Source organism: Opisthocomus hoazin, chromosome 2 (assembly GCF_030867145.1).
Source record: "Opisthocomus hoazin isolate bOpiHoa1 chromosome 2, bOpiHoa1.hap1, whole genome shotgun sequence".
Taxonomy (NCBI): Eukaryota; Metazoa; Chordata; class Aves; order Opisthocomiformes; family Opisthocomidae; genus Opisthocomus; species Opisthocomus hoazin.
The window spans coordinates 102,321,347-102,898,062 of record NC_134415.1 but is presented as its reverse complement, the minus strand read 5'-3'; the positions used below and the strand labels follow the sequence as shown (position 1 = coordinate 102,898,062).

Sequence of the window (576,716 nt, the reverse complement as noted above, 5' to 3'; positions counted from 1 at the left end):
TGGACGAAGTACAGTACTTCCTGTATCGTTCAAGAATAGCTAATTCCTGTTGAAATATTAACTATTAAAATCTCAAGTTGAATGATCCTCTTTTCTATTGTTTAAGAATTCAGGTGACTGATGTATAACTTACCTAGAGAAATGTTAAATAATATTATCTACAAAACTGGAGACTCAGATAACATATATGAAAAGGAATTAGTGTTGAAATCATCATATTGAATAGCACAAACATACTTAAGCCACATCTTAAAAAAGGACTGGAGTACCTAGTTTAGGGCCTCTGCCCAGAGAATTGAGATCCTTGCAGAAACACACTATTGTTGAGCTTGGAATAGACCTGGATATTGCCTAGTCCAATGCAGAGCAGAGTCAAGTAGAACGAGTTGCTCAGGGATATGTCAAGTCAGATTTTGAATACCTCCAAGGACTGAGACTCCACAACCTCTCTGGACAACAGTTCCAACGTTCAATCATCTTTAAAGGAAAATATTTTTTTCCTACATTTAGATGAAATTTCCTGTATTGCAGCTTCTGCCTCTTGTGCTGTCACTGGATACCACTGAGAAGAATCTCTCTGTGCTTGTTTTACTGCTTCCACCAGGCATTTATATGCATTTATAAGATTCCCCCCCAAGACTTCTCAAGATTAAACAACCACACCATCTCACCCTCTCCTTGTATTACAAATAATCTAATACTTTAGTCATCTTCATGGCCTTTCACTGGACTTGCTCTAGGACATCCATATCTGTTATGCTAGGGAGCCCAGAACTGGAAACCACGCACCTGATGTGGCCTTACCATTGCTGAGTAGAGGGGAAGGATCATCTGTCTGGATCTGCTGGCAACACTCTTCCTAATGCAGCCCAAGACTCTTCTGGCCTTCGTTGTTGTGAGGGTACATTACATTGCTGATTTATGGTTAACTTCGAATCCATCAGGACCCCAAGGTCCTTCTCAGCAACTCAGAAGTCTGGCTGAAGTCAGCATTAACAACACCTACTGCTCTTCCCTTGTCCATTAAGCTAGTCTTTTCACTACAGAATGCTGTCAGGTTGGTCAGACATTCTTTCCCTTCATAAATTCATGCTGACTACTCCCAACCATCAGTTTCTCTGTTCTGATACAGCTTAATCCTGAAGGCATCTCAGGTCTGTTTTTCTGCTGAATTTCTCCAGCTGACCATGTCTTTGCTTTGCAATTGCTTTTGGCTTGTTAGGAATTAGTCAGCTTTCACATACTTGCCCTGTGTATAAAAAGCACTAGGATCTTTTTAATCAGTATTCCTCCTATCTTGGCTCTCAGAGCTGTAATTAAGCTAAGTGTTTAGATCACTGGCCAAGGATGTATACCTTGTTCACTCTCTTCTTCCCAGGTAGATAGAAACACACATTCGCTAAGTTGCAGGAGAATGTGCTAACAAACTGGCTGTAGGCTTTGCTGAGGGAATACTCTATGTCCTTTCCATTTCTCAAGGCAACAGAGCAACCTCTGGAACTGTACTTTCAAATTCTGTTGGATAGGTAGCTGTGCTGACTCACAGACCTAGGAAAACTGAACTGCTTTGTGTGAACTAGATGTCCTAAAAGTACACGCATGAATAAAGAGATTAAATGCTAGGCCTTCTTTTCACTGGAGACTGGGCGGTAATGTATATAATTCCTTTTGTTAAAGAACACAGGTAAAAAGGGACATATATTAGACTAGAGGAGACGAAGGAAAAAGAAGTGAGATTAACCACGTGTATCAAGTAAACAATTTGCTTAGTGGAGTATTTTCATCTTAAACTTTACTGCTCCCAGGGGGCAAAGGTAATTTGGGAGGTGTGAAAAGTACTCTAACAGAGGACCAGATACCAGATACCTCTGTATTTTTTGTTTCACTTCTTGTGTACTAGGTTTCCCATAGATGGGGAGACAGCATGTGATCAACCAGCTAACCAAGTTCTTAGATCCTCAGTGCCCCCTGGTTGAACAAACATGTCAGCAAATACTGGATATTTGGTTGACTAAATAAGGCCATATCTGAGATCTGAACTGTTTGTGGTCTTCACAATTGACAGGAAAATACATTCAAGAAAGGTTGTAGTGGTCCATTTTTCCTTTGTTTTTTCTTTATTTTTAAAATCAAGTTAATGGTATTGCATCCACATAGGAATCCCCCTTTTTCATTTGGGGAAGCATATAAACACTTTCTGTTCTAATTAAAGGGGGACAGTTAAGTAAGCAAAAAAAAGTAATTCAGGATCCAGAAGGCATTCCCTTTTGGCTAGCTTGCATGGCAGAAGACATATTTCCCTCTTCAGCTCCAAAGACAGAAGAAAATGATACGGTTCAAGATTCAGTAGGGATAGACTCTACGAGTCAGGTTTCTCCTTTGTTGGATTTCATGACCAGATGGGAGGCTGGATTGCTGTCTTAGCCATTATATTAGTTCCCAGGGTTGCAGTCTGAGTGGAAGGAAAGTTACAACACATAAGTTGCAAAACAAAATCAGAAGGATTTCATGGGGATGCCAATGAAATTGCTATTTCGGTATTTTGGAGGTGTTCTGCCAGGAATGGCCACAATATTTGCTACCTCAGTCTAAATATCTTAAGCAATAGTTATTGAAAATAGCCGCTCTATCTCTCATCACCAGCGATTTGATTTGCATGGTGAAATCCCACATGTATGAACTGAAAACATCTAGGATCTCATTCCAGCTGAAATAGGCAACAGGCATCGTTGATTTCCTACATGTCTCAAATTTGCCAATAGAGTAGATTCTGTGAATCTTTCTGATTCTTCATAATGTTGCAGCTTCTGCATTGCAAAGGTATTGAGATCTATGTTACTTTGTGCTATGAGTAGGGTACAAAGGATTTTTGTATTTTGCAGAACTGGAATTTTAACTCATGAAAGTGGTATTTCCCATATATATTTCCCAATATTTTAATATTTACTTCACATAGAACTAACCCAATTCATTCTAATAAGAGAAGTAATTGACAAAAAAAGACGTTATGTGCATTCAAAATATGAAGTAAATGGAGAAATACTCATTTGTTGATTATGAGATTTTTTTTTAAAGATTAGCTAATAAAGTGTTCCGCATTATTTTGTAATGCATTCCTGAATCTGATTTTAATGCCTATTGTAAGCATATATTTTAAATAGAAATAGAAAAAGGCCCTAATATACATAACTGAGCCTGCCAAGCTGTATAATGTAACCATTCTGTCCCATTGCAGAAATAAGACTAACACTAATCTTGCACTCATGCAACCCCAATACATAATGCATTCCTTTAAATATTCAAAGAAATTGGCCTGGAGCAGCCTGGACCTTTATAATGATGTTCATGTTACTGATTACCGTATATTTTTTCATGGGTTATGTTTATTAGAAATATTTTGAACCAAGAAGAATGAGTAGAATTAAGTAATAGTTTAGTTTTGGCATTATTTTTTCTGCAGAATGAGCAGCTTAGTTTTATGAAAAAAATTGTTTTCATTCTATATATTAGACTACTTCAGTTTACCATATAAAATTTGCTTTAGGTGAATTCAGTACCTTTTTGTAGGCTTTTGCAACTTTAAATTAGTTCTTAAAGACTTAATAACACTTATTATTTTAAATAAACCTAATAAGATCAGGTTATTTCAGTGTAATTTTATTTTATGTGTATTAGTTGGTTATCCACAACTGACAAGGGCAAATGAGTTCTGCTCAGGGCACTCTTTCATCTGCATTGATCCATGCTAAAAAGACTAATATAAATTCTACTGGAGTATGTTGTGGGCCTGAAACCAAGCAGTAAATAGAAGATAAGGAGGTTAGCTAAGAACTGTAACCATTGCTATTGTTTAGACATTTTCTTTTAAAGCTGTGAGCACTACAAACAAACAAATACTAAAATGACTTGTGGCTTATCTCACAAAAAGGTTATCTTTTCCTCCACTAAAAGAGATTTTACATCACGTGGTTCAGCATCTTGAAATGTCATCAGCCAGTTTAGATGGAGAAATAACAAGCAAAAAACATCAACTAATTTTGTTTCCTTAAGTCTAGCAGGAACAAGAAGAAACATTTGGGATAACTGATAGTGACAAGATGAGACATAAAAAGAGATGGACTGGGACGTATTTAATGACTCTTTGTGGTATTACATCTGTCACACCTTTTGTGCTACATTAAAGTTTCATTATTTTCATATTTCTTGTGTTCATATTTTCCCATCCCCTTCTTTCTGCTAAATTTACCAAGTAATACAAAGTAGATAACAGAGAGCTATTGCTGCAAATGTCATTGAATCTGTTACTGGACTGAATAAAGTATCTCAGCCATGCATTTCTTTTCATAACACATTTTCAATTAGTGTTTTTGGAATTCTATATGATATAGACTCACTCACCGTTTTTTTCATAATCATGTACAATGCAGTGAGTTCCAAAAAGAAATAGTGAGACTTTTATTATGCAGCAATTAATAACCTGAATCAATTTCATTTGGCCAAAGAAAATTATTGCATAAGTCTGTTTACTGAAGAACTATATTCCTCCAAGGACTTGTCTTCTACAGGTTCTTGAAACAGGTGGATTAACTTTGCTCATCTGAAAGATAACAGATATAATCTGAGGGATTCGGATTTCCCTGGTTTCAGTCTTCTTTCTTCCATCTCTGTTCTTTTACAGCCAATACGTGTAGGTCAGTGTTTTAGTCATTTGGAAAAATGTGATGTCTATCCCAAGAAGCTATAAAACCTACGTGTTCTTCAGGGACTTGCAAAAGGCTCACCACCTCTGATTGTTCAGTCACTCTGGACAGCTCAGGTAAGACAAGGTGTCTTTCTTCAGCAGCAATGCCAAAAGCCCATTTATGTTCCAATGGGTCTCTGAGGTCTCCTCCTCTCTGGTAATCTAGTCCTAATTGGACCTTTCATAGGAGTCATGTTCTATCGCCAGTCATTATTAAGATTGATTGGTCCCTGCAGCAGAGCTAGCTGGGTCATGCCCCCAGCCACTCCAGTGGCAGCAGTAGGGATCTCTTCCGTTTGGTATAGGAGTAACAGGGTGCATGGCGCACTAGTGTCTGTGAGGGCTTGGTGCTTGATAGGATTGGTTGTGCTGGGTCCTCATACCCTAATGTTCAATAAATACCTTTTCCCCCCTCCTCCTCCTGGTCAGAGGCAGGACGCTCATTGCAGGAGCTGATATCACACAACTTGCTAAGAACTTGCTTACAAGATTGCCTTGGGTGTAGGCTCACAGCTTGCTTTGGTGGCTGCTTCTGCTTTCAGGTGTTCCTTGATTTGTCACATATCTCCTTGGCTTGTACCGCTAGCTTGACAGTTTGGCTTTTGTACCCTTCTCCATTTTATTTCCCCAGGATCTTGGAGCCACCTCCAAAATTTCTTTCAGATGGGGGAAGTTTTCATCTATTTTTTCTTTCTTTTTCTGTTTAATAGGTTACTGCTGCAATCTGTCCTGATCTGCCCTGTCCTGCCCATCAGGTAAGGCTTTGCGAACATCATTGTCAGCCAAGTCCAAACCATGCCAATTGCCACACTTGGGCAAAGAGCTGTAGAACTTGACAACTCCCAAGATCATGTAGTCCAACACCCATGCCATGGGAAAGAACATCCTCCACTAGATCAGGTTGCTCAAGGCCCACCCAATGTCACCTTGAACACTTCCAGTGACTGGGCATTCATACCTTCGCTGAGCAACCTATTCCAGTGTCTCACCACTCTCACCGTAAAAAAGGTCTTCCTCCTGTGCAATCTATATCTACCTTCTTTCAGTTTAAAATTATTGCCCCTTGTTCTGTCACTAAAGGCCTTGGCAGGAAGTGTCTCTCCACCTTTCTCGTAAGCCCCCTTTGTGTATTGAAAGGCCACAGTAGTATCTCCCTGGAGATGTTGTTGCGGCAGCAGATGGAAGCTAAGAAGCTGAATTGGAAGACAAATTCTGGCTTGGGCTGAGCACTGGACTAGCCTAGTACCTCTGCTGTTGTAAGTGATGTGTACCTGGTCCTCAAAGATGCTTACACCCTCAGTGCCTAGGTGATCCTGGAAAGATGTGCAATCTAAAATGAAGTCTTTGCTCTCATCAGCAGTGTAACTGATGTCTATTCATAAATTCTTTGATGGAATTGCATTTTCTTGTGCAAATTCAAGACTTCATGCTGAATGTGCCATTCCTTATATAGTCCTATAGCAACTATGGCTACCCACTGTCCTCAAATTGACCTCCAAAAGATTTTGGAAGAGTTTAACAGATGCAGTAGCCCTGGATCTTGATTTTAATTCTGCGACTTAGATCAGGACTATCACAGAATCACGGAATCACAGAATGTTAGGGGTTGGAAGGGACCTCTGTGGGTCATCTAGTCCAACACCCCTGTCGAAGCAGGGTCACCTACAGCAGGCTGCACAGGACCTTGTCCAGGTGGGTCTTGAATATCTCCAGAGAAGGAGACTCCACAACCTCCCTGGGCAGCCTGTTCCAGTGCTCTGTCACCCTCAGAGGGAAGAAATTCTTCCTCATGTTCAGACGGAACTTCCTGTGCCTCAGTTTGTGCCTGTTGCCCCTTGTCCTGTCTCTGGGCACCACTGAAAAGAGTTTGGCCCCATCCTCCTGACCTTCAAGGCTTAGTATAAAACTGCTTCAGGTTTTTGCCTGAAGATGTCATTGTGAAGGATTTATAGTGCTTGTTCTATGGGCTACATCTATACTCATTAGCATTTCTCAGTATGTCTTATTTCCTTGTTATCTACGCTATACATATGTTTGGAGATTTAATGACAGAAAGACATTCATAAAACTCACATTAAAAAAACAAAAGGTTTTCATTGGAGGCAGCATATACCAAGATTTGTGGAATCTTGATTTTGCTGGTAGCATTCTCTTCCTAGGTTGTAGATGTTTTCCTAAGATTTCCTAAAATTTCTGTAGAAAGTGTCTATAATTTCTAACAGTGTTTCTCTTAACAGCTCCTGATTATTGAGACTCTAATGGGCTTCTCTTCATTGCTGAAGATATTGGTTGTATTTTAACCTGGGAAAGCAGAAATCTGAATTATTAAATAAATACTATGTGTAGATCATGGATCCATCAGGATTTGTTATGAAACTGGAATGCCTGTTAAGTACATGCAGCTAATAAATGGAACGGTTCACTGCCAACAGGATCTAAAATAACTCAGAATTCTTCACTCAGCTAAGATAAGTAGAAGGTTGACTGAGATAATAGCACTAAAGGCAGAAATCCAGACAGATGCTCCCCTGATAATGCTTTTTTGCTTTTGCCACAACCAAAATAAAAAGAAAAAAGGCTCTTCTCTTGTTGATAATTATGAAGCATGACTCTTTCAATGATCGACTGCAGACAGTTTACTATTATCTCAAATATTAAATCTGAAGGTACTCTGAAATGTTCAAATACACCCCACATGTAAGTGCCTTTTAGAACACAGAATACAAAACAGCACCCAGGATTCGTAAGAGCTGTACTAGTCATATTCAGGCTTAGAAGATGTATAGTTACTGACACACACTTCTTTATGACTTTTCAATTGTAGCTTTCTCCTCACTCCATTGTCCATGGAACACATCATTTCACTTTTATACTTGTTTTAATCATTACATCCCAGATTATTCCTCTGTCAATACAACAGTGTGATTCACTAAGAAAATCATTGGTAGTACTCTACTGTTGTGAATAATCTCAATCTGCGCTCATGCAAGTGTGAATAACATAGACAAAGCTGTTTTAAGGATTGCAAGATTACATCTGCTGATAAAGTTGCAAGCTCTTTAAACTACAACTTCAGTATTAGGAGAAAACGGGAGGAAAAAACCTCCCTTCTGTATGACAGGTAGCATTTTAGATCGCAATTTATGTGAAGTTATTAATTCAATTAAAAGATTTGCTGAAATACTGAGACCACTGCTTTTGTAGTTGTTTCTATAGATCTAGTACGGAAGTGTTTCTGCACTATTATTTACAGACCTATCTGTTGAAATATTGTGCTGGCCTTATCTTCTTTGGAAATCGTGTTTTTGAAAATATGTTTTCTTGAAAAGAAGAGAAACAAAGCAAATGTGACATTTGTAATTTTCAGGGGCCTGCGTACAGAAAATCTTCTGTTCAGCAGAGGATGCTGGCTCCAGAGAAACAGTTTTGTAGCAAATGTTATTCTATGGCCTGCATATGGATCTGTGTGTGTTGAGGGTGGGTAGAAGTACTGATTCCTTAAAGTTACATACAGATATCACGCATAAAAGATTTTCACACTGATTTTTGGTTTTTTTTCCCCTCAAAATTAACCTTCTGCATTTCTCCTACACTTATCTCCATGGTTCATGCCAGGTCAGGCTGAAAATTAAAATCTCCTTCTCTCCACAAGTTCAACAGTTCCTCTGATTTTCAGTGATTATCGTTTCATTTCTCTCTGTAATCATTTTTTAGTTATTCAGCCTATTTTTAACAACTACAGATGGAAATAAAATGGATCTGAAGAAGAGACATTCATTAGCAAGTAAGTATTCAGGGATTAGAAAAGTCTGCCTGATTCACAAAGCAAAAATGGCATTTAGTATCCAAGTCCCCTTCTAGACAAAATTAGTGAAATCTGCAGTGAAGTTAAAGCCTGCTGGTTGCAAAATTGGAAATTGGTTTCCTGGGGCTCTCTGTAAACTCTTCATTACTTTACTCAATCATGGTTCATTAGCAAGTTAACAGACAGAAAACTAGCACACTTTTGGATATGTTCAGAGCCAGCACTTCCATCTCCTTGAACATCACTTAAAATGTGAATGTCACAGAAAATTACATATTGTGTCAAACCGCATCTTCGTGTCAGCTGCAGCATGGACAGAGCACAGATCATGGCCACTTAACCTCTTGAAATTGTTAGGTGCTTTTTATCACGCGCTTCTAGGAATACCACATGGGTTTTAACTCACAGTGACTCTGATGGAACAAACAGAAGGCACCCAAGAAAGAAATAAATTAAAAAAGCCTTCTTAACGGTTTAATGTAAAATGGATTTAATGTCTCTTATTAACGGAAACCTAATTTGGTAGAAGAAAACATCCATAGGTGACAGTAAAATGGAAATTTAAAAATGGTTACACGGTTTCTGGAAAATGTTCGTATTTTAGCTACAACATAACTTTGAATTACAGCTGAGTGCCAATTATCCAGAACCCTACCTGAGTTCCTAAGCCTCTGTTTCCTGTCAACTACCATTGTGTTTCTTTATGCTGTAGCCTGATTTTCCAGAAAAATATTTGCTCTAAATAGTTCAAGTCAGTGAAATTAACTGTAAAAAAATTAAAATGCTTCTGTGCACCTGCTATTTGTAGAGTGTTTTACTGCTATAATTTTCATGATCTTTCATGAATTTTGAAAGGAAAAGGTAAGCTGGGCCTTAACTGAAGCAAACTGCTGAAAATTACCTGTGGAGTTTAGAGTTCTTTTAATAAAATCCAGTCACGGTTTGCAGGTTTAATGGGAATAACTAGTGACACTCTTGGTTTTGTCCCATTGCAACAGGTGCAGACAACAGCACCTGCCTGCATTCCAGCCACCTTATGATGATGCTTAACTTATGATTAGGACCAATTGCTAACCAGAGATGCCAGACTATTGTTCCTTGTGCAGCTAAGGAAAGAAATTCCTTATGATGCCCAAAACAGGAAAGGCAGCTACTAGAAGTGTCTAACTGGAGCACTGTGGCTAGTTCTTTGCGATGACTGCATAGGAAGCCAGCATACAGCAGGCCTAACAGTGGGATTGATCATTGCTGTCTTGAATATTGCAGTCACAGAATCACAGAATGTTAGAGGTTAGAAGGGACCTCTGTGGGTCACCTAGTCCAACCCCCCTGCCGAAGCAGGGTCACCTACAGCACGCTGCACAGGATCTTTTCCAGCTGAGTCTTGAATATCTCCAGAGAAGGAGACTCCACAACCTCCCTGGGCAGCCTGTTCCAGTGCTCTGTCACCCTCAGAGGGAAGAAATTCTTCCTCATGTTCAGACGGAACTTCCTGTGCTTCAGTTTGAGTCTAGTTGGAGGCTGGTAAAAAGTGGTGTCCCCCAGGGGTCAGTACTGGGCCCAGTCTTGTTTAACTTCTTCATCAATGACCTGGATGAAGAGTTAGAATGTACCCTCAGCAAGTTTGCTGATGACACCAAACTGGGAGGTGTGGTAGACACACCAGAAGGCTGTGCTGCCATTCAGCGTGACCTGGATAGGCTGGAAAGCTGGGCAGAGAGGAACCTGATGAGGTTCAACAAAGGCAAGTGCAGGGTCCTGCACCTGGGGAGGAACAACCCCATGCACCAGTACAGGTTTGGGATGGACCTGCTGGAGTGCAGCTCCGCGGAGAGGGACCTGGGCGTCCTGGTGGACGACAGGTTAACCATGAGCCAGCAGTGTGCCCTGACTGCCAAGAAAGCCAATGGCATCCTGGGGTGCATCAAGAAGAGTGTGGCCAGCAGGACGAGGGAGGTTCTCCTTCCCCTCTACACTGCCCTGGTGAGGCCCCATCTGGAGTACTGTGTCCAGTTCTGGGCTTCCCAGTTCAAGAAAGATGAAGAGCTACTGGAGAGAGTCCAGCGGAGGGCTACAAGGATGATGAGGGGACTGGAACATCTCCCCTACGAGGAGAGGTTGAGGGAACTGGGCTTTTTCAGCCTGAAGAAGAGAAGGCTGCGAGGGGACATAATATATACTTATAAATATCTGAAGGGTGGGTGTCAGGAGGATGGGGCCAAGCTCTTTTCGGTGGTGCCCAGTGACAGGACAAGGGGCAATGGGCACAAACTGAGGCACAGGAAGTTCCATCTGAACATGAGGAAGAACTTCTTCCCTCTGAGGGTGACGGAGCACTGGAACAGGCTGCCCAGGGAGGTTGTGGAGCCTCCTTCTCTGGAGATATTCAAGACCCGCCTGGACAAGGTCCTGTGCAGCCTGCTGTAGGTGACCCTGCTTCAGCAGGAGGGTTGGACTAGATGACCCACAGTGGTCCCTTCCAACCCCTACTATTCTGTTTGTGCCCATTGCACCTTGTCCAGTCGCTGGGCACCACTGAAAAGAGCTTGGCTCCATCCTCCTGACACCCACCCTTCAGATATTTATAAGCATGTATTAGTCCCCTTGGAGCCTTCTCTTCTTCAGGCTGAACAAGCCCAGCTCCCTCAGCCTCTCCTCATAGGAGAGATGCTCCAGTCCCCTCACCATCCTCGTAGCCCTCTTCTGGACTCTCTCCAGTAGCTCCTCATCTTTCTTGAACTGGGAGGCCCGGAACTGGACACAGTACTCCAGATGGGGCATCACTAGGGCAGTGTAGAGGGGAAGGAGAACCTCCTTCGACCTACTGGTCACACTCTTCTTGATGCACCCCAGGATCCCATTGGCCTTCTTGGCAACCAGGGCACACTGCTGGCTCATGGTAAACCTGTTTTCCACCAGCAGTCCCAGGTCCCTCTCCACAGAGCTTCTTTCCAGCCGCTCCGCCCCAAGCCTGTACTGGTGCATGGGGTTTTTCCTTTCCAGGGGCAGCACCCTGCACTTCCCCTTGTTGAACTTCATCAGGTTCTTCTGCGCCCAGCTCTCCAGTCTGTCCAGGACTTGCTGAGTGGCAGCACAGCCTTCCGGTGTATCCATCACTCCTCCCAGTTTTGTGTCGTCAGCAAACTTGCTGAGGGTACATTCTAACTCTTCATCCAGGTCATTGATGAAGAAGTTGAACAAGGCTGGTCCCAGTACTGACCCCTGGGGGTCACCACTAGTTACCAGCCTCCAACTAGACTCAGTGCCGCTGATGACAACAATTAGTTCTGCCATTCAGCCAGTTCTCAATCCACTTCACCGACCACTCATCCAGCCCACACTTCCTCAGCTTCCCTGGGAGGATGTTATAGGAGACAGTGTCGCAGGCCTTGCTGAAGTCTAGGCAGACAACATCCACGTCTCTCCCTTCATCTACCCAGCCAGTCATGCCATCGTAGAAAGCTATCAGATTGGTCAGGCATGATTTCCCCTTGGTGAATACATGCTGACTACTTCTGATAATCTTCTTTTCCTCCACTTGCTTGATCATGACCTTAGAAGAAGCTGCTCCATCACCTTTCCTGGGATGGAGGTGAGGCTGACCTGCCTGTAGTTCCCTGGGTCCTCCTTCTTGCCCTTTTTGAAGAGTGAAGTGACATTGGCCCTTCTCCAGTCCTCAGGCACCTCTCCTGTCCTCCAGGACCTTTCAGAGATGATGAAGAGTGGTTCAGCAATGACATCTGCCAGCTCCCTCAGCACTTGTGGGTGCATTCCATCGGGGCCCATGAGTTAGGCACCTATATGAGGTAATGTCAATATGGCTGCAAAGGTGTGTAAGCTGATTTTTTAGTAAAGTCTTAGATAAAAGTGTTGCCTAATGATTGACAGTCTCCAGACAGGGACTGATTACTTCTAAAGTCTCTTTGTGAGTAGCTTTGGTATTCTGGGGGCTTTTCTGAGGCTACTCAATGGAATTACTCTATTTCCTTTTTTCAAGTACTGCGTGTGTTCAGTGGATCCCTAGGCTGGTGGTTGGGTGCTCTGTTGGTTCTTTGCGTCTAGTACTGAAGAAGGTACTTTTAGGAGTATGAGGATCAGACTAGAACTACATAAAGTCTGGACAAGTACCATGGTACACCCCAAAATCATGATTTTTTAGTCGTTTGCACAGAGTCCTGGCCAGGTCACACCACAGGTCCTTTCTAACCTGGGACTTGGATCCCCTATGAGTGTGAATTGGGCAGAGAACTTGTGTATGCTTGAATCTCTCTCTGGGAGTGCATGAAGGGATGTAGGTGACACAAGACTTGAAGTATGAAAGCTGATTTCTTCAGCTAATACTCATCTTGCCTTTGCCTTGCCTTGGCAAATCCTGTTATTACAGCAATGAGTGAACATATTGTGCTTCCATTGCCAGTGGTATGCCACTTCCAGATGACTGTGGTTTATTATCATGAATTCAGTAAAATATGGCAAACTGCAATTCAGAAAATATGTTTCATACATGATGCCTAAGGGAACAACAAAATATCCTCATGCCATCATCTGCACAATTTTCACATAATGAATTTGTCATTAGGAGGAGGGTTGGACTAGATTTTGTCAGTGTACACATATGCTCCTGTCTTTATGGGGTTCTGACATCTGTGTGATGGATTATAACCTAATTTACTCTGAAGACAATTGACCTGCTGAGGGTTGGCCTTTTGTTGTAAATGTTATCAAAACAATTAATCACTTTAATTTATTGCCAAGACTTCAGTTTTTCACAAGTCTGACATAGAAACTAGAAATACTGCACAAAATAAAACATTACCACAACTTTAAGTAGGCATGAGGTGGCTGCTGACCCAGCTGAAAACTTGGAAATCCAAATGTCTGATAACTATTAGCATCCTTTTACAAACATACACTTCAGATAACATGCATAATCAGATAATCCACAGAAACTCAGGGTAAGAGAGAAGTGAGTGAGAGACAGGACAGATATTGTGACGGACAGATCATGTTGTGGGCAGTCATGTTGTTAAGAGGTCTTTGGCTAAGAAGCGGCCACCAATGAAGATAACAAACTCATGGAAACTCATGGGACACATAATAGGAGGGATGAGATACATTTCCTTTTGTAGTGCACATAATAGGGCTAAATTACAAAATTTCTTTATACTGCTAACCTATATATTATGTGCCTGAAAATTTCTTCTTACATAAGTTCATTGATGAATTTTATATAAAATTCTCTGTTATGGTTAGTATTATTTTACCTCATGAAATTATTGAGCAATATTTTGGAAAGTACTTGATTTGGGGATTATGAATGTACAGACATCAATAAGAATTTAATTATATAGTACTGAAAATCATAACTTTGTCTTTTTTTTCCCCCTTGAAATTTCATTTCCTGCCTATAGTATTTATTTTATTGGTTCAGTAGTGCAATATTATAAAAAAGGCATTTTCTCTTAATTGTGAATTAGCTTTAATTAGAATGAAAACATAGATGCCAAGAAGTCTACATTAAGAGTTCATTTCTGCATTGGACGGGGTATAGAAATCCCATATTATTTTCTTATAAATTAGTGTGTAAGCACTGATTAAGTCTTTATCAATGTTTGTAAAAAAATTTATTCAACATTATACTTAGATATTTTGATAAGACTCCAGGAGCTGATTCATTCTCAGCAGTATGGGCCACAACAGCCTGAGAAGACTGTATCATTAACAGCTGAGAATATTACTTCTTTGATTGGCAATATAACATGTCTATTTTCATAGAGTTCCACAACCTCCTTCAGAAGGCTGAAGCTGTATATACATTAGCAAGTAATGGGGCACATTAGAAGCAGATCACAGATTGGAGTCACAGATTGGCATGGGGGCCTCTACGTCTGCCCTGTTCAGAGGCTTTATTTGGACTGGGTTTAGTCTAGTCACCTTGGTTGGGTGTGCTTATCATGGAGGTGGTTTAAAATTATCCAGATGAAAAACACTGGTTTGGGTCATTATGTCTTCCATTCCCAAGAGGTGATGAAATACATTTGTCACGTACCTAGAGCAGAGGTTTCCAAAGCGAACCTTTTCTGTGACCACCATATCTAAGGTCATATCTAAGGCCACCACATTTAAGGTCAAGTGCTTATGGGTAAGGAAGAGGGGGAGGGCCAACAAGGCAGATATCCTTCTGGGAGTCTGCTATAGACCACTCAACCAGGATGAAGAGGTAGATGAAACATTCTAAAAGTGGCTGGCAGAAGTCTCACAATCTCTAGCCCTTGTTCTTGTAGGGGACTTCGACTTACTGGATGTCTGCTGGAAATACAACACAGCAGAGAGGAAACAGTCTAGGAGGTTTCTGGAGTGTGTGGAAGACAACTTCCTGACACAGCTGGTAAGTGAGCCTACACGGGGAGCTGCCTTGCTTGACCTGCTACTTACAAGCAGAGAAGGACTGGTCGGAGATGTGGTGGCTGGAGGCTGTCTTGGGCTTAGCAACCACGAAATGATAGAGTTCTTAATTCTTGGTGAAGTAAGGAGGGGGGTCAGCAAAACCACTACCATGGATTTTCGGAGGGCAGACTTTGGCTTGTTCAGGACACTGGTTGAGAGAGTCCCTGGGGAGAGAGGGCAAAGGGGTCCAGGAAGGCTGGAAGGCTGGACTTTCTTCAAGGAGGAAGTCTTAAAGGCACAGGAGCAGGCTGTCCCCACGTGCCAAAAGACAAACTCGCAGGGAAGAAGACTGGCCTGCCTGAACAGGGAGCTTTGGCTGGAACTCAGGAAAAAAAGGAGAGTTTGTGATGTCTGGAAGAAGGGGCAGGCTACTCAGGAGGACTGCAAAGATGCCATGAGGTTATGCAGGGAGAAAATTAGAAGGGCCAAAGCCTAAATAGAAAAAAAAAAGCTACTGCTGGAAAAGACACTAAAAAATGTTTCTATAAACACATTGACAACAAAAAGAGAGAAAAGGAGAATCTCCATCCTTTATTGGATGGGGGGAGAACATTGCCACCTAGGATGAGGAAAAGGCTGAGGTACTTAATGCCTTCTTTGTCTCAACCTTTAACAGTCAGACCAGTTACTCCCATGGTATTGAGCCCCCAGAGTTGTAAGACAGGGAAGGAGCACAGAACACACCCCCCGTAATCCAGGAGGAAGAAGTTAATGACCTGTTACGCCACCTGGACACTCACAAGTCTGTGGGGCCGGATGGGATCCACCCAAGAGTACTGAGCGAGCTGGTGGAGGAGCTAGCCAAGACACTCTCCATCATTTATCAGCAGACTTGGTTAAAAGGGGATGTTCCAGATGGCTGGAGGCTTGCCAATGTGATACCCATCAACAAGAAGGGCCAGAAGGAGAATCCAGGGAGCTACAGGCCTGTCAGCCTGACCTCAGTACTGGGGAAGATTATGGAGTGGTTCATCTTGAGTGTGCTCACAGGTCATGTGCAGGAAAACTGGGGGATCAGGCCCAATCAGCATGGGTTCATGAAAGGCAGGTCCCGCTTGACCAGCCTGATCTCCTTCTATGACCAGGTGACCTTCCTAGCAGATGAGGGAAAGGCTGTGGATATTGTCTACCTGGACTATAGTAAGGCCTTTGACACTGTTTCCCACAGCATTCTCCTAGAGAAGCTTGCTGTTCGTGGCTTAAACAGGTGCACTCTTCACTAGGTAAAATACTGGCTGGACGGCCGAGACCAGAGAGTTGTGGTGAATGGACTTAAATCCAGTTGGTGGCCGGTCACCAGTGGTGTTCTCCAGGGCCCAGTTTTGGGGCCAGTCTTGTTTAGTATCTTCATCAATGGTCTGTACGAGGGGATTGAACACTTCTTCAGTAAGTTTGCAGATGACACCAAGTTGGGTGGGAATGTCGATCTTTCTGAGGGCAGGAAGGCTCTGCAGAGGGATCTGGAGAGACTGGATTGATGGGCTGAAGCCAACTGTATGAATTCCAACAAGGTCAAATGCTGGGTCCTGCACTTCAGTCACAACAACCCCATGCAACGCTATAGGCTTGGGGAAGAGCACCTGGAAAGCTGCCCAGTGGAAAAGGACCTTGGGGTGTTGTTTGACAGTCGGCTGCACATGAGCCAGCAGTGCACCCAGGCAGCCAAGAAGGCCAGCGTCATCCTGGCTTGTATCAGGACTAGTGTGGCCAGCAGGAGTAGGGAGATGATCATGCCCCTGTACTCAGCACTGGTGAGGCTGCACCTCGAATTTTGTGTTCTGTTTTGGGCCCCTCACTACAAGAAAGACATTGAAGTGCTGGAGTGTGTCCAGGAGGGTAAACAAAGCTGGGGAGAGGTCTGGAGAACAAGTCTTATGAAGAGAAGCTCAGGGAAGCTCAGGGAAGGCTGTTTAGTGTGGAGAAGAGGAGGCTGAGGGGGGACCTTATTGCTCTCTACAACTACCTGAAAGGAGGTTGTAGTGCGGCCGGTGTTGGTCTCTTCTCAGAATCACAGAATCACAGAATAGTAGGGGTTGGAAGGGACCTCTGTGGGTCATACTAGTCCAACCCCCCTGCCGAAGCAGGGTCACCTACAGCAGGCTGCACAGGACCTTGTCCAGGCGGGTCTTGAATATCTCCAGAGAAGGAGACACCACAACCTCCCTGGGCAGCCTGTTCCAGTGCTCTGTCACCCTCAGAGGGAAGAAGTTCTTCCTCATGTTCAGACGGAACTTCCTGTGCCTCAGTTTGTGCCCATTGCCCCTTGTCCTGTCACTGGGCACCACTGAAAAGAGCTTGGCCCCATCCTCCTGACACCCACCCTTCAGATATTTGTAAGCATTTATTAGGTCCCCTCTCAGCCTTCTCTTCTTCAGGCTGAACAAGCCCAGCTCCCTCAGCCTCTCCTCGTAGGGGAGATGTTCCAGTCCCCTCATCATCCTTGTAGCCCTCCGCTGGACTCTCTCCAGTAGCTCTTCATCTTTCTTGAACTGGGGAGCCCAGAACTGGACACAGTACTCCAGATGGGGCCTCACCAGGGCAGTGTAGAGGGGAAGCAGAACCTCCCTCGTCCTGCTGGCCACACTCTTCTTGATGTACCCCAGGATTCCATTGGCTTTCTTGGCAGTCAGGGCACACTGCTGGTTCATGGTCAACCTGTTGTCCACCAGGACGCCCAGGTCCCTCTCCGCAGAGCTGCTCTCCAGCAGGTCCACCCCAAGCCTGTACTGGTGCATGGGGTTGTTCCTCCCCAGGTGCAGGACCCTGCACTTGCCTTTGTTGAACCTCATCAGGTTCCTCTCTGCCCAGCTTTCCAGCCTATCCAGGTCACGCTGAATGGCAGCACAGCCTTCTGGTGTATCTACCACACCTCCCAGTTTGGTGTCATCAGCAAACTTGCTGAGGGTACATTCTAACTCTTCATCCAGGTCATTGATGAAGAAGTTAAACAAGACTGGGCCCAGTACTGACCCCTGGGGGACACCACTTGTCACCAGCCTCCAACTAGACTCAGCGCCGCTGATGACAACCCTCTGAGTTCTGCCATTCAGCCAGTCTCAACCCACCTCACCGACCACTCCTCCAGCCCACGCTTCCTGAGCTTCCCTAGGAGGATATCATGGGAGACTGTGTCGAAAGCCTTGCTGAAGTCAAGGTAGACAACATCCACGGCTCTCCCTTCATCTACCCAGCCAGTCATGTCATCATAGAACGCTATTAGATTGGTCAGGCATGATTTCCCCTTGGTGAATCCATGCTGACTATTCCTGATAACCTTCTTTTCTTCCACTTGTTTGATGATGGCCTCCAGGATAAGCTGCTACATCACCTTTCCCGGGATGGAGGTGAGGCTGACCGGCCTGTAGTTCCCTGGGTCCTCTTTCTTGCCCTTTTTGAAGATTGGAGTGACATTGGCCTTTCTCCAGTCCTCGGGCACCTCTCCTGTCCTCCAGGACCTCTCAAAGATGATGGAGAGTGGCTTGGCAACGACATCCGCCAGCTCCCTCAGCACTCGTGGGTGCATTCCATCGGGGCCGATGGATTTGTGAACGTCCAGATCGCTTAAGCGATCCCTCACGCAGTCCTCCTCGACCAAGGGAAAGTCGTCCTCTTTGTAGGCTTCTTCTCTTACCTCCAGGGCCTGGGATTTCTGAGGGCCAGTCTTGGCACTGAAGACTGAAGCAAAGAAGGCATTCAGTAGCTCTGCCTTCTCTGCATCCTCCGTCACCAGGACACCTGCCTCATTCAGCAGCGGCCCCACATTGTCCCTAGTCTTCCTTTTGCTGCTGATGTAGTTGAAGAAGCCCTTCTTGTTGTTTTTGACATCCCTTGCCAGATTCAATTCCAGGTGGGCGTTGGCCTTCCTCGTCGCATCCCTGCATGCTCTCACCACGTTTCTGTACTCTTCCCAAGTGGCCTGTCCCTCTTTCCACATTCCATGGACCTTTCTCTTCTGCCTGATCTCCGCTAGAAGCTCCTTGTTTAACCACGCAGGTCTCCTGCCTCCTTTGCTCGATTTCTTTCTCAGGGGGATGCATTGCTCCTGAGCATGGAAGAAGTGTTGTTTAAAGAGCGACCAGCACTCATGGACCCCCATGCCTTCGAGAGCCCTGGCCCACAGGATTCCTCCGAGTAGCTCCTTGAAGAGGGCAAAGTCAGCCCTCCTGAGGTCCAGGGTTTTGATCCTGCTTATCGCCCTGCTTCCTCCACGCAGGATCCTGAACTCCTCCATTTCATGGTCACTGCAGCCGAGTCTACCTCCGACCTTCACATCCTTCACCAGTCCCTCCTTGTTTGTTAACACAAGGTCCAGCAGCGCGCCTTTCCTTGTTGGTTCCTCCACCACTTGCATCAGAAAGTTATCATCGATGCTCTGTAGGAACCTCCTGGATTGCGCCTGCCTAGCTGTATGGTCTTCCCAGCTGATGTCAGGGTGGTTGAAGTCCCCCATGAGAACCAGGGCCTGTGACTGTGAGGCTGCTTGCAGCTGCCTGTAGAAGGCCTCATCAACCTCCTCCTCCTGGTCAGGTGGCCTGTAGTACACACCCACCGTAATGTCACCCTTATGAGCCTGTCCCTTAATTCTAACCCACAAGCTTTCAACTTGTTCCTCATTTGCCCCCAGGCCAAGCTCAATGCATGCTACTTGCTCCCTCACATACAGAGCAACTCCCCCACCTCTCCTTGTTGGTCTGTCTTTCCTAAAGAGTCTGTAGCCATCTATGACAGCATGCCAGTCATGCGAGTTGTCCCACCACGTTTCTGTGATGGCGACCAAGTCGTAGCCGTCCTGCTGTATAATGGCTTCCAGCTCCTCCTGTTTATTGCCCATGCTACGTGCATTGGTGTAAACACACTTGAGCTGGGCTGTCAATCTCACCCCTGGCCTTGGCATGCCAAGCCTATGCTCATCCCTAGTGAGCTGGGCAATATCCCCTTCCCCCTTCGAACCTAGTTTAAAGCCCTCTCAATGAGCCCCGCCAGCTCGTGGCCAAGAATTCTTTTTCCCCTTTGAGATAGCTGAGTTCCACCTGTCGCCAGCAGGCCCGGTGCTGTGTACACCTCCCCGTGATCAAAGAAGCCAAAATTTGACTGATGGCACTAGTCCCTGAGCCACATGTTAACCAGGTGAGTTTTCCTGCCCCTTTCAGTGCTGTTCCCTGCCACTGATGGGATGGAGGAAAACACCACCTGCGCCCCTGATCCCTCAACCAGTCGCCCCAGTGCCCTGAAGTCCCTTTTGATGGCCTTGGGACTTCTTTCTGCTATCTCGTCCCCGCCAACCTGCATTACCAAGAGGGGGTAGTAATCAGTAGGCCGCACCAGACCAGGGAGTTTCTTCGCAACAGGGCCCCAGGGAGGCAGGAGACTTCCCTGTGGGATGGGTCCGGTCGGCAGATCAGGCCCTCTGTTCCCCTCAGAAGGGAATCGCCTATGACAATGACCCTCCTTTTTTTCTTAGTTGAGGCAGTCATAATCCTTGGGGCTGTCTGACTCGTTCTAGGCAACTCCCTGGATGGAGCCTCACCTTCACCCACATCCTCTGTGGCCAGTCCCTCACATTCCAGAGCCCTGTATCTGTTGCTTAAGGGCAACTGGGCAGGTGAGGGAGGCCGGGGGGGAGATTCGCTTGCCCCCCCGAGTAGGGACCTGTTTCCATTCCCCCCCATCTCTTAGGCCCCCTCTTTCTGCTCGGTGGCAAGAGGGTAGGGGGTTCTCTGCTTTCTGTGGAGCCGCTTCCTGCTGCCTCGGCCTCAGGGAGGGCAGGGTGCTGCCCCACCAGTCGATCTCCCTCTCACACTCCCGGATGCTCCTCAGCCTCTCCACTTCCTCCTTCAGCTCTGCCACCAGGCTGAGCAGGTCATTCACCTGCTCGCACCGAACACAGCCGTTGTCTCTGCTGTGCGCCGGTACGAGCGCCAGGCTCAGGCACTCCCTGCAGCCAGAGACCTGGACACCCGCTTTCTTGCATGGGGGCTCCGTCTGGGTCCTCACACTCCTTCGAGCAACAGCTTTACCACGGGTGGTAACCATGGCTAGAATATCTCCTGCAAGAGCGATGCCCACTACTTGAGTTGCCAGAAGGGGCGGCTGTACCCTGCCAGTCGCCTTCCCCGCTCGCCCTGCCCGCGCGAACTGCCGCGCCGCTCCCGGACTGCTGCGCCGCCTCTGTTTGCCGGCTCTGCTCGCCCGCGCTCACTGGGGGCTGCTCTTATCCGTGAGGGGGTTTGGCCGCTGTCACACTCGACTCCGCCCCCGCTGAGTCAGAGCTGCCGCTCGTTGGCACCTCCCGCTTTCCCGCTCGGGCGGGGAGCTGGGGTCTCCTCTCTCTCTCTCGGCGCTTTTTGCCGCCTCGCCGCTGCGGTTTTGCCACCGGAGAAAGGGTCCCAGGTAACTAGCAATAGGATGAGAGGTAATGGCCTCAAGTTGCATCAGGGGAGGTTTAGATTGGATATTAGGAAAAATTTCTTTACTGAAAGAGTGGTGAAGCATTGGAAGAGGCTGCCCAGGGAGGTGGCTGAGTCATCATCCCTGTAGGTGTTAAATAAATGTTTAGGAGTGGCACTTCAGGGCATGGTTTGTCAGGCATGGTGGTGTTGGGTTGATGGTTGGACTTGATGGTCTTGGAGGTCTTTTCCGACCTTAATGATTCCATTCTATTCTATCTGCTCTGTGAAATGAACCATTCAATATGTTAGGTGTGGATGGTGAGTGATAAGTGAAATCTTCAAGTCAAATCCTACAGTTGCTTTAAACCAAATGCTAAAGGATCTGCAGCCTGAGTGGTAGAGTAAGCTCTGATAGGCATGGATCACTTTCTATTTTCTGTATCAGTCACAAAGTTTTGCAAACTCCATATTGTAAATACATTTCAGAACTTTTCTTGATAATCCACACAGTTTTCTACCAGAGCGTCTCCCAGGATTAATAGTACTGGGAAGTTACAGGATTGCAGTTTTTGAAAAACCATGTAATAAATAAAAGTTTCACTGCCAGCATGTCAATAATTACTGTAATACTAAGCAGCAATTACAGTTGACTTAAATGTGCAGCCTTTTGGGTCAGCATTTAAATAAGGCCAAACCTGAGAAAGTTGTCAGAGATCCTGTAGCCCTTAAAGTAATATCCTTGATAACCTGACCTGCTGTCCTTCTGGCCAAGGTTAATCTGTGTTACTAAAAGTGGTGTTGGATGCGAAGGAGATATTTAGCTGATAAGTGATTACTGTCACTGCACAACAGATATGGTGTGTAATTTATTCCTGCGGGAAGCACTCCTGTAATAAAACACAAAAATATTAAAGTCTTCTTGAGTAGGTGTTACTCTCACATGGAGAGCAATAATTCTTCAGGCTGGTCACATTTTGCACTTTACTCATCACAGCAGCAGCCTGGGCTTGGGAATAGCCAAATCGTTTACTGAACCAGAAAGAACCTATTTATATTGTGGAGTCTTAGACTTGGAGTCCAGGTTTTAGAATTGAGTAGCAGCCTTATGGTCAATCATGTTTGAGGTTTTTATTTTGCAGTTCACCAGCTTATGTCTTGAACAAATGAACAATTAAAGTCCTAATGGAAAATTCCATTTCATCCCTGTATTACTTAAAGCAATCCATTATTCTGCAGCTCATTAGGGTACTGAACATGCAAACAGGGGGCAAAATAAATCTTTTGCTGTAGGAGAGAAAATAGGTAAATTTGTAGCTAAACTTGATGTGTGGAGCATGAAAGACAGCATAGCCCAATACAGGATGAACACTTGTATAATGCTGCTCATAAAATTATAGAATCTTAGACTCCTAGAATAGTTTGGGTTTGAAGGGACCTTTAAATGCCATCTAGTCAAACCCTCCTGCAACGAAGAGGGACATCAACTAGAACAGGTTGCGCAGATACCCGTTCAAATTGACCTTGAATGTTTCCAGGGATGGTATATCTACCACCTCTCTGGGCAGCCTGTTCCAGTGTTTCACCACCTGCAATGCAAAAAATTTCTTCCCTATATCTAGTCTAAACCTACCTTCTTTTAGTTTAAAAGCATTACGCCTTATTATCTTTTGAGCCAATGTCATGGTTTAAAGCAGGGCGTCAATAAACTGAGTGGCAGACGCTCTCTGTAAACCCCCACTCTCCCACCAGAGGAAGGGAAAAGGAGGAAAAGGGAGACAGACTTACAAATTGAATATAAAAAGTATTACTAATACCACTAATAATACTAATAATATTAATAATGAAAAATAATGCAAAATACAAAACTGATACTGAGCTCCCCACCCGGAGTTGGGTGCCAAGGCACTGGAGTCCCACCAGCAGCTGCCAAGCAGCACCAGCAAGTCCTGGACTGGCCTCGGCAGCAGACAGGAACTGGACTCAGGAATGCACAGATTGGAATCTGGATCAGGATCACAGGTAGAACAACGAGCAGGGTCCTCTTCAGAAGGCGGCCACGGATGAAGAGAGCTAGACCCTCATGATCCCCCAGCTTTAAACTGAGTATGACATATATGGCATGGAATACGTCCCTGGACAATATCGGGTCACCTGTCCTGTCTGCCCCTCCCCGCACGTATGACCCCTTCCGACCCCTCACTTGCAGGACCTAAGAGGTCTGTCGATGACTTTGGCTGCTATTGGAATAATTATAAACAGGGGCCTTTTTCTGCATTCCTTTCCTACCGTTAGCTCAGTATAACTATAAACATTAGGTGTTATCAGCTTTGGAGCGGACAGTGTCTGTAAAATATACAGCCAGCTTCAGAAAAATGCAGTTACTTAGAAGAACTTAGCTATAAGGAAGATTCACTAAAAGAATCTTTTTTTTAACCAAAACCAGGACAGGCAGGTAATTTTCTTTCCTGTTGGAGACCATCTCACAAGGATACCAAAAGTACAGACAACTTTGAAAAACAAAAAAGAGAAAAAGTATTCCTAAACATGTCCTACATCTTAGCAGAAATTATGTTATCTTACAAACCCAAGATTGCACACTATAATTATAGCTTCTCTCATGACAGCTGCTTAATATTTACATCTCCGTAAGTATTTACAGCCATAATTATCACCAGACTGTCGTATTGGAGAACTGTTATGTGTTCAGTAGATAACTCAGTTTGTGCAAGTTCACTTTATAACAAGACCCTGATAGCTATTATAACACAATTAATCAAGTTGTCTTCGCCAAAAATGTCTTAAAATGGCATGGCAAACTAGGCAGGTCCCTAACCCCTTTTCCAATGGATCTCCTAGGCCACTTTATAGGAGTTCATGAGAGCCTTCTTTGCAAACTTCATTGTTTTTTCAAGGTATGTCCTAGAGGTTGCTCTTCTACATCCAATAATTTCATTTATATTGGCTCAAACAGCCAAAATCAGGTAAACCCAACAGAAGTGGTATCTCATTGGGTGACATTGACAGCACCATTGCCATGTCTATCTATCTGCTGTTACACAGGGCAAGAAAATATTCTCAGCATAATGTTTATGTGTGTTTGCGTAGCTGATGTCTCTCAATCAGAGAGAAGAAAAAAAATCAATTTTCATATATTCCCTGCTACATCACAGTTTCTTCTCTTGTGTATCATGTTGCTTCACTCCCAATAGACGAGGAGTGCTGGGCAGGCGGATGGATATGCTAGCCGCTGCTGAAAGAGAATAATCCTTCTGTGATATTCCAGTTGGTCACGTGCTCTCCTATGTCTCCTAGTGGTGGCACTGCTGCAAATCATATCTCAGACTAGGGAGATTCAGAAAACTGTTCCCTTTTTCAGTTGTGTTAGTTAAGTGCCGAGTCAGATGATTTCCACTGCTGGGCTGAGTGATCAGGAAGACCGTGGCTGCAGGTGTAGAGAGACGAGGGCAAGGAAGACGGCTTCTGTAGTGGGAAACTCTCCTTAAAGAATGACCTTTCCTTCAGCCTGAAGTTGGGTCCTTCAGTTAGTTGTGAAAAGGGAGCAACCTGTGCTCAAAATTTAAAATGTGTTGGTTTTAAATTTCTGTGATTTGAAATCTCTGAAAGCGGAAACTGGGAAAAAAACCTTACAGTCCATACACAGACAGGAATGTGACCCTTGCCTGGAGCTAATTCACAGCACACAGAATAGTCTTTACATGTGATTTAGTTGTCATGCTAATCTAAGTTTTATTAAGAACTGGTTATGTGGTATATGCAAGATATTTACTCATAATGCATATTGTGACACTGATGAAAAATAATATTAGTAGCAATATTGCTTTTCACAGGTGAAATAGTCTTCCAATATAATTTGCTCTGGAAAATGGAACATCAGGGTATAACAGTTGATATGTGAGTTACCATATAAAAGACCCCCCTAAGGCCTCAAGAAACCACCCTGGCATCTTAGCTTAGGTAAGACAGTATCATTTTAAACACATAATAGGCAATTTGGCCTTCTGAGAATGAGTTAAAAATTAATTTGCTGAAAAATGTCATCTTAGCAAGGAAACAAACACTTTCTATGGTATTTCATATGTTGTTTCCTTACTAGTGTGAATGACTACTAAAATTTGAGAAGCATGTTTTGAAGGGCTTGTAGAAAAGTTTTCTGCTCACATTGAAAGAACTGTGTTATTAGATAAAAGGAAACACAACATAAATATAAAGAAAAAATTGAAGGAAAAAATCCCTTTGATGAAAAAGAACTTTCGTATGTGAAAAAAGTACACAGTCATGTTTTAAAGTGTATTATGCAATTGAAAGTAATGCATTATGCAATATTACTTCATGGACTTTAAATATACAGCTACCACAGTAAAAATTGCTTGTGTATTACTGCTGTGTGATGTTCTGTTTTCTGAGAGAATCTGAAAGTCAAAGCTGCTCTAAAGAGATTTTAAAACAGCAGCTCCATTTACATAATTTTCTTCTGAAGCTTTCTGCTTCCCAGATTCTTGTTTCGGAATGAACACAGGAGTTAGCTGACAGCACGCTATATTGCCCAATGTTTGAAGGGTAGGAATAAATCATGGTACCTCTGGAGGCATGTGTCCTGTATAAATAGACTTCAAATTGTTATTTGATGCATAATACCTTTACGTGAACTACTCATCAGAAAATCTAAAACTACTTGGAAATGAGCAGATTTCAGCTATCAAGACAAGTCTGCTCACCAAAGTGCTAAAGATCTGGCAGATTTAGTCTCTGCATTCTTTTTTTCCTGAATTCAGGCAAACCATGACATATGTTGATAAGGCTTGAACAAGTCTGAACACAAACCTCAAAGAAAAACATACCAAACGCTACTCCATGCAAAAAGAAGTAAAAATTCCTCATTTTTAGTGTATCCTTGTACATTTTTATTTTCTGAATATGTATGTTGAGTTTTTATGTAGTCAAAGTGTTGATACACGGTCAGGTCATTCAATAGTTTAATTGTTAATTTACAAATAAAGGCAAAAAGATATTGTCCGTTATATGGAAACACAGAAATGGATTTGTATGAAGTAATTTTTTAAAATTTAAGGTAGAATCCTAACTGAAAGATCTGCTTTGGTAATGCTTATAGCTATCACGTAGATTGATTAATGAAAATAATGTGTGTAAATAGGCCAGAACTTAACATTATAGGAGAATTTGCTGGCTTCAGTGAGTTTGTGGTTGGTCTGCTCTGTGCTCTAAGTGCAGTTATACACTGAGACAAGTACTGCCTAGTTATAACCAACATCGCATAATAAAAACATCAAAGATTTAGGAACAAAAATATTCATGAGCAAAATATCCAAGAGAGGAACCTGGAATATTTATACTGTAAATGTATCTATCCGGCAGCTGACTGCCTCGGTGCTTCAGTATGCTTTACATGAGCAGAGCAGATGAAAGTGATGATATGCAGCTTGTACCAGTCCTGAGAACATGTTTCCATATCACTACTGGTGCAAATCTTGTCTTCTTTGGAGTTACATCACTGACTGATGTGGCCTGTTCAGCAGAAGCTCTAAAAGGATGAGCTAGAGATACATAACTATTGGACTCAACAGGTTGCTAAATTTGATCAAGAGCCCCGGGAAGACACTCTTGTGGAAGGACTTCAGTGTGTCTGGGGAAGAACAGAGACATGGAAATTTATTCTGTCTGCTTACCTTAGGACAGAGCGCTTCTGCTAAAGTTGTGAAAGTAGTGCTACATTTATGAAATCTTTGACTTTGATTTGTTATTTTCAATCTGCCCAAAGTAACAGCAAAAGTATAGCAATTAAAATTAGACTAGATACATTTGTATCCCAAGCTTGTGAGTAGTGAATAATGAAATAATCTCCTCCAGGGCCTTTCTCTGTTTAACAAAAGGACAAAAGGTACAGACAAATATCAAGGCATTGTGCTTTTGAAAATACACAGGACAGTCTTTAAATTCTGAGATGTACAAAGTAACAGAAATAGCACAAATTCCTGATTTGTAGTTTCTATAGCAATGCAATTCCTTAAAATATCTTCTGATATCTGCAAAGATTCGGTTGAACAGGATATAGAAGATCTTACTGTGATTTCACATAGGAAGTGTCAGTGCTATTTTTTGTACTCTGCAGGGTATTTGTTGCTGATGTATCAAAAGTTAGAGAGAATGTGTTCGGAATATTTTTAAAGTGACACTTAATATGTATGGCAGATTATTTTGAAGCCACATAAACCATTTGCTAAAAATAGTTTTCAAAATGAAACTCCATTTTATATCTTGAAACATAAGAGGTGATTGGAAGAATGAACATGAATATCCATTTCTTCACAGAATCACAGAATCACAGAATAGTAGGGGTTGGAAGGGACCTCTGTGGGTCATCTAGTCCAACCCTCCTGCCGAAGCACGGTCACCTACAGCAGGCTGCACAGGACCTTGTCCAGGCGGGTCTTGAATATCTCCAGAGAAGGAGACTCCACAACCTCCTTGGGCAGCCTGTTCCAGTGCTCTGTCACCCTCAGAGGGAAGAAGTTCTTCCTCATGTTCAGGTGGAACTTCCTGTGCCTCAGTTTGTGCCCATTGCCCCTTGTCCTGTCACTGGGCACCACTGAAAAGAGCTTGGCCCCATCCTCCTGACACCCACCCTTCAGATATTTGTAAGCATTTATAAGGTCCCCTCACAGCCTTCTCTTCTTCAGGCTGAAAAAACCCAGTTCCCTCAGCCTCTCCTCGTAGGGGAGATGTTCCAGTCCCCTCATCATTCTCGTAGCCCTCCGCTGGACTCTCTCCAGTAGCTCTTCATCTTTCTTGAACTGGGGAGCCCAGAACTGGACACAGTACTCCAGATGAGGCCTCACCAGGGCAGTGTAGAGGGGAAGGAGAACCTCCCTCGTCCTGCTGGCCACACTCTTCTTGATGCACCCCAGGATCCCACTGGCTTTCTTGGCAGCCAGGGCACACTGCTGGCTCATGGTCAACCTGTTGTCCACCAGGACACCCAGGTCCCTCTCCGCAGAGCTGCTCTCCAGCAGGTCCACCCCAAGCCTGTACTGGTGCATGAGGTTGTTCCTCCCCAGGTGCAGGACCCTGCACTTGCCTTTGTTGAACCTCATCAGGTTCCTCTCTGCCCAGCTTTCCAGCCTATCCAGGTCACGCTGAATGGCAGCACAGCCTTCTGGTGTATCTACCACTCCTCCCAGTTTGGTGTCATCAGCAAACTTGCTGAGGGTACATTCTAACTCTTCATCCAGGTCGTTGATGAAGAAGTTAAACAAGACTGGGCCCAGTACTGACCCCTGGGGGACACCACTTGTTACCAGCCTCCAACTAGACTCAGCGCCGCTGATGACAGCCCTCTGAGTTCTGCCATTCAGCCAGTTCTCTATCCACTTCACCGACCACTCATCCACCCCACACTTCCTGAGCTTCCCTAGGAGGATATCATGGGAGACTGTGTCGAAAGCCTTTCTGAAGTCAAGGTAGACAACATCCACGGCTCTCCCTTCGTCTACCCAGCCAGTCATGTCATCTTCCTTTAGATTGTTCTCATAATGCACAACAATTCACTCCTTGTTAATGCCATTGTTTGTCTGTAGCTTGCAAAATAAAAGATGCATTTGAATATACCAGGAAATGTCCATCACCTTTATCACATCTTGGAGAATCAGAGAATCATAGACTAATTACACAGACGATATTTACCTTAATTTATCCGTTGTTGATTAGTGTTCCAAGATGTAAGCATAAGAGTGGTACTGTAGAAGAAGGGCTGTTAAATAGCAGGCATATCCTATTTAGACTTGAGGTAATTGGAAGAATGCAGGTCTTCAGTGTAAGTGAGATATATTCATAAAACAGTAATCATGGAATAAATCCAGAACAATTTCATAACTATGACTGGAAATATTCTGTCTCACTGACAAGAAGTCAGAGATGTTTGCTTAAAATCTTTATGCTGAATAGCTTTATATGAGCATTTTTTCTTCCTTGCCAGACATGTAGAATCTCTTAATTTTACTACAGTTGTGTCGAAACTCATTGAAGTCAGCTAAGAGCTTAGCCATTAAGTTCAATGGAGTTTGGACTCGGTCTGTGATGTTTAAGTATTTCAGTGTTAATGTCTCTACTTTTAGTCTGTAGATATGCTTATTAATTCTAAGAAGAGAAGGCTACATTTTGTACTGAATGATGTCATGTTTCGTTCTTTTCTCTGGGACAGTGGGAATTGGCAGTCTTGCCCATCTCACTCTGGGGACCCTTGTGATCTGTAATATACCCTTGTTTATGACCTTCACAAGTGTTACTCAATGTACTTTGGAACTAAGGTACAGTGTAGATGAAAATGCAAAGTGGGTAGCACTACTTCATAAGAGTACGGTGATGGGAGGATGAAGTAAGATCAGCTAGCACAAATACTGAAGACAATTTTAAGTGCATAGAGAGGAAGAGAAACTATTGACTGAGATGAAAAACTCTGGAAGTCTTGGAGATGAGAAAGCGTACAAAAATCTTCCCTGTGAACACTGGTCAGTGTGATGTGATGACAGCAGTCTTTAAATAGAGAGGTTGAAAGCGGTTCTTTCTTTTAAAAAAGAGTGCTTCCTAGCAATAACAAATTTCACAGCTCTTCCTGAAGTAGATTGTACGTGCTGACTTCAAGGTAAAAATAAATTGTCATTGGAGTCACTGATAAAATCAGTTAGGTTAATAGCTTTACTTTCTTAGGAGGAAGTTCTTTACAAAACAGTGCTTTTAATTGTAGTGCAGTTACAAGCAACAGCCTTCTGTCGATTACTGAGTTACAGCAAATGCACCAGTTTTGAAATCTGGATGACTGTTCTGATACATGTCAGGAGCAAAGAAATGGAAAAAGAGAAAGGGTTTCAAACTGCATCTCTGAAAAGTACCTTGTATTAAATGAAACCCTTTTACTGTGTCTCAGCCATCAAGTAACAAAAAAGACAATAAATAAGAAGTGGGAAGCAAGGAGTGCAGACTCAATTACTACGCTGTTAGAAAAGCCTCCTACAGAGTATGAAATACCTCCCATCATGGTCACCACAGTCAGTTGTTCTTGATGCCAATCATAATATAAGCTAGGTCTACCCTGACTCTTTGCTATTTTTAGTCAGACAAATATTATTTTTACTGAGAGCTAAAATTAAAATCCAATCAAAAGAACAAAAGATTTAACAAGTTTTTTTAAAATGCAGTCTTGTGCCGTGAAGTTGAAAAAGTGGCAAAGCACCAATCAATCCCTACTTTTGGTATTAACTAAAGAGAGGAGTAGGTGGAGTAGAACCACCTGCTGATCAGGTTTCAGCAGCTAATGGAAATAGTTGCTTTGGCTATTATCAGTAGTATCTGAATAAAAATGCTTGACAACCAGAGAAAACTAGATTGGAGTTGGAGCCATTTTAAATGACAGTTTCTCCATAACTATAGGTGATATGAGACAGTGAGTGTGCTCTTACTAGACAGATGGTGGGAATAAAGTCTGAAATTTGGTTCTGAACAGAGTTATGAAGACAGTAAAATCTTGAGCAATACACAAGGAAAGAAGTTACATCGGATAGCACTCACAGGTGGATGGAGTATTGCTGCCAATGAAATAAGAAGTGACACTTCATGAGGAAAAGGCAACAATAAATCTGTTCCTCCATCTTACCTGGTCTGTCTCAGACAGAAAGCAGGCTTTCCTCTTTTGCCAGGAAAAACTATAAAGCAACCAAAGACTCAAATTATATTCATTATTCAGTCATGACATGAAAATGAACAACAATATGCATGGCCAAGCAATACTGAAACCAGGGCTGGTGGGCTGGCATGTCCCAGGAAACGATTAGCACAGAAGACTGGAGGAACTAAGAGGAATGATATGATTATTACTTTTCTATGTCTGGTCCTGTTGATCACTGGAATATGTATATTTTAGGTATAATTTCTTATCCACCTTATTTAAAAAGTAAAATAAAATGCAGAGGATTTTCTCTGCAATATTGTAGGAATGTTTAATCTTCAGTAAGCGTGCTTCAAGACATTTCATTAGTGGGTCGGGATCCTCGGTTTTCAGGCTAGTGTCTTTCAGCAGGCACTTTGATTAGAACTTTTGCTTGGAAGGACCAGTAAGTTGGTTACCCCTGTCTTACCCACACAAAAATTATACGGCAACTCTGGCCCGGTGGAAGCTATGGTAGGAGCTTTCTGGTGTCCAGAAAGAGGAAGAAGCCAAAAAGGTGGGAAAAAGAAGGAGATGATTCTTCTTTACTTCAGTCCAAGAATTTATGATTCTTGGGCGGCAAATTTGCAATAAGGCGGGCAAATCCCCTTGTTTGAAAAATAATCTTAAATGTTAACTAACTAAAAGTTCCGGATTGTCAACAGACCTCACAGATAGGCTCTGGTTATGGTAGACTAATGTAAGTTCTTTCCTACCGAGATTGGCACTGGTTTAAATTTCACATTAAAATCATAGATGTGGGACTCCCTGTAACATCTACTGGTTAAATAGCTCCTCTGTTATCACACACAGAGTAAATGAAGAGAAGTATGTGCTTGTGAAGACTATCAAAGGGAAATCCATTCTTCTCAAAATCAGTTCTTCTACGACATGGAAAGTAGACTCAGGGTTGATTTCCATTTAAGATACTCTCCATTGAGAATAACTGAAAGTGTTAGCACTGCCATGTGGCATAAGCACGGAGTACCTTTGGCAGGCAAAGAGAAACTGGACAAAACAGATAAAACTGAGAAGAGGGAAAATCTGAAGTAAAAAGAATCAAACAAGGTGGATTATGCAAGGGAAGTGGAAAAAGACAAACGAAGTTAAATGCCCATTATAAGCTCAAGTTTGAGAGATCTGCCTAGAGAAGGAACAGAGCTGAGTATTCAAGAACAGGCAGGAAATTCATTTGAGGGAGAATGAAGAATCAATGGCTTGGATATAGATGGGAAAGGAAAACAATAAATTGTTATAATTGTGGTGACACAGGCTCTATACTGTCTGATTCACAATGGGTACCTGTAAGATATAGATTATAAGATACATGGTATCTATAAATAAGAAAAATGAAAAGCACTAGCTTGTATTTGTGTAGACAGATATGTGGCTTAGTGCATGGCCTTAGCCATATGATAGTAGTGTCACTCAACACAGCACTTAGAACACCAATGCGTTTTTATAGCCCAGAGTGTCTTTGCAGTTCAGAGTCTCTTTTCAGTGCAGTTCCATGAAGAACTGTCAAGATTGCTTTTTAAAATAAGGGGAGGCTGCTATCCACAGTGCATCTATATATTAAAAAAAAAATAGACAAGCAAACAAGAAAGATACACAGAAAAGAAGATGAAATTGAAAGATCTGTTTTGTTCTTTTAGAACTAGACTGTTGTTTTTCCAGTAAAGAAAACAATGTGTTAATACATATGTATGTTTTTTCTGCCTTTTGGCTAAGAGCAAGCTATTAGTTTAATATCTCATCTGTCCCCTGGTCAGTAGAAAGTATGCTGCTTTTGAAGGCAGATGGACTTAACAATCCAATAAGATTTTCTCCTCACTAGCTAAAATAATCCTCCCAAATAAATATTTCTGTAAATTGCAATTTCAGTTAATTAACCACAATCATCTTAGATTTAATGTCAGAAATATAAAGTTATTAACCGAGATGAAATTTCTGTTAGGTTACTTGTGATTCTTCTGTTGAGCTGCATCAGAATTACATTGTTTTGTTGCTTTCAGGAGTGCAAGTAACCTGCTGATCTCATGCCTATAACTCTCTTATTCTGAGAGTTTGTTTACAAGATTCTGCCCTGTATAATTTAAACCTAAAAAATCATTTATGCATGTTTTAAGCTTTAATATTTTTTTTAAGTTTTGATATCAACCTGAATGCACAATCTGCATTTCTTTCTTAGAACACACTTTTACATTACCTGTTTTCTCTCAGCTTGAATTCAGAGCGGGTTGTTAGAGATCATAAGCTGCGACCACCCAGCAATCTACGTGAGAAGGCTGTGGTGATGTACTCCTCCAAGATGCGACCCATCTGTCCTGCAGTCAGGGAGGCTATGGAAATTCTGAGTAAGATAAACTGGTTTGTCATCTTTCTGGTTGGATGTCAAGAAATTCACGAGGGGCAATCTGGAGTTCAGCAGAAGACAGCTCCAGCACCACAACAGTTCCTCCATCCCCTAGCCCCACAGCTGTGCGACTGCTGTGGCTCCCTGTGCCCAGCTTCAGCCAGTAGCAAGGCCAAGTGCAGATTCCTGACAGGCACGCGCATACACGCACACGTGTGTGGGCACACACAGCCAGCCACACAGGTCGGCACAGATAGAAAACAGTGACTCACAAGCACCCACGTAAACACATAGGTCTCGCACAAACATGAACAGCGCAGACTGCCCAGTCCTCTTCCTCTCCTCCAACTGGTCAGGACTGACGTCTTCCAGTGGAATATATACATACGTATATATATATTCATACACACATACACATTATATGCACCTCTCCAATTGCTGGACTTAGCCACTCGATCAACCTAGTAGCTGGTCCCAGATTCCTGGTCTTCCAGTTGCTAGTATCTGCACATTTGAATGCCCCGAGCTCTGCACCATCACTCCAGTTGCTGGTACTCAGGCAAAAACACACAGAGTCACATGTTTCTTGTAAATGCTCCCAGATCTGTGGTATCAGAAGCAAAGGAGATTCTTTTCCATTCAGATATGGTTACGTGATTAATATTTTATACCGTAAAGGTACAGCTGGACGGGCATAAGGTGAAGGTGGCCATCCGCCAAATTTTCTCTGAACAATTCCCTTGCACTGCAAAATATACCGGAATATGCACTTTTCTGATTTTCTAGAGCTGTAATCCTGACAGTGCATTGAAAAAATTCCTTCTAACATGGAACCATATCTTGCTAAAGTGCTGTGAAGCACTGCATTGTGGAAAGCTGAAATAGAAAAAAAATTATAAACATGACTGTACTATTTAAGTATTGGTATCTGATATTCAACACAAGATCTTGCAGGCCCTTGCCCACAACTAGCACAACAAAGACTAGAAATCTTCTTTCAATACTGTGTCGAATAATAATCCTTGTTACTGGTGAATCTGATCACATTTTAAAATGTAGTTGGCTTGGCTCCTATTTGCAGTTCTGGATCTTATTTCTCAAAAACACTGTGAAATAAACTTATTTTGATTTTACATAGTGTCTCACAGAGAAACATAAAATGAATACTAGTGAATAAACAATAAAATTGTAGTGGCAACTTGGTTTGAGCAGTGTACTGTATATTGGGAGGTTTTATACACCATCGGTGTACCAGCCTATATATTCTTTGTCTCCCTGTAAAATGGATTTCATCCCAGTAAATTGGATTATGGCCGCATACAATTGGTAAGAAGGACATAAATTGTTTAGTTATAAGCTGTCTTCTTACATCATTTCAGGCACAAAGTACAGAAATAATGTATACTCAGTAGGCCCACTTTATGTTATTCTTCAGCAAATAGTTTACAAGCTGATAACCTTTCACAACTCTTTTTTTTTCCTTCTACATAAAGTAATTTTAGAGAATCTGCAACAGGTTAAAACTAAGAAACAGTGAACAATAAAAAGGAGGCCTTTGAATGAAATGGATATTGCCACATTTCATTCAGACTGAAGTATCATGATTTCTTCTGTTCAGACTGCAGGCATTAATGCTCCCATGCTGACATGAATTTTACTTCAGCCATCTAGGACACTGATTTAATAGAAATAGTGTAAACAATAGGATCTCAAATGAGACTATGTTTCTCTAGTTGACACATATCAACCTTGTATGGCAGCTGGGTGTTAAGGCATGATACCTTTTTACTGACTCAGTTTTGCAAAATTTAGGTAGTTTTACAGACATAATTAATCACACAAATACCTTTGTCTTCATTTTTTCCCATGGACAAGCTGAATTTATTTAGCTTTCACAAGAATTTGGGAGTAATGTTATCAACCTGTAGGCTGTTTTAGTTTGCTACTACTTTTCTAATCATATTGGGTTTTGCCCTTAAAAATTTGCAAAATCAAGGCTGAAATATGGGTGAGCATGATTACTACCAACCCTTATAACTCTTAAATCAATTGGATTAATTGTAATCAGTGGAGTAATTGCATCTTCTTTCTCACCCCTTTCCAGAGCCTTTCTGCTTTTTGTTTTCCATTTCCTTTCTTATTTTCTCCTTCTCTGTTTTACTGATCATCTCTCTTCTTTCTCTAGCCCTCACTCTCCTTTATGCCCCTCTTTTATTTTTATTCCTGAGTTTTTCTTTTCATGATTCTCTGTTGTTTGTTTTTTTTTTTTTCTGTTTTGGGGTGTGGTTTTTTTTGTTCTCCCTCTTTATTTCTCACCTTGTTTTGATTACGATTATTAAAGGTTTAGTGAAGTTTTTAAAAGAAATCTGGCAGACAGAGAGTGGAAAGAGATTCAGCTGACTGAGGATAGCTGACAGCTGTTGCTAGGGACCCTCCTATAGCTCTACCACAATGGCAGTAACGTAGTACTGAGACTGACTTTGGTTGAACTGCCAGTAAAGACACTGCAAGCTGAATTATTCTCTGAGATTGGCATATAATGCACAGTGGGGATTCATCATCACTAATTCACCTCTTTGCCACGTTTCAGCTAGGCATAATAAAGTCCTGCTGCCATCAATGGATACAAAACCACGTGTCTGTCCATCGGTTCATCTCACCCGTTTTAGATAGCTGTTCTAGTTTGCCAGCTTGCTAACCACCTCGTTTTTAGACTGAGATGGGATGAATCCCGTCTACCTTATTAATGTCTGGGTGAGAATTAGGGAACAATGTCAGAGCACAGTCACACTCTTTGTTGCCAGTCTTCCTATAGAAAGAAGCACTTAAGCCAGCACCAAAGTACCTAACGTTATTACTGAGGTAAGTATTGTTACCTACCTGCTTTTTTACTGATTCTGACAACAAAGCACTATCCTTCCTAGTTTTACTTGAGACGTATCAGTGGAGACTTTTGTGGAGCTGGAAAGAGCTGCAAAGATTGCATGCACGATTGTAGATGTGTTTGTAGGTTGGGATTTCATTAGAGACATTCAAATGCAACTGTAGCTGAACCAGGACACACAACCAATCTCATCTACAGAAATGTATTGATCTATATGACAACCAACGTTTTAACTTCCTTTTCTTTGCTAAAGCCTTAGAAAGCCTCTTGAATAGGCTCATTTTTACCATGATTGAAACTTGAATCACACTGACATATGCTTGGAAGATCAGTTTATTTGATTCTAGGAATGGGATGAGATCTGCTATTTGGATTAAAGTTAGCTGTATAGCCCTTTTTCTTCCTTTCATTTTCCAGTTGTTTTTTAATGCATCAAGAAGTTGTGGCTAGGGCTGAAATTTATCTGAGGTTTTAGACCCTATTTGTGCGAAGTGGCTGTGCATGAAATAAGGTAATGTCTACTGTTCCCATGGTTGCTTAATAGTAAAAAAAAGTGTGATTCTATGTGTTGTGTTGTAGGAAAGAATACAAAGACACCGAGACTGGTTATCATGTGTATGTGTATATGTACACATCTTTGTGTGACAAATAAATACCTCTAACAATTTCCAGTAAGAGATCTGATTTTCAGTTACTTTTGTCTTTTCTGAGTTTTAGCTATTTAGACTGAATTTTGCCATGTTGGACATCACAAGTAAGACTCCTTCTCTGCCAGAATGACTGACTACATCATAAGTGGTTATTTAAATTAAGATATTTTATTTCACATTGAGGAAGATTATGTTCACAATTTTTGTGGGGTAGTAACTTCTTGCTGGGGAGAAATTCAGTTATTAAGCTACAGTATGCTGATTTTGTAGTCTTTCTGCCTTTATGGATGAAGTACCTTACCTGGGTGCATTCCTAGCAAAGCAACCTTGAAGTGGGTGAATGGGACAGTTGCTTCTGAAATAAGAATGAATGAACTGATCTCTCTCTCTCCTGGAAATACTGAAGGCTATAGTTGAAATTCATGTTGGTCTTTTCTTCTATGTAGTTGTTGTTGTCATCACTACAAACCTCACTGTGAAGGCTGTTCCAAGAACATTTGTCATGGACAAAATCTTAAAAGATGTTTTAGAAGAAGCCAATTTCAGCAGCAGTAGGGAATTTCATTACAATTCAAAACTGAGCCGCACTAGAAACGTTGATTTTTGCTGTAGCAGCGTACATTTCCCACTACTAAGGAAAATAATATAGCTGAAGAGGGATTTGTTTAAAAGTCTAGTTAAGATAAAACACTGAAAATCTCTTAAAAGCAATAGTGATTTAATACATTTTTTCTTCAATCTGAAGAAGAAATTATTTAACTCTCAAGTAAAAAAATGCTTAAACTTACTAGGAAATGAACATATAAGGGTCCTGAAAGTGAACCGGATTTCTGCACATTTGATTAGTACAAGCCTTTGACCAACAACATATATCTACAAAGTAGCTGTCTTGGTATTGTATATTAAGCGACAAATTGATCTGTATCTCATATAAAAGGAGATCCAATTAGTAGAGCTACTATATAGACTCGGGACCTAGGAATAAGGAAAGACGGGGTTCCCTTTCTATGTTTTGGTGTGAGGGTAAGGTGCAAGATCAGTTAGCAGACTGATATTTGCAGGCTTCCTATTGTTTTATCTTTCTTTTCCCCCTAGTGGGACAGAGGACAGGCCTGCCATTAATGCCAATGATGCCTGGTCCCAGCAAAGGAAAGAGGTACCTTCGCTTCTGAATCTGTGCATTTGAAGCTTACTCCAGAGTTACGCTGCGTAAAGCAGAAATTACTGCAGGGAAGCTGAAATTGCTTGAAGTTCACCTGTGTTATGTGGGTTGGTAGTGAGAAGCGAAGTCAGGCCAAAGACTGTTTTCTCTAGGGAAAGAATTTTTCCAGCTGCAACTGAGCCACTGACTTGCCTGTGTGATTTCCAGCCTTTCATGAAGATATTAATTTATTTGGGTAGCTGATATTTCCCTCACATCTATTTCTCAGACTTTTTTGCTTGTTTTAGCTCTCTCAGTAGAATCTGTTCAGTATCCCTTTCCTTACCAGATAGGAAACCAGTGATATAGTCCCCATAACATTTGTTTCAGTCTTACTTTATTGTGACATCTGTGTACATGTATTTTGCAAAGACTGCAGAGATATTGGAAATAGCTTTCAGTGAACTAGATTGCTTTGATAAGCAAGTAGCAAGCAAACTCATTAGAAGGAAGCTAACCATAGAAGCAAAGAGCTCTAATTGCCTTTGCAGAATAAATACCACAGGATAACATAGCACTTATGCTGCTTCCAATACCTGAGCTAACTCATTTAAACTGAGGTCAAGTTCTTCCAACGTTACACTTCAACCTAGAGTGAAAACATACGCCTGTATCTATACCAACATACAACACAAATTCTGCAGGTTGGATGATTTTTTTTTCATGATGAATATCTCACTGGGCTTTCTGACCTTTTTAGCTGCTGAATAGCTCTTCTTCCACCTCTACAGTTTCACAGACAGTGTAGTTGATCCTCAATAAACCTTCTAGTCAGGTTTCAGCCACCTGCTGCATTATTTCATCAGGGTTGGTTGGGACTTCTTATGTTGACTGGTTTTGACCACACCCTACAGCATGAGATACTTCTTCCAGTGTTTTATTTCAATAATCAATCTACAAATTGATTTTAGTCATATTAGAGCCTATGACTTATTTACACGTTCTCCCTACCCCTATCACCAGTGTTCATATCACCCTCCTTTTTTAATACTATCTTGTAATTCGAGCACTGTCAAATCAACAACTGTTTATCAGCCCTGCAGTCTCTCTGGAGATCTTAGACTGGCATCTTTTCTCGAATAGGCTAAATTTAATTTAATTTTTTTCCCCTCTGCCACTGTCTCTGTAATGTGTACAGCACTATCACAAAAATTCTTGGAAATTAATCCAAATATTTCATGATAAAGGTATCAAATATTTCATGTAACTCCTTTGCAATTGGTGTGAAAGTTGCAAAACTGCTTCTGGGTCATTAAATATCCATTTAATATTTCCAGTAAACAACATCTTACATAGCCCTAGCCTGTCCAATCCTCACAACTTTCAGTTCATAGAGTGACCTTCTTGCTGTACAGGAAGCAAGCACTCTCCTCAGCCTTTATCATTCAGACAGGAAAAAAAACATCCAAGCCATAATACAACTGATATTTTTCATTATAACGAGAAGATATTCTGCTAGGTAGTAAGTTTTTCATAACATTTATGGCAGGACAATTTATTTTTATTTGGCAAGCTGGTCTTTGGGGGATTTTCATAGAACTTACATGGTTTGGCTAAGGAATCAGTGCTTTGAAGAGCTTTCATTTTTAGAGTAATGAAGGTGCAAGACTAATGGAGGCAAATTGGTTTTAGAACTACAGGGTGCCCAGCCTACAGCACAAGGACAAAGTTGCCTGCAGACAGAGATCTGTAAAGAACCGCTTTGGACCTAGCAGTTCCTCATAATGCAAAGGACTTTACAAACTTGGGGTAGGAGGACTGGCAGAGAATATGAGTAAGTTTATTCTCTCCTTGTTCATACATAGATTAATGTGCTAGTATTTTGTAGGCATAAAAGGCTTGGGCTCTGAAGCAAAGAACAACCAGCTCTTTTGACAGTTGCCTACTCTTTCGGCCAAACCCTCCATCTGGAGGAGGTACTCTTCTTTGCCAGGCAAAGCCTGAACACAAACTGCAAGGGGACATCCCTGGAGATGCAGCTGTGATGGTCAATGTGGGAAGTAGGCATGTGGAGCAGAGGAGGGAGTCTGCCTGTACTTGTAGGTGGTTGTCTTGGGAATGCACATGGGTTTCTTCAGAATTTGTTGTACAAAAGAAAGCAAGGCTGTAGGCAAGCGTTCATCCTGCAGAACTCCAGTGGGCAGAAGGGTAATGCTGCATTTTGGTTTGTCTCACCAAGGAGACTGGTGTTTTCCCTTTGTAAGAATAGCCATTCGTGTTTAGTGCAATCTAGCTTTAACACTGAAAGCTTGAGAGACAGGCCTATACTAAAAAATGCTGTAAAATGTTGAAAGAGAATGACTTTTATATGTAATATGGAATATATACGTGTATGTCTAGAAAATATTTAATTGTTGTTTTTACCATTATAGAGACTGAATCCAGAAACACAGAAAGCTCAAGGACACACAATAAGTTAGTGACAAAGCAAAGAAACAATATTCACATTTCCCCAGTCTTAATTCGGTTTCTTATGATTCAAAGATGTCTTGTACTGTTATGTTAAACTGGTCATTTTACTTTCATGACTTATGTACAGAGAAAGTTATTAAAGGTTAATGATAAGAGTGCAGGAAAGAAATAACTTTGAATAAGATAGCTACTGAAGTAAACTACAGAAACAGGAAAATGTAAAGCATATCTAAACCAGGGAAGGTTTACTGGTGGCCTAGGTGTCAGACTCCACATGCACAGGAGATGTATCTGGTCTCTGGGATATATTCAGTCAGGACAACAAGCAGAAACCCACCTAGACAGAGTTATTACTGCATGGAAGAGGAAAGGAGACAAGGACACTTGTGTGATGTAAATCAAGGCCAAATCTTTCACAGGTTATTGAGCCAGGTACAGTGCTTCAGATATGTAGCTGTTTCAACATTTGCCGTCCATGTACGAGTAAAAATAACTTCTCAACCTGCAGAAGATGACCAAGGCTGACTGGAAAGACAGACTAAGACCAGGTAACCACTGAAAAGTTTGACTAGTCATCAATATATGAATTGATTAATATTTGGAAATAAACAAATTGCCCAAGTTAAAGGTTTTAATACTAACCTGTAAGTATTTTAAAACATTGTAGATTTTCTCACATAAATACTCTCCATTATTAAAGCACTAAACTAATATTTATAGTCCAAGCTGTGAAACGTTTATTGAACCGAACAGAATAAAAACGTATAGTATTTGTATCTAGAGAAAAGTATATCACTGCGTTACCTACAATCTTGAGACAGTTAATAGTGCTCATTATAGCTCCTATGTTTTTGTTAGAAAAACAAGAAAGAAAAAGCCTATTTCAGGGTCAAAAAAAAAAAGGCTCCTGCCCCTATTTTCTGTAGATTGTTAAACTGAAATTGTAAGTGAAATAAATACATATTTTGAAAAGTTTCCCATTAAAAATTGAATAATATCCATATGATCTTTGGCCTATAGTGAAACTTGTCAGCAAAGATAAGCTAGGCTTCAGCTCATTTCACTTTTAAAGAATAGTTATGTATGTAGTTAGTTATTCTGTATGTTGGATTCAGTTACTGAGTACATCCATTTACATAGTGATAAATGGATGTCATTCTATAATTACTTTACGGAAAAACTCCCAGATGTTTGGAAGACATGGACCTGCTTGTGCTGACTCCGTGTCAGAAAGTATCAGCATGAGCGCAGTTTCCATGAATTTTTGTACATTTTTAAATTTTGTCTGTTAGTTCTTTTTTCAAATGTTACTATTGGCAGTTGCTTTTTAAATGCATCTTTCTAAGAATATTTAATTTTTAAAATGTTTTGAATAATTGCTTTTAAAAGTTAAAAGGCTAATACAAGGATTTAGTTTTACAGACAAGGAGGGCAAGTCCATTATTAATTCCTTCTGCTTGAATGCATTGACCATCAGCTGTCTGGCATGAAATTACCCTGCCTGGCTGGGAATTCAAAATAGGGCATAACCACAGTGAATTTTCAAGTCTGTAATCCTAGCAATTTTGATCCTTTGTTTGGAGAAATTCTGAGAGCAATAGTTTCTAGGAATGAAGTAAGAAGTAGCACCCAGATAAAACACTCAGTGAAATTGTGTTTTGCACTTCAAATCTGATGTCAGTGAGTTTTTGGTTAGGCATTTTTGTTGTTGTTGTTTTACTTGGTTAGAAAATTGATTTGATTGTGTGCACAGATCTCTCCTTCATAAAGCATAAAACACTTTTCAACTAATGTTAGCTGTGGGCCACTTGCCAAGGGTCCTTGATAAGCCGAGACAGAAAAGCATTGTTCAGTGGCTGTCCCTTGGAAGCAACATAAATGTGGACTGATTTAGGGCTACTGTTTTTCAGAAATCCAGATTTTATCTGACGTTTAGGTGCCCGAGGCAGAGCTCTCAAGGAAGTACCCTTCTCACCTGAGAAACTGCATCAAGGAGTCTGGGTTTACCGGCAGTATTCCAATCTGCCTGCACAGTCTTCTCAGGAGGGATCTGCTTTCCGTGTTCATGTTCTCAGGCAGTCCAATAGATTAAAATTTAGACACTGTGTATTTATAGCAGCCTGAGCTTTGGTTGGGAGACTGAGACTTGAATTTTCTTCATTTTCCTGCACTTTCAGATCCTTCTCACATGATCATTTTCCCTTCTGACTGATTGTTGCTTTTCTTCGTGCCTGGAATTCTCATTTCAGTTCAGCTCACTTGAACACTTTCAACACAACTTAAAAACATTCATACTGTAGTATGTCAATGGAAGGATGCATTTAGCTGCACAGAATTGTAGACTGGAAAAGTTTGGTTAGACTTTGCTTCATTCCAGGAATAGGAGTAGAAGGCACACTTTGTACTCCTGCTGACCCTGGCCACTAAATAACCTGCACTTTGCTTTGTCTTTTTATCACTCTATTTAAAGAAAAGGAGGGTGCTGATTTCTTCTGCGTGATCTAATTGCAGCTAGAAGTAACTGTGATTATTACAAGCTTTGTAACATTCAATACTATCATTGTTTTAAGTATCAGTTATCTTTGCAAGGGAGGAGATTAGTTCTTCAGTTTGATTTCTAGATATAGTTTTCTGCCTAGCTTTTTATACAAATGATTGCTGCTGTTAACTAATAGCTCTATTCATTCCAGGGAAAATCTAGTTTGCTAGTTGGAGGTTCAGAAGCCTACAGTTTCTGCTACCTTGTGTTAGAACACCTATTAACTGCAAAGCTTTCAGGTCTGACATCTGACCACTTTAATTGTCACTGTAATTGATTTTACTTTTGACTTGGCATGGTAGTTGCTTTGTAATTTGTTGATGATTAATGGCTGTCCTCTGGTTATCCTGCTTGGCTAGGCCTAAGGCATAAACCAAGCAATTGGTTGCTTTGACTCTGACTTGTCCTAAAAAGATGTCAAAAACTATTTAGTTCAAATTCATCATCTAGGGAAAAAGGAGACTCAGCACATTCATGGCACCTTCAGCGTCTCAGCTGAGCAGACGGAGGGCTACAACTGGCTTTGCAGAATGCCAGTTTCCTTTTTTAAAAAGACATGCATGGGGAGTTAGCTTTCCATGCTTCTAACGTGGCTCACATAATTTATCTTGCAAAAACATTTGATACGATGGGTAACAAAACCTTCGTGGACAAGCCACGTGCAAAAAATTTTTATCGAAATACTTTTATCTAATGTTCCTTTTTTTTCCCTGAAACTAAGATGTCAAAGTTGACAATATAAGACCTAAGACTGGTCTTGAGACTGAACTGATATTTAGCTGAGATTGTGAGTGATTTATTCCTTTTTTTTTTTTTAATAGCAGTACTGCAAGTAAAAAGGTGGGCTTGTACTTACGAAGCGATGAGGCTGCATCAGATGAATGTACTTCTGGGTGTTTCGGGAGTACCTGCTATTGGATTCTGGGTTTCAGACTGAAATCTATGAGCCCTAAATGTAAGGTTTATGGAGTTGAAAGGTGGGTGCTGTCTTTGTTACTTTTCCAAGTTGCTGTAATGGCCTATTAGAAGAATTAAAAAGAAGGAAGAAGTTCATGTTTCTCACTATGTGGCCCAGTTTTAGCTTTCCTTTTCTTCCACTTCCTACACCTCTATATTTCAATTTGAGAAAAATATAATACCAATATTCTTCGATGTATGCACTATTTTCCGTCATAAACTGCAAGCTTTGAACCACTTAATAGTCTTCAGTGGTAAATCTGTAACTGTAGCCATCAGAGAAGTGGTTGACCCCCCAAAATGGATTATCCACCATCGAGCATAATTCTGGAATAGGAACTGAAAGACCTGCTCAAGCCAATCAAGACATTTGTCAGTTTGTCAAGACAGAAAGGGCAGATCTGCCAACATCCTTTTGAAAGGCTTCCAAGTTTTCACCACATTGACATGCAGTTGGGTTTAGCACTTTGCAGCTTGGTTTATTGAGTTCTTTCTCACCTCCCCCTTCTCAGTCTGAGCACTCTGCTAATGAAGGCAAGTATGGTGCAGGTGCACATGCTTTTACTGGTTGGTTGGCTAATTTGGTAGCAAAACACACAGTGAAGCCTTAAACATAAAATCTCATCAGAGAGCCATGCACTGCAAGAACAAGAAACCACAGAACCGCCCCCCCCCCCCCCCCAAATTCTCTTTATTTTGGTTTTATTGATACTAATAGAGACCCAAAGGCAATGTCTAAAGCACTGACCAAATATAAGTTGGAACACAGATGGATGTTTGTTTCTAAATTATTTTGAAAAATGAAATAATTCTGCTGCACAAATATTTGCATTAGGTATAACAAACTTCAAAATTTCTGTTATGGAAATTGGGATAAACAATGCAACAAAAGTTGCTGAAACCTTTGCTACTGATTCTCAGATGTACAATTTCTTCCAGGTGTAAAATCTTCCCTTAGAAGCCTGTATCAAAACTGCAGGTGCAGTTTGTGAACACAGACATCAAGACCAGAGAGACACACACAGAAGTGACCTATTCCTGAGCAGGCTGATGTGAAGGTTTGTTCATACCCAGCAGGCTGTCTGCAGGAGGGAGAAGCTGCTGTGGGGCTGCTTTGTGGGCTAAGGAGTACCCAGGAGATGCTGAACAGCCAGGACTCTCCAGCCAAGGCTGTAGGGGACTTGCCACTGCCTGAGCAAAGCTGTGGGTGTAAATCTGAAAGCAACATCGTGGACTTCAAACCCCTCCTTCCACAAGACACTGACTTATCTGAGGCTACTCATCAGTGAGACCTGCACCCCGCAGGCACCCATCGCTCTACCATAGGTGACCCAGAGCCCTCTCCCCTTGTCTGTTTGCAGGGGACTTGGAAACTGCTTCCCACATCTCTTCATTTCCCCAGTCCAGAGACTGCCTGCTCTCTGGACCAGTTCCGAGCTCTGTATTTTCCACCAGTGCAGAAAATCACTTGGGCTTTGTGTTACAGTTGGAGCATCCCATTTCTGTAATCGGTGGGACAGGGAGAAGGGGAGGTTTTATTGCTAACTTGAATATGACCTTGCAAATGTTGAAAAGCATGTTAGGTAATTGGACCTAGTTCTGTGTTGGATCATTTCAAAATACACAGGAGTAACTCCAACAAAACAATTGAGATACGCTGGTATAAAACCTCTGCAAATGGTGAATCATACTATGCAGCGATTTTAGAGAATGAGTACACTAAATCAAATTTCCCCTTATAAAACAAGAAAATCAACGCACTTTATAAACCCTGGATTTTTCTTTTTAACATGTGTTCTAACAAAGTTGAAATCTTAATGACAATTGTCATACATGTAGAAGCAGCAAATTTCAAGACTGTGTTGAAAACTTAGGAGACATTAACTTTTGAAAGGATGTATGACATGACCTTCAACTCTTTATAATTTAATAAGAATGCAAGGTTAACTAATTAGGCTTCCAAATGACAGATAAGTGCTAATTATAATTCCTTTTGAATAGACAAAAGGAGGTTTTAAAATAAATGCTTTAGAGAGGTGGCAGGACTTTGCTGCTAGTAGTAGCAAGACAGACAGTGTCTGCTAAAAAACTGTATTTTTCTCCTGGGCCCATGCAGAAATCATCCTCAATATCTTCAAAAGAAGAACTATATGCAGCTCAGTTTGAGTACAAGATGAAGTTCTAATGAATATTACAATAAGAAAAAATAATCTTCCTGATTTCTCATTTCACAGTATTAATCTTACACAAAAACCGTTTTATGTTGTTGTTATTAAATCAAAGCTAATAGTTTGATTCCAAATATGAGGAATGTATTTTTCAAAGTATTTTGCTTTAAAAAAGAGGTGATACAAAAAGAAATAAAACATTAAACCCTATCCTATTTATGGAGGCATATAGAATAAATAAAAAGTAGTAAAATAAGTGACAGAATCCCACCCTTTTGTAAAATATTCTGGGCTAGACAATTGTTCTCAATATATTAGACTTTTTTGTAAAGTCAGCAAAATATTATCCTCCTTTCTTGTTTACCACCCTGAAATCTTGTGATGATGAATAATACTTGTCTGAGCTCTCGATTAACAACATCGATGTTTGTGAAATAGCAGAGACCTGCAATTTTAAGGTCTTTTTGGTTTATTTTATTTTAAAGAATAATTTCTATTTGCCTTTCATTTTGTCTTTCATCTTTCTAATGAGTAATTACTGAATTTTCATTCCCTGCACCTTGTTTCAAACAGATGAAGGAATTTGCCAGACAAGACTGTTTAGATTACTGTTTTGCTACTCCACCACATTTTTAGGATTAATATGTCCTCAAATTCATGTAAGGGGAGAAAATAGGAAGAATTCAGAATGGAATTTGGGAATTGGCAAGAGGTGAGTTTGCTGCTGCCTACTAGACTGACAACCTGAAAGGAATTTGTTATTTTCTTTCTTCAAATATACAGTGCTGAAACTGGAGAAGAATTGATGTCTGTATATTCCCTGCAGTGCATCTTGAATGAATATGGAGAAACACTGGAAGGAAGGAAACGTTGAGTGAGAAAGTATGGTATTACTCGACTATGCACATAGATTCCTCTATAATTACTTTTTAAAATTGTGTAACATAAATCCACAAACTCATAACCCATTAATCTCATGTCTGATTTAGTTTTCTCTTGTATACAAACTCATTTCAAAGAGATCACCATAGACTTCCGTATATTTTTGCAGAATTCTTGTTCCTATTAGATTCCTCTCATGCTTTGCCCATGTTGCAAACCTTTTTCCATTTACCTTCACATTCATTACTATCCTTTTCCTCTTGTCCAAATCTATGTCACAAAGTATACAGCTCACTAATTCCAGCTTCTAATTTATTCCCATAACACCAAGTTGTATTGTCAAATAACCCCTGAGGTAATATGAGAACTCATTAGGTATACCTACACTGCCACTGTCTTGTCCCTAATCATCCCAATCATCTCATACATACTGTGTTCATTCCTATACTCTCCTTTGGAGTAAATCAGTTCCTTTCTTGATGAAATCAGAGTGTGTTTCTGGAAGTAGTTCCCAGAACTGTATCCTGTAGAGATGTGATGTTTTCCAACACAGAGACCCTGCATGCCCCAAGCTTCTCTTTGGTCAAAAGCCCCCAGGGCATAACCACATATCCTCAGCCTAATACTAGAAGAACTCTGCTTTAGTGACCTGCAAAGTAAACCTCAGGTAATTTCAAAGTTTTTCAACTTTTAAAGGTCACAGAAAATTATTATTAAAAGCTTTGGGTGACCACCACGTGAAGTCAAGTGCTAGGCTGTGTGGAAGTGGTCAGTCTACTCAAAGAGGGTCTGGTCTTCAGCAGTGTGTACATGAGACACCCTATACAAGTTGGCCTAGCATGTGGATAACGTATCAGAGCAAGTGCCTTTATCTGTGCAGATAGAGGCATTGCATCCACCACAAATTTATAAAGAAGTGAGGAGAGAGAATATTTTATGTGAACTAACAATTCATACAAAGATAATACCCCGCCCCCCAATATTTCACAAACTTTTTTTTCTGATTCATCATTCCCTAGACCATTTCTTCATGCCACCATCATCATCGTACATTCATGCAAACCTTCTGTTTACTTTTTCCTCCACATTTTGCCATATAGTCTTGCCTACACCATAATACCTAGTTATAATTAGGTACAGTCATCTAAGTATATATAATTTTTGAAAGAGTATGTTAAATTAGAAGTTTTAATCAAACATTTTTTTCACTGAAGAAGATATTTAAACCAGTTTTTGCAATTAAATATATTTAATTTCTCCAAACAGTCAGAAGTAAAAAGAAAAACCCACAAATCCAAACCCTAAAACCAACCAAAGAAGTAATAACCCACATGCATTTATTTTGAATTTACTTGTAAAAGTGAAATAATGTTCTGTGTCTTTTAGGGAAATCTTTACAATAAATTCAAGAATATTGTATGTGTAGAGGCCATTTGAAAAATACAAAAATATGTAATGCCTTTTTATTTCAGCAGAAAGCCAACGATTTGACTGAGAGACACATTCCTGATTTTGTCATACAGAAAAAATATTCTGGTATTTTCATACAGGGTATTGCAAAAGTTTTATACTGAAAGTCGCTTATACACTAAAGAACAAACGAAGGAAGATTTAAGATGAGTGATCAAAATGAGATCACTGTGACGGAGCAATCCCTCTGAAATTTGAAGGAAATGGACAGAAAATAACAAAATATTGGGAGAGTGATGAGCTAGATTTGAGGGAAATGGAAAAGAACCCATAAGCCATCCTGAATACCAGCAGGGAAACCTGGAATTAGAACTGCAGGCAGATGGATTCTGTAAATTGTGCAGAGAAATGGAAAAAAAGATGTATATCTGGTCTAAGTTTAGGAAGTATTACATGAAAATATGTTATTATTTCTAACCTAAATTTCTAAATATAGAAACCACACCAGGCTCAGAAAATACCTCCAGTAGGGATTACTGAGACAGGACTGCACTCAGGGGAATACCATATGCTCTTGTTCTGGTCTCACACTTCTCCATCCAGATCTGCTAACAGCTGATGCTGGAGACGGAGTACTGGGATGGACGGGCCTTTAAAAAAACAGTGTGCTCGTTCTCATACTTTCAAGGGGTGTAAATTTATGAGAATGCACATTTTGTTACACTACTCTGAAGGTAGCTTACAGTGGAATAGGTACTTGTCTCTCTACAGAGAGAGACGTGTATATTAAGGTATGTTTATAAAGCCCCTTTACACCAGCATAACTGCATCACACGAGGGAGGAGTGGTGAGACCATGGCTTTACAGTGTATTTAAACTACCACCAAAAGACTTTTCCTGTTTGCAGTCTGGTTTTAGACAAACCGCAATTGTTTCTGCAAACAATTAACAGGGAAATGTAACATGTGATGTGTCACGAATAACAGCTTTCATGGGTCACTACTCCCACCCGTCTCAGTTCCTTCTCTTGCATGCCAATTAAATTACCTGTGCTCTCTCCGGAGGTAGTATTTATCACCTCTGATGGGCATCTACAATCACTAGAGAAGCTGTAGAGAGCACTTACAAGAAGAATGATAATGAGAGGCTTTCAGAGGCTAACAAAAGCCAGTACCATGCAATTTACTCCAGTCTCGTACTGCTCTTGGCATTTGCTGTCTGTAAGCCACAGCAGACCCTGCCTTTAATCTCTACACATGTAGCTTTAGCAGCACTTCTTAGGAAAACATAAATTGAAAGAGGAGAAATGCAACACAGGGGGGAAAAATATGAATCTGTGGTTTACAGGCTCTCCGGAGTGCAGCAGTACTAAACAGGTTGTTTTACATGAAGAAACAGTGCATGGAAGCAGGTAGCTCCTTAAAAGGAATCCAAGATACAACATGGGTAGGAACTTGTGTTTTCTGTGTGGTGAAGTTGTATTATTGAGCACTAGAAAGTGAGCAACTGTTGTGTTCAATTATTATTGCCTGTGTCAGCTTAGCGTCAAACACTACTGGAAATGTGAGAAGGCAGGCCACAAATACCTTGGATAATCAACCATCCACAAGCTTCAGTATGAAGACTGTCATTCAGAGGCGTGGAATAGGTTAGTATTTGCATAGCACATGATTTCTTAATAGTACCAATGCAATCTATCGCAGTAGCAGCCAACCTGTCTCTCGTACTATATGAAAATGGTCAACAAAGGGCTTCATAAAGCCGTGGGTCAATGGTAACTGTTATCTTTTAAATAAAGTAATGTTTCATGATTTGTGATGCCCTGGTGTGTTCCTGAATTAGAGTATACATGTAAAATTAAGTATTTGTTCTTTTTGGAGCAATATGGGACTATTCTGTGCAACAACAAAATGAGGTTTTGGGCCAAGTCAGGAACTAAGACACCAACATTTCAATTTCAGAATATTAAAACATCCTGTACTGAACAAAGCAGGAGCAATTTCATTGTTTGCACATCTTTCTCCTTGACATAAGATGCCAGGTTTGCAAACCATCTTTGTAATTTTGGTTTGAAATCAGCACTGAAAAATTTTGTTTCTCACACAAAAAAAGGAAAAAAAGATGGCACATTTTCACCAGTTACATCTGTATTTCCGTCTGTGATGCAATTTTGTCCTGACTAGTGCTGGAGAATTGGCTCCACCATACTGTGCTGATACAGAGGGTCAGCAGCATCCTTAGTGGGAACACCAAATACTCAGCCCAGTGCGTGTTTCTCTGGCTCATAGATCACATCTATCCAATTGGCCTAAAATTTACCATCAGAAGCATTCTTTCTGAGAAAGATGAAAACAGGTTTTAATAACAGAGGTTTCTGATTTTTCCTACATATTTATGCGATGATAAAATTTAGTCACTAGGGATCTAATTTCTGGTTTGGGTGTTTAAGCTGTCTCTAGCTGCAGCCATGTAACTAAATCAGGTGTGAATATGAGCCAAGATGTCCCTGAAGTCATGAGTTCTAGGGAACTGAAATGGTTGGTTTGAACTTGTGATTGCTGCTATACACGGATGGCTCTTCTAAAATATTTCCAAGAACATAGTATACAACTTTTGGTCATAGAAATATTTGTAATATCTCATTGTTGTCTTCTTTGGTCTGTTATGTGGTGATAAAATTGTTCTGCATGCTCCAACTTATGTTTATTGAAGGAATAGTAATGTACAATGGCTATTACAAAGTTAATGTTTTATTACAAAGTAGTTAATTTAAAAAAACCCCTGGTCTTCATTTCATTGCATTTTGTAATTTATTTGGAAGACATTGATGGAATATTTACATTAGGAAATTCTTGGAGGGCACCTTCCAATCATATTTATGAGTGGTTTGTCCTTCATAAACAACCTTATGGAGTGGGTGTTACTTTGCAATGATGCAAAGGCTTTGGGAATTACTTACTTCTCTGTAGCAGAGTTTTGATTGCATTATTATGCTGTCAACTATATAAGCTTGCATGCCAAGTTTGCTATATTTATGTTTTTGAGTAGGTGCAAGCATCAACGTATATATCTGCTTGCAACAGAAGTGTCAGTTAGCAGTCTTCCATTAAAAACTTTCCTTTATGGATAGTTCCGCAAATCTGAATTTGGGGGATAAGCAGCATTTATTTGCTTCTCCAGCTCCTCTCTGTCATTCTGAAAGATTTAGTGATATTAATGTTTTCTGTTAGGCAAGGACAAGTAGGAAATAGCACCCAAAGGATGCAAATTGTATTAATCATAACATGAAAATCATAGTGCAGACTCAAAGATCTATAAGAGACTCTTTTTCTTCAAAGAGTATCTATTTGATTGCTTAATAACCAAATTACAAGATATGCCTAATAGCTAAGCTATTAGTGAGAATGACAAATGGTCAATGGTCCTTAGCATGGGGTCATAAACTTTCAGATTAGGTTAAAAAACCTACCCTCATAAAACTCTGTCTTAAAATATTTAAGCCTAATTCTCCAGGGTACTGAGCAGCCTGACAGGAGTAGCTTGTAGAATTCAGCTGATACTTGTAGGTGTTCAGACTCTTGATTTTCATCAGTTTACAGGGGAATATCATCCATATTTTAAAAAACAATTTAACCCATTATATCCCATCATATTGTCCTACAGAGACATTTTCTCCGGCACAATCATGGCTCGAAAAAGAAGGGTGGAAGACCTGGGTGTGTGATCAGCCTCTGCTGCTTTTCTAGGTCATAAATATTCCTAGAGATAGTCTCGTTCCTATTGACTAACACAGGTGTCTGAAAGGATGAAAAATGGGCTGAAGGTAATATTCTAGCTTAATTTTTGAAGCTGCTGCTAGTTGGAATTCCATTTTCCTTTTAGAGACAAATAATTTCTGTAACGAATGTACACACCTAAGTGTAAGTGTTATACAACAGTATTGTTATACTCGCAAAAGAGGTACCACGGTACTGATCAGTGCTAGCAACAGCTCCTCTGGCATTACTGGATCATGTGGTTGTGTCTGTTGTATCACACCACCTAGCACATGCACTCATATCCGCAGCATGGGTGAGCCGAGAAACGTCTGGGAGGCTCCTGCTCCTTACCATAAACCTCCACCTGTTTCCCAAGGGCATCTTGGCTACACAAAGATACTTGTAGCAGGGAGGAGCTAACTGCAGGTTTTTTGTCCCTGCATCACCATGGAAACTCGTGAAGATACTATAAAACTGAATTACAATTTCTTCTCTATCCTGACTGCTGGGACAGCAAAGCAATGTCCTGTGCAAACCTTTAAGTCGGAGTGTGTTGGCTGGCTCTGGTGTGCACGTTGACCTCCACCTTCTGGCACCTGGAGCTCTGATCCTGGTTCATGATGGAAGAGGATACTGTGTATACTGTGTATACATTTATATTCAGAGGAAACACATAAGGAATGTTTTTCTCCTGAGAATAACTCAAGAGAGTCTTCTGCAGCTAATTTGTATTCAAATGCTGGCAGGCAAGAGCTGTGGGGAAAACCATGAAGGTTTTCACATCTTTCTTTTCTCCAGAAGGTGTGACCATAAAGCAATCATGCTATGGAATGTTGAAACAGTGTTGACATTCAAATGGCACTGCGGTATCTACCTTCTGTCCTAAATGTTCATAAAGCTGTCCAGTAGCCAAGTGTCCATGCTTCACTTTGCATTGTTGCCAATTCCCATGCACTGAAATTTTACTGTGGAAGTTAGAGAAACATCTAAATTTGCTATATTCTTAGCCTCAGAACTTGAATACCAACTTGAATTGGTGATTCAAGGCAATCAAGTATGAATGCCTGAGGTGTTCAGAGTCCATTCACTCCTACTGAACTTACCTATGATAACACTGCATTAAACTCATGTGGGAGCAAGAGGAAAAACAGTGAAAATGGGTCCCTTGAAGTGTCAGCTTCTTTATTAGTTTATATGCACCTGTAAAACTCTAGTAGTATTACTGCCTTTTAAGCTGTTCTTAATGGATATATTGTTTCTGCTAAAACACTTTGAAATGCATAAATCAAACACTATAGCAATGATGTTTTACCCTCAGCAAATCTGGATCTAATAGGTTCTGCTAGGTTTCCAATAATGTTTTCCAAAGGGATCCAAGAAGTGCTGGGAAAATCATGCCTATTTTGTCTCCCATTCTTCTAAAGTGTGTCATAGTAACGGATTTTGGTAAAAGGCTCTTGGACTGTTGAGGTAAGAAATTTAGACTTAAATTTACATCTGCTCTGAATTTTCTAGGAATTTCAATTGTTTAGATTTTATTAGAGAGCTTGCTCGAGTATTCATGTGATTATCTCATAGAATCACAGGACTGTAGGATACATCAGGCATGGAGGCACCTCAGGAAGCCTCTAGTCCCACTTCCTTCTTAAAGCAGGGCCAGTTATGGGTCTAACCATGTTGCTCAGGGCTTTATACGGTTGAGTCCTGAAAACCTCCAAGAACAGAGACTGTGTGACCTCTCTGGGCAACCGGCTCCACTGCTGAGCTGTCCTTATGGTGAAAATTATTTTCGTCACAGCCAGTCTGAACGTCTGTTTCCATCTTGTGCCTGCAGTCCCTCATCCTCCCACCATGCACCACCGTAAAGAGTCAGGGGCTGTGTCCTCAGTATCTTCCCTGTAGGTACTGGGTGCTGTTGCTTGGTCCCCTGAAGCTGTCTCTTTCCCAAGCTGAACTAAACCAGCACCTTCAGCCTCTCCTCATAGGGCAAGTGCGCCAGCCCTGACTATCTTGGTGGCCTCCACTGAACTTGCTCCAGTTTGTCCCTGTTTCCTGTATTGGACAGCCCAAAACTTTTGTATTCTGGATGAAGTCTAATGAATACTGTGTAAAGGCGGATAATACCTGCTCTCTATCTATATCCACCATAATTCTCAGGACACTGAAAAGCCCAGGATGCTGTTGGCCATCTTTGCTGCCAAGGCATCCCAGCTGCATCCCAGCCCATATTGCTGCAGGGGATTCTTCCTTTCCAGGTGCAGGACTTTTCATGTTGTTTTTTTTGTTTTTTTTTTTTAACTACATGTGGTTAGCCTAGACTATCTAGGTCTCCTGGATATAAACCCTGTATATAAGAATAACAATAGAAGCCCCCCCTCCCCCCGGTTGGTGTCATCTGCAAAGCTGATGAGAGTCCCCTCCTTTGCCTTCTCCAGGCCATTGATTGACCCAGTAATCACTACACTCAGCACAATCAGTGAACAGTTTTTTTTGCTTATCTAGTTGTGTTCCCATTGCACCGCAATGCTGTAACTCGGTTACATTGGACATTGAGGGAGACAGTGTTAAAACCTTGATGAAACTGAGGTAAAAGACATGTGCTGCTCTCCCCTCATTCAAAACTACAGTAATTTTATCACAGAAGACAGTGAGGATGATCAGACACATTTAGCCCTTGGTCAATCAACCTTCTTCTTGTTTCTAGAAATGTTTGCCAAGAGGATTCACTCCAAGATTTTCCCAGAGACTGAAGTGAGGTTGACTGTTCCGCAGTTCTCTGGACCATCCTTTTGGCTTAGGTGCAACATTTGCATTTCTCTGTTCACCAGGGACCCGTCCCAAGCTCCACAGCATTTCACACCTATCCATAAATATACTGACTTCGCTGAAATTCTGTGGAAGGAGAAATTTATAAATTTTTTCTGTATGATGTGCACTGCAATTCAGTGCTGTCTTCTTTCTTACAAGATGCATTTTTGAAAATGTTTTTGCAGTGTAGGAATAGAGGTCAAGACTCATAAAAAAGTAGCAATCAGGTATCCACTGATCTTTAATAAAATGCTTCTGAAGATCTTGAGGTAGTGGATCTTTAGTTTCACTAGAAGATTCAATTTTTACTTTGGTTCCCAAAGTACTAGGATAACTTTGATAATTTTATACCCCAGATGCATCTATGTATGTTGTTACCTATGGAAATGTCTTTGCATGGCTTACTTATGACGTTATTGAATAAGCACTCTCAAAGGGTCCATTTGGATGTCTGCTATGCACATTTTCAGACGAAGAAAGCAAGAATGTGAGCTACAAGTAAAGGTACAGAGATAACTGGAGAGCTACATCAGGAAGAAACATAGTTCTGCTCCTACTTGGAGTAGGTCTCTGAGGTGCTGTCTTAAATGGAGCAGAGCCTAGCAGCTGGCACAGCACTAGGCATTTGCAGTCTTGTCATTCCCATTCTAACTTTTTTGATTGTTGCCACTCCTGTACCTCCATATCAGGGATTCTTCTCCATCCTTATTCATAATTTCTCATAAAAATTGTTCTATATTACCATATGTTCATTCTTCAATGTTTTGAAGCCTGTTTCACGTTGTAAAGCAGATTCCAGGTTGCTGAGGATTCCTCTTAGCATGTTGCTTTCATGAGCTTATTAACAATGCTATTAATAACCATTCATTCCCAGTTTCACCAATTTCCATGTAACACTTCTAGCTGGGACACATCTCCATCAGCTTTCCCGTTGTTCATCAAACCTTGTTCTTGAATCATTAGTGATAACCAAACTGCGGTACGCTTGAAATTGCACCACAATGTATTTCACTGCATTTTGTTTATTGACACTGTATAGTGTTGTTTTCACAGTAAGTGATTAGTTCTAGATCATCCAATTTCTCATCTGACATCTCTTATGGCATCATTACTAATGCAGCATAAAGGGGTGTCACACAGCAGGAAGACCATCTTCACTCTTGTTCTAAACTCCAAGGGGAACCAGGTACCAATTTCACTCCAGAAAGTTTCATATATGCATTTTAAATAGAATCTGTTTTATCTACAACATCATATGATTTTGCTGCTTTCCGTAATGCTTTTCTAAGCGCTAAACAGGATGCCTTCAGAAAGTCAGTGAAAAGAGCAAACACCACCATCCTTATTCTCATTTTTGTCCTTGGCCAGATCAGGGAGGGTACATCCAGAAAGTAAGTGATCTGAAACTACACTTTTCCTCTAATTCTTTCTTTATAACTTGTCTGAATCTGTTAAAACTCTCATTCTTCATGTTTTGTTGTTGTTTTTTTTCCCCCAGAAACTGACAATGAGATTCGTACCTGTCATTGCCTGAATTAGTTAGGTGGCCTTATATATTGATAAAGCCACTGTGTTTTGCCAGTCACTGAGTGTCACCTCTGTTCAAAACCTTAAAGGGTTGTACTTCTGATACTCTGTTCACACATATTTACAGCTCAGCAGTTGTGCTGTCTGCACCATCAGCTCTCCTCTTCTGCTATATGTCAGTGCTCCTTCTGCCTCCTGCTGGCAGCATAGTGTTCACATCCCTTCTGCCTTGAAAGCTGTCTTGTCTTTCCAGCATGCCTGGACTACTTGGACCTGCATGGTCAGCAGGGATTAGCACTTTGTCAAAATGTTGCTTCTATCCTGCTGGCTTTCCTTTGGCATTTGTTGTCACTTTATGGTTAGCCTGTTTTCACCAGTTGTAGCCTTGGTCTGACTGTGTTTCCAAACAACTTAACCTTATGCATATAATTTTCATAGCTTATTTTCTTTTCTTGTTCCTTTTATTTTCCCCTAACTTTCTGCTTATTATTTGATGGTTTCTTTCATGTTTTGTGCTGTCCCATTTTTCTCCAGTTAGACACTTCTTTCATTATTTGCCCTGTTTGTGTCTTCTAAGAACTGTCTGCAACTTGACTGTATTTCTTCCTTAAATATTTCTCATTACCTCTAGAGACATTCCTGTTTGAGGCATGCTGCAAGGCATCATCTTGCTTGCCTCTCTCAACTGCCTGGAACGGTTGGAACACTTCTCATGCTATCTGTCAGAATCAAATTCACCTCTTTTATCCATTTTTTGCTGGAGTTTAATATGAACTTAATATTCTTCCATACGTAGCACACAAACTTTGCCATGTTATGTAATTCTATAGACACTGACATCTAATAGTTAACATCTGTGGCACTGCCTTGCCTGGGCTTTGGATAGATTGTTTGCTGAGTTTTGCATAGTGACCAGTAATCTCACCACAGTCTCTTAACTTTCCCAGTTGCTATTTCCATGACTGGCTGCAATACCACATGTAAAGTTCACATTTTCACTCATTTTCACACTCAGGCAGTCAGGCAATCAGACAATTTCCAGGTTTTGGAGGCAATCCTGAATTTCAAGGCACCTTGATGATGATTTGAACATCTAAATAGGTAATAGAGTGATCTGATTGAAATTCCAAGGAGTAACATTTTTTAGGAGAGGGGAAGATACTAGAGAGAGCTAAAATGGATGCAGCTCAAAACCAGAGAATATTTCTAAATGGAGCAGTGTTTTAGAAAACAAGAAGTGATGTGCTAAGAGACAGGATGAAAAGTTATTTTTATGAAGAAACGCTGCACAGGCTATATTCATAATTAGCAGTAAATAGAACAAAAAATGACCACTTCAAAAAAGTCTTCTGCTTTTTCTCTCCACAGAAAACAGAGGGACATGTTTAATGTGCTTCATGTGGAATATTTCAAATTGAAAAGCGAATGATGTCGTTGACAGAGCCAAGGCCTTGGGGGCATTCATATGTGGAGGCTGCATGCAATGAGACATGGGAGCAGATTCCAGAAAATGGAACAGTAGGGGACCAAAACAGAATATGCCTCCTTTCATCAGGTTTGGATATTTGAAACCAGAGCCTTACTCATTATCAAGCCATTCTTTATATCCACAAGACACATGCTGTGAGCAGAGATGCCTTTTAGAAATATCCCTCTCACTTTAGTTGTCTTCATTTCTTGCCAGTTGTCACTGTCTCCCTGTCCTGTTTCGTAAAAGTTTTCTTGCAGTTCCCTGACATCTCACTCTCCTCACAGCTTACTGTAATCTATAAAAAGACAAATCTGTTCTAAGGAGAAGGAAATGTTGAAAGCTGGTTGTGTCTGTAATGTTTCCTTTTTTATCCCTTAAACTGGATAAATGACCTTAATGTTTACAGAGTAACTCTTTCGTATGTGCTACTGCTTCCACCTACCTAAGACAGTTTTTGAAGTACAGTCAGTATTTACTTGCTAGTATTATTGAGTATATTCAATTAAACACCAATAGAGAATTTCAGCATTGACTCTATTGCATTGCTGAAATATTACCTCTACTGTGCTTTAGATATTTCTATGGCCAGTTGCTACAACAGTGAAAGCAGAATTTGATAAACTGAAGGCTTTCTCTGGAAGAATCCTATTTTCACAGACCAGTGAAGATAATAGCAGATTGTGGTCTTGGAGTCATGAAAGCAAATAACACCATTGATATGAATAAACTGCAGTTAATAATGTGTGCATAAAATTATGTATGAGAACAGTTAGGAATGTGCACAAAGTAACATTCAACAGTGATTATGTTCAAAAATAAAAATGTACAGAAGGTTCTTTAAATTAGGAAACATTTCCATGGAGAGTACTTCATTCTCACCTAAAAACAGAATGGCAGTTTTAAATAATGACAAAGCTGTCTGGAAAATCAGCCTACGGTCTTTCAGGTTCAAGCTGCCTTTTTTTAAAAAAACAAACCAACCTAGGCAACTATTTACTTTACAGGTGTTTCCAGGAACATGCATAAAACCTGAAATACTTTGAGTTCAACTGATAAGAAACACCTCTGTAGGGAGAGCTATATTCTGGAGGAAGCTGCAGAGCTGCAGTTTATTTTTTCCAGATCAGCCTCCCTGAGGCAGTCCAGAAAGTCATTCACATAGGTAAGTAGAAGCAAGGACAGACAGACTTCTACTAGGTTTAGTAATTTCATGTGTTCTGCTTCAAAAAGGCTCTGTTTATTTTTCATTTGCTGTTGTTTTAGGGTACTCTGTTGATGGAGATTTAGCCACAAACCATTCTCAGAGTCATTCTGTAATGCTTCTTCTTACCTGCCTGTATTTGCCTTTTTGGAAATATATTTCCCTCCCTCTATCCTTCCCTCCATTCCTGCCTTCCTCCCTTTCTCCTTTCCTGCCTTCCACGTTTTCCTATAAATCCACCTGAAATCTTTTAGGTAATTATTTTTAAGTGAAGTAATACTTTGGTAAGGAATGGACACGACACAAAAGTGTCCAGAGCATAATGATATTTCCATATAGTGGGTTGCACAAGGTCTCAAGTTGCAGCTAGAATTGTATAATATAGTAAATATTCTGCTTTGAAATACTGAATTTAACTTAGATTCTTCTTGTAAACAAACATCTGCTTCAAGTCATAAATCATCAGAGTTGAGTACACCATCAACATTTATCTCCAAGATCTAGCGTGAGACAGCTGGGGTCTCTAGGGGACTGGAAAATGGCAGATATAGTAGTACCTATCTGTAGAGAAGGAGAATTCAGAGAATTATAGAGTAGGCAGCCTAAATTCAATACTAGAAAGCTATTGGAACAATTTATTAAGCAATCAGTTTGAAAGTACCTGGAGAATAGTAAGGTGATAAAAGACAGTTAATATGGATTTGCTAAGAGCAAGTGCTGACAAGCCAGCCTAATTTTCTTCGTTGACAGGATAACTGATTTAGAGGACAAAAGGAGAAGCAAAAGATGTGACAGTTCTTGACTTGGGTAAGGCTTTTGATGATATCCCCTATGACACTCTCAAGGAAATAAAATGAAATTACAGGTGATGAAATCACAGTAATGTTGATGCACAAGTGGTTGAAAAACTGTAATGGGAGAGTAGTTACCAATTGCTGCATGTCAAACTGTAAAGGTTTATCACATGCAGTATGACAAAATCCTAATCTGAGTTCAGTGTGAGTCAATATTTTCACTAATAATTTGGGGTGCTGGAATAAAGAGTAACCATTCAGTATCCTGAAGGGCCTTACAAAGGCATTCAAAGGTGTGAGTAGAAGTTAGATGGGATAACTGGTATGAATGGCACCACCTCCTCCTCCAACTTTCCCCCACATCCTCTGCTATTCAGCTTTTGTGACAGCAATGGATATTGAAAATGAAGTTCTTAATCTACTGATATTTTTCACCTTTCACAGTCTTTCTCCAGAAATAGGCTTCACTAGTTGAGTACATTTGAGCCCATTTAGTCCTCTATTTAGAGGCAAACCTGGAGCAAGTTCTTTTCCCCTTTGCCATTGCTTTGTTTTAGCTTTGGATTGATTTAATAGGTGAATTGAAACCAGGAAGACGAAATCCAACTGCAAAATACAAAGTGAAGGTAGAAACCAAATGAATAAATGAGGAAGGTCCTGCCAAGCTTCAGGGCTGGGTCTGTATATTATGGTGGATCAGAAAGTGAAAACAAGTCAACAGACATGACAGGTACTTTTTCAAACAGCAGCCAGATGATATTCTAAAGTATTAATAGAATAGCAGTGGAAGACCATTTGCACGCTGGATAAATAATTTCTGATATAGAGTATTTAATCTGTAAAACAGAAAGTCTATATGAATCATATCAGATATCATTGCTATTGTTTCATACACATTTACACCCAGCCACTCTGTAGTCTCAGCTAAATTTCTGTGCCAGTTTTTGCCCACAAAATTTTGAGAAGGATTTATGCAAGCTGGGAAGAGTTGAGAGAGCAGCTGAATTTAAAAAATATGACTACAAAGGAAAGATGGAAAACTTTGGGTTTGATCAGTCTTGTACAAAAGAAGACTTTAAGAAGAAGATAGATGGGACCAAGTGTAAAAATTGTCTTATAAAAAGACAGTCCCTAATGGGACTCCACTGAGAAGGGGAACAAGAAGTAATTGGGTTTAATTTACTCTAATGAAAACTTACTTTAGCAACATTTCTCAAATAAAAATCATTAATCTTCTAAAAAAACATGCATAGGAAATTTGGGAAATCCACAAAGCTATATATCTTGCAGTGTGCACAGTGGAAATCTGCACCAGCCAGAGTGATCAGGATAGACTCCTTCCGCTTTCTCTCCAGGGAGCGAATAAAATACATTGTTTGGGTTACAGCCTCCAAAGGCAGTATTTACCAAACACTAAGTAGAAGTAGGAGCTGTAAGTGAGCAATGCTGAGATCTGCTAGATGAGGGAGATATTGAAATGAAACAATTTGCAGATATCTCTCCTGTTGCCTCTACCCTCGCTGAGTAAGAGCCTTCCTTTAGCCTTGTTCTTAGGCTAGTAACTTTCAGTGGATACCTGCTTTGCAACACATTTTGTGTAGTCCCTTCCATCTCTCCTGGACAGTGTCCCATTTGCTTCTGTTTGTAAGGCCTGGCTGCAGGCTTTTCACCCAGCTTTTGCCTGGAGTCCCACGTGCTGAACTTGTGCTGCAGTCTCCCTAAGGGCTAGACCTTTCAATCTCCATGAGCTCTGTGCTACATATCCGACAGTTCTCCCATGTGATCATAATGTTTCCAGGGAAAGAACCACCCCCTCCAGAGGCTCTCAACAGATCTAAAGCACCACAACATTGTTTTAACATAATAGAACATAGAGTGAACTGTGAAGAAGGAAATCAAATTGTCACCAGATGACAACAACGGGATAGACAAGTAGCTGTCAGGAAGGCTTTAGATACAGTTGATCCTGCCAGAAATCAGGTTGTGAATTCAGTGGTCTCCTTCAGAGCTCTGGGCCTCAGCGGTCTGGGTTGAAAGAGCTTAGTAAGCTGCAGCTCTAGATGTGGAAACAGACCAGGTTTGTGTGCAGCTGTGATTCTCTTATTGGGCTAACGGGCACGGTACCATGTTACCAAAACTCTTAGACTGCGAAGTGGACTCAGCTTAATGTTCAGGGCTGTGCATATCCATCTGAGGTCTCAGTTTACTCGGTACCTCTAACCCAACACAACATTGTGCTGTGTGACCACAGCCTGCAATTTCTATGTCGGCTTTGTGTACAGTCTCTGAGACTGTCTCTCATTTGCTCTTCATTGGTGTCAACAGGTACTTTTAAAAAATACTCAAGCTATTAGTCTTTTATCTCTCCACTCAAAAAAATCATTGGAAAGGCAAGCTGTGTCATGCTGGTGGAGCCATCCCGGCTTCCACTAGTATTTTGCATGGGCAATTAATGGTCTTTATAACATTTGAATAATGAAGTTTCTTATGAAAGGTGGTTAACTTGCTGATACCATTTAGTGTGTAGCCTGGACGAAAACAGTTAAATCACAGGTTTAGCTGGTTTGGCCAATACTGCTGAACACATTGTAATGTTGTCATCATTGTTTACACAAGGGTCTCATGCTACTTGAAAGAGGATGGCAAAATTAAACCAGTATAATTTCCTAAAGTAGACAAGGTATTTATACTTGTGCTTTTATTACCTTTCTGCATTTTAATGCACTTGTTAGCAAAGTCTGTATTCAGCTATTAAAGCAAAGAGAGAGAGATTATAAGCACTTTGAGCGCATTACATGAACAGACTTTTTAAAGAGCCAAATTAGTTTAAAGGCTTAGAATAAGTGCACACTATTAAGTGTCAGCTGCTCTGTGGCCACTCTTCATCTGCACATGCTCAGCTTTCAGCTAATGGGAGGCAACCCAAGCCATGGTAGCTTGCTTTAGTTTTTTAACATTTGGCATGTGCACAGGAGCAGTTACCACTGACTACTCAACATGCAACTGCTTGCAGAGCAAGTTGTGCAGGAAATTCACACGGATCTAATGCGTATGTGTAGCAGTTCGGCAGCACAGTCCCAAATGATTTGTGAAAGAAAACAAATGAACAGCAATGATTCTGGAAAACTACTCAGCAAAACTGTCCTTAGGAATATGGAACCTTAAAAAAAGAAGAAAAATGTCTTTCCTGACATCCCTTCTGAAATACTACTGTTCCTTAGAAAGATCATCTGAAGTCAGAACTTCTTCCTGCTCTTTCTCGTTTTATCAATGCCAAGGCCACTTACACACTTCTCTTTGTGCCAGCTAAGCCTTCTTGTAGAAGTAACAGTACATGAATATCAAAGACTACATATGCCGTGATGTTATCTGAGTAAAGAGAAACCTGAGTTCGCTTGCCCTTGAGCTGCTAGGTCCAGGCTACTGGCTGAATTCTCTGGCAAACTTTGTATTGCCTGTGGAACACATTTTGTTTCTTGGCTGTTTAATTATTTGTTTTCAGTTATCTTTGTTCACTGGATGATTTCTAGAACAGAGAAGAATATCCACATCGTGATCTTTCCTTGAGTTTTTATCTGTAGCTCCTGGAGTTAACAGGCATATCTGAAGTATGCATTACTCACTTTTGAAACCAAGAAGTAAACTTGATGCAGGAGTGCTTATTCTTCAAATAGCCTCTGAAAACTAATCTCCAGAATGGATTGGTAAATACCCTGCTGTGATCTGCAGAGAATTCATGACCTCAAAGTCGAAGGAAGTAATGATTTGAACAACAATATGCAACAAGCATTCTTCTTATCAGTCTAGTTCTTTGTCTAGAGATCTCTCTGAAGATCTTCAGGTTTGGGATTTTATTTTTTTTTTGTGCAAAAGTATGTATTCATTGCTAAAGATGATTTGTAAAAGCTCAGTTTAAAAGTTTAACTGTGTGTTTATTAAGTATTCATGACATTCAGCAATTATGAATAAATATTGAAGGACACTTTTTCAACTGTATATGTGCTTTTAAAGAAAAAATTCTTAAATTATTTCCATAGCTGTTGAATCTCTTTCAAAAAAGGAAAATTGATTAACAAATCTTGAAAATTTTGTAGGTGAGATTTTCATTTTAAATTTATGTTGGGCTGTTATATTTTCTACCTGACTGAAGGAATTTAGTTTTAAATCAATGTACGCATGCTTTAGTTCACAGATCGGTACACAGTGGACAGAATGACACAGAAAATATTTGCATGTTGATACAGCTATTTTTCCTCAAAAGCATACAGTATTATAATGTTAAAATTGCTCTGTGAAACAGCCATCTTTGTAGGAGGTATCTACTGTAAGTGATTTGTATGCACTGTATGAATTTATTTTTTCCTCTCTCTGGCAATCTAATTACAAGTCTAAAGACTGAATTCTCTTGTAAAACCTGTTTCTAATAGAACAAGGGAAGACATATGAGAATCCACGACCTGGACTATCTCTACACTCTGGTGACACCTGTAATTTTTGTCTCCTGCCTTCAATAAGTCTTGTGTCAGAGTATAAATAACCAGTAGGAGACACTGTCTTTGTCCAAAGTATAAAGACCTTCTTGAGCTGTGTAATCGAATGAATTCCAATCCCTTATGCACTGCTGCTCGGCAAATGTCCTGGGAGACAAAGTAGGTACACTTCATCTGAAGAAAGAGAGTCATAAACACAGAGATAAGTTGAAACAACTTCACTGAGAATAAAAATTACTGCAGTCTGTAACAGTGAGAGGGGAAAAGGGCATAGCACTTTGCCAAAGAAATGTGTGGAGTAGCAGAGCATGGTAACAACCTGATCAAGATCAATAGCTGACCAGTGTAACACAAAGAAATGACTTGAGCCAGCAATAAGAGTCGAAGAAGAATGAGAGATATCCATAAAGTGAAAATATCCATGTAAGTAAAACAAAATTAGAAAGAGAAAAACCAGTCAATATTTCTGTCTACAAAATAGGTCAAATATTTTTAGGGCAGTAAAAGAAAAGCTCAGTTCACTGTGTATGGTAGCAGATATGAAAGCCTTTTGGCTCTTATGTTCTCTGCTGACACCAAAGCAGGCAGCTACAGGACCAGCACACATCACTGTTCACTGTGACCTCACTGTGAGCTGGCAGGTATCCTGCGAGGAAAGGCTGAGGGAGCTGGGCTTATTTAGCCTGAAGAAGAGAAGGCTGAGAAGGGACCTTAGAAATGCTTATAAATATCTGAAGGGTGGGTGTCAGGAGGATGGGGCCAAGCTCTTTTCAGTGGTGCCCAGAGACAGGACAAGGGGCAATGGGTGCAAACTGAGGCACAGGAAGTTCCGTCTGAACATGAGGAAGTACTTCATCCCTCTGAGGGTGACGGAGCACTGGAAGAGGCTGCCCAGGGAGGTTGTGGAGTCTCCTTCTCTGGAGATATTCAAGACCCGCCTGGACAAGGTCCTCTACAGCCTGCTGTAGGTGACCGTGCTTTGGCAGGAGGGTTGGACTAGATGACCCACAGAGGTCCCTTCCCAACCCCTAACATTCTGTGATTCTGTGATTCTGTGATTTATTTTTCAGATGGGAGAAAACCTGTTGTCGTGCAGCTCTGGAGCACACATGTGAGTACTTGGCACATGCAAGCTGGTCAAGCACATCCAGTCCAGTCTTACCCTCTCATCTCTCCTTCTGTATGGGCTTCAAGTGATGGTCATGACAGAGGTAAAAGGAACTGGTTATTCTGCTACTCCACCTCAAAACTGTATTTAGACAGGAAAATGGAAGTGTGATGCTAGGCTTGTTCAGATGAAGGTTTGTAGATGTAGCTAGCTAGTGGAACAACTCACTGAACAGTGTCACAGGTTGTCACCTGAGGCGATAACTAAGAAAATTATCCTGCCTCAAATTTTGAACGATATTTCTGTAGTGTTGACAGGCATTAACAGTGTCAGGTAACACTTTTGATCAGTTTTAGGCAGGGCACTAGTTTAGACTAGAATGACTCGTTTTGACCTTACGCTTATTCCTCTACTTTGAAAGTTTCTAGTTTTAAGAAACTCTTTTTCATGATCCCTAACTTGTAGTTCACATCTGCCCATGTGTGTGACTGTATTCCTCCCTATTTGCCTTAACAGTTAAGATGGGAGACATGTTTTTGGTGAAAAGATGTACTTTACAGACATTTTTCAAAGCTACCCCTTCTGTGATAACAGCACTTTGGGGATCTGCAGTGGTTGTGGAGGTTTCCTTACACCTGCTATGGCAGTCCTTTTCTGGAGCATAAATTTTTGTACAACAATGTTTCTGCTGTGGGCCTAAGTTGAGATAGACATAAACAGTAGAGACTTCTGTGGTCCTATCAGCTCTTTCTATGTCTTTGAAATGTTTTATCTGCTTCTTTGGGTACCAAATTCAGCAAACCTGGTTTCCTACTGGATGTGGAGTGCTGGGTTGCAGGTGCCATGTGAAAGACCCAGCAGATGTGTTGGTTTCTGGAAGAGAGACCCTAAGACAGAGAGAATAATTATCACAAAAGTCATATGACCAGTCAGACCTCTGCCAGACAGTCTTCAGCTTAGACAATTTCTACTGTTTTAAAAATATCTAAATGATGGAGCACCTCTTCTCACCCTTCATCTTCTGCAAATCTCCTTGAAAAATATTTTGTATGTGCTTACATTGTATACAAAATATATGTACATATTTTATGCTATATACAAAGCAGAGGTACATACAATAGACAGGTGTAAGTCACCGTTGGAGGCTGGTGAAGGGTCTGGAGAACAAGTCTTATGAGGAGCGGCTAAGGAGCGGCTGAGGGAACTGGGGCTGTTTAGTCTGGAGTAGAGGAGGCTGAGGGGAGACTTTATTGCTCTCTACAACTACCAGAAAAGAGGTTGCAGTGGGGCAGGTGTTGGTCTCTTTGCCCAAGTAACTAGCAATAGGACAAGAAGAAATGGCCTCAAGTTGCATCAGGGGAGGATTAGACTGGATGTTAGGAAAAATTTCTTTACTGAAAGAGTGGTAAAGCATTGGAACAGGCTGCCCAGGGAGGTGGTTGAGTCACCATCCCTGGAGGTGCCGAAAAAATGCGTAGATGTGGCACTTTGGGACATGGATTAGTAAGCATGGTGGTGTTGGGTTGATGGTTGGACTTGATGATCTTAGAGGTCTTTTCCAACCTTAATGATTCCATGATTCCTTTATAATGCACAAACTACATAGTGGCAGATCAGAGTGACTATTGCGCATCTCCAGTTGTGTCCTTAAATAGTTAATTTCTTGGAGGTTTGAGTGTCTGATAGCTTTATAATCATCCTTACTCTTGAAATTAACAGATTACAGGAGAAAGTCCTGTTTTTACGTGACATTGATTATTAGATACAATGATGAAGTAAGTTTTATGTAGAAAACTGTAATTGTGAGCAAATCATAAGCTTGTTTTCAGTCTCTTCTCAGAAAAGTTTAATAGTGATTAAAGATTTCCCCTGATTTTGCAGAAAATGATATTGATTGCCTAGAATAGGAAGGCGCTTTCTTCATCATTCCAAGTGCAGTGTGTTTTTAGAGGGGAATCATGCAAGGTGCCCTTGATAGTTGTAGTGCCAAAGTGTGATATTAACTGTGTAGTACAGACAGTATCTGTTTCTTCGTCACTTTCTACTATAAGAAAGCCTTCCTTTAGAGTATTTTCAAGTCAACGCTAAATAAATGAAGTGACAAAATATTTTGGATACATTGGTATTGTATCTGCTTATCTGAGGATAGTCTAAAGGGCTTTGGTACTGAGATGTTCAGAGAGTTTTTCCGTCCAAAAACAAGTGGTCAGAGACTCGCAGATTAGTTACCATTCATCCGTAAAACAAGAGTACTTATAGGCCATTTTGAAAGCAGAGGATTTATGAAAGAGCACTTAGAAATGCAATGCATTATATAGCTGTTCCTTGAACCTTGTCCATTAACAATTTAACTGCAACAGCCAGTTCAATATTATGCATTCCTCACTACATATTTATCAACTGTCTGACTAATTTAGTGTTATATGCCTGTGGGTAAACTCGTGATTCTCGGTGCAATTTTTTGCCCTATAAGTTTCACTGAGATCAATGTTCTGAACATTATTATAATCCTCCCACTCAAGACAAAATTATTTTGGGAAATCTTTCATATATCAAACTATAACTCAAGTTAGGTTAGAAGTGGGGGAGGATGAGTTGAGAGGGGATTAGTTCCATGCCAAATCTCTGCAAGAACAGCCTGAAAAACAAACACAAATCATAGTGGGCAAAATCACAACACACTACACTCATAAATAAAACACCAGACATGTTCTGAAGAAATACAACAGGGAGTTTGGTTGAGCTCCGAGTCGACAGATTTTTCCAATTAGCTGCCAGTCTTTTTAGCAAGACACTGTTCTGACCTTTACCTTTTTATTTGATAATTTATACAGTATGGATTTCCAAAATCACAGCATCTGAAGTGGTGGTGTTGATTTCATATTGTTTACATTGTAGATATATTGAGAGTCAACAATTAAAAAAAAAAAAAAGAAAAGAATAACTTGGAAGCATCCTGGGAAAGAGAGAAGTGAGCTGAGGATTGGATTTTTTTTATTCAGGTTTCTCCTATTTAATAGCTTGATTTGGGCTATCAAGTAGGGTCTCCCAATGATGGATGTATCACTTCTTAGTTAAATTTCCATGTCTATCCTGTGTAACTAGTTTGTAGGTGTCTGTTTGGACTGATCTCTCAGTAATATCTCCAGTCTTTTTGTGCGTTTGAATACACTGGCTTACCTAGGAGATGCCCTCCATTCCTAGGGGTCTTCTCTAATCTGCCCCTGCCTGCATCATTTGTCTTTGTATTGCTGCTGAGACTGGTGTGCAATGAATAGTTAAATCCTCTTTCTCACCTGACACCGAAAGAAAAGAGAAGTTCATAATCTTTCTGGAAGTTGCTGCTTGACCACTGCTCCTCCTCCCACTGTCACTTCTCAGGTTTCAAGTCAAGTCCCTTCCAGCTGCTCGGACCACGATTTTGTGCTCCCGGCCCAAGGGTGTTGGCAAATAAGCCCCTTACTCATACTCCTGCAGTGGTTCTAGGTGGCAGAGAATGTCTTCAAAAGTGGAGAAGAGATGATTTTATCTCACTGGTGAGGTGAATGTGGTAGCAGCGACGGCAGCAGGTAGCGCTTAGCTCCTTGGCCTGAGAAGAGCAGTGCATGGTGGTTACCACTATGCACAGTCCCTGCAAGGCTAACATTTGCAATTATGTCTTTCAGTTACTCAAAAACAACCCAAGAACATGGTTGCTTATAAAGCCACCAAGTTGGTGCGTCCTGGTCTTACACACCAGTCTATCGTAATCCTTTTTTGTGACATGTAGATGATACATAGAGTAAAAAACTCATGCTTCAATAACCCTCACGCGTAATGACTCCTGGACAGCATCTTCTTGGTTCTCTTTGAATTGACGTAAGTTTGTGGGGTTTTTTTTTCCATAACAATCTCAATGGTGTTGCGCTTCATGGGGACCCCCTGCTGATGGGGGGCTTGAAGTGCTTTTGTCATTGAAACAGTTTTGAGAACCATATCTAGGGAGTGAGGAGGACTGCACATGAAAAAATCTTTGCTGGTTATCTACAAAAAAGCAGAATTTGACAGGTACTATCACTGGTAAATAAATACTTCATAAAATACATGACTGCTGCTTGAAAATTTTTGAGGGCTGCCCAAATTTTTTTTTTCTGTTGTGCTTTCTTACAGTTAAAATGCATGTATTTATTAATTTGTGTGTATGTATGTAAATATTCCCCCTCTCTCACAAACAGCTTCTTTAAACAGCGGGTTTCTACCACATGAGTAAGTGGCTGTCCTCTGTGCAAGACTGCAAGTTCCCCAGAAGTCTATCCATTCAACTACTTAACCTTGATAATGAGAAAAGGTTGATATAGCTAAGGTTAATGAGCCAATTATTTGAGAATACCAGCCATCAAAGCACTAGTTAACTATGTACATTCATTAAAGTCATCCCAGCCTTTTCTTCTGTTGCTCTTCTTGTCAATAAGCTATTGTCAATAAGAGGCCTAACTGTTCAAGAATCAAAATACCTTTTGCCACCTAAAAAATCTAGGTTATGAAGTAGTTCAGATTGTTTGTTCTTTTTCCATTCAATTACCTGGTGTCAGCTAACTAATTAAGATCTCTTCAAGCATATGGTTCCTCAAACAGAGAAGAAACAAAGAAATCAGAATAGGAAGGCATGCTGCTTCTCCATGAAAAGAGAGCAGTTTTTATGTCTCACACCACCCCTGCTGCTATTGCCATCTCATAGCTCTCCCCTCAGTCTGCCTCTTTACTTCTCCTCCCTATCTCTTTTATCTTCATGCAGATCCGTCCTACCTCTTCTGCTGAGGTAGGAGGCAGCGTATGCCATGGCTAGTTTGCAGGGTGAGTGCAGGCTGACTGGGCAGCTAGTCTTTGTGGGCCGCTACGTGGGCCAACAAAAAAAAGGTAAGAACAGCACTATTCCTGCCTTTTCCATTCTCTGCTTTTCACCTGGCTGCTTGTTTTCACAGAACTTCTAGGAAGCTCTTATACTTTGAAAATCCTGTTGATCTGTCATGTTGACTTGAAATTGGCTGCATATTTAGAAATTACTGAGAGACACAGAAACGGACAAAAAGATATATCTATAAACACACACATAAGTTCACACATAGCAGGCTATATAGAAATGTGATTGTATAAGCCTCAAATAGTCATTGGTGAAGTCTTTGGATTACTGGAGAGCAAACATATCCTCGGAAGTCTATGTTGTCACATAGTGCAAACTGTATATACCAAGACTCAGATGTGAGAAGGCAGAAAGGCTCTCTGCCTTTACATGCTTCCAGCGTCTGTATGAAGCACCCTTGTAGAGTCTAAAATGAAAAACGAGTAACACATAATAGACAGAGATAACTGAGTAGAAATTAATGACTAGAATGAGAAGGAATTATTATGTGAATGCTATCTAGATGCTGACTTTTGTCACTGGCATACAAGACACTTCAGAGGAGGCAGGAAGAAGAAATATGATGGCGGAGCCTGCCTCAGTGTTGATGTATAAAGTGGATGTATCCTTGAATGGTCAGAAAATCTATTTTTCAGCAGAAATGTTTCTCAGACATATTGTGTAAAGACTACTGGTGCAGAGGTAGATGACAATTTTTCAAACTCAACTTTACTCTGGTCTTACAAATTCATTACAAAACATGAAGTATGGGGAACAATGAAGTCTGCACAAGCTTGCTCAGAGCCAAATGAAAAATGCAAAACAGTTTAAAAGTACTAAATTCTGTTAAATGTCAGCTGTTATATTAGTACTTTTTTTACGAGCTACAGAAATCTTTTCATTTGTTCAGTAAAGGTTACTAGTTTTTGCAGTCCAAGGTTTTTTAAGAAATTAAGGTGGCGCATGCATATATTTTGAACTTCCAAATTGTCAAAGTATTAGTCTCCAGTGATTCAAGTCACAAACAGAATAGCTAAAAGTTCCTATTTATCCCATGCTTGTTTACTTCACAGAAATGAAAATACCAGACTAGACAAATTCAAAGGGACTTTTGTACAAATAGCTTTATTGATTGCCAGAAAGCAAATAAACTGGAGAGTAGAATTCCCTCCACCAAATGACAAATACATTACAAATCTCAAAGATATTCTTCAATTTGAAAGACTGCACTGTAGCTCCTGGAAAATATCAGAGAATGTTTACCAAACTATTTTATCCAATAGTATGTTATTTAGCAACAAATAAATACCGATATGCAATATTCTTAAAGCAAACTAAAAACTTTCTTTATTGTGATTGTACTAATATTCCTTGATTTTTCTATTTTTCCTGTGATTAGAATTATTATTGTTCCATAAGGATTACTGCATTAGTGATTTGTATTTGGGTACTCCTTATTTCAACCATTCGTGAAGTTGTTAATTTTACCTCTACAAATTTGAAAGTATTGTAGCCTTATTACACTGCAAAATGTTGTATTTTTTTAATGTATTGATAACAAATGTATTACTGCAGAAACCATTTGCTTTTAACTAAATGTTGAGAAGACTTTCCAAAAGTAGAGGCAAGACAGGTAAAGGATCTCACAATAGTGATCTTGTCCTTGCCATGGTTACTCATTCAATGCGTTTCACAGAGGAAATCAGGCCAAACACTCATGCTTTTTCTGGCCTCTAATGTTCCTTGAGAAGCATACATATGAACATGAGAATGCCTTTACTGGCTTCATGTTTTTACTCCCTGTGTCTGATTGCAGGAGTCTCAGGTGCTTGTGGAACCATGCTCACCATGCACTGAAATTAAACTCTTTGCCCCTTGGCTCAAACATTGAGTTCTACAGGTGGCAAATAGAACAGGTTCACAAGTTCCCATTTGATGCATTTTTTGAAGAGTTTGAAGTACAAGTTTTTGATTCGATACAGTGTACAAGAGCATCTTCAGGGAAGCACTCTTTTCAAAGAAAGTCCTAATCTTGCAGCTGACAACTGAAGGACATCTACTGAAGAAACGATTCAGCTTTTTATGCACAGCTTCAATTTCTGTTGTAGTAAGCAAGAAAGGGGTGCAGGGTTTCACTTGCACACTGAGTACCCAAACACAGCAATATGTTTTACACACAACTAATAAGATTTTATTTATAAGCAATTTGGGAATAACTAGGAAATGCAATTGAGCTTGGAGCTGCTGACTGACAAGGAAAACAGAAATACGCCCTAAACCCATGTAACAAAATAGCCAGGCTTGGCATTCATGTTAATTGCAGATTATTCACTGAGTTATCTTGTTAAATATGCCATGATTTCAGTGAGATACAACTTGGGGGAGAAGGTACTCCTAAAGACAAATACACACATTTAGAATCATATTCTACAAAACTACCCTAATTACTAGCTAGAAGTTGTGTGTAATTACTGCTTGATTATGAAATGCACATCATAATCATTGATACTCCTCAATAGCAGGAATTGTTGATTTTGAAGTATTTAACTCTTTTGTTATTTGCCAATTTTATTTAAAAGAAGATGTGAAATTACTGAATCTATAAAGACATTTTCCTCTCCTTTCAATAGTGTACTTGTCCCATGATTAATAACCCACAAATCCAAGTTTACTTTTGCTTGTAAGGAAGACTTTCTCTCTAGGATTTTCTGGATTTTCATTTTTTTTCAGATGTGTTAGAAATGTCCTTGAATTAAATAAAAATCTGTTAGATTTTTAAAAGCTGACAGCAGAATGCATAATCTCACGTAGAGTATATATTTCTGACACAAATACAGCATTCTAAGAGCTTTAATGTATAACAACACCAGTTCCCTATATTTTACTCCTGTATTGTATATCTGATACTAGTTAAACAAATGTTGCTCCAGCTTTTTTCACAGAAGCAACAGAAGGGTAACAAAATGCTAAATAGATGCTGTAGCTGCTAAACAAGTGAAAAAGATGCCCACAAGGCAAACAAAGCAGAGCTGTAAAGAATATTGAAAATGAGTAGTCTCCACTGAAGATGTAAGTGAGGTCAATTTCTTCTTCCGGAAAGTCCACGTGAGGAAGATGAAGTGCATCCTGTTCTCCCATGTCCCGTTGCTATTTTTATGTGAGAGAAGTCACCCATGAGAACCAAGTCTCAAGTGCCAGGTGTTCAATGGGATGATCACAGCATGTCTACCCTGGGTTTCCTGAGCAAGGTTATTACTTGTGGAACAACTTATAACTGCTATTTCTATGTACTTTTCTTACAGACAGTTCTTGTTCTGAGAAGTTTTACTTCTCTCCTCCCTTAGTTTTAAAGTCTCGTCCTGATCCCCAGACCTGGTGTGCTAGGAACAAGAAAGAACAGTCTTGCACCAAGCTTACCTCTCTGCTCTTTGAAGCCTGGATGATTAATTGTTCTCAGTGATTCCCAGATTGTTCTCACTTCCCCCCGGTGCACAACATCCTGAAAGGTCTGAGAAAAGTACCTATACGGCTGGGATACTTAGTAAAGTAGACGACTTTTTTCAGGTTTTTTTGTCTGATTCAGCATAAAGCCTCTAATACCATAAAAGCTATCCATAATTTCTCCTGCTGTCTTAGGGCTGAGAGAGAGTAAATTGTCCTTTTGCTTGGTTAAGGTGAATGGAATTGTCCTCACGCCCTGCTGACAACCAGGTGGTGTTTTTTCATCCTACAAGTCTGACCAAAATGTTACTGCCCATGTGGGTTGTCAGTTCCAGTCTTGCAGCTCACTTTTTAGTAGAAAGCATTATGTTTTCTGTTACTTCCACCAACAGTTTGCCTTCCTGGTTACTGAACACATGGCCAAATCTAAATATGAACCTGTTTGAAGTAATTTTCAGTATGAATCAATTGCTCTAAGTGAGAAGTAGTTATTACTCTTCCAGCTCAAGTTCATGCCATCTAAAATTCCTGTCACATGGCACAGAGGGTGAGAGATAGACACAGTTATATGTAACTTCTGTGTGTAGAGATGATGTCTCTAAGGTCCTCCCCTCAATATCGGATGAATGTACAAATTTCTCCCATGGAGAAAGAGTGGTGATTCTACAAGGTGACCTAGTTATGAACTATTTCTCGACTGTTGGTTCACAAAGAATTTTTGAGTTTGAGTTAGGTTTTCATGTTTCTGGAGAAGCAGTCAAGAAGGTGAAAGTCACAGCAATTTCCTACCAGCTACTTCCCAGTCACATCACATACAGACAGGTTATAAGGTAGCTAGGTAGTGCTTTCTCTGCCTGTTAGTGGTTGCTAAGAACACATCTGTGAAATGACCTTATGTAGCTCTATTCACACAGTAGTAAAACCTTTAAAGCAGATATTATGTCCAACAAAGCCAAGCGCTACCCCCTTAAGAACTAGGTCATGGTCTAGACTTGGCTGCCTAGGTATCTAGTGCAATCTTAAATGCCCTGGAAGATAGGGATAGGCTTGGACTTCAGCTGCTACTTTTAAAAACACACAAGTTTCTTGTAGACCCTATGTCGCACCTTGCAATCCCATGCCAGTGTCCTGGATACCCTACGGCCTCCTGAATCTAATCATCTGTGTACAGGTTACCTTGAGTCACTAGTATGCAAGGGGTATATGGAAAATCCCTGGAGGAAGCAAGAGAAGCGCTTTAGCACTGTGAATGATATTTTTTGAGATATCCACAAGCATATTCTATGAGTTGTGCTCTTCTTCCCCAACCCCACCCTAGACCACTATCTTTCTCAATTCCAAAATCCTGTCCTTTATGGCATTGATGCAAAACCTTATGCAGTGTGTGTTTGAGCTATTATGGGTACTACCAAACTTGAGGACGTCAGCATAGAAGAAACACCATTACCGTAACAGAACTCACAGCTTTTCTTCTTACTTTTTCCCCATTTTTCCTTATATATTTTGTTTTTTTGCACACTTACTCCTGTGCCATTTTCACATAAATCTCTTTGTCTCAAGAAGGAACTGCCCAGCCTACCTTGAGTCTTCTCTTTTAGAACTGAACTACCTTTATATTTATCTGCATCATATTAGCTATTTTTTTTCTGTATACTACTGTTAGCTTTATTCTTTTTTGTCATATGTCTTCTTATTTTTTATTCCCCATTACACCTATCCCTTTCATTTAATGTCGTTGTTTCAGCGTATCCTGTGAACCAGCCTTTATTTCTCCTTTCTGCAGCCTAGGTTTTTCCCCTAGTACATTGTCCTATTTTCCTGTTCCTACTTTTCTCCCCCCCGATGAGCATTTGTACAGTGTCCTTTGTCTGCCTTTTTCTGTCATATTATCCTGCTTCTGCTCTCCTTTTTCTCTAGCGTGTCATTTTGGTATAAAAGAAATTGTATTGCATGTTATTTATTTGCTACAATTTTGGGTAAATGGACCTGCCTGTATATATAGACACATTTACACACAGTATCCCTCAATTACTTCCAAATTGTCACTATGATTTTAAAAGAGCACTATATTTATAGCGGTTGAATTCTTCAATGGTTAATGTACTATAAATCTTTCACTCTTGTTTATTCATACTCTGTCATAAAAAGGCAGTATTTGAATTTTCTTTTTCTCTTCTGGCCATGGGGCCAGATTGCAGCTGGTATAAGGTATAAGGACATACAGGTGTATAAATTGGGGGCAACTGAGTTCCTATCATTGAGCTCCCAGGGCACCTGGACAGGATGAATGCTTGGCTAGTACAGCCAGCAGCACTGATACACGGAAGCCACAACTGGGGTCATTACTCTTCTCCATGAGCTAGAAAGCTACAGCTGGCACAGAAAAAATGTATGCAGTGCAGGTTTTTCTAATCCAAACTCTGCTTCTGTTGCCATCAGTTCCACAGGGAAGGTGAGAAAGTCCTTAAGTATCCCTTGAGGCCTTTGGTTGGAGCTATGCTCTGCAGAGAGAAAGTCCCCCGGGTCTGCTTCTGCAGTGGCGTTTGTCAGACGTGACAGTGCCTCAGAAAGGCACAAAAATTGCGTGTCTGGTATGAAAATAAATAGTGTCATCTTACTACTTGGTAGAGTGGCTTTGAAATACAGAGAAAACTATTTTTTCTGATGCTCTATACGAAAAGTTAAATTTTGTTGCATGCTTCACCACTGAAAAAGATATCTAAGATGAAAGTGGTTTCTGCAGAGCCAGTTTCCTTGAAAATATGTAAGATGAAAATACGTAGGGGCAAGGTGACAGAGAGGCACAGTGTTTATTGTATACACACAGGAACATAATTTTAAGTTTTGCTCTGCCTTGAAAAAAGAATTGGAAAGAGACCTTAGGAGGTCACCTAATCAACTGCCTTACCCTAAGGTAACCTATTCCTTTTTCATCTCTTTCCATCTAAGGTCTGCTCAACTTTTTCTTAAGGACCACAAACAAAGAAGATACCACTGCCTGAAGGTAATCTATTCCAGTGTCTCACTTCTGGCCATAAAAAGTTTTCTTAGTGTCTCATCTTAACTATTGTTCTTGTAGATTAAGGTATTTGCTTCTCATACCAACTATGCATGTGGAGTAGAGATTAATTTCTTCCTTACTGCAGGAGTCTTTAAGGAACTAGAGACTATTTTCAGAAATCTTCTCTCAGACATTTCTTCTTTATGTTAAATGACCTCAGTTCTTTTATCTATTTATTTATTTAGTTTTTAACAGATTGTTCTTTATGCATCTGATCCTCTGAAGTTTTTCCAACTGTTCTGCATGTATGTTTCCTTAAGCAGAACTCACCCTCTTGCTGAAGAGAGCAGGTACAATAGAAGTGAAAAAAAAAAGAAAGTGTTCCCCCATGCCAAATGTGAAAGATCATTTTGAATTGAACCCTAGCCTCTAAAATGCTCACAGTCCCACTAGCCTCTTGTTGGCAGCAGAGATTAAAAAAAACCCACTCTAGTCTGTCTTTTTTGGTCACGACTAGAATTGTGGAATAAGGCTGGATGCAGAGTAGAAATCTGAGGAACTCTTCGTCATGCGTCATTCTGACAGCAGACCTATTCCAGAACAATTTAATCTTGCTTGTGTTTTCTTAGCTTGCTTAAAAAGTCTCATGTGAGAGTCATCATATACAAGATAAGCTACTTCTCTTGAATCCACAACACTTTACATTGATTTACAAGAGTATTAGGTGGTCTTGACTTGTTTTTTGTAAGTAGTAATCTTATATTTCTATTTGATTTTTTTCCACCAGAGAAGTCACGTTATGCTTATTGACCTAATACTCCCTACACTCTGTTTGCTCCTTTTCTGTCTCCTGTCCTTCACCTGCCATACACAAATTCTTGAAAGTAACAGCTGCAAATCAGAGATTGCTTTTACTGTATCTTTCTCCTTGGGTCAAGTTCAGTTTGATTTTCTTGAATTTAGGATTATTTCAAAGCATCTAAATTATCTGGATAGTTTGTAAACTAGTTTCACATTCTAGGGTCATTAGTATACTCTTTTGTCAATTGTAGCAAGAGTGATGAGAACCGTGTTCACTGGACACAGTTGCGAATTCCCACGGGTTATGAGAATCAGCAGCCACTGGGGATGCTTTGCTGGCTGCATTGCTCTTGTGTGCTGTTGGTAAAGAGCACTGTACTTTCTTTGCACTAACCGCCTTCACCTGATGATCTGAGAAAGCTTGAAACAGACTTTGGGTAAACTTGAGAACTTCAGGGCTCCTGTTTCACAGGAGAATAACTAACTATTGGCCACTGTTCTATGGTGTTAAAAACTTGTTTATTTCCATTTGCCACTACCCTTAATGTAGATACAAAACCGGTGTCAGGAATTGGCACAGCAATGGCTAAACCATCACACAGATGAAAGTGCATTCCTCTGGCTTACAAACATTCACAGGTCACCTTGTTATCTAAAGACAAAAACATCTTGCAGGCATCTCTTCTGCTATGCAGTATGTCCATTGAAACAGTGGGACAAGATAGACTGAAAGATTATTTCAACATCATGAACATGGCGGAGAATGAGTGAAAACCTATCAAAGTAAAAAAAAAAATTGTTTATTGCTATGGGTTTTAGCTCAAACCATTTTTACTTAAACTTCATGGACAGAAGGATATTGTATTATCTCACTTTCTTAAGGATATAATGTTGACTACAGAGATATTAGCCACTATTTGTTTATTTACCTACCTATAATTTTCATCTGGGCACACAAGCCATCTGGATGACAAGTATTGTTATATTTAAAATTTGAAATAGAATAAAAAATAAGCATATAACTTCTGTCACCGGGAATACTTACAAAAGCTAGAAGATGGAGCAGCAGTCTTATGTCCCTATTGTCAGTAGAAGTAATCCTTGGTGATATTGAACACTTATTTTTTTCAAGAAGCTGCATTCTAGAAAATAGAATTTCAGTGATCAGGAGAACAGAGATGAGGTAGACATTATTGCATCTGTATTATTTAAGACAGAGTTAAAGGGAAGTTGATCATTGAGCAAATGTCTTGCTTTGCAAATTGAGTTTTTTAATTACTCTCTCACTGTAATCTGTGTATATTAATTCTCAGTATTTATAGTGAATGTTATTTAGGACAGGAAAAAATAGGAAGATCTGTCAGGAATGTTGTGCTAAAAAACTGCTAGCTTAAGTCTTGTAGGAGCTGTATGCGAGTGCTGTATGATGCTTGTTTTTAGATGCCTTGGAAGCCTTGTGGCACATCACGTTGCCTAAATTTCTGTGTTCTAGAGAGCCAAATCTTTGAATAAGCAGCTGCTATTTTCTTTTCTTCACTAGAATGTGATATTCCTATGCTGTTGTGTAAATGTGTATCTCTTCTCTGAAGCCTGAACATTCAAAAAAGAAGTGCTACTTCATTTAATGCAAAATATTTCACTTAACATTTGAAAATTTTCCAGGGAAGAAATAAAAGTCTACCACATATAAATACTTCTACTCAAGTTACTTCTACTGCAACTGCTGTGAAACACAGAGAGTCCTTTGTGCCAAGCTGTGACTGCATTTACAGTGTAAAGTGACATGGGAGAATTTTTAATGAAGAGAGGAAGGTGACAACTGGAAATCATTCAATTCAGTTTTGTTTCTTTCATCTTCTTGCATCTGTTACTTTAGGAAAGTGGAAAGGAAAGCTTTGCAGGGACTTGCAGACACTTTGAAGTTTGAATGAGAAGTGTACCTGAAAGGGTACAGTTCGAAGGCGAGTGAGCATACTTCATAAGCCTCAATATATTTCAGTTCCTTTATGCATTGCCAGTCTTCTCACATACTTATTTATGTATGTTTGTTTCTTTTGTGTGCTTTTATATACCTTTGGACTGATACAACCTTCTAGCTTCTCACTTCTAACTTATACCAATATTTTTCTTTTTTAAAGGTATAACAGAGGAGAAGGTCTGGCTACTTCAAGTGGGTGTTACAGACAGTTAGTATGTAATAAGGCTACATATTAAGCAAAATGCAGCCATTTACGGTATCCAGAACTCAAAAGAATCAGTCTTTGAGCATATATGTCAGACAAAGTTTTGTCCGCCTCATTTACAGTGCAATTAACCATTGTACCAACATTTATAGTGGCAAGCCATGTAATCCCCGTGCAATGTTTGCTCAAGGGTTTGGGGCCTCTATAAGACTTTTTAGCAAGTGGAAAAAGGCACTGCTATCATTCATTACAGCACAGGACACATGTCATCATGTCATGTGTTTATGATTATAATATTGTCACCTGAACTATTCCAAAGAAACAGTTTCATAAGAAACAGTTTCATAATGTTAATAATGGGTAATTGATTAAATCATATAATAGAACCAACAAAGTCCATGATGGGCTGACTCAAAAAGAAGCATGTTGAACACTGCATTTTACTGAAAATTAAAGTTTTTACTAGAGAACTACAAATTTGTAGCATTGGTTGGTTATTTAAGGTCATCCAGAAATAGTGGTAAATTCTCACTTGTCTAAATAATTTATTTTCAGTCAAAAAACAAGCAATGACTTGAATTTAAGCCCTCTAAATTAAAATTTTCATGAGATTGTATTGCTTGTACATGTACAGCAACACCAAGAACTTGGAGATCATAATCTTAAATCTGTCTGGAGGAAGAATGATTTGCAAGATTTTTTTGGTTGCTTGTTTTACCAATTCCCAATTTAATCATCAGACTGCATCTATCCTGCGCCTTTTTTGTCACAGTATGAAGATCTCTTTATGCGAATGCATTAAATTTATGATATTTTCTGCATTTACTATATGACTCAGCCCTTTTGTCATAGTAAGGAGGATGACAATATTCATTAAGAATATAGAAGACATTAAAGGCTGGTGATAACGTATTGTGATAAACATTATAGAAGGATCAGGAAATGACAGTCAATCCAGGCCTGAGGAAATCTTAGGGCTGCAGACTGAGTGAATCTCACTAGCCTCCCCTCCCTCAAACTATTCATCCCTTTTCTTGTCAGTGAAACGTAATGACAGTAAGAACAGCACAAAAATAACCAATTCCTTTGGCATTTTTATACGTGTGATTTCAAGGTCCTTTTCAAAAAACCTTACTGCGCTATTCAGGCCCTCGAATGACATTCACATTCACTCTTTCAGGATTTTTTTCTTTCCTAGGAATGAACTGGGGATTTTACAGATCTGATCACCAGCTCCATTTTAGTACATATTCATCTGAAAAGCCAGATTCGTGTTGCTCTTCAAACATAAGGACACCTCACTGTAATTGTTCCATATTTCATCAGCTTCGCTTGTCTACGTAAATATACCCTGCTTGTTTAAAAGTAGTTGTGTCGCAGCGGGCTTATGGACTCGTCATACAATCAATATGATCAGACAAAGCCAGTTTATGGCGCTACAAACCCGTGTTTATATAGTTCCTTGCCACGCAATAGCTCTAACGTGATTGGATGCATGCACTGTCCACGCGCTGTTCACGCGTACTTCTCAGTCTCTGATTCGTGTGACGCTGTCGATCACGTGCATCAAACTGCTCCTCAGGATCTTGCTTTTCTTGCTAATCACGGTTAATGCAGGCCTCATTGTTCCTCATTGTGACCTTGATGCCTGTTCCATTACCGGCTGCCAAGAGTCAGGCCCAGTGGAGGGCTCATCACATGGCCGTGGTTCCCCAACATAGTTGTCGTGGGAACACTGCAGAGTTCTTGCCCACAAGTCTTTATGTTTTCTTTATAAAATGCATTGGAAAGAGGTTTTTGCTTGCTTACTGCTTCTTGCTTTGATAAGCGATTGCACTAATATCAATCATCTGTGTTGCCCTGTATCATTCTTACATGTGACTGTCGTGATGGCTTCCCCTTTAGCTCTAAAAGTAATTGTAATGCTGTTATCTAGTTTGTTCCTTAGACATGAGACTTCAGTGGATATTTGACAGAAAGGAAAACCATGTCCAGACTTTGATCAGCAGGTGGAAAATACTTACTGGTCTTTTTCCTCTTCTTGCAATTATAAGGCTTGTACTCTTTGGCTGCTTCAGCTCTCTGTTGCCACAGTGTTTGTTTTTACAGAGGACAATGGTCTGCCAGCTGAAGCTGAATAACGTAAATGCTAACAAATGCAAATACTAATTACACATTTTTTCAGAACAGAAACCATTCCATGATAATGTGACTCTGTGTTAAACGGGCATAGATTGATGGGGCTGTAACCCTTTCATTATTATTGCCAAAGAACAATACATGCTGCCTAACATATCACAGGGGGGAAAAAATAAAAGCTGCTCTATGTGAATATCATCTTCTTCCCAAACACATACTCTTTCCCAGTCACTGTACTGCAGCAGGATCAGCCCCTGTGTTAGTTGCTGCATGAATATCTGGAAAAAATCAGGACTGATTTTCCAGAGGTCCCAGCACAAAACTTGCGTTTCAGCTGATGTACAGAGTAAAATCTAGTACATTGTTCTAATCTGTTCTTTGACAGTATTTCTGGCTTTAAATTGCATAGACTTTAAAGGTAGAACTCAGAATGCTCTTGAATACTTCAGGACACTGCTTTGGTTTATGGAATTTTTTTTCAGTACAGATGAACCCTGAACAGGGGTCAAAAAGGTTTAAAAAACCCCTGAATAAAAGAAAAGCAGCTCGTGTCATTTGTTGCGGTCAGTTGTTTTCTGTTCCAGGACAAGATCTATACAAGCTGATAAAGTGAAAAGTTAAGTAGCATTTTTATATACCATACATGTAAATAACATAAGGTAGTTTTAGAATTTACTTCAATAAAATTATGTATATTCAGTAGGCTTTTCTTGCAACTGGTGCAAAGTTTGATGCAATAATACTCTTCACCTGCAAATGATAAGTGATTCCTACCAAAAAACCTTCAATATTTTTTTAAACCAGAAAACTGGTCCTATATCAAAGTTTCTTCTTCTCAGTGCTCTGTAATTGCAAGCAGTTCCCTTACCAAAAACAGGAAGTAATTTTCTTTTCAGTGGAAAACGAGGTTATGTTTTTCAAATAATATTTAATTTCCTTATCTAATTGCTTTGGCATAAACAAGATACAAAAGCTTTTGCTGCCTAAAAACTCCTAACAATTTCTATTTTACATCAAATTATAGTAGCTTTGAAAGGAAATAATGCTTCCGCAGATGGTGCTGAAATGCATGAAATTAATTACTACATGTGCAAGTTCTCAGTAATTAATTCCACTGAGGCTTGTAAAATCCATTGTGAGCTGAATTACATGCTTTTTAGTCTTTCCTTTTCTACCTGAAAATTGCTGTTTCATATTTTAAGTCCAGTTAAAAAGTGATAAGGATAGTATATTAAGATCATCCAAGAAAAAGCACTAGTTTTTCTTTGACATGCTCACAGGATAAAGAAATCAAGCTGTTACTGAGCTTGTGTTAGTACAGTGACCAAATATTTCTAAATTTCTTTCTGGAAAGTAATTATGCTACCGATGTGGTGAACATGCAGAGCTGCTGGGATCAGTTTTCAGTCCCTGCATAGGTTTTAATAAACAGCACTTGTGACCACTTGTAACAAAAATTTCATGTCTTGCATTTGGACAAGTTGGGAAGAGAGGGGATGTTTTCAGAACATATACCCTCCAAATCTGGTGCTACAGGTAAGGCAGACGAGAGTCCTTAGAATGTGAATCCTGGCAATGCCCACATGTAAGCCAAGTACTTGACTGACCAAATCAGAAGCAGACCTTGCACATACAGAGAAAGACACATTAGGAAGCTACATAACTTCAGAAACTTCAGGGTGGAAATTTTGGGAGGATATGGGTAACCTCTCCATTAGACCTCCAGCCTGGCTTGGGAAGGAAGCTGTAGATAACATGCAGAAATTCTGACCGTGATGGACTTTGCACAGGAAGGGAGGTGATGAAAAAGCAAAAAGGATCAAAAACTTCATGAGTCAGTCATGATCCGCTGCATAGTCAGAAGAAACCCGAGTAGTCTGGGCTTAGTATGGACAAAGATCACAGCGAGTATCACACTATGTAAAACCTCTGAAGCCGTTCCACTCTACTATTTCCAGCTGGCCATTCGGTCTGGATGCTGGTCCAGTGGAAAACTCCAGTGCCATGTCAGACGTGGCCATATTAGCTAGTTGCTCTTGTGCTCGTGTGGGGTCTGTACAGGCAGAGAGACTGCTGGTCTAATCTGATTATACCGCTTGCGATAGCTGAGCTAATTTACTGTAGGATAACTCCAGTGCAACTGCACAGGGCTACACAGTGTCGAGCAGACATACATTGATGTACATACTTTTTGGCACTAGTTTGAGCCAAAGGACTAGTTTAGGCATTCAGACTTCGGGAATTTTTTCTCTCACTAAAGCATAAGATTTGCTGGGACTGTGATTTTTTAAAAAAGAGCAGTATAGAAGAACCCTATTACAAATTGAACAATAACATTTTCAGCACATTTGTTACCTGATTGTTTGTTGTGTTATTTAATCGGGGGTGTTCCTGTAAATCAGAACTTTTTTGATCAATATGTGGCTAAAGAATAGATGGTCCTATTGAAAAATCTATAATCCAAACAATTATCTCTATCAGCCTGAATTGAAATTTAGCCTTTTTACAGTGTATGAAAACCAAAGAGGAAGGGGGGTGCTAGGTTTCCAGGTGGAAATTCTGGTACGCAGAGTGGGTGAGAAGTAAACCTCATATGCTGTCTGCTACATCAAACTTAAGAATCTGACAAAAAAAAGAATAAAACTGTCAGTCTCCAAACCTGCTGATGCAGGTTGATACCTTAAGTTCGACAGTCCCTTAGAAGACTGAAGGTGGAAAGAAACTCTGAGAAGGGAACAGTATTTTCTCTGCCTCAGGCACTGAGGATACGTGACTTGCTGGCCTTTCTGCTTTTTGCAGAGCCATGGTACGTGTGCTTCTGTAACCTTTCAGTCCAGACAACAACTGGATAAATGCCAAGGAAAGCATGATCTGCTTTCTAATCAGCCGACAGGCTACTGTATGAACAGGGCCAGTCAAAAGCAGAAGGTTATTTTTTCTGCTCTAACCCCAGTGTGCTGGTTATAGTAACAGAAAGCATATTGATTCATGTTTGGGATTTTTCTGTGTGTATCAGATGCAAGGCCCAAGTAAATCATCTTTTGCCTTTCTTGGCTGAATTAAAGAGTAATTATGTGGCTGGCACAGACTAAAAGCACATCATAAAGCCGCTTCTAGTGTTTCAATAGCCATCAGGAAATACAATTTGGATATTTGGATTTCACAGACACTTCTAGCAATGGATTTAAACTTTTTCTCCGTGTACCTGATAAAGTATGTGTTCTTGCTAAACATGAAGCATTTGTTTTAACAGCTATTTATATTCATGTCTACATTGTCAAAGGCACCTGCATGTTCCTGACATGCAGTGGGCTCCTCAGCCTTGACTTACAGACTGTGCCCTGGAGTTCAATCCACTTTCATTAAGAAATCGTAAGAAAGCAAGTGTGTTATCTCCAAATAACTTTGTGGTTGCAGTATTGTTTTCCCCAAAGTGGGATCAATTACCTGATGTGCGATATGCCAATACACACACAGAAGCATTGTCTTTATCGCATATTTGCACAAATATGGGTGCTAGGTGATAATTCCACAAAGCTAGTACGCCACCTAGCAGAGTCACAAGGACTACATACTCTTAAAAAACCAAAGAAATTACTTATTGCATTCTGTTCTGTTCATTGCATTATACACTCATCTTAAAGGTATATTCCTTCTTTATTTAACTATGCATGATCGCAAGCTGGGCAGAGTCCAGTCTTTCTGGTTCTGAACTGAGTCAGTGGTCGTGATCTCCCCCTCATGCCTTTACCTTTTCCCTAGTTACCCTAGATTTTTGTTAGCTTCATGCTTCTTTGGTAGTCTTCCATCCTTCTGCACTTTCTGGGCAGGATGTTCCCTTTTATCAGTCTGTTAGCTCCTCTTCAAGGGCACAGTCATTAGTAAAGCATACATTGTCTGTACAAAGTAGTCAGGTCTAAACTAAACAGCGTCACTACGATGACCGAAGCTTTTCTGCCCGATATCAGTATCACTTCGGGAAGTTCAAGGTAGGGGTGGACTTGTTTCTATGTGAAGGAGAACAGACAAGAGCTCAGCTCTGTTTTATGCTCCTGACAGCTGTAATGTACCGGGGGCTCAACCTGAGTCAGTTTTTCTTTTTAGAAATGTCTCTTTCTCCAGGAAAAATTAATATGCATTGAGCTAAATAAAAGAAAATGTCTCAGTCTTTGGCCTGGTTGCTAAAGGACACCCTAGGTTGTGGGAAAATGTCATTCAAGACTGTTGTAATAGCGATCTATATGAAGTAGAGCTGCTGTAACAGAGAAGACCCCTTAGACAAAGGGGAGGACTTTGACCTACGTTTTCTGTGTTCATGTGAGAAGACTAAACCTGGATGTGTAGGGTGGGATTGCCTAAATACTAGTATGTAGTCCTATTTGAGATGGTGTCCCTTCCCACTCAGTGGTTGAGGGCTAGGTGAGCTTTTCAATTCTCTGTGCGGTACCCAGCAGTGATGAAAATGACCCAAGAGGCTCAGCTACAAACAAGACTTTACTTGGAATTCAGTGGAATTGCAAAAGATGGTAACTTTGCAACTTCATAACATTACTTCTAGCACAGTGGGGTTGGAACAGATATTGTCTTGGCAAAGCTTACAACAACATAATATCTGATTTTACGAAACCCCAAAATATAGCAGATTGACAAACTTACAACAGCATTACCCTTATGTGCCTGGAAAGTCAGAGATAGAGAGGAAAACAAAGGGAAAGATAAGAGAAAAGATATCACCACCCTGGGATCCAGCGACGGTCTATGCTGGTGGTTGGGGTCCTCCAGTAGTGGGCATGCACCAAGGAGCTCACCCACTCTCTGTTTATTTCAGGGCTGCGCAAGCCTGGGTGCTAGGTGGTTCCCACAAATCAAGCACATCCACTTACAACCACATTGCATATTTATACAATTAAAAATGTTAGCACCACCTATTAGCCATACCCTCCTAACTAGCACTGGTTAGATCCCTTCTTGCTTCGGTTTAAAAATACAGTGCTCCTAAAATTCATTAGGCATGCTGAGTGAGTAAGGCTCTTTGCTTGGGCCAGGGTCTCCAGCTCAGCAGGTGTGAGTTTTTGTATTATAATAAGGGTAGTCCAAGTAAGGCTTCTGCCAAGTTTGCAACATACATAAAACATCCTAATTAACTGTCCTTCTCAAGGTCCAGTTGCTCCAGCATGTCCTTGGTTAAAGATACCAAGTGTTTGTTCTTCTGACAGGAGGTGATTCAGTGTAACAATCTCCTCAGTTGAGGAGGCCTGTAACCGTGAGATGTTCCTTATCTGGAACACTAGCTGCTATTCAACAACAATTGATCAGCAAATTTCAGAGATTGTCTTCAAAACTTCATGTACCTGTCATCCATCCTCGGGGACGGGGTTTTGGTTTGCCCCGGATAAATGCCAGGTGCCCACCAAAATCACACTGTCACTCCCTCTCCTCAACTGGACAGAGGAGAGGAAATATGATGAAAGGCTCGAAGGTCGAGACAAGGACAGGGAGAGATCACTGACCAATTACCATCACGGACAAAACAGATTGAACTTGGGGAGGAAAAGGAGCTTAATTCATCACCAATCAAATCAGAGTAGGATAGTAAGAAGCAAAATCAGATCGTAAAACACCTTCCCCCCACCCCTCCCTTCTTCCCAGGCTCAACTTCACTCCCAGTTCTCTCCCTCCTCCCCCTGAGCGGCACAGGGGGACAGGGAATGGGGGTTATGGACCAGCGTGGGTCCTTCCCACAGGATGCAGTCCCTCAGGAACAGGCTGTTCCAGCGTGGGTCCCCCACAGGGTCACAAGCCCTGCCAGCAAACCTGCTCCGGCGTGGGCTCCTCTCTCCATGGGTCTGCAGGTCCTGGCAGGAGCCTGCTCCAGTGCGGGCTCCCCACAGGGTCACAGCTTCCTTCAGGCATCCACCTGCTCCAGCGTGGGGTCCCTTCCACGGGCTGTAAGTGGGTATCTGCTCCACTGTGGAACTCCATGGGCTGCAGTGGCACAACCTGCCTCACCATGGCCTTCATCACGAGCTGCAAGGGAAGGGTCTCTGCTCCGGCATCTTGAACACCTCCTCCCCCCTCCTTCTTCACTGACCTTGGTGTCTGCAGAGTTGTTTCTATCACATCGTCTCACTCCTCTCTTTCGACTGCCGTTTCACCACATTTCTTTTCTTCCCCTTCTTAAATATATTATCACAGAGGCGCTACCACCATCGCTGATTGGCTTGGGCTTGGGCAGTGGTGGGTCCATCTTAGAGCCAGCTAGCACTGACTTTGTCAGACATGGGGGAAACTTCTTGCAGCTTCTCACAGAAGCCACTCCTATAGCCCCTCTGCTACAAAAACTTTCAAGCCTGAAGGAAGCTGCGACCCCGTGGGGAGCCCGCACTGGAGCAGGTTTGCTGGCAGGGCTTGTGACCCCGCGGGGGACCAACACTGGGGCAGTTTGTGAAGGGCTGCACCCCGTGGGAAGGACTCACATTGGAGAAATTCATGGAGAACTGTCTCCTGTGAGAGGGACCTCACGCTGGAGCAGGGGCTGAATGTGAGGAGTCCTCCCCCTGAGGAAGAAGGAGTGACAGAGACAACGTGTGATGAACTGACCACAAGCCCCATTCCCTGTCTCCCTGTGCTGCTGGGGGGAAGGAGGTAGAAAAAAGGGAGTGAAGCTGAGCCCGGGAAGAAGGGAGGGGTGGGGGGAAGGTGTTTTATGGTCTGGTTTTGCTTCTCACTATCCTACTCTGATTTGATTGGTGATGAATTAAGCTCCATTTTCTCCCCAAGTTCAGTTTGTTTTGTCCGTGATGGTAATTGGTCAGTGATCTCCCCTGTCCTTGTCTCAACCTTCGAGCCTTTCATCATATTTCCTCTCCCCTGTCCAGCTGAGGAGGGGCAGTGACAGTGTGATTTTGGTGGGCACCTGGCATTTATCCAGGCTAAACCAAAACAGGAAGTTCCCAAAGCACAATGTCTGATCTAGGAGTTTGCTTAATTTGCACGTCTCTGTCTCAGTTTCTCAAGACAGATGTTTGCAGCAATTGGCCACTCCATCCTGGAGCCCTGCAGATGTTCTGGAATATCTAGAATAGCTACAGAAGGCTGGCAAACATGACGGTGCACCAAAGAGACAATTCCACTTTGCTATAGCTGCAGCTGGAGGACAAATGAAACATCCCACCGTGAGTGCAGTGGCCATGTGTAGGCAAATAAATCACTCTCTCAGTTTGTCCTCTTTTTTGCACTCTTTCCTTTGTGAGTGTGCTCTGAGTTTCCCTTGAGAACTTAGGCCTCACCGCGTAGCTGACAGCGAATATCTAATTTATAAACTTCCCTCTCATAGTTTGAGGTATAACTCCTAGTTTTGTGTACTAATATTGATGTTTGAGTTGTTTCACATCTGTCTACCAGTAGATACATAAATATTTATAGTGCACAGGTTACTTACGCTAGTGATGATGATGATGATGCTGGGACGTAAATCACGGTATTAGCTTCTTAGCCTCTTAAAAGGCTGTGTCCCTAAGGCCACATGCGTGGACAATACTTTTGTAGAGGATGATACAAAGAAAATGTCGTTTTGCACCTTGATATACTTCCATTTTTTCCCCCCAGACATTTAGTGGGTTAAATAATAACTGATTAAGGGTTAAATAATAACTGATTAATTGTTTCCTTGTTTTAATTAAAATGTCACCATATTCATAGCAATGCAAATAATTTTTCAGGCTTATAGCTTGGAATTAAAAATGACCTAAGAGTTAAAACACGCCTTTTATTTCCTTGATCCTTTTGTCTGTTTGCAATATGACCTTGCGCAAGTCGTCTAAGCTTCTTGTACTTCGACATGCTGTATGGGGCTTGTGTGGCCAGTTGTTGTTAGCAGGGGGACTACAGGGGTGGCTTCTCTGAGAAGCTGCTAGAAGCTTCCCCTGTGCCAACACCAGCTGGCTCCAAGATGGACCTGTCGCTGGCCAAGGCTGAGCCCATCAGCAATGGGGGTAATGCCTCTGGCATAACATGTTTAAGAGACAAAAAAAAAAAGCATAAAAGCAGGTTGCAGCTGGAGAGAGGAGTGAGAATATGTGAAAGTAACAACTCTGCAGACACCAAGGTCAGTGAAGAAGGAGGGGGGAGGAGGTGCTCCAGGCACCAGAACAGAGGTTCCCCTGCAGCCCATGATGAAGACCATGGTGAGGCAGGCTGTCCCTCTGCAGCCCATGGTGGTCCATGGTGGAGCAGATCTCGACCTGCAGCCTGTGCAGGGCCTCACGCTGGGTTAGGTGGATCCCCACAGGAGGGTGTGACCACGTGCTGGAGCAGGCTCCTGCCAGGACCTCTGGACCCGTGGAGAGAGGAGCCCATGCCAGAGCAGCTTTGCTGGCAGGACTTGTGATCCCGTGGGGGACCCATGCTGGAGCAGTCTGTTCCTGAAGGACTGCAACTCGTGGAAGGGACCCACACTCAGGAAGCTCATGGGAAGGACTCATGTTGGAGAAGTTTGTGGAGAACTGTCTCCTGTGGGTGGGACCTTATGCTGGAGCAGGGAACAGTGTGAGGAGGAAGGCGCGGCAGGGACAATGTGTGATGAACTGATCGCAACCCTCATTACCCGTCCCCCTGTGCCACTCTGGAGGAAGGAGGTAGAGAAATGGGATCGAAGTTGAGCCCAGGAAGAAGGAAGGGGGGGGGAAAGGTGTTTTAATATTTTTTGTTTTATTTCTTACTACCTTACTCTGATTTGATTGATGATAAATTAAGCTGATTTCGCCAAGTCGAGCCTGTTTTGCCTGTGATGGTAACTGCTGAGTGATCTCTCCCTGCCCTTATCTCAACCCAGGAGTCTTTTGCTGTATTTTTTCTCTCCTGTCCAACAGAGGAGGGGGAGTGACAGAGCAGCTTTGGTGGGCACTTGGCGTCCAGCCAGGCTAAATCATGACATTTTCCCATCCACAAAGTATTGATAGTCATTCTTGTCTGGATGACTTATTTATCTTAATTAACATTTACTTATCTTTCTTAACAGTGGAAATGTGCTTTGATATCCATGGATGGAAACTAGGATACAAGTACAAAGTATTTTCTGCTGTTAACAAATTCATTTTACCAGAATCATGAAGATGCAAGAGAAAGATGGATGCAGATATACGTCTGTATAGCAGCTATTCTGGCCCCCTGGGAACAAGTTAACGTTTTTTCCTGAGAGGACTGATCTGTTCGTAGATTAGATAATCAAACACAGACACATTATACCGGCAAGGTGCTTTAAAGGAGAATCTTGACTGAAAATAAAGATACTCCTTGGCCATCCTGTAAACATCAGCACGACATGTGAAAGACCTTGATAAAACTGAGGATTAAAATAATGGCATTTAAAAAGGTGGGGATGACTGCAATGAATCACATTCTGCTTTCCATAACAACGATATAAAACCAGAAGGGCTACATTTAAAATAAAAATTCTTAGCAAAGGAGAACCTTCAGCTTGATTAAAGCACATTTCCTAGATGAGGTTTCTGTGGGTTTACACTGCATGAACTTGAAAACAGAATCTGGGCCAATGTCCGGGTATTGGTTAAAACAGAACTGATTTTCTCTTAGTGAGTCTTCCTTACAGCTCATTTCTCCTAGGTAACTGCATTTTTCTGAAGTTGGCTGCACATTTTACAGTGTCCTCTCCAAAACTGGTAACACCCAATGTTTTACCGAGCTAATGGTATGAATGATATGCAGAAAAATGTCCCTGTTTATAATTAATACGATAGCAACCAAGGTCACTGATAGACCTCTTAGGTCCCACAAATGAGGAGTTGGAAAGGGTCGCACTTGCGGGCAGGGACGGACAGAACAGGTGACCCGATATTGACCAACATGGTATTCCATGCCACACACGTCATACTCAGTTTAAAGCTGGGGGATCACAAGGGTCTCGTTCTCTTCGTCCATGGCCGGCTTCTGAAGAGGACCCTCCTCCTGATCCGGATTCCGATCCGTGCATTCCTGAGTCCAGTTCCCGTCTACTGCTGAGGCCAGTTCGGGACTTGCTGGTGCTGCCTGGCAGCTGCTGGTGGGACTCCAACATCCCAGCACCCATCTCCAGGGAAACTCTGTACTGGTTTTGTATATTTTGCCTTGTTTGTCTTATTAATATTATTAGTATTTTTAGTGTTATTAGTAAAGCTGTTTTAATATTCAATTTGTACGTCTCTCTCCCTTTTCCTCCCTTTTCCCTTCCTCTGGTGGGAGGATGGGGGTTAACAGAGAGCATCTGCCACTCTGCTTATTACCACCCTGCTCTAAACGGTGACAGCCAGGTACAGAATCTCTTCAATACTCTCAATTCTTCCCTTATGAAGGTGGAAAGAAGGCCGCAGCTGGTTATTTCCAACAGGTAACTGTCTTCTGACAGTGAAATCTAGCCACTTAATGAATCCTCAAACAAAGCGTTTTAAGATATGACCATAAAACCACATCCAGTCACTTCTTAATATCACATTTTGCACATTGTTGTTAGCTGATCCCCCGGCTGCTCATCCATGTGGGCATCAATGATCTGGCCAGGGCAGACCCTGAGGAGATCAGGAGGGGCTGCAGTGCCTGTGGGCAATGGAAGCCCTGGTGGCATTTCCTTGGAAGAGTTTGGGGAGGGGTAAGCCAGTCCTGTAGATCAACACCTTGTACAAAAGTTGTGTCATAGATGGGGATTTGGTTTGCAAAGACACAGGAACCTCTTTAGGCTGAAAATGAGAGCTATGTGTTCCAGCTGACGAAATACGGCAAGAGCCTCTTTGCCAGCAGAAATGCAGCAGAGGACTGAGACATGGTGGGGCACCTCACAACTGGAGACCTGTGATGAACAGGTACAAGGTCTCGAGGAAAGATTGGCAAGGAAGATAGTGGCAGGGGAGCTGGGGGAGGTGTTCTCTGCATGAAATAGAGGCTCAAATGTAGGGAGCTCTAGTAAAGGATGGACCACAGGCAAAGCAAGATCTTGTGGCTCAAGACCAGAGGAGAGGTGGGTGATGATGGCATTATGGTATGAGTCCGTGTTGGGAGACTTCAGGTCCTGGGTGGCTAAGCAGACAAAGCCTTCTTTAAACAACTCAGGGAAATTTCTGGATTGCACTCAATGACAGGGCTGCCATGCAGGGGGTCTGAGACAGGGTGGAGCAGTGGCCCACAAGAACCTCATGTGATTAAACAAATAATGGAAAGCACTACACCTCGGAAGCAAGAACCTTTTGCAATGATACAGGCTGGAGCTGCTTTGGGAGGAGCTCTGCTTAAAAGGATTAGGAGCTCTTGAAGGGCAATAAGCTGCACATGAGCTAGCAGTATGCTCTGGCAGCAAAGGTGGCCGACAGTGTCATGGGCTATAAGAGAATCATGGTCAGCAGACAGAGGGAAGAGATTATCTTCTGAACATCTTCTGAGGAAGCTGGGATTGCTCAGCCTGGAGAAGAGATGGCTTCAGGGGAACCTAACGGCAGATCCTAGTGGCTACATGGAGGGTGTTGAGGAGACAGACCCAGGCACTTCACAGTGGTGTCTGCTGGGAGGAGAGGTAAAACTCTAAGTTGAAAGAAAGGCTCAAACTAGCTACAAGGAGAAGCTTTCCCACCATCAAGACAGCCCAGCAGTGGAGAAGATTGCCCAGAGATGTTATACAGCCTCTTTGCTTGATAATTTTCAAGACCAGACTAGGTAAAGACTTAAGCAACCTGGTCTGATCCCTTGACTGGCTGTGCTTTGAGTGGGAGGTTGAACTGAACACCTTCTCAAATCCTGTTGTTCCTGAACTACACTGTGAGTCTGTGATTCTAATAGAGAAACTGTAGTGAGAATGCCAGTTTTTTGAAGCTTTGGTATATTTTATTTAACCTCTGTAGGTTTTTCTATTATGCATCCCACTCTGGAAAGTCTGTGACTTCAGCTAGGGCCAGGCAGGCTTACTCTCCAGTGATTTAAGTGCCTAATTTCCACTGATTTCTAAGGAAGACAGGCACTTTAGATGGGTTTGAGGAATTTTGACTAAGGGTCCTCCTCTTTTTTTTTTTTTTTCTAAATATGCTAGGTGAAGAAGCACTGTTTTAAAAATTTCTATTTTAATGCACCTATGACAGTTCTTATTTGCTCATCTTTCCTAAGAAAAGCAGTAGCTGGTAAGAGGGAAATCAGCTTCCTAACCCTGCAGAACTATTGAACTAGAAAAAAGGATAAATCATAATACCTCTCCCAACGCTGTATCTTCACCATACCTCCACCCTCAACCAAGCATTCAGAAAAACTGGTTCCCTAAAAGAAACTGGTAGATCTCTGTTGATTTCATATCACAGCACTTTGTGCAGAAAGAAGACCCATTCACAAATATGGGTATTGCCAAAGTGCACTCCATCCATTTGCTACTCTTTGTCCTACAGGCAAAGCAATCAAGCCATTTACTAGGGAAAATAGCTTTCCTCTTGTCATCAGTTTTAACAGGAACAGCTTAAACTATATCTGCCACTTTGTGGGAGATCAATGTAAAGAAAATAAGACCGGCAGGAAAATTGCAAGACAGCAGAAGGAAAGCAGAATTCATTTTCTAACTACTGCCATACGATTACCTCAGATATATTTTATTCGGAGCCTAGGATATAACTCTGCTGGGCTCAGAGGTTGTCACAGGTGAAAGGGCATAAGAAGTATTTTTTGTCCTGTAAGCAACTTGGAAATTCACTCTTTAAAAAATATTGTCATTTTGCCTAAATCTTTCAGTTTCTTGATATTATTAATGAATTAAACATGCTTAAAAGTGGGGTGATGGCATGGGGAGGGGAACAGGTAAGGATTTAAGCATGTCTACATTCTTGAAGACTGCTGTTCTAGAAGAGAGTATAAACCTCCACATCAAAATGCAGATATATACCATGACTGAACATGAAGGTGAACACAGACAGGTGTAGGAGGAGGTTTCTGTTTGTTGGTGGTTTTTTTCTTTGTTTGTTTTTTTGCAGGCAAGAATAGAAGCAGCTTAAAAAATACCACAAACTTAAAAAAAAATCTTTAAGCGAGAGGCTGAAGGACACATCCTGTCTTAACACTTCAACGTGGCCCTAAGGAAAAGCGCAAAAAGTAAGGTGACTGTACTGAGTGAAAACCTTGGGACATCAGGTTTATTTTTCTCTGGGAGCCGACTCCTCCATCTAGGGACTTTTCACATTCTTTGAAAAAGCAGCAGAATGCATCAAATAAATAAAAATGAATCAACCACTAACTTTTGCTTCTAATTGTCTTGTTGTGAGCATGCAGGTCAAAAAGGTAAATTAACATTACAAACTGGTCAACTATTTTGGTGAAATGATTTAGGTGTGGGAAGTTATGTTCCCTGTGTGCAGGTATGATCAGGGACTGCTAAGCTCCATTCAGACAACAAATGAATTCGCTCCTGGCACGTCTGTGAACACACCTCTGGCTTGTTTAACCTGTCTTGAAGGTCAGAGCATTTGAGATGATAACGCAAATGTCATCAGCGTCCTGAAAGACCCTTAGCAACCTACAAAACTGGAATACAGGGAAGAATCTGAAGCAATTGACTCAGACAATAAAGATTTCCTGTATCTGTCACTATCTCTTGTCCTTCAAAGTTTGTAGTTGTATTTTGGGGCTACACTATTAGCTTGTTCTAGGTGTAACAATGTTCTCAGTCATTTCTATACTGCATTCTAGAGGCTCAAACACTCAGTAAGAATGATCACTACTGAAATCACATAAACATGCTAAAGACTACAGTGTCATGAGTCAAGTCTGGTTCTGTATATATTATGTCAAGAAAACTGCTGCCTAGAACTGACATGGATTAAGACTGCATTTGTTAAGTTGTCTTTGGTTAGATGATTATTGAGTCGTCATAGCTTTTGTTACCTGCCATTTAAAAAGCTTGGACAAGTGATGCCCCAAAACATAACAACAGCTTACCAGGAAAATTCCCATCACAAGATATATCCTAGTTATACAGTAGACCTCTAGGAAATGATGTTTTCTCTACTGGTGTATATACAGCAAGCCTATTCCTAAAGTAAATAAATGAGATATTCATGTGTCTTGTGATCATACCAAGTTAATCTAGCCATGTTGTTTTCATATACGTATGTCCAAAGTATGCCATAGCACATTTGTGTTCGTGGCAAAAAATGCATAATAAAACTGCAAAATACCTCTCCAAGAGATCTGAATCATTGTGAGTCATTTTTTCTTACAGAATATCTCAGATTAATTGATGACCTTCACAATCACTTGATGACCTTGACTTGAAGATCAATAAACCCATTTTCTGCTAGTATGAGTCTTCATGATAATGCTAACAGAAAGTGGTGGTGTTCAAGAAACCCTGGAATCAAACTGATAAAAATGACCTCTTTCAATCACAGGTACTTTCTGCTTCCTTTCCAAGTCACTTTCTGCTTTTGCTGAATTTTCACAAAGACTTTAAAGAGGGGCATAATCTATTGTAATGATGCCATTAAGAATATGGTGAGATATGCTTTGGACAGGAAAGGTTGCAAAGTGCTTGTTCACTACTAGTGGTCTGAACTATTCTGCAACAGCAGAAGTTCAGGAAAGGATACATTCTTCTAAAACATTTGTAGTGAAAGATGGAATGCCCCTCACTCTGTAAGGAATGATTTGCTGCTGCTTTCTTCCTTAACATTCCTTCTCCAGCTTATCATAGTCACCACCAGATCTGAGTGGTTTTTAAAACTCTATCCTTTCATCTAACCCAGAATCATCTGGGTTAAATGAAAATATGGCAACAGGTTGAATTTCCTCTACTTGTTTTTGGCACTGTGCTTTAGAGCATCTACCTATCCCAGGGCTGCTTACCCATCTCTCCTCAATGTTCTCCCTAATTAAGACTATTGCAGAACATTTGAAACATATGGTAAAATATTGTAAACCTTTAATGACTTTTTCTATATCCCCACCTCCTTTCTGGATTAATGCAGTTCTGTAGGGTCCTAATATTTAATAGTTGTACTTTGCTGAAAAGAGGAATGACTTTCGTCCCTCTCTGGGAGAAGATTAAGACTGGTTAGATCATCCAGTGCCTGTACCATACTTTGGCCAGCAGTCTGGCTTACGGAGTGTAATGAAGGAGATACTAGAGAACTGGAGCCTCCTGTGATGGTTTTCTGAGCTAACAGCTGATTGCTTGAAGGAAGGAGTTTTCTCACTCCGTTAATGAGAAGCATAATGATTTCCATCAGCAAACACCTCTGAAGAGTTTATATTAGCCAGGAGGGACGTTTGTCCACCTTCTAGGCCATATGTTCAGTCAGTGTATGCTATTACACAGAAATGAAAAAAATATGAAGGACAACGATGTGACAGATGGCTGCTTATGGCAGAGAATGGCTTGAATGTTCTGCCACAGCTTAAAGAAAACAAACATATGAAGTGACTTCACTAAAGGAATACCACAAAATACTGGCATCATATCATATTTTCAATAAGCCTTTTACCCTTGCTTATGTTTCTTTATTTCAGGTATTCTGAAGTTATTAAGTAGAACTACTTTGATCTGAACCATTTCAGAATAAAAATTGGTAAAATAACCACTATAAACAGATCATTTCTTGTAGGATTTAAGTTTAGAAATACCTTTTTCATTTTCCTTTCAGAAGCATTGGTCTGAAATAGTCCTGGCTTTTATTTTACAAAGCAAATATGTTAGAATCAAGTTAGGTAGAAGAAACTTATTTCCATACCAAAATTCATTCTATGAGTGTCATGGGAGTTTCTGGACTCCAGAATGAAGAATGAGCTTTTACACAGCATTTTACATTGGACTTGCAAGATACAAATCTGTGTCCAAAAGACCACAGGTAGCTAGACTGCTCTCCAGTGATTTTACTTGTGCACTTGCTGTAGTACTTGTTTCAAACTGACTGGCTTTATTCATACCCATAATAGTTCTTCCTCAACTGTCCTTGTGATGTATGTGTGAATAAAGGCCCATTCTTGTGGAGCAAGAAAAACAGAAAAGCTCCTAATAGCAATCTTAAATGAGAAGGGATGAAAATTGTGCAGAGGTTAAGAAGTTCACAGTTAGCGTACATTTGCTGTATGCCTCTGCCTTCTCTGGTATGGTAGCTCTCCTGTCTCTGAATAGAACTTATTTTTGCCTTTCTCGCTGTCTCATGTAGATGATATCCAACAGATAAAATCTTTTCATGGGGAATTTTTAGATACACTAAAAGAAATGACATTCTTTAAAAAATATTGCTATTTGAAGAGTGCACTGGTAGATCTCTGTTTATGCACTATAGTGGAATCACACATTTACTATTGAGACTCTACTTGCTTGTTTCTTCCTTTCATGTTTTACACATATGAGACCGGAGCCCACCCTACCTGCACTATAAATGGATTTATTTAGAAATCAGCCTTTCTGGCGGTAACTGATATTCAGCTACTAATCTGCAGTGTCCTGTTGTACTAATTAAATCAGAGTGCTCATGAAATTTGCTTGATTTGGAACCTGATGGTTCAACAAAGCCAAATGCAGGGTCCTGCACCTGGGAAGCAACAACCCCATGCATCAGTACAGGCTTGGGGTGGACCTGCTGGAGAGCAGCTCTGCGGAGAGGGACCTGGGTCTCCTGGTGGATGACAGCTTGACCATGAGCCAGCAGTGTGTCCTGGCTGCCAAGAAGGCCAATGGCATTCTGGGGTGCATTAGGAGGTGTGTGGCCAGCAGGTCGAGGGAGGTTCTCCTTCCCCTCTACTCTGCCTTAGTGAGGCCCCGTCTGGAGTACTGTGTCCAGTTCTTGGCTCCCGAGTTCCAGAAAGATAAGAAGCTACTGGAGAGAGTCCAGCGGAGGGCTACAAGGATGGTGAGGGAACTGGAGCATCTCTGCTATGAGGAGAGGCTGAGGGAGCTAGGCTTGTTCAGCCTGAAGAAGGCTGAGAGCGGACCTTATAAATGCTTATAAATATCTGAAGGGTGGTGTCAGGAGGATGGGGCCAAGCTCTTTTCAGTAGTGCCCAGCGACAGGACAAGGGGCAATGGGCACAAACTGAAGCACAGGAAGTTCCGTCTGAACATGAGGAAGAATTTCTTCCCTCTGAGGGTGACGGAGCACTGGAACAGGCTGCCCAGGAAGGCTGTGGAGTCTCCTTCTCTGGAGATATTCAAGACCCACCTGGACAAGGTCCTCTGCAGGGTCACCTGCTTTGGCAGGAGGGTTGGACTAGATGACCCACAGAGGTCCCTTCCAACCCCTACCATTCTGTGATTCTGTGATTCTGTGATTAATCCATAGACAATGTAAGAACTATTCCAAACACATGAAGCAGCGATATGGGATATTTTGAATTCAGACACATTCATATTCCTTTTTCGCTAAATTAAAATATTTCCAAGTTTCAGTGAATCACTGGTACTGACTGAAAGCTTAAAATGGAAAAAGGATTATAGTACTGTATGGAACAACTGTACAATTCAGAGACCATATACAAACTGTCACTTTGACAGATGCATTCCCCCAGTCTATTATAATGATAATTTCATTGAGAAAGTAAAGATTCTAGTTTTAGTTCCCTGATGACTTGCCAGATTTCCATAGTGTGACTAAGAAATAATTTTTTTTTTTTAAGTAACTTGTTCTGTATTTACAGTTCTTAGACTCTGTACTTGGGACTTGGAACGGAGCTTCTGGAAGACATTGTTCCTGTTTTTCTCAGTACTTTGGCAATTTATGCTATACACCCTCTGACAGTTTCGTTCACCAGATGATCGACTACAAGTATGTCTGCCAGAAGTGCAGGCTGAACATTATTTCTCCTAAGTATAACCAATGAAGCCCTCACCTAAATACAGATTTGTATCTCATCCAGCTATCTGAACTGGTAACATTAGATGTGATCAATGCAAAAATAAAAATAAATTGCCTGTGTTTCCAGAGCTATTATTGTGTTTGAGGATCTAGGACTTCTACATAGCATTTTGCTTTCCTTACTTGGTTCCGTCCTTTCCCCAGGAATGAATATTGGCACAGTCACTTTAACTTTCAAAGGTGTAACTGAAGGTCTCTGGTAAAGAGTGAAAACTGGTCAGTGATGCCAACCTTTCTGAAGCTGGGGTAAAACGGACGAAATTAACAGATGAATTTTACTGTGTAATTCAGGTATTCAATCATGTTTGAAATCTCTACTACTAATGTCTAATTCATTCATGTTTGGAAATAATATTCCCAATATACTTTCATATTTCTTCATAGGTTTGTCTATCACAATTGAGATTCGTTCTAAAGAGGAAATTTGGAGGAATTCCCCCTTAGATATGGGACAAGATTAGCACATAGATTTTTGAAACAAAATGTCAAGAGCTGATCAGATAAAAGATGAAACCTATCACGATGGGAAGATGCTTTGTGGAAGTGTATGTACTCCCAGAAGCCTAGCAAACCGTCCCCTAATCTTCAGTCTGTTTTAGAACATCCCATACTAAAGTTAGTCTTATATGTTATAAACTCACAAAGAAATTAACCCAAATATGCTTTTTGAATAGTTTTGGTTTGTTTATGTTATGCTGCTAATGTAGCTGTGATTGATTGTTTAAGGATGTGAGGCAAGAATTGTCAGAAAGATAATATCTTGTACTAGAGAAACAGGTATAGCTGCAATAAAACAGAGACCTCCCTATGGTCTTCAAAACGTGAATTGGGGAGCAAAAATTTGTAGTTTTATTTTTCTTAATCATTATTTTTCCTATCTAGTGGATACTACATATCACGAACCGAATAGAGATTGTAATTTGTTATCACATTACTACTTTTACCACATTGTATCTAAAGATAACTTTACCATGTCTCATAAGCAGTGGTTACCTGTTTTTCTCTCTGTGTCATTCCAGGGTTAACAGCATCCTCCTCTTCCTCTGCTTCCTCCCTCTTCGCCCCATGTTCAAACCACCTCTTCCTCTCAAGGTGTCTATTTAAGATAATCAAGCGAAGTTTAGACCTATTTGACTCTAAGGATGCTACCCTTGCTCCAACCCCAAGGAAGGACTTGTCTGCTTTAAAGCTGTCTTTTTTCCCAACCACGCAAGTTTTTTTTAGTAAAGGCAGAATTTTCCCTGACAATCTTGTACCTTATGGCTTTTACTACTGTACTGAAAATTCAAACAAAAAGAATTTCTGGTTTCTTTCCATACTGCTTTGTATTGGATGCTTCATGAACAAAAGAAAAAAAAATGCTTTCCTTTCAACATGAAATAGTCCCTTTCCTTTCAAAGCAAAGTAATGTAACCTTTTCTCTTCATCTCTAATTTGTCATTTTGCTTTGCTTTTTTTTTGGAGGACAGTACATTTTATAAGAAAAACTCAAAATGGTGTCTCAGTCTAGATGTAAATTCACCTTAATAAAGGCCACAGGCACACCTTAATACTAACTTTCTTTACCACTGCACAGTGAGTATAATGACCCTTGAAAATTCTACCATTCTAATTGGTGTTTCTCCTGTGAGGAAGTAGGGGAAATGGGAAAAGCAGATTGTTTTGATATGGTTTTGGTTAAACTAGTTGTTGTAATAACAGAAAAAAAACCCACTAAAAACACAAATATTTTTAAATAATCTACGATGAATTGCTAATAAATCTGCTTTCAATAATATTTACTGCTCTGCTTAGTGTACAGCAGTGTTATTTTGACAATTAATAGCAAACATAAAATATTTCTTTCTTATTGACAAGACTGTTTCTACAGCTGTAAACACCACCTTTACTCTTTCCTGAGAGGCAACATTTGCCTTTCAAAAGAAAGTGTCACTTGGCCAGTAAGAATTATGACTCCACGGCATGATGAAAATCTGTAAATCTTAGCCATTGACCTTTAAAAATAGATTATATTGCCAAGTTATTCACACCACAGAATTTATACCTTGAAAGGATAATTCCACTGTAGGGTTTTGGATATATCCAACAGAGTAGAGAGAGTCTTGGGTTGGTTATTGCAGCACTGAAACTATCGGTGGTTTTGTTAATGATTTTCAGGATGACAGTGTTGTTTTCTATAAGTGAATTACTTGTACCACTTTCCAGTTAAGAAACTAATACTTGGAATTTTTTTTTTATGCCTCTTCAGCCTCTCCACCTAAGCAAATACGCCACATAAATTTTCATTTTATTCTTATCTTAAAGCCTGATTCTGGAATGATGATCTAGGTGTGTACCCTTTGGTGAGTATTACATATTAATCTTTCCTGAGTTTTTGTGATATAGTCATCTCAGTGATGCTGCTGGGTATTTAGTGGGTACCATCTGTCTGGAAGAATGATCACATATAAAACAATGAGGTTTCTTTTTTTTCTGTTGCATCCTATGAAATAATTGGATGAAACTGCAGTTTACAAAAGCAAGACAATTAGATAGTTACACCAAAACTTTTGCCAAGAAATATACTGTAATGAAGTAGAAGAAGCAGCAAATTTCATTGTATGGAGAACTTAGCATTTGCTAAAAGTTGTTAAAAAATGTATTCGCTCTCGTAAAATTATTTAAATAGTTTACATGGATTAATTTTTCTCGTGTGCTTCAAACACTGTGGGCTCTCTCCAAATTAACTGAAGTAGACAATGAACTCCTTTTACATGCTGATTTTATTTTTTTACTATCTGTGGTTTGAAGTTAGAGAGTGAAAATATCTAGTGGTACAATCAGCTGGCTGATGATGCACGATAAAGGTGCCATTATGGGACTTGTCTCCACTCATTTTGTTACACTGTTGCATAAATGGACTTGTTTTAAATCACAGCCACAAAAGTTTCTTAATGAAAAAAAACCAGTGGTGACACTCTATTAAACTTGTAACTTGATCTAAAGATGATTTTGCTGAGCACACAAAATGTTAAGTAAAGGAATGCAAAAGGATCCCATAACCTTCTGCTGGACAATAGAAAATACTAAAAAAGTAATTCAGCCCTGAGTTTTAAGTCTTTTAGTTCTTCTTCCACAGCAATATAATATCCCATTAATAACAACAGAGCAAATAGATAGAAGTGGAGTGTTTTCATAGCATATTGCTCAAATATCAGATTTTATCAAAATACAGTCTGAGCTAGTGAAACATTTACGATACAGAAGAAGTTCACACATAGAAAAAAAGACCTTAAATAAGATTTTTTTACTACTGGGCAACAAAATGCTAATTATAATACTTTTGCTAACTAAATAAAACATTTTATTGCAGATAACTCATATGAAACCTAGAGCATAGCCTAGGATTTGTAAGAAGATAGACTTAGCAGTACCTACCTTAAAAAGAAGGGAGCAGAGAAAGTCTGAAGATATAGGAATGAAACTGGGATGCTGCTTCTTCCATTAGATGCTTCTGAAGGTCAATATGGGAGAAAAGTATTCTACAGTTTTCCGTTAGGGTCCCGGTTTCACTTTCCTACCTGTTACCCTTAGGGAATTTTATTTGTTATAGCAGGGCTCTAGGAGTGATCCTTGAAAATATAGCATGTTAGTTTGTTCATGCTGAGCTTGTTTCAGCATATTTGAATAAATATTTCCTTTTTTTTAAGTGTCAGGAAGGGTCAATTTTAGTTCATTGGACAATTTTAGATTCACTAAGGAGTAGTTTGGATATATGCATCTTTGAATTACACAAAAGTTTATGTGGACTTGTCAGAAAAAGTAAAATTAAGGAAGTAACCAATGACATTAACTGTCTTAATTCTTGTGGCAGGACTAATCAAGATGTATGGGAAGTTATGTTCTTGCTCAGCAGGAAGAGTACTTTCCGTCAGTCACTAAGGATAAATTTGGGTGCAGAAAGAAGAATTTATGGACAGACAGAAGTAAAGAGTAAAGCAACTGAGGTACGTTCTAAGTAAAACAACTAATATGAATGAGCTAGTTGGAAATAAACAAGTTTTCAGCGGTAGTTTTCAATGACTTGAAAACATAGTTTCCAGTGACTTGAGCTAATTATTTTTTAATGCTGAGATTGTAATTGTTATGATTGTTCAGCCCAACCCCATTATCGTGGTGAAGTTTACTTTTTTCCTGGGTTTATAGAAATACTGTATTTAAGGACTCTATATCCATTAAAATAATTCATTCTTTTACTTACACATGATACGCAAATAAAAGGACAAACATTAAAATTAAACATAAATGATGATTCATGCTTTTAGCAATGAACATCTGATTTCCTGGCATGGACTGAAAACTTATTACTGGTAAGTAAACTTAAATTGACCATATTGGTATTTTCAGTTTTTTTGAAGTATAGCATTTGGCTCTGTAGTGCAATAAAAAGTCATATATCTTATGTTGAAATTGGGAAATTTTTTGTTAAAGTTTAACTGCTTCAGAAAAACTTAAATATATACATGCTATTTCACAAAAAATTTGCTATTTCTTTCAAAAGAAATGAGAAATTCTTTGGAGCTCAGGTGCTATTACATACCTTTTTCCTGTGGAATTGTAAAAATGCATGCAGAAGCAGAATCTTTGTCTAGAAATTTAATACTTGTCATCTTCTACCTTTGACAATACTGTGACTTAGATGTTAATTAACCCTGTTTTATCTTAAGCTATAACATATATATGTGTTTATACACTTTTGCTCCCAAGTGGACATACACTTATGTTCACTCTTCTACAAACTCTCTTTAGTCATGTAGTGACCTCATTCAGTTCTTTCCAATGCTCGCTGCAGTTTGGTTATCAGAAGTTTTCATGGAAATATCCTTAGAACCTGGGTAAAGCCTCGGCCACCAGGAATCCAGAGGGACCAGAGGAGGGTATTTTTAAATGAATAACCAGTGTTCTGAAATTTTCCCCTGCAGCCATACTATATTTTTCTGACAATTTTCAATCTCCCATGTGCGCCGTTAGCTTGTAAACAGTTCATAACTCCACTATAAAACAGGGTTAGCAGGAGACCAGGAAGATCTGACAGGTTAAATCCGAATCCCCATTCATATGCTGTTCCACACGTATTGGTTTTGCAGAAGAGGCTTCTCTGGTGCTGCAAAGCGAACGCTCTGGCTGCCTTCTAGGACACTTTTCCTTGTTGAGTATGCAGGCAACATTTTCCTGTTCGTCAGAAGAATGAAGCAAACCCGATTAGATTTGTTCTCCGTCTGGGAGCAGGAAATTAACTTTGAAAATGATTTAAATGTCTTGCCTGGGGAGGGACTTTTGCCACTCTGAGTTCAATAGTTCAGTCTGACAGAGCTCTCTGCCAGATTTCTATAGCTAGGTGTAAGGGATGAAAATGAGCTGGAATTTTTAGATTATATTAGCTGAATTCTTATATTGAGGTTGCTGCATGTTTTTCTTCTGCTATTATAAAAAAAAAAGCTGGTCTGTAGGGGAATTCTGGCAAAGAGAGCTGTGCCAATATTAGCATGCAGTACAGTAGATTTGAAGTATACACTGAGGGATGAAGACCTGATGTTGCACAGGCGTTTTGAGGATTTTTGCTTTAGACTAGTTTTAGTCTAGTCCTATGAACTCAATGCTTCTCCCTATGTTCCTGTATTGCCATCATAGGCAGAGGCACATAGCTTAGCATCCAAATCTGCTTCATTTCTGCTCAGAGAAATTTTGAGTTTGTTCAGCTTCATTCATTATATTCCCATGCAACGTATTGGTTTTGAAAAACAAGCAGTACCCCAAAAAATAAAGTATAATGGGTGACACTCCAGTGGGGGACACCCCATCCCAAATTTCTTCTATGTCTAAAGTAATAGAAAATAGGTAAGTTTCCAGTGGATAGTGCCAAGAACGGGTAACCTTACTAGATAAAATTAGATTCTGCATGGCAAATGCCCTGATAGCTTTGATCAATGAGTGAGATGAGCTTACATTTTCTGTACCTAGACTTAGTGCTGTGATGATCTGGATGAAAAGGTACGAGTCATAATACTTAGACTAATAGAATCATTTAGGTCAGAAAAGACCTTCAAGATCATCGAATACAATCATTTGCCCCTCTTTACACCCCAAAACTGTCTGCATTTTCAAAGAAAAAAAAATTTATTTGTGGGTTTTGTCTTAGTTTTGTAGGTGATTTTTTTGAGAACGGACTCATGTGTTCCCTTCTAGAATATAAAGATACGAGGATTTAAAGATATGATGATGAATGCATCCTAAGGTGAGGGAAACAAGTCCTCCATTTGTAGTGCAGTTTGTGTGAAAGCTGCAATGGAGAATGACATTTAAGAAACACAGCTCGTCAGTATTCCTACTTTTAATGGAAATAGTTTTATACTCTTTGAGGCTGCCACTCTTTGATGTCTAATCCTCCAGGTATGGTGTAGAGGATAGATGTCTAGCAGTAAGTGGAATTTCACTCCTAATATCTGAGGCTGAAGTCTTCCACTGCAATAGCCATGTCCCATCATGCATATAGCTGTGAAATCTGGACTACATTGAAGGCATCTAATAATTCCTTGATTCTCTGGCAACTAAAACCTTTACAACCTTCAGCATTTATCTGTCATTCATTTAATTCCGCATTTCTTTAGAGAAACACAGTCTCAGAGAGATGTCCTCAGTTTGATCAAAATTAAATGGAAATTATACAGACCAAATTTACAGTCAGACAGCACCAGTTATTAGCCTCAAGTGCCAATGACTTATTTACAGGCGTATCTGAGACTATATTGTTTTGTGCACCAGAAATACCAGATGCAGCTGAAGCGTGAAAGGTGAGAGGCCAAGTTAAACAGCAGCAACAACAAGCCAAATACTGTCATGATAAAGCACTGTGAAGTTCAAACAGGACAGCCAAACAAATCGCCTTCCACTAACAGCAAAAACAAGAGATATGTTGAACTGAATGCTTGTGCATCCTGATACGGCAGGAGTATGAGAGCTACAAGGGAGAAAGTAGCCATTAGACAGGATCTGAAGAGGTGTCCCGTAACAGTGGAGAGCAGGGTGATGATCCACTCGTTAGCAACAAATATCAAAATATAGGCCTTAAAAATATTGTGACACCTGTGCACACGAAGGTGTCTTGAGGACAGAAGGAAACATATTAACTGTAGCCTTAAGGAACTAGACAACCTGTAAAGTTGCTTTGTCATTTGAAAGACTTTCTATCTAAATAGTTCTATGTCCATTACAGGAAGAGTGATATTACTAGAACTCACCATTACTAGAGTGCTTCAAGCCAATAGATATAATCAAAGTCCCGACACTAGCATAGGTACCACTGATATACAAGATGCGCCTGCCAGGGCACCTGGCAGCCCACCAGAAAAGTGAGTCCCTGTCACTGGCTCTGGAGACCACAGTCCAGTTGCTCACATGTGGAGTCCTGAGCAACGCTACAGCTGCAAAGCGAGAGACCCAGCTGGCAGCTGGAGGCACAGTGTCACTTGGCAGACACCACTGGACAAGCAGCACTGGCAAAAACAGCTGAGGTCCACACTGTCAAGGGTGGCAAGACCACTGTAGCTCAGCCACAGCCTGATCCCTATGCTCGTGGAGGCATCAGGGCTGCCACAGCTCTGGAAGAATAGTGGGAAAACATCTCTGACAAAGCCCTGTGGTAACAGAGGTTCCCCAGTGATGATGGACCTTTTCCCCAGAAGATACAGAAACTCCCAAAGCAGAATCTGCTTCTTCCTAGCACTGCCTACCCTTGTGCTTGACCCTTCTTAATCAGGGGGCAGCTGCATCAATGGCTCCAGGCACCTGGGGTCAAGAGCAGATGACCATGCTTATCTGAAGCTGCTAGAGCTTCCCCTGCACCCTTGTGGCTGCCCTTACCTTGTCCTTCCCCAGCAGTGTTGCCTTTGCTAACACAGCCTGGGGTGCGTGACTGTCCTTGCTGCCCTGGTACACTGCCTGCTGCTGCCAAACTTGGCACCCAGTCCCCTATAGGGCAGAAGAGCTGCTTGTTGGCAGCTTGGCCCCAGACTAACCTGCTGCAGGGACTTAGACCATCCCCAGGACAGCACTCCGTGCTTGCCTTTGTTGAACTTCCTGGGGTGCCTGGCAGCTCATTTCTCAGCCCTGGCCAAGTCCCTCCCAAGAGCTGCCCGGCCTCCAGCACCACCACTGCTTCTCCGGACCGGTGGCATCCCTTGTCCTAGCTGAGGAGCACTTAAGGACCTTTCTGGAATGCGACCTATTTTGTGCTAAAATAATGTCCAATAAAGATCTGATGGATCTTGCCCTTAAAAAAAAATCTTTCTTTACATTGCCTAAAAAAGGAGCCCAGGATGACTAGTTTACATATAAACTAATTCGGATTATCTGAAGTTAGATTAGTCGAATCCCATGTGCATTCAGCTCAGTGCGTAAATAAGTGCAGCTTAATTCCATTGATTTGCTAGCACCTGATGGATACCCAAAGATAGAATTGGAGTTAAAGTATAAAAATTCAAGCACTTCTAAAATAGCTAAACTTTGAAAGCAATGTTGTTTTATTACCTAACGACCCAGCTTCAAGGCAGGGAGAGAGATCAGTCAGACGAATGAAACTCTTTGTGAAGCTGTGTAGTCATGCAGCTTGTACCGAGACTGCTAAACAGACACCACTTCCAGAGGAAGCAGCTTGCTGGTCTGGGATAAGAGGACTTAATCCCCTTTGGCGCTGCTTGTTCTGTGGTGCCACAGGTCTTCAGATTGTACCTTTTAAATAAAATTGCTTTGCTTACCATCAGTCACTTAAGCTAGGGTGACGGTCCTGGGTGTCTAGACAGGGCCCGAATGGGATGGTAGCACCCTGAAGGCTCTGACAGCTTGACTAAACATCACTGAACTCCATCGACAAATCTCCAAGTTCTGTTTTGATTGTATCATCTAAGCTATTCTCAGTGTTTATTCTCTGAATGTTTCTAGCTGCAAAAGTGATTACGTTTTCTTACTATTAATGGAGATGAGCCAGTATCAAACATTTGAACTGAAGTTTCTTGAAATTTGAAGAAAATTAGACATGGCTTTAAGTCCTGCATTTAATAGCATGCCTCTTTATTAACTTGTATGGTAGTCCTAATGATATTTCTATAATGCTATGGCTAGTAATGTAACTCCATTTTGAAATGGGGTTTAAATGTGGATTAATCACTTATAAAAAATCCAGCTGTTCCATCTTATGAACTGTTATATACTATGTGCACCTCAAAAGGGGCTTAGTCTGGGTTCACTTCCAGGGACAGGACCCTATGTCACGACCATTTCGGTGTTTGACTTTGAAAACCTTCATTCTGCTTTAGATAAGGCTGTAGAACAGGAAGACAACACAGGTGAGAGTGGATGTCTAATATAACCAGATAGGTTCATCACCCTCCAGTCAGCTTGCTATGTCCCCACTTGCCAGCTTCTGAGATAGGACTTTGATCAAGCAGGAGGTGGCACTGTGCAATGAGCTTGCTGAGCTGCAGTGTCAGTATTTGAAAGGGACAGGGAATGTTTTGTCTGAACTCCATCTCTTTAAACACAGAAATATTCCAGTTTACTTTCCTTCAAGCGTTAAACACTAGAAATCACTATATGAAGAAGTAACTTCTTGTTCATTTATCCTTTGCCCCTTCAGCTGCCTAGATTATCTGTGAACTGTTCTGCCCTTGTATCACTGATTAATTTTTAATGTGTAAATGCTTCATTTTGCAAATATACGGTACAACATGTTTTGTCATAGGCAAACCCCAACACTATTTTCCAGCTTTGTACAATGCTTCTGATATGAACAGAGGCACTTCACAGAATTTCTGGGTCACACAGCAGCAAAGGCACTTTTACCATTAATAGGGATGAGACTGTAAGCTACACTCTTTCATGTTTAAAAATTTAATAACCAAGCAAAATGCAGAAGGATATAAGATTTGGAGGAACAAAGCATACAAATCATGGTGTTTCCTTTCAGAAGAAATATGGAGGATAATAAAACTCTGGTGTTCTCATCAGAAAGGATGAAAGACTTTTTCCCTCCTGTATGAATGGGATACACTTACAGTGCTATTGCACAGTGCTATTTCTTGGTACCTCGAGGATAAAACCACCCAGGCAAGCTTTTGTTTTAAAGAAGAAATGTTAACAAAATATACAGACTGGAAGGAGGGGGACGTATTAATATCAACATAAGGGAATAACTAATTATGGCTGACTGGGTCTTGAATATTTATAATGCAGCTAGTAGCAGCTCCCTTTGGACCACTTGTTTACCAAGCCTGTTGAATTTATATGCCCTGACAGGACACATGGTTCTAAAAAGAGCTATGTGCATAACATTAGATATAGCTGGAATACTTGCAGGATGTAAGGCTTCATACACTAAAGCTGTGTCTTTGCAGAAAGAGGTGACTCTGCAGTACCTCTCCTGCTGGAAGTGCTTAGGACAGATATGTGGAAAGGAAGGTGCAGGAGGCTGAAAAATGAGACCTAACCTTTTGACAAAAAAGTAGACCTTTGCCCCCCAGATTATGACTGAGATTATCCTGGAACCAATTTTTCTAAGAAAGACATGAGTCCTGGCAGTCTGTCGAACCCCACATCACATTTCTATCACTTTTCTTTCCATCATGGAAAGCAGTATTTTGTCTTTGAGGATCTGTACAAAATCAGGGTTTGCATCAGTTGTAATGGCAGAAACAGACTGAAATGAAACCCTGCCTTGATGTGGGATCAAGCATCACATGCCTGTGACCAGCACTTAAAATGACTGCCCATCCAGGTGGCAAGCGAAATCTTTTTTCCCACCCCCACACTATCTAGACAGCAAATTGCCAACAGATCTTCCTGTGTGGCCTTTTAAATATAGGGACGATGAAGCAGGGGAAAAAAGTGTCTAAAAATAACCTTTGAAAAAGAATGGCTTTGAAAAATGTAGTACCCGCACGGTTTCACAACAGATTCAATTTGTATGAGACTGGGCTGTCAGAAAGCCGTCACCCACTGCATGTTCAAATACAGCCAGGTCAGACACCGAGCTGGAGGGGAGTCGTATGGACCTGAAAGGAGAGGAGTATTACTTGCAAGAAATTTCATGAACAGCCTGTGCTGATCTAAACTTCTCGGGTAGGGGTTATGGGTTGTCTTTTGAAGACTTTTGGCTCATTGCCCATCCCAGGCATCACCTGCGGGGAGGCTGATGAGGGTGTCCTGTTTTTCGGGCCATTTGATTCCATGAGCTGAAAGGCGCTCCAGCCTGTCTTGCACAGGCACTGATCTGAGGAGAAGGGAAGCAGAACCTCCTCTCTCTCCTCCTCCATCTCCTCCTCAAACTGTTCTTCCTCTGTCCCAGTGGATGAGCGGAGGTCCTTGTAAATGTGAGTGATCTACTCTAGATGCGCACAGTGAGCTAGTGATGGGCAGACATAACAACTGCTAATGGGCACAGAGCATTAGTATACAGCAGCTCCCTCAGAGCAAAGGAAGAGTGGCAAGGGGCTGTGGGGAGCATTTAGCTCCTGGAGTGCTGGCTTCGGGGGTGAGAAGGCAGCATGCTGCTGCTAATCACATGCTGCAGCCCCAGTGCAGCCCAGGTGGCAGAACCAGGGGCGGAGTGCTGAGCTATGCACGCTTTGTCTGTAGTTTAATAAGCACACTTGATGATTTTGTATGGGTTTTCTGCATACACCCTTGGAAAAGCAATTTTTTCAAAACAGGCTTCAGAGAAAGTGCTGTGTCATTGAAGATTTTTATATTTTTGCTGGCAACTACAAAAAGCCCTTCAACTGAAACAAACACCACTGTCATTCATGGGTCTAAAAAGTTGGTGAAGTCACGATATTTTAAACTGATTTTACTGTAGTGATTTCACTGTTTAAAAAGAGAACAAAGGTGTAAAATCTGAGACAAATGTCTTATGCTAGCAGCATTGTAAAAGTAGCATGTGAGTTCCTATTCTTGCCAGAATGTTCATGAAACACACTCACAAAGAAAGAAATAATTCACCACTTCACCGTGTGTTAAAAAGTCTCCCTACTCCTTTCTGATTCCTCGAGATAGCTCAATGAACAGGGCTACCTGATAGCCTAAGACTCGGGCTCACTCAGTAAACTAAAGAATCCTGTGAGCAGTGGGAGAAAAAATGAGCCAGGAAAAGACTACGGTGATTGCTAAAATTGATCCTTAGCTGAGAAGAATGGGTGCTCAGCACAGATGTGGCGTGAAAGACTTAATGCATTAGCATTCTTCCTTTACGCTTAATTAATGTCACCTCGCATTTAAATTCTGCTAAGCATGCAATGTAAAATAGTTTACGTCCAATAGGAATTCAGACCAACACATTTAGGGAATCATGCTGGATGAAGAAATGACCCCAGGACTCTGTGTGTTAGCTGTACCGAGTGCTGCGCACTTCTCTGATTGTCCTAACATGTCAATGTCACCAGTACCCTGCTACAAATGGCTGAGGATGCATCTCATTGTTATAAAATCTAACTCTTTACAGAAGGCACTTTGGAAACAATTATTTATATAGTTCAGTACATTTCCAGCTTAAAAAAAAAACCCCTCAAAACCACTTACTTATTTTTTTAAAGGATCCAGATAAAAAGGAGAGATGAAAAATGAAAAGCAATGAGAAGTAGAATCATAATCATTACTTATTGTATTTGTTTGGCAAGCAGTAAAGAGAAAAATGATACATATCTTCCTAATGTGAGAAGCAGAAGTATCAAATACATAAGCTATCATCTCAGATTAGCTGTGTAATACAACGTACCAACAGAAAAACCCCTCTACTTCATTTCACTGAAAGTGGAAGGAGGTTGGAACTTCTCCTGAGTGGGTGCGGAGTCCCACAGCCATCCAGGAGCCATTTTTTTTCTCCCAAATTACTCTTTCCTGCATAGAACTAGAGAACAGTGTGCTGTAACCTAGCTAAAGTAAGCGAGATTGTAGATGGTAATGAACCAATTGTTTCTGATTCAGAGACAGGTGTCTACATGGGCAGGGCTGTTACCACCTGAAGCCTCAGCTCTGGTTGATGGTTGGTAGTACAAAAGCAGCACACTAATTTGCAGTATTAGCAGAAAGCCCATCTATTAAATAGCAATAGAATACAGCCCACACTTTCACTCAAGCAGGGTCAGGCATTTCCAGGTTCGGAAGAGAAAGCTTGTGTTGTTCGCTTATTCTGATTGGTTTGTCAGCCTTGTTCTCCAAAATTTCTCTCCATCACCTGTGCATAAAAGTCACACAATTATTTATTTACTCAAATCATGCATTTCAAATACTACATCTTGACTGCTAGTGATATAATAACGAATTTGCTATTCTGTTCAAGATTTATCCCTTCCCCAAAGGAAGAGTGGTATTATATTTTACTGGCTATTCCAGTAGCAGAAATCAAGCAGAACATGTGGAATTGTTACGCTTTCTGAAATATGTTAACTATAGCTGCATTCTGGATTTCATTCCACAAGCTGCACAGGCAAGCTCCTGTATGCTCTTCAGAGAAAACAAGGCAGAGAATTGCTCGCTTCTGAACCAGAAAGCATGAATGCAGTGCTTATTTTCGCTCTCATTTGCATCCCAGGGGTAAAAGGAAACTCTTCAATTCATTGTTGAAGTGTGCAAGATGTTTGTTTATTTCGATTGGATGAAAAGGTGGTATTTCAAAAGTGTGTACCCATAAATTCCCATTTCATAGGGTTTCTGATGCTGAAAGACTGTGTGTTGGCTTTGGGGATAAAGCAAATAATTTGCTTTCTGCTTAGGTATTTATCATTCATGCAGTCTCTCACTGTTAGAATTCCTTGAACCAACTAAGTGTTTATAACTGCTTATTTAAAACCGCTTTTCAGAGTCCTCAGTATAGCATATGAATACATTATAGTTGTGACTACTCTAATACATTAGTTCTTGAATGTTGTTACGAGTTGAATGTTTTAAATATGTTTTTTCCTTCACCTTCTTCAGCTGTGTCAGTAGTAATTTCCAGTTTATTTTCTAGGGGGTATTAAGTGACCTACTCAGATAAGACTTAGTGAAGTTAATTCTCATTCCAAATGCAATACATTCTAAGATCAGTTTCAGTGTTTTCATACGGGGGAAAAAAATAGAAGCATAGCAATTCCAGATACTATAAAAATGTAAAACTTCATGTAAAAATTTCAAAGTGTATCCTTAAATTTAGACACAAAGTGTCTGTTTGAATGGCTGAATTTCAGAGCTGTCACACACCTATTATTTCACTCAGTAATGCAGAATATAAAGATCACCCAGATTTATAAGAAGGATGAAATCATCTGTGTAATGAGTATAAGACACTGTGGCAATATTTCAAGGTCAAGTGTATTGTACTTTGTAATCTGTATCTCTGAGAACTTACACTTTTTTTTTGCGTGTTTTATTCTCAGTTTGTACTTCTTTTAATGCATAGCTCTTGAATATTCACATAAATGGAGTCTGACAAAATTGTGAAGAATGTTATAGGAAGAAGGCGCCTTTTATCTGGAGAGGTATAGTTGTACACTTACCAAATGAGCTTTAATGAACACCAAAAATGCACAGCCCCTTTTTCATAGTTTAAACCCCAAGCTTCTCACAGGTGCTTATAAGAAAGACACTTTATTCTTTTTCTGTTTGTTTTCAGTGGATGAAATATCATCAAATGAACATGTCAGATGACTAGAGGAGAGTTATAACTTGGTATCATACGGGAGCTGCAGCCAGTAAATAACTTCACTCCCTCCTATGTGTTATATTATCTGTCCAGACACATGGTTAGATTGGTTGTCATAGCCCTAAATCTCCCCTCCTCATCTGTTTGCTGTGTTGCTAACATTGCCTGGATTGGTTTTTGTTTTGCTGTTTAAACATCACGTGTAGGCACACCGTGTTTTCTTGTCATTCAGTTGCATGCTATTCCATACTAGCAAGAGTCAAGTCTTATGGAAAATCATTGGGAAACTGGAGAACTTCATAACAAACCTCTTTCTATTTCAATGAGAATGGTGTTTCAGTGGAAATTCCTCAAGCATGAAAATGCTGTTTATTCAGACCAAATTTTCCCAAAGTCTCTGCTTTGACAGAAAATGCTGTAGCTGAGCCGCACAGGATTTTTCTGTCTGTAACATTTGAGAGAATTTGTTAAAGTCTCTTTGACACCTTTTCACCTCCTGTCAGGATAACTGAAGTACATTCTCAGCTAGTAATTAATAAGATGCTAGGTAACCACCCGGCAAGAATATATCTGGGGTTTGTGTCTATATAAAATAGATGAAGAGTATCTGCCAAAAGCCGTGTGGAAAGAAGAAGAGCAGAAGGTTTACTGGTTCAAAGCAGCTGAGTAGAAAGGGTTTAAGACTGACCCGTAAGACAGCTCACACTGAGTTCAGTCCCAAGGCGTAGTTCTGTCAGTGGCCGGTAGGACATGCATAAGGAGAGTATCTAAAAGATGGCAGATATGGAAAGATCTCTCCCTTTTTTCACCTGCTTCTGGCAAAACAGAGAGTAACTGTCTTTACCTCACAAAAGGAGTACTTGGGGATAGCTAGGTAATGTGTCTTTCTGATAGTCACAGGGAAATTCTGGTCAACCCCTTCTCAACGCCAGAGCTAACGGTGATGCTTCAGCATAGCAGTGGGCTCAACGCTTACCCAGAACTGCAGCCTTCATTGCTCTGCTTATCTAGGGGTGGTGGCCAGAATCAAATAAAATTAACAAGTTGGACTTGTTCGACTGATACCAAAGATGACACAGGCTTTTTAGGCTAGTACTGTAATAGACAAGGAAATCTTATGTGCAGCTCTCCTTCGCATTCTTCAGAAACTAACTGAATTATGGACCTTCCAGTAGACATTTGAAGGGTTTTATTCAGTATGTACTGTTGGCATTGAAGTGGCTTTAATACAGAGAAAAGCTTTAAAGATTTCTCTGATTTTTTTAACTAAAACAGAATCCAGCAGATCTTTGTGTGGATAATTACACGGAGCAGGTTTGTCTGAACTGTGTTTCAGAGAAATAAAATACTCCTCAGATAACACTTTATTGTCTGCAGGTTTTGGCTCTTTTAGATTCTCTAAATGAGATGCTTTAATCAGAAATAGGATTATGTTAACCCAGTGCTTGACAGCTCCCATTTTTAATACATAAAAAGAGATTGCTTTGTTTAATGTTTAAGATCACCAAAAAGTATGAGCATTACTTGAAAAAATAGCCTTACTGACCTTCCTTTTTTAAGATAATAAAAGTAAATTTGGCCAGATTTTACTGAGCTTTATTATAAAATTTTGCTGATCCATGGAAAATAGAACTTTAAAGGAGTAGAGAAACCACTGATGCCACCATTAGACATTTATTTTGCTTGCAATAAGAAATAAGATGAAGCAAAATCCAAGTGATGATGCCCAGGACATAACTTAGCGACACTGGAAAAGCAGAGACCTGTTGAAGCACATGAATGCAAGAGTCCCAAAATTGCTCGAAAGCAAAAAATAAATGTTGTTTTTCTTCTTAAAAGCACAAGTATTTAAATAATATTGACAAGAAAATTTGAGCAGCATTTCTTTTTATATATTGAAAATTTGAATGAATGCTACAACTGAAAATTTTAGCCATGGAGTTTCCTAAATTAAAGAAAAAAAATAAATTCTTTTTGTTTCCTGTAAGGAAACATCAGCCCTAAATAAGTGTTGTTAACAACTCATTCCAGCTCAGGTCTGCTACAGTCAGGGCTACTGCAGGTCCTACTATGCATCCTAATGGCTAAGAAATTGAGATTTAATGAAGATTAGGTCTGTGAAAAAAACATGAAGTTTTGGGGGGAGATAGGTGCAATTTAATTTCATTTTTCTTCTTGTAACATGCAATAAAAGCCCTCTAAACCACCACAAAATACTTTGCTTGCTATTCTGGACATCCAAATGATGAAGAAATACAGTTGAAAGGAGATTTGTGCTTAAAAGCAGTTTATTCAAGAAGATCAAACAGATATAGTATCTGTCTCCACCCTTCTGACCATGATTCTGGCTTGTCATAACTCCCTGATTAATATCCACTACAGTTTAAAATATAATTTCAAAATACTGCTAGGATCATTCCAAATGATGAAAATAATTGGAATGTTGCTGAAGTGCTGGCTGATAATTCAGACTAGATTGGCCTTTTGTGTTGATCTTGCTGATTGAGATTAAATTTTTACTGCTAGCTTTTCCAGACAACTCTGCTACTTTATACAGTATTTTTACATAAAAATTCATTTGCTGTGTGTTGAAGTTAATAACTTCAGCCTCCTAAATACGAGGCAGACTTTCCAGTGAGAGACAACATCAAGGGGAAAGTGATCAGAAAATGCTCAAGTCGTATCTGCATCGTACTAACGTTGACTGTACTCATCTCCTTCCTCCTCACATCACCTTAGACCATTGTTGGGTAATGTAAGACCCTTATTTCCACCGGGGCACAAAGACCTGCCATTGGTAAACTCTGGAGGGATATGTTATGTGACGGGTTTTCAGCCCCTTGTACGTGCGCTGGAGTTAACTGAACTCACACTTGTCCATTAAATTTTACCATTGTGCTAAGCTCCCGACACAAACAGTAAGTCAGTGATTAATTTCTTTTTAAATATGGTATTTCAGAAGATGGCATTTGTAAGCAAATATGATAGCATTTCATTAGCTAGCCATTATATCTCTCGGAGTGGCAGGCTTTATCAGTAAATCAAACTGAATTTAACATCTTGTTCTCAAATGTCAGGGTTAAAGCTTCTATTTCAGATCTTGTGATATTTGCTGTTCGGGACAGAGAGGCTGAAAGTACTGAGTCACATATTTACTGATTTTGCTTGCACCCAGCACAGAGTGCACTGCTAGAATATCAGAATTCAGTGGGCCAGAATTTTTAACAAAAAAATAGAGAAAACTGGAGTGTTACAAATGTGAGTCAGGCAGCTTTTTACTGAGGAGCTTTGTATGTCTTAAGAAACAAATCATAAAAGAGGATAAAGGAATCTAAGAGGTGAAAACGCCTCTGAGAGACTCAAACTTTCAAAGTTTTGAATGGAAATCTTGTCATTGTCAGCTAAAATATTTATAATGTATAAATACTCAGGAATAAATTTGAAATAATCTAAAAATTTTATAAGGAGATTGAAAGCAGCTGGACCTTAATTGCAACCTGCCCTCACCTCCTGTTTGTTTGCCATTGAACAAACGAGGCTGAGTTGGCTTACTTGCATGAGTCTGGCTACTGCCAGTCTTCTTGGCAGACCTACCCTTCTCTCCAAAACAGCAAAGGCTGCTTCTTCCACCATCTTCTGTCGTGCTGGCAGGAGAGTTCATGGAGCCATTCCTGTCCCGCATTCCTCACTGGAAGGCTTGGGAAATCACCCTGTGACTCCTGTTGGACAACCAGAAGCCAGACCCAATATTGTCCCTCTGTTGTCTGTGCTCAGGTAAGCGGTGAATAAAGAAAATAGGTCTCATTGCAGGGGAAAAAAATCTAATCCAGTCATGGCTTGATGATGGAATGAGCTAAAAGGTCTCCCAGGATGGGGACTCAGGAGTCACAGATTAAAAAAATAATTGCAGCAAGAGGCTGGTACTGCAAGCTTTTCTCACAAACTTTCTCAACTTCTCTTTAGTTATGGGGAGAAACTGCAATATATAAGACTAGCAGAGCACAGCATGCCTTTACAAAATCATTTTCCCTAGCTAAAACTTCTGGCATTTGAAATGGGAAAAGGGCAGCTACAGCTTAGCTCACAAAGCTGCTACATTTTGGTCAGAATGCAAGGAAATATGGAGAGATTTAAAATAAGTAATAGGAATTCAGCATTTGGGGACTGGATTATACCAGGCACATCAAGCCTGCTTTTTATTGCTCAGCTCAGTGTCTGAGTGTTATGTATAAATAGGGATGCAAGGTAATTTATTCTGCTTTCTGCATGGCTCAGGCCATTGTGCAGGTAATGAGAACAAGGTGAATGCAGCCCTGGAGTCCCATCAGGGGCTGGTGGCTGACACGATGACAAGGAAACTCACACCTTCCAGGTTATCTTTGGTCATAGGTCTCTATAATCTATGGAAAAAACCTTGCATCTTCATGTAGCCATACAGTCCTGTTAAATTTCAGGGTCTGGACACGGGGAATATTTATTTGACTCTCACCCATCATCTGCCTGCTCATGTGTTTGTCCTATTGCAGACACTGTGGACCTGCCAATGGACCACGGGTCACGTGCAGTCAGTCAGCAGCATGCAGATCGAGGTCCCTGGGCATGACAGAACAGTGCCGTGAGCTGCTTGTGGAGTCAGCAGCAGAGCTGTGGGTGCAAAGAAATCTTTCCAGCAAGCCCATACATCTCTGCTGCAGCCTAAAGGAGCAGGTACACTTCTGTCATATGAGACAATGTGTGTACATTGTCCTCCCATACAACCGGATGCAACGCTCTTTTCTGTGTTTGGAAAGAAAACAGCCTCCTCAGCTTCAGTGATGTACATGCAAATGTTCACAGTACAGCTTTTAGCTTGGGCTAAGAGACTCGGCTCCCTGCATAGCACCTGGAGTCCTAAACAGCACACTTAATCCCAGAGAATTCTGAGTCATGAGAAAACTAAACTGTCCTGGCACGTGGTCCACTGGCTTGGAAATTCTTGGCATGGTACCTGGTGAAGGTCTGGGCCAGGCAAGCTACCACACCTTCTGACAGTGCCCAGGCGCAGCCCATACGACAGCATGAGTTTGGGACCTAGCATGTGGTTTGAGATATAGACACCCTTTCTGGCAGGCCACAGGGCTGACGTTGCTGGCACAAAATTTCACGGGACCAAGCTCTGCTTGTTTTATAAACAACCAGTTGGCACTTGTCAGTGAGCTCAGCAACATCCAGGCTGACAAAGTCCTCCATACACAAACAGTTCTTTCCCTCTAGAGCAGTCCTGAAAGGTGATTGTGCATGGCCAAGGAGGTTCTCAGCAGGCAGACAAGCCTTGCTCCTTCATATTTGCATGGATAATTTGTCTTAAGAAGCCTAATGACAATAGAATAATTGTTATCATATTCTTTCCTTCCCCAGCAAGCTATTTTGGAAGTTAATGTGGAGCTCAGACTGATGGTCCATACCACCATATTCTGATTTCAGTTGAAGGATTTATCCTTTGTATTCCCACATCCTCCAGCCTTTTTCAGTTCTACATAATGAGAGTGCTCTTGTAGCTAAAGGCAGGAAGAAATCCATCACATGCACAGCTCTCCCTCCAGCACACCGTCCCCCTCTCTTTGTCTTGCTCTCTCTCCTTTAATTGGTCTAGAGAGAAAACATTTAGCAATCCCTCTCCCTCTTTCCCCTCATTAGGCTAACGATGACATGTTCTTTTTCTGGAGTGTCTTTAGGAGCACAACATAGCAGCCACTCCTCATTATTAACACTGGAAGAAGCAAAAGGCGGTGGCTTGATCCCGAGTTTATGTAGATGCATGTAAATGAGAAGATGTTTCCTTGAAGTGAGATGTAATACAGCAGTACAAAATCAATGGGGAGACATCAGAATCTGGCTCGGTGGCTGCTTCGAGACTCTGTAAGTGCTCATGAAATCTTGCAGCCTCATCATTTCTAATGAAGGTAGGCCTCAGGTACAATGATACAAACAGATAAACCTCAGGCTTTTTACATTACTTTTTCAGTCCTTTATGATGTATTTTACCCGACTTTGTGGGTTGATTTTCCAGTTTGGTTTTCTGACTTTTATCTGTATACTGACAATTCCATGTGCAACCAATTCAACATTTTTTCCATCCCACCTTTTCTTTCTATACTTCCGTTGCTTTTTGTCCTTCCTGCCTGCCTGCCTGCCTTCCTGATTTTTTTTCTTCACTTTGGAAAAAGGTACTAATGAGCTCTAATAACCTCTCTATACTTCAGTTACTGCTGCTAATTGCAATCAAACTTACCACCCATTTTTTACTTCTTTTCATTACCATAAAAATATTCTTAAATCCTACAGTTGCATTATTTTCCTATACTGCATTTGTCTATACAGCTAAAAAGAAAAGCAAGTGATAATTAACCCACAAACAGTACAGGTTTCATTACATCAAAGGAAATTTTGTTTTAAACACTGATTTGGACAAGCCAGGCTTAGTGGAAGAAGAAACTGTATTTAATAATCAACAGAGTGAATGTAAAGATGAATAAATGCAAAATAGATACATTCAATAGCCATTGCCTGCAACTCATTTAACAGTTCTTATAAATCTGAAACCTGAGTTTTACTGTGTCTATTGACTTCCACCAGAGTTGTTGAAATACCTTAAGGCATTGGTTAGTTAGCAAAGCTTCACATTGTATCTAAGACAAATATTATGACCTTCATACAAAAGAATAAACTGAGGCATGGAGGAGTAAAGTGGCTACTAGAAGCCCACAGAATCACAGTTGCATCTAAAATAAACTAAAATTGAGAAAACCTTGCATGAGACTGGAACTCCACGTGGGTCGCGTGGCTTCTTTACATCAGCAACAGAATTTGATTTCGTCTCCTTTTGTTTTCTTCCACCCCAAGGCTAAGTCCACAGGCTCTTCTGTCGGCCAGCATCAGTGGGCAGGCTTTGGTGTTCCTGAAGTGTGTCTAACCCCTCATATGGAGGCATCACTTCCAGAGGTATTCACAGCAAAGCCCATGCTCATAGAATTTACAAGCAAATAAAAAGTGTCAGGACCTGACTGTGTTCCACTGAAGTGTGTGCAAAACTAAGGATGCTTTCAGCGAAGGAAGGGCTAAGCCCAGCGTCCCATGCCAGCAGAGCCTGCAAGGCAGCCTGCACGCCGATTCAGCCACTGGCCTCTCTGCTGAGACTGTCAGCAAAGGTGCCAATTAGTGCCAGCTGTGAAGATGATTTTTGTGATGTCGACACCTGTCCACTATGAACTGGACTGTGACCACCATCCCATTTCCCATTAGAGGCTGAGCAGCTGTCAGGTGGTAGCAGGGCTGAATGATGTATTAGCTTCTGTGCACATCAGTAAATTCGACAGACTGTATTGTTTCTAAAATGCCTTTCATGTCAAATTATTTTAATCTCTCTTTAATAATGCAACTGACTTTGTTCCTTTGTTTTTAGAGTGTTTTCTAGCTCATGGATTTTTTATTCATAAAATATCAAGTAACATTGTGCGACAAAACAAATTCAAATGCAAGTATGACCAGATTTTGAGCTGCAGGCACAAACAGCACACTTGCAAAAATGTACTTACATAGCCTTTTAACAGTGATTGGAGGTATAAATTTTGTAGTTATAAACCTATCTGACTTCCTGCACAATTCCAGCTTGATGGACACAGAGTCCTGTACAAAGGAGTGTTTGCAATAGACATGCACAGAGTTTTAATGTGTGCGGACTTGAATACAATGCATCACTTTGGAGCATGAAAGGAGCTTTTTATATGCGGATGCAAAACAGGTCTGTGTGTATACATGTGCAGAGATCTTGACCAGAAGACCATTGTACTTGGAGGAGTTAGTGACCCACATAGCAATTACCCTGAACAGGCGCAGGCCTGCACTGTGCTGTGCACACAACATGACCTTCAGGTCTGTGTTGTGCTGTGCACATCCTCTGGCTGCAGGATAAACTTAGCTGGCTAATTATAACAAAGTGGCCTGTGGGCAGCTGCCACTTGGTCCTTCCAACTGTACCACCTGTGGGTCCTTGCCTGTATCTAAAACAGCAGCAACAAATTCTCATGTGTGCATCCTTTTTGGTTGATGGTAAAAATGATAAACGGAGTTATTTACTTTGATGAAAACCTTACAAGAGCTTAGGAGAGTGAAATATTTGATAACTTTTACATGGACAGGATCTGCACAGGATGCTGCACTCTGTTTGGAGGCCCATTCAGTGGTGCTTAACTTGTGGTTTCCAGCATCTAAAGGGGAGTAAGGTTATCTGTGCTAGCCTCTTTTTCTTTATAGCATTAGCTGCAATAAATGGTATTCTAAACAGCACTCCACAGAGTCTAAGTGCCCTTCTTATAATGAACTGGCACCTCCTGGTGCAAAATCACCTGCATGGGAAAGTGTGTGATGCACGTGGTCTGTTGTGTTTTGATGTCTCTCTTTTGTGATCTTGCTTCAGTGTGACACCTTTCCCATCAACCACATCCTTTTTTTCATCTGCTGTTAATTTGATGAATATACTTCACAGAGGAATACATGATCCTTTGCGTTGAGACGTTCTCATGGGTCCACATGTCCAACGTTTTACATTCAACTTTCACTCTTCACCTTCCTCATTAAAGAAGAACTTCATGAAAATGCCCAACCACCACATGATTTATTGAAGATAGCTGATGAAAGGAGGTACCTCTTAAAGTCTGACTGCAAATCGGCATATTGGTTCTTAATATGTACTTGATTATTTTGGTAATTTTTCAAAAAAGAATGACTGTGATCATCTAGCGGAAAAAGTTCATTTCATGAAATAGCTAAATAAGGCTGCATAATGCATTCAAGGTGTTCCCCATGTTAAATAGTGTGTGACAGAGTAACAGCACTTTCGCATAATCATGAGCGAACTGAAAAGACTGTAACAAAACCCACTGCCTTCATCCAATCTTTTGGACTCACTCTCTGAGAAATTCTGGAGTGGTTTGTGTGACCACATTGAGTGTCCCCCTCAATACCCTGGATTCTTTACTTAGTTGTTTCCTAACCATGGTCTTTTAAAAAAATGGATACAACAGCACATATTTTATTTGTTCATACAAAAGTACATCTGGTCAGAGTTCTTAGTAAGTCAAATTATAAAAATTCATGGATTTCTATTGTGAATAATCAGTAGGAACTGAAAAAATAGTCTTCATTATTTTCTGTAGGCTGCATACTTGATGGCTGATATTTCTGGTTGAGAAGCAGAAAAGAGTTATTTGTAGTCATTTCAGTTTCAAGGACTATTAGCTAAATCACAAAGAAATTGATAGAAACTCTAGTGGATTTTTTCTGGACACATGGAAAACATTAATTTCTGTAGGCATTTATGAAATGAACACCCATTAGGGATTTTTGTCTGTAGTTTTGCTAAAACCTTTGAAGTTTCAAAATAGGTTGCACACTGCCAATGCATTGAAAATGCTATCCTACTGTGTAGTTGCAAAACAAAGGATGAAAAATACATTTAAAATCTTCAGTGGAAAATAAAATCACCTAAGGAAAAGAAAAAATCAAGTATATACATATACATATATATATATATCTCCACTCAAGACACTGAAAACATATTTTGGATATGTTCATTTTATCTCTCTTGACCAAAGTAGAATGACTTTTCTCAGCAAGATGCTGCATGTAATATACCATGGTGAAACTTTTTTTCAAATGTATTCCCTAGATGGGGTGGAAAAAAGAGGTTTGATGTGGTTTCTACTTGTGAGTTTATGCAAATCCATGTAGGTCTACTTCAGCCAGCAATACTTCAAGACAGATATCTTTTGGAATAATATAATGTGATTTCTTTAATAGTTATGAATATTTTTAATATATAACTTGTTATATTCTTATGTAATATCATACTTCTCATATCTCGTGTGGAATGAATACATGTAACTAATACATGGTGCAAACCACATACTCATTTTTTGATTTTTAAGCACAGCTTTTGTTCAGTTGTCATAATAAGATTTAACATGAGGACCTCGATTGTGTATTTTAGTGTTAAAATACAACATCAAGTTCCAGAAGTTTTTTTTCTCTCCTTAGACCTATAAAGTAAAAGGAAGAGTCTTCATGCAGATAATGATTTAAAGAAGCAAATTGTGACAGTTTCTTATATTAATCGAATTGTTAACAACCTACAGGATATCCTACAAATTCCTTTGCCTTCAAAGAGCTCCGTAACTTTAGGAACTCTCCAACGCACGACACATTCAATTCGTTGTGTGTTGGAATACATTATCTGTGTTCTTAGGTCTATTCAACCATAAAATGAAAAATCTACCTTGTAAGTGGTGCTGATGAAGTGCATTATTTGTTGCAGTTCAACACAGCTAGCATTTGCCAAAACTCACTGCACTGTACACCTGCTGTTAACATCTCTTCCCATCTTTAAGACCAGAAAATATTAATGGAAGCTGGGTCATACAAGCAGGAAAATGTGTTGTAAAGGACCTGAAACAAATAGCATGTGTTTGGGTTCTTTAATTAACTTAGGTTTTTGAAATCCAGGCAGGATCCACAGCCTGAACATTAAAGCAGAAAGAGATTTATTCGGTATAGTTTCATCATCTTGTTACAATCTTTGTCGTAAGAAATCAAGAGGGAATCTTGTGCCATTTTCAGTTCTTGTTTAATATCTTCTTCACAGGGAAAACGCTGCCAGGATATTAAACTCATCTGTTCTTTTGGATAATAAGGATGTAATGTACCTTTTTGACCTTTCCAAATGCTGTGGTTCAAATTGATGTTCATTAGGTATTTTTTTTTCTTGATTAAAGTCTCACTAACCTGTAGAAACAGAATGGAATAACACCGAGTCAAGACATAGCATATCAAGCATGATCAAAACAAAATCACACATTTGTATAGCTCAAGGGCTATAACAGACATTAACACTGTTTGTGCTGTATCATTGCAGTACTCACTCATAACAAAGAAGCTACAATGATGTTTATTTAAATTTTCCTCATGATAATTCAGAGTCTCAAGCTGAAGAGCTTCTATTTAGTTCAAAGTTTAATTATTAGAATAAGAAAGACTATTTCTGGGACCTGTAGAAAAGTTCCAGAGATGAAGTCATAAGAGAACTGAGTTATAATCCTCAAATGGAAATGTAATTAAATGATAAAATATATATGACTGAGGGCCAGATTCTGTTAGCCTTATTAATCTTTGTTGATTTACAGGTTCTTAAATTCAGAAATAGACATTAAGGGCAGAAAAAATTATACGTTATTGTCTAGTCTAACCTCCTGTGCGGTCCCCAAAATTTCTTTGTCAGCTTTTGCAGCTTCTGTATGAGACACGGCATACCTTTCAGAAGGACACAGACTGCTCCAATGATTAAAAGCTCCCATTGTTAATTTGCTGGAGAGGGAACAGAATGGAATTCTTGGCTCCAGCCAATTATACACTCCATCCTCTTAAATTAGAGAGCTCTTAATTGTCAGAAATCCTTTTTGCCTGTAGGTATCTGAAGGCTGTAGTCAAGCTACTTCTGACTCTTAACTGAGTTAATAGAATTTCTTTTGTATTTCGCTGTTGGTGTATTTTCTCTACATTTTGTTCATTTCAGAATTCTTGTCTGTACATTTTTTTGATTTTCAACATCCTTTTCAGCAAACCATAGTGGCACATGGCTTTGCAGTAAAAGTTTCATAAATGTTGTGAACAAATAATTCTGTGCCAATTTCTGAATGCTATTTACTTATTTACTCTTACAAGTATTCTATTTGTCTTCAAATAGCATCCCACTCATAGTTCACACCCAACTTATTATCTATAGTGACACTGTGTCCTTCTCTAAATTACTCTTTTTCTGGCTAACTCAGGATTAACACAGACTAAACCAAAATAAGTTATTAATGAAAACAAAAAGTAAGACACAAGACGTTCCTTTGTATACAATTTAAAAAAAGTCAATACACTGTTCACCTGTGTTCACTGTTGCTTTCTGCTATCTGTAAGTGCCTGCATTAGTGGGACTGTAAACTGGAAGTTTAACACTTTACTCTGGTTTCCACTTTCTCTTCAATAGTGAAGTGGTTTTGCCTATTGATAACCTCTGATCAGGAGGAGTGCCCAGCACAACTGATGTTGCATACACACTTAGCGATTAAATGACTGTTAATGGTGCTCCTGAGAGAGAATAACTCAATGTTGGTGTCGATGTTACGACATGCCTTCTGGGGGACTGCACTATCTAGCAGAGCAATTTGTTAGCTGTTGTTTACTTTTGCATTCTCTGTAGATCAGCAAGCATTTTAGGAGCACTAGGTAAGAATCTTTGTATTAGCACTTGTCAAACCAAAAGACACAACAGGAAAAATATACTGGTGTGACACAGCAAACCGCCTAGTCTAGGCAGTGAAATTATTTTAAGTGGTTTTGTATCACACCCACAAGTATTAAGAGATGAACATTGGGATGCAATGACAGGTAACAATTCACATGATTCTCTGTAGGAAAACAGATTAGTATCATCAAGAAGAGCAGTAGCTTAAAGTTCTCTGTATAACACACTTCCTTTGATCCATTTTTTCCTGAGTCTGAACACTAGTATTAATGAAAAACACATTTCCCCAGAACAGAAACAGAACTCCAAGAAGTAGTTATAGTTGTGGGTTATACCAATTGGTTTGTGTTACAATGCTGGGTCCCAGGAGAAGGCAAGTCATCAGTCGGTAACGGGTTACAATGAAACTAGATACCATACTAACTTTTTTCTCACTTTCGTTTCATATAGACAGCTCAGTATCAAAAGGAAGGAGCAAAGTGAAAGCAAGTCATTTAAGATCCTTTCAAAGATCTGGTACTCGTGTATGCGTGAGTGGTAGCCAGTCACACTCACATATAGTGATGGAAATGCAGACTTACAACCTTTTCTATCATCTATGTCTTTGAAAGAGCAAAATGGCATATCACCACAGACTGTCCTGTTCTGCTTGGGGATGCCTTCAAAATTATAAAATGCATTCCTACAGTAATTTTAATCAGAGGCACAAAAGACTCAGGTGTGAACTAGTAACCATAGTCTTACCTTAAGTAACCTCATAAACCATGAGAACCTCCTGCTGAATCTATAGATTTCTTGGAGGGAATGTGCAGGTCTTTTTCTCCCCTTTCTTAATAAACCACAACGCTCTGCACACTTTCCTAACAGGGCAGTACAAGGAAAAAATAGAATACCACGGCACTGCGCACGGCTACTTTGCCCATCTACATGAATAATCTGAATCTGTTCAAGGATCATGAATGTTTTGTTCTGAGCTATTACAAAACCAGCCACCTATAAAATGGAGCCATATGGCTCTTTCTCTTCTCAGAATGAGACTGCTGTCACTTACTCTACTTTAAAGTGCTACATGGAGAACTACACAAATGCATCGTATCCTGCAGGACAAGGCACTTTCAATTTTTGCCTAATATCAAGTCTACATAAACTTCAGCACCATTGATTTTATGTTTTGTTTTCTAGGGACTGTGAAAAAAGAGCCTGGAGAATAACAAATGCACAAATATCATTTAAAATGAGAGGGAAGAAAGAGTGAAGTCTAATTAAACAAGCATGAATAGTTGAGCTATGGTATTTTGACAGCACTAACTACTGACAGCTTTATTTTTCAGGGCACTCTGGATTTTAGTTAGAAAAACCCAATTTTATCAATGGATTGTAAGGTTGAGGTTTTTTCTTCCTTTTTTTTTTTTTTCCTTCTGCCTTTCCTTTCCTTTCCTTTCCTTTCCTTTCCTTTCCTTTCCTTTCCTTTCCTTTCCTTTCCTTTCCTTTCCTTTCCTTTCCTTTCCTTTCCTTTCCTTTCCTTTCCTTTCCTTTCCTTTCCTTTCCTTTCCTTTCCTTTCCTTTCCTTTCCTTTCCTTTCCTTTCCTTTCCTTTCCTTTCCTTTCCTTTCCTTTCCTTTCCTTTCCTTTCCTTTCCTTTCCTTTCCTTTCCTTTCCTTTCCTTTCCTTTCCTTTCCTTTCCTTTCCTTTCCTTTCCTTTCCTTAGCTGGATAGATTTCCATAATAAAATTTTGTTTGAAGTTGGATGTCAAGCAAGTTTCTTCTGACGCATTTCTCCAAATACCATTTCCTGCTTGTTGAATCATTAGTTCCTTGTATTTTCTTTTATTTCATGTAGATTTCCTTTATTTTTCATAGGCAATGAGGCAGTTCATAATCACTGACCCATTTTGAAAAAAGACAAGCCTTTTAATTCCTGCAGGGTATTTCTTAACCTTGCAGGACTCATCAAAGTGACATGCAGGCATAACTTATGAATACAGGTAGTAGAATTGCACAACAATGATGAAGTAAACTTGGCTACTTAAAATAAAAATAATTAAAAATTCCCAGGTACACTTGTGATTCTAAGAACATACTTCATAGGCTTTTCACAAAAAAATGTGGCTTTAATATTAAAAAAAAAAGGTGAAAAACCCACAACAGATCCTACTAGTGGTGGATGTGATTGTCTGTATTTTACATTTTGAAAAATTAGGAAGAATTCTCTTTTCTGTGCAAGCAGTACAAATAGCATTCTACAAAAGAGACTAACTCAAAGTTTGGGATGCTCTTTGCCAGTATTGTTGCTGGCATAGAGAATCTCTCAGATCAGAAATCAAAGGTTATTTTTTTTCACCTGTGTTTCTGTCCTGCTTGCCTGTCACAGTCCGGTGGATGGGATGTGGGTATGTGCACTCACAGACACTCACAGCTGGAGCAGCGTTCTCAACTCTTGCACTTGTTTCATGGCTACAGTGAAAGAGGTTCAGGTCTTATTTTTCTGTCCTTGGTCTGGGTGAATAAGTAACTCAGACATGGATTTTATGACAGTAGAATAATACTACTGTACAAATATAAATACAAATGCACTGTACTATGTCAATGCTAGTGTCAAGGCAGCGGCCATGATATAATATGATTTTATATTGTTTTCTAAGACCTTTTTGGTAAGAGCAAGGGTGAAGAAAAACTAGATTTCCCCTGAATGATATCAGTATATGGGTTATTTCAGATTATGAACATTAAAACTCATAACCATGGGAAATGGCTTTTTCTCCTGTTGAGGACACAGAATAGAACCCCAACAGCTGAAATTTACACAGCTTATTATTCAGCATGATGAGAACTACTTTCCTTTACCCCAGCGTTAAAGTGATGCCTAGTAAAACGACACTCTATTTTGAAAAGGGAAATAAGTGAATATTGATGCTAGGAGTCAGAGCATGTTTTTTATACTGCCTAGAATTTTGGATTTCTTATGACAGGGTAGGAATGACAGCAAAACTTGCTTATTTGTATAGACAAAAATAATTATTTTGATAATTTTGAAGTCACATGGAAATTATAATGCAAGGACCTAAAACTTAATACCTAACATAACAACAAATTTGAAAAAAATCCTTTCTTCTTACAGAGTATAACAAAATCTAATGTGACCAGAAATTAACAGAAAATGAAAATAGAGCGTGAAAAGGACTTATTAAAACAATTAAAAATGGACTTAGGGGTATTTTTCTGATTTTAATTCTTATTGTTTTGTAGCAGCTTCACAGCATGAATCTTTTGTATGTGGACAATCCCAATCTTCCCTGAAACTTACTTAGGGTTACTTCCCAGCCAAACAAATTTGTGGAATCAAAAATAAATGAGTGGACACTGAGCACCTGTGACGAACATGTGTAAAGATAGGCAGAATCCAGCGGAAATGTGACAGTTTCTCTGCCATCTTGCCAAGGGCAACCCCCGTGACCACCTCAGGCTCCAAAGAGTTGCTGGTTCAGAGATGTTGCTGCCAGCTCCAATTTGCAGTTACTAATCCATTAGTTTAGGAGCAGAGGCTGCAGGAAGCCCACTCACCAGGCAGGCTGACCTGTAGCACTTGGTTCCTTGTCCTCCTGTGATAGAGCTGGAGGAGCTCCAACAACTTTTAGAGCTCCTGGCATGAGGCTGGGCATAGCGACTGGAGCTTGGCTTGGGAAGAGGAAGACTGAAAGTCCCGAAACCCCAGCAAGCGTTTGATGATGGATTGTCCTACTGGGAGTCATACAGCCTAAAAGCTACAGCACAAAACAGAACGGGCAGGACTTCCAAGACCACTGCTTGTGCCCCAGGTCCTGAGCACCAACACCTGAGACAGTATTTCCCTCACCCTCACCCTTCTCCAGCTTTTCAGTGTTCTCCACTAGCCCTATATTTAATCCCTTCAAGAAAAAACCCTGTGCAAAAGTAAACTGCTCTGGAAAAGTACGAACAGTTATTAAACACTTAGTCTCTGGTGCAGTGGAACGCTAAAACTTTATGTATATAAAAATCAAATAGATTTCAATGACAATACACATATGCTTAAGTTTCTTATTTTCTCAACTTTTTCCTGTATCAGATCCATATACTATTTTAGAGGGATAAAATAGATATCCTTTTATTTTTCTGATTCTTAAGAATATTGAATCTCAGCTGCTTCATAGTGCATTGTACGTGTATTATTGAAATGAAGGCTTGATTTCAAATCTCCTGAAGTCACTGAGCTACAGTAAAGCTTTGGACTGACCTGAATTTGATCACCGTAGTCCTCTGTGGTCACTATGGCAAATAGCCACTGCATTTCTAGTCCTGAATAAAGAATGCTCGTCACTCACACAGCATTAAGTGTGAAAAAATACACATTGAGAGGTCAACAACAAAGAATGAGGCTTTCCATTTTTTGTTAATCCAAACATTTGTTTTTCTGATTTAGGGATTATGGCTCAGCAGATGTCAATTGTTTACATTTCAGGAAATGGTACCTTTGGTGTGTATGAAGGGCTCATCCTGAAGTGAGTCTGCTTGATCTCTATAAATATTTGGAGGTGGTGTGCTAGTTTAATGGAATTAAAATTGTGGACATTTTTATTGGTAAGTAGACTACACTGCACAGAACACCACAGAACTGACTTGATGTAGCCCATTCATTAAACTGTCTTCTGTGCTTTTATATCTACCACAGTATAATTTTAGAGACAGATCTTACAACTTATACACCTATGATTAGATCTACTGAGGTGAATAGGATTTCTTGTCACCATAGTAAGACATCACTACAGTATTTTTATTTACTACTTACATACAATTTTTCTTTGTTTTCACTTTCTTTGTCAATCTGACACCAGCACTTCCTTACAGATATCAGTTCTTTGGGTTGTATGCAGTTACTCAGAGTACTGGGAGAGAAAGGAGCATCTCAGAAACCACAACAGGCAATTATTCATAAAGGCTGACGATTTAATATCTTCTTTTGTATCTTATGGTTAAGTCAACACTTTGTAGTTTTACTAAAAAAACCTAAATGAGTTATTTATTTTTCAGGGTTATTATACTTATCACTCAAGTGTCCTTGCTTGAATCAGGACCATTCAAATCTTTTAAAATATATGCCTAAATATATTATTGTTTACTCTTGTGTTGCCTTTCAGCCTCCTTTTGTCCTTGACAAAATCAGTTTTATTTTGCCTCTTCCAGATTCTTACAGAGAACTAGTTGTGCCAACCAATTTTCATGTGATGGAAATACCTGCCCTTTTGTTGATAGTACAGACACATGCAGTATTCTACTGACATATGTGTACCTCTGAGGCATATACATTACATTCTTTAAGTGAATTGTATGTCACGGTATTGTTACACTTAGCTCTTTCTACCAGCTGAATCCACCGGTACAGGGATCAGCTGAATGCAGTAGACATAGATAACATTTCTCTGTCTAATTCAGGATCCTTTTTCTAGTGTTATCACTACACAATGCATTAGAAGAGGCTGCAGAAGTCTCACAAACCTTAGACCCTGTTCCGTGGTGCTGTGCAGAGATAGACTTCTTTCTGATCCCATAAACAAATGTTACAGTACCTAAGTAGTCAAACTGCTTTCCACTCAGCTACCAATTAAACAATGAGTTGCTGCAAAAAATCTTGCTCTCTGTACTTACTCTCTGTCATTATTGTCACACCTTAAAAATATCTCTGGACAAAGACCAGTTGTGACACAATAGGAAGCTGGATGAGATTCTCATAAAAAGCAATAGGAATGATTGGAAAGCTGTATTAGAAGACTAATATTGAGCCACCTTGATATTCATATAAAGATTGATGCTGAATATAGTTTCATCAAAATACACAAATACGGCTGAAAGTGGGGTGTCAAAATAGGAAATATATAAGAAGTAGGATAGATCTGAAAAGACAGTTAAAAGATTTCAGAGATGACATTAAAGTAGGCTACTGAGAAATACACTGGTATGCCAACATGTATTTTGACAAAATGCAGAATGAAGTACTTCAGAAACCTGAATACTAATATACGTTCCTTGATTTTAAATTAATTGCATTCATGGAAAATACATAGAAGTCATTGTGTTCATCCAAACAGAAACAGCTGCTCAATGCATAACAGATGTCCAAGTAACAGGAAATAGCTGAATGTGAAGTGCAATTAGAATATTACATTATTTTATGGCCCCAAAGTGTGCTTGAATTGGCATCTAAAATACTTGAAAAATTCTAGTGGCTAGAATGTCAGTGCTTCCTATTGATGAAATTCTTACTATTCATTTCATTTAGAAATGAGCAAAACCAGAAGGATTCAAAGATAGACAATTTTTCTTTTAAATGTAAAATTAACAAGTCACTAGGCCAAATCATTACTAAGAACTGAATGAAAACTGTTTTAGTATACATCATAAATATGTGTTTATGGGCAATGGGAACAGCAGTAATTCTCGTGAAAGAGCACCTCTGTATCCCCCCAAAAAGAACGAACACACCAAACTCACTTTCATCCTCTAGAGGAACCCTGGTGTTGAACTCTCTTCTGTACATTTAACACAAAGAAAAATTCTAAAGTGATGTGGCATTTTATCTAAGAAAAATATGGAATGTAAATCCTTATCCTTTAAGGCAAAAAAAAGCCATCAAATTCCTGAGACTGGGGAGGAACTTTCTTTGCTGGCACTGTTGTTCCTCATGGGGAACCCATCACTACTGGGCCACTGTTACAAATGTCTGATATCCCTAAGTTTTCATCTAGCTCAGGTTTGGGCACTGGTTATCCAACAGGTCATCTCTTTTTGCGTACCTCCTGCCATCTGGAAGAGGTTCTCTGTTTATCGGTGTAATTGCTCATTTTGCCAAGTCCACTATGCTGAAGGGTAACATAAAGCTGTAGTGCACTCACAACACACAGAGTATTTAATCCCTGCTCCATTTCCAAAGAGACAGGGGTGATTCATGCTGATAGTTTTAGTTTTTAACCCTTATAAGAGTATGATTATGACCTGGGTTATTTATCATTTACATAAATGCTAATAATTTGTTGCCTATTTTAATATGCTGTAAAATGATGCATTTATTACCAGCCCCTGCTTGACATTTGCTTAAAATGAAACAAACAAGCCAAAAGCTAGGTTCAATAGGAAGGCTTTAACTTCGTGTAGGCATGGTATTAAAGCTGTACAGAGTGCAAAATCTGTCGCCCCGGCAAGGAAACTTCCTGCGTTAACATCTGCCTTTCTGCTCAAATCTGGACGGAGGAGTTTTCAGAAGCTGCTCCAAGTTATCCTTTTAAGTCTCCATTGTCACCTACTTTTGCAGCATGTGATACTCCTAGAGCCTTTATGGGTAGTTTCTATATCCTTCGTCCCTTGCCCGATTTTCAGTTAACTGTGCTCGGCAACATCAGAGATTCAAAGATTTTTATTTTTCAGAGGAAAAAAGTCATCTGTCTTCTCTCGCTTTGTGTTTCCACCTTCCACTTCCATCCTGAGATTCCTGCCCTTCTAACAGTTCCCTTCATTTTCCTAGTATGTTCATCTAGGGAATAACTAAGAGTCCAGTCTCTTGTGCTGAGGAATTGCTGTCCTAATGAAGTCTTTGAACTTGTAATTATCTTTTGAAAGTCCTTTACTGCACCATCTATGTTAAAAAAATGTTTTGCTCCTTAAAATGTCAAGTATAGAAGTACATTAGGGGAGACGTTCAGAGCAGGCAAATACATCTGTGGAGATGCGTGTTGAATATTTCTTTACAAGAGGATAAAAGTACGGGGAACTGACCTCCAGCTTGGATTAGTATTGCAACCACTATGTATTCATACCATAATACTTATCCTATTCCCCACCAAGACCGCCATTTTCAAGTTGCAAAAGCCTACTTTCATCAAAATTGGCTTAATACACCTATGTGCAAATCTCCACAGGAGCAGTGATTAGAAAAGGTAGGGTAACAGAATGGACAGGAAAATGCAGCTGAAGTATTCTTACACTGTGTGGGAGATAGGCATTTCAGAGGAGTATCTGAAAGACAAAATTTGGTTTAGTGTTCTAGCACTGGGAAAGTTAGGTCCTAAATGAGACCTTGAAGAAAAAGTGTACTTCTTTAATGACTGGTCCACTCTGCAATACTGAAGACTTTGGAAACTTATGTGTTAAGTTCGTGCCCAGTTTTAGACATTTCTGTGTAGTGAAGTTCAAAATCGACATTTTAATTCCAAAGTCAGCAGACATCTCATGCATTATCCATACATTATCAGAAAGACAGAAGGGAAGCAAGACAGGTGACAACACTAATTGGAGTAAGAAATGTTAGGGAACTGATAAAGACCATGATGGGAGAGGAAAGTCTCTTTCAGTAGATTCAAAATAAGAAGGAAAAAGCTGGTAAAAATACACACCTTTTTCTGTGATCAGAAGAGGCTACACTTCTCATGTAAGGCATTGGAAAAATAAGCCCTGCTTTCTCAAACAGCAGCAGAATAAAAAGTAGAACTATGGTATGACTTGCTAGGATGAATGATGTGGTACCATTTTATGCAAAAGCTTGGATCACTCCATGTAATTGCCATCCCATCTAGTTTCTTAAATTCAATTATTTATGCAGAATACATGGAAACACTTACCCTTGCTCTTCTCAGGGTGGGCTAGCAAGAAATCATATACGTTCTGTTGGGACTGTACTGAATTTTTAGCCCTACCAGCTCAGCACAGCTACCACAGACCTCAGAGCACAATTTGGATATGCACAGTGACCATGTCTATGTGCATGTGTTTTGCTTAAACACAGTAGGCTAGGACTCTCTGTAGACACTGTCTATACTTAGTCTGTCAACCCAAGAGCTGCCAAGGAAAGAACTGCTATTCTGTCCTGTTTCTCGCAGCAACAATTTGCTGCTGTAACATCTTGCGTTGCCTAAGTTGTCTTGTCCATCCCTAGAGTTCGTGCTCAGCAGAGTGCTTATGGAGGGTGCAGCATTTACCACTTTCTCCACTACTGTGTTTAAGTTCACAAAAAATGTGAAAAAGGTGGTTGTTTTTTTCCCTCATTTACCTGCTCACATATCTATTTTAAGATATGATTTATTCTTCTGCGAAATCAGTACCAAAGTACAAATACACAAATGGATTACCAATAGACTTGCCAACTTATTCCAGCAGTGCATCAAAACACTACCTATGCAATTCAGAAGAGACATACTAATAATAAGTGAAAGGCGTAACTGAGGAAAAACATGAAGACTAGAATCTTGTAAATGTATAAGGGAAAAAAAAATTCTGGCATAAACCAAAAAGCAGCCACTTGATCTTCAGGCTGAGGTTACTGGCCTGGCAATTAGAAAATTATCTTTTTACCTCAAAATGGATTAACTCTAATTGGAAGTCATCAAGGCAAAAAACCCTGGTGTCCAAGACTTTTTTTTTTTTTTTTAAATGAAGTCACATTTCAAGGAAAGCTGTAATTTGAAATGCAGCATTTATTGCTACTTTTCAAGGCAGTGCTAGAAGAAAATAATTCCGTATCTTCGGCAATAGCTTTCATATTAGCAAATCCTCACATACTCCAGTGCAAAATTACTGTGATAGCAAAAGAGAAGGGGTTCTTTTAATTTGCTGTGCTGTTTTGAACATCCAGTGACCTTCAAAATCAAGATAAAAGCCGTTGGTTTATTCATTCACTAGAAGGCTTTAGTAAAATCTATTTGCTTCTACAGGAGTAGTGAAATTCAGTGATTACTTCAGACGGTAAGAATAAACAGTGGCACCTCTGATGTGCCTTGTATACGCTAACAAGAGATATAGAAGTTGTCAGACTGCATAATATTCATGACTAACCTGAAGCAGACTTAGAAACCCATTCCATGGGAATAACACATGAATGGAAAGCAGTTAATAGGATTAAACCCACTGTACAGAGACATGGAGCATAAAGCCATAGTTATGACCTGTCTCTCTTCCCCTGTCCCCATAAATACAGCTTTTTTATTCCTCCTTGGTCTACGTAATTCAGGTATATCCTTCTCATCCAGCAGTACATGACCTTGTTTACGTATTTAGTCTTTTCCTCAAAAACTCAGATGATAGTAGCATTACTTTTTTTAAACTGCAATGTAATGTATTACATATGTGTGAATCAAATGAAAAATATTACTCTGAAATGTTATCTCTGTCCAATAAAGTGTGCATGTAAATCCAATTTACTTTCCACATCTTTGTCTCAAGCACCTCAAAAGAAGAGGTGATGCTGAAATCAGGGTATTTTTTTAGCATGTTTATGCTTTCATCTGCTGTTCTCTGATCTCTAACATCTGCATCTTGGTCCAATATCACAAAGCAAAAAATGTACTGTTTTTCCCTCAACTGAGTCATTTGCAGGATATTTCAAGGGTCTCTAAAAGATCGAGACATTATTTCCATACACAAATATGAAACTCTGGTACTTATGTCCTATTTCAAGTGACAACAGAAACCGTTTAAATGTTTCTTATACTAAAAAGATTTCAAATCCAATATTTCGATTAGGACAAGATTAATAACAAACTCTTACTGAATAAATAACTTCTCCAATGTTATTAAGCAAAAAGAGTTGCATGTCTAAAGAGAAGGAATTTAACTCCATACTTACATTAATGAGTATTGTTGTAAAGACATATTGTTTCAAAATCCTATTATAGCTTATTAAAAATATTACAATACATTAAAAACCCCTAAGATTAGAATTAGCTTCCTTTAGCTGATAAAACTCCAGAAAACACACTAACAGACACTTTAAAGTTAAGTTTTTCTGTATTCCAGATCCTGAGATTCATAAAATAACCTGTAACTGGAGGAAATTAAAACACAGAGGTCAACTCAACTCATGCAGCTGGAAACCAGTGACTGAAGTAGAGTGGACAGTTAGTAGAACTGACAACTGTGTGGAGGAAATCTAGCAACAGTGCGTTAAATTTTGCTACTCTTCTGCTAACTGGGACAAATTCTCAGATATTTCAAATTGCTATCACTCTCTCGGCACTGGTGCAACAAAGTGCTAATATAAACCCATGGCGATTTACCCCAGTTGTATTGCTGTGTATAAGAGTCATACCGTTTTGTCAATGTCTTCTGAGCATAATATTACTTGGTGTGAGGAATGATCACAATCTGAGCATTAGGAATTGCATCGTGGCCTTGGTGGCATCTTTGAAAAGCAGAGGGTTTTTTTTGGCAATCTTGTTTTCTTTACTACTGTCCAAAACACACAAGCTCCTTTCTTTCCCAGACCTGTGAATCTGTAATGCATGTGGTGCAATCAAAGGACTTTGATTACAAGCAAAAGACTTTGCTTACAGGGATGGAGATGAAGATGGCAGTACAGTATCTTGATGCTTTTCTGAGAGAAGATGAGTTTTGCACTTCAGAAAAATGTTTTAACTCAATAGGAACTTCAGATGTGGAGGTCTATGCAAGAGCGTTGCATATAGTGAAAACCTTTGTCACTCATACTCTACTCCTTGCTTGGAGACAAATTCAGAAGGGACTATGCTGGATTTGGCTGTAAGTTTGAGAACAGTCACAGGGGAAGGAGGGACGAGCAAGGCCACACACTGCCCAGATTAATGGTTGCCAGCCTGCTCGTAGACCTGCCAAATGTAACTACACAAGGTCTTCCAAAAGCAGGGGGATTTCCTACCAAAGGCTATGTGCAGGCAGCAGCTCTTAACTCGGGGCTTATGTAAGTACATATATGTATGACAAAAGCCTCTAGCTAAAACCAGCCAGTCACCAACTCTCCTGCTGAACTATAGTATGTCTCCAGAGATCCTTATTCAATTATTAATGCATCTGCTGCTAATTTCATCATTTAGAGCGTGAATTTGTCTTTCCACATTGAGCTCTAAGGGAAGTTTGTAAGAAATATAGAACTTGTCAGCACATGAAAGTCAACACATTACTGCTGTGCTGCAGCCATTTATAACGAAACTAAAATGAGCACTCACTTGTTTGGCATTAATTTAGTGTCCCACTTAGCTCCTATCAGACGTAAATAGCTGTTTCATCCATTTAAGCATTTCTGTTCCTGTACATAATGAAGTACTCTGTACCTGTCAAGTAAGCAGAATTCATAACTGAAATAAGAAATGAATGAGGAAATTCAATGTTCTTAATATTAAGGCTCTAGAGGGGCAGCATCAGACTTTTTTTCTGCCCATAGATGTCCCGCTGTGAGGTTCATGTTTTATCCCACTCTGCAGAGACCATACAAAGACACGGCATGTATACACGTTACTATGCCAAAAACATTTCTAAAAGGACTATCCTTTCAACTCACGGCACAATTAACAACATCTGTAGTTGTCAAACACACTTCAAGCAAAATAAATTAGCTAGCCAACCTCTTGGAATTTAAATGTTTTTTACATTTTCTATTTTAGAAAAATACAGTTTAATTTTAAACAGCATTCTAGTTATGATCATCCTTTCTTGAGGAATTTTTTATAAGAATGAACGGAGATAATGACTACCATTAGTCACTGTCATTAGCATAAAACATTAGAAATGACAATATTTATAATGGGCTATGACATGACTATTAAAATATGCCTTTCTATCACTTGTGTATGCTTTGGCTAAAGCTGGTTGCTATTTTCTAAAGTTAAACTGATAGAAGTCTGGTAATGGTATATTTAATAGCATGTTCATCATCAGACCTAATTGTTTTCCACCACAGGGTATGAAGCTTTATGTCCTCTATCAACCCAAAACAAACAGCCATACTGCTTAATGGCTGTTTCAATTAATGTTTATGGTGGTACTTTTATAACCTAAGCTACAAGACAAATAAACTCCAAGAAGCAATTTGAGAACCTCAGAAACTTAATGGGACTTCAACAAATACCAAAGATTACTAATATACATACAAGGTCCCACACTTGTGGACGTGAAATGGAAGATATTATACAGCATTAGAGAATTCTTCCAGGACAATGGTGTAATTGCCAAAGGAGGGGAAATCAGACCTTCATGCAGGGAAAGATTGTTGTGTGACTTCAGGGTGGCTGCCTTGCAATTTCTGTTCATGCTGGGTTAAAATGGAGAAGACCTGTTCATCCCAAGTCACATAAAGGTCAGACTCCATTGCTCAAATTGCGAAGTTATTTCCCTGAGAGCGATTTACCCTCAGTAACCTAGATGCTCTCCACCTACCCATAATTCTTTCCTGTATTTAGCAGATCTCATGCTGATTAAAAGGAAAGAACAGTTTAAAGACAGGTTTCTCTGTTATTGCCTTGGTGCATATTAATTTTTGTCTCTCCCTTTTGTACTAAGCCTTTAGAAAGCAATGTAAAGCTACTGTAAAGACGTTCTCACTGCCATTGTTCTAAATTATGAAAGTAAATTATTTCTGGCTTGCGCTGTTAATTGTATATAGCAGTAATATATTCATTCAGAGCTTCCCACTTTAATTCAGACACCACGATCTCTGTCTTTTAATGATGCATTACAAGCCTGTACTTCTCTGACACCTAGGCAATTAATCATTGACACTCCTCAGTCCCCCGAAGTAGCTGGACATAATTTGACAGGAAAGAACCAGACTTGAGGGGTGGTGAAAATTTCTTTTCGGGAACTACACATTTTTTCACACCATAAACTCTTCTTGACGTTCATGGCTGCAAATATATTCTAATAGAACTGCTGTTGCTCTGCTGCCCCTCCCAGTCTCCCAGGAGTTTTTGTAGATCAACATGCTGCTCAGAAACAGGCAAAAAATGCTCTATGAAGTTTAAAGGCTGTCAAGCCTTCTTGGCAAAATTCCCTCCAAGAGCACAACTGAGAAACGACAAACTTATCACCTGACTGGCTGGTGTTTAAAGCTGACTGCTTTTGATTAGGAAGCAATGAACCTTCCATTCTGGAGCTCATTTTGTGTTTCATAAGCATCTCTTCACCGAAAAACATGCAGTTGAACTGATTTGAATTTGATTAGTGTGATGTTACAGTTCTGGTATTTGTAGTAAATACAGACATCTTTTGTGGTGTTACTGCATATATAGAAGAATTCCAGGATGGTGACAGACTTGCTTTTATTTGTCATGTATTATTGCTTGAGATTTAAGAAAAAAATCCAACAATAATATACGCCTGTGTTGCAGTTACTCACTTGTTGTGCATTGCTCCACTCACACTCAACTTCATCTCTGCTCCAACGGGAAGAATTAAGATGGCAGCAATCCTGCCTGCTGAAGAGCAAAGTACTGTGTCCTCTGCAGGTAAGCTGAGCTAGAAAGAAAGTTACTGTGAACTGCAGCAGCCAACTTCTTTAATGGAAAACTCCTGTGTTAAATTCTATGCTACAGGCTTTGTGATTGATACTTCAGCAGTGAGTGCTGTGGAAGAGCACAGCCACCAGAGGTGCATGCATTAAACACTGAATTGCTCTTTCAATGTCATCCGACTTCATGAGTTGCAATGTGACTGCTCTGGGAAGCTTGATACACTTTTATCTTCTGACAGCCTTTCAATTATATGTCCTTTCACATTATTACGTAACTTCCAGTGATCCGCACTGTGGACCTCAGTAATACAAATCCATTTCATGTCTGAAGAACACAACTTTCTTTGTTGGTCAGTTTAGGCATAGAGGGGGAGAAGTGCATTTGACCAGAAAATAATGATGAGTGGAGTCAGCTGGTTAGGTCAATAAAAGCTAAAAATAATATTTGACTTTGAGAGAAAAGGGAATTCGGGACACAGCCTAAAGACTAAATTCAGCCCTAACTAAACATTTATCTCCATATCAGTGTTATAAGGAGTGCTTAGTCACCTGAACCTACATGCTAGGTGTAGCTACAGAACTCACGAATAAGATCTATGATTAACTAACAGCTTAATGTATTTATTACTAGTATGGTCCACAGTGTCTTTGTCTATTAGCTTCAGGCTGAATATTCTCCAACATTCAATTCTACCTACCTTTAGAAAAATGAATGTTTGTTACTTTTATAATTTGTCTTCTTGTTTGCTTACCTGTTTTCATAGATCACCACTATACTGCATGAGTACAGCAATATATCCCAGTAATTAGGGATGCTTTTAGAAAAATAAAGTAGGCTCACTTCAGCTGTAATTCAAGCTATTAGTGAAATATTAGTGTAATATATGCATCTTCAGTACTTCTTTGGCTTTCATTAATACCAGCTGGCTGTCTCAAAATCTGTAATATATTAATTTCCACAGCATCTGTATAAAAATGCAAAAAGTTGTCATCACTTCAAGAACACATGATGACAAGGGGTGGAGTCCTGTAAGTGGACTTCACACTGTTCTTCAGTGCAGGAGACTAATCTTCAAGTCTGTTTTCCGGTGTACACTCAGACGGAACAAGGCGAGGACCGTGGTTGCACCAGAAGTATGGGAAGTGAAGGTGTGTACAGGATTGAGGCAGGTATTTCTGCTGCCACTATATGTAATGTGCCAGAGCAGCTGCAGAGTAACTGATATTATATATTATAGGTATTGATACTACTTCTTCTAGTTATCTGAAACCTTCTGGACATTGCTAGCTACCATCATCAAAGGCTGAAGATGGTCCTGTTTCACATGCTGTTTGCTGAAGAAACAAGCCCATTTCTAATAACTAAATGCAATAACTGTGGTTTTATATGACATACGGCTATAAATTAGCTTATTAGAGAAAAATACAACTTCTGCATAGGTCTTTAGTTTGGAAGATTTAATAAATGTTAGATTATACTTTTCAATATAATTAGATGATGTTCTTCAGTATCTACAAGAGGACATAGCCTTTAATTACAGGACCCCTGGCTACCCTTCTCTCCACAAGACCTAATTCATTCTGGATATGAGAATGAATTAAGTATTTTTATTTGTCTTAAACACTAGTAGCATGACTCTTTTTTGTCTACTGTTGTCCATTCAAATGTCTACTAGTATAGATTTATTTACTTTCTTACAGGTTTTCATTGCCCATAGTTTGTAGCAACAATGCCACAGTAACTGAACCTTCTAAACATTAATAAACGTTTATGGATAAGCAAGTGAAGAACAGAGCAAGATCCCCCACAATCGGCAAAATTTGGTTTTAACATGACCATCTCAATGAGTTAACTCATCCCAAGGGGAGATGATTTCTGCATATATTTGGCATTTTTAAAAACCATTTCTGTGTTCAACACACCACACAAATCTAATTCAATTATTTTTATGTTACTTCTGTCAGAAAGATGATTGAGCATTATATTTATTCATCACAGAACAAGAGCATAAGAACTTAGATACATTATCAAACTATCCTGACTCGAAGTAATATGCATCATAGGTATCTGTGTATGAGCTCTCTTCCAATGGCAAACATAAAGTGAACTAGTTTAAAATAATCTTATTTTTTTGCAGACTGAGGTAAGCTGAATTATCTCACATTCAACGTAAACTAAAAAATATATATAGACATATACCACAGCTCACCTGATAGACTGGAAGATCACTGTAAGTCTGAAGTGCCGACATGTCCTAGAGAGGGTGGTAATGGCAGGTCCAGAACTCAGGGCTGTGGAGAGTCCCAACCTGAGGCTGTCTATCAGATCCCACTGATTTCTTGCAAATGATGTTGAGCACTCTCAGTTCCTTGAATACCATTCAAAAGGTACAGTACTTCCCTAAGGGCTCCAAAAATCTGAAAAACAAGACAAAGTTGGGCAGATATATTCAAGGAAGAAGACAAAATTAGTTGTCACATTATGTTTATTTAAATTACTTATGTAGATTCATGCAGCATCTCTGTGACACAGGTTAGTCTGGACAACAGAAAACTCTTGGAAAACACTACCTTCCAAATTCTGCAAGCTATGAGACACAGCAGCTACAAAAAACAACTTTATTTGCTACACAGTTCTGATGCATCCACGTGCCCTGCAAGAAACACAAGTAGAATGGAAGAATATGTGATCATCCACTTACAGTCTCTAATACATTCTGTGTGCACAAGAGCAAAAATGAGGAAAGGGAACAAACTAAAAACTGGTGTTTCTAATTTTGACTTTTTTTTAACTTTTTGAAAATTTTTGTAAACTTACTGTATGGAGCTTCAGTGATATTTTAGCTCAGATTTTTCATTTAACTTCTTACTTTTTGTAATGCTACAAATTTATGAAGTGCTGCCTTTGATACCTTTTCTATAGCTGCAATCATCTACTTGAGATGAAGGCTCATAGTCCATTGCACAGTAATAAGAGTATGCTTTTATCAATGTATTAAAAAAGGAGGTTTGTGGAAGTGAATTTTATGAACACCAACACTCTTTACACAGATAATTCAGCAGAATAATTATATTCATCCTGAGCAAATTACTTATGAGTGCTGGTATGGATGAGAACAGGAACTTGTAACAACAGGTTGGGTTGGATTTGCGTTTCATATCTTGGTAATATTAACATAATCAGGTCTACGAGAAACTAACTAAAATCAGTTTTTATTAAAATCAACGGATTGAGAAATAACTGGAAGACTTATGCTGAAGAGGGAGGTATTTTTTTAAACTCATTAGTTAGTCTCTTCAGCCAGCTGATGGAGAGAAGGTACATCCAGACAGTGTTTTAGAGTACCTGGCTTAGCTACTCTGAATTATTTTCTGTAAGCTAAGACTACTCCACTGAATGTATAGGTACCCTAGGTACTTGTAGTGGCAAAAGCTAGGTGTTTGAAGTTAGGTGATGAACATGCACAATATTTCCCCAAATGCCACAACAAAGTAACTTCACACAAAAGAAAAAAATTCTGATCAGTGGGGTGGGGGAATATGGACATTTTTGCATAGCTTCTAGCAAGTAGTTACTAAGCTGACAAAAAGCAATTTTTTTTATGTCTGACGATATTCTCCAAAAGAAGCAGATTTTCATGAAAGCATCAAAAAATAATTTCTAGGACCCTCAGGACAATTCCCCCTACCAAAAGCAAGTTCCTGTTACCAACTGCAGGAACCCTCAGTTTGCAAACTGTGTAAACCCTCCCATAAACTTGGAGATATTTTTCTATGATGGAAAGTACTAGGTAAGTATAAATGTCAGGCTTGCAAAAGAAACGGTTAAAGTAAGCCAAATGATCTGAAGTTAGATAAATATGAATTATGGATCAGTGAAACCCTAATTCATGTACACATTTGATGTAGTTTTGACAATGGTTAATTTTTTTTTCTGCTTGATTTCATGCATAAGAAAGGGCGCAGAAAGAACAGCTATTCAGTATTTCTTTTATCCTCTTTATGGAATATGTTGTTCCTTTACTCATTTGCTTAACTCTGTTCAAATCCTTAATTTTTCTTGCCAAAATTATGAATTTCGTGTTTGGCTTTCCATGATACTTGTGGCCATAGTATGTGAATACCTCATAAGTGTGACTAATTTTTATTATTATATTTCTGAGTCAAAATACACCATTCATAACTGTTACATAACCTGGGAAACCCAAGGCTTCATTTTTTCAATATGTAATCTTAAACAGCACTTTGCATAGTCAGGCACTAGTCCTGATGATGTCACTTGCAATTCTGATGAAGATCAGATCCCAGGAGTTTCTGAAAGACCTCAAGACAACAAGGAATACAGCATTAGCGGGCTTTTACTTTAAGCAATGTGCCCACCTGTTATGGGTTTGCATGGCAAGGTTTTGGCAGTGGGGGGGAGGGGGGTATTGGGGTGGCTTCTGTGAGAAGCTGCAAGAAGCTTCCCTCATGTCTGATAAATCCACTGCCAGCCGGCTCTAAGACGGACCCGCTGCTGGCCAAGGCCAAGGCAATCAGCAACAGTGGTAGCACTTCTGTGATAATATATTTAAGAAAGGAAAAAAAAAAAAAACCTCTGCGGTGAATTGGCAGTGAGGAGAGGGGAGTGAGACAATGTGAGAGAAACAACTCTGCAGACCCCAAGGTCAGTGAAGAAGGAGGGGGAGGAGGTGCTCAAGATGCCGGAGCAGAGACCCTTCCCTTGCAACTCATGATGAAGACCATGGTGAGGCAGGTTGTTCCCCTGCAGTCCATGGAGGTCCAGGGTGGAGCAGATCTCCACCTGCAGCCCCTGGATGGGACCCCATGCCAGAGCAGGTGGATGCCTTAAGGAGGCTGTGATCCCATGGGGAGCCTGCACTGGAGCAGGCACCTGCCAGGACCCGTGGACCTGTGGAGAGTGCAGGCCACGCTGGAGCAGGTTTGCTGGCAGGGCTTGTGACCCTGTGGGGGACCCACGCTGGAGCAGTCTGTTCCTGAAGGACCGCACCCTATGAGAAGGACCCAGTTCGTGAAGGGCTGCAGCCTGTGGGAAGGACTCACATTGGAGAAGATTGTGGAGAACTGTCTCCCATGAGAGGGACCTCACACTGGAGCAGAGGAAGAGTGTGAGGAGCCTTCCCCCTGAGGAGGAAGCAGTGGCAGAGACAACGTGTGATGAACTGACCACAACCCCCATTACCTGTCTCCCTGTGCTGCTGGGGGAGGGTGGGAAGGAGGTAGAGAACCGGGACTGAAGTTGAGCCCAGGAAGAAGGGAGGGGTGGGGGGAAGGTGTTTTATGATCTGGTTTTATTTCTCACTATCCCACTCTGATTTGATTGGTGATGAATTAAACACCCTTTTCTGCCCAAGTTCAGTCTGTTTTGTCCGTGATGGTAATTGGTGAGTGATCTCTCCTTGCCCTTGTCTCGACCCTCGAGCCTTTCATCATATTTCTGCTCCCCTGTCCAGCTGAGGAGGGGGAGTGACAGAGCAGTTTTGGTGGGCCCCTGGCATTTATCCAGGCTAAACCAAAACACCACCCTTACACAAAACTCTGCTGGTAGAGATGCTGAAGGAGAATATAATCCATCCCTCTGGTTTTACTCCACTGTTTGGTCAGAAAACTCCCTCCACTTTTCTTGTAATCCAAATCACCACACAGACCCCAGCACATGGGAATGTCAGCCAGTGGTTCTACGGATAAGAGCCTATTTGGGCACATAGCCCTTATACATTATGATAGCTGTCTATTTGTACATTAGGCAAGACAGTGGAGTTAAAAATATGGGCTCTGAGCAGACAAGTCTGAGATAGGATCATTCTGGTGTTGTTTGATTTGCTAATACAGACAGAGCTACTACTTGTTCTACATATTTCTCCTGACCCCTCCACCACACACCCCAAGCATTCATCCCTGGATCTGATGGAAAAAAGTTACTGGTCAGGATAGATTCATGGTCTGACAAAGGAAGGCAGTTTTTACACTCTCATGGATGAGAAACCAGCACCAGAGTGTACTGTGACACATACTTTGCAATAGATTTTCATAGACATTTGCTGATAAAAGAGGAACTTTTATTATTTTGTAAATGCCCAAAATCTTGTATTTTTCTGGACTGTTTGGCAATTTGGCCAAAATACTTCAATTGAACAGATACCCATCATAGAAAATTTAATTTTATTTGCCCACAGTTGCATTTATAGGAAATACTGGTGATCTTAATGGTAGATAGTCTTACCAGCCCTGCCTGTACATTTACAAAATAAATGAGATGAATGGAGGCATGACAGATTAAAGCTGTATGGCTTATTTTGGAGTTCTGTATTTTATATGCGAGAGCTGTGAATGAGTCATCCAAATAAGTCCAGATAAAGAACCTGTATAAAAATGATTTTATATTAACAAAATGAAACTATTTTCTAGACCCTTAAACATATTCTTAGGGTTATTTTTGGTTGACTATGTATTAAAAAGTCAGGTGTCTTGTTTCCATCAATCTAGCTAAGTAGACTACAAAGGAAGGGACAAAACCCCCCAAACTCTGAGTCTAAAATTATCCCTAAAATGGTCTAACATAGAACTTATGTTACTTCTCGAATTGTCAGCACTATACAATTTAAAAATATGCAGGTTTTTAGGGTCCAATCTTCTTGTGCTCAGTGCTAGGGGGAAGGCATTACGTATTATCAAGAGTGTCAAGCCCTTATCAGCGTTTAGAGGTGTATTCCTTGTTCATCAAAGACATACAGCATGAGAAACTTACCATGGCAACAGGGGATGCAAATATAGAAAAATACAGCTATAAGGCAAATGGAAAAAGACAATAACAACAGGCTTCTTCAGTGTAAATTTTGCATATGTATGTATGCTCACTACATGCACACACTCTGCTAGTGCTTCTCCAGTTGCCTAGTAAAGCCTAGCAAGCTTCAAGTGACGATAGTATATCTGCACTGTGGACGACAGAGTTCAGTTCTCAAAACAAATCACAGCTCTGAATACATCCTATGTTTCATTTCCTGATGTAATGTCTTACCGTCACCTGCTGCTTTGCTAATTGCACTTTATTACATCTCTTTGACCTGCTGAGTGACCTTAGCCAGATCATTCAGCTTCACTGTTTTCCTAATTCCCCATTACAAGGCAGAGATTAAAACACCTGCTTCCTTCAGTAAGCATTTTGAATTCTGTGCAGTTTTTTTTTTAAGTTCTGTAAGTGCTGTTCAAGCTTTACAAGAGCTATGCAGTATCCTTAGTCTTACAATAACATACAGCTGTCTTCCTTTCTTTTGAATGAGCACTAGATTCCCCAAAGCACGTATCCCACAGGCCTTCACAGTCTGTGTGCAGCCAGCTTTAGATCTGCAAACGAGTTCAGTAATACTATTACAGACTATGTAAAGAAAAGTATTGTGCCTCCTTCAGAAAGTTATTTGTTAGTTGTCACTCCATGAAAATGAAGAGGTGACTACCATAAATGGATGAACATGGTTACCAAGTTGAGCTTTGGGGTCAGTGACAGTCCCAAGCAAATACCTTCAACTAAGCATTTTTCTTGCACATGGGAAAAGTAGTTTTGATGATACAAAAAATAGAATCTTGACGTTGGTACTGTAACTGAAGTACTCTTCCTTGGTCAAGGTTATTTCACACTGCCTGCTAAGCAGGACATTGGCTGGAATGACACAATCCAGTCTGTACAAGACACTTCTTCTCTTTGAATTTAATTAAATTATAAAAATAACTGCAGATTAAATTCTGAATTTCACGTTCCCTTTTCATTCCTTCATGTCAGCAATGATTTTTAATGAACGAAACACAAATAAGTTTTGTGAGATTGAATTCTTCATCAAAAAGCTATTTTGCTTAACTGGAATCCAACATAATAAAGCATTCCTGTCAGTTGTTTGTATCTTTACATCATGGACATTAATAGAGATATTAAAAAGGTATATAGTGCTAAAAATACCATACAGAATAAGAAAAAGAACCCTATCAATTTTAAATACTCTGCTAATACTAAGCTGAAGTCCTATATTATAATCAGAGAATAGCAGCATTTCATTTGAATGAGTGTTCTCAATTATCTTTTCAGCTAAAGTAGGTATATGAACAATTATGTTCTTCTGGGAAGCAGAGATAAAAAAAAGAAAAAAAAAGAAAGCAAGAAGCTGCAAGGGCAAGATCTTCCCACTGAATTCTGCCAGTGGTTTTATAGGATTGTTAAAAAGTTCAAGAAGAAATATAATGATATTGGTGGAGCAATGAATATGGAGTCATAAGTCAATATAGTAAATCATGATACAAAATATCCACACATTTTGTTCTGTTTACTGTGCAGAAGTAAAGGAAAAAAAAAACCCCACCCAGAATGCTAAGAAGTCATAAATGAGCAGCTCAGCAGTTTGCATCTCTGACTTGTTAGTGGTAACATAGTGTGAAGGTCCTGTAATGCAAGGGCATGTAACAAAGGTATTAACTGTTTTCCTGTGAGTAAGCCATCCATCACCAGGCAATGCATCTAGCATGGCAAGAACAGTGCCAGATATGCTATAAGCAGGTACTCTCACACTTTATAATAACACCGCATAATAAGAAACTATACCTCAATTAAATCAATAGGGTACAGCAGCAACACAAAGAAACAAGAAACATTGATTTCAGAATTAATTCTACTCTTATCAGGGCACTCAAGCGCTTCCATGATGCAGCTTGTACACCCAAATGCTGCTAAAAGATATCAGAAAGTTCTGCTCATTCACAGCATCTTGAAAAATTCTTTGGGCATACAAAGGATTTACAAAATCAACTACACTGTCTTTTCTTTCATTTTTTTTTCCTTTTAATATGTGAATGATGACCTATACCATTACAGTGTGGGCGTGATCTTCCTCCAGCAAACCTTCCTTCTGATTTACAGATTTGAAATATGAAAGCCTGAAATTGCTTTCTCAATAAATCTTGCTATTCTCTGGTAAGGAATCCAAGATTTCAAAGTTCATTCAATTACTTTAGGAAAGGAGGCATTTATGTTTTTTAATAAGTACTAAACACAGACCTTTATTAGGATTTATGTAAGAAAAACAAACGTTTAAAACACTGACATATTTTTAGTAGAAGTTTAGAAATCTGCATTTTTTATGCTTAAGTTGACAGAGATTGCTTCTGTTTGAAAATGAAAACTTTGTTCCAGATATGCATGATAAAGAGATGTATTTCAACAATTTAAAAATGTTCTGCTGAGTTGTAATCTAAATTACTTAGTCCACCAGAGATCGTGAAAGGACAGAAAATCTTTCCTGTACTCATACTTGGAGCCACAGTTCATCTTCAGATTCCACTGTTTCAGAAAATAAATACTACATGGAGCATGTCTTCACTAAAAGATATCAGCATATTAATGATCAAAGCTCGTAATTTCTCTAATAACTACGTAGATCAGCAAATCTTTCAGTGGGAATAATTTTTCTTAATGTCTCCAAATGAATGTTAGCATCTAACCTGCAGGACCAGAAACAGAACCGATTGAACAAGAAAGAACAGCTTAATGATTTCAAAGGTTTCAGTCAGGTCCCAATGAGCAATAATAATAACTAGAAAAATGTAATTAGCTAACAATGGAGTGGAAGATGGTGATCATTTTTGAAGCCATAATGAGTCTGAGAAAGTTACCTGTGTGCCTTTTCTGTCTCCATAGACCAATATAGTAAAATGGATAACGTGATGCTTTTTTTGATAACTCTTGGGTTCTAATAACTGATGGAGGTCACAGAATGCATCTAAGTTTTTAATGGAAGGCAAAAAACTTCAGAAGACATTAAAATTATTTTTCTGTTTAGCTTTTAAATATTTTTTCAGCTTTCCCTGTGATTTTACTTATTATTGAGGGTTTTCTTTTTGTACTTTGGTTAATCTGTTGACAACAGAGAACTTGAAATGACCTGAAATAGTAACATATATGATCTTCATTCTTTTGACACATCTTTAATTACAGCCAGCCTTTTCAATTTTTGAAATCTAACATTACTGCTTTTCGTTTGTAAAAACTTTGTAGCCTCTTAGTAAAATTAATTTTTTTTTGATTCCTACCTAGATAAAATGCATCTATGAATGAACTCTGCCCTCCTGAACTCTAAAATCACATATGTTATTATACAGAATCTTATACAGAATCACAGAATCATGGAATAGTTTGGGTTGGAAGGGACCTTTGGGTTTGTTATATAGGATGTGTTTATAACCTATTCTGTGATTCTTACTGAATACTTTTCCTAAACTACTTAATCTTCTCACAATCTTGAGCCATTTACTGAAGTTCTATAGCATTATAAAATAATTCAGGTAATAATCATGGAAAAAAATACTATTTTCTTTAATATAATTGCTAGAAAAATGTTGGTAAACAGATTCTGTAGGGAGATTATAATTTTGTTTAGATTTGCTATTTGTTTCACGATATTATAGGAAAATAACTCTGTCAAAATATGTAGCAGCTTAGGAAATTCAGGCAGAGTTTCCTAGTTATCTTTTCATTTTAGACAGTACTTAACCATAAAAGAAAAGAAATGTACCAGCAAACTTTAGAGTATGAGATATCTCAGGTTGCATGGAGAACAATGACATCCAGTGATGCCCCTATTTAATCTTCACACAATCTTGACTTGCTTCTGCAAGTAATACAACGCAATATGGAAAACTTTCTAGGCTTTCCCTTCGTTAATGGATCTTATTCTTCTTTCAGATGTTAACAAAGACTTTTTCTGTCTGATGTTTATCTTATTCTATGACTCTCCTTTGCCACCGCTTATAATTTTGTCACTGCATTATCTGACTCTTGCGAAACTTTGGACTTCTTAGAAAGACAGTACACAAGACAGCATTCTTACAGATAAACATGAAGGAAATACATCACTAATGTAGACCAAATTTATTTGAACACAATACATTTCTTACTTGTTCTTGATTTTAACCTCTAGATAATAATCCTGGACGATATTTCATGAAGACTACCATAAATCCATATTATTATGATAAAATGTTAAGCCTTTTAAACGATGCTCTCATATATGTCCATTATCCTGATTCTAATGATAACTTTGCTGCTTTACTAAATTCCAGCTGCTCAGCTCAGTACCTCAGTCCTGGCTGCAGTCTGGCAGCTCCCTAACTACAGGGACTCTTCCAGTCTGCCGTGCTTAGTGACCAGGTCTTCACATCCATTCCTTCAGAGCTACCACAGACACAGTGGTCTGTTCTATGTGCACTCACTCACTTTCACGAACATCAGTGTTACTCAATTTGGAAGTCAGCACATGTTCAGATATAATAGAGTAATTATTGGTGGGCTAGAGACTGAATGGGGCATGTGCAGTGAGGGAGATCTCCTAGCTGTATGGGTATAGCTCCGTTATTCTGAATGGAGGTTGGAGAGTTCATTGAGCTAGAAAACCCTTCGTCAATATCCTTTGAGGTAAGGTCGGGTATACCATACTTCCTGAGGTTCTTAATTTATTCATATAAAGGTTTAAGATCTTGTTTAAACAGTGTAAGATAAGCTGTACAGGAAAGAAATTGTTAGAAATTGTTCATTTTCTAATAAAGGTTGCAACTCTGGGGATATCTAATTTTTTCAGTTAGAATTGCTCTTGAATACATGCAACAAGTCTGCTAGACACAACAGCCCAGTAGTGCAACTTCTCCTCATCTCTTACTTTTCCAGGAGATTGCCCGTGGTGGTGCAGCTCTGTGGGTTCTGCTCTAGCAGGTGACAATGCTCTCAGCCCCTTGGCTCCTTCTTCCTGCTCTGTTTCTAGCTGGACTGGAAAATTGCTCCCTTCTCTCAGACTAAACTCCCAGCAAGTGAAGCTGTGCCAGTACGACGTACGAAATGACAGATCTATCCCTGTGCCATCCACTCCACCATCTGATCACCATTTCAACAACGTGGACAGGCAAGTGTTGCACAACCCACCTCCAGAGGCCATCAGTTTCAAAACTGGCTCATTGACTCTATTTGTGACAACTACTTAGAATGTGCATTATTTGCATTTATAATGCAGTAGCCGACCTATTTAGGGTAATAAGGCTTTTCACCCAGGACCGCACATATTATCTACTATCCCATGAAAGCAGAGACTTTTTCAGAAGTAGGCAGCTCCATTTTAAAAATAAAACAATGAAAAGATTATTTAGCTTGATGCTGCAGAGGTACTGTCCAGGACAGGTACAATAAAGAATCTTTTAGCGCAATTCTGTAAAATAATTTATTTTGCTGTTTTAAATACCCAAAATTATAATGCACTACTTTATTTTAAAAAAATCACAACTGTTCTGTAGATGAGGTCAACCTGGACAAAAAAAATCTTAGAAAATTTTTAACAGAAATTTTGCTTTTTCAACTCTGGTTCTCTTTTCCACTGTTTTTTACTCATTGTTTTCATATTTTGTACTAGTTTTAATTCCTTCCAAACAAAACTTCTTGATATGTGAACTCACTCAAAGAAAATGTTTGGTTCAGGACTAGTGTCTTGGAATTATCTGTAGCACAAGTCAAGTTCTGTGTTTTCTGATACATGACACATCTAAGTTTTCAGGACCTCAGAATTATGGCTGACCTGACTGGTGGATGTGCGGAATACATCACAGCTTTTCACGGAAGACCTAAAGATTAATGTTATTTGGAATAACCAGACTCTCTTGTTACTCTTTCACAAATTAAGAAAGTGGCTTTTTTTATTAAGATATAGCTGATTAACTACAAGACTTCTTCAGAAACCGATGTGAAATATACTTTGCAGTTAGCACAGAACAGCACATGCAGTCATGGGTAATTTTTCGTACTAATTCCCTGAAAATCAATAGAACAAATTTTTGCATAAACAGTTGCTTGCACTGACTTATTAATGTACTTTTTCTAAGTAATTATTGTATAAGAATATTTCACAATGCATCATTTTACTGACATATTCTGCATTTTTTTAAATCTACACAAATAATGGCTGTAAAGTGGAATTTGAGACAATAATATTAAAGGACATTGCTCTGCTATAAAGTTGTATTTACTGGAGTCCATCCTCAAGGAGTTCACACTAGCTACCCTCACGTAAAAATCTGATGCACAAGTGAGAAATTAATTTTATGTACTTTGCCTTGCATCTCACTCACATCAGGTATGACCTGTTCACCGTTTCGTGTAATTAATAATTTCAGTAAGGCATAAGAGCGTTTTCTGAAATACTTCTGTAGTAAAATCTATAACATACATTAATCTATAAGCACAGTTCTACCAGTATGAAACTATTTGTAGCAGTGGAGCGTGTTTTTCTTGTCTGTATAGATATAACATGTACTGACTGAAGCACATTTGTATAACTATATGCAAGGTGGGTAGATGGAAGCTTTTTACTATAGTGGTACACTCACACTGATGTGACTCTAATATGCAGACAAATCTTAATGCTGTGCTATATCACTTTGGCCTGTAGAGTGTTTGTAGCACATAAATCAAACCAATTTATAAAGGTCTTGAGGCAACCCTTTATATCTTGTTATACAACACAACTTGTGGTTTGTAACAGTTGAATACACTGGAAAACACAAAAGCAGCTAGACCACAATCATGGGAAAAGATGCCAGAGTAATAAATGTGTCTGGGATTGTGTTTCTGGAGCACAACATCACCAGTTTTGTTTATTGACTCTTACCTAGTTTAACAATCACGAGAGAGGAAGAGAATTTCTACATCTCGTATTGTGATTAGATTGACACTCCTGAGTGGACAAAGTCATATATGAGCTGATTTTTTTTTTTTTTTTCTGTTTCCAGCAATGACATTGGTCTTCAATCAAAAATCTCCTGTATAATCTGAAGTCTGTATAAGAAAGTTGTCCAAGATACACCTTTATGTTTAAGTGTATTTAACAGAGAAATATAGAAAATTATGCCTTGATCCATGCCATCGCATGGTAATACCATTAATATCTTTGCTTTTCTAAAGCATAAAAAAGAAAAGCCTATCAAGAATAAGAATGAAAAACAAACTTCCTGTCTCTTCATAGACACTTCTGTCATAGGAAGAAACGACAAATACTTTGAGAAGCAAAGGTAAGCCAGTATTGTATGTTTCTATGTCATGTGACAAGTTTGTTTCCAAAATGTAGGCATACTTTTAATAAACACCAGGTCTTGTTTTTTGCAGGAGCAGTTATAAAACATACTGTCTTAATATTTACCACTAAAAGATGACAAGACTTCTTTCACTTAAATTAAGGGTATCATGCCACATAAAAGCAAATGCTTTGATTGCCATTATACCATAATCACTACGCTGCTATGCAGGGAAACATTCCTGGAAAGAATTATCTGTTTTGAAACTCTAGCTGAATATGTTTCTGTATGTTAGTAAAAACAAATAAAATAGGACACAGATAAAATAGGAAACAGGAAAAAACCCTGAGAGGCAGCAGAGCTTACCTGACCACTTCTCAGCAGATCTGCTGCTTAGCTGTCCAGTGCCTGTGAGTCCCTGAAATAGTGAGACAGAATAAACTCAATGTAACTATCACGTAGCCTACTAAATTCGCTTTTAACACTTCAAGCAACAAAACATACGCTTCATAAACTATTCAAAAAAGAGCTAGCATGCAACTCCAGCTGCAAGAGATTTTGTTCACAAACTGAACAGCAATAGGCCTGTACTTTATTCGCATCAAAAAAGTAAACCAATCACGTTGACAAAAAGCCACTGTAAACAAAAAGACCGTATATAAAGGATTAATAGTTTTGGCATCCCTACTATCAAGTCTTCTGTTCTTTTTGTTTTTCATCAAAATTTAGGTTATATATTTGTTGTTAGCAAGAGTTGCATTACTATTATTGTTAATTTTAGTTCTGTTTATTACCTTGAGGGTTATATATTGTAGAATAATTTTGTTGTCACTAGTTAATGTTAATTAGTTGTTTTAATAGCCTATATACCTATTTGTTATCTTTTGGTAGGTTTACTTTTTTAACTATCAGTAACTTAATAACTGAGAATATTTAACATTACTGTTGCATACTCAAAATTACAGAGTTACTATTAGTGTTACCTGTTTAACGTTTAGTCATCCTTTGAGTCCTGCGACATATTTCCTTAACAATCATCAGCCATCAAGTCTGATAGTCTCAAAAGAAATATCAGCCCTCTAAACTGCCTTCAAGGGCGGTGATATTTAGCACTGAAAATTACAAATAAAGTTTTTGAAGTTGAGTACCAGCAACTGGGCAGTGACACTGATGATTTATTTATCAAGACAAATTGTTATACACTACGAAAAATGCAGTCAACGCACTCTTCTGAGTGAAAACAAATAGGTGAATCTATGCAATGCTTACATGTTGAATGGGATATTTAATGTGCGGGGAAACTCAAAGGTTGAAGAACTAGCATTTAGACAGTCTAACAGTGGTAAGTGGTAATCTTACCTCTTTAAACTCCATTACATTCTCACGAGAGACATGCTAATACAAACAAGTCAATCAGAGTTTGTGTTTAGCAAGATCAAGCTTAGAGGATAGTTTAAAATCCATTTATTGTTCTAAAGCATATTTTTCCATTAACATGTTATACATTAGTGGATACTAACCATGATTCATGTAACAGTTTAGATTGTTAACTTTTAAATTATTTAACAACCAGAAGTTATTAATACAACTTTTAAAGTCTTACACAAAAAATCTTAAAACAGGCTTGGGTTCATTTTTGTAATTTTTATATAAAAAACATTTTAGGCATCTCTTGAAAAAGAAATAAAGCAGGCATTTAAAGCTAGAAAACAAGTAATTCCAAATTTAGTTTGTTACAAAAGGTTTCAGCTTTATTGACAAATTATGGCAAACATATTTGACAAAATTATGGTTTCCTATTTAGAGAAGCTTACACATGGAACTTTATGTGATTTTTTTTAACAAATACAGGTTAAAACACTGAACAAATTCAGTTAGCTACATACATACAGTAGCTGCTTGTTTTCAACCCCATTAAAACAGCATTTAAAATTAAATTTACAAACTTAATATTGAACATCTTAATCTAAACTAACATATATTAAAAAAGACAGGTTAAAACATCTTATCTACAGCTTGATTATTGTCTGGTTCAAAAAAAAAAAAAAGGAAAAAAAGCGCCTCAGTTTACAGTCTTTCAGCAACCCTAAACAAAAACTCAGCCTTAGCTAGTATGTAGAGAGACTCAAGATCTGTAACAGTGTCATGCTTTTTAAGTTACACACAGCAATGAATACAACCAACAGAACATCACCTTTGAATGGTTTATAGACAATGCTTGCCAAAAGTGTTTTGTCTCTGTTTTTTTAAGTCCGTGTTATAAAATACTACTAATGCCAATGATGTCACTTGAATGTTATAGGAAATACAATTAGTACATAGGATAATAATGAGCAGTAATCCCTAGGATAGAAAAGAAATGGACTATTACTTGTCTTGTTGCTGTTTATGTGGAGACCACAGGCTATTAACTGTCTTTGAGATGAGGTCACAGATGAGGAGGACCTTCAATATCTACCATAGGGGTGTTCCCTGTAACCCCCTCTGGCTGACCTTGGAGGTGGTGCCTTTAGGCTGGAACGGGTTGTGGCCCATTCTTCTTGTGCTAAAAAACAGAAGAGAAAAACATGTTTTGTAAATATCTAAACTTGAAAGTACAAAGTGATACCACTGCTAATGGCTGTCAAAATTCTCGAGGGTCTTGGCTGAAAGCTTTAGAAAAATAAAATGAGCATGGTGTTATGATCCATTTCCTTAGACTCTCACAAAAACTTATGGAAAACTAACCTTCTACTTCTCTACACAGACAACCTGTCTATCTCAGGATGAAAAAAACCTTACTCTTTCATGAAAAAAAATAGTATCTACTGTGGTGGCAGTACAGCTAGCTCTGGAAAAATGACTGCACCAGCCTGCCGATGTTTTGAGCATCTAGTATTTAAGTTAAAGCACCAATGTGAACAACATTTAATGCAGTTGGTATGTTAATAAGACGAGGAGTTGAATCATGAAGAGATAATAGAAATACATTTGATTTTTTACTTCCATTCGAGAACAAAAGAAAGAAAATAATGGAAGAAAAATAATGTGTATAAATTAAGCTACTACATTAGGCAGAAGAGATTTGCCAAATAGTTTCTACTTTGCATTATCTCTAGAACATTTTTTCAAATTTGTGTGAATGAAATATGCACAGGAAGAAGAACTTAAAAACTGCAAGGCTAGATTAGTTTTTACAAGACTTCTACAAATCATCCCTCGCCCCGGCCCCAGACAAGGTATTTCTGGAAGTTCAGCCTTCCAAAGGAGCAAACAGGGAGCTACCTACAGTTGTGGTCCAGTGGTTGAACCCCAAACCTGAACTCTCTCCTAAATCAGCAAGCGGATCATCAAATGATTTCTGGTTTTGTCTTTCACTGACTTCAACTGATCATATACACAGTGATTAAAATGGAAATGCAGAAATCACAGTATATCATCTATCATATATCACACCATAGTGCAACATTACCTCTGTTACAATAGTCATCGAATACATCTGACAAACACAGGTTCAAGAGGAAGTATGAAGATCTCTACGTATAGCCCCCAAGTTACATGATAGTCTGTCTGTGTCTTTGCAATGAAATATAGAAGCTATTCAGAAATCAGTGTGGCAAGTGTTAGTTATTTTCCATATTGTTTTATTTTATTCACAATCAGCATGTTTGTACTACAGGTATGCGTAGAATATTAACGTTTGTAAAATATGAACGTTAAGGGTCAAGCTTTCTGATGCTAGGGGAAAAAAGAACACTTTTTAAGTTGTACAAAAAACATATTGAAAAGAGAGGAGTTTAAAAGATTGGAAGGTGACTTGAAGTCAATGCGAAAGGAAAAGGAGGATTCCTATTCATGATGAAACAGTATACCTGTTGTTGCTATCAAAACAAAACTAATTGATTGGTATATTAAAATAGATCCTTCTTCCTAAGTCTAAAGCAGAGCTACTTTATTTCATCTATAAATAGGTAACACAGTAATAAGCTGAAACTGTTCTTGTCCCATAAATTTAAAAATCCAGTTGTATCTGTTTTTTATGCCTTGATTCACACAAAATTTTTTAAATGCCTGTCGAAGAAATTAACATTTCAGAATATATTTTCTTTGTTCAGGTCTTGTTTTACACTTTTGCCACCCCACTCAGCCACCAAGTATTGAAATGAGTACTCCTGACTCAGCATGGTCAATAAAATTCATGTATATGGAACAGAAATGTGAAATTTGCTGAACTCCCAGGTATAAGGGGATAATGTCTGAGCCAATGTGGGACATACTAGCTATGGTGAGCAGGGGTAAAGATATTCGTTGCTCGTAGCCAAGAAGATCATATTTTTACTATGTTTTTCATGTTACATGCAGCTTTCTCATGTATTTTAATAAACCAAGCAGAGACATTCTTGAGTTCAGTCTGATTCCTGATGTACCTCTAGAGTGAATCCAACCTCAGTCAATTTTTCTTTTTTTCTTGTATTCCATTGCCACTACTGGAAGAACAGAGTGAGCTTTCAAGTGTCATGTCACTGATACAAAGCAGTGATGGATTCCTAACTTTTAAAAGGTAGTGTGTCGCAATTCACTCAAAGCATTGAAGAATTATGTTCAATTTTTAAACAGAACTACCTAAACAAGTGACCACAGCTTTCTATGCAAAATAAAATACACAGGCTAGTACAGGAAAGTATTAAAAATCAAAATTGTATTATTCATACATTTCAGTGAAGGCTAAGTACATTGCCTCAAAATTAGTCAGCTACTTGATTAATGAAGGATGGCCTTAAATATAAAAAGGAACTGAATAAAATCTTCATCTCCATTAAGGTATGTCAAAGATTTTCTTTTATTAAAGCAAGATTCTAGAGTGATAGCAACATTTTCCTCTCAAGCAAAGATTTCGTAAATATACCTTCTAGAGAAGAACAAGAGTTCAGCAGAAGGTCCATGTTTTGATTGCTTTGGGTTCAGTTGCTATAGATAACTTACTAAAGTTCAGTCTTCACTAGTTTCTTCTTAAATAGTTTATTCATACCATTCGGTTACGATGAGCTTAAAATAACAACACTCCCCAGTGAAGCTAACACATACAGAGGCCTTTGTTTCTCTTCTGCATCTTGATTAATGTGTTAATTGCTAATAATATAAAATTCCAAATACATGCCAGTGATATTGTTGCACAGTACAAGCACAGAAAAATTTGTTTGGATTTTTCTTTTTATATGCATATATTAGAGTCCAAGTTCCAAACGAATTTTTGAGCAATATGGTGACATCTTAGCTACATGTATGAAATGATATGCTGATGTTACATTTTCATTTTACTATTTCCAAAACCTTTACATGACAATACACTTTACTGTCAGTCATACCACACTTTTAGCCCTAATACAGGAAGTATGTAATTAAGTAAGTTCAAAACCCCATCCTATTAGCAGAAATTTTGAGAAACTGAAATCTTACCCAACATAGATAGGACTACATACTGTCCACCCACATATGAAATTGAAGTCACAATTTCTTTCTCTGGGAGGTCAGAAAGTCCTCCCAGGTAAAGGAGAATGAGGTCTCCTGGCCATGGGAGGGAAATTGAACTCTCTCTATATGTTGCATGGGTGGAAAAGTACAAAGACACTGATGTTTAGCTTAGAGAAGGTCCTCCAGAATAGTTGGGGAGCTTCATAGTTGAAGCTACACCATGAACAGAAGCGTGGCAACATTTTGTGTGCCCTCCATTTCAGAGCAAAGCAAAATGGGTTAGTTCAAATCTACACGGAAGGTAAATTCATGTTTCACCCTGCACTGAAACTAAGAGGGCACTCACATCTTTGGTTAAAGTTAAAAGGTGGATTCATAAAACACCTTTTCAGTTGAGACATGGTCAGTGACTGCATTAGTGAAAATAGTCTTGCGTTTTTAAATGCAAAGTAAACCACATTGACTAGAAATGGTTCTCAGGGTCAGACACCATGTTTTAGTTGAGAAGCAGTAACCAAAACCTGAGAGCTTATGGAACAATATAAACTCCAGCAAACGCTTTACTCTGGCAGTCACCAAGGGACACTGGTGACTGGAGATATTGCCAGTGATGGAGCATCAATTTTTTTCCCCCAAATTATCACAGGACAGAGCATGATTTATACTATGCAAGGATTGTTTGGTGTCAGATTATTTATTAAAGTGTATTTATTTATTCACTTCATTAAAGTGAATTTTGAGTGTGAAGGGTCAGTCGGGTCACAAGATCATAGACCAGATCCAGACCCACAGCCCAACCAGCAGTGTAGGCACAGACAGTATTATCGCATGTTGGCATCATGTTGAATTGTGAACGGGCCCAAATGCAGGTTGGAGAGGATGCTTATTTCCTTCCTCTTATCTTCTGATGACTTTCATCTTCTCCTCTGGGTACAGGTATTACTGGCCCACTAACTTCCTCACCTCAGATACTCCTTCAACAAAATCAACTGTATTTCCCAAGACCAAGGTGTGAATTTGCCCCTCCAATAACATCAGAGCTGTCAAAGAGTGTTTAAAATTTTGTGATGCAGATTGCTTTCCAGTTTTGGTTTAAGATAGTCAACCATTAGTAATGTACTGGTTATTCTTCTAGTGTCAATAAAGTATTCTATATCTACTGACCTCATTGTCCAAACTTTATTTTAAAAAGGAATAAAAACATTGTTGATGTGAAAGAATTATTCCTTCTGGTCATTCATCTTTAAAGTTCAAAAGTTGTCGCTGCCCATTTAAAATTTTTTTTTATAACATTTAAAGACTTTTAAGACTTTAAAAATTCTCTCTGAATAAATGAAATTCATCATAGGTGCACTTTCATTTAGCAGGAAAAAAACATAATAGCACCCTTAGAAAATCAGAATACCTGTAGTTTTTTTACCTAATTAGAGTATCTAATGTTGCTACAGATCTACAGCCGCAAAAAAATGACCCGTATTCTGCTATAGACTCCAGCAGTGAGCAGAGGTAACAGAAAAAAAGTTTGACTGAACCGAAGCATTTCAGTTAATGAGCCTGTTGATTTTTAATGGGCATGATTTTACTGCTGGTATCTTGGTTTTTGCTAATCACTGCTGACTTTTGTGGCCAGTAAGAGAATAATTAGCTGACTCTAGACTAAAATACTGAACAGTTAAAACAGGTCTTAAAGATTGCTTTTGTAAAAAGATAATGCTCTATGAAAACAGAAAAATGAAAATGTAAAACATAAAAAGACTGTTAAAATTCTGAAAGCTATTTCTTCTCTGTAAAATATCTTCTCTGCAACTACATTATGTTGTTGTCTTGGGGTATGAGAGGAAAGCTTGGGGAGGGGGAATACCAGCTGCAGAGCTAAACTGAGGCTCAGGCTAGCTAGGAGTAGCTACTACTACTCCTAGTATTAGGAGTAGACACTTCTGCAGAAGATTTGGTAGCAGCTGATCTTGCAATGGAACAAGAAACATTCCTGTTGTGATTTTTTTGTGCACTCCATTTATTCTCTTTTTCTTTGAGCTGCTCAGGATGTTCTCTTGTTGAATATGAGGGCTTTTATGGCCACACGAAACCAAAGTTTACTGTGGAAAGCTATTGCCTAGAGGGCTGAAGAAGTGGCAGCCAATATGATATAGTCCTAAATCCTCAGGTCTCTCCTTCCTACAAGGAATCAGTTTCCATATAGTGAATTTAAAAATCCTGCCTCTGCAGTATGTTTCATTACACCCTTTAAAAATGGCATTTTGTAAATGTGCTGCAGCTTCAATTACCCTTTGCTGAAGTGTCACTGCATTTGCAGAGCGGCCTTGGGAAGAAGTCAGATTTATATAAAAAAGGAGAAGCTTTATTTATATAAATGAAAACAACAAAAGTAGTAAAAATACTCAATAAATGTACAACACAAAGACAAACCAATTTCTTGTTCCCTTCGAGTCCCCTCCCCCACCTCTGGACTGAAACACCTTCATATAAAGGTGAAAAGTGCAGTCTTTCTGGAAGTGCTCATACAGTAAAAAATGACTTTGTATTACCCATTGGAAGAAACTGTTTTTCCTTGACTAACAATGTTCTTAAAGTAAATTGCTGCTGCGGCTGTAGCAGCTTCTGATACAAAACAAGAACAGAAACGTAATTTGTGGTAGAAGTCTCTTAGCTCTTTTTTCCAGTAACACGGTGGACCTGTTTGCTTGATTTCAAACATTAACAAGAATGGGTGATGGTCACAAATTATTTATATCTATTTGGTAATACCATCATCAAAATATGAGAGGACAGTTGACAGTTAACAGCTCTTGCTGATATTGTGTAATAGACCCTACTGCATTAACAGGTGAATCTGTAGCCAAAACATGGAGGAAAGTTTTGGGATTACGGCCTTCAATTGGGAAAACATTGGCCTCTACTGCGGTAAAGGTAAATCCTTTACTGCCTCTACAGCAGTAAAGGATTGTATATTTGTTGTGGAGAAAGCAAAATGATATGGAGCAACACTATAAAGAGTCTCTGAACCACACGATGCCAATAAATTACAAGATGCAACCACACAAAAAAAGAAATCGGATTATTAGTGGTTTTTCCTACAGGGATTTTTAATGAAGAACAATATATTTGAATGCTGGTAATTAAAGGTTCCTCAATGTGCAAAGTTGCTCTTTCATATCTCAGTTCCAGTACTCCAAGGTAACTTTTTCTTTCAGCCCCAAGGTGGGGTTTCTGAGAATGGAAAGTTCTATCTTCAGGAATAGTCTCAAAGGATTGAAGCCATACAGACTACCTCAGTAGTCACACAGAGGTTTGGGTAGCTCATTGGGTAGCAGAAGGGTCAAAGATCTTTCAGCCTTTTTGATTCCCAAGCTAAATTTCATTGTGTTTCAGAACATATGAGAACAGTGGAGTCTGGTCTTTCTATGAGAGACTGCCAAAATGGAAAGGAAAGAGAACCTGGGCATATTTTATCTTAGTAAAGTGACAGGTTAATGAAGTGGAAACTGGGAGGCAATTCAGGTGAAGAGCAGGTAAGAGGTGTAGCCTTGGAAAGAGAAAGGTAATTGGGAGAACTGCTAGTGAGTCTGTGAATCAGTGTGCCCAAGAACTCAAGGGATGTGCAGGGCGGTCATTGTGTTTTAACGCCGATTCCTTTTCCTCCTTCTAACTCCTGCGCAAGGAAACCCCATGGAGTCCAACCTCCCCACTCCCTCACTGATGTTCAGCCTGCCGTCCAGTCTTTCTGCTCCAGCAGGCTCCTCTCACCCTCTGTCCACTTCTGACTGTCCCCAGTGCTATCATGTGTCAAAGAGTGTGATTGAAAAGAAAGCCACACAGGCAGCTTAATAACTGAAGGCTGAAGGTCCATTTTTTCCAGGAATTTGGTATTCTTGCCCCATGTTGCCATTCTTAGCTAAGACAAAATACTGTATTTTTTGCTTTCAGAAACTAAAAGTATAAGCTATGGCAGCATGATGGAAACGTAAGAGTTTATAGCTGAGGAATCTGAGTGTGTTTGGGCATGAGGATTGCTTTGGGTGTGGTAACAAGTGTCTTAGCAAATTTTTTGGTGGCCACTTTGATAAGAACTGTGAAGCCAAGGGCACAACCCTTTTGACAACACTAGATACTTTTTTTTATTTGCTGTATGCTCCCTGTGAATCGACATTTGAAACCCACCTTCAGGATACATAAATTAATTGTTATTATCGAAGGCAATCAGCACCCTTGGTTTATGATTCATCAAAATTACATGTTAGTATTTTTGCCCTGATTTTTATAATTCATATTGACTCTTAGTTGCTCTGTTCATTGAGTTATACAAATGCTTCCAGTATCTATTACAGACATTACTGATCTATTAGCTGAGACTGTCTTTAAAGATTATTGTTTGATCAATGGCTAGTAGACTCAGCAGTTCTGATATACTGTTTGAATATAGAATATAAGTCAGATTTTTTTCTTACTGGAGTTGCAGAATGAAAAAAAGGTCATAGTATTTTTAACCCATGAAAATCCTTTGACTGTGGGTCACTAAATAGTGTCATTTATAACAGAGAGAGATACTGCTTCTCTCTTACTATTTTACCTACGCAGTATTGAAAGCACAGAAAAATTCATAGTGGTCCATCTACCCCAAAATTCTACCCCGAGCAGTTGCTATCAGCACATGCTTAAATGTCTTCTAGTACAAGATTCAAGAAAAGCATGTATTCAGAGCACTTGTTTTCCTACTCTTTAGTCAGCATTCTGTAACCATGTAATGGAATTTTCTAGCACTGAATAAAACTCTCACAAATGTAGAGGCCAACAATTCAAGTAATTAAAAGGCAGACCATATTAACAGATGTTTTAAAATTAAAAAATACATACTAACAGCATGTGATTTGCATATGAATATGTTATTTCCTAATAATTTTTACATTTATATTCATTGCTTAGTCCCTATATTAAAAAAGACCTGATCACTTCTTCTTTCTGGTAACTTATTTAACATCTGAATACTGCCCACAATTTCTGGGCACAGTTTTATTCATCTCTGGTCAATTATTTTGGGACAGGTGGCTGAAAGAGCTGGAAAAAACTATTCTGTTTAGATAGTTAAGATGTGCATAACAGCAATTAAGATAATGGTTTAATTTGATTTGCCATTTAGCTTTCAGTGCTACTAGAAACATAGAAGCTGCTTTTAATTCAGAATAAAATAATTTTCTTTCCTTTGAGGAGAAAAATCTCTAGCTTCTTTACAAGGTCATTATACTGCATACATTTGGAAAGAGCACACTGCACTAGAGATGGAACGTAAGTGGAATTCAGGAATTGTGATTACTAGCTCTACTCCTTGTTTGCTCAGTGACCTTGGATAATTGTTCAATATTTTGTGGTATGGCTTCCTCACTGGTAGAATGAGACAGGAATACCCACCTCCCTGGGGTGTTCTGAGATGTAATTAATTGCCTGGGCAGTAAGAGAAAAGTGTTATAGACGTGCTCAGCAGAAGACCCAATAGAAACCAGACATTTAACTCTAAAATGAGAACACTGAAAATTAGAATGATTTTCTTCGGATAATTCAATTTGTGCTGTCTTTCTAGTAAGCCTACAAACTTCTCCCTCCATGAAAATATGGGTGGTGGCAAAGTACTAAGCAATGGTTGGAAATTTTACCCTACACAAGCTCATGACTAAGGTCAACTAACATTGACAAAGTCAGGATTTCACCCCATAAATCCACACAGAAAAGACAGCTGCACTTCTCTTGTGTCATAACTGGACAAGCATATATTATTTGAGACAAAAAATCAAGAGCAAGGTTTGTCTTTTTTTTTTTTTCAAGGAGAACATCCACTTATTTTTTCACTCTTCTGCTCTTTTTGCTTATCTGCAAAGCCTGCAACATACACAGGATTTTTTGATTTTATATCTACTAATTTTATACTTTTGTGAGAAGAATAGCTGAAGTGGCTATCTTTCAAATCACAAATGGTACCTTTTTTAATTTAAATGTGGAATCTTGTCAGAAGACAAAAAATGTTTTCAAAACATAGGCTCAAAATCTTTGTACTTATACTGGGCTAAATAGCACTTCTTTTACTAAACTTACTGCATATGCAATATATATGGCTTAAAAACTAGAAATGTTAGGAAAATCATGTAGTTTAATAGCCTATTTTCTGAACTTAGTTGTACTTGTTTTAAAAAACTACTGTCCCTGTGCTTGACAGTACCTTCTCTTCAGGAGGGCCAACAAATTAGACTGCATGGGTGCTCCAAATCTACTCCAGTATTGTGAGCTGCCCTGGCTTCAGCTGGTAGTGGAGAATCACAGGGATCCTCCAGCTGACTTCGCACTGGAGCAGATGAGGAGCGCTTGTGTACTCCACTCTGCCAGCTCTCCATGTGGGTTAAGTAATGTCAGCAAGAGGAGCAGTGCCGAGTACTGGAGAAAACAATTTCTTACAAGGCTTCAGCCACTTTTGCAGTGGACATCTGCCTCAGATGGGAAAGGAGCATCATCAGCCTGCACAGGTAACTAATTTGGGAAACTGCAACACAGGGAGGAGACAGACTATTACCAGTGTTGCTTTGAGGTGGGTGTGAATGTGACAGCATGGAGAGAGTTTTATTTTTCTCTTATTTTCAGTAAAAAATATTTCTATTACTTCATGGTAATACAAATGAAACATGCAGTGATATACTGTTTCTGGAATTAAATGGATGGTCAACACTACACGCACATCAGTATTACAGGACTTCTGTCTTAGATTCTCCAACTCTACGGTTCCCACAGTGAAAGGTGGTAAAATTACCATTTGAAATACTACATAGGAAAGTTTTTCATGATTTACATATCTTGCCTTAGAAAATGATTTATAATTCAGGAGTAATATAGGAAGCACAACAAACTGCTATAAATTAAAAGCACTCTCTTTTCTCATGCTACGTGTGGATTTTTTTTCAGTGTTGTATCATAATAACCATAGTACAAAAGTTTTAGGCTATGCAGTCAGTTAAAAAGAATGTGACAGATTTATATACGGAACTTTCTAAAGAATTATAGCCTAATTAGAACACTGATTTGACAAAACAGCAATAACTTTAGTAGCATCCCCACAGTAGCTGTCATAGCTGAATTCAAGATGTGCTTCTTTTCCTGCAGACTTTCAAAATCACATTCTTACGAAAAACATAAATCTCTTCTGAGGGAATGAATACTATTTGGGAGACAGCTAAGGTGATTCCTCCAGTAAAAGAATTGATAAAATTTTGCACAAAATCAAGGAAATGCTTTTGACAGTTCATTTTGTCCCACAGAGTAGGAATTGGATCTCTGATACCCTAGAATTACTGAAATAGAAGATTAAAGGAAGGCAATTTATTTGGCATATCTTCTGTCCATATGCAGTAGAAGTCTTCAATGTCTCCTGTTTCTGCTAGAAGAAAAACAGAGCTCTGTACAGGAAGACTCAGGAGCACTTCTGAGTTCGCAGGGCTGGGTGTACACCTGCCTCATGCTCAGGGAAAGACCAGATGCCTCTACCACCCCCAAAGAAAGGTGGTCATGCAGGCCTGTGGCACACCCCAGCATCTTTTGGGATAGAACCACGGTACATGTAGCAAGGTCGTTAGCCTGGGCAGCTGGGGAGGCATCAGGACTCAGCTGCTATATCAATATTAGCACACAGTGCATACAAATAGGAATGATCTGCAGAGAGAAACTGCAGATCCCGAGGACCTGCTGTTGATGCTATACAGCTTCTAGAGTTTTTTTCCATTTTGGATTGACTGTAGTTTGAGCCTCTGAACTGAATTCTCACAAAAAGTTAAGAGTGCATCTTCTGGTTTAGTTTCAAACTAAAAGTTGTGTACTCCACAAAATGATGTGAAGAGAGGTAAATGGAGACAAATGGGAAATCTGCTTCAAAAGAACTCTCCTGGTCCTATGTCAGTGTAGAAGCACCCAGCACGTGCTAACCTGCCTGCCAGGTGCTCTGTTGAGGCACAACAGAAAAACTCCACCACACTGGCACAATCTGTTGCCTCTGAGGTACCTAGCCAATGCTACGATGTTCCAAGACCTAGAAACCAAAGAAAGTTTTCTTTGCTGTGTTGCCAGTGATATTTTCTATCAGATACCAAATGTATACGCTCAGATGATATAAATGAACAATCAGTGCACATTAGTAAGACTTTATTAATTAGTGTTAATAAAGATCTTGCCTGTAATAACCAGCTATGTGCAGTCAAACACTGTAATGGGGAGAATCAGACCTTTGCCTCTTAGATCTGCATTTCAGTCGCTACCCCATTTGAGCACTTGATTTCCTACATTTGAAGACTTAAATGGGACTAGGCTAGAAAAAAATAGGATAAGAAACCCTTAACACCCTGAGCATAATGAATATTAGGACCAATGACCTACAATACCAAATTTATTATTAAGAATCAGGAAGGAACTTGGACTTGACAGCTGAACAAGCTTATCTTCACCTGCAGAGCAATTGCTAAGAAGTGCTTTTCAAAATTTACAAATATTTTTCTGCATAGATTGCAGCATGGCTTCATCTCCCTTTGTCACTGCCATAGATTAAACAATAGTGTTCATTTCACACTAGGATGGTAGTTACTTGAGTTTCTCCAGGAAACGAGCATGCTTATATCTCGTAATGAAGTACGAGAATTTATGTTTCCTAAGTTAACATGTCTTCAGTCGATCTATTTAACAGATTTCCTGAAGTCTGAACCCTCCATACGCTCTTTCCTCCCCAAATTTAACTATTATATATATTTTTATTTTTACTTGTTCAGCAGAAACTATCGTCATTCTGAAAAAAAAATACTAGATAATACACTCTTCAGGACAAACACAAAATTAAAAAATAAATAAGGTAATAAAAAAGTAGTGGAATGTTGCTGTACATTTTTAGTTGTCAGTCCTATAAAGCCCTATAGAGAATTTGTTTATAAAGTGCTGTCTATTACTTAGTAAACTAATTGGCATTACAACTGCAAAGCTCTCATATTGAGTGATTGGCAAGGAATTATTTGTGAAATAGCCAGTTAAATCATTGTGGCAGCATTTTACAACTTAAATGATGCCTTACATTAAAAGGAATTATACCAAACAGTTACACTCTCCTATTTTAATTAAAGATGGAATTATCCTAAAACCAAATGCCAGTTGTTTACAAGTGAGCACTTAATGCTAAACTGGAATAGAATATGCACTACAAAATGTGGTAATTAGAGAAAATATGCACATTTGAAAACTTCTGGTGAACATAGAACACATTTAAATGATGTCTCCTTGCTGCAATGGTGGCACATGCAGTAAACAGCCTTGCAAGCTTTTCTGAATGGCAGCAGGAATGTGAGTGGAGTTCACTTCTGTTTTCCTCTTCACATGGGAGAGAAAGTACAGATTAACCTCCCTAACTCTTGCCTAAGGCCTTTGGAAGATGATGTTATTCTAACTTAATTGTGGTGGTTTACGAGGTTATAGACTTTAACCCTCTCCTTTCACTCTCTGCCTAAGGTTTCTGCTTTTTTGGTAGCGGCAACAGAAGTCCACGTGTACTGACCTTTCAGATAACTGCAGTTCACGAGCTGGCATAAAACCATAAATTGCGGTCCTTTTCAGGTAATACATAAGGCAATATATACACCAGGCTGTGAACTACAGCATCTGACAACAGGCACACTCTTACTTTCCTCCATCTTGGCTACGACAGTTTCAGCCTTTGGGAGCAGAGGCAGGAGAGACTTCAACCTTCTGCAGCAGGAAATGGCAGAGCTCGTCTGCTAGAGTCCCCAGCCCTCGGAAGAACTAAGCCAGAAACAGTATCCGATAAATAAAAACCTTGAGTGCTCTGATCAGTGCAAGGGAGAAAAAGGATTCGGACAAAACAACTGTGAGGCAGGTGAGATATAATTAATATAGCTTGTAAGGTATTGGATGTACCTTGCCAGCAAGTCATACTGTCTCTGTTATCTTTCCAAAGTGGCCTAACCACAGCACAACTCTTGTATGGAGAATGCTGAAGAAACCCACAGAGAGGATGGCTTTCCCTTGGTCGAGGAGGACTACGTGAGGAATCGCTTAAGCAATTTGGACGCCCACAAAACCATGGGCACTGATGGAATGCACCCACGTGTGCTGAGGGAGCTGGCGGATGTCATTGCTGAGCCACCCTTCATCATCTTTGAAAGGTCCTGGAGGACAGGAGAGGTGCCTGAGGACTGGAGAAGGGCCAATGTCATTCCAATCTTCAAAAAGGGCAAGAAGGAGGACCCAGGGAACTACAGGCCGGTCAGCCTCACCTCCATCCCGGGAAAGGTGATGGAGCAGCTCATCCTGGAGGTCATCATCAATCAAGTGGAGGAAAAGAAGGTTATCAGGAGTAGTCAGCATGGATTCACCAAGGGGAAATCATGCCTGACCAATCTGATAGCTTTCTACGATGGCATGACCGGCTGGGTAGATGAGGGGAGAGTCATGGATGTTGTCTCCCTCGACTTCAGAAAGGCTTTTGACACAGTGTCCCATAACATCCTCCTAGGGAAGCTCAGGAAGCGTGGGCTGGAGGAGTGGTCGATGAGGTGGGTTGAGACTGGCTGAATGGCAGAACTCAGAGGGTTGTCATCAGCGGCGCTGAGTCTAGTTGGAGGCCGGTAACTAGTGGTGTCCCCCAGGGGTCAGTACTGGGCCCAGTCTTGTTCAACTTCTTCATCAATGACCTGGATGAAGAGTTAGAATGTACCCTCAGCAAGTTTGCTGATGACACCAAACTGGGAGGTGTGGTAGATACACCAGAAGGCTGTGCTGCCATTCAGCGTGACCTGGACAGGCTGGAAAGCTGGGTAGAGAGGAACCTGATGAGGTTCAACAAGGGCAAGTGCAGGGTCCTGCACCTGGGGAGGAACAACCCCATACATCATTACAGGCTTGGGGCGGACCTGCTGGAGAGCAGCTCTGCGGAGAGGGACCTGGGTATCCTGGTGGATGACAGGTTGACCATGAGCCAGCAGTGTGCCCTGGCTGCCAAGAAGGCCAATGGGATCCTGGGATGCATTAGGAGGAGTGTGGCCAGTAGGTCGAGGGAGGTTCTCCTTCCCCTCTACACTGCCCTAGTGAGGCCCCGTCTGGAGTACTGTGTCCAGTTCTGGGCTCACTGCTTCAAGAAAGACGAGGAGCTACTGGAGAGAGTCCAGCGGAGGGCTACGAGGATGATGAGGGGACTGGAACATCTCCCCTACGAGGAGAGGCTGAGGGAGCTGGGCTTGTTCAGCCTGAAGAAGAGAAGGCTGAGTAGGGGACATTATAAATGCTTATAAATATCTGAAGGGTGGGTGTCAGGAGGATGGGGACAGACTCTTTTCAGTGGTGCCAAGCAACAGAACAAGGTGCAATGGGCACAAACTGAAGCATAGGAAGTTCCGTCTGAACACGGGGAAGAACTTCCCTCTGAGGGTGACGGAGCACTGGAACAGGCTGCCCAGGGAGGTTGTGGAGTCTCCTTCTCTGGAGATATTGAGGACCCGCCTAGACGCAGTCCTGTGAAGCCTGCTGTAGGTCACCCTGCTTCGGCAAGGGGTTTGGACTAGATGACCCACAGAGGTCCCTTCCAACCCCTAACATTCTGTGATTCTGTTATTCTGTGATTCTGTTCCTCTGAAAAAACAGGGAAAAGGAGAAAGAAATGAGAATGTGAATGGTTTACAAAGGGCTTTTCCTTTGTACTAATCCTGTACAGTGAACGTGCTTTTTGGCCTTGGGTATGACATTCCATATGGGCAGGAAAGGTTCTTAGTTACCAAATTTTTAGTTGTACATTTTATCCTAATCGATTCATAAGAGAAATCATTAAATTCATGTTTTTGCTAGATACCTCCTCAGATGACAACAGTGCCAGAAGGGAAACCACAAAATTATTAAACTGTAATAAGAGCAACGGATAGAAACATTTCATTTATAAATTAATCCAATTTCATGTCTTCTGTTTTAAAACATAAGCATCGTCATCAAGATAAAATGACACTGTCATCTGACTTACCGAATTTATGTTCCTCAGCCCAGAACAGTGATCTTCAAAATTCTCTAGCAGTAGCTGCATAATCCTGATCCTATTAAAAATTTGTAGGAATCTCATAATTCCTTAGTAGAGTATTTCCAGGTGCCCAGGGGCTGCTGTAGGGCATGCTTTGAAGTGTCTCTACTTTGATCCTTCTGAGAGAACTGGGTGGTAAGCATATTAAATCACAATAGGCTTTAAGTCTCTAACTGCATGAGATGGTTCTGTGCTACGAATTTTCATTCATGGAACATCCCTTAGTCATGGGAAATGGCTGGATTTTACATACACCCCTCAGTTGACTTTGCTGTTGTCTTGGGAGGTGTCTTGGTTGGATTTGTAAGGGACTGACTTCTCAGGAACCTTCACATCAGAAACTAAACAAGGAGTCAAGGCAGTTAACTCAAGCTGTAGGTTTTACAGCAGTGAACAGTGTGTAAGAATTCATCCTGCCCAGCCTCAGATAAGTGACGTAGGCCCTTTCCTGTTTAGTACATCCATCTAACCAAAAGAGAGATGAAATTTCTGAGAACAACGTGGTTTTCAGGTGGGCTTTGCTCTGGAACACCCCTGTGATTTTTGCAGCCCTACTGTGAACAAACCATAAATGCATAAATCTTAAGGACTTCTGAGGAACCAGTGACCCCAGTCAGACTTCTCCACAAGCTCTGCTAAAAAGCATATAGAAGAACCCATAAGACAAAAACCACCTGCTTCTTCTCAGGAGCCCAAACAGAAAGAAAAGTCATAGCAGGCAGCTCACATGGGAGTACTATGGTGCTACAGAGAGCTTTATATTATGATTTTTAAAAATTTTTAAGTATGAAGTAGCATTGTTCTTTTGTCAAATATACTTCACGAAAAAGAACGAAAGAAAACCTTCTCAGCATTGAGAGCTGTCCTCCCTAACGATAAGGTGGAAGCAAGAGGATGCACAGGACAAAATAAAGAAATTACATGCTTGTCAACTTTAGATAATTCAGATACTGTTACTGGAAGTTATAAGGGTGAAAAGACAAGTCATTACAAAAAAACTTCGAAGAGACAACAACAAGACAACACCAGTTCTATGTTCATGTACCATTTGTGCATGGTCTTATTCAGAGTCTAGGGGCATTCTGAATTACAGAAGTGTGCCAGAAAGAATTGTAAAGGAGGAATATAGCCTTGTTGTGGAAGGTAAAACAAAGTGTGAAACTGAACTGGGGTGAAAGAAAGACTGTATTGATTTCTGCTGGATGGTAAAAAATGAAGGGACAGCTGATTTTATAGAGTAGGATGGATTCAGAAGGCTCACAATAAATTTCAAAACATCCTGAAAAAGAAGTAGAGAACTGGGAACAGAGAATTAGGGTAAAATTTACATGAGGATGAGAAGGGGTGGCATCAGCATACGAACCAAAAATTCAGAAACTGAGGAAGTTAAGTATACATTCTATAGTTCTGTATACTCAGATTACCTCCTTAGATAAATGGTGGTGACTTTGGGATGAAGGAAGTTCATGTACAGGTTTTCAGAGCACAGAACTAGCAAATTTACTAATCTGCTAAAGTAAGTGAACCAAAAGGAGCACAAACACATATAAATGTGTTTGATTTCAGAAAGTAGAAAAATCACAATTTGGAATATTATTCCACTTTCACATTTATTCCAGGTTATCCGTAAAACTATTCCAGACCTTTGTATTCAAATGCCAGCTCAGAAAACAGTTTAAACAAAAACCCAAGTCCACAATATTTTAAGACAAGTCCAGTAAAGCAAACCCAGGCATTTTGAGTTTGTTTCAGCTGCTGAATGGAAAAAAAAAACCAGTAGCTTCTTGCAGAGCATAAATTTAGTCATGATCCCACTCTCTGAACGTTTTGTAAGCCTTAGCTAATTACTCCGTTCAAAACCCCTGCTGGGAAAACAAGTAATATTCTTCTAGCTTTACAAATGAGGGATTGGAGGAAAAGTGACAATACTTTAAAAGTCTTGCCCAAACACATGGAGATTCAGTGTGGGGGAAGACTAGGTAAAAGTTAGACGGTGGGTAATTCTTACTGCTGAGCTCAGCACATGCTTTTCTGCGTCGCCCAAAACCTTAGCAATGCGTTTGGGAGGAGAGGTGGAGAGGGGATCTGTAGAGGGGAGGAAAGGTCTTTCACCGCAGGTACTAAATGAGTACGTACAGAAAGGAAACAAAACAAAGGGTAACTGATCCACACACATTCATATGAATAAGATGTTATTATTATTACCTGTTTAGCATTGAAAATGTGCTTGACTGTACATTGTATTATCCAAATGTATCGTGAGTACTGATTTTGCAAAAAAATCAGTTATTTCTGATTATGCAATACAATCATTTTGACAATGTCTCAGTAATGTCTTGTGATTTCTGTACAAATACAAAGGAAACTGCAACTTTGCATTACAGTGACGTTTGCTTCACAGCTGCATGAATAAAATTATTTCATTCAAGCAGCAATCCTTACATAACCCCTTACTGTAATTTTTATTTGCAGCGTCCTGTCCAGCAGCTCTCATTTTCATAATGCTTTGGAAGTCACCATGTCAACTTACTATACTTTATTAGTAGTAGTAAATCAGGCATGAGATCTCTGCTGAGTATACCAGGGTCACTCTTTAAGCAGCCAATAGTCAGCTTTGCTCTATCATTACAGTGAAAATGTCGGGGTCGGATTCACTGTGCCATTTGATGGTAAAATGTACTGAAAACAAAAGTGATAGGCAAAGACAGAACAGATTCAAATTAGTTATCAAAACATATAATATCAAAAAAACAGACCTAGAAAAACGTCTGTACACATTGGAGCAGTACTTTCTTTTGCTCTCATGCCCTCAGTTCCTGTGAAGTGGAACTATTCCAGCTCACACACAGGACGTGGAAAGAGTCCTGCAGTCCCTCTACTCGTACTGCCTCGGGTGGCACGAGATACTCCTTTACCTCTGGGTGCGGTGCGGGTTCCCATGGTGGTACAGCACCCTACAAAACTTGCTGGTTGAACTGATGCGTATGACATACTATGCAGATGCCATAGTATCGTAGGCACATCAAGCAGACTGACACTTCACACTGAAATATATTCAGGCACTAATCAGAAACTTCAATGTTGCTGTTCAAGTTAATCTGTGACTGTGATTAATTGGCTTTGTAATTTTGATCAAAATTGATCTGTCTGATTTTCTGGTGCTACATCAGTAAGCCAAACCTCACCCTAAAGTTACACAAATCCATTTTGTTTGGTTTTTCTAAAAGCAGAGAAAGAAAGAAAAGTATATGGAAGTAATTTCTGAGTTGTCAGTGACAGATTTTTTCTTCTGATTTCACACTTTTGCTGAAGACAGAATAGACCTTACCGTAGCTGTCATAAGCCTCTTCACTTGTTCCGTGACCGTAGTCATAATACTCAGGCACACTGTAACAGATTCAGATAGCCATGTCACTATTATCATAGGTAACCAATGCAAAACAAAAACAGAGCACAGAAAATGAAATGTATTTTAACACTTCTACATGATAGCATAGTCCAGCTAGTTTCAGGGGCAGTGAGAGTTTAAAAAATATGAAGGAAAATCTATCAGTGACAATAACAGCTACTATACAGCATATCACATTTCTTGCCTACTGAGCATAAAACAAAATTGGTCCTAAATATGTAAACCTAGGAGATGTGACAAACGCTGACAGAAATTATATTTGCAAAAAATAAGGTCTGAAAAAAGACCATCTCCTTTATTATTTGCTATTGTTAAACTGCCAGAAGAGGTGTTAATCTCATTTATCTGTAACTCTAAACATTTATGTGGTATCAGACTCAGCCTAGTTTGTTTTCCTGAAAGCTGACTGTATCTTATTGCGTGGAACATGTAAACTACTTATCTTCACCAAAAACATTGTTAGGTATTCAGCTTTGGTCCTGAATTAGAAAGTATGTTTCCACTGCTTGTAGAGAGAAACCTGACTCACCACAGCCTTTGTCCTTACGCAGTTGTTGGACATCCATGGAAAGTTTTATGCAGTACTAACAAAATGCATATTGCAAGTCACGAGGTTCAAGGCGTGGAAAACCAGACTCAAGAGTCTCAAAAACACTTTTTCACTGCTTTTTGTTAATTAAAAAAAGCGGTATGGTCCCATTAACATGTTATCAAAAGATTTCAGGTCATAGTTACACCCCAATAATCAGCAATATCCAGGTATTACCTGGAGTAGACACCAAGAAAATTTGCCCTCTAAGACGCAGTGAAATGGAAATGGAATTATTCACACTTCTGCTTGACTGCTTTTAATATTTACCATTTGCACGGTGTATTTGGTATCTGATACCAAATGTAGGATCAGACTACTGCTGTTACCAGTAGACAACCAGGTAGACACAACAAGAATCAGTCCCTGCCCAGAAAAACTTACGAACTCTATGGATTCTACTACGTAGTATGTCTTCTGTCTGCAGTGAACCAACCAAAAAAATGTAACAATTTCCCTGTTGTTAATTTTTTGTTGTTGTCCATTTGGCTTCTTTTTCCTTGGACACTGTGTGAGACAGACTTTTGCAAGCTGGACAGAAGCAGACAACCAGCTCTCTATTGCATTATTTATAATATTGTTACTCAGGCAATTTTCCATATTGGATTATCGTTTTAAAAATATTAGTTTACACTTGAAAGAGAAGCTTAGTTGACAGTGGAGTGTAAGTAAAAATGTTTCACAAATGCAATAGAGACAAACAAGCAATCTGTAACAATTATTTTCTTAAGCTAATTTTGACTTCTTTGTTCACAAACTGCCTGTAATCAGATTTTTAATTTATCAAACTTCACAGCTATTCGTAACTATTCTTGGAATAATTTCTCAGAATAATTCATGTGCTGTATTTCACTTGAGAGCACTGATTGCGTGTATCTGATAACTGACAGTCAAGTTGTTTTTATTTGGGACATATCATCCCCTGACAGGTTGGGCACAGCTCTCATAGTCAGTTTTCAGCTACAAATATATGTGGGGTTTTTTTGAACTGAAAATGCAACTATAATTGTTGTGCACTAATATGGTAATTTAGCGACAAGTCACTCATGTCAGCAAATAGTACACTGATGTCAGTATCTCAGACAGATGAAATTCATTTGCTAAAGCACTTTCAGAAAGTGGACATACAAGTGACATGAATGAAAATGTAGGTAATACTTTTCAATATTTTTCCCAATGCCATCCAAGCTGTATAAGACATATTCACTGCAGAGCATTACCTTCTGGGATAACAGGAGCCATCCAGTTGCTTGAAAATTAATAATCTAAACATACACACTTGTTGTTGAATTGGTGCAAGAAACAAACAGGAAGCATATATCTCTTATTTGTTGAACATACGAGGCATTCTGTACTATTTTGCAATGATTATAGTAGCCAGTTAAATAAAATTACAGGATTGCATAAACCAAACTAGAGCACTGGCAGCCTCAGGGTTAAATCATGTATTTGGTCACATCAACAGAGCTCATGGTTTAGACCTAAGAAATTACTTGGAATGTTCAGAACAGATAGATGATATACCACTGAGATCTGGCAGACAGCAGTATGAAAAACTCGGGTGTAATAAAATTTAAGCAGCAGGATTTTGGCATACTGCCTGCTTTTCTGGGTAGAGGAGGGTGTTGGACTAGTGAGTGGAATTACAGGAGAAGAAACCCCACAACTCTCATCTTCTGTCAGCGGATAAGGTGCCAATATTTCTTCCTGATACATGTTACAAAACAAAGCGGCTGTATCCAAAGGTCAGCTTTAAAAGGAGTGCATTTGGGACCCAATCCAAAGGCCAGTAAGTTATCAACAGCAGTCCTGCTCTCAGTGGTCACTGAGTAGGCCCTTGAGCTATTACCATCAATATAACATTCAGCAAAATGCAAGACTTGCAAGAACAGGTAAAAAATCATTGCTACGCTATTGTTGTTGCAGGTTTTTATTAGAGAAAAAAACCACCATCACACAGACAATAAGGATACGAGATTAAAATCCTGCAGAGTGAACATTCGGAACTGAAATACATTAGAAACAGAATACAAAGTTAATACACAAACCGTTAAAATAAGAAACAAGCTGTGCTGCAATTGTAGAAAGGAAGTGATTTGTTATATACTGCATATTTGTTGTCCGTGAGCACAATACTTCATACATTTCTGAAAACACATAATTCATAGCACAATACATGATTGAGATCTAAGTTCTCCAACTTTATTTCCCTGAATAATACACATTCTTCATAGTTTTGAGCCAAAAATAGTATTTCAGATTACTTGCCAACTCATATTAGAAAGTGTTTTGAACAACACCTAAGTGAAGAAAATTTATTTCTTGGTACGAAATACCTGATTTAAAATCATATTTTATAAGCCAGACTGCTTATCCATTAGTCTGCTCTATTTTAAACCTTTCTGAATAATCACTGTAATCCATTACAGGCATTTCGTTGTAAACATCTTCCTTGGATTTTTACCAAAGTGAACAATGAATGATGTTTATAATAAATGGGTGACAGAATACAGCTTTACATACGTACGATCTTTTTCTTAATTACTGAAGCACAGACAGATGTAGTTCATTCGCATTATGTCCAACTGTGGAAAGAAACAATCAGCAAATGCATTCAGCATAAATAAAACTTGTTTATATAATTCTAAAGTTCTCAGACTGTTCCTGGAAAATACAGTGATCATGAGCTCTAGAAACCTCAGGCTCTTGTGGTGGTGCTAATTGGAAACAAGACACCATTATCTGTCATTAGCATTCATTACTTTCAAGCAACACGAAGTGTAATTTACTTAAGTACATGCACCCACCTGAAAGCAGGATGCAAATATTTTATAAAGTAGATAAGATTAACTCATTAACAGCTTCTCAGCTTTTACTCCTAAGTTTTCAAAGCATTGCACTACTTTAACACCACACTTCTGAAACACAGAGGTCTCGATGTGCCATCACTTTGACTTCAGTAGGCTTCTACATGTACCACTTGTGGAGGTATTGATGTACATGGGACTATGAATCTTACAAGTAGTTTAATTATTTTTATATCTCAAATGGCTTGCAATCTGAGAACCTCTGATGTAACTTTTCTCTATCTAGATGAAACTAACAACAAAGACGTATGATTCTGTCTTCATTTGTATTCTGTGGGCAAGAACATTAATAATACATACACTGTTGATCTTCATAATCATAACCTATTTATGCTTATCTTTAACATAATTGTTGTTTTTTGTAAGTGCTTTTGAACCTGTTACTTTTAAAGATTTGGGATCAAAGTTTCCATAAACTTGCATCTTCGTTTCATGCAGATAAAGCCAGATCAGTTCCAAAAAGAAGAACACAAGAGACATTCCTTATTTGAGAGACAAGCGTCCCCTGAGGTGCCTTCCAACCTGAATTACCTGGTGCTCCGATGACATAAGAAGGGGTCACATACAGAGGCTCTGTATCTAAACAGCAACCTTAAAAGCCAGCAGAGGCTTTTAACCTCTTGTTAACTGGGACTTTTTCAAACTGGCATTAGTTAAACAAAACTGAATTCCGGTTTGACTATGTCAACACCCGTGGGAAACCACATAATTTGTTATCCAAAAGGCTGTGGAGAATGGTGCTTTAAGGTGGTTTAAGCAAAGAACTGCAAAGAAGAGCGTTAAGATTGAAGCCACAAAACACTGACTTTTAGGTCAACAAGCCACCCGGGGGAAGGGTGATGTTCACCACTCAGAGATCAATGGCGTCGGGTATAGGAGATCATGACATTAATGAACAGACTGCATTAGCCTTTGACCAATCTCTTCCTGCACCTGCGGGAAGCTGCTGGCAAGAGACCCCAGGTTAGCAACATCACCAGCTGGTCCCCTGACTGCTTTTACAGCTTCTGTAACGTAAGGCAGCAGAACACTGCAAGAACTGAAGAACTTGAGTACTTCTTGTTCCCTCATAGTTTTCTTTTTTTGTTCTTCCTTTCTCTCTTCTTCTTCTTCGCTTTTACTTGCTGAGAGATATATATAACTTTTTATTCAAAATGTGATTGCAGACATACAACGAGGCCACTAAAGCCAAAGCTGAAAGGTACAAGAAAGGATTCATCCTCCTTAAACACTGCTAACATGGATCTGCACAGGCAAAGTGTGTTCTGTAGTCTATCCTGAAAGATCCTAAGAAACTCAAAGCCTTTGATTAAGGCCTGTTGAGCTAGATGTAACAGATATTTTTTTTTCTGTAAAGATATTATGATATCTTGTTTTTCTTTCTTAATGGTTGTACTTTTAGAAAAGGAGAGTGTATTCTAGAATATTATAAGAATCTTTTATTCGGAAATGTTTGGGAAAGAGCAAGTCAGTTTAGAAAAGAGGCTTTTGATCAACCTTGGAGTTACTGAGCCATTAGACATTAGTCAGATTTCTTCTGTGAAATACTTGAATTGGTCCAAACTAGAGATTCAGCTGATGCCAGTGAAATTCAACAGTTCAGATTCATAATCAAACAGATGAAAAACTTCACAGAATCACAGAATAGTAGGGGTTGGAAGGGACCTCTGTGGGTCATCTAGTCCAACCCTCCTGCCGAAGCAGGGTCACCTACAGAAGGCTGCACAGGACCTTGTCCAGGCAGGTCTTGAATATCTCCAGAGAAGGAGACTCCACAACCTCCCTGGGCAGCCTGTTCCAGTGCTCCATCACCCTCAGAGGGAAGAAGTTCTTCCTCATGTTCAGACGGAACTTCCTGTGCCTCAGTTTGTGCCCATTGCCCCTTGTCCTGTCACTGGGCACCACTGAAAAGAGCTTGGCCCCATCTTCCTCACACCCACCCTTCAGATATTTGTAAGCATTTATAAGGTCCCCTCGCAGCCTTCTCTTCTTCAGGCTGAACAAGCCCAGTTCCCTCAGCCTCTCCTCGTAGGGGAGATGTTCCAGTCCCCTCATCATCCTCGTAGCCCTCTGCTGGACTCTCTCCAGTAGCTCCTGATCTTTCTTGAACTGGGGAGCCCAGAACTGGACACAGTACTCCAGATGAGGCCTCACCAGGGCAGTGTAGAGGGGAAGGAGAACCTCCCTCGTCCTGCTGGCCACACTCTTCTTGATGCACCCCAGGATCCCATTGGCTTTCTTGGCAGCCAGGGCACACTGCTGGCTCATGGTTAACCTGTCGTCCACCAGGACGCCCAGGTCCCTCTCCGCAGAGCTGCTCTCCAGCAGGTCCACCCCAAGTCTGTACTGGTGTATGAGGTTGTTCCTCCCCAGGTGCAGGACCCTGCATTTACCTTTGTTGAACCTCATTAGGTTCCTCTCTACCTAGCTTTCCAGCCTGTCCAGGTCACGCTGAATGGCAGCACAGCCTTGTGGTGTATCTACCACACCTCCCAGTTTGGTGTCATCAGCAAACTTGCTGAGGGTACATTCTAACTCTTCATCCAGGTCGTTGATGAAGAAGTTAAACAAGACTGGGCTCAGTACTGACCCCTAACTGACTTCCACATTAGCCTTTGAAGAAGTAAAAATAATTCCTGAGAGACTTCTCTCTTTGTGTTGTGGCACTCAACAATGAATCAATATTGTGTTGTAAAGCTGGCACTCTTCGAAGAGGGATTCCCAGCCTTTGCCAGCCTGCAATCAGCATCTATACTTTAGACAGATACAGAGAAATGAAATTTTAGCACTCCTTATAGATATATCCCACTCTGGGTTAACTTCAGACAACAGATTCTTGAGTCAAGCAAACACTCCGGTTAATTCATAAGGATCTCTAAAGGTGGGATTCGATATTTTAGACAGCTCTCATTCTTTTTCACTTCCTCAAAGGGATCCTTTGAGGTCTTGGTCTCCTATCTCCCATTATCTCCCTCTTTCTCAATATCAATTCTGTCGAGTAATCCTCAGAGTTTACAAGTTTCAACACTGATAATTGATACAATCAAATACTCAGCTCCTGTGCTAACAGGAGCCTGTCTAACACTATTGCAGACATTTTATGTAAGACTGCATTTGTAACGCTTCTCTCTCCTACACGAGGGAGGGAGCCAGCACGATTTAACACATAGCTGGCCATGAAAGAAAAGCTATTTACACAAAGCAGTATGTTTCTCTTTGGAAGACAGGTGAGCAAGATTTGCATTCACATGAATTGCAATATATTAAATTTTTGTAAAATAATATTTCATGATATTTCATAGTGGAAATGTGTGAATAAAGAACTAATCCTCTTAGGAATCTGAAACTTACTGAAACATCTCTTTAACAGAGCATTATATCTACAGAAAGCAAGAGAAGTCTTTTGAATAACGGAACTTCATGTAGGATTCATCCCTAAATCAGAAATGTAGTCCTTTACCAAACAGATCTTTAGAACTAATGGAATAATACGGTGAACATTTTAGTGGATAAAGTCCCCCTTTTTCTGAAAGCTCAAGTTTGATTGTATCCACTATTTTTAACAGAGAATATCACAGAATATCACAGAATAGTAGGGGTTGGAAGGGACCTCTGTGGGTCATCTAGTCCAACACCCCTGCCGAAGCAGGGTCACCTACAGCAGGCTGCACAGGACCTTGTCCAGGCGGGTCTTGAATATCTCCAGAGAAGGAGACTCCACAACCTCCCTGGGCAGCCTGTTCCAGTGCTCCGTCACCCTCAGAGGGAAGAAGTTCTTCCTCATGTTCAGACGGAACTTCCTGTGCCTCAGTTTGTGCCCATTGCCCCTTGTCCTGTCACTGGGCACCACTGAAAAGAGCTTGGCCCCATCCTCCTGACACCCACCCTTCAGATATTTGTAGGCATTTATTAGGTCCCCTCGCAGCCTTCTCTTCTTCAGGCTGAAGAAGAATGTCTCCATCACAATACTCCCTGATTTAGTAGTTTAGAACATGCCTGAAGTTAAACTAGATCTCCTGTGTCTCCAGCCTTTTCCTATGTTTGATTTCATGCTACTGAAAATCTGAATTAAAAAATAAAATAAATAATGAAGCCAATGAAGTTATACAAGCATAAGAGTGGAGAGCCATCATAACTGCAAGACGACCTTGGATTCTGAACTTTTTGCAAAACCTGAAATAGAAACCCAGCTGGGGGTGTTGATTGATGAGAAGTTCAACATGACCTGTCAGTGTGCACTCACACCTCTGAAGTCCAACTGTGTCCTGCACTGCATCAAAACCAGCGTGGCCAGCAGGTTGAAGGAGGTGATTCTGCCCCTCTGCTCTGCTCTGGTGAGACCCCACCTGGAGTCTTGTGTCCAGCTCTGGAGCCCGGCGCACAGGAAAAACACGGACCTGTTGAAGCGGGTCCCGAGCAGGGCCACAAAAATGATCCAAGGGCTGGAGCATCTCTCCTGTGAGGAAAGGCTGAGAGAGTTGGGGCTGTTCAGCAGTGGGGAGACTTATAGCAGCCTTCCCGTACCTGAAGGGGGCCTACAAGAAAGCTGTTGAGAGACTTTTTACAAGGGCATGTAGGCATAGGACAAGGGGTAATGGTTTCAAGCTAGACGAAGGTAGATTTAGATTAGGTATCAGAAAAAAATTATTTTCTATGAGGGTGGTGAGGCACTGGAACAGGCTGCCCAGAGAAGTTGTGGATGCCCCTCCCTGGAAATGTTCAAGGCCAGGTTGGATGGGGCTTTGAGCAACCTGGTCCTGTGGAAAGTGTCCCTGCTCATGGCAGGGGGGTTGGAACTGGATGATCTTTAAGGTCCCTTCCAACCCAAACCATTCTATGATTTTATGCTTCTATGTTCTGCTATTTATTTTCTACAACCACAGACACATGGGGATTTATATTCAAATATTCTCCATTCTGCGGTGCTTGTCTCATAGACATAGAACTATGACCAAGTATGTCAGAATATAATACGAAATGTCTGCAGACACAGTATTTGCACAGGGAATGATACAGAATTTTAGGAATCCTACCCAGTGTTAGAGGAAAAACTTTTCTCTACTTCAGAGTAATTAAATTTGATTCCATTTTGCTCATTGAATCAAATAAATGAAAAGTGACATTTGAAAACAGTTTCTGATGATGAATGCCGTAAGTGGATTGCTGTGAAGATACATAAAATGTCATGTTCTAGGCTTCCCAGCTTGATTGATTTCAACAGGTTGGAAATAAAATGCAGGGAAATCTTTATTTATGAACAGGCGGATAGATGCACAAAGCCAAAATGAAATGTGAAAATGTATAAATATAACGCATACTAGTTAAAAAGTGAGAAAGTGCACAGTGGAGAAAATAATAACAAATATCCCATTTTAAAAAGAACCAGTCTAACCATTCTACCTATTGCATCTTGCATTATGTTTATGTCTATATATTTTACTACGCAATAATATTTTGATAGCGAGAGAGAAGTGAGTAAATGTCTGATCATATTACCAAAACATTTAACCAAGTGATAATCTACTAAATAAATTGATGATTATTCACAATCCTCTCCAGCCAACATTTTTAAACTAAGCACAAAATCCTTTCATTTAACTATGGATAGTCCTCTCCACAACTAGTCTGCAGGAAGTTTTTACAAAGTATGTAGTCAAAAACAGTGGGACTGATTGATTAAACAAAGGTATCTGATCATTGCTTTAAGCATTTACTAGATTCATTCTACATTCCAGGAAGGTCATTGACCTCTTTCAGTTTTCCTTTCAAATGCATCAGAACATATGAATCTTGGAAATGCCGTTTACTGAAGCTTGTTAGAAAGACATTAGGAAAGACAGCATGTGAATACAATTGTGGGTTTCTGAGTGGCAACTCTAAGTCTTTGTCTTCAGACTGTTCACAAATATTTGCTCCCTAGTTCCTTGTTATTCAATTAAACAGCCGAAGATCTTCTTTTTACCCTGAACATTTCTGCCATCTTTTTCTTGGAAATCCCTCCACATCATTATAGCTGGGGATTCAGCTGGAGGGAGGGTAGGTATCTGGACACCTCAGGGAACACTGAACTACACTACAAGTGGTAGGCACAAACATATTTGAGACAATGGCAAGAGACAGGAACTTACTAGAAGGCTGCCAGGCTTCCCCCCTCCTCCCCAAACGTCTGTCAGCAGGTAAGGAAACTGATATCTATCATTTGAAGACTGAATCCAGAAATAGGGATCAGAACTTACCTGCTATACAACAATGTTGTTACTATAGCAATGGTTTTCTCAAGTAACTGTTCTAATTAGATTTTGAGAAGTTTTAAAATTAAGTTTTCCTTCAAAAATTTATCAAAAAAGGTTCTGCACAAAATGGAATACAAGACTTATTTCTGTCATGCAGGTAGAAGCTTTTCAGGAGTTTTGACTGAAAGGTCTTGGAAGAATGCATAAGCTTTTCATTTGTACAAGTCTACCACGGTAACATGCTGATCAGCTATTTTGATTTCTTGACTTTACAGTGATGCTAATGAATTAATGCTGTAATATCACTTAAAAGGACAAGTGTGGCCTCTAAACTGGGTGGCTCCAAGACAGCTATCACATCCCTAAAAGCTATGAGCATTCTGAATGCTGCTGTTATCTGTCCCTTAGATCCACTGCAGCAGGCTTTTAGCAGTTCTTTCCTGCAGAATCATGGCAGACTTACTGACTCTTCTCATGACCACAGATGTCAGTGAGAAGATTCAAAAAACAGGTTTTGTCTTGTACTATTGTGATATGTACTCTGGCACTGTTGTAAAAAGTCTGCAACGATACTTGAAACTAAAAGGAGCATCTAAGATTATGCTTTACATGAGTTGGCCATAATATTAATTTCCTTTGTAGTGGCAAATAAAATTAATACAACTTCTCAGTCTCTTGATACGTTTTTAATCTAAGTTTTTTTTCCCCTAAGGAATTTTACCCCTTTTAAGCATAAGTAAGGAGACAGTCTAAAACAGAAAGTTCATCCAGTGCTGTATTGTACTGTATTATGCGATGTATGATAGTCTTCAGTTTGTGTACACTTGTGTATGTAGACGACAATGTGAAAAATTAAGATCTGATATGTTTATTATGAGATCATCTTGAAGGAATGGTCTACAATTATTTACTGTAATTTAACACAACATGAAAGACATATGAAAGCCAATACCCTACTCTATTAAAAATACTTGTAACTTTTTATTGCTTGAAACACCAGATTTATTTTAGTTAATTGCTCTTAAAAGGATTTCTGTCATTCATAAAAACCCCACAAATCAAGATGGAGTTTGAAAATGGGGTTACTTTCTTTTTTTTATAACTAAACAGTTTCCTTATTCCAATTAGATTATCCTGTGATGCTATATTTAAGTAAACCTAGTCTTGCATAAACAAAACGGGAGAAAGGTAACAGAAAATAGAAGGGACCTTAAGATGTCACTTAGGTCACTTCACCTACCTATAAGCACATCAGTTTATTTACATGATTCTTTACTGAAATTTCTCTAATGAGGTTTTAAAAGCTATGGTGATGGTGATTACCAAGGACTCTAGTCCTCTGCTACTATCCTTCACTCCCTCCTAATGTTAATACTGAATTTCTGTTACTGAAACATAGGGCCATCATTTTCTGCTGAATCCAAAAGGAGCTTGGAAAGAAGAACAGTCCATTGGGTAGGGTCCATCAAAGAAGATGTATGCCCAGCAGAACTATGTACTGCTGTCTTTACAAGTGAACTAGTCTGAAAGTGTTATTTCACTTGCAGCACTGTGTTTGTGAAGAACTTGTCTTTGGAAACAGATGTAGATACAAAGTCTTGATATCTGGAGGTCAAGCAAGGGTAACCAGAATGAACTGGTGCTCAGGCAAATACACACTGATGATGTAAATAATTCCTGGAGATTCAACTGGATAAAATATTCTTTGCTTTACTTCCTAAATAATTTTGCAGCATTTCTCTGCACTGGAGTGATTGTACTGTAAGCCACATAAGTGACATGGGCTGAACTGTGGTCCATGTTATATTTCTGCATATCAGATCAGAAATAAGTGATCCATAAATCCCCTGTACTAGCAGCCCACACTGCAGAAAAGGAGCTGTAGACACAAGCTGTACAGTAGATAGCATGAACTTACCAACAGAAACATAATAACCAGGAAAACAAAGTTTCTTTTCAAAGGTGATAACATCTCACATATTCAGTCTCAATGGTTGAATATGCTTTTGAAGTTTTCAGTGGGTCTGAGTCATTATAAGAATGTGAATGAGAATTTCAGAGGCTATTACAGGTTGAATTGATAGGTATTGCTATGAACATACAATTACTGGGATGCTACTACAGTGATACAATCCTAGCAACCATCTGCCATAGCAGGAAAGTGGTCATAGGCAGTATACATGCCATGAAACTTATTTTTGTCATTATATTTTTGTTTCTGGCACTGAGAAACTGGAGCCCAAAGGGACTTTGCACATGACAGCACAGCTATAGGTATGCACTACAGCTAATAATATTTTTTGAATTAAATATAATCCAGTTAGATGAAAACTATGCCTGTCAACTTGAAATTCTCTGATACTGCACCTTTCCCTTCTCTCTTCTTCAGTCCTCTAAGATAAATTCATATTGGCAGTTATTGAACACCATGTGTGTGAGTCTTCAGATCACGTAAAAACTTAGAATTTGTTTCAGACATATTAATGCCATATTTCTTTATTTTAAAATTTTGATTCTTCATTACCGTTAACTTCTTAGAGAGGAAGTTCAGAGATGCAATGACCTATAACATGCCTTTCTGGATTAGAAATAGGAGTTTGGTTGTTTGCTTAGCAGATGCAGGATGGGTTTGCAGTGTGTGCTTGACAGACTGAAAAGAAGTCATTGTCCCAAAACGATCTGCATACCACCATGGAATGCGTGTCCAGAGGACTGTTGCCTATAGCAATACGTAAAATATTTGCTAGATTAACAGTAAATATTTTCCCAAGAACTGCTTCAAGGCCCTAAAGTTGGGTTACTACCATTAGTGGGGCTGGGCCCAGGCAGGCAAGAGAAATGCCCTTTACCTGTGTCATCTTGCAGTCACAGCATAGATGAAGTTACATCATGAGAAGACCTGTGTCAGTGTGGGATGGCATCTGTAACAGTAATGTTTTGCACTATTATCATCTACGTTTTATCCCCAAATTATTTATTTTTCTTGTCAGTATGTTACAGGTTTTCTGATATTTGCAAGTCTATTTACAGCCTAGGACAGGAGTAACAGACTTTTCTTTTTTTACTAAGCACCCACTCAGCAACTCATTTTGCAGCTGAACTATGTTTTTAACAAAAGCAGACAGAACAAAAGACAGAAGAATAAGCCAACCAATCAGCCCTGAAAGCCATTGCCAATAGACCAATTACCTGTACACAAAACCCGTAACTGATTCATGTGTGAGTGTTCACGCCAGGCACTGTGGAATAGGGAAATTATATCAAACCCAATTTTTAAGCTTCATTGGAGTCATTGACTTCCTTTGCTTTTCCCTGCCAGGCACTATTGTTTACGTTACATACAGCTGGACAGGTTATGCACAAGTGGATTAAATAGAACATACCCTTCCTGGTTTGTCCTGTGACCAGTCAGTCAGTCCTAGATTTCCTTAGCATCTCTTCTGGCTGTGAGACATGGTACATTTGAAATGAAACTGTTGGTGCTGGCAAAGACACGAAGGTCAGTGGAGATGACTACGGAGGTGGTAGCAGAGCTGAAGATCGCTCTGCTGGCCATAACAGTTCTCAGCTAACTCATCAGCAACTGATCCACTTCCACAAAATTATTCTGTTGGTCTTGGCTGAGGAGTTTGGCCACACTTTGCATGTGGTACAGTCTGATCCCTTACCACCCTTTGAATAGCCAAAGAGGCAGATCTTGTAGATCCTCTCACAAAACTTTTCATCCTTTTCTCCCGGTGGTCTAGTGTTCTCAGCCCATGAATCCTGGACAGTAGTAGTGGTTCAACAGACTTAAAATTTCCTGCTGAGAAAATCAAAAAGTGTGTTATATAGGATATAATAGGATTCTCCTACATCTTCTGCATTACAGCTGAGTTTGAAATTGATATTTCTACCTTTTTGGAGTTCTGTTTTAAGACCTTGCTTGTTGCCCTGTAAAAATCACATTTATTTCTTTAAATCAATATCTGAGAGGGATGGGAAGGAAGGAGAATGGGAAGGGTTGTCCCCACATGTTCCAACACATTTTGAAGGTAAGAAGCCATTGACAATATCAGTGTGCTTAAACTGCTAAGAATCATCAAAAACCAGACAAGCAGCACACCTGTACAGGCCTGCACAGGAATGACATCTATCTTAGCAATGGAAATTGGGCAGCATCTGATAGAATGGCTCACAGGTGAGGGTTGAGTCTAGCTAAACACCTGTGCAGTGATAGCAACTTTGTTTAATGCCAGAATTCTGTTAGACAACCAGAATACTCTTCTCACAAGTCCTTAAGTAGCAAGGGTAAAGGGAGTGGAAAACTTAGATGGGTATTAACTGGTTGCTGAGATGAGATGCTGCTGTTTGAGAACATCAGGCTAATTCTTTCCCTTACCTCCCTTCTGCCCTTCACCATTGACACATGTGAACAGGCAATGGTGAGGAGCAGGGAAGGAAATCATATTCAGAAAGGGACTTTTACTTCTGAACAGTATGTCTAGGATTTATATTTTTAACCAAAGTTGCCAGGCTAGAGGTTCAGGCGGTAAATACAGCTGGAAGAAAGGGTTTGAGTGTTCTCTGCCCGACTTCCAAGTGCCTAGGGAGTAGTGTATAAACTTAACAACTACTGAGTATCTCTTGGTGTGTCTGGGCAGGCAGATGTACTTATCACTGAAAGTCGTTTTCACACTGTATGGAAGGGAGAGGAAGAGAGAGGAAAAATAGGTTTCATCGAGAAATTTGAAGTGCAGTGTAACATTCCCTATGGGAAGTATGTCAGATCTGATGTCTTTCCCTGCCCACTGAAACAGTTGTTTCCTTTTTCTCTTTGGCATCAGACAAATCTTTCATTCTAATGACCTTAAAAACTGTATTTTGACATCAGTATGAACAAATTTATAAAATGAGCAGGGTTTCTAAATGCCCTTGCTAAATCTGTAGTCTTTCATGGAATCTTGTAAATAATGGTTACAGACACAGCTGGAAAGGGCAGTCAGCTGTTCATTTAAATCTTTGTCCTGAGTTTCCATCCTGTGTTCCGGGTTGTCATTATGGGACAGGAATACGAGAAGGAAAAAAGGTGGTTTTAGAAATACAGCTTCTGTCAGTTAAAGCAAGACATGCCTCATGCAATATAGACTGTATTTGCCATAGCCCATAATTCTCTCCTTCCTAAAATAAGTCTCCCCAAACATAATGAGGTACAGGTGGCACTTACCATACTGAAGGTCCTGCTGTTCTCTTTTCTCAGGTTGCTTATTGTGTCCATTTCACAGTGCTCTTGCGATGCCTCTTAGCTCATCCAGCTACGCAGATTTATTGTGGGTTTCATTCCAGTCGGTCTGAGCCCGAGACTCTGTCTCTTCCACAAGTGACCCCATCCCCCTATTTTCAGCCTAAAAATCAGACTGCTGTCATGAAGGACAGAGCTCTCCATCTGGAAGGGTGGCAGTGGTAAAGTTCATTAGAGAAGGACCTATACAAAATGTATTGCTGGGCTTGCAACACTGTCCCTGACCTTTAGTACAAGTCTTCAGATAATTGTGCACAAAAGTACAGCATTTATCACTGCTTGCACCTGGATGGTCTTGGGGCTTGCTATTTTTAGTACTCTTTCCACTAAATCATAATACTATGTTGTAGCACAGTGGTGTATTTTGGTAGCATGCTTATTTTCTCTGCTGTTGCAGAGCCTAATTTATAAAAAAGTCTGAATCAGACCTCTCGGGCAATGAAAGACTAAGGGCCCCGAGAAGGAATATATATGGGCAGAAAGCCTCTATTGAGAAAATGGGAAGTAGATATAAGGTCTGGAAGAGAAAGGGATAGGTAACAGGAGTGGTGGTGGCAGGCTGCCCAAACACTACCTTCACTCTGCGCATTGGGTGAGTTGGGGAACAAGGCACGACTTACTGTGTGCTTAGCTCTAAAGCACACTGAATTCAGCTCGCGTTGAGACCACTGATCTCATCCCATCTGTCCGCGCTCCCTGCCCCAACACATTGTTCTGTCTGAAGCAATGAAGAGAGTAAGGCTTGGTCAACATGCCTGGTGAGACAGACAGTCAGACAAGAGTTTGCGCTTTCTCTAAGAATTTCCATACTGATTCCTTAGCCAGCCATAATAAGTGAGTGGAAACTCTGCCCCTAACGTGAGCAGAAATCGTGGCGCTCTGCAGTAAGCCACTAACCACAATTTTCTCTCATCTCATGCTTTAGAATTTCAGTCAATCCCTGCAGAGGGCAGTAATGACGTTTTTCTCACTAAGCACAGACATTGTCTACAAGTTTTTGTTACTTCTTTTCCTGTAAATCACACACTGGATGAGATGAGTAAGTACTTTGAAGCAGTACTACTTACTGTCTTTGTTAGGTGTGCACATGATATGTCTTGCTGATATGATTGAAATACACTAATAACCAAGATCTCGGATTGGGAGAAAACTTTTTGATAATACATCTAACCAAACATTTTGGTCATACTATTTCATTGTATTGTATTATTTTCACTCAGTAAGGAAGCATTTCTGTGAAGCTAAATGGCCAATAAGGGACAGAAATACAAATTACATATGTAATAGTTCTTTTGCTCCTTAAATCTTTCAGCTGAGAAGTGTGTTGTTCTGAAAGTGCTCTCTTTGAAATAAATAGACTACTTGTGGCATTCAGTGCCACTACACATGGATAAGTTTGACTGCATGTCCTGCCATATCTTACAAAAATAAATGTTTTAGTTGCAGGTTTGAAATAGATTAGGTATCCTGGACGTAGCACATGTTAGTAGAAAACAGATCTGATGACTAAACTTAATAGCGGTTTAATTGACAAAACTATGTGACTCTTTATAAGTTTTCTTTCTGGAGTCGAATTCTCACTGCCAGCTCCAGCTGGATCATAATACACTCCTCATAAACTTTATACATTTGTCATTTAGTTGCGTGGGACATCAGCTTGCAAAGAAATTACAGGTTAATTCAGATGATATAAAGCAACGTCATAGCAGAGAGATTTCCAACTAATTATTATTTCTACACCAGAGGCAATAACTCCTGTGACAATTCACTATTGTAGCAAAAGATCCGATGAATTATTTTAAAAAAAGTTGGAGTACATTTGACAGCAAGAATATTTCTCTACACAATGACATGATGGGTGCAGCTAGCAATGTATAATTACTTAAAAGTGTTGTTAAATTATACTTGATGGGGTTCACATTTAGGTGTGACCAAGCTTTTTAAATATACTTCATTGGTTATAAAATAATTACAAAGTGTTTTTTATCAGCTCAAGTGCCACTCACTACAGCAGTTCTTAAGCTGAAGGTAATTCTGACAGGCATTTTAATCAGCAAAGCATTCAACAAAAAAGATGGCTAAACAAAAAGCAAGTTAAAGGTCCTCTTGTCTTTGGAGTGAAGAACTCTTTACGTATACATCACTTTCTTGCCCAGAAGAACTCAGTTAAAATCTGTGTCTGTTCTTGCTAAAATTTCATTTGCTGTTCCACAGTCTTACAGGTACTCTTAGCAACCCATAAGAGCATTTTCTGAATAACTGGCTGAAGCACCCTTTTATCCTTCAGCTTAACTGTGAAAAAGATATCATTCCATATTGAATAAACATGGACCAGCCGTTGAAGTAATATATGAGCGTGTATGGCATATGAGTACACAAAAACTGATCATCTTTGTTGCGTCATTTTAGTGACAAATCATAAAAGATGTGAGTATAATTTTCCCCATTATTGCACACAGTAAGGACATAAAATAAATTTCAAAACTTGGTTGCTTTTATCAATCCTGAGAGTTGCTGAGAAAGTAAGTGACTGACAAAGGATAGTTTCAGCCTTACTTCAGGCATGCAATTCCCTTTTGGAGTTTACCTTGATGGTGGATGCCAACCAGTGGCAGGTATTTACCATCATAATCTTTTGTTTTAATTTCCTTCTGGTTTTGCCCAAAACATTGTGAAAGCCATAAATATGAGATGCCCTTGAAAAATTCGCACTAGTAAAGGAAAAAAAAATGCACAAACAAGTTCAGAATGACATCAGACAGGAAAACTATGTAATCACTTGCCTTTTTTAAAAAATATAATTTGCACAAATTTTAAAATATAGCTGCTTTCATTTTTTCTTCATTCATAATTCTGTATATGAACTCTGACTGCTGTTATTGCTTTTTGACAGCTTTTTAAAGTACTGTGAGATCTTGTAGAATTTAATGTGGAAAATAAAACAGGAAATTTACATGAAAAGCTAAGAGAAAAATAAGTGTTCTTTGAAAAACTAATGTAAAAGTACAAATGCTTACCTTTGTGTTTGGGTGGCATAACTGTTATCATATGCCTCATAGCTTGGATCATCATATTCACCCCCATATCCATCATCGTATCCCTAAGGGAAAAACAGAAGACCACAGCTTAGAAGAGTGATAAATCAAAACATATCATGAAGAGGTAAAAGTAACTTGCATCAACATATACATGCTAAGTTTGCCCATTATTCTGTAAAACATGCAGCCTTCTGACGAGAATAGTGAATTGTGAAGAACGACCTGTACGTTGCAAGGGTAAAGAAACCAGTTAATCATTTAAGAATTCAGCTTATTAATTGGTAAACAGTGGTGTATTGTCCAAACCACAGTGCTTCCGTAGGATCTATGTAGACTACTGATGAACAGTAATGAAAACAATAATTTCCTAGCAATTTGTTATATAAATGGTTCCATAAATACCTATAGGTGAAATGAACAAATGTCAGGAAAAATGTTGACTGTAGAACATTATTAAGAATGTTATTGTGATAAGATCATAATATTCAGTCTATTAAAAAAACCAAAACAAACAAACAATGAGAAACAATATTTGTGTGTGATTGTGAAGGAAGTAATGGATTATGATTTTTATAAATAACTCCACTGAGCACGTTTTCTTTCACTGAGCATCCCACTCTTTTTTAAGGTATGTTTTTCTGTGACAAGTGAATGAACACTTTAATACAGGTTCCTCCCACCTAACTCAAGGGTCCTAACTGAAGGGCTCAGACAAATCCTCAGTCTGCCTAAGCTAGAGACACACTTCAGAAGGTGGTTCAGCTCATCTAATGCCTGAATCTTCTGCTGAGGGACCCATGGGCAATTATGATCCTTTGTAGCTGCCTCTGAACCAAAGAGTGCTCAGGAAGCAGACAATAAATAAATTAAGACATAATCCAGAGGATGACTTCTGATATCTTCTTTTCAAAAGACAGGACAACAGAGTAGGCAAGAAATGCTGTATGGAAATACATTTTTTTTCTCTATGAATTTTGAGAGCCAGTATTTTTAGTTAAATAGAAACTAAACATTTCGTAGTCACAAGAAAATTTTCCTGTTATGGGAATTGCTAAAGGAAATAGGGGGCTTAAAGATCTTTGACTTAATATTAATTACAGCAGAAGGCAATTCCTTCCCCCCCCCCGATACATGCAAATTTTAGTTAGCTTGGGGTAGAAGGGACAGCATGAGGCAGCTCCAAAATAACAGCTGTCCAATAAACAATCACTCTGGTACACTATCATAACCACATAAAGTACCATGTTAGTTTCATACTTCATTATTTCTGCTAATTAAACTCCACAATGGTATTGAACTAGACTTCACTGGTACTCCCGACGGAAAGAAAACATTCAAAGGAGGAAGCATTCAGTTATGTCTCCTTAGGCCAAGCATATTAAGTTTGCCTGTCCTTCTGATTTCCTACCCAGCAGTGAAGGTGAGTGTGGATTTGAGGTGGGAGACTTCACGCCTGGGGTGCCGTGTGGCCTGAAGGAAGGATAGGACTTCGGATGGTGACTCCACTTCCCAGGCACCTGTGTCCTCTTGCAGTAAGGGAAAGCTTTTCTGGGCAGGAGGGAGAGTCTTGTATTGAGGCTGTGGAATGGCCTCTCCCAGGATCTGAAGTCCACACAAACCTCATCGTCTTTCATTTCAGCTGGAACTGCACCAGCTGGATTTGCCTTTGTTAGTATAAACTCCTAGCAAAAAGTACAGTTGAACACATATCCCTCCAGACTACAGTGATATATTTAACACTGTACAGCTAAATACACAATCTTGCTTCTGGGGACAGGATGAGAGAAAAAATGAACCACAGGAGACAGATGTTAGTCCCATCAATTAGTATGCTACTGGGTGGGATCCTGCTACTGTGAAGATGAGGGTGATGCAAGTTCCTTTACAAAGTCGAATAGCTAGAGGACAGACATTTCAGCATGCTTACCCACCATATGAGAGAACAGCAAAGGCAACAATTACAAATTAGCTCTCAGTTTCTTGATGCCTGAGGTGGATCAACGTTCAGCACCAGAAGGGCAGAGAACACTTGTTAATATTTGACACTTCTGTGGGTTCACGTTACAGATTTTTAACAGCCTCCCTAAAGGCTCAGAGCAGGTCAACATAGTGCAAATGGTTCAAGTGGAATGGTTGGAAAAGAGAGAGAGAGTAAGAAAGCACAATATATCTTTAATAATGTATTTTCCAGATGATGTTCTCTTATTTGTGTCAATCTGTATGAGAATTATCTTCTAATCCTACAGGTGAACTATTTATGTAAGGTACATACTAGCATTTTTTCAAAGTTTAATACCGCATATCGCACCCAGACACCCTTGTCCAAAAGCAGCCTTTAGTCATCTAGAATTGAGATTCAAAATAGCTCCTTTCATACCCTTGAAGTGCCTCAGACTCACTGAGCATTTTTCTTCTCTTTAACCTTCATTTCCCCAGAACCTACAACTTTGACGTTTGAAAGTATTTCTCGCATGCACATTTTGAGATGAGACACCCAGCCCCACGGAGACCCTCTTAAGATCCAGAAGCTCTGAGTTTGATGCCATTTAAATTCACATATGCTGGGCTCTGTGTGTGATGAGGAGGGTGCTCCCAAGAGCAGTTCTGTATAAATCCAGAGACCAGAACCCAGGATGCCCTCTCCAAATGCAGTGCAATCTCTTACTGGGCAATAGAGTCAGACTCCTTCATGCACTCGCTAGGTCTACTAATCCTCGTATTAAAACCAACCAAACAAAAAAACCTCATTAAATTTATAAATATTCTGTATATGTATGCTGACAGGAACAGAAAAGTCCTCTTAGAGAATCTAAGTTACTAGTGCTGCATCCTCACCTCACTGAAGGCAATAGGATTACTCATGCTGTCACTGTTCCAAGTACGACATTTTTTCTTCTGTAATTACTACAATTTTATTTATTTCACCAGAAATCTTCACATATATGTGTATAACACTTAGACCTTCCATTCTGTATGTAAGTTCTAACACCTGTTAATTGAGGTCTGTGCTTTTCAAGCAGAAATATCTCAGATAAAGTGACTTTGGGTCTGATCTGATCAATGTCCACCACTGGAGACTCCATTTGCACGCTCATCAGAATATTAGAAAACTTGTATGAAAAGCTGATAGGGTCAAGCCACCCAGTTTCATTGAAGTGGAACAAAATGCTTCCCTAAATCTTCAAAGTTCTTTGAGGAGGTTAATGAGGGTGCAGACAAGCAGGACCCAAGGGAAACAGGTTCCTTTGAACTCCAAAAAGATACCGTCCAAGGGACTGGGGTTGTTGCCTGTGAAGACTCTTTTCATAAGAAAAAGACCTTTTTACTTTGTATCAGGGAAAAGGAAAGTAAATCTTTCAATGACTAGGATTTGCTGTGGCCTTGCAGTGATACATCCTGAAACCGGAGATAAAGGGACAGAAATACACATCTGGAGCTGCAATGGGGCTAACAATGTTTATAAACAATTACGGATGATTTTGAAGAGTTTTGGTATAGTCCAGAGTTAAAAAATAACAAAAAAAAAAAAAAAAAAAAAGAAAAATTAAGGAGCATTTAAAAATACAGCTCAGTTCAAGAAAAGACTAATTTGAGAATGAGCATATTTAAGTATTTAACCAGTCTTTCCCCACACAACGCAGATAGGAAAAACTCTTAGAACAATCTCAGAATAGCACATGAAATTAGCATTGGGAACACTCACTTCAGAAGAAAATATCCACTACTCTACCACTGATAAAGAAAGTCAGTCGGGGAAAATGGGGTGTAGAAGAAAAAAGGGACATAATGGGAAAAAAGGCTTATATTCTACCACCTGAGACAAAGTTAAGTGTCAATTTGATTCAACATCCAAGATGTCATTGAGAAAGATTTATTTATTTAGATTTACTCAAGTCCCTTCCAAGTCTCAGAAACCGAAATAAATATTAGAAATACAAACAAAATAATAAGTATCATCAGTAAAAAGGGTATCACAATCTCATGCAATCTGATCTCTTTAAACATGAATTTCCTACTTAACATTAAAACCCTATTTCAAATAATAACAGCCCACACTCAAATGCACCAAGTTTAAATTACTTCATCCCTGAATAGCCTTCGAAAACAGCATTTTCACAGCGTGCTCTGAAAAATGTTATGTTTCAACTCTGGGAAACCAAGAAGGAAAATAATTCTAATACTTCTAATGAAAACTGCCCTACTCACAATATTTTACATATGTCCTGGTAATACATAATAAAATACATTGTAAGGAAGAACTAATTAGTTTTTTATAGAAGATAGCCCAACTCTTTCTAAACTAGCAAACTGCAAAATATCTAGACTTGCTTTAATTAAAAAAAGCAAAACACAAACAACAATAAGTCAAAGTGAGTTATGCAACTCTGTACTTTATTTAGCAAATATGTGAACAAGAAAAATGTCTGCAGCCAGAGATCCAGGGTAGCCCTGCTCTTTAGCTGCACCCAGCAGTACACAAAGATTAGTACTGTACCTCTGAGAAGGCGAGGGTATAAAAATCAACCTCTAATTGTTACTCTAAGTAAAACCAGTTGTTTCCCAGTAAAGAGGCCTTCGCATAGTTTCCACTATTTTCTTCTCATTGCTTCTGTAAATCTACAAATGCTGTCTCCCTCTCTTTTCTGTTAGGACTTGGCCACATCCATATTTTCTCACACACCCATATCACCTTAGCTTAGAAGGCTAAAAGCCAGTTGTCTACCACTAACCTAGCAGTAGATTCCCGTAAGAATCACAGGGTAGAAATCAAACATTTTTAGAGGGTAATTCATCCCACGAACTTCTGACACCTATTTGAGGACAAGCTGAATTGCTCTCTGAATGAGAACTTTCTTTCCAATGACTATAAACGGAGCCTGGGATGGATGTGTTAGCTAACTAACCTTTAGGTACGTAAGTTAGTCTGAAGGAATTTATTGCTCAAAGAAAGCTGAGCTTGTAAAAATCAGTGCTGCTAAGCTTAATTTTGAAGTGACCTGAGACCCAGAATGCAATCAGAGTGCTGTGAATGATGCATGGGGATGAGCGGGCATGTCAGAATAGCATCTCAAACAGACAGCACTCTGTTCAGAGAAGATCTCAGATAGACAGTCTGGCATGCAACTGACTACACACCTACAACTCAGGAAATGCTAACAACTGCAGGAAATCGTAAATCACACTCCCTTTACTGTACATGAAACACTGGAGAGAAAATGGAGAAATATATCTGGGAAGTTCTCCTTCCAGATGCATGACTCATGCCCTTGGCTAGTCACACCGCCTGTTTGGCTTAATGAATCTTAAAATTTTTCCTATGAAGAGCATTTAAGCTAATAAATCATGCCACAGAGAAATGCCAATTTTAACTGAAACTAAAACAGATCACAGCTATTATACTTGCACTAGTACTACCGTCACCTCCTCATCTACTTGTTCCTTTAAAAAAAGCGGCAGATAGCACCATCGTTGTGTGTTCATGACAACTCGTGAGTGCTGAGCTCGTTGTGCCTCTCTAGAGGGCTGTAAGGGGGAGGACTTGACTTCCATCACACTCACACTCACAAGTTTGGTGCTCAGTCTCAAGCCGTTCTAAGGTGGTGGGGGCAGCTCTGAGTAGATGTGAGGAACACATCTCAATATATTAATTTTATATAATTTAGACAAATGGCAATTTCTGTCTACTGACTACAAAGGGGGTAAAAACTGTAATTACTTTAGATTTGGATTATTCAGTGTTGAAAACCTGCACTTAGAGCAGATGGATCTCGCTGAAGTACCTGTGAAGTTAGTTTATTGCTGAGCAAGCATTCCTAGAACTGTAACTTCTGCCTAGAAACTGAAATTCTGACTAAATTACTCCGTAAGTACATATGCCTGCTATCATAGCTGGCCTTGGATTCTTCAGCTATACCCCTATGGTTAGAAAAAAGAGAAACTAGATATTATCAGTTTGTTGAAGACGACGTATGTCCCCTGCACTAGTGAGATCTACCAAGCATTTTGAAGATGAACTCAAAGACAAGTAGAGTGGCACTATATTCATCAAAAGATAAATAGTAGTAATAATAATAAAAATAATGCTGAAATTAAAATGATAATTTTAATCCATTGAAAAATCAGAGCTCTATGTTATGGACTTCATAAATGCAATATATGAACTAGAGTCTACAGTGCTGAGAAAACCCAGAGTAGATGTGCTTGCCAGAGGCAATGAAGTTGTCTCAACACATTTGACCTTTCAAATGAAATCACTCTTATTCTTCACATAACAGCAACGGGAAACACCTTTCTAACCAAATGCTAAAACATATACAGGTGAACATTTTTCACAGTCATGGAAATATAATTGAAATTTCAGTATAATCACAGTCATGGAGATTTTGCAAACTCAAAGCAGAGAACTATGAGCTATTCATGTCCTCATATTTCAATGTTTTAATAAACCTCCTTTTGAATTAGGGTAATAAGAATGAGTCAAACTAAACAAGTTTACTACTCTGAAATCCTAAAATTGATTGTATGTGAGATAAAGACAGGGCAGGGGTCAGAGAAGCAAATGGCTGTGCAGCCCCAAAGCAGTCACAGTAAAACAGAATCTCAGGTATTTCAAGAAATTGCTGTGTACTCACCTAAATGTAGGTTTTGGTTTTTTCCCTATTTTTTTCTCTAATTTTTCAACTAAATGCAAAATGAATGAATAATACTTAACATTTTTTGTACTGAAAAAGGAAAGCAGAACGGAATGAAAATGTAAAAGAAAATCTCATAGAAATGAGACTTTTCTTATTCCTTCCATCTTTGCAAAACTGTAGCCTACAGCATAATGTACTCCAGCAATTATTATATGTAACATTCATCTAACAGCTTTATTTCTTCAAATCCTTCTGTTAGCTCTCCTATGTTCATCAAGTCACACCAAAACTTCTAATTCATGCGTCAAAACTCTGTATAATCGGCTGTTGCTTACATCCATTCAACCTGTTCCACTTTCCCTGTCCCTTAACCTTGCTGCCCTCAACACCAAAACCATTTCCTCTATTTCACTTGTGCTTTTTTTCATATTGACTCTCCTTATAGAATAGAATCCTAACCTTAGTGTCCATCCTTTACGCAGTTCCTATTGCACAGGAATGTCTCACAGAAACATCTCCTTCTTCCAATATCAGTAAAATGACTTATTTTAGTAATCAGCAGCAAATGAAGATGAAATATATTCCAAGGTATCTTCTTTGTGTATCTGCAATACACAATGCACTTGTCTATGATTGTGAGATCCCTGAAGAAAGTATTTTTTAATTGTTATTTTTACTGATGACTTGTACTGCTTTATATAGTACTTGAGTGATAATATATTACGGTGGCAAGTTGCACTGGTGACAATATATCACATAAATGGCATTTAAATGAAAGATTTATTTTTCCCATGAACTGAAATGAACAGAATAGAAAGCAGCCTTTGGCTGCCAAGGGAGGATGTGCTGTGATACACCCACGATTGGTTTTAATCTCCTTATCATATCTAATCTTTCTCTTTCCAAAATCTCAAGCAAAGCAGATGGTGAACTTCTTGGACATCCTGATGCTTCCTCAGCTGTATAATTGATAGATGGAGTTGAAATAAAATCTGTCCAGAGAGCAGTCAGGTTTGTTGTATCGTAGATACAGAAATCATTACAACTATCTACTAAAGACTGACAACTCTTCTGTATGAGTTTAGCAACATATTGATGGTTTAAAGCATTTCACAATGGTTTGACTTGCTAGACACAATGCCCTAAAAGTGAACCATTTCAAGCTTAAATAAGCTTTATAATAATCCAGGAAATGAAATGTCCAGTTCTTGAATGATTGGGAATTCCAAGGAATTCTCCTTTGCATTTTCCAACCCTTGAAAACTGGACCACAGGATTGTCTAACTTAGAGCTTGGAAATGTGCAAGTAAATGCTGAGGTACTAGCAAAGAGCAGAAATGCTTTGACAGGTGCTTTACAGGATCTTGAATTGCATTTAATTTTAAGTCAAATTTCACTCTGACACATTATTAATAGTGGAAGAAGGCAGATTAAATACAGCTTGGCCAAATGCATGATAATGTGCTCTAGTAAATACGTCCTCAAATTCTATAAACTGCCTACGTCTCTAAATTTACAGAATTCCCTCTGGAAAGGACTTGTAGGACTCATCATGATTAAGAGCTAGGAGATCTGTCCAAACTTACTGCAGCGTTAAAACGAAAAAGCTCCACAAAAATAGGCTCATATTTTCCATGTCAAGAAAAGAAACGAAAATACATAAGTTAATTCTATGTGCAATCTGATAGGTTTTGATCTGTTTTTATCCTCCATTTAAATAGATATAATCATTAAGGAATCCATGAATTAGTACTACATAACAGTGACAAAACTTCACATTGGAACAAAATTTTTCAAAGTGCTCAAAACACAGGGCAAAAAAAGATTTATGTATTTATTAATCCTGAAGTTGGTCTAGATGAGAGTTCAGGTATTCTTAGGGTCGGAATCTTTATGTCCTAACCTTTGCCAGATACCCCACAGCTTTTTCATAAATTACGTCTCTTGCTGAATCAAATTCCGTATGTTCTAGGCTGTTACAACAATAGTTCATCACATATTTCCTAGAATCTAATTTTATAGTAAAATATTTCTGAAAATAAATTTGGAAAATGAATTTTAAATTGTCTTGTTTATGTAATTTATGCATTTTGCATAAATTTTGATTCTTTACATAAACATTTTAACTGTTACATTTATTTTTCTTACCTTATAAAAGACCATAAAGCAATATTCAGAAGACATAATAATGGTAATTCTTACTTGGTGTTGTTTTAAGCTATACAGCTAAATAGCATTTCACCTGTTCCACAACACGTTTGATTTAGTTTTTGAAGTTGCAATCTGAATAATATGTCACATCAATTTATATATTTGAATTGATCAAATCTTTTTTTATTCAAATTTAAATTTTGAAGATTTGACATAATAAAATGTGAAAAATATAGGCAGATTTTAAAAGTTGTGAAATGAATCTAGTACTAGGGAAACTAAATGTTGATATCAATTGCAGAAGAGATGAACTTATTATTTTTCTGTTTATGACAATGACTAAACTTGCTATACAAGTGCTGCTTACAGTGAACGCAGCAATGTTTGCACAACGAAAATGTTCCTGCAAATTCTTTTTGGTCCTATGTACTGTACAGGAATAAAAAAGAAAGTTCCTACTCACAGCATCTTCTTACCTGTAATATTTAATTTTCTAACAGATATTGTCAGGCTATGACAGTTTAGCACGATGTATAAAATGCAAGTATTAGAGGTAATGCAGAATTTTCTTCTCGGTTTTAAAAGATATGTAAGAAGAGTGAACTTTAGCACAATCTTGTGCAGGAGTTGTTACAGAAAGGCCAGGTATAATTAAAAGCAAACATGTAGAACGCGATGGAACTTCTCATTTGTGAATATAATAATGATCAAAACAGTAAAAAGTGGTTAATACTTATTAAGATACTTAGAGGTAGTCTTTACATTGTTACTCCCTCAAGTTCGAGCACGCAATTAGAGAAATTAGGGATGGAAAAAGAACAGATCATCTATTAGCAGCTCCTGTCAAATACGATTGCTCCTTTCAGCACATTTTCTAGTGCTTTCTCTAATCAAATTCTAAATATTGCCAGTAGTAGGGATTCCACCATTTCTCTTGGGAGACTGTCTGACAGCCTAATAGATCTTTGTGTCAGACACCTCTGCTAACTTTATCCCACACGACTAAATATGTCTCACTGCACCACTGAGATGTATTCTCCCAACTCAGTATTCTCAGCATTCTCTGAAGTCTGTGTTGTAATCTTCCATCTTCTTTTAAAAATAATTCAAACACAAAGATTCAAAGTCAAATGCAGTCCTGGCACAGAGAGAGATACACTGATCAGCAAATAGCACAGCAACAACCCCAAACCCCTGAATCCTCACAAAAACCTTACACAGATCCCTGCCTCCACGAATCCCTTCCTTTTCCCTGGGTCCAGCAAACAGATATGCTGGAAAAGGTGTCCAGTCGTCTTTGACTGTACTGGACAAAGAGTGTCAAACACTATGACTAGCCCTCGAAAGTGAAAGCCTTCTAACACAAGTTAGAAGTGGCTCTCAGGTGGTAACAGATGACCTGCCTCAACTAAATCCTTGAAGTCTGATAGAATTTTGTTGCATTAAAATCCACCCAGAAAGTTGCAGGAAGTCCACACAGACCTCAGAATATGGATTTCATAGCAAGATACTCTGCTTACTCAGCAAGTCCTTGTGCTGTACACCAGATTGAATTTGCATATTTTTTTAAGGTGATCAAACTGATGCAGATATAGATCAGAGTAATAGAATCCATACTAAATAGAGAATCAAAGTCCTGTTATTATGTATGGCATATTCCTAGACTCTGGTGCACCCTAACTGTCGTGCTGCAAACAGGGATGCATTATGATTCCAGACTGTAGCAAGAGAGAAGAAGGAGGCATAGTAAGGATCGTTTCCCTTATTGAATGCTACACTCTTTCCCCCATGCAGTTGTAATTTCTTTGTTGCTACCTTGGTTGAAAACTCAGAAAATGGACTGGATATTTGATACATTAACTGAGTTAAGTGCATTAAGGATACAGAATCAGGTAAAGCTGACATGAAAACACTAAGTAGTATCTCTATGCTAATTCTTCTAATGCTCGCCGAGGAATAAAAAGAAATGAAAAACATAAGAAAATAGAAAACAGGTCAACAGCCCTGTTCATTGTGCGAGTATTCATCTCAGAATACTGATTCTGACCTTTCCTGACACAGCCTGTCAACAAACGAAGAACATAAAATGATTATAAATTTTGATGGACTGCTGATCAGTCCAGTACTGACTTTCATTTACCTTATAGAAGTAGCAGTTCACACCACCTCTTCTACTCTAAACACTGCAACAGAGATACCAAAAGCAGAGTTCAACAACCTTCTCAAGTGTGTCTATGGCTGGATTCCCAAAGCTGTACAGACCATCCTGGGCCATGACTGCTCCAGTCACTGTGCAGTCTACTGATGGTGTCCAGCAGTGTAACTGATACTGGACCTGGAGAATCTCAGCGTCGATTTAATCCATCTCCTTGGTTCACAATTTAATTTTTACTAACATATTTCCACCTGTTTTCAACTATTTATTTTAGTATATTTACCAATCAAAAATTAACAAGATGTTGCATATAGGATCATTTTAACATACAATGATTCACAGAAAGCATAATCCTGCCAACTTTGTTGTTCTACTTTACACTCACCAAAGTTTTGAAAAAGGTGCCATTCTAGATTTTGATGAGCTCTTATAAACCAAGAGCAAGGTTTCTAGCCGAACACTGCAACTGTAACATCTGATATAGCTATAAAAATTCTTTGCGCTGTAGAAATCTAAATTTTCGTAAGAAACAGATTCTTCTATTGTGCACTATACATTAATACGTTAAGGAATATACACAGATAAATTCATATATATACATATACACACACAGAGGCATCTAGCTTGCTCTTGGGTAACAGTGGTATTTGCATCCCTTTCATTCAATTACATTGTATTTGTACATGGTTTTGAAGCTTGCTAAAAAGGACAGAAGGCAGAAAGTTATGTTCACAATAACTTAAATCTCTGGTGGGAAGTAATTTCCAGCTCCTCTTTTTAAAACTACATTGTATAAATAGTGTCAAATATGACAGGCTGGCTACCTGCTAAAAGAAAAAAATGTTTGAAGAGATTGTTCTCTGGCCATAGAAGTGGAAGCACAGTATAGATTGCAGTGAACATTTGACCGATGTACTTGAAATCTTGTGCTGTTGCTAGTTTTTTTGAATGAATAAATTTTGCTGTCATTCCTTATAATTTCTCACTAAGCTCAGAACCCTTTTATCTTCGTATTTGGCACTGAAAACAATTCTGTGTGATTTTAGTTCTTCAACAGTTTAAATTTTAAAGCTTGCATACCAAGTCAATTTGCATTAATCTTCTATGGAGAACTACGTGTCATCCCATCCCTGCTCTGCAACAGACACAAACACACACACATGAGCAGAAACTTATGAAAGCAATTCCTATGCAAAACATTTCTGTTGTCTCTCCAGTTTTCTACGAAAAAACCAAGATTTTTATAACAAGCAGCTTTCCATCATGACCGACCACTCAGGCCATATCCTCCGTTATTATATTCCCTTGTATGCCACCAAAGACTCTTAGCTTTATCCTTTATTTTTATGAAGGTAACTTTCAGCTTTGTTTGTTTGTTTGTTTCTTTTTATTTTGATATTTTGACGGTATGAGACACAGACCGCAATGTATCTTAATTAACTCTACTTCGGGAAGAGAAAGTGGGGCAACGGAATGAAAACATATAATTTGTTAATTACTATTTCCTTTTGAATATTGTTTCAGCCCTTTATATACTCACCTTTATCTTGTTTATGTCATGATAATACCTTGCCCAGGATAAGATAAAAATCTACTTGTGTCTCAGATCTTCTTTGTTTTAAAAGGCATCAATTTTAAAAGGAATTTCTAAACTGAATTATTTGAAATTGATATCAGGTCTTAGGCAGCATGTTCAAAAAGCCACTATGTTAGTTTTGGAAGTTATGAAGGATGAGGTGTTCATAGGTAAATAACGAAGTCTAAGAGGAGAAGTCAGCATTTATCCAAGTAGAAAAGGAGGAGCACATGGATACATTTTTTAACTACCAGTTCAGAGAAGAGGCCAGCTAACTCTTAGACTCTAATACCTAAAAAATGAACGTAATGTTATTCTCACCTTACAAGCTATAATGACAGAAATTGAAGACACTGTCACTATTCTTTAAAGTCTTTCTAAAAAGGGATGCTTCATGCTGACAATATTTCATCACTAACTATTCAGCTGGTAGACCACTATTCCACAGTGGCAGTATTATCTTCTCTTTGGCATGTCCTTGTTCTGTTAACACACTGGAGAAAATAAAGATATGACTTAGCTGTGATTGATTATAATGGTCAATGACTCAGGAATCCATGTACAAAAAAAATCTCACTGATTCACAGAGGAGGTGTCAGCACTTTACATTGTACTTCATTACAGTATTCAGTTGGGGTTTCAAACAGAAAATCCATGGGACAGAGGGTTTTGTGGTTTTTTTCCTACTCAAGACTAGGAAATAGTCTAGTAGTAAATAGTAAAAACGTATACGTGATTACATAAAATATCAAAGCATTTCTTAATAATAAAAAATTTGTAATTAACTCTTTCTACTTTTTTCATTTTAATAAACTGTCTTGCATATTTGTAAACTCTGTACTAAATGCTGAAGACACTAAAACAGGAAAGAAATAAATACATAAAAATATACTTGCTGATATGCTTGCAAGAAATTGCTCACTTAGAGGGATATGAATTTAAAGGAAGGTGACTTTTTGTCACTAATAATTCTCTGTATTCAAATTTTGCCATAAGAAATATCCATGTCAGGGTCATGAAAATATTTGACACCTCTGAGTCCCATCATGCTGAGTCCAAGAATTGCACTTGCAAGACGCTGGAGCAGATTAGCAAAACAGCTGGAAGTTCATTGTCTTCAAATGAAGCCATCGCTTCTACCAAAATCTCACTCTGCTAATGCATCTCAGAAGCAAAAGCAGCTGACTTACATCTGATGCTGATTTCTTACAAGGTATCCCTCTAAAAATATAAAAAAGGAAGCTCTCTTCCCAATTTTCTCTTCCCAATTTCCATATTTGCATACATAACAGTAGCCAGCCAAGAACATAGATTTCAACCAGGTGTACTGAATATTGATTTGTCTTTTCAGCATTAATATTAAATAGGAATTAAGTCACTGATGCTAGTGGTATTTATTCCCTTTGTAAGATGTTTGGAGATGTGTCAGTAAAGAGTGATTGGTAAACTCTTGAGCATCACCCCGAACATCTGGGAAGCCTAGTACCTGGTTTAGAATTATAAAATGTATGAAGGACTTTTATAGCACTTAATTGCAAGCAACACTGAAATAATACTAAATTATTAGTATTCAAATAAACATAAAGCATTGCATCACTGGTGCTCAAGCCTTCAGCTTTGAAATTTTAGTCACCTTGCCAACTGAAAAAGGGCTATCTCAGTTTTGACCCTGAGGCTGACTGATGAATATACCTGCAGTCAACACAGGAGTGAAAATCAGAGTAGGCAGACAGAACTGAAAACATTCCTTGTAAAAATCAACAGCAACACTCTTCTTGTCCATTTTGCTATTCATAGTGTCTGAGGATCCAAGGCGTTCCTGTATTTCAAGATGCGGAGTGCAGAAATTGAATGTAATGGAAAACATAAAAGTGACTTTAGGCTTAAGAAAAAAATCCATATGAAAAGGTTTAAATTGAAGTAAATTTGTATAAGCAACACAGTTTTCTTCTTTGAAAGAGGTCTTTCTCATCAGTGCCTGCTGTGTGTCAAAGGCATAATTTAACGGAGTTGTCTAGTTTAAGACTAACTCATTTTGATGCCAGTATGAAAACTAGGTGCCTCACATCTGACCATAAAGAGGCCATTGAGAGCTCAATTCAGCAGCTGTGCATAGTTATCTACTGTCATTTTAGACATACTAACATGTCCTGCCAGGCTTTTGCCTCCTAGTCCAGCAGGCCTCTCCTGGATCCTATGTGACATTGTTGATCCTCTGTGGGTGTCTTGAAGGCTGCAGGGTGCGTCAAATGGCATTAAAACCTGTGCCCAGGCAGCCCAACAAAACCTGAATTGTGAGATGAAAGGTGTAGCTACTTCAGTGTTTTGACTTGGGAGCTGTCTTAATCAAGCACTGAGACTGCAAAACTGAGGCTAACTACCAATATGTCTGAAGTCTTGAAGCACCTAAGATTTTGAGGTTTACATTTTTACTTTTTTACTTTTCTTCTGGTTAGGCTTGTAGCTGCTTCAGTCTTGGCAGAACAGCTCAGCAAATGTATACCAGAATCACAGAATGGTTTGGGTTAGAAGGGACCTTACAGACCATCTAGTTCCAACTCCCCTGCCATGGGCAAGGGGTACTTTCCATGAGATCAGGTTGCTCAAAGCCCCATCCAGCATGGACTTGAACACTGCCAGGGAGGGGGCATCCACAACTTCCCTGGGCAACCTCTTACAGTGCCTCACCACCCTCAAAGTAAAGAATTTATTTCTGATATGTAATCTAAATCTACACTCTTTCAGTTTAAAGCCATTACCCCTTGTCCTATCACAACAGGCACTTGTAAAATATCTCTCTCCAGCTTTCTTGTAGGCCTTGTTCAGGTACTGAAAAGCTGCAATAAGGTGCCCCCAGAGCGTTCTCTTCTGCTGGCTGAACAATGCCAACTCTCTCAGCCTTTCCTCATAGGAGAGGTGCTCCAGCGCTCTGATCATTTTTGTGGCCCTTCTCTGGACCCGCTCCAACAGATCCATGTCTTTCCTGTGCTGAGGGCTCCAGAGCTGGACGCAAGACTCCAGGTGGGGTCTCACCAGAGCAGAGTGGAGGGGCAGAAATCCCTCCCTTGACCTACTGGCCATGCTGGTTTTGATGCAGCCCAAGATACAAGTGGCCTTCTGAGGTGTGAGTGCACACTGCAGGGTCATGTTGAGCTTCTCATCAACCAGCACCCCCATGTCCTTCTCCTCAGGGCTGCTCTCAATCCATTCTCTGCCCAGCCTGTATTTGTGCTTGGGATTGCCCTGAACTGTGTGTAGGACCCTGGACTTCACCTTGTTGAACTTCATGAGGTTCACATGGGCCCACTTCTCACTGTCAAGGTTCCTGTGGATGACATCCCTTCTCTCCAGTGTGTCGACTGCACCACACAGCTCGGTGTTGTTGGCAAACTTGCTGAGGGTGCACTCAATTCCACTGTCCATGTTTCCAACAAAGATGCTAAACAGCACCAGGCCCAGTATTGACCCTTGAGGAACACCAGTCATCATTGGTCTCCACAATACTCCATACCCTCCATACTACTAATGCCTAACTAGTATCCACTAGGTAGAAGTTCTCCACTTATCATGTAGGAAGATTTTGAGCCAGTTGACATACTACAAGAATATCTAATACATACATCCATGATCAGTCTGTCCACAAAACACAGCTGATACCATTTCTTTCTTTCCAAAACAACATAATACCACAACATTCCAGTGAAGTGCCAAACCTGGTTCAATGCCTATTTCAGCCTGAAGCTACACTTCTAATGAGAATGGCTACTGCAATAACTAGGCTTTAAGCTATTCTGTGATATAGGTACTCTTACCTAGTTGACTTTTTCCCACTTTTAAAGATTAACTCAGAAAAAAGAGGTTTCCAAAGAAAGCATGAATATCCAACTTTTTTTTGGGACATACTCTTGGAAAAGGAAGTTTTAGATTGCAATACATGGTCCAGTAACTATTCTGAGTTGTATTTACTTATTTTGCAATATGTTAACATCCTTAGAGCAGAAACTGAACACTGATGTAAAATTGCCTGTTCTCCTCCACTGGCATTTTATAAGAAAGATGAAGCTCTTCTTTACTTCATAGTTTTCTAGCTGCAAAAGATGATTCAAGGCTGTACATCATAACTATTCCTAACAGACTTCATAAATAGATACTTATACCTATTTACTCTTAACTGAGCAAAATTCAAGCATGCTATATAAAGTTTCTATAACACTGCGATTGGGATGTTAACCACATTATTTTAACACTGAAAAAATTTGGAAATAGCAGTCTTTTAAACTTTTGGATTGCAAACCGCAAAACATCTTTGAATCCAAGATGTAAATGTTGGTGTTCAAGTGCATAATATCTCTGTAAAGGCTTTGTTTGTTTACAGATAGTGTTCTAATTATCTTCTGGAATGTTAATTTCACAAAGAGAAGCAATAGTTCATATTTTGCTTTTGCTTTCCCTTTTAATGAGAAAGCAAAACCCACTGCATGTTTGTGTTTCCTGAATCAGCTTCTCTTCTTTTCTTAGAAACTAGCATTGATCACAGAAATAACAAGTCAAAGACAAAAATATTTTTTGTATGACTAATCTGTCTCCTGGATTGTTCAGTCCATGTGGTAGAAATATCATTGATGCTTTGGTCAGCACATCAACAAGTTATCCACTGAGCTAAGTGTGGTTCTTCCTCGAAACAGTGGGAAAACTCTCATGGACTTCAGTGGCATCAAAATCAGAAAGACAAAGAAGTGGGAATTCTTTGCTTTTTTAAATCTGGAAATGTAACTGTAGGTATTAATTCAGAAATCTAAAAAGTGTTATACTCTAGTTGCTATTATTTACAACAAAAACTAACTTACTAATAATATAAATATGCTGATTCTGTTTAATGTATTAAAGAATTCCACTTTCAAGCAAACCTGTGATATAACTAATTATCACTGTCTGCTATTCAGATGCAGAAAACAGAATTTAGAAGTGTTAATGTAATTAACATGCTCAAAATGGAAGTGAAAATCTGTCAGAGCAATGAAAAATCCTTCAGAATTACTTGGATCACATCAGCACATTCCTAAATGGTATGAGTCATTTCTTGCTCACATCAGCTTTAGATATTGATGCTATTGGAAAGGCTGTTTTACAAACCTTTTATGAGTATCTTCTCAAACAAGCAGCTTCACCAACTCAAACACTTTATGATCCAAGATTAGAAGCCCACAGGCAACAAAAAGAGGTTTATATCACCTTAGAACATGCAACTTCTTGTTGCAAAAAGATGTTTTAAAATTGTACTGAAATATATTTCTATCTTGATGAGCTTAAGGGTGTGGCTTTGTTCATCACAGTCTACCCTCATACAACTTTCCCTTTATCTCATAATTCTTGATGAATTTGCAAATGTATTCCTTAGGTTTTAAACAGTTTTAAGCTAACTTGACAGACAGTATTCTTTTACTTTGTCAAAACATTTCCTCATCTGATTTCACTAACACATAAAAGGTGTAAGCTGCCCTTCAGACCTTCATTTAATGTTCTTTGATCACACATTTACACAACAAAAAAATGAATAAGACTGCAAGATGATTGAAAAAGTTTGTACACTTAGGGATGTCCACCAGTGTGTCTGAGAGTTGAAAGAGTATCTCACAGTAATTATTTGAAGAAAACATTTAACCTGTCTGTGAGAAAACTATGATTTACCAAAGCATAACTGGTATCTGAAAATAGGCTGTTTTGTTTTTTAAAATTATTTCATACAAAGGGAATTATAGTGAAGAGTTCTCTGCCAATACTGTGATTACTGTCACTTTTAATCTGTATTTTATCTTTTAAATTAATCTCACATCACATCATATTAATTCTCTTTCACTACTGGATGACTACAACCAGGATTGAGACAGGAGCACTGATGTATATACATCTGAAATTTGCTTGTTCGAAGCACTTCTATATACATTTTAACATTAAATTTCAGAGGGTAGTCATATTAAATGTGACCAGGAAAATCAAATGTTTCCACCCCTCAGAAACCGCATGTGTAGAACTTTCAGCTTGTTTCTTACCCTAACATTTGTTTTCGGTTAGTATTTTTAAAAGTCAAGCTGATTTCCTAATACTTTGTTTCTCCATTTCCATTAAAACATTATTTCATTATGGGGTTTTGCTTGTTTCTTTAGATTTTTCTGTGTGTGTGTTTTAGATCAACACCTTTTGTACTCCTACATTTTTCTACTTATAAAATACTATCAAGAGAGTTTATAGGCCTTCTGATGTCTGTCCAACCATTCCTGGTGGATACTGGCATAAAAATAAACAAGCAATGCAAAGCAAATCAAGGCAGCATATGATAAAAAACTGGAACTTCTTAGAAATTTACCACAAGTTGAAATAAAATTATACTTATATTTTGATTTAGTCACATTACATTTTTTACAATAAACCACAGTTTTTCCGTCAAATTTTTCCTTTCGGTAATGTGAAACCTTCCCCTGAAATTAAGAGCTTTCTGAGAAGACATATGACTGAAAGCTGGTCTTTCTTAAGAACTGCTACTAAACATGTATGCATAAAAGTTAAAAAAAACTTCAAAGAAATTTGCTAAAGTATTTGCAGAATCAGTTTACTAGCCGCACTTATTAATATCTTAATATTAATTTCTTTCTGTCAAACTCAAAGGCACTATGACCATCTAATTTTTCAGTCTTCTAATAATACAATGAACTGGATTTAAAGCAATGTGGACTACTTGGATAATACAGGCTCCACAGTGAATAGATATATTAAAAAAAAAATAATTTCTGCAAGAGGTGTGATCATCAAGAAAAGGAAGTAAAGATTATATTAATTGTTCAGTTGCCAGGTATATCAATAACAAAAAAGAAATTAAAGAAAGCCTTCAAACATTTTAAGTCTTGGAGTAGACATGGCTAGAGACTCACTCTTGGAAGGACGTGCCCTGTGCTGGAGGAGGTACACCTCTGCGGGGCCGGTGGCTGCGGGCATCCCACACTGGGGCAGGGACACCCCTCAGGGACTACAACCCATGGGCAATCCATGCCAGGGTGGAAGAGGAGAAAGAAGTAAGGAGCAGTGGGGGAAAACAAGTAAGGACTGAAGGCAGAAAGAAACCACCATTTCTTATGGATTACACTGCAATCACCAAAGACTCTTCAAGGAAGTCAGTTATCTTCATGAGAGAGGATCCTCTTCAAGTTGTAGAATATCCTAAATTTACTTCTTAACACTTTGTTGTTATCATGATTTCCTTTCTTCTTCAAAGAGCACTTTGAACTCAACTCTTTAGTCATAAGTACCTTAGGGAGCCATTTAAAAAAAAACCCTACAAATAATAATTTTGCGAATCAATATTGGTGAGCTGGAAACATATTTCTTGTATATAACCTTCATCACCATCACATAAACTTGAGCAAGATAAATGGTGCTAGATTCTAAATATAAAAGTTAGAATAAACAGAAAGACACATTCCCATTAAAAAGCCATTGCTTTAAGGCATGTTGCAATAGAAACATCAATCCAGCAGCTAGCTATGCTACAGATAACCAGTATCCCTGTTAGAAAAATGGAAGTATAATTTCTGCTGGTGTCTCCCCTGCACTATTCCAGCCATTGGATCCAAATCACCCTAAAGTAGTACTTTTCCAGGTTTATGGGACATCAAATCCAATTTCTTTTGTTACATAGTTGCTTTCTAAAAACTTAAATTACAACCTATTGTGCTAGGTGCTTATTATTAAGAATCATTTATCCTGGAAACATTCTACCCTGTAGAGTTCATGTTTACAACCAGCAATAGGATGCTTGTCTTTTTTATTGCAAATTTAATCTAAGATCTTCTGTGGTGAGCAAGGCTGTCAAAAGTTTAAAATATTGATTCCCATTTTAAGATAGAAAGCTTAGAAGAAGAGATGAAACTAACAACCTAAGTCTGGAGAAAGCAGAAGTCTCTGGGATTTAAGTTTGTGAAGTAGAATCATAGATTTATTTAGGTTGGAAAAGACCTTTAAGATGGCCATAAAACAAAAATGAAAATATCTGGAAACTTAAAATGAAAAATACGAGTATTTTCTAGATTTTTATTCAGGTAAACAGTTTCCTGGGGGAAAAGCAAAATCTCACAAACAAAACTAAGAAAAAATAAGAGCTACATCTTCCCCCCTAAGGCCTAAGAGCTAGATTTAAAAAGATATTTAGGCACTATCACTACTGTTTAGTACTAATTACTATGAAAACAAGGACTGTTAGACATTCCAGTGTTTCTGCCGATGTCAGGCTTAACAGTACCATAAAACATTAAAAAACAATACACAAACTACTCTGAAAAGGTGATCTTCTTGAGAAAAAAGATGTTCAAAAGCAGTCTAATCCATTATGTTTTTTGGTATGGAAACCATGTACTTAGGTTTCAGCAGAGACAACAACCACCCAAGATAGGTAACAGTTTTTTAAACTTCCTGCGTGCCAAGCCAAGGTGCTGCTAAGACGCACAGTGGTCGCAAGGGCTATTCACATTTCCGTTTTGATGCCAGCTGTCATTTTCCATCATGCCCACAGGCAAAGTATGCCGTGGAAGTGCTTACTTGAACATATCCTTGTGACTGCAATTTATTTTAATGTAGTAAAATGACTGAGGTATAACAGCTGTGTTTATACCAATTAATGACTGTAGGACATAAAACTGTCTGTCCACCCTATATAAACTCAGACATCACGGAGCACAGCAAAGCTCCAGCTAGCCTAGTATGCTCTCTCTAACTGCAAATGGTAGCAAATATTTTGAGAAAAAGTATAAACAGTATAGACGGCTAGACAGAAGTACCATCTAGAATAAATAAGGAGTGACGATCTCCCAGACACAGTGTGAGAAGTAGTCTGTTGACTTTTAATCAACAGTAATGTGAGGACTTCCTACGTCAGTGGTTGCAAGTGCCTGTTGTGGTGGTGAATGTTTGCAATAACTTTTTAAACTAATTTGAAACTCATTTTTGCACCTGTAACATACTGTGACACAGATTCTGAGAGTTACTTCCTGTGTGAGAAAAATGCTTCCTTTTGAATCTATCAAATTGGAGTTACACCACTCCATATATGGGTAAACTAGGGGATTTGTGCACACTGTTATCTTTTATTCAATAATTAAATCTATGAGAGAACTATTCCTCATATAACATGATGGCTTAATACCTTTAAACCCTTTTTTTTAAAGAACATAATCACAGTCTCCTCAGAAATGTCAGTGGACTAACCTCCGTCCCATTAACTTTCACTGCCTCATGCAAAGAGCTTTAATATTTCTGAAAACACCGCCTCTAGATAGGCTGCATGGAGTCTCCCTGAGTACCCTATGCATGTGTTTGTGTCAAAGTTTTTTCCTCATGTGTTAGCTTCGTCTGTCAGTTTGGTTCTTCAGAATTTCAACCAGTTTTCCAGCAGAAAAGTCCAGTCTGCTGATCTATAGCTTTTGAGGTTATTCCAAATGTATCTTTAAAGGAAATTTTATTTACCATGTTTCAAAAACCCCAGAGGTGTGTTGGGGGAAGAGAATAACATCGTTTTCAATCCATCTTCAGCACTGAACTTTGTAGTCTGTTCAATCTCTTCCTCTCTGACCTCCCTTAAAAAAATTTTGCATTTTCGTGTAAGCAGGTGGATGCCCCTTTTTACTTCTGTATCTGATTATCTCCCTGAGATGCAGCAGCTTCGGAGAAATGCCTTATGCCTGCCATCAGGAAGCATGCTGCAGAAAAATACTTGCTTTTAACTTAACTTTTTGTCATACAGAAAGTTGCAGGACAACATTTCAACATTAATTTTTGAATTTTCATGCTTATTGTTAGTTACAATTTGAAGATCTTAAAGTTTATCTTATGTTATGCATCTTCACATGGTGTCCATCCTTCCTGTTCAGCATAGAATCATAGAATGCTTTGTGTGGGAACGGACCATGAGAGGTCATCTAGCCCAACCTCTCTGCAGTGAGCAAGAACATCTGCAACTAGACCAGGTTGCTCAGGTCCCTGTCCAGCTTGGATTCAAATGTTTCCAGAGACCACGACAATGCCTTAAAGCACAAGGAAAGTATTTGCGCATATATATGGTTGTTTGAATATCACGGATGTCCAATTGTGAGATATTTATGTCTTGCCCCAAAAACATCCCCATCTTCTTTCTGTAACTGCATCTTACATATTTTAAGCAAATTTGATGTCCTCTTGTTTTCACAGCTAGAAAGCTTGAGATCTAATTAAGTCAAATCATTTTGCACAACAAAATGAGACCATTTTACGTTAAGCTTCGATGTACGCTGCTTCTTTGTTCTAAAATGTTGTTTCTGTATGCCACAAGGAATTTCTAACTTCAGAAATCTTTTTTCTAGCTAAGGTAACTTGATTTTAGTTCCTTACTCTTACTGAAGGTATATTTGTGCCTAACCTATGTGCTGGGGTTGAGGAAATTACCTGCGAAAGAGTTGTAAAAGACTAAGATGTACTAGCAAAACTTGTTGCTGGGTGATAGCAGACCCACTATCTCCTCCTGACAGGCATGCTCATTACCCTGGCATGGGAGGAAGCAGACAGGTTGTTGATTCAGTTCCAGATCTGCATTTTCGCCTAGAGTTGGCTCCATTGAAGCCAACAATCCTAGCCAAGGAAAACTGCAGCACAGCAAAACGTAGTACTGCCTCAAGTCATTTGACTGTGCTACAACTGCCTCACAGTATTTCTCTCTCCAAGGCACACCCCACAAACTTCAGCTTCAGACAGGAGTACAAAACACATCAAATTTAAATGCATAAATGTAACTTGAGCATAATTCATGAAATGCACAGAGACTGCAGGTTGTAAAGATAGCGAATGAAGCAACGAACTATAAACTCCTTTCAGGAGTGAGAAACATATTATCCAATGTAAAATGCAGGGAATATGGGAATATATCTGTGTGCATAATGCAGCCTGATTCCATTTGGACAATGCTTGCTTGTCTATCTAGACTCCTAAGGGACTGCCACTGCTAACATACGATAAGCAGATAAGAAAGCATTTAACATGAAAAAGATGAATCTAACCTAAAACTTTCAAAAGGGGTATTTGCGGTTAACTAGCAGAGAGTCCATATGACTTAGTCTTGTGAAGCTGGGTGTAGTTTTTGCATAGCAAAATTCAAGGTAATTGAAGACAGAGCCCGATATGGAAAGCTGAACTTACAGAGTATCTGGAAAGGAGTCTGGATGGCATCTAGCAGTCTGTCACATATCAGATATTGTCTTGAAAAGTTTTTGGTTTAGAAAAGGTTTCAGCTGTTGGGTTAGAAAAGTTATAACCCTAAGAGCATGAAGCTATTCTTCCTGTCCAACCTACATCTGCAGTTTATGGGTAGCTCACTACTTCACTATTTCAATGACATTAATTGTCTGATAGTCTCATGTTAAGTTCTTCCCAACTTTATTTCAAATGGCCAAAATTCACGGTAGTATATTCCTAAGGAAAAGGTAAAAGTACCTGGTAGTACACAGGAAACAGGTCCTTTTACGTGAGTCTGTGACTCTGCCTGGCCTAGCAAGGGCTTCTCTCTGCTCCTTTTGGCTTCTGAGAAGCACAGCAGTACTGTTAAGTGCTGACGCTAGAATTACATCAAAAGTTAAGTGAAAGGAAAAACAGCCCATTGGTATCTTTTCTATTGATCATAAGTCAGCTTTTGTGTCTATAACAAATGTTTATTCTTTCTTTTTCAATATAAAAAGTAGGATTGTTGCTCCCTCAAAAGAAATCAGTATTTTCTCCAATTCTGCAGACAAGTCCAAATAAAAACAGATGAACACTATAGGGAAATCAGCAATACAAAGACAGCAGAATCAAAGTTTTTGGAAAGACAGCATTTAGAAAACTGCATCTTTTTGACTCAGGGTCCTAAGAGCTAAAGAACTGCTTTCTTACAGCAAAAGGAGCTAAACTAAGTTTGTTAAATGTAAAAACATATCACTCAATAAACACAGACAAATAATGGCACTCACGATGGTAATCCTGCCCTTCTTGTCCTTGCACTACTTTCCACATGGGGAAAATCTGTATTTTTCTATCCATTGGTGCTGAATGTAGCTCAGTCTTTCACCTCTATTTTACCAGTTTGTTTAAAAAAATGCTACCTAGAAAGATGAGAAGAAATTCTATCATCTTGTTTACTCCTCCTCCTCCTCCTCCTCCTCCTCAGCTATTAAAAAGCACTGATAACATCTCTCTGAGTCTCCTTTCCTCCAGGCTGCACAGTCCCCGCTCACTCAGACTCTCCTCATATGCTCCAGCACCTTAATCTCCTTCATGGCCCTTTGCTGGACTCACTACAATATGTCCATTTCTCTTGAACTGGGGAGCCCAGACCTGACCCAACACTCTAGACGTATCTCACCAGTGCTGAGTGAGGAAGGATCACCTCCCTTGACCTGTTAGCAATGCTCTTTCTAATGCAGTCTAGGATGTCACTGGCATGGAATGTGGAAAGAGGGACAGGCCACTTGGGAAGAGTACAGAAACGTGGTGAGAGCGTGCAGGGATGCGACGAGGAAGGCCAAGGCTCACCTGGAATTGAAGCTGGCAAGGGATGTCAAAAACAACAAGAAGGGCTTCTTCAACTACATCAGCAGCAAAAGGAAGGCTAGGGACAACGTGGGGCCGCTGCTGAATGAGGCGGGTGTCCTGGTGACGGAGGATGCGGAATGCCTTCTTTGCTTCAGTCTTCAGTGCTAAGACTGGCCCTCAGGAATCCCAGGCCCTGGAGGTAAGAGAAGAAGCCTACAAAGAGGACGACTTTCCCTTGGTCGAGGAGGACTGTGTGAGGGATCGCTTAAGTGATCTGGATGTCCACAAATCCGTGGGCCCCGATGGAATGCACCCACGAGTGCTGAGGGAGCTGGCGGATGTCATTGCTGAGCCACTCTCCATCATCTTTGAGAGGTCGCGGAGGACAGGAGAGGTGCCCGAGGACTGGAGAAAGGCCAATGTCACACCAATCTTCAAAAAGGGCAAGAAGGAGGACCCAGGGAACTACAGGCCGGTCAGCCTCACCTCCATCCCGGGAAAGGTGATGGAGCAGCTTATCCTGGAGGCCATCATGAAGCAAGTGGAAGAAAAGAAGGTTATCAGGAGTAGTCAGCATGGATTCACCAAGGGGAAATCATGCCTGACCAATCTGATAGCTTTCTACGATGACATGACTGGCTGGGTAGACAAAGGGAGAGCCGTGGATGTTGTCTACCTTGACTTCAGCAAGGCTTTCGACACAGTCTCCCATGATATCCTCCTAGGGAAGCTGAGAAAGTGTGGGCTGGATGAGTGGTCGGTGAAGTGGATAGAGAACTGGCTGAATGGCAGAACTCAGAGGGTTGTCATCAGCGGCGCTGAGTCTAGTTGGAGGCTGGTGACAAGTGGTGTCCCCCAGGGGTCAGTACTGGGCCCAGTCTTGTTTAACTTCTTCATCAACGACCTGGATGAAGAGTTAGAATGTACCCTCAGCAAGTTTGCTGACGACACCAAACTGGGAGGTGTGGTAGATACACCACAAGGCTGTGCTGCCATTCAGCGTGACCTGGATAGGCTGGAGAGCTGGGCAGAGAGGAACCTGATGAGGTTCAACAAGGGCAAGTGCAGGGTCCTGCATCTGGGGAGGAACAACCTCATGCATCAGTACAGGCTTGGGGTGGACCTGCTGGAGAGCAGCTCTGCGGAGAGGGACCTGGGTGTCCTGGTGGACGACAGGTTAACCATGAGCCAGCAGTGTGCCCTGGCTGCCAAGAAAGCCAATGGGATCCTGGGGTGCATCAAGAAGAGTGTGGCCAGCAGGACGAGGGAGGTTCTCCTTCCCCTCTACACTGCCCTGGTGAGGCCTCATCTGGAGTACTGTGTCCAGTTCTGGGCTCCCCAGTTCAAGAAAGATGAAGAGCTACTGGAGAGAGTCCAGCGGAGGGCTACGAGGATGGTGAGGGGACTGGAGCATCTCCCCTACGAGGAGAGGTTGAGGGAACTGGGCTTGTTCAGCCTGAAGAAGAGAAGGCTGCGAGGGGACCTTATAAATGCCTACAAATATCTGAAGGGTGGGTGTCAGGAGGATGGGGCCAAGCTCTTTTCAGTAGTGCCCAGTGACAGGCCAAGGGGCAATGGGCACAAACTGAGGCACAGGAAGTTCCGTCTGAAGATGAGGAAGAACTTCTTCCCTCTGAGGGTGACGGAGCACTGGAACAGGCTGCCCAGGGAAGTTGTGGAGTCTCCTTCTCTGGAGATATTCAAGACCCGCCTGGACAAGGTCCTGTGCAGCCTGCTGTAGGTGACCCTGCTTCGGCAGGAGGGTTGGACTAGATGACCCACAGAGGTCCCTTCCAACCCCTACTATTCTGTGATTCTGTGATTCTGTGATTCTTTGTTGTGAGGGCACATCATTTGGTCATGGTTAACTTCGTGTTCACCAAGATCCCCAGGTCCTTTCACCTGCAAAACTTCTTTTGAAACAGTTGGCTCCACCTTGTACTAGTGCATGGGATTATTCCTCTCCAGTTTTAGGACTTTGCATTTCCCTTTCTTGAACTTCACCAGATTCCTGTCAGTCCATTTCTCCACATTGCTGAGGTCCCTCTGAGTGGCAATACAACTCTCTGATGCACGGAAAACTGAAGAGTTCTGTATCAACTGCAAGCTTGGTGAGGGAGCTTTCTGTCCCATCACTCAGGTCATTAATGAAGACGCCAAACAGTATCGGTCCCCGTATCTTCTCCTGGAGTACCCACTAGCAATTAGCCTCCAGGTGGGATTTGTGCCACTGACCACAGCCCTTTGAGCTCAGCAGTCCAGCCAGTTTTCAATCCACCTTATCATCCATAGATCTAGCCTGTACTTCATCAGTCTGTGTATGAGGATTTTATGAGAGACAGTGATGAAGTTGCAACAAGAAGTCAGAGGGCAATCAGGAGAGACTTCAGGGCCCTGGGACGACCAGTTAAGGGATCAGGAGCACAAGTAGTGTTCTCCCTATCCTTCCAGTTGCAGAAAAAGGTGAGGGAAAAACAGAAACAGCCAGCAGACCAATACCTGGCTTCGAGCCTGGTGTCACCAGCAGAATTTTGGGTTTCTGATCATGGGTTAGTCTACATGACCAGCCCTGCTGGTGAAAGACAGGGTATGCTTGTGTCAAAGGCGGAAAAGGATCTTTGCACAGGAATTAGTAGGGCTTTCTGAAAGAGCTTTAAACTAGGTTTGAAAGCGGAAAGGGATAAAACCAGACTTGCTAGAGATAAGCCTGGGGGCGGCATGCCAGTGTTTGAGGGACAGTGTGCTAGCGAGGTTCTTCAGTCTGCCATCTCAGTGAAGGCAGGGGATGGAGATCCATGTGGCAGCAAAGACACAAGGAATACTGATGTATTAAAAACCATAGAAGCGCCTGAGAATGAGCACATAGGAATTAGGCCTTCTCCCCGCCAAAAGGTGGCAGGATCAACAGCCCAGCTGAAGAGCATCTACCCAAATGCATGCAGCATAGGCAACAAACAGGAGGAGCTGGAAGCGATTGTGTAGCAGGAAAACTATGATACAATTGCCATCATGGAAACATGGTGGCATGATTTGCACAACCAGAGTGCTGCATTGGATGGCTATAAACTCTTCAGAAGGGATGGGCAAGGAAGGAGAGGTAGTGGCGTAGCCCTGTATGTTAGCGAGTGTCTTGATAGTCTAGAGCTTAATGATGGTGACGATAGGGTTGAGTGTTTACGGGTGAGAATCAGGGGAAAGGCCAGCAAGGCTGGTATCATGGTGGGAGTGTTATAGACTACGCAAGCAATATAGAGACAGACAAAATATTCTATAAGCAGCTGGGAAAAGTCTCACAATCGCTAGCCCTTATTTTCATGGGGGACTTCAATTTACTGGATATGTGCTGGAAATACAATACAGCAGAGAGGAAACAGTCTAGGAGGTTCCTGGAGTGTGTGGAAGACAACTCCCTGACACAGCTGGTAAGTGAGCCAGCTAGGGAAGGCGTCCCACTGAACCTGTTGTTTTTGAACACGGAAGGACTTGTGGGTGATGTGATGGTTGGAGGCCATCTCGGGCACAGTGATCACAAAATAACAGAGTTTCCAGTTCTTGGAGAAGTAAGGACAGAGGTCAGCGGAACTGCTACGCTGGACTTCGGAGGGCAGACTCTGGCCTGTTCAGGACGCTGGTTGAGAGAGTCCCTTGGGAGGCAGTCCTGAAAGGCGAAGGGGTCCAGGAAGGCTGGACATTCTTCAAGAAGGAAACCTGAAAGGCACACGAGCAGGCTGTCCCCATGTGCCAAAAGACCAGCTGTCAGAGAAGAAGACTGGCCTGCCTGAACAGAGAGCTTTGGCTGGAATTCAGGAAAAAAAAGGAGAGTTTGTGATGTCTGGAAGAAGGGGCAGGCTACTCAGGAGGACTGCAAAGATGCCATGAGGTTATGCAGGGAGAAAATTAGAAGGGCCAAAGCCTAAATAGAACTTAATCTGTCTACTTCCATAAAAGACAATAAAAAAAGTTTCTATAAATACATTAGCAACAAAAAGAGAGCAAAGGAGAATCTCCATCCTTTATTGAATATGGGGGAAACACAGTAACAAAGGATGAGGAAAACGATGAGGTACTTAACGCCTTCTTTGCCTCAGTCTTTAATAGTAAGACCAGCTGTTCTCGGGGGTACCCAGCTCCCTGAGCTGGAAGACAGGGATAAGGAAACCCCCCAAATCCAAGGGGAAATGGTTTGTGACCTGCTACACCACTGAGACACACACAAGTCTATGGGGCTGGATGGGATCCACCAAGGGTACTGAGGCAGCTGGCAGATGTACTCGCCAAGCCTCTTTCAATTGTTTATCAGAAGGAAGGAGGATCCAGTGAACTACAGGCCTGTCAGTCCGACCTCGGTGCCAGGGAAGGATTACGGAGCAGATCATCCTGAGCACCACACAGAACAACCAGGTGATCAGGCTCAGTCAGCATGCGTTTATGAAAGGCAGGTCCTGTATGACTAACCCGATGTCCTCCTGTGACAAGGTGACCCGCTTAATGGATGACAGAATGGCTGTGAATGTTGTCTACCTGCACTTTCGTAAGGCCTTTGACACTGTTTTGCACAGCATTCTCCTGGAGAAACTAGCTGCACATGGCTTGAGTAGGTGTACTCTTTCCTGGATAAAAAACTGTCTGGATGTCCAGGCCTAGAGAGTTGTGGTGAATGGAGTTAAATTCAGCTGGTGGCCAGTCACAAGTGGTGTTCCCCAGGGCTCAGTTTTGGGCCCAGTCTTGTTTAACATCTTTATCAACAATCAGGACAGGGGATCAAGTACACCATCAGTAAGTCTGCAGATGACACCAAGTTGGGCAGGAGTATTGATCTGCTGGAGGGTAGGAAGGTTCGATCAATGGGCCGAGGCCAACTGTATGAGGTTCAACAAGCTCAAGTGCCGGGTCCTGCACTTCAGTCACAACAACCCCATGCAACGCTACAGGCTTGGGGAAGAGCAGCTGGAAAGCTGCCTGGCGGAAAAGGACCTGGGGGTGTTGGTCGACAGCCGGCTGAACATGAGCCAGCAGTGTGCCCAGGTGGCCAAGAAGGCCAACGGCATCCTGGCTTGGATCAGGAATAGTGTGGCCAGTAGGAGTAGGGAGGGGATCGTGCCCCTGTACTTGGCCCTGGTGAGGCCGCACCTGGAGTACTGTGTTCATTTTTGGGCCCCTCACTACAAGAAAGACACTGAGGTGCTGGAGTGTGTCCAGAGAAGGGCAACAAAGCTGGTGAATGGCCTAGAGAACAAGTCTTACAAGGAGCGGCTGAAGGAGCTGGGGTTGTTTATCCTGGAGAAAAGGAAGCTGAGGGGATACCTTATCACTTTCTACAGCTACCTGAAAGGCGGTTGTAGTGAGGTGGGTGTTGGTCTCTTCTCCCAGGTAACTAGCGATAGGACAAGAGCAAATGGTCTCAAGTTGCATCAGGGGAGGTTTAGGCCTCTCCTGTCCACACCACTCTATACCCTTTGCTAGCCAACATGCTCCACCACTTCTTCACATGATTGTTGGTTGTCCTCTCCCTCCCACGTTGTTCCTAGCTTAAACGTCTCCCCAGCTGCTGGCCAGTCTGTTGGCAAAGATTCTTTGACCCCGCTTTGTCAGGTGGCTCTTGTATCTTCTTAGCAGTCTTCAGTTCTCAAAGAGGGTCCCAGGGTTGTAAAACCTGAACCCCTGTTGGCATCAGCTGCACAGCCAGTTTCTGACCCACTGGATCTGTCCAATCCTTCTCAAGCCCTCCTCCCCCACTCACAATATTGAGGAGCAATCCACTTGGTCCTCCACGCCTTTGGCCCTCACTCTCAGACCCTGCAGACACTCTTGATATGCTTCAGATCTCTCCTGGCAGCACCACTGGTACCCACAGAAAAACAGGGTTGGTAAGAGTCAGACCAGCTTCAGTAGTGTCTCCACAATGCCCTAGATCCAGCAAGCAACATGCCTTCCTAGACAGCTAGCCAGGTCAGCAAACAGGGTCTCCATCCTCAGTAGCAGGGAGTCACTCACCGCTTCCTCCCGGCTCTGCTGTGTGGCTCAGGTGCTTCATGGGACAGAGCGCCCAGCTTCCCCTGCGCTACCCACGTACTGAAACTGTTCTGTTGCAGCAGAGCTGCAGATGAGGCAAGAGCCCTCCTCTGGTGCCAGCAGCTGTGAGCTTCCAGCCTTTGCCATCACCAGGAGTCTCTATTTCCTACTGCAATAAGCACAGACCCTGCCTGCCCTCCTTGCGATATTCACACACCTAGCAGACTTCCCACTTCCACTAAGCACATACAAGCTTAAAAAGGAAACAAACAAAAGCCCCAAAGCAGAGAACATAGTAAAGACAAAGACAATGCCATAAGCAGAAAGCTTTCATTAAAATATACAATTCAGAAGTTAGACAATGCCAAGCTGTCTTAAAATTCAATCTCAGTAGTATTTTAGGTTTGATTTCTGCCTAGACTCAGATTAATTACAATGAAATTCCATCTCAGCAGTCAGTTTCAGAAACACTATTGACCAAACAAAAAGTATAGTCTTTCTTCTATAACATGAAACATTTACTAATAAATATAGAGCTATATAAAAGGCAGCAAAGGAGTCATTGCAAAAACGTGACCACTAAGATATGTGCTCATTAAATGTAAGAGGGAGCAAAACGGTGAAATAAAAAATACAGTCTGGTCACTTCCTCAATCTCTGAAATGTATCTTTTTTCCAACCAGCATATTAGATCAATAACTAGAACCTTTTATGCATTTTATGATATATTGTTGTTCTGAAGCGACCATTTTCAAAGTGTGGGCTTTTTGTTTTTTAAGGTCAAGCTCATGGTTGCAACACTATGTTTAAGGGAGAAAGGCAGACATAATGAAGACAACAGAACACAATGTTAAAATGCATAAAACCAAGTTAAGCACACAAAACCAAGTGGAAGGTAGTAATGACAGGACTACTGTTAAAAAAAAAATCTGTGAACTTTATATTATGCATTGTTGATAGTCAATAATTTACAACTTCTGAAGGAAGAATAAATTTAGAAAATGAGGTAAGAACTAAAAAAGCATCTCTCACTGCCATATGTTGACAAGAAAATTTTTGTCCAGAGAACATCTTCCTTTCACTGCCAATCAGAAGGATGTACTGCCAGTTACAAAAGAAACTGGCAAAGAAAGCAATCAATTGATAATCTTCCTCTAGAAGTAATTAAAAGTGTCTAAATACCTCAGTTCTCCAGATCCGTAAGCTTGAGGTCAGTGAACTACCAGAAAAATTGCAAAGGGCTGGAAGGTCTGAATCTTACATTTTCTCTTGTACTATTTCCTTGACCATGACTGTACACATATGTGAGCAAATAAACTTTGTGTGCATATTTATTGACAGGCCTATGGACGAATGATATTTATATACTTCTACCACAGAACCTACATAGTTTTGCCAACATGTAGCAGCAGCTGAAGAAACACTTGTTTACATAAACAAAACTAAAAGTAGGTATAGATTAGAAACATCCATTTATCTGCTTCATTGTTACCTCATGCACAGCTTGCTTTCTTATCAAATTTAGCCAACACTACACATCACTAATCCTTACTTGGACCATGTGGTATCATTGTTCTTTGTAATAGTGTGAGATTTTCTGTTTAAATATATAATATAAAAATCCTAAAAGAAAGCTACTGAGTACTAGAGTCATAGAATCATAGGTTGGAAAAGATCACTAAGATCATCAATCCAACCTTCAACCCAGCACCACCATTCCTACTAAACCATGTACTGAAGTGGCACATCTACACATTCTTTGAATACCTCCAGGGATGGGGACTCAACCCCCTCCCTGGGCAGCCTGTGCCAATGCATGACCACTCTTTCAGTAAAGAAAGTTTTCCTAATACTATAATAATAGCGTTCTATCGCTAGTCACTTGGGAGAAGAGACCCAACACCCGCCTCACTACAACCTCCTTTCAGGTAGTTGTAGAGAGCAATAAGGTCCTCCCTCAGCCTCCTCTTCTCTAGACTAAACAGCCTCATGAAAGAAAGAATTAGATGGCTTCTCTGAAGTAGTGGTGCATTTAACAATCCTTCAGTTTAGACATGGCTGGAGACTGATGATCAGCACAGTTTATGAAGACTTTCTTACAACTTGCAGATATTGCCTGCTCAAGATCCTTGCCCAAGTTCGAGAACTAAAAATGCAAACAATAATGCAAACTAACTTATGTTCAACCATCCACCTGACTGAAGTGTCTTCTTTCTTCTCAGTTGATATACTTAGTAGAAAAGAGGCAGTTAGCAGCTTCTGATTTATACAGTTGACTGATAAGAAGCGAAAGGAGTTTAATCAATTGGAGTTGATAGTGGTGCTTTCTTTACTGATTTAGGCAAATTGGATGCACAGGCTAATTCCCTCATTAACTGACACAGCCAAATCTGAGGCTCATGAGAGAAGATTCTGATTTAAATACCTCTTCAAAGTGCAAATGAATTTTTGGTCAAGTTACTGACAATTAGATGCTGTTACTGTTAGGAATTTTTGGACTACATCACTGCTTTATTGGATCAAGGCAGATCAGGTATGCTACAATATTCAAAATATGCTGGAATCTTAATTTGTCAAATATTTTGTTAAAATAATTCATGCCAATGTGTCTGACTAGTATGTGCAAGCAATGTATACAAATGATGTATTGGTTTATCCAGCTAGCTCTGAAGGAAAAATACGATTTACTCTATTTTCCAAATGGTGATAATTGCAAATACTGTATGACTATAATAAGCAAAGACAAGAAACAGACAATCAGGACATTGTTCCACTATAGATCACTGACCTTAAAGATTTTGACAGCATAGTAAGGAATATTTAGAATAAAATAAAGAGAAGTTTTCATATATTATTTTTAAGATTGAGGAAGGCTGCTTGAAAATACACAGCTTTGTGTTTCAAACTTCAGAAGACATGGATGAAATTAGGGCTGTTGTATATATACAAAAGAACAGACCAGAACAGACCAGACAAGAAGATACTAGACTAGACTAGATTGTTTCAGCTGGAAGGGACCTATAGTGACCATCTAGTCCAACTGCCTAACCAATTCAGGGCTGACCAAAAGTTATAACATGTAGTTAAGGGCATTGTCCAAATGCCTCTTAAACATTGTCAGGCTTGGGGCATTGACCCAAGGAAGCCTGTTCTAGCAAGCCTGTTTCAGTGTTTGACCACCCTCTCGATAAAGAAATGCTTCCTAATGTCCAGCCCAAACACCCCCTGGTGCAGCTTTGAACCATTCCCATGCATCCTATCGCTGGACACCAGGAAGAAGAGATCAGCATCTCCCTCTCCACTTCACCTCCTGAGGAAGCTGTAGAGAGCAATGAGGTCGCCCTCAACCTCCTTTTCCCCAGACTAGACAAGCCCAAAGTCCTTAGCTGCTCCCCACAGGACATTCCTTCCAGTCCTTCCACCAGCTTTGCTGCCCTCCTCTGGACTCATTCAAGGACTTTCACATCCTTCTTAAATTGTGGGGCCCAGAACTGCACACAGTATTCAAGGTGAGGCTGCACCAGCACTGAACACAGTGGGATGATCCTCCCTTTTGACCGGCTGGTTGTGCTGGGTTTGATGCACCCCAGGATGCGGGTTGCCCTCTCGGCTGCCAGAGCACACTGCTGACTCCCACTGAGCCTGCTGTAAACCAGCACCCCCAGATCTCTTTCTGCAGGGCTGCTCCCCAGCCACTCGTCTCCCAGTTTATACTTGTGCCCGGCATTACTTGGTCCTAGGTGGAGAATCCGTAATTTCAACTTGTTAAATTTCATCCCATTAATCACAGTCCAATGCTCAAATCTATTTAGACCCCTCTGCAAGGCCTCTTGTCCCTCAAGAGAGTCAACAGCACTTCCCAGTCTGGTATCATCAGCCAATTTGCTAATGGCACATTCAACTCCTGCACCTAGATCTTTGATAAATATATTGAACAGAAATGGCCCTAGAATTGAACCCTGAGGAACGCTGCTGGTGACCAGTCACCAGCCAGATGTAGCCCCATTCACTACAACCCCTTGAGCTGTGCCCTTCAGCCAGTTCTTCACCCAGCACACCATAAAACCGTTCATCCCACTGCAGGACATCTTGTCCAGAAGGGTGCTGTGAGGGACAGTATCAAAAGCCTTATTAATATCCAGAAAAACTACATCCACAGCTTTCCCTTCATCCACTAGGCGGGTGACCCTATCATAGAAGGATATCAAATTAAATGGGACTTTCCCTTTGTGAAGCCATGTTGACTGTGCCTGATGATTTCATTACTCTTTAAATGCCTTTCAGTAATACCCAGTATGATCTTCTCCATAATTTTTCCAGGAACTGAGGTTAGACCAACAGGTCTATAGTTCCAGGGGTCTTCCCTCACGCCCTTTCTGTAGACTGGAATAACATTGGCTAGCTTCCAGTCAGCAGGGACCTCCCCAGACTCCCATGACCTTTGGTGGATGATTGAGAGGGGTCCTGCCATAACATCTGCTAGCTCCTTCAGAACTCTGGGATGAATCCCATCAGGCCTCATGGACTTGTGAACATACAGTGATACAGCCGGTCTCTTACAGTGTCAATGTCCACAAATGGAAAGCTGCTGCTCCCACACTCATGGTCCTCTGACTCTGGGGACCAGGCAGTCCAAGGTCTATCAGTATTATTAAAGACTGAGGCAAAAAAGGCATTGAATACCTCTGCCTTTTATTTATCCCTGTTAGTCAGATGACCATCTTCAACAAGTATCGGTCCAAAGTTTTCTTTAGACCTCCTCTAGCTATTAACATACTTCAAAAAGTCCTTCTTGTTTCTGGAAACTACACTGGCCAGTTTCAACTCTAACTGAGCTTTGGCCTTTCATATCTTCTCCCTGCATAAGTGAACCACAGTTCTGCAATCTTCCTGCAAAGTCCCGACCTTGCTTCCAGAGACCATACAGTTTCTTTCTCTTCCTGAGCTCCACGAGGATTTCCCTGCTCAGCCAAACTGGTCTTCTGCCCCACTTGCTTGACTTACAATGCAGTGGAATTGCCTGCTCCTGTGATTCTAAAAGGTGGTTCTTAAAGACTGACCAGCAGTCGTGGCACTCCTAAGCCCTCAAAAGCTGAAACGCAGAGTACTTCGCTAAGTAGATCCCTGAATAGCTTGAAGTTTGCTCTCCTGAAGTCTAAGTAGAAACTCTGTTGTCCTTTTTTTTCATTAAACTGAAAATTTTGAACACAACAATTTCATGACCACTGTGTCCAAGACAGCCACCTACCATCACATCCCCCATAAGATCTTCTCTATTCACATATAGCAAGTCTAGGAGGGTATCTTTCCTAGTTGGCTGACTACCTGTGACAAGAAGTTATCTCCTACAAACTGCAAGAATTTCCAAGGCCTGCTTGTCACAGCAGTATGACATTCCCTGTTGATCCTTGGGAAGTTGAAATCTCCCATAAGGACAAGGGCTACCGATCTAGAAATTTCTCCTAATTGCCTGTAGAATAACTCATCAGTGCTTACGTATGTCAAGATCCATCCATAGCTCTTTGTGTATCTCTGCATCTTTTCTCTTGATCTTAGGAATGAAAACCCATTCCCAGTTAATGACAAACTGAGCAGTACATCTGTATACATCTGGAACAGGTAGTCCTATACAGACAATATTGCTATTGTCAGGAGCACAAACATGAGTTTGTGGATCAGATCGCCTCAGAAGATTGCCACTCAGTATCAAATAAGGACAGGGACTGAGGTAAAACAAAGAGATTTGTTACAAACAGCAATGATAATAACCTTTTTTTGAGAATTACCAGAAGAGACAGCAAAAAAGTCCTTAGACTAGGGTATCCTATCATAACTCTTCAAGAGTCATTAGAGAATGTTGTATGCAAAAGCTTATTCACAATCATTAAACAAAGTATGGGAAGTGAAGAGCAAATGGTAATGATAATTTTTGTTGTAGGGAGATTTTTCCTTTATTTGGATTGTAGAAAGAGAGAAGTCAACTGTTAAGTATATCCATGATAAACTTCTTTGCACTATAGCTTAGAATTTCTCATTACTATTCTGATAAACTGTGTCTGAGGCTTCTTCAAATCTTTTGATTGCACCACTGCATTTCACCTCCTTGATAATTTTGACATCTACCCAATGACAGTCACACTACAATGTTCTTTTAAATACAACACCTATTCTGGAATTTCTTTCTTTATTTCTCAGAAGCATATAAGACTTACAAATACAAACATTTTGGCAATACTTAGACTTCAGCAGTCAGTCTGTTCTTATTTCTAGCAAGTAAGCCCAAGGCATTGCCATGAGTTACTTTGAGTCACAATCACGGCCAGCTTCCATGTCTGTCATCCTTCTCCAGGCCCTCAGGTGGCTAAGACCCATCTCTTTGGGCTCTGCTGCGTGAAATGCAACCTGCTAGAACAATGTCATGAATATGGGAAGGAGGTCTGCCAGGTAATATGCTTCCAGATATCTTATTTTCAAGACGCCAAAAGTTATTTTTCTGATGGATTTTATGGTTTGATATCACTGCAATCTTCTTCTGCAAGAGTTTCAGAACTAGTTTCTGCCATTATTTTAAGTTATAAGCACTTAAAAGAAAAAAGAATCACTGAGATAATTTTCATAGGCAAGGCAGGCACCTGAAATTTCAGAGGAAATTGTAAGCTACTACTCATCCAGATGCCTATTCAGTTCCCTGATCTTAAATTCTCTTGCCAAGTCAGATTTTCTGAGAAAGTAAGAGCTGTGGCAAGTGCCTCAGATCTCTTTCCAATACTGCCAGGAGATGATTCAGATACTGCGCAGTACTTGCATAGTGGTAAAACAGATTTTCTCATTGCTTTGAAAGCTGCATTCTCTGGTGAGGAGCATGAGTCCAGTAGACAGTGCCAAGGATCTAGGATCCACACCTGCTCTGAACTGTAAAAGTCTTCTAATGAGCCAAAGGTAACTAGTTTATATAATGAAATGGTTACCCCTGTGTTTTAATAAAAGTTTTTGGTTTTTTAATCTCACCTATGCACATATTAGTTAATAGAGAAATAGCGTAAATTTTCTTAGTCAAACACCTCACATCCTACGTAATTCTTCCTATTATTATTATGTCAAACTGGCACGCTCCAGCGTGTGACACTGACACCTAAACATCCTCCTATGGGACAGGGCTGGATTCTGCAGTACCTAGCATGTTCTTTGACTCAATTCAACTTTCTTTCTTTTTCGATTTATCTTAAATGTGTACAAAGATGCTGTTGCAGCTAAATGAATCACAGACTGTCTTACCTCTCTGGATACTCTTTGAAAAATGGTAGGTAACAATAATGTAAGCAGAAGCTTCTAGAGGCAGACCTCACAAGGGAGTCTTTCTATTGATTTCATCAGCCAATGAACCATCATGCCTTTATAACACAGTTTTTTGTGCATATTTCTAATCACAATTTGCACTCAGTCCTTGTAAAATTTTAATTGTGTCTTCATTTTCCTGTCCAGGGCTTTTATGAGCATCTTCTCATAGAAATATTTCTTTGGTGTTACATTTCACTTGAGTAATTTCTCAAGAAACATTTATTATATGTGAGCTATTCCAACTAGGCATTTATGACATTTCCATATGACTCAGTGCTTGGAAGTATAGTCTCGTCCTTGTTATATCCCAAGAGAAATCTATGAATGTTTATCATCGCTTTCCCTAAATGTCCTTCCGTTATATTCTATACGCAGTGCAAGAGAAATATTTACCTTATGACAACAAAATGTGTGATAATGTAAAACACCGCCTGAACTAAGTTTTATAAAATGGAAGAGGCATCCTGCATGACTTTGACAGCATTTTTTTCATTTCATCAAGCTGTTTTTCAGATCCTTTACAACAGATTCATCAATCTACCTTACTGAAGGGAATACTGTAGCTGGCATTTGGGTATGTGAAAAACTAAAAATCCAGGTTATGTGGCAATGCCTGTAAGAGATAGTTTTATTGTATGTTTGTGGAGCTACAAAGTCAAAACCCACAAACATCTGACAAATGTTTTGCAGTCCTTTTGGGTAGGCAGCAGTAAAACAGGCATGATAAATCAATAGAACAAAATGTCAGGACAGTAACGTGGCTTGCGTTGCGCTGCTTCTCATTAAATGCAGCAGCAATTGCAGAAAAGCTATTACAGCATTCAGCACTGTTAACGAGTCATACTACCACAATTAGTCTGCTGACCAAGTATATTGTCTGCAATTTGGTTATCCTAGAACATTTTTCCATGTAAGAGAATTTAGCAAATACAAATTTCTGATGGATACCAAACCTTGAAAACTTTCCTGAAATATTTGTTGCAGTCTTGATATAAAAATGACCTTTGAAATCTGGCTCTGTTTTGGATAGACCTGATCAGTAACAAGATCCAAAGCCAGTGTTTTATTGATATTTAAGCTAATGCATTTTGATAAGCCCTTTGATTATCTCCAGCAAACTCAATGTCAAGTTCAAGTGTTGGTTGGATAAAGTGTCAGTTTCTAAATATTTCTCTGACAAACAAGAATGGAGCTTATTTGGCACATCACAGTTTAGACAGGCTTACAGTAGCTCCTAATTTGATGACCAAACCCAAATAATATTGGCTATTAACAACCTATAACCTGGGTGTGAACTATATGCCACAGAAAAAAGATGATATTTTGGGTTTTGTTTTTTATGAAGTAAACTTAAGGAAATTTCAGGAAAATGAATTTAAGGAAATCCATAGTGGTTATCTTAGTACACCTGCACTTCTTCAGTATTTTAATTAAAAAAAAAAGTTTCCTATTTGTTTCAACTACTGCTTAGTAATGTTTGAGTTCTGATCTCTAGGTGTGAGGTTAAAGCCTGATACAATTTTTCACGGTATTTCTCCCAAGAGACATTCAGATATCTCTGTTCATATCGGAATGAGATTTCCAGCAGATCTGAGAGCTTTTAAACACAAAAATTTTGTCCCAAAGTGATTTTTTATTTACATTGATTTCTTTTTCCCTTCTGTCCTTTAGTTTTTGATAGTCATCACAGTAACATACCATGATATACAACATTCTTATTTTATTTTCCTATTTTTGCTGAAAACAGCCAGGACATGAGGGCACCGCCAGCCCTGACTCTCACTGCTGAGACCACCAGGCCTCCCCCCACCTGCCCACGGCCCAGGACCCCCTGTCCATCAGCCCCTGCCCCAGCGACGCCGCAGCAGGGCCACTCTCCAGCTCCCCACAGCCCTGCCCTGCCCGGCCATGGGCCCCATGGAGCCGGGCCTACCCAGGGGCCCATGTCCCGGCCTGTCCCTGTTCCCAGGGAGGTGCCTGATGCCCGGGGCTGGGGCTGTCCTTGTTCCCCCCTGGCTGCCCTGCTCCTGGCTGGGGCAGTGGGACGGGCCCTGGCTCCAAGGCCACCCCAGGGGACCATCTGCCGCTGCTGGCCCCCAGCCCCTGGGAGCTGATGGCCTGCCCTACTAAGAAAGTATGCTAATCATTATTATTATCATCGTACCAGGCTTCTGGTCTCCCTACAATGCTAGGTTTGAAAAACACAAGAACAGCTCCATCTGCTTAATTTTGCTGTTAGTTCTTCACGTCTACCACACTGATGCCTCGGTCCCTTCCCAGGTAACTGCATTCGCTGGTAAGTTTATTGGCTCTTGGCAACCTTCCACCCAGATAAACCCAAGCATCCATGTCAGCATTATTTTGCATTGGTGAGAAACTTGCATCGTCTCTTTACTGCCCTTCCTTCCCTCGAGCTTGCCCAGTTTCACCCAACGATCAGTGTCAGCCTTCCTTGGCCACGAGTCTCTGGCTCAGTTTTTGACTGTCCTTACTCAGAGAAATTCTGCTCTTCCCTGCAGTCCTGTCTCCTGTTACCACCTACCGGAGGAACAAACTTCTGCCTCAGGAGTTACTTTCCCACTGATGGATTTTTTCTACCGTCACACCCTTGTAGTCATACACTTCCACATGCTTTGTCCTCAGGAGATCCCATCTCTCCCTCCACAGCCACTGCCTGAGCCCCACAAACACACAGAGCTGCACCGTTGCTCCTCTCAGCTCCTTGTTTATGGCTTTAACAGGAGATCCCCCTGCTGATCACGTCACTTCTGTGCCTGTTACTTCTGTCTTCACTACCTCCTCCACCCTGTAGACCAGCTCCAGCCCTGCCTCGGCAGCCGCTCTCCTCATGTCTTCCTACCCCTCGCTCCTAAAGGAAAACTCACGCTATGCAGAGCTTTTCTCTTGGAGTTACCCACAAACATCGCAGAGTCTTCTGCGTGCCTTTTATTCAATTCGAACTGAAGAGTTTTAAAAATCAAATACTCTTCCTTACTGAAAGTTCAAAAATATTTTAAGAAAAAAGTAATGAAAAGCAATAGTGCAATCCTTCCCCAAAAAGCCCTCAGCAAAACAAACACACACATACACATCCACACAGAAAAAAAGAGGAAATAAACTTCACTCATTCCCAAGAAAAACCCAGGTAAGACCTTGTACCCTGTTTTATTACCTCAATAGCAATTAAAAAAGGTTCAAAATACCTGCCAGCTTTGTTTCTTGAACTGTGCTTTACTATTAGAAGCACCAGATGACTGAACTGCAACAAAACATAGGTCACAAGAACAGGAAATTGTAGTTTGTTCGTGATACATTGGTGGTTTGCAAGGTGCTCAGAAGGAAGCTTTTAAACAGAAGGAAAGGACCCAGTAAAATGCTTGTTCTCTTTTATGAATAAAGTACAATGGGATTGAGAAGAAATACTGTAATCCTTTTAGATATATGGTGAACATCACATGAAATAAATGCAATGGATTAGCCTACTTTCAATATATTTAGCTTCGTGGTTTTTTTCCCCAGGTGGCTTACCTTCCTCTTTAAAAAACAAAAGGCAAATATGGTCAATTATCAGATATTAACTGTAATTTGTAAGCAAAACAAACCAATTCAAGTTGTGGTTTTGTACACAGGGGTCTGAAAACTCACCCTCTAACCTTTAAATGGATTCACAGCTCCGTGGTGCATAATAAGTGCAGCCTCCACTTAATGAAGCCAGAGCTTTATATTTTTAACACTCATTTGGAAAACCAATTAGCTCTGGCTGTATTGAACAACTTGAACGGGAAATAAATCAAGTGTTAAAACATTGGTGAAGAGCCAGAATTTCTGTAATTAGAGTACTGATGTGCCCAAGGCTGACTATATTGTGTGCAGCGTTATAGATTGACAACTTCAACTGTCCAAAGCAATTAAAATTTTATATGCTCCCCTTGTTACACATGCTAGCATCCAGCAAAACCACTGTATCATCTTTATCCTTCAAATCTGGGTTCAAGTTCCCCATGATTTATAAGAAGCATAATATCCCTTCTTCAATCTGAAAAACTAAAGCAGTTCTTTGGTTTTGAATTACATTCAATTTGATTATTTTGCAGGAGATGTACAGTCTGTTAGGTGGGAGACCGCATAAATTTCCTAGACAACATTAACAGGTTCACTGATCACATGTAATGTTTCCAAAGAAATTGGAATTTATTATAGCAAGCCGCACAATATATTTGCTATGACTTTCTTTGCTTTCCATATGACCTGCACGTATAAAGGAAAACAAAAGTCTGGATTCAGTCTCAGGAATCAAAATCAGTCATCGTACCCAGTATTTTTCCAGGTCTTTAGTATTACCTTTAGACTTTCATTATTTGGCTTGTTCCTGCCAAAGAAAAAAGGAAACATGGGAATAAAGTAGAACACCTAGTCTTCTCATGACTGTCTGTTCCCATTGACTGTGAGGGACTCTGATTTGGCTTAGTTGGTGGTCTGAGTAATTTATCTGTCCCTGGAACTTAGACACATACACATAGATGAAAAATAAAAATGTCTGTAATGACAGGGGTCTATATACAACCCTTATAAATTCCTTAATAATTTAAATTTGAAGTGGTGTCCGTAAGTTCTATACTTACTAGATCTAGAACAGAGTTTCTTGGTGTGCACATATTTCATCTTGAATACTAGCTAGATACTTTAGTTAAAGATACTACAGGTAATTTCTGTTAACAAATTCTAAGTAAAAAGCCACATAACCTGCAAATTGTGTTCTAGAGAAGCATCTCATAATGACAATACAGTACTCCTACAAACTATTTCAAGCACTGGAGTTAAAAGCAGAGAAATGAATCTTGTAAGTAACTGAAGAATTAATTATAAATGAAATTCCTTACAAATTCAGGTTCAGGCTTGCAGTGACCACTACGATTGGAGATAAATGTGAGAAATTCCCCTCACCACAAGAAGGGCATTGAGTTTCTGGAGTGTGTCCAGAGAATGACAACAAATCTGATGAAGGGTCTGGAGTACAAGCCTTACAAGGAGTGGCTGAGGGAACTGGGGTTGTTTAGCCTGGAGAAAAGGAGGCTGAGGGGAGACCTTATTGCTCTCTACAGCTATCTGAAAGGAGGTTCTAGTGAGGTGGGTGTTGGTCTCTTCTCCCAACTAGCTAGAGACAGGACGAGAGGAAATAGCCTCAAGTTGTGTCAGGGGAGGTGTAGATTGGATATTAGGAAAAATTTCTGTACTGAAAGAGTGGTCAGCCATTGGAACCAGCTGCCCAGGGAAATGGTGAAGTCACCATCCCTGGACGCGTTCAAACAATGTGTAGATGTGGCACTTCGGGATATGGGTTAGTAGGCATAGTGGTGTTGGGTTGATGGTTGGACTTCATGATCTTAGAAGTCTTTTCCAACCTTAACAATTCTATGATTCTATTTTATGAAATTTGTGGGCCTATACATGGTATGTGAGTACTCAATAGCAAGAGGCTCCATTGCAAGGGCCATTACCATGGCTGTTGTTGTTTGACTCTGAGGTGCTGAGAGTGGCTGGGTGGGTGGCTGGAAAGAGTCAAGTCTTCCAGCAGCCTTAGCAATGAACTGTGGCAATGGAGGACTAGTCCCTGCCCTTAGACTGAGGCTGATTTAAATACATCTGGAGGATTCCTGAGGTTTTTTGTCTAATTATTTCCTCAGAATTCTTGGCCAAACTATACATCAGAATTTTGATTAAAAAAAACAATAGCCTGGAAAACTAATTCTTCAAAGAGTGGTTACAAGCACTTCTGATAAATTTGTCAAGCTAGGGATGATACGCTATGCCAGGAAGATAATAAACAGAACACTTATGTTAAAGAAGTGTAATTAGAAGCCCATTTGATGCAACCATAGTAAGCTTCGGAGTACACTGCAAATGAAAAAGCAATTAAATTTTTGAAAATGAGTACAAGAAAGATGAATGTAACAAAAGTTTATTACAGATACACTATACTGCAGTAGTAAAGACCTAGAGTAGATCACCTAAGAAATCCCTTCCACTGCAATGTTTCAGTGGATTGGACAGGCATCAGGTATCAGCAACTACATGTACCAATTGCATCTGGTTAAGGTTCTCAGTAGTTTCTGAGTAAGTACTGGTGCTACATGCTGTGGGTTGATGGCCTTGTTGGACTTGTCAATGCAAGAGGAAAGACATGCTCGGGCTCAGGCATTAAGATCTGAAGAGTTAAGAAATGGAGCAATTGACCTGTGCTTATCTTACCAGACAGAAGTTAAGGGGGGATAGCCCATCACTGTAAACCAAGTGATCTGTGGGGCACGGCGGAGGCTGCACAGCCAAGGGTTGCTTCAGATAAAGCACATACCAAGACGCCTGCTCCGAAGGTATGTCGAACTGCTGAGTTCCACTTCTGACGACACAACATTCCATGCCAAGAGCCAACTGACACATAATAACTGACTTAGTCCCACCTTGTCAAAAGATTTTCAAAAGTATAAAAACTGGCACTTGAAAACTCTCTTAGGAGAAGGAGCCAAGCGACAACCTTACCTGATGGATGAGGCGATGGGCCTGAACCTCTCTTCCCCCCCAAGAAGGGATGCCTTTTTGGTGAGAGTTGCGCCTCTGACTTTGTCAGACGTATCCCTGGGATCACATTGTTATCTAAAGTGCTAAACCATTACACTGAGCTCAACTTTTGTAGACAGTGCATTTATCAATGGCAATCCCGAATCCGTGATACCTATAAATTACCTATTGTTTCAACTTGGCAAAACTGTTTCAGTGAATGTCCTTGGAAGGGCTCTGACAGGCAAGCTGAATCTGGTAAGTGACTACATACTTATAGACATAAACCATTGACCAAGTCTGGGACTAGGAGTGGATCCAGCTGCACCTAGACTCCTCTCTGAGAGAGAAGCAAGGGGGTCTGCTCTGAACCCTGTGACTCAACGGGAGGGGCTTTCCTTTTGCTGCTTATTAGACTCCTTTACCCCTTTTAATGTGACACATGCCTATCAAAGCTTATGTTTGTTTGTTTTTAATAGATATGGCACAATTCAGAGAAGCCTTGAGACAGTTTTAACTTTGCTTACTGAAAAGGAATGGACAAGGGTGTTCCCCTGCTTATATCCCCGCTCAGGGAATGAAGAAGCCAGTTGGTCTAGGCAAACTTGCTGAGAAACTCTCAGCTGGTAGTTCCTTTATCAACTCAGCAGACCAAAGCATTAAATTATTTTTTAGAGCCTGCTATGATGCTTACACGGGTAAATATAGTCTATTTTACACCAAATCTCTTGAAGGTACTGTTGCATATTTAAGATCCAGCACAGAAAGGGAAAGATTTTCCGATAACATGTCTAAATCTACTCTGTCTTATAGCTAGATGCATCTCACATGAATAAGTTCAACTGAGTCCTAAAAGAAAACCACTCCTTCCAACCATACATCACACACACCTATTCAAAGCTGAAAATACTTTATTAGTTGTTGGTGAATAGAAGACAAAATCAGGCTTGAAATGGACAAAGAAGCTTTAAACACTTCAATTATTAATGTTAAGAACTATTTATAAAAGAACCTTGCCTAACAAAATAAGATTTATTTCTGAGAAGACTGAATAAATATAGATAACTAAGATAACAGGCAAAAGTAGCAGTACTTGCAAAAAGCCTTTTTGCAAGCATAAATAAAGTATTTCACCTTCTTCTTCCAATACTTTACTGAAACTATCCAAGAATCTAAGAAGCAAGGTTTGATTCCACTTTTCACAGTCTACAGCTGAACATCACACAGACATATACATGATATAGCTGTTCGATATACAGTAGTTACAACTCTGGGACTATGGGCATCAGGATGTTTATTTATTCTGTTCATAATTTTTTTTCTTCAATCATTATTCTAAGCACAGAAAAATCAGGGCACTGAGTTTTTTTTGAAATTCATTGTAGACAGAATTTTTATTCTCTCATTGGTTTTTATAATTGAGTTTTCTCCATGTCCCCTGCATGCTAAGTGATTACAGATGTAAATATTTTTGGCACTCCATTCTTATCCAAAAATGTTTGCTTTAATAAGAGACCATATTTATTATCTGACAGTTTAGCCTATTTTAAATGCACTTTGTTCAGAAGCCTTCAATGAGCTCTGAGTACCACTTGCTCTCTCAGTATTCAAAGTGTCCTTTTTCTGACAGCTCAGTCTGCAAAAATATCTCAACTCTCTGCAAGCAAATAAAAAAATTGTTAATTGTAATAATTTTGCTAACATTCCCACTGATGCAAACAAAACAGATTATTTCACAGTCTTTATATCTGACACTCATACTGGTTTAATCCTGATTTTTAAGTTTTGTTGGAGGCTAAGTTCAGGTGTTATTTTCTTAAGATGCAACTGTGAGGATTTTATTTGTTTCATTCCTAAATTTAAGACAAATTTAAAATTTATCCTTTGGATTGTATTTTTGCATTTATTAATTATTTTTTTTTAATATTTTGTATCTCATTCACCTTTCAGTGCAGTATCTGTTCTGAGACAGCAAAAATAATTATAAGGTGTTCATTATTGTTTAGTAGCTCTTCTATAATCACAACTTGAATTAGTGCCTGCACATTACCAAGAAATAAGTGAAAAACCAACTTCTTATTTTGTGCACTTTCGGACTCACAATTTCTAGCAGCAACCTTTAACACTAAATTTTTTTTGTTAGACTCTGATTTATTATAGCTTTAATTAAGATCTCTGTCCACTGAAAGACATTTCAATTTCTTTATTCTGATTTTTTAACTTTTCGTTCTTGGTTATTGAAATTCATAGATTTTTACTTTTGACAAAGCCCAGAATCTTTCCACTTAGTTTATGTATGTGACTGAGACACTTAGTTTGAGAGCACTGAAGCTTTACATTTCTTGTACTGTTAACTGAGAAAAAAATACCATTTTCATAGATAATTTGGCCTGTGTAAGATCTGAGCTACCCTTTGGTGGAGTTGCTATGGAAACACATCTGATAAAATACCATCTACTCATCTAAAAATGGGTTCAGAGATGTTGGAAAAGTCATACTACAAGAATAATTTTCAACAAGCACTATCAAAACAGAAAGATGCAGTAACAGCCACAGGGCTTTATCCTTGGTCCAGTGCTATTCAGTACTTTATTTAATTAGTTGGGTGCAGTTATTAAATATATAGTTGCACAGATGACTTCAAGATGGAATGGTAATGCAAATATGTTGGAAATTCAACTTTATAACTTGAAAGATACCTTGATATATTGGACACAACGTTTAAAATTTGTTTTCTAAAGCATACCTGTGGACTTCAGGTTTCTGTAATAACATTTGCTTAAATAAAATATTACATAAAATATTACATACATTAGCTGGCATCTTCAGCAGTTCAGCTTTCATTTCTCTCATCAGTCTTTTATCACAGTTACTGTTTTTATCTTCCCTCCTATTGTAGATATATGCACTGTTTTATTGTTGATATAAAGACGAGAAGCAGACCCTTGAAAATGGCTATAATGTCAGATACAGAGAACACCGCTGCAAATAGTACGACTCAGAGGAAGAATATGAGGGAAAGGAGCAAGAAAGAGGAATAGGTCTCAGGACACCAAAGATGCAATATAGGACATTATGCTCTTAGAAGTAAAGATGAGACACTTCCAATTAATATGAAAGTACAGAGAGAGGGAAAGGACTGAAGGAGTGGAACGATATTGGTGAAGATGCTGGAATATTTATTAAACGGATTAGTACAGAAAATCCAATTTCAGCTTGAACCATATTGCTGAATGAATTATAACCATGTAGCAAAAATACATTATCCAAAATGTCTGATGCAGCAAAAGATTAATTCAATTCACATTTGGTATATTAGTGGGGAAAGCTGATTTAAAATAAAGAATAACTAATGAATCAATTATTTCAGTAAGGTGTTACCATCTTTCTTCAGCGTATGTGAAATAACCAGTACTTCTGTCAGAATTCGCACATTTTTGCATGATGAAAAACATCTGATAGTATTGAAGAACTATGAAAACATATAAAAAATCCCCTTTCACTTTTCTGCAAAAAAATGTAGATACATTTGAAATGACAACAGAAGGGTGGGAAAGATATAAATTTCAGATGCAGAAATTTCAACGCATATTATGGAGTGGTTAGATTTCACAAAAATGGCCGTAACATACTAAAGAAGAAAGCGAGCAAATAAAATTCAAAGGAGATAGGCAAGAAAAAGGAAAGATGGGGAAGTATAAGGAAGTGTCAGTAGAAAAGAACGAATGAACAAATGATACAATTAATATTTACTTTTATTCTTTTAGAACTTCAGATTTGTATTTGAGATGCCTAGGACAGCTCAAACCTTATAATACATATTGCAACATAAATTAGAGCATGACCTTCTTCCTACCCAAGAGAATGGCACTAAAAAGAACTTTATTTTCCTTTAATATGAAATCTGAAGTGTATAGGTTGCAGAACAGACAATATTTCCTCTCCATGAGGGCCATCAGGCAATATAGGTTTGATGTATCAAGGGAAATAAATGAAGCCACACCACTTAGCGGCATTTTAAAGAGCTAATCAGACACAGCACTTGAGCTACTGAATTAGCTTATAATTTTGTCTGAACAGGGAGGTCTAGAGCAAAAGACTGAAAAAAAAGCTTGCTCTCTATTCAGTAGTGGTAGTGGGTAGGATTTTGTTTTATATTTCCAGATTATGCACCCTGCCCACTACACCCTTCCCCAGCGTGAATACATTAATGCTTGTTAGAGTTGCTGAAGAAAATCAACTCTTGGACCAGGGGAAGTGGATTAAGGGGTAGTGCTGGACTGGGAAACCCCTGCCCCTCTCCCACCAGCATCTTGAGGAGACCAGGGAGGCAGAACAAGTGTCTGTCTGTATGGTGAAGGACTTCTGAGGGTTTGTTGTTCAGGATGTCCGCAGGTTGTCTGCCCCTAACCATCCCTGCACAGCATTAATGGTGTCAAGAGAGCTTCTGCAAACAAAGAAGTCATGGAAGGTCATTCCTAAATATGCTTATCAATAAGAAACACAGCGGACATATTTGTAGGGATTTTTCAAACACTTTCATTGAATTCCAGAGTGATACATGAGTTAAAATAAACAAGCATATCAGATGTTGTCTGTGAGGTTTATAGCAAAAGCTAATTTCTTTCATAGACTTAGGCCAATGCATATTTTTTAAAATGAATCACTTTTTCTTTACCACAGCCTATAAAATACATTTAGAATTCATGATTATATTTGGTAATTATATTTAACTACCAAATCAGTGACAGGCCAATTTCTCAAGGCTGTAGCAGCACTACCATTCATAATGATGACATGATGTTCTGTAAAAGTGCCTTTCATAAACAATGACCCGTTATTGAGTTATTACCAGACGAGTTATTGTAATTTCTTCTGAATATTCCGTTCTTACATTTTAAGTGGATTTTTAAGAATCTAAATTCTTTGCTTTTTGGAAACAATAACTTACTGTTTTCACTAATTTAATGGAAATGTTAAATTATATGGGTTTTAGAAGTTGTCTGCTCTTCGGAAAATGCAGTCAGCAGTTTTAGGGGTTTAGTAATACCAGTAACATACCAGAACAGTTTGTCAACCAACCTGTGAAGCTTCTCTGCTGTATTTATTAGTCATCTATCCAAAACATTTGGACCATCAGCTGACCATGTGGAGAAAGTGGAAATGAAATGGCATCAAATATCAAAATCAGGAATGATATGGAAAAAGCACCGACTGTATTTGTTCATTTCATGACTACTGTAAGCAAGTATTATGTGCTGAAATGCATTTGAAGACAAGAAAGCATTCCCAGAGAACCGCACCAGACAGCTTCAGGATTGTGACACAGAACATATGGAAGGGGGAGTTAGGAAGTTTGTGTCTGATCCCAAGGAAATCACTTTGGATGCTGTAGTTAACAACATATTAGCAGCTATTCGTGTGGTCTGTGTTGCCTGAGAAACAGAATTAAGGTGAGAAACATCAAAAAACATTTCTTGAAGGAAAAAGAAAAATTCTCTGAAAATGATGGGGAGAAAAAAAAAAGAGCTACTAAGGAAAATTTTTCTTAAAAATCTCAAATCCTCCAGATGGGAGGAATTCTGCTTACACTGAGTGACATTTTCCTTGAGGATGCACATGCTGGCAGCTTCCTCAGTCAATGCAGTATCCAGCTTGTCTGCGGTGGGGAAACCATTTATGCACCTGAGGAGCCACAGTTCTCTTCTGTAGTCCTCTTTGATGAACAAGATTAATGTTGCTTTTTCATAAGCAAGCAGAAAAAGTACCTTCAAAGCCTGACTTTCCAAAATAGTCTGTCACTAATTAAAAAAGGAGGGTTATCAAGATACGCAGCACATGGGCAGTAGGTTTAAGAATGAAAATACCCCCACGGCGAAAGGAATTCCAGCTACTAAATAGACCTGACAGCTGGTATTTAGAATTTATCACTACATCTGTAAATTCATAAAAATCATTAGCATGGCCATGCAGAGTTCTAGGGTGTACAGGTGCAGCCATAAGCACTAAGAGCATTTTCTATGGGACTGTCCACAGAAAAGATACTTACTATTTCACATGCAAATGCAAGATTTTCGAATGTTCCTAAAGCCCTAGAAATTAATTATGACCAATGAAAATGACAGTAATGATGGTAGAGAGATGTTGAAAAAAAATCTGACTGATGTTAACTTCATTGCAAGCAGCTAAATTGAGATGACTTACTTCTGGGTATTAATATCTTGCCATCAACTTTGAAACTGTGGTAATTTTATGAGTTAGCTAACTTTCAAACATTGTTGTTTACCTACACGGCTCAAAGATATTGGACAAAAAATAAAAAAATTTACAGCCTGGAGGAGGAACTCTGTCCATTGATAAATAAAGCATCTTCAGCCCTATATATCCTAAACCTCATGATTAACCATTATCTTGAGACAAAAGTATTAATCAGATGCAAAGAAGACCATTTTTATTATTCAGTAATATAAACTCACGAAGATATTTGTAAGAAAGCTGCTAATTAAGTCTACCATCCATGTAAAATCAAGCCTGTTATCATCATTCACTGTTGAAGCTAATTTCGTGACTGATAGTCAGAACACAAAACTATAGTTGGAAAACTATTTATTTCCAGAGACATATAAACATATCAAATGATTAAATACACACAAACACAGCACATTCATTAAACAACTAAATTTTATCCTATTAATGGGTGTATAAACAGCTGGAGAGTATAAATCTCCAAGTCTTTCCAAATAAAATAAATTTAAAAAAAAATGAGGGGAAGGGATAGACTATTAAATTCATAGATAAATACAATTCCCTTTGATTTTAGTGGCGGGTTTTCCTGCATGGCAACTGTGGAGCCAGGTTGTAATATCGGTAACTTGGAGCCTGCACACAACGGTGTCAAGCATATTCACTACCCTTCGTCAGAAGAGATTTTGCAGATCTATGGAATATTTCACAAATTGGCTTTTGTATTATATATGTTAAGGCCAAATGATATTTGCTTAAAAAAGGAAATTAAATAAGCTTAAATCGCATTACATAAACCTTGCTTGCTTTATAATGCCTTATTAAGTAGGGGTAAATAGGATTTATGCTAATCCACAAATTTATACCATTAATCCTATTTTACAGTGCATTTATTTCTGATTTTTTTCTGTTAAACATTACAGTCCTTTCAACATTCTCTGAGTTTACTAGACATTCATGTAATAAAATAGCAAGGATGGTTGCTTGGTTTAAACACCTTGCCCGATCTATAGAATTACAATTTGTATGGTCATTACCTGACACTAGAATGAGTGATGAGCATTTGACAAAGACATGGCAATTTGTTAGCATTGCCTGCTGGCCTGAGTGACACTTTTATATTACCTCCATTTTTTGTCCTGCAGTCTTTTCAAAGCTTTGGTTTCTGATTAAATTCTAGGACAGGCAGTTGCTGCAGCCTCTAAAATATACTTTTGAAATAGCTTTGATAATGTGTCATTCATATATTCTGGTATATTCTTTTCTAGCTACTGTATGTTCCACCCTTTAGGTTATACCCCTCTGTTCACAAATCACTGCCACTAATAATACTGCACAGCAATCAAAGGGCTGCTTATTTGCACAGCACGTGGTCACGAGGTTTATGATACCATCTAAATACAAATTAAACTAAATGCTAGCATACACTCTTCTGTCATTAATCACTCAGGATTCTTGACAAGGCAGCTATTAATGACACAGAAAGCCGCTATAAGGGCAAGTACAGCACCAGTCATTTTGGTCTGAAATGGCCCTGTATTCTACAAACCCCCCTGGTGTAACACAGCCTGCACTGCAGCTGCATACATCCCAGAATTTGCTCTTCCTCGAGGAACAGTCTGTGGAGCCCGAGTACCGTGCACATATACACCCACCTACATGTACATTCCTTGAGATGTGTGGGCTTTATTTTAGAAGTACTAATTTTTCCATAGTTGCATATTCATACACTGTGCAATGCATTGTGTCCTTATTTTGAATAGCTTGATCAACATCAGTAAGGCAGTTACCCAAAAGCCAGCCACACTGATGCAATCCTGTTCCTGTCCATGGATTTTTCTCTACTTCATGGTGGTGCACAAAGGATTACAAGCAAGCATCACCTGTCACCTCTGTGGCCATTTCTCCAAGCCCTTCCCAATGCCTCCTCTGTACAATGGCCTTTGAATCTCAGCTTTAGCTTCTGATGTGTTTTCAAGATACATCTTCAGATTATAAATATATCACAGTGGCATTGTGTCCTTCCTAATACAGATAGGTTGAGGTTTTAACCGAATGGAAAACCTTCAAGGAAATCTAGGCATTGCAGAGAAAAAGGTGATGTAACCTCTTATAATTCATTTATGGCCCTTCTCAATACTTTTCTCACAACAATTTTGATTCTGTCATATATTGCTGAAAATTTTCTATCTTGCTAAACTTAACACCTTACTAATGCTTAACTTCATGATTATTTCCATAGATTTTAGTGTCATCATGCATCAAGTAATATTATGAGAACATCAGCATCTGGCCCATGGCTTTTCAGCATGGAGTAACCTCTTAAAAACAAAGCAATAAGAAAAAACAAATCTTGAGATTTTACTAATCTATTTTGTATTAGCATTGTAGTTTAATGTGTAAAACAATTTTCACATTTTTTCTGTTAACAAAATCTATATATGCTTCTTTTCCTATCTCTGTTAAAATGATACATGACTTTGATTTCAGTCTGGCTTTTTTGACTTTAGTGTAAAACAGAGGAGCATTGCTAATGAAGTTGAAGCCTTTTTTTCCTAATATTCTAAGTATTAATGTATGTTCAGCTTGAAATAAGTCCAGCAAATTCTTGTAGCTCAAATCAGGCTCCTACATACGCACTTTTAAATAAGATGGTGAGGAGGCCCACATTTTTTTGTATAGTATATAACAAGCTCTGTTTATTGTATATTATATTGTTGTCATAACCAAGACCCCAACTTGGATTTATGCTAATTTTATTCATTTTAGACTAGTAATTAAAAATAACAGTCTTTTTTTTTTTTTTTAGTTTGTTTCATTATAAAAAATATACAACCCAAAATAACGTCAGTTTACACCCATCTCCTTGCAGTGAAGTTAATGCTTATATGTCTGTTGCAACGGTAAAGATCACAATCATTACAAGGAAAAGGAACAAATGTGAAACTGAAGCTCCTGTTTAGAAATATTCTTACATATGAGTAGTTAATTGAAAACTAAAACTCATAATTACTTTAAGATTTAATATTTCTTCCTTTTAAAATATACTATTCAGTATGTAGTATGTCTAGTGTCAACAACGCTTTGTCAAACATACAAATAAGAGGTGAAAAATATGCACACGAATACTGCAGATGGACATCACATATGTCACTAACGACAATGGTAGAAGATGTGGAGACGATGATAACGAGAAAGGCCACTTCAATGAAAGAAAGAGTTTTCTGAAAGAGATTTCAAGTAGGATAGGTTGAGCATTCAGTGGAATCTTTACATTAATTCATAGTCATCGTCCCCATCTGACAGTTTGTAATGACTGTATGACCTGCTCTCAGCTACGTTCTTTGCTCCTCTCCATCTGCACCCAGGGGGTCCCCAAGAGCTCCTCAGGACTCTAGAGGCAGCAGAAGCTGCCCCTTAGATGCAATCTTTGCAGAGCATTAAAGTGCATGCTCTGCTCGTCTCCAGTGCTGGATTTCAGCTCCGTGCTAGGTCCTGAGTCTGTTAAAGTAAAGGAGCTAAAGCAGATCCTTTCCATCATGATCTCTGTTTTGGTCAGTGATGCAAAGTAGATCCTGTGTGCAACTTGGGTATGTGTACACTGGTGATCTAAGGTTCCTGCATGGTTCTTTTTAGCTGTGAATTTGCCTTGCCTTTTTATTCAGTATCTGCTGGTACTCAAGCAGTAACATAGATGTGCTCATCGTGGCAAGTTTATTTTGTGTTCTTGCTTTGGTTAAGTAAGTTACTGCAGAACGTGACATGTTTCTTTAAATGTCATCTGTGTATATATACATACGTATATATTTTAACAGGGATACAACATATAAATTAATTCACCCCTGCAGCAAACCTGTAAAAGATCATATTCATACTTTGACGTGTATAACTTTGGAGATTGAATGTCCCAGAATGTCTTCTTCCATCCCAGTCAGGGATGCTTTTCCTTTCACACAACTGCTCTTTACTCTTCAGAGATGCTACTCTTCTTAGGTGACTTTATAGAGGTTTTATATTTTCAGGGAGGCTAGACCAAGTGACAGGATTAGGCACTCATATTTCACGCTCGTTATAACTTTGTAAGGTGCTATTGTGTACAAGATTTGATCTAAGCCTAATTCATGATTTATTTTTTGTTCTTTGCATCAGATTCAGTGATAAGCAGTCATTGTATTACCATCTGCTATGCAGCTGACTGGAAGTAATGCTAACATGAAATCCTTCTTTTCAAAGGTAATGGAATCATTAGTCACCACTGTCTGAGTACTTGGTCTCAGGAAGTGTAAGGGAAAGAAGATGCATAAGTCTGCAAACTGAAACTTCTTATTACCAGCCTCCTTGGAACTTTAAATCTGGAGATCTCATTTCAAAGACACTAATATGTTGTTACTAATTGGAGTTCATAGGTACGTATCAGGAGAAAAGTAGTTCTGAGTATACAGATACCAACCTTTTGACTTCTTGCCCATGCAAGTTTTAATGCATGTTTTAATTTGCAGCTGCCATTATTTGATCCGTACCTTTCAACATTTTTGACATATTGCAGCTCCTGACCTTGTAAAACAGACTAACATAAAACAGTGATTTAGTTTCATTACTGGCAACATCTCAGTGCCTATTTCCCAGGACTATACTATATCACACCATACATTACCTCAGTTGACAGCTTTGGGGTTGTATTTTATTAAAATGTTAAAATACCAGCAATTTCTCTTTTAACTACAAAGTACCTTATGCTTATGGTCAAAAGTGGTCTCTGTAGCAAATGTATTCTTTGCGGAGAAAAAATACAGTTTAACGTTTTCTTGGCATCATTTTTACAACAGAAGATGTCTTTCATTTTAAAAAAACAACCCCAAAGCCCAAACAAAACTATCCACTAAGAACTATAATATAACTCTATTTGCCTCTGTGTGGCAATTAATGTACTGCCAAGACAACTCAGTCTGCTTAAGACTACTAAAATTTGGAAAAAGCAGCAAGTTTTAGTAGTTGCTACTGTCCCCCAGCAGTGGGGATGGTGCTGCATAATGCTATAGCGTGTAAGAGCGTTCTCCTTCCTGAGAAGTAGGCCAGTTTGGACAATTAATAAAAGCGCAAGAGAACTTAAATTACTTACATGCCTAATAAGAAATCTAGAATCCATATATAGTCAGCAGAGACAGTGATTCTGAGATAGGTTCTGGCTATCAGTTTCAAAATAGTATCCAAGGAACTACATCTAGATGAGCATTATGGAAAAATACATAAAGTGTATGTTGTCACCTCTAAGGAGATTAATTTTATGCATCCATCACAAACAGTCTCAATTATCATTTATGAATTTTGCTGTGATAAACCCATGACTTCAATGGAACTACTCCACATTTACAACGTAGTGAGAACAGGATTCAGACTATAGCTATTTATTTCATTGGCAAAGAATCCCCCATCATTGCTCTGTGCTCTATTGTATTATGTTCAGTAAAAGTCCATATAACTATCAGCAGTGGTAACTGGTAAGGTAAGATCACAACTACCAGTTGGTTTCATGTATCTATGAATCGTTACAGATTTACTGTCTGAAAAGCGTGCCTGCTGCAGCGAAATGTCAAAAGGCAGCAATTTCTGTTTTAATGAGAAAAGATATGTATGAGAGCACAGTGCTTTCCGCAAAAACACGTTTGGACTAAAAAAACATGCTTTGTATGCTTCTTTGATGGTACTCTCCCCACAGAAGTCCTTCTTCCCTTATTTCAGCCCTGCTCATTTTTTGGCAGGAAGGCTTCACAACTGTAAATGTTCCAGGATGAAGAGTTTTTCGTTACACATAACTGTAACACATTCTAAGTGTATCACAAGGGATTTCTGCAGTCCTTGGGTACTACCAAAACACAAAACCATTTATAATCGATGTTGACGACAATTTGGCTTATGCAAATATCTTTGTACATAAACCACATTTGCCAGAAAAAGAAGTAGTAGAATGGCTGTATGCTGCAAAAAAAGGGTGCTTAGACCAATAATACTGACCTCTAAATACTACGGAGTGGAACAAATGTAAGTTTTTGATCAAAAGATGTTGCATAGTCTTTGTACAAAATGACAAGTGTACAAGGTCCTTCTTCACCATTTTTAAGCTCCCCTGACATGACATTACTACTCCCTAGCCTGTAGATTTATTTGTTTTTTATTTTATAGCAACGGATGTGTTTCATCAGCTTCCTGATGGGGTTTAAGGTTTTCGCAAAACATGACTCACAGCATTTGAAAATGCCTGAGGTTGAAGACATTTAGGATTACACTTGCTTTGAAGCACAAGTCTGCATAACTGCCTCTTGAGATATTCAAGTCTAAAATTCAAGTTCTCAAAATTGCCATTGTCACATACCATCTAAGCCAGAAATATGTAAGTTTTTATAACTAAAATTCTTCAGATGTCTGAAAATCAGTTTCTGGGTGTAACCAGAATTGTCTTAATATTACTTTTCTGCTATCATAAACTCCAGACCCTACCCACAAGGCAAATCCTTTGCCTGCAGCACTTGACGCAATGGGTGATTCTACAGAATTACACTTCACCAATTCCCACCAAGAGAGAAGACATTTTCCGTATTTAAAAAGTCAGTGATTAGACTGACTATCCAAGATGTAGAATAAAAAAATTTAACTCTCTCCCGCTTGCGGGGATTTAGACATCGGCACAGCACAGCATGCCACTGGGGCTCCGTGTCCCATTGCTCGCCCTGCGCGAGCTCTCTGTGCTCCCTGATGCTGCCTCCAAGGGTGAGTGACATGTCACATCCTGGGTCTCTTGTGTGGGGTTGAGATGAGGTGACTAAAGTTAGGGTTATGGGTACTAAAATGAAGGAAAGTCTTGCTTGAGAGAATGGATCCCGAGTCCTGGGCAGGTACGTGATTTAAAAGGGGCTTCTTGTTTTAGTGCAGTGATCTTCATAGGCCGTATGGAAAGCTTGGTGCCTCCTCCGAATTTCATGGAGCCAGCCATACCTCCCTATGGCATTTAAAAATATTGGTCATTATCTATCACAATAGGAACTAGCAATAATTAATGGCAGAAACACCAAGCTTTAACATATAGCCAGAACAATACCATTCTGCGTACGTGAACTCCATCTTCTTTGAATGAGCTGATCATGTACTCTATTTCTTACTTACCCCATACTGATACAAAGAGATGTAAATTTGATCAGCCCTTCGACTACTGTGCATGGTGTACTGCAAGCAAACAGGCATGACAATGTAAGAAAATATCATGAGTCATGCCGTGACAAAAATCTACTCAAGGCACCTCAGCTGCAGAGTTTCTCTGGGAAGATGTGAAACAGCAACACGAAACAAGTTTTACTTAGATTTTTCCACAAAATGGACAATTAAATATAGTCAGCTCACATTACAAATAGTGTAATTTGCAAGCAAAAAGACAATAACAAGATGCTGAGCACAAGCAATGTGGGAATTAAAGAATCATTGTGCAAGTTTCAAGAACCCCCTATGCTCTGCAGGTACAAGCCTGGTGGGTGTTGGGTCATAAGATCAAAATGTTATTGCTTTGTTATGATTATATTGTTACTCTCTTTTATTAAAAATGGCTATAAACCAATTTATGGTTTGAAAGGTCTGAGATCTTGCTTACCATTACTGTCTCTGCACTGAAGATTACTGGTATAGTGATTTCACTATGTAACATATTTGGTTATTTAGTTATGTGTATTTGTAGTAGTCAGGGTTGGAACTATCTAGAAAAGGCTGGAAATACAGTATTCTGCCTCACAGTTTCCTGCTGCAGATACAACTGCGCAGTTACAGTATGAATCATTTAAAACTGCTAGCACTGAACTGCAGACTTACTACAGCAGCATTTATTAAAAAACACGCTCATTCAGAGCAGTAATTGTTCTGCTACCAGGGCACAACCTTTCATAACATGCCTTCAACAGTTTTGTTATGAAGACAGAACTTTAATTTTTCCAGTAGCTACGAAGTGCAATGCACGAGTACCTTTCCTCATTTGTTTTTCATCATGATCGCTACCTGGAGGCAATCATTAGCTAATTTGCTGATTTACAGTTGCAGTTTATGAGCTTTAAACAATGCTAAGCCATTATGGTTCGATCCTTAGTGCTAGAGAGGAAAATAACTGTCCTTTCACCCTACGCTGCATAAAAAAAGTCCCTCAACCTATGTGCTTCTAGCTTCTCACATCTAAAATAGTTGTTATATCGCCTTCCTTGCTAGAATTAACCCTAAATGGTGTTCAGTCTGCTGCTTCCTCCTAAACTGTGGAGAATTCTTGTTTTGCCACCTACCACAATGCACAGATGCAAAATGAGTTTATCATAGGAATTAATAGCTACTGCTTACCCAGTTTCCTAGTGAAATCCATGTTGAAAAGTAAATTGGTTACTGCTGGTTATTTGGTTTGGTTTTCCTTCGCTGCCTGAGGCTTTTTTTTAGCATATTGTCAAATGCAACCAAATGAATTAAAGTGTAGCCTGCCCGTTTAACCATCCTACTGAGTACTGGTAGGTAATGTGATGAAACGCTCCTCTGCATGCTAGCCAAGGAGCACAGGGAGATGATGGCAGGTGGGACAGCCCAGATACCACCCTGCCCGGCTCCTCCCATCACAGCAGGGAGCATCCATCACCAGCTACTGGTGGACTGCGTGTCACTGCAGGGACTGTAGATCCCTGTGTGTCTTTCTGTGTCTGTGTCTCTGTCTGTGCGTAGGTGTTTGCAAAGGGCTCTGAGCATCAGCAGCTGGAAAGGGGCTGTGACCTCAGGGGCTTTTATGCCTGGATGCCAGTAACTGGGAAGACTGGGATCCAGGGGCAGGTACTGGGCAGACTGAGTGTCTGAGGCCAGCTGCTAGGGGATCCACCTTGTGCACATGTACCCACTTCCCACTAGTGGACCTTCACCCTGCTCAGCCAGAGAGAGGGGCAGGATGAGGCTGCTGGCACTGCCCATGTTTGTGTGAGTGCTGAGCGTGCCTCTCTCTCTGTTCTTTATGGCTGGCCATGTATATACGCCTACATGTACTGCGTAAAGGTGTATGTGTGTGTACCTTCTGGGAATACATGTTCAGACTCACTATTAGTCTGTCTTAAAGTCTTGGTGATTCCAACAAGTTTTCTGTTAATATACCATGGGGTAGAACAACCTCTAGATGAGAAATGATACTACAGGAATTTCACAGAATCATAGGTTGGAAAAGACCTCTAAGATCATGAAGTCCAACCATCCACCCAACAACACCGTGATTACTAAACCATTTCTTGAAGTGCCACATCTACATGTTTTTTGAACACATCCAGGGATGGGGACTCCACCACTTCCCTGGGCAGCCTGTTCCAATGTCTGACCACTTTTTCAGTAAAGAAATTTTTCCCAATATCTAATCTAAACCTCCCCTGATGCAACTTGAGGCCATTGCCTCTTGTCCTATCGCTAGTTACTCAGGAGAAGAGACCAACTCCTGCAGCACTGCAACCTCCTTTCAGGTTGTTGTAGAGAGCAATAAGGTCCCCCCCTCAGCCTCCTGTTCTCCAGACTAGAGAAGGAGACAAAGGAAGGAGATCATCCTCTGGACAAAGCACTCTGGTTAAAAGTAAAGCCTATTGTCTTCAATATCTTCCATGTATTGCCTCTAGAAAAACCTTGGAATGACTGAACAGATAAGGATTCTGATAAAGTTACCAAGCTTTTCTCTTGATCTGACTTAAAAATCTTTTAATCCAAATTTAAAATTTAATACAATACAGGTTTTTCTCAAAAAAATATGAGTGAACTGAAGTTCTAGAAAGAGAGTAAATAATTTCTAAGAGAAAAGCATCTGGCATCATAGCCTTCTGGTGCAATTTGTAAAAACTGAACTTGGAAGTTCTGTTTGTTATCTAAACCCCACATATCAGGCACTTCTTATGAAGCTGTACCATCAGACAGCTAATTTTACACTTTTAAGTTATATAAGATCAATCTCACCCTAGCTAACATGTTACTTTTAGATGTATTTTAGCAGAAACTGTGAAATATAATGGACCAAATCTGCAGGGAAATTTAAGACGTTTAAGAATCTCAACCTTAACGACAGCACAGCATGTCAGTGAAACTGCAGCTCATTTAAAAAGTGCTCTGAGCCAAACTTTGACCCCAGGCAACTGCTGAGCAGCAGAGCAATGGCTGGGTTGCCCTCAGATGACTTTACCATACTTTTAAGTGGGAGGGTAATAGCCAGTAACCCCAGCTACAGTTGCTGGGGGATGAGGGAGTATCTTCTGTATTTCTACTTCACTGGAGGACCAGTGAAGCCATTAGTCCTACCCCTCTGTACAACAGACGAAGATCTGGTCCACTGCTGCTGGAGTATTATGTTCATTTCTTCTGTCCATGTTTCAAAAAGCATGAGGAAAAATGATCCTGATTATACAAGAAGTCAGACAAGATGATCATAATGATCTCTATCTATAAGCTTGCGAATTTTAACATACGTAAGATGTTCTCCTTCAACTCACATCAATGTAAATCTTCCCTTGCTTTAACCAAGTAGTTGTGTATTTTTGTCACAGGATACTGAATACTGCTCCCACTCTAGCTAAATATTGCTCTGCATTATGTGATAAAGCATAGTGCCCATATGACACCCACTGGATCCTTGTGTGTGTGAGAAGTCCCTAAGTAGTCTCAAATTAATTTTCTGATTGTCAGTACCAGGTGATCTGTCCTTAGTCGCTTAACAGGTGCTCCACAGCACCTCTGCTATCCTTGAAGGCCTGCATAGATTCAACAGGGGCAGTGAGAACTGCAATGCACCGCCTAAATCAACCCAAGAACCAGGTCTCAGTCCCAGGCAAACTGTAGTCTTCTTTTGCAACCACTTTTACAAAACACTGTACAAATGTAAAGGCTTAAAGATGTGAAAAGTTCCTCTAGAGGTCCAGTCGGCAAAGCCTAATTTAAACCACTGCAATCCAGACCTAAACCACTGTAGGATAATCCTACAATCACACACAGTCTTCTAACACAACAAGTACACGCACATATTTCTTTTGATCACTGATAAATAAGTAGAAGGTACTCGATAAAAAACATGGGCTTATGCAGATACAGTGGATGTGTTTTGAATAAGGGTGATTTTTCATTGCACTTTCTTCATTTACAGGCATTTGGTATACAATTTAGCGACCTGAGTTGGAAAATGAAGGGCTAAAATAAAATGATTGGAAATGCAATTTAAAATATTCTGGATATCTTCCAATTGTCTTGCAGAATTTAAGGAAAGAATACAAATGCTCTGGAGCAGGGAAAACAACAACCTGTGTATCTGTCCTGTTGTTGATAAGATACCGTAGTAAACGAAATAATTTAAGCCGTTGAAAACCTACACATTCTTACTTAAATTAGCTATGATGAAATGTATTGCGACAGTATGCTTAGTTTCATTTTTGGATAATCCTGAAAAACGGCTCCTTTCTGTGACAACATGAAATTCATTTAATGACAACTTGTGGAATTTCATCTAAAGCAGAGATTTATTTTGAGGCTTTTAAGTTGCGGTGTTACATTAAAAAAAATTATCTGGACATTGTGTTAGCCATAACTATTTGAAAATAAACAACTTTTTTTAAAGCTGACATTATTTGACATTTTTCAGAAGAAAAAAGTCGTCAGAGTGTAAAGCATTGCTTTGGTCACTGTTGTTACTGACCAGGATTCTCTTCTAAACTATCCCCTGTCTCTCACATTTTATGGAATGTGCTCATGTGACCTTATTTGTTTCCTCATTAGTGCCAGGCTTTCTCAGGAATTACTCTGATATTACTGGTGTCATGATTCAGTCTCTGTGTATGTTCCTAAGAATGTCAACTTTTCTTCACCTGCTATTTTAAATAATCACTTGAAGTGTAGTCATTTTCTTGCACAAGAAATGGACTGCGGCCTTCTCTCACCATTTATGTGTACTCCCTCCCTTCTGCAAAAATTTTGCCTTCATCCTTACACCTACATGAAACACGTAACAAGAACCACCCATTCCTCAGTCTGCCTCCTCCTGAAAATCTTTTAGGATCAGTTCTAAATATAAACCTCTTTTCTCCAATAATAATAAACATGTACTCGCCAAGACTTACTTTCGCAGATTACTATAGCACTGATGATACACGTAGCAAACTAGTCCTCATCCCAGCACATTCTAGCAGTTGGTACTTGTAACACACCACCCCATCAGTTTAACACATACCAGACCACTATTCAGAAATGTGGTGGACTGCTCGATATAATTTCACCTTCATGTGCTCCCATACATATTTTGGAGTACGAGTAACTACCTTCCTTAAATCCTGCAGGGGAAAATGTAGAAAATTGTTGTGAAGGAATTTTTTAAAGCTAGGTTATTTATTCCCTCCTATGCATGTGATTAGAAGGTATTTTGAAAGTAAATGTGCAGTCAGTAAGAAGTGTGAGGATGCCTGTGTCTGACTCAGTAGCATATACATCTTAATGAGGTTTAGTGCAGTGTTGCTCCAACACTGCCACAGGGCTTCAGATGATGCAAAGCACAGGCAGAATATTCTCCCACTGGCTCAAAGGCTCCAGAATTTAAATACATGCAACCACTTCCAAATAGGATTGGCACGTTTAGATCAAAATATTTAGGTAAGTGTTGGAAGTGAGCCGAGCAGAGGAGCAAGTAAGTTCCCACTTATCTTTCTCTAGTACTACTTTATTCTGCCACTCCTGCTGCTGACTGGTTTAAGTCATGGGAAAACAGGGAGATGCTGGTAGGAGTAAACTGCTCCCAGAAATAAATGATGCTCTAAGTGCTAAACTGCAAATAAAATAACTGAATAAAATTGTTCATTGTTCAGAGCATTTCAGAGGTGGGTTTTCTGGTTGCCTGCATGCCTGGGCATTTTGCGTGATCACTACTACGAGAACTGTTTAGGAAAGAGGAAGAGGTTTGTGATCTTTCTTGCCATATCTTGACTCTTATTAAAATAGCTTAGTTTTATCCTTTAGATTCTTCCATTTGCATTTTTGTGTATTATAGTTCCCCAGCAGAAATGAAAGTAGTCCAGACAGTAGTCATGTCACGTCATTAAAATACATAAATAAAAATGTCATAAAATCCATTGAGTCTCTGCAAGTTGCCTCCCACACTAGAGTCGTAAATTGATCTTTGATATTGGTTTGAAGAGCAAGGCAGAAAACACTTAACATCAAGATGGTTAGTGCTGGAAGTGGGAGGATGACACTCTTGATAAATGAAAATCAGAGAGTGCAAACAAAGTTTTCAAAATGCTATAACAGACAGATAAATTCCACAGGAATGGTTAGTACATAATGCACACATTTGGGACGCTAAGCATAAAGGCCAGGAAATACGGTCAATTCATGTGACAAGCAACAATGGACACATTTCAAAAGTGAAAACAAGCAAGCAGATTCATCCATTGCACTTTCTTGTATCAGAGAAAAATATTTGAAGGTCAACCTATATTATTAAGCCAGTTGTAAGTATTTGATTGTGTTCTTTTTGATAAGCCTTTCTTTAGCCAGGCCTCACAATCCATGATAGTGGTTACAGATGGAAATACACTTTGAGCCCAATAGAAACCAGTTTTTGATGAAACCAGTACATTCTGAGAAGGAACCGTATCTGGCTATTCAGAACAGCCATATGCAAATAAGTATAAGGGAACGGGTAGTCTAAACTGTTGCCTGGTGAGAGTTAGAAAGTGAGCATCTCATTCATGTTAACATCATAAATTATAATGTCACTAAAGGATGTATTTTTTAAATTTGATGGGAGATGGGATTTTTGGCACCCACTGAATTTTATTTGGTATCGAAAGGATTCGGTGTCTTTCAGTGTCTACTGTTTCTTATTTGTCTATGCTCACAGAATCTTCTCCCATGCACTCCTCCTCTCCAGTTTCTTCTCCACTTCGTTACTCTGGTTCTCTTTGCTCCTCTTTATGAGCGACCCTTGTTCATCAATAAAAGCATAGCAGGGTTTCTTGCTTTGCTCTCATTCTCTCAGTTGGGATTTTAATCTCTCTGTCACAGACAGGCATGCTATTCCACTGTTCCAAATACTGCTGTGTTTCCTTCAACTTCATTCTTTTATTTGAACACCACCTTTTCATTTTTCTCTGAAAATTCAAGTTTACTGCCTTTGTTGACTTTCATCATTGGCCTTTTTTATCTTACTTTTACTGTTCCCTCATGTCTCTTTTCCCATCTTGTTGCAAGTTTCCCTTCTGGTTCTTTGTGTTGTCTAAACCTGATTCAGTACATGTGTACCAATTCAAATCCAGAATAAAAAAGCAGGTCCATTGCCTACACAGGATGTATTCTAGCATTTTCCTTTTAGATGCTAGAAAACTGTACAGTCTGAAGGTTTATTTTGTTCTTGCTGATTCTCCTTCGAAACACTTCAATTATCAGTGAATGCATAATTTGTATGGATGTAAAAACAGTCTGAGATAGTCTTGCAACTGTGTACTTCTTGAAATACATGTTTGCTACAGTTTTAAACAGAATAATTCTCAGGATAAAACAGTGCTGCCTCCATAGCCGGAAATGGTATTGCTTTCAGCATATGTCATTGCTTGCAAGATATAAATACTGCTCTTGTCAAACTAATCTGATGCACTGCATCTGTCATTTTTTTCCACTTGATTACACTGCAGAAAAGTTTATGCAATCTAATGTGATTTGATAATACTGCATAATAAGTCCGTATTGAATACTAAGTGTTTTGGGAGCAAGTATTTCCCATATAAATGACCTTTATTCTTTGCCAGTATTGCAGACACCCACCAAAATGAGTGATGAACAAACCCCCTTTTTTTGTATGGTTTTCCTTTTAATGGTTCCCTTAGCGGGCTGTTGTGGTATTGACTGAAATACGAGGGGGCTCAAGTGTGGGGCAAATACTGAAGACTGCGATGTCCTAATTTTGAATTCTGATTCTTACTCTTTGTTCAAGACTTCACTCCCCAAGATCCAACCCCAAGTTCTCAGTCTGTTCTTCAATATTTTGAGTACTATTTTCGTTGTTCCATTACTTTAATTTGTTTTCTACTTTATTATATAATTTTAGCTGCAGACATGACTTTCAAGTCAATAGAAAATGCATTTGTTGTGCAGACTAAAGATGTCTTTTCTGCTAGGTTTCTGCTGCTTAATGAGTGTACCTTTGTGTATTTGCATACAGAAAAGGATGGATTTTTTCATCTAGCTGAGGTGCAATCAGGGGAAAATAGTCTGTGGAATAACTTTAGTGTTCACGTTAACCTACACCAATTCTTTCATTTCAGTGTAAGAAGAAACAATTCTACAGGAATATTCTGATGTTAAAGTTAGGATCATTATTAAGTCACTACAGCTAGTTTCCCTTATTAATGATTTTGCCTATAATCAGAGACTTGCAGAACCACAAAAAGCTTCTGTTTAATTTAGATTTAAGATCTGTGAAAGTTCGGGGGATAGGGAGAGTTGTCTTTAGTTGAAAGCAAAACTACAATTTAAAATATGGGAATAAAGCAACTTTGGGCCCAGTGTTTGATGAACTGATTCCTTTAGCGACTTTGTTTTTAAGTTAGTTCCTAAGAGACTTTTTAAAAGTCATATGCATAAATTGGATTACTTGTTGCAAGATGTTTGAAATTTCTTGGCTTTTTTGTATCAACTTTCTAACCAACCATCATTCCAAAATGAATTCCTAAAGGACTGGACCCTGATTCCTAAAGGACTGGACTCACTCAATAGCAGTGAGCTTTTACTTACCCTTCCCATCCTCAGCCATTGGTCCACACTTTGTTAGAATGCACGTCTTGGCCCAGTATTTGCTTTAATGTGTGTTTGCACAGTGCCTACTATACACTTGATGCCATATAAATAATGTATAACTACAATGATAATTCTATAGGTTTGGATAGGTAAACAAGAGAATACAATATGAAAGGTCTATCTGTTTTTTTGGCTATTTTTCTTCTCACTGTAAGCTCCTTTGATGTCAAGAGCTATTTTTAGAATCTCTTACATACCTTGCTGAAAAAGTCTTCTCTGGCAAGATGAATGAGCTTTCTAATACCACATTCATTATGACAGTGATGACACACTGCCTACAAACTGCAGCTTGCAGACACAAGTCAGGGATTCAGAAGAGACTTCTGTATCTTATATTCCACTTCTCAAAGCTTAGATCAAAGGTACCAAAAACCAGATAAGCTGAAAGAGGCACCATCCATAATTTGGAGTAGAAAGCTTCTGGATGAGAACAGAGGAGGTGAAACAAAATCTGAAGAATACAAAACATGGTGTTGGGGCATGACTGAATCTTCTGTCTCACCCACAACATGAAATGGCTTTTTAGTAAAGGTAGCATTACCAAGAATAAATCCAGGCCAAGTAGATCAAGAGGATCAGCACCCAGATCTGTGTTGTGTGAATGCATGTGTTGCATGAATCAGCAATATTTATAGGGGATGACTGGAACAAAGACTATCCTTCTATTCTTTCTGTCAGAAATCTATGGTGAAGGAAATGCTGTATGATAGCAGTAAGCCAGTAATTAAATATATCAAGTGTATAGATATCAGTTTCTGTTTTGCCTTTTAAAAAATTAATTACAGATACAAATTTTTCATTATCCATATTATGGTTATTTGCCCAAAAAAGAAAATCTGTGTATTTACTATAAACACATTTTAAAATAGTCAGTCATTATGCTAATAACGCTCACGTGCAGAGTATATGACTCATAGAAAGTGCAGGTGTGCAGGAAGCACCTCATTGATTAGACAGTATTAAGTCAATTTGTGAATAGTGAGGATGTTTTCATTGCATTCCCAACTACTTCTTCTATAATAACTTCTATTAAGCCCCCACCTTTCTCATAATGAAAAGTTCAGTGCAATTTATACTTCTGTAAGACCTTATTGTGGCTTTGTTAAAGACTATTCCAAGTGTATCTGATAATCTAACACACCCTGCTCATAGATATCAGGATATCTGATTAGGTCTAGGTGAGAACTAGATAGTTTCTGACCTCCTCTAGTTACTTATTCACTATTGATCTAAAAAGGGTGAGAGCACGGGCCTCAACACCAGTATACGATGCCATAATGTGGCAGATCTGCATAAAGGTATCAGTCCTTAGCAAAATCTAACTCTTACCACATGTAACATCTACATCCTCATTCCTCTGAGTACATTATAACTCTCCTTCTCTCTCTAGAGAGCTTCAGAGCTGTTGATTTTCACATTCCAGATGCTGACTGGACTGAAAAATCTCAAAGATCTTCTACTGACCAGAGGCTGGCTGAAAACTTCCATTATCAGGAAGAACTGAACTTTCTATAAGGTGTTAAATCTTTGCAGCTGCCAGCACAAACACACAGTTATGTCACGACAATGTATGTTGGGTGAAGCTTGCCCCGTTCCTGAGACAGAAACTCTTCAGGGACCAGTCAGAGATGATGGAGGGAGGTCCAACGTGAAGCTATCAGAAAGGATCCTCTTCTGCTCTCTAACTGCAAAGAAAACTTAATAATTCCTCTAAACATATACAAATCCTCAATCAGATACACCTAGTTTAAATGATGTTCATCCTTAAGTAGACTTCGATGTAAAGAAGGACTTGTATCTAAAACAATCAGCCTCATTTAATGTGTTCCTGTAAGGTGTTCAGTTCCCATGCTGATGACATTATGGACTGGCACACCACTACAGGAGATTCTTATACACAGTGGAAACTCTTCGGAGAACGATGCATGTTTGTGTTTCGTAATTGTACACTATCTAAACAACTCTGGAATCTTAAATAAACACAAATAAATAAAATCATAGCACTTCACAGCCAAAGATGGTTGGAACTCTTTGGTTCTCCATATCTGAGTAAAAATGATTGTGAACATTTTTAGCATCTCACTAATAACCCGGTTACGACATCCCATTTCTTTTCCAAGCAGTTTATGGGCCCTTGCCAGTTCCTATCTATCCAATTTGAAATGGATCTGTTACGTTACTTCGGACTAGATTAGCAGTTACAGTATCTTACAATATCTATCATCTGTATTGTAGTTTAATGGGATAGTTAGTCTTATACCTAAAGAATGACATTTTAAATCACATCATCATTTTATTATTAAGCAAAGAAATGATAGCCATGTCTTGAAATGACCATCAGTGTAAGGCTGACTCAGTTATCTCCAAGGGATGACTTTATAGCTTCGAGAACTGACAGATTGTTATGTCATGAAATTCATGCAGCGCATGGTATTGCGGCTGTAAATCACAGAGGCAATTCATACAGTGGCCAGCACCCTTTGGAATAATCTTTACATTCCTGTTGTGTTCAATAAGCCTCTTAGTTGAAAGATTACGCATGATGAGTTTTTTTCTTCAGGACTGGCAAAGGATAGCTACTGTGTCTTTGACAGCTGCTTACCAAAATTTAAACAAGGCTTTTTGCTGCCCATTTATCTGTACTTGTACCCCTCCAAGGACTATGAAGGACAAGCAACTCTAATCCAAAGAGTCAACTTGCCTTTTGTGGTTTGCTTTAGGCGCAGTTAAATCTAAACTGCTAATCTAAAATCCTGAAAGCACTATATCAATTAAAATAAATAAATCAAGCCATTACAGCCAGACTGTGCTAATATTTAGGTAATCTATCACATTTTTTGCTTTGTCTGACAGAGATCCCCGCTCCTGCTAATTGGGTCTATTCAGAAATCATGTTGAGAGAGCAGGTTGCACCACAGTCCTGGGGGAAGTCCCTTTCTGCTTCACACATACTGAAATGTTATTTTGAAGTCTATGGCTTCCATTGCAGCCCCAGGCCACGCAGAGTAAAAGATAACTGCACAGATATCAGATTCCCTCTTCTCTTGACCTCCAGCTACCTACTGGAGTAAGGACAGCAACACCTAGGAGCTTCAACCCACTGTGCTTCTGAATCCATCCATGAAAAAATGCACCTGCTTTGTATTAAGTCCTTACTGATTGCATAAGACCTGAAAATTGTTACTGCTGCTCCCAGATGGGAGAGTTTTTAAACCTACTGCTGAGAAGAGTAAGACATAATAACTTTTTCGGCAATTTGCTGGGTGGCACAACTAGAAGGATCTCAGAGCACCAAAGCTTGCGTCTGCCCACCTAGCAGTAATTTTCTCAGAATATCTAATTTTCTACCTAGAAATGCAACTGTGCTCAATTTGTTCTCCATCTCATTTTTCAGAAGAGCCACTCTGGATTTACAGCGATGCATTCATGGATTTTTGACTTATTACGTTGCTTGTACTTCTGAACTCTGCTCAAGAGATGGAATACAGACTTGCATGACCCCCTGCCAACACAAAATGCTGACTATCCTTATTTCCAAAAGCCCAATATGTTTGTTGTTTTGGGTTTTTTTTCTGAATATGCAGTCTTAAGGACCACGATGATTAGACAATTTATAGACCATATATGCAATCCGGTACGCATCCTAAGAATCCTGCTGGTTTTGCTAATTTGGTATTCACTTTCTTTGCCTCTATATTCTCTTCCTCGCAGTGGATGAAGTAGGCTACAGCAACACTTGGTCCTTTTTACAGCAGTTTTTACATTGACTTTCAGAAATTACTTTACTTAATAAGGAAACGATAAAGCAGTCATAAAATTCTAGGCTGCATCTAACAGGCTTCAAGAAACAAATAAGGTTCATAACAAAGTATATCTTTGGATTTTTCATTTTGTTTTTCTAAGAAGGTCAGCAAATCTCAGGACAGTTCAAGAAAACAACCTCCAGTAATAAAACTTACAGTGGAAAATTAACCAGCACTTTTAGCAGAGCAAGAGCGTTCTTTACAAAACAAATTATTATGTCAGCATGTGTTATTTTCAGAGGATGGAAAATACACGAATAATAACGAAACATAATTTCCTCCCAAAACAATGTTCTAGTCTTCTATCATATGCTCTCAACATCTAAGTCATACAAATTTGTACACTCACACTTGTTGTGGTAACACAGATACACAGCTTTAAAGGAACTATTCAACAAAATCTTCTCCCAGCTAGAGAAGGTAAAGTCTCATGTTACTGAAGCCAGGAAGTTTATTTTAATGTCTTTCAGCTTTCATTAATTACTTCTGCTCTAGAGAATGTTAAACAGTTTCTCAGACTGCATCCAGTCTGATGCTAACATGTTTGCTTATTCCCAGACATATAAACTCTGATCAAGTATGGATGAGTTGGTATTTTCCAAAGCGAGTGGAAGCTTAGTTCTTCATAATGATTCCCTTCTTCCAACACAAACAACAAATGATTGTGTACTCTGTCTACAGCTTGACTGAGGTCCTCAGGAAAGAACGCAGATCCTTTAAAAGTCTTTTCTTTCAAAATTGAATTTCACCTCACCAATGCCCTCATTCAATCAAGGACTATCAAACCAGTATTGCCTCCTTGCCACACTGTGGTCTGCTTTCCTCCTAGGAAGGTGACAGACTTGTCAAAGCAGACAGGCATGATTTTTGTTTTTAAAGCTAGAATAATTTTTTTAACCATAAGTTTTCTACAAAATGAATGGCATGTAATAATAAAACCCTTTGTTACTTAGAATTTAAGTCCTGTTTTCAGAAGTAATTTAAGGACTTACAAGACTGCTTTGTTTGCAAATTCTGTGTGACTTACTTAGGAAGTAAGTGAATTCCAGTGACTTACTGGAATTAATGACATCTAAGACGGAGGTACTTTCTTGTATGATGTACAGGAAAACTTGGGTACCTAAGAATGGTACCCTACAGTGCTGTACCCTTTAGTACCCTTTAGCTGTCATCTTGGAAAGGGTGAAAACAGAGCTTGATCCTCTCCAAGATTTAGGTGCCCCTGTTTGGGTTGCAGGAAGGCAAGTCCTGTTTTCAGTACTGAGGCCTCTGTGGTGGCAAGGTGTCCACATTTTCTGCAGAAATTCTGCAAGAGGTCAAGTCTTTATTTTAAAAAGAAATCTACAAGAGTCAAGAAAAAGTAGTCCTTTCACTTTTTTTTTATCTGGCATTTCATTCATCCAAGGTGCAAGACAGAGACTTTCAGTTCTTCCTCTGCCTTTAGGGATTTAAAGCTTCATTCCCGACACTCCCTCCCCAATGACACAACCCTATCCACAACTCTGGGCTGCAGCAGACTCTGCAGGAGGAAAATGCTCTCACTCCCCTTCATACTGCACTGTGCACGGAAATGGAATTAGTACACATACGAACCACTGATTCAGCCATACAGTTATTGACTGCAGCTACAACTGATGTAGTAACCTCACTTGTAATAATACTCCATTATTACACAGAATAAGACTACGCAAATACAAGACAAATCACTTGCATCAGAGAGACTTTTTTGCCCTTTAGAAAATAAACAAGTGAAACATGACTTAAAGGAATGTAACAATGAAAATGAGTGTGCTGGTTTTTTTTTTTTTACTTTTGTTGCTCTGTATTATGTTCAGCACATACAAGACACCTCTGCTGCTTTTTCCCAAAATGGCAACTTATAACAGGTACCTCAAGAGAAATAAGTTAGAAGAACTCTGAGTGACTTTTCGGATTTATTTGTTTAGGGTGTTTGCATGACGGGTGGCCTTGCAAGAAACTGGAAGGGCTGTTCCAGGAAAGTGAAAAATGACCAAAGTATTGTGGCTTCTAATTTATTTGATAGATGACGTCAGACTCAAAAACGGTGTTTTAGTGACTCTCTGCTTTTTTTTTTTTCCTCCCAGCTACAGTGTCCACTTTTAAATTTGGTGAAGTTTAACATGCAGTGGAACACAGGTCCCATCTGCATCTCCACTACAGTCTGATTTCCACTGCCTTGACTTACTTTTATTTGATTATAATAATTTTCTTTCATGATGACTGTCAATTTTAGTATTTTATTTATATCCAGACTGCAACAGACCAGAGTAAAATTACTACTAGTTTACTAAAGTCTGTTGTTCTAGCAATTTTCCCTTTGACAGAGGTAAAATTTGTATACCATCTGGTTAACTGATGCCGCTGTGTCAAAAATATTTGAAGATCCAACTTCCAAAATTCTGTTTCAGTTTAAAAGCACTTATTTTTTTTTATTATTACTGATAACTAAAGAAAATTAAAGCAGCATGGTAAGCTGTTACATACCTGAGCAATTTTGACAATAAAAGCAAACCAAGCCAAACCAAACCTGAAGCCATTTTTTGGAATGACATGCAAACAGGTAATAAAAATGGAATCACAAATTCTTCAAATAAGATTTGTTTTAAAAGAAACAAGCATACTTTTTACTTCTGTATGCCAGTTAAATAGCACAGGCAGTGTTTGTCCAAAAAGTGAATGACTGATGGTAACTGGTTCATAAAATAGAAAGAAATATAGATTGAATTTCAATATATTTTCTTTTAAATGCATGTTATTTCAGAAAACTCCCAGCTGCAGCATGTGTAAGGACAGGTACATGAAAAGTCTTGATAAATACAAGCGCATGGGCTATGTGTGGTTGTAGAAATACAGCTGCGAGTAAAATGGTTCAGCAAAAGATTGTCTTTGATAATCTTATTTTTAAAATATCTAAATGTGTATAATTCAAATGTATACTTGCTCATTTTACAGTTCAGTCCTCAGAAAGATCAATAAATAGTGTAAACAACTTCTTTAGATAACTTTTTGAAAAATAGCTAAGAAAGGAAATTGGGAAAAGCTGTGTGATTTTAATACAGGGAAGGAGAAACTAAAACATTAAAATACTTTAGCATAGTACATGAATTTATATATTGCCCCAAAATAAGACTCAGTTTTAGGATATCTGGTTGGGTTTTTTTTAAACTTCAGCTTTCTAAAAATTTAGATGGCTGAAGCTGCAAGCTTGTACAGTAAGAGACAACAATCAAGGACTGGAAAGACCAAACAAAAGGTAAGCGGATATGGGGTTTCTAGTCTTAAAGATGCTGTATCCTCATTCAGACTTGAATAAATTGCATCTGACAAACATTTGGTGATCAAAAGAATTGGTGGTAGTATGCTATCTAAAGTATTATTTATATTTTCATTACAGAAACTCACTAATTGGCCCAGAAGAGTCAGACGACTGTATAAACACCAAGGCTACAGCTAAAGCACCTTGTTAGGAACTGATATGTAATGTTATAAACTCTGTTTGGACAGATACACTGATTTTGGGAAGTATTCAAATGCGGTTTTACTGTATTGCGTAAGGTAGTACGGGGGTATGTTTGCAAGAGTGTCCTTGGGATACTAATGTATTCTTATAATAGTAACATATAAGAGCAATTAATTACCAAATTTCACTTAACTAACATTGCACTCTTTATGATTTCAGACGTTGCACTCCACAGATTTTTACACCACACCAAGAGCTACAAAGCAACAGCAGGTAGTCAGAGAGCTATTAGCTGTCTATGAGTAACAGCACTTATAATGACTGTAGAAGCCATTAAAATGCAGGCAACCATAATTTCATCAGGAAAAAAAACAGGTCTGTATGGAGAAAGAACATTTTTCATCTCTAGTCTTCTAGTTTATTGTCCCGGAGCCATTATACTGCCTCTCCCTCTTTGAGTGATTGCTACACTCTCTAACAGCCCCATAGGTCAAACTCAAGGTACTGTGTTTCACAACAGGATCAATTTTCTCAAAGTTTTCGCTGCAGTTTAAAGAGGTACACTAAGGCTGCACCTTTGGTAAAATATAGCTGATCTGATTGTTTTAAAATTGAGCATATCTGAGAACAACATTGACCTAGCTATCTGATAAAGAGGTACTCACACGAATGTCCCAGTCACTTTAATACCACCGTTGCTAAAGAAACTGAAGACAGAAAAAAAAATGTGTACTTCATCCAGTCCATCTGATTATACAAGTAAAACTATTCTTTTAAATACTTGTTAGCATCATTTCCCTTTCTACATTTATTTTCTACATTTACATTTTTTTCCAAAACTGTATTATTAGAAAAGAAAACGTATGCTTTAAATTTTATTTCTCTGATCCTTCAGACTGATTTCTTACACCGTTACTCTTGCACATTGCTGGCTGCAGAGGAGCTCTGTGCAATATAACGTCTTTATAAGCAGATGGGCTGGAAGAAATGGACTGCCTTTTTCTGTGCTGTAGCTGTGGAGAGCATATACACATATCAGTATCAGAATTTAAGCATGTATCTCTATACCCAAGCAAAGATTTAATGGAAATGCTAAGGCAGTTGGAGAGTCATAAACCCTTCTCCTTCCAAAAGAAGTAGATAATGGGACATTCACATGCTGCCTCTGGGGAAGCAGTTGCTGCTGTGTGCCTGCTGATGGCCTGCATCCAAGGCACAGCTTGAGCCAGCTTTGTCTCTAACAATATACACACAGGGTATATATATATGTGCATTCCTATGTGTATGGAAATCTAGGCTCATGTATATATTTAAGCCTCCCTTAAAGAACCGGCATACTGCCAGACAGGTACTTCTGCACCCAAATACGTGAGATAATTCATCTAGCACAAACATTTTTCTTCCTATGTATAACTGAAATTCAGAATTGCAAATGCAGTGAACATAATGAGGGAAAAAAGATTATAGGGATGTAAGACTACTTCTCAGGCCTTTTATTGTACCAAATACAAATCCTCTTTTTCAATTATCCTGAGTAAGCATTAAGTGTATGGATAGAGGCGACTGGCTAAAAGGCCTGTCAGACAGAGAATGAAACAGAACCGTGCTCTGTAATGTTTGTCTTTGATTTTAAGTGGAGCTGCTAAATATGTATCTCTGCCTTTTTATGCAAAGTATTTTTTGCAAGATGATAATGTCACAAATGTACTGAAAAGAAGAACATAGATGAACTCTGATGAAAGCTTCCTGCAACAGCAAATATTTTTTAAATACATACCCTTGAAATTCCGGTAAAACTAAAGTACTATTCTTGAACAATCCATAAAAGCTTTCAATTAATATAAAATGGTTCCCAAACTGTGCATTTTACCATATTAATAAAGCTCATGTTTTAGCTACACAAAAAAATCCTAATAAGTAAAGATAACACACAAAAGTACTCTGTCAGCTGTACAAGAAATCTACTGATATAAAGAGCACCCCGTTTATCTACTGTAATAAAAAGTCACTAATCTGAGTTTACCAAAAGGTTAGACTGAAAAACACGAGTGAGACTGGTATGCTGGAGGCAAGGCTGGTACGATAATGTTAAGTGCCATGGCATCATCTTCACACTGAGTCTTTCCTGAAACCACAGCTCAAGGCTTCTGTAATTGCCTGGCACAGCTGAAGTTTCCATGCTTATCAGTTTGCAAGAAACAGCAGCCTGCGTTGAGCTTTTCTCATTACCAGTGAGTATATATGTGTGCCTGGCTCCCTGGGAACTCAGCAGTCATTATTACCCTTGCAGTCCAAAATTATTTAACTTTTCAGTACCTTGGTGCACTAAATCTGGATAAGAAACTTTGAGAAGTGAAAGAGAAAACCCAAGCCTTCCATCGGACCTGAATTCACACAATAGCCAAACTCTCAACAGCACTAATTAAATTGAATCATAGAATCACAGAATCTTAGGTTGGAAAAGACCTCTAAGATCATCAAGTCCAACCATCAACCCAACACCATGCCTACTAAACCATATCCCGAAGTGCCACATCTACACATTTTTTGAACACATCCAGGGATGGGGACTCCACCACTTCCCTGGGCAGCCAGGTCCAATGCCTGACCACTTTTTCAGTAAAGAAATTTTTCCTTATATCTAATCTTAACCTCCCCTGATGCAACTTGAGGCCATTGCCTCTCATCCTGTTGCTAGTTACCTGGCAGAAGAGACCAACACCTGCCTCACTACAACCTCCTTTCACGTAGTTGTAGAGAGCAATGAGGTCCCCCCTCAGCTTCCTCTTCTCCACACCAAACAACTCCAGCACTCTCAGCCACTCCTTATAAGACTTGTTCTCTAGACCTCTCACCAGCCTCGTTGCCCTTCTCTGGACACACTCCAGCACCTCAATGTCTTTCTTGTAGTGAGGGGCCCAAAACTGAACACAGCACTCAAGGTGTGGCCTCACCAGGGCCAAGTACAGGGGCACGATCCCCTCCCGACTCCTGCTGGCCACACTATTCCTGATCCAAGCCAGGATGTTGTTGGCCTTCTTGGCTTCCAGGGTGCACTGCTGGCTCATGCTCAGCTGGCTGTCGACCAGCACCCCCAGGTCCTTTTCTGCCAGGCAGCCTTCCAGCCACTCCTCCCCAAGCCTGTAGCGTTGCATGGGGTTGTTGTGACTGAAGTGCAGGACCCGGCATTTGGCCTTGTTGAACCTCATACAGTTGGCCTCAGCCCATCAATCCAGTCTGTCTAGATCCCTCTGTGGAGCCTTCCTACCCTCGAGTAGATCAACACTCCCACCCAACTTGGTATCATCTGCAAACGTAATGAGGGAGCACTCAATCCCCTCATCCAGATTATTGATAAATATGTTAAACAAGACTGGACCCAAAACTGAGCCCTGGGGAACACCACTTGTGACTGGCCGCCAACTGGATTTAACTTCATTCACCACCACTCTCTGGGCTCGGCCATTCAGCCAGTTCTTTATCCAGCAGAGAGTACACTCATCCAAACCATGGGCAGCTAGTTTCTCCAGGAGGATGCTGTGGGGAATAGTGTCAAAGGCTTTACTAAAGTCCAGGTAGACAACATCCACAGCCTTTCCCTCATCCACTATGCAGGTCATCTGGTCATAGAAGGAGATCAGGTTGGTGAAGCAGGACCTGCCTTTCATGAACCCATGCTGGCTGGGCCTGATCCCCTGGATGTCCTTCACATGCCCGGTGAGGGCATTCAGGATGAATCACCCCATAATTTTGCTCAGCACCGAGGTCAGGCTGACAGGCCTCTAGTTCCTGGGATCCTCCTTCCAGCCCTTCTTGTAGATGGGTGTTACACTGGTGATGCATGAGTCATTTGGGACCTCCCCTGTTAGCCAGGGCTGCTGATAGATGATGGAGAGTGGCTTGGCCAGCTCCTCCACCAGTTCCTTCAGCACTCTTGGGTGGATGCCATCCAGCCCCATGGACTTGTAAGCAACCAGGTGGCATAGCAAGTCGTTAACTGCTTCCTCCTAGATTGTGGGAGGTTTGTTCTACTCTCCTTCCCTATCTTCCAGCACTGGGGGCTGACTATCCTGGGGATAACTGATCTGACTATTAAAGTCTGAGGTAAAGAAGGCATTAAGTACCTCAGCCTTTTCCTCATCTTTGTTGCGATATTCCCCCTCGCATCCAGTAAGGGATGGAGACTCTCATTGGCCCTCTTTTTGTTGTTGATGTATTTGTAAAAACATTTTTTATTATCTCTTACAACAGTGGCCAGCCTGAGTTATAGCTGGGCTTTTGCTTTTCTAATTTCCTCTCTGCACGACCTAACGAGACTCCTGTACTCCTCTTGAGTCACCAGCCCTTTCTTCCATAGGTGGTAGACCTTCCTTTTTTTTCCCAAGTCCCAGCAAGAGCCCCCTGTTCAGCCAGGCCTGTCCTATTCCCCGCCGGTTCGTCTTGCGGCACATGGGAACAGCCTGCTCCTGTGCCTTTAAGACTTCCTCCTTGAAGAATGTCCAGCCTTCCTGGACCCCTTTGCCCTTCAGGACTTTCTCCCAGGGGACTCTCTCAATCAGCGTCCTGAAGAGGCCAAAGTCTGCCCTCTGAAAGTCCATGGTGGTGATTTTGCTGGCCCCCCTCTTAACTTCACCTCAAACCAAGAACTCTATCATTTCATGGTCGCTAAGCCCAATACAGCCTCCGACCACCACATCTCCCACCAATCCTTCTCTATTAGTAAACATCAGGTCTAGTAAGGCACCTCCCCTAGTAGGCTCAGTTCCTTAGTCAGGAAGTTATCATCCACACATTCCAGCAACCTCCTGGACTGTTTCCTCTCTGCTGTGTTGTATTTCCAGCAGATATCCAATAAGTTGAAGTCCCCCACGAGAACAAGGGCTAGCGATTGTCAGACTTCTGCCAGTCTCTTGCAGAAAACTTCATCTGCCTCTTCATCCTGGTTGGGTGGTCTATAACAGATCCCCAGCAGGATGTCTGCCTTGCTGGCTTTCCCCCTCATCTTTACCCATAAGCATTCAACCTTGTCATCACAGTTGTCGAGCTCTACACAGTCGAAGCAGTCCCTAACATACAGTGCCACCCCACCGCCTCTCTTTCCTAGCCTATGCCTTCTGAAGAGCTTGTAGCCATCCATTGCTGCACTCCAGTCATGATAGTCATCCCACCATGTTTCTGTGATGGCGACCAAGTCACAGCTGTCCTGCTGTACAATGGCTTCCAGCTCCTCCTGTTTATTGCCCATGCTGCATGCATTGGTGTGGATGCACTTGAGCTGGACTATCAATCTCACCCCCAACTCTGGCATGCCACACCTGGGTTCATCTCCAGTTAGCCTGGTCATATCCCCCTCCCCCTTCGAACCTAGTTTAAAGCCCTCTCAATGAGCCCCAACAGCTCATGGGCAAGAATTCTTTTTCCCCTTTGAGACAGCTGGACCCTGTCTACTGCCAGCAGGCCCGGTGCCGTGTAAACCTCCCCGTGATCAAAGAAACCAAAATTCCACCGACAGCACCAGTCTCTGAGCCACCTGTTAATCAGGTGAGTTTTCTTGTCCCTTTCAGTGCTGTTCGCTGCCACTGATGGGATTGAGGAAAACACCTCCTGTGCCCCTGATCCTTCAGCCAATTGCCCCAGGGCCCTGAAGTCCCCTTTGATGGCCTCGGGACTTCTCTCCGTGATCTCATCACCGCCAACCTGCATTACCAAAAGGGGGTAATAATCAGAAGGCCACACCAGGCCAGGGAGCTTCCTACCAACATCCCTAACCCGGGCCCCAGGGAGGCAGCACACTTCCCTGTGGGATGGGTCTGGTCGGCAGATCAGGTCCTCTGTTCCCCTCAGAAGGGAATCACCTAGGACAACTTGGATTTGTCCCAAGTCCTTAACAGCAATCCTCTAAGTTTGCATGAGTTTGTACAAAAAAAGTAAGTTATAACTCACCTTTGCAAACTGTCCTGACAAAGGTAACACGGGTGGAGATGCAGACATATTTTCACTGCACACACGTTTAGCCAGCAAATGCTATGGAGTTATTTTGTACCAACCAAGACTGTTCTCCATCAGATAAATAGCCAAGTGACAAGTTGTGACAAATCCAAGTGACAGTAGACAAGTATTTTTGGTAACAGGCTTCTGAACACTCACACTGTTTAATGATCAAATGGTGCACTGCATGATGCAGACAAATTCTGTCTCTATGGAGAATAATTCATATATTTTTTATATGGGATCTTATGAATATAACCACATACACTATGAATATTTAAGGACCATATGAAGGCTGGTTGATCAGTTGAGAGATGCCCTTCATTTAGATCTCTACATAACAAATATAAATATTTATTAGGTTGTAGTTGTATTAACATCATGTATAATACTAAAACATGTACAGTTGCATCAGCATTTTCTTTTATACTCTGTCTAGCATAGAAAATAATTTTGAACTGAAAACCTGATAACTAATGCAAGGAGACAATTATTTTTGCCAAGTAAGGAGAGCATACAAAGGACGACAGAAGAGCTTATCCTCCACCAAATCTTTCTGCAGCATTTGTAAGTAGATGTTAGTTTTATGTATTTTATGAGTAAAATTTAGTCCTTTGAATAACTACGATTATTACAATAAAATAAAAACTAATGAAGAAAATGATGTAATAAAGTCTCCTCTAGAGCACATAGGTAATTTGTGAGAAATTCATAGCAGTGATGAGTCTGAAAGCAGTATTCACATTTATTGATGCATTGCTCTCAGGGTATTTCCTTTGGTTTCACAGGGCAAGCCTGATTTATTCAGGTATGACCTACATGAATAAGACCCAAACGACAGTTTGCACAGGTAAGCAAAAAACTCTAAAACTGCAGGTTCCCAGACATTGAAGGTTTAATTCTGACTGTAGTTTTTGCTCTTAGAAAAACACAAAAAAAGTTGCTACTACTTTAATTCTGTATTTACGTTGCTAGATTTTTCGCAATATATTTATACTATCAACAGACCAAATTCTCCAAAGTTTGAAGAACTAACAGAAAAATCCACTACACCTTCATGAGACCATCATTCACAGTGTTCTTCTAAAGCTCAATAGGGTGTTTCAGATAATATAAACATTATCCTGTTTATCGCTATTATCGTAAAAATAAAATTTGATTTTTCAAGCCACAGCAGATGTAAGTGAATATAGTTTAGCTCTTTTTCTAAGTGCCTTGGGCATAAGTAGGTAATCAATCACATTTAATCAATATGTTGTTCAGCCATGCAGATTCCCATGTCTATAATTCCAGCTTTATTCAAAAGCTCTTTAGTCTCAGTACATTCTTCATTGATTTTTTTTCATCCAAAAGAGGCACAGAAATAAAGAAATGGCACATCTTAAAACTCAGAAATACCAATTTAGAAAAAAAATGAAAATAATCCCCTTTGACTATCATAACACCCAATATATTTCATTATTTTAAGGTTTGGAACAAGTCTTCCTAGTTGTCCAGGCTTCACTCTCACTGAGATTATCCTACTGGGATTATAGGAATGGATTTCAAAAGTAGCAGAATCAAGTGCCAATTGCTCTCTTTAACATACTCATTAAAGCACAGACACAGGCACAAACATGTCATGAAGTGCAGGTCTTTGTACACAGTTTCCACCTGCATTCAGAAGTGGCATTCAGAATGTATTTAAAAGCCCTGCGAGTTCCAGTTCAAAATATTAAACACAGCCTCTGCAACCACAATTTTGGGGATCACAGTCACATGTAAATGTTGATTATTCTTTTTAAAATGTTAAAGTGTGACAAAATGCCTCTTATTGTTAGTTCTTTCATTGTCTAGGCTGGCATTGAATAAACATGAGCATAGTGCTTCCAGTTTGTTTGAAAACTGTTGAAAAATGTAAATAACCATTGATCTTCGACTAAACAGTTGAATGGCATTTGCTTTCATTTTAAATAGCTTGAAATAAGAGGAAGAACAGCATGACATTAAAAGCACAATCTATCTTATTGTGTGGTTCTTTTCCAGTGACTTTCTAAAAGCATTGCTCTTCGCTTATTCCAGCAGATAACAAGAAGCTGCGTTTGGCTGGTTTGATCTGTGAAATGAGAGGTGAGAAAGAATATTTGCATTTAAAATTGCTCTTTAATCTGGTTGTCCTACACCCAGGAGCTGTACCAGCTTCTCAGTGTCTCGACAGACTGGCCTATTTCTTGCAAACAAATTGTGTATTTCTTTGTCTAAGTATTCATATTAAGATGAGTAGTTTTCTGTGCAAAAGTTTCCTTTCTTATCCCAGAGTAAAAAGTCTCCATTCTTATCCCGGAGTAAAAATGCAAGTGCAAATACAATATAAAAACAATGTGTATGTTAGTACCAAATTTTTTCTTTTTTGGTAATTTTTTGCATCTGGGGTAAGGGAACAAGTGCTAAGTCACTTCTGGATTCACATTAGACCTCTTAGCAAGGCTCACCATAGCTCTTTAAAAACATGAAGAAAAACCTCACTGCACAGCTCGTTATTAACTTCTGATTCAGAAGGCAAAAATACAGCTCGAGTCAAATGCTTTCCAAAAACAGGATCTGAAAGCAATGGTATTTTGGGCTTATATTTGGGCTAAGCACCCTTCAAATATTGGGCTTTAGTGTTGAGTGAAAAAGTCTGGATGCTCAGATTAAAATATATTATGCTGAACATGGCTTCATTGCCTCAGTAGGATGTTCCTTCCAGTGGAAGGTCTACTCAAGCACTCCTTGCTCTTCACTTCTCTATAAATCATGAACCTCAATCAGTTGTGTCTGTTGCCTGTTTCATAAGTTGCCAACAAGACCTTAGCCTTTAAAGTTGCTTAATTTTGTTGAGAAAAGACTTCAGAAGTCTCCCCTCAATCTGTAAAGATGATACCAGTGTTAATTTTCCTCACAGTATTTTGAGTAGATGATAAAAGTAGATGTCCAACCAAACAAATCCTAATGTTTGCAATGAAAAAATGGCACAAAAGCAATGTCATCATGAAGGTGATGAAGCAGGACCTATCCTGGTGCACTAATATAGAAACATTGTGCACTAATATAGAAACATTGTATGATTTGTAGATGGGACATCAGCTGTTTAACATACTAAACTCATACCTCAGACCACAACTGCATGAGATGCAAGTTTAAAAGAGGCAAATAAAATGCAATTCCAGTACTGTTCTCTCTACTCGAAACATCTCTGCCCAATACAGTGTTGGATATGAACCTAACTTGCAAAATGCATTTGATAAATCCCAAAGAGCCATCTTGTCACTAGTTCTAACTGAGGAGGCTGCTGGCATTGCTGCCCTCCCTACCATCCACTGCCGGCTCTCCAGCATCCCGGGACCAACGACACGGCTCAGTGGTAAGTCAGTGCTCCTGAAAAGTTCCAGACTGAGCCATTGCTGCCAACTGGTCATGGCATGTATTGATACACATGGAAAGAAGAATTAAGCTGCAATTCAAGTGTACTGCACTTGTGGGAGGAGTAGAAGTGTGATCCACAATGCACTTAATGGGGAATCACACCGTGGTTTTCAGTAAAAAAAAACACAACAGAACCCGAGGTCCAGAAGGCTGTTTTTTAATGAAGCTTTGAATCCTTTTCAGCAGCTAGGGACATCTTCAGTATGGCAGCATTTGTGGATTACAGGTGTAAAATCATACCTCAGAGAGCAATGACAAAGGCCTAAGTTCAGCTTCATGAAAGGAAATTCTTCTGAGGAAGGTTCACAATGACCAGTGCAAGCTTCTGCTCCAAACTGCACTTTAGTGGACCTCTCCTTTAGCAGAAGAGGAGCACATACAGACTGGTCACGCTGAACTAAGGTTAGTCACTTTGAACAGCACTCTTATGCACCAGGTTACAACCCCAGGACCACCTCTCTGACCCCAGAAGCTGCACGACAGCTGTTAGTTAAGCTCTCCATCCAAATTCACACACAATGAGCTGTTTTCAAAGTGGGGAAAGTTCACATAGTAACCGTTTTTTTCCTTTTGCATATACCTTCTAACATCTGTGCCTCCTCTTCCTGTGGATTCTCTTCTGAAGTTCCTCTGAGATACTGTCTACACTGCACCCAATAAAAGCTACGTATCTGTTTCAAAAGCCACTAAAGAAAAAGGTGTGAGGTGTGTCACGCCCCCTTCCTTTTCTAGCCCTCTTCTTTTCTGAAAGTTGTTCCAAATTATTTTCTCTTTGGTTGGGCTTGACATTCAAAATGTTGAATGTAAACATGGTAAAATGGCAAGACTTCACTTGTTTTGAGAAACCTTTAGACATTTGCTTTTATGGGCACTCACAAAGGCCATCAGGAAACCTCGAAATATTTACATATTGCATAATTACAAAGGAGCGATCCAAACTTTTAAATGCTTATTCAAACTGATTTGAACAGTGAGATGTTTCAAGGTCAAACAGTCAATACAATCTCTGATTAGTAGCACTGAGCAAATATCTACAGATTTTTTTTCAGGAAATGCTGTTTAAACATTTTAAAAAAAATCCACTGCAGCAATTCTGTTCTATTTGTTGCGTTCACTTTTAGCTCAGCGATCAAATGACTGTATTCAATTAGAGCAAAGAAAAATCACAATATTGATACTGACCATCAATGACATTGCATTCATGGGCACAGCTAATCAAACCAATGGTGCTTGCGTATAGTAGTCAAAAATGAAAAGCATAAACACATAAAGAAATTGTAATACGCTTGTGGGTTGCCTACAAGCAGAAAATGAGACAAAGTAAATTGGATAAATTATTCATTATAAATTAGTTTTTCATCTCTAGGATTCAGTGTGAAAGAACAACAATTACACACGACGCTTGTTGCTGGTCAACAAACAGATCCACTTGCTTTTAGTATCCAGCCAAATATGTGACGCAGTGGTTTATTTGGAAAGAAAAACTGCGTTGATAATTTCCCGCAAAATTAAAAATATTTTTCCCTAAAATATAATTTATAAATTCATATGCAGATATGTCACAGTGAACTTTTCCTTCTACCTGCACACCAACAGAGTTTTAATTATTATGCCAGTCCTTAAGATACCAAGATGATTCAGAACACACTTACAAGTCTTTGCAAAATGGCAAGAGATTTTCATTGCAAATGGGTGGATGACAGCCAGTTGGGGAAGCCCATGTATTCCCAGCTGTGGAATATAGATGTTGAAAGGGCATAACAGATAGCATGATCTCCAAAACAATTGAAATTGTCCTACAAGGCAAGATGTTTCTTTCTACTACCAAAGTAGGCAAAACAGAAACACAAACATATTTCTTTGTTTTTATTGGGAGAATCTATCACAAACTAAAATGACTCCTTTAATTTTCTGTATCTTTTGTGCTCTTGAGAGTGTAAGCATCTCAAAACCATGTGGAAATGGCTGAATGCTTTCCTAACCTTGATAATCCAGCTGCCTCAACTTCTTCTGCTTTCCATATATTTACCATCCAGAAAAAGTGTAAGAAATGTTTCCTAAAAGCTGTTCAATACCTTAGGACATTTACCAGTACTGTAGATGGATAATAAAAAAAAATTCTTAGTTTATAATCTTGATCTTACATTACAGGGATTCTGTTTTGAAATTTGTCACTCATGGATTAGGAAAAGACACAGTTCTGCACAGAACAGGAAGGTCTCACATATTTTGATACTAACAGATAAAATACTACCTATCAAGGAGGGGTATACTTTTTATATTCATTTTTTATCAGGACTTTAATCTCATTTAAAGATGGACACTGTGTTGAGGTAAACAATAACAGAGAGTGACTTTCTTCCCCTCCTTTTTTATAGCTGCTATTCAGCTGTGACTCTTGGCATTAACAGAATGCACGTCCCTGATTTGAAGTGGCCATGATCTAATCTCTACTCTACAAATACAGATGGTTGAGTAAAGCTGTACCAACAAAGATTAATTTCTATTTCAATTTCCTTTCTTCTGTTCTATGAAGACCTTTAACTGAATAAAATTGCATCTTCTCAGATATACTGTATCTTCTCAATGGTTCCCTTAGTAACAGGATTATGGAGTGGATGGGATGTTCATCTTACCCTTGGATTTGCCACACCTGAAAGAAGTTAGACATCATATTTGATGGTACTTTCTCCTCTACTTAGATATGTGTTGTTATGGTGATAGTTCCAGGAGGGGACATTAATGAGGACGATTTGAAAGCTTTGATGTTTACAGCACAATTATTTTTAACACCTCTTACGAAAGGTGAGTGTTAGTACTGCTCCTTGCTCAATATGCATGATCTTATCAGCTTTCATGACAATTACCTGAATTTCTATTTGTTTTGTATCTGTAACACAATGCTGAATACAAATATACATACATATATTTATACACAATAAAAAGGACTTGGAAGAACAAAAAAAAACCCTGTTTTCTCACCAAGGATATACTTTGTTATTCCTAACAACTTGCCTACATTAATGAGTGACTTTTAGTTTGTTATAATATAGTCTTTAGAATACCCGTATTGCTCTTTTGTGATGCCCTGAGAGCTAACCAGCACGTCCTTCTCGTATCCAAAACTAAGCTGCGAACAATCCTACGAACCCATGTCACCCAAAACACAGGTCTATGGCCATGCTGTGTCACCCAGACTGTAATTCACCGCAGGAGGCAGGCAGCAGAGACAGAGGAGTCATCGATCTGGAGTCTCCCGTCTTGGAGGTACTTGGTGCTCACCACAGGGTCTGGTGGACAGCTGCCATGCACGCACGCGGTTACTTACGTATTCCTCGTAGGCCTCGTGCGCGGGCGGTGGGGGCGGTCGGTAGCCCGGGACAGCCGGGGCAGCCCGTGCTCGGGGGGTGGGGACGCCCCTGGCCACCGGTGGGACGGGGAGGGCTCCGCGGGTCACTGGCGTTCCTCTGGGAGCTTGGGCACCTCGTCCGGGCGGGGGGGGAGGAACTGCACCCCCACGTCCCCTGCGGGGAGCAAAATGCAGTGAGCGCCTGTGCATCTGCAGCGAGGGAGGACACGCAAGCACTGCTCTGTTTTAAAGGCTCTTACATTTTTACCACTATTTAAAGGATCGTATAACTCCGGGGTTTTGGCAGCTACAATGTCAAGCACTTTTAGGCAATATCTCAGGCAGATCTCATATTATGGAAAGGCATTATTTTTCAGCCATCCAGTGCCTTTTACACATGATCCTCTTGTTGCTTGGACTAATGAAATTCTGGATTGTTTAATTCACAGATTTGTGGAGTTATGCCAAAGTAGTTCTAGAGGAACAAGAAAGTGAGGAACTTTTTCTGTTGCTCTCAGACTACTTGAGAAGAGCAATTATCACTTTCATTCTTGTGTTTATTGGTGGCTGGGAGAAACTCATTGGCAGAGGATGATGCTGGGTGGTAGAAACTTGCAGGGCAAAGTAGAGCAAGAGCATGAAAGGAGAGTAACAACTTTTCTTCCCGTCTAATTTAGTTCAGCTCAAGGGAAGGGTAGTATGGAATTCTGCTTTCCCCCACTGTGCAGAGAACAGTGCTGAGAGGTTTAGCATCCTCCCATCGATTTATGCTGTATCCACCTTGCTGTACTAATTGGTAGGTCAGAAGAAGATGTTACTGGTTAAAAACAGGTTCTTGTAACTATACCATATGACAAATTAGATGGGAGCTATATGAGGAGAGCAACCTGTGAGTTTTATTTGAGAGCAGTATGCTCTGAGTGTGGGTGTGCTGCCCTTTCTGAAGAGCGAGTGCCAGGTATAACTATGTGTGACAGCCAGCTTCAGAGCTGTGAAAAGAACACAGGGCTACTGCAGCAGCATGAGGTGGTTCTCTGCTGAGACAACCAACTCATAGCACTAGCTTGTGATGTTCACTACTTTACTACAGGTAGCCAGTTTTAGAATCACAGAATTATAGAATGGTTTGCATTGGGAGTTTCAAAGATACTCTAGTCAACACTCCCTGCCTTGGGTAGGGACATCTTTCACTTGAACAGGTTGCTCCGAGCCCTGTCCAACTTGACCTTGAACACTTCCAATGATGGAGCATCCACATGTTCCCTGTGAAACCTGTTTCGGTGTTTCATCACCCTTGTTGAAAACAATTTCTTCCCTGTGTCCAAACTAAACATCCCCTCTTTCAGTTTCAAACCTTTGCCTCTTGTCTTGTCACTACTGATCTTGGTAAAAAGTCTCTCTCCAGCTTTCTTACAAGCCCCCTTTATATACGGCAACACCACAATAAGGTCTCCCTGGAGCCTTCTCTTCTCCAGGCTGAACAGCCTCAGCTCTCTAAGCCTTTCTTCACAGGACAGGTGCTCCATTCCTCTGACCATTTTTGTGGCCTCCTCTGGACCTGCTCCAACAGCTCCATGTCTTTCCTGTCCTGGGGGCTCCAGAGCTGGATGCAGGACTCCAGGTGGGGTCTCACCAGAGCAGAGCAGAGGGGCAGAATCACCTCCCTTGACCTGCTGGCCACGCTGCTTCTGATGCAGGCCAGGATATGGTTGGCCTTCTGGGCTGCGAGTGCACGTTGCCAGCTCCTATGTAATTTGTCATCTACTAATACCCCCAAGTCCTTCTCCATAGGGCTGCTCTCAATCCCTTCATCCCGCTCTCTGCGTTGATACTGGTAATTGCCCCGACCCAGTTGCAGGACCTTGCACGTGGCCTTGTCGAACTTCACGAGGTTCACATGGGCCCACTTCTCAAGCCTGTAAAGTTCCTCTGGATGGCATCCCTTCCCTCAAGCGTATCAACTGCATCACCATAAATATAATTATGTTATTAGCATAAATTATTAGCATAAAGATTTAGCTTTAAATATTTCAGTTTCAAATATTTTTTTTCATATTGTCCTGGGATTTCTGACTGGAAAATAGGGAAAGCACCCAAGATCCTATAGTTGTGCAACTGATACAATCTGTCGGGTTTTTTTCAGGAACCGAGGGCCAGTACTCCACTGATTATACTTTGAACCTAATTTAAAAGCTGCCAGTCTTTTGCAGTAATGTTCTGAATATCATTATTAAGTCAACCCCTTCAGAAATCTTAGGTGTAAGGAAGAGTGGTTTCTGAGCTTAAAAAGACTTTGAGTGGAAGATGGTAACGAATGACAAGTGTAAAAAATCCTAGGCATGTGCATCATACTAGTGATAAAAACTTCTGTTCAAGAAGAACTGAGAGAAAACATGATCAACACCTTCATGGTAAAAAAAAAAGGTCATAGGCAAGACCAGCCAGTTCAATTACCAACGAACAACTCCTGTGTTAGCATAAAATAAGGTACCTCCATATCCTGTTTCCTCCTAAATAAAAGTGGATTTCTTAGGACTCACCCTGAAATGATCTCTATGGATTCCTAGAAGTAACTAGGTAACTTAGATGGCTTAGGCAACAAATTTCTTACGGGTCCAGAGTGAAAAATGAGTCTGAAAGTGTGTTAAGATTATACACCGACCTTCTGAACAAGCAGAGCTATCTGTTACCTATACATGAAAAAATACTTGAAAAAATTCAGGAAACATTCATATACCAATGTTTTTAGATGATGCCAATGAAGTTCATATAAAACTGATAACGCATATAACAAATAAGATATAATGTGTTTTATATATGGTAGATATAATCCACATACAAAAAAACCCTAATTGTCTGGCAAATAAAGTTTCATCCAGACTATGTAGGCATCTCTGGCTATATTATTTCATTGACCAATGATTTTATGCTACTGATCATACAAATTCTGTACCAGCATAACAATACTCTTTCCTAGAAATATCTTTTTACTGGCTTCAGAATCTGCTCTAATTTGTAGTTTGATACTTGTACATCACCCACTACAGCCTGTAAACTGTAGATCAGAGAACCTGGCACAACATAGACCACACAAGCTATCAGAAGAAAAATAGTTTGGTTTACTGACCATGATGTGTACGTGATTTTTTTTAAATATGCTTGCTTTACCATTGCTTAAACTTTCTAAAGCTGTTAGCATAATAGCTTAGGCTACCACACCTTGAAGGAGCTGCAGGTGGCACACGGATCCCTCTTCCTCGAATGCCCCGTCCACGTACTGAATCCTCAGAACCGTTCAAATACGACAGTTCCCTCAGCTGCTCCTGACGAATTTCATCATTGTAATCCTGAAACACAAAAGATGAAATTTGCTGAAACCTTGTATTTTGGCTGAGCTGCCAAACCACCTGAACCAAAAATTACATGGATGGTATGTGGGTGAATTGCTCTGCATTATCACCTGCATGCTGAAAAATCATATAGTGGGAGTGGAATACTACCCATAATACGCAGACAGGCAAATTTATACGGGTAGTTAAGGTGGCCATAAAGAACATGTACACAGAAAATAAAACACACAAGGCACAGCAGGCATAAACACAAAGCAGACGCCAAGAACATATCTGTATATAAGATGCAAATGGACTTTCACATACAAAAGGTACCAATCGCAAACAACTCGAAATTAGACAAAAAAATGCACTTTATAAATATTTTATATTCTTTTGGCAGACATCCTTGGCTACCTTTATGCACTCAAAACACAAATTCTATCATACATTGAACCTCTGCACGCAAAAATTTACACTAGATTAATTTGATTGGATGATTTTACAGAATACCAATTAGCATAATTGAATGTAGCCTTCAGTTATTCTGTATATCCACCAAACAACTTCTGAAAGGAGCTCTCTCTTTAGGACTCATATGTAACAAAGCTATGTTTACTATATAAAATTGTTAAATGATATAAAATAGGCCCATTCTAAGACTGCAGGGTACCAACTCTGTAGCACTGCAAGCTTTTGCTGGCTCAGTAAACAGAAGATCAGATGAATTTCCTTTTCTTACTGATACAAAATACATAATGATGTGCAATTTTTACTTATTTTGCAACCTTTGTCTCAGTCAGAAGTTCGGTTTTCTCCTTTTTCTTTAGCTTCTTTCCTTTTGTATTCAGCTCTTTGCCTGCTGATCATGGTAATAGGAGCCCACTGCAGTAGCTGGCTTGCTGGCAGCAAAACTGTGCAACAGTTAATTAGTGTTTCAAAACAGACAGGATTATTGAATTTCAACCCTTCAGTGTTTCCATCCTTCCACAGGTCACTGCAATTGACTGTCGTACAAGGGTCCGAAAATGCTACAGTGCCTGCTGCTTCTTGGGTGGAGGACTGTCCAGGATGCATTACAAGTGACACCACTTTTTAGCCAAGTTAAAGACCAAGCAAACAGTGAGACGGAACCATGGTCTTGCTTTTTCCTTCTCCTTCCAAGCCTTCTGGGGTCAGATATACAACAAAATCCTTTTGTCAGCAAAGTAGGCTTAAGAAAGTTATAGACAATGCTAGCAGTAGATAGCTGACACATTGAACAGCAGAGCTGCAGTTTACAGGGACTCTGGGAAGCTTGAAGGATCAATGTAAGCCTCCTGTGGGTCAGCAAGAAGCAGCACAGTGTTCTGCATGTGGGCTGGAATAAGGAAGCCCACACATGTTCAGATGTTAAGAAGTAACAGGTTGAGTTGAAGCAGAGCTAAGATGACTTGGTGGACACCTGATTGAATATCAGCAAACAGGGTGCTCTCCTTTGGGAATGAGGTATGTTTCATACTGGGCTGCATTAGGAGTAGTGCAGCCTGCTGCTTGACAGAACTTACTGTCCCCTTTGTGCAGTGCCAGTTAGGTCTCACGTAGAATATTTTGTCCAAGTTTGGCCCACCAGTTCAAGAGGGATGTGGAGAAACTGAAGAAGGTCCAACAGAGGACTACCAAGACGGTCATGGGCCCAGAGTGCATGAACTATAAGGAAAGGCTGAGCGAGCTGGGCTTGTTTAGTCTGTTGACTGGGAGACTAAGCAGTGATTTAATAGGTGCTTGCAAGTGCTTGAAGGGGGGCTACACAGCGATGGAGACAAAGTCCTTGGTAGTGGCAGACAGGGGCAATAACTGCAAGTGGTGATTTAAGACATCCAGGCTGACCATGAGGGAAAAGTCCTTCACTAGGAGGACAGTGCAAAACTGGAACAGGTTACACTATAGGTAATTTCAAGACTCAACTAGACAAAGCTGTTCTCCATTGGCCATAGAAGTGCTTGGAGTGGGAGACTGAAGTAGGCGACCTCCACAGGACCCTTCCAACAGACATTTGTGTGACTCTATGCAGTTCTCATCCATCTTCCTCTGTGCCCAGGATACTGTTTACAGATCTCCCAGTTGAAGACATGCTGCTGTTGGAAGCGAGAGCCTTTTGCTAAACCTTATTTATGAAATGAATCAACTAATTCTAGAAGACAAAAAATCCCCAACCTATTGTGTTGAACAGTTGAGAGGCTGGTGGACTGAGGCAGGAATGAATGATGAGAGGGTAGAGAAACAGCAGAGGAATTCTTAAGACAGCTTTGCCACTATTTTTTTTTGGTGGGGTTGTTTGTTTGTTTTTTTTTTTTTAATTCTAGGAATACATCCCAAAGAGACTGAACGAAAGAGTTAACAGCTAAGCTTTCTTCCTACAAAATTGAATCTGAGGTCCAGAAAACCTGTTTGAAGATACTATGCTGATCCCGTTGTGTTCTAAGAGAGTGCAGGCCTGGTCATAATTTCCCTTCTAAATTCCTGCAGAGTGCAGCTCTGCTATTCCAAAAAGAACCCCATTTATACAATATAACACACATTTGCAGCAGAATCATAATGAAAAACAAATCCCCAATTTGCCAATAAACCAGTTGATAGGTTTCAGTTCACACCAATCCTCCAATCTTTTTGGACTTTTTTTATCATTCTAACATTAATGATATAAGACAAAGACATCTTCATAAATCAATGTGCTCTGTAAAACACAGGGGGAAAAACACAGACAGAACCAGTAAGGTCGCAATTACAGCAATAGCTGAATAGGTACCTTCTATCGTGCCTTGATTAATATCATCTGTTATTCAGACTGGCTTTACAAGGATTAGGACTTCAAACTTGCTGATTGAGTTTATCCTTCAGATTCCACACCAGTGCTAGGACTGAACTTCATTAATAATGCAAGTAAATTTTGTGAGAGAAAGATGTGGAGAAAAAAAAAAGAGAAAGAACCTGCTAAGGACAGAAATTGGAACTTTGTGTTGCTGCTTTAATCTCTCTCCTTTGGATCACTGCCGTATAAATGATTTCTACCAGAAACTGCCTCAAAGCTGTATTCCTTCCTCAGACACGCATATCATTTAAAATCTTAGTATTGACCAAACAGAAAATCCAAATTAAATCTGTAATATGTAGGAACATCTGCATATCTGCACCATTCTGCTATGCAATGCCCTTAGTTTTCTATAGGTTATTTACTGTGTGTCCAGTAAGAAATATGTACAATGTATTTTGAAATGGCAAGGGAAGACAACAAAGTACACAGAAGACTGTAATTAAGATGCTGGGATAAGTATCCTGTAAGAAAAAGATTTCAATAAAGAAATTATAACTCTATATAGATCATTTATCTTATGTGCCCTTTAGAAAGCATAATAAAGATCATAATTTCTAAACCTGAAATTTGAAATTTTCAACAGAAATACTCTCTTCAACTCTTTCATTAGACAGAAAAATAACACTGAATTAATCTTTCATAACCGCTGCAAGAGTCTACCTAGAGACACAGTATCCTGCTGAATATTTAACTGTAGCTGAGTTCAGAGCCTAGCACATGAGCAAAATTATGCTGATGTTTCATATATATCTAGTCCCAAGAGAGAGTACAAGATGTTGCAAGACATACCTGTACTGAGGAAAGTATAATGAAGTAGCTACACACTGCAGCATTATAGCGTTTCAGAAAAAAACCCTTACTCCACGTATTAAAATAAGCTCATGAGAAATGTTCTGTATTTCTTAGCTTTTCTCATAGCTCTCTAATAGTTTTATCACTATTCTTACAGCTGATAACCTACATTAACCTGCATGTGTTGCTCCTGTTCATATCCTTAAAGACATTATCACCTATCAACAGCCTTTCCATTTACTGATGGTACTAAGGGTGCCATCTACTTGTATCATGGTGGTCACTGCTTGCAAACAACCACTGTAAGGTGAGCTAACCACCCACGCCCATGACTATTCGCCTAAACATGTGCCTTGACTTTAGAAATACCAAGGATTTACAACCTTAGCAAAGTCAGTAGCACCCAGGGCCGCTATAAATCGTAATGTTTATGTAAGTGCCTAAACCCCAAATTACATATTTAGATAAAGCATTCAGTATTCTAGGGTACCTGAACACGTTTAGCCCAAATTACCAAAACCGTGCTTATTAGTGAGGGCTGGGAATGATTAATTAAGTCGGTTGCCTTGACTGCTCTAAGAGCAAAGGCAACCCATGGGTATCAGGGTGCGATGGGTGGCAGCTCGCCCCGGGGCCCCTCCTGGCAGCAGTGGCAGAGAGACGTGGCAAAGAGGGAAAAGCATGTCAGCTGCTGGAGAACTCAGTAAACCCTTTTGCTAAAAAATAGCGAAGTATGACGCAAGCTGCTAAACCTGATCTGAATTAACAAGAACACGTTGTGACAAGGGAGGAGAGTTAATAAAGAAATCAAAGGGTAAGGCACAGACAGAGGCAGCGGATTTTGGGAATATATATCTGTCATTAGCACAACAAAGGCTCCTGGAAGTCAAGGATAAATGAATCCCTTAAGGACTGCGATCTCCTGTCCTGATGTGCTTAGCACATTTAAGTTCTCTCCATGTGTATGAACGATTTGCACTGTTAATAAATAGCATTGCTCTTATCTGCGACAGCTGAATTTCACTCTGACTCCATAATTAAGGGGAAAGTAATTTGGGTTAAACGCAGACTACCTTAAGAATGCAGAGTTATGGAAGTCAAACCTAAAATGATAATCACAATTCTTCACATTCAGAATTTTGAAGTATGAATAGGGCTCACTTGGTCCCTTATACAGATGACATTTTATAGCACACACACACTCCTTACACAGTTAAGCTAGCCATGTGTCATGCAAAACACAGACTATCCTCCACGTAGTGTTACTACTACTAGAACAGATTTACAGGAATCTTCATGTCACTCACAAACAACTGCATATTAACACCTTGTATTTAAGTCATCAAACTCCTTGATTTTAACTGAGAGAAAAAGCAGACACAAAAAGAAATGCTTTTCTTGTGGTTATTTCCTCTATAACTTTTAAAGTGCCTCTGAAAGCTCCTGAGGCATCAATAACCCAAATTTACAGCTGGGTTATACAGAGGTCCCATGGTCCTGGGAACCTCAGTCTGCACTGCCTGAACTACGAAACGTTCTGTCTCCCTCAGGCACCTAATCTTCTCTGAAGCTGTCTGTTGCCAACAGAGAGCACCACGTTCACAGACATACGTACGCCCCACCCTGCGATCCTCTCTTCCCGAGCCCAGGTAGCAGAAAGGAAACAGGAGATGGATTTGGATTGCCACAGCACTTCTGTGTCCTGCCCCACTCCCAGCATCAGTAAAAGAGCTCCAGGGCTCCATGTATTTGCACAAATTCACTGAAGCTAGAATATCTCCCCTAAATCCTGATGTTGCTGCCTTGGGGCTATTTTCAGGCAGCTTGAATGCCAATTAGCCTAAAATATCCATTGAGTACATGCTTCAGAAAACCCACAGCCAGCCAAAAGGACACAGAAGACCCAATGAATTTTAGGTGGAGCTAAGCGATGCGAATATGGCCCTTTTTTTTTCTTGTTTGGACACCAAAAGAAACATTGTCCACATGCTCCCTTGTGTACATGGGGAAGCACTAAGCCTGTGAAAATAACTGATGGCGAGGAGTTCCTGGAGTCGCTGCTCCCTTGTGTTCTCTGTGGCCTCATGACAGTGAGCTGTGCTACGATTCAGCTTCAACACATAGTGAGAACCACTCACCTGAACTCCTAGGGTCAGGATCTGCAGTTTATTATACTGAAGAAGCCAAGAACCCATGAATTCTCAATTTCTAGTTGAGTGCTTTAATATCAGACTGTTACAAAAAAGAAGAATAGCACTGGCTGCTCAGTGCTAGAAGAGCTTGGTGAACTAAGTCCTAAGTTATTACAGATATTTGGCCTTTCCTGTTATTTCTTTGTGTTCTAAGATCCTGTTCCAAGACTGTAACGTATTTGAAAAGTGAACATATCAGACTTTTCCCAGCACATATTCAAAGCTTCCCTCTATCACTGTCTACTTAGGAAGTTTACACAGTTGTGCCAGTTAGATTGGATAGCCCTCTCCATCACCTAAAATTTGGATGAGACAGTGCCTCAGCTGGGCATGCAAATTAGGTAGATGCAACTCCATCCTCCAACTTCATTCTTTGTCTTTCTAACACAAATTCAAAGTCCACTGCAAAACACGAGACTAATCTGTAGCTGCGACCATGCCAACCAAGCCATTCCTATAAAGTCCATCAGAAGCGTGGGAGCTGGCTCTATCCCACCCTGTGTGGGTGTCAATGAATACAGCTTATGTTGTCCACAGTATATGGAAGGCCTCAAAACCGACAGCTGTTTTGATGTTCTTAGATAAGACCCATGCTCTCTGAACCCATGTTTAATGTATATGCATGGTTTCCTGGTTACCTACAGTCAAACCCATCTGCTGAGATGGCTTTTTGCCCATTTGCAGATTGGTCCGATTATTTCACTGGAGCATAGGTGCCAGGTAATGATGGGTTTAGATGGACAGCCTGCAGCGCACCAGAAGTGAAAATGTTTCTGCCAGAAGTCCTCCTCTGTGACTCCAATATTGCATTAGTACCACATGCCTCCTGCATTTGCCCATATATGTTGGCACCTACGTAAAGCTATTTTGTGTGCATGCAGTTCCCTGGCAGCCAGTAACCCCAATAAACAGATAAAAATATAAATATAATCCATCTGAGCCAGAAGAATAAATTATTTTCTCTAAGCAATCAGCAACTTAGCCAGATCCATGGCCATGAACATGATGCCCTTTCACTTGCCACATATGCAAAAAGTTGCTGTCTTTACGTGCTTATAGCCTGTCTGAAAAATAAACCTTAATTGTGTGGGTCACCCTTAGAGACTGAAACACATAAAACAGACCATACATTTCTCTCAGTAGCAGTTTGAAAGTGTTGCAGCCAATATGAGTTTCAGCTTATAAATGCCTATGGGCAGAATGCAAGCAGACATAAGCTGGAGCCACGTACGCTTGCCTTTGAGGTTAGCTGACAGCTGGGGGATTTGTCAGCTTGCCACAGAGAGCACTAACCCAAGCGTGGATGTCATTTTTCTCTTTGAGCATGCACAATTAAATCTGCCTGGCATCATCAGCATGGGGCACCACACTCTACAAGCAGTGTGGAAGGGAGGGGGTGCATCTTGCTCATCAGCTTCTGAAGAGAAGCTGCCAACCCCGGAGTGTAAACTGTGCATAGGCAACTGCTATGAAACTTCGATCCAGGTATTTTAGTCTTTGCTAGAACAGAGCAAAATAAGCCTCATCAGATTGTGTACTCAATTTAATTTTTTTTTCATACTAAAGAGGGCTTGCAACGGAAGATTATTCCAGTTTATGTGGGAATGCCATTAGCCACACAAAATAACCACACTGAAGATGGGTGCATGATGCTTGAAAAACTTGCGGAAACCTGTATTAAATTTCATCCATTTGTCCCCATTTGTTCCACTCCTCTTGCTCACAGCCTCCCAAACAAACAGATACTGTGGTCTGTAATTCATTCAAATGACAGCTACGATGCCACAGAAGTCAGTCAGCTGACAGCTCCCTATCTCTGAATTTAATTCCAGGTGAATCCTAGCTGACAGAGACGTGTGCTTATTTACAGCTGTCACTTGAAGGTGATACATAAGGGAATTGGTAATATCAACAGAGGGGATATAGCAGGCTGCAGGGAGGGTGGCGTAGCCACCTACTCCTGAAGAAATCATTATGGATTCGCAATGGGTGTTTACACTGGCTCCTAGGAAGGGATGTGATATGGTGGGTCTTCCTCTGGGACCACTTGCTTCAAAGGAGGCAGTGAGCGGAGTAGGACTGCCGCTGCTCTTCCCCAGCTGTTTGTCGGAGATCCATTACTAATGAGATCACTGATTGCTATTAAGGCCAGAGTAACTGTCTACTATAGCCTACATTAAAGCCAACGAAAGTCACAAGCTATGTATAGTACCTATGCATCTTTTTCTTTCCCCAGCTATGCCAGGTGGGACCTGTATTGTCTCTTGTTAAGCCACTGCTGTAGGTTTGCAGTCCCCTTGTGAAGGATAACAGGGATGGCAACAGCAGCCAGCAAAATTCAGACACGTTTACTCTTGTTTAGTGTGCCTGTCTCATCGAGCCCAGCTACAGCTACGCTTTCTCAGTCCCAGGTGGCACAGTAAACAAGAGATGCTGCTCGACCTGAGGAGACTGGAACGAGCAATGAAGGATGAGAAGTCTGGGCAAAATATCTTACTACGGGTTTGTTGAGTGCCCTTTCTTTGATGGCTTCTGAATAATTTGAGAACTTTTAAAAATCCCATTAGTTAACAATCTGTGCAAGTTGATCACACAGAGTACATTGGGTCTGAACTTGATACACGACACAGGAATTAGTTCTTAAAGCAACATTAGTATTTCTTCGGCTTATTGCAATACAGGTTTAAAATAACATGAGCTGTCCTTAGAGTAAGGACTGTCTTGACAAACACTAAGTCTGTTACAAACACCAAGCAGAAATGTTCTTAATAATGCTACTAACATACACTGAAATCTATTAATAACTGTGGTCTGATTCTAAGTTAGGAGGATAGACAAAGAATATCTTAAATTCAGTCACCACAGACCCAGCTGTAACATCCTGGGAGCAGGAGCTGGCAGAAGGGCAACTCGTTGCAGCAGCACTGGGTCTCAACACAGGAGCCGTGGAGATGGCAGCACGGCCTGTGTGTTTGGCCCTCTGTTTTTCCAGAATGAGGATTTCTCCAGAATAACCCAGGTTCTGATCTAGATCCTGCACCTGGATCCCTCCAGGAACCCTGAATCTCTCTTTGATCATCCAGTTTATCCATAGCCTGTGTCCAGGTAGGTTTTTGTAGGCTCAGAACAAACAAGACCACCCATATTGCTGATACTCTGACCAGAGCAGCATTGTCCCCTCTCCTGATGGCACTGCAGCAGCAGCAGCAGTAGCAGCACTGCTGCCTCGCACAGCTGCTTGCCGGAGAAGGAACTGGTGGCACAGACTGTGGCAAAGCTGGACTGACAGTGAGAAAAAGGATGAAGACTTTCCTTTCTTTGTCAGTCATAGCAGCAGGCACAGAAACTCCTTCCAGGAACCTCAGGCCACCATCAGGGCTTGGCTTTGGAGAGGCAGCAACGCCTCAGGTGTTCTCTCTAGTCAGAGGTGGAGGCAGAAAACACAGTATCTGTATTTCTCATGCATTCCTTCTACACAGAAATCTGAGCAACCCAAACTAAACAACATAGCACATCCTCCCCAGACCCAAGAACTTTTTGAATACTAAGGAAAAAAAAAATAAACAAAACATGCTAGGAAGATGGTCTGTAATAGCACCATAAAAATATTAAAGCAATTTTCACTACTGGAATCAAAGATATTTTAAATCTGCTTGGTTCAAACTGCTATAATCTGAATTAGTTTCAGTACTGACAGATTTATGGATAGCCAGTGTAGAGATACAGAGGACAATCATAGGAAAACAAGCAGGTATGTGAGAAGCCCCCTCTACACTAAATTCAACCAGCAGAGAAAAATACAGTGAAAAGATGCTGCAGTTGAATCTCAGGGCCACCATCCAAACTGTCACAGAAACTAAAAATATTGAAATAAATTAGACTCAACCTTCTGAAGTTTATGCCAAACTTCAAGTAAGAAAGATTGCAAATTTAGAAATAAACAAACAAACAATATTGAAAGGAAAGGGAAGAAAGTTACCAAATAATATGGCATTGGAAAAACAAAATAAATGGCAAGCTGAATAAATTAGCAAATGGTACGTTTTCAAGTATGTAAGTTTAAAAAATCTGTTTTGTTAATTCCATTAGGCAGGTATGCATCACTTATGAGATACCGTAAGTTTTATCTTCCCAGAATAAGACTGGACGTAACAGGAAAGATGATTAAGGAAAAGGCAAACACTAACAGGAGGTGGTAAAATAATTCACAAAGACTTAGACAATGTACAAAGTACAGATATATTCATTCCCAAGTGTCTCTCCACTCTTTTTAAAGTACTTGGTGTACGAAAGATTAGGAATGAAGTGTACAAGACTGAGCAAGTGCTATAATCAGTGTAGCCAGATATAGGTGAAAATATTGCCAAGAGTTTCAAGCTCAACAGTTTAATATGTAACATGAACAGCAGTTCTAAATTTGTTATTATTTAATTTGTAATATGTTTTATTTTGTTATTGCATAAAGCCTTGTAAATAAGATTATTCACCAGGAGTTCTGGCATCTGTATTTATAATGCCTCCTTTTCTGCTCTGCAGCATGCATTAAAGAAAGTTTCAGGTACTTTAACACAATTATCACTGCATTTTTTTTTTTCTTTAACAGAATATCAGATAATACCTGCTTATTACCAAGTAGCATAAAGTTCTGCCTCTCAAAATCTTTTAGCTTCTTACATTGCTTCATGGCCATTGCACCTAACCCATCCCTCCCCAGCTGGCTGCACAAGATGACCAGCTTTTGGGCAAATGCAAATAATCCAGGCTTGAAGGGAAAAGTGAAATAAGCTCCACAACTGAAGGACCATCACACTGAGAACAGCTGAACAGAAGCAACTGAAGATCCACATCAAGCACAGCTATTAACCCAAGGAGTGGTAGTGTAGTGGAAGGAGGGATGCAGGCTGCCATGTGGAATGGTGTCAGAAAACTTGCAGGTAAAATATCTATTTATAAACTTCACCCAGAAGTGGAAAAAGAGTTTTTAAACAGACCTATTCATGGCAAGATATTCCATTTAGTACATGAATTTCTGTATTTCATCCCAGCTTCTGCATACACTTAAGTGTTGCTCCAAATATGTTATATTCCTGTATCAGGTAATCTTGATGATATGCATTGGGCACAGGAGGAAACTGTATTCTCAAGAGGAAGACCTCAGGTATACTTGAGAGGTGCAATCAGGGTACAAAAAAGTCAGACTTTGCTATCATACTCCCTAGATAATACTAGATTCGTTACCATATAACTTCATTTCTGACTCACAAGTCTACCAGTGTATTTTCTTTTGAAATGGTTTATTTCTCGAGAAACGCAACACGATAGAATTTAAACTAAACTTTTATGCTGATCATCTTAGCATTGAAGATTAAAATCCAACTTCTTATTATCTGAACAAACTTCCTGTGGTAAAAGAAACCAATAGCATTCAATATATTTCCATCACTTCCAAGCAACGCTGTCAGCAATTATACATTTATACATGGCAATGAAAGGGGAAAATAGGGGATGGAGGTAAAATGGGCTTGGAGAACACACAGAATCATAGAACGGTTTGGGTTGGAAGGGATCTTATACATCATCTGGTTCCAACCCCCCTAGACACCGTCCACTAGACAAGGTTGCTCAAAGCCCCATCCAACCTGGCCTGGAACACTTACGGGGGCGGGGGGCAGCCATAGCTTCTCTGGGCAACCTGTTCCAGTGCCTCACCACCCTCATCGTAAAGAATTTCTTCGTTACAACTAATCTAAATCTGCCCTCTTTCAGCTTGAAGCCATTACCCCTTGTCCTATCACTACATGCCCTTGTAAAAAGTAAACACGTTCAGTGTCTTTCCATTTCACATTACTATACTGTTACAGACATATCAAAGTATTTTAAAAGTATTTAAAAGTATTTTAAAAGAGCAATGCTACCTAGTTGCTTAACTACTGCAACGCATACAGTTCTGCACTTGCAACCTTTTTTTTTACATTTTACATTTAATTTTTTATAATATTTAAATAATGCTATGTAAGGCCATATATAGTGGTCCTCCCTGCTGACTATGAATGCCCATCACTGAATCGTATCAAAATGTCTAGGTCTCTTTGAAGCAATTAATCTGGCCCTTCATGAAAGAAAAAGCTTATTAAAATTAACTCTATATTAGGAGTCAGAAATTCACAAAAAAGGAATTATTAAATTCTTTTCTTTTTTATTCACACAGAAGAAATATTGCTTTCTTTTTCTTATGTTCTAGCAGATAATGCACATGTGAGTACTGGGTGAAAGGAATGCTCATAGAACTTTTTCCAAGCCAGAAGTTAATCACTCTTTTATATTAGAACTGATTTCTCAGTCTTTCCTAAATAGCTAAAGTAAAAAGATTCTGTAACTGTTTATTAAATTTGTATGAAAACAAGCATAGGTACTTAAAATACAGCATATATTGTAGACCAGCTCCTAAGGGAATATTATTAATTAGTAATATGCCTAACTTTATTCTGGCCATAAATCTGCTTTCTTAAATTCACAGTCTGAATTGGGAAAGTGAAAATACAGTTGAATAATTAGGAAATGAGATTTCAGAGAGTGATCTCTTTTGTTTTTGGTCCTAGAAATACAAGGTCAGATTGAGGAGGTTTTAACGTACGACTTATACGCATCACAGTACCTTGCTGAGCTCAGTGCCACCTTAAAACTGGACCGATAGATTCCAGCTGGAAGGGGGGTCCCAGCAGCTGTTCAGCCAAGCCTCACATAAGCTGGATTTTCCAAGCAGATTTCCCATTCAGCACAAATGTGATGTGTCAATTCAGAGCCCATGTGTGAGGGCCACTGACACCACCTGTGTTCAGGACATCAGGACAGCTACCCCACACATACAAACCCTACAAACACATGCACACCAGGTGCCCAGAGCCTTGCTGGCTGTTAGGACAACCCCTGATGGGCTCAAATCCATGCCTGTTTTTGCTCTAGAATCACAATTGCGGTTTGAATTCAGCCCTATATATTTGACAAAAAAAAAAAAAAAAAAAGATTCCACTGATTTCAGTGCTTTTCTGGAGCAAGTTGTAGAGATACAGGGTTTTTAGTCATATAACTAAAAATATGACTTCATTTTTAGTTATATGACTTAGTGATATAGTTTCAGTACTATGATATAGCTGTATAGCTAATGCTAATAAGCCTCTGCTGTGAACACAAAATTACCAGCTGAATGATGCACTGACTGTCGATTCCTCACCTGTCTTCTGTGCTGCTAGAAGAACCTGTGGTGAGCTATCTCAGCATCAATGGAATAAATAGCTGTCACGTTACATTATATGTTTTCCAACTAAAAAATTATATAGACTTACAGTGTAAGTATTTGGAACTGAATACAAGCAATTGTGAAACCCTTAGTACCAAGATATTATTTAACCATAATTAACCCAGATTTGCATTATTGGTTTTAGAAGCATGGGAATCCGTGTTAGACATTCCTTCTGCTTTTCCATTCAATTCAAATAGAATGTCCTAAATTTAATTAAATGTGTCAAGTTTAGGACAACTAAATACCTTGTCTTTCAATATAATAATTCACCTCATCATAGAAAATACAAATGGACACTAAAGAAATAACAGTAACTTTACCACTGTTGTTCTGTCAAAGGAAAGAGTGTTATAACTGGAATTAATAGAGACTAGTTTATTTATTTTTATCATAATTCAAATGATCAATTATTTTAAAAGAAATGTGTTTAATTAAAACTGAAATATATTTAATGTAATTAAATTGTCAATGTCTGCTATTCATTTTAATGCCAAATCTGGATAGGTACTGGGTAACAATGTCTTATTATGCATTTAAATTCAGGATAGCAAGCCAAGGCAAACATATACAACTTCATCACACCTCAGGTTGTTGAGTACTTTCAGCTTCTGGTGGCTGCAACTAATCCTACTTAGCAGCAAAGGTAGATTATTTTATTAAATTTAAGCCTTCCAGCCCTGGGGTTTATGAGATTAAATTCTCCGTTCCAGTTCTCTCCCAGGCAGGCCTGACTAACCCGCACTGTTATTCATGCTCACCACCACTCGGGCTAAGTTGATTGGGTAAAAGTTTCATGATTCTCCTGGATTCCTAACACCCCCTATAACTTGGGTTGAAAATTTCTTGTCTTAACCTGAAATTTTGAAGTCCAGGCTTTCCTGCTGTCATCCCAGAGCCTCACTGAGGCATTCTGAGAATTATCATACCTGACACTGCTGTTAAAAACCCAGATTTTTTCATCACTCAACTTGGTGATTTCAGAGAACACAAACTGCTCTCAAATCTGCTCCTGTATGCCCGTTCACCAGCAGCTAAACCATTTGTTTTACTTTTCTGCACATGATGGAACTGTGAAGACAGATATTAGACATCTCTCCTTGCCTGTACTCTTTCCTTTGAGCATCCATCTCCTTGCCTCTGTTAAAGGAAGAATTTGGAACTAACTTCCCCAAAATGCTCTCTGGACAACCGCCATCACCATGCGCATACCAGCTGGGTGACTGTGAATTTATTTTGATTTGGAAATATTTGGCAAGCTGTATCCCAATCTCAAGAACCTCAAAAGCAAGCCCATCCCAATCCTACACTTCTTTCTGTATAAAGAACAGGAGGAAAACAAAAGCAAATCTATAATCAATTTATTTACTTTAAAGCAGTTCTGCCTTTTCTCTGGAGACCAGATCTGGACTCCACTGTAGTAATAAACTGCTCCCCTTGAATGTTATTTGTGCTCTTGAGCATATACTGGCTCCAGTCAGGCTGGTAAGGACTATCATCCATATCGTTACGAAAAGCGTTTTGAAGCAAGAGCAGTCTGAGAGCGCTGTTAGAAGAATCTTTCTGAAATAGTACAGTACATATTACTGACCAATAAATTAGGTTTCCTCTCTTACTGAGCCTATCCCACCATTTTTTCAATACTGGCAAACCTCCAAACAAGCCTTTCTTAATATAAGCAGAGCCTTACAAGTGCCACATTTCTGCAGCTGTCTGGGGAGTTCACCAGGTCTTCTTATGTGGAAATTTCATCTCATCCATTGCCTTCATTTAGGTTCATTTCAGATCGACAGAGATTAAGTGTCTTGGAGACTACTTGCAAATACATCGGTTCTTGTTAAACATTTAAGCATAAAAATAGATATAAAGAAATTAAAGATACAGCATAGATACCTACCCAGTAGCTTTTCAAACATTGCCAGGTGCACCACATAAACCAGGAGCACTTCAAATTTCTCCAGGTTTTGTCCTATGGTCAAAGCAATCTTTCCTTCACCTCTCCAGGGTCATTTCCCAGCACCAATTCAGAGTATCCAGAATGAAGGAAAAAGGCTGTATGTTCTACCAAACGCAGTGCAATGCATCATCAACTCAGTTTTTTACAGCTAACACAGTATTTGAAAATGTTACCTTTCTTCCCTTTTGTTTTTTTTTTAACCAAAACAGCTGAGAGGAGCTCAGCGACTGGTTAAAGACTCAAGCATGACTTACCAGAACACCTCTTCCATATCCTATTGGGTCTCTTTGCTCCTTGTAATTTATGAATTTTCTACTTCCCCAAACATAATTCATGGTTAGGAGAAACTATTCATTTAAGAGCTTCCAATCAGAAAATTCTTCAGGTTGTTCCAGCAGTGCACTAGAAAAACTCACTTTCATTCTTTCTCTTCTATTTTTTTTTTCAATATCCCCCTCTTACTGGTTGTCCCAGTTCTTATTTTGCAAGGGGTCACAATATAACAGAAACTCAGTGGAGGAACAAGAATCCATCCTAATTCAAACCCACAAAACTTTTGGTGGCTAAGATTTCATAAATTTGTTAGGTCTTAGAAGACAGGATCTTTCCTTTTCCTTACTTTACTAGAATTAATTGTTATTTAACTATAATATTGTTTTCTGCTTTTGAAAAAACACTTGTTTTTTCCTAACTAATTCCCACTAACCCTTTTTTTTCCCATCAGATCCACATGTTCGAAGATTTGGAAAACAGAATTTCCCCAGATCACAGAAAAAAAAATACTCAAGACACCAGGTTCTCAAGCACTGATAAGCATTAGTAAATAGAAAACAATTTTTAGAAAGATGTTAGCAGATGAATTTGTATTTTGAACTGACAAAAATAGGAATAAGAGTTTGGCTGCGAACACAACCATCCCTGTGGAAAAGCACTCCATGGCCATTTAAGGCCAGCACTTGCAACTCTACCCTTGAGCTTGGAAGAAAGGTTAGAGATGGAAATCATAACTGTTCAGCCTGAATCTGCTCTAATTTTGATGGGCTTGTAGAAAAAACTAGTGCTTTGATCAAGACTAATGGTCTACCTGAGTCTAGAATTCATTTTTCCATGGCTTATTACTTTCCACGGGTACTTACTTCACAATTAACAAAATAAGATCTGTCTTGATGGGTGGACAAAGTCTTCAAACAAACTGAATATGCCATGGTTTGACATGTTCCCTAAATCTCTGCTGGGGAGGGAACTACTCACATGTGAGGCTAGGGCAATACTGAGAGTAGCATCTAAGCCATATTCTATAGCGTGAACAGGTGCCTTCCTACAGCATTGACAGGTGTCTCACCTGTCTTTAGGAAACCCAGGCCCCTGAGACAACAGGGAAAGTCTGGACTGAGGAAGACCCTTCTTCAGTGGAGAAAGGCAAGGTTAGAGAGCACTTAAACAAACCAGACATACATTGAGTCCATTGGGGCCTGACAGGCCGCACCCAGGAGTGCTGAGGGAGCTGGCTGATGGCATTGTGAGGCTACTCTTAACTATCCTTGAATGGTCATGTCAATTGGCAGAGGTTCCTGAAGTCTGGAAGAGAGAAGATATCACTCCTATTTTCAAAACAGGCAAGAAGAAAGATCTGGAGAACTAAAGGTGCTCAACCTCACCTCAGTCCCTGGGAAGGTGATGGGAGAAAATTCCCCATGAAAGCATTTCTTAACACATGAAGGACAAGACTGGGTGTTGTCAGCATGGACTTACAAACAAGAAATCATGTTTGGCCAATGTCATTGCCTTCTACAATGAAAAGAATGGCTTCCTGGATGAAGGGAGAATTGTTGATGTTGATTATCTTGACCTTAGTAAAGTCTTTGACACAATCTCCTGTAACATCATCCTAGACAAGCTGACAAAGTACAGGTTAGATCACATGACAATGAGGTGGACTGAAAACCACCTAGAGACTGGGCCCAGGGATTGTGATCGGTGGCCCAAAGTCCAGCTGGAGGCCAGTCACGAGTGGTGTACTCCAGGGGTCGGTGCTGGGTCCAGTATTGTTCAATGTCTCTATTTATGACTTGGATGATGGGACAGAGTATTCCCTCAGCAAGTTTGCAGTTGATACAAAACTGTGAGGAGTGGCCAGTACACCAGAAGGTTACGCCACCATTTAGAGGGACCTTGGTATGCTGGAGAAATGGGAAAAGAGGAATCTCATGAAGTTAAACAAGAAGGGCAAAGTTCTATACCTGGAGAGGAACAACCCCAGGCACCAGTGAATGCTGGTGACTCACTGGCCTGAAAGCAGTTTTCTGAAGCTTTGCAGAAAAGGACCTTGTGGTTCTGGTGAACAAGAAGCTGCCCAGGTACCAGCAATGTGCCCTTGGAGCAATACTATCTTGGGCTGCATTAAGAGCATTGCCAGCAGGTCAAGGGAGATGATTATTCCTGTCTACTCAGCATTGGTGAGTACCCCAGGTGTGTACTGTGTCTAGTGCTGGGCTCCCAAGTACAGGAAAGGTATGGAGTTACTGGGGTGAGTCCATCATGGGGCCCCTAAGATGATTACGGGACCGGAGCGTCTTTCATATGAGGTGAGGCTATGAGAGTTGGGGCTGTTCAGCCTGGAGAAGAGAAGGGTCAGGGGGATCTTATCAACATGCATAAATATCTGCAGGGAGGGAATGAAGAAGAGGGAGCCAGACTCTTCTCAGTAGTACCCACTGATGGGACAAGAGGAGATGGGTGCAAATTACCTCACATGAAATTTAGTCTGAACACACAAAACCATTGTTTTCTGTGAGGATGATGGAGCATTGGCACAGGCTATCCAGAGAGGTTGTGGAGTCTCCATCCCTGGAGATATTCAAAAGCTACCTGGACACAGTCCTGGGCAACTGGCTTTAGGTGGCCCTGCTTGAGCAGGAGGGTTGGACCAGATGACCTCTGGAGGTCCCTGCCAACCTCAACCACTCTGTGATTCTGTGAAAGGAAATCCTATGTTATAAATTATATGGTAGCTTAAAAACAAGTTTCAGGTTCTTAGTAGTAACCCATACAGAACTCTGCAGCTGAATGACTCATTTCTTATGCTGAATTAAACACTCCCAGAGTGTGGGCTGAAGTAATTTTGAAAAAGGATCTGTTCAACTGTCATCACAGTCTCCCGCAAATGTAAATTAATTCTCATACACCGCATCACACCCACCTCCTTTAAGGTGTAATTCAGTCTTCACAGTAGTTCTGTTTCTTTTAGGTCTGAGATTTTCCTCCCATGCAAATTTGAGATCATCACAGTAGAATACGCCCAGCTAAGACCAGCTAGGGTTTATCTCCACATATTTCATTGAGGCAGAATGCATTTACAGCCATGTTTTTCAAAGTACACGGTTGTGCAGCCACAAAAGATTGGAAACACAAAAAAAAAGAATTTGCAGAGTTGCGTTGTCTACTAGTTCTATGTGCAGTTGTGTATGCCTGTACTTGTACTCATCCTGTATTCACAAACACAGATTTCACAAGGAACTAGTCTTCATTGTTCTGAAAATGCATTTGCGTTTTTCAACATGGTACACATTTTCTTTTCCTAACTGTTTATATACACAGTCCTAAGTTAGTGAAGTATCAAACTTTTTGAATTACTGCAGGATTTTTTTCTGGTTAACGAAACTATACGAATGAAAGGAAAAGTCTCCATGAAGCTTTTTTATTTTTCAGTTCAAAGGGTCATTTCAAAATGCGGAGATGTTGAGCTGTCATGCTGTGAGTGCAAAATTTTTTTGAAAGCAGTATTTGGCATACACCACTGACAGACAGAGAAACATTTGTACAGACAAGCATGTCTGCCTACAGTTAATGGCAAGATTTTAAATGGGATCTTAGTTTCACCTTTTACTTTTTACAGCTTCTAATTGTATTGTGTTAGCATACTTGACCAATGCTGTCCCATGGCACACAAAACCTAAGAAAGCATAAGGGAACTCACATGCTTAATGAACGCAATTAAATTTAAAAATAAGACATTCAAAATATTCAGCACTGGATTGTGCAAAGTGTTTCCTGGAAATAAAATCCTTGGATTTTGCTTTTTCATTCCCCAAGTGATGTATTCTAACTGCAAATATTTCTACTCCATCAGTCAATATGTGAATGTGTTTACTGATCCTATCTACTGCCAAATATTTTGTGTCTTTATTAATGTGAAATGGAGTTGTTATATAGCAATTAAGGGTTATAATCCTGCTTTACAGGAAAACACTGAGGTATAAAAGTGGAACAGAAGAAACATGTGCAACATTTTCTGTATAAAATTCAACAATAGCTTTCTATCTAAGTATAAAGTCAATGATCTGAGCCTGCAGGCTAGTATAACTAGGACAACAGTAAATCCAGTGCCTGAACCTGATTTTCACAGTAACCTATGAGAAATATTTTTTTCTTTCATAATGACATGGGTTTTGTCTTTCATTGCTGAAATCTGATACAATAGCTTAATTATCTGCAAAACTTTGCAGTTCCTTTTCTTTGGCTATTGTGTACCTCCATGATTTGACTTATTTGCTGTTCATCAGTGAGTGCTGATGTGGAAAATTCAATATATTACTTCAGTGGAAACTATGGAAACTAGTTGTCACCGGTGATACTGCAAGCTGCCTTCTAAAACAGATGTTGCATAACGAGTTTCCTGGATTAAGATAGCAAAGTACTGCAACACTCACTTAAAGTTAATACACCAGATGTATAAGTTATGGAAAGATGCTCATCCATTTAAGACACTAAAGTGATTAAACAGGTTTTTGAAGTAGAAGTAAGGTATAAATCATCATACATTATCAGTACTTCTCATTTTAATGCAAGTACCAAGCCTGATATGGATTTCACATTCATCTGGCACAGAGAAGGAAGATGCAATAACAAACCAATTCACCAGTTCCTTATCTGAAATTCTTCATATGCATCTAGGGTTGAGCACTAGCACAGTCCAGCTCCACAGAGGCTGACACAGTAACAACTAATGAAGTTTTCACACTACCACACATTTTTCGCCCAGGTACACTGATTCATTCTAAGCACAGTGTACACCTGTGCTGAGGATTTACCAAGGTTACAGGGTGAAAGGAAAACGGATCTCAAACACACAGCCATCCGAAATGAAAACTTCACTGCAATGGCTTCCATCTGGATCATGTACACAAATTTTTCTCTCTCTCGTGATCAGGCTAGAAGGAGGGTTTTTAATTTGTGGGAACCATTCTGTAACAGACCGAATTTTTTATTTTCAGAAAATAAAAGATTAAGTGCTATATGATGGATAATATGGCAATTACTTTAAAACATATCAAATTTAATAACATGTATTTCTTATGAGACAAATTCAGCTTTTTCAGTGTCATTCAAGCCTGAATATAATAACATGATAATGATGCTTTATGCTATTACCCTGCATCACTTTATGTCCAATTAGGCCCTCAGATAATACAATGTTTAAAGAAGATATTTTCTTCACTGTTTCAGCATTTTCCACCTATGATTAAACACACTTGATTACACTGTTGTAATGATTGATGCCAGCTTAGCATGAGGACATTTTCTAGCAACTATGTTTGGCCAGAGAATTAAATATTGCATCTCTTCCCTCTAGGCCAAGATTGCACTGCTATTTAAAAGCTGGAGAACATCAAACACAATGAATACATATGTACACGTGTACATATACATATGCCTATGCATATATATAGGTGTACATATATATAAAAATATCTTTATGTATTAAAAGACTTCCAGATTATTTGAGTGTTGTTATAGATACTTGCTCTTTCAGAGAACCTGTCTTGTCCTCACAGTATAAACAAGGAAACTGAAAAATAAGAATCAATTTTCTTTTATCTATTGTTTTTAAAAGAGAATTCTAATGACTTCAGGTTTCGTCTCTTTTTTTAAAGGCACACAAAGCATTTTGTTCTAGCTCTCTGCTGGTAACATTATATTTACTTTAGCAACTTAAAGGAGTTACAAACACTGTAACTTTAAAAGTCATTTCAATCAGCTGTTATGTGTTTATTTCTAAATATTTATATATATATATAGACACACACAATGCTCACATTTTTCCTTGTGAGTTTTATTTTAGTCTTTATTTTCTCACTTTGTTTTTTCTGGGTATTTTCCAGCTGTGCTAACCTGCTGGCACTGCTCTGCCCCACAGCAAGTGCATGGCACCACGCATATTCTCATTAGCACTGTGTAAAGTTGGTGCCACCATTGGAGTTTATTCTTTGAATTTGTTCCCCACCAGGGAATGTGTACATTCATGCAATTCAAAAATGAGAAAGAAACATAGTTAGAATTCGTTGACTGGTACCTCCTGCTACAAGGTTCTGTTTAAAATTGTTTCCAATTTTGCAGGTATTAAAAATCTCACTGACCACGTACCCAAACAAAGTATACAATTGGCTAAGCAATGTGTGGACCGCACTATGCAATGGCCGTCTCTGCCTAAAAGTGTAAATTATAGTTGTCTGCAGAACAGAATACACAATAAAATATGAGCATACAGGAATGGTTTTGAGGTATTTCCCTTGGCAGGGCTGTTTATCTGAATTTGCAGGAATTTTCTATAAGGAAGACAGGAAAAAAATAGACAGAGCAAAGTCTTTCAAGGATCACCTAAGACAGTTTAGAACTGAACTTGAGAAGAGAGGCTTGGGTAGATTCGAGACCTCAGGATAGCAAATGTCCTCATGTGAGGACAGATAAGCAGTACATGATCTATCCACTCATTTTTTGATTTTGATTTTGGTTTAGATATTTGTCTGGTTCTTTATGGTACCATAGGCTTATTTAAAATAGATCTTTTTGTCCTGTATTTAGTAGCAAATAATACGTGGTGGTTTTGGTGGTTTTGGTGGTTTTTTGCCTTTTTCTTGCCTTCGGTACAGCAAAAATTAGCGGTTTATTCTATAACAGTATAGGAAAAGCGTTAGCTATACAGCACACTAACCATTTAATACTTCTAGCTGGCTCATTCATCCAGATCTTTTATATCTATTAGCCTGATGAAAAAGGTACTTGAAGTCTTTCAAAGGCCAAATTACCAAAATTCAACTACAGTCTAAATTACTGAACACTTTCATACTATGTACAAGTCTGTTGGGCACTGGCCATGAAATGACCTTGTCAGGGCTATTTACAGCAATGTTTTAGATGTACAATTAAACCTGGAGCAAATAAAAAGACACTTCTCACATCAGAGTTTGCATAAATAATCCCTCTCGTTCTTGGGCTTTGGCACCCACTCAGTAAAGATCACAAAACCATCACAAAGGTCCCATAATCATAGCTTCTGTTACTCAAATGGGCTTGTTAGAATGATGTAAAATGTGATTTCTGCATTCATGGAAATGTCCTAATCAGCTGACAAAATACACTGTTTACTATAAAGATTTCATAACTGTTTCAGTAAATCTGCCACAATACGTGGCATGTTACAGAACAAGAATTGTTATTAGTATGAGAGAGTTGCAACACATTTACGTCCTGCAGTATTGTAACACTCTTCCTTTGCTTCCCCGAACACTTGAACAAGCCCACTCATGTAAAGCCAGCCTAAACCACAGGTTTCTTGATTCTTACTCTGAGGCTGATGGAATATTCACCACTGTATTAAACACAGCAGGGAAAGAAGCTGCTTCTTTATGTGTTCTATAGGAAGCAATGTTATGGGCTATTCATCAGGAAAATATTTCTATTCAGTGCAACAGTAAAGGCTGAAGATTGGTTTTCTTTACAAATGACATTTATTTTTCTACCCAGCAGAAAAATCTGCGAAAAGTAAAATCAGGGAAAAGAGACGTCTGACTTCAGTGAATTCTTCTAACAAAAATCAACGGAAATGCCTTGAACAAAAGTTTGAAGAATAACTTATCAGAAGGTATTAAACTTTCTTTTAGTAACTAAGTCAGGCTGTGTCAGTTCTGGTAATGATTGTCTGGAACATCAAATAAATCCCAGAGTCATAACTTCTCATTTGACATGAAAACGTAACAGTTCCAGGCTTTTTCCACTGTAAAGAGGGAGCTCACAGTGTAATCTGATGGCTGCAGAGGCATGTCAGTAGAGAAGAGTTTGTCGTTTGAGGATTTCCTTCCCACCCCCACCAAAAGGCTTCTGAGAAATCCAGTTCAGAAAACGCAGAGGAAAAGGAGCAATACACCTTCCTTTAACTCAAGTCTTCTGCTCTGTTTGTGGGAAAACCTGAAGCCACTACCCTTCTAGGACTTGAATTTCTTCCTTGAGTCATCTCTGACTTCTTTGTCCTAGACAGCTAAAATCTGTTCACCATACTCAGGCAAGGAAAATCTTGCACTTATGAAGAGAGGAAAGGAATTTAGCCTGGAGCCACTGGAGATTATTCAACAGGGAAAGAAAAGACAAAAAAAAATGTGGAGATTTTCTGGAGGGATGGAGAAGATTTGTGTAAATCAGAAATGGGGGATTCCAGGGTAATCTGCTCCTTGTATTAACAACACATGCAATCATCTGCGCTGAGAGTTTGTTTGCTCTGATTTTTCATGTTATTCAGTGGCTATGTGTGTGAAACTATGGATATGCGTTTACAGTCGTCAGTGAATAACCTTGCAATATCTCTGGTGATACTATCCCCCAGTCTCCTGCTTCCCATTTATTATGTGGCAGAGTCTTTGACAACTAGCACAAAGCCTGTGGAAGCAGTGCATGTGCCCAGGTCCACTTCTCATATATGAACACAGTATTAGAAGATATATGTTGCAGTTTCCTACCTTCACAGAGGGCTAGAATCACTAAACACAAACTCCGGTTTAACTCACTTACACATGGAAGTAAAAAAAAACAAACCCCAAGAAAATTTTTTCTTTAAAATGTTTCTGCTAGTTGATTAGCTTGAATCATAAGCAGAATAGTAACAATATTGTTTAATGAGTTCCATCATTGATTGTGTGCACAAATAGCTCTTGCTTGATGTCAAATATATTATATTTAATATCTGTTTACTTGAATTATTCTATTTAATCCATGTTTATTTGAAAGGTTTTTGAATTACGTTGCTAAGATATTTCATATATTAAAAAACTGTTTTGGTTAGTCATGCCACTTTTGAAAAGTATTACGAACATTAGAACAAATCACTGAATGCCTCAGATGAAGAGCAAAATTATTATTATTAGACTTGTCACTAAACCTAGAGACTGTCAGTTACAACTGCTATCATCTGCCTCTCACTTTTCATTAACATTAGTAAAACACAAAAGCACTGATGCAGGGGTGCTGCAGCTGCTGTGGTCAACGAGAAAGTGCCACCAGCCTCCAAGGGGCGCAGACTCCCAAAATGTCAGTTCAATTCCCAGAAATTCCCAATTCACCCAGCTCCGTGACAAAACAAGGTAACCTGCAAGTTCATTTTCTAGTGCAAAAATGTGCTGTGACAGCTGTTGATCTCTGACACACAGGGATTTTTTTCTGCTTCCCTGCCCTCCCACCGACACTGCTGTCCTTCAGCATTCCTGACACCTTAAGAAACAAGCTATTCTTTAAACGCTCATCTCAGCACTAATTTAAAGAAAGTCACTGTTCTTTCCCCCTTCTGTAGAGCACATCACTTCTTCTGACAACAACAGGAGCCTGCACAACCCAGGCACGGAGCAGCAAAGAAATAACTTGCTGATGTTGCTTGCAAAGTTGTGTGCACCCTGATTCTCCGACTACTTAGAGGACACAAGTACAACCTCCTGTTTCACTCCTAAAAGCTGCAAGAAAATGAAGCCAGTGATATCTTGGGAGTTCTTATTCAGAAAACCACCACTAAAGATATTAAAGGGACTGGTGGCAATGGTATTGCTAGCAACTACACAACTGGACTAGAAGATGGAGGCAGGAGAGTCCAAGAAGCCAGGCTATAAGGATGGCAAAAGGCTGCGATGGTACACGAGATACTAGAGCTTGTGTCCACCATGCTGAGTGATCGTATGGTAGACTTAAAGCTCAAAGTGAGCAAGAATTTTCAAACAAAAGCTCTGTAACACAACCGGGGAGGTAGCTGCGATTCCAGTTTTGACAGCTCACCCTCTGCAGCCCCCTGCAATCATATCGACACGGTGGTGTCCACAGCCAGGACCAGCGCTGGGGCTGCGAGCCCTGTGCAGTGTAGAAGAGAATTAGAGCTCTTCCTGAACTGCTACACACACACCTTTCCTATGGCCAGATGGAAAGGGCGTTTGGCCTGCATCTCGGTTAAATCATCTTGCCATTTATAGCAGGGTACAGTGGAATTGCATTACATCCAATAGAGTTATTTAGGATTTACAATAAGGGTAAACAAGAGTGAAATCTGGCCATTGTCTGAAGGTCAAAGTAAGGGCAGGCACTTGAGCTCTGCGCTAATCAAAAAAATGAGCTATTTGAAATACTAGATGAAGAGTATATGCACATATTTACACCAAATGCAGCTTATGACTTTATAACCAAAAGAAAAAGCAGTGAGGGAAGAAACAGACGGTGTACAAAACATCACGAGTGAATAAACATAAGGGAACAAAGTCGCTGCAAAATGAAGAACTGTCAAACAAGTACCGACTGTAGCAGAGACGCTCGGGCAGGCATCTCACGGTGCCACGGGGCATCACCGAGACCCAGGCTCTGTCAGGATGTCACGGCGTTACGGTGACTCCAGCGCCACTCGCCAGGCAACCTGCCTTCTCCCCAGCCGCTGCTCCCGCTGCCATCGCCTGTCCTGTCGCTCCGCCCTAGGTCTCGCCATGGGTTCTGCAAGGCCACGGGTGAAATCTGCTGCATGGGAATAATTTCCCCTCCTTTCATCAGTCACCGATCACCCTGCGACTGCTTCTTGCTTCTCCTTTCTCAGTCCCATCCTTTCGGTCTGGTCTATTTATATCCTCTCGTCATTTTAAATGTCATTCAGCTTTCACTGTTTTTATTCGGATTCCACCTGTTATTCCAACTTTGCCATCATCATCACTCACTTCTTTTTCCAAGGAGACATGATTTTTCTCAGTTAAAAATTAGGAGGAGTTTGCTAAAGGAAAGAATTCAACATCTTTTTCCATCTCACGGCATCTGCAATGCACACAGAAGAGTGTAACTATCTGAGATCAGTGGTGTCCCACTTCTAACCTTGTAACTCACTGTCAAGGATGGGGACACCACACCGCAGGACTATGGTCTGGAAACAGGGCATCCAGATATTTCAGCATGGACCAGTCATCATGTTTGTAAGAAAGGGCAAGTGAAGGGGAACGTCACATAGTAAGGGTACCTGAGGATAGCCTTAAATTAACGATCTCTCTAAAGGCTCTTTTTCCTAAAGTTTGCTCTATTCTTCTACACAAGATACACCGATTTTTGTCTCCTGGGAAAACAGCGGGCACCTGTTCAGTTTTTGCCCAGTACTTCTTCTTTCTCTTTAGTAAAGAGCAGCCTTTTTTCCCAGACATGCTTGAGAAATGACCTGTCAATATTCAACTTGTAGTGAAGTCTGTACCCTTGGGCTACAGACATTTTAAGAAGTCTGTTATGTTTAGTTTAGCCATCTGTCTGTTGTTTCTTATAGTTACCACTCCTCTCTTTTCCCTGCCTAAGTGGGTCACTTGTATCCTCCTCATCATCACCACTTGCCATGCTTGTTTGATCTCGTCTGTCCATGCACACTGTTTCTTAGCAATGAATCTTGCTGCACTTCTGCAACAGAAGGTTATAGTAATCTACATATCTGTACACATACTGCAGCATATTGCTAAATGATGCAACATTTCAAGAAGTGTTCCTTATCCTAGCATCTCAGACACTAATATTATGGTCAACAGTCATCCCTGTCCTTGTTTTTGAAAACTACTTATCTAAGACTGATAACAGAATTGTAAATCATTACAAAGAAAGGAATTTTATGTAATTTTCAGTTTCTTGCCTTTTTCACTCTTTTCATGCCATTTTCTGAGTTGTTTGCACACAGTCTTTTCTCACAATTTGAGAAGGCTCTAATGTAGATATGTTAAGACCTATTACAGCAGAAAAAAAATCAGTTAACACAAATCTTTCTCATACATTTATTAGTTGCAGCTTCTTCATTATCAGTTAAGGTCAACAGACTGAACAAGTGGATGATATAACCCACTTCCAAATTTTTTTCTATTTCAAGCTCTTATACCTAATTTATCTTTGAACTCCCCTATGAAATAGGCACAGTAATTAAGTATGATTATACTTGTTTTCCTAATTAGGTATCAAGTTGCATCAACGTTAAATATCATCCATAAGGTTATACAGTGAATCAAAAGCAGGAATTCTTACCTTTCCCAATGCTTGACTACAAATTCATGGGGAGAGGGGAACCCACCTACAAGTTCATGGGGAGCTGATTTGATTTTTCTTTATGAAGGACATTTAGTCATGAGGACTAAAATAGTTAAAACATCATCACCTTTAGCATCCCCTTAATACAGCAGAAATTGGCAGTCATGTGATACAGAACCCCTATGGGACTGTACCTGTCTTTCCCACATTCAAACCATCTGTCCTGCCCATTCCCAAAGAAAAACAGAAACCATGCACTAAAAAGTTGAAACACATGTACAAATATATATACACATTTATATAAGCAAGGAGAAGTTGAAACATATGTACAAAGCACTATGCAAAATACATTATTTTATTTCTACTAATTAACACTTTAGCATTATTTTTTTTGCTTTTTTAGAATACTTACAAAAGTAAATACTAAAAGGCTGGAAACAGATAGAGGAGTCCAGTCACAGAAGCACAGTTTAAGCATCAGACTTCCTGTGTTGAACATTGGGTCAGAGCTATCATTAGTATAATTGCAGAACAGCCAGTGGAGCTTTCACAAATGTGAATAACAGTGTAAAGGGCAGGTACATTACTTCTAAATTAATTTTGCCTGGCCCTGAATAAAAAGATATTATCATAAAGGGCTCATTTTTCCTCTTCTTCATTCAATCATATCAGTTAAAATATCAGTTTACAAAGCATGTAAAGTTTCATTTGGATCCAACAGAAAATAGCAAGCACTGCTTGCTCTCTTAGACTTTTGCTCCCTGGTTTCTATTATCCCATTAGCAGGTCTTAAAGCCAGCCTGTGCTTCCAGACTCAGGCTTTATAGGGAAACTCTTCTAGTTCTCACATTGCTGAATTCTAGGACCTTGTGACCGGATTCACACATCAGTCACATGTATCACATAGATGAACACACCAAACTTTCTTTTTCAAGAACAGGAAAGAGAGCATACCTAACATATTAGTGAAATGCAGATATGAAAAATAATTTTTCATAGAAGAAATGGCCATCGTCTTTTCTACAGTTCTCTGTTTTCTTTTTAAGCAAAGTTATGAGTTAGTCATATGTTAAAGAAACGAATAATCAGGAAAAAAGTTTTGAGACATTTGGATCCAAATTCGTTACATTAGATATTCTGAATGATTCCAAAGAGAGATGAGTGACCAAGTTACAAAGCTGAACTCAAGAGAAAAATTCAAAGTAGGGTTCTCATTTTTAATGGCATGTCCTAGACAAATGATTCCAGTTACATCTCTGTATGATACAATAAATGATGAAACATTCAAGTTTGACAGCATTATTAATCTCACTTCTATGAAGACATCAACTTGCTGTATTAAGCCACACCAGTCAGAGGCTAAAGAAGCTGAGGATATACACTATTAAACACCAAAATCTAGGTGGAAGAAGAGTTTCTAACAGCAGAGTGGGTACTGGCTGGTGGTGGGAGAACCCCCTGGGCTTCTCCTCCTTTTCCGGCAGAGGGGGTTCAGTGGTGGTGAGAGAGCTGCCACACAGCCCTTGCCACTGGGTGCCTGTGTCCCAGTATGCAAAGGAGGAAAGTGTTTACCTTTGCTGCTCATTAGCTGTCTTTAATGAACTGTGGAAAAGAAGACAGGAGTTTGGTGCCAGAGCATTCAGAGGCATCAACTCCACCTGTTTTAACACTATTATGTTGTAGAAGAGCTTGTCAATGGTTTATGTTTTTAAGGTCTAAAACATAGACAACCCAGTTTCTCTGTTGAGCTTCTACTCATTATTTTTACCATCGGTCTTTGATATTTAAATATTCCCCATACTATTTTTCTCCTGAAAAACCTTTGTTCACGGATAAGACAGAATAAGCAAGAAGCTCTTGGCCTTTGTTGGTGTTCACTACCTTTCTATACCTACCTAATCTCTTTCAGAGTTATCTAATATCTGTCAGGGGTAATTTCATCCTTACTTCAGAGGTACTTCTGAAGACAACATGTTGTTAGCATCAGAATGTACTACTTACACAAGCAGGCATGGAATTTCAGCAACTTCTCCTGGGGTCGATATGCTTTCAGATTGCCCTGTAAGGGATGGCCTCCATTTGCATAGTGTTGGGGTTTTTTTATATATTTATTTCAGAGTTAGGATGAAATGAAAATACTTGTTTGGATACTATTTATACGGAGTCAATGGATGAGATGGACAATGGATGGGGAAGAGTTTCTGCTGAAGATACTACCTTTCTTCCCTGCACACAAATATACAGTGAGGAATTGTTTCCCCATTAAAAAAAATCAAAAGTATTAAAGTATTACAAAAAGTATGAAGAGTTTTATTCAAATAATCTTAATGACAACTTTGTCCTTATGAGTATTACTATGTCTTCTAAATTTCTCTCTTCTCAAAAAGCTTACTTGTAATTTAGGCACAACTGTGTCACGCAGACTCACCATCAGGCGCTAGCATTAGCAAGCAAACTTACTGATCATTGTAATTAAGTTATGCAATAATGCTAACAGTTAGTGATGTAGGTTACTGCTGTATAATAACTGACTGTTTTTTTTTCTCGTAAAACTATGAAACACAGATTTATGGATAGAGCAACCACAGGTTAAGCAGGTCTGATGCTGGTTAATAAAATCTGAAAATAATTAGAAAAAATATTCTCCATGCCAGATTTCTTTTGGCACGAAAATGCAGGAAAATTATGCTGTGTAGTTGGTGCCAAGCTGGATAGCTTTGCACGCTAATTCCAGAATGAGGTATGGAGTTTATGACAACCATCTGCTGAGATCTCTTCCACATCCTGCCCATGTGAAATTAAAATATGCATCAAAACAGTATCTTTGTGAAACTGCAAAAGATTAATAGTAGATTTGTTACCTATGCTTGCATATTATAATGTCTGCCTTCTCTTAATAAATTGTAGATGGTAAAACCAGATTTTTCCACATGTAAGATCAAGTCTGCCTTTTTCTTATTTAGCATTCTTGAATACTGAAAGCCATAGGCACCAAAATTGAGACTAAGGCAGAGTTAGCTCTAAAGTTGTAACTACAATCCTGAACTTCTTCCTGCTCAGATTTATCTGATCTTGAAGGCAACAAAACTTCACAGGTTCCCTATACTTTTTTTCCAATGTTTGCCAGAGAATAGATTTTTTTTTCTGGCAACTATTCACAATCGATGCAGGCTTAAAAGGTATGAGTTCTTCACATTGATTTCTGAACACCAGGTCTACCTTCATTGCAGTGCCTTGAGAGGCTCTGTCTAGTACATATCAACACATGCCCAGTGCACACTTACAGCATCAGGCGTCTCACAAAATCTACCTGTCAGTGTTGTTCTCTAAACTGTAAAAAGCAGCAAGAGAAAACACCGCGCCTGAAATGACTGCTTCCCTGTTGGAACTTCTGCTCTGGGAATGAGATCGACTTTCCTTGACGAAGTTCAGGACAACATTTTGTCATTTCCCGGAAGTGCATGTGAATCATCAATCCATGCACCAGTAGATGAGCATAACAGTATAAAGGAGAGAAAACACATCCCATTCTTTCTGTTGCACTAATACAACCTGCAGGTAAGAATTTAATATCCCCTAAGCTGAAGACTACTCTCCAGATATGTGTTTTACCCTCAGTATTTAAGTAGCTGCATTAGCTAAAAGTTAATTCTTCTCCTGGTCAGTTAGAATTTATTAAAACTCCTTTGACAAGAGAATTCCTGTACTCGAGCTTATGCTTTCCATATTTTTTCTGTATTTATATTCAACAATGAGTCCAGAGTGGAAGGGGCATCCTACCAGCACTCCAGACTTCTTGGTCCTGTTAGAGCTTCCTTTTCTCTTCATTCAGGGAATATTACCTGTTTCCCTAAGCTTGAAATATAGCAAGTAGAATAAATGAAATACTTCTCTGTATTTCTGGACTACCACACAACACTTATAGCTTCTCTACAAGCAACTGGCAGTAAAGATCTCCAAACAGAATACTAGTGTGAGTCAATATTAGTCATACTAAACTGAGAAAAAAGAAGTCAGATTTCTTCTAATTTTCTCTAAATAGAATTATAGAACCACAGAACGGTTTGGGTTGAAAGGGACCTTAAAGATCATCTAGGTCCAACTCCCCCACCACCGGCAGGGACACCTTCTAATAGACCAGGTTGCTCAAAGCCCCATCCAACCTGGCATTGAACACTTCCAGGGAGGCGGCATCCACAGTAGTTTAATAACTATGGATATGTTCCATGATTTAAAATTTATCTAAGAATTGCCAGAGAATAAAGAGCGGAGAACAGTTACTCACTGACACAAAGAACTGCATAACCCGACAGTTCATTCTTACAATTACTTGATTCAGTTCTCCCCAAGGGATTTCACAGCTGCCAGCAATGTTTTGACAACATCGTAAATAAAAAAGTATGAGGTGACTGCTGTATGTTCTTTGTAGTCTTAAATGGTCTATACACAAATTTTACAGGACTCTACTACTGCTAAAACTAATATTAATATATATTAAATAAAGTATAATATTTAATCACAAAAGTAAAAATAGGCTGCTAGTGCATTCTGGAAAATCTACAGACAAAAAGCCCCATATTAATTAATTAGCAGTTTTATTTAATTTCGACTTGCATTTTTAGTTACAGTTGAAAGACAGGAAAAGTATCGGCCTATATTCCTATGCATTATCTTTGGTTTTCTGCAATCCTCTGAAAATATATGCTTTATATTAATTTTAATATGTCCATAGACAGCGTGGAAGAAATGGCTTTTTCAACAAGAGCCCTTGTCAGTCACTTGACAGATTTAATAGTGCTCAGGGTACACTGTGCACTGAAAAACATTGCTTGTAGAACAGTTGTTTTATCAGCTACAAAACTCAGAAACTATACAGCGAATGAGACAGGAGAGCATAGGATAGACACATCAGTTGGACTGGGCAAGTCACCTGTGCCAACTCTTGTTCTTAGGGGTTTCAGTTTCCAAACTGCAATTCCCAGAACTTGACTTAATGTCATGCAGCAATCAGAACCACAATCAAAGTCAATGAGACCCTTGCTACAATGATCTCAAAACACTTAATGTTGAATTCTCTGGTCAATGAGGTTAAAAGTAGCTTAGATTAAGTGCTCCATGGGAGTGAAAACATCAACCCTAATATCCCAAACAGCTCAATGTGAAGTGACAGTTCAAAAGCCTGAAAAGCTCCAGGAATCATCAAAATGGGTACTGAGAACAAGACAGTTCATTTACTTCTTACTTAAAGTCCTGTGTACCAAGTGAAATTCTGGTCTGCCCATCTCAGGATGGATGTAATGGAGTTACATGGATAATGGGTAACTATATAATGGAGGATGTAACAGAGAGATGGTACAAAGGAAGGTAACTGAAGTGAACCAGGGGATGGAGCAGCTATCTTATCAGGTGAGACTTCAGACACCTGGACCCTTCTGTTTAGAGAGGTGAATCTTCCCAGAATTACAGAATAGTTGAGGATGGAAGAGATTCCCAGGGGTCATTTGGTCCAACCCCTCTGATCAAGCAGTGACATCTAAGAGATGGTTGCCCAGGACCATGTCTAGCTGGCTTTTGAACATCTCAAGGATGGAGGCTCCACAACCTCTCTGGGCAGTCTGTGCCAGTTCTGAGTCACGCTCACAGTGAAAACGTGTTTCCTTAAGTTCAGAGGGAACCTCCTGTGTTTCAGTTTGTGCCCATTGCCTCTGGTCCTGTCACTGGGCACCACTGAAAAGAGCCTGGCTCTGTCTTCTTTGCACCTTCCTTTCAGGAATTTATATGCATTGATGAGATCCCCCTGAGCTTTCTCTTCTCCAGACTGAACAGTCCCAGCTCTGTCAGCATCTACTCACATGAGAGATGCTCCAGTCTTGTAATCATCATCATGACCCTTTGCTGGTGTCTCTCCAGTATGTCCATCTCTCTCTCGTAATGGGGACACCAGAACTGGACACAGTAAATATTGAAGGGGATAAGACTGAGGGTTACAAAATCATGAAATAATCTGACCATGGATAAACTGAACAAGCAACTGTAATTTCTCTCCTTCCCCTGCCCACCCCCCCCGAACCCAGGTTGCAGAGGGCAGTCCACTGAGCTAGCAGGATCGAGATTTAAACAGGTGAAAGAAAATATTTTACACAACGGATAGGGATTTTCTAGAACTTGTTTTCACAGGAATTGCAGAGGCATATGGTATCAGCAGATTAAAAATGGGATAAGACCATAACCAATTGCCACAATTTGGAGTTGTCATTAAGAACTCTTTGCTGAAATTTGGACTGCCTTATTTCTTTCAGGATGCTGATAAAAATTCAAAGTACCGCCTGTAACTAAATGTAGCAATATTTTTTAACTTGAATTTCTTTGTTACTTAAATGAAACATTTTTACAAGCTACAGTCAAAAACAATGCAAAAAATTTAATGCCCCTAATTTTGATTTTTCCATATACTATTTTAAACGGTCCTTTTACAAGGCATGCAGATTGTTTTCACAAGAACAAGTCACCACTGGCAGGGGGATACAGATTACCTGCATTGCTCTCTTCCATCTTTAAATCCCACAAAGCTATAATTAGCATGTTAGGTTTCATGCTGAGTGTTTTCCTATTGACGGTATTACTCAAACGAAAAAAATCAAAGTAATTCAAATCAGGAAAAACTCCAGGTTTCAATGGTGTTTTCCTTCTAGAGCGCTGGTATTCCTCTATTATGCTGTCAGAATTTTCCATTTCAACCATTATACTTCATCCTTCAAAGGCTTTTCTGCTATTTCCCTTGAGTTTTTGCAATTAGTACAGAACTTGGCAGCTAGAATGCTTGGAAGAGGCAGGAGTTTGGAACACCGATGTGCTCTAACAACCAATATAGCAGTGAGAAGAAAGAAAAAACTGCAAAATACCACATTTCTACACTTCTGTTAACAACAGTTAAATTTGCAGTAGCCCTGAACACAAAAACATAATAAAAGTGGTTTGTTTATTTTTTTTTCCCCAGTGATAAAATATGTGCATATAGCAAAAAGAAACATTTCCATTTTAAATCACCTTGCACAGTTTGGTTGCAGAGACTATGTCCACAAGGATACGGGTACCTAGCTAATCTTAGGCAGGTTAATTCCTGTAATTCTGGCTTTGGTAATTTTATCTTTTTGTATTCACACCTTCAATCATTGTCATCAGTATAACTATACAATGCATCCAGTCAACAGAAAATTAAGTAAATCCTATTTTGCTTCATCAATCTTCAAGAAACAGAAAGGTAAATATCAGTGAGAACCCTGAACCCTCACTTCAGAGGATTATACATGTACAATCGACAATTCTTAATCAAAGTGGCCCGATTTTTAATTTGGATTTTGCATGTTCTCTAGGGTTTGAGGAACTTAAAAATTTAAGCAAATCTTGAGAGCTGGGAAACCTCAAGAACAAACATGAATGAAAATATTTCATCTCAGCTTGGAGAGAGTGACAAGAGTGCGGTTCAGCTGTTTTCAAATTGTATGACAGTGCTGAAGAAGTACTCTAGAGAATTATTACTTTTTTAATATTGCCTTACTCAATACATCCCAAGTGGGTCTGACAGAAAAGCCACAGCATAGAAGACAGAAAATGAAAATTTCATTGTGACATAGAAATTTTTCACTTGGGAAACATTTTCAAGCTTTTTCATTCCCAGCTCGCTGGAGAGAATTATAAGTTATCAGAAACCTCTTATGATACTATCTATTGTTAATGTTTTTAATATCTTCCACAGTAATAACTGTGAAAGCAATCAAGACACTGACATTTTCTTTCCTCTTTCACTACCACTTTTATCTCATTAAAACATAAATAGAGATACCTAAGCCACCCAGAAAAGATAAAACAGGCTTTTATCTTTTTTTGTGAGCCTGCTTACTTCCTGATCGTTTTGGTTATCATTTTTGCACAATAACGTCCCTTTGCTGTACACAACATTTTTAATATTTTAAGATTGATAGATTGTCTTTTTCTGGGTTAGTGCGCAGCTTTATTCTTGCATATGAGGGTCCTCGTGCTGACTTGACTGAGCTTGGCCAAGGTCAGATTGCCACAAAAGAAGATGCTAAAAGATGTTCATTCAAAAAGTGGAACAATTAAGAGCAGCTGAAAGCAGCAGAGCTCCCTCAGGCATCCAGTAGAGCTTCTTTCCACCAGCTGAGGCCTCCTGGTACCCATCACACCCACCTAAGAATGAATGTGGTTGTGGGTTCATGTGCTAGGTCCTCAGACTATTTTGGGAACCTGTTATTAGTGAATGACAAAGGAATGATGTATGGGATTATAACTAGTCACTATGAAAACCTCTGTAACGCTGAAAAGCTCCATGTATGCATATTTATCACTTGCTGTCAGATTTAGGTCACACCTCTGCCAAAACAAGAACACTGATGAATTCCCCCCATCCTTCGATCACCTATTCAGAACTGAAGATCGTTTGTTTGATTTTAAGCCTATGTCAAGCAAGTCAGTGAGGGTAACTGCAGTCACACAAGGCTTCAGAAAGGGTCTCGGGGTTTTCTGACAAGGAAATGAAGGAAAGTTCAGGCAAATCAATGAAGAAGTCATGACAAGACACAGAAAATGTCTGGGTGCAGAACTGTATTCAGTTCTTTTACTCCCAATTTAGAAGAAAACCGTAGAGGAACTTCGCTCTATACTTGTAATTGAGTCACATCTATCTCCTTCTCCAAATGTTCCTGTGTAGTCAAGATTTGAGATTCTTGGATGAAAATCACTTTAACATTATAATTGGTAGACTCAGCTACATAACTTTACAAATGCAATACACTCTACTCACAAAATAATCTAATCAAATGAATGAGGTATCTTAGACTCTTAATTTTTTCACGTGCTCCTCTACCATCCAACAATTTCTATCGTCTCGTTTTATTTATGTGATGTGAAGTATCAGGGTCATACATTACTGGAAGGCAACTCAGCTTCATGTTTATTCACAGGTCACACACCCAGGGAGTACCCGAGAAGTCCTCTGTCAACACAATAAACCATACCTTGAAGCAAACAGCATACTAACTAAGCATTGCTGAGCATGGTCTGAATGTGTTTCACGTGGCAGAGATCACACTTTCTCAGATACATTCTGAGCCTAATTCTGTGTCAAAATGTATTTAAAAAATCTGGCCCCGTATCTCATCTCACGTGAGACTGCAAAGAACTTTTGAGATCAAGAAGAAATGATTCACCAACTGAAGTACTAACCTCATGGCTACATCCCACCTGAATGAAATCTTCATCCTTAAAAAAGGACATACAAACACCTCTGCTGCCTTTGTTTACAGGTAACACTTTCTTGGCAAGTCCTGCTGAAATTATGTATGTCAGTGGCCCAAATGACTTGTAAGTCTGTAGCTACAAGAACAAAAACCCAAACTGGGACGTTCATTTTCTGAGAACATCACCCATAAACCGAAATGCTGGAAAATAATTTAAGCAACAACATGAGTACCCTCCTTTATTAATGCAGCCTGTACTAGTACACTTCACTTAATCAGGACGCAGATAATTAGGAAATCTGGTTAATTGGGACATTTCCTAGGGAGCTGAATTAAACCAAATGAGTTTTGACTGGCAAGGGACAATGGTTAATTGGGATGATAATTCCACTTAATTGGTATGCCTGCAGGCAGTTAAGTAGTCTGTGAGGCTCAGGGGCTACTAACAGCCTTTCTTTCCTCAATAGACCCGTGCCCGTCCAAAATCAGTAAACTAAAATGGTTTTAATGCCCCCATGTAGGCATCAAGAATTGGTCAAAAGTTCACTCTCTTCAAGAGGTCACCATCGTAAGACATTTAAGGAACTGGGTAGTGTTAAGTTTTTCCAAATATGTTTCAACTCAGAGTAAGGAAATATATGACCAGGTTTTTTCCCTAGTGTTGGAATATTTTACTGCCAAAGTTTCTCTCAGCCATCAGATTCTAATATCAGAAAATTAAAAAACAAAAAGAAAAAAGGAAAAAAAAAAGCTATGAGAGTTACTTCTACTACAAAATTGCATTTGCTGTTCACAGTCATCTTGCCTTGAGATAATAAAAAGCAATCTTCATTTTCCCTCTAGCACAAGAAAAGTAAGACTTGGTTTCTTTTGCTCTCCATGGAGTTTTGCTGAACTAAATCCAGCCTTGCTGACTGCCACCTGAAATTTCACCATAAAAGACCCAAGGTAACACTTCCATATCCTTGGCCTCAGTCTCGTCCATTTGTCACCTTCCCGAAACTGGCTGCATTGCTTCAGCAACCTCCTAGGCCGTCAGCCCATGTTGTATCCAGCTCGCTTCTGTACTGCAAGCATGCCTCCAACTGCCTTGACTATTTGACTCTGAAGACGGCATGGCAGATTGTGGTGGGTTGACCCTGGCTGGACAGCAGGTGCACACCAAAGCCGCTCTGTCACTCCCTCTCCTCAGCTGGACAGGGGAGAGAAAATACAATGAAAGGCTCCTGGGTCGAGACAAGGGCAGGGAGAGATCAGTCACCAATTACCATCACAGACAAAACAGACTTGACTTGGAAAAATTAATTTAATTAGTTACCAATGAAATAACAGTAGATCAGAGAAGTGAGAAATAAAATCAAATCTTCAAACCACCCCTCCCTTCTTCCCAGGCTCAACTTCACTCCCAATTTTCTCTACCTTCTCCCCTCAAGCCGCACAGGGGGATGGGGAATGGGGGTTATGGTCAGTTCATCACACTTTGTCTCTGCTGCTCCTTCCTCCTCACATTCTTCCCCTGCTCCAGTGTAGGGTCCCTCCCATGGGAGACAGTTCTCCACAAACCTTTCCAGCATTAGTCTTTCCAACAAACTGCTCCAGCATGGGTCCCTCCATGGGCGTCAGTCCTTCAGGAACTGACTGCTACAGCGTGGGCTCCTCTCTCCACGGGGCCACAGGTCCTGGCATGAGCCTGATCCAGCATGGGCTCTTTACAGGGTCACAGTCTCCTTTGAGCGTCCACCTACTCTAACATGGGGTCCTCCATGGGCTGCAGGTGGAGATCTGCTTCACCATGGACCTCCATGGGCTGCAGAGGGACAGCCTGCCTCGTCATGGTCTTCTCCACAGGCTGCAGGGGAATCTCTGCTCTGATACCTGGAGCACCTCCTCCGTCTTCTTCTTCACTGACCTTGGTGTCTGCAGAGTTGTTTCTCCCATATATTCTCACTCCTTTCTTCTGGGTGCTGTTCTCACAGCAGCTTTTTTCCCCTTCTTAAAACTGTTATCACAGAGGCATTACCACCACTGTTGATGGGCTCGGCCTTGGCCAGCGGTTGGTCTGTCTTGAAGCTGGGTGGCATTGGCTCTGTCGGACACAGGGGAAGGTTCCAGCAGCTTCTCACAGAAGCCACCTCTGTAGCCCCCCCGCTATCAAAACCTTGCCACGCAAACCCAATACACAGATTTACTACTGCTACCTGATGTTATCTGTGAAAGCTAAAACGCGTAAATGTTGACTGGAATGTTTATCTTAGAAAGTTAAAGTCTTCCTTGACGGAAATACTATTTTGAAACTCATCTTGACTAAGAAAACAGTTTTCATATATCATACAGACTTTTTTTAAATATCTCCTCCACCGTGTTTGAAATTTTTTGATTTCAAATCTTGTCACTGACATATAGATGCCACAGCTATGTTAGCCTCTTTTCTTTAAGGAAATAGGTGAAAAATAGATTTCTTACTTTTTTTTCCCCTTACTATATCATAGCAGAATGATTCATTTAAAATTTAAAAAATAACACAAAAACACAATGCTAAGTTAGGCAAGCTTTCAGATAAAACTCCATCTTTTCCTGGAGAGCAGGAACTAACAATAGAAAAATGGAGAGAAAAATCATAAAGCTATCAATCACCAACTATCTGAAAATTAATACACTGCAATGTGTTATTTATTGCACTAAAGAAAATAATGAAATTATTAACGGTAAGCATTCAATATTTAATCAATGTTAGACTCTAGTTACAAAGACAGTCGTTACCAGTTATGTGATTCACTAAAACTCTGTTGCTAATACACCATAGAATCAGAGAATCATTGAGGTTGGAGAACACCTTTAAGATCATCAAGTCCAACTGTTAACCGAGCACTGCCAAGTCCACCAGTAAACCATGTCCCTAAGCACCACATCTACACATCTTTTAAACATATCCAGGGATGGAACAAGCCTGTTCCAATGCTTAATAACCCTTGCGGTGAAGAAATTTTTCCTCCTATCCTATCTAAATCTCTCCGGCACGACTTGAAGCCTTTTCCTCTTTTCCTATTGCTTGATACTTGGGAGACGAGACTGACACCCACAATGTGCAATTTTAAGATATCTATAACTGTAAACATCCCTGTATATGAAGGGAAATACCACTTTCACCATATTCCTTTCTTTGGGATGTTTGTATAATTTACACAATTCTGTATTGGCCAGTCATCTTCTAGAAGATGTTTTCTATGTCCTCTGGTAAGTGTAGACCTACAATTTAAGCCAGTGCATTAGTATGCCACTGTCTGGCTTTGCCAGTTCAAGATCTAAGTCTATTAAAAAAGGAATTATATAGACTATTACAGAGGGAAAAAAGTGGTGGTGGGAAGGTTTTTATACTTCCTTCCCTATAAAGTACCCTATTTCTTCGCAGGGACCTTATCAGGAAGGGAGGAAATAGGAGCCTGTTCTCAACCCCAGTCACATGAACTTCATGAACATGAAATGTCATTAACAGGACTCTCAAAAATCTCCTGAGGACATAATCTCCAAATCATGCTTTTTAACTGGAGAAAAGGCTGTTCAGTTGTTCACTAATTTATATTTATGGCCTTACAATATATAAATTTAACTAGCAATTTTACAAAAGAGGAATATACCTAAGCAAATCCTATTAAAGTAATGAGACAAAAAGAGTGCTTTTTATTAACATCAATGCTTTATGGCAGTGTCAGGCTCCATTATTTCTAACTTAACCTTGAAAAAAATAAATTGCTTTTGTGATTTTAATTCAACCAGTATCTCTCCACTAAAATATCTCAGCCCTAAAATATCTAAAGCCTTGCAAGGGATCTTTTCTCCATCTGCAGATCTGTTCTTTGTAATGCTGTCTGCTTTTCTGGGCGCCATGAGTAAACATTCAAAGCATGAAGAAATTATCCCTGACCTCTGGGCTGTTTATCAGTGCTATGACATCTGTTCACGGACACAATGCAGTCACCTTTTTGCCTTACTCATACATATAAACTTGGAAATACTTTCCCACTATACACAGCCCACAGTAAAAATCCAACACAAAAGAAAGGAAGTCTTGCATTTCCCTGAGACATAATCCCAGGGTCTCACTCTGTTAACGCTGTTACCAGAGGACATTGTACTCAGTGGAACTCCACACTGATCAATTCCAACAAAAATTGTGGTATGATCCTAGCTAAAAATGTAATTTAGTTATTCACCTTGTCCAGTTTCAATTATTTCCCACAAATTAAATGTATCACCAGGTAGCTTTAAACTGCATTATGAATCTTGGAATGGGATAATTTTTTTACTATTTTCCCCAGGCTCAAAAAAAGAAGCCAGAATTACTACTCGAAAAATGCAGTGAGAGCCTAGTTTGTGAAACCTTTGAAATCCTCTCTTTTTCTTCAACAAAGAAAAGGACTATTACAGAAGACCTGGGAAAGAATAAATATATGTGAAACCACAACAGAGAAGATCAGTGAACTTCTGAAAAGACCTCGTAGTCAAACTTTCATTCCCAGGAGGAGAAAGAGTCCCAAATGAAAAAGTCCCAGGCGACTGATAAAGAGAGCCACACTACCTGATGAGATGTCCATCTCTTATTCTCCAAAACCAGGTAAACTGCAATGTTATTAAGGGCAGTTTCTGCTGGTGTGTACTCACTGTAATTTCCTTGATTACCTACCTAAGCATTCCTGGATTATGCTAGCTGAACTGTTGCAGACCTGTTTTGAACCAGGAATCTCTGGCAACTATACCCTCCTATGTTCTCCTTTCCTTTCCTCTGGCAAGTATGAGCAGAGCCTGCCTTGCCTTTCATCCATCCATTGATACTGAAAGCATTTATTTTCCACATTTGTTTTAAACTTTTATACCCATGATCTCCCTAGACTGCAGTTGCCTAGAAGAGTCTCTCAAGCAATCCTGCAATGGTGAGTAATGGCAAGAGTTGCTCCTTTGCAGATGTCCTGAAAAGATGCAAGCAGAGGCCAGCAGGCTTCTCTCGCCAATCCCCACCTTCCACCTGGGGTGCATAAAATGCCTGAGCTGCTTCTCATTCCATCGTTTGGCCTTCAGTGTTCAGAACTGCAAACACATAACACAGTAAACAAACACCTCATTTCCAGAAACCTTTGTCAAAAGTTCCTACTCCTTGAGTTTGACTTAGATCAAGCAAAGATCAGAGAAGGCTCTCAGCAAGTGTCCAAGTATTGAAAAGCCTTCTGCAAATAAATACCCTGGACAACTGACAACCTGATTGCCACTCTCCCATTTCCTGATGACAAAGCCTCTGAACACCCTGTAATCCTGCAACATCCCAGACACAATCAGATTTCCTTAGCTTTAGGGTTTTGAGACTTTTTTCCTACTCTTTTGGTTGTCAGAATGAAACAAATAAATCTTACCATGAGACAGACGTCATTGTAAAACCATCAGCCTGCATAGTAAGATCTTCTGCTGTGGATCATCAAAGTCGTAGATATCCAAATTACGAAGGTGTGTGAGAAGAAAGCCACAGGGTCTGCTCCCCATTATGAGGATTGCATACAGAGCTTCTATTTAAGTGTCATCAGAAAAAAACACAGAACTAGCCCCGGGAAGAGGGACCCTAAGCCAGGAATTCTTCCTGCGGTAATGTGCCCCTTTTACCGGGTTACAGCATCAGCACCTCTGGGGTCATTTTGCCTTTGCCCTCTCGGATCTTGCATTCAGAGTTACAGAGTTTGAACAGGACAGAGGGGGAACATCTTAAATTTCAAGGATGGTGGCTACAACTGGGCACTAGAACCTGACAGCTCTGAGAGCCCTGCAATCTGCCTTCTCCCTTGCAAAGTTTCCATCGCTCCAGAAGAAATGATCTAGTCTTTCTCAATGGCTTAAATCTGCCAAAATCTTTACATGTCATTTCCTAACATCCTCATACAACTACTCACATATGAGATCCACCATTATTGTTTACTGGGGCAAATTTTGGCAATGACCTCGGTGATTATCTTTTTAAACTATTTTTCCGTCATTATCCTGCTGAGATAATTACAGTGATGATATTTATGTGCATAACTATGCACTTGATCTTATGTAGGTTTATCCTAAGCCCAGATTATCAATAGAAGTATTCTGGAGGGGATAGTTGATGATGAGTTACCTCAGAAGAATTAATGCACCTGAAATAACTAAGTCTGCAGGCTCTTGACATTTCTGTCCCGGAGTGTAAATAGTGGGAAGAGCCCAGACCACCTCGCGTGACTTTGTGTTTATGTTCTGTAAGAGGCAATGCATTTCAGTATGTGAGTGTGTGCAGCTCTGTATATAAATGTGTGCCCACAAGGCTAACACTGTTCTTCAAGAAAGAAATATTTTCAGCACAGCTTTTATGGTTTTCTACTGTTGGACAACCATTAGCAGTCCCTTAGCCAAGTCTTCTAGTAATACTGGTTCAAATGTTAACTGCCCAGAGGAACAAATGTTAATTTTCGGATGGTTAACACTTTATGAGACAAATTGAAAAACGAAAAAAAAAATTAGGTACTAGCATTGTGGTGAATAAAAATCAGATTTCTTTCCTAATTTCACCAACTATAAAGTATTTGTATACATGACTAACTTTGATCCCACTGAAAGCTTTGTTAATGACTAAACTCCCATCTTATGTCTGATGAAATACTCTGTGACTTCACTACAGAATTTTCTTTAGTTTTATCACAGTAAAACTGATCCGATTCCATTTAATATTGATGTCTACGGAAAGAAATTTAAAAATGCCATTTAGTGCCTTTGTCTCTGAGTAATCTGATATTTTCTATTGCATGTTTGATCTTTCCTGCCAGCTGTGCTTATTCCTGACTTTTCACCATCCCTGCTGTTCTAATCGTCCCCCAGTACAACAGACCTTGCTCAAGAAAACATGGCAGCTGCTGTGTGTGCTTTTGTGGTGTTTTTTTTTTTTTAATTTTGAAATTTTACAGTCAGGGCCAGTTCTTTCTCAATCAACATGCACGAAAAGGTGATGTCACGCTGGACTTCTCACAACATCTTTGCAGGTATTGTGACATTTTAAGTAGTTTTTTTTAATAGCAATGAGCAAAAATTGAAATGGGAAATTGGACCCTAGCTAGTCTGTCAATCTCAATGAAATTAAAGTTATTAATATTCCATCAAAAGTGGGAGCACGCTGCAATAACTGATTATAATTTGTGTTTGTGGAGTTTACCAGTTATTGCATATGCCCTCCTATGCAATGCTTCCACCACAATTAAAAAGAAAAATATAAAAATAAACAATATAAGTATTGCTTTCTCATAGACTTTGGAATTAATTTTTCATAACTAAAATAATGACAAATATTTATGTTATAGTTCATTTAAAAGCTACATTTCCCAAAAATTTTAACAAAATTTTAAGGCACCTAAATTTTTCATAGATGCTGCAACCACAGGTAGTATCTTTCTAGCTACTAATAATTTTTTTAATTTTGTTTTTTATTCATTTAAATTAATTTAATACTCGTTATTCCCCTTGCTTTTCCTATCACTTCTCCAGGCCGTTACTTTCATATTCTCCATTCTTTTACACCTTATATGTGGTCCCATCTCCAGATGGGAGAGATGGGACAAGCACCAGCTTAGAGGATCTCAAACAGAAGCTCACTGGTGTGATCTAGCAACTGGCACACAGTATGTAATGGTACCCAAATCAAAGCGCAGAAAAGATCCCCTTTTTTAAGCACTATCTAGGAGTGAAAGAGGAGACAGGAAGATGGCACTTTTCTACGAGTCCAGTGTTCATAAGACGAGATTCAGGCCCTCGGGTGATAGAAGTTAGAGCTTTCTTCAGGCAAAATATGGAGTATAGGTGTTCACGTGTTACAGATCACCTCATCTATGCAAGAAAACAAAATGTTCCTTAAAATTCTGCTCTTACTACAGAGAAAGAAAAAAATGTTTAATGGACTGACCTCATCTTGGGGATGTCTTCTAGATACCATAACATACAACTGAAACAAAACTCCAATGTTACTAAGACAGACTAGGTTGTAATTGCTTAAAGAACAGTCTGACTCCAATGTAGAGCAGGCAAGCAGTGGAACTATAATGACAGAAGGTGCAGGTTCAACCTGAAAATTAGCTGATGCCTAGGTACACACCCATCTTGGTGTGTTTTCTATAATTTTGTATATCAGGAATGCTATGGACATTCAACATTTTAAAAGGGTCGCCTTTTTGAAACTTCAGTTGTTCTTGGCATACCTGTCTGGGAATGGGAGTCTGCAGCCAGAAATGTTACCGAGAGCTGCTGAAGAGCATCTTGCAGGCTGCCCATATAATCCAAATGCCACAGATATTGAAAAGGCAATACTGGGCAATAAGCTACTTTGGTTAAATGTCTATTTCAGAATAAAAACAACGTAAAAATGATAGTAAGAAGGACGGACAAGTATTTTTTTAACTTAGGTGACTGATAAAGGAAGCAAAAGATATCAGTGAAATGAGAGTGATCAGTACAATCAGGGCAACATAAAGGCATTTGGAACTACAGTATGATTACTCATTTCAATTCTCCTTCACCCCACTTCAAAAAGTAGGTCAGAGTTGTGTTTCTAGATGAAGTTGTAAAGACTGTTACAGAAAACACTGAGACATTTAACTCATGCTTCAGTTCTGTATTTGCAACAAAAACTGATATTTTATTTATCCCACCTCATGTGGATAGAAAGTTTTACTTCTCTAATAGAAAAGGACATGAGATTGTTTCCATGGTATGCAATCACTTCCAGATCAAGCACCTCAGCTGAACTTTTTATCACTTAATGTGTTGATCTAAAACTGAGATGGAATTAGCAGGGATTACACTGAATGATTTGCAAACTGGTATTGTGGTATAGTTATTTTTTTATTATTATTATTTGAGAGAAATCAAAATGTAGAGCAATGTCCTCAGAAATCACTTCTTGGCTCAACACTATTAAATACGTTCACTAACTATTTGGACAATTACATAAAATCTTTTTTGGCATTGCTTTGTAAACTACTGGGTGGTAAAAATGTGAAGGCTACATTACTATCACAAATCTACGTGGTTCTTCTGACTACTGGGTCAGGATTCAAGACTTAAGACTTAACAAGAGACAGCAATCAAATAGGAATAAAAAGCCTTATGAAATGAGGCTTAACAACAATATTCTGTTTACCGCAGAACTGATTTGAGGAAACATCTGATTTCACTTACACTCTCTCTCTGGAGACCCAAAGGGATATCGATAGCTGGAAAGAGGAGGAGGTGCTTTTAATGTGGAAAATGCACATTGTGGAAACTCAATTTAGGGGCAAAAAAACCCAAACTTGAAAATAGACAGTTTCCTACCAGTAAGATTAACTACAGCTTAGCAGGAAGATGAACTCCAGATCATCTGGAGCACTTGAAGTGAGATTTAATATCTTTCTGAAACATATATTTAGTACAGCTTTCAGGAGAAATTCTACTGCCTGTGTGGACTTTGGATAAAGTGAATAGTTGTACTTCCCGGTTTCAGAATCCATGAATCTCTAAATTCTCCCTTGATTTCCTCTTCACAAGTTCTGGGAATGGAGAACTGATTAGGTTATTCTCATTGTGCTCAATACATGCCTAAAGATGATGTACATAAGACACTTAGAAGGGTCAAGAAGATTTTCTGACCCCTGCACAATATCGGTCAGATGCATTTTTTCCGAGTTTCCCTAGAAATACTTGTGAGCCATAGCAAACCTGCCACACTTTGAGACAGGACACCGGTCAGTTTATGCCAGCAGAGACAGACATCTCAGGTGCACCACATAATGCTTTACTCCTGTGCACAGAAGGGAAACTGCAAGGTTTAGTATCCAAAAGGGATTCTTCCTCCCTTCCTGATTCTTGGTCTCTGATCAGACAGGTTGGGAAGATTCATTTTTCCTTACAAGTCCTCAGCTGCTCATTCGGGCAGTCTTCCTCACCTGCCGAGGGTGCCAGGCAGCAGCAGAGTACTTGTCGTGCAGAGCAGCTGGGGCACCTGCGAGCAGGAGGCACAACTAAATCCAGTGGTCTCACTATAAGGGTAGCCGGATAAAATCTAACAGCCCAACATTATGTAATAACTGACTACACTATATTATAGTAATATACTTTCTAATAAGTATAGCGATATATATCATTATACAGAACACAATACATACACTATAACAATATATAATAATATACACAAACTCCATGTACGTTCTCTGTTCCCCCTGGCCTTAAACTACACAAAATCACTTCTAGCTCAGAACTGATTAAAAGGCTGAAGTACAAGTCAAGACTTAATTGATATACTGTATAAACAGCCTTCGATTATGGCCCCTGTATAAAGTAATTTACATAAAAACAGGCTAGGGTTTGGCAGAAAATTAAATACATTCAGATTTTGTTTGTTTGCCATTTTAATAATAAGGGTATGACTCAGATAACTGTTTAGTTTGAAATGTGACACAGGAGAAATTATTTTTTTCAGTGATATTGAAATACATAATTGCACTACAAAACAAAACAGGCTTTTGCATTCCAGCAGAAAATATGATTTCTGACCATGCAAAAAGTTGAGCTCTGAGTGAAGAGTGATTAACCAAATTAAAACAGACATCTATTTAAACATACTGCAACATATTCACACTGTTTGGGAGACAGATGGAGATAGTAAAACCACATTCTCATGCAGGTATGCAACAGCATTTCTGGGACTCATACCGTTTTATGACATGAATCACCTGCTGTACCACACTGAAGATGCTGTATTGAAGCAGACTGCCAGGATTCCCATTGCACAAATATTTTTTCAGAGCTTTATATCACCTCTGTTTTTAACTGCACCTGCTTTCAATTTGGTAAGCAAGTTCCTACCCTGGATACAGTTCGTTTTACAGACTAACATAAATCTATTAAGTGCTTTTCAAAGCAAGATACACAGAAAAGTGTAGACCAGCCAATACTCAAGGCATGATCTGTCCTTCTGATGCGTTTATAGGCAGAAATCTCAATCAAAATCAAAGCCAAATCTTTGTTTAATTTAGCATTAGTTCCTTTCACCAATTTTTAAACAATCAGTTTAACAATAGTGACTGGGCAGAGATTAGAGCTGTTTATCCTGTAACTTAGCACCGTGTTACATATGCAATTGCCCTCTTTGACATTGAGGGGATTTTCCTGGCCCCTCTGAGATAATAGCTCTGCTTTCCTGAACCTGCTGTAACTACCATTATTTTACACCTCTTGATTGCTTTTCCCTGTCTTTTGTACGTTGGTGGTCCACGTGTGTTTGGCACCTAAGGAAATCCTACAGGCTAGAGACTTGTGACTAGATTAAAACAATTCAGAAACAGCATCTCTAGAACAAAGCCTTATTTATTAACTTCCTCAAAAGTAACAAAGATGTAAAGCAAATAATGAAAACAACGAACAGCTATTAATTACTGAATGAATCACAGAATCACAGAATGTTTGGGGTTGGAAACCTCTGTGGGTCATCTAGTCCAACCCTCCTGCCGAAGCAGGGTCACCTACAGCAGGCTGCACAGGACCTTGTCCAGGTGGGTCTTGAATATCTCCAGAGAAGGAGACTCCACAACCTCCCTGGGTAGCCTGTTCCAGTGCTCCATCACGCTCAGACAGAAGAAGTGCTTCCTCATGTTCAGATGGAACTTCCTATGCTTCATTTGTCACTCTAAAAGTGATTCTTTTTTTTTTCATCTGTAAAGTTCTCCATGACCTTTCGAAGCTCTCACTGTTTGGAAAAACTCACCTTCTGCCTGTGTTTCCCTGCCAGTTTTCCTACTGACAATTCTTGGACAGTATATGTCTATTCATTTAACTCTAATCTTAGAGTCTAATTAAGAGCCCATGGTCAACTACTGTTCAATATATTACTTTTGAATTTTAATAGCATTTATAAAAATGAAGAAAATCAATAGGAAAAATCTGTAAAATAAGGACTTTCTATTGTTTTCACTTCCTTGTTGTAGTGTCCCGCTCAGACTAACTCTGTGGTAAGTATCCATTACAAACAGAAATGTAAGTATGTACTTTAATTAGAAATAGACACAGAACCTGCCCGGCTTGTCACACTGTTTGCTTCCAAAAATTTCTCACCTCCTCCAATCTGGCCCTAAAAACTGATTTTGAACAGTGCTGTAATCAAGTTATTACTCACCAGGTCATTCACAAGTCATGCAGCCATGAAAATTATGCTGAAGTTGAATTACTGTCCAACAGACACAAATCTTGTTCTAGCATGTCTAAAGGAGACAGTTCCATTTTTTTTCTGTTTTTAGTTAGTAAGAAGTGTAAAAAAAGCCTGCATGCACCAAAGAGTTTTCAAACAGCTGAGAGAACATGGCAAGCAAGTAGGTAGGTAGTAATTGTACTCAAGTCATTTAAATGGGAAATATGAGATATTTCTTCTTAAGCATGCTTCTGTTTACTTCTGCATCCATCCTCAGCCTTCCTCTCTGAACGAGCTCCTGCCTCTATTCACTAGCGAGATTCTGTCCCATCATTCCCAGCTGACTCCGATTTACAGCTTTGGGTACCAGACTGCCTCACTCCTCTTTCTCTGTAAGGTCTCCTGTCAGCTCTGAACAAAATTGATCACTAGACCCTAGTGTCATCACATGACTATTCAGAAAGATTACACGTCATAGAGACTTTCTTTTAAAAAAAGGCTTACGTACCTATGAAGGTTTCATTTTGTTCTAATCTAAGTCACCAGTGGTTTCCCTTTGTAGTCAATGGACTATGAGCAGCTCCAGAGAATGATTCCTCTCTTATTAGAAGCCTCTTCTGGTTTCACGCTTACTTCATCTGGAGGTATGCCTCTCATCTTGATGTTTCCAAACTAAAGTGCTTAAACCCAGCAGGGAGGCAGGATATAAGATGCATCCTAATTCTCAGCATTTTTTGGATGTTAACGTAAGCGGACTGATGGCCGGGGATGCACCTCCAGGCACCACTCTCACAAGAAGTGTCTTCACCCGCTTTAATGGCTACAGATTTTGCTACAGTGTTTAAGTATTGCACCACCTGTGCCACTCTGTAGGTCTCACCCAAAGGAACCTGCTGTGATGAGCGAGGAATACGCTGAAATGAAATAACCTAATATTGTGATGAAAATCTCCATTTTCAAAATTTGATACAGAAACCAGGTATGACAGACAAAGACGTTTAATACACCAACTCCTTAAGAAAAAAACGCTACAGACACACCTATTTAGGCAAACTTTCTTATTAAGAACCTTGGAGTGCTGTCACTTACATCATGCAAGTGATAGATTTTTACAGGAATATCAGGTATCACCAACAACATTAATTTTATCAACCAACTTTCTCACTGAATATAGAACGATAGACTCATTTAGGCTGGAAAAGACCTTTAAGATCATCAAGTCCAACTGTTAACCTAGCACTGCCAAGTCCACCACTAAACCATGTCCCTAAGCACCACATCTACATGTCTTTTAAATACCTCAAGGGTTGGTGACTCCACCTCTTCCCTGGGCAGCCTGTTCCAGTACTTGATAACCTTTTCGGTGAAGAAACTTTTACTAATATCTGAATTTTTCCTAATATCCAATCTAAACCTCCCCAGGGCAACCTGAGGCCATTTCCTCTTGTCTTCTCACCTGTCATCTTCAGATTTGCTGAAAAATTAATTTTTATCAAGCCATAAAAAAAAATTAAGCAGTGACTAGATTCCTTTCTCATTTTTTTTTTGTAAGATGCAATCTTTCCCAACTATTCAGTGGAGGACTGGTGTCAGGCTGGGCACAGCATAATCACCATACAGTCATGGTGCTACTGCAAGTTTTAGTTCCACTGCTCATGTTTCTATTCCACCGCTTGTTGTTCCAACCCAATTAACTTTTGACTCACTGGTTGACTCTAGCTGTATCTGGCAGATGTCCTGTAGTCCTAAACTAGTCAATCCTTCCTGTTTTCATGGAAGTGCTCATCCAGAAGGGTGAGGAAGATACTGTTAGTGCCCTTAGTGAAGAGCAAATGCCCACAGAAGACCAACCAAACACACACATGAATGCATGAAGTTGAGAATATCTGGAATACATAAAAGTTTCAGACAGAGAACACACCCCCTACCTGATCCCCCAAACACATGACATGAAGTCATTAGCTCTGCTGCTCACAGACCAGCACACTATAACCTCTTCTTCAGTTTCCTGACAGGTTTTCTTAAAATTAACATTACTGTACTAGCAACTGCAAAGCATTGCATCATTTTGGTAAGATAAAACTATACCATCCTATATTTTTCCAGCTACGCAACTGATATTTATCAAAACATTCTGCTTTTTCTGCATCATTAAGACTATGGTTAAAAATTACCATCTACTGGGATTGAAGTTTATATCTTTTTTAAAGATTCCTTTCATTTCTAATGTACCTTGAACTCATTTGTATTATCACTGCATTGCTGGCCACATATTTCCTTCACAACTGTTCAAGTAAATATGGAATTTTAATTTCATAGATTTAATTTCTATTAGTTATTAGACTACTAATCTGTCTTCTGCATCTTTTCCTGATTTTTATACAGTGATTGTTTTAAGTTCTTGCCATCCCTTCATCACTAAGGCTGAACCAAAACCATATTAAACTCAAGTTACTGTTCTTCTGTAGAAAGCTGTTTTCATAGTCAACTAACAACCTTTTCTTTTCAACTTGATATTTGAACTTGTTTATTCTTTTAAAAAACCTCTCATGTCAATCAAGTTTTCTCATATTATTCCTTGCCATTAGGAAACTTTAAATCTTTCAAAATATCAGGAATATAGGTAAATATATACCCTTAACTTCCTGAAACCTTCTCATGTTTGCTCATGCCGAATATAGTCAGGCTCTTGTCACTGGTCTTGTAGATGTCTGTTCTGTGGACGAATGTACCCTTACCCTTCAAACAGATAATTACTGAATTGGTTTATGTCACATAGCATGGCATAGTGCAAATGAGACATCTATTTTTAAAGATCTCCACAGATGGAGATCAAAACTCATCAGCCACAACAAAAGTCATCAAAAGGTAAGAGAGCGCACCTCACTGATTAATAATTCTCTCTTTGGTTACAGGAGAAAGTATATTAAGAATAGCTGGGCTGTTTTTATAATTTTCTGTTTTATGAGGGGAAGAGTTCATTGAGTGATTCAAAAAATCTGTTTTACTCATCATATTTATAAATCATATATAAAAAATTGAATAGTGAAGTGACAGCATTTCATTTAAAGTTATTCAGCGCAATAAAATCTAAAGGCTACTGCAAAGAATTGCTGAAAGATGTCATACTCGGTTATTGGAAATAAAACTGGCAGAAAAAATTGGGTGCTGGTAAATGCAAAATAACGCACATGAAAATAATTAAACTTAAGTATTGATAAACATTAAAATACTGAAAGTAAATAGCTCTAACTTAGTTATCATTATTCAGGAAAGATGCCTTGGATTTTTTACAAATGCCATTTGGAAAACATCAAATCAGTGCAAGCGGGAAGAATGGTAGACAGTACCAGAAAAAAAACCCTGACACTAAACCATAAAATAACAGAAGATCCATTTGATTAGTGTGCTGCTTCTTGATTACCAACATGAGGCTACTGTGTGCCGTCCCGGCCACCCAACCCCAGTAAAAAGAAAAAGGGGTAATCTAAGGACGACACAGAAAGACATGGAATGGACAGTAAGAGGCAAGTCACATGGATAATCAGAGCTACCTCCGCTTCTGTACAAGAAAAGTTGGGGGGCTTAGAAAAGAAACAATTCCAGAGCAAGGCAAGAGTGAGGATCGGTGTAAGATTATCCATTGCTTTTAACTTTGCATGAAGATGAGGGCACCCGTAAAGTGTTAAGCAGCTGCTTTAAAAACAAACCAGAGGAAGCGGGCTTTTCGGTTTTCGTTTTCACACACAGTCCATAACTGAACTGTCAAACTCATCACCACCTGATGCTTTTCAGAGATCAAAAACTTAACTAAGGTTTAAAAAAGCATTTGACAAGCTCAGGGGAGAAAAGAAAAATCTACAACAGGGTATAAGGCAAGCTGGTCTGGATACAGCCTTGAAAAGATTCAATTCTGACTGCTGGAAGCTGAAAGAACACAACGGAGGAAAGATCACTCCATACTTGTGCTTTTTATTTATGCTTTCTTATGTGAGCATAACTCAGCATCCTCAGAATTGGCTACACTGACCTTTGCTACATTAAAAAAAATACATATAAAGTTTAAAAATGCCACTAAAACCTTCTGTCTCCCCCTTTTTTTAAAAACAAAACGAAAAAACAAAACAAACCCCAAACCCCAACACACTGCCTGGGTATTAATTGCAGTATGCTTTTCAATTTGACTTACGGCAGGAAAAGAAATTTTTTATTTGAGTCTACCTCCATAAATGAACTAAACTTTAAAAATCCCACTGTCATTTTACTGAAATAAATAAAAGAGAGACAAAGTAGCCTAAGCCACAAATCAGTTCCTTGCAAGAGCTAAAGTAACTCTTAACTCCTTGCTTTCAGTCTTATGTTTATAAGCCCAATATTGTCCTTTTCTTTCCTCATATTGATGGCTAGAAAAAAAGAGACTAGTACATATGATGGAAACACATAACAACATCTTGCACATTTTTTTTTCGTTACGAAGTAATTCGTTGCATGGAAATCAATTATTTTAGATACATTTCTCCTGCCTATTTGTATATAGAACCACATGGAATTTTGTTTTCAGCCCAGGAAGCTGCAGTCTCTTCAGTGGGCCAAATACCCAGCCTTCAGTGATGAGATGATTTGGCAACTTCGTACTCACACACAGCTCTTAACTGAAAAGCTAGATGTGTAGGAGGATCTGGTGGTCTCTCTGAGGCTAATGGGTTTGTACAGCCTAATGTGCAACACCATAGCCAACTTCTTGCTACATATTACAGACCTCCTACTAAGAAACCAGGAGCAATACCGTAGGATTCAAATTCTTCTCCATGAATTTCATCACCTATACCCAAATAATCGTTTCTGATCTGCCACTGATAAAAAAGCTACACCCTACAAGAGGAAGCAGTAAGACAAACCTATAAAATTGCTGACGAATACAGACTCACCAAGTAAATTGTACATATTTCTTTAAGCTACAATCACGTCTCAATAGTATGCTCAGATTAAGCATCGGTGTAAAATCCCTGATCAGGCTAATGTATCTGGTTAATGTGAAAGGCAAAACAAAGGGCTGGCTCTGGCAATAAGGCCTTTTGTAACAATTCCTTTGTGTGTCAGAGAGAGATCATCAAGGGATTGCTTTGACAGGCTAAATATGTCTCTGGCATACCTAAAATGTCTTAATCCACTCAGAGCGGGAGTATCAACCCTGAAAGCACACGTGAGGGTATGCAGTAGCTATATTACCTTGAAGCAGCTGGGCAGCTGAGCCTTGGCAAAAGGTACTTGCTGGTCTGGCATGCCAACAGGCGACCCACTTGTCATCACACACATATAAAGGTATTTGAGGAATTCTGTGCTTTTTGTGTTGCTATTCATTTTATAGCTTCACAGCAGAAAGAACCAATAGTCTATGCTTTGTATCACTAAGTAGATAAAAATTCAGTCAGTTGAAAAATACTGGAGTTTAATTTTCAGTTGAAAAGGCCATTTTAGTGTATGTCTCCACTACCAAACCTTCACTTTCAGGGATAGCTTTAGGGTTATTTTCATCAAACTTGAAATGTATTATTTAAACCATGCAAGTGCTCCTGCTCATTAGCCAATACTGTGGTTAAGAAAAGCTCCAGAGTCTTTAAAAAGTCAAGAACCACTGTCCACAAGTTTTTATAACTCTCTTGAGTACACTTGTGTTTGAACTTATTTAGGAAAAAAAACTGTGAAGCCATAAAGTGCTATGATATTGTAGGCCTTGACAGAATCTCTGATTCTTTTTTTTCCTTGATTATCAAAACTTGTGTGTGAAATTGTCAGAGATGTTGCACACTAGGAAAACCAGAACCTGACACAACTGAAACAGCTGCTCAAATAATTTTCTTATCATAGTTTTAAAATAATTACTGTAGTAATTATTCATTACCGCAAGTACCTTTGCAGAATGTGCAAGTATAAATTATTTACTTTGACAGGTATGAAAGAGGTCTCTTTCAGAGATGGACCTGTGTCCCTGCTCCCTGTCACAGTTAGGGAACATTCTGCCTGTTGAGGTTCTTTGAAAGAGGACAAAAAGGATGGCATCCCCTTCCCCCCAAAATAGCTTACTTAGTAACAGAAGTAAGACTACAAAACCATGGACTGTGAAATGGCATGTAAATAGAGATTTCACATTATACTGTAGTACAAACAAAATTCAGATGGCTAATAAAAAATGTGCACAAGAAGCGTCATATACCTACATACACTTCTTATAAACCAGCTAAAACTGTGTTTTGACAGAAAATTGGTAGTATGCTGTATATACTACAATATAGCCAGCACGACATGGCATGACAGATCATTAGTAACTTTGGTCTGTAGTATATATGAAGTACTATATATACAGTAAATGTACGTGTGATGTAAAACAATTTCTTTTGAAACATTAGCTAGAGAAAATCCTTCAAGTGATTAAACTCTACTGTGAGATTATTTAATTTTTCCCACTGAAACAAACTGGTATCGAAGCTTGTTTTCAAATCTCCTCAAATCTCCATTTTGTCATACATACTTCTTGTATGAGTAAATTCCAGTATGAAATTAGTAACTTGTTATTTTACTGAAAGGCTCTCTTTCCTCAGTAATTTTTCATCTTTAGTTAGGAAGACTAAAGAGCTGATGCTGGAACACTTATTCTTCTTAAATGATTGGTAAGAAAATTATTTTCATCAATGGTATGGAACAAGGTGAGACAAAAAGATTGAAGTTAACTACACAATCAGAGATTTAGGTATCTACAAGAAGGTCTGGAAGACATTGTAGACCGAATTCAGAACAACAACAACAACATCATAAAAACCTGCATTCACCTCCTGCCTCATCACATGAATCCCTAATAAAGGAATTTGATCTGATAAACACCCCCAGAAAATACCAGAGTATACAGGCAGATGATCACGAGCAATAGTCCATCAACTGGACTGCATTAAATGACCATGTGTTTATTCCCAGCACTTGAGTGTTGCCAACATGCCTCAGTTTAAAGCAGATACAAGTGGCTAGAAAAATATGCAAATAAGTCGAAGAGCAGCTCTTAAAGTGGTAATTGGTTCAATTTCTGATCATGTCACCACACAGTTGTAAACAATCTTTTTGAAGCGGTCGTGCCACTGCATCTGCAACCTGCCCTCTACATAATAGCTCTCTATTACAGAGCACTCACACATAAAATGAATGATCAGTATCTGCTTCCCTCCTTGTCCCAAGGGATGCTAACCATGTCAAACAAAAATGCTGTGCTTCAAGGCATGAAAACAGTTATCGGAAAAAGATTTTGTACGTGTTAGGAAGCACAGAACTAAAGACCATGTAGCCCCTTACTATATGGAAATAACAGCTTCTTCAGAAAACATATTTGTATGTTTGGATGTAAATCAGAATGATACAGTTGTAGCTGATAATGATGTAGCACTTCATTGCTCATTAATGGTGAAGAAAGTTTCACAGCATTTTTAATAGTCACGAACCTTTTAAAATCAGCAGATCTTGAAAAGCTTCTAAGTTATTTTGCCCCAGTACTGGCCATTTTAAACATCACCCCTTCTAGTTCACTGTCTCTGCATCCCATCCTGAGGCACTAATACATAACATCAGCCTTAGGTTCCTTACCCAGACTTCGGTCCCTGGTAGTTTGGAGTCAGAAGTATTTGGCAGTCAGGTACTTATGGATTTTATCTAATCAGTGCTGACCACAGAGGTGACTCTGCAAAACACATGTCCTTCTAAATATCCCTACTGTATGTAGTTTCCACATAGCTAATACTGGATAACTTACATTATGTTAACATCAGTTCCAGATTTGATCTTTGTCCTAAAACCTTGACTTGGGGGAGCACATTTTGGTTTTCACTTTTACTAGGTTGCCAAAAAAATAAAGGAGCAGGCAGTTCTGTTTCAAAACTGAGGTATTAATCCTATTTACTTAATTATGGGTCTTTTGATCTGTCCTATTTCAATTGTATTCATATTGAAAGTAAATATAAAAATAAAATGGAGCACAGTATCTAGGTAGTAATTGGATATGAGCTCCGCCCCCTGCAAAACCCAGAGTTTTGCATAAACACCACAAAAGTCAGTTGTGAAATACATCCTACCCACCAGTTAGCAACGCCCCAACGGCAGCTCCCACACAGATCTCAAGCCATTTGCAAAATGGAAGCAGTGGACAGTAAACGAAGCAGCCTGGCTTTGAAAGCGTGTCAGTCGGCGAACTACGGCAGGCTGCCGATACCGGGGTTCAGCCATTCACCGAAACGCCTGTTGGAGGGATCCCAATGCACCACCTGAGCCCGAGCTGCCTCCAGCTTTGAAACGTATTAATGTGTGGAACAGCCAGTGTAAACATCAGTTCTTAGCTTCTACCTCTGACTCGGAGGTGAAATCTTCACTAGTAAAAATTTTGATACTATTCTCGGGCAAGGTTGAAGGTGAAAATTAAGTAATTGCAATTAAATCAAATGTATTTGTTCATCAAAACTTTGCTTCAGTTAATAATGTTAATTTTTTTTTCTCAGTCCTATTCTACATTTTTCTCTTTCTATTCTTACATTTTCTGGGCATTTATTTTAAAGTTCAGTCTCATTAAAACTTAATGGATGAAGTATAAAAACGTTCTTCCATCTTACTGACAGAATCAGTGTAACTTCTGAGGGCAGTATTTCACTTAAACTTCACAAAATCCATAAGCAATATGAAAACTCATTTCAATAGTTTATTACATCCTTGATTCGGTATAAATAAAACTGTTGGATTCTACTGTTTTCATCCCTGTCATGCAATTCTAGTATTCACTCCTGCAATAAATTAGGTCTTATAAACAACCAGACATCATAAAACAAATTCAAGAGATGCCGTAAATAGGGAGCAAAAAGGAAATTATCTAGTGCAAGCTTTTTGAGTGTAAACCCCTTGACACATGTTGTAACCAACCAGTTAATAATTGCTTTGTAAATTGTTGTAAATCTGAAAGGAAGCAGAGGGGATAAAACTAACAAACAAGTCATAAAGTACAATGGTTACTTGTTTGGAGTGATTATTGCCGCTGCCAACCAGGTTCAAAATCTTGTAAAAAAGAACCTGTTTTTATATTTCTTCCAGTGTAGCTGTTATACTTGTGCTGGAAAATACATATAATCCTCATCAATAAATAATGTGTCACACAAAATATATGCTTGCGCAGATGCTGAATATTTACAAGAGCAATGTAAATTGCTGCAGCCACAGATTTTAACACCACTCCTCACACACTGCTCTCTCCCTTATTCACCCAGAAGAGATTTTCTCAGGCTGGACAGATTATGTAAGGGACGTTAAAAATCCAGCGGGTATAGGAATGGGTACCTCCATCACTGTGTCATGCTATAGTGCAGGAGCTCTCTTCCCAGTTGAAGAGGCCGTACAAAGATAACTGTAAACAGGAACCTCCTACAGAAACAAATTAAAATTTGGCAAAGTCATGTACAACTGAAAAAAGGGTTATCCAAAGGACAAAGGCTGGCAATCTTTGTAATTGGCCTTGTTACCATTTTTAGCTATAACACTCCAGACTTTTCAGGAATATGCTACTTAACTATAAATTTTCTTTCAGTATTATGGCTTGGCACATCTTCACAATTAACTTGCAGCCATAATGTTATTCCACATTATGTTGCCAGCATTATAACACTGACCTAATTTGTCCCTCATATTGTACACTCAACACAGAGTCAGAAACCATGAAAAAAATGCTTTCTTGTCTCATGGTTATTTCCCAGAATTTGAAATAGTATTTTACTACCAGTGTTTCCAAACTGGAAGCATAACCAGGCTGTAGAAAGGGAGAATCAGAAAAATAGAGGCAACTTGCTTAAATTGTAGCTCAGTTATGGGCACTCACCTGTGCCAATAAACTTTATTATTTAAAATTAATATCTAGCTGTTTATTTTTAACAATTTTAAGTTACTTATTTTGTATTCTTAAAACAGTTTAGTTGCTCTAAACAAACTGAACATTTTAGATATTGTACTTAAATATTGTACTTGTAATGCATTCTTTTTCCCCTGCCAAGCAGACCCCAACAAATAAAACATTTAAGTTCTGCCATACAAACACGCTTATGCCTCACCTGAACATCTCTTACCTTAGCTTCATATTACTCACAATAACAAGGCATTCACTGAATCCTTCCCTTATTATTCAGAGATATGAACAGTTATTGCACTTAATTTTTTTTATCACAAATAGAAACAAGCCCCCACTAAATTTTTTTTAGGAATACAAGTTCTAAACATTTTTAGAGTGTTATATAGTCTCAGGATAGACTTCAGATGATAACTCACATAATTCTAGTGCTACACGAAGCTACATCTAATTAGTATTTAGTACGCATATGCTTAAATTCTAGGACAATTTTGAAGTACGAAAATATCATGGAACACTGTACAAATGTGGAGAAAATAAATTTCAGAGAGTTTGATGGAAAATCAATAGACAAAAAGGTAAGTATTTCAGGAAGTGATGTATTTAGTATAAATCGAACTGAAAAGGTTGCCAGCTTTAGAATATGTTTCTGTGCTCTCCCAGCTGATGGAGGATTGCTAAACCGTGGTCTGAGTCATGACAAGCTGCCTGAACTGAAACATCTGAAGAATGTTTTGCTCATGCTGTTTGCTCCACAAAAAATTCATTAACTTCATTAGCAAGATATTTAGATAAATCATTACATATACAAAACTATTTTTACAGATTTAAATATTCAAAAATCATGAAAGTCTACTCACATACTAATGACTAATGTCTGCAACCGGAATAAAAGTCATCCACCCATCCCTCCAAAAATCAAGAAAGGAAAGCAAAAAACAATGACAAATGAAAATACTATAACATCTAGAAAACATACCAGGGGATCAACTGTGACAATTAATGGCCTGCTTGGCATCTCCTTCAGATGAAAGAATGAAAGATGAATTGACCAACAGAACTTTTTTTTTGTTGGGCTAAAGGTGCTTAAAGAAGGCAAAAATTCAATGCAGCAATACCATAACCAGTCACAGAAGAATGCTATATGCCACTTACAGGAACGAGGAATTTTTTAATTTCTTCCAAGGCATGACTCATGCGAGAATAGGCCTCCCCAGGTGGAGCAAACACTTCAATTAATACATGAAGCTCATCACTCAAGTGCGCGTATTTGGCTTCTCCACTTTTCCTTAGTTCTTCCTCCTATGAAAAAAGGGTGGATTTTCTTTTTTTAGAAATGGGAATCTACTAATTTTGCATTGATTTAGCCTTTATAGAGAACATGACAAAAAGACATAATATAAGCAAACTTCTAAACCCTTTGAGAAATAAAAGTCTAGTACAAGCCACTTAAAGATTTAAAAATCAATTTTGAGTGTTCTGAATGATAAAACCAGCATAATTATAATCTACAACAGACTCTAATCAGCACAGAGAAAAAACGCTAAATAGTCCAGAAGCAAGCACTCCAATATAACGGAAATTTCCATAACGGAAAAGCTGCATTAATCTGTCTGAATCTTAGCTGTCTGCAAAAAAATAAAGATCCGTTTAACCATTTAGAGCACTTTTACAAATGCTATTGTTTATTAAGTTCATTAAGTTACTTAATGAATATCTGCAGGCTGTGCATTTCAGTACTGCTACAGGAAAGTACGCCCTAGTTCTTCCATTTGAGACATGAGGTCTGAGTTTCAGTCCCAGTTCTGCTACATTGTACCTATGCAACCTAGTGTACACTGGTTTAAGATGGTGATTCACCTCACCTAGATTTATCCTGACAATCTTTGAGTCCCAGTTTTCTAGATATAAAATAAGCTGTAAATTGTAATAATGTAAATTGTAATACACATTCATAGTAGTTACTTCTGCATAAAAAGCAAAGATACAAAATAGTGATCATGTTAATGGCATTGGCTATGACAACATAATGAAAAATTTATGTCATTACTACACAAGACAGCAATAAGTAATGCTGAAGAAATGAGCTGAAAACTCAGTCTTCAAAAATATTTTGAGAAATGTAATTTTGAACTAAATATGTATGTATATCTGCATTTTACAGATGGAAAACATTATCACAGAAAAAGAAGTAAACTAATTTGCTTGAAATTGGCTAAGAGGTTAGAGCTTTTTAGTATACACTAAAATAATACTTTATGAACATTTAGATCTAAGATACAAAAAATTGTCACAATATATCATAATTCTTATTTACTTAGCTTGTTTAACTGTGGATCAACTTCACTTCTTTTATCCTTGCCTAATTTGCACTGTTGCTTAACACAAAAATATTTGCACAGTGCTATGCTTCAAACAATACGCGTACTGTTCTTTTTATCTACAATAGAAGATCCAGCCCCAAGGACTTTCTGATATTTCACAGAGTATGCAGTGGTTACATCTTCTAGCTCCAGAGCCCTAGATCTAACTCCATGATAAGTCAACAGTTTGCAGAATATGATAAAATCATAACTCCATAAATGTGATCCATGATTTCATTTTAAAAAGTTGAAAATTGACATAATTGTTTTCAAAGAAAAACTAAAAATTAAGATAAGCAGCACAGATGGTGGAATATTTTTATCTTTACAGTTAAAGTATCTGTGGCACTTTAGCTTATCACAGAAATCTCACTGAAATGCCCATAAGAACCAGAGCATAATATGACAGTCTATCATGAGATGTTACGCTATTTTTCAGATTTCTGGAAAAAAACACTTGATTGCAGCTTCTGGAACAATTTGACACGAAGTATTTCAATGCAATTAAGTTTTAACAGTTATAAAGTGACATCCTAGCAAGTGCTGAAAGTTCCTTTCTTATTGCTTTTCTAAAATTCTTAAAAAAACCACCAGAAAGCCCAAAAAGTTTTCTTTCAGGAGAAGACTAACAATAAACATTATAAAAAATATAAATGGGATCTTTTTATCCAAATATAGTAAGAGGAAAAAATAATGTTTGGCTCGTTATTTTGACGAGGATTTTGAACAGCTAAGACACCAGTAACGTGATTTTATAATGCAGACCTGTCTTACAGAAAGTTAGGCGTATGCTTGTATGGTGGTAACAAAGGTAATGTTTCTATTTTATTTTATTTTATTTATATTATTTTATTTTTATTTTATTTATTCTCTTTTATTTTCTAAAAAAAACCTCAGGAATTCTTAAAAGACACCATTTTATAACCTTCCTCTTAGGTTCAGCACATGCTTTCTGTCACTACTCAGTTGGAAACAGCAGGCTAGGGCCATGAGATCCTGAACATTTCTTTCTGAGGATATCTAATGATATTTATTCTTACAGAACGCATGCAGTTAAAGACTGAATTTCCACACTGTACCTCTTCCCACAATGGGGTAAAATGTCAGAAAAATGCTTCTTTTGTTGCAAGTGTGTGTGTTGATAGAAACTTCAATCACTCTGGGAAAAATATGGAAGAGTAAGAACTCACAGACCATGTGAGCACGTTACCAAGCTTTGCTTCCTAAAGCCAGTAAATATGACTGAGCATTTCAGGATCTATGTGGCCTTACGTTTAATCGTATGTCAGGTATCGGGCATCTAACAAGCGAAACAACAGATTGAACTCACACTGTTGAGGGGACACTCGTTGATACGGAAGGTTACCTACTGGCAGGTAATACAGCTTTCCAAATGCAGTACAGATGAACAGGCTCTCCAAGTTGGACAACCCCTTCATAAGTCTTCATTAGCAAGCAGCACAGCCCAGCTGTACAGCCAAATCATCAGTGCTGAGGACCCGACACCCACACTACTCATATGTAGGATGACAGCACTGCCCCTTCATTAGCACTTCTGTGGCTTTTGCTCCATGCTAATTGTAGCCTGGTTGCACAAAGTGAGTTCCCATCAGAAGTCAGAGAGCCTTCCTGGAGCACAGCTTTGTTTAGTTCTGTAGGAGAGGAGTCCAGTTCCTGCCCCGTGATCTCTGTTCACTGTAGGTAATGACCCAGTCATTGGGAACGACCAGGAGGCCCTCCTCTAAACTGCGCTTCTGATTCAAACTAAAACACTAATGAATAAACACCTCACATAGTGCTGGTAAAGACCAAGACGGATTATGAGACTTTCTAGCATCTGTTACATGAAGGCAAAATGAGTGATATTATTATAAATCTATCTTATATGGTGTTCTTTATAAGGTTATCTGGGTGCTGTTGGCCTTGCAAGACTCTGCACCCCTAAAGGTCTCTAATGCATCAGTCCTGTTACCTGTGGACTGGGGCTGTTTCTCATATAACACAGCCTTAACCACCTGTGAGGTCCAGCTATTCCCCATGGTGCTGTCTGTAACTTCTGTCAGATTCTCATGGCTTTTTATGTTCTACGACTTCCCTTGTCATGTCCAGCAGTTTTCCAGACCCTGCTCAGCTTGCACAGCCTTGGCCAGGGTCTACCGCTCAGCCCAGTCATTAGCCCAATGCCCTCGAATGGAACTGTAACTGTTTAAAACTACTTGAGTAGACATGAACCAAATTGCAGTGAAAGACAATGGTGCATTGAAAGCCTCATGGATTCACTCCGGAGAACCACCTGGAAAACAATCAAAATGTAGTTAAGTCTTAGGCACTGGGTCTTAGGGAAAAAACTCAACAAACCTGGGACCTGATCAGTTCTGATTTATAGAATGAATCGAATAGATTGTCTGGGCTTCTGGATCAGTGTTGGCAATCTCTCTTTGTACTGACCCTCAGGTTAATAATACGGTTCTTATTTACTGCATAGTGATGAGGTTTAACTCCACTGCGGGTTGAGCACAGCAAAGCAAACACACACCACCCTCCAGAGACAACTGCCCCCTCATCCTGATCCCCTTCCACTTCCTTCTGCATGACAATTCTCTTCATCTCTCAAGCCTGACAGTGCTATATTCCATACCCAAACCCAGCTCCCCTTGTACTATGTGCTTCAGGCTTCCTTTGTCCTCATCTGCTGCCTTACGGCGTCTGTCGCACGGTGCTGAAGTCCACCTGCCTTTAACCTGATGCATGACTCCATAACCCACTCACTCATAAAAGTTAATGGATATTTTGAAACACCTGCTGTGTTTTATAATTTCCAGTTGACCAAAGCAGGGGAAATGAATTATAAAAATATACAGAAGAAATGTGAGGAGTACAGACCTCTGCAAAAGTGAAGAGTGTGAGTGATAAGAACATAAAGGCCAAGAAAAATGATGAATTATCTCTGGATGAGAAAGCAGCCTTACCACTTTAAAAGTATGCGTGCTGACAGAGAACTGATTTCTGGCCAGAACCCTGGCAACAATGCTTGAATAGAACTACTGGAAGGAACTCGAAACAACAAATGGAGGTTGCACAGCAAATAAAATAACATAATCCAGACTGATGAACAAACAGTGTCCTCATAAAATTGAAATAACAGAATATCCAAGAATAGTAGAAGGGAAACCTGCAGCAGGAATTGTGTAGATCTCGGAGATAAATTTTGTCAATATGATACACAGGACTTCCTATAATGTAACAAATACAGCTATGAAAAGAAATAACGGCTACTAGCAGAATAGTATGAGAATTGCCGTGGATTTCATATCTTGCAAGAATTTGCAAATAAAAGCACAGTACAGAGACTAGACAAGGATGATAATCAGTGCTGTCGCTACAGAGGCATTATTCATAAGATCAATGGACAATGGAACTGGAGAAAATTAATAAGCATGCAGTTTGACAAATGCAAACCTATTAATTTTTGATCTGGACATAAATGCAAAAATCGAGATGCTGTCTGCAACACTGGTTGTAGTAGAAGAAACAAGTGAACTATACGATAACAAGTAAATCAGAATAGGTACAATTTCTTGGTGGTACCTGTTTTGGGATTAAAAAGCTTTCAGGTCCTAGGTCCCATCAGTGGAGAACAAAAAAAAAGAACAATTTGAGAATGGATGAGGTGGAATGGGCCAGTTCTCAGCAGAGTATAGAGCAAAGCTAGAAGAGCTTAGCCATCCCTTGACTCTTGTTTTTAAACAGTTATTCTCACTCCAGGAAGAAGAATAAAGAAAATGGAGTCAATGAGTACATGAGGAGAGCTCATGCAGCAGAGCTGAGAGAGTGAGTGTACAACCTGCAGTCAGCCAGAGATCCCATAATGAAACACAGGCATGCAAAAGGAACATTGCTTACAGCAGAGGAAATTTAGGAGATACAGATGACAATTATTTTTCCATACTTCACGCATGGTTAAAATTCTCATAGTTACTTCGGGGAAACGGAGCAGAGATTTGTGTACATTCAGTACTGCCTTGGCCAAACCAGCCCTTCATTTCAAGGGTGCTTCATTTCCTGCTACTTTTCATAATGAAATACAACAAAATCTTAATGGCAAAGCAGTCCTAAGCTGTACCTAGATTATCTTTTTGTTTAGACAGGTGAGAAGCAAAACAAAGACAAACTGACTAGAAGAATGTGAGGATAACACAACCATTGAATCACCATTGAAAGAGCCTGAACACTTGGGGTGAACGTTAAATTAACAAAAAAATTTAACTTCTTTGAAAGAAAATAAATGTTTAGGAGAAAGGTTAACACATTAAAGTGGTATGTGCCAAAACTGAGGCTACAACCAGTGACCACTGTCACCAGCAGCTAGTGATCTATGTATAAATTACCTGCCAGAAAACTGACAGAGCAGAGACAGAGTTCACAAACCTACAGATGTTCCTACACTTGTACAAATCTAAGCAAAAGCTGAAACAGCATAGGTAAGAATCACCTGGTCTTTAGACAACTGCTGCTAGAACTAAACAAGCCAAAGATGTTCAGTGAATATAACCAAAGAATTGCAAGTTTGCAAAGCTGAGGGGCTACTGGAGAGAGTCCAGTGGAGGGCTACGAGGATGATGAGGGGACTGGAGCATCCCTCCTACGAGGAAAAGCTGAGGGAGCTGGGCTTCTTCAGCCTGAAGAAGAGAAGGCTGAGAGGGGACCTTAGAAATGCCTAGAAATATCTGAAGGGTGGGTGTCAGGAGGATGGGGCAAAACTCTTTTCAGTGGTGGCCAGCGACAGGACAAGGAGCAACGGGCACAAAATGAAGCCTAGGAAGCTCCAGCTGAACATAAGGAAGAACTTCTTCCCTCTGAGGGTGACGGAGCACTGGAAGAGGCTGCCCAGGGAGGTTGTGGAGTCTCCTTCTCTGGAGATATTCAAAACCCACCTGGACGCAGTGCTGTGCAGCCTGCTGTAGCTGACCCTGCTTCAGCACGGGGGTTGGACTAGATGACCCACAGAGGTCCCTTCCAAACCCTACTATTCTATGATTTTGTAAAGCAGGAAATTAAAGATCCTCAAGAAATGCACAATTGCTATACCTAGCAGTACTTCCTAAAAAGATTACGTTCATCTTAAAACTTATGATCACAACCAGGGACCAGTGCATTCAGGGTGTCTTCAGATTCAGAAAGAAGACTTTGCCTTAAGTAACGAGAAAACAAAATGTCATGTTTTTATTTATGACAGGCTAATTACCAATTTGTTGCAACCAAGTTACAAACTATGTTGTTTGAACTCCCACCAAGCTGTTACACTCTTACTACGGGCAAAAACATAACTTATATGAAGTCTTTTATTTTTTTTTCCCTCAATAAAGTTGTAGAAGTCTAGCCAAAGAATTATTAGTAGCCTAGTTCCATACTACCACTTGCAGCTCATATTACCTGCAGCTAAAGTGACATATACACAAACTTTCTAGCATCTCACCCTTTCCCTGGTGTTACGCTCACCCTTCCACTGCCCTCAGGGGTCCTGAGGTTGATGGCTGCAGCTGGGGGCAGGGGGGGCATTGTTGTGAGTTGGCAGCACTTGGAGTCCTTTGCTGCGAGACGTGCAATACTGATGGTGATAATTTCTTCCTCCTCTCTCCAGGAAGCACTTGGGGTAATTTTTAGGTTTGTGAACATGCTACATGAATTGCTTTCTCCATCGTTTTGCATCTCCATTCCCCATCCAAATGCACTATATATGGTAAGTTTTACATACGCTGTGTACATTTTGTTTGCTCTCCTCGTTACTCAAAGTGATTTTACCCAGCTCCCAAGGTTGCACTCCACTAATGACCAGTAACTGACCTTGATGCCAAGCCCCTGTTTACAGTACTAGAGCCTTCCTTATCTTCCCATGCCTTTGCTTTCAAGACCTCCACTTCCATCCCACTCCTGTACTCTCCTATGCCGCAGTTTTATTCCAGGGCCGCAGCAACCCCCTCTACACAGAATAACGACTTATTATTGCTATCTATTAGTTACAAATATAGCACAAATCTAGGCAAAAGCTACAACAACATAGGTAAGAACCCGAGGCCAGCCCCGAGGCAGCCCGGCGGGTCCGAGCCCGGCGCCGCCGCCTTTGCGCAACGCCTGCAGCCCGCCGCGAGTGACGACATCGCCACGTTCGCTGGCGTACAGGGTTGCAAGCGCAGTGGAATGAAAACACAAATTACTTACTGCCATTGCTGAACGGGTCTGGAAAATACTCCTGGGATATGGAGATTGTTTTTTTTCAGCTACAAATGTCTAATTTTCAGTGTAAATACACACCTGGATTGGGCCTGCTGCTTTCAGTGCACTCCCTAGTTCAGCCAGCAGATTTCAGTGCTAGATTCTACACATGACTATTTCAGGGCTTAAAAGAAATCACCTGGGCTCTGCCACAGTGTGAGCTGTGGTTGCCAGAGCTACTGCTGAGGAGGAGTCACTGCACAAAGTGACCAACACTGACTAGCACGGACCATGCTCCCAAACCTCACCATCACTTTAGGAAGGGTTCCTCACTATGAAACAGGGTTTTCTTCAGCTACATCAGGCTGCTGACAGTCCAGTGCTAAAGCAACACATTCAGAAGGATAAATACAGCTACTTAGTGATTAAAAAAAATAAGACTAGAGAGATTTTCTAATGGCTGATGACATCTTCAGAACTTTAAGAGCTTGCTGTGTCAAAAACAAAGCAACTAGCCTGTGGCACAAGAGAAAAAGATCCTCAGAGGAAAGCAGACATAGCTTTGTTTACACCAGTTGGAGGAAAATGTACTTTCTTTTCCTCTGCTGTCATTCTTACTTTCAGGAAAACATTTTACTAGTTCTACTATATCTTTCTATCTATTTATTTCATTGTGTTTGGAGCCAAGTTATCTTGATTTTATGAATTTTAATCCCTTTTTTTAGAGACAGAGAAGGTGAACAGTCACGTTAAAGTGATACAAATGTTATAGAAACTACAAAGCTCTACTAATGTTTTACCTAATTCAACAAGCTAGCTGATGACATCTTGAAAAGAAGGTTAACTGTATTTATGCTAAGAGTTCTATACATTGTCAGTAACAGTAGGATATTTATCTACAATTCTTATTATTCAGGAAACATTCATCTTGATATCTGTGAAGTATAAACAGTGTTCTCGAAAGCTGTGTTTAATCAAAAATAATACTTGCCATTTAAACAGGAAAATTTAAATTAAATATCTATATCCTCTTTTTTTGGTCTCTGTCACAAAGTTTGTTATTATTATTTGTCCTCTGAGAATGCAGCTTTTTCCCCAAGGAACAGACAGAATATTTGTATCATGCAAAGGGCATTCTGTCTTTAAGTATAGGGACTTGTATGAAAACAAATGTTTTGAAGTTCTCAAGGTTCTGAATGGATTCTTTTGCTACGCACTATCGAACTGAAATATAAGTCAAGTCCAGTCGTGTAGCAGTCAAATATTTTAAAGAGTTTGTTTTTGGTCACCTGAAGGAAATAGTAGAAAGAGTATTTCTATCACAAAGAAAATTCTGAAGGGAAAAATCCATGCCTAAGCTATTTCTTGTATAAGCAGAATGAAAAAATTGTATTTCCAAAGAGTCAAACAGCAGAGGGCTACTGCGTGCACTTAACCTTTGACTATAAAGGAAACTGAAGCTTCACTTTGGGAATTCATTTATTTGTGTATTTAAAGCCAATTTCCCAATGAAAGCTCCAAGTGAACACTTAAAGGTAACTGCTTGCTTAACCACCCATTTGATGAAGGATGCTTCCCCAAATACCAGCCAAGAGAATAAATCCACTGATGCACATAGGCATTACTTCAGTGCCTAATTGCTATTGTAGGTGCCTGCACAAAGAGATTTCTAAGTCTTTCCCAATCCAACTGTGTAACCTACTCACTTAGCTTGTAGCTGCAACAAAACTTAAACACCCAGGATTCAGGCATGATTTTGATTCTAAACACCAGATTGTGGCCATCTAAATTCTTGTTCAGTTGCTTTCTGTCCCTGAAATCTGTAGATGCCGGAGTTGTTTGCAGTAATACTCCTCAGACACAGAAGTGTCTGACCAAGAGCGCTGCATTAGGGTGAAGGAGATCTGTTAGTTATTTCAGGGTTAAGCTTCTTTGGGATTCATAAACTGGCAAGTGATTAAAGAAGATAGATGTTCTGAATACACTCCTAGTGAATAAAAAAGCGGCGCTGCTGCCCTTTTCGTTAATGAGGTAGCAGTTGGAGCACTCATCAAGTTACATATTACAAAAGTTAGAAATAGGTATTCATTTTAGGAAAGTTGCTAGATGAATCTCAAAAGAACCATTTGGGTATGTGTTCTGTTAAACTATTCATAAGCGATCCAGAAAATTAGTTGAACAGTAACAAAAATTCTCCAGTGATATAAAACAGCTCTATCCGTGCGCACTATGAAAGCATCTAGAAAACATTATTTCAGGAGAAATATCTTGGAGGCTACAGAAAGAATTTTTTCAGCATCCAGTAGCAATTGAAAGGACATCCTCTATTAGGTATGTATTTTTAAGAAAGGAAAAGAAATGAAACATCAAACTGGATTACGCCACTGCAAAACCTGTACTATTCCTCCACCTTCAATACTGAAGGCCATTCTGGTTCCCCAAATTAAAAAAATATCAGAACCAAAACAGATCAAGATAAAAAGGACGATTATGAGTACAGAAATATTTCCATATGAGAAGCCGAACATGAAAGTCTTGGCAATCTTGATGTTCCCACAGTTCAGGATGTCCTTAAACAACTAATTCTTGGAAGACCTCTCAACTTTCATTAGCACAAGCTTTCAGTTCTGCAACTTGCAGGAGCTGTAGACTGAGCCTGTTCTTGCGTTATTCTGTCCCATTTGGAAATGTGAACGCACCTAGAGGGGCATGATGTGTTGTATACATACGGAATAAAATAACATGCAAATCTTATGCGTTTTTGTCCTGTGATCTTTGTAATTGCTTGCTGATGTGTTAGGTGTATCTTTTTTATTAAACAACACCTATAACATAGATATGTACACTTAAGGCAGTTATGTATCAAATGTAGAACTCACTTCTAATAATGTTTCTCCCCAGGCTAGACATTTTGTTTAAAAGATCCTGTTACTAATTAGTATTCAAATGAGCTCAATGTAGTATTACAAGTGCTTCATCTAGAAAGCAAGGCAACGCTTCAGCCACTCTGATTGCTCATTATAATCAGAGCTGAGAATGTGCAGAGGAGAGAGATTTACAGCCGATTTCAGCTGCAAATTCAGGAATCGCGACTGCTGCAAGATGTGCGGAGAACTGACTGCTGCCTTCACCTCCTCACCTCCTGCGGCGGCAGCCTCCCCCGACTCTCCCACATAGCAGGGCTTTGTGCAGGATAATGTTGTTGCATTTCTGACAAACCCTCTGAAGTTCAACTGGGAAGCCCGTGCAAGTGCAAGGTTTAAAAGCTAGAACGGATCATCCCATTTAAGCCCTCCTCACTTTTTCTAGTGAGTCTCCACCATTGAGCAGGTTTCTGGGTTAATGCTTTGTACCCTGAAATGCAACAGTACCCTTGATGCAGGAAAGGTTCTTCCCTGAACACTTGGGATAAGGGAAGGGACTTCTCCCTGACTGTCGTACTGGTCTAGGCAGGGCAATGAGGATGGTTCGGCTTCCAGCAGTTTAAAGACCCGGCTGACAAGCGGTATCACAAAGTTCATTTTCCTGCAACTGGCCTGATTGTCAATAATTGCTTCCTAAAGGCTGTCCCTTGATTAACCACAACATTGCAAATGAAAGCAGCAAATGAATTTGAGCACTCTACCATCAAATATAGAAAGAGACCACTATTTTCTATATCCCCTTGATTCTCATGCAGGGATGTGGAAACCATGTTGGTGGAGGGAAGCCACACTGGCAGAGACAAACTGAACTCTGGGGAATGAAGGAGGAAAAGGAAGTTCATAAATAATTGGCAAACACTGTATCTCTAACGGCATTTACGCAGACCAAAATATTTCAATATCTGAAATGACTTTAAAAATGCACTATCATCTTCTGAAGTATTTCAAATAACAGATAAATCACCTGAAAAATCAACCAGTGTGTAAAAGACTTTTCCACAAACATTTCCTTCTTCTGAGTTAGAATTTTAATGTCTTGCAAATGAAACATTTCCTCTCACACGTGACAGTCACACTTCTGTCTTTGCAAGTTTCACTTGCTTTATCTTTCCTTGTAGGATTAGTTTTGCATGATGACAAAAACACAAACACCCTTTTCATGGCAAAATTACTTTTTCCTCTGCTATCCAGAGACTCTAACTACTCACATCATATTCATTTAGACAAATAAATTTTACTGAGAATGCAAGTTCGTGGACTATTTCTCACAAAAGTGTCAGAAATAGTTAACAGATGAGTATATTATAGCAATATTACATATATCACAATTTCACATCTGACAGATTTACTGAATGCAAATAAAATTGCTTGCAAATAGATTCTTGGTCATCTCAGCTATGTTGGTGATTTGCTCTGCAAAGATGGAAGAACACGTTTTCTAATCTCATAATGGAAAACTGTAAGGATATTAGTCCAATATAAGCTGTAAATGAGTCTGAACAAAAACCTTGGATTTTTTAATGAGTAGTGATTATAGCAATTCCAACAGCAGTTAATGAGAAGGCTCATTTTCATGAAATGTGCAGAGTACTTGGACCATGGACAATTCAGGTAACATCCAGCTCCTTGGCTGTGCAGTCGAGACCTGACCTGAACTCTGAACCATGGAGAGTAACTTAGGAAGTTACCACTCGTAAGGGAAAAGTAAAGGAAGTCAAAATGAGTTCTGACAAGTTTGTTTATCTTAAGATAACTTGGCGGGCGGGGGGGTGGGGGGGTGATGGTAGCTTTTGGTTGGGGTGAGTTAGTCTGCAACTCCAGCAGGAACTCCAGTGTTCCTCACTGCAAATTTTTAGAACACATTATTTACTTAAGAAGAACAAAGAAGTACCCTCACTGGAAGGCTGACTGACTCCTTTGGCAAGGTACACAGAAATCCTTGCATCACAGAGAAATTAGCCTGGAGGATGGCAAGTGCTTTCCTCTGGGAAGTTCAACCTTCATGACTTCATGCTGCTCTTTGTACTGCCCCAAAGGAAACATCAGGTATGCATTCACTTCAGGGGAGCTTATCCCTAGCTGAAGGGGTCACTGGCACTAAACTGGCCTGGCCAAGATGTCAGTGACTAAGCGCAGACAGGGAATTTCCTCTAAAAGCTCAGAGCATGCTACTCCCGCTTCCTCCCCAGAACTTCCCATCACCCAGGAGCACTCTTACAGCATCCAAACCAGAACAGACTATCATAAACACATCGAACAAACGTCAAGTTGCAAGATTAAAATAGTTTAAAAATTCAGTTTAAAGCAGATCACTGTACTCCAGAAAAGGTTAAATACCAGCAATCTTCAAAGAGTCAGCTAATTTTACTGCACTAAAAATTAATATTAATTTTGCACTTAAGTTTTATCATCCAGATCATCCTTGGCAATTTAAAGCACTCCTCCAACCCCCTTTATGCTCTCAGATTTATGCAAGTAGACATAACCTTGTGCACAGGCTTTGAGTGTTGCAAAATTTTCATTACACTGTAGCTCTATCTCAGATAATCACAAAATATGCAGCTTACATTAATCAGTTATAGTCAATTCTGCTTAATGTCACCACCAGTTTACCACAAAATTTCCTTCTGTTAAAAGCTTTTTCCCAGGAAACATTGTAGCCTGCCTCTGGCTGAAAATGAAGCACTGCATTTGTTTTCCAGTTCTTTAGTGTTTTAGCACCTGTGGTCTCCCTTGTTGCTCATTTTCAATACCAGTACAAATGAACGTAAAATAGAATTGAACAGCAACCCTGTTTATGGCAGACTTCCTCCACAGCTTTGAGACAAAAGATGAGGGTATTTTTATTGTCGTATGAGCATCCTCAAATGTTCCAACTGACATTAAATCCTGAAAAAACCCACGTTTTCTTTCCTTTCTTCCCTTCCCTGCTCAATTGTAAAGAGGGTAAAATAAACAATAAATCCTAAATCAGGAATACGCATACCACAGAAACTCAGCAGAGCTTTGGCTCCTCACAGACTTAGCTCCATGTGCTACATTTTCCATCTGAATATGGTGCTTTTCTCATTGAAAGTGTGCAAAGAACAAACGACTCAAGTTCTCTGAGGACATAATCACTCCCCAGGCTGTGGTCAACCCCACGTCTTTGCTGACATGCTGGACCTGAGGCAACGGTCCCAGTTTGAACAGATAGTTACAGGACAGCTGAACAATTATTTGAGTTCCCTGAGTAGAATTCATTTACCTTAACTTCAGGTCCAAAAGCTATATTTAAGCCTAAACTAGTACGCGGAGCTCTCAACGGAAAGAAACAGACACTTTTCTCATCTCAGGCTGAGGCTGGTGTTGAAGAGGATTTGGGAGTTTAGGTGAATAAATCAGTTTAAAGATCTAAATAGCTTTTTGGATCTGCCCAAACCATATTAATAAAGAGTTAATCAAAGTACAGTTGGTAACTCTAAAAATGTAAAAAATGGGCCTAGCATCAGTTGTGTTCTTTTATAAAAATTATTAGCATGAGGGTAAAAGAAAGAGTACTGGAGCCACATCAGACAAATTTAAAGACTGCTCTCATCACTTTCGAAACTGGCTGAAGGATTATAGACATCATTTTAACTATTCTGGAAAAAGCTAACAGAACCAGCATGAATCCAAAACATTGTATATATTAATTTTCTCCTTCAAACACATATTTAGGATTAACTGTTTTCACTGGGCAAGCAGGATGAAAATTGTAGTATTTTACAAGTGACCTAGATGTTCCACTGCTGGTGCCATGGAGAGAAAACAAGGAGGTGTAAACCTAAGCAATCAGGCAAGCGCTGGTTGAGACGTTACTATTACCAGCTTCAAACACATTTTCTCTGCTGCTTGGTGTAATTTTCATTTCACTCAGAAACAGTCAGTGTGATTTAAGAGGGACGATATATCTAATTATGAGAAACCCTATTTGTTTTACTTTCATTTGATGTAAGGTACAGAGGGGTTTGACAACGATGGAGTTGTCAAATGATGAAGCATAGGAAGTTCCAGCTGAACATGAGGAAGAACTTCTTCCCTCTGAAGGTGACGGAGCACTGGAACAGGTTGCGCAGGGAGGTTGTGGAGTCTCCTTCTCTGGAGATATCCAGGACCCGCCTGGACAAGGTCCTGTGCAGCCTGCTGTAGGTGACCCTGCTTTGGCATGGGGGTTGGACTGGATGACCCACAGAGGTCCCTTCCAACCCCCACCATTCTGTGATTTTGTGACTTTCCCAGCAGAAAAGCCACACAGTGTTCAAGCTTTGACCTTTCTCCTTGGACCTCCGTGAATACTGCTGTGTAACAACAGCTGATTAATTAAAGCTCTTTCAGCTGTGGTTTACCAGTTGTATGCTTTTAACACCAGTAAACCTGTCATGCAAGGACAGGTTCTTCCCCTCAGCAGTCTGAACAGGATAGCGGCCACCATGTTTATTGTGTTCTTACAAGCACCTGAGATGCACAGAGCAGTCTGGAGAAGGCGCCTGAGACCCCTCTCTGGTAGCCAGAGCGGGACATCTTTTTCATCAACAGTGCCCCTCTGCCCACCTCCGTCACCCACCTCCAGGCCTCGCACTGTCTCTCCCTGGGTCCTCGCCCCTGGGGCTGTGAGGCCAAACGGCATGCGTGGCTCCTCGACATGTCCTTCCTCCACACCCTCACAGAGAGCACCCCCCCAGCTAGGGACACACATGCAACATGGCTAACAGGAAGGAAAGATGCCTTCCTTCTTTGCTTTGTAGGGAAAGGGGTGTTTTATGTTTCTGGTTTTATTTTATTTTCTAAATGTTGCTATTAGCGCGCTATTTCACAGCATCTCTCTAAATCCCATTCTGCCAGACATTGTTTCTATGTCCAGCGGCAAAGACGTCCTCTTGTCAACCATATCTTGCCACTGCCATTTTGGCAGCCTGCGCTCACCAGTGCCTGCCCTCGCCAGTGCTGCCCGCCTTTGCCGGCACCGTGCAGGCAGTAAGGCTGGCAAGCGTCCGGCAAAAACAGCACCAGGGGCAACAGAGCATCTCTCCCCAAGGCATCCTGTCCCCGAGAGTCCGCTTCCTACAACTCCTCTAATCCCCCCGTGCTGGTTGTCCATCTTTCTGCCACCGTCTCCTCAGACGCATGGAGGGTGACAAGCGAGGCGAACAGCCATGATCGCCATAGAGAGGGGAGATCTGATTCTTCTGTGCCTGTGGAAATGCGGATCAGCAACTGTGGCAGCCTGCTGTGCAGGAATAGAACTTGAATGCCACTCCTGGGTAGGACAATATGGAAAATAAACGTAACCAACCATCTGTGTATAATGCAGCAACGATCCCGGACTATCTAAATGACAGTTTCAGACTGTCAGCTGAATTAAAGCCCCAAAATTGTTGGTTTTGTGCTCAGCTTGGTGCTTAGGAATTGCTCTTCTTTCACTCCTACAGTGTGAATATATGTGATTTAAGTGTTGCTAGCATCTTCTATCACACAGGATGCTACAGTACTCCAGACAACGTGTAGGAAGACGAGGTTAATAAAAAGGACTTTCCTAACTGAGGTCCCCCCAGCTTCCCTTGGCACAGAAAACAGAAAAGGCAATTTTTTTTTTCAGATTACACAGGTATCAAAAGATCAGTGGCTCGACAGATGTTCGTAGCTGTAGGAATGCAGTGGGTTTACCTGCAAAATTCAGAAAGCACTTTTCCCTAAGTCAGCACATGTGATTGATTGAAATATACTTCTAACTTTGAGGAGGCCCAGTCTGCTTTCTTCTTTCTTACTTTATGAAGCCATACTGGTAGTAACAATACAGAAAGATTTAAGAGGTTAAGAAACTGTGACTATAGAGTAAATATTTTATGAAATGAACATATAGCCAGATAATGTTATTGCTATTGCTACACAATATATTGAATGTTATTGCATATCATGTTTTTGAAAAAATAATATAAAAAATTTGATGCCGAGTTGGAAATTCTCCCGGCAGTGTGAAGGGGAAAAGCAGACAGGCTGCCTGCCAGACCTAACCAGTTCAACACAAGTTCAATAGCTAGGGCTCCCTCAGCTTCTGCTGAGCCAAAGGTAGCCATTGGACTATGTGTTGATGTGATGGATTGGTCTAGATTTTTTATTTTAATGTGTGAACATACAGGATTTACGGGGACATATTGCTATGAAGTGCTATGGATTAATCTTAATCTGAAGGATTTTCCTTTGACTTATGGCATCCCCCCCAATACACAAAATAGACTACTATAAACCACAAACACTGTCCAAAAAACTGAAAGGAAGGTTTTGAGCATCATTTACTTCCAGGCCAGAGCACAAAGGGTCACTGCAGAAACAATGTCCAAGATGAAACAAATCAGCACATTTGCCAGTACACGAGACCTGTGACTGCTGACTAGTTTTGTAATCTATCCCTGCCTTATGTTTTGAGCCAGCCACCCACTGTTTCTATCACTTTCTGAATCTAAGCACAGCATGCAATTGTTTTAATTCAGACTTGGTCTTCTCACTGGAAAATGAAAATATTCTGGTTTTGGATTTGAAAACCTGCATCCTCTAAGTTTACAACACTTATTTTTATCAATGTTATGGAATCGGAACAATTAATGAATGGTTTACGCACAGCAGTCTCCTTTAGCGTTTCCAGTATAACTCATTACAATGCTCATCTAAACAGCGTGGGAGTTATCTTGCTTATTTTCAGTAGACTGCTTTGTATTTTATTTCTTGTATTTCCATTCATTCATTCTACTCAGATGTGCCAAATGTTTTTGCAAACATACAATTTGGGGAATCTTTTTAGCTGCTTCCCGAGAGTGTTCATAAAGAAACAGGCGACTTGGAAACAGAATCCTTCTGTTCCCTGCTTACAGAAATTCAGCTTTCCTTTTCAGGAGAAAAAGAGACAGAGGGCTAGAAGGAAAGGGTACATAAAAAAGTATGCAGTTATGAAGGCAGAAAATAGTACCTTTCTCTTTTTTGGTGTATTGTTTACTTAGGCTTGTGTAGGCTACCTGAAAGCCTGTAAGACCTTTGTTGCTGATTCTCTGCTACTAGTGCATTGGCAAATGGATGTGACTGCCCCGTGTAATGGATAATGGTGGTTTTAGAGGACAGCACCAGATTTTCTCCTATCTTTTTTGTTTTTTGAGGAGATAACTGCAGCTACTTCACTGTTGCTTGATATAAGAATTAGCTCTGTTCTGCTCTGTTTTCTGATAAATTGAAAACAATAAGACATTAATCAGGCACAGCCATCAGGTTGGGCGATGCTGTTTTGCTGACAGTTGGCTGTTATTGTGCAGGCAGCTCAGTTCCCACAGGAACAGCATGGCAGAGCCTCTGCAGCAGGCTTGGAGAACTAGCTGGAGACCAAAACACTGATGGACATACGTGTGCCATCAAGCAGTACTGCCAACAAAACTTGGTAGAATAGCTACTTGAGTTGTTCAACAAAATATAGTCTGTGCTGGATACAGCTTATGCTTGCCAGTGCCTGCATCTTTCACCAAAGGCCATCAGATCTGGTGGGCATGCTCGACATCACTCATTCGTGCTACATGAGCGAACATGTAATTAACCACGTTGACTAATGAGAGGTTAAAACCAGCAGATATACAAGACTCCTGAATGGAAAATGAAACAATCCAGTGTGGTTTTTTCCTGCAAACCAGCACAGAATGCAGGACCCAGTACCCATCTGGCTGCAGCTAGAGGTCTGTCTCCCAGAAAAACAGAGGCAAAAGACAAAGTAGTCATGCAAAAATCTTTACAGGAGGAAGCCAAGGAAAAGGTCCTGTTTGGAGGTAGGATCTTTAAAGGAAAGCTTGGGTTTGTGAACAAGAAAATTGCCTGTTTCCTACTTCCTGTTATGTTCCGGTAAAGGGGGTGTTACACAAATTATTTGTGAAGAAACTGGAAAAATTTTACTTATTTCTTCTTCTAAAAGAAGTAGAGAGGGAAGACCAGTATTACCTAACCAAGAAGCACCAGTAATGAGGTCTAGAAATACTGGACAGTTCTCAATGCTGTTGATGCAAGGCTAGACATAAAAAGATAAATTTAAGAAACAGCCATGGAATATTGATAAAGAATTACAGTCTCACTTCAAAAATTTGACTCTCTCCTGGCTTTAAAAAGTTTGAAAGGCTTTTAAGAATGATTTTCTACTTGACTAAACTTTCCTGTGCTTTGTAGTCTAGCATAATTTCACTGAATATGATGCTATGGATCTTCATAAATCTGTAACTATGTTTGACAGCTATACCCATACGTTTGCCTTTGTGCTTTTCATCTGAAAAAAATTTTTTTAGCTCCTGTGTCATTGACATCGTCTTTACTTGAAAATGAAAGGCAAGGACACAATGAGCTGTATTGAATGCCCAAGATCTCAAGGAGCAGTTCGGGCTGCTCCAGCTCGCTTCTAAAGGCACCTGAAATCACTAGCAATAAACAGAAACTTCTTTTCAGAATGACCAGGATGCATAACTCATCCTCCCAGGAGTCCCCTTTTCACTTGGCTAAGGAGAACATGCTTAAACGCTGTGCCTTGCCCACAGTCTGAGACGAACACACGTACATCGGCTGAAAGCCAGGAGCTGCATAGCTGCAATAAGCACAGCAGAGACCTCCATGCTAATACTGTCTGTTGGGAGGCAGATGCATTAGCTCTGGTTCAGCAAAGAGCTGATGTTTTCCATTCAGAGTTCATTCCCACTAAACTGAGCAGAGCTGGAATGCTGCTATTTGAAAAAAAAATCCCCACAGCCACAACCAGTCTTGCTCTCTCTTATCTTGTCTCTCTCATGGCATGATTAGATCACCTCTTCTTTCAGACTGACACAAAATAAGCAGAAAAAATCCTTTTCCCCCTTACTTTGCAAAGCTCCTCAAGCATTTCCTTCTTCCAGTTGATGGGTACGTGACTTCTAAAAATGCACAACTGCGAGTTAGTCCACCAAAGTCAAATCACATCCATACTTTCCAAAGGCCACTACTCATGTCTTTCAGGGGGATATTTATTCCTCCAAAGACAGCACAGTATCTAAATCTCAGGTGGATAGAAGTATCAGTTGTGAAACCCCACATCTGACATTTCAGTGTGCCCACTGATGCTTACTGCCTGGCTTTAGGCACAGTACCACGACCCATCTATTCCTATGATGAGAACAGAAAAATACAGAATGATTAGGTTATCCTCATTTTCCTTTGGAGACCTGTCCTGCCTTCCCCATTTATTATATATAAAACACAGGCTCCTGAAATAAGTGCCCACAATCTCCTTTCTGTGACTGGATAACTACTTTTCAGAAAACAAACCATGATTCCTTAAAGCACACATTCCGAAAATGGACTTGCACTGTCGTTACTGATTTAGCCTGTCTGGGAGAAGAGAGTAAGATTAAGGAGCAAGAAGGAAGTGGCTCCATTAGAACCATCCAGGCAACTGGCAATGTCTGCCCCGTGGCCGTGAATTGGATATGAATTAGTAAAAACATTTAAGATAGTAAGTGATAAAAGAGTTATATTTCAGGTTCTACCATGGTGAGAATTGCCTTCATTTTGAATACGCCACTTGTGCTAAGGTTTAATTAAATGAAAAAAAAGATTTGTAAACTGAAAAGATCTAAATACAGAAGCAACAGAGAGAAATCACAAAGGCCAGAAGCAAAATGTGCTACATCCTCTGCATTATTCACTGACACAGCAGCCGCGGGGCTTGGGATCACAGTGCTTAATGTATTAATGCTCTCCTGGCCAGTCCCTGAAAGCATCTGCATACTCCGTCACAGGACTAAAAGGACTTATGCAGTGCTTTACTAGGCTTATCTATGTAAGATGAGTACACTTTTTTTGTTACTCAAATCCCTCTTTAGGCATTGCATCTCTGAAAGCATATCTACAAAATGAACCCAACACAAAAGTAAAACTGCAAGTGGCCTCAATATATATACAAACATCAATATTCAAGTCTGGAAAAGTTACGTAATATTTTACTCAATATACTGAATTAATAAATTTATAGTTTAGAAATACTGGAACTCTCGCCAACATTATACATTATTAAATCTATTTTTTTCTATTTTATTCTGAAATTCTAAATATCTATTACAGTGCTCTATATAGATTATACTGTTCTGAAAAATAAGCATTTTTATTTATATTGTCGTTCGTATTTTTGGTGGCACAAGAACTTAAGTCTTTTTCCTATATCCTCAGACAATGTTGTATTTAAGTGTTTGAATAATCTGGCTTCATGTTTCTAAACCAAACAATAAATGAATTGAGTTGTTCATTGGACTTTTTATAGTGCAGTTTGTTTGTTGCAAAGCAAGACATATTGAACAAAAATCATGTCTTGAAAATAGCTACTGCAGCCAGCGCAGCATGGATGAGCTTAGGATTCAAGATGGAATAGGTACAAAGACAAATTACTAGGATGTTCAGAAGTACTGGCACTATTCTAGGAGAGAAAATTAAAATAGCTTGGGCTTTTTGTTTAGCCAAAGCCAAGACTTAGCAGGGACATGTGTTCTCTCTGGGGAAAAAAAAAAGAAAAAAAAAAAAAAAAAGAAAAAATGGTAAACATCAGGGAAGGAAATAAAATTGAAGAACTAAATTTCTAACTGCCAGAGACTATTTTTGTCTGGAGACAGTCTTCAGATGCCAGTAATGGGAGCACAACTCTCAAAATGACTTTATTTAGGTCATTAAAATGGCCTTGTAATACGAGTACAGACAGAGCAGGATCAGCAAGCCCGCTTCTAGAGCGGGGAAGTGCGACCTTCCGGCACAGAGTTGTTAAGCTCAGTCTTAACTTCATCCTTCTTTGGGTTAGCGCTTCATCATTAAACATACACTGCAGCCTCACTGATTTCCTGGAACATTCACAATCCCTGTTGCCTACCAAGAAAGTCAGTCAGAGAGTATTTGAAGCTTCAGGCTAATTTCTGAGATAGCTGCTGTATCCATTTTTGTAGAAGCAGTGCCTTGCCAGAGTGCTGGAGAGTAACTCTATTATTACTGGCATGTGAAGTGCTTAAATATGAAACGTTTTTGTCAGGAAATAAAGACCAGACATACTGATTTGTTTTGCATTTTTCCAAAATATCTGTATTTTTATTTCCTCCTGTGTTTGTATTTTGTCCAAAATACAATATATGTATTGCTAAATTTGTTTTTAGCTTGTATTCCATGTCAGCTCAAAGTAAAGAGCAAAATGGACAGTGCTGTAGCAATAATATTCAGACACATACAATGGAGTCAAATGCAGAATGAGAAACTCTAGTAGGACCTTATGATTGATGCATATAATTTTTTAAATTCAATGTTCATATCAGAATCAAATTCCCTCCAAGCATTTCACCAAAGCATACTTAACGTGCACACACAGATACTGTGTTCATTGCAGGACTAAGTGCCTGGGGTCCCTCAGTCCCCCTCTCCTCCTCCTGTCACCGAATCCCTCCTGCCCGGGAGTTTTACTGGGCCAACGTCCCAGTGACACCAAACAGCAGCGATGCCTGCAGTTGGAGAGCCTGTGCTTGATCTGCACCTCATGGCGCACCCACAATACAACTGCCTTCACCACCAGCGACAGACATCATTCAGCTGACAGCCAGCGTACACCTGGGCAGCACATCCCATCCTGCGCCAGAGCACAGTGGTTTAGTCTGTGTACCCCTATCAGCCATTGGAGGTGTGCTGTGATTTAAAGCCCGCCCCGACAACCAATCCACTGTGCACATGCTGTACAGCTCATTCTCGCATCTAACTCCTAATGAATCTGTAAAGCTCATGCACTGAACATAAAGTGGACATAATAGGCATTTCCACAGATTATGCACATGCTGATTAGTGCTTGGCTGAAACGCGATTTTACACCAATTCTTTTGCTACTTAATTTTTCAAATGGCCATCGTAGGTTTCTATGTTTCTAGTCAGGCAAGGCTGACAGCTTTCTGGCATTAAAGAATGACTCAATTAGAAGATCACGGTAATTACTCTATAAGCAAGATGAACTATAATACTTCTATTTTGTGTAGTATGCTAGTATGTATGAAATAAAAATGAGTTAAGCAACTATGAGCCCACTTCTGTAACCTGCAAACGTATTTGAGGTCATTATCCTTCATAACTGTTTAGACCAACAAAACTTCCTGGCAGGAATAAGGATTTATAGTCTGGAAGCTAACTAAAACCAGAGAATTTGCTTCTTTTCCAGAATGGAGTAGTGACAAGCTTACGATTAGACCTATGTCGGATATAGTTCTCTATTTCCAATATGAAACAAAACAATAGCAAATGATGTGATATTCAAGCATATTATATCAGGACATCACAATGTTATGCTGTTGTCTAGGATATGAGTTACATTACACTCTTTCTATTTTCATTGTATTTTTACATATATAAATATAGCCAGAGTGAGAAAATAAAAAGAATGAAAAAAAGAATATGGTTTGCATAACACTACTTTGGTCATTTAGAGGAGTTACATATATATACATATTGTAGCATGCATTTCATCTTAGCTTAGCTTTGTAAGGAATGATTCAAAAAACTAGACTACTCATAGAGTGAAAACTCAGTCTTAAAATTGAGGCTATATTAGTTTTAGAAAATAAATAATCCAACCATTTAATTTTGCTACTTGTTTTACTTAATCTTTCTCCAATCAACAGGCCAAGAAAATAGGCATTGGCTGCCAGGATTTCAAATTGGCAGGAACCAAAAGACTCCAGTGCTTTTAAGTTTCATTTCAATTTCCATGACAAGATCAGAAAAATGGGGTAGTGTGGTGGTTTAGCCTCAACTGGCAACAAAGAACCACACGGTTGCTCTCTCACTCCTCCTCCCAGGCCAGGGGGGATGGGGAAGAGAATCAGAAGGAAAAGGCAAAACTCATGTGTTGGGCTGAAAACAGCTTAACAGAATGGCAAAAGGAGAAGAAAATAACAATAATACTGATAAAAAGCATATACAACATACAATATTCTCACCACCTGATGGGCAGCTTGCTCCTGAGTAGCAAAAGCCCCTCCTTCAGCCAGCTCCCCACTTAAATACTGAGCATGACATCACATGGTATAGAATATCCCACTGGGTTGGCTGTTTGGGTCAGCCCAACCAGCTTGTTGTGAAAATTAACCCTATCCCAGCTGAACCCAGGACAGGCAGGAATTTTAAAACACTGAATTTGAATAGAGTATACTTTCTCCTACTTTATTTTTGCTTATTTAATCACATTTAACTATCAAAGTAATTCTGCACTTGTAGTAAGTTTCTGCATAGTGTGTTTCCTCAGCTCGTGGTGAAATGTCTTCTATTCATAATATTGTTTTGTATTACATTTAAAAAAAATATTCCATTATATTTACACGTGGATGTGCTCTATTTTCCTCATTTCCTTATGTGTTTTAACAAATTTTCTGTGAAAAAAATCTGTTACTCTCTTGGCTGCTTGACTTCATTTCACTTCATTTATTACAGAGGCGGATGTGCTAAAAAACTTTTGTAGGTGCTTCCCCCCCCGCCGAAATCCACCGTTTTCCAGACCTAGAGCGTAGGACAAAGACCTAAGAGCATCTGCACTCTAAGCTCAGCTGTGACATGCCTAGTCATTTAGCGCGGGGTGATGGATTTAGTCAACCCGAACACAACACGCCCCGTAAGCTGCTTCAGTAATAGGAAGAGCCCCAAGAAGTACTCTGTCTCAGAGACTACTTCTGAGAGCCAATTTCCTTCCCTATTTTCCGTCCCAAGAAGGCAATGCTTTGATGCCACCCCCCAGCAAGAGCAAATTGGGACACCTCTGGTCTCAATTCCACAGAGCATCACCTGGGGAATGCTCCCTCCCAGACCAGGGGACCCTGTCTCCTGACCAAGAATGTATAAGCTGATGAGTTTGCTAATGTTGTTTTTCCTCACTGGTTTTTATCATCTTTCTAATCCCAAAGGAGTAATACTAAATGGTTTGGAAGGAAAATGATGCGTATGGAGGGTAATTTTGTATCTGCATATTTATTAAGACAGTTTTAAGCATTTAATTAATATCAGGCAAATATTTTCCTTGCACTTGCCATTTTAAGGTTTCCTTTTTTAGGAATACTCTACTGCTCTTTCTAGCTGGTTCTGTAACACTGGCAGGAACTGGTACAAAAAACTGTACTTCTTTGAAATAAATAAATTGGATCCAAAGTTTTCAAGTTTGCAATACCGCAAGGAGATGTAATTGGCCATTTATATTTCCCTGTTTTTAACAAAGGGTTCCTTCAACTTGGAGCAGAGGAGCAATAATTCTGTAACTTGCTAGTAAACCAGTAAACTGCAAAATATCCAAGAAAAGATTGCATTTTTATAGAGAATGACACTTTTAAGATATATCTGTGCACTACCTTGGAATACAGGTATTGAGCTCAATTTCCGCAATGAAAAACAAGTCAGTAGGGCACTATAACTGAAACCTCAGCAAAAATAATCCTAACCAAAACACATTTTTAATAACAACAGACAAAAGACCAGGTAAAAAAAAAGCAGGAGAAGATTTTGAACTAGAATATTTAATGCTGCTATTAATTACATTTAATAGTAAACAACTTAGAGGGAAAAGAAGCATTAATATCTCCTTTTAATTTTGAAAATTAACACTGCTTTCAGCTAGAGGCAGTACTAAAATAAATGCAATCACAGTTTACTTCATAACCTGCATTAACATTATTTAAATGGCATAAGTCAGCATCTCACAAAATGTTTTGAACAAATAATAGGATCTCAGTGCTGCGGTACACACTGCTATAAAGTACAATAAAGTACATACTGTTATGCATCACCGCAAAGCTCCAGCATACGCCAACAGTATAACCTGAACAACGAAACAAACAAGAACTTTCTCTTCTCAAAGTAATTTAAAAAAAAAAACAACAAACTGCAAAAGAAAAATAGCAACATGGATGGGAACACTCATTGTTTATCCTTTTCTACTCTGATGATTCTCAGAGCTCTCGTTTGGATTAAATGCACTGAGTACTGTGCTACGAACAGCCTCATTAATGTGGACTCTAATGAATGTGTACAATTTCATATGGACAAGCATCCCTTGAAGTCCCTAGAATGACTTGCATTTCTAAAGTACATAAAATCACCTCCAATAGAAAGAAAGAAACAGGGGAACATTCCCAGGTATTTTGTTACTGAGATTCAGAAATCCCTTAGTAACCAAAACAGAGAGGAAAAACAAAAGAGGCCATAGGACTCACTGTACGGCACCAATTTAACACTGTCCACTTCCATCTTTCTGTTCTCAACCTTCTGTCAGGTGGATTACTTTCTCTCAAATATCACCAGTTTTCTATATTTGGTGTAAAAATTCATCATACTGGAACAAAGCATGCAGGTGACAATAATGTGTGGAAGATTAATAGAGATGACAGGCTACCATCTTTAGGGGAAAGAAAATTGCTGTTGCAGTCTGTTTTTTGTTGAAAGGTAATGGGAAAATTCCCTGCTTGTACGTGGAGAAATAAAACATAGGTACTCTTTAAAAGCACACACTGCTGAAGAAAATACCATGTAGCACATAATGCTTACACATTTCATCTTTAAACAATGCAGAATGAATCGGAGCACCGCTCTAGATGCAACTGCCTCCAGTAAGGACCCATCTCCATCTCAGCAGAGCTTTCAGATTTGGTGGGGGACAGCCTGAGAACTGTCCATGCAGCGAAAGTCAGCAAGGAGCATGGCCATCAGAAAACTCGGCAAGCGCCAGAAATACAGAGTGACAGGGAATAATTGGTAGCATTTTTCATCATCGAGTTATTTTCTATACAGTGAAGCATTAGAGGGGCTACAATACTGAGTGCTTTCCAAAAGACTACAATTATTCTTTCAGTTACTTGCACTAAGATGATGCATGCTTGCTTCTTTTAAAAAAGTGTTTCCTACAAAATATTTTAATAGCAAAAGTAGATGTGATGTGCTTAAGAAATCTGTATTTGGCTATGAAAACATGCAGGTTTCCCCATACCAGTGCAGAACCTGGGTAGTAATGGGTATGGCCTGGCTAAGGCACCCATTTTTCTCTGAAGTTATTAGGAGAAAAGGTTGTCATTGACAGCTTATTCGAAAGGTAAAAAGAGTTTGTAGCACTGCTGAATGCAGCCAAACCTCTGTACTGAAAATTAATGAAATAGAGTAATCCTAAATAGGTTGGTTATTTATCCTGTAACAATTAGTCATGTTTTCAATTATAACTTCTTCTGGGAATCTTTACCTTCTGACTCCACAAAGAGCTGAGTTTTGCTGAGACCAGCACAGCCCACAGAGCCCGCCAGCTCCAGCTGGAGGTCTGGCAACAAAGGTGCTGACTGCTCCGAGGAGGCAGAAGGAGTTGCCTGCAGCTGCAGGCGATGGACGACTGCCCACTCAAACAACCCCGTGTGTTATCTTCCCTTCCACATTAAGCCATAGAGTCCTTTGGGTGGTTAGGAAAATAAAACTGGAAGGGGTGGTTAGGAAAATATGCATCAGTATGACTATTCTGTATTATCCACCATAGCACTGATCCTCCATGGACTTTAAATACATCCTATAGACCACTTATGCCCTTCATCCTCCATTCTTCTTCTCATCCAAATGTAACTTGATTGTGCCTCAGGGTCACGGAAGGGAAGTGCTATTGCGGGGAAGTCCCACAGACTTTGCATAGCCGCTGTGTCCCACACCACTGGATATCTCAAAATCCTCCCTCCCCTCCCCTCCCCTCCCCTCCCCTCCCCTCCCCTCCCCTCCCCTCCCCTCCCCTCCCCTCCCCTCCCCTCTCCTCTCCTTTCACTTTAGATCTCAGACGATATGTATAGTGTGGAAATAAGTTCTTTGGACCAAGGAACTCCAAGATGATGAGATGAGTTGGTAGCACTTCATGGGACAACCTGGTGAAGTGCCAACTAGGCTGGTGTAGGTCTGGATGCAGTCTAAGTTGGATACAAGGCCACACAGGCAAAACTGGACTGTGGATAAACACAGATGGGAATAGTCTCCATGTCACAGCATACTGAGTCAGTATATGGGCTCAGGGCTCTGCCAGCTGAGACCTCATTTCATGATGCTATTTGCCAGAGGATAAATGCCATTAAATTTTTGTTGAGAAGTTTTGCTTCCTTTTGAGAGGTGAATGGATCCATACTTGAAAGGTTTTGAAACTACTATTCCTTTTTTTCTTAAAGGCAAAACTCTTAGTTACCTTTTAAGCAGTTAGGAAAGTCTGACACATTAACTGCTGAGAAGGTCATAGCAATTAAAATCTGCTTAAACGGCTACTGTTTCTTAAGTGGTTTCTTATATTGCCTGAAAGTTATCTGATCAGTAGAAGTGCAAGGAAAAAGGAAACAACATACAAAGCTGCACATGCAATAATTAATGAAATCCCACATACAGAAATTTTCAACACAAATAGTATGTTCCCGGGTTCACTGAGAGCAGGCTGGACAAAGGAAAAACCTCCTTTAGACACCCACAGGGCTTAAAACCTTTCAGTATTCCAGGAGCATTCTAAAGAAAAGGAAAATATTACAAGTCTTGTCTGAAATAAAATAACAATATAAAATTGGACCTTATCGCTCATATTAAGTTTGCACACACAAATACATTAACACAGCAGCAATGGCACAGATTTTGGTTTGAAAGGTCTCTAATTTATGGGCATGAAGTAGAGCTGAGTAAATAATCTGCAGCAAGTATTTAATTTACTGAATTTTGACCTTTGCTTTTTCCTCCCAAAGTACCTAGCAGAAGACTTCTTGATGTCAATGCCTTTTACATGAGATTAGTCAGTGAACTGAATTTCCCTAGTGTTTATTGACCACAATGTTCTTTCACTTTCCTGAGTGGATGAGTATTTCAGGCACAGGGAAATAGCTAAAGTGGACTCCCAAGAGTATTTCTGGATGTGATTCTAAAATTTTCTAGCAAAACTTGATTATTAAAATACTAAAGAAGCTACTAGAAAAGGGATGAATACAGAAGACTGATTAACTCAACCTACACCTGCTCCCCTGGTTCACTGTTTAAATATATATCCAGCCTACCTTTCCCAAGCACTCTGCCTTGTACCCTGGTTCTCTAAAAATATCAAAATTCTGAGCTTCCCTTGACACTGCTGGGGTGCCATCAGCTTTCTGGAAATTAAGTGAACACAGCCCACAGTCATTAATTCTTCTTGGTTTATTTTTAAGTTATGTTCTAACTGGTTACTTTTAAAAGGTAAATCTCTCTTTTTACATCACGTAAGCATTCTTATCATATTCATTTCTAGGCTCATGAACCCCTGTTTCTCATGCCCCACACTTTCTTGGTGGTGATGGGTTGACAGTTGGACTTGATCTTAGAGGACTTTTCCAACCTTAATCATTCTATGATTCTATGATTCTTTTTGTTTGTGAGGACTCCAAAATTGACTTGAGGATGTAATATGAAACATTACAGAAAATGCAAGGGCAAGGACAGAACAGGCACAGCATTGCAACGGACAGGTCAGTGAGCCTGTCGGACGATCTGTGGGATGGAAGGGGATGACGGGGCTACAGTCCTCCTGGAAGATTTGCATTAGAAGAAAACTGATAAGCAGAAGGATAACAACAAACAGAATCTTCTGACCTAAGAGTGCCTGTGGTTAGAGAGGAGCTTTGTCTGAAGTTACCCCATATTGAAACACGTTCTAAACTACCAGAGAAGGAGGGTCAGGAGAGTGTGTCTGAGTCTTTCCTACAGCCTTAAAACCATGGTTGCGAAGACACGGCGTGTAAAACCAGCTTCCAGTGTAAATACTGGATATCATGGCATGCAGCTTTTCCTCAGGCAGAAATACATCTCAGTATACACCAACAGACATTAACAATCTCAATCTCTTTCTCCACCTCCAGTTTAGAGGGAGTGCTAAAAATTAGTAAGGACAATTACTCAGATGAATAATCTGACTTACTGGAGAAATATAATGATTTTATCCGTATTAGCCATATTGGAAAGACAGTGTAATATCTGATGCATGCTTAAGGAGACGAATTGTTCAAAACTAAAGCAAGCAAGAAAATGTTTAATTCACAAGAATGGTTTATCAGCTACATTCCCAAGCAAGTGTCATGAGGATTTTCCTGACTACGGCACTGCTGGGTATTCTTTTGATAGTTCTTTCCTATTATTCCATTTAGGCAAAAATAAACTAATTAAGCATTTCATAACAACTTTGAAGTTTCCACGATGAGTGTGTGTGGGCAGAAACCTGCATGTGCTTTCTGTCAAGAAACTGAAACTCAAAATATGGAAGAGCTCATCAGTGGGACAGGCGCAGGTGGGAAGACAACTCTTTTTGTATATTCCCATTTTGTGAAACAGTGCCTTGTGCCTACTGAATTACATGCTCCAAGCCATCATCTGCTACTTCACCTTTCCAGGATTTCCAGAATTTCCCCGTGTGATTTTCATGGCACTGCGGACTGGGTGGGAGGCTGCAGGTAACTCTCTGTCGGACTGGCTACCCCTTCCTCACCAAGCAAGCTAATGCCACTCCATAGCTCTTTTTTGAAACACCAGATTCTTGGAGGAAAATCTGAATTCCCACGTGGAATATTATGCTTGGAAAGGCAGTTTTACATGCATCGACTTCCTCATTGAAAGTACAAACTCTGTGAACTACGTGGAGCCATCTCTTCCCGCACTTGCTTCAGAAGACATCCCCCTCGGGCCCCAGACAGAAGGGATGGCAGAAGAAAGACGCAGTGGCTGCTGCCAATCCCCAGTGACCGCTGTGTCTGCTTTAATTGACATCACGCTCACCGATGCTGGGGTTTGCTAATGAGAATGCTGTGTGCATGGTAAAAACATTGACCCACGCTTCTCAACGCTGGCGGTATTATCCACAGCACCCTCTTTATGGGGCTTACTCTGGAAATCAAGACTGACAGCTTGTGAGAGCTTGGCTCCATGCCTGCCCTTCAAAGCTCCAGACTGTCAGAGCCAAGCGATTAGAGAAGAGAAAAGGGCTTTCAAGCACAACTAGAAAGGACACAGCAAGTAAGACAACTGCTGTGCGCACAGTAGCAAGCCTGGTGGCCTGAAATGAAGAAGGATTTAGAAATTCCACATTATGTTCCAGCTAAACTGCTTCTGAGGCAGAACATTATATGGAACAAAGGTCTGCCCAGGAAAGAGTAACTGGGAAAAAAATGAAATCTAGCCAGAAGAAATTCAGAAGAAATTAAGAAATCAGAAGTAGTTACAGGAGTAACATCAACTGCCTCAATTTTGAAGAAATTCTTGGTCCACAACCATACCCAATGCCAAAAGTCATATTATACCCACAACAGGTAACACTCCAGGCAGTATGAGGCACGTCACACAAAGCGTGCCAGGTCACACCAGTGGGTATCTCAAGTTTCACCAACATAAAGAGTGGCAGGCAAGCGTGTGCTAAGGTCCAAGGTCACAACACAGGGCGGGTGAGATACCCACGGCACTAGACACCCATGTTTAAGCAAACCAATGCTCAACACTGTCCAGAGCGCACTTCAGCTTGCCTGACGTAAGACATCTGAATTTAGTCAGATGAGGACACCTTTGCAACCCAGTGATAGTGCTTGTTAAATCTCCCCCGATTCCAACAAAAGTTTACACACTTTATTTCCATGTAGCCACCTACGTTCAAGCATCTGAATCAGTAGCTGTATTCACTCACAGCACGGATTTAGATGAGACGGCCAAAGAGCTGCATGGTGACTGGCAGTGCAGAAGATGGATGGGTGAAAGTAGAGCAGAAACTTGATATAAAAACCATTGCCAAGGTTTGCATGGCCTTGGCAGGTAGAAGAATATTTATTTTTTCCTGAATCATACACTATTCAATCTCTACTAGACAGTATTCTTTTTCTTGGATGAAATCCAGATGCATTTACCGACTTCATTATATAGGAGAACATTTTAAAATATTCTTTTAATCTATGTTCTCTATTGTACCATGTCAGAGATAACACTGTATCTATATTTACTCATTTCTTTTTACTGGGGCTAAATACATTGGTCATGTTGCTTCTTTCAAAAGTTTATCTTTGATGAATGATGTTATTAAAAAGCTGATTATTTTCCATTTTCCGAGTTTACATACAAATTCAAAAGACTATAATATGCTGTTCTGCAGAATATTTTATACCCTACTGCAATCTGCATATCCTCTAGAAAAACGTCACTTCGAATTTCAGTGTTCTCTTTATATCATGTTGCAGAAAATACTTGGTGCTGTCATTTTTACAAAAGCTGCTTGAAAAGTCTTTCTTATCTGTGTCAAAACTAAATTGAAACACAGCATTTAAAGACTGTTCACCTGAACGAATAGGCTACCAGAAACATGTTTATGAAATGTCTAAAAAGAATGCTCCATCCACTTTTGAAATTATATTCATAAGATTTTAGAACAACAGTAAAATAAAAGCCAGTGAAGCAATTAGGAATGAAGAGACAATAAGAACATATTTCACTGTGTAAGACAGTGAAAGCTAAAGCAAACACAGTAAGACATGATTACTTAATAACAGCAATGTGAGACTTATTAAGTTCTTTTACACAGGAAAATAATTGATAAGAGCAAAGAAGCCTACCAGAAAACTATAAACAGCAATCTAGTATTAAGGAACTATTCGATGGTTGGACTTGATGATTTTAGAGGTCTTTTCCAACTATAATGATTCTGTAATTCTATTATTCTTACTCATCCTGCTAAATTCAAACTTAATGTCTGATTAAGGTAAGAAAAAACTTAATGTGGTTTGGTTTTTTTTGTAGAAAAACCATGTCTTTCTCAGGCTTAATAAAGAAGTTTTCTCCAATGATGAAAATATATCACGTCAAAACTTCATCCCACCCAAAACTACTTAATAAGAATTCAGTATGGATATGAAGAAATTAAAAACTATATAACAGGACTAAAGAGTGGAAAAATATTCTGGTATACTGGATTTGCATGCCAAGGTTTTGGTAGCAGGGGGACTACAGGGGTAGTTCTGTGAGAAGCTGCCAGAAGCTGCAGCATGCATCTGCCTTGTGTCCGACAGAGCCAGTGCCAGCCGGCTCCAAGACGGACCCGCTGCTGGCCAAGGCCAAGCCCACCAGCAATGGTGGTAGCGCCTCAGGGATAACAGATTTAAGAAGCAGAAAAAAACCCTGCAGTGGGAGAGTACAGTGAGAATATGTGAGAGAAACAACTCTGCAGACACCAAGGTCAGTGAAGAAGGAGGGGGAGGAGATGCTCCAGGCACAGGAGCAGAGATTGCCCTGCAGCCTATGATGAAGACCATGGTGAGGCAGGTTGTCCCCCTGCAGCCCATGGAGGTCCACGGTGGAGCAGATCTCCACCTGCAGGCCATGGAAGGGACCCCACGCCAGAGCAGGTGGATGTGCCCGAGGGAAGCTGTTACCCCATGGGGAGACCACACTGGAGCAAGCTCCTGCCAGGACCTGTGGCGCCACGGAGAGAGGAGCCCACGCCGGAGCAGGTTTGCTGGCAGGGCTTGTGACCCCGTGGGGGACCCATGCTGGAGCAGCCTGTTCCTGAAGGACTGCATCCCATGGGAAGGACCCACGCTGGGGCAGTTCGTGAAGAGCTGCAGCCTGTGGGAAGGACCCATGTTGGAGAAGTTCGTGGAGAACTGTCTCCTGTTGGAGGGACCTCACGCTGGAGCAGGGAAAGAGTGTGCGGAGTCCTCCTCCTGAGGACAAAGTAGCAGCACAGACAACATGTGATGAACTGACTGCAACCCCCATTACCCGTCCCCTTGCGCCGCTTGGGGGGAGGAGGGAGAGAAACAGGAGTGAAGTTGGGCCTGGGAAGAAGGGAGGGGTGGGAGGGGAAAGTGGTTTAAGAGTTACTTTTATTTCTCATTATCCTACACTGATTTGTTTGGTGATGAATTAAACTTCCTTTTCTCCCCAAGTTCAGTCTCTTTTGTCCGTGATGGTAATTGGTGAGTGATCTCTCCCTGTCCTTATCTCAACTCTCGAGCCTTTCATCATATTTCCTCTCCCCTGTCCAGCTGAGGAGAGGGAGTGACAGAGCAACTTTGATGGGCACCTGGCGTCCAGCCAGGGTTCACCCACCACATCTGGAAACCAATAGTCCAATTACATAAAAATCATGAGCAAAATTGAAAACTATACTACTAATTTTTTTCAGACACAAAAATTGAGACAACGGAGATTTCCTATACTGGTATTTATTTAAGCAATAGTAGTAGAATACAAATAAGTGACTTCTGATACTTTCTTCTACTGAACCCTGCCCAAAGTCACTGAAACCACCTGACCGTATCTAGATTTTATTTAAATATGGGCTCAAATTCAAATTCAAGCTCCAGCACACGCCTTTGAAGGTGAAAACTGTATGCTCTTACTATCCTTTAAGATAGACATAGACATTAAAGTTGGATGTTGTAAGCCCAGATATCTCTATGCCTGCTCAAATTAAGTCTGCATTTATATCATAGAATCACTGAATGGTTTTGGTGGGAGGGAACCTTCAAAAATTATCTAGTCCAACCCCTCTGTCATAGGCAGGGACACCTTCCACTAGACAAGGTTGTTCAAAGCCCCATCCAACCTGGCCTTGAACACTGCCAGGGAGGGGGCAGCCACAACTTCTCTGGGCAACCTCTTCCAGTGTTTTACCAACTTCATCATAAACAAATATCTTCCTCCTGTCCTATCTAAACTTACTCTCTTTCAGTTTAAAAACGTTGCCCCTTGTCCTGTCACAACAGGCCCAAGTGAAAAATATTTCTCTGTCTTTCTTACAAGTGCCCTTCAGCTACTGGAAGGCTGCTATAAGGTCTTCCCGCAGCCTTCTCTTCTCCAGGCTGAACAGCCCCAGCTCTCTCAGCCTTTCCACAGAGGAGAGGTGTTCCATCCCTCTGATTGTTTTTGTGGCCCTTCTCTGGACCTGCTCCAACAGTTCCATGTCTTTCCTGTGCTGAGGGCTCCAGAGCTGGATGCAGGACTCCAGGTGGGGTCTCACTAGAGTGGAGCAGAGGGGCAGAATCACCTCCCTTGACCTGCTGGCCACGCTGCTTTTGATGCAGCCCAGGATATGGTTGGCCTTGTGGGCTGTGAGCACGTGCTGCCATGTCATGTCCAATTTTTCGTCCATATATTTCACTAAACTCTGCAGTGTTATCATATCACCATTGCCAGGCCAAAGAAGCAGCTTGAGCTCATTTATGAAAACTTCATGTTTTGTACATTGAAGTAGTATTCACACCACCCAGTTTCAGGCATGGACCTTAGCTAGCTAAATGAGAAGACTGATGTTCCCTGGGCTAAAGCCAGTGGAGACTCACAGCCTCTTCTGGAGGATGGCACAATGCAGGCGTTCACCTGCGGGACGTGGATAGCAATGCATGGAACAATGTGACATTTTCCCCACTTCTATGTCTGAGCTTCCTCAGACTTCAGAGACGTGTGTGTCCTCCTTTGACGTTCGCAGAATTTACTGCCTCTAGGTCAGTCCCACACTTGGGGCTGTGCAGGTACAGAAAGAATAAACATCTAAACGGTTAGAAAATGTCCAGATTTAATAACACAAGCTCCCTGAACAGTAATAAATAGAACAGAAATAAAATCCTACATTAAAAAAAACCCCAAACCTCATGTAAATAACTACAAGCAGCTCCAAGATCCAATGAACGACTACAGCAATCCAGACACAAAAGGCATCTAGAGAAAGTAGAAAAGAATAAACAATATAAAAGTATCACTTTACATGTAGTCTCAGCATTTCTGTTTTTACTCCCTGAGATGTCAAAAGCTGACAGGATAATTTCTAACATTTCAAATCACTCAGATAGATACACTCCTACCAGTCCAGAAGCACACTCGTCTTCTTAATGACACTCAACTGTGGCCTTTTCAGCATATAATGTATGACTTCTATACTTAAAATTAAAATGAGAGCATACATCACGAATCATTCGCAGAAATAAAGGAAGAAACTATCACAAATACATCATGGCGTACGGAAGAAGACTCAGTTTTTCGTGTCCCATAATACTTGAGTCTTAAAGCCATGACACTTCCTTGAAGTCTGTATACTCTTTTCTTTAACTTACAGAAAATGAAAGAAATAAATCAAACTCAAGATACAGCAACCGGTTAGACTGGTATCACCTGTCAGAGCTTTGTTGCAACTCATCTAAAAATATTTTTTCTTAGATTTTCATTCTGGTATCAGGAATCTCTTCTTATATTTGCCTGCAATACTCCTGCCATACTTTCAGTGCCATATATAAAATCTATTCCAAAGACACAAAAGACCTTTTTTTTTTCAATGACATTTCTTGATACAATGCAACAAGAAATCTTGGCTCAAATAGCTTTGGAAAATTTAATTAGGCATGCTGAATGGAAAAGCATAACATATGCTTCTAAGCTAGCTAATGTATTATGAAGGGTCATTTGATCTTGTATTTCATGGTATAAGGCAATAACTTACGCATGATAGAAAGGAATTCTCTCCCCAATCATACTAGCTTTTTCAATTATCCAGGAATATTATTTGCCCCTATTTCTCCTCTTGCAATTATCTAAAACTCTGAATACTATCTCCAGGGCCAAGAAATAATGTTAGATGAGTTAATAATTCAGTGTAGTATAACAATTCCTACATTTCAGTTCTGTACTACATTCTACAAATAATACAATACAAAATGTAAAAATTTTCCCTTATTGCTATATAATACAAGTAAATTTTCTAGCTGAGCCATGGACAAGACCATTTTTGAAACAAAAGTCCATACAACAATTAACCTACTCTATGGTCTATATATATCTAAATCCCTTTCTCATTAAAGCCCATGTGAAAAAAAAGAACTAACTTTACACAGAAAAGTTTATTGCTGCATTCTTAAGCTACTTATGCAATATCCATTTATCTGTTTATGATTACACACTATCTTCTTCCTGAATAAATTGCCAGGATACATTTTAAATATATTTCTGTATATGAATTAGGCAAAAATTTCATATAATCCGGATGATGAATGACACCTTATTCGCTATAGTTGAAGCACTGGACATGAGCTCCCCATCATGTGTGAACAGTTTAAATCCATTTGTGAAAAGATATCTGTACCTTATTTATAAACTATTCTACCAATTCTTAATACTGATATACTACAATGTGATGAATGTAAACATTTTCATTTAATCATGAATTCGCATTAAAATTATTGCATCTCAGTATGTATCAATAGATAATAACACATATTGTATGTCTGGTAGACTAAGCAGGAAAGTAATAAATAACAAACATCAGAGAAAGAAAAATAACAGTTAACCTATGTGAATTTCATTAAAAAACCCTGCACTTTATAAGTTCATTGTCTAAATTATTTTAAATTTGATGCAGAATATACAATAGTAATGTTTCATCTAAACACTTCAAAATAAGAAGCCAGCAGTATTATTACAAGTGCTATTCCAAGGAATACAGACACCACCATAAAGTCAAAAACATCAACAGCAACTGCATATAAATGGTATTTGGGAGTCCACAGATTCCTCATGATTTTGGAGAAGCATTTCAGAACACCATTATATATGTGGTATGTAAGGTAATTCTGTGGGTATCCTCCCAATGGCATCAACGATTCTAGCCCTGTTACCAAGCTGAAATTTGAAAAAGATAGGATCATGTGTTAAAGAGAAATTTTAATTGTATTTTCACATGCAGAAGATTATATGAGCTGCAGTTTTCTTCAACACTTCAAAAAGCTACGCTGAAATTCTTGGACACTTAAATGTGTAATATACTCTGAATGTACATGCCATCTCCTTCATGTTGCACATTATCTATGGATGATGAGTTGGGTGCCCCAATCAGCTGAGATCTGCAAAACTCTCTTCTGTCATTAAGTATTTTCACTACGACTCACAGAAAAATACAAGTTACAAAAAACAGATAGGTAGCTGGTTTTGTATTCTTAAGAAAAAAACGAAAAAATGTTGGATTCGAATGAAGATCTGTGTACTTAATCATATGACATATTAATTCTATTTCAATATACATCCTTCTGTTTCAATACACTTTCTTCTGTTTCAAAACATGTTCTTCAATTCTATTGGAATTATTGCATGAATTTAGAACAAACAGCTGCCCTCAATCTCTCTTACTTTCTGAGTCACATTGTAGGTTTTTTTGTTTGTTTGGGTTTTATTTTTAATTTTTGGCAATAGTTAACAGTAGGGTATGTATTCTCTAGTGTGAAGGGGCAGTTCGCAAATTGCTGTTTTATACGCCTATCTGAACTGAAACACCCATTAAATATATTCTGTGAATTCATTTAAACATAGGAGGATTACAGCGCACGGAGTCTTAAATTCTCAAGCTGTAGGGGTGTAACAAATACATAAGAAATACATACAGGTAGATGAAATTAATAAAACTCCTATTCACACAAGAAAAAATAAAAGCTAATTCTAAAGTTATAAAAGACGAATTCTGGCCTAAGATACTGAAGAAAAGTGGATTCTCAGGAGAAATGTTTTGATGTACACTTTCCTTTTTTATTTCTGTAACTTGGAACAGAATTGTCTTCCTCAAAGTACACTGGGAATTTTTAATAGTCGCACTCCTTGAGGGACTGTGGGACTGGGAACGGCCAGTATCCATCTCCTGTACTTTTTAGCTCCTCAGATGTGGAGCCTAAACTAGCTGTGTAAACAAGTGAAGACAGCGAGATTCATCCCAGGTGTCTAAGGGATGTAGATGTCCAAAGAGGGAACAGATTGTCTTAGGGAGGAGGCTGACATTTGCTATACAGAGGGCTTACAGAGTAACTTGCTTTAGAGAGCTAAAGGAGGAGTCTTTCTCCCCATGTACGTTCTGTGATGTTCAGAAGAAACAGATTACAAGTGAGAATTTATCCTTTCTTTTTTTGCCTGGTAGTGCTGGGCAGTAAATGCAGGACAAGCAGACCACTCAAAACAGGAATAGTGGAAAACTCATGATAAGAAATTTCTCCCCCAAAAATATTTAGTGTATATAATAAGCATTATCCATCTACATTATTAATCAAAGACTGTATATAATCTAGCTAGCACATAGCCAGCAGTGTAAGACACTGTTTTATTCCCTGTGATAGCTACCTGCATCATGGGAGGAGAAAGCAAATCTGCAGATTAATTATCTTGCTCTGCTCATGCAATATGAAAGAGGAAAGAGAAGGTGGCAGAGAACAGACAAAACTAAAGGTAGCTACTCCCATCACAGGAACTGCAAAAGATGGAGACTCATGATCCTCATTACAAATCATCTGGGGTCTGGATCATCAAGGGCACAAAAAAAAGATTTTGATTCACAGGTTCAATACCACATAATTTTTTACAATGGACTTTTTAGCACCATGATTGAGCCTCTTATTTAAAACTAGCTGAAAAAAATTTCCTATATTTCACTGACGATTGCAAGAGATTAATTTCTGTGGAGTGTGTTTTAGCAATTGCAGTTAAATCCTTGAAAGAACAAACTAAAATATTAATTTTGTTTGAAACAGTTCACACCACCAGTTTAGCCTTGAAACAGTAAAACAGAATTAATAATTTATTGTCAAACTATTCAGGACTACACATTTGCCAGACCAATTTACAGAAATGTGAAACGTTATTTTTGAACTTACATATGTACCTATGGATCAAGTCTCTTAATAGTCAGAGACTCAACATAATACCAGGGTTACACTACAGTTGAGAGAGTTATATGCATGGTTAATTATGTTTTTAATTAAGGAAGTAAGGCTTGCTGGCCATTCCCTGCATCTCCCTGGCCTGTACATGGATCTCTGGAGAAGGACTAACAACACAACGCAAAGCAAACATCCTTTTTCTTTCCCTCTCATGCCAGATAAAAAGTATTTGCTAACAGACTTCTTTAATATAACAGGAGATGAAGCGGGACCTGTAGCTGGACAGAAAACCAGAGCATTTTTTGGTTTTTATTTTTTTTCCCCACTTCAAAAATAGACTCTTAAGTGAATTCTTCAGAGTTTACAGATATCCCCTAAATCACTCATCCACTGGAGCACCAAAGAACAAACACACAACATGCAGCCACTGACTTTCACAGCAGGGGTTTGTAAGCACTGGACAGGAAGACTTGCCTAAATTCAGCAAAGCATTTGCATATCCATAAGATGAAAAAATCCCAGCCATGTTCCTATGTCTCCTCTACACAGTTTATGAGATCAGGGTCTGGTGTGAAGTGCCAGGCTTACTTCTAAGTCCTTGGTTTTAAAGAAAGTTCTTGGATAGTGTGAAAGGCAGAGGATGACAGAAGATGGGAATCAGGGTAAGGCTCTGTATGCACAGTTTAACTGCTAACCACTACCCCTCTCACCTCCTCTCCATATTCTGCCAAAATAAAAACTCGTCCTTCTTCGGATTATAAATGGAGTTGATCTGATTTAAACCAATGAAATCTCTGACTTTATAAATAGGTGAAGCAGCATACCAGTACGGAAATAGGAAAAGAACCTAAAAGCCTTGAGCACAAGCACAGGTGTCCTTAGGAGTGGGAAGTATTCTGCACAGATAACAGCTCACTCATCTGAACTCGGAAAACTTTGAATTTAGTGCAACAACATGCAGCGTTCATAAAGACATTTATAATTATCAATGAATTAATTCTCTGTAGACATCTCTAAAGTAGATTGGCAAGAACTATTATCCTTTATTGTGGCGAAACTAAGAACGTAGGAAAGAAAGCCAGATCCACACGGTGATGGGAACTAAAAGCCAAATTTATATTCCTCCTGACTCAAAATGCCAGCTCTATATTGGATTGAATTTATGTTCCTCTCCAACAAAAATCACAGAAATAAGAAAAATAAGGGAAAAAAATCAGTAATACCATTTGCAATGTTAATATCATATCTTCTGATTTCATTGCATATTCAAAATAATGACTGTCCAGAGCTGCACACATGCCTTACTTCAGCTATATTTGATAAAACAGAAAGGTATCTGATGCTCAAGTGTTTGTGGAAAGGAGCTGTTGTCAGAGAATATACAAAATTAATATTTCTCATTTTCAGGGAAGTTGAAAGGAAGGTGCTTTTTTTTGTGGTAATAAATGGCTATAAACTCAAGTTAAATCTGTACAGATTTCCTTAAAGTTGCTATTGAGAAGCCACAAATGATTGCAGATTGCATAACAACCGTACCATGATGAAGTTATAGCTCTAAAGTTATATTGATGTTGGGTAGATAACTGAAAAAGGAATGCTACATTACAATAGTAATCAATCAGAAAAATAATCCAGAGACTAATCAATGTCTCTTATTCAGAGAACATTAATCCCTGATGGAGACACTACAAACAAAATAATATCTAGCTTAGCTATCTAAATTCCACTCACCATCTTCTCCTACTATGTTTATCATGGCATCGAATTTCAGAGGACTCCAAAGAGCTGTTGCTCCAAGTCTGATTTTTTTCATTATTCTATTTAATTGTTTGCACTGTAATTTAATTTACTGTAATGCTGCCTCTATTGTGGAAATGCAAAATTCCTTGTAACAGTAACCCATTAAAGTATATTAAAAGTATTTATCATCATCCTCAAGAGTACATATAACATTATGCGTGGAAAACTGGGATTTAACGTAATTGCTGCAGATAATTCAAAGTGGTTTTCTTTGCATTTATCTATATGTAAACCAGCAAGAAAAACAGTCGTAAAACAAAACTCAGCAAGATCAAACCTGGTTTTTATGAAGCCTCATGCAGATAAATAAAATACTTTGGAATATATATCACTGTTCTGAAAAAGCGTAGATGGGAAAAAACACCAGTGTGAAAAGATCTACAGTCCCCCAAATTGCTGTAAGCCATTGAGTTCATTTACTTCTAATTTCCTTGTCTCTTCTTTTTTTTCCCTCTCTCTCTGACACGAACGTGCTGCTTTTGTCTTCCTGAGCATGTTTTGTTTAAGAAGCTTATTGCCTCCTCCAAGGGCACTGATGTTGGTGTCAGGACTGACACTGATTGTGCCGTTGAGGTTTGGAAATGCCACGGGTGGGAGAAGGGAATTTCCCAGCTGGCATCATGGTCTCGCACCCAAACCTTCTCGGTGAGATGAGGCACCAGAGCCCCTCCGGGCACAGCAGCAGCAGCTGGACGGCACCAACAAACACCCAATGATTCTCTGGCCAATGGAATCTGAATGACCTGAAATCAAGATGAGTTTGGCACAGATCTGGATGTCAGACTCAGACTTTTGGGTGTCAAACTGGTACCATTACAGACAGAGGGAAATCGCAGCTGAGTTACTTCTCAGATTTTTTCTAATACATAATACATGTGTACGCATCTTTGCTTACTTTAATGGGGTATTTAGAAAACCTTACAATACTCCACAAACAAAAAATTTAAACCGGTTTCAGGACAAAAATTTACTAACCATTTGCAAGCCGACAAAACAGAAAGCATGTAATTTTTCACTACTTCAAATAATACATATGGGTCTTCACTAAGGGCCATCTTTGGCCTTCCCACATTCCCCTCTTTTGTCACTTATTTGCTTTGCCTCCTTTAAAGTTTCATGGTCCTCCATCACTTTTAACTCAGAAGAACAAATCTGAAGCACTATTGCAATGTTTTGCCTCTAGAAAGTAGTCTAACGTAGCAGGAAGAGAAGAAACTGTCCCATCTTTTTAAAAACAGCAGTATAAGTCTTACAAATGTCCTGTCAGAGCTAAGAAATATATGTCTGTTTTAGCATTGGATGTGAAGGAGGCAATGGAGACTTTTAATATCACCACTGTGTTGCATCAGTAACAAAACCAATATTTTTCAGCATCTCTTTGAGGTCTGATATAATTCTTTTGGAAGGGCAGTGTAATTTTCTTAACTATCAGCATTATAGTACGAAATTTTTAACACAAAGTTAAATTGTCCTCTTGGATATTCTGTTTTGAAAATGCCATCACTATTTACATGGAAGTATCATATCACTCCATGAATCAAGTCAGCAGGAAATACTGAAATGATATACCTGGTTGAATCTCTGCAAATATTCTAACATCTCACACTTCAGACCGGACTTTAGTCTAAAAATTATTAGAGAAATATTTGGAGATTGCATTTGAATTTCATTTGCTCACTCAGCAAAATAGTAAGAGTGATTTATTCCTCTCAATGGTCATTAGCAAAAATGCCACTGGCTTGAGCAGTACAAGAACTGCAGTTCTGGGATACTGAGAGTATTAAAGGAGATTTTATAGATTTCCTCAGGAGTGAAAGGAGATCATTCCAACAATTTTCAAATTTTATTTAAATTACAAAAATTTTAAGTACTTAATTCACTGTCCCACTTTCCTGATTTTTTTAACATACGTTTACCTGTAACCAAACTATGAACTTTAATTTTTATCAGTAATTAATATAGGTCAAGGTTGGGAAGATATGGTAATCTCGACTTTTCTGACATCTTTCCAATTTAAAATCAAAACTTGTGTTTCAATTTTCCATGTCTACGCAGAAATGTAAGTCTTTGTTATATAATGCCAAATAATTTCATAAAAAACAGCATATCAACAAGGTCAGAGGCTTCAGTTCAGTTTCCTTTAATAAGCACACAAGCTTGCACAAATTGTTTGGTATATATAGCTTTTTCCAAGAAATCATGGGTGAATAAGTTACAGAATCAATGAGGCAGACAGTTTCCAATATTTACAGCCCAAAATTTATAGTCCAAAATTTGTCTCTGAGAGACAAAAAGGCCATAAAGATTTTTTGATTTGCTGAATTTACGATTTTGCTCTCCTGGGGAATATTCACTGAGCAAAATGCCAGCATAGCAACCTTCACCGATGTCTTTTTGTTGCCGGTGCCTCAGGGAGGGACTGGCTGAGAGACGGTCAGTAGATAAATATGGTGCTTCTGTGACCCAGCAATTCTTGATGGCTAATTCTTGACTCTGATGGTAGGCCAGATCTTGCAGCAGTGAAATTGTTCCTCTAGTATTGAGGAGCAACAGTCGCCTTGTGACCTGTGTCCCTTTTCACGACAGGACACTAGCAACAGTTAAGTAGTTAATTACATGAAAATAAACTGCAGTAACTTGGACTCTAGCTGTAATATTGCAATACTTCATAAGTAACATGCAAAAGCCTGAGGGTAGGAAAAGGTTGCTTACTGAGAGACTTAAATGACTTATCTAACAGGACAACCAAGTCCTGTTCATATACCCCTACAGTGACCAGGCAGGAGACCCAGAGAAGAACTGGAACCCAACTGGAGAAGACAACAGATGGTCCCCACCGACTCATCTTCAGACCTAGATCCTGAAATCCAGGTGAGAGCTGACAGGCAGCATAAGCCACAGGCCACATCTCTAGAGAAGAGATTTTTCTAGAACGTGGGAGACTCAAGCAAGGCAGAACTCACTGTGGCAGAGACAAGCAGCCACGGTGCCTCGTACACCAGCAGGAAACACCAATTTGGGGGTTTAAGGACCTAGAATGATACTGATATCTTTCTCTGGCATAAAGGGTAGTTTGGTATTGATGTTTTATCTTTATGTGCTGCAAGAAACTCAGAATGGAAAAAAAGATGACACATCATCCACATTTAGGACATGGAATGTTCTGGAGGCTAATTCAAGTTTGTCTTGAAAAGACAGTAAGTTTTATACCAAAGTGAAAGGAACACTGTTGAATGATTCGGTGATAATCTGAGAGTAATGCTACTTTAACCATACTCCTCTTAAAATGGAAGTGATATCGTCTACTGGGAATTTCCTACCAATCCACAGAAACATTTACAAAATGGGTTATGAAACGATCTTGAAACTTTGGAAGCAATTCTGATTCTTCTCGGCATAGAAGAGTTGAACATTAAATAGCATGGGAATTTCAAATTGTTAATAAAAGACAGACATCCCTAGTCACTGTGTAGAAGACATCAGGAGGAACTGGCTCATACAGAATGACTTACGCTCAACCATGAATAACAGCTATATATCACACACGCACATCTTTCTCTCTCTCTACATATATACATACAGATAAAAAGCTTTTAAAAAGCTTTCCTCAAGCCTGACTCCTCTAAGTAAGGTCAGAGTGGCTGAGCCATCCAGCCAAAACAAATGAGACCTGCTCTTAACCCAAGAGGGAGCAGGGAAAAGACTGTTTTCTCTGCAGCAAGATGGGCTATGTACCTAAATGGGTTCTAAAAGTCAGAAAAAAACATCTTAAATTTTTGACATAAATATGACAAACTACCTTTGGAAGGAAAAATCCATACCGCAAGGAAACAAATAAACTTGACAGAAATGGCAACAAATGGACTCTCCCAAAATTTTATAGCACAAACTGAAATAGCCACGAGTTGCCGGGTTGCAGATAATCTGGAACTGCATAAATTGATGGATAACAGGCAGTTATCTTTCTAGCCAAGCTCCAAATCCAAAGTTACTGGTCAATAACATTAAGGAGATGCCTGTTAACACAGATCAGCTTTCTGATAGATAAGGGACTATCTATCAGAAGGCATCTCATTGATTAGGTATGCAGACAGGATCTGAATATCATGAAGGGAAGAATCTATCCCAGCACGGCCAGTTAACTGTGTCTTGTTTCAACGGCCTCCTATTTTTGAGTTTGTTCCCACCTCAGCCAGTGAGCCAGACAGAGAGGTAACCAATGGAAGCTGCAAAAACTACCAAAGAAAAGACACTCTTGTCTGCCAGGAATACGGCGCTAACAAACGATCTGGGGAAAGACAATCTTCCAACAGAGTGCAGAGAGGCAAGAGGAAACAATCCACAGTTTGCAGGGATATGGCAAAAAATGAAGATCTTATCAACTCCCCAGCTATAAAGACCATCGCTGAATAAACACATTCTTCTGTACCAGAGGGAAGACATATGACTGAAAGAGCTCAGTTTACCGTGACATTAAAATACACAAATTTAGTTAAAAGGATGTGGCTAGGAAGCAGAGAAGATTACTTGCTTCTCCTAGTTGTTACACTCTGGGTAACATGGACTCTTCTGGAAGGAAAGAGAAGAATCAGCCTTCTGGGAACAAGCTGATTTGCACAGCTCTGAGGAGCTGGTGAAACATAAAAGGGTCAGACAACATGTGCGGACATGATGAGACACCAAAGAGTAGCAATCAAAAGATCAGCATCCAAACATTTTTCATGGAAGTCCTGTCCATGTGAGTTTGCATGAATTGATTCCACAGGTAAGTTTTGATGGTGAAATAGTTTCAAGAAAAAGAAAGGAAAAGTATGTGCTGAGAAGTGGCATGTGAAAGCTTCCCAAGAACTGGTAAACCCTGGAGACTATTGGTGCTGGTGAGCCTGCAAGAACATACAGTCTGAAAACACCAAGAGGCTGCTGAGCACCAGTGCACACTGGTGTCAGCAATGGGTTCCATAACTCGGCCCACATCCAAGATGACCGCTATATGCAGATGAAGGCTACGGGATTACATCTGCATTTGATGAATGAAAGGACCCTCTGATGAACTTTCTGAATACCCACTCTTGACCTGCCAGTATTACCCTCTATTTTCTGAGTATGTAGTTGGAGTTGGCTTCCCAAACGTTGCTCTGACCAGGTAATCACGACAGCACAATTCAGATGTGAGACTGAATAAGTGAATGTTCTGTGAAAATAATTATCTGCTATTAGGAAAACCAGCTTAAAGAATAGAAGCTATTCTAAGAAATATTGGTTGTGATCTGTATCTACATCCAAATTCCTCCCCTATCAGGGCACAAAAGAGTTTACAACACATTAGAGGTGATACACAGGTATTTTCCAAATCAACCAAGTGGTTGAGCAACTGAAAGTTGCTATAACATGAGTAACACTGGAGGAAACAGTGATTAAGGTGGTCTCTTCTTTTAATCTGTGCCTGCCAACAGATTTGTGTTTTCTATATAAAAGGAGAAAGTATGTTCTTTGGAATTTTTGTTCAGGGAAAACCTAGCTGTAGAGTTTGAAAGCCTGTGGTACCTTCTGACATGCTCTCTTAAAGGAAAAACTGAGAGAACGTGGATTATAGTAGACTTTAAAGAGTTAACATCTTTTTGCAAATGATCCTTTGAAGATATCAGTTTCAAAATATGGGGTGCTCTGCTTTTTTATTTCCTTTTGCTTGCATTTGTCTTTGTGGCTGGTTGTTTGTTATATCCTTACAGCCTCACAGCAGTCAGCATCAGGAAGCTGGAGAGATTTAGGAAGGGGAAAAAAAAAGTGTTGTAGCAGAAGCAGTGTTCTGCTGTAACTTCTGCTCATATCTTGAAGGCATGCTGAGGGCCTAATCCTGCTCTTGGTCATAAACCTGTTTGTGTGGTAAAATAGCTGTGAGCTGAAAGGTACCATGGCTGCAGAGATAAAAATAAAAAGCCAGTAATACTTTCACACACAGAAAAGGAAAAGCTACCAGGAAAAGATTAAATGGGTGAGCACCAATTAGTGATTTAAAAGTAGCTATTGATGCTTCCGGATGTGAGCCGGTTTTCTAAACCCAATGTCACATATTGCTTTATCATTCCCTTAGAAATTTTACAGCTAAAAATGATAAAGGAGCACTTCAATGAAACAGAAACATCTTTACCTAAGAAACCAACATTTCAGTGATTTTGCATAAACTCCGGCTCAAAACTCTCAGCAGGCTGGAAGTAAACCTACAGGTTCTGTTTTAAAGAACTAAAATGGACTTTTAACAGAAATTCCCAGATTTGTATCTTCAACTATAAAAGGTGAAACCTCATGATGACACACTGGGATTAACTATCATAGCCATAAGCTAGAGCGAGCAACCTCACCAGCATGAGTGGAGTGGCAGCACTCTAAAACTTGGTGCAACAGACCACTAGGTGATTTTTTTCTTTTACTTTCTAGCGTCTTTCACAAATTCTTATTCATGTTCAGAATGCTGCCACTCTCATTTGGAAAGAAATACTGCATACGCAACCATACTGCATAAGCTTAAATGATTATAACAGGCAGTGACACTCCAAGGCTTTTGAAACTCAGGACACTTCAACAGACACTTTTGTTCTCTTGTTTAAGTAAAGCCATAGGATTGGGAAAGAATATAATGCAATACTTCGATAACCACTTCCTACAGAAAAAACCTGCAACTTTTCTTCTTCTCTTTTGGGCTATCTGCACATTATTTATATAATCTCATTGAACAGAATGCTATCAGAGAATTAACTCTCCACTATTAGCACACTACACTTATGGTCGACATGATCTAATGAAAAAATACATTGTGCTTCAAACCAAGAAGTTATTGGGGTCTATTCACATTATATACATGAACTTAATCCTGTAAGATGTTTAAGAATATATTTTAAAAATGTGGGACTGAAGTCAGGGCACTTAGCATTTGCAGGGAGCAGACCAGTGTGCACTGTAACTCTCCCATATTTTCAAAATGATTTATAAGGTACTTGCATAATATGGCTGTTTAGAAACTACACTAAAGCCAATACGTTAATCATTGAATCTAGGTGGGTTCTCTGCATGTTGATTTCAGATCTTCATGGTTGCCAAGAAGTCTTGACACCTGTGTTTTTTTAAAAAGAAATGCTAATGCAAGAAATCCTGTTTAACAGGACAAGCCGTTGTCCAGTGGCAGTGGAGCTTCTTTGTAAAGTACTTAACCCACAGATTAATGAAAGACAGACAGTTCTATTGCAATTAGCTCTGCTGTGACGAAACCTTCTTTTTTTAGTAGCAAGTTTAAACAAGAACTGAAACTTAAAGAAGCAAGCAATTAAAAGTTCACTGTAGCTGGTAAAACACCGAGTCACGGACAAACAGTTTGCGTGATTTTTCAAAGCTGCAGAGCAAGTTTGTGCTCTTAACTTCCCATGTTTTACAAGAAAGAAACAGGAATCTTTAGCAACAGCATCTCCAAATAGCCAGGACAAAAGACGTAAGTAAGTGGAAGTTTAAACAATGAAAAAGTGGATAATAAACAGGAAGTGTGCAAAATGCAAACTGGTGTTGACAGGATTTCTCTAGGTAAAAAGCAAGACTTTAAATTGGGGTCGCAATCATACATGAGTATTCAAGAGATTTAACTCAGGCACTGTGACTTACATTTTCCTTCATGTGTGGCTGACAGCCCGTGTCCTACTGTAGCAATTGATGTTTTAGCTTTCTTTTATCTAATATATAGCCTTTTTATCAGGCTATATATTAATTTCCAATTAATATTAATTTCCAATTAATGTATATTAATTGCTTTATGTAAGTAAAAAGTGTTTTAAAAAGATGTTTGGAGTGTCTGTGACTTCTGCAAAGACAATGCCAGCCTCTCCAGTTTAAACAGTTAATCTGTCGTGCAAGAAGTATCTTGCAGGTGGTGAACAACTAATTTCCAGGAAAAAATAATCAGGTTAAAAATCGAGTTTCATTTTTTTAACAGAATGAAAAGCAATCAAAAATCTTCTTTTGCGTAACACTCGAAATCTTATTAATGCAAAATCAAACATTTTACTGTTCTTAGGTTATTCAGCTCTTTCAAACATATTCACTTAGGTTAATTTTTAAATAGAAAACTTATTTACAAAAAAAAAAGCCCAAACATTTTACCCTGAAAAATTTTCAACTACAACACTTCCACATCTTCAAGATTTCTCTCACAACCCTTCTTACTTTCAGAATTTTGAAGCCTCCACATGCCTCTATTCTACATAATTTTGTGTTCACTAGAAAATTTCAGTTATCTCTTTCTTTGAATGTTCCCACCATAAAGTTACACATGCAATGGAAATGACAAAAGATAAAATTCTGTACAAGGTAGAGTTTTTCTTTTGCAAAAGATTAATATCTGCCTTTTTTTTTTCAAGCCAGTCATCTTTCCTTTCTCAAGCTGTTTTTGCTTTTTCTATGCCTTGTTCACCACTTCAGTTATTAATCTTGGATCGTGCCCTTCATTTGCTCTTTTTTACCAGCATTATCCATACCAATTAATTACTGGTATCATGCTACATACAGTCATTCCAGGCAAGCCTCACCATATGCTGTCTCACCTACTCCAGTACAGTTCATCTCTGAAAGAAACGTGAACAAAAAGAGATGAAGTTATCTTGCAGGTAAGTACCATGGCTGGACTATGATTAAAGCTGTTTATCTGTTCTCACTCCTGCTGTTAAGGGTGAGGTCCCACCTCAGATCAGTGTCCCTTAGATCAGTATTTTCCTTCCAGTCAGTAGAGGGTTCTTAGGGAAACGTGGGAGGGGAGAAGGATGTTCTTGACTCTTCCCACCTACTCTCCTCAAGCCCCAGTAATCTGCAGTCAGGTCATGCAGCCCTTAAAGGGAGTTCTAACGACACCACTGTGGTTACTGTATCTCTGGCCTTAAAAGTTCTTGGCTTTCCTACAATAATTTTCCTTTCACTCGCATCCACATGAAATCATTGCCATTTTGCTTTCTCACATACGATTTTCTAAAGTTCCACACAACTCAAAGACCAAGTTATGTATACTATCTAGTGTGTATTTATTACATGTTGGTGTATAATTAGTCTGAATAAAAAATACCACACATATAAATCATCTAAAACCAGGGAGGTATGGAGAAATGGTGCAAGCCCCAAGACTGTGCTCTCTCTAATGAAGCTCTGGCAGGTAACTAGCTCAAGAAACAGATATGTTTAAGAAACATTGTTACATATTTTTCTGCTTCTTTTAAAGAGAATCAATGCTCTTACTGCTATAGTTTATGTAAAAAAGCTATTCCAACTCTCTGCATACATTTTTATTTTTTTTTATGGCACACTGAAAAGCATTCACTGCATTGCTGAAAAGGAGAAAATCTGCATCTATGTATGAAAGCAATCAATTCATTCCACTTATAATGAGATTTCTCCTGTCACTTCAGTTTGATTGTTTACCTTTACAACTGCCTCCCATGCTGTTTCGAAAAGAAGAAGAAAAAGAAATGGAAAAGTATCAAAAGCCAAGCAACTCAACATGACTATGTTTAATCTCATCACTACCTGTTCTGAAGAATGTATTTGCATATTTATAATACTGTATTACTACAGGATGACAACCTTTAATGGCAGCATGCAAGCCAGCAAGATAGTGAGAGGTCAACCTGTTCTAAGAACTCACTGGAAACTAGCTGTGCTCTTACGGTGGGCACAATTCTCAGCGGTCATGGCTATGCCAAACAAGTTGAACAATACCTTCTCTACAATTTAAAAATAAATGCAAGTTATACAGCTAATAAATATTTCAAGTTGTACCTACAGTTTTGCAGGACAGATCAAAAGGAAGCAGTATCTAAAAGCCAGCATCATCTTCTGTTGTGTCTAGTGGACTGTTCGTCTTTCATGATGGTGCTTGTTTTTCCTGTCAGAACACTGTAAGATCTTTATCCTGTTACAGAAAACTAAAATTCTGCTAAGCCAGGGGCATTAGCTTAAGCACAGAGATTTAAGTACTCACATTACCTATGCTGCTCTGGAAGAATCATAAGTTTTCCTTATATCCCAAATAACATTCTGCAAAACTGTTGCAGTTACAGTTGGGCATCTCTTCAACAATTTCTAACAAAACTTTCTGCGATACATATTTAAACTCTGTGGTATATAGTGCACAATTGGAGTTATTCATAATACTCATTTTAAGTAAGTTGGATTGGCTTTTCGAATTAATCTATCCTGTTCCCAAACTGTAGGAACAGCAGATACTAAAATATCTCATATCACTCTTAACAAGTATCCCCTGAGGCTCTGGAAAAGAACAACCCAAATTTTTTAGTCTCTGAAATTTACCCACAGATTTCTTTTTTAAATAAGGAAATTCTGAAGAGCAGATATACCTACCCTGACAGAGTCTGCTTCCCAGAACTGGAAACTGCCCCTCCGCATGCCCAGAATCAGAGTATGGCCAGAGTTGTTCATTGTAGAGCCAAGCATTTGCCTACTGTCATTTTTGCACTAAAAAACCCCAAATCAGTGGATCAGCTCTTTTCGTATACTAAGTACCTAAGGATTTAGGCCATAAATGTATTTAGTATTTTTCAGTAGAAATTCTGTTTCTGTTGTTCTGACGCAGCTCAGCATCCAGCTGCACTGGACTGGAGTCAAAAAGCACATGTGCCTGCAGTCTGCCTAGGAATTATTATGGTTCATGGCATAATATGGACAGCTTTAAGGGAATTCTAGTTTACAGAGAGAAATTACATAGATTTTTCTTGAAAATTCCTATAGAAGGAAGACTTACCTGCCAATATGAATAAGTTGATTTCTTGCATGGTACAAAACAAGCACAACAAGCCTCCAGACTTTGGAAATTTGTATTTAAATCAGTAAAATAACACTGCATAAATAAGACTAGTGGGCTTGTTTTATGGCAAGAAAACTTTTAACCAGAGCAAGCTGTACTTTCCTTAGCAATGTTGCAATTCACACTATTATTTATGCTCACAGTCAAATACATTTTCTTTAAGTTCCGCCAGTATCTCAGCCTTGAAACTCCTCTCTGAAATGCTAATTGTAACTAACATCATCCCATGATCATTCTCAGCTTCTTTTGCTTGAAACTGGTAATAGTGATGTAGCTCAGATTATTCCTATCTCTCACTGCAATAGCACAGGGATTTTGTCTTCTTTTAAGTCAGTAATGTCTAAATTGGATTAAGATAACAGTCACTTACAAGGTCTTCTCTACAGATGTTGCTTTCATCACTGACATATTTAATGCTATTTTACTCTAGAACTTCATTTTTTACACCATTCTCATATGAATGTGTTTCCATGAAGTTCATACTTCATTTCAGATTACACTTATGGACTAAACTCTCTATGAAAAGAAAAAAAAAATATCCTGAATTTTGTTTTTGCTGACATAAGTGAATGTAATAACTGGCATGCTGGCACTGTTTGTTGTGATCAGATGAAATTCAAATGCTATGATAACAAGAGTGACCAATCTCAAAATCAGAGGACTTAGCCTGTCTATTTATGTGTGTCTAAACATTTTTAGCTGGTAACAAGCCCTTCACACTCCCCTGTCTGGGCAGTGGCTGCTCTTGGCAATAATAGTCTGAGTGGGTGGCTGAGAACGGAGCTGGCAGATGCAGTACTAATGCAAATTACTGCTACTTAGCAGCACATGCATTCATTCATCCAGGGAGCAATTTTTTATCATTCCAGAAGTAAGCCAAAAGTCATAAAATATATTACTTGTCAATATGTAGAAATAAAATCTGTAATGTATTCAACATTTATGACCATAAAATATAATTTTAAATAGGTAATTGAAGTGTCAGTATGCTTAATGTCATAAAGAAATCTCTGAAAAACTGAAATACATTCTGTGTGCCTAATTTGTCTGTTTTGTGGGTGTTTTTTCAATATTGCAGCTGGAGACCTCATAATGCAAGTCTTACTGCTAACAGGCATTACCAAGACCAAATAATGACAACCATATAATCCTGATTAGCGTCTCCTTGATTCTGGCATATTATTGCTTTCATTATTTTAGCTACTTAGATGAATGACAGAGGTGACAGAAAGGAAAGCGGAATACAATGCACAATGTTACTAAAGGCAATATACAGTTCAGTGAAATTAGCTGTCATTATATCTGTGTCGACCATAATACTGCTGTTCTACAGACTGTAAAGCAAGATGCCACAATGCAATCAGTACTTGTTCTTTGGGTCATGAAGCTGCCTTACCTTACAAATAATTACCTTAGGTGCATTGACCAGGCAGTGATTCCAAACTCAATTTTTTGCTTTTATCTATAGTGCATTTTTACACAGATTTAAGCAAAATATCCACTTTGTTATATTTTTTAGAATTATGCCCTAAACAAATATTCAGTCTTCTAGAATCATAGACTCATTTTGGTTGGAAAAGACCCTTGAGATCATCAAGTCCAACCATAAACCTAACACTGCCAAGTCCACCACTAAACCACGTTCCTAAGCACCACATCTATACGTCTTTTAAATACATCCAGGGATGGTCACTCAACCACTTCCCTTGGCAGCCTGTTCCAGTGCTTGATGACCCTTTCAGTGAGGAATTTTTTTCTAATATCCACTCTAAACCTCCCCTGGTGCAACTTAAGGCCATTTCCTCTTGTCCTATTGCTTATTACTCAGGAGAAGAGACCAACACCCGCCTCGCTACAATCTCCTTTCAGGTAGCTGTAGAGAGCGATAATGTCTCCCCTCAACCTCCTTTTCTCCAGGCTAAAAAACGCTGGTTCCCTCAGCTGCTCCTCAGCAGACTTGTGCTCTAGACCCTTCACCAGCTTCACTGCCCTTCTTTGGATACACACTTTTAAAAAAGTCCCATCTTTAAAGAAACAATAAACATAAGAGGAAACCTATTCATGCACACCAATATTACAGCAGTAATCTATACAAGTTATACTTTCTCAGGAGATACGGACTTCTCTCAGAACAAATGAACTTTAAGGTGGTTTCTCTTTTTGGTGAATTATTTAAAATAACAGTGGCAATATGGTAACTGTGGAGGTCTACAATTATATGGGCAGCAGGGTTTGTGTAGCAAGAGAAAAACTGTATTTAAGCAATTGATGTAACCTGAAAAAAATAAACTTGCCTTGGAGTCAGAGTCTATTATGAGTCTATTAATTGAGTCATTAATAAGTAGACAAGCAACCTAAATGTAACAGCTAAAGCACAAATGTTTTGACACTAATTGCAACCAGAATCCAGACACAGTACCTTAGCTTTATCCCTCATGGATCCTTTCCCCAGGATGGACATTTTTGCACCTGTTTCTTCTTGTAACCTCTTCAAGGAGTTTCCTCTTGGTCCAAGCAATTTCCCAACAAAATTGAACTACAAAGCAAGTAAGAGAACTGTTTCAGACCAAGAGATACTCTTCAAAAACTTAATACATCTTTATAAACAAGTTGCTTAACAGAGAAAAGTTTACTTTCTTTTTTATAAAAAAAATTACTCCCACCTAGTTCTGAGCCTAATTTATTGGGATACAAGTCCAGTGAACTGAGGTATCCTCTCATGTAGTGCAAAAGGCAGCAAAAGCATTCATGGTTTATTTGTACCTCACGAGGCTTCTCTCCAGGACAAAAATGGCCAATGGCTGCTTAGGTTTATCTAACTGCAAAATAAGATCTTTGCTTATCATATGGTGTAGGTGAAACCCAGAGAATGCATATGTTCTTTCCTGAGTTAGCCAGCTTTATTGGCAAGGTAATATATTCTGCAAAGTTAGAGCTTTAGAGGGATTTTTAGGAACTGATGTTTTACACGTTGATTTTAAAATAAGTGCTGCTTTGTGTATTCGCTTCAAATATCTGCTTTGCCAGCAACAGAACAACTCACAAAAAATAGATTACTGTAGATATTCAAGGCTATTTTCTGAGAGGATTTTGAAGAACATGGGGCTTTGTCTGACATGCTGCTAATATTCTTAAACACCGCACAGTTCATGTGACACATATAACTTATCTTTCTGTATGAAGAGCGCAGATGTCTACATGAAAATCAGAGGACAGAACAATAAATAAATCAGGTGTTAATGTTACCTTGGCATAAACTAGCAAAAAGGGGGATTCTATTAAGTAACAGTAACTTCTTTATTCTGTAACCAACAGTCTCTTCCATTTATTATTTTTTATGCTTTCCAAAATCTTTTAAAAACTCTGTGGCATGCTGTCTTTGGAAGTTGACTGCGAACCATCAGCACTTGCTTACGATATTTCTAAAATATGTTCAAATCTGAATCAACAGTGTTCTGGCCTGGTTTTCAACAAAGAATAAGCTTAGCCAAGGAAAACTGTGTGTAATTATATTGGCACTTCCTTGTTTTTATTTCAGAAATAAAGAACATGACAATAAGAAATGGCAATCAAGAATATGCAGCTGTCAAAAATACACCTGAATGTCTAAAACGATGTTATAACATACCTTGTTTTGCATTACTTTCTATTTTAAAAATGAAAAAATTTGGGAAGTGTTGCTGTTTTCACTTTAGCCAGCATGTATATAACAGCACAAATGCATCAGCCATGTTAATAACACCCAGACTCAGAATCAGCCATTTACCCTAGAACCCAAGCTGGCTTTCAGGCCAGTGTCTTAACTACAAATCACTTTTAATGTCCTTCAAATATTGGTTAAACCATCAAAAATACACAATCATATGAAAAATAAATATGTAACGTAAAATCTACTGCCACCTAAAACAACCTAACTGATTTCAGCAAGATAACGTGTCTAGGCAGAAGTAGTAAGTGGCAACATTGCAGAAAAACCCAGCAAGCTTTGAAGCTCAAAAAAAGTATTTTTCAAGCTTATGTGTGGGGTTTTTTTCCAAATCACAGAATCACAGAATGAATCACAGAGTCACAGAATGGTAGGGGTTGGAAAGGACCTCTGTGGGTCATCTAGTCCAACACCCCTGACAAAGCAGGATCACCTACAGCAGACTGCACAGGACCATGTCCAGGCCAGTTCTGAATATCTCCAGAGAAGGAGACTCCACAGCCTCCCTGGGCAACCTGTTCCAGTGCTCCGTCACCCTCAGAGGGAAGAAGTTCTTCCTCATCTTCAGACGGAACTTCCTGTGCCTCAGTTTGTGCCCATTGCCCCTTGTCCTGCCACTGGGCACCACTGAAAAGAGTCTGGCCTCATCCTCCTGACACCCACCTTTAAGATATTTGTAAGCATATATTAGGTCCCCTCGCAGCCTTCTCTTCTTCAGGCTGAAATCTATCTGTTGATTTAATAAAAGTTATCAACTCTTCAATAAATCCTACCTGATTTTGGGGTAAGATTTAGAAATGATGCCCCATCATGGCATCACCAATCTTATGTCTTGAAACTGTAGCTATGCTTCTTCCAGGGACAACTTGCCTTAGAAGAAGTTGCTGGCTTCAAATTGATTATTAGATTTTGTATGAAAATAAACCAAACGTTGAGGAAGGAATGGCAAGGACTGAATTTTGACTTTAACACTAGACCTTGGACTTTATCGCTAGAAATAAGATTTCAAAAATTACATATCTTGTGTACATGAAGGTTTATTGGAGATGGCCGAGCAAACAGCAGAGCTTTTGTCTTCTGCAGGGACGCCCTTACATGCAGAATGGCTGTTCACAAGTTACAACACCAAGTCTTCTGTGCCACTTATACATCACCGATCAGAGAAGAACCAACTAATGCTGCATCCTTTCAGTGTCTCTTAATATTAAGAAAAACTGTCCCTTGAAAGCTGAAAAAGCTATACTGCTACGTAAGTTTGGAGGAGACTACGAGAAGGCCAGCCAAAGCTCAACTCCATTTGTTCTCTGAATGAAATAAAACTACTAAAATATACTCTATGAAGATTTATGCTGACCATTTACATTTAAGCACTTCATAAACTGTCTAATAATTACCTTGACATATGGCTGCAAAGGAGCGGTATGGCCAGCATAAACTATGTACAAAGTGGATTTTAATCACTTCACAGGAAATAAGTGGCTGGGGATTTTAATTCTATTGATTATGTAGCAGACCGATACTCACGCTTCATCCACCTTCTGAAAAACACACATCAGAAAGCAAGCAATTACTTACAACTGAAGAACTGAATTGCTCTTAACATGGTTTTGCCTAAAGTTGCAGAAAAGCCAGTGCAATCTACGAGACATTGAGCTGTTGTGCTCAGTCTGCCCAGTGTCAGCAAGCTCTGCGGCCACTGGCTATCCTCAGCACCAGCCTATAATCACAAAACACCCAGAAGTTTGAAAATACTGATGGAGTAACTTTGACTCAGTAACTTATGAACAATTAAATTCTTTATGTTCACTTGTGGGTAAAAACAGCAGACAAGTAAGCCAAAGTTTCAGTGAACAGCACAAATTGTAAGAAATTTGAAATACAACTTCATTCTTCTTATTTATTTTACTAAAATACGCTGGATAAGAACCTGCACAGAACTATTTTTTATACTGAAAACCTTAAGCTCCAGTTATGGTCGCAGACACAGCCAAAGTATACAGCTACAGTGAAGGAAAATGTAAAAACTCAGGCAGTTTGACTGCATGTAATGACGACCCTTGTCCACAAACACCCATTCTTGGTACAGTCACTGTAACTGCAGAATCTTCTTCTGCAATCTTAGTTCTGACCCAATTCCATCATGTATTATTTCTCCAAATAATAGTAGGTCTAGGTCTGTGGGATAATATCTGGTCATATTCGGAGAGGACAGCTGAGAAATTATGACATACAGAAGAGAGGGTATTAAGTGAAAGCTTTCATTGCTATGGAGAAAAAAGTCTTCCACTTGAAAAATACGGTTATCGTTGTGTTAATGGATGTTTTCATAGGTGGCTTAACTTTTCAATCATATTTATGAACGAGCTAGGCTTTCTGTGTGATTGTAGAAACCCTTCCTGGTTTATGGCAAAGATTTTGCACATTATTTTCTTAGATTTTTTTATCATTTGCCTGGAGGAAACAGATGCATGTCTTCAGGGGAAAATGATCACGTGATAGCAGGGGATGCTCTACTTATAATCAAATGCATATGATGCTTCGTGTGTCAACAGCTGGGCAATAAACTTTCTCCTGAGCAGAATAAAACCTGACAAAGAACACAGCTCAATATATCTTTCGAGTATCCACAGTCAGTCTCCCCAACATCTTCCCAACCAACATACACACAGTTTCACCAGGTTTATTTGCATTGATTACTTTCATACTCCACCCCACACAAGCAATCAGACTGGAAGGTGCCCAAAGCCAACACTCTGTCTTCTCAGTCTCCGTCCAAGCTTTTGTTCATAAAACCTTTTTTTATAATCACAGGAAAACAGCCAAAAACGATACTGCACATGTGGACACAGAGAAATTATTGTCTTTCCCCTAACTGTGCTGCTCCCATCCATCTGCAAAGCTTTGTGCTTACACACAGAGAGTATTTAATGACAGTGTGAGACATTCTGCTCAAGTCTATATGCTAGGACTGAATATTTAAAACCAAAGATTAGATACCCAACAAGTATACAGAACATGGAGAAGTCTTAAAAACTAAGGTAACTACAGGTGGGTAAGCATCACCTCCATCCCGGATAAGATAATGAAGCAGCTCATTTTGGACGTCATCATTAAACAAGTGGAGGAAAATAAGGTTATCAGGAGTAGTCACCATGGATTCACCAAGGGGAAATCATGCCTGATCAATCTGATAGCTTTCTATGATGACATGACTGGCTGGGTAGATGAGGGGAGAGTCGTGGATGTTGTCTACCTAGACTTCAGAAAGGCTTTCGACACAGTCTCCCATAATCTCCTAGGGAAGCTCAGGAAGTGTGGGCTGGATGAGTGGTCAGTGAGGTGGATAGAGAACTGGCTGAATGGCAGAACACAGAGGGTTGTCACCAGCAGCGCTGAGTCTAGTTGGAGGCCTGTAACTAGTGGTGTCCCCCAGGGGTCAGTACTGGGCCCAGCCTTGTTCAACTTCTTCATCAACGACCTCGATGAAGAGTTGGAATGTACCCTCAGCAGGTTTGCTGGTGACACAAAACAGGGAAGAGTGGTAGATACACCAGAAGGCTGTGCTGCCATTCAGCAAGACCGGACAGGCTGGACAGCTGGGAGGAGAGGAACCTGTTGAGGTTCAACAAAGGCAAATGCAGGGTGCTGCACCTGGGGAGGAACAACCCCATGCACCAGTACAGGCTTGGGGCGGACCTGCTGGAGAGCAGCTCTGCGGAGAGGGACCTGGGACTGCTGGCGGATGACAGGTTGACCATGAGCCAGCAGTGTGCCCTGGTTGCCAAGAAGGCCAGTGGCATCCTGGGGTGCATCAAGAAGAGTGTGGCCAGCAGGTCGAGGGAGGTTCTCCTTCCCCTCTACTCTGCCCTACTGAGGCCCCATCTAGAGTACTGTGTCCAGTTCTGGGCTCCCCAGTTCAAGAAAGATGAGGAGCTACTGGAGGGAGTCCAGAGGAGGGCTACAAGGATGATGAGGGGACTGGAACATCTCCCCTATGAGGAGAGGCTGAGGGAGCTGGGCTTGTTCAGCCTGAAGAAGAGAAGGCTGAGAGGGGACCTAATAAATGCTTATAAATATCTCAAGGGTGGGTGTCAGGAGGATGGGGCCAAGCTCTTTTCAGTGGTGCCCAGCGACAGGACAAGGGGCAATAGGCACACACTGAAGCACAGGAAATTCCAGCTGAACATGAGGAAGAACTTCTTCACTCTGAGGGTGACAGAGCACTGGAACAGGCTGCCCAGAGAGGTTGTGGAGTCTCCTTCTCTGGAGATATTCAAAACTGGCCTGGACGAGGTCCTGTGCAGCTTGCTGTAGGTGACCCTGCTTCGGCAGGGGGGTTGGACCAGATGACCCACAGAGGTCCCTTCCAACCCCTATGATTCTGTAATTACATGACATTTCTTACCGAAATAACTGCCTGTGTTAGCGAAAAGCTTAGGGTTGTGCTCCATGCATGAATACATACATAGTCACAGACTTGCTCATCTCCAGTACCCCGTGCAGTAAAACATGCTGCATATCAACACACCTCACTCTTACTTTGGGCTAAGACACTGAGAAGAGAATCCCTAAAACGAACCAGGTGTTGTCAAGCTGGATCACAGCACAGGCAGTCTGCCTCCCAGTGCCAGCATTTATTATGTCAATATATACCATAGACAGTTTCTACGAAATGCCAGAGCTTAATTGTAACCTGTGCTGTAAAAAAAATCTGCACAACTAGTTCTTAAAATACAACCTGAAGCTAACATGCAATGTTGGGACAGTCTTAAGTGTACTGCAGCACCTCAGGAAGATCGTCACTTGTATTCTTCCTCATCGCCACGCTTTAACTTACCTTCTTTGATCTGGACACGTCAAGTGTTGTTGTCAGAAGCCATAGTATCAGCAGAAATATCACAGAATTGAAATTAAACACACAAACACATTTATAAGTTGATATTTACATAACACCTGATTTATATAATGTTGCAAACTCAGAGGAAAATTTCTTCAGTATATAGCATGTTAAAGAAAATTGTCCAGGAGATGACCGCAATGGGAGCTGGAACTTTGAAGAAGACATCAAAGGCAAATAGACATGGCTCCACTATTGTGTCTGTGCTGTAAAAATGATGGGGAAAAGAAAGACAGTGAACTTGCACTGTCTAGAATCTGTAGCTAATAGTAGTATACCTAAATATCCTTGGCTCCTGGCATCAGAGCCCTCTCACTGGGGAGGAGCCCACCCCACACCCATAAATGGGGCTAACGGAGCTATGCAGATAGAAGCTGTTGACTTTCATCACTACCTCATTTTTTTAATGTTGAGAATTGTAAGCAACCATTGATCCTTACCTCATATACCTTGTATACACGAGACTCACTTAATTCTCAGTATATGATAAACTGGCCTTTGAATAAGCAGACAACCATACAATGGCCAGTCCTCTTGCAAGACCCATCACACCGGTGGGCTGGCATTGCTGCTCTGGTTGTGCATGCCAAGGTGTCTGTGAACCTCCCAAGAACGGGGCCACAGGCTGCAAGGTCCGGCAGGGTGACAAGGGCTGGCTGGCTGGGGGGTCCCTAAACCCAGCAGCAGCCTGGCGCTGAGAACAGTCACACGCCCTAGGGACACCGTGCCACCCGCCTGGCCATGTGGCACCACCAGAAGCACAACAGAAGTTACTCCACCATACAGCAGCACTAAGTGCTCCCCATAAAACCTATCCTATTTAAACCACACCTGTCTTTCTGCCCACCTTCCTTTTGTGCATGGGGGCAAGAATGCTGGTAACCAATTAAGCAAAGAATCATATAATTTGCTGTTGTGGCAATATAAAGCTCTAATCTGCAGTTCATCCAAGATTAATAACTCCATTTAATATTAGCAAGGATTTTGACTACCTCAGGACAGCATACCATAGGTATAACAAATCTAATATATAGTTTACAGCATTAACATTCAAGCCTCAGACTAAATACAATGATTGATAGAAAATGTATGTTTCGATTTACAAGAATATTTGTTTCCCTGTTTGATGTAGCCCAAATACATCCCTACTAGGACCGTAACATTTTTTATGTTATAAACGCTGTTTTAATAGGGTTTTACAAGCAGAAACAAGTAATATACTTGCCATTCAGAAAACGTGTTTGTGTCAGTGACTGTTTCTGTTTTATACACAGATCAGTGTTCAGAACAGCAACAAAATCTAGGTAAGTAAAGAATGGGACAGACAAATGTTTCCAGGTATAAGATAAAGCAGCACAAAGCCCTGAACTGGGTGAATAAATTAATTTCTTCTAGAAAACGCAAAACAGAAATAGTACGGGCTTGGCAACGTGAAATACGTTTGTTATTTCTTAGTGTGTTCTGTTCACCATTGCTATCAGCTCCATTGTGGGGAGACAAAGCGTCTTTCCATTTTCCATTTCTACTTATTCTCACAGAAAACTTTCCTTATTCATGGGGGGGAAAAAGATCCTCCTAAATTCAGTCCTGTGCTAAAGAAAAGGGGAGGAGACAAAGACATTATTCACTCCTGAATAAAACCCTACTGAGACCTGCTTAAAAACTAGTTTTCTTCTGATCCTATTCTAGGACTTCTGATAGTTCATTTACTTTAGACTAGCATTTATTTTAAGAGTATCTTACCTTTTGATATGCACAAAGGACTTCCCTTTATGTTAAGGTAGTATGGATGATTACGAAGCCAAATTTTATTTTTCTCAACACTTTGTAAGTGTGACAATGCCTGTAGTAACATGCTTTCACTTTTGGTCAGCCCTGAAAGTGTTCAGGCAGTTGGACTAGATGATTGTTGTAGGTCCCTTCCAACTGGAACTATTCTGTTCTACTCTGTTCTATCCTATTCTATTCTACAGCTCAGTAGATTATGCAGAGCCTGTTTGACTCCCTCTATATGGAGCTGCTTACCCCAATGCCTCTTCATTATCTAGTACTTTTTGATTTTTCCATAATGAACTTAGTGTTCCAGATAAGGATGCAACATGACTTTTTATTACAGCAATGGGATGTTTGGCGTCTCTGTAGAAGAGTTTCCGAGAAACTTGTTTGGTAGGACTGAACTTTGCAGGGCTGTACTTTAGCAAGGCATGTCAGGAGACAGCAAACAGCAGAAGCAGAAAATGAATGTACTCCTTCGAGGGGGTCTGGAGATCTACTCCTAAGGACGTGTGCTAATGCTTTCTTAAAGTATTGCACCACTGAAACTTCTCTGCTGCAGTCCCAGAACCAAAGGAGAAGGCTGCCCTTTCCGAGACAGCTCACTGGGTCTCATCTCTTCATTATGGTTTGAACAATAACCCGATGCCAGGCTGTGGAGAGAAAAATGGACTCAAAATTAAATGCTCAAAAGGAGAATCCAACTTCCTGAAAACTCCACGCCAAATTAATTTCTGGTTTAAATCAACAGAATTACCTCAAGAATAAATTAAATCTGAGTAACAAAGTTAGAATCATTAAAGCTACTGCGACTAGAAGATTTACCTAAGAAACAAACATTTTTTTATTACACTTTTTTTTATCTTGAAAAGTGCTGGGAGTTCATATTTACAGTGTGCTTGAAGAAGATGCTGCAATATTTGTCTGGCTATTTACTACCTCATAGCAAGCATCTAAATAGACAGTGAAAATATATTTTTGGCATAACTCCATGAAACAGATGGTCAGCGACTCCAGACAAACATCTTCCAGATACAAGTCCACATGAAGATAGCAAAAATATCCCCTCACTTTTCATTTTTAGCAGTTTCCTGTCAAAATTTGGTAACAAGCTGTGGCATTTAAATAAAGAAATCTCACTGAGCCTTAAAAAATAAAATCTGATTAAAAAAAGAAGAAATTTGGTGTCTGATGTATCTTTATTCAGTTAAACTTTTTTAACTCTGGAAAATTTTAATAGCTACTTCTCTAATACATTCGTTAGCAGTGTGATTTATTATAATCTGCTAATCTGCTCCCTGTCTGGGAGGAAAATTAACTCTATTCCAGCTGAAACCAGGACATTCAGACACCCACACGTTTTATTTTGTGTGATTCTGTTTCTAACTCTGATGTGAGGCAATTGAGGAAAAGCCAAGGAACTAATTAAAGCTGTGGTTCTATATTAAATCTGCAATTAAGAAGCTTAAGGGGTTTATTATTTTAATTGCAAAGATACCCAGAGAGACTCATCCTACCAGGCACTGAAGAGGCATGCAGGAAGAAATGATCTTGACCCTAAAGAGTTGCCAAGTATGTTAAAAAAATCACAGGCCTTGTTGAATGTATGTGCTGCTATTGCTAATCTGAACGGTCAGGGAGTGACTCCAGAAACTACTGCCATTAAAATCACTGGCTCGGTTATGAAAGCGGGTATCACTCACGGTAAGTGCAGCAGGACCAGGTTCTGCTGACAAGACCACCACGCTGGAGCCTGCTTTATCAACTCATAATTGGGAAAGAGGATCCTAATGCCACATTTTGTCTTTGGATTTTGCCTTTCTTACAATTCTTCTGCAACTTGGAATAAACAGCTTTTTGTTAAGCTTACCCCTGTTTGGCCAGCCCAGCCGGGGCATTGTGGGAGGCTGAGGGCAGACGGGAATGGCTCTTGGGCTTTTCTACCCACGCTGGGCAGGTCACAACTGTTAGCAAACCAGCCACCACTCAGAGGTCATGACTGGTCGCAACCCATATCTACAACGAGTCAGGAAGTTCTTAGAGAGCTGACTGCTCCTTATCGGAAAGCTGTTCAAGGAGAGCAGTACTTTTAAAAACCACAGAGTATGCTGAGCTAACAATGATTTTGCCCTTGTATTTCAGTCATAGTCTATTGAATCAAGGGCAAGGGGCGTCTCTAGGACAAAAAGCCACTAGTCTTTTAATATTCATCCAAGCCAAGCCTGAAGTAGTCAACTTTCACTATTCAGAAATAAATAAAATACAAGCTAAGTAACAAGGACTTCTAGGAATTGTGTACCTAAGACTGCCTTATTTGAAGGACATTCTCTAAAATGGTATTTCTACAAATGTTAACAATTCAGACTGCCGAAGTGCACCTGTAATCGATGGCCTTGCTGGACTTGTCAAATGCAAGTCAAAAGACAAACTCGGACTGAGGTATTTCTCAACTGAGGTGTCAAGAGCTGAACAGCTAACAAAGGAAGTAATTAACTGGTGCTTATCAGACAAAAGTAAGGGGGGACAGTCCATCACTATAAACCCAGTGATCTGTGGGGCACGCAGACGCTGCGCAGCCAGAGATTGCTTCAGAGATTGCTTCGGATAAAGCACAGATGGCCCCCGAATACACATACCAAGATGCCTGCTCCAAAGGCGTGTCAAACTGCTGAGTCCCGCTTCTGACGACACAACATTCCATACCAAGAGCCAATCGATACACAATAATTGACTTAGTCCCACCTCGCAAAAAGATTTCCAAACATAAAAATTGGCACTTGAAAATTCTCTTTGGGAGGAGGAGCCAAGCGAGAACTTCACCTGACGGATGGGTCGACAGGCCTGAACCTCTCTTCTCCCCCCAAGAAGGGACACCGTTTTGGTAAGAGTCGCGCCTCTGACTTTGTCAGACGTATCCCTGGGATCACATTGTTAACTAAAGCACTAAACTATTACTTTGAGCTCAACTTTTGTAGACAGTGCATTTATCAATGGCAATTCCGAATCTGTGATAACTGTTGCTTGAATAAATTACCTACTGTTTCAACTTTGCGAAACCGTCTCAGTGAAAGTCCTTGGAAGGGCTCTGGCAGGCAAGTTGAGACTGATAGGTGGCTACACACTTAACCCGTTAGACATAAACTGTTGACCAAGTCTGGGACTAGGAGTAGATCCAGCCACACCTAGACTCTCCTCTGAGAGAGAGCTTAGAAAGCAAGGGGGTCTTCTCTGAACCTCGTTGCTCAATGGGAGGGCTCTCCTTTTGCCACTTACCAGACTCCCCTTACCCCCCCTTTAACGCAACAGCACCACTAACCTCTTTTCAAAGAGCAGAATTAAATAAGTTCATATTGAGCATACGCACAGGTATGGAAATAGGTACTAAGACTACAACAGTTAAAAGCACAATCAACATTTGGCTAATTGGGTTTATTACTCCCACAGATACACAATTTACTGGTCACAGTAATAAACACCATCTGCTCTTTGCTAACTGGCATGAACTTACCAACTTTTTTCTAATTTGAAGAGTTTGGAATATAAAAGGAAGATCTAAAGGAGTTATAATACAGTGGGATTTCCAAGTACATTATCTTACTATTACTGAGCTGAATATGATTTCATATTAGGTGAAAGATTTCTCTTTGCCTGATGCTGTATTTGCAAAAGTTATGCTCTAAGTCAACAAGAACTAGGATAAGTTAGGGTTGAATACCCAACCATAAAACTAATGTATACTTACCATGTGTGTTAGTGATGCTGGACAAGTAAAAATGTAGCGTAAAACCCAAATTTCTTTCCATTCAAGGAAGTTTTAACAACAGTTAATTTGGACCCAGTATGTTAATGAACTGATTTAACATACCTGTTTATAGTATCTAATCCTGTAGAGAGCACTGTATTAAAACACAAATGGTTTATGTTAATCTAATTAAAAACTCTGTTAGTCAACTTGATTTTGCCTTTTGTTATTAAAGTGATTACACTTACAGCAGCATTTATATATCAATTTACATACACTGAGTGCTACGCAAACATTAATTTTATTCTCAAGTCACGTTCATAATCAAAGCAAAGCATTACTTTAAATTGATTGACATATGCAAACTCACATAGCTCTACAAAAATTACACCAGCCTGCAAAAGCACTCAAAAGCATTTTACAAAATTCTGGTTCTTCCCTCTCCCTCCATACATTTTCTATACTGATTTTTTTTGTTGTTCTTTATTACTAAGGACAAATGCAAGAAAATACAGTCTTTCTTCCTTGGAGCTCATCACCTTCCACTTTTTCTACCAAAACATACAAACCAAGTATCTTTCAAGATTTTTTCAATGAGGACTTAGCTGCTCTGAAGTAGTAATGCAATAAAATATTTTAAGAGAAGCAAAGCATTCCAAAACAACATTGACCAGATGAAAACAGTTAAGTAATACCGTGTTAATTCAAGGACCTGAAACGGTGCTGAATTCTGTTCCCAAGGTGTTCAGGTAGCACATCTGTCCAATTCATACTTAAATTTCAACTATGTTTCAGGTGAAAATTGTACACATCCAAGACAACACACATTGTCCTTTACTTCTCCATTCAACCAAATGTGGCAGGACAGAATACAAACTCGGACAATGCAGACCAAACGCTGTTGGATACATCGCCACCGGTCACGAGCTTATTCTCAAAAGCCACATCTTGCAGCACTTCGTTTCCACAGCAGACTGCACACTAACGGCACAGACTCTTTTTCTTAGTTGTTTTGCTCAATGTGATGAGCTTATGGAAGGAAAATCACAAGTGCTAACTCGATCTCTGGCACAGATGGCTTTCCATTGGTTTACATCGCAAACCTACTGGGTACATAAAGCTCCTCTGCATTCCCCAAACTGAAACTGCCCTGGCTTGCTCTACAGCATGCAGACCAGAGGGGCTGCAGAGACGCCTCCTCCACAGGACACAGGGCTAATTGCAACTGTAGTAACCGATGCAGCAGATCCCTGAATTCACATTTCATTTAACACTGCTGATTGTAAAAACAAGCTTAACATATATCTAGAGAGAGTAATCACTCTGTAATTTGATATAAACGTGACAGATTTGCTAACTGTGAATAATCAATCACTGTGTTAAATATGTATACAAGGAATGTGATTTTTCTTACACTATCAGTATTTTTCAGTTTATAATTTGCCAAGTTGATAGCCCATAGTACTCACTAATTGTGATTTAGAATACCTACTGAGTCTCATTCCAAAACTAGAAATTACAGAGTTTTATAACATTTGAGTGCCAAAACCATCTAAAATCCTGAGACGGCTTTGCTGATGGCACCCTTTTGCAAGTGACATAACTGTGCTTCAGACTTTGTCAATGTAAGACAGAAAAAAAGTACTTTCAAGGCAACACCTTGAAAGAAGAACAAGACGTGCTGCATGTGACAAATGAGCTGGCAAGCACGAGCTGGAGGGTCGAAGTGGCTTTGAATAACACAGGCTGCAGTATCTGGCAGTATCCAGGAAGGAAGTCTTGCCATTGCAATACCAGCAACTGTGAACAAAACTGTGGCTAGCATGTCCCACCTGACAAAATATTAAATGATCTGTTAATTTTTTTTCACCTGCACCTTTTTTCTTATCCCCGCACCCCAGGCTAAGATTCGATTCTCACTTAAAAGAATATTATAGAAGTAATATTGATTTCCTCTCTAACACAAGATTAAGAAATGTCTCAGGTATATTCAAGAACTATCTAGTTTTAATAACTATCTAGTTTATCTGATATTTACTCCATTCTAATTATCCTGCTACAGCACATCTACAGTCTTCAAGAAGGATGAACGGGTTTGCAAAATATGTATTAAAGATATCAACAAACGCAAAAAAAGGGCAGTGCATATTTTCCATTCACATTGTCAAGCCAGTACGTCCCCAGTGCCAGCTGTTTAAGGGAGCCAGGAGTTCTCTCCCGGAAGGCTTAAAGTGACACAGTTAGTCATACCAAAGTAATTACCTTGGTATCAAGGTAGATTTCAGCCTTTGAAACTCACTTTCACGCTAGCATCTGACCCAGCTGGGTGGCCAGTGTCCACACCTGCAGAATTTCAAGCGTATCAGTCCATCAATGCTGTTGTCTGCCTTGAGCCTCAGTCACTCCATGAAGGCTGCTGTAGATCTTCAGCTTAGCTGCCTCATTCATTTCATTAACTGCATGAACTTTGGTATCTCATACAGATCTATGAAATTAATAAATTCCAGGTCTGGAGCTAGATATTCAATGCCTAGATAATGCATGGACCCAAGAGCAACATGGAGTCCTCTTGGAAACCTGCGCTTTACGGTACTCTTTTGTTCCTCTAGGAAATCACCACATTCAAGCTTCTTCATGGAGTTACAAATGATGAATTGCTTTGATTTCCAGTCCTCAAGCATTTACACCCTGATGGATCCCTTATATTTGTCTGTCTGCAAATGCTGTAGCCACTGAAATGAACTAAAGAAAAACCACAACTGCCGTGACAAAAAAATATTTGAAATGATAAGCAAAATTAACTTTCAACAGATACCGGGGAAAAATGTGTCATTCTACGTGGAACGTTATATTCTGTGGAAATTTCAAAAGTCCTTTGACTTTTTTAATTTAATAAACACCATATCTGTCTTAAATCATTTAGATAATAGCAAGCTAGAGGAAACAATCTGATACATTCATAAAGGTAAAAACTAAGGGTTTGTTCCACACATGTAAGTTTCTGGGAATGTTTTCTCACTGCAAATATATTTACAAAACAATCCTATTCCCTTTAAAATTGAATACATCTGTAAATAATATTGCACCAAAATATGAACAGACCAGCACACTTCAACCTGCAACAACAATGAAATCAGAAGGCAACTACTGATTGATGTAATCTTCTCAATTTAAAAAACTATACAATGATGTTGACAACCTAGCAAATGTACCCTCATATTTAAGCACCATCCACAAACTCATAATTAAAACTGTATGTTTTCATCATTAGATTAAGATTAAAAACTGCCTTATAAAAAGCTTATTTGATTTAAAAGCCACCACACAACTTTAAGTTTCATTTAAAGCATCTGAATTCATAGATATTTGCCTCAGATGACAGCTTTCACCTTTGCCAGGTCTTACGACATGTAACATCCTGTTTTGTTTATAATCACATCAGCAAATGGATATTTCTGAATGCATTTTAACACTATAATTCCCAGACTAAGGTTTGGCAAATGCTTGTAGAGGTAGAGTATAGACATCACATGTTGTTTGGTTATCCTTAGGCTTGTCAATTCCACACTTAGAATAATAGAAAGTAGCCTTCTCATTAACCTCTAGCAAACACAAAAGAAATGAACTCCAAGCGTGCTAGCAAACTCAGATGCCCAAATCCTAGAACAGCTTTCAGCTGATGAATTTCAGCTTCACAGTGGTCAAGCTAGGTGAGCCTTGAACTTTACTATTTTCTAGGAAATACTAAAGCATATTTATCACATGCAAGCTCCTGATTTAGTACATCCACACAGAGAAAGTACTACAGGAAGAAAAATGAAATGACAGGAAAAATGACCGTGAAAAATAACAGTAATAAATGAGGAAAACGATTGTTCTATGAAAATCCTATTTCCAAACCACAGAAGTATGGGAGGGGGGGAAGAACTGACATATGCTGTCTTGGATGTCAATCTGCAGACTGCAGTGGGAAAGAGGACAAGTTGGATAGGGAAATTGCTAGCCCCAGTCAACTTTGTTCTTTCATATTCTGAAGACAGGCCAGGTGGAATGCATGAAATGACAATATACCATGTCCCAGTCACCATGATCTGGACAGAGACCTATACTGGTGGCTCTGAAGACAACGTGCATCCTGTGGACCTCACGAGAAATCTGCGCAGACTCCAAAGACATGCCTGTGGCAGCAATTTGCAGTCCTTATATAAAACAAAAACTGAGGAATGCTGGAGAGAACTTTTGGAGGCCAAACGTAGGTTGTTTGGGAGCTGAAAGTTGGGACCCGCACAGCAGCACTTCGCAACATTCTCATCACACCATGTGCAGGTTCAGAGAGAAGCGGATGTGCCGAAGCAAAGCTGCCATCACGGGCTGAAACAACAGTGTTAGGGGGAAGAATTCAGATTTATCTGGAACTGAGGACAGTTGTACAAAGGAAAAGACCTCCTCTGAGGAATAAAGGATCCAGTTGTGTATATGCCTAAAAATCAAAGAGATTACATATGCAGGATACGGAATAATATTTAAGTCACTTAAATATTAGAATCAAATAAAAGATCTTCTAAAAATCTGAAGTTGTATTCAAATAAAGAAAACAAAAATGACCATAAACTACCAGCATAAAAAAGCCCCACACAAACAAATCCACACAAAACAGGTAAAAGTTTGAGGAACGACTCAGAGAAAGTACAAAACATGAAACTAAAATATTTTTCAAAGATTTGGAAGCCAGACAGGGAGCTGGTAAGGCTAACAGCTGTTCAGGCTATAAAAGGAGCATTCAAGAAAGATGAGGTAAGAACACAAAAACAAAATGCTTTGTCTCCATCTGGGTTCATATTGGAGGAAACTGTGACAGGTGGTTGAGAGAAAGGCAGTGCAAGAAAAATTTTCTAAGAATTTCCAATTAAATTACTAAAAATCAGAATAAACAATAAAATCAGTGAACAGGAAAATAAATACAGAGGTGAAGCACTGACATGGCTATTTTAAAGGGAAATAATTTCTCAGCAATCTATCAGTGTTCTCCAAAGAACAAACAAACATGGAAAAGAAAGTAAGCTAATACCATATACCTGATTTCCAAAAGACATTAATTTTCACAAGGGCCTTTAACAGAAGCTCTTAAATGAAAGCAGCCTGACATGGGATTAGAAGGAAGGCCCCCTCATGGATTAAAAAAAACAAACAACAAATGTTAAACAATAGGAAAACTTTGGAGTAATGGACAGTATTCACACTGGGAGGAAGTCATTAGTCGAGTCCTGCATGGATCCAGCAGGAGATCGAAGCTGGAACAAGCAGTGAACGCTGAGAAGACAAACTTTACTGATGATGCCAAGGTAAGTCTATGCTCTGAAGGCAGGACTGGCTATAAAGAACTACATGTTATGATACTTGGTGATAAAACGACAGCTGAAATTCAATGTAAACAAATGTAAAACACATCGAAAACCAACCCACCTTTATAGCCACAATGTTGTGCTGATTCTAACTCCTCAGAAATCACATCAGGAAAAATAACAGATAGCTCAGTGCACAGTAGTTGTGAAAAAAGCAACTGTATGTGCTATATTATGAATTATTAGGGAAGGAGTAAAGAAAAAAGCGAAGAATAGCATTATGCTACTTTATAAATGAATAATACCAAACCACGCTGAATATTATTTACAGTTTATGGCCTCTTGATTTCAGAAAGGCCATACTAGGACTGGGCAATCTGGGAAAAAAAAATATGTATCTGTATAAAGTGCGACTAAATAGGAATCACTGAGTGAGTCCTGAGTTGTGATTCTCCATTTCGGAGAACACAGCTGAGAACTAAAACAGATCCCTAAAATCATGAGGAGCTTGAAGAAGGTCAGTTAGACATGATTTCCAGAGACTCCTCCAGGACAGAAACCAGGGGAGACCAGAATATCCTAGCAAGCAGCAGTCTCAAAACTAGGAAAAGAAAACTCCCCGCACAGAAATCCTCCAAATTTGAGTTTTAAAAGCAATTGACAGAATCATTGGAAGAAACTACCCCGAGCTCAGGACATCCTTGTTGGAAGCTGGGATAACGTTTTGGAGACGTATCTCTGCACAGTTTGACTGTACTCACATTCATTTTTTTAGGTGTCCAGTGTTGGCCACAGTTGGAAGAGCCAAGCAACAGCAATGTTCTCATTATAAGGCACTGAAGTCATGGCATGCAGTAACTGGATTACAATGTGATTTCAATATTTTGCAAGACTTTACAGTAGTCAGAGATTATCTGTGTGTCATAGTGAAGCAAGTATTACCCTCTTTTCATGTAAATCACATACTATTTTCATCAGGTGTATGGTCACCAAAATGTTACTATGCAAAAATCATTAGAAACAAAAACAAGCAAAACTGTTTTGTTCATATTGTGTTGTACTGCAAAAGTAATTATGTTTTTATGCAACATTTTACTTTCAGATGTGATACAGTATTTTACTTTCATACTTTAGGCATATATACAGAATTCTTCTATTTTAATTCAAATATAGTTGTCTTAGATAGCGTAAAAAATACGTATTTGCAGTATGCTTTGATCCAAATATTAGTCTCTAAAGATACAATTTTTCACAGTTCTCTGGAGTTGTATCTAACAGATTTTGTTCAGACGCAAAGACAGCAATTTACAACAGTGATGGCAATTAAATAAATTATATTCTTCATTTAAATAAATTATCAGCCCTGAAAAATGAATTACATCATCTACGGCAGCATGTTTCCTTCTGCTATTCAGTGGGAGCTGTCAATGTGTATTGCTTATTTCATGCAGATAGAATATGGCAAATAAATGCATTCCTTTCAGTTCTTCAGACTGCAACATATATAATGAGTCTGAAGACCTAATCCTACTTCCCTATTTGTTCAGGAGTGATCATATTTTTATGAGTAATAAATGGATGTAATGTAACTAATACAGATGTAAGCCTGTCACAGAATTGTCACTCAATGCTCAGACTGTCATACAGCTCTCACACTCATATTGGTCTGCTTCAGATGGAAAAAACAAGGAGAGTGCAGAATGGGGTTCCTCCTGTTTTTTCGTATTGATTTACTAAAAATACAATAATTAATTGGTCTGATGTATACTTTAAAAGAATTAATCTAAAGTTATAATTCATCTCTTGTAAATGCAATATTCAAAGATACCAGTTTATAACATTGCCAAGTAGACAAAGAATTAATATCTAACCCAAAATAAATACATTTGTGAAATAGACTTTTCAAGTAGGAACGTTAATTAAAATAACTTATTTTTACTTTGTCACTGAAAGGCAGCAAATTTATTCACCATATGACAGAATTCACTATGACAGAGTGAAGAAGTGAAAATGTGTTTGATATTGGATGTAGACATTAAGGTTTATACGTAAAATAGACGGGTTTTAATATTTAGTTTATAATTATAATCTTTTGAGTCGATTATAAGCTGTAGGCGTGAGGTAGCTGACAACCTCCTTAACAATTATTTCTGAGAGGTAGTTAAAACATGATGAAGAACTGCTTATTATTAGCATAAAAGCAATCATATTAGTTTCTACAAAATTGTAAGATATGGGGAACCACAGAATGGTAGGGGTTGGAAGGGACCTCTGTGGGTCATCTAGTCCAACCCCCCTGCCGAAGTAGGGTCGCCTACAGCAGGCTGTAGAGGACCTTGTCCAGGCGGGTCTTGAATATCTCCAGAGAAGGAGACTCCGCAACCTCCCTGGGCAGCCTGTTCCAGTGCTCCGTCACCCTCAGAGGGAAGAAGTTCTTCCTCGTGTTCAGCTGGAATTTCCTGTCCTTCTGTTTGTGCCCATTGCCCCTTGTCCTGTCACTGGGCACCACTAAAAAGCGTTTGTCCCCATCCTCCTGACACCCACCCTTCAGATACTTATAAGCATTTATTAGGTCCCCTCTCAGCCTTCTCTTCTTCAGGCTGAACAAGCCCAGCTCCCTCAGCCTTTCCTCATAGGAAAGAGGCTCCAGTCCCCTCATCATCCTTGTAGCCCTCCTCTGGACTCTCTCCAGTAGCTCCTCATCTTTCTTGAACTGGAGAGCCCAGAACTGGATGCAGTACTCTGGGGCCTCAGTAGGGCAGAGTAGAGGGGAAGGAGAACCTCCCTCGACCTACTGGCCACAATTCTCCTAATGCATCCCAGGATGCCATTGGCCTTCTTGGCAACCAGGGCACACTGCTGGCTCATGGTCAACCTGTTTTACACCAGCACACCCAGGTCCCTCTACACAGAGCTGCTCTCCAGCAGGTCCACCCCAAGCATGTACTGATGCATGGGGTTGTTCCTCTCCAGGTGCAGAACCCTGCACTTGCCCTTGTTGAACTTCATCAGGCTCCTCCGCGTCCAACTCTCCAGCCTGTCCAGGTCACGGTGAATGGCAGCACAGCCTTCCGGTGTATCTACCACACCTCCCAGTTTGGTGTCATCAGCAAACTTGCTGAGGGTACATTCTAACTCTTCATCCAGGTCATTGATGAAGAAGTTAAACAAGACTGAGCCCAGTACTGACCCCTGGGGAACACCACTAGTTACCAGACTCCAACTAGACTCAGCGCCGCTGATGACAATCCTTTGAGCTCTGCCATTCAGCCAGTTCTCAATCCACCTCACCGACCACTCGTCCAGCCCACACTTCCTGAGCTTCCCTAGGAGGATGTTATGGGAGACCGTGTCGAAAGCCTTGCTGAAGTCAAGGTAGACAACATCCACTGCTCTCCCCTCATCTACCCAGCCAGTCACGTCATCGTAGAAAGCTATCAGATTGGTCAAGCATGATTTCCCCTTGGTGAATCCATGCTGACTACTCCTGACAACCTTCTTTTCCTCCACTTGCTTGTTATGACCTCCAGGATGAGCTGCTCCATCATCTTTCCCAGGATGGAGGTGAGGCTGACCGGCCTGTAGTTCCCTGGGTCCTCCTTCTTGCCCTTTTTGAAGATTGGAGTGACACTGCCCTTTCTCCTGTCCTCGGGCATCTCTCCTGTCCTCCAGGACCTCTCAAAGATGATGACCAGTGGCTCAGCAATGACATCTGCCAGCTCCCTCAGTGCTCGTGAGTGCATTCCATCGGGGCCCATGGATTTGTGGACGTTCAGATCGCTTAAGCGATCTCTCACGCAGTCCTCCTCGACCAAGGGAAAGTCGTCCTCTCTGCAGGCCTCCTTCTCTTACCTTCAGGGCCTGGGATTCCTGAGGGCCTGCCTTGGCACTGAAGGCTGAAGCAAAGAAGGCATTCAGTAGCTCTGCCTTCTCTGCATCCTCCGTCACCAGGACACCCGCCTCATTCAGCAGCGGCCCCACATTGTCCCTAGTCTTCCGTTTGCTTCTGATGTACTTGAACAAGCCCTTCTTGTTGTCTTTGACATCCCTTGCCGGATTCAATTCTAGGTGGACCTTAGCCTTCCTCGTTGCATCCCTGCATGCTCTGACAACATTCCTGTACTGTGGGAAGATGAGCAATGAGTCAAAAAGAAAGTGACTCAGATGTTTACTGCACAGGATTTACGGCAAGCCTTAAGAAAACATGACAAAAATATCCTTTCATTGTCACAATTGCTCTTAATTTACACAATCTCAGGGTATTGTATACTTCGGAGAAAAATATATGTCATTAAGGAAAACTAATGAAACTTTAAACGTAATCAGTTTCTCCTTATTTTCATTTAAACGGTTTTAAACTGCTCTGATGTAAACTGCTAAATTACAGCTTTCAGAGCTAATCAATAGGTTTTTTGTTTTATACTAAAAGGAATTTTTTAAATGCCATTGTCAGTAGACCCATATGTATACAAATAAGTCTGTGTATCTCAAATGAACTCCATCAAAAATCTTTTACTGTAATTTCTCATTTCTTTATAAGCAGAGCACAGTCCCCATTGACCTGAAAGCTAATCAATATGCCACTGTCTCCGAGCAAAATTTAACACAGCATATCTGAAAACAAATACTGTAAATCAAGCACTACGCAGAAACAGTAATTTATTAGGAGCTATAAATATCTTCCCTTCCTATACAAAATGGTTCCTTATGACTGAGATTTCCCTGTACTTCTGGAAAATGCAAGCCAGAAAAAAAAATGTACTGGTTAAAAACATACTGGGCATGTTTCCCCTTTTAAGCAGTTTCTTTCTTAGCTCTTTGACTTACCCTCTATCATTTGCAACTCTACCACTTTCGGCTAATTACTGTGAACCCTTACTTGCCTAAAGTGACTGTACACAGCTAATCAGATCGGTTCCCTTTTAGTTGCAACTGCAATTTCAATCCCATTATCCCATTACAAATAAAACCCACTATGTACTAAAATTATTAAAATAGAACGTTATTTAGGACAAACTTCAGGAATAAAGTCTCTGTTCTAGCCTTGCCAAACAATCGACTTCAGTTTAGTTTCATTAAGCCCATTTTGGCACCATCCAAATTAGCTCGTGTAGATGTATACAAGGAAGCTAAAAATCACCAAAATTTAGTGGGCTATATTACACTGCATAGCAGTGTGCCAAAGGAAATTGTGTAAGAAGCGTAAACTGCAGCTTTTCAAGCTTAAGCTGATTAAAATTTATATTATACAGTATATCATATGCAAGACAGGATGGTTTTCTATGTTTCAAATATATGTGTTGATGAGTTCTGGCTCACCTCATTCAAAATAATTGCAATGTAACGACCATATTGTGATTTGGATTACGTGTCTGCACACATTTGCAAAACCCGTGCTCGCATTTCTCCACCCTGGAGCAAGCGGGCAGAGCACCGCTCTTGGTTCCACACTCCAGCAGCATTTGCTTCTGCCTTGGCTAGACTTTCGAGATTATTAAACCACTGAGCAGGCAAGGATGCGCAGGCTGCATACATGCATGAACACAGTGCCAGGAGACAAACTGAGCACTGTACTTGGGCACCGGTACTGCAAACATCATTACAGCTGTCCAGGCAAGGCTTTGGACCACTCATCGAGCCCTCTCCCACGCAATCTCTGAGCAGCCCTTGGGAATTAAATGGGCCAGGAATGATTTCCAAGATGCATTTTTTATGAAGTTGTCTTGTTACAGAGGATAGCAGATTTAATGCTATGGACGTGGTTAGACCATAATAGCTGGCCACAGAGCCTAACTGGCATTGGCACTGCTTAATTTGCTAGTGTAGATGCAGTCACGTGCACAGTGGTTGCAGTTGAAATCCAAGAGCAAAATATTTATTGTCTCTGCCCCACGACAGTTTCATCTTGATTAGACTAATAAGACTCTTAAAATCCTGTCAAATGTTTGCATTAAAATAGAATTTCCTATATCCAGAGTCATTCAGTGTTTAAAGTATTACACATAAATATCAATCACATAAATCTCCTTCCCTGTCAGGCTGAGACAAGATTATCGATTAGTATCATACTCTTATAGAATCACAGAATCATAGAATGCTTTGGGTTGGAAGGGCCCTTTAGAGGTAGGTCATCTAGCCCAGGCCCTGAGAGAGAGAGGAGGCATGAACTCATTCCTTATCCTAAAGCACTTTTTAAAAACTGAAAGACAGGAAGCATAATATTACAAATAAATGTAATTAAAGTGTTTTGAAGGAAGAAGAGCAAAATATGACTTTCCCCTTTCTACCTAGCTAAGTCAATCACCATGTTACTGTGGGCTGTAGCAGGAGATTGAAACAACAGTCTGGAGTGCATCACCAACCTAAGGAGTCTTGTCAAATGACATTTTGCAAAGCCTTGGTAATAAAGTACACGATCTAATTAAAAACAGGCATTATGTAAAATGAAAAACATGCAATTTGGTACAAAACACAAATAGAGGCAAAGACCAAGAATTCTACAGACCAAGTGAATGTTAATTCACGTACTTTGGAAAAAAAAATGAAGTAATATTTCACAGTGTCTGAATGATGTATCATAGAAACATATTTAACCTATTATAAATATTTTAACAAACCTATCAGAAATATTTAGATGATTCAGGAAAACAGTGGATGTATATATTTTATCTTTCTGCATGTGCTGGGTATAGGCTCTTGTCATGGACTACACCCAGGAAAACAGTTAATGAAGATGACTGGAAGAGATGGACTGTCGCATGCCAACAGTGAGTTTTTTAATACAGATTTTGTATTGTAAAAATTACTTAGGCAAGGAACAGAGCTTTATACTGGTCTGGACTTCCAAGAGAACACAGAGAAATTGTGGCAGTGTCAGAATTCTTGTGGGGAGTGCCACAACTATGAAAATTATGTTTTCTGCTGTCATAAACCCACAACACAGGTAAACAGGGAGGCTGAAAGCAACAGGCAAACACCACAGAAAGAAGACTCTGGGAAGCAACAGCTGCAAAGCGAACCGCTGGCAGCTGGAAGGCTTAATCCAGCACCCATCAAGGTATGGCAGGTCTTCAGTCTGCCCTTGACTTCATCCAAGTGATGACAGTCTTCATTGCAGACAGTGCTGCTCAGCTATCCACCAGAGACAGCCAGCTTGGGGACACCTCACAAGTCAGGATCACATGTTGCAGTAACATCTGCTCAATATTCAAAATGGCAAAGAAAATTCAGTGTAAGTAACCACTGCTAGAAGCCCCTGTGGAAGAAGGTGCTAATAAAAAGACTGAGGCTTTGTTTACATAGTGGTATTAAAACATGTATTTAAAACAAAATACAAAGTGGAGTAGTTAAACTGCATTTAGCTTCTCTTTGGACACATTTACTAAGAATAGATGTGGTCTTAATTTGACTTAATTTCTGAACCAAATAACTATAGAACTAATCAGGACAACAAAATTCATTGCACTTAATTTTCCTCAGAATCCTGAAGCAAACATTCCCCTTTCATGCCAAAATGTGTAGAACTCTGAATCTTCTGCCTTTTTGGTTTTTGTTTTTTTTTTTTACAGAGGGACACTGCACACCTTCTAATCCCTTTCTGACACTGAAATTAAAAATGCCATATCCTTATTGAGAGGAGTTGATTATTTTGCAGTAGTGACTGATAAATCAACAGTATTATTTTGAAGACAAAATACCACCTTTCCACCACAGCTAAATGGTGAACTTTTCAGCCAGATGGTATAAGTTTTGGAAAGCTTTGCTGTGTAACAGAAAATATTTGGAAAATATTTGGAAAAAATTGATTACAGCAATCACTGCTACATCAACTGCAGTGTTAGTCAGATTCTTTAACATATATTTCATATGCACTGCATTAACCTCTCCCCAATTCAGAAGCATCAAATATTTCATTTAAATAACAAATACTACTTACTTCAGTGAAACAACATAATTATTGAGAGGAAGACACGTTATATAGGGCAAACACACTGTGAGGATATCAAACAACATTAAAGAAGTTTTTAGGAAGAAAAATTTATTTTCAGTAAACAGTCTTAATGAGGAAGCCTAAAGATTTACAGCTATGATAACCTAGGCTTAAAAAATACACCATCCCTATTTCAAACACCACATATCCTACTAAGAACCTGATGACCTGTATTGCACTCCTTAAAGAGCACGATTTTCATTACCAAGTAAATAATTATAAAAATTTGGTTTTATTTCTGCTAGGGGTCTCATGAGACTTTGAGAAAAAATGTTAAGCTGGAAGTAGGAAGAGATGACCCTACATAGAAACAATACCTACCAATAAGCCATTCAGAAGGCTTAACTTAAAAATGCTTTTAAAATCAAAATAGTTACAAAGGCTTTTTCTCATTGCTTCTTAACTTCATTCTACACCACTTTCGGGGATATTGTTTTTGTTTCAGTTTTAAGGCTTTCTACCTTTTTTCTCCAAAAGAAGTTAAAAAAGGAACTATTCAAAATGAGTAATTTCTACTGTATGAGAAACTCAATTTTTTTCTTCCTTCTGATCAAAGCTAAAAAATAGTGAAATTTAATTATTAAAGTATGGAGTAGATTTACAACCTACTCTTTGGAGATTTTAAATATTCTCACGATTTCAAAAATTATTTGGAATTTGACTTTTTGTTTCAGGTTTATATTTTAATTGTTTCTCATAATTTTACAATTTCATGAATGTAAATTAAAAACCTGATGTGTTTCATTAACATACCTTCTTCTGTTCCAAGAAACAGATGTCTCAACCAGGACTCATTAGAAGCTGTCACAACTTAAACATCAAAAAAGAGTATATTTTAACTACCGTTTTGTTTCATGTTCTCAGACAGTAGTATTGCACTGCCATGAATGCTTTAGTATGTTTAAAATGCAAATATAAAATCAATTAGAAACAGATTTCTCAATTTTTTTAAAAAGTAATCTAAGTAGTCCCAAAATAACAGAATTACTTTTTAGCAATTATTGAATGCACCATTCATAGACTCACAGAATCATAGAATCATTAAAGTTGGAAAAGACCTCTAAGATCATCAAGTCCATCCATCACCCCAACACCACCATGACTGCTAAACCATGTTCTGAAGCAAGTTTGCTGATGGTACCAGACCAGGAGGTGCTGTTGACTGTCTTGAGGGACAAGAGGCCTTGCAGAGGGGTCTTAAATAGATTTGAGCATTGGACTATGATTAATGGGATGAAATTTAACAAGTTGAAATTACGGATTCTCCACCTAGGACTGAGTAATGCCGGGCACAAGCATAAACTGGGAGAGGAGTGGCTGGGGAGCAGCCCTGCAGAATGGGATCTTGGGGTGCTGGTCAACAGCAGGCTCGGTGGGAGTCAGCAGTGTGCCCTGGCAGCTGAGAGGGCAACCCGCATCCTGGGGTGCATCAAACCCAGCACAACCAGTCGGTCAAAAGGGAGGATCATCCCGCTGTGTTCAGTGTTGGTGCAGCCTCACCTTGAATACTGTGTGCAGTTCTGGGCCCCACAATTTAAGAAGGATGTGAAAGTCCTTGAATGAGTGCAGAGGAGGGCAGCAAAGCTGGTGGAAGGACTGGAAGGAATGTCCTGTGGGGAGCAGCTAAGGACTTTGGGCTTGTCTAGTCTGGGGAAAAGGAGGTTGAGGGCGACCTCATTGCTCTCTACAGCTTCCTCAGGAGGAGACATGGGGAGGGAGATGCTGAGCTCTTGTCCCTGGTATCCAGTGATGGGATACGTGGGAATGGTTCAAAGTTGCGCGAGGGGAGGTTTAGGCTGGACATCAGGAAGCATTTCTTTACCAAGAGGGTGGACAGGCGCTGGAACAGGCTTCCTAGAGAGGTGATTGATACCCCAAGCCTGTCAGTGTTAATGAGGATTTTGGACAATGCCCTTAACTACATGCTTTAACTTTTGGTGAGCCCTGAAGTGGTCAGGCAGTTGAACTAGATGGTCACTGTAGGTCCCTTCCAGCTGAAATAGTCTTTCTATTGTGTATTGCTGTAAAACCCATCACTTAATTAGGCTCAAGAACTTTTTGTCTTAACAGTACTGATATGATGGTGTTTAAAGCTTTGTAGTCAGACCTTAGATAATGGTCCATTCAATATAAAGAAATAACTACATTTTTAACTGCAGAATTAATCTTTTGTCATTCAAGTCATGGGATGATTCTTACGAGTCAGATCTAATTTGCATAGTTTTTTTTATTTTAAGCTTGGTGTTTCAGAGAAAGTTGTTCCACAAAGCTGACGAAGAATAACATCGTATTTCTGATGCTGTCGTACCCCGGTTCCCTGCAGTGTGCATTGCAGCCACCTCAGCTGCTAGCCATGGCCCTCTTTATGGGAAGAGCTTGCACGTGTTCTCTGCATGGGGTCTCCATCCCATCTCCACTGTCCACAGAACTTGAACAAAATTAGTTGTCTTTAAATTGTCAGCTGTCTTTAAGATGCAGCTGAAATTAGTAACAAAACATAACAAAACAAAAATCAAGTGGGAGTACAAGCTGAAAGATAATGAATGTAGACAAGTTTTCCTCCCTTAAGGACCTGGCCGGCAAAAAATGGCAAAAAACCCTCCCAATTCTACTCTCTGTTCTTTGTAGTCATGGTTTTGTTGTTATTAGAACATGATGGCAATTTTAAAAAACATTTTTACTTTTGTTTTTCACTTCCGTATCTTCTAACCTAGGCAGGTTCTATGAGAATAACACTTGGCTTTGACTTCCATGTTTGGTACACCCTGCACAAATCCCTACTCCTTAACAAATTTCTGTATCTCAAAACTGTTTCTCACAACTGGCTTCTTTCAAAGCATGGCTTTGTGGGCTGGATGAGTGGTCAGTGAAGTGGATAGAGAACTGGCTGAATGGCAGAACTCAGAGGGTTGTCATCAGCGGCGCTGAGTCTAGTTGGAGGCTGGTGACAAGTGGTGTCCCTCAGGGGTCAGTACTGGGCCCAGTCTTGTTTAACTTCTTCATCAACGACCTGGATGAAGAGTTAGAATGTACCCTCAGCAAGTTTGCTGACGACACCAAACTGGGAGGTGTGGTAGATACACCAGAAGGCTGTGCTGCCATTCAGCGTGACCTGGATAGGCTGGAGAGCTGGGCAGAGAGGAACCTGATGAGGTTCAACAAGGGCAAGTGCAGGGTCCTGCACCTGGGGAGGAACAACCTCATGCACCAGTACAGGCTTGGGGTGGACCTGCTGGAGAGCAGCTCTGCGGAGAGGGACCTGGGTGTCCTGGTGGACGACAGGTTAACTATGAGCCAGCAGTGTGCCCTGGCTGCCAAGAAGGCCAATGGGATCCTGGGGTGCATCAAGAAGAGTGTGGCCAGCAGGACAAGGGAGGTTCTCCTTCCCCTCTACACTGCCCTGGTGAGGCCTCATCTGGAGTACTGTGTCCAGTTCTGGGCTCCCCAGTTCAAGAAGGATGAAGAGCTACTGGAGAGAGTCCAGCGGAGGGCTACAAGGATGGTGAGGGGACTGGAGCATCTCCCCTACGAGGAGAGGTTGAGGGAACTGGGCTTGTTCAGCCTGAAGAAGAGAAGGCTGCGAGGGGACCTTATAAATGCCTACAAATATCTGAAGGGTGGGTGTCAGGAGGATGGGGCCAAGCTCTTTTCAGTGGTGCCCAGTGACAGGACAAGGGGCAATGGGCACAAACTGAGGCACAGGAAGTTCCGTCTGAACATGAGGAGGAACTTCTTCCCTCTGAGGGTGACGGAGCACTGGAACAGGCTGCCCAGGGAGGTTGTGGAGTCTCCTTCTCTGGAGATATTCAAGACCCGCCTGGACAAGGTCCTGTGCAGCCTGCTGTAGGTGACCCTGCTTCGGCGGGGGGGTTGGACTAGATGACCCACAGAGGTCCCTTCCAACCCCTACTATTCTGTGATTCTGTGATTCTGTGATATGGCAAATGAAACTGGCTCCCAAGGAAACTAAGTCACGGCCAGCTTACAGGGAAAACGGCCAATGTGGACATTTCTTGACCTTTTGCCATTCTTTGACTTCTGAGCCTCTGGAGCTCCAAGTCTCTGCCCATCATTGAACAATTGCAGGCAACCTGGAAGAACCTTGATGCAACTTTCAGAGGAAAAACGTGGTTTCACTGAAACACCTTTTTTTGAGAAGAAAATAATTTTTTCTCAATAAAAAGCTGTTTGCGAGAAAGGTAGCAACCAGTTTAAGGGATGTGTGCTCAGAGAAATCAGTGCTCTTTCAGATGATTACTCATAAGCACTAAGCCGTTTCTGTAAGATCATTTCCTCTGCATGGTTTCAGGTAAAGAACTGGAGAATGAAGGAAAGATTAAAATGTAGGGCAGAGAAAGGGTCACTAATATCTGAAATAACTTGGCTAGTCAAACAACAGAAGACAACTAATATGGCAGAGTAGGCTATCAACTTATTTTTATGATTTAAAAAAAAATCAAAATCATCTCTCTTCCAGCAATGTGTTTAGTGTATATGCGTGTGGGTGGGTGGTGATAAGACACACACATATATATATTATATATAAATAAATATATTTTCCTTAAAGCAAAGATCCTAGGAGGTCTCTTAGGCCCTCGGATCAAGGGAGCGGCACGGGCAGGGGGCGAGGACATCCTTTGCGGAGCGGGGACGGACACTGCAGATGCAGGGACCCCGCGCCGTCGGCACAGCCACTTGTTTCGGGAAACCTGCTGTCCAAGCCAAAAAAAAAAAAAAAAAAAAAAAAAATCAGAAAATATCCAAGGACAACTTAACTTATGGACAGGAGCAGGAGGGAAACCACTTTTTTTTTTCTAAACACCCCCTTTCCTGACCTCCTTTTATCTCCGTTCCCCATCCCAGCAACTTTCTCCTGGTTCTCTTTTCTAACCGGGCTTGGGGCTGAAGAGCAGGGAGGGAGTGCCTGGCCTTGCTGGGGCAGCTCCTCTGCCAGTCAGGGTATAGATTTGGGATTTTTTTACCGTCTCTTCAAGCAGGTGTTTGGGAGGAGAAAACCTCTCGCCAGTGGTTGCTGTTACAGTGAGATCAATAAAGATCTCAGTTATATTAAAAAAAAAAAAAAAAAAAAAAAAAGAAAAAAGGGTTGGACTAGATAACCCACAGAGGTCCCTTCCAGCCTTGAACATTCTGGGATTCTGTCCTCAAATCCAGCAAAGTTAAAAGATGCTGCAGAAGCTTGATAGATCATCATCAAAATCAGATACTTTCTTTGAAAACTGTCCAAAACAGCTGGTCTTGCCATTCAGTAACACTACTGCATTCAACATTTCCTTCTCTGTGTGAAGGAGTATCTTCAATAACTTTTTGAGTATTCTTGAAAAGCATGTTAAGCAGATAGCAGACAATATACAGGCAATAATTTGTAATGGAATTCCTTTCCTGTAATGCCAATGATTATGTTAATACAGCATTACAAGATAAAGTTCCATCATCTAAATGCACATAAAATAGACATTCAGCTATTCACAGCCATTAAAATCAACTCATGTTAAGCAAAGATCTTTCATAGGAGATCTTAAAAACATGAGGACTTCTGTAATAGTACACTGAGATCCTTTTTAAAGGAACAGTAGCTGTTTATGAGCTCTTCTCACCAACATTTCATCTGCTCATTCAGCCCAACGCTACACTTAAGCCTGTGCTATCTCCAAACACCAGTCAGTTACTACTAATCTGTGCTGGGGTGATGCCATTAAACAGTGTTGCAGATATACACAGCACAATCTGGTTAATCCTACACCTGCCCTCCACTACCTCAGTGACCTCTGGGGAATCGTCACTAGTGGAATCCATCGTATGTTACAAAGCCACTGGGGGGGTAGGAAAATACTGAGTAGTAACCTTTGCCTGTCCTCCAACTAGGCCTCAGCAGCGAGAGTCCTGGCAGAACGAGAGTCTAGATGTGCTGTTTGTAGAGTATTTTCTGTCCTTTAGCACCTTCTATACTTTTTGTATAATTAGAAAATTAAGTGGCTCCAATAGTGATACTGCTACAGAAGCACTGCAAAAATAATCCTAGAAATCCAAAGGAACTGAAACCAGTACTCAAGGAATACTATTAGGCTGACAAAGTGTTTCTTAATTAAATACTCATCTATCCTGATATCATAAGGATGGACTTGAATTAAGATATGGTCTATGTGACCTTCTGATTTCTGTGCTGTCTGTTCCTTATGAAGAGTTCTGTTCACCCTTCTCTGACAGATAACTAAAATTAAATAACTGAATGATTGCTGGCTTAATTATTTTGTAGTTTTGAGATTTCTGAACATTTAGAAGTGAAGTATAATTGAACTATCTATTGACTAGGAAAAAAACTGTCATTACTCTGTGAATGATGTAATGTGCCTAAATCCTGTGGTCCACTACTGTATAATTAATCCTTTTAATTCTATCCCTTCTTTAACAAAAGAGTTTGGAACATCACTCTTAAGAGGGATTCTTTTTTCCCCAAACTAAATGGACATGAAGATTTCCATAGCTTTAAAGAGGACCTCCTCCCCAAAGGTATAGTTTACAATATCCTTCAAATGATAATAAAGACATATATACGCATTTTATAATACATATAACAACACATATATAACATAACAACATGTAATATACAAAATGTATACATAACAACATATGTAACAACATATATAAAACATAACATAAATACTATTTTTCTTACAACCTTCTTCCAGTGTTCTACTGTTGTTTACATGTTAAGTCCCTGGCTGTTATTAGGAGGGCATCTACAGAAAATTTTCAAGATGATGATGATCCACAGCTATACAGAATCAATTTGCACAACGTCGTTCCGAAACCTATTTAGCCTATAAAGCGCAAAGCATTTTTCATCACTGGCCCTACTGATTCATTGTTCCGTCACCATTTTAATCCACATGTCTTGGTGGTATCTGATTGGATTTCAGTGCACTTACAAGCTGTGTTATTGTTGATACGCATGAACACATGCAGGACCAGTCACTAAAACTAGGGTGTTTGAGACCTCTCTAGGATACTTCAGTCTCAACTAACAATAAGGGCAAGCAGTTGGCAAGTACCATGATTATTCTTACTACTAATTTCTAATAATTCTACTATTTAAATATGTGTTCTAAAATACTTTGAATTGTATTTCTACAGTATTCCCTAGGAAAGACATGGTCAGGGACATTGTACGCAAATTAAAGAGTAAAAGTATCACGAACAAAAAGAACCAGTGATTATCAAAGTAAAAAATGGAAACTGCATAGAAAGCAATTCTATCAACAGGTTCCTAGTCTAATATACTACTATAATGAATGGACTCACAATAGCAAAAAAATTACTTACAATTCTGTGCTGTAAAACAGCTCATATGCAGACATATACACACACAGAGGTAATAACTGTAGAAATTACCCTAAATTTTAAACCTGCTGCTTTAAATAGATGACCTAAGAAAAAGATAGCAGTGATATGTAAATATTGGAAAAACTATATACTAATGCTGAATTTTCATATAGCAAAAAAGTTATTACAAATAATTTCATAAACAGTTTGAAAGCATCAACTTCCTTTTCACACACTGAAGAAGCAGTCTCATTTTTTCTGTAAACTGAGATTAGAAGATAAAGCCTTGTCATGGAAGGCATTTAATCCAACAAAAACTAATCAGTTTTATGAATTTTCACAGAATGCAAACCCAAGAAATCTTGCAATAATTTTTGAAGTGAAATCTAATAGAATTTAAGTTTCAGTGAAATATAGTCCTGTCTGGGGGCGTGAAAGTTGGCCAGGTCAAAAACAAGTCCGGGAACATTTGACACATCAACAGCATGGCCAGTTTGGCTCAAGTGCCTGGCAACATCCTCTAGCACTTACTCATTTAACAGACTAATTCTGGACTAAGGGACAATTCCTGCTGCTGTGGCTTAAATGAGTCTTCAAGTTATTGCAGTGTCCACTTGCTAGGGATGATGAAGGATCAAATTCAGGATCAAGAATGTGAAGTTCAAAAATTTCCTGGTCAACCTTTGCTGAAATTCATCAAAATACTGCTACAGATCTAGATTATTGCTTAACATGGTATTTATTTTTTCTTTTATGGAAGACATTTTAATTACAGGATAAGTCTATTATATAAACATACTGACAGGTAACACTGAGAATTTTGCTAATAATCTTGCTCTACAAAATTCTGTTATTTGTAAATTAGGCAGCTCAAAATTTTACTCCAGCAACAACAATATGTATAATATGCAACAGAACCTCATGATGAAGTGTTCAAAGTAGGGTCCTTTTATTAAAGTTCTTTCTTTACCATAATAATAATCTTCTCCTTGTATCCAAAAGGTGTCAACTTCAGAAAAGACACTGATGTAAACATGATTAAAAATTGAAGACATTTAGGTAATTTCAAGTGAGAGTCCGCAAAAAATACCAAAGAAGTTCAGCATAATCTTGGGCTCAAACATGCACGTATTCCAAGATCCTTCATTCAAAAAGACCTGAACAGCTGACAGTAAAAGCTAGGAGAAACCATTAATCTTTTGGAAATCAAAGAATACCAGAGCTTTCTTTAATAGGCGTTCAGTAGCTCTTTGCCTATTTCAGCAAGAAATGCCCAGGGAAATGTCATGACTCTACTTTCAAGACACATTTGTTTGACGTTTTCACAAAGAAATTCATTTAAGGTCTGAAGTACTGCACAACCTAAGTTTCATAGAATCATAGAATCATTAAGGTTGGAAAAAATCCCTCAGATCATCAAGTCCAACCATCCACCCAACAACACTATGCCTACGAAAACATGTCCTGAAGTGCCATGTTTACAAGTTTTTTGAACACCTCCAGGTATGGGGACTCCAACCCTTCCCTGGGCAGCCTGCTCCAATGCCTGACCACTCTTTCAGTAAAGAAATATTTCCTAATATCCAATCTAAACTTTCCCTGATGCAACTTGAGGCCATTGCCTCTCGTCCTATCGCTAGTTACTTGGGAGAAGAGACCAACACCTGCCTCACTACAACCTCCTTTCAGGTAGTTGTAGAGAGTGATAAGGTCCCCCCTCAGCCTCCTCTTCTCCAGACTAAACAGCCCCAGCTCCCTCAGCCGCTCCTCATCAGACTTGTTCTCTCAACCCTTCTCCAGCTTCACTGCCCTCCTCTGGACACGCTCCAGCAACTCAGCGTTCTTCTTGTAGTGTGGGGCCCAAAACTAAACACAGCACTCCAGATGCGGCCTCACCAGTGCTGAGTACAGGGGCACGATCCCGTCCCTACTCCTGATGGCCACACTATTCCTGATCCAAGCCAGGATGCTGTTGGCCTTCTTGGCCACCTGGGCACACCGCTGGCTCGTGTTCAGCCAGCTGTCAACCACCACCCCCAGGTCCTTTTCTGCCAGGCATCTTTCCAGCCAGTCGTCCCCAAGCCTGTAGAGTTGCATGGGGTTCTTGTGACCCAAGTGCAGGACCTGACATTTGGCCTTGTTGAACCTCATACAGTTGGCTTCGGCCCATTGATCCAGTCCGTCCAGATCCCTCTGCAGAGCTTTCCTACCAGTACAGCAGACTGAGACGCTCACCCAGCTTGGTGTCATTTGCAAACTTACTGAGGGAGCACTCAATCCCCTCATCCAGATCATTGATAAAGATATTAAACAAGACTGGCCACAATACGGAGCCCTGGGGAACACCTCTTGTGACTGGCCGCCAACTGGATTTAACTCCATTCACCACCACTCTCTGGGCTCAGCCATTCAGCCAGCTTTTTACCCAGCAAAGTGTACACCCATCCAAACCATGGGCAGCTAGTTTCTCCAGGAGGATGCTGCGGGAAACGGTGTCAAAAGCCTTACCAAAGTCCAGGTAGACAACATCCACAGCCTTTCCCTCATCCACTAGGCAGGTCACCCGGTCACAATCTAAGTTTATTAATATCAGCACAAACACATGTGGCACAGTACACATTACAAACCCATTTTGCAGATTTTGATTTGTGACTCTCTATTATGCCTATTATGAACTTCTTTTAGCTTGTCTTAATACCTAAAAATATCTCATCACCCCTTCTTCTGACTGACCTATGTACTAATCTTAATATGTGATTAACGGATCTCACAGTCCCATGAGACAAAGCTCGATTCAAAAACGAGATACTTTTCTCAGAAAAAAAATTCACAAGAAAGCGTGGGAACTAACAACTCCACACACAGAACATTTTTTCAAAAAATATGAATTAGATATTTACTGTCTGATAGACATGTTTTTAATGTTAAGCATTCCATAATTGCAAAAGTACAGAATAAAACAAAGTGGTCAACACCTCTTCAGGCAATACTGATGTCAAGGTTTTGAGAGAAAAATTTGCAAGTGCACTGTCATTTTCATTAATTTGTAGTAATCAACAAAAAGAAAGAATGTAGTCAGGCAGGTTTTCATTTCAATGTTTTTTAACAAAAGCTTGCGGTTTCCATTATAAACTGGTTTGGGTTTTTTCCAAGTATAGTAAAAAAGAACTTGTCTCTGCCAATCAAGCAACACAAGTGATGGACAGTCACCCATACATAGCCCTAGAAATAAATATTCACCAGCTGTGCCAAAACCTTCACTGGAACAACCTCTGTACAAAATAACCACTCTATGACAACCTTCTCAAAATGATATGCTGACTGCCATGCAGATGGAAATAGTTCTGCTCTGACTCATTAATGATTGTGTGGTAATGTCTCAGTAACTATAAAGAGTACTTGTAAAATATCCACCTGTCATTTGAGGCTCTTCTATGACCAACCAGATAACTGTGTGCAGAGTGCCTCACAGTTCAGGCTGAATAAAACAATAATCTAGATTTCATTAAATAAAATATACTGCTAAGTGAATGACTGCTAAAAGCATATACTGTTACTAATCAGAAGTGTAATATATTTCAGTCATTTTTTTCTAACTGGATACCCCGTTTTTTTCTGTCATGTATACTTTCCTTTTACCTACATAGTTTAGTAACACCTTATTCAGAGGCCTCTCTAAGTAGCAAAGTTAGGACATGTCATCAAAGATGTCTGAAATAATCTTTACACTACCACAGAGGAAATGAGGATTTGAAGACTGATCTCTGGAGATACTAGAACAGGTGTGGGGAATAAAGTTGGTGAAGTGACTGGCAGGATACAAAGCTGGGTGAAAATGAGTGAAAGGTTGTTCCTTCTTGCCAGTTACGAAAGCCAGCTGTATCCTGGGCTGCATCAAGAGAAGCGTGGCCAGCAGGTTGATGGAGGTGATTCTGCCCCTTTACTCCAGTCTCGTGAGACGCCACCTGGAGTACTGCGTCCAGCTCTGGAGCCCCCAACATAGGAAGAACATGGATGTGTTGGAGTGGGTCCAGAGGAGGGCCACAAAGATGATCAAAGGGCTGGAGTACCTCTGCTATGAGGACAGGCTAAGGGAGTTGGGGCTGTTCAGCCTGGAGAAGAAAAGGCTGCGGGGTGACCGTATAGCAGCCTTCCAGTAGCTGAAGAGGCCTACAGGAAGGATGGAGAGGGACTTTTCACAAGGGTGTGTAGTGACAGGGCAAGGGGGAATGGCTGTAAACAAAAAGAGGGCAGATTTAGATTAGATATTAGGAAGACATTCTTCACCATGAGGGTGGTGAAACACTGGAACAGGTTGCCCAGAGAAGCTGTGGCTGCCCCCCCCCCCCCCCCCCGGAAGTGTTCAAGGCCAGGTTGGACGGAGCTCTGAGCAACCTGGTCTAGTGGAAGAGGTCCCTGCTCATGGCAGGTGGTTTGGAACTAGATGATCTTTCAGAAAAGCATTATGTCCCACGCTGTTTGGTAAATACTTCCTCCTTTCTTTGTTGTCTTTTTGCTCATTCACATATTGCTCCTGACATCAATTCTCATTTTTCAGAATCAAAGAGTTAGTAGACCAGAATGCACCTGGAAGACAGAGTTTTCTGCATAAAAACTTGTAATACAAACTGGACTGAAAGTAAACGCACTGAGAAAACCTTACTGCTAAAAGCTTTTAAATACAGATGTACACTGAAGATGATACAAAATTTCTGAGCAGATTATTAGCCATAATTTTGCTGTTTTGACCTGCAAATGATGAAATACAGAGTTAAAATGGTAGCTAGGTAAGAGCCTACCTTATTAAAGGAAAGTATCTGCGAGTTGTTAAGACTTTGAAGTCTTCTATATAGCCATCAGCTTCTAGCAGATCAACAAAGTATACTTTAGGATTTACTATGTTTAAGGTTTCCAACACCAGAAATCTCTAAATGCACATACACTTTGGGAAAGTCCAGCAGGGTCCAAAATCTCCACTGCTGGAAGTCAGATAACAAAGCAAGATTTGAAAAGAAACAAGCGTAGCCATGAGACACCAACCCGATTTAGGTAGTTAAGCTCTTCGTCTGCCTTAACAGCATCTTGGTGTGTACCCGTTACAGCAACGCAACAGGTACAGGCAAAGACTTAAAAGTAAGGGTGTGTTTCCACCTCGGTTACACTGAATGATAATTTCTCGTGGTCTTGTGTACCACTGCCAGATTCTGACAAAATAATATTGCCACACACAAACATACTATCATTCAAAAACAATTAGCAGTTACTAGCTAACAAAGGGGTAAGACTTGGGAACCTTGACTACGGGAATCATTGAGGAGGTGGGATTGAGATGCCTGGGCACAGACGTCTACAGACTCTTAAAACTAGGCGTCCTGACTGGCCTTGGGCTGCCTCTTCAGCAAGGCAGGCATCCTCACCGGGGATTCAGTTTTGTTTGTTAGATCTGAAAAGTGCCTAGAGCATCGGATATGGTATCAAAAGCCTGTGGTGAGGCAAACCTCCATTCAGGTCCTTGTTCACAGAAGTAACTGGTGACACTGAGGGAGTGTCACCCTCACTGACACTGGTGAGGGAATGCCAGCAGGGAAAGATTACCCCAGTTCTTTGAGCTGATGTACAAGAACAGTGTGACAAACATTTTCAAAAGTAACAAACTCAAAACCCCCTTCTGTGATTTACGATTTTGCACAGAACCTAACCTAGTAACCTATGCAGTCTACTTGCTTCTTCTTAGATATGTGCACAACTACAAACAAAAATGCGTGAACGTGGTGTGGCGTTAGTATATTACCCTTTGTTTTCCTACAGTACCAAACTTAGTTTTCAATGCAAGAATTCTAATTCAGTGTAAAAACATTATGCTATATACTGATGAATAAATTAAAACTGTGAAGTTTTGTTGTTCATATCATTAATGACATTTAAGTCCCATACTCCTACACTTTCTCATTTGAAGTAACTAGAAAAAAGTTTGCCTTTACTTTTTTGAAACTGAACTAAAAGCCTTGATTTAAGATATTAACTCACTCAAATAATATTGAAAGACCATTACAATACAGCTGGTATTTGCGTTACAAGAGCAATGAACAAATTTATATGAAAATTGGCAGGAACTTGCCAAGTCGATTGCTTTTGGAAAATGATTTGGACTGAAAATATCACAGTTGATTTTTGCACACTGGTAATACTAATCAGTTTAAATACAATTGTTCCTTCTTATAATGTGGATTGCACTGATGTTCAAGTTTAAGTATTGTCAGATATTTTTACATTAAATCAAACTCTGGTAGGGTTCTGTACTGAATTTTATTATACAGTAACATTGTCCTGCCAAGCTGATTGGGTAGTCGTTGGACAACTCCAATGTGCACGAAGACCAGTACTTGACCTTGTATTCACTAGAAAAAAAAAAAAACAACTGTCCAAAATCACTGCAAGTTTTTAAAAACACAAACAACAAAACCAGCCCTTAAGTAGATTGCTTGGTTCAGTTGCAACGGAGATATTCTTCAAGGTCAGCTCAAACGCACATCACCCCTGTAACTCTGCACTGGTGTCAGCCAAGATGAGCAACCTCATGCACTGAGTGTCAGCAGCACAAACGCAAACAGCTCAGAAGAAAGATATTACTTGAATCCTTCCTATTAAAATATGTTTTTTTGGTAAGTAGTGTTACTTAATTGCTGTGCTAATTCCTCTGTTCTTTTCTCTCAACATTCAGGGAAAATTTCAGATTTGTTATAACCTTTTTTTACAGAAGCTACACTGCATTGCTATTCTGCCCAAATGATGTGAAAAGCATTTTTAATACAAGGCCTTCCAAAGTAGCTTAATTATGAATGTGTAAGCATCACCTCTGCTATTTCTTTACAAGCAATTTGCTTTCCATATTTTTTCCTCTATCAGCTGCACTGGGTTACCTACACAGTTAACAGCAGGTAGCAAATAATTGACAAGATGAAGAATGCCTTCACTAACGGGGAATTTGCATACACACAGCTCATGCATCACCGCAGCTTACGGAAGTTTTAATGACTCTTCTGAACTGACAAGATGAGGATGCTCCCACTCAGTGGGACTAATCAGAACCAGTAAAATGCTTCAGTGACCAAAATTGGACTGAAAGTTGCATAAGTGGTTATTTTGCCTTAAAGACAAATGGGGATAGTGGAGGTTATTTAGTTTCTCACAATTACAACATCCACTGACACAGAAAACCTTGTTAAGAAGGCAACAAAGGCATGAAGAATTCAAATTGAACAACAGAAGAATAATCTTATTGGAAAAGACATCTGAAGCTTATACAGGTGGACTAAATATTATGTAGAAATGTCCTGCTTCTGCGTTCACCTTCCTGTATTAACAAGGCCTCATTATACAAGATGGAAATTTCTCTGAAATGACAGAATGTGACAGACCACTTGTCAATAAATCTTTCTACATTCACAACTGAATGAGGACAGTTTATTCTTGTTGTATATCAGCTGAGCGTATCAAGTGCTGAAAACTGTATCTTTATTTCTCCAGAATGAAACTATAATGCATTTAGTATAATCAAGAATGGAATAAGAAGTATGTCAAGCTAGAAGAGGTTCCTAAAAATATATATATAAAAGATAAGACTTTCAAGGTTAGTAACTGCTCAGTGGATTAGCCTGCTTAGGAGAAAATGAATTATTTTAGCAGTCTTAAAAAGCAGGAATCACAAGCTGTATGACCAAGAGTCAGGAAACTGCTCAGAGGATGGGGAATTCATGTTAATAGCTTCTCTCTATCAAGTATAATATCTCTATAGCCACACCATCATTTTCTCTTTGATCTGCCCTGCTTAGAAAGGCAGGAACTGTTTAGGTCACAAAATCTTTATGGGGCACTGAACCAGACAGATAATTTTTGGCTGATCTCAGTTTCAGAGGGCATATAGATTAAACCCACCCAGGTGCATCTCAAGCAGGCATCAGTGCAAATTGCAGGAGCAGTTCAGAAGCAGCATATGGCCCCTTATTATCTCCAGAAATATGCTGTTATTGCAACAATAAATCTTTAAAAGACATTGCTAACTCTGTTTGAGGTCTTAGATGTATCGGTTGTTTATAAAACCATGAGGTTTGAACGAATGAAATATACGACTGCCAACCCATAAGTTACTTCCCATTGAAGCAACATAGTGATTTCTTTTCCCAGAACTGTAACAAACTTATAAGCAATAAATTATATCAAAATCTTATACAGAGATTTGAACACCTTTTTTTCCTTCTTTATAATGCACAAAGAAACAATACCAAACATCGTCTCCCCTCCCTGGGAGAGCATAGTTTATCTGCCCAAGAACAGATATGGTTGTTTAACCATTATGGCATTAAAAGTGAAAAAAAAATAAGGAGAGAAAGAAAAAAAAGTTCCACACTGATTAAAAAATGGAGAGTGAACAGCTCCACATCACATATACACCACCCTGACCATTGCCATGCATTAAGGTGCCTTTCTGGTAATACTAAATACATCCAGTTTTTATCCATATTTCCCTAAACAAACTGGTCTAGTCAGGTTGCAGACAAAGAGTTCTTAAGTCATCTACTGGACTCTGAGGAGCATCCTGCAGTGACAATACAGATGTCTGGTACTTTCCTCCTGTGTGTGTAACTTGCTTGGACAGTAAGTGCAGGGAAGACAGAAAGAGATTCCTCTGAACCCAATATGAAAAGATGCAGCTATAGCATATCATTCCGCAGCACAAAAACATTTTTGTAACAACTTAAGACCAGAAGTGCATTAGAGAGACTGACATTTAGAAAAACACAGACTCATTGCATGTACTGTAATAGCTAAATATCAAATTGAAGATAGAAATCAAAACAAGTAAAGAAATAATGAAAAAACCCACCTACTATCACATGACCAATCCCACCAGCATAAAACATAGACTTTTTGGTTTTTTTGATTCTTTTGATTGTTGTGTATTTAACAATTAAACAGCGGTTATTCCCATGTAAAAAGAAAGAGAACAACTTGCATAAAAAATTAGGTAAGTTAATACCTTCTTGAATATTTATGAACTAGACAGATAGAACAATTGTACTTTCATATAAGTATACACTATTTACATGTTATAACGCTTTTCATAGATTTTTTTCTGCAACAATTTTCCACTAATAATCCTGAAAAGACATATTTAATGACACAAATTATTTACATCGTTAAGAGCATGTAAGGTGTTTTCCCATTGCATTTATTTAATTTCCCATGGTTTAAGTGACTGAACATCAGTTAAATATGTACTGGTAACGCAGATCCTCTTCTAATGAATTTATGAAGTCAGTGTTGTTTTAAGCAGCCTGTTAGCATTGATATACTTCGTGGAGATACACAGTTATTGTCTACAAACAACACACCAGTGCTGGAAGTCATCCTCAGGATATCCATGTGCTTGGCTGAGTTACTATGTCTTGACATGTTATCTGACACAGCAGGAATAGTCCAAGAAGAAACTGGGATTTCTTGGGAAGAAAGGAGCTGTTTCTAAACATGTAAGATTTCAACTCCAAGGATGAAATGCACATGACGCAACCCTAATGGTCACAGTGGCTTCTGTCTGCAGGACCTAGTGCACTGTCCTAGTTGAAGAAGAAACCCTCAAAATGCCAGCTGTGCAAGGGTTATGTTTATCAAATAAGTTTAGTATCTTTTTAAAATTAAATTTTGAAGAAAATTATGCCAAAAACATTCTGGCAGGGAGTACTTTACTTTCATTTCTAATTTATACAGTTTACATTGTTTATGAGCAGGAGGCAGATTTTTGAATAATTCAGTGGTGACGAGCCTCTATATGAAGCAAAGGATGAGGGATGTGAGGAATTACTAAGAAGAAAAGAAGACATGCATCTCTCCGGGGTCTGAGAATAGCAAACCCAGTGACGCACAGAGCATAGGAGCCCACTAAAGAGTTGCATGAACAGTGCTCTGGAAAATGAGAAATATATTTCCTTAACAGAGGATGCATAAAATACTATAGTGAACAACACTGGAGCAGGGTCAGAAGAAAAGATTTATGTTGTATGACTATCAGTATACGCACAAATGCACAGCTATATCCATGGATTAAGAAATTCTTTACTCTGTAATTCACCACTTGTAGCTAGATACATAAAACCACCTGCAGAACCTGCAATATTAGCCCCTAAACGTAAGAATATCTGAAATATCCATTTCCCCTTCCTGCTACAATGCATTACTAAAGCATTAAAATAAAAAGTCAATTTTTTTTTTTCATTTCCACAGAGGGAAAAGTGTACCTGAAAAGAATGAAGGTGTCCATATGTAGATCGCAGATAGAAATGCTACATATATAGTCAGGACAGAACAATACATATAGACAAGAATCCATACCATCTGTTGTTAAGGAAATACATAAAAGAAGATTTAGGTATTATAGAGAGATAAATTGGTCTATCTGAAATAGATGGGAAGACAAGGGTGTGTGAGGGATAACCAACAAAAAGACGGACAAAGCAACCACATAATCAGGTGTTGGCTACATAATGACTACAGAAAGTAAAAGGGCAACACCTGTTAAGCAGTCTGGCTTCTATAAAGTTTTACAACGAGCAAGAAGCCAACAGAAAAATGGTGCCCTTGATATCACTGGGACTGCATATGCTGATGACTTGGCTCTTCACATGCAAGGCACGGCTTTAAGATTGTGCATTTCACACCTGTAATTTGCTATGCACAGGTATAGGCAGATATCTTGTAAGATCTTCAAACGTGTGAGGAAGCAGGGAACGAACTCCCTTTAAACCAACAGAAAGTTGCATACAGATCACTTCAGGCACCTAAAACCCAGCAGCCACCTACCTATAGTCACCTAACAGCTTGGAAAACCAGTCATACATGCTCGTGGCAGCTACTTTGTGGCAAGAACACCAGCAAACAGCTATCTGACAGAACTTCACTAAGGGATGCTAAGAAAGAGTACAGCAAGGCCTGCACAGTGAGAGAGGGACTTGCAGCGGTTAACTCTCAGCTACGTTATCACTGAGAGGACGGTTGCTGCTTTGGTTTGCGGGTCCTGTAACTCAGGACAGCTGATGAAAAGTAATTAATTATGAATTACTCATTATATATAATTTATTATTTCAGCTCCTTCTGAATTCTACTTTATGGCCTCAGAAATTGCTCTCCTAATTCATGCCTTACTAGATAAATAACCAGCATTAGCAACGGCCAGTGGCAGGTGAAGTTGTGCTGCCGTTCCCCACACAGAGGCAGAGGTGCGACTGCCTCGTGTGCTATGTTAGTGCTGCTTCCCCTTGTGAAAATTCATGTAGGTCTGACGCTTACAGCTGGCTACACACAAAGGCAATGATGGGCTTGCGGGAGAAGAAAGTTGATTTTCAATTTCCAGTTCTAGATTTCCCTAACCACTGAGATGAAAATATGCGGGGAGTTTTCGTAGCCATACAGAATCGAGAAGAACTATGTGGATTATTGAGTCTGAATGCCCACAAAATACCTATTTCTCCCACACATAAAAAGACACAAAACAGTCACCAACACCCTATGATAGACTTAAGTCCTAGTAGAAAAGACCAAGAGCCAGAAACCATGGTATGAGCAAGAGGCAGAAGCAAACAAAAGCCCTCAGAAAAATACAAACATTAGAAAGGCTTTAAAAAAGATTTTAAAAGGATCATGGAAATCATGTTTCCATCCCTGCTGTATCTCATTTTAGCTCTCCATTTTGTACTAAATCTGTTTTCAGCTCTAAAAGCTGAAGTCTGTCACCCTGTCATACGTATTAATGACTCCTAACTTACAGTGTATATTCATATTAAACTGGAGTTAGGAAGACTACTTCTATAATAAATAAGGCTTGCTTACAGTTATTTTACAATAGTTAAAAGGGAAAATAGCAAATACTTTTGATACTTGTACATCTTGTAATCCATAAAGTTTAAAGCATGTCCATTTTTATGGAATGCAGCTTTAATCAATGTGCCTTTACACATCTAAGGAAGAAAAAGACACTGACATGTTCTCTGTGAAGAGTCCAGCCTGTGATCCTCTGACTGTGGGCAGACTCTTCAGTTAATCAGATGAGGTCCCAAATTTTCAATATTTGTTCTAAGGTTGTTTCCAATACTTAAAGAAAAACTTTACCCATCAGTACAATGCACTCAATGAAATTTCAAAGGAAAATTACGGAAGAAGAGGTGCTAAGAAGGGGAGGTTAAAAGAAATTGTCTTACACTAGAAAGTAATTTATGCAATTAATTCATCATTAAAGAAAGGATTTTAATTCTTCCCTTCCTCAAAGAAAGGCAAGCAAGACCTCAAGACATAGATAAAACATTCAGGAATCCCCAAGAGTTATGGATACATATGTACAAAATCAGGTTGGAATATTTCATTTGCATAGCAGAATGGTAGTCTGGTAGTCCTGACTTCTGCTTGCTTCAAGGGGCATATGAGGAAGCTCATATTTGAAAGTCTGACCCAGAAGGGAAGATTCTGCATTTCCCACAAAACCATCTGGTGTAGATAAAAACCGAGCATTTCAACAAATACCCGTAGCCTCGCACTCCCAGCTAAGTGATAACAGACCCCTCCCTATGTACTCTGGTTATACATGTTAACATGCTGTGTTGACTGCAGGGAATACATAGTGTGATACTAGAACTATTGACCATTTATATTATTAAAGATTATTTAAAAACACTATTTCTGTATCCTTGCTGCACAGTCCTTGTACACTTTCTGTAGATAGCATGAACACATCTGAAGTTGCACATCAAGTATATATAGTTACCTTAAATTGTTTTCAGGCCACAGAATTAACAATTATTCACATATGTATTCACATATGCATACTACTCCACCTTGCAGTAAGAAATTTACTTTCACCACTTTCACTTCACTTATCATTTATAAAGTATTAACATAAAAGTTAGAGACCAACATTTAAACTTCTGCACAAATTAACTGAATTTTTCACATTCTTGATTTATTTTTTCTGTATAATTACTATGCATTTCCTCAAAACATTAACAAGAGACAACTCTCTTACAACAATTATAAATACAATGCATGTGACTCTATCACCTCGTGATTAATAGCACCTTTTTTATTCATGAAGTTCGATGTCGCACTCCTCTGAAAAATGTGTATCATCTTACATGTATTTATTCCAAAGCCTAGTAAAATTGCTTTACTCTGCTACAGATGGATACAGTAACAACCACTTTTCACTGTTTCTCGAATTAACACAAGATGTATGTCAAATGATGACCTTAAACTTCCTATGTTGGAAATTTCATTTAAAGCTCGACATATATACTGGATGCCAGAATAACACAGGAATAACTATTCACATGAAATTTACTACATCTTCTAATCACACTGCTCAAAAAAATCCTTGAAGCTTCAAAATAACCATTGGCCTCCGTATCTTTGAAAGAAAAACTGGACAATAACTTTTTTGTTTCTTCATCATCTTTTCAGTCCTCCTCTCACTAGACTGAGAAATTCACTTTTAATTTAAAACCAGTACACTTTCTTCTTTTAAGACTTACTGCAAAGTTAGTTGATAATAATCACTGGAAGTACCGTTACTACTATTCTTCTGTACGTTTCAGAGAATATTCCTCCTTGCACTCAGAAAAAAGATATAGCGTGTGTCCATGAGCAGCACTCCACTAAAACCAAATACCTCATTCTCCCTATAAGTTATATAACCGAGTAATAATCAATGTAACAAAAAGATTTTAATTGAAAATTGCCTAAAAATCAAAAGAGGCAGTTGACAGGAACATTACAATATCTCCTGAGTCCTATACTTGCTGGTTTTCATTATAAGCCATCCTGCTAGCTGATAAACCTCCAAGTTCGTCTTAGCTCATTTCTTGAATAATTAATAGACTCCAGAGGCTGTGAAATCAAGTAATGTAAAGGTGAAGAAAAGTGAAGTGAATCAACTCCTACATATTTTCACCATTCAAGGCCTGAAAGGAATATTTGATATTTTTGACACACCTGTTACATACAGCTACAGTACCAGACTGAAATACCCTGTGTTTTCTTTCTGTTTTCCTAGTTATAAAAGTATGAGGGAGGCAATTATTCAGAAAATAAGAAACAGTATATTACCTGAAGAAAAAAAATTAATTGTAATTTACTTATTCTTGTCAGAGACCATGTTTTTCAACAGATTTCAAGTTACTTGAGGTAGAAAAATAAAGGCCTTGCTGTTGTGGCTATTTATGTCCAGGCTGAAATTAACCGTTAAAGAGAGTATGTTCACAATAAGCTTGAACAGTAACTTAATGTGTATGATTTTAGGAAAGCAGTTTTGTGCAGATACTTTCCAAGCACAGCAGACTCTAAAATATCACTTTTTCTTTTTTAACATTCCTTGCTATAAGTGAAGTCTTTATTCTAGGAAAAAAACACACCTATTTTTATGCATCCTAAGAATACTCCCACTGTCTGCAGTAAAACTAAACAGAGTATGTAAAAATCTAAAATATATGCAAGTCTTTGTAACACCACTATCAAATCCCTAATATGCCATTAATCTTAAGCTGTTATATTAATACATAAGAAGCACTTATTTTTAATGCCATTTCAGGCTACTATTTGTTTCCAGTGAGATCTCATTTTGACCAAAAGAACCCCCCCAAAACCCAACAAACTTTGTTATGAGAAAGGTCTCAGTCTGCATTTACAAATAGATGCCTACAGTGCTAGTATTTCTTTTCATTAAGCATCATATATTTTAAATGTAACAATGCGATAAATGAGAAAAAAGTTCCTGCAGACTACTTATCCAAATATGAGTAAAAATACAAATCGTTCCAGATGTGAACACTCCTGTAAAAACCAAAGAGCACTGATGCACGCAGGGCATCTGATCATGGTCAGCTGGCAACAGAATCTATGTTTTAGAGGAAAAACTTCCTCTCAGTGCTCAGAGTACTTTAAAACTACGCAGCCTTGCTCTCCTGTAAGAAACAGAATCTGTTCTTGGGATGCTACATCTAAGCTGTATGTATCACAGATGTACCATTTACTGGATGAAATGTGTCTACAATAGCTTCAAAAACATAATTCAAGAGCATAATGTAAAGAATCAAAGTGGGCAGGAGAGAAAAAGAATTTACATTTTTCATTTTTCTATCTATTTAATCACACTGGTAAGGAATATTACAAAAGAACAGTACACACTAAGATGAAGAAAAAGCAATTGGGTCTCAAAATAACTTCCAGAATTCTATTATAAAAATTTTTCAGTTCATACATCTATGTCTGTACACCACCTTTACAAGAGCATCACACAGATAGCAGTTAAACTAGCACATTGGGGAAAAAAAGCCACACCAACCTGCCTGAAACTGCAGCTTGACCCTTAGCAACATCAAAGTCACTACCGTGCTGAGTACTAAAGAATATTTCACGTAATGACTGAAGTTAACTGTGACTACTAGAAAAGACTGAGACCAAGCATGAGTGCTGCTGGTGCAACAACACAGTAACTTGAATTAAAGATGACCTCTGCAACTCTCTTTAGTCTGTTCCAAGCCTTGGTTGTGGCAGTTGTACTACGGTTCATGCGCCTTTCTTAAATGCATCAACTAGCTTGTTCTGCATCCCATCAGCACAGCCTCATCATCCTAGATCAGGAAACTAGCCTGTAAGAAAACTGATTTTTATTTTCTCACTGTTACAAGAAAAAGCCACATATATGCCTTTTTTTGCATAAGACAGGGGAGCTGATAGTGATTCAGCTTTCTAGATATAAGGGTATTTAGTTTTATAATAAAAACTTAGGAGCATATTTCCTTCAGAAAAAACAATCCATCTTGTCATAAAAGCCTAATATTACACACAGTTTAGTGTGAATACTTTTTTCCTTTCTGGCACAGGGTACCATTAGACACGAATAAGCTATTTTTCTTATGATTATCTGTTTGGTAGTTTGTGCAGCCTTTGCATACTGTCTCTACGCAACGCAAATCTTTCCCAGGCTGATGGTGGTAAAATTAGCCATAGTTTGTCAGTTGATAAGTCATGTGAATTGCTCATCTTAAAAGGCTGTTGTATGTGTGTGTGCACATGTGCACGCCTTATGCAACAACGATTTGGTTTTCAGTGTCTCTTATCCCACAGAAACTTTCTTTAACATTATATAGAAATTTGGAAAGAAAAGTGGACCTAGGAGGTGTTGCTTTCAGAATATGTGCAAATAGCAGGCAATAAAACCTCTGCTTCTGAGGTGTAAGAAGATACATGAGTCAAGAGAGCTAGCTTTAGAGAAACAACTGAGCTGGTGAGGCTTTTCCAAAAGCTTTCCATGTTTTTGATCAGCTTCTAGTTATAGGTGGTACTTCCAAGAGTCCAGTAACTACCTTTTCTAAGGTGGTTTCATTTCACTGACTTTAGAGTTGAAGTTGTCTGCTTTCTAGGCAAAAAAGACAAAATGGTGCTTTCAGGAAACCTATTTACATATGAACATTTCGTATTAAATTAATCACCCTGGAAGAGCCTATTTTTCTGAAGGTAAGCTTCTAGTCTTACAAGGATGAGGTAGCATTTTAACCCCAATCATCTACAGCCAACATAAGTGCTCTCAGTGAAAAAAGTGCTCCTTTACTGAGTGCCTCCCTCTAAAATTGTACACAATACCTTCTGCAGACATGTGGGTTTTGGGGGGATGCTGGGACATAATGGAGATGGAATCCTTTCCAGGAGGATCCCTTCTCTCCTTTTCCTTCCACCTCTGACCGGAGTGAAGGGACTTGTCCCGCTGTTGTTCCACCATTACTTTCAGACAAACTTGACAAGCATGAAAGGGCAATGCATTCGCAGAATCTTTAACAGTTTCGAAAGTACTTCAATGATTGATCACTTTGTTCAGCGATAAATTCAAAGTCAAACTGTTATCTCAATAACGATTTCTGAATCTCCTTCCCCAGAACACAACTGTCTTCCTCTGCAGTACCTGTTAATTCATCCCTTATGATCCCATTTGCAGTAGAAAGCTCACATGCATAGACGCTTCATGTTATTAGCATTCATTTTCTTGTCTGACTAAATAGGCATTTTGAGACTACAATACTCCTAATACATCAAAAATGCAAATAAAAAAGTCATATATTATTTAAAAATAGTCTTGTTTCTTCATTGTACTTCTGCTATGAAAAGTGATTTGTTTGGCAGTTTTCTCTTGCCAGCTGTTATACAAAAGTAACGAAGTCTCTGCAACTGTTTATATAATAAGGCTCTTCTTATACTGGTATCACTTTTATTACCTCTCTCTATTCCAAACACTATTTTTTGATAGTGGGAGAACAAAGAAAAACAATCTTTTTTTCTTTTCTTCATTTATTTGTATCATATGCTGGGCCTCCGTATAGACTAAAACCCTAGTAACATTATCCTGGACAGAATTAAGAGTATTTCTAAGTATGCAACAGCTGTGGGCACCTTTGGCCATACCTAAATTACCTTTAAATTCACTAATTACTTACTGCTTACAATGAAGATACAAAAGCACTGAAGCTGACCTGAGCTACTCAGCCCACTCTCTGGGTCTGTGGCTGGCAAACCCTTACTGAACGCTGAGCTACTGCAACTAGATTACTGGAGGGGGAAAGGAGAACGTACCAAAAAAACCCCCAACAAGCTAATTTAAAGATAGGTGGTATGTTTTAATTGGCTGCAGTCAAATACCATTTGAACGTGTTCTATCTGTACAACCTCTCCAGGCAACCTGCTCCACTGTCCTCATGCTTATGAAGTTTCTCCTTTTACCCAGTCCGAAGATTTCTGGTTTAAAGCTATGCCTGCTGGGGTTGGACCAGATGATCCACAGAGGTCCCTTCCAATCCGTACCATTTCGTGTGATTCTGTGATTGTGTCTTACCCCCCACTATACATCACTGTGAAGGGTCTCCTCAACACCCTCCCCACAGACACTAGGGAGGCTGCTCTTAGGTCCCCTGAAGCAAACTCTTCTCCCGACTTGCTCAGCCCAGCTCCCTCAGCCTCTCCCCACACGGAAAGTGCTCCTGCCCCTGATGATCTTGGTGGCCCTGCAATGAACTCACTTTAGTTTGTCTGCATCTTTCTTGTATTTGGAAAACTAAAACTGGACATAAGCATGTAGGTAATCATTTTGTATTGCCAGCAGATGGACGCATTGATTGCTCCATCATTGTTCCTTTACCAGCCTACATATCCCTTACCTTGAACATGAAGACATTCTTGGCACTCTCACTCTAGAGCAGATTGAGTCAACTTGCTTACTAAGAAGACAAATTCAGCGTTGTGGAGCGCTGATGTGAACCTAGCTCTGCCCCTGCAGATGAAACTGACTCCATGTACTTGGTCTGTGAGCTTGAGGCCAAGCCTACCAGAACACATCCTTGTAGACATATGGCATGTTCTGGTAAGCAGCTCCTGGGAAAAAACCAGGATTTTCTCTCTCCATTAAGGGAACAATCAGGAGACAATTTGTAGAGATTCCCTCTTACCTATACATTTCATCCTTCAGGTATATCCAAGGGAGAACATATTTTCTGTCCCATTTGTCCTCTAGACTCTTCTGTAAAGAAATCCTTAAAAAAAAGGGGCAGCAGACAGAGAAATTATCTGAAATGTAGAAAGCTCTGTTTTCCACTTTTTCCCCCTTATCATCTCTTCCCTCTAATGATATTACCAACAACATGATGTTAAGTGCTCCAAAAGTCATCTTGCCTTTTTACGCTAGTATGATTTTTGCAATCTCAAAAAAATGTGAAAAATGTAATTATGCGCGAAAGAAGTAAACCACCTCTCCTTGCAGAGGCTGAAAGAATACTAAAACATGATCTGTACTAGCGCTAAGCTAATTACACTGACACCACTCATGCCTCTAGAATTCTGTTAGTGTCAGCGCTTACATTATGAACCCCTCATTCCAGAGGTTTATAACTCTGTTCTGCGTGAGTTAGCTACTCTTATGGGAGTGCACAACATGGTAGTTAATGGCTTCATTAGTGACATTTTCCTAAAAATGGCTTAAATTTCAGTTTGAAATTTTGTAACTCCCTTGACTGTTACATGGTGTAAATCACGAGCAATTTGTAACTAAACTAAGAGAATGCATTACAACAATGCAGTAAGACAAAATCCACCCAAAATGTGATTTACATGCTTTAATTCTAAAACATGTATTTTATAAAGTATGGAGACAAGAGTTGCTGTATATATCTTCACACCGAGACATGATATTAAGGCTTTCTGGAAAAGAAATGAGGTTCCCATCAAAAAAACCCCTGAACACTATCACGAGTAAGAAGAGAGTTTTATAAACACTAGATGTCAAATGAAGTTTTGGCAATATAGTCATCATACATCAGTGTTACAAGTTTTGTATGTGAACAAACTTATCTAGCAAAAAATCTGGTGTGCTTTCTGGTATCTGTAGAAGTACTTACATACCCTGGAAATCTGCAGATAACCTATCCATTTGACTGTGTGGAATAATTTAGGCAACATGACAAATTCAGTGGAAACGCTTGAGAATACAGACTCTCAGGTCTGAAAACTACTAAAACAAAAGAAGCACTGTCGTGCATCATGCTGGGACTTGACATAGAATGTGGTCTTACATTATACCACTTTTTTATTGATATATAAGGCTATGCATTTACAGTATCCAGTACCTATGTGAATAATTAAGCTAATTTTTTACAGCTTACACAAAAATTCTGTTTCTTCCAAAGGCCACTTTTACTCAATCAGAAAAATCAGTATTTAAAGCAAGGTGATAAGGAGTAGCCTAAAACAGGGTTCTCTCCTACCCAGTCTAAAACAATATTGCCAGTATATCAGAAAAAGACAAAAAGACAGAAAGAATTCCTTGCTGGTAAAAGCAGTAACAAATTGTTCTCTTTTAGACAGCAGTTTTTTTCTCGCTCTCTGCTACCTGCAAGTTTGTTTGTCAATAAATGATGGAGAAATAGCTCATTCAAAACTAAAAATAAACTTCTTCAATTTCTAAGGAACAGATTCATTATTATTACCATACTGAACAACTCTCTACACCTTGTATAATTTTTAATATTTCATTAAGCATTGCTCCATTGAATTTTTCTCAGTTAAAAATAACCAACTAAAGAAGATTCAATTCTCTCTTGCTGATTTGACATAAACAATAAACAGTTTCTCTCATCTGACAGTAGATGGTCTATCAGCTTGGAAACCAGTGATTAGTGAGCAAATGGTGTGCAATGATGCTATGTATGCCACAGTGCGCATTTCTTGCGGTAAAATAATTCCTATGTGATAGTACTTATTAGTGCTACTTCTTACCTAGATAACAGGATTATCATCTCGGACACATATCATTGCTATATGAGTCACCCATTCTAAATCTATTCTGTTGGAACAAAACTATCATTTCACATCTAGGAAAAGTGATGGAAGAACTGCATCCTCCTCACCTTTTTTTAAGAATGTATGAGTGAAAGCACGGTACATTGCTACATTTCTTGAAATAAAAGAGGCAGGGCATGGTTTCCTCACAGTTTGTAATATTTTCCTTCTGAGTTCCAATCCCAAACCATGGAAACACAAACATTTCTGAATAAACCTGTGGTTCTAAAACTAACTAAAAATACAAATGTACCAGCTGAACAGGCTTGCAACCAACTCTTTGAGTTCCTGAGAGTTTTTATATACCTATGCTACTACTGGGCTATAAAGAATGAAAATGGAAGACATATTTTTAAGAAGTTTAAATAAAACACAACAAAATGTATATTCTAATATACCACCCTGAAGGATGTATTTATGAAACAGCTTTCTTTAAAATTAGCACATATCCTTTGCATGCTCATCATATGAAAGCATTACCTGTTTATCGTGTTTCCTCCGTGTGAGTAAAAACAAAACAGGAAAGAAGTAGGTGGAGGTCGAAGAGACTCTAGGCTACGTAGCTGCAACCCAGCAAGTATGAGAGCATTTTGAACCTAAAATCCTTTCATCACCATAGCCCCCTATATAGAAACGCATAATTATGTTTAACAGATCTCTCATGATATGTGGGAAGCTTGAGAGACAGGGAAGAAGCCACCAAAATCCATGGCAAGTTGCAACAGAATTACAAAACTATTCAAAAGACAATCTCGAAGAGGAAGAACTGGTCCAGACAGACTCACATTCCCACTGCTTGGGGCTCACCAGCTCTAGAGAAGGCTGCTTATATGCCTCTGTTACCATATTTGGCTCAGGCTTTCTCTGTGCCCAGTGTAAGGGGACAAATGACCTGCGGGTTTTAAGACCATGTCTTCATAGGTGTTTTGGCTTAGCCTGGATAAATGCCAGGTGCCCACCAAAACCACACTATCACTCCCCCTCCCCAGCTGGGCAGAGGAGAGGAAGTATGATGAAAGGCTCGAGGGTCGAGACAAGGACAGGGAGAGATCACTCACCAATTAACACCACGGACAAAACAGACTGAACTTGGGGAGAAAAGGGAGTTGAATTCATCACCAATCAAATCAGAGTAGGATGATGAGAAATGAAACTACATCTTAAAACCTTAAACACCTCATCCTTCTTCCCAGGCTTAACTTCACTCCCATTCCTCTCCCTCCTTCCCCCGAGCGGGGCAGGGCAACAGGGAATGGGGGTTATGGTCAGTTCATCACATGTTGTCTCTGCTACTCCTTCCTCCTCAGGGGGAGGACTCCTCACACTCTGCCCCTGCTCCAGCGTGAGGTCCCTCTCACAGGAGACAGTTCTGCACATACTTCCCCAGTGCAAGTCCTTCCCACGGGCTGCAGCTCTTCACAAAGTGCTCCAATGTGGGTCCTTCCCACGGGGTCACCAGTCCTGCAAGCAAACCTGCTCCAGCATGGCCTTCTCTCTCCATGGGTCCACAGGTCCTGGCAGGAGCCTGCTCCAGCATGGGCTCCCCGTGGGGTCACAGCCTCTTTCAGGCATACATCTGCTCTGGCGTGGGGTCTTCCATGAGCTGCAGGTGGAGATCTGCTCCACTGTGGACCTCCATGGGCTGCAAGGGAACAGCCTGCCTCACCATGGTCTTCATGATGAGCTTCAGGGAAAAAAATCTCCACTCCAGTGCCTGAAGCACCTCCTCCCCCTCCTTCTTCACTGACCTTGGTGTCTGCAGAGTTGTTTCCCTCACATCGTCTCACTCCTCTCCCTCGACTGCCGCTCCACCACAGGTTTTTCCCTTCTTAACTATGTTATCCCACAGGCGCTACCACCGTTGCTGATTGGCTTGGCCTTGGCCAGAGGCGGGTCTGTCTTAGAGCCAGCTAGCACTGGCTTTATCAGATCTAGGGGAAGCTTCTTGCAGCTTCTCACAGAAGACACCCCTATAGCCCCCTCACTACCAAAAGGTTGCCACGCAAACCCACAACAACAGGGAACAAAGGCAAGGTGATCATGCGTCTTGTGTAGTCTTTTTCGCTAGCAACTATTGATCTCATAGGTTGACTTCAGCTCAGCTTGAGAGAGGAGGCTATTTCGAAGACTAAGATCTCTGAAGTCTGGGGAGAGCACGGAGCTGGATAGGGGGACACATCTAAACTAAGGGGAAGCCTGTGCCATAAGCTCATGTCATAAAAGATCTGACATTCAAAAGCAAAGAAAGCTTTTGTCACCATATAGCCATGGGAAAAAGGTCAAATCAGAGCTCACTGCTAACCATAAGACACAGATGTGTAGAAATGGGTTCCTTAGCTCTGATGTTCAAGGAACTGCTTGTGTATTTAGGTACTGCTGAAACCCGAACTGTTCCATGATGAGCTGTTACCTTCTGACTCATGATTAGGTCTATTGCAAAGCGATCAATGAGGAGCACTAGCTTTTGTGTTAACATTTTATTTTATAAGCAATTTTCAAGATTTTTACCTAACTAGCTGAGAGTTATTACAAATTACGTTAATAACTACTTTGAAGTGACCTCAGAACCCGCTTGAACAGAGGAAAAAAGCCTGAGGAGACAGATTTCATCTTCAGGTTCAAGAGGCAGAAACATTCTTCAGGAGTGTTTGTGTAAGACAAATGGTACATTTGATTTCAAGAACTGATTACTTCATGCAGATTCTGCACCTACAGCACATTTGATCAGTTTAGACTGGGACAGAACAGGTACATAAAAAATGTCCAGCAACTACCTGGTGCAGTAATTCTAAAGTGCCCATTGTGTTTTTTTTCCTTTAAACATTAAATCTTTTTTTGGTGTTTGTAAGGAAGCAAATATTTATTTTGATAGCTTTAGCAAGTTGCTAAGACATTCTTTAAACCCTGCTACTTCATGTAAAATTATTAGTTTAATGTTCTTTAATTGTCTGCTAACACTCAAGTACACTGATTGTCTAGAAGAGAAAAAAAAATTAGCATATGATATTCATACTGCACTAATTTTCTTATTAAAAATATTACTATTATTATTAACTATATTTATATGAAATAGTACCACAACTAAAATAAAGTAAATCTCATATCCTATACGGTAGCAGCATTTCAAACTGCAAAGCTGTATTGGATGTGGCTAGCTGGAATTAGTTTTCTTCATGGCAGACAGTATGGTGCTATGTTTTTGATTTGTGACCAAAACAGTGCTGATAACACATCGATGTTCTAGCTATTGCTTGCACAGCTTCAAGGTCATCTCTGTTTCTCACTCCGTCCCGCTAGTGAGTAGGCTGGGGGCGGGCAAGAAGTTGGGAGGGGACATAGGTGGGACAGCTGACCCCAACTGACCAAAGGGATATCCCATACCATACAGCATCGTGCTCAGCAATAAAAGCTGGGGGAAGAGAGGAGGAATTTTTGGAGTTATGGTGTTTTTCTTCCCAAGTAACAGTTCTGCTTGATGAAGCCCTGCTTTCCTGGAGACGGCTTAACACCTCCCTACTGATAGGAAGCAGCAAATTAACTCCTTGTTTTGCTTTGTGCAAATGAATTTCATATTTGCTTGCACATGCAGCTTTTGCTTTACCTATTAAACAGTCTTTTACTCAACCATGAGTTTTCGCTCTTATACCCTTCCAGTTCTCTCCCCCATTCCCATTGCAGGGGAGTGAGCAAGCAGCTTAGCTGCCTATGAGGGTTAACCCACCAGAAAAGCCTTTCCAGCTTTCTAAACTTCTTGCTACAAGTATTTTGTTTTACACTTACAGGAAAAGCGTCTTTCTCTTTCGCAACAGATGTAGCATAATGCATCTTACACATTCGGCTCTTACCTAAGTTACCATATTATACAAAATATCTTCCACAAGATACATTTCTTTCTCATTGCCTACGAAAAGACAACAGACTTTTGCACAGTTTTTAAACTTACTATTTTTAAGGATATTTAAAAAATCAAGTAAATGAACAAGTATATCATAAAGTATTTTCTTCCATTACCCTGTAATTTTACAATATCAATATTACAAATGCGAACACAACTGGTAACTTATCCTCTTAAAAGTTAGAAGGAGAAAAGGAAATAACCACTCATTAAAAATGGATCAGAGAGTAGGTGAGCTTTTTGATCAGTACACATACTGGCTTAGTTCTGCTCCCACTGAGGTAAACAGCACTTTCACAAAACTCACCCTAACTAAAGGTTTGCTTTATTTTTCTCACGAAGCATAGGTCCACTTTGAAAGTTTCACTAGATCTGATTCACTGTTTATTTAGAGACAAAACTTATTTTTTGCTGTTCACTACTCTTTTTAGTCCTTCAGCAGCAAAGGGTAAGTGGAAGTGAGGCAGATTTTATTGCTTTTCATAAACCACCAACAGACTTGCCTATTGAACTCCTCTCATTTTCCAAAAGCTGTGTCTTCTGAAAATGTTGAACTTGCACTATTAATTGTGAGCCTCACCTCTTTGCCTGGGAAGATCATGGAACAGATTCTTCTAGAAGCTATGCTAAGGCACATGGAGGATGGGGAGGTGATTCGAAACAGCCAGCATGGCTTCACCAAGGGCAAGTCCTGCCTGACCAACCTAGTGGCCTTCTATGATGGAGTGACTGCATCAGTACACAAGGAAAGGACTACAGATGTCATCTATCTGGACTTCTGCAAGGCCTTGGACACAGTCTCCCACAACATCTTTCTCTCTATATCGGAGAGAGACGGATTTGATTTGTGGACTGTTTGGTGGATGAGGAATTGGTTGGATGGTCACATCCAGAGGGTGGTGGTCAATGGCTCAATGTCCAGATGGAGATCGGTGACAAGTGGTGTCCCTCAGGTCCATACTGAGACCAATACAGTTTATTTAATATCTTTATCAGTGACATAGACAGTGGGATTGAATGCACCCTCAGCAAGTTTGCAGGTGACACCAAGCTGAGTGGTGCAGTTGACACATCTGAGGGACAGGATGCCATCCAGAGGGACCTGGACTAGCTCGAGAAGTGGGCCCATGTGAACATTATAAGGTTCAACGAGGCCAAGTGCTGGGTCCTGCATGTGGGTCCAGACAACCCTTGGTACCAGCACAGGCTGAGGGATGCAGAGATTGAGAGCATCCCTGCGGAGAAGAACTTGGGGGTACTGGTGGATGAAAAGCTGGACATTAGCTGGCAATGTGCACTCGCAGCCTAGAATACCAATTGTATCCTGGGCTGCATCAAAAGAAAGGTGGCCAGCAGATCAAGGGAAGGGATTCTGCCCCTCTACTCTGCTCTGGTGAGACCCCACCTGGAGTCCTGTGTCCAGCTCTGAAGCCCTCAGCACAGGAAAGACATGGAACTGTTGGAGCAGGTCCAGAGAAGGGCCACAAAAATGATCAGAGGGCTGGAGCACCTCTCCTGTGAGGAAAGGCTGAGAGAGTTGGGGCTGTTCAGAGTGGAGAAGGGCAGGCTCTGAGGAAGACCCTATTGCAGCCTTCCAGCACCGGAAGGGGGCCTTATAAGAAAGATGGGGACAAATTTTTTCGCAGGGCCTGTTGTGACAGGACAAGGGCTAATAATTTTAAACTAAAAGAGGGTAGATTTAGGCTGGATAGAAGGACAAAATTGTTTACAATGAGGGTGGTGAGGCACTGGACCAGATGCCCCCTCCCCAGAAACATTCAAGGTCAGGTTGGATGGGGCTCTGAGCAACCTGATCTAGCTGAAGATGTCCCTGCTCACTGCAGGGGGGTTTGACTAGGTGATGTTTAAACATCCCTTCCAACCCAAACTGTTCTATGATTCTATTCTATGATACTGAAGGCAGTTCTTAGCCCAATTAATACAAATAGAAGAGGAAGAAACAATGCTGCTGTAATTGCAAACAACCCCCCAAATATCTTCTGGTGTAAGTGGAGCACATCTCCACAATCAATCACACACAATCTGTGTACCATTAACATGAAATTGTGTTCCTGGTTAGAACTGTCTGTTAATGCACCTGCTCAATTCCTGCCTGCTCTCAAACTTAATCTCTGGAAGAGACATTATGAATCATATTTTTTTCCTTCTCCCTTCACCCCCCCAAATAGGAATAACAAAAGAAGAACAGAGAGGAATGCAAAACTTTTGGTGGCTTAGAAAACAAGAGACACAACCAATGTTCCCACTGGTGAGTGGCTAGGACTCATCTGTATTCCACCCTGCTGCTACCAGCTACCGTCTCTCTCTCGCTGACCTTTTTTTGTCTCATTTCCTAGTTATGTTGTGTTTTCCAACTTGCCAACTCCTTGGAGGAAGACGATTTTACTTATTGAGCGTGCTGAGTACAATGGGTGACTCCCATTTAATTTTGGCATTTGAGTGCTCTGCAATATGAAATATTAAATAATAATTACTCTAAAAACCTGCCTTGAAATATGGAAGGCAATAGTGCATTCCACCATAATAGCACAGAGTTAAGTCCTTGTAAATCACAAAGTTGCAATTTAGTTCCCCTGTTTGTAATTTTATGGATGAGTTCAAGGAAGAACACAGTAAAAGCTGGAGGCTGAACTATATATCTGCATGTATAAATAAAAGACAAATACCCTGCGAAAAATCTTTCAACTATCATATATTCAAAGGGGCAAAAAAAGTCCTTTAATGTTGTGAATATTTTTTTGTGCCACTTGTTTTTAATTATGTTGCTGCTGTATTAACTACATTACTAAAGTCTTATACAGCCATGGATGGTTAAATGACACAGCGAGGCAAATCTCTACACTGTTCTCCAGAATACATGTTATTCTCTGCAGTCAGGAACAATTTTATGAAGCAATCTCTAGAAAGGTCTGTACACAGCAAAGTTTCTCAGCATGACAAAGAGGTTAGCTAATGTTGTGGGAGTCAATTTCAACAGCAGTGTTATGAAAACAAATTAATCTTTAACAAAAATGAGGAACTATTAAAATCAAGCTACTTTCTGTATCCACTCAGGAGTTCGGCAAGATTGGCATAGGCCCTGGAAACACTGGAGTCAGGGTTCATCTCTTGGTGGAAAAGAAAAGTACAAAGAGATGGATGAAAGGTCAGGTCCTAAAGTCAGCAAAGAAAAATGCATGTGTAATGTTTTATTCATGTATTTCACTGACAATACACCTGAAGTATTTGTCTGATTTGTCCAAATACCTGTTATCATTAAATTCAGGACAGAAGATTCATGACTATTCTAGGGTTTGAGTGCAGTTGGAAATACTGAAAAACTGTACTGAGTAGCAGAATTACATCACTTGCCAGAAAGTTTTGGAGAGGTGGAATGAAGTTTTGAGGTTTGAGAGGTTTTGCCTTTTCAGCTGGAATAGAGGAAAAATGAAGATATTGCTTTTTACACTTTTTTTCTATTCAAGCATTCACACACTTGCTTTCTCTTTTAAGAATTAATTTGAAAGTTCATACAGAAGTGATTTAAAGCAAATACCTCGGTTAAAAACAGCTATTTATTTGTAGCGAACAAGTCAACTATATTGAAAACTATAATTTGAATTTTGAAATATTTCTGCTAGTGTATTTGAAATAAATTTGATGTTCAGGATACAAAATATAGATTAATAGGAAGTTTGGTATGAAGCAGAAATCAAACAGCATACAACTCAAAGATGCTTTTTCTAATATATGAGCAGTTAATATTTTCTAATATTAACTAGGGCCTGGTCTTTCATCACGGAATCATTTTTATGCAGGTACATTTTCAAGAGATTTTTCTGAACCTTAAGTACTAAACACTTTATTGGATTATAAAATGTAAATTTTCTGTAATAATTTTCTGTATTTCAATGACTTTAGAAGCCAGAGATTTAATCAAAGTATCAAATAATATTAAATTCCAGATGAAACACAGAACAAACAACTCTTTTCCCCTATCATTCTTGGTGTTGTGTGGATCAAAGATTATGGGCAACAACTACCCTTGAATATAAAAATTAAAATGGTTTTAATTAAAAATAATGTTTGACGCCCCCCAATACATTTATAAAATAAAAAGTGATATTTTGTTACAAAGATGCACATTTAGTTACTTCTTCAAGACTTGGTAGGTACAGAACTCTTTCAAGATATAGGAGAAAGCATTCTTTATTTAAACTATTATTCACAGCACCAGTTTCAACGCAGTACACTATCTAAATTAATAATTTTCTGCCTTCCATTGTTCAGGCTTCTCTTTAAAGAATTCAGTCGAAAAACAGAAGCATAATCTTTAGATTTAGTTTGGCATCAGTCTAAATTCTTGCATCCATCAAAGTATAAAGGTTTCCTTCTAGCCTTCTGTGGGAGAAAAAAAATGCTGGTAGGGCAAGTAAAAATCCCTGTTCTGTACTTAGAAACTTAGCTCTGTTTCTTTTTATTACAAATATTGGAGTTTTTTTTCCAATCTGACACATCTCCAGGACTAAGTGACATCAAATTTTCCATTTGCCTTATACATCAACAAGGTCCTTATTTCATTACAGCAATATAAATCACAGTTTGAACTCCTGTCTGCTCACTGAACTGACAGACCAAGTCCCATTTTCCCTAGAAATTTTGTACTTTCTTGTCCATCCATCTAATGGACGTATCACTGTACTTTTCCTCCTGTCTCACTTCAAAGGGAACTAAACACACAGATCATCGGGAGATGATTAATATGACAATTGCTTTCAAAGCAGAATAGTAACTGTCAGGTTTGAGAGAAACAAAACATGAAAGAATGCTAAATAAAAATAAAAACTGCCATATTCATTGTCTGAGCTCTACGTTAAAGACAACAAGAACAGAGAAGCTCACCCTTCACAATGAATTCTTTAGCACCAGTGAGTTTGTATGAGTTATTTGCTTGAAGTCATAGTTTTATGAAGTATAAAACGATATAAACAAACATTATTCAGTGCTGTGACAATTATTTTTTTTAGGCTTTATTTGAATCTTTAAAATAGTAAAAAATGCACTGCAATTTAAAGATGTTTTTATACGCTTACTGGTTATGTTTCTGACTTGTCAGACACTTTCTGTGTCTACAATTACAGGAAGCAAAAGTAATGAACAACATAAGCCATGCCTTAAAGGCTGAAATCTAGCTAAGCTGAAGCCAATGACAAAGGGGGCAGAATTTCAAGAAACTCAGCGTAATTTCAACTTACACTGTGCACTAGACAAGCTTGCAAACAAACAACCAACCAAAATCTATATTATGTACTACATGAAGTTAAGGTTTTACACAAAGGTCTCTAATTCTTAAACAATCCAAGGAACAAATTTGTAAAGCCAGGTTTACAAGCTCCGCAAGCATGTTATCACAAAACAAGATGACACTACAAAACAATGAAACCCAAACTATTGGTTAGTAAACAGCAAAAATCTGTTCAAGGAACTGCAGAAATTGCTCACAGAGGCTTTAATGTATAAAGCTGCTTAAGTCTTATAGTATTTTTAAGAACAGTACATTTGAATAAATATATCTCACATGAGACTAGTAAACGATCAGGCCAAATAGATTCTTAATATACACAGAGAAACATACACACTTGAAAATGCTAACAGGCAATGGAACTGCCTCCTTTTTAGATCTTTTTTTTTCTTTGCTCATACACTTGTATCAGGAATGGTGTCTATAATAAAAATTGTTTTCATACTTAAAAAATAATTCACAAATCCTTGCCATGAGAAAAGTAATCCACCCTGATTTCTCACAAGTCTTTGTAGAAGGAACCAAAAAAGAAAAAAATAAAGAGGTCCAATTTGTTGGAAAACAGCACTTTGTTTGGCAGCAGATGTCAATCAATAGATAACTGCTTGCCAGAGAATCAGCCTATTGACCAGTTCAGACTGGCCCCCACACCCACTCCTGATTGTTCTTTTAATGTAATAATGAATTGACCTTTTTGCCTTGTCTTTGAGTTCAATCATTTCTCTTACTCTTCTTGTCTCTTACATCTTTTATGTCCCTCTGCCTAATTACCTCCCCATGTAATGAAACATCACTGCCCATACAGTATTTCCTTTTTGTGCATCGAATCTTCTGTACCATCCTCGAGCCTATTTGTTCTTCCCTCCAACTCAGGTATGACTATCCTTTTCCACTCTCCTCATTAATGAGGGTCTTTTTCTACTGATACTATGACTGAAGTTTCTCTTTACTCATTTCTACCCAACAAGATCTTTACCCTGTTTTCTTTCAGTTCTCTTACCATATCTTCACCAGTATGCGATACCTTCCCCTTACTCTCAATTGTATTTTTTCTTTTATGTTCATGTCTCTAATGAAACTTCCAAATACACTGAACAGACACATCAGAGATTTTGTTTCTCTGTATAAAATACTATTGAATACAGTATACCAAGAAAGTACGTTATTCTTTTCAATTTCGAGGAGAATAATATTCATAGATTTGCCACACCTAAGAGTCTTCTGAATTACTTCAGAGGTTTTTTTTTTGTTTCTATATTTTTACTGTAGAATTGACACATTAAAAATTACTGTAATTAACTAGAATAATAGTTAATGGGGGAAATTTCAGAAACAAATCTCAGATCAGTTTATATATATCTTCTTGTCCTGAGAAATTTCTGCTATACTAATATAGACAGCCTCTCACTTACTTCTAATCTGATCTACATAGCAACGTATATAAGGGAATGATACATTTTATATACGTGTGAAAAAGGAGTGTTTCAAGTTACTGAGCACCAATGAACTTTATCTATTTAATGAATCACGTACTTGATAGAACTGAGAAATGACTGATCAACTGCCGGCATCTGCCTTACTGCTGGGACCTGGACAGGACTTTCATTAATACAATCCTGTGCGTTCAAGCTCATTGGAATTACTTGTAATTCCATAGGGGCCTATTTAAAACAAATGAAATAAGCCCATTGACTACTGTTAAATTTATTAGAAAGACGAAAAGTACAAAAACAGTTCTCCTGCAAATTGTTATTTCACCCAAAAATTGTTTCAAATGCCTTTTAAGATTTTTAGTGGAGAGATTCACTCTAAGGTATAGCATATACAAAAGAAATATAATGCTTTGTTGTTCTGTGACTGTGAATTCTGTTTTAATACATCACAGAGATTAAAATGCCTTATAAGATTTTAGTTGAACAAATGTATTTCAAGAGCAGCATCTCCAACCTGACATGTTACATACAACATAACCAGTTTAAAAAAAATGACTCAGGTGAATTCAGCTGAGTCATTCGGCATTCAAGCAACCGTCATCAGACAGGCAAAACAAAAAGTACCACAAATCTGGAATTTAACTTACTTTACAGTATTCGTCAGCATTAGCTGAAGTCTCCTCCCCAGAAACACAGACTCTAAAGCAGGCTGCCAGCCTTTCAAAGGGAGAGGGTTGGATTATATTGTGGTATTTTTTCCCAAAAAAATGGTAGTAAAACCTCCAGGAGGTAGTCAGCAGGAGTTAGGAAGCTCAGCTGAAGCCAGACCACGCTTCTCAACGAGACCATTATTGTCCATCAGCTGAATCATTGTGCAGGGAAGAGGCTTTATAACACTGCACCCTCTGAAGACAGTGCCTAGCAGTTTACAGCTCTACATCATGGAAGTCATTCAGAAGAATCAACCTGCTTGTCATCTTTTGTCATTCCTACCAGATCCTGGTAGTTAGCAGGACATATATTTTGAGAGTTTTCATTATCTAACAAACCAGTAGAGAGAAAAATCAAAATATAATTCTGTAATTAAACTGAGATTTTGTTTTAAAACTTTCCAACTTTATGATTCACTCTAGCATCAGAGCAAATTGTAATTAATGTAATTTAATTACACTTACATAATTATATTTATATAATAAATATCCTGTCCTTTCTGGTTTATATGAAAATCTTTCTTTATTCAATCATCATATCATTAGAAAATTATTAAACACAGTCTTTTGTTCAGAAGACACTGTACTGATTTCTGTCCCTCCCTGAAAAAAGGAGAGTTCATTATTTCCAGGTGTCATCACCTCCAACTTCACTGCACATCCCAATCTGCAGTAACTAAGTAACTTGGAAAATTTCTTCCTTCCTTAACTGTTGTTTGTTTTTTTCCCAGAATGTGCAATTTCAATGTAACTGACATTTTCATAAAACTGGAAACTCTTAATCTTGAATGTGAACCGTCATACAGTGAAAAAACTTGCCATTTTTGCTCTAAATTTGTCCATGTTATTTCAATTCCATTAAACTGAGACCAATTTACCTGTTGATAGATCAGAAGGAAAAGAAATACCCAAAGCCAGATATAATCAAATAAGAACTTCATTTCCAAAAAGAACAACTAGGAAAAAGAAAAATCATTAAATCTATATACTTGAACTGACTTGGGTTCCTTCACCTTGCCCATATAGTAGTGGTTTTGGGAGTTGATGAAGTAGTAACTCATATCAAAGTAACTCCTTCTGATAATTCATATGAAGAGAAAATGCTTACTGAAAATCAAAGGTTTTCTAGAAAAAATTTCATGACAGTAAAGGCATAAGTCACACTTGTTTGGGTATTTTGATGCGAAGCCCATACACTAACTCAGATTCAGAGCGCTATGTATTGCCATGCGAATGACAAAGTTGCCCGTCAAGCCTCTAAATCATAGTTTTTGTTTTCTAGGAACAAGATCATTTCAGACTTCTGTTTCCTTCTTTTTTTCCTTCTTTTTTTTTTTTTTATTTAAATAATCCACTCTTTTCCCTTACTTGATGTATTTGAAATACAACATCCAACTAATAAATGGTGAAATCTTTATGAACAAACCCTAGGTATTTTCATGCAAGTTTTAAAGCTGAAAAATGGAAAAGTCAGTAACAAATAGTTTTCTGACTACTTTTATTAGTCTGCCTTAGCTGGAATTCACATATCATGAAAAGTAAAAAAAATGGCACTACAGGACAGGAAAAAGCATCGATGAACACAAGACACTGCATCACCGTTTCAGAAGAAATTTTGAAGACATTAAAAATATCTGCTGCATAGAGAAGTATGTGTAAACGAGATGCTGATTTTACTTGGGCTGCTGAGATTTAAAATAATTAATCTCAGTAAAGAGCATTGCTGAACTATCAAGTAACTCCTTATCTCTTTTTTAAATCCCTATTTTACAGAAGAGATAGGCCCCTATTTTTAACAGAGCTGGTAACATAAGACCCCTGTTGCTAACCACAGCCTTTATTTTCCTATTGTCTGCACCAGCAATTGCAGAAATCAGACAGTAGACACTTGAGTACAGACAATTGTATAATACTTTTTCTGCAACTTCAAGAGCTGTTTAGCCACTAGAAGCCTTTCATGTTAACATTTGCTCAGGCCTTAAAATGCTTCTTCTGACTCTACAGCTGTCACTGGAGGGATCTACCCTCGCTGCAGCTTAACCTACAGACCATAATAAACCTTTAGGCCAAGGGTTCCCTTGGAGAGATTTATATTTTTACATGCAGTTAAAATACGAGCAAATGTCTTCAAGGGACTGATCTCATTCCTAAATAGAGAGTCTGTAAACCACATGAATTTTTCATTTTTTTTTTAACTGGTCAGAATTTTTTTCAAAAATTTTATACTCTTGGACACTTTCTTCAGATTTACAGAACCCTGCTCACCCAGCACTGCTCAAAAAAAAAAAAACCAAAAAAAACTTAGCAGCAAAGAACAAATGAGTAATTTAAAACACTGATCTTTCAAATATAACGCCTCTCAGGTGAAATCACACAGCGATTCTCTCAACTGTTAATAAGTGCAGGTGTGGTCAACTGCTCTTATTACTGTATGCTGTTAAATATATAAACTCACAACTTTTTTTTAACCCAATTTCTACCTTTTTTGTTATTTATAAAGCAATCTAAAGCAACCACTGTGTACTGATTTTGTCTATCCTAATGTATACAATTCATCAAGAAAAGATAAGACACTAAACCACAGCAATCAGCAGTTTAATACAAATGGCAAATGCAATCCTTGAAGGATGATTACTAGATGGTAGCAGGAAACCTGCAGTTCTGGAAATTATTCCACGTCGAGCATGGATTATTGCTAGCAAATCAACTAAAGAAATTTTCCAAAAGCTTATTTTGCATTACTGAATAAGTATTTCATTTCCACTGCACTGATTTTTTTTTTTTTGTTTCACTGCTCAAAACCTGCAGAAATGCTTTATATCTTTTACTACTCATTAATATAACAAGCTCATTAAAGTAAATGAAGGTTAATTTAATCATATTCAGACACTATACCGGTTAGACTATTGCATTTGTCTTTCAAACAGTTTGCCTTTCATTCTACTATCTTCATCAAATAGTATGCTGAATAATTATCACATTGCGTGATAAAGTTGCAGCACTATTACATTATTATTAAGAACTTCAGGTGACCTACAGCATTTACACAAAATAGCACTAATTTAGCTAAAGCACCTCAGGCTATGCCGCAAGAAAATAATTCCCTATAGCACTGTGTGCATTTCTAAGGTCTTTACTATTTGGATGATTACATTACCTCAGTTTTATATTCACCAGTCAGGAGGTAAATGTCAGCTGGAATCATTGAATTGCAATTTTTTACACCTTTCATTTTGTTTGATAGGCTTTTTACCCATTGTAATTTATTGCTCTTACTGATGAAAGTATAAAGCAAAAGCTGAGAGTGTAATCAAGGCTAACGGTGAACCAAATACCATGTGATAATAAATCAGCAAGAAAAAATACTCTAGAGATAAATGGAGATGTTTACCATTTCAGTGTGAATGCTATTAGAACAACTGTTTATGTAAAACACAACACTGTACAGACATACACAAAAGAAATCACCATTTTCTTCTCTCATGCAAAATAAAACCTGAAACTTCACACAAGTAGCTGAATTTGGGGCTCTTTTGCAAGAAGAAAGTGCTTTTTTTAATCATAGTATATAGCACTGAGGATAACAAAACATACTATGAAGAAAGTATGTGGCAAAAAAACCACATGAATTTTACAAACAGGGACACACATTCTCAAAGTCACAGACTGCAGTAATCCTGCTACTTTATCCTTTAAAACTTACTACGCCAGAGAAAATCCTGCAACTCCAACATGAAGAAGCTACAGCACACTTCAGTTGTCCTTTCAGAGTTATTTAAACATTATTTCTTTATTCTGCTACAATATTTTGTTAATTCATCTTTTACTTTCTAAAAAGATGGTACATGTGAAAAGCAAAACTGTAAGAAAACACCTCAAGAGTTTGCCTAAGGACCAGCTACAAAACATACTTCAAGTAAAAAAGAAGCTCTCACTCACATCAATAGCTTTTCTGAAAGGCCCCAAGACAGAACTTAGAACGTATAATAGCCAATAAGCAGCAAATTCAAACAGAAGTTTCATTCTTAGCTGATTTTTTTAATATCATGAAGCCTGCATACCAAGAGTCAATAAAAAATGGTTAAGCGTATGACTTTTTCATCATTCTGTTAAGAAAGATTAAACAAGTGTTAGACTATATTTACAGTACCTTTGGATATTGTTTGACAGGGATCAGAACTCTTTCTGATAGCTTTATGTTTTTGTTGCTGATAACATCGAGATATTTCTTGTCTTCATCGTCCTTCTTGCCTTCAGAACCCTGAAATTTTTCAATTTCTGAAAAATAGTAAAAAAGAAGAAATCAGTGACATGACTTCTGTCACCCTCAGAAAGGTTAAACTTACACACTATTATACAGCCTGTGCACTGAACACCTGTGCTGCTTGCACTTATGCGACGTGTAGTGTTGTCTTTGAAAAAAACCTTGACTGTCACCAGCGCTGAGAGGCAGAGGTGACGGACTACAGGTCAGACTCCACCACTAATTCTTCCCCAGCTGAAACTGAAGCCAAATGATCTCAGTGTGAACGGGAACAGACGAGACTTACCATTCAGCCTATCAGTCTTTCAAAGAAGATCAACACCATCACAGCTTGATGCTACTGTTTGGTAAATGTGACCTGCCAGAATTAAGTCAGATTGCAATCACAACATCTAACTTTCAGTAAGAGGACTAAAAAGCTGAAGAAAATTCTTGTTGTTACTGAGTTTCCACTCACAGAATGGTAGGGGTTGGAAGGGACCTCTGTGGGTCATCCAGTCCAACACCCCTGCCGAAGCAGGGTCACCTACAGCAGGCTGCACAGGACCTTGTCCAGGCAGGTTTTGAGTATCTCCAGAGAAGGAGACTCCACAACCTCCCTGGGCAGCCTGTTCCAGGGCTCCGTCACCCTCAGAGGGAAGAAGTTCTTCCTCATGTTCAGACGGAACTTCCTACGCTTCAGTTCGTGCCAGTTGCACCTTGTCAATATTCAAATGCTTCTGAATTACTTAAAGGTTGTACAAAATAAGAGAAGAAATAAAGTTAACATTCTTCATTACAGAAATACAGTCAAGCTGAAGATTCCCGAGTTCTTTATGCCCTAAACCTCTAGAACCAACAGGTAACAACAAACAAGTGAATTTACCACCCTGCAAAGAACATCTAATACAGTGCCTGAGAGCTTCCTGAAAGTACAGGTACTACTGAAACAGCTGCATTTGCAGCAGAGTCATTACTGACAGCACAGAAAATGGCCATAGTTCCAATGAGTTAATGGTAACTGAATAATAGCTGAAAAGGGACAGCTGTGGGTCTGAGAAATATGCACTTTCAAGGCCCAGAAAGCAAGCATGGAGAAGAGAAGCACAGTGACAGCAACCCGTAACACCTGTGCAATCTTCTTTGACTTACAGCAAGCGTAAGGGAAAATGTATGTAAGACTACAGCACACACCACCATTTGTTAATAAATGTTTATGCAGCCTATTTCATATCAAAACATTTAATCAAAGCCTACACCAGCAGACAGATCTCGAATGCCACTGTCTTAAGTTCTTTCAAAACCTCTCACAGAACATACCTAAAAGAACTCAGATGGGACACACCATCCCGAAATTAGGATTAAAAAAATATTTCAATAATCACTAAAAGCATCAGGAGGACAAATTTCATTTTCATTAAATACTTTTATATCTCTGGAAAAAAATGTGGTACATCGCATTCAGTGGGAGCAAGCATCAATCCAGCACGAGGTTATAAAGCAACATTCTGCAGCCAAATACATCCTTCAGGCAGGTTTAGTAGATAGGAAGATCTTTTAAGATAGCTCCGATGCAATGACATAAATGTTTGTGCTAGGGGGTGCAGTGAGGAGAGACAAAGATGAACAAAAGAAGGAAAAGTGTTGCAAGTGCAGTAAGTATTGGAATAAAATGAATGAATGAACTTCTCAGGTGAACACCAGTAAGCGAGGCCATTCTCAAAGGCAAGTCAGGAAAGCGTTATCTACTTCTACACATACATTAAACTTGAATCATAGAATCATCTAGGTTGGAAAAGACCCTTAAGATCATCGAGTCCACCACAGACCTACCACTGCCAAGTCCACCACTAAACCATGTCCCTAAGCACTGCGTCTACACATCTTTTAAATACATCCAGGGAGGGTGATTCCACCCTGTTGGGGTCGATGTAGCTTGAGAATTAGCACGACTAGGCCGCTTAAGCAAAACAGCATAATTGAACAGGCTGCTGGTAAAGACAGCTAAGAATAGCCATTGAGAAAGTTCTGATAGTGCACATGGTGTGGGTTAGCACAAACAAGATGTGTTCAAGGACGTGGAGGCGGCCTGTTGCTGTTGGCATTAGTGCATAGTTACCAATTATAAGGGAATGTGGGGCGTGTGAACAGCACGTGATTTATGTCTGTAGCCTATCCGATATAAGCATGATCGTGTGTACAGATATGGTAAATGTATATAACCGCACAAGCGGGAGAATAAAGAATTCGACTGTGCATCGTATCCATGCGTGTGAGAGTCATTCCTGTCCTTTCACGGATGCTGAAACTCGGCACCACCACTTCCCTGGGCAGCCTACTCCAGTGCTTGATAACCCTTGCAATGAAGAAGTTTTCCCTAATACCCAATCTGAACCTCCTCTGACACAACTTGAGGCCATTGCCACTTGTCCTATCACTGCTTACTTGGGAGAACCACCTAACACCTGCCTCACTACAACCTCCTCTCAGGCAGCTGTAGACAGCCATAAGGTCTCCCCTCAGCCTCCTCTTCTCCAGACTAAACAACCCCAGTTCCCTCAGCCGCTTCTCATAAGCCTTCTTCTCTAGACCCTTCACCAGCCTCGTTGCCCTTCTCTGGATGCGCTCCAGCACCTCTGTGTCCTTCTTGTAGTGAGGGGCCCAAAACTGAACACAGTACTCCAGGTGCAGCCTACCCATTGCCGAGTACAAGGGCACGATCACTTCCCTACTCCTGCCAGCCATGCTATTCCTGATACGAGCCAGGATGCTATTGGCCTTCAACGCTACTAAACCGCTTCTCCTGAGGGGGTGCTGAAGACACTTGTAAGTCTGCGTGGTCAGTAGGCAAGATGCAGGGGGAACTAAAGCTCGGGACAAAATGCTCCCCTTCCAAACTTCCACCAGCCCCTGTGACTCCTTATTCCCCCTTCCCAGCCTTGTGCTTTCTTTCTGACTGAGAGTACACGGAAGTTTTGGAATAAAAGTAGTGTCTTTGCTCAAGTTCACGAAAGACTACTTCAGCTGGGCTTCTCAGACATCACTAGTACGTGAACAAGAGTTTGCAAGCTCACCAAGAGCCAGACTACTTGTGGGACATTAACTGGTTTCACTCCAGCGTTTCATTCATTTCAGCCCTCACGCTTTTGATTTGCTTGTCAAGTTTTCTATGCAGTCGCTTATGAATCCCCTGAAGGAGAAAAAACAAGAGATGGTGGCCTTGTGGATGACAGACGCCCATGAGGCAAACCTCAGTCTTCATGAGCACACCACTGGAGGTCAGCCATCACCCTGTCCTCAGAGCAGCAGCACCCAAAGACGGCCCCGGTGTCACCTCTCTGCCCGGGATGGTCCCTGCCATTGGCGGCAGCCCATGCACAGCCCTGAGGCACAGCGGGCAACTCTTCAGCGCCCAGCTCCCACGGCTTTGCTGCATCCCGCAGGTTGCATCTCCAGGGCAGGTCACGAGCTTTCTCTCTCTTCTCTTTGCAGGGCAACATGGCGTTGGAGGAGCACTCGGCACAAGACACCACCTCCTCCCCTGCTGCCACCACCAGCAGCAGCCAGGGGCCCCAGCCCACACCACTGGACGCTTACCAGGACCCGACTGAGGATCAAATCTGCCCCATCTGCTACAACACCATTACCAACCAAGCCTCTGTCAGTTGGTACAGGCACATCTTCTGTTTTTTGTACATCCTGCGGTGGTCCCGCTTCGGAGCTGTGTGCCCCATCCACCAGTGGTGGCACACACACCACACCTACCGCCACGTGACAGCCACCACCTGTCAGGTGTACGACACCGTGCCATACGACAGCTCCGCCAGCCATGCTCCAGGAGGGATTCCTTGGCCCCACATTGTGGAACGCAGATGGTGCTGCCAGCAACGCAGCTTGGCCAGCATAGACCACGGTGGTGGCCACCCCAGGGCCCCAAACTGGGCCCGAAGCAGGTCCCCGAGGTGGCACCACCGTGGCTACGACCCCGCGAGCAGCAGCACACGGCAGCGCAGCAGGGCTCAGGATGCTGCTCGGGACAAGGGACGGGCTCCAAGGCCTCAGCGCCATGTCCCAACCTCCTCGGGAAGGACCGAGCACCGTCAGCCGTCCAGCCGGGCTTCCTTCTGGGAACGGCGGCCGGCAAGGAGCCGCTCCCGCAGCAGGCCCCACAGCACTCAGTGCCCGACACGGCAGGTGCGGCAAAGCAGGAGGGATCGCAGTGGCGGGCGAGCTCGGACCCCCGAATGGGATGTCCCAGCTTATACCAGGGGAGGAAGAAACTGCCAGCCAGAACGGCGGCCCATGAGGAGCCGATCCCTGCGCAGGTCCCGCAGCCCTGCTGGGCGCAGGGCCTGGTAGCGCACCTGGCCAACAAGGTTACTGCTGTCTGCCCTGCTGCTAGTGTCACACATGACACTGCTTTACACCCAAACTGTTCCTGCTAGCCATGGCAAAAATAACGCCAATTCCAGCCTCAAGGCTTGGGGCTGAGGAGCTGTTCTCCAGTACCAAACACATCCCAAAATCTGAAGCGACTCTTGCAAGGCCTTTCAGGGTTATGGTGATAACACAATAGAAACTTGCATGCTGGTTTTCTTGTGCTGTTCTATGTTAGACTTCTCTATAAAATGTTGTACTCAACATTTTGTATGGCTGTGTCTTTTTGCCTTCTACTGCATTTGCACGGTATGATCCACTGAGGAATTTACCACTTTTTCTCCTTTCTGCCCTGCTGCCAACGACACCAAGGGCTCTTTGGGAAACCTCTTGTCCTTCCACGTCACCTTTTTTCTCACAGTTTTCCTCAAATATCCCCCAGAATAACTCTTCCTGTTACTTATCACTCTGCTCGCAAGGTGGCAGTGAGAAGTGAAGGCGATTTACCATTAATCTGCTCTATCACAAAGGGACAGCCTATAATACTGGTCCAAATTTAATGGCTGGTAGCAAGCCTTTGTAAAGCTGATTTTCTTCTCCTTCCTCCTCACACACTTTTGAAAGGAACCCCCAAAGCCTTGCTACAGAAATTTGCCCCCGTGGTATGCTCTGTACAGAGCCTCACCTTTAAAGCCCTCAGCAGGAATACAGGCTACAGACTCTCCACACCACATCCACAGACTACCAAAGTCCATGAAAAGCAATGGCATACTGGGAACATCATTGCCTTCAAGTAAGCCTGGTGGGAAGAGAAGCTTTCTCAAAAGACAGAGGCAATACAACAAATTAATTACTGAACAAACACAAACTGTATTACATTTTTATAGTTAACTGCACTCACCCTCTACTCTCTACGCTCCTTGTGTCACTTCATCACCAGGACCACTACAGAGCAGGAGTAACACACTGCCGTGAAGGAATTCAGATTGGGATCCAGCTGACGACTTGCTGGCTCGCGGCACTGATGCACAGCAAGTTGCATTAGTCATAACTTGTGACCTGCCGACCGACTGGGAAACCTGTGGTCACATGTAATGCACACTATGCAAACAGAACCCACACCTTCAGCTATTAAATCTACACGTTTATTTTCATGAATGCACCCATTACAGATTTTGTCCTTACTGAAAGACAGAGCTAGCATAGGGTTTTGGGAACAATGGAAAAACAAGGTCCATAATCAGCAGCGTTCTTCCAGCGAGGACAAACACAAGGAACTCGGAGGTACATTTTCAACAACACTGATGTTGGTGAAAAAGAGAAAAGAAAGCATTCCTTGAGAAGAAGCTTCACACATTTTCCACCCACTTTTGCTCTGAGCTAACTGAATTAAAGCAGGGAGATGGAGAACTATTCAATTACCTCCTACAGTACCTGTCATTCCCCAAGCACGCTTCATTCTGGCCCTTCATCAGTAACACAGTACTCCCGCACTTGCTTCTGTATAATACACATGTATCTCGTCCCTCTTAATTGGAAAAGTACATGCATATCACAGTCACGCAAGAGGTCACCACTAGAGAAGTGTCAGACACTAAAGGCACTTCAGTCTCTTTCTTACACTTTTTAGAAATATTCTTACCTATGAAAACTAATCTTCAGCTCTCTCCAGACTGTGATTTGAAAAATTCTGGAGATACTGTCAGCCCATTTACTATTTTTTTGAGGGAAATAGCTTCTTTTTCCTCCTCTTCTCTGATTTCACATAAAATGGAATAGCTGAGTAGCTCTTACTTTTTCAAAACTATCTGCTTTACTCTTACAATGCCAATAAAATGATTTTAATTATAGTTCACTTCAAAGTACTTGACACCTATTACAAAACTTCTGTCATGACTGTAGTTTTTCCATTAAAATTAGGCATCCCACAGTAAAAACATCCTTTTGCTACACTTAGAGTCATGTCAAAACTCATCAAAAAAATAATGTTGTTCTTGTCAGCCTGTCCAACGTACCAAAAACTGAAATCTACACATCCTTTTCTGCTCTCAACATTTGTCTCCCACTTCAAGGAATTCTGTAAGCCTACCTTGTACCTTACCTATCTGGCTTTTCTCATTCTTGTGTTTGCATTACTTCATTAAAGAAACATGAACTGCTGTACAAGGTCGGGTCCTTTTAAAGAATTACATGTTTCCATTAATGGGAGTGATTTCCAGAATAAGAGTATCTCCAACCTCTCACCTGTATGCAGTATTATGCATAGCAACGTTATCTATTATTCTGAGAACTACAGTATTTCTGCAGGGAACTGAAAGAGAAAGAATGAGGCAATGCCAGTGAAAAAAATAACAATTGCTAAATAACTGACACCTCTAAAGAGCTTTTTAAATTGAAGATCATTACAATATTACACAGTTAGAACCCTGAATGCCTACAATGATGCTAAAATCACACAAAATCCCAGTGTATTTTTAAAACAGCAAATACTAAAAATATACATGAACTCTCATTTTCTTTCTAAGGTGATTCAGTCTTAATTGAAAGCAGGGCTGCTGGATTTTGAGAGAAAAAAAAAAAAAGAAGTAGATAGCTCAATAAAAGCAGCTGGACAAATTAAAGTGAATTTACTCCATGAAAGGGAACATGGTAAGAGGTTTCCGGTCATGAAAAGGATATCCAAACCCCTCAGGATAGGTAATTTAAAAGTAAAAACACTCAGTGTCTAACAGGAGTTGGGAGGGGTTATCAGGACAGCACAATCAGCAACAAGCTCTGAAAAATTAGCCATTGGCTCACTGCATTCACCCAGAAACACATGTATCTGTTAACAACATTCCTCCACTATATATACACATACTCATTAACTCACACAGCTTATTGTGATGATTCAGGGAGGATAAAGGAGTAAATCCTATTACAACAGATACAACTAAGACAAATTCAATCACTGGCAGAGGTATTGCCTACACTCAAAATCATCAGAAGCTTTGTAACTCAAGATCAACTACCTTGGCTCTCAGGTAGAAGTGGCTATCAAAATAATGTTAGCAAAAGATTCTAAAAGACAAGTCAAAAAGGAATGACAAAGATCTGTAAAATCAGGAGTGGTATAAGAAGGAACAGAAAATAGGTATTCACTGTTTCTCAGGAGGGGAAAGCATAAATTTGTCATGTTACAGATTGAAAACAAAGAAAAAAATTACTTTTACATTGTTTTGGCTTGGCCTGGATAAATGCCAGCTGCCCAGCAAAACCACACTATCACTCCCCTTCCTCAGACGGACAGCGGAGAGGAAATATGATGAAAGGCTTCAAGGGTTGAGATAAGGACAGGGAGAGACCACTCACCAATTAACGCCACAGACAAAACAGACTGAACTTGGGGAGAAAAGGGAGCTTAATTCATCACCAATCAAATCAGAGTAGGATAGTGAGAAATAAAACCAGATCACAAAACACCTTCCCCCCACCCCTCCCTTCTTCCTGGGCTCAACTTCAGTCCCGGTTCTCTACCTCCTGCCCCTGAGCAGTGCAGGGGGGTGGGGAATAGGGGTTATGGTCCGTTCATCACACGTTGTCTCTGCCGCTCCTTCTTCCTCAGGGGGAGGACTCCTCAACACACTGCCCCTGCTCCAGCGTGAGGTCCCTCCAACAGGAGACAGTTCTCTACAAACTTCTCCAATGTGAGTCCTTCCCACCGGCTGCAGCCCTTCATGAACTGCCCCAGTGTGGGTCCTTCTCATAGGGTACAGCCCTTCAGGAACAGGCTGCTCCAGCGTGGGTCCCCCACAGGGTCACAAGTCCTGCCAGCAAACATGCTCCGGCGCAGGCTCCTCTCTCCACAGGTCCACAGGTCCTGGCAGGAGCCTGCTACCATGGTCTTCATCACGAGTTACAAGGGAAGGCTCTCTGCTCCGACATTTCAAGCACCTCCTCCCCCTCCTACTTCACTGACCTTGGTGTCTGCAGAGTAGTTTCTCTCACTCCTCTCTCTTCACTGCCTTTCACACCAGAGTTTTTTCTTCCCTTTCTTAAATCTGCTATCCCAGAGGCGCTACCACCATCGCTGATTGGCTTGGCCTTGGCCAGCGGCAGGTCTGTCTTAGAGCTGGCTGGCACTGGCTTTATTAGATCTGCGGGAAGCTTCTTGCAGCTTCTCACAGAAGCCACCCTTTTAGCTCCCCCGCTACCACAACCTTGCCATGCAAACCCGTAACATAATATACAAGGTGCAATTACATTGTGGAACTACTGAAAGCATCTGTATTGATAAAATCAAGTCTTTTATAGATTTTTTTCTCTTATGATTAGATTGCACGATGTTCCACAAGGCAAGATGTCCTACTGAAGGTCTTTTCAAGTTGGGCGTATCTAAAAACGCTGGGTCCACTAAAAATTTCATTCATACTGCAGGCTTTTTTTACTGTTGGTCCTTATAACCACTACCGCTTATCAAGTTGCCTATTCCACAAAACATAGAGGAAACATAGGGGAGGGACCATGCCCTTTAGTCAGTACTCATTAGACTGTATTGAGAATGCTGGGTCCAGGTTTGCCCCCCTTCTCCACAGAACAAGAAAGACATTGACAAAGTGGAGTGAGCTCAGCAGAGGCCACCCAAGATGGTTGGGGCTGGAACACATGCCCGTGAGTAGAGGCTGAGGGCACTGGACCTGTTTATTGTGTATAACAGACAGCTTTGGGGGACTGAACAGCAGCTCCCCAGTGCCTACAGGAAGACAGAGTCTGGCTCTTCATAGTGATGTGTGACTGGGGTGAGACACCACAGGGAAAAGCTGAAACAAGAAAGGTTTGGACTGGGTATAAGGAAAAACTTTCTCACCATGACGACAGCCCAGCAGTGCTGCAGGCTGCCCAGAGACATTGTGACATCTCTTCCTGTGCAGGCTTTCAAGACTCACTTGGATAAATCCCTGAATGACCCAGTCTGACCCCATAGCTGGTCCCGCTTTGAGCAGGAGGTTGGACTGGAGACGTCTTGAGGTCCCTTCACACCTGAACTATCCTACAATCCTGTAAGTGCAATACCTTTCAGACCTATACTTGTCTGTCAAATTTGCTCGAACTTACCCAAAAGACTTCAGTGTTACTGCAAACAAAGTTAGAAAAGGACATAGGACAAACAGCATGACCGCATAAATCCTGTATCCTCAGGAAATTTTGTTAAAAAATGTAATAACATAGGTAGAAAAGAAATCAAAGATCTAAAGACCTTCACATTTCTAATTGACTAAAAACCAAAGAGGATCAACAAGAAAACAAAGGAGAAAATGAAAGTGAGCAAAGACTGAGTAAAACTGAAATTAGATTTCCTATAGGAAGCTCATTTTTACCGCCCGGTTACTATTTTGACTCTACCCATAGAGTTCTCAGCAATTTGCAGAGATCTGCCAAAGGGGTTGTTTCCTCTCCAAACTGTAGCACGAGTAGATATACAATTACCTATGGCTATATCAGTATAGAATAAAAAAGCTATAAAGAGAATATTAATAGTGTTAAATAACTAGAGAAGTTCTCAAGTAGAAATACCAGTTCTTGCTAAATTTATGAATAACATCTGCTCAGAAACACAGCTTTCTAGAGAGAATTTAAAGCCTGATTGCCAAGCAGTTCCTCAATACACTATTCCATGTAATTCTAGTTTGATTGCCATTAATTCCTCGACACACTACTCCATGTAATTCTAGATATACCAACTGTAATCATGAAAAAAATAGTATTTATGATGAAATTTACTGTAGTAAATTGGTGGAGTCTTTCTCACCTCAGTAAAAATAACAAACAGCAATCATTCAGAGTCAGCATCAGCATGTGCAGTATAAAGACAAGACCTGGGAAGCATTTTGAGTGCAATGGCCTACTAAATACAGTTGTTGATAAAATCAAAGTGTCACAGCAATGCTAGCTAAGAGATAGATTTTTTTACTGCTTTTGGGAGAACATTGTTATTAAATGGACTTAGCAATTGCAACATTGATTAAATATATTTCTTTATCAAATTATTAAAAAGAAAGCAAGCCACCGGGTAATATTTTAAAGACTAAGGTTCTTTCAAAAGTGTCTTAGAAGTCCAGCATACAGTCCTTTGGGGAGTTAGCCTGCATAGGCTGCGATGAAAGTTTGGTGTTGGCAGCTGTTGTATTGCTAGAAATACAGTGTGCTGTTCACTAAGTCGCTGAACTTGGTACCATTCTCCCTTCTTACCTCTTATCTTCAGAGCAGCTTAGATAGTATTATGAATATACCACCAGTTAGATGAAAAGCAAACTTGAAAGTTGCCGATGTTTTTTTTATTTAATTCTAGTTTTCTTTCATCTGAGAATGAGACTACTCATAAAAAGAGGAAGTAGAGACCATGAAGATTTACTCAGATCAGAACAAAAAGAAAGCAAAACCCACGGAAAATATTGAGTGTATTTATTTCTGAACATATCTCTGGGTGTCCTTGAATTTAACATTCTAGAAAACTGTGTTGCTATGATGTGTAAGAAAAAGAATGCAGTTCTTTGTCAACAAAGATTTTTGTAGCTTCTACTGGGTTAAAGTCCATTCAACAAGGCACTTTAAGACATGCTGAAGTGCTCTCCTGGATTAATCCAAAGAGAAAACATCAATGCTTTATTACACATTGTATGGTGCGGGACACATAAGTAGGAGTGAAAGATGAAATCCATCAATGAAGTCACCAGCACGTCCCCCAGTGAGATATTCACTACCTGTCCCTGACCATCTGAAAGCTGATGGTATTCTTGAGAGGGTGGCTCTGCCTAGTTGGAGCAAGTAGCAAAAAGGATGCTTTTCTGTCTCTTCACAGTTTCTGGAATGGAGGAAATACTTTCTTTTTCTCTCTTCAGTCCTAGAACTTATTAGTGACAAAAATGTTAATAGAAATGTCTGCTATTCTATTCTCAGAGCAAGAGACAGATGAACAGCAGGCACTTTTTTTTTTTTCCTGGTCTTACTTAGCCTTTTTAGGGCTTTTCTGTACTGTGAGGTAGAACCACTACAGAGTAAGACTGACATCTGGAAGTACACAGTTTGAAAATTATGAAAAGATGCCACTTGCTGATGTTAAGAACCGGTATAAAATTTTGCTTGGAGTTCAGGCTTCTCTCTGACCTCTCTTGGTTTTCAAGCTCGCAGTGCCACTAATGAGGTAATAGCCTCTGCTCACACAGTTATCAAAGTATCTGAAAGGAGTCTAGAAACTACTGTTTCAAAGGTTTGTATTTAGGATGTGATCCTTGGCTCAGAAAGTCAACTGCATCTGAGAGAGTAACAGGAAAATTGAAGTTCACCGGGAAAGGATGATGAAACTCCAAGTCAATGCGAGGAGTTGCTGAGAGGTGGAAGAGATTTTAGTGTCTCAGAATACAAACTTTGCTTCCTAATGTGCTTCTGTCAGCAAACAGAAAAAATTGGCTCTGACTACTATACAACAGGAAAATACTCTATGTGTGTACACATACTCATATACAAACTGATTAGTTATATATAAATATACCTTTTACTCATAACTAGTAAAAATGTATTAAAGAAGGAAACCAAAGATTCAGTGCTGATATATATTATTATATATACCATATTTACCCCTCTACAACGACATTATCTCTTAACCATTCATTGCTTCATTACAAAATAATTTGTTTACAGAAAAGTTGCTACCCACTGTTCATTAATACTATTATAGCAAACATACACATTAAGTTTGTTTCTGGCAAATGTCAATTATAATGATGTTCAGAGATTCACTAAACATTACCAAAATTTCATAATTCATCCAAAAGATCACACTGTTTCCTGTCACTATGGAAGATTACTGATCTGCTTCCGTTGTGGTACATTTTAATTTATTTCAGACTGAGAGCAACAATTACAAATAGTACCTTCTGGATAAATCAGTATTTCAACTGAAGAACTAAACTAGTGATTGACGCCCTGAAAAGCTGGAGTTGAAGACTCAATAGTTGGCAGACTATTAACCAGGTATTCTTTATTACAGCGCTGGGCACACAGGGGATCTCTCCTCCAAACGTGCGCGCCAAACACCTTGTCATTTCAGGTTAATCACAATATACATATTCATTATATTTCCGAGAAATGCTTAGCATATTCATGACTTTTCCAAGAACTAATTAGCATATGTTAATGTCTTTCACACATGTCTGTTAGTGTCCCCAAATGGTCATCACGGGTCTTCAGATGAAGGCTTGTACTCCTCATCACAGTGCCCGCTGGCTGACCTTTGTTTCTGCACAGACTCACTTCTAAGATCAGCTATACCGCATCCTTCCAGGTTGTTTTGCTCTCATCTTGTCGCCCTCTTGGTGCCTGTGTCTCTGTAGCTTGGTGCATCTGCCCTCCCAAGGCCAAGCTGTCTAAGTGTTATGTAGGAGTCTCTCAGAGTTTTCCTGTCTTCTCAAAACACCAAGTCAAGCTTGTCTAAGTAGCATTATTTATGAGCCTCTTTATCTTAGAGCTTTCCTGTCTTCTCAAAACAGCTAGGATCTATTGTAGTTTAACTACAATCACTCTAGTAACTGGAAATTTCACATTTACGGGTATCAAATCCCTCCTTTTCTTTTGAGGATTTGTAGCTAGAAAGCTATGAATCCTCACTACTGTATTTTGTAGGTATTATTTTCATATTTCTTCAGTCTTTCATTCCAAGGGTCTGGGAAAAGTATTTTCCGCTTTCTATTTGGTGTCTAACATTAATACTTTTCCAGTCACTGTGTGTCTCACTTGAATCCTCATAACACCGAAGGAAACATTTGAGAGACACGCAAACAAGTATTCCTAAAACCATCAGAGTAATTAATCCTATGAAAAATTGTTTTAACCATTCTAAATTAGGGAGCCAAGAGGTCACTTTATCCCATAAATCTCAAAACCCCAAGGAAGTATCATCCAAAGATACTTCATGGAATACTCCTGTTTTCTCCCAGAGCGTATTCAAATCTGTCTGTCTCTACTGATATATGCACAGCATCTGGTATTAACGATCACACATACTCCCCCTTCTTTGGCAGTCCATAAATCTAATGACATTCGGTTCTGCAGCACATCTTTACTAAGTGATGATACTTCCGTCTGTAAATTTTCCATAATATTTATTGTTAGATTTTCCATCTTCTCTAAAACCGTGGAAATGTTTATTACGTCTTTCTCTAGTTCACTTACTCCTAGCCATGGTAAGAACCATCTGACAAAGCTATGAAATTCTGTTCCCCTACTTACAAGTGGGTTGTCTTCCCATCTGGCTCATCTCCATGATGTTCTTAACATACCTTGAGGTATTTGGGACTGGTTATATATTCGGTCCTGGCTGACTAGGTGACCTATGGCACACGTTCCTTTCGAAGCCGCAGGGAGTTGCTTTCTGCTAATACCATCGCCGCATAGCCACCAATACCCATTGGGTAATTTACAGGGCCCGTCAGTGGCTGCAAGACTAGTTACGTAAAATGTTCTGTGGTTTACCTAGCCAATTGATATATTCTTAAAATAATTCCAGTTCGAGGGGCTACAGGTTTCTAGTTGGGTTCTATTACACAAATCAATATATACTACACTTGTCCTTTTCAAATGCCAAGTTGTTACTTCTATTGTAGTTTTATTGATCCAATAATCATTCTACCCATCCTTGCAAATACAATTTTTGTATGTATAGAAGAGGGGTCAGCACGAACAAGTGTTGGATCTTGCTTTCCATAGGCAAGTATTATTGCTAACCGATATCTGGCTTTTACTATGTAATATCTGTAGGTCAAATTTTGGCCCAGTCACGTAGCCTGAGCTGACATAATCACAGTATCCTCCATTGTGTCTTTTCCAAAATTCGGGCCAAGTATTGTCGTCACAATTCCAATGAGTGGATCCTACCCCATATAAAAGGAGTCTCATGTTGCCTTTTGGTAAGGCAGTACAAATCCAGCAACCCTTAGCTCCTGTGGCGTTCACTATCATCTGAATTGCATTGTAATATAAGTTCTCACTCCAAGTGTTCACTAATAAGCCTAGGTTCAACAAAGTTACCGCTGTAACTGTAGTTTCAAACTGCCAGCCTTTTCAATGATACATTCTGGTTTAGGAGCCTTCTTCGCTGGAGAATAATGGATCCAGGCCGGTTGTTCTCGAATTCTGATTGCAGTGAAAGTGGTCAGCAATACCTGGTAAGGTCCATTCCACTTCTCTCTCAGTGGATCACCTGAAAAATTCTTAACATAAACCCAATCTATCTGCAGGGTTAAATGGATGGATTGAGTGATCTAACCCTTTAGCCCTTGTACACAAAACATTTTTACTAATTTTTTCTAATTGTTTTCCTAAGGATACAACATAACTCTGTAGACACTCATTTCCAAACTGGTTTAAATATTCCCCTTGATATTTAGCCTGATATGGTCTCCCACATAGTATCTCAAAAAGGCTCAAATGTTCTTTGGTCCTAGATTTTACACGTATCCAAAGTAGTGCAATAGGCAATGCTTGGTACCAATACAGATTCGCTTCTTGGCATTTTTTTTGCTATCTGTTGTTTCATCATGTGATTCATCTTTTCTACTTGCTCACTGGCTTGTGGACTGTAGGGCGTATGTAACTGCCAATCGATTCCTAATAGTCTGCTGACCTGTTGCACTACCTCTGCACAGAAATGTGTCCCACTATTTGAGGAGATAATTGTCAGCACCCCAAATTGAGGTATTAATAATAATAATAATACCTTAGGTACTTCCCTTGCTTTGTTTGTTCTACAAGGGAATGCTTCTGGCAAACCTGAAAAGGTATCCATAAGTACTAATAAGTACCTGTACCCTCCTTTTCTTGGAAGTTCAGAGAAATCAATTTGCCAACCATCTCCCAGTACACTCCCCTTCCAAATACTTCTTAATTGTACCCGGTTACCTATATTGGGGTTATTTTCTAAACATGTTTCACACTGTTGGGTTACTTGTCAGACTGTAGTATACAAATTTTTCCCTATTAATTTCTGATTTAAAAATTTATACAGGGAGTCCGCTCCTCAATGTGTCCTATTGTGTTCTTCTTTAACCACTCCCATATCTGTTTAGCAGGGATTATAATTCTGCCATCCCTTGAGTAGGTTCATCTTTGGTATGGAACCCATCCTCCTAATCCCTCTATTAATTCTTTATCAGCTTTAGAATACTCAATATTATCTTGCTCATATAGGTTTCTACTTCTACTATCTAGAATTAAGGTCAAAATCTTCTGCATTCTCTCCGCTGCCTGTTTAGCTTCATAGTCAGCCAACCTGTTACCTCTTTCCTGGTCAGTGTTACTCTTCACGTGTCCTCGGCAGTGCATGATGGCAACTTTTGTTGGTAGCTGGACGGCTTCTAATAGGCAAAGGATTTCCTCAGTGTATTTATCCTGCTTCCCTCGTGCAGTTAGTAGTCCTCGCTCCTTCCAAATTGCCCCATGTGCGTGGACAACTCCACAAGCATATCTGGAATCTGTTCATATATTTATCCTTTTTCCTTTTGCTAACTCCAGAGCCCTAGTTAGGGCAATAATTTCAGCCTTTAGAGCTGATGTTCCAGCAGGTAGTGATTGAAACTCAACTACTTCATTTGTTGTTGTCACCACGTACCCAGCCTTTCGAATACCTTGTCGGACAAAGCTGCTTCCATCCATGAACGAGGAGTCCTGTGCATGTTCCAGGGGTTCCTCTTTCAAATCTGCTCTGCTGGAGTACACAGTCTCTATGGTTTCTAAGCAATCACGTGCCAGTGGTTCAGAGATTGACCCACTGAGAAAAGAAGCTGGGTTCATAACATTAGTTACTTCAATATTAATATCATCTGACTCAATCAGAATGGCCTGGTATTGTAGAAATCGGGATGAGGAAAGCCAGTGGTTTCCTTTTTGTTCCAATACAGCTGATACTGTGTGTGAGACCAGGACTGTGATTTTTTGGCCCAATGTAAAGTTTCGGGCTTCCTGAATATTCAAGACGACGGCCTCCACAGCTTGCAGACATCCTGGCCATCCTTTGTTTACTTCATCCAGCTGTTTAGAAGAATAGGCCACAGCTCTTTTGTAGAGTCGCAGGCGCTGAGCTAGGACCCCCAGAGCTATGCCTTGTCTTTCATAAGAAAACAGCCAGAAGGGTTTAGTAACATCAGGCAGGCTCAGAGCCAGGGCCTTCATTAGTTCTTTCTTAAGTGTCTTAAATGCATTTTGAGCTTCTTTGGACCGCATCAGTCGGGTGGGGTTATTTTCCAAAAGTTCATACAAGGGTCTCACTATTCTTCCATAATTATAAATCTATAACTGGCACCAATCTGTGGTTCCCAGAAAGGTCCTGAGCTCTTTTACCATCTGAGGGAGAGGAGTCCTGCAGATGGCCTCTTTCCATTCTGTTCCTAGTTCTCTCTGTCCTCCAGACAGCTTGTATCCAAGTTAAGTTACCATTGATGCATCATCTGAGCTTTCTGTTGAGAGACTCTATACCCATTTAGTTCCAAAAAGTTTAACAAACTGATAGTCCACTGTATACAGCCAGGTTTTGTTTCAGTTGCTATTAATAAATCATCTACATACTGTAAAAGGGTTCCATCTCTGGAGGGAGGGTTCCATGCTTCAAGTTCTCGTGTTAATTGATTTCCAAAGATCGTTGGCCTACTCTTAAAACCTTGGAGTAACACTGTCCAAGTAAGCTGGGTTTTTCTACCTGTGATTAGGTTTTCCCATTCAAATGCAAATAAATTCTGACTCTCTTTGTCTAAAGGCAGACAGAAGAATGTATCTTTTAAATCCAATACCGTAAACCATACTTGATTGTCTTGTAATTTAGTAAGTATAGGGATTAGCTACCACAGGGTGTATGTCCTTAACACTCTTATTCACTTCTCTTAAATCCTGTGCTACTCGATAATTTCCATCTCTTTTTCACCAGTAATATAGGAGTATTGTATTCCGATGCACATTCCACTAGTAGTCCATACTGTAAGAAGTTACTAATTGGTCCTTCTATACCTTTTCAATCCTCTAATTTCAAAGGCTATTGCTTTTGTCATATTGGTTTTACCCCTTCTTTGCTGGGGAAGACTATCCTGTGTGTGTGTGTGTGTGTGTGTCCCCATTTTTCATTCCGGCTTTCTGTCTCTTGACTTCTAAGTATTCCTCTGCTTTTTTCCATTTAGAGCAGCAGCTAGCAAAGAAGCTTGTAACTTGATACCTTTCTGTCCTAATCACTTTACACATCCGTTCATAAAATCCAAAGGGATTTTCCTTTGGGTTTTTTTTTTTTTTTTTCAATACCACGTTTCTTCTCCTACACTTTTCTAACTGTCTACAAAACTGCATCAATTGTAACAGCGTATCATAATTCAATTAATTGCTTCCTTGTGAGGGGGTCACCTCCCTCCAAAGCTCACGCTACAATAAAGTAACTTCTCAACTTCTCCACCGATCGGTTACCACAACACACATATATCCTAGAGGGGATCTTTTCAAAATCCTTCTGTTTACAAACTGTATATCACTTAAGTACAACAATATATACAGGCAAACTATTTCAGCTAATATGTATATATATGTATGCATACACAGAGCTCATATAAAACAATACATACAGTATATTTAATAGATACCCCAAAACCAGAGTCCCGAAATGATTAATCAATACCAAATAACTAGAGAACTTGTAACTCCACAATATATACCAACGTTTAAGTATTTTAAAACAATTCCCAAATTCCCAATTCCTAAATCATGTCAATTTCTCTTTAAACAAACCAAACCCCATACATTATTAAGCTGTTTTCGAGTGAAGGGAGGGTCTCCCCTTACTTTTCCCAATGTTTCAATATACGTCCTAGGAGATACATTCTCATAACAAGATCCTGACCCGATACTTAAGAAATTATAAACCACAGCCCTGATAAATCTGAGTCCAAATACAACAGTCCCAAGTCAAAAACCGGAAATAATCAATACCTGCAGAACATACCAAACCGAAAAGTGCAGAAGCAGTCACTTAAACAGACAAATCCATCAGATCACAGAAACCAGATCACACAATAACAAACACTATGACAACAAACACACAAAACACACAGTCATGACAGTACACACGCAGGCACACCAAGTTTTCAACATAAATCCAAATATTCCAAACAGGCAGAGACTTACAAACAGATAGGAACTTACAATAATTATCACTGTTAACAATAACAATACACAATTATAACATTTTTACAACATTTCTGACAAATACAGCTTAACAACAATGTGATAATTACATAAAAATCAACATTCACTCTTTCTCTCTCTCTCTCTTTTTTTTTTTTTTTACACTTCCTTCGTCTCCGGCTGCTTCTCTAGCGGGAGAGCACAACCACGGATCAGAACTCCACACTCGCTTCGTATTTGTTTGTACGTCTCATTCACACAGAGGCCTCACACACAGTCATACAATCTTTCCAGTGTGCTAGGAAACATCATAAGGGGCATTCCTTTAAAATACCACCGCTTTGCTGTTCCCCCATTTTACTTCACTGACTCTATACTTCTTTTATCCTTCCACAGATTTTTTTAATAACTTTAACCTGTCGTCCCCTTTCATCCCACTCTGACCACATTCCACAAATGTCACAATTAATATTCTCACCACAGATAAAACAATTTACAAGAAAGGGAGGTTCACATACATTTTCAGGGTGCAATGCGCAGTTTTTCAAGTTTTCCACCCCCACTTTACAACCGTACCGCCTTTCAGTTACTCCTTCATTCACCAGTTAACTCAGGTCATTCACACTCAATTGTCGGTTTTGCGATGCCTGATAGGGACGTTAACAAGAAAATGTCCGAGATATCCCACATCTGAGTTCAGTACCAACAAAGCCGTATTGCCAAAAGTACAACTTCAGCGGGTTACCTAAGCATACCAATACCAAAAGTACGTTATTGCAAAAGTACAAAGCTTAACCTGTGCCTGTACCAACGTACCAAAATATCGAACGTATTTTGCATGAGTAGCCTGGTACACAGCGCTCTGTGTAGGACGTCTCCTACGACTTACGAGAACTCTCCAAATGACTGGTCTGAGATTTCAAAACAGAGAAAAAAAATTGTATCAGGATATCTAACAGCAAAAAGGTACGTCAGCCTTCACTGACAAATCCACCAGAGAGCATATCTTTGCTCTGAGCCTCCACTTTGAAGTCTGTACAAATAGATCCTTGTTCCAGAGGATCAGTAATGTACACTGCAAGATGATCTGCCTTCCTGTACTGCCTCTTCAGGAGAAATTGTCAGCAAAACCTAAAAAAATATACTTCATGCAGCAACATAAATTCACACACTTATAAATATGCAGCGAAAACTGACGAAGCTGAAGTGGTAAAAATGAGTAAAATTTAAGACACTTTAATAATCTGTAGAGATTTTACTGTATGAAGTCTCCTGTGGATTGTTCTGAAGAATTTTGAATTAATTTGACAGAATACACTCATGCTCATGCCATACTCGTCTTCCTTGCCCATACCAGTCTTCAAGCCATGTTTAAGTATTAACTGCTAAAACAGTGATCTGCAGACATGACAGCGAACATGTTAACAAGGTGCCAATGCTTGGGCCAGTGTATCACTCCAGTCTAATGAAACAGCCATAGCATGAAGATACAGAAACCAGCCCAGTAAGCACCCCAGAAGTAGGAACAAGTGTTAGTTGTAACAGATAGGTTTAGTAACTACATATTAGTTTCAGTTAAGTGACCCTGAGCATTCTTGGCTACCATTGATCTACATAGGAAAGTGCACTTGGCAACTGAGGTAAGATTGGGGCCATTCTTGTGACTGAAAATAAACCAAGTATCTACAAACTATTCAACAAAAAGCAGAAAAGCCAAGTCCTGTCTGGAAATAGAATTCTCTATGGCAACTTCAGAAAAGAAAATTTCAAGCAAGAGAACTTGTATTCACAGGGAAGAAAACATGTTAGCACCAGGTAATCTGATTTCATGACACCAGGTTATTTGACACAGGGAATTAAAAATCATCCTTGAGTGGTATTACAGCCTCATATTGCAACAAACCAGATGCATGTTTTCCATAGGCTTGTCACCTTGCCTTAAGAGTACTTGTTTTCATTGTAGGAGTCACAGCAATAAATTACATGTACACATGTCAAGGAGACTTGTTTCATTTCCTGCAAATATCCTTCAATTCCTCCAACTACGTTTCTAGGAATTAATTTTAATAGGTGAAGAAGACCTGTTTGAACCTGTCTGCAACCCACTTCATCACTGCTAAACAAAAAGCCTATTATCTTGTAAAGGGGAAGAACGGGGCCCAGGATAATGTTTTCAAATAATGTGAGTATCATGTATGCTCCTGGCATATATCCAAAAAAATCAATCCTTTTTTTCCCCCATTAGATCCTTTGCTTCTTATGCAACAACAACAAAAAAACACCATCAACAAAACCTTTGAGAATTAAGATCCATGTCAGCAGTTGTACTAACTAGACAGTACTGATTCACATGCCAAGAACACACGTATCACAGACAAGCTCACTAACAAAGACCAGTCAGATGAAACTGAATCCAGAGTAAGCAGGAGTGCTGACAGGCAGGAAACTTGGCAAGCAACCTCAGAAGCTCCCAACAGCAATGAACCTGCTTGTGATGAATCTACACAGCTGCTTAATTTGTTACAGCCTAGGAGTAAGTTTGAATCCTCACTGAGGCTTTAAACAAGTGGATATCCATAAATGATACCTAGGCATTATAATCCTAACTCCAGCTGGCTGGAAGACCCCACGCTGGCATAAAATGGCCAGGTATCACTTTTTCACCCTGTCAAAAAGATGCATTTCTTGTTCTCATCTCCACTTCAAAATGCTGCAGCTCTAACAGAAACTTATCATAAGCCCAAATATATTCTCAGCTCCCAAGCACAGCTTTTCATCATTTCAAGTCAAGTTCAACGCAATGGCACCCATTTTCAAGGCACTTCCTAGCCTGTGGCCCAGGGCATACAAAAGCCAGCCTAAAAGTCCATGCCAGTCCCTATGAGAAGTTACTTCACTCTCGAAGCACAGTGCAACTCAGTATATCATCAGTGTAGAAAAGATTGGGTTCTGCTCTATGGGAGGTAACAGTTTTTCCAGAAGCCAGTCTTTCCAGAAGACTAAGGTCTGTTACGACTCTTTTCCAAATATCTGACCTCATGCATTGCTTTTACCTTATTGTCACTACCACAAATATACAGTAATAAGTAACTAATGAGTTTTGGTTTCCTCCAGATTTGTGGACAATATCTTTCATCACCTATCCTTGCACACGATATCCTTATTTGTTCCGTGTGTCTTTTTCATCTCACCTTCCTCCCAGCTCTCTCATCTGCTTAGGTGGACAAGGAGGCAGCAGATACTTTGGCTGACTCAGAGCTTAGTTAAGCATCTGGTTTCTACCTTTCAGAATGGATGTGGGGCTGAGCTATCATGTTTTACCTCAACATGGCTGCTATTTGAAATATCTCCTCTAGACACAATGACCCATCTTCCCTATTAACATGTAGGAACTTCACGTGTATGGATTTTTATCCTTATACCAAACATGGCTGGAATTAGCCAACCAGGTCAAAAATTATTTGGGAAAAAGAGCCTGGCAGACAAATCTACCACTCAATTGTACAAACTAACTGTATTTCCTTGGAAATTTTTCCTTAAAATTCCCAAAACAGAGATTTCAGTACACTTGGTTTTCCCTAGGTCTTGAGAACACTAAATACCTGAAAAATGCAAAGCACAGGTTACATGAATAGGAGGGAATGTAATAAAATGATGTAGGAGCCCATAGGCTGCCACTATGCAGGCCCGTCATTACCCTTCTCCTTTCTAGCATGTCTATAGTTAAACTGTTTAGTGTATAATGTAAAGCAGCCAGGTAGGGCACTATGAACCCAATATGAATACTTGCGTAGAACAGGATAAAGAACTACAATAGGATTTAAGAAATTAGGTAGAGACACTAAATTTAATCTAAAAAGCAGAAGTACCTTTCAGCTTGTTTTTTTCACCAATTCGCATGCTGATTTATTTTGATCTCCAGAAGCTAGACATACAAATCTGGCATATTCCCTGCTTTTCTTTACAATAAATTCTTTCCTCCAGTAAAGGTAGCTGGCAGGTAAGCATTTGACTCTAAGAGTGAAAAAGAACAATTGCCATCCTTAGAATTGTCAAGCTAACGAAAACACTCATTATACTTCTGTATATCTGGTAACAGCTTTTCTTCTTTCCTGTCGCTTCCACTTTATGTATCACCTTTGTGAATTACCTCACTGTTATTGTTGATTAACAGGCAGTCCTTCTGCTGAGGTCTTTTTTTTCCCAGCACACCGGTGAAACAACAGTGAGCTCCCTAAGGCTGCCCAGATTTGAGAACTGTCCTGTTTCACCAGAAATGTCCTAATTAACCAGGCCCAGATGAAACAGCTACGCTGCTGCAGCTTACACATCATGAAATATTTAATAAACAGAGAAAAATGCAATTCATGATGAAAATGTTAAACGAAATTGCTCAGTTTGCCTGCATTTTACGCTCAGACTAACATGCCTTTCACCTGGTTACATGTCTGTTGCTGATGATCTCAGCAGCTGGTAAAAAGAAACATCTGTCAATCTGTTCCTGTTCCTAAGGATATACCGGGCAGAAAAAGAACATGGGCAAATCCACGCCGATTCAAGCATGCTGAAGAGTTTGTCAGCTGCCTTGATTAGCACAGGAAACAGCCTCCTGAGTTGAGAAAATGCCACAGGCTCATTCTCGAAGAAGAAGAAAATTTCCTGTAGCACACCGTGTTGCAAGACAATCTGTTCCGTTGCAAAATAGGTCTGCTCAGGCTCAGCCCAACACAAGAACTACAATTTGATGCTGAGCTAATAAGCAATTAAATATTTCTGTGGAAGTGTTCCTTTTCCCAACAAATTATAACCATTTTATGCAAAAAATGCTTCAACAGGGCTTGATAGGTATATTGTTGAGGAGCTACTGGAGAGAGTCCAGCGGAGGGCTACAAGGATGATGAGGGGACTGGAGCAACTCTCCTATGAGGAGAGGCTGAAGGAGCTGGGCTTGTTCAGCCTGAAGAAGAGAAGGCTGTGAGGGGACCTTATAAATGCTTATAAATATCTGAAGGGTGGGTGTCAGGAGGATGGGGCCAAGCTCTTTTCAGTGATGCCCAGTGACAGGACAAGGGGCAATGGGCACAAACTGAGGCACAGGAAGTTCCGTCTGAACATGAGGAAGAACTTCTTCCCTCTGAGGGTGATGGAGCACTGGAACAGGCTGCCCAGTGAGGCTGTGGAGTCTCCTTCTCTGGAGATATTCAAGACCAGCCTGGACAAGGTCCTGTGCAGCCTGCTCTAGGTGACCCTGCTTCGGCAGGAGGGTTGGACTAGATGACCCACAGAGGTCCCTTCCAACCCCTACTATTCTGTGATTCTGTGAACTTCCACTTGAGCCCAGACCACTGCAAAAAGGTGGAAGAGTGGGTGATAACTTTCTTCAAATCACAAAATCCCGTAGTGTCAGGGAGCATCCATGTGAACTGGAACCTGACCAACAATATCACCCCATCGCCAGAATGGACCTGACCTAGGCAGGACTCAGACTCCCTAGCGTTCTCCCAGACAATTTTGGAGCATGGCTGAGGAGCACACTGTCAAAGGCCAGTGACCATTCACAATAAAAAGTCTGCATGCACCCTCTGTTTTGGAGGGTGGGAGCCATTAATAGCATGGATGCAGCAATTTTTGTGTGATTTTGTTTCAGTACCAAAGAATGGTCCCAGGTGTACTTAATATACTTAACATAGACATAGCATATGCCTGCATGGATCAGAGCCTGGTACATTGAGAACTACATTTTAGTGATTCTGAAGTTCAATTCAGCTTTTCTGAGATTAAATATAATGGATGGGGTTCACTGAGTTTTAGTAACTTTTGCCTTTTCCCTATGGCCATGTCATTTCCTTAGGAGCCTCTTCTTCAGGGCTTTGAAGGTATAAAAACAAAAAGTAACACCTGAGTGGTAATTTGTATATCTTATCTATTCTTTCTCCTAGTCTCCGCAGATTCTCAAAAACAGCTCTAATGTCTCAGCAATGTAAAAAAAAAAAAAAAGGGGGCAAAGCAGCAAAGCTTTGGAGAAGACAGCCTGCAGTATGCAATCTGGTTAGTGCTACGGCAAAGAAGCAACACCTGATAAAGGAAGCTGTAGCAAGCTTTCACCTGCCAAGGGTGAAACTAAACAAAACCAATCCATTACATTTGAGTATATCACTCATATAAATGGAGTTTAAGCATAGGCTACATGTTAAATGCCGCTGTGGTATTTGCTAGAGTATCCTAGAAAGCCCAAGGCATCCAAGTCAAGCAAGGCCAAGCAAAATGAACTCAACTGTCTCAGCAATTCCGATATTAACAACATCCTACTTTAAAATACTTCTACAACTGAAATTTCAGAGACAGATATGAAAGGAATGTTCCATAGAATTGAGTAATATCAGCTTTTGGAAAACAAAAAAAAAGTCATGTTACATTTGAGTCCATGCACCTATCTACCAGCCATTTAGAACAGTGTGGGAAAAAACCCATCATTCTGTAATCAAACCAAAAAAATAGCAACACCTTGCTATATTCTCTGAGTGGCACATTGGCAGGCAAAATTTCAGATTTTGGAACATCAACATATAAATAAAGTGACATGGAATAATAACAGACTTGTTATTCTTTCTGCATTTTTTTTAGCTTTTACGCCTAGAAATTGATGCTGCTAAGATGAACACTCCAGTGACTTAGCCTTCATTAATCAAAAGATGTATGCTGCTTTGTTTCAAAAGACGTATGCTGCTACAGCAAACATCTTTACCAATTAAAACTGCAGTACACAAATTAAAGGCTAGGCTGTTCTTACAATGTGAAGACAGATTCTAATATGTGCAAACAAAAATGATGTAATTATTCATGTAGTTAACTGAAACTCTTGGAATAATGTAACTTTTCATAGAGGTTGTGTGGCTATCTGCCAAGAGGAAACGGAAAATATGCAGATTTACCTTTGTGATCTATACTATATTTTGGGTATTGTCTATTGTCCTCTATTAATCTTCTCTTCCTCATACAATATGGAAAACACTTCATAAAGATAAATCCTACAGATTTGAAAACAAATGTTTCAGAAGAAACTACACTGGTTTTGAAGGCACGTGTAATAGTTGAAACAGATGACACAATCAAATCATAAGCAGTGCAGAATGAGGTAAACAATGGGCATCACGAAACTGTAGCAGCATCTTCTACTTGTGTGACAGCAGCTCTAACAACTGTATGCCATGGGGATAAGCATAAAACGTGCTGTGAAAACTCTAAACTAAGGAGAAACATAAAAACACGTTACTGCTAACATTCTAGAACTGTCATGTTCAAGGAAAAATTAATTTAGCCCTAGATTTTAGGAGACATTTAAGTGCTTAATTCATACTGAAATTAAGAGGAGTCAGAGGACTAAATACCTTTATGAAGCCTCTTCCTTAATGCTTACAAATAAGGCCAGGACTGGATCACAAAGTTCTTTACATACAAGTATAGCACTAGATTCACGACTATGAAACTTGCATATGATTCCCACCATTGTGCCAACACAGTCTCATCTGCAGGATGAAAGGGCTCTTTTGAGATTCAGATTCCACCAAACACGCTCAGATCAAGAAAGGCACCATTAGGAAACCAGTGGGAATAAGACAAGGAAAATGTATTACTTGTTTTCAGTGATCTTGAAATAATCCACCCCACTTTTGCTTGTCTGTTTTTCCTTTTACACAAAATCCCAAATAAACAGTGGTACTTCAGCAATGAACATACACTTACGACATTGTTCAACACTATTGTCTAAAGAAAGAAAAGGAGTAGTCTTAATCTTATTAATATTGTCACCACAGTAAGAAACTGTTGAGGCAACATCTTCCACACATAGTAACAAAATTTTTTTCTTCTACTGTTGATCTCTACACACAAAGAACAGCTGAGTTTACCCTCAAATCCTTCATTTTTGTCATTTACAACTAATTTTTGTACTTATGGAAGAAGGAAACCCTTGTGGGTATCTGCTTACTTCCTGAGAACCAATGGATAAACACATGTCTGGATCCTAAACAGACTTTAGCTCCAACATGGTAAGTGTCTCTGCAATGGTCATAACCAGTTCTTTTTTGGTTTCCCTTCACTGGGAAAAGTGCAAAAAAAAAGTTTTCCTAATCAGAACCTTTTTAATGCCTGTGCTAAACAGGAAAACCATGGCATTATCTAGGACTCTAGTTCCTACCCTCAAAAACTCAAGGCAGCACGTAATTCTAACTTTTAAACTCAACTGACTGTGTGTTGGCTTCTAGGAGCCAGATTTTTGAAGGAATATAAGTATCTAGCAGGGCAAGCACCCAATTCAACTCCATGATTTCTGGACTTAGACAAAATATTTACAACACATAATAAATCTCTGAGAGAACTTAACTATTTTGGATAGTGTAAATCTCATAGGACAATATTAAAGCTGTTCAATAATCATATTCTTAAGACCACAAGTCTGGCTACAGGCACAATTCTGGTCTCCATTACAGTGAGGGGAAAAAAAACTAAAACAGATTGAACCTGTTCCTGGTAATTCCTAATTTAGTTATCAAATAAGACATATTAGGAGAACAAAGATGTAAATGGAGGAATGGAAATTTGCAGTTACAGCAAAACCAGCCTATTTTGCATGGCGGGGGAATTCTCAGCTTGCCACCTGCCTACAGAGTGTCATGCCGCAGTGTTTTGCGGGTAGTGAAGTGGAGGTGACACTTCAGAAAGCATTTGCAGAAGGATGAAGTAATGGCATCATAACTTTTAAAGGAATTTCATGCCACCTATGAAGGACTACATTAAAAGTGGAAACACTACACAGACAAACAAGAGAGATCACTAGCAAAGTGACGATCAGGAGTCGTCTTAAAATTTCTTCCTAAAAGGTAATTTCTCTCAGGTGTTTACATGAACCTGGACCCTATTCAAACATAAGGGTCAAGATCCAAAATCTACACTGCAGGGCACATCCTTTAAAAAGGGTTCATTATGTAACACTGTTAGTATTTAAACACTAAATAGACATAAACAGTAATACAAATTAATACAAAAAAGTAATACAACTATTATTACATGCATAATAGAACAACTTATTTGCAATATTTTTTCAGGATTTGCAAAACGTAGTTATCTCTAGTAAACATTATCAGCTTTTATCTCAATATCAGTTTATATGTTATTTTTCCTACTAAATATTCATTATTAAATATTAGGAGAGAAATACAAGCAAAAGTGTTTGCTTAAAATTTAAGAATTGTTTTGGATACAGAATCACAAAAGCAGAGGCTGAGCATTGTGTTTATCTTGTGCCTATAAATCCTGGACCTAAACAACCGAGTGACACCTGGACTGAGGGAGACCCCCTCACAGCCCGATGCCACTCTGGTAAAGCTAAGCAGACCACTTTTACTTGCCTCTGTACTCAGCTCCCTTTTTACAGCTAACAAGCCAATAGTCCTGCACTGGGAAGAGGTCTAACAGACCTAACTGTGGTAGGGGGAAATCACGACCACCAACTCAGTTCAAGACCGAAGAGACTTGCCTTCCCCCCACCTGTAAGGAGCATGTGTGCTAATTTACATCGACAGCGACGCTAACTCAGCCTATAACAGATATGTGGTTATCACCAATTAATTAATTAGCATGAAAAGTGAGAAACTCAACTAAAGGGTGGAGGCTAGCTGCCTATAAAAACTCAAAAAAAAAAAATCACCGTAAGGGTGGCACCCCCCCAGGACCCGGACCCCATCCCCCTTCCATTGGCCAGATCAACGCTGGACCCAGGACTGGTGGTATCTTTTTATTTCTCCTTCTTCCTTTTTCCTCTCCATCTTCTCTGTTTCCCCTATGCTCTCTTCCTTCTCCTTTGAAACTATAAAAGCAAGGCTTATCATCATTGTACCACTGTAGTTTGCTTATCATAATTATGTCTCAACAGTTTGCCTGTCATAATCATGCCGCAATAAGTTTATTTATCGTAACTGTGAATAAACATTGTGAAGTGATACAGGATCTCTGGTGTCATTTCACCTTAATCCAACCAAGGGGATCGGTGAATGTGAGTCACTCTTGTTAATGGAGTGGGGCATTTAATCACTCTCATTATTGGGGTATGACAACCCCTCAGTTTGGGTAGCACCCTGAATGGTCTTGTACACATTTGACACTGAAGGTAATGTGATATTGCCTAGCCAGAAGCTGAGACCAAACTCACACCTCCTTAGCAACTGATAAATATTCATCTTGCATTGCATTACGCACTGCCAGCAAAAGCTATTCCTAATTTTAGAAAGTTTCTCCTGTATATGTATTGTCATAAATACAGATAGTTAAAAATTAAACTTATTCATAACAGAATCTTAATAATCATATTCCATTAATAGTCACTGTGTTTGTTTATAGTTCAGGCACATTTTATAACACTTTACTCCTTTTCCTGCTAGCAGATGAGTATCTTCCATACACCTAATAAAGGCAAGCAGAAATGAAGACGACATTAATCCCTTTCTTCCCCCCCAATCTCCATTGTTCTGTGTGAAAAGCTAGTGGTGTCAGCACAACTCTACATTCTTAATGATAATAGTTCTCAAACTATTTAACAGAGCAGAAGGTATTGTGGGTGCAATATCAGTGAAATTCTGAAGCGAATTACATCATTCGTTATGCTAATAGGACATGCTTTCTACTGTGACTGTTTAAAATTATTTCTATACATGTAAGGTCATCAAACACAATGGAATTTTGGCTTCATAAATAAAAGTATTTGTCAACAAATCATTCAATTTGCTCAAATACTTTTACAGGGCCATCAAATCTTTGTCCTAGGGTGGCCTTACGTAATTCCAGCAATTTTATGTAAGGATTGCTGAGCAATATAAGTAAATTCAGCTGCTCATGTATGAATTAATACCAAACTGACGCAGGAAACATAACTACTATGTGTTCAAGTCAAATTAATTTTGAATTCAAGATTCAGATGGAAAATAAACTAATAAGGTAATCATCGCCATTTTTTTGGTTTAAAGACAGATATTTATTTATAGTAATTGTGTTAGAATCTTAATTGTAAAGAAGCAAGCTGAGGGAAGCATTAGTAAACATTTTAATAGTCCAATCTTGCTATTAGTTAGGCGAGATGCATAGATAAATTACAAAAACAACAATGTAAACATTATAGACGTCAAATTTAGCCTATGTTATGAATTATTATGCACTGTGTTGTGTTTGTCATAGTCCACAATTGATTAAGTCACAGGTAATGCAGAAAGAAGAAAAAAATACTTCACTGCAGATGCTAGTCCCCTAATCAAGCCAAGTGGTGGAACATTCTGCAATGACAGGAGGCATAAAATAACCTGAGCATAATGGTAGTCACTTCACAATGAAGCCAACACAATCACACCAAAAGCTGGCTGTCCACCTGCACAGAAGTATCTTACATATTTTGGTTATTTTTCTTTCTAATTTAAGTATATGCTTTTAAAAGTGTTTTCATTCGCTGCAATGGTAGTGAATGAATAAATGGCACACAATAAAAATCTAAAGATCTGGCGTTGCCTTACGGGTGGTCTCGACGAACACAGCACGTCTTCTGAATCTTCACAAGATCAGTCCAGTTCTTACAGAGATTATTATATCCTCGTTTCACTCCTATTATTCCTACCCTGAGAGCAGCACTAGCGAGCAGTGCACTAGATTCTCACTGTGCAAAGCTTTCTGATTGCTCTCTGTGGGTCCCAAGTTTCACCATCAGACTCTAGTTCACACACATCTCTGTCACCATCCTTAAAAGATGCTTGCGTGGTTTGAATGGCTCCACATAAATCACTTAAATCATAATAAGGATGATGACAACTGGTTTTCTACGCTACTGAACACCACATACTCTTAAAAGATCTGAGGTATTCGCACTCTCAATGCTACCTTATTTTCAGTGAAAAGCATGATGTGCCTGTTGAATGCTGACACTTGGCAGCAATCTGTATACTACGATATATAATTCCAGAAGCCTCTAACCAAAATCAGAGTTCTTCCCAATATTCCAACTGCTATGTCCTCTCTGTAGAGTCTGCAATTATATTGATGCAGTACAGATAAATCACTCTGTCTCAATGGCAGTGTCACTGAAGATAGCAAAGAAGGCTGGAATGCAGATGAATACAAAATTTGAAGAAATGGCATGAAATAAAAATGAAGAATGGTAAGATTTGCTACTTCATATGATGCTCTGAACAATAGATCTGTTGTCTCATCACTGCCTTTATAGCCTTCTTTAATATAAAGTACACTATCTTAATTTACACTTATACTTTAAAAAAATCACAGTATTTACAAACATATTTGTTGAAGGAGACGTTCACTGCCCACTTTACTTATAATTTGGCCTCATGAAAAAGCTGATATAGCGATATTCCAAGAAAAAAGATCTAGATTTTCAAATACCAGTTTATCTCCACAGAGTCACGGACCATTTGATAGATACCAGAAATGCCATTTTCAGGCAGTGTGAATCAGCATGCTTCTACTGGAACTATGACAACTCACACCTCACATCGTAACACAGGTGTAAATAAATCCCAAAATTGTCCAGTGCTTGAAGAAGTGTAAAATGACTAAATATTGCACCATCTCAGCCAACATGAGGGGTGAGCTGGAAGAAGAGAGTGAATTTTAGCAGCTGTTTCTGGCAGTGATTATGCTTAGAAGATGTCTAACAACCCCCAGAAGATGGTTTCTCACAGTGTCTAGGATTTCAGCAGACATGATGGTAAGTAAAATTATTTCAAAAGGGATGTGTACAATCAGTACCATATGATCCTAGCCAATTGTCTTCCTACAAGTGTAAACTACACTAGGGAAAAGAGCTATGGTTTAATACACTTCCTATTTCAGACAATCTATGTGATTCTTCGAACTAAAAAACAACCAAAAAAACCACAACACAAAGCACTGACTATCAAAGTAAAAAGTGTTGAGTAAGCAGGTTAAAGCCCACTGCACCTGTGTACATATATCTAGCAAGCATCTCATGATATAGACAGCAGAATAACAACAGACATTAATAAAGTATCTGTGCATGCAACCTACACCTCTGGTCATGTAAGTTTCTTTCCAGTTCTCATGATCAGGCAAAGCAAGTACAAAGAACATAGTTTAGCTACTGTATGTTTTCTCTTTCCCAATGACAGGTCTATGCTTTACTGAAAAAGGACTCACTTATGTGTTTTGTGATAAGGTTAAAATAAATTGCATTGCTATTTTTATGTACTCTTCAGCTACTAATCTGTCTTGATTGCCTGATGATGAATTCCTTAGTGTGATGTTATAAATATTTCTTATAAACACTAATATGCCATTTCTCATAATTAATATATGCATTGTTGAATTGTAATCTTCTGGCTGTCCAATGCAACCTAATGCTGAAACACAATGTTAGATAAAAAAAAAACTTGAATATGTTTATTACAGAATCACAGAACGGTAGGGGTTGGAAGGGACCTCTGTGGGTCATCTAGTCCAACCCTCCTGCGGAAGCAGGGTCACCTACAGCAGGCTGCACAGGATCTTGTCCAGGCGGGTCTTGAATATCTCCAGAGAAGGAGACTCCACAACCTCCCTGGGCAGCCTGTTCCAGGGCTCCGTCACCCTCAGAGGGAAGAAATTCTTCCTCATCTTCAGACGGAACTTCTTATACTTCAATTTGTGCCCATTGCCCCTTGTCCTGTCACTGGGCACCACTGAAAAGAGCTTGGCCCCATCCTCCTGACACCTACCCTTCAGATATTTAGAAGGATATATTAGGCCCCCTCGCAGCCTTCTCTTCTTCAGGCTGAACAAGCCCAGCTCCCTCAGCCTCTCCTCATAGGAGAGTTGCTCCAGTCCCCTCATCATCCTTGTAGCCCTCCGCTGGACTCTCTCCAGTAGCTCCTCATCTTTCTTGAACTGGGGAGCCCAGAACTGGACACAGTACTCCAGATGAGGCCTCAGTAGGGCAGTGTAGAGGGGAAGGAGAAACTCCCTCGTCCTGCTGGCCACACTCCTCTTAATGCACCCCAGGATCCCATTGGAGTTCTTGGCAGCCAGGCCACACTGCTGGCTCGTGGTTAACCTGTCATCCACCAGCACTCCCAGGTCCCTCTCCGCAGAGCTGCTCTCCAGCAGGTCCACCCCAAGCCTGTACTGATGCATGGGGTTGCTCCTCTCCAGATGCAGGACCCTTCACTTGCCCTTGTTGAACCTCATCAGGTTCCTCTCTGCCCAACAATTCCTCTTGCCAACAACTCTGCCCAATTACTCCTTGGAAAATTAGGAATTTGATCATCTCAGGTGTATATATCATTATGTAAGTCACTGAGCAGTACAGAAATGTGTCATCTCACTGATTTTAAATCAATTCTTCAGGATTTACCAGCAAATCTTTACATAGATTGCTTAAATATGCAACCAAAAACACCTTAATGTGTTTGAGCATGTCTTTCACTGATAGGAAGAGTTCTGAAGAAAGACTCAAGTGAAAAAATACAGGACCTTAAAGTAAACAGAGTAAAATGAGCAGAATAACTAGTGAGACATTTATTAACAAGGAGAAAAATTATTTGATGAAGTGAATTAAATGTGGACACGTGCCACAATAAAGATAAAAAGATATCAAAACGCAATGACAGGAGATAGGAAAATTCTAAGAATTTTCAGTAAATTTAGAATAATAGAGGTGACAGCCATATGGTCATTGTTAACAAACATCAGCACTCAAACAGGCTTACAGGAATACTTCTAAAGTGAATCTTAGATGTGAAGCCTTCAATACGAATTACAGAAATGCACTATCGAGGTTCTCCATCTTTGAACGACATCATGAAACACTGACACAATTAATGAATAAAGCATCTGCCACCTCAAATGGAAGCTGCTTTTTAAGACATTTGTTCTCACGTTACTCATGACATGCTTATCGTGGCTCCACAGGGCACAGTTACAAGTCGGCTTGCTACAAAAGCCAGGAGGCAGGCGAGGCAGCAGAAAGACGTGAGAGGGAGGACAGCAACACAGGGATCGAATGGCACAGATGGGAGCTGGCTGGTAAGACTGGAAGGGGAACACAGCCAGAGGGTCAGCACCCTGGAGCAAGTCTCTTGGCCATTTCTATCCACCTCTCATCTTCCAGCTTCAACCAACACGTGCTTGTGGCTCTTTTCACATTCCTACTCAAGTTGTCCCCACTCTCTTCTGACTCGCTCGTGCTCCCCCCTCATTCTTCACTCTTCGGCTTCCCTGACACTAAAAAGACACATAGGGATGACACAAAAGGGAGTGGCAGCCTGTGGAAAAAGTCACAAGCTCATACGGATATGATGGAAGACTCTGAAGAGATGTTTTATTAGTTCTAATGAAAAAGGACTGGGATGCTGACAACTCACTAAACCATCCTGCCCTTGACCAAGGACTATGGATGATCAGAGACGTGAGAAGTCAGAAGAGAGGAGTCAATACTTGCAGCTATTTATTTCATTGTATTACTAATGAATCTCAATAGAAATGGTACTATTTTGATGGTGTTAGCATTGTTACCACTGGAGTAAAAACCAGTAGTTGTTATACTTTGATTAGCCAGTTAAAGCATTAATTAAAGCTACAATAAATTCTAATTCTTTGATCCTCCTACACAGTGTGTTATTTTTGGTTACCTGTGTGAAATTATGTAAATAGGAGAGGATCTTTGTGTTTCCTCCAGGAGACCGAGAACAAAATGACAAGTGCTAAAACATATGAAGGAGCACTGTATGGAAGAAATAAAAAGAAATTCTAAATGGCTGCTTTTCAGATGTTTGAAAGAGCATGCTACTGTTACAACAGTGGAATAACGTGGCAAAATTTAAGGTGAGAAACAGAAATTATTAACTAGGCACACAAAGAGTTTGCTGCATGATGGTCAGAAGTAGGTTCAGTTTTATCACACGGACAGCCCACCTTCACAACTTTGTAACCCTCAATAAAATCCTTCCAAGTGCCATTTCCCTCCTTCACCAGGCACAGAGAGAGCCCGCGCACACGCCGGAGCTGGCACCACGGCACGCCGGAGCGCCCCGGGCAGTGATGACCCATGGCGGCAGGGAGTGCCCAGCACCCACACAGCGGCTCGCACAGCCACTGCCCTGGCTTTCCCCATGACTGCAGCCACGTGCACGTTGCCAGGCTAAGGCCAGGTGTCAAAACCAACACATGGGGGACAGGCACAAAGACATTTACACGGTGAAAGCCATTTTCTGTCTTCTGATTTGTAATGACTAAATATTCTCATTTTGTTAGTGTCATGGTTTAACCCAGTGGCCGGCAACTAGGCACTGGACAGCCGCTCGCTCACGCCTCCCGCAGCAGAATAGGGAGGAGAAATGGACATAAGTGAAAATTCGTGGGTTGAGATAAAGACAGTTTAATAGGACAACAAAGCAAATAATACTACTACTAATGATAATAATAACAATAATAATGAATATGCAAAACAATCTATACACAATACAACTTTTCTCACTGCCTGACAACCTATTGCATAGCCAGTCCCTGAGCAGTGATCGCGGAACCTGCTGGTTTCATGCAGCTCACGAATTCCACAGATTTCACCAAACTCGTGAATTTCACATAACTGGCCAAAGCTCATGGGGAATAAGAAAAGATCAAACTTTTGGAAAAGAGAGTATTCAAACTCATGAAAAAGAGAATAAAAACAAAGGATTCCTGCCTCCATGCCAGCCCCCATTCATAAACTGAGCATGATGCCTATGGTATAGAATATTTCCATTGGCCACCTTGGGCTGGCTGCCTGGCTGTGCTCCCTCCCAGCTCCTATACACCTGCTTGTTAGCTGAATATGAGAAACAGAAAAAAGTCCTTGATATCTCAGCAACAATTAAAAACACCAGTGTTATCAACAGTCTTCTCATACTAAATCCAAAACACAGCAGCTACTGGAAACAAAACTAACTCTATCTCAGCCGAAACTTGGACAGTTAGGATCACCTGGATAATGAAAAACGTACATTGTTCTTGTTCTGTGTAGTCCTTCCTCTTCCCACTGGGTTTATGGATCACTCATGCAGATGCACACATCCACATCTCTGCTGCACCAGCTCCTGTTGAGACTCTCATCATCTAAAAAGCATTTGAGGTATCACTGATCAGAAACAGTGTTGGTCTGAATTATCAAGGATGCTGTCAAGTTCATTTTTATACACACCACACTGGAATTTCATCATGTTGCAGTTAATTGGAAACTCAAATTATCTAAAACTTATGGTAGAAAGATCATATAGATCACAAAGTATCAATTTATTTTATGGATATAAAATCCTCCCAGGAGTGTCCCTAAGCCACATCACTTTTGACTGATGTTTGCAATAGAATATTTTCATCAGCAGATATTCAAATGTGAAATACATGTGCCCAACCATCTTTAACGAGTTCACAGCAGAGTGTACGATACATACATAAAGTACATACCCATTATCCCATATAAAGCTGGAAAAACCGACTACTAAACTGACAAGTACACACCCAGAGTTCGCAGAACTCATTTACTGAACTGCTCTCCACGCTGCACAGAGAGAGCTGAAGGTAAGGAATCAAAGGTGCAGAGCTAACAAGCAATAACTGAATGAAGAAACGACAGTAGTTTAAGCTATAGAAAAGGTATCTGCAAAAAAGGCTGCCACAGGAGAATAAACACTTCCCCAATAGAGCAGTGACAGAGTATCCAGGGAAACGAGTTGTACAATGTCCATCACCTGGCATTTTCCAGATCAATCAGGACAGAGGAATCTTACAACAACACAGCTGATTCACTTTAGGGCTTGCTGATACAGAAGATGCAACTTTCCAGAGAGCCTTATTTTTCTGTAATTCAATATAATTTTAGTATTTTAGGCTGCTGAGACATTTTTATTTATCCAAAATTTGGATGGTGCTTGCTATAATATATTGCATGTACCATCACTGGACTGGAAATAAGTTAACACTGGTTTACATATCTCTGATAAATCAACACATTGATAAACTATGCATTCGAGAAATATCAACTTGAAACATTAATGTGTATGAAGATTCAAGTCAACTGCTCGATCGGCAAAAACGCAGAACTTGGTAGACATTTGGCACATCTAACAACGCAGTAAAAGCTGAACAATAAATCAGTAGCTTTGGGTGCTCATTTAGAGGGGCAAAGCAACTTTAAGAGCTTAACAGGCTGACGTAATAGTGGCTGCCAAACTTTTGGAAGCAATACACCATGTCAAGGAACTGCCCCCTCTCGGATCCTGAGCTTCTAGCCCCAGCTGCCCCTACCACCATGGTCTCTCCTCCAGGAGCTATGCCCGTAGGCAGTCCTCACGCTCAGCTACCTCCAGGGCTCACCTTGTAACAACACAGGTATGCTGGAAGCTTCTTCGCATTTCTTTAAAAATCACAAACCTGTATTTACAGCACACAAAAACACCTTCCGAAGAAAAAAGATTAAAATACAGTGAATCTAGTACTATCACTTCCTGAGTGGCAAAGTAACAGACAAAGAAGAGCAATCAAGAAACAAAAGTATTTCTCACGATGCACAACTAAAAAAATATAAAGTGTTCATGGAAATTTAATAAAGGCAAATGGATTTAAGCATAGAAGACTAATCGCAATGCAGTTATGAAAGGTTTAGATGTTAATTTTTCTCCCAAAAGTCTAGAAGTAGTAGTTATTTTCCTATATTTTCTGTGGTTATTATTATCATTATTTTGTACTTAATCAGATGAAGTGCAGCAATAACTATGCAGCACTCTTTGGCTGCGTTAGATAAAATTGTGAGGTAGCCTGGTTCAGTGTTTCAGGCTCTGGTAATGCTATTACCAAACCTAGAATTAGCTCTGCAGGCATTAGCAGCTTTACTAATTACTGCACTATTATGAATGCAAAATTACCACAAAGCAATGCCCTGAAGTCAACTTTTCTTCAGCTGTCCACCCTGGAGAAAGTAGTAGCTTTTACACTATGAAGACATTAAAGCACTTCATTAACCACATAAGTAAAAGTCAAAGACCTACACATTCCAAAACTGACACTGAAATATGGATGTGAATTAACTCTTCACAGTTGCTGACGGCTAGATACGCAAAAGAAAGCACGTGCAGTAAAAGTAATCGCTGTTCTTCTAGCTCAACATCTCAGTAATTACAGCACTTGTGTAACTTCTAGGAATCATGAAATAGGATCCAATTCTGCAGATACAGGCTTCCCTGCTTTGTCTAAGCTTTGGGTCAAGTAGGCTTGGAAGCGAATGTCCTAGAACAGGCACCTGAGTCTCCTCTCTAGTCAGTGGAAAGCAGCACGTGTGATGGAATACTTGCAAAGATGGGTAGTACACACAAGGGAGACAGCCCTCTTTTTCTATTCATACACTGCCTAGAGCAAGACAGAATCTGATCCACTGAATTTCAGTGCCCACTGTGCCCTACTGAGCATCCAAGGAACTAACGCTAACTACATGCACCCCCACGGGATATAATTCTGAGGTATGATAGCAGTGGTAACCATCTTTAACGCAATTTTTCTGAGCCTTTATGGATGAGCAGAGTAACGCTGGCAGAAAGCTTTCAGACTCAGCAGGGAAGCACCCCGTGCCACAGTCAGGCAGCGCTAGGAAAGGAGGTGAACTGAGGTTTTCAGGCAGCCAGCCTCATTCGCTGATGAACTTCCCCTTCAGTCTGAAGGGATACCAACATACATCTACCATTTCTGAGAAGAGGCTACTTTGGAACGGCAGAAGGTGTTTCTCAATGTCTTCTGCTGAAGTCACTGCACAGCTTTGTATAATTTCTCTCTAAATGAAGGACGAGCAGCACTATTCTTTGCAGTCTGGTCAACCGCAGAGGGATTGCTTATGGTGATTATATAAACAGTATGGCATGAAATGCATTTCAGGGAAGAGGCAAAACGGTGAATCCTTTCTAAAAGTCCTGACAATTAGTTTGTTTGGGTTTTTTTCCTCAAAAGCTTTTTTTACTAAAAAAACCCCACCACTATAATGAGCATGTAAGGGAAAATAAAGAGATCAGTAAAAAGAATAAGGACTTGAGAGCTTTCTTGGTTAGAGCTCCATAATCATGCCATCATAAAGAGCTATTCTCCCTGTATTTAAAATTACTAAATTACATTTGCTGTATATTAGACATCCAGGTACCTCAAACTCACACCATGGAATTTCAAAATAAAAACCAACCTTGTATCATTTCTTGTAATGAGGAGATCTATTATAACACTAGAACTATACTATTACTAGAACTATTGTATTACTGTACTACACACTATACACAGGTAATTTTGAAGTTTTGTTAAATGTAGCTGTAATTTAAACATGTCCTCTGGCAATAGTCAATCTGAAATAATGCAAAACACAATACAGACCTAGTAGGCACTGGTTTTTAAACATTTCTCCCCTAATTGAGGATGTGCAAGTCAGCTAGAGCTAGAGCATAGAATGAAATGTCTATAAAAACTGCAACATACTCAATAAAGTGAAAAAAACAAATATTCTCTTTTGAAATTGTTCTGACTCACACTTAACCACAAAAGTCACTCCAAACAAATTACTCCCAAATCTACTCATAGTTTTCTGTATGTTTATTTAACTTTGCAAGGAATGTTAAATGATAGCTCCATCATATACTATTCATGCTTAGCCCATACATAAACATCTCACTGTCTCATTAAAAAAGGATTTCTTTGTGAGTTTGTTTACACAAAAAGCCTTTGGCATAACTGGTCAGTGTTACCTACAGTGAGTAAAGCAGCAGAGGCCAAACAACTCGCGCAACATACACAGGAATTACAGTCCAACCCAGGCTACTGCAACCATGGCACACATAAGCTGTTGTACTAGAGCACCACCACATTCTACATAAAAGCAGGGTTTAATGATGGATTCCAAGACCGCAACTAAAATTAAAGTCAGCCCAGTGAGAAAGGTTATCACAGAATATATTTTATCTTTCTGCAATGTGACAATTTACAGTTGCTTTCCACACTGTGCAACGACATTAAGAAAAAAACCAGAAAATAGAAACCAGTCAATGTAAAAACAGACTATGTTACAGTTCTAACACAGGTTGATTTCTCAATCCTCAACTTAAAAATGATTGTCGAAAGACTATGATGCCTATCACTAATTGATATCTCTACTAATTACCTAAAATATGTTAAACTAGATCACTCTGCATGAATTACAGGGTTAACGAAAATCAAAAAGTATTTCCCTGAGGGATTCATATCCTCTTAGCCAGAAGGAAAGCAAGTATTTCTGACTTTTTCAGCACTAAATAATTCCCCAAAATTTCAGCTGGCTGAACAACAGGTTGATTGAAATAAACAAGATTACTACATCAACGAAACCTGTTTTCTGTATTAGAAATATTAAATCTCTCAGGGAAGGAAAGAAATGGAGAGCTTACCTATCCAGTAGCTCACATCAGGTAATGAAGAAAGGAATGAACAGACTACCTAATCTAAAGTGCACATTCAGTATCCTTCCATCACAGAAATTACTAATTGCTCAAGATTCCCTGTGATCACAGATCACCTTCAGCCCGTCAGGCACCTTTTCCGTACTAAAGTTTTGTGACTGAGTTGTCAGAACTTAGGGACAAACAGCAATTTTAGATTCTTTTTTGTAACTAACTCACTATTCCAATTCATGAACTTACGCATACACACAGCCTCAGAGGACTAAGGCCCATCTATCAACCTCTTCAACTAAGAAGACTAATAAAAAAATTTAATTAATGTAGTTTTTCCAAATTGCATTCCACAATGAAAAATTGCCTTTTAAACAACACCAACAGGACTATTAAAGAGTTTGGAAATCTCTCAGAAACACTGAGGTTGAGTGAAGGGAATTCAGTAACCCTTCTGAATGAATGGTAATTGATACATATATATTTGATGAGATGCACAGTACAGACAAGTTGATGATGGTGACTGATAGAGCTAAAACTATTGACATCTATATCCTTTAAAACATAAAGCCTAAAGGGGTAAGATAGCTGTGATTAAGCACACATCAAATAAAAGCAAGTTGCCCTAATCATAGAATCATTTTGGTTAGAAAAGACCCGTAAGATCATCAAGTCCCACCATAAACCTAACACTGCCAAGTCCACCACTAAACCTTGTCCCTAAGCACCGCATCTACGCGTCTTTTAAATACCTCCAGGGATGGTGACTCAATCACTTCCTCGGGCAGCCTGTTCCAGTGCTTGATAACCTTTTTGGTGAAGAAATATTTTCTAATATCCAATCTAAACCTCCCAGGTGCAATATACTTTAATGTATCTCTTTCCCCTCCCTCCTCTATCTGAAATGAAGAGAAAACCTGAAACGTCAGGTTCCTCCTCGTGTTTTACTCTTTCTCCTCATTGAAAACAACAAGATTGCACAATCCTATATTCAGATGCCACAGTCCCATGGAAATATAACAGGCTTAGAATGTGTTAACAGCATTACGGACCTGAGAATGCAATTTATTTCAATATGTAAGTTCAAGTGAACGGGGAAGAGGATACGTCAGAGGGACAAACCCAATGTTTGTGTACGTTACATGGTGCCATTCATGTTATGCTACTTCTAGATTTGGTAACTGCTTTAAGGTCCGATATTCTTAGTATAAAGATGAACGTGTTCGTAGTAACAGTACCATTTTTCTATGACAAAGTAAGTAACATCAAGATGTTTCCATTTTTCTATTTAAGCAGCAATCTCTTTTCCCAGAAAAACCTACAATTATTACCATAATTTCTTTAAGTCAACTATTAATTCTTAAGTGTCCGTGACCAAGCCACTAATATTTCTCCCAAAGCAGTAACTCTTACGAAGTAGAAGACAGATATGCAATTGCTATCATCTTACGGCCAGCTCAGTTTCTTCCCATTCTTTCCCATAAAACTCTGAAAAATTACACCTTTCTTGTAATCGATCTTCATAATGATAAACATTGACCAGGTAATTTGTTCTGAGTAGGATGCCTGCATTTTGTTTGCACTGAAAACTGAATTGACTCTGAGGCATTTTGTCTTGACACTAATAGGATTCAAGAAATTTAAATAATATAAAGCAGTCTTGTGCAACATATCGAAGTTAAATCTGAGCACTATTTCAGTGTATCAGTGGTATTAAGAAGGCTAAAGAAAAATTATGGTACATTTAGAGGTATTTGGAAACACTGAATTACATATATTGATACGCTTGTTAAATGTGTCAACAACAGGCAATAAGTCTCAGCAGTATGTACCATCTACCTTTTAGAAAACTTGATTTAATAGAAGCAGATGCTGAGAGCCTTTACCTGAGGAGTCAGTGACTGGCTCAATATTTTACACAAATTCTTCAATGCTTCACTAGGGATAAGCCTAGGCTTAGAGTGCCAAGGCCAGGGGTGAGATTGACAGCCCAGCTCAAGTGTGTTTACACCAATGCACGTAGTATGGCCAATAAACAGGAGGAGCTGGAAGCCATTATACAGCAGGACGGCTACGACTTGGTCGCCATCACAGAAACGTGGTGGGACAACTCGCATGACTGGCATGCTGTCATAGATGGCTACAGACTCTTTAGGAAAGACAGACCAACAAGGAGAGGTGGGGGAGTTGCTCTATATGTGAGGCAGCAACTGGAATGCATTGAGCTTGGCCTGGGGGCAAGTGAAGAAGGAGTTGAAAGCTTGTGGGTTAGAATTAAGGGACAGGCTCACACGGGTGACATTACGGTGGGTGTATACTACAGGCCACCCGACCAGGAGGAGGAGGTTGATGAAGCCTTCTACAGGCAGCTGCAAGCAGCCTCACAGTCACAGGCTCTGGTTCTCATGGGGGACTTCAACCACCCTGACATCAGCTGGGAAGACCATACAGCTAGGCAGGTGCAATCCAGGAGGTTCCTACAGAGCATCGATGATAACTTTCTGATGCAAGTGGTGGAGGAACCAACAAGGAAAGGCGCGCTGCTGGACCTTGTACTAACAAACAAGGAGGGACTGGTGGAGGACGTGAAGGTTGGAGGTAGACTCGGCTGCAGTGACCATGAAATGGTCGAGTTCAGGATCCTGCGTGGAGGAAGCAGGGCGATAAGCAGGATCAAAACCCTGGACCTCAGGAGGGCTGACTTTGGCCTCTTCAAGGAGCTACTGGGAGGAATCCCGTGGGCCAGGGCTCTCGAAGGCAGGGGGGTCCATGAGTGCTGGTCGCTTTTTAAACAACACTTCTTCCATGCACAGGAGCAATGCATCCCCCTGAGAAAGAAATTTAGCAAAGGAGGAAGGAGACCTGCATGGTTAAACAAGGAGCTTCTAGCGGAGATCAGGCAGAAGAGAAAGGTGCATGGCATGTGGAAAGAGGGACAGGCCACTTGGGAAGAGTACAGAAACGTAGTGAGAGCATGCAGGGATGCGACGAGGAAGGCCAAGGCTCACCTGGAATTGAAGCTGGCAAGGGATGTCAAAAACAACAAGAAGGGCTTCTTCAACTACATCAGCAGCAAAAGGAAGGCTAGGGACAATGTGGGGCCGCTGCTGAATGAGGCGGGTGTCCTGGTGACGGAGGATGCGGAGAAGGCAGAGCTAATGAATGCCTTCTTTGCTTCAGTCTTCAGTGCTAAGACTGGCCCTCAGGAATCCCAGGCCCTGGAGGTAAGAGAGGAAGCCTACAGAGAGGACGACTTTCCCTTGGTCGAGGAGGACTGTGTGAGGGATCGCTTAAGCGATCTGGATGTCCACAAATCCATGGGCCCCGATGGAATGCACCCACGAGTGCTGAGGGAGCTGGCGGATGTCATTGCTGAGCCACTCTCCATCATCTTTGAGAGGTCCTGGAAGACAGGAGAGGTGCCCGAGGACTGGAGAAAGGCCAATGTCACTCCAATCTTCAAAAAGGGCAAGAAGGAGGACCCAGGGAACTACAGGCCGGTCAGCCTCACCTCCATCCCGGGAAAGGTGATGGAGCAGCTTATCCTGGAGGCCATCATGAAGCAAGTGGAAGAAAAGAAGGTTATCAGGAGTAGTCAGCATGGATTCACCAAGGGGAAATCATGCCTGACCAATCTGATAGCTTTCTACGATGACATGACTGGCTGGGTAGACGAAGGGAGAGCTGTGGATGTTATCTACCTTGACTTCAGCAAGGCTTTCGACACAGTCTCCCATGATATCCTCCTGGGGAAGCTGAGGAAGTGTGGGCTGGAGGAGTGGTCAGTGAAGTGGATAGAGAACTGGCTGAATGGCAGAACTCAGAGGGTTGTCATCAGCGGCGCTGAGTCTAGTTGGAGGCTGGTGACAAGTGGTGTCCCTCAGGGGTCAGTACTGGGCCCAGTCTTGTTTAACTTCTTCATCAACGACCTGGATGAAGAGTTAGAATGTACCCTCAGCAAGTTTGCTGACGACACCAAACTGGGAGGTGTGGTAGACACACCGGAAGGCTGTGCTGCCATTCAGCGTGACCTGGATAGGCTGGAGAGCTGGGCAGAGAGGAACCTGATGAGGTTCAACAAGGGCAAGTGCAGGGTCCTGCACCTGGGGAGGAACAACCTCATGCACCAGTACAGGCTTGGGGTGGACCTGCTGGAGAGCAGCTCTGCGGAGAGGGACCTGGGTGTCCTGGTGGACGACAGGTTAACTATGAGCCAGCAGTGTGCCCTGGCTGCCAAGAAGGCCAATGGGATCCTGGGGTGCATCAAGAAGAGTGTGGCCAGCAGGACAAGGGAGGTTCTCCTTCCCCTCTACACTGCCCTGGTGAGGCCTCATCTGGAGTACTGTGTCCAGTTCTGGGCTCCCCAGTTCAAGAAGGATGAAGAGCTACTGGAGAGAGTCCAGCGGAGGGCTACAAGGATGGTGAGGGGACTGGAGCATCTCCCCTACGAGGAGAGGTTGAGGGAACTGGGCTTGTTCAGCCTGAAGAAGAGAAGGCTGCGAGGGGACCTTATAAATGCCTACAAATATCTGAAGGGTGGGTGTCAGGAGGATGGGGCCAAGCTCTTTTCAGTGGTGCCCAGTGACAGGACAAGGGGCAATGGGCACAAACTGAGGCACAGGAAGTTCCGTCTGAACATGAGGAGGAACTTCTTCCCTCTGAGGGTGACGGAGCACTGGAACAGGCTGCCCAGGGAGGTTGTGGAGTCTCCTTCTCTGGAGATATTCAAGACCCGCCTGGACAAGGTCCTGTGCAGCCTGCTGTAGGTGACCCTGCTTCGGCGGGGGGGTTGGACTAGATGACCCACAGAGGTCCCTTCCAACCCCTACTATTCTGTGATTCTGTGATTCTCCTTATAGATTAAATACAAATGAACTTCTTGACCCCCAAGAAGTTAATCAATATGTGGTTATAAATCAATTTTCACTTCTGTCGTGACCACTATTAAACATCTGCCAATTACAACTGCATTTTATTTACTGGAATATATTCCATTTGTATTATCTTTTATGCTAACAAATTTTAATAACATATACTTCTGTAAAGTCTGTCCTACATTCATTACTGTGGTCTTTCAGTGCCACTAGGGAAGTTTACCAAAATAGCAGCAATGGATGTTAATGGTTAAGTCAAGGGTTGAGAAGAATCCCCTCTATTTTGAGATAAAAGCTTGCCCTAAATGTTTCAGGTCTATTTCTTGACATCAAAAACAAAGATAAAAAAAGATTTCCATAATTCAATCTCAGTTAAAATATTAGATTTACACTTAGCCCCACAAAAGATTCGGTTTAGACTCTTAGCCCGGTAATAACAGATTGGCAGACCAAGTATGGCTATTTTCACTTATCTGTCCTTTCTAGTATTTCTGTGGATTTCAGAGTATGTGAAAGTCAGGCTCAAAAAGAGCTCAAAATATATGCACAATCTTATGAAGAGGCTAGGCCTCTTTGGTGTCCAGATAGCAATGAAATAATTTAGACTCCTTAACTGTTTTCCTTGCAGAAATTAAAATCCGAATTTAATCTCCATTCTCATTATTAGTTAAAAAAAATTACTAGATCCAGCTATGAATTTCAATAAGGCTTATCCATGCCTACTTTTAATCTTATTAAAAAGCTTAATACTGCTTTATATTATATCGATGACAAAGTAGTAAACACCTGTCAACAATATCAGAACACCAAATTCACTGTAATCATTCTGTGCATCTCCACAATTCTTTTTCATGTGTATCTTTTTTCATTTCACCCTTTGTAAACCTCATAGGCGCTATGAAGAGGTGTCAACAAAGTTTATGTCCTCTTATCTTCCCAATAATTCCAATGAGATTAAGACCTGAACTGCTTTGTATACATACAGCTGGTATTTTTGTTTTATGATGACCAGCTTAAGAAATTTGCTTTATAAATTTTAGTGGTAACACACTGAGCATCATGAAAAAACCTCAGAAAACCATTTGCAGTAAGCACTGCTGACTGTGTTTGGATACCAGAACACCTGAGTCAACCAGAACTCAGGAGGAACAGAAAAGAGGTGTCACTTAAAAAAAAAATGATGATGAACACCCTGCGCAAGACTGGCAGTTCAACAAGTTCCTGGGCAGAGGCTTTGCTGCTACTCCATGTTGGGGGTCCTGCTTCCTTCCAGCCTCTACTCCAAACTTCATGCAATCAAAAACTCAATTGTCTCTGACCTGTTCCCTCCTCTGTCATTCCAGTCTTGGCATCACAGCTTCCCACCACTAATCTTCCCTCCTTGGTCTCCAATAAGCACATCCAAATATTTCTGAAATATACATCATCACGTACATCGTGATACTAGCCTTAAATTCAACTGTTCAATGAAGTTGTCATCTTACCCAGATTGATCAACATCAAAGCAAGACGAAAGTGTAAGACTTAAATTACACGTTATGCCACATTACGTTTCATGATGAATTTCAGGAGACTTACTGGGCACAATGTTGGGGTTTTCTTCCCCTGTATGAGAGCCATCTTTTTTCATAGTACAATGGCTCTTACACAGAGGGGAAAAAAAGGATGAATGCATTTCAAAGGTGATTTTGAAGATTAATATGTATTTCTGAAACACAGGCCAGGAACTGGCTGAAGAAGAGAATGTTAATGAAGATTTCTCTTCCATTACCATTTGAACTAGCAGAAATGCAACTGAGTAACGACAATTTATTAGTAAGTTTAACAAAGCTGCTGATACCACATGGATACAATGCTCAGTTGATGGACTTGTTTCGGCATTGAACCTCATTTTTTCCACAAGACTTCAGTGTAGATCGTAATTATAAAGCTTCAATCTAGCACTACAGATGGTTTCATCACTCTGATGGCCAATTTCAAAACTTTCAAAACCTTCAACAATGAAACTTAATAAAATGGACAGATATTATCATGCACAGTTTGAATACATGCATGAATACGCTTAGTTTTATGCAGCATTTAAAAAAGAAATCTTCCAACACAGAAATTCAAGTTTCAAGTTTAAACTATTACACTACAAAAGCAGTCAGCTAGTAAATTTTGTTCTTGTACTTGAATGTTAAAAAGCTTGTGGTTATCCTGCAGTTAATTACTTCATAGTGCCATAAATTTGCTTTTTCTGAAACTAATTTTAATAATTTCACTAAATAATAAAATTACTAGCTAACAATTTTACTCATGACCCAAATACATCTTTCATTAGAACTTATCCATAGAACCTTCAACAACAGAAAATGAGAAAATATTGTTTTACCCAAAGACTTAATGTCCAGGAAGAAAAGACTGAGAGAACAGGGCAACAAAACACTTCAATGCATGCTTCCTTTCTTATTCTTAAACTTCCTACAAACAGTGTAAGGCAGCTGACTATTGCCGTAAGGACAGCCACCCTGTCCTGCCAAGGCGCTCTATTTACACAAGCCAGTTACTTTGACTGTTTTAATACACCAACTCTTCTGTTTACCTAAGATATCACTTTAAGGTTTACAATCCCCTTTGTTTCTAGGCTGCCAGACCCTGGAAATAATAAAGCATGCCAGCTTGGAGAGAGCCAAATGAGTAATTACTTCTGAAATGATACTGCAGACACTGCTATCTTAATTTATTTGAAGCTGTTTATCCTGAGAATTTTATCTTTTCCACTGTTTTCTTTCCTGCTAGTTTCTCACTTAATACTTACTGTATCCAGTAACAAATAGGAACTCAAGTCACATGTGGTATTTATTAAAAAAGACCAACCCATACTTCCTTATATTCACATGTAGTATTACCAAGTATACAGGATAATTTTGGAATTGAACAAGAGGCAGGCACACTCTGGAAAGGCCATGCTGTATTGACAGACACTGCCTGCCACCTAATTCAGCAGGAAATGGCCTTTTAAATGTATTATAAGAGAGGGGTTATGGCACATGGATCTAGTGGCATGATTCAGAGTTTGATGAAAATGATGGTCCGTTAGTTACCTGTTTGAGTTATCCGTTACTAAACAAGTTTTAACAACCTATTTAAATACTTTGCTGATTCAAAAAATAATACCACATTTCTTTAGTGATATAAGATAAAGTATATTTCAGAAGGAAGATGCCTTTCCAACGTTACTATTTTCAGCCCGAGTTCTGCTCAGGGTTTCAAAATTCTCTCATCTAGAAAGTCCTCATAATCAAGCTGAAGCTTTTGGTTAGTAACATTTACTTTGGGATATTAATACCCGTAGACAACTTCCCACTCAGTTTCCTAGTATTTCAATTAATCTTGAGATATATTGCAGGGCGGTTCTTCTAAGTACTCTTCTGTACAGCAACAGTATGTCCCTGAGAGCATGATCATTTAATTTCATTTCATTTTTCATTCCCAAATTACATTAGAGAACTACATCCCCTGTGTATACAAGATGAGAACTTTGGATGGCACCTGAGTTCCAGTCCTTAGATGGGAACCATTAGATTCAGAAATTTCTTATCTTTGTTTCAGGGGCAAGGAACTTAAACTATATTGAGCATGAGATGAACTCTTCCCAGTTAAGCATTTCCTTCCAGTGCTCTGAATTATGTTTCATAGCCCAAGATAAAGCAGTTTTAATACAGTCTTTGTAGTCTTCATAATAGAAGAGGCAAAAATATACATTTCCCTGTTCAACTTACAGAGAAAAGAACCTTACTTTACCTTTGCACTACGGAGAAACACGACACCATTTTCTTCTAAGCAAAGATGTGTTTCTGGCAGCAGTGTGTTCTCCAGGCTAACTTAGTGCCTCAGAATACCTTCATTGCCATTCCTCAGTCTCCTAGACACTCAAAATTAATCACATTTTAATAGGACTGTGGCAGCACAGAACTGGAGTTACCTGTCTTCAGCACTTTTACTGTTCTGGAGAGAGAAAAGCCAACCACTCCAGATACAAACAACAGATACAGGGCACAGTCTGACTTCAAGCAGCTTGGGAAACATCCAAGCCAGCCAACTGTCAGACAGACATTTTGAGGTGGGAAATACCTCTTCATATATTTTTCAATTATCAATCATAATGTAATGTACTGCATTTTTTTCTTGTCCATTACCTTGACTTGAACAAAAATTATCACCACAGATCTTTTTTAATATACTCAAAGACAGATTGGCCAATCTATGAAAGACTTATAAAATATGCCTGTTCTTAATTTTAGCAACACACTGCAAATTAAATGTAATTTTCTTCCCACCCCTACCTGACAAACTGGCAAGCTCACAGTGATTACAGAAAACAAAAACAAATATATTTAAATAAAAATAAAATTTTTACATTTGTTTTCTCATCTTAAACAAAAAGAAAAGACATTTGTTACCTAAAGAATTAACAGTCCTTGGCAAAATCTATCTCCTTTTAACTCCTTTTCGTCTTCTCAGAGCACTACTGATTACTGAGAGCTTTTACAGCAGCCTGTTCAAATTATCCAACAATTTTTAGGACTTCCTGTTCTATCTTTCAGGTACTGTCATCAGGAAGATTTTATTCAAAGCTTCAGTTTTCAGTCTAGTCAGGGTGTTCTAGTAATTCGTTTCAAATTAAAAAATCTCCTTGGAACACAACTTTGGCTCCAAAGTGAATGTAGGAATCGATAACTACGCAGAGAGGGGTGTATGGACACCACACCCACTCATTGCCAGGACAAAACCACCCAAGCAGCTGTTCAGTTCTCACAACACTTTTCTGGATCCATTATCACATGCAGCACAGACATCTGAAAAGTGTGTCCCTCTCCTTAAACACCCTGGGAGTGGTTCGTATACAGAGTTGTCAGTATTCTAGTCAGTTCAGGCAGATACAAATTAAGTGCTTGTGCCATGCTTAGTCTTCCAGATGCTATACAAATCCCAACATAAAAAATATTACCAGGCAGCAGACAGTGTACCGCATAATACAATTATATCTGCAGAAATATATTCACAGAAAGTTAGGCTGTATTTTTCCAATTTTGAGTGTTTAATACTGTTTTTAAACAATAATTAACAAACTTTAGCATGTAAACAAAAGTGGATAACTGTATTTTCAGAAATCTGTTCTTCTGGGATGACTTTTTTAAGTGGTACAAGTTACCAAATGTTGGGCATCGCACTTGACTTCACCTGAATACTGTGACCAAACCAAATATTGATAGATGCTGGGTTCAGAATTGAGCAGTTCCTGTGCTGAGCCAAAAGCTGACTTTAGAAGAAATAATTTTTAAGAATCTCTTAGCATGGGCAGATGCAATGTTGACAACTCCTTATATAAACCTATGTTATGCATATATGTTTCAACAGACCTAAGAATATTAAGAAAAAAGCATGTATTTCAATAGCTAAGTTTAGTGAATTTTCTGTTGCCTTGTGCTGCCGTGTGTATTCTTCTTGGTTTGTTTCTGTTTCAGAGGCCTTTAACTCCTTTAAATCCTGCCATCCCAGCCCTTCCGGTACATGGACAAGCACTGCTAAAAAAACACACTGTGGACAGCACTGTATCTTGCACATATTGCCCATCATCACATTGAACAGTTTGAAATTTCAAATCTCCAATACAACATCAGCAGCTTTAAGCAAGCATAAACTCCACAGCTTCTGGCCTATTCCTTTGATGTGCTAACAGTGAGATTAACCCTGTGTTCACAATCCAGGAAACTCAAACAATATAAAATGGTGAGCTTCCTTCACTCTCCCGTTAGTATTCTACAACCACCGTGATAACACCCAACAAAACAGGCTTTCTCTTGAGCCACTGTCCACAAGGAAGTTTGAGATTGGCTTTTAACTTGTGTTAACAGTTTGCAGGCAGTCAATGGAGACAAGCATGCTGTTACAAGCATCCTATGACTTCATGATTCTGAAGATGTAATTTAAAGCAAAATTACCTCTAATTTTTTTCTTTTCCATTATTTTCAACCTTTATTTTCTGCAATAAATAGTAGAACTTTGATCTTTTCAGAGGAAGAGTAAATTGGAAGCAGCAAGACTGTTTTCTGCATATAGTACCTTTTGAAGATCTTCTCTAACATCTCATTTCTCTGTTACCTAATTCCAACACAAAACTGACCTTAGCTCATTGTAGTTATGTATGGACAACGCTGTGGCCATCAGTAGTATTAAGTCTTTAGAAAGATTAGCAGAAGCTTCTGGAAAGCAAGATGTCCCTATCACCATTTCCCATTACTCATGAAAAGAGTACAGAACAAGGCACAGATGCTTTCTGCCTAAGGAGTTAGAACCTAAAATACAGCAAAAGTAAAACCATGCTGGAGTGTGTGCATGTAAGGGAAGAGTGCAGAAAATTAGGAAACTAGGAGACAGATCGTATGTACTTTGCTTTTTAAACCATTCGTTCAAATTGTAGCAGCTCTGAATCATTTATTAAACAACATAGAATAACTGGGGGTTTAAGGAGGGAGCAGCAAACATGGCAGCTTAGGTAAATAGGGTGGAAAGAATCACCTAAAATGCATTCAAGAGCAAAAGCAGAAAAAAATCATTACTATAGTATGAAAGCTGTTTTGTGGAGAATGAAGAGGGAAAGCGTACGATGAGGGATGTAGTATCATGATGTGGAGCTGTACAAACCTGACAGCAGGAGAAAGAACAAACGAAAGAGATTTGACATTATCAACATCTCAGTTTACACCTACTAACTAAATACAATAGGGCAAACAATCTTCCTCTAGCTCGAGACCAGCTGTCACATACAACTCACATCTGTTTGCATGAACTTGTCTAACCAGAGCAAATGCCTGTCTTGAACAGTGCCCAGCCTGAGCTAAACTCTGAACGATGCCCAGGCATTGTCTGGGAGAACTCCAGTCAGACTGACCCAAAACCAAGTCAGGAAATATCCCACAAATTTAACATAGTGGGCAAAAGTGCCAGTCCCTGTGCCCGAGTCCTGGTCCTGTTTCATTTACTACTACAGATACAGCCTTTGTGCATGGCAGAAAGAACAGGGAGGGGATTTCAGAATGTGCACTCTTTGATTCCCTCACCACTTTTCCACATCCTACACAGGCTCCTTAGCAGATATGCATTCCACTTCACTTTAAATTGAAGAGGTTTCAGATCCTTCCATTCAAGACTCATGTCTCTGCCAGTACGCAAGGTAAACATGATCCAGTGCACTCTGTCAGTCTGTTCCACAAAATCTGCAGTACAGTCATCAGTCTGTTCCACAAAATCCACAACAGTGCACTCAAACTATGTGAATTTAGTTAGGCATTAGACCTTGTGTTAGTATTCATATATATGCACAGGTACAGGGGAATAACCATCTCCTTATGTTCCTTTGCAGCAACAATGTGGGACTTCTGGATTATAAAATGACCAGATCCTTTCATGACCTACAAAGACAAGGTAAACATGGACATACAGAGTCAACTTTTAGGAGCATTCCAGCATCCGATCGTTCCCACTGAAATGACCGACTGAACTCAACACTTCTCCAAAGCATTGAATGACTAGCAGTTTAGAAGTCCCTACTCAAACTTGTGAACAGATGCAGAATTTCCATTGATCATTAAATTGTTTAGTCCTTTCCACCTGAGAAAAGGAACAATAAAATACTATTTTCCTGATCTCATAGCATTTTTTCCCACCAACCTTACACAGATTTAAAAGAATATATAAAGCACTCTGAAATGGAAAGTCATCTTGATTTATTTGTTGTTAGGTATGCAGTCCTTACAGAAAATGAAAGTCGAGCCTCAGTTTTTGATTAATTGCCCTGTAATTAGTTTCACGGGATAAATATAGTGCATAATTATTTCATTTTATAGGCTTTTAACGCACTCCCAATTTTACAACTGTCTGCTTGTTTTATTATTTTTTGGAAAGGGTAAGAAGATACAATCAATTAATTTTCCTAAATATCTCACTAAAGCATGTCTTAAACCACTGGGACAACATCCCAGGGACATGGCAGAGTCCCCATCACTGAAAGTTTTCAAGAGTAATTGGACAGGGTGTGAGATAATCTCATACAGGTTCCCTTTCTCACAAAAGGTTAGGCCAGATAATTTTTCAAGGTCCCTTCCAACCTGGGCTATTCTATGATTCTTTAATCTTCCTGTAAAGTACAGGGGTTTGTCAGTCATGTGTCACAAATGAGTATTTAGGTCATGGTTAACTGCATTTTACTTCACTGGTTCTTAAAAGTGAAATGACTAAACACACCAATTGCTCCTGGTAGAATTAATATATTTTCATATGTTATCCTTACCAAGTAAAATATTCTGACAATATGTTATAATTCTTTTCTGTTAGCACTTAGTCACATAAACACAGTTGGTCCCTTAGTGCTTCATCCTGTGCTAAATATCCACAGCAAATGATGGCCTCCTGTCCAAAAACCCTTCCCCATTAAGCTAGTTACCCAAATACAGGTGCATCTGACTGTCACATTTATAATTTGGAGTTTCACATAGTTCTGAACAGCTGTTCCTAATCAGGTTACACATATGAGGAAGTTTTGCCCTTGTGCAGCCCTCTTCATCAAAATCAGTAGTGTTCATTAACTCTGGTCCTAATGCTATTTCAGAAACAGACTACGTCTACAATTGTTTTCAGCATAATCAGTTCTTAAACCATACCTAAGTTACATTCCTTCCTCTGTCGCTATCCATCTTTGCAGCCTACTATGAAGAATTCTATCAAAGGCTTTATGAAAATCCTAGAACATTATGTCTGACAGGTAACCTTTATGTATTTTACCCACTTTATTTCCAAAGAGCTCCGGTAGGCTCAAAAAGCACCATCTTCCTTAGAGGAACTCTGATACCTTCACCGCATCAAACTACACAAATGTACTATTCTGTCTTTAATTATAATCTTCAGTTTACCTGAAATTCTCAAAAACCTCCTGGACTGTAACTCAAAATCTCCAGCCTGCTCTCGCAAGGACAGTATCACAGCAGTGACGCTGCAGTCTTTTGAAACAATTACTGGTTAAAAAATACAGCATGCTCTACCAGTTCCCCATTTTCATAAACGGTTTACAGAATCACAGAATGGTAGGGGTTGGAAGGGACCTCTGTGGGTCATCTAGTCCAACCCTCTTGCCAAAGCAGGGTCACCTACAGTAAGCTGCACAGGACCGCGTCCAGGCGGGTCTTGAATATCTCCAGAGAAGGAGACTCCACAACCTCCCTGGGCAGCCTGTTCCAGGGCTCCGTCACCCTCAGAGGGAAGAAGTTCTTCCTCATGTTCAGACGGAACTTCTTAAGCTTCAGTTCGTGCCCGTTGCCCCTTGTCCTGTCCCTGGGCACTACTGAAAAGAGCTTGGCCCCATCCTCCTGACACCCACCCTTCAGATATTTGTAAGTATATATTAGGTCCCCTCGCAGCCTTCTCTTCTTCAGGCTGAACAAGCCCAGCTCCTTCAGCCTCTCCTTGTAGCAGAGATGCTCCAGTCCCCTCACCATCCTTGTAGCCCTCCGCTGGACTTCTACAGTAGCTCTTCGTATTTCTTGAACTGGGGAGCCCAGAACTGGACAGAGTACTCCAGATGAGGCCTCACTAGGGCACTCGACCTCCTGGCCACACTCCTCCTAATGCACCCCAGAATGCCATTGGCCTTCTTGGCAGCCAGGGCACACTGCTGGCTCATGGTTAACCTGTCATCGTTTCCTTCAGAATATTTAAAATTTGCATAATGCTTTAAAGTATATATGACCTTTCATAGATACATAACAACAGGCCAAGTCTCTGTCCTGTGAAATTTATAACCTAGTTCATAAAGCTATTTAGAGGAACATTATCCCTATCTAATTCACTTCTGCTTTATTTCATATGAGTATTTCTATGGCAAAAAATAATATATTATTCAATCAGTTGTTTTATGAAATAATAATTTTGATTCTCACTTTAGGGAATCACAGAAAGTGGAAGTGAAACAATTAAAGTATACAACTAGAAACATGTATCATATGTGTGTATATACAATATACGTGCGTACACGTGTGTGTGTGTATATATTTTTATATCATCAATACAATCTCTCTCATGAAAGACTGATAATTACTTTCTGAAAGATTAGGGAATTATTTAAAACAAAAAAAGCATATATACCAATAGCTGATCCTTAACTATTGCATTGCAAATGAAACCATCCATGCCAAAATACACTCTCAAAACCATTTGTCCACTACAATCTCATGGCAGTTTTCAAAGGTGTAATTCAAATATCAGGCTTGTAACTGGGACTGATTCCTTGTTAGAAAACACAAAGCTCACTCTCTAAGCTCACTCACTTTTATTTTCTTTGAGTATTTGATGGGCTGAGGTACACATTATAGAGGTAGCACAGCAGCCTCCCCCTCCTGCCCTCACTTTTTTTTTTTCTTCTTTTTTTTTCCTTTTTTCTTACTGGCATCTTTCTGGGCTACTGACATAAGAGAAAGTGGCTTGAAGAAGAGGCAAAATGCCTCTGAAGATCCAAGCAGATTGAGGAATAGTGGCGTTATCTGGCAGTCATTCCTGAAAATGCTAGCTGGGAGAAAATGAGCTGAAGCAGCACAGAAGATGTAGTTTATAGCATCTGCTATGCTATCTTAACATGGAACTGATTTGCTGGGAGCTTTTTAGGAGCCGTTTGGATAACTCCTGTTTCTCCATTGTATTTTCCATAGATACATACATAAAATTATATGTATGTGTGTACACACACTTCAGTATTCCCACAATATTTTGAGAACAAATGGTGGAAAATTAAAGTGAAAAAGAAAATAATTGGCTTGCTTTAGAAAAAAAACATTAAGCACAGGAAAACCAGCAATAGTTGACCACGTGGAGAACACACACTGACAGCCCCCTCCTGTGTTCAAAATTGCGTAAAACTGAATGCCTGCATAAGTTAGTAGAACTTTAGCAACAGAGTCAGAAATAGGAAGGGACACTTGGGGTTGGCGAGCAGACGGACAGGATGGAATTATCTGTTTCATCTAACTGGGCTGGTTTTGTTACATTAATTTTTATGGCTCATCACTACTACTGTGGCTAACTGCATTCAGCATTCCATGATTTTTTTGTAGGTTGTGATAAGGAAAGAAGGAAATGGCTTGCTAGCTACCATTAATTTCTGTTTGCAGTTATCTATGAGCCTGTTTCAATGTAAACTCTGGTCTCTGAGTTCCATTGACACTTACTCGCTTCTAAATGATGATGGTGTTCCAAGTTTCTTGATTGCTTGGTATGTTTTTGCTTCACATTGCCAACAGACTCCAGATTTGACAGGAGAGTTGCAAAGATGTGTGAAGCATTCTCACTTACTGACTTGAAGATAAGTGCAAGACAGAAATATATCTCAAATTTATATGTGACTCATTTTCTCAATCACTGATAACTGTAAATGAATGTAAACACATGCAGGGTCAACATTGGAGAAGGAAGTTGTAGAGGGAGGAGGGGGCTAACAGCATCCGCAAAACCGCAAATCTGTTTCTACTTTAATTCAAAACATAAAGCACCACTGAACTTCATTCTCAAAATTTCAAACAAATGTATTTGTACAGGAAAGTAGCTGTATTTAGGTAGAAAAATCATCTAAAATGAATACTTCGTGTATGTTAGTTCTATGTTATAATTGTTCTTATTAATCTATTTTATACTGTAATTTGGTGTTTTAAAAGAAATGAAAACTGATACCTTAGAAGAATATAATTATCAAACCCCAAGAATTCACAGGTATAATTTTGTCCTTATGGAAGAAATCTAATTTACTAGCAGTGTGGTTTAGAAATGGTGCTATTTATTTCTTTTAAAATTCTTGTCACCATAAACCAAGTCACACTTTTAGATTAAGCTGAAATTTAAGGAAACACTATTAAGAACATTTTTGACTACCAAAAAGAGACGTTAAGGGTGATAACAGGTGACATCAAGACACTCAGAGCAAATGAGTTCTTTTTTATTTCAGCCTATGTTGAAAAAAGAAGACAGACTAGCAAATTAAAACAAAATAGCAAATTAGCAGAAGGAATGATAAAAATGTTTGTAAACTTTAGGAAGATACTGAATAACTGTTAACTCAGATATACTACAAATCATGGTATGTTTGCTTTTATAACAAAGTTTCAAATTTCTAAGACCTTTGAAAATTGTTCAACTTTTTAAACCAAGTAGCTTTAAGATGAACAATGTTCACTTGTATTTAACATAAAATCCTTCTTGCACTAATACTCTAGAAGGGTTATGGTACCACATGTTTTTAATGGGATGTCTGGGAAGATGTTAAAATACGCTCCTCCTGGTGAACATGTACAGATAATTTTTTTCAACTGGTAATACCAAAGGAGCAGCTGAACAAAACTGAACTTAGAATAATGGACTAAAAATGAGAAAAAATACATAACAAGAGCTAGGAATTAATTTTGGTTTCCTTGAATAAGGATTCTGTTCATAACACACACAGCTTTAAGCTGAAATTGCATGCATAGAAGACATGAAAGGCAACCTATCAAGTTTTCCCTACCACACTTCAATTTGAAATAGGGCCATACAATCTAAAAATTAAAGTTTCATCCTTTCAAATCCTATTTTTCCTCCTAATTCCTTACAATTTAATCTATGAATTACAGTTTTCTACTACCTTGTCGGACTTAGAGATGGTCGGACGGGGACTTTTCAGGCTGAAGATCAAACAAAGCTTTACTACTACAGTTTGTAAAACATGAAACAGACATTTGACTTACTCAAAATGCAATTATCTTTTAGACTGCTATGAATATGGGCTTATAGCTGGTATCCTTTAACAACTCAGGTTAAGGAGCCCTTATTTATTGGTGTCATTGAGATAATTGCATCTGATTTCCTTTGCTGGCTGTAAGAAGTTTCACTAGCAATTTTATTATCTGACCTAAATGTATAAATGATTAGCAAAATGTGACTTGGCAAGGGCCAGTTTAAACACAGCCTGCAGCCCATCATGCCTTAAAAGATACAATACATTTTGTAAGTATAACTCTAGAAAGGAAATGCTGGCCTCCTTCCTGCAGGGAAGAACTCCAGCATAAAGAAGTCAAGATATTGTCAGGACAAGAATAACAACAAGATACTTAACAGGAAGGCTCTTATGTCAGACAGTAACAGGCACCCAGCTGCCAAACATGATCATCACTAGAGATTAATGCAACTCCAACCTGTATTAGTTTTAATATGAAACTGTTTTCCAAACTCGTGCAGTAGGTTAACATTTAGCCTTGCTGAACCTGGAGAGAGAATTTCCAGTATTAAATGAATAGAATTAAACAACACTGATCTCATTGTAAGTAAAAAATTATATGCTAGAGGAGAGCAGAGAGCCCACAGAGGAGGAATCCACAATGTGAATTTCTGCACCTTCTTATTTACCATTTGCTGTGAAAGAGAGAAAATAAAAAAAAGCTTCAAAGTACTGCAATAACAGAATTTTATTACAGGGTATCCCATTTTGATCTGCCTATTCCTTGAGTAAGTGTATTTCCTATAAATCTTCTATACCTTCCTATTATTCAAAAGGGCTAATATTCTGCTTCTTTTATTTGCTGCTTATTCCGCATTCCACAAAAACATCAGTTCTTCAAAGCTAGCTCTCCAGTATCCACAAACTCCTGAATCAGTGTAACATTGTAGTCTTGCTCTCAGGTACAAAGAAAGAAGTATACCCTACACAATTCATGGTAACCAGACAGCCTTTAGCTGATACAAACACAGTTATGAAAGCGTTTTTACATAAACAAAAAGCAAGTGATTTGCAGGTTACATTTCCAAGCAGGACCAGATGAACTACATAAAAAAAATACAGTGACACCACTGACAAAACTATCAAAGAAAATTAGAAAAAAATTATAATACAGGAAATTAAGTGCTACCAGAACAGTAAATTCCAAAGCAGGCTGCTACCTGAATCCAGACTACTGGATTGAAAGAGATTAGTACTTACAAAAATCCAGAAAAAGAATTTATAGCAAAAAGAGAAAATACAACAACAACAACAAATCTACAGTAAATTAAATGTTTACTGTGGAAGTAGCATTTTAATTATTAGACAAAGATGTATTACAAACAACTTGCAAAGAACAGGTTCTGTCAAATTAAGTGTGCGCAGACTCCTATTGTTCTACTTGTCATGCTGATTCTCCTAACTCCATTAACCACACAGAGATCATAAACAAAGAAGAAGAGTCTACTCACTTATCTTGACAATATTTGCATTTGTTTTCAGTATTCTCTTCCTACTTAATATATTCACAAGTGGAATCCACATAAGGGTAGCATTCAACTAAAGATTAAGGCACTTAAGACTCACATACTGGGTCCAATACCATTTAACATCTTCACTGCATGATGGGACAGAGCAGTGCCTCAGCAAGCTTGCAAATGATACACCAGAGGGTTATGCTGCCATTCAGAGGGACCTCAACAGCCTGGAGAAACTCATCAACATGAACCTCACAGTTCAAAGGGAAACACCAAGTCCCGCACCCGGAATAACCCCATGCACCAGTACAAGCTGGAGGCCAAACAGCTGGAAAATAGCTTTGCAAAACAAGACTTACCCGTCTTAGCAGACACCAAGCTGACCATGAGCCAGAAACATGACCTTGCTGCAAAGGCAGCCAACAGCCTCCTGGGCTGTACTGGGACAAGCGTTGCCAGCAGGTCAAAGGGATCCTTCCCCTCTACTCATCACTGGTGAGGCCGCACCTGGGGTGCTCTGTCCTGTTCTGGGCTCCTCAGTACACGAGAGACATGGACATACCAGACAGTCCACCAATGGGCTATAAGGATGACTGAAGGACCTCACATATGAAGAAAGGCTGAAAGAGCTGGGACTGTTTAGCTTGGAGAAGACAAGGCTCAGGAGGATCTCATCAATGTCTATAAAGAGCTGAAGGGAGAGTGGAAAGAACATGGACCCAGGCTCTTCTCAGTGGTATCCACTGACAGACAGGACAAGAGGCAGTGGGGACAAATCCAAATACAGGAAATTCCATTTAAACGTAAGAAAGCATTATATTTGTTTTTTCTACCTGAGCCATTAAACCTTTTTGCCTCCTATTTTTTTAGTCAGGTGGTCTTCATATGGAGTTCTGTGGTTTATGTACATTTTGCCATTCTGCATGAGTCTGTTAAATGATAAAGCAGGGGACACTACAGAAGATGATTTTCATTTCCTCCCCACAAACTCCAGACCTTGCAAAGACCACCTGAAACAAAGCAGTTCTTCAAAGTTAACTCCATTCGCCTTAACAGTATCATTTTATCATTACTATTATTAATGTACCACTACAGCACAGCAAAGAACCGCATTCCTTAGTGATGGAGTTTGGTTTCCGAAAGTATAACTTGGTACTTGCCTTTGCATCCTGTATTCTATGACTAAAGACTTCCCCCTATTTCACATTTTATACAGTTCCAGAAGAAAAGTCATGCCAAACATAAGAGAAAGTGAGGATCCCAATAGTGAAAAACATGGCCTTGACGTTAATACACACTCAGCCTCCGCTGTTCTGTGCATGCTCTGCACCAGATGCTTAAAGGCAGAATACTGTTGCCATGATCACGCTCCTAGCTTGAGCATCAGCAACGAATGTTCTAATAAAACACTGCTAAACTCTTAGAGATGACCATGTTTTCAGACTTGGGGCGGGAAGGGATACATTATCTAATATGAAAGCAAAAATTCCAGAAGCAAACAAAGCCTTTCTTCAAAGGCAGATGTGCAGCAGCCATACCATGGCAATGACAAAGAAATGCACATGGCAGTCTGGTGCCAAAAGATTCCCAGCTGGGTCCTCAGTAAATCTTCCCTGAATTGCCCTTTCCCACTGAAAGAGCAAGTAGCAGTAGCAAGATAAGAGCACCAGGAATAGGTGTTATAAAACAAGCACCTGACAAATGAGTTAATAAAAAAAAAAATCTTCTATTATGGAGAAAGTTGGAATATTAAGGCGTGATTAACAGCCAATAAGGTAACATATAACAACGTGAGACTGTCTCTAGCTAAATCATTTAACTTCCCATGGAGATGATTTAATGGCAGCAAAGTAACGTTTTTCAAAAAAGTTTAGTTCTGGCTTTTGTCAAGCAGCAAAAAGTCATGTCAGGTGTACATTTTTGCAGCATGCTCCTGCATATCACTGTTAGGATTTTCTCAGTATAAGATGCATTTTCAGAACTCCTCCTTGCTGTTGATATAAATAATCTTTCCTTGCAGCTTCCATCACATAAAATACATACGAAAAATTTTCCTGATTCTGTGACCTTGCTGAAACCCTATTTTCACCCTCAAACTTTGCTGCTGCTACTATCTTATCTTCTGAAGCCTTTTCATGACTGCAACAGCAATACGACGATCACTCCTCCCCTACTCCTCAACTTCCTAACCTGTTCCCACTTTTTCTTCTCTTGCAATTCATTTCAGCTATATGCTGTCTTGTTTTTACTTCCCACATGCTTGTACTCTTATGCTAGCTTCCCTTCCAATTATTTCAAGCTTAATTCTCTACATTGTCTCCTATTCCTCTTATGTCAAGTCTCCTCTATTATCCCAACCTGTGGTAGCTGTTCAATGATAACTCAGCCTATCCCCCTACTGCCATTCTGCGTCTTTGACTACCAATCTAATGGTTTGAAGTTTTGCAGATTTTTCTTCAAATATTGCTTATTCACACAATTCCGTTCACATGGACTTACTTGCTCTTCAGGGCATTCATTCAGGTAAACTCAGATGCCTTAGACACATGCTGGTTTTCGCTACTAAAAAGCTTTTGTTTCCTCAAAAGGAAACTGATATTATCCAGCCCAGCATTCTCCCTTCTTTTTCCCACTGTCCTACCAATCCATTATCAGTCATCTCTGCTGCAACCCTGTAAATTAATAATTTGAATACATCAGTGTTTATTTAACTTGAAAAAAAAACAGGATGCTGGTTTTAAAGAAGTACATTTGATAAACATGCAGCCTGATACTGTATCTTTGCTTAGTTGTATGAGGTTGTGAAATTAGTACCTCATCTCTGAAAACATAAGAGTGATTAACAAACATGTTTTACATGAGTTTGACATTTGTTGAAGTCAAAATACAATGTGTGGGTGCACAAAAGGTAGAATAAAGTCAGAGGCGTGCAGAAGCAGCTTGCTATTTAAGAAACAAAGTAATGTCTAGAAAAACACAACAGTGTGTTCCAAGACGTACATTAAGAATGACTGGATTATAATATTTTGCAAACGAAAGAGCAGTGCAGTCTAGATTGTATTGTGAGGACAAGAAGGCCTTCCCACCTGGACCAGGATGTACTGATTATTTGCTAGTACACTTGCAGAGATAATCAAGACCAATTTTCAAAGATATTAACAGAAAGAAGAGTTGGAGAGATGATGGGTTCAAGACTTAACTGGAAAAGACCCAGGGTTACCAAAGCAAACAGACCTATTACAGATGTCAGTGGAAAGCATGTTTATCGACATATCCATAGAAAAGAGCTCAGCCTAACAAACTTTGAATGAGCAGGTAATAAGAGCAGAGTGACACTTTGGCATGGGGCATCTCCAGAACAAACTCAGAACCTTGCTGATGGCTTTTACAGGCAACTCTGTTTTGCAGTGAACAGTTTCCTGACAAACAGCAAACGATAAAAAACATTTATATGTACTACCACACTATATTTACACAGCACCTCACACCTGCCTCCTAGGGCTTGGAATCTAAGTGAGCAAGGGCATCACATGGCATAGGACAACAATTCAGGAAAGGGAAAATGCTGGAATTATGAAAAAGAACAATAAAAAGAAAGTAAATATTGATGAAGAACTTCTAGGCGCAACATCCTCACTAAAAGGTGGAAAAGACTGAGTGACTTATTATGCCAATATACATATATAGGAAGTAGCAGATACTAGGACTTATCTTCCCCTCTGTCCACCATGCATCCTACGCAACAGGCTTCCATACATCCAGTTCCTTGGAAGAAAGCACCACAAGGCTTTTGTACCCAACAAGCCCATTGAGTGAGGCATCACCAGAAAGACGGCACCCAGAAAAGATGATTAGTGGGCATGGGTTATTCAACCATTTCAAATGAAGCAACACCAACAATCAAAGAGATTATATATTTCAGCCTCTGAAGAATACTTCTTTTGTTCACTAGCAGTAATCACATTCCTCAAATGCATCTTCCCAGATTTTCTCAATGATGCACACGCTCCATCATGTCTCAGTCTGAAGTTCATGCATTTTACTTACAGCATAAGGTTAATCCTATACTTCCACAGGGCTAGAAATAATACACTTGAACATGAGTTATGACTCACGTTCAAGGCACAAAAGAAAAATCTTAAAAATTAACTTGAAACTCTGAAGTGCTGAATTATCAGTACCCACGTATTCTAACTACTGGTTTTCTTGTAAAGTTGCACAAAACAGCTGAAAGGTATCCCTTTAGGAATGAACCCAAATGGACAAAGACTCTACTTTTTTTCCCCCTGCATTTGTCAGATTTTTTCTTAAAGTGAGGGTAATACTTTTATGATAGGTTTATCTTTGGATTCCTGTCTGCTTAAATACCGAGACATACTCTCATCCTACAATACTCCTAATTCTAGGCATCTAAGCTTATTTAACCGAGATTAGCTAGCACCTCAAAATTATTTTTAACATCTCCAGTAAATAGTTACTGTAAAACAGTACTTTTTTTCTCTCAGACTAACTCCTGCTCAAGGTAAGATCATCATCCTGGCAGTACTGTGACCTGCCTCTGGACCAAACATAATTTCCCAGTCCATGCACTTCAGGCTATAAACATTTAAATTGTAATAGATGGGGAAATCTAAGAATTCAGTGGTCATGAGCCTGTAATGGCATTTACACTACTCAGCATTCAAATGCGGGACTAAATTCCAGAAAGCCTTCTGTTCAGCCAGATCAAAAAGAACCTTATGGAATACCATAAGTAATGGAGATGTCTCACAGGTTATGAGGCAGTTTTACCTTAATTCTCTCACTTTTTCAATGGAAAGAAATTGATAGTGAGCTGCTGTCTGGACTGTAAGCTTCTAGGACAAACACACAAGAACACTGGAATTTTTAATGGTTGAAATTATATCCCCCAATAATGAATTAATGAACCAAAATGTTGTTGAAAACAAAGTATCCAAAACCTCACGTCTTGGCAAGTGATCAGCTGAAAAATATTTTAGTGTTTCAAAATCTACAATCACTTTGATATCATTGACAGCACAACACTCAAACTGTAGTTGAAGGCAGAAGCAATATAATGCTGATGCAAGTGGTGGAGGAGCTGACAAGGAGAGGCGTTCTGCTGGACCTTGTACTGACAAACAAAGATGGACTAGTTGAGGATGTGAAGGTTGGAGGCAGCCTCGGATGAAGAGACCATGAAATGGTGAACTTCAGGATCCTGCGTAGAGGAAACAGGGCAAGAAGTAGGATCACAACCTTGGACTTCAGGAGAGCTAACTTTGGCCTCTTCAAGGAGCTACTTGGAGGAATCCCATGGGTCAGGGCTCTAGAAGGCAGGGGGGTCCAAGAGAACTGGTCGCTGTTTAAACATCACTTCCTCCATGCTCAGGAGCAGTGCATCCCCCTGAGAAAGAAATCTAGCAAAGGAGGCAGGAGACCTGCGTGGATGAGCAAGGAGCTTCCATCTGAGTTCCGCTAGAAGAGAAAGGTCTACGGAATGTGGAAAGAGGGACAGGCCACTTCGGAAGAGTACAGGAATGTGGTCAGAGCGTGCAGGGATGCAACAAGGAAGGCCAAGGTCCACCTGCAACTGAATCTGGCATGGGATGTCAAGGACAACAAGAAAAGCTTCTTCAAGTACATCAGCAGCAAAGAGAAGACTAGGGAAAATTTGGGGCCGCTGCTGAATGAGGTGGGTGTCCTGGTGACGGAGGATGCGGAGAAGGCAGAGCTACTGAATGCCTTCTTTGCTTCAGTCTTCAGTGCCAAGGCAGGCCCTCAGGAATGCCAGGCCCTGGAGTTAAGAGATAAAGCCTGGAGAAAGGATGGCGTTTCCTTCATCGAGGAGGACTGCGTGAGAGATCACCTAAGCAATCTGGATGTCCACAAATCCATGGGTCCCAATGGAATGCAACCACGAGTACGGAGGGAGCTGGCGGACGTCATTGCTGAGCCACTCTCCATCATCTTTGAGAGATCCTGGAGGACAGGAGAGGTGCCTGAGGACTGGAGAAAAACCAAGTCACTCCAATCTTCAAAAAGGGCAAGAAGGAGGACCCAGGGAACTACAAGCCGGTCAGCCTCACCTCCATCCCGGTAAAGATGATGGAGCAACTCATTCTGAAGGTCATCATCAATCAAGTGGAGGAAAAGTAGGTTATCAGGAGTAGTCAGCATGGATTCACGAAGGGGAAATCATGCTTGACGAATCTTTCTGTGATGGCATGACTGGCTGGGTAGATGAGAGGAGAGCCGTGGATGTTGTCTACCTCGACTTCAGCAAGGCTTTCGACACTGTCTCCCATAACATCCTCCTAGGGAAGCTCAGGAAGTGCGGACTAGAAGAATGGACAGTGAGGTGGATTGAGAACTGGCTGAATGGCAGAGCTCAGAGGGTTGTCATCAGCAGCGCTGAGTCTAGTTGAAGGCCGGTAACTAGTGGTGTCCCCCAAGGGTCAGTACTGGGCCCAGTCTCGTTCAACTTCTTCATCAATGACCGGGATGAAGAATTAGAGTGTACCCTCAGCAAGTTTGCTGATGACACCAAACTGGGAGGTGTGGTAGACACACCAGAAGGCTGTGCTGCCATTCAGCGAGACCTGGACAGGCTGGAAAGTTGGGCAGAGAGGAACCTGATGAAGTTCAACAAGGGCAAGTGCAGGGTCCTGCACCTGGGGAGGAACAACCCCATGCACCAGTACAGGCTTGGGGCAGACCTGCTGGAGAGCACCTCTGCAGAGAAGGACCTGGGTATGCTGGTGGACGACAGGTTAACCATGAGCCAGCAGTGTGTCCTAGTTGCCAAGAAGGCCAATGGGATCCTGGGGTGCATCAAGAAGAGTGCGGCCAGTAGGTCGAGGGAGGTTCTCCTTCCCCTCCACTTTGCCCTGGTGAGGCCTCATCTGGAGTACTGTGTCCAGTTCTGGGTTCCCCAGTTCAAGAAAGATGAGGAACTACTAGAGAGAGTCCAGCGGAGGGCTATGAGGATGATGAGGGGACTGGAACATCTCTCCTATGAGGAAAGGCTGAGGGAGCTGGGCTTGTTCAGCCTGAAGAAGAGAAGGCTTATAAATGTTTAGAAATATCTGAAGGGTGGGTGTCAGGAGGATGGGGCCAAACGCTTTTCAGTGGTGCCCAGCGACAGGACAAGGGGCAACGGGCACAAACTGAAGTATAGGAAGTTCCGTCTGAAGATGAGGAAGAACTTCTTCCCTCTGAGGGTGACGGAGCACTGGAACAGGCTGCCCAGGGAGGCTGTGGAGTCTCCTTCTCTGGAGATATTCAAGACCCGCCTGGATGCGGTCCTGTGCAGCCTGCTGTAGGTGACCCTGCTTCGGCAGGGGTGTTGGACTAGATGACCCACAGAGGTCCCTTCCAACCCCTAACATTCTGTGATTATGCAGATACTCTCAGCAGTTTCAGAGTTGAGAACTTGCTTTCACTGAGCAGTATTGCGTTATTTAGCAAAATTTTTTAAGTGAAAAACCATAATAGAATTATTTAGTCTTCCAACTTAGGGATACGATATTGTTAGTTACCTCTATCTTGTTAAGCTTTGGGAAAGGCTTTATTGTTATATTAAAAAAAGAGAGTTAAAATGTTGTTGTCCCCTGTCTCTACCTGTTGGCAGAGACCTCAGAAGACACCTGTGCAACAGAATCAGGAGTCCAGCAAGTATTTTTGGAGACCACTGAAGAAATCATGTCATTTTCAATCGAGTAGCAAATAGAAAAAACATGCCCAAAATTCCTTATTTGCTTCTCATTCACACACTGTATTTTCTACTCGAATTCCACTACTTGATGGAGAGTTCCTCGATGGATAGCTGTTTGAGGCAGTCCGCATCACAAAGCAGTTTAAAAACAAACGAACAATAATATAGCGCACTTAACACTGAAGAATAAAGGACCAGACAGATAGAGCAAATTTCAACTAAGTCTGGTGCATCTGTACTGCAATCCACAGTATTCAGATGACTGCATATTGTACTGTGCAATCCCCTTATGACCAGATTCTGAATCCATAACAGTATTGTTAGATTTAGAATAGTCTAATTTACAAAAGCCTTATACTTTCTAATATCCAAATTAAATCATTAACTATGCATAGAAGGAAAGAAAAAGCCACATCCTATAAATTATCCTTGATCATTCTATTCCATTCTTTTCTTCTGGTGTCTAGTACTACTTGTTAGGAGGAGATTCCTTCTTGTTCTATAAAAAGCAGTAAAAACAATACAGAAATACATTAAAGTAGCAATCACAAAGAAAGAAGTCATTATAATAGATGAAAAAAAAAATGCGTTCCTTGTAGTCCTGAACCTCAGAAGGAATTTTTGCTTATACATCCACAGCTATGGAAGGCTGAGGCCCTTGAAGTAGCATGTGGTAATAAGCAAGACACCTGGCTCCTCTGGAGCTGAGCAGCTACGTTACAGAATGAAAGGTTTACTCGAAAGCAATGGGTAACAGGCAAATCCCTTATCTTGCGTGAAAAAAAGGGCTTATCCCAAAGAAAAGAAAACAGACTGGGACTCAGGAGATCTCTGAGCTGTTCCCAGTCTGATCACAGATTTCATCTACGACCTTGCGCCAATAATTTAATCTCTCAGTGCCTTAAGTCCTCATCTCTAAAATCTCAATTCCCTTTCTTGTTTAATTTGTCAAAAAACATGCATGACAAATGCTTATATAGGTGCAGAGATTAGCACAGTGGTATGCCTGTATTTAAGAACTGCAATTGTAGAAAACCAAAACCTGTGTTTACATATACCGGCCACAAAACAACACTAGGGCCCAAGAGGATGACCTTTGTTCCTTTCCTCAAATGTAAATATTTTTCTCTGTTTTGCTATTAGACAAACTGACCCAAAACAAATGGTATAATAATAAAAAAATGATTTGGGTTGGAAAGGACCTCCAAAGATCATATAGCTCCAACCCCTCTACCTTAGGCAGGGGCATCTTTCACAGGGATCAGGTTGCTCAAAGCCCCATCCTAACTGGCCTTGAACATTTCCAGGGAGGGGGCAGCCACAACTTCTCTGGGCAGCCTCTTACAGTGCCTCACCACCCTCATTGTAAAAAAAATGTTGCTTATGTCCAGTCTGAATGTACACTCTTGCAGCCTGAAGCCATTACCCCTTGTCTTATCATTATATAGCCTACTAAAAAGTCCCTCTCCAGCTTTCCTGTAGGCCCCCTTCAGGTACTGGAAGGGTGATATAAGGTCTCCCCTCAGCCTTCTCTTCTCCACACTGAACAGCCCCAACTCTCTCAACCTGTCCTCATAGGAGGTGTTCAATTCCACTCATCACTTTTGTGGCCCTACTCTGGCCCCATTCTCACAGCTCCGTATCTTTCCTGTGCTGAGGGATCCAGAGCTGGACACAGGACTCCAGGTGGGGTCTCACCAGAGCAGAGTATAGGGGCAGAATCACCTCCCTTAACCTGCTGGCCACGCTTCTCTTGATGCAGCCCAGGATATGGTTGGCCTTCCGGGCAGCAAGCGCACACTGCTGGGTTTTGTCAAGCTTCTTGTCAACCAACACCCCCAAGTCCTTCTCCTCAGGGCTGCTCTCAATCCATTCATCCCCCAGTCTGTATTCATATTGCCCTGACCCAGGTGCAGGACCTTATACTTGGCATAATGCCTGATGCCTGTGTGAAAGTATATAATTGTTTGCTAAATTACAGAATCACAGAGTGTTCGCAGTTAGAAGGGAGCTCTGTGGGTCATCTAGTCCAACACCCCTGACAAAGCACAGTCACCTACAGCAGGCTGCACAGGACTTTGTCCAGGCGGGTTTCGAGTATCTCCAGAGAAGGAGACTCCACAACCTCCCTGGGCAGCCTGTTCCAGGGCTCCATCACCCTCAGAGGGAAGAAATTCTTCCTCATGTTCAGACAGAACTTTCTGTGCTTCAGTTTGTGCCCGTTGCCCCTTGTCCTGTCGCTGGGCACCACTGAAAACAGTTTGGCCCCATCCTCCTGACACCCACCCTTCAGATATTTCTAAGCATTTCTAAGATCCCCTCACAGCCTTGTCTTCTTCAGGCTGAACAAGCCCAGCTCCCCCAGCCTTTCCTCATAGGAGAAATGCTCCAGTCCCCTCATCATCTTCGTAGCCCTCCACTGGACTCTCTCCAGTAGTTCCTCGTCTTTCTTGAACTGGGGAGCCCAGAACTGGACACAGTACTCCAGATGGGGCTTCACCAGGGCAGAGTGGAAGGAGAGGAGAACCTCCCTCGACCTGCTGGCCACACTCTTCTTGATGCACCCCAGGATCCCATTGGCCTTCTTGGCAAATTGATACAGAATTTTTATTAACACACGCAAAAAAATTTAATAGTAAGGTGGAGATTTTGTAAAAAAACACCAAATATGGAAAATTCAGTATTTCTAAAGTTAGACTTTGGCATAAGGGGTGGGAATATTTAAAGTAGCTGTAATCAAAATTCATTCAAAATAAGAATGTCTCAAATGACGTGAATACCACAATAATGTCTGTAACATATTCACATTTACACTTGAGCTCAGGAAACTAACCAAATACCCTCAAAGTAAAAAACCCACAACATTCAAGTGTGGCTCAATTGATTTTTCCCTGAAAAACTGTATTGTGGACTAACAAAGTATAGCATCCCAATTCAAAAGTACAGATTAAATCTATCTTTTGTTATTCTGACTTTAAAAAGAATAAAAGCTTGTATTAAGTACTGCAATGTGGAAGATGGAAAACAGTTCAAACATTCAAATTCAAACAGATTAACTAGCTTTAGAAAAGCAGGAAAATCACTCTTACTCGTGTGACGAAGTCATTCTACAGCTCAATTTTTCTTTGAAAAAAAAAAAAAAACAGTACTGTTAAATTCTATCCCCGGTGTATGGGCAGCCTGAACAGAACCCTCCCAGAAAGTTGTCAGCTATGAGAAGAGGTACTTTGGACAGCAATTTGCATATATTAGCCCTTTAACTCTGGAGTCCTGATTCAGTTTTTAGCAGCCTCTTCATGCAGAAACCCTATATATATACTGCTAAAACATCCAACTGTAACCTTCTTCCCTACTGCGCTAGCGTGACATCTGACGTCTGACACAGCAGACACTCGATAACCAGCTTTCCACTGACTTTCCTCCTCATGAATTTCAGTGGCATCTTTTCGAAAAGGTTAGGTTATTTCATATTAGTTTTACCAGAAAGCTTCAGGTTTTCTTATCTGTGCCTTCTGTTCCGAGCTAAGCAGCATCTGAACTCATTATTTCTATTTGACATTTATTATCTTCTTAAATACTGTCATACTTAATTCCACTACTCCTAGACTCTGATAGAACTCATTGCTTTCTATAGTGCGAGAAGAATATCAAACAATTTTGAAGTACGCTTTTTTCCCATAAAATATCAGTGAGGTCATAGCCCCCAAAACCCATCTTCAGTAGCTCCTGACATTTTTAATAGTTTTCATTTCATTCAAGCAGAGGAAAGAAAACATGAAGTTGCTAGAAATAATGAAGAATACTAAACTCCAGTTGTATTTTTCTGCACTGTTTAAAAGAAGACTGACAATGTAGAACTATGTGAATGTTACCTAAGGATGAAGAACAAGTTTTTCAGCAGTAGGAAGTCTAACCATTGTAGGGTAAGAGAGAAACTGCAATTCTAATCTGGGGAAAGATGCTCAGAAAAATACTGTTTGAAGACTTTGCATTAGGTTTCAGTGAAACAGCTTGAATTTAGCATATAAACAAATCCATCAGGTTTGGATTGTAGCTACAAGAAGGTGCTCTACACAGAAGCCAGTCCTCACATGGAAGGAGACTAGAGGTTAAATAAAAAGACCATGACATGCTACAGCAAATAACCACCCAAAGAACAATATATCCTTTGGTGTCTCAAGAAAGTTCCATTTTTATGAGGCTGAGGACAGTAAAATTTAGATAAATAACACAAATCCCCAAAGATCTGGAACATCCCTGGAAAGAGTTGGAGAGCTGGGTTAAAAGTCGAGAAGCAAATGCAGGATGTTTGGGAGAAAAATTAACACAGTAAATTGAACAGAGATCACTAAGAAAGAGACAATAGCTAAGCTGAATGCCCCACAAGAAGAATGGAAAAGTACAAAGGTGCCTCAGGATAGCGAACTGTAATCAAATCCCACCTCATCCAGCCGTCTGAAGCAACCAGTGATGACCACTCCTGTCCAAAGTACACAAGCAAATGTAAATACGGAGTGATGAGAAAAGAAATTACGTAGTGGAACAATTTCCATTTTCTAAGTTGTATGGAATAAACATGACCAAGATGGCCATGCAATATCTTGAAAAGTACTGAAATAGCCCACCTACAACAGTTTAAGGGCCAACGGCCTCTGTATTTTGGGTATAATGAAAACAAAGTGTTACTATACGTAAACAGAATTTAATAGGAGACACAGATATCAAACTAGATGTTCTCATGGCAATTTGAGCTAAAAGTGACCATAAATGAGTCTGGAAAGATCTGACAGTTACAATTCTTCAGAATCTGAGGAAAAACACAGTGGAGTAAAATCCAGAAATAATGTGGTTTCCCCTAAAATGGGGAATACTACTGCCAGTGTTACTGAAAAGCAGAATGCTTATCACAAGCCTGCTATATTAAGGTGAAGCATTAAGGCCATGCACTTTTAAGGATTTCAGGTAAAGCCCTCGCTACAAAACAAAATTTTGGTCCAAGTTTCCAAGATCACATTTTCTAAAAAAAACATGCTACAAGGCATACATGAACATCACCATGATTACAGATTATGAAAAATCCACTGAAATTTCTCAAACTAATATTTGTATTGAGGAAACCACTAAGGCTTGTAGCCCATGTCAAAAATAAAGTCAAACGGAAGGAAAACACCCTTATTGCCATTATATGAAAAATTAACTCTCTGGAATGCCATGGGCAAAATTTTGGTTATATAGAATGGGGGAGGGGGAAGGGGATGAAGAAGTCAAACTGTAAAGCTGTAAGGCTTTGTTCTTGTTTTTTTTTCTAGATGACTGTTCTCCTTTTCCTGAAATAACCTAATGAGAAGATGCTACTATGCATAATATGATCCTGCATATGAAGTCTATTAGTTTATTAATCTGCTGTAACTGACATAGGTTGTTCTGTAGTAAGCCGCAATTCAGCAGTTTTGTTTAAGTAATGTATGGGGAGGTACGGCTTAAGATAGATCTCAAATAGTCAATATCCCCAAACTATAAAATTGAGAAAAAAAAATGTTAAACTTAAAATATGCCTCTTAATCACAGAATCACAGAATGTTCGGGCTTAGAAGGGACCTCTGTGGGTCATCTAGTCCAACACCCCTGACAAAGCACGGTCACCTACAGCAGGCTGCACAGGACCGCGTCCAGGCAGGTCTTGAATATCTCCAGAGAAGGAGACTCCACAACCTCCCTGGGCAGCCTGTTCCAGTGCTCTGTCACCCTCAGAGGGAAGAAGTTCTTCCTCATGTTCAGACGGAACTTCCTGTGCTTCAGTTTGTGCCCATTGCCCCTTGTCCTGTCACTGGGCACCACTGAAAACAGTTTGGCCCCATCCTCCTGACACCCACCCTTCAGATATTTCTAAGCATTTCTAAGATCCCCTCTCAGCCTTCTCTTCTTCAGGCTGAACAAGCACAGCTCCCTCAGCCTTTCCTCATAGGAAAGAGGCTCCAGTCCCCTCACCATCCTCATAGCCCTCCGCTGGACTCTCTCCAGTAGTTCCTCGTCTTTCTTGAACTGGGGAGCCCAGAACTGGACACAGTACTCCAGATGGGGCCTCACCAGGGCAGTGTAGAGGGGGAGGAGAACCTCCCTTGACCTGCTGGCCACACTCTTCCTAATGTACCCCAGGATCCCACTGGCCTTCTTGGCAGCCAGGGCACACTGCTGGCTCATGGTTAACCTGTCGTCCACCAGCATACCCAGGTCTTTCTCTGCAGAGGTGCTCTCCAGCAGGTCTGCCCCAAGCCTGTACTGGTGCATGGGGTTGTTCCTCCCCAGGTGCAGGACCCTGCACTTGCCCTTGTTGAACTTCATCAGGTTCCTCTCTGCCCAACTTTCCAGCCTGTCCAGGTCTCGCTGGATGGCAGCACAGCCTTCCGGTGTATCTACCACACCTCCCAGTTTGGTGTCATCAGCAAACTTGCTGAGGGTACACTCTAATTCTTCATCCTGGTCATTGATGAAGAAGTTGAACAAGACGGGGCCCAGTACTGACCCCTGGGGGACACCACTAATTACCGTCCTCCAACTAGACTCAGCGCCATCGATGACAACCCTCTGAGCTCTGCCATTCAGCCAGTTCTCAATCCACCTCACTGTCCATTCTTCTAGCCCACACTTCCTGAGCTTCCCTAGGAGGATGTTATGGGAAAATAAATGGTTTCAGAGTTCAATTCTGATCCACAGCCAATACTGCTAAAGAATGGTCCAAATCATGGAGACGTCAGCAGGTAACCATTCAACAAAAATCGTTAGCAGTAAGGCTCACACTGCCAGAAACTAATGCAGGAATCTATCCCCCAGGATTTTAATTTGTATAGGGCAAGAAAAGTGAACAAAAACCACAAGCTGACTTGGAATGCTAGATGCAGCCAATACCTCATGTAATTCAAACTGGTTAAGGCTGTCCTTAAGTCCCAGCCCTAATCTTCATCCAGGTCAATGCTGGGACAAGACTACATCACGCAGCATCACTTCTCTCTACACGAAATCCTTTGTTTCTTGAGAAACAAACAAAAGTATGTGAGAGTGAGGAGAGCAGCATTATACTCCAAGAGGTAGGCTGACCTACACAATCGGGGGAAATAAGGCTGCAGTGCTTACACCGGAGCACACCCACCTCACAACCGAGATGTGAGCAGCACCTGTGTACATGTGTCAATGCTAGGAACAGGAAGATAAACATTTTACCTGAAATTTCAGTTAGGTCACATATTTCATGTCTCTGACAGTTAAGAGTAGAGTCTGCTGAGCAATCCGTGGGGAAAAAATAATCCTATTGCATTGTATCTTTTCCTAATTTTCACTCCACTTCTTTGTTTTAAATCAGTGAATGAACCTGAATTACCCTTTACTGAGTAATACTGCAAGTACTAAAGTTAGCTAGAAAAGCCTTACAATAAACAAACTGTAACATAGCCTTTCCATGTGTTATGAAATATGCATATATATTTGACAAATTTATTACATAAGATGAGAAAATTAACGTTAATTAACATTAAATGACCCAATTAGAGTAACTCCAATTGTTTTCTTTTACCATGCAAGCCAGCAAGATGCAAAAACTGGTATTACAGCAGTACAATCTTACTTCAGAATTGCCAATCAAGTCCCCTTTTTTAATCCACTGCTTTAAGCAATCTTTTTACTATTTGCAGTTTGAAGCTGGTTTTATCATCTCCAGAGTTGTTGCTTCAGTTCAGGGATAGTACAGTAGTTAGTTTTAAAGACATGGGACAGTTTGCTGCTTGTGAATTGGTGCTCACATCACTGTGAAGGTTGCTGCTCTCTGATCATCTGCAGACTCAACAACTGAACATTTTCTCAATATAGTCTTGGCTTATCTAACCCTTCTTCTGTGAAACCCCGTAAGGCTGGATAAAATGTTCACCATCGTCTCATCCTTGGCCTGAGAAGTTACGAAGTAATTCTAGGTGTGGAAATACTCACGTACTTTCAATCACATTTCTGCCCGAAGATGAATTACATTTCATTTGGGGGATGCATCAGAATGCTTGGAAATTCCAGCACCTGAGTAAGTTTATCTCTATGAATGCAAGACATAGAACAGTCACTATTTCTGGAACAGTCAGCCTTGAAGTATGCGTCACCATGAGAATACCATCTTCTTTTCAAAGCAGCATTAGCAGCGTTAACACTGAATTATCCATGCGCCAGGGTATGGGCAAAGGGTTATGGCCCAAAACATGAATAATCAAATGACAGAAGTGAAGATTTTTCCATAAGATAGTGCACTACTCTACTGCTATTGCATTATATACATCATCTTTTGTTTTTGGCAGGAAAAAAATATATGTACACCCAATAACTATTTATCTGCTTGTATGGCTAAGTAGAGTACATAGCAAGTGAAGTACATCACTTGGAGAAACATTATGTGCTTTAAAGGTGGGAAAAAAGCATCCCATTTAATTTTCACTCTGACATCTTCCGTGTGCTCTGCTCTGTCTTTCCAAGTTCCTCCACCAACCAATCCTCCTCTCTCCTTGAGATATGCTACCCAATCACCTGCCTTTCTGCTCATCATAATGCCTTCTGCTCAACATTTTTGACATTCTACTTCAGTAAAGCTGCCAGCTTTATCGAAAAACTAAAACACCTCCTCCTCTTCATGGAGCTTCTAAGGATAAGAGTATAAAATCGAACTGAAGTGGCCAAGGGTGGGAAGTTCACTAATTATAGTGAAGGCAGGGGGAGTCGTCAGTCAGCAGGGGAAGGCAATGCAAAGGACCAAGCTGGAAGAGCAGCACTGAAATGGCAGAATCTGGACAATCCTTCCCATCTGTTATTCATATGACTGGTCTTCTCATTAAAGTCCAAGTTCACAGCGCATAACACTAGTATACTCCAAAGTCTGAAGGCTCTATTACATAAAGAAACTCTATATCTAAAACTTCAATCTGTTCAATGTTACAGTACTATCTTTTAAAATAAAAAGCATACATAAACTATTAACTGGCTAACCCTTGCACCCCAAAAGGACTGTACATGTTACTACAAGGAAGACCTCGGTTGCTGTTCAGTATAAAATTGGGATCATCTCTGCAAAAGAGATTCTAGTGTTTAATTACTGCATAATTTAATACATGTATACATAAGGCAGACACCTATAGTGTGTCCCTGAACACATGAAACACAACAGTATCACAATCATGTAATTGTTCACGGAAGCTTTTCAGAAAGAGTTGAACTTCATTTAAATTTTTCTAAAATAACCAACAGCATTTTCAAATGCTTATTAGCAGATACTTTTATCTCTCCATTTTAATTGAACAAAACTTAATTAAAATCTTCCAGAAGTCCTTATCAAAGGTTCAATACTTCTAGCTTTCGTCAGTTTCTTAGAGCTAAAGTGATTGAACATTTTACACCCGTTAAACCAGAACTTCATTCTTCACTTTATTGTTTTAATTTTCTTGCCTATATAATTTGCTGTACTGCTACCCCCTTCTCCACTTCCTTTACAATATTCTATTATTTTTCTCTCCCTTTTCCACCTTTCCTGCATTTTCTGTTCCTTTTTCCATCCTATTTTTTCATTATTTATAAAAAAACTTTAAAGGCTGTGAGAAGGGACAGAGGTGAACTGTCAAGAACTGGAAAGTTGCAGCCAAAAGTTGGTATTAGCTCCTAATTATTTTCCATCTCCAGCTCCGGACTTCTTAGTGTTTGGGTGGATGCAGAATCACATCAAGTTCTTGCTTTGTGTCTGAATGATTCCCGCTTAGTCTTCTCTTCTCCCTTGCACCTGACATATCATTTCAGATTATTCATACACTTTGGGGCAGCAAGAGCATTTTCATGCTGGAACAGATGGTTCATGTATTCTAACAAGCTGGTACTGTGTGAACACCTTTTTTGCCATGCACAACTAGTGTAAATCCAAATTACCTCACAGTTTACCCTTCTGGAAAAACAAGAGTAACAAAACAGGTAACACGAGCACCTGTTTTCCCATATTCCCAGCTGACTTACGGATTCCTTTGCTTTTCCACTGATCACTAAAACATTTCTTACAGGATTTTGCACAACCTAGTCTGTTGGTGCTTACAGTAAACCATTTGCAGCAAACGAAGACCAAACCAACCACCCCATTAACAGCAGCAACACAGCATCTGGAAGACATCTAACAAACAAAGCAGAATAAATTACAGGACATTCTGCAACAGTGTATTTACAGAAACAGAACAAGCTTCTTGCTAAACAGGAGCGTGTAAGATCAGGAAAGAGTCCCCGTAGTAAAAGAACTGAACATGGCAGATTACCAAGTGGCTTTTGAGCACGACAATAAATGGATATACAACTCATATCTACCTTGATCTATGAGTAGGAGGCGGAAGTTCTTTCAAATTTTACAGTGGGCTAAAGTAAAGCCCACTAGTTTGCATACAGATATTAGTGAAGCAATTGCAAATATGTATCTGTGCAAAACCAAAATCTATTTAATAGCTCTATACTCCTATGGATACACCGGGATAATAAGCATCAGTTACCAAAATTAACTCTCCATTTTCCTGTTGAACAGCTATCTGAAGACAGAGAGGGAGAAAGGTCTCTTGGAATTCTCCGTCACTTTATCATTGCTTAATTTACCCTTCAAAAGCCAACAGAAAAGCCAGTAAGCCACTTAAGAATTTGGTGCTGCTCGTTTCAGCAGAACTGGGGAAAAATCAGTTTAAGTAGCAAATTGGAAAGTCAGGGAGAGCGCTTCATAGCTGCAGCAAATCAGCATAGTCCTAAGTAGTGTGGAAAAACAGTCTCAATCTTTCCCCAGGTAGAGCTCACGCTCTGACCTGAGAGGACACCTGGTGCAACCCCTAGATGACACCAAGAAGTTCCTACTGCAATCTCAAAACAGACAACATGCAAGAAATAAATTTGCTTAAATATATTCAGAGAAATCTGCAATATGAGCCTACATTATCAGAAATACAGAGCATAAAAATTTACACCATGAGAGGTAAGATAGTAACTCGGAGCACTGGAACAGGCTGCCCAGGGAGGTTGCGGAGTCTCCTTCTCTGGAGATATTCAAGACCCGCCTGGACAAGGTCCTGTGCAGCCTGCTGTAGGTGACCCTGCTTCGGCAGGGGGGTTGGACTAGATGACCCACAGAGGTCCCTTCCAACCCCTACTATTCTGTGATTCTGTAACTCTTAAATTTTTCAACACCAAAAAGCCATTTTTGAAACATACACGCACAGTCCCTGATTTCATGTCAAGTTCTTTAAGCATTTGAAAGAGAGCTTTGAAATGTACATTTGAATCCTGGGGAGCATTAAACTAGGGGAATACGCCAAGAGGGGATTTGTTTTCCTTCTCCAGTGCTCACACCTCCTAGGAAAACTATTTTTTCCTCTAATGCACACTGCTGCTCTTTGGAAGTTGACTGATTATGAGCCAGTGACTTTGATACCGACTTTTGTTTTTGCTGAAGACATACCTGCCTTCATCGGGTAGCAAAACCAAACTGCTTCTATTATAAAAGAAGTAGAATTGTCTTCCTTCCAGATCCAAAGCAGAGCTAAAAGGAGGAATGCAGATTTTAATAAATCTTTTACAGACTAGTATGAAGTACTATGTTTTCCATTAGCTGTATCAGTTCCCAGAATTCGAAGTATTTTAGAAATCAAAAGCTTTTGGTGTAACCTTTACAACAAGAAATAGATGCTATAGTATCTGATGAACACTTCGGCAGGTGCAGAGAAATTCAAAAGGCAGCAGTGACCTGGCCTGTGTCTTTTAGGCTTTGGATCATGCTAACCCAAAAAGAACAAACAGGAATGCCCATTGACAGCAGAGTGTTTGAAGTTCTAAAGATCTTATTGGTTATACCACATGCAGCAATATATAACCAAAACTTTGTATCATCTTATTTAAATGTGGATGATCTTCAATATTACCATATTAGCATTATTATGAGTTTCACTTGATAAATTTTTCAGTATTCAAACTAAAAAATTCCATTTTAACAGCAAAATTTGCAAAATCAGGAAGAAGCATAAATTATTCCAGGAGGTTTTTTGGGGGGGGTGGAGGTTTTTAACCTGCTGAAAGTCTTAGATATTTTTTCTTCGTAGTTTTTATTGGTTGCAGTCCTTTTTAGGATAAGGAAATAGCTGTACTCATTTCCAGCAGGATTTTAATTAAAATATGAACAGGATTTACAGAGGATTTTAATAACTGGGATTATTTTTGCCCTCAAATTTAAAAAGAATAATTTCATGTTAAAAGTAATAAGAATAATACACTTTTCTTATAAAGCTCTTTTCACTTCAAGATCTCAAAGATTAGAATGAAATTCAGCACTAGTCTACATCTTACAAATGAAAGTTTTAAAAGGTATTCATTGAAGGAACAGAGTTCAAGGAAGAAATAAATCAAAACTCCATGTACTATGCACCTCAGACCTTTACCTGAGTGTCAAGGTTTTTCATTTCTCTGTTAAGACTGCATAGTTCTTGTTTGTTTATACAGTGAAAGACTACACTGTAGCGTCATTAAAGTTCCCTATTTTACACATTCCATTTTAAAAAATGTCTGCTTCCTCACTTACTGATACAGTGCACCAATATCCCTAACCCTGCGCTACAGCACCCACACAAGGACTGAAAAATGCAAGGTGAACAAAAGATGAATGCATACATTCACATCGCTTAGGCAGGATCAGCCTGCAAACTAGCGTACTTGTTTCTATCATGCATGTTTTATTAACACCTCAAGCTCTTGAGGAAAACGCTGGTTTTATTTATTTATTCTCAAAAGTTTTTTAAAAGAAAAACATATATTCTGAGGTCACCCCTGAGGACACTGAATTTTCCTTCAAATTCAGCAGTTTGTTGGAGAAGAGATTTAAATTGAAACAGTTAAAAACTGCTTGTTTTTGAGAAGGCATTCTTATGCTGCACTGAAATGCCGGATAACTGCAGTGACCCTGTAGGTCAAGAAAACACTGTTTCATCTAGGCAGTATGTTCAGCCTATGGTACAGCTGCGAGACGCAGAAAGGCGTGATGTGTTCCTGTTCTAATAAGGCTTGGAGAGGAACTACCAAACAGCTACATTTATGCATTCTAAAATGAGACCCAACACATCTCACACTCCGAGCTTGAAACCTGTGTCCTCAGATGTCACGGAGGAACCGTGTTAAGGTATTAATTGGTGGGCTATGTACACATTCAGCCTTCCTTAGGAGTCTGATGCACTGGTCACTACTGATCATATCAGATTTTATAGACTATTAAATAGCCCAGCACACTATAGCAAATCTGGTTGTCAGTATATATTGCCGGCATATTGCTTAAAGAAGAAAAGCATGCATCCAACACACAGGAACCTGAGGTACCTGTTGGGCCAGACTGGCCCCTTTCCCAGAAGACGCTAGGACATGAAGCTCTGTTTTGGCATGTGGAGCCCACTCGTGCCACCTCCTGGCTAGCAACAGCCACTCTGTTCTACACATCACGCTGGTGGTCTTCTGTCCCAGTTGACTGGGATTTTCTACTCAGCTGTCCAGCTATTCTGCCTTCTCTAGATACTGACTCCAAATATTATCAATTTTCCAAATTCTCGAGTATAAAAATATCTACTCTGATGCATAAAGGAAGAGAAAGAGAAGATTACAGCAGGTGTTCCCTGAAGGAATACACGGAGGAGATTAAGCATGAAAGAAACATACCAAAAGAATTCCCTGGACAAACAAAAACATTCTTCTCTTAACAAGAAAAGCATTCATGTTGGCAAAACACAGTGCACACTGTGTTGATGAGGCTATGGTCATCCAGATAAGCCGCAGCAAATGCCTCTGACCTTCCCTTAAACAGCTGGTACTAAATTCTGCTGTTCGCACTGAATGGTAGCTTAAGCAGCTCCACCGATTCAAACAGCACCATTTAAAGAGTGTAAAAAAACCCCCTAGTGCTTCACAAGGGTATCAAAATCTAACCTTCTGTTATTGCATTTATATTTTTCCCTCTTTGCAAGAGAATTTACTGTGTTTCAAAGTATATGTTTTCTAAGATCACAGATCAAATGGTCCTAAACTGCTTCAGATTTCTGAACGAAGAGATTTTCATTATTTTTTTTTTTTAATCACATCTATCTCTTTTTTTCTCCTCTTCAGGAAGCCCAGCTTTTATGACTAACAACTTAGGGTCAATATAAACGCTTACAAAGGTTGCTTTGTTATACTCATTCTAACATTTTATAGTATTTTGTTTTCCCTAAACCCAGTTATCACCTGGGATTCATCTGCATTATTTTCTGCTAGAGAAAAGCACTTCCTAAGATTATAAACACATACCATGTTGTCACACCACAATAAAAAAAAAACTATTGACCTTTTAAAAAAAAAATTAACAAAGCAAAACTATCACTCAGTTCTAAAACCAGCAGTATTTTTTACTGATTTTTTACTGATTACAAAGATATTAGCTGCATCAGTCAATATATTACATTTGTATAAGGACGGCCCAATAGCCCACCAATGACAACAGAAAGATTCCTATTAACTTTAGTGAGTTTTGAACCAAGTCTATAACACTTAGCACATTGCTGCTTTATAGAAATCTTAAGTACCTGGTATTCATCTAGACTTTGCACTGATACTACTCCTTTTTTCATTGAAAAAGATCCAAACGATAGATATATAAATCTAGTTTCTAAAGAAACCAAGATATCTAAAATACATGCTCTAAACATCAGTGTGTCCTGAGTCAACCTTCCAGTTATTTACACCACATTTCTTGGGACGGCAAGGTAAACAATGCTTAACACAAACTGTTTTGTAAACACAGATTGCTTCTCACCTGATGTAAACATCAGGAAAAAAAAGAAACAATAAGCCAAAAAGTGACTGCTCACAGATTAATACTAAAGTATGAATTTACATTAACATTTTACATTAATCATCTTTTAATCCAAAAGCTTGTTTAAACAGAGTAAGCTAATAAATTTGCAAATGTATTTTCACAAGTAGTTTTCAACAGAAAAGTTGATAAAAATTAAAAAGTTATCAGAGGCCTGACTTTAGCAGGTCACAGGCTTGACTAACAGCCTTTGACATTTTGCACCAAAGATGTTATTGTCATGTTGTATATTGCCAACACAAATAATTTTAATATGACCTTATTATTGCCCTAGGTTTTTAATAGAAACGCTCATGAACTAAATCTGCCTTCCTGTATGAAAACCAAATGAATTTCCAAGAGTCCAAAGAAATCCAAAATCCACATAAGCCAATATATTAGTTGAAATCCTAAACATAATACAAAATGTATTTGCATTACATCAACAGTTTTCAGACTAGTTAGAACAATTATTGCAGGCATGTATGAAAGACTGCACTAATGCCCACTGAGTGTAAAGGCTAAGTAATTATATACCTTTTGAATAATCACGCCCTGTCCTATGAGGAGCTTTATGACACTGAGCTCTTTGAGTCTAAGCAACATGACTGGAGGTTTAACAAACTCATGCTATGCCACATGGAATAATCTAGAGACTTAACTCAAGATTAAAATTAAAGGCCTGATTGTCATTGCCTTCAGAATGCCAGTTGAAAGTTTGAGGTCAATTGTACTGTCATTACATAATGAGAAATTAGTTACCTCATTACCCAAGTAATGCTAATATTTCCACAGGGAGAGACGCTCTTACTTTGACCATCTCTTTCCAATAGGTCTTTTTCCTTTATGTTTATATCACAAGAAACACAGCCGGCTTTAATAATAGACTATGCAAGATATTCCAAACCCACATGTACACATATAAAAATTGCTTGTCCCAAAAAGTACATAGACAATTAACTGACACTTTAGCTTATTAAAAATAAAACTCACACAAAACAAGCTTTAAACTACCAAACAGTTCTAGCCAGCTGTAGCTTTCTATGTCACCCACACCTTCACATTCTAAGTCACACACTTATTTTTATATTCATTATCATAGACTTCTTACACAAAGCAATAAATATTTATGTACATGCAAAAATAATGCACATAAGCAGCTCATTAGCTACCAGGGTAAGAAGCAGCACTAGAACAGAGAGGATCTCAGTTCTCACTGGAGCTTTAGAGTGTGCAGTGGCATAAGCGCAGGTTCAGTACAAAAGCTACTGCTCAAGAACAGACTATTCATTTTTCACATTTTTCATCTGACCAAACATTATCTGACCTCATACAGAGAGCAGGGTATCTCCTTACTAGAAGCAGTACAATCTTACCTAAGAAAATAACTACCTGTAACTAGTTTACAATAAAATAATTTAAAACTATCCACGAAACAGTGTGATTCTTCCAGCTCTTGTAACAGCCTGGTACACAAAAAAGTCGAGTTAATACATAAAAACCCTCTCCAACAGATGGAAATTTGCCTATTCTTCAGAGTTCTGCTACCTATTACAATTAAAAGAGGTCTTTCGCTTTTGCTGCTGACTAGATTATATCATCAAAATAAATACGGTCAATGAATTTTGCAAAAGTTCAAATTAACTAATAAAGACTGAGGTAAACATCACCAACCATTCACACTTCACAAGTTCTTCTAATAGATGACTTATAAATGGCTTTTCCCTTTCTAATAATGCAATAACCATGAAGGAGCTACTTCTATACAAAACAGGTAATGACCCAGGGGGAAATAAAGCATCTTCTGACTAAGGCACTAGATTAGTCATTGAGAGGCTGGGTTCATTTTCAGAATGCACCACAGATTCCCTCTGTGATTTTTAGAGGGATTATTTGGTTTATGCCCTCACACTTCGTAGCTAAGAAGCTCTAGTACCTTTTTCCTCAGCTTTCTCTGTGTTGTTGTTTGGCAAGTATGCAAATTCTCTGCCACGGGAAATGTCCCTTTTCTGTGGGTTTCACCACACATTGCACCATGGAGGCTCTAACCCAGATAAGGACTAAAGTAACTAACTTCTATTCCTCCCCTCTGTGGTAAGGGTTACCCCTAGCTACTGATTCAAGTATGCATCTGACACAGGTCAACCTGTAGGACACAGACCTATGTACTAAAAACATAATGTTTTAAAAACAACAAATTACTGAAGTACACCTAAACACACAAACAAAAAAAAAGCCAACAAAACCCAAACACTAATGGGGAAAAACGTAGGGTCTTATCTTTACATGTAAATCCAGTGTCATAAATTGAAACTCTGTTTCTGGAACGCTTATCACTTGTGTGCCCGTCCGCAGTTTCACACAGCAGCACACCTCTTCTCAACCTCAGGTGCTAGCAACTGCCATGAAAAATCACAGCACTTTCAAGTCAGAGCGAACGCTTGAGGCTCTCGACTCTGAAGCAAAAACCTTCAAATCTATACTTACGCATTTTATACAAAATCTGCTGGCAATCAAAAAAAGCTTAGTATACCATAAAAATCACACCTGGCTGCTATTGTGAGGCATGTAGCTGATCATACATGAAGTTTTAAAGAACAGAAATACAGAGTCTGGAAGCATCGCTTCATCGCAGACATGTCCTACAAATACAGTATTACAGAGATCCTTGCATGACTGTCGCATCTTCTTCTAGCACCCCCCAAAAAAAAAAAAAATCTGCCAGTTCTATACATTTCCTTTCTATTTGTACCTAGCACCAACCAGTACATTTATTCTCGTTTCCTTAAGTATTTACACTCTTACCTTGATGAAAGTGTTTTAACAGTCATCACGTTAGACTCTAAACCAAATCTCTAGAAGGCTTGACAGATGGTGTTTTGAAGGATAATGCCAGGTATCTGGTGAGGATCTGACATTAGCATTCCCTACAGGCAATTCACCTTCATCTTTTAAAAAACCACTAAAATATACGTAGTCCTAGCTATACTAAGAAGGAATGAGGAAACAAATCATTTATTCAATCTCACAGTTTCCCAGAACGCAGTTTCTGCATGGACTTGATGCCTGTTTTATTCTGGTTTTTTTAACTTTACTTTGCACGCTCTCGATTTTGTCCTTCATGCATTTTCTTTCTTTCCCATGTATACTTGCACACTACAGTAGATACCTCCCCCCTCTGGGAAAAGACCGAACTGCAAGGTGCAAGAAATACATCCCTCGAAGAAACAAGGACTTTGTCTATCGTATGTGCATTAGAAAAACAACTGCAATAAGTAGTGTGGCTGCCTCTTCAGCAGCAAGGTAGCTATGACAAAAGCGTACTAAGCGTGTCAGCATTCATCGTGAATGGCCAAGCCACCAAGCAGGAGCACTCTCACAAAACCTGGACTCAGTACCTTCATTTACAATCAATAAAACATATATTAAGGAAAGGCAATATAAAGACTGCTGACAGAGAAAGACACTTACTGCTGGCACTGTACGTTTTAATCAGTTACGATTTTCCTTAAGATATAACAGAACTCTGGAAATTATTCACCACCTCTGAATATGAGCTTATTTGAGTTCGTGACTCTCTCCAGTGCCTAACCATATATTTCTTTGCCTCCTTCTCCTTTAAGAGCTTGATAGGTTTGTCTTGATTTATGCATCGTTCTTTACTACTTCTTTTTGACATGAGGGTCCAAATATAACAAGGATTTTAAAAATGACTATTATATACCTCAGACGAAACAGAAGTGTAAGGGGAACTGAGTGGATTGCACTTGTGCAAAAGTTGAAATGCTGTACCACAAGGCCCACACTCAGTAAGCGCATTGAGCAGTTATTAAAAGAGGGACTAAATTACAAACTTTTTAAAGAATCTCCAGTTGAACTAGCTCAAGAGAGCCAAGGAGAGCAGAGAAAACTACAACGCATAACAAAACACTATGAGCAGTATACTCCAGAACACCGCACAAATCCGAGAGAAAAACCACCCTGCCCTGGATGAAACAGCGCAGCGAAACTGGCGAGCGGTACCCAGCGCCTGGCACGGCGCAGCCAGCCAACACCGCGCCACGGTAAGGGCACAACCGCGCTACCGCACAGCCCTCGCCACCGGGGCACGGCCAGCAGCAGACAACGACTCCTGCGAGAAGCCAGCACCGGTCTTTGCGCGGAGACAGCCAGCAGCCCTTCCCGCAGCGGCCACCCCGCCGCAGAGCAGAGCAGAACGGCGCGTCCCCCGCCGACCGCTGCGGCCGGGCAACGGCTCACGGCGGGGAGCAACGGCGGCCGCGGCCGGGCTCCCCTCAGGGCCGGGACCCCGGGGCTCCGAAGCCCCACGAACGGCAGCCACCCGGCCCCCGCCACGCACCTCCTCACGCCCGCGCGCGGCCAAGCCCCCACGCCCGCCGGCCGATTCCAGCGCCGAGGCCGGGTGGGAGCGCGGCCGCCCCGCCCGCAGACCCGACCCTGGGGGCGACCCCCGCCCCGCGGAGCGCCCGGGGCCGATGGGCCGCGGCGGGGGGGGAGGGCGGGGGAGCGGAGCCTTACCGTCGGCCAGGAGGCGCATGGCGTGAACAAAGGAGGGATCCAGGCTGTCCTTCTCTGCCATCAGCTCGGGCAGGTACTTCTCCTGCTCCATCGCCTCGGGCACGCCGGGGCGGGCTGCGCGGGCGGCGCCTCGCTCCGCGCCTCACGGTCGCCTGCTCGGCGCCCCGCGGCTGCCAGGTGCCCCGCGCCGCCCCGCGCCACTCCCGCGGGGCGCTGCCCCCGGCGCCGCCTCCGCCTTCCCCTCGCGCGGGGGCTGGGGCGTGCGCGGGTCGGCGCGTGCCGCTATCCGCACGCCTGGCTCTGCCTTTCCCCGCCTCCCCCCCCTTCACCGCCAGCGAGCGACCCTCTCCCACCGGCGGCCTTAACTAGGGGGGCGGGGCGCGACTCGCCCCGCCCCCCGCCCCTCCCATTGGTGGTGTCGCCCCGCCAGGCGGGGCCCCACGCCGGAGACTCGCCGCACCATTGGCCGTCACCGACCGGGCGGCCCCGCTCTGCGTGCGCCTCCCTGTCCCTGTGCACGCGGGCGCGCGTTCCGCCTGCCTGCCCGTCTCCGCCGGTGCGCGACGGCCCGACGGCGGCTGTGCTGCGGCGGCGGCTGCGCGGCGTGCGGGGCCGCGGCCGTGCGGGGCTGTGGCCGTGCCGCCGCGGTCACGCCGCGCCTGCCTGCCCGTGCGCGACCCCTCCGCGCGCCCTGCCCGCCGGTCCCCGCGCCCCCCCGCCTCCGGGCGCTGTCCGCGGTGCTGAAGCGGCGGATGGGTCCGAGGCGCCGGCCCGGCCCGGCGGAGCTGCCGCCCCCGAGCCCCCGCCGCGCTCCCGGCGCTCCTTGTCCCGTCATCCCTCCCCAGGGCTGCACTCGGGCCTCCGGCCGTCGGAGGAACCCGGGGGGGGGGGGGTGGGGGAAGGGGCGACCCCCGCCACGCCGCGGCTCCCGGAGCCGCTCTCCGCAGCGCCCACGGCCCCGCGCTACGGAATTGCAGCCGTGACGCGATTCCCGTGTCCGCAGCCACCGTAAACGCAATTCATTGTAATTAACATTCAGCTTTACGCATAGATTTACTGCGGGTGGTGTTTACCCAGGGTTTCCCCCCAACAGACAATTTAGCAATTTGAGAGTGAACAGAAGATGCTGAACTGGTCTTAAGCCGTTAAAACTTCGCTTCTGGGACCTCACGAGCAAACAGGCTGCCGCTCAGCACCGTGTGCTGTGCTCAGTCCCTGCATGAGGGTCCTTCGTAGCACTTGGCACAAGGACTACCAGCTTAGTATTTACTCTAATGAAACAGAGAGTTGCTGCAGTAATACACTTGTAAATTGGCTGCTGCTCTTCGTCTCAAGATGTCCTGACGCTTGCACTTTTTATTTTTTTGGCAGAAAATAAAGGAATGAAGAGAGGCAAAAATCAAGACAAAAACTCTGTAAGGGCATCCGCAAGGTTTTGAAGACATCATACGGCTCTTGCATAAAAATTTGATCTGTGATGTTTTCAAAATCCTAAGATACGTGCAGGCAACCTTTATGCAATTTCCACTCAGCGTGCAGAGAATAGAGGGATGACACTCTTCACAAGAATACATAGAGAATGTCAGTGACCGATGTGCTATTATTCTGTAGTATTTCGGGGGGGGGAGGGGGAATAAAATACATGAGAACTAACTTCCCTGCTGAGAAAGAGCAGGAGTAGGACAACAGTGTGATTTCAGCAAAGCTGTGAAACACTGGAGAAGCAGAGAGGACCGAGAGCAGAACTGAAAGGTTTAACTGGCGATCAATCAGCTTTACTACAAACTGGGTGTGGGGAGAAAGTGAAGGCATAAGTCCTCCTTTTGAAAAGAAAACAAATAAAACAAAGAGAGACACAGTGGGAAGTGCTACATTCATCAAACTCATTTTTTCTGGTCGAAGAAGCAGAGAGCAGGTTTGTTTGCACTTCTTTTTACAGCAAAGTAGGCAGAGACAAGTTGCCTGTAAGTTCATTTTTCAAAAGTTATAAAGTTAAATTGACTTTCAGTGATACTTAGGCTGCAAAGCCATTGAGATGCTTTTCTGATTTTTACCTTATACCTCGTTAAAAAAAAAAAAGCATTAAAATCTGTCAGACAGGAAATATAGACGTCTAATGACATCAAACATGACTTCATTGCTAGTTGGAGATCAAGTTTTTTCATAGCTACTAAAAACCAAAGGCACAATTTACAACTTTTTAGTCCTAAGTGTCAAGCCAAATTAAAGTTTATCTGTACTATATTTTATTATTAAGTCTGATATTGAAGTGGATCACAGCATACCACACTGTATCTTATTTGAAGATAGAACAGGTAAAAATTATGTATTTTTCCCAGTGCCAACTAAATAGACATGTATTATCATGTAGCATTGAAGTAAAAAGTCAGCTGAAGCAAACAATTGCTGGAAAATCTCCAAACTTTCCAAATGCTTATTTAAAAATTGTGAAATCTTTTGAGAATGTACAGCAGAATGAATGGTCAGTGTGAGCACAATGACAATGAATTACTCTTCTGACACATCACATTAAAGTCAATACAATAATTTAAACCAGTGCAGCTAGCTATGTGTGTGTGAGTACACCTAGGACCTCATACACCAAAGATCAGATTTGTCAAGAGTTTTCAGTTTCAGAAATTCCATTTGCTTTCAAATTTCTTCTCTGTTTCACTTGCTTTAGCTGCGGGTAAGTGTTGCCTGGTTCCTGAACTGACTACACATCAGGATAAAAAAACCTAGGGAGTTTTTCCTACCATCCATGTTAACCATATCTTCCCCTTAAAGTGGAACTATAATTGATGATATAAGGAATAAAGAAGTAGCAATACATGTGCGAGAAAGAGGGAATGTCCCCACCTCCTTTACTTTCGTTTACTTAATTCCTTCTTGGGATATTCTTGACCTTGACATGCTGGAGAGGTGGGCCTGTGTGAACCGCGTGAAGTTCAACAAGGCCAAGTGCAGGGTCCTGCACGTGGGTCGGGGTAACCCCAAACACAAGTAAAGGCTGGGCGTAGAATGGCTTGAGAGCAGCCCTGAGGAGAAGGACTTGGGCGTACTGGTGGATGACAAGCTCAGCATGAGCCGGCAATGTGTGCTTGCAGCCCAGAAAGCCAACTGTGTCCTGGGCTGCATCAAGAGAAGCGTGGCCAGCAGGTCGAGGGAGGGGATTCTGCCCCTTCACTCCACTCTCATGAGACCCCACCTGGAGTACTGCTTCCAGCTCTGGAGCCCCCAACATAAGAAGGACATGGATGTGTTGGAGCAGGTCCAGAGGAGGGCATGAAGATAATCAGAGGGCTGGAGTACCTCTCCTACAAGGACAGGCTGAGGGAGTTGGGGCTGTTCAGCCTGGAGAAGAAAAGGCTGCGGGATGACCTTATAGCAGCCTTCCAGTAGCTGAAGAGGCCTACAGGAAGGATGGAGAGGGACTTTTCACAAGGGTGTGTAGTGACAGGACAAGGGGGAGTGGCTGTAAACTAAAAGAAAGAGGGCAGATTTAGGTTAGATATTAGGAAGAAATTCTTCACCATGAGGGTGGTGAGGCACTGGAACAGGTTGCCCAGAGAAGCTGTGGGTGCCCCCCCCCCGGAAGTGTTCAAGGCCAGGTTGGATGAAGCTCTAAGCAGCCTGGTCTAGTGCAGGATGTCCCTGCTCATGGCAGGGGCGTTGGAACCAGAAGATCTTTGGGGTTCCTTCCAACCCTTACCATTCTGTGATTCTATGATTCTATGCTGTCTGTATCCAGGCTCTATCTGACCTCTGCACCGTGGCCTGTGGATACTAGTCCTTGGACCATGCGGCTTCACTGTTTGATAATGAGGCACCTGAACACGCACAAGCTGCCAATGCAAAGCTTGTTTCCATCTGACAACACGGGCATGACGTATTGGTCTTTGGCCATTGCTGAGCCTGGCTGGAAGTGGCTGTGCCCTCCCCATGGAGGCCACCCCTGCACCCCCCCAGCACTGATGACACCTTGCCACATAATCCAGAAGGGAAATGTGCATCGGCAAGTACAGAATTCACTGTAGATCACCTTCAGACTACTCCAGGCACAGCAAAAGACTCAGCCCTGTGGTAAGTTATAGTCTAACCCACAGCTGAGCGATCTCCGTGGCAAGTACCTGATTTCAGCAGAGTTTTGATCTGTTCACTCATATCGCTGAATAAATGCTGATTTTCTTGAATAGAGACAAGTCATACAGATTAATCTTTAATCTATATAAATCATATAAATCAGCTTCACTTAAAAAATGTATCAGGACTTATTTCCTTCTAAGACGTAAACTAGTTTTGTATCCTTGGTGAGCCTAGGACTCCACAAGAGTTCAGCGCGAGTTCCGGGAGCGCAATGAATGCTGGCTTATGCTATAACTTGGTTTATGAGACCCGCATTAGAAGTTCTTAATTCATCAAAACACACATAAAATAAAATTATGTATGTTACAGCTCTATTTCATATTTAGCATTCTTGAGATGTCGTAAAGAAGAATTAACTGAAAAGGTGACCCAGGGTAAATGCCATGGAAGGAAGCATAGCCTCTAATAAACTACAAAACAGCAGCTGAAGGCAGAAAAAATGCTTAAATAGAAATGAACAACAAAGAATATAATGCAGTCTAGAAAATCTGTTCCCTTCTTTCTTCCTTGTGATGCTACCAAAACTGACAGAAGTTGTGAGTCTATGACATAAGTATAACTTGCTCCTTTCCACGTGTAGGTAAACACCAGATCTTACATTATACTTACTCATGTTTAAAGTTCTGTCTCTGCTGTTTCTTCTGACCTTTGTATTATGTCTTATCCATTGCAGGTAGCTCAAACACTTTCACAAATATCTTCTCCGTGGTCATAGCACAGTCTCCACTTCACCCGTTTCCTCTAACCTTACTACGATCAATGAGTAACAGGTATCTGAATTTCCCTTTCATCCTTACCTCCAAGATTTAGAACTTTTCCTTTTCATACAAAACCTCTGATTACATGGCTTTCTAATTTTCCTTTTCACGTGATGCAAAAATATTCCTTTTTGCACCCTTCTTTTACTTTCTCCCTTTCTGCTTATTAGTTCTGTCATCCTTTCTCAGTATGCAAATCTGCCTTGAATGCAAATTTCTCCCTTGAAGGATAACAACAACATAAAAAAAACCTGATAGACAAACTGAGGTACAAAGAATGTGATTTAGAATAAATGAGCTACATTTTCCAGACTTCTAGGACTGTTCCATAAGCTAATCCTTCAGTCCATAGCTAAGCACCGATTTTTCAGCACAGCAAGTTACGGAAGTTGGTAGACTCACCTAGCTTTAGGCATTTAAAAATCAGACATCTAAGTCTACTCTGGGTCCGGCAGACACCCTTTATAGTCAGTAGGTTGAAATAGGCTCTTCCAGCAGTTTATCCATCTGACCTGCAGGTACCCATCTTTGGCTGAGATGAGTCATCCTATGCAAAATCTGATTTCTCTCCACTGGATGAGAGGTCAATAACTAGATCAGACGTAAACATCTAGCTTGTACGTAACAACATTAGTGCAAATGAATTCCAGCAGATTTCAGTAGTGTATGACAATAAAAAGGCCAGAGGAGTTTGTCATTATATAGCAGACGATGGAACAGAAAAATAAGTCTTGCACAAAGTGTGTGTGGTTTGCATGACAAAATGTATTCTACCTCAGGCATATAGAGGTAGAAAGGCAGACCACGCTCAGAATAAAATGATAAAATTTGTTTGAGGAAAAAATGATGAAAAATGCATATGTATGTCATTTATTTAAGATGTAAGTAGATCTACAATTACCTGAAGAAAATATTATACCCAAGTGAGAGTAGAATTGTTTAGAGGATGCAAAGGATATAAAATAGCAAAAAGGAGACTAAATTGCATATGGGAAAAGGTAGGCTGAAAGTAACAAACTACTTTTATCATTTATTTAGAAAGTGAACTTTCATTATAAGTAGAAAGCAAAGAGAGGGAAGCTTGTGAGTATGGATACAAGAAAACTGATAATACAATATAATTATGCTTTTTTGTGTGTTTTTTGTTTGGTTTTTGAGCTTCTTTTTGTTTTGTGGTTTAGAGGGGTCTTTTTGCATTTGTAGCTTTTTGCCCAGTTTGTTTGGTCTTAGTTTAAGTTTTGTTCAGAGAATATTTATCTGTAATTGATTAATTAGCAGCTTGATTTTGTTAACTTTGTTTCCTGGAGAAGGATACAATGGAGACAACTGCCTGAGCTCAGTTACTTTATTGATCAGGTACACAAAGCCTGTAGCCAGGCAACAAGATAAAATTATACCTTATTAATCCATTGGTCTATTGCTACATTGCAACAACTGAAATATAGAGCAAATTCAGCATATGATTTAACATATGCCAATTTATGTATTTACAATACGTAGTTCTACAGAATTTAGCCAGTACCCACTTACTTCTCAGAAATGTAGAAGCACACAACGAGAGTCCCAGACAAATCAGCTGTGGACATAGAAATCAACAACAAACTGGAAGAAAAAAGAAAATTCTTCACTAAACTAGTTTCAAGATACTTCATAATATTAAAAGACCAGAAAAAATTCAACTAACTCTCCAAACCACAGTCAAACACTACGGAAATTTTGTTCAAAATGAAGACTGATATGGGGAAGAGTTTGACACTATGCAGCGTCTTTATCAATTTACATACTCCTAAGTATAAACTTATGAAATTGTTTATTATAAACCCATTTAAACTGTGTAATACTAGCAACACAACAGCTTAAGAAAAGTCCTACTTGCTAAATACAGGACTGGAAGTAACTTTCCTCCAGAACCTTGACAAGAGAGCAGCTTTGGAGCATTAAAGGAACCTAAATCTCTCCGCTTTCTATATGAAGAACTATTTTAGGCAGAGCATTTCAGTAAGCACCTAAAACTTAGGAACTACTTAGGTGTCTAATGTAGGATTTAATGAAGGCGTTACCACCAGTATGAAATAAAAACCCCACAGAAAATATCTTCTTTTGACAACGTATATTCTACTTCAGCACATGGCTGTGAAGTGGTACTCATCCCACTTGTAAAGATTTGTCTGTTTTTAAAGAAATTGTAGAATCAATACTTCACATATATTTCAGCCTTACTGGATCATAGCACAAACGAAGGTGTATACAAGACAGAAAATTATTTGAAAATCAAGTCAGCATTTTATTAACTGTAAAACATGGAAAATGTTATCAATTACAATTTATTTGATTGATTGATTGATTGATGCATATATGCATGCACTTTTTTAATATGTGATGGGAGGTATAGACAATTCCAGTTCAGAAGAATAAAAAATTGTACCAGCTTTGTGAGTCAGGTTTACTTAGAGAACAAGTGCTTTATGAAAATGCTTTTAAATTCACAGTTTCTCTTTTTAGATAAGAGCACTTTGACTCCTGAAATATCCTAAGTCCACACTGAGCACTCTTACCCATAAGATTTAGAAAAATCAGTATGAACTCACTTTTAAAAACCTTCAGATCACGAATAGTTTCAAAACTTTTAGCAAGTTTTCCACTTCTCCTTACTTCTTAAAATTAGCAAAGCCATTTAGTGCTCCCAGCAGTTTCTTTGTGGAGAATTCATCAGTATTAGCTGTACTTCTAGTAGGTCTCTTAGAGATGTGCATAATAAATGGGGGTCAGGAACTTCAAAGAGAGGAAATCTAAAAGGAAGGCAAACATTCGGCAAGTTTGTGGAAAAAAAATGTTTTCAGTGTCTGACCAGATCCAGTTATGAAGTAATAAGAATGAAAATGTTAAAAGCTCAGCAAATGTTTTTAAATCTGCTCATAATGATGGAATTTATTTGCCATTTGCACCGGAGCAGATGGATTTGCTTTATTTCAGGAGCTGTGCTGTATTAGTCTCAACTCTTGCAAAGCTCAGTTCACCCATGGAGCAAATGGACGATGAGTCATTCTGTTGCTGAGCAGAGCATTACGTGCAGTCTCATCTTGCAATTATTTAATTTTCCAAATAAGTAATTCCAGAGGTCTAGGAACTCCATTTTTTTTTTTTTTTTTTTTGAAGGGGATGAAATTTAAGGACAGATTACACCACTGTTACCTATGTTTAAGCACTGTCCCGGTTCCATTAGTATCATACTAATTTTATGTAATGACTGAACAATAATATTGTCTTCTGATCTTAATTTTATAGGATTTTGTTCTGTTATTTTGAACTGTGACATCTCAAGGGCAATTAAAACTTACAGATTTACAAAACATTTTTAATAATTACTATGCATTTCTATATATTTAGTGTACCATATGCAAATGGGAAATCAGCAGCAATAACAGTAAATATTTGTGAGAAATCTATACTGCAATGATACTTCCCAAACTATGTTAATGTCCCCTACCTAAGAGTACCTAAAAAGTAATTACATTCATTTTTTTAGAATATCAAAATACAAAGCATGATGGATTTGAAGAGATTTATTTCAGAATAATTTTTTAATGAATTATGCAAAACTACTTTTCTCTGCTCCTGTATTTGCAATTTACTTTTTCATGCTTCTATACCTTACTTTAAACATAACTTGCTCAAGACAAAACAAGAAAACCTTAATATTTTAAATACAGAATGGACATCTATTGAGGACCTCTGGAATAATTTCCCAGAACAGACTGTCCACACCATAAAAGACCTGTGCAAGCACAAAGTGACTATAGTATTTATAATGTTAATTGAATCCTTTAATATTTCCAAAAGTTTTCTGTTGAAGTCCACTAAAAAGAGAAAAATAAACAAATTGTCATGAATGCAATTTTTAAAATATCAAACTATTGGTCTTTTTTTCTTTTTTTTTCACTTCCTTACCTGAATGACCATTGGTTATAAAATGAGTATTGTCATTGACAATGGACTTTGACTCAGGCACAAGGACACTGCAGCAGATGTGCTCCAATCTGCTGGAACTGCTGTCCTGCTGTCCACCGGCACTGCTTTCCACAGACTCTAGGTGAAGGTCTAGTTTTGTGCTGATCTTTAGAACCACAGAAGGAGTATTTCTCTGCCATAGAAAATGAAACAGACTTTTTTCTTCTCTGCCAAGGGCAGACTTATTTAGACACTCCCTTTTGGGAGCTTAAATCTTTGTTAAAAGAAAATGTTGATGTATCAGACTATGTCAGATTGGTCATTTGTTTTAAGTTTTTTGTTTTCCAAGTAATTCAGAACAATTTCCACTCCATCCATCCTTTTCCCTTTTCCATTATATACCATTCAATTTATATATTGGGTGACTGGGCTTGTGCTGTATTTTATCTTGACTAGTGACTTTTAAAAATACTTCCATGTCTCTTCTAACTCTTTGTAAAATTACAAAGACCTACTTTTCTTTTTTTTTTTTGTTTTTTTTTAATTAATTAAATAACTGCACTTCTTATGTTCAATCTCTACACTGCTTTCTGTCTTCTGCTGAACATCTGCCTTCTGCTGAATGAAACTGCTTTATATCCTCTTGTATAAATCTATATACAGAGAAATTTATAAAAAGCACACGTATAGCTGAGGGAAAGAGACTGCTGAATGCTGAATTCATAATGGCAATATATCTTTGCATCTACTTTTCAGTACATTTCTTCTTATATCTTTTTCTACCATAAAAAGCAGTTTTTACATTTAATTACAAGAAAAAATAAATAGGAAGAGAGGCATAAACAATGGACAGGAAGGGGGTTTCTGAAGGAACTCAGTACTTAGGTACACAAGCATAAGCTTGAAGCTGTACTAAATAATGTACTGGCAGTTACTCTTCATGAGAGGGCAGGTGTCTTACTGAACTAGGCAGTTGTTCTCTGCAAGACACAGAGAACTTAATCTCTCTCAGTGGATACTACAGTTTTCCCGAGTCGCTAAACCACCTGACGGAAAAAATAATTAACCTACCTTCTTCTATATTGTTGTTATATGTTTCTGCTGAACATAGGTGTGGATATGTTACCACACAAAGCCTAGTATCTGATCACATATAGCTGGAAACAGCCACTCATTTACCAGAAAAAAACTGCACATATCCCCATAAAAGAGGAACATTGGAGGAAAATATGTAAATTTTGCCAGATGCACTTGTTTCTGGTCTATAAATTTTCTGATTTAAGCAGAGAGAGTTTTTCTGGCTTAAATACAGTGTATTTACTAGAAGGAATACATCATAAGGTTGAAAATGGGCAACTTCAAGAAAGACCACATGCCAACTACAGAACTTCGGCATCAACTCGCTTACCTTTGCTCCCTGTTTCCCCAAAGCACGTGGCTGTGAATATATGAATCAGATGGCTGTATCTGATTAGATAGAGAGAATATCCTTTGACAGTAATAGGATAAGTTATCTGCATTTCTTATGTTAGACTGTAAGCTATGTTCTGATTAGAAACCCCATTATAATTTTAGAAATAAGATTTTAATTACCTAAGGAAGGGGCTTCAAATTGCTTACATGTTGGGTTTTTTTGTCATGCTTGGACAATAGTGGATTTTTTCAAGTCCTCTTAACCTTATTAAGTTCCCTGTTCCTGTAAATTGATTTTGTCTGGTTGTATTCTGACCTTTCACAAGAAATTTCTTCTGTTTTGACATAAAGGGAAAGCATAAGTAGCAATTGTAACTACCAGTTACCCAACATTGACTTCATCTGTTCATCAGTGTTCTCCATAATTTTTCCACACTCCTATGGGGTCTGTTCAGTATTGCAGGAATTTGGGTTGACCAAACTAGACAGTGGGTGAAGTTGGTGGTTTACGTCAGTAACTTGATAGATGTTAGATTTCATATGTGCTGTTATCAGACTCATTTTTTTAAAGCCCTTTTAAGATAGATAAAGCCACATCACTGCATGTAAATGAAGGATGAGAATTAGAGGTCCAGGCTGGGGTGAGAGAAGAAGAGCTGGAACTCATATGAGTTGCTCCCTTCAGTTCCACATGAACCCTCCATGTGTACCGGTGTTCTTCTACTCTGTGCTTATACCTGTCAAAAGATGCCCAGGGACTGGAAATTCAGCTTTGGGAGGAAGAATCAGCAATTCCAGGGTGGGAGGAGTGGAAAATAGACTTTACCCAACGTCTCTATATACATACTAGGGAAAAGGAAAACAAATAACAGCCCAGGGAACAATAGGTGTGATCTTCTTTTTGTGGACCTTCCTTTGAATGCTTGACAGTTTTTTCCCCTACCATTCTATGTTTTGCTTTAGGCTTAAGAAGAAATTGTTTTAATTCAAGAAGCAGCTGGTCTGACTGTGCTATTCTTTTGACTTCCTCAGACACTATTAGTTTCCTGAATTACTATATGAAGTTGAAGTCCAGATAAAAAGGAATTCAATAACAGTATTTATGCCAAAATAATTTATTACAGTATCAGATTAAAAAAAAATAAATTAAAAATAAAAAGGAATTATCTGGAACCTCATGACTCAAAACAGACAAACACAGGTTTGTAGTTAAAAAGATGCCAAAAAAGAAGACCAGTGGTATAGGCCAGAAAATTACCCTCCTCAGAAACTAAAGCAGTCCCTTCTTCACAGGTATTCTATAGGCATTCAGGTCTAGGTTTTGTACAAAATAGTTTAAAAATACATGTATTGCTTTCCCGGTTAAGCTCTGCCTTGGGTTCTGTTATCTTAATTTCTTTCAGTGGCTTACCTAGGAACAATGTGTATGCTAACAAGACATAAGCACACACAGGTTCCCTTGTGTTTCTTGTGTGCTTAAAGCTGTCACTGATAGATATTTAGTGGCTTTGAAACCTAGCAAACATTGCCCTGGGTCTGTCCTTCTAAATATATTTTTCTTTATCCTACCACTGGGTGCCACAGGCCCAAATTATTCATATGCTATTTGTTTCATTTGTATTAAAATAATTTTGGAAGACCTTCCCATCTGCCAGTGGTTGCGGTAGCGGTGAGAGTTATCCCTGTTTCTTGGCAGACATGCTTTTATCTGAGAGGGTGAAACAAAGTACGTATGTGCTATCAGTGACCTCAACATGATTTGAGAGACCCTGTTTTCTGAATGCAAGCTGTAATTCCAAGAATGCTCTTGATGTAAGTATCTATGTAGAAAACACTTAAGGACAAGTGCTGCAAACCTACTACCACAGCAATTTGACAACTAACTGTACTGCCAGCGCCGCAGTACAGTTGAGAAGAATGACCCATTTCTGAACAAGCACAGGTTCTTTGAGCTGAAGATTTTCATCCCACATAGCTGGGGCTAGCCCTTCACGTAGCTCTGTGACAGTGCATTTCCTCATTGAAATTCTGGAGTCATGGTTGACCACACATTCAAGATGATGAGTCTAGCCTGCAGAGTGGAACTACTTCACTCAGAAGTGTTATTGTTAGATCCTGTCAGAGAGCTATAATTGACAAGGTCTAAGATCCTTGTCAAGGCAAAGTAAGCTTTTTCTGAAGAATATTATGTTGGTGGAGGTGAATTAAAGCCTAGGAGAAAACTGTACTTCAGCTGCTAAAACATGATTAAGGAGATTAGCTTACAGGTAAAAGCAATTTTTGATTTAATGTGTAGGTAGTAGAGACGTTTTTAAGTGCCTGAACTCTAAATGAAGACAGTAGCTAAACTATCTGCAGGGGCTGCTGCCAAAACATCAATTCTTTAATTTGGTAAGAGAGATGTCTCAGACATCTGTTAAGAACAAACCAGGCTTTAAGTCTGTGAGGACTAGGAAAGAAGCAAAGGCTGCACTGGATTTCTCATGAAAAAAAAGCCCTGCTGCTGGCTAAAAGAATGCATCTTTAAAACAATCAAAATTTACTAAAATATAGAACTTCCCTGGATTCTGGACCTTCAGGATGGTTTGTACCTATATTTCCATCTGGCCTATACACCTTAATTTCCTGGGTCTGGAAACCATCATTCATCATTTAGTAGGTGCATACCGTAATTTGGACCTGATACGGATGCAGGATGCAGCAGGGGCAGACGGCTGGACCCAGGAACTGTGAAGCACTCAGATGTGCCATAATCTAATTATGGTTTATGAGTGTAGATACTAAATCAAGAGTGAGAAAAGTTACGTATTTCTGGTTGTTTATTTTGTAAACTGTAGTCATATTTTCACTAAATGTGGCAGAAGGACCGGCTTGATTCTCAAAATCTAAATAAGTAATTTCAGAGACCTGCTTCACTATCACATGGAAAATGCCCTCACGGCATTGGAAAATTTATCTCACCCTGATGTAGTGATACTAATATCATAATAAAGTAGAAGTTCACCAGATTAGTTTGAGCAATATAACATGATCCAACACATTATAAAATGTATTCATTTGGTTAGACTTGTGAGAAGTAACAAAAAAAGACTCCTGAAATGAATAAACTCACTAAATCAATTTAAAATATATGACAAATTAAGAGGATTACTGCAGTATCTCACAAGTGTCTACAAAACTAAGTAAAAATTAATGATAAGCGAAAATGAGATCCCTATGTGGTTTATTTTCATCCAGCTGCATCCAGCTATGAAAGAGCTATCAAACAAAACACTAGTTAGTAGTCAGTTCAAGGCCATTTCAGAAAGTAATCCCTTGCCTTCCAGTATCGTTTTGATACTGTCATGATTTCAGGAGAAATGTTTGGAACTGCACAAACTCTTTTTCTGCTTAGGGGCAGGAGCTGGTCTTGAAGTACGCAGGCTTCCTATGCAATACATGAAGGATAAAGCAGCTGAGAATGACATCCACAAGGACTAACAGTCTGAGTAAGAGCTGACTGCAAGGCTATGTCTTATCCCTTGTCTCCCAATGGTCTTTGGCAACTAGTTCCCATGCTGCAGGGAAGCCTCTCCAATGTCTTAAAAATCCTTTCCTTGAGCAGCATCCCTTTCCTGTAGAGTGTCAGTGATGGTGTCAGCAAAGCTTAGTCACTGCTATGTTAGCTATCTGTCCTCCATGATGTGGAATATGGGGTCCACCTCATCTTCTCTATAAATACTGATTTTAAGGAAAGTCATCCAAACACTGGTCTAGACTTGCAAACACTTACCAAGTCTATCTTAGTCTCTCCATTGCCTTCCATGGTAAAGCTTCCTTAGCATCTCTTTGGTTGAAGCTTTTTCACTGTTTGGAGCAATTACATATCTACCAGACAAAAAGAGAGCACATGTGTGTAACTGTAGCCTCGTGATTAGGACACTTTCCAGAGGAGAAGACAATGCAGTTTCAACTCTCACGTGAGCAAATGCTTAACATGTAATACAGAGACTTTCATTAAAAGAGGGAATGCAACCCAGGTCTCTTCTTTCACGTGAATGCCCGAAACTGCTGGACTACAGCGTAATTCTACAGCGTAATTTTTCCTTTGGCCAAAGTACTGAAGACACTTTAGTGTTCTAGAATTTTGCATGACTATGCAAGGTGCAAGATGTATGTTCTTCAAATAACGAATAGAGTAAAAACATGTACTGATTTAACATATTCGCCACTCCACTACTGAAAAAAGGCCAGCACCATCACGTCTTCCAGTTGCCTTTTAAAATGTCTGATCTCTGTGTTCATTTTCAGATGCCAAGCACCAGGAAAACGTTTGTGAAATGAACACTTCTGTTTGGTTCAGTCCTAGAAGAGCACTTAAGAAAGAGACAGGGTTTAAAGTATAACCTACAGCTTTTAATACTGGTTTGTTCTCCAATCATCGTATTAGTTGACTTGGTCCCACCTATGAAGTCCTTACTCAAGGGTTGTATAAAAAAACTAGATATACTGATGAGACTTGAAGACTCTACTTTCAAAATACAGATTAGACAATATAGAAAATAGAAAATGGCTTTTGTAGAATTAGATTGTGTTTGAACATTCTGGGATTCATTTCAACAGGACCTATAAATCTCAAACCAGCTACCTGACTTTAAGCTAGTTGGTGCTACATTCCTTTATAGTTAAAAGAGAGAAATAAGAACCTCTATAAGGGGATTCATCTGATTTCCCTTAGATACCTATTTAGCTGCATTCACTGCAAAGTGAGCTTAGGTTATTAAAACAGATTTAGACAATGAATTTTCAAATATTACCTTAGGTTAGATGGATCCCAACATGAGTGCTTAAATCCAGTAAAACTTCTTCATATGTGATTCTTATTCACAGAAAAATCTTTGCAGGTCACTATAAGCTACAATTCAGGTAACTTTAGGAAGAACTGAGGTTGACTGTTGATGATTCAGCCTTAGGAGGTCTTACAAACATATTTGTCCCTGAATATATCTTAACCTGGGAACTTCAGCACACCTTCCTCTCCTTCCTCCACAAATCCCACAAATAGAATTCTCAAAGTATGAAACAAAACCCCAAGGCTAATAGATCTAGTAGCTCAAGGAAGAATTATTCTGTGGTTCTGCTCTTGGAATTCACAGCTCTCTTATCGTTCTCTTTTACTACTCCTTCAGAGGTGTAGATAGAGATCACTTAAGAGATTCCAGCGATATTGGTCCTATATCCACTTAAGTCTTTTACACCTGGATTTTTCCCAAGCAAAATAAAGTGTCCTTTACTTCAGTGACCTCAAAGTCCATATCAAGCCTTTTACTGTAAAAGTAGAGATTTTTTAATTTAGTTTTCTTTCTTTTCCTCAGCCTTTCATAATATGGTTCTAATCTTAGAACAAAAACTTCTGTCTGAAGCCAGACTAATCCTTAAAAATGTTGGTACACAAATAGAGAAAACAGCAACCCATACTGGTCGTGAATACTTGAGAACCCACAAAATTAGAGCTCTTACCCTACTTGACTATGTCATGCACCTCCTCACTAACTTTCTTTGTTCACTAGGTCTCCGCTTTCCTTCCCAGCAGGCAAATCACTGCTTGTCTGGAAAGCTCAGGCAGAAAGTTCATAGAATCAAAAAATGGTTTGGGTTGGAAGGGACCTTAAAGACCATCTAGGTCCAACCCCCCTGACATGGGCAGGGATACCACTAGACCAAGTTGCTTAAAGCTCCATCCAACCCGGCCTTGAACACTTCCAGGGAGGGCGCAGCCACAACTTCTCTGGGCAACCTGTTTCAGCACCTCACCACCCCCATAGTAAAAAATTTATTTCGTATATCTAGTCTAAATCCACCCTCTTTCAGTTAAAAGCCATTCCCCTTTGTTCTGTCACTACATGGCCTTGTAAAAAGTCCCTCTCCAGCTTTCCTGTAGGCCTCCTTCAGGTAATGGAAGGCTACAATAAGGTCTCCTTGGAGCCTTCTCTTCTGCAGACTGAACCCATACTTGCAGAGGGTGCACTTGATCCCACTGCCCATGTTGCCAACAAAGTTGTTAAACAGCGCTGGTAGCCAGTACTGACCCCTGAGGAATGCCACTCGTCACTTGTCTTCACTTGGACATCGAGTCTTTGACCATAACTCTTTGAGTGAGACCATTCAGCCAATGTCTTATCCACCACTGTGCCAAAGTTGTGCCTGTTTGTGTTGTGCTGCTGCTTGCACTTCCTTACGTTCTTCTTTCCTGGACCCCATCTTATTTCTGAGACCACTTCTTTTTGTGATTTTTAACACCAGCTCTCTTTTCTGGAATGCCAAGTCTCCAGTTTTCCCAATCTAAATAGTCTATGCGCAGAAGCACAAGGCATGATCACTCTCCCGACTGGTGGTTCTCTGTCATGTCTATTAACTGGAGGCTTTAGAATATGTCACTTTTCTCTAGTTCAGATACTATCAAAATTTACAGCTAGCCTGTACCAGTTGCAGCTAACAAGTAAGTGGCTTTTAATAGTTAAAGCAAATAACAAAATAAGTTTTATATAACTGTATTAAAAGTCTACATGACATAGTAGGTAATGTACCAAAAAGTGCTGTATAAAATATTAGTGTATTTCTGCGTCTTTAACACTATTTATTTTCAAATTTTTGGAGAAATAACAGAAAGAGTTCTCATTGCCCTTACATGTGATTATATGGTACATTGGATATATAATATCACAAATTCTTTGTACAAATAATAGTTCTATCCTAAAGGGAAGAGAAATAAATTAAAATTGTTTAGTCTTCCAGTTCTAAGATGGTCCAATATTGCAGAATTAATAGTAAAATCTCATTTTTATCATATGTATATGTAACTTTTGTTTTGGTTAACTAAGAAACACTTTCCTTATTGAAAAATTATTGGAGCCTTTTTGGAGGGTAGCTTGTATACCTACATTATTTGTAGGAGCTCTGACAGGGTAAAGTTCTGGCGCCAGGAAAATACCAATGGCCAATGCCAGGAAATTATCTTCAGATTTGACTAGGCAATAAACTAACTGCTTTTTTCCTGTTGGGGTTTCCATTATTGCTTTTTGACTGGCAGCATACCAAAGCCACAGACGATCTAAGCATGGAACCCTGTTCCTCCTGCATCCAGATTAACAGCCACTGCAGTGAGAAGTACTGGGAGCAAAATCTCAACCCTTTGCTATCCAGGGCAAAAGCAGTTATAAGAAAGAGAGATATAGGCGTGCTTATGGATATCTGGGAGGAATGTCTAGAATCTCCTGCTTGCAGACTCTTCACTCCTGCAGATTAGGAGGTCCATGATTAGAAGGGACATAGACAAATAGATGTAGTAGGCAGGAAAGCATGAATTACAGCTCATTACATACATTACTCATTTCAACTACATCAGCAGCAAAAGGAAGGCTAGGGACAACGTGGGGCCGCTGCTGAATGAGGCGGGTGTCCTGGTGACGGAGGATGCGGAGAAGGCAGAGCTACTGAATGCCTTCTTTGCTTCAGTCTTCAGTGCTAAGACTGGCCCTCAGGAATCCCAGGCCCCGGAGGTAAGAGAAGAAGCCTACAGAGAGGACGACTTTCTCTTGGTCGAGGAGGACTGTGTGAGGGATCGCTTAAGCGATCTGGATGTCCACAAATCCATGGGCCCAATGGAATGCACCCACGAGTGCTGAGGGAGCTGGCGGATGTCATTGCTGAGCCACTCTCCATCATCTTTGAGAGGTCCTGGAGGACAGGAGAGGTGCCCGAGGACTGGAGAAAGGCCAACGTCACTCCAATCTTCAAAAAGGGCAAGAAGGAGGACCCAGGGAACTACAAGCCGGTCAGCCTCACCTCCATCCCGGGAAAGGTGATGGAGCAGCTTATCCTGGAGGCCATCATGAAGCAAGTGGAGGAAAAGAAGGTTATCAGGAGTAGTCAGCATGGATTCACCAAGGGGAAATCATGCCTGACCAATCTGATAGCTTTCTACGATGACATGACTGGCTGGGTAGACGAAGGGAGAGCCGTGGATGTTGTCTACCTTGACTTCAGCAAGGCTTTCGACACAGTCTCCCATGATATCCTCCTAGGGAAGCTGAGGAAGTGTGGGCTGGATGAGTGGTCGGTGAAGTGGATAGAGAACTGGCTGAATGGCAGAGCTCAGAGGGTTGTCATCAGCGGCGCTGAGTCTAGTTGGAGGCTGGTGACAAGTGGTGTCCCTCAGGGGTCAGTACTGGGCCCAGTCTTGTTTAACTTCTTCATCAACGACCTGGATGAAGAGTTAGAATGTACCCTCAGCAAGTTTGCTGACGACACCAAATTGGGAGGTGTGGTAGATACACCAGCAGGCTGTGCTGCCATTCAGCGTGACCTGGATAGGCTGGAAAGCTGGGCAGAGAGGAACCTGATGAGGTTCAGCAAAGCCAAATGCAGGGTCCTGCACCTGGGGAGGAACAACCTCATGCACCAGTACAGGCTTGGGGTGGACCTGCTGGAGAGCAGCTCTGCGGAGAGGGACCTGGGTGTCCTGGTGGACGACAGGTTTACCATGAGCCAGCAGTGTGCCCTGGCTGCCAAGAAAGCCAATGGGATCCTGGGGTGCATCAAGAAGAGTGTGGCCAGCAGGACGAGGGTGGTTCTCCTTCCCCTCTACGCTGCCCTGGTGAGGCCTCATCTGGAGTACTGTGTCCAGTTCTGGGCTCCCCAGTTCAAGACAGATAAAGAGCTACTGGAGAGAGTCCAGCGGAGGGCTACGAGGATGATGAGGGGACTGGAACATCTCCCCTACGAGGAGAGGTTGAGGGAACTGGGCTTGTTCAGCCTGAAGAAGAGAAGGCTGCGAGGGGACCTAATAAATGCTTATAAATATCTGAAGGGTGGGTGTCAGGAGGATGGGGCCAAGCTCTTTTCAGTAGTGCCCAGTGACAGGACAAGGGGCAATGGGCACAAACTGAGGCACAGGAAGTTCCGTCTGAACATGAGGAGGAACTTCTTCCCTCTGAGGGTGACGGAGCACTGGAACAGGCTGCCCAGGGAGGTTGTGGAGTCTCCTTCTCTGGAGATATTCAAGACCCGCCTGGACGCGGTCCTGTGCAGCTTGCTGTGGGTGACCCTGCTTCGGCAGGAGGGTTGGACTAGATGACCCACAGAGGTTCCTTCCAAGCCCTACTATTCTGTGATTCTATGATTCTGTGATTACATAACATGAAGGAACACGAATCTTTCCCAGCTTGGTTTTCATAGGGCATTTCATTTGCCACTGAATTTTCCCAAACTGAATTTCAAATCGTACTTATGATTTTGTGCTATTTCTCTTTGTGCCACCTTTCACAAAAGAGATATTACTTTTCCAAAACTGTTTTCTAGTGACTAATTTATATCAGATGCCAATCTTTTCCCCCTACGTGTTAGCACAGCTAATCTTATATCTTCAGTAGTAGCAATCAAGGTCAGTGGCAAGTGTCAAATCTGAATTGATGTTGCATACGAAAGAGGGGGGCATTGTTACAGTTGCACATGACAAAATCTGTCATGGTTACTAATTCTGACCTGTATTAGTGGGTGCAGCTGAGATGTACGTAGTCATTTATTCGTTTGAAAGTATTTAAAACAGCTATGGATAAAGCACGTTTGTCACTGAAATGATATTGGAATGCTTCTTACATTTTTTTGTAGTGTCATTATCTTTCTCCATATGTTTCATTGAGCTAGCTATAATTACGCCAAACCCAGTAGTGATTAGCAGTAGCAGGCTTGGCCCAGAGGGGAACAGAACAGTGACCTCTCCTTGACTGCTATTGACCCAGTCCTATTGAGCTCAATGTTCGGGAGATTTCAAATATCCAAACAGTTTGCATTTATTACATTTGTTCCAAATAAGTTGTGACCTGAAAAAGTTTCCATATTTTAGCTTGTCCCCTGTATAATTTTTAATTGCAAGGTACAGAGGTCTTTTTCATGCTGCCCTTTTGCAAATTGAAGTCTACCTGTGGAGCAGTGGGACAAATTGGTAGAGCTGTAGAGGATTTTGTTGATTTTTATTCTAAAATGGATGTAGACAACATCTACGTTGTTTTCACTGCTTACCTTTCCTCTTTTTGTCAGGAGAAACTACAGAAAATGGCTACTGCAAACTGAAATATTGTTCATTTCTTTTTTCAAAAAAGTTGTAAGCATATAACAAGTGTTTTTTATGTAACAGTTTTCACAGACTGTTTTGAAGATCAGACAGAATATTTAAAGAGACAGTCTGATTCCCAAGGTAAAAAAGTTTAATATTTTTACTCATTTCCTTTACAGACTCCAATAATTGTGGGTGGTTACAGCATGAATTTCAGAAAATCAGCTACTTTTGGTTTAGGATATCTAATGACAGGGAACACACTGCTTATGTTAATAATGTGAATTACTAACTTTCATTTTAATTTTAACTTGCTGGTATAAACATGATGCTTTTTGTCTCAAAGTTATACTATTTATCCATGTAATATGTGAAAAAAAAAACAGAGGAAAACAGCTGTTGCAAATCCTCGTAATTCAAGCTGATCAGTTTATACCAACTGATAGGCAAATCTGGAACACTACAAACAGGGTTCATCAAAAGCTGTATTGAGAAGATGATATCACGCTGTGCTTCACTATGTTTGATTAAAGCCACTTCTTCTGAAAAAGAATTAAATTAAAAAAGGAAAATAGAAAAAACTGGTATGATTGATTAAACTAGAAGATAACAAGAGAGGACTTTTTCATTTTGATAGGAATAACAAAAAAAATGATGGACATGCATACTATATGTGTTACAATTGCCTCTTATATTTGATATGACTTATGTCTCTGGTCTCCTATTCTGAAATATTTGAACTGTATAGTAATTTAATACTCTCTTACATGCAAATGAATGCATAGGGCTTTGTTAGAATGAAAGGGCTAGCTAGGCTGTGGGCGTGACAGGAAGAACAGAGTGCCTAAAAATGATCATGTTAAAACTGCCCTTAGGGGAAATAGCTTGAACTCATTTTAAGCATCAGGAAAGACTGGGATGAAAAGAAGACCAAAACCCCTTCAGTGTCAAGACAGTGCATGCTCAGTCACATTATAATTTCAAATGTGAATAGTGGAATGCCAAGTAGTTGGAGTAGTTCAGTTTCTTGTCTCAAGTATGTGTGTACTGAGACGGGGAAAAATAAGGGAGGTTAACTGTTAAACAGTTAGATACATCTTCTTAGCATGTCTGGGAAACACTTGTGATGTTACATGAAAAGCCTATATGGTGACGCTGAGCCACTGAAAACTGTGCTTTTGAAAGATAAAGACATCTCTAACTGCATTGCATCCTGTAACTGTGAAATACATGTACTCAGTTCTAGGGAACAGTAAGGTTTTAAAAGCATATGTGCCAAATCAGGAAATGTATATTTGAGGACTTAAAAACACATAGTTTTGATTCTGCTAATAATACATGCAAAGTCTTTGCTGATGTTTATGTATATTTGACATGCAGAACTGCAACAGCAATTCCACTTGTGTATACATAAAAGAAGCCTCATGTAGGTCAGAATGTTAAATATTGCAAGACATTTACAAAGTGTGCTTTGGCTTGACTTACATTGTTAAGTGTGAAAATAGTACTGCGGCGTGTTACACATCAATGACTGGTTCCATGCATTTAATAGCGAACCTTTATCTTCTCGTTCTGTGTTATGATGAGTCATTGTTTCGCTGAAAACATCAGCCAAAAAATTCAAACACTGTCACCTAAAAGGAAAATTGCTGAGAATCCCTTACAAAGCAGTAAACCAACAGATTTCTTACTGGCTGTGATGATCAATGCATGCTGAAGATACTGAAAACCTCAGAGGACTGTAGTCTGTGAGGAAGAGACCAGATAGTTCTATTTTAATGTTATGCACTTTTCTCTTTAGAAGAATCTCATTATTAACCGCATCTTGAAATATAAGTTCTGACACAATACTGTCCTTGTTGTAGCTGTGGCTTATATTGAATATACTGGATTCTTACTAGTTTTCACTTAATTGTTGTTTAACAAATGTTCTTTTTCTTTAAAAGTCTATCAGTATTACAAGTCACTAATTATCTGCAGGAGCTGCATAGCTTACTCTGCATATAAATATAGTGTGTGTATGTAGATATGTATGTATATGTGTTCATACACACACACACACACACACACACACACCCAACTCCCTTGTTTGCTCAGGTTATTTCAGGAAAACTTCCCCTCTTCAGCAATGCCTAATCTGAAGTCTGCATAAGTTTTTATCTCTTTGGCATTATGGATGATTTTTCTGCATGTGGGAAGTGAACTGTTCCTTTCATGTACTTTCAAATCTTGTGTCTTCAAGACGGGGAAGAGGGTTTTGGAAGTGGATCTAATCTTCTAGAATGTTCTGAAATGCTGTAAAAAAGGTGGGATTAGTGGGTTTCTGCAGCAGATCTTATATGTACAGGTACAGCGGGAGCTGCCAGCTCCCCAGGCCCCGTGCTGGTAGCAGCAGGGTCTCCCCTCTGGGGTCCGTAAGGACAGGACCTGGCAGCCAGGACCTGTCCCACCACCCCAGCCAGAAGCAGGGCAGCCGGGGGGGAACTGGGGCAACCCCAGTCCCGGGCATCGGGCATCTCCCTGGGGTCAGGGAGAGGCCGGGACACAGGTCCCTGGGTAGGTCTGGCTCCATGGGGCCCATGGCCGGGCAGGGCAGGGCTGTGGGGAGCTGGAGAGCGGC

General features: G+C 39.8%; 1 protein-coding gene across 7 annotated transcripts; it reads right to left on the bottom strand.

The window, feature by feature from the left end:
• Window positions 1-123,150: 123,150 nt before the first annotated feature.
• Window positions 123,151-553,891, bottom strand: KHDRBS2 (KH RNA binding domain containing, signal transduction associated 2). Of its 7 annotated transcripts, XR_012763239.1 has the most exons (15): window positions 553,739-553,891; window positions 467,297-467,424; window positions 399,020-399,136; window positions 344,877-345,023; window positions 284,809-284,936; window positions 281,569-281,764; window positions 194,402-194,484; window positions 176,334-176,392; window positions 157,820-157,993; window positions 155,815-155,866; window positions 143,547-143,754; window positions 141,223-141,341; window positions 139,058-139,162; window positions 125,495-125,573; window positions 123,151-123,974 (listed from the first exon to the last, which is right to left on the bottom strand). XR_012763239.1 is itself a non-coding variant. In XM_075414613.1 (9 exons), the coding sequence occupies exons 1-9, from the start codon at window positions 553,827-553,829 to the stop codon at window positions 157,896-157,898; spliced, it is 1,047 nt and encodes a 348-aa protein (XP_075270728.1). In that variant the 5' UTR covers window positions 553,830-553,891; the 3' UTR covers window positions 157,077-157,895. The 7 variants fall into 7 exon arrangements, 1 of the variants encoding a protein (XP_075270728.1); XR_012763238.1 differs by lacking the exon at window positions 123,151-123,974 and having other exon boundaries at window positions 124,287-125,573; XR_012763241.1 differs by lacking the exons at window positions 123,151-123,974; window positions 125,495-125,573 and adding an exon at window positions 131,332-131,393.
• Window positions 553,892-576,716: the final 22,825 nt, after the last annotated feature.

Excerpts from the sequence above, each read along its gene's own strand:
- KHDRBS2 (XM_075414613.1), bottom strand. The coding sequence starts at position 553,829 with ATGGAGCAGGAGAAGTACCTGCCCGAGCTGATGGCAGAGAAGGACAGC. Across the intron at positions 467,425-553,738 it reads CATGCGCCTCCTGGCCGACG|AAATTGAAAAATTTCAGGGT; the intron begins GTAAGGCTCCGC and ends ACTATTTTTCAG. Across the intron at positions 399,137-467,296 it reads CTGTCAAACAATATCCAAAG|TTCAATTTTGTTGGGAAATT; the intron begins GTACTGTAAATA and ends CTTGCTTTGTAG.